Source organism: Bos indicus x Bos taurus, chromosome 11 (genome assembly GCF_003369695.1).
Source record: "Bos indicus x Bos taurus breed Angus x Brahman F1 hybrid chromosome 11, Bos_hybrid_MaternalHap_v2.0, whole genome shotgun sequence".
Taxonomy (NCBI): domain Eukaryota; kingdom Metazoa; phylum Chordata; class Mammalia; order Artiodactyla; family Bovidae; genus Bos; species Bos indicus x Bos taurus.
The window spans coordinates 86,833,415-87,410,130 of NC_040086.1; the positions used below are offsets into that span (position 1 = coordinate 86,833,415).

At 46.5% G+C, this 576,716-nt stretch overlaps 6 protein-coding genes and 1 long non-coding RNA gene across 15 annotated transcripts; 3 read left to right on the forward strand and 4 right to left on the reverse strand.

Moving 5' to 3' along the window:
* Positions 1-101,104: 101,104 nt before the first annotated feature.
* Positions 101,105-104,084, reverse strand: LOC113900769. Its single transcript, XR_003513245.1, has 2 exons — positions 103,161-104,084; positions 101,105-101,983 (listed from the first exon to the last, which is right to left on the reverse strand). It is a non-coding gene; the product is annotated as an uncharacterized LOC113900769 (long non-coding RNA).
* Positions 104,085-125,506: 21,422 nt separating this feature from the next.
* On the forward strand, positions 125,507-156,705 carry YWHAQ (tyrosine 3-monooxygenase/tryptophan 5-monooxygenase activation protein theta). Its single transcript, XM_027556104.1, has 6 exons — positions 125,507-125,614; positions 126,113-126,485; positions 151,906-152,029; positions 153,801-153,964; positions 154,591-154,686; positions 155,625-156,705. The coding sequence occupies exons 2-6, from the start codon at positions 126,192-126,194 to the stop codon at positions 155,682-155,684; spliced, it is 738 nt and encodes a 245-aa protein (XP_027411905.1). The 5' UTR covers positions 125,507-125,614; positions 126,113-126,191; the 3' UTR covers positions 155,685-156,705.
* A 24,342-nt stretch (positions 156,706-181,047) lies between these two features.
* ADAM17 (ADAM metallopeptidase domain 17) lies at positions 181,048-225,548 on the forward strand. The gene is made up of 19 exons (XM_027556105.1): positions 181,048-181,378; positions 195,883-196,015; positions 197,266-197,396; positions 198,277-198,365; positions 200,635-200,803; positions 202,301-202,434; positions 204,764-204,853; positions 206,731-206,844; positions 208,361-208,505; positions 208,620-208,708; positions 211,430-211,582; positions 213,349-213,548; positions 214,540-214,643; positions 219,359-219,493; positions 219,622-219,752; positions 220,478-220,556; positions 221,531-221,619; positions 223,146-223,196; positions 223,645-225,548. The coding sequence occupies exons 1-19, from the start codon at positions 181,288-181,290 to the stop codon at positions 223,993-223,995; spliced, it is 2,478 nt and encodes an 825-aa protein (XP_027411906.1). The 5' UTR covers positions 181,048-181,287; the 3' UTR covers positions 223,996-225,548.
* IAH1 (isoamyl acetate hydrolyzing esterase 1 (putative)) lies at positions 225,522-236,779 on the reverse strand. 3 transcript variants are annotated; one of them, XM_027556106.1, is made up of 6 exons: positions 236,666-236,779; positions 234,526-234,578; positions 229,816-229,964; positions 227,569-227,730; positions 226,844-226,965; positions 225,522-225,936 (listed from the first exon to the last, which is right to left on the reverse strand). In XM_027556106.1, exons 1-6 carry the CDS (start codon positions 236,744-236,746, stop codon positions 225,754-225,756), a joined length of 750 nt encoding a protein of 249 aa, XP_027411907.1. In that variant the 5' UTR covers positions 236,747-236,779; the 3' UTR covers positions 225,522-225,753. The 3 variants fall into 3 exon arrangements, with proteins under 3 accessions (XP_027411907.1, XP_027411908.1, XP_027411909.1); XM_027556107.1 differs by having other exon boundaries at positions 234,455-234,578; positions 236,666-236,725; XM_027556108.1 differs by lacking the exon at positions 229,816-229,964 and having other exon boundaries at positions 236,666-236,746.
* Positions 236,780-243,856: 7,077 nt separating this feature from the next.
* On the reverse strand, positions 243,857-277,390 carry CPSF3 (cleavage and polyadenylation specific factor 3). 2 transcript variants are annotated; one of them, XM_027556110.1, is made up of 18 exons: positions 277,107-277,390; positions 272,314-272,377; positions 270,796-270,893; positions 269,758-269,886; positions 268,090-268,267; positions 266,686-266,775; positions 265,469-265,619; positions 262,557-262,732; positions 261,423-261,581; positions 260,010-260,156; positions 257,185-257,337; positions 256,079-256,187; positions 254,639-254,737; positions 249,988-250,082; positions 248,173-248,260; positions 247,162-247,231; positions 246,016-246,112; positions 243,857-244,046 (listed from the first exon to the last, which is right to left on the reverse strand). In XM_027556110.1, exons 1-18 carry the CDS (start codon positions 277,154-277,156, stop codon positions 243,945-243,947), a joined length of 2,055 nt encoding a protein of 684 aa, XP_027411911.1. In that variant the 5' UTR covers positions 277,157-277,390; the 3' UTR covers positions 243,857-243,944. The 2 variants fall into 2 exon arrangements, with proteins under 2 accessions (XP_027411911.1, XP_027411912.1); XM_027556111.1 differs by lacking the exons at positions 272,314-272,377; positions 277,107-277,390 and having other exon boundaries at positions 270,800-270,888.
* A 37-nt stretch (positions 277,391-277,427) lies between these two features.
* ITGB1BP1 (integrin subunit beta 1 binding protein 1) lies at positions 277,428-292,761 on the forward strand. 3 transcript variants are annotated; one of them, XM_027556117.1, is made up of 9 exons: positions 277,428-277,547; positions 283,424-283,532; positions 284,501-284,604; positions 287,493-287,571; positions 288,884-289,020; positions 290,880-290,972; positions 291,408-291,557; positions 292,056-292,147; positions 292,414-292,761. In XM_027556117.1, the coding sequence occupies exons 3-8, from the start codon at positions 284,533-284,535 to the stop codon at positions 292,125-292,127; spliced, it is 603 nt and encodes a 200-aa protein (XP_027411918.1). In that variant the 5' UTR covers positions 277,428-277,547; positions 283,424-283,532; positions 284,501-284,532; the 3' UTR covers positions 292,128-292,147; positions 292,414-292,761. The 3 variants fall into 3 exon arrangements, with proteins under 3 accessions (XP_027411918.1, XP_027411919.1, XP_027411920.1); XM_027556118.1 differs by lacking the exons at positions 277,428-277,547; positions 292,414-292,761 and adding an exon at positions 278,382-278,405 and having other exon boundaries at positions 292,056-292,316; XM_027556119.1 differs by lacking the exons at positions 277,428-277,547; positions 292,414-292,761 and adding an exon at positions 280,830-280,848 and having other exon boundaries at positions 292,056-292,316.
* Positions 292,762-293,070: 309 nt separating this feature from the next.
* Positions 293,071-451,346, reverse strand: ASAP2 (ArfGAP with SH3 domain, ankyrin repeat and PH domain 2). Of its 4 annotated transcripts, XM_027556112.1 has the most exons (29): positions 451,113-451,346; positions 404,118-404,190; positions 385,973-386,118; positions 367,853-367,927; positions 365,935-365,984; positions 362,186-362,315; positions 357,695-357,780; positions 350,921-350,996; positions 350,562-350,648; positions 349,735-349,743; positions 343,932-344,035; positions 342,782-342,851; positions 337,334-337,421; positions 333,124-333,172; positions 332,880-333,046; positions 330,263-330,396; positions 319,622-319,716; positions 313,882-314,071; positions 313,073-313,158; positions 311,150-311,265; positions 310,057-310,124; positions 308,770-308,883; positions 306,266-306,518; positions 303,860-303,994; positions 302,202-302,370; positions 297,817-297,866; positions 297,268-297,359; positions 296,791-296,913; positions 293,071-295,536 (listed from the first exon to the last, which is right to left on the reverse strand). In XM_027556112.1, the coding sequence occupies exons 1-29, from the start codon at positions 451,236-451,238 to the stop codon at positions 295,462-295,464; spliced, it is 3,036 nt and encodes a 1,011-aa protein (XP_027411913.1). In that variant the 5' UTR covers positions 451,239-451,346; the 3' UTR covers positions 293,071-295,461. The 4 variants fall into 4 exon arrangements, with proteins under 4 accessions (XP_027411913.1, XP_027411914.1, XP_027411916.1 ...); XM_027556113.1 differs by lacking the exon at positions 349,735-349,743 and having other exon boundaries at positions 293,446-295,536; XM_027556115.1 differs by lacking the exon at positions 303,860-303,994 and having other exon boundaries at positions 295,178-295,536; positions 451,113-451,345.
* Positions 451,347-576,716: the final 125,370 nt, after the last annotated feature.

A 576,716-nucleotide genomic window follows, 5' to 3' on the forward strand; every position in this document is an offset into this window, starting at 1 on the left:
CTTCCAGACTCCATTTTAACCTTGTTTAACCTTAATTACCTCCAAAAAGGCTCTGTCTCCAAATACCGTCACACTGAAATTAGGGCTTCAATTTCAGGAGGATAAAATGCAGTCCGTAACAGAGATACTGTCATCTGTATCATTCTTTCTTTGTGGTGTTGGACTTGGATGGAATATATATATGTATACATGTATAAATGTGTGTGTATAAACACACACACACACATATAAAGAGAGCTGTCCCTTTATCACCTATTTGGTTTAACTCTGAGGTACAATTCTTTTCAGAAAAGCAGGATAATTACTTGATTCTTTCCCTTTATTTATCTGCTTTCAAAATAATGAAGCCATTTCCTAGTATTGTCTAAAAGCAATCAATATTTTTTTTTGCTTGCTTGCTTGTTTTTTGGCATCATTATAAACTCGTGAATGTAAACACATTCGTTTTTGCATTGTGTTTTTAATTGTGGTTATTACTGTTATGAAGGCTCAGCCAGTCTTTGGCCAGCAGGAGCGTCTTCAGGATGAACACTGAGTTCCTTTGACATGACTTTGGTGTCCTTGGCTCCTTGAGGATCTGGTCCAATGTATCTGACCTAGAATCAATTGATCTGGACATTCCCCAGGAAAGCCACCACAAACAAGGTCAAGAAGAACACCCCTGTGGGTGTCCAGGGATGGAATCGCTGAGTCATGTATGAGATGTCACATACGAGATTAACCTAATTCAAGAGTCAGTAAGGAACTAGAGTAAGAATTCCACTCCCACTCCCACCGCACACTTTGAGGGGCCTCTGCCCACTTCCTGCCCCTCCTGGCTCTTGGTTCTTTCAGCCCTTTACTGTGGGAAGCCAACCTTCTGTTACTCTGGTTTCCTTGTCCCTGATTACTGATGAGTTTAACAGAATATGCTTGCTTGCCTTACTCACAACTCTTTTGTAAAATGCCAGTGTGTCTTTGCGATAGGTTGTGTTGTGTCAGGTAAGTGACAGTTTCATTTTCCTTCTCATAGTAAGCCAGTTTTCCCAATATTGTTTATCTTTAAAAAAAAAAAATCTGTCTTTCCCCTATTGATTAGTGGTGTCAAATTACCTTACATTAAATTTGCAAATATACATGAGAAGTGCTCCTCTATGTCACATAGGTCCATTCGTCTGTTTTAGGGCTATTTTCATTAAAATGGCTTTGTAGTTAGTCTTAACTTCTGGCAGGAAGTTAAGGAAAGCAAAAAAACTCTTTTTGCTTTCCTTTTTTACAGTTGACTTACTCAGTCAAGGATCTAATTTTTAAAATATTTATTTATGTTTATATATTTATTTATTTGGCTGTGCTGAGTCTTAGTGGAATATTTTGATGTGGCATGTGAGATCTAGTTCCCTGACAAGGGATCGAACCCGGGTCCCTGCATTGGGAGCACAGAGTCTTAGCCACTGGACCACAGGGAAGTCCTGGGTCTTTTTTCAGTTCAGTTCAGTTCAGTCACCCAGTCGTGTCCAACTCACTGCGACCCCGTGGACTGCAGCACACCAGGCCTTCCTATCCATCACCAACTCCTGGAGTTTACCCAAACTCATGTCCATTGAGTCGGTGATACCATCCAACCATCTCATCCTCTGTCATCCCCTTCTCCTCCTGCCTTCAATCTTTCCCAGCATCAGGGTCCTTTCAAATGAGTCAGCTCTTCGCATCAGGTGGCCAAAGTATTGCAGTTTCAGCTTCAACATCAGTCCTTCCAATGAAACTCAGAACTGATCTCCTTTAGGATGGACTGGTTGGATCTCCTTGCAGTCCAAAGAACTCTCAAGAGTCTTCTCCAACACCACAGTTCAAAAGCATCAATTCTTCTGCGCTCAGCTTTCTTTATAGTCCAACTCTCACTTCCACACATGACCACTGGAAAAACCATAGCCTTGATGAGACAAACCTTTGTTGGCAAAGTAATATCTTTGCTTTTTAATATGCTGTCTAGGTTGGCCATAACTTTCCTTCCAAGGAGTAAGCGTCTTTTAATTTCATGGCTGCAGTCACCATCTGCAGTGATTTTTGGAGCCCCAAAAAATAAAGTCAGCCACTGTTTCTCCATGAAGTGATGGGACTGGATGCCATGATCTTAGTTTTCTGAATGTTGAGCTTTAAGCCAACTTTTTCACTCTCGTCTTTCACTTTCAAGAGGCTTTTCAGTTCTTCACTTTCTGCCAAAAGGGTGGTGTCATCTGCATATCTGAGGGTCTTTTTTACTTCTATGTAAATTTTAGGATAAATTTTTAAGCTCTTGTAAAAAATCCCATTCTTTTGAATTTGGAAAGTCCTCATCCTTTCTTGGTCTTTCACGACACTGATATATTTGAAGAAGAAAATCCGCTGTTTTGAGAACGTCCCTCAATTTGTATTTGTTGGATTGTTTCCTCAAGACCTTGATTTGAATGTCGCAATTTTGGCAGGAGCAGTGGGCCAGTGACATTGTGTTCTTCTCAGTGAGTTTCATCAGGAGACACTTGATGTCAGAGTGTGTCATCATTGCTGATTACTTGGATCACTGGGTGGGGGCAGGGCCCTCTGCCTTCTCCACTGCATCTCTCTGCCATAAAGATATCTCTCTTTTCTCTTTGTAATTACTCAATCAACTCTGGGGAGATACTTTGAGACTGTAAAGACTTCTTTACCCAACAATCTTCACTCAATAGCTTAAATATTCTTATTTGTATCAATTACCCAATAACGCTTGCAGGTTTGTTTTCTAACTTTTATCCCTGCTGCTTTTGTCATCCTTCTACTGTGAAGAAGAGCTTTCCCATCTCCCCCAGTTTATTTATATGTTGGTTTCATTTTTAGGATCATTGTAGACCCATGGATTCTTTTTGAATTAATATTTTATAATCCATCACTATCATCATGCTTTCTGACGCTCAAATGGTCCCGGATTTGGCCAGGGGCATTCTCTTCAAGTGGACTGGCTGAATGTCATTTTGACGTGTTCCCACTCTTCCTATATCAGGTCCTTTCTTATTTTCAGGCATAACAAAAAGTTCCAGTCTCATCTTGCGCTTTCCCCTTCCCATCCCTAGAGTCACCCATTTGCCCAAGAAGTCCTGTCCCTTTTGGGGACAAGCATTTCCTTTCCTTTTCTTTTCACTCCATTCCTACCCACCCCTAGGGGTGATTAGTTTCATTCGTTTCTAGTTTACCCTTCTTGTGTTTCTCTTTTTTTTGCAAAAAATAAGCAGATTTATATGTATTTTCTTATTTTTCTTTTTACAGAAAACCTGACATGCCCTGTATCACTCTATTTTTCTACTTAACACTATATTCTGGGAATCATTCCATAACAGCTTTTAGAGCTTTCACATTTTATATATATGTGTGTATATATAGAGAGAGAAACAGACGGAGAGAGAGAGAATTTTATTTATTCATTTGTTTATTTTTGGCTGTGCGTTCGGGGCTGCATAGGTTTTCCTCTAGCTGCAATGAGCAGAGGCTGCTCTGTAGTTGAGGTGTGCCGGCTTCTAATTTCGGTCACTTTTGCTGTGGAGCACGGGCCTCAGGTATGTGGACTTAAAATAGTTGCAGTTGCTTCAGCTCAATAGCTGCAGCTCCCAGGCTCTAGAGCAAAGGCTCAGTGGTTGTGGCACATCGGCTTAGTCGCTCCTGGGCAGGGGCTCTTCCCAGGTTAGGGATTGAACTCACGTCTCCTGAATCAGCAGGCAGATTCTTTACCACCGAGCCACCAGAGAAGCCCTTTCTCATTCTTCTTCACCTCTGCCTAATGCTCCATTTTGTGGATGTACCATGTTTAACTCATGCAATCTTTGCTTATGGATATTCAAGGAGTATCCACTATTTTTGCTCCTACATATAATGCTGCAAGGAATAACCATGCACATAGGTATTGCATAATGTAGGAAATAAATCTTTAGGATAAATAGCCTCAGTCTTGCAGCTGGGCTGGCGCTGACACAGAAACCTTGAGTGACTGACTTCATCTTTCTGGGCCACAAATTGACCCTTGACCTGAGTTCAGACTGTCACCACCTTCTGGCTACAGTAAGAAGCCTGGGGCAGAGCTGGACACTAATGTTGGGCCAGCTGGTCCACGTGCTGTCACTGAGAATGAAGCAGGAAATGGTCTTGGGAACCAGAGACAAGTCCTAGGATCCCAGGGAGCTGACCTTTCTGGTTACGATGGGGCCTGTCTCTCTGATCTGACTGGAAGCACTTCAGAAGCCTCCTACCTTCTATACTTGATCATCTCCAAATATTGCCACTCTGCCTGAAATTTCACTGCTAGTCCCCTCTTGGGCCTAAGACACTGAAGCCGCAGGTTGTATGTATACACATACCTGCTAGTCCAGAGGCATAGATTGGTTGTGAGGTCATCAGCTCCCTGTTAGCAGAGCTTGCAAAGAATGGGGCTCAGGGAGGTCACTTTTGATAGGAAGACTAAGCCTGGTAGCAAGGGGAGGAGGCACTGAGATGGGGGGACATGCCCTCCTGGGTCCCAGGGGAGGAGGCACTGAGATGGTGGACACGCCCTCCTGGGTCCCAGGGGAGGAGGCACTGAGATGGTGGACACGCCCTCCTGGGACCGTCTAGAGAGGGATGTGGAAGCAGGTAGTGCAAACTCCGGGTGCAAGTGTCAGGACGAGGGAACTCTCCCACTCTGCTCCACTTCCTCACCCAGTGCCGGGTACCCAGGGTCCCCTCCTGCCCTCCCCCCACCTCCAATGACATGCAGCTAGAGTGATCCAGAACCTTCAGACACTCCCCATCATTGTCTGAGTACTAAACAGACTCCTTACCCCTGGCATTCCAGGCCCATCTCTCCAGGCTCATGTCCCCTCCAACTTTGCCTGCAGACCCTAAGAGTATTCTCTGAACGAGAATACTGAGATGTGCAAAGTGACAAGGATGGGATATGTATGAGGACTGTGACCTGTGATGCAAAACTAGGATCTTTCTCACAAACCCAGGTTCAGGCACAGCCAAGCTGGGAACTGTCTTACACACACACACGTTCAAACCCCCAGGTCCTCCCTTCATTTTGGAGGTCTTTCCCCCATCCCAGGGGTCATAAGTCCCTGAATTCTGAAAGGTTCCAGGATGCCCCTCTGGCAGAAGCCGTCTCTGGCCCCCTGGCTCCAGTAGGCACCAAGTCGCCCTGCTGAATTCTAGCGGGAATGAGCGCTTGGCCCCGAGAAGGGGGTGCGGGCGCCACCTTGTGGCTCCAAGCATTTATCTTGCTGAATGTTGACCCCTGATGGACTAATATCTGCAGATCCCAAAGTTTGAGGACCCAGGACCTTGGATGGGAAGACTGCACCCTCTCATCCTGCTTGTCCCGACACCCCAGTCCCACCAAGATGGGTCATTTGGGGACCCAGGGCCTCCTGACAGAGAAGATGATTTTAGCGCTTGGAAGGGGAAGGTCCCATTGGTCTCATTCTTACAGGTCCTTACATCCCTGCCCCCCAACCCCATCTCAGGTCTCATTGACTCTACTGGCTTGTCAGGGTGCAGCGGGGTGTAGGAGCTGAGGACGAGCTGGCCCACAGAGGAGCCCAGGCTGACCAGTCTGCCATCACAGACATATCACTTGATCTCTTGTGGGCTCAGATTTCATTTAAAAAGAGGATAATAATTTACACCATAAATAAACAGTTGCCCAGTTGTGTCTGACTTTTTGCAACCCCAAGGCCTGTAGTCCACCAGGGATTCTCCAGGGATCTCCAAGGATTCTCCAGGCAAGAATATGGAGTGGGTTGCCATTTCTTACTCCAGGGGATCTTCCCAACACAGGGATTGAACCTGGGTCTCCTACATTGCAGGCAGATTCTTTACCATCTGAGCCACCAGGAAAGTCAAGTTTACACCAGGGCATTCCTAGAAATTGGAGATGGGGACATAGACTCTTGGCACTTACTAGGCACTAAAAGTCGAAGCTGATGGACTTGAATGGCATCCACGCACCTTCTCCAGGAACGCACTCCCTGCCCTGTCTGGGGGACATCTCCCTTTGGCCCCTGGGTCCCTCATCACTTCACTTGAGCCCCTCTTGGGCTGTCACCTACTTGCTGGTCACCCCCACCAGCCTGGGAGGTGGTCCACACAGGCAGGCTCGAGATTGTTTCATGCAGCACCAGATACTTTGCTCAGGTGGACATGAGGGTCCGAGGTGGCTCCTGACATGGGAGCTGTGAGACCAGCATAAGATGGATGAGAAGGTCGCATGCAAGTCTTCTAGGGGATGGTCCACAAATAACGAATTCGTGAGGGCACTCCCCAAGTTTCTTTTGGGAGAGCTTGGGTGTTGAGATGCCAAGCAAGAGACCAGAGCTCTGCCTGCATCCAGTCAGAGCAGCAGGGTGCCTGCTCCATCCTGGGAAGGAAGCCACAGAAGACAGAGCTGTGCCTACAGTGCCCACAGGCTGGGCGAGGTGAGGACTGGGTGGACAAGAGCGTGGGTCTGAGCCAGACTCCAGGAGAGAGGAACGGAGACCTGGGATTGTTTCCAGAACTTTCTGGAAAAGACAGGACTGTGCTCCCTTCCTCCTCTTTCTGGGGAGGAAGAGAGGGTGCAGGGCAGAAGGGCGGACACCTGCTGGCCCCAAGTCCCGGAACAGGTGCCCCACAGGCTGTGCTGGGAGGGCTGGGCTAGCCTGGCCTCCGAGCAGGGAGGGCCTGAGTGGGTGAGGCTGCAGCCCCGCCTTCGCCAAGGTGCCTGACATTCCTGGGGAGCCTGGGCCGCTGGTGAGGCTAGGGCTCTGGACACATTCTCAGGCGGGGCGGCCAGACCAGGCAGCTGGAGAAGCACGCCCAGCTGGCCTCCCTGTGGATGCCGTCCTGGAATCCGGCTGTGACTGGCTGTCCTGCTATATACCCACGGGCAGCTCAGATGCCCCTTCTCCGGCCCCCAGACGTGCTGGATGGCTCCCAGAACTTTTCCACAGAGCAGAGGGGAGCCTCGTCAAACCAGAAGGGAAGACACATTCCCTTCCTTCCTCCTGCTTTGATTCAACTCAACAAAATCTCACCATCACCCACTCTGCACTGAGCCCCGTGCTGAGTGATGGACTCGGGCTCGGGACTGAGGGTTTTAGTGATGACAGAGAGTGCATCCGGGCCGGCAGGTCCTGCCAGGGCCGCCTCCTCCCCCTTGGCCTGAGCCCACTTCCTCCAGGAAGCCTGCCTACCCACCTGTGCTGGGTTGGGTTGGTTTGAGGGCAGCGAGGCACCTACCTCCGGCTGGGGTGGAATCTCACTACCACCTCCCAGGGCAGAGGGTACAGGAGACCTCTCTGGGGTTCTGGTCTGAAGCCCCTCATTGGCTTCAGTCCCGGTGTCTGGGGTGGGCGGAGGCTGTAGTGAATCAGGGCAGCGTCTTCTCTGAGCTCTCCAGCCGCCTGATCCCTGTGGCCACCCTGGCAGGCGCCCGAGGGCATGGCCTGAGCTGCAGGCCCTCCTCTCGGGTCCAGCTGACCCTGCTGCCCGGAAGCTCAGCTCCCCTCGGACAACAGCCAGGAGAACCGGCCCATCTGTGTGTCAGGCAGACCAAGTGTGCAAGTGCGTGTGCATGCATGTGTGAGGGGTGGGTGGCAGCTCCGGGGCTCAGTCTCATCTGGCATCCACGGCCCTGCCCTGAACCCGCCTCCTTGCCTCCCGGGGGTAGGGGAAGCCAGGACACCTGCTCCTGAGATATCAACGCCTGCCTGAGCTGGCCCCGGAGACTCCAGGCTGAGACCTCCGACACCCCCCGGCCCTGCAGGGGGATGTGCAGCCTGGTCCCACCCTGTTTACTCCCAAAGGCTGAGGCCCTGATCTGGGGCTGTGTGAGCATCACCCGGTTGTCACCCACAGACCCAGGGGTTCTCAGGCAGGATTTGCCAGAGGAAGGAGATCGCTAAGGGAACACCCACTCTGGGTGGACCAGGATGAGTCTCAGGCCTGTTTAGGAGGCTTTCACTTCTTAGTTCTGCTGGCCCATTGGCTGAAGGAACACCAGCCACTACTTCTGAGTATCTTGATTCAAGGCCTCCTGTTGCCTTGCTACAGACATTATTGAAATCCTCGCTACAGGAACAGCCTGCTTCCTTCTCCAGAGAGGTTATGTGACTTACTCAGTATCTCCCAGCCAGGAGGCGTGGGGCAGGACTGCCTGCCAGACCCCTCTTGGTGATTTCAGCCCCTCGGTCCTGGCCTGGGAGAGGATTTTAAGGTGCAGAGAGAGGGTTCTCATGGAATCAGCCAGTGCTGTGTGTCAGTGAGAGAAACTGGACGGGCCACAGTGTCCACAGGTCTTCCAGCTGCCTTGTCGAGGTGCCTGAAACCTCTCCCCATGAGCATCTTTGCTCTGTGTGGAGTTCCCACATCAGCATCTTTGGAGAGCTGACCCACTCCTCCGCCAGCACCAGTGCAAACGAAACCTGGGGCAGATGTCCAGGCTGGCTCTGTGTGGGAACAGCATGCCCTGGGAGTCCTCATCTCTACTGCGAATCTATGGTTTCAGGGGAGGAAACTGAGGCCCAGAGGGGCTCCCAGTCAGTTCAGTTCAGTTGCGACCCCATGGACTGCAGCATGCCAGGTTTCCCTGTCCATCACCAACTCCCGGAGTTTACTCAAACTCATGTCCATTGAGTCAGTGATGCCATTCAACCATCTCATCCTCTGTCGTCTCCTTCTCCTCCTGCCTTCAGTCTTTCCTAGCATCAGGGTCTTTTCTAATGAGTCAGCTTGTCACATCAGATAGCCAAAGAGTGACTCAGCATCAGTCTCAGTCCTTCCAATGAATATTCAGGACTGATTTCTTGCAGGATTGACTGGTTTGATCTCCAAGGGACTCTCAAGAGTCTTCTCGAATACTACAGTTCAAAAGCATCAATCCTACAGCACTCAGCCTTCTTTACATTCCCACTCTCACATTCATACATGACTACTGGAAAAACCATAGCTTTGACTAGACGGACCTTTGTTGGCAAAGTAATGTTTCTGCTTTTTAATATGCTGTCTAGGTTGGTCATAGCTTTTCTTCCAAGGAGCAAGCCTCTTTTAATTTCATGGCTGCAGTCACCATCTGCAGTGATTTTGGAGCACCCCCTAAAAATAAAGTCTCTCACTGTTTCCATTGTTTCCCCATCCATTTGCCATGAAGCGATGGGACCAGATGCCATGATCTCAGTTTTCTGAATGTTGAGCTTTAAGTCAACTTTTTCACTCTCCTCTTTCACTTTCATCAAGAGGCTCTTCAGTTCCTCTTCACTTTCTGCCCTAAGGGTGGTGTCATCTGCATATCTGAGGTTATTGATATTTCTCCCGGCAATCTTGATTCCAGCTTGTGCTCCCAGAGTCACCCAAAGTCACCCCACAAGGGTTGATGCTAAACTCTTTAACGTGTGGTGACGACAAGGACACTTGTGTCTGAAATCAAGATGCTCTTGCCCCAACGCTGATTTTCCAGGAGCAAATTCTAGTAAGATGCCCCCTACAGGCTGGTGAAAGGGAAAGTCGCTCAGTCATGTCCAACTCTTTGCGACCCCATGGGCTATACCCATGCAACCCCATGGAATTCTCCAGGCCAGAATACTGGAGTGGGTAGCCCTTCCCTTCTCCAGGGGATCTTCCTAACCCAGGGATCGAACCCAAGTCTCCCATATGGCAGATGGATTCTTTACCAGCTGAGCCACAGGGGAAGCGCAAGAATACTGCTGGGTAGCCTATCCCTTCTCTAGGGGATCTTTCCAACCCAGGAATCGAACCGGGGTCTCCTGCATTGCAGGCAAATTCTTCACCAACTGAGCTATCAGGGAAGCCCTAGAGGCTGGTAGCAACTCTTTATGGCAAGAGGATACGGCAGTAACAATAATCACTACCACCTTTAAGGGCCCTCTCGGTATGGGAGTGATGCCAAGCGCCCAGCATGCAGAGATTGTCCATGCGGGTAGGCATTCTCATTTCCCAGTTGAGGATGTGATAGACTCAGGGATGCTATTGATTTGACCGAGACTGCCAGTCATGGGAGGATCTGATCCTGACCCAAAGCTTTGAGTTCACCACAGCATTAGAAGCATCCTTTGAAAACCTGGTTATTTGTATCTGCTCTTCTACTGGGTGCTAGGCTGAGCCAAGGGAAGAGGTTTCTGTCCACGCCAGCTGAACGTGGGGTGGGCAGGGAGCTGCAGTCGGTGCCCTGCAACGAGTGGACGTGGGTTCTGGCCCTCCTGGTACAGGCCTCCCTCTGGCTTGGGTCCTCACAGCAAACCTCCCAAAGGGGACCGAGGCAGCCCTTGTGAGTGAGAGTCGGGGGGCACAGAGGGGACTTAGGAGGCAGAGGAGCAGACGGACAAGGAGGGAGCCCAGGCAGTGGACTTCAGATGAAGGGGCGGTGGCTGGGGAGGCGTGCCATCTCAGGAAGGTGAGTGACGATGAGTGATGCACCTTGGGCCAGTCGGGGCAATGCCCCGGAGTCTGAGGGGTCACTGGGGTCAAAGGTCCCCAGAGGAGCAGGGAAACTAAGGCCGCAAACACATCTTCAAGCACATGTGGACCCATCCACTCATTAAGTACTCCTAGAATGGCCACGTGTGCAAGCATGGCGGCCCCTGGGCTCTGTGAGCCTCTAGAGGGGGAGCCGGGCTGAGGGGACGGAGCGTCCACTGGGGCTTCACAAGAAGTGGTGCCAAGCTGGACACAAAGAGAGGAGAGCCACAGAAAGAAGGGCTCTGGTACTGGAAGGGGTGGGGAAGGGCCCCAGAAGGGGCTAGAGCTGGGCTGGTGCACATCATTGTGTTGCTGGGCTGCCGTTGGATGGATCCACATCTTAAAGGGAGAGGGAATTTCTGAGTAGAGTCCAGAAGCTTTGCTTCGGGCCATCTGAGCTGGGCTAGGTGTGGCCCTATCTCCCTGGCCTGCATCTCGAGGTGCTGGCATGGCCGCCTGCTCCCTACGGGCTCAGGAGCTATGACCCCTGACCCCTGCATCCTGATCTCTTTAAGATGTCCAGATCGGGTGGCACGAAGGAAAGCTTCTGGGCGGAAAACTATGTTGGAACAGCCGCCAGTCACCAGCCGAAGGCCACACCGGGGAACTGTGCAAGTGCTAGCCCAGTGGCTTCAGGAGCCAGAGCCCCCAGCTCCCAGGAAGCTGCAAGGGCAGCCCCAGGGAGCACCAGCAGCTGATGCCCAGGAGGGGTGCCTGGAAGGAGTCCCAGGGACGCAGGCATCCTGGTAGAGCCAGATAGTGTCCGCTACAGGGAGTGGAGGCCAGGCAGGGCTGAGGGCCGCCCAGATGGCTCTGCAGACGCCAACGTGCTCCTACTCTGCCTTGACCCCTCCCGGTCCCCACCTGTCTCCAGTGCTGGGCCCCTCTGACTCAGATTCTCCAGAAACTCTCCCAGTGGCCCCCAGGGATGGGAGTGGCTGGTCTCCTGGCCAAGTGGGGGGCGGTACCTGCTGGGAATCCAGCTCTCTCGAATAAAGACTTTCCATCACTCCCCTCTTTGCAACACCAGGCCTCCTGTGGTTCCATTGACGTCAAGGGCTTCAACAGTCTGCCATTCTGCAAGGCACACCTGACCTGGATTGCCGCTGGCCTGGCCTGCAGGCCCTTAGTGTGACTTTGGTGCTGCTACATCCCTTAACTTGGCTCCGCGTGTTTTCAGCAGTGCATGAACTCTCATTGCTGATGTCCCCTTGGTCTCTGAGGCCTAGTCATTCTATGGGCTTGGGGAACCACATGGGCCGATCTACCGTGGCACTGGGAGTCAGGCTGTAACTGCTCACCCATCAGCTTGCTTGGGACTGATGCCAACCCTGGGTTCAGAGGCAGGACTGATGTTGCAGCCACAGTTCTGACTCAGGTGGAGATGGGGCGTGAGCAAGAAGTCAGGGTGGAGGGCAGAGGCTCCAGGTTAACTGCCCAGGCCACCTGAGGAGTGGGTGTATAAGCTGGCAGGGCAGAGCACACGTCAGCTAGAGCTCTGACTATGGCGGGGTGACCGGCCAGGTCCGGCTTCGGAGGTTCAGCCTCGGGCAGTAAGGTCAGGAGTCATTGTAGGTGAGGAGGCCCTGGGGGAGCTGGAGGTGGAGGGTGAACAGCAAAGCTCCAAGGGCTCTGGACCTGAACGTCGGGTGTCAGAGAAGGCCAGAGAGGCAGGGGAGGGGCTGGTGGGCAGGGCAGGCTGTGTCCAGGCGCCGAGCCAGGGATGGGGCATCTTCTGTGATCTGGGCTGGGGCTGAGCCCTGCTTTAGAGCAAAAGCTGTTTGTCCACGGCCTTCATGATGGTTCCTGGGGAAGATGGGCCACAGCACCGAGGCCTGGGGATGTCTCAAAAGGGCCACAGATTGGGGTAGAGAGGCCAGTGGGCACAGGGTCACAGAATGGGAAGAAAAGAGACAGATCCAAGGGCTTGCAAGAGGGCTACTCTGGAGGAAGCTGATCAGCAGCAAGTGGATAAAAAGATGGCTGACATTCCTGGGGGAGCCCAGAGACAGGGGCCCCTGCCCTCAAGAGAGGCTCTTAGAGGAGAGCTGAGTCAAAGTGCCATTAGTCCTCAACTCTGAGCGCACCATGCGGGGTGGGGAGAGGCAGCCTGCGGTGAAGGGGCGGTCAGCCAACAGTCAGCACAGGAGGGGTTGGGGTGGGGCAGGGCCCAGCTGTGAAAGAGCAGGCCCACTCCTCCCAGAGAGGCTGCGGCAGGGCCTGGCCCTCCGAAATTCACAGGGTTTACCCACCAGGGCTCTGGAGTCCGCCTTGCGAGCTCATAGAGGACTTGGCAACTGGCCAAGATGGATCCATCTCTGGGGGAAGGGCTCACGAGGACCGAGCTCACATGACTGATGTAGAAAATGTCAACCCCTCTTGCACTATTAGAAACTGAAAGAAAGTGAAGTCGCTCAGTTGCGTCCGACTCTTTGCGACCCCATGGACCGTAGCCTACCAGGCTCCTCCATCCGTGGGATTTTTCCAGGCAAGAGTACTGGAGTGGGTTGCCATTTCCTTCTCCAGGGGATCTTCCCAACCCAGGGATTGAACCTGGGTCTCCCGCGTTGCAAGTAGACGCTTTACCATCTGGGCCACCAGGGAAGCCCTTGCACTGTTAGTGGGAATGTAAATTGACACAGTTCCTATGGAGAACAGTATGGAGATTCCTTTAAAAAAACTAGGAAGAAAACTACCATGTGAGCCAGAAATCCCACTAGTGAACATGTACCCAGAGAAAACCATAACCGAGAAAGACAGACACCCCAGTGTTCACTGCAGCACTAATCAACGATAGCTAGGACATGGAGGCAACCTAGATGTCCGTGGATGGAGGAACGGAGAAAGAAGTTGTGGTACATATATTCCACAGAATGCATTACTCATCCATAAAAAGGAATGGATTTGAATCAGTTGAACTGAGGTGGATGAATCTAGAGCCTGTTATACGGAGTGAAGTAAGTCAGAAAGAGGAAAACAAACATCGTATATTAACACGTATCTAGAAAAATGGTACTGATGAACCTATTTGCAGGGCAGTAATAGAGGCACAACGGCACCCACTCCAGTGCTCTCGCCTGGAGAATCCATGGACGGAGGAGCCTGGTGGGCTGCAGCCCATGGGGTCGCAAGAGTTGGACACGACTGAATGACTTCACTTTCACTTTTCACTTTCATGCATTGGAGAAAGAAATGGCAACCCACTCCAGTGTTCTTGCCTAGAGAATCCCAGGGATGGGGGAGCCTGGTGGGCTGCCGTCTATAGGGTCGCACAGAGTCGGATACGACTGAAGTGACTTAGCAATAGAGACACAGACATAGAGAACAGACTTTGGACATAGCAGCGGAAGGAGTGGGTGGGACAAATTGAGAGAGTAGCATTGAAACATATACATTACCATACGTAAAGTAGATAGATAATGGAAAGTTGCTGTATAAAACAGGGAGTTCAATGAGGTGTTCTGTAGCAACCTAGAGGGGTGGGATAGGGTGGAGGGTTTGGGGGAGGTTCAAGAGGGAGAAGACATATGTCAACACAAGATTGTAAAACAGTTATCCTTCAATTAGAAATAAACTTTAAAAATGAATGTCATACAGACCAACATTTTGCATAGGCATGATTAGTGCATTTTTCTCTCTACGAAGCAGAAGTTCTCTTGGTATGATGGAATCAGAATGTGAGGACTGAACTGCTCGGGTAGTCAATGGCAGGAGACCATGTTAGATGACAGAGTCCACCCCACCTGATGGGGAGGGCTTTGCCAACCACACAAATAGTCTTGAGTTCCACTAACCATGCTCCCTGGGCTCTATTTGGAGGGATGTGGCCAGCATTGGTCTGTGTTTCTCCTTTCCTATTCCCATGCTTGAATAAGCTCTTAGCCCTCTGATGGGCACTTTATCAAACTGCCTTTAAAAATTCAATCAAAATGGAAAAATCTTTTATTTTATTATATCAGGATTTTTTGATTGCAAGAAATGAAGCTTAGGTTAACGTAAGCAAAATTAATTTATTGGAAGAATATGTGTGAGACTGTATTAGGGTTCTCCAGGGAAACAGAGACTCCAAGGCTCAGAGAGAGAAAAGATTTATTTTAAGCAATTATCTCACATGATTGGGGGTTGGCAAGTTCAAAATTTGTAAGGCAGCCTGGAATACTGGAAACTCAGGCAGAATCTCTATGCTTATGTCTTGAGGAGAATTCCTTCTTCCATACAACTTTCTTCTTGCATTTTATTAGTAAATTCTGGAGGCCAGGCAGCCAAGGTCAAGGTGTCAGCTGGGTGGATTCCCTCCGAGAGCAGTGAGGAAAGATCTGTTCCAAGCTTGTGTCTCTGGCTGGGAGACGCCACCTTCATGCTCAGTCTATGCAGGCCTGTATCCAAACCCACACTTTCTATAATGGCACCAGGGCTTCCCTATGGCCCAGATGGTAAAGAATCTGCCTGCAATGCAGGAGACCTGGGTTCAGTCCCTGGGTGAGGAAGATCCCCTGCAGAAGGGGATGACTACTCACTCCTATATTCTTACCTGGATAATCCCATGGCCAGAGGAGCCTGGTGGGCTACAGTCCATGGAGTTGCAAAAAGTAGGACATGACTGAGAGACCGACACTACCACTCCTAATGGTATTGGATTAGGATCTCACTCTTCTCCGGTATGACCTTGACTAATTCCATCTGCCAGGACGCCATTTCTAACTAAGGTTAGATTATCCGGGGATTACCACTTCAAGGTATGAATTTTAGGGAAACATAAGTCAAGCCATCACAGAGACTGAATTCAAAAAAGGATGGAAAACCAGGTCTGGGCACAGCAGCAGCCAGGGCGTGAGAGGCTTCGGAGTGGGAATGGAAAGATCTGATTGGAGCCCAGGCAGCTGGGCCAAGCAGCTGTCCCTCAGCCCCTCGGGAGGACTGGCTCCTGGTACCCAGGTGCTCCATCCCTCTCTTCAGAGTTTGAATCCTAGCAGGGACAGCAGTTGACTGGTCTGGCTGAGCCCTGAGCCTGTCCTTTTAGCGTGCCAGGGGGTGACAGGAGGCGGTGGGGAGGACAGGATGGGACCCTCCAAGGTGGGCCCACCAGATGGTGCTCCGTGTGGAGGAGCTCACGGTAGGGGCAGTCAGGAAGAGGGAGGGGAGGCCGAGAGAAGCCCTGTCCAGCCCCGCCTCTTTTAAGTGGTCCTTATACCTCTACTGTGACCTGCGTGTCGCAGTCACATTCTCAGAGAGAGTTCTCTGATTGATGTCATGGCCGGATTCTGAGAGAGAGGCCTCAGCTATGGACTCTGAAGCCCAGAGGTCTGGCTGGGAGCCAGGAGGCCCAGGTGCCCCTGACGGCCACCAGGGAGCCTGGGGCCTGAGCAGCCCTCTCTCATGGGGAGCATGTGGGCCAGGTGAGCTCCACATACCGTCCAACCCAAACGTCTGCACCTGTGGTGTGTGTGTGTGGAGAGAGCTCTGGGCTGGGCCCTGGGAGCAGTTTCTACAGCCTTCTGAGTCCCCTCACCCTCAGCACCTCCTGAGAATGGGGGCAGCAGCTTCCTGGCACTGGGGAGGGAGCCAGGGCCATGTTTCTAGGACCATGGTGAGGGGGGTGTCCCAGGCTGTCAGAACTTCTTTCCATCCCTCCTGAGTACATGGACCTTCCAGTCACCAGCCCAGGCCAGGCCCCCGCCAGGTTCAGCGCCCTGTGCAGCCTGGACCCCTAAGCAGTCATTGCTAGGAGACCTGAGTTGAGCTCTTCCAAACAGTGAGCTACCAGTGTGCAGACGACCTTGAAGAATGAGTGATGACCTTGCAGCAGAGGGGAGGCAGAGACCCCCAGCCTCCCAGCCCTGGGTGCATCCCAGCCTCCGCCCAGAGGGGCCTCCGCTGGTGGCCAGCTTACCACCTCCAGATGTAGCTCCAAGCTTGAAGCCCGGTATGTGACCAGCCATGGGGCCCGGGATGTCTTTGAGGAATCACCAAGGCAAGGATTCCCAATAAAGGAAGCTTCGATGAGGAAGAAGAATCAGAGAAGGGCAGCACTTGAGCAGCTGGGCAGACCAGACACTGGCCTAGTCCCTGACCCTAAATTTCCACTCTCTGAAAGTGCCTCAAACTAGGTCCCCTGGGTCTGCTTGGGAGTCTAGGAATTCTCTATGAAGAAGACTTTTAATTAGATGTCTGTAATCTCGGAAAAATCTACAAGGGATACAGTCCGAATATTCTGGCTCATCCTGACAAACCTCCAATCAGTGGAGACAGTCATGGACTTTCAGGGGCCCCGCCCTGCTTTGGGGGCACTGATCACGTGGGGCTCTCTGAACTACTGCAGGCTCACGGAGAGAAGGACCCAGAGAAGCCAGAAGGCATCGTGGCCCATGGTTGGGAGGGGGCAGCAGGGAGGGAGCAGAAGGCAACCCCGACAGGGCCAGGGCCGCAGCTTTGCGGTCTGAGGCCTGCGGTCTGCGGTTCCCTGCAGTCTTCTCTGACATATGTGTGCTTCATCTTGACTCAGCAACTGGAGCCCCAAGCCAGTGGCAGAATCTTCTAGGCTGGGTGACAACAAGATCAGCCAACCCGAGAGCACTGGGTGTGTCGAGCCTAGAGGCGGAGCTTGCAGCAGCGGTTGGCAGGGGGTGGTGTGGGAGGGTGGGGTGGGCAGGGAGGCTCTGAGTCACACCCCCACCCCCCACCCCCATGCCACCCCACCCCACCTCCCCACTCCCACCCCACCCCCCCCCCACCACCAGCAGCAGGGACTGTTTGAGAGCCACAAGGAAGAAACCGCCTTGGAGACACACAGAGTCCCTCCTTCCAGGCTCTTTCATTTTGTGTCTCTAAAAAGCCTCCTTGGGGTCCTGCCCACCCCCTCCCCTCTGGGAGGCACCTAGTGGGGTTCACTCATGCCTTGAGTAGAGGGGCCGAGCCAGGCCGACACCAGGAAGCCCCCGGCAGCCCGCTGAGCCCCAGGTGGACTGCTGGTGGGTGTCCCCCTACAGCCAGTCGAGTCTCTGCGACGTGGGTCACAGATTCTGATTGGGCCTCTGAGGAGCCAAGATTTGCCCTGCCCTGGAGGTGTTGACGGAGGAGCCTGGAAATCTAGGTCAGCCATGGGCAAGTCCCTACATGTGGTCCCAGCGCCAGGAGAGACGTAAGAAAGCGTGAGCTCAGCTGGAGACCGAGAACCCACTATCATGACACATCTCATTTCCGGGCCCACCCAGAAACCCTTCCTCCAGAGACAGGATGGCGTGAGGGGAGGGCGGGAGCTGAGGGGTCACCTGGGTTCAGGATCCGGCTTGGATGTCTGGCAGTGGATTGTCACATAGCCTTCAGGACCCTGGAGCATCCCGGGGTCCCCCCACCTGGTCCTTTGGCCAGTGACTACCTCTGAAGCTGGCCAGCTGGTGCTGCAGCCAACTTGGGGTGAAGGAGTAAACCCTCACAGTTAGTGGAATCCTTACCCCTCCCTGTACCCAGGACAGCCCGGACCAGAGCCAAGTGGGAAGGGCCAGCACCAGTGGGAAGTCCCAAGTGGACAGTAGCTTCAAAAGGGGGACAAAGCTCTCAGCTGACTGTCTTTGGAGCCAAACTCCAAGAGACTTGAGAAGGCTTTAGGGCTCTGCCGGCAGTGACTATGAAACTCCCTTTGCTACAAATACTCTGAAATTAAATTCCATGAAATTAAAAGATGCTTGCTCCTTGGAAGGAAAATTATGACCAAACTAGCTTGCTCCTTGGGAGGAAAATTATGACCAAAGTAGATAGCATATTCAGAGAAGGCAATGGCACCCTACTCCAGTACTTTTGCCTGGAAGATCCCATGGACGGAGGAGCCTGGTGGGCTGCAGTCCATGGGGTCGCTAGAGTCGGACACGACTGAGTGACTTCACTTTCACTTTTCACTTTCATGTATTGGAGAAGGAAATGGCAACCCACTCCAGTGTTCTTGCCTGGAGAATCCCAGGGATGGGGAAGCCTGGTGGGCTGCCGTCTATGGGGTCGCACAGAGTCGGACACGACTGAAGCGACTTAGCAGTAGCAGCAGCAGACAGCATATTAAAAAGCAGAGACATTACTTTGCCAATAAAGATCCATCTAGTCAAAGCTATGTTTTTTCCAGGAGTCATATATGGATGTGAGAGTTGGACTATAAAGAAAGCTGAGTGCCGAAGAATTGATGCTTTTGAACTGTGGTGTTGGAGAAGACTCTTAAAAGTCCCTTGGACTGCGAGGAGTTCCAACCGGTCCATCCTAAAAGAAATCAGTCCTGAATATTCATTGGAAGGACTGATGCTGAAGCTGAAGTTCCAATATTTTGGCCACCTGATGAGAAGAGCTGACTTATTTGAAAAGACCCTGATGCTGGGACAGGTTGAAGGCAGGAGGAGAAGAAGACAACAGAGAATGAGATGATTGGATGGCATCACCAACTCCATGGACATGAGTTTGAGTAAACTCTGGGAGTTGGTGATGGACAGGGAGGCCCGGTGTGCTGCAGTCCTTTGGGTCGCAAAGAGTTGGACACGACTGAGCAACTGAACTGAACTGAACTGAACAAATGCTCTGAAGCAAGCCATGAATTTCTCTCTTCCATGCGTCTATCCACTCATCATCCATCTAGCCATCCCTGTCTTCCGGTCTATTCGTAAACAGAGCAGGCCCAGCTGGTATTCAGTGAGCATCCTAGCACAGGCTGGAGAAGCGGTGGTCATCCTGGTCCGACCATGGCAGCCCGTCCCAGGCAGCACCACAGACTCTGGCCTTGGGATACCGTCCACCAGAGATGGAGCAGGAGGCCTGATGAGGAGGCCGCTTACAACAAGGGGCCGCCTTTCTGCCTCAGCCTGGACCTCCTTCCTCCAGGGGGGCAGGCTGGAGGGGGTGGGTAGGGCTGGTCTGGGCTAAGGGTGGCCTTACACTGAGGGTCCCGAGTCCCCACGTAGGAGAAATGCACAACAGCTGAGAGGAGGAAACTTAAGACTTAAGAGGGGAAAGTGTCTGTCCTGAAGGCACACAACGTCCAGTTTGACCCGGGAAATTCAAAAGGGGAGCGAAGGGAAGAAAGAAGGAGGGGAAAGACGCAGGAAAGAAAGAAAAGAAGGGCTCTGGAGCTGCGGCTGGACGTGGCAGGGGAAAGTGCAGAGATGTCCTAAGCAGGGAGCTGGTTCACCTGGTCCTCTCCTGTCCAGAGGTCCGTCTCCTCTGGGCGCTCAGGGATCCACCCAGCCCCGCCGTCTCCCTGTGGCTTGACCTCCTGCTGCTGGGTGCGCCTGCCCTCTGGTGGCAGGATCTGCAAACGTGTCACCCCTGCAGGATGCAACTCAGTTCGGCACCTATGGTACCCCAGAGGCAGAGCTGGAAATGAGAGAAAAGAAGAAGACTGCTGGGTTCTGAAAGTGCGCGGTTTAGCAGGGGAAGACCGCGGAGAAAACAGACCATGACAGTACAGTGAGGAAGGGGCTTAGGTTGGGAGAGCTCAAGGTGTCACCAAATGTGTGTGTGTGTGCATGTCAGTCGTGTCCAGCTATTTGTCACCCCATGGACTGTAGCCCGACAGGCCCCTCTGTCCATGGAACTTTCCAGGCAGGAATACTAGGTGGGTTCCCATTTCTTGCTCCAGGGGATCTTCCCGGTCACAAAATAGGGCTAGTTTTAAACAGGACAGCTCCAAATCTGGAAATAGGAGCCTTTCCCAGGGGCCAGCACCACCAGGTCCAGGAAGATTCTGCCAGTCCCAGCTCTGGAGGCCCAAAGATGCCCACAAGGGGTGGGAGGGGCCCTGGGGTGCTCTCCAGGACTGACCTGTCTGTGGCCAGAGCCCCAGGGCCAAAGAAGACATTTGTGGCCATGTCTGCAGAGGAGCCTTGGGGCTGTGGGGTAAGGGGTAGGAAGAAGCCCACTCCTCACTATCTGAACCAGCCTCATACCAGAGAGGCCAGGGACCAGCCGGTTAAGTACTTGGGCTTTGGAGCCAGACTCGTCGGTGCCTTTCAGCACCATGTGACCCTAGGCAGTTCCTCTCTTGGGACTTCAATTTCCCCATCAGTAAGATGTTAATAAGAAGGCAAGTGCCCACCTCTGAGGGTTGCCATGGGGATTAGAGCCCCTGGCCCAGGGAAAGCACAGGGAAGGGTGTGTGGCACGTGATAAGTGTTGTTCACATCTGTCCTATTTTCTTTGCAAAGTGTCCCCTCTTTCACTTCAATGGCAGACAGTGCCCATGGGGCAGAGGCTCAGAGAGAGGTGCCCCACTCCAGGACATCGGGCCAGCCCTGGTTCAGCTGAGCCCATAACTGAGAGCCACGCACAGGCCTGGGAGCCATAGGCTGGTGCCCGAGATTTCAAGCACCCTCGGGTGATTCCCAAAGGCCCGGAACCGCTCTTCTCTGGGATGGCCCCTCCAGATTCTCCCACGGGCCCACTGCAGCAGCTGCAGGCTGGTTTCTGAGTTGCATTGCCCACAGTTTGCATGAAAGCATTGGCTACAAGCGGCACATCTATTGAACTTGACTGTCTGGAAGTGATGAACTCTTCAACTTCACCACTCCAAGGGCGTTTCTCGAACCAGCACCATCAGCATCCACGAGGAGCTGGCTGGAAATGCAGAGTCTCAGGCCCCACCCCAGGCCCCAGAATCAGAACCTGCTTTTTAGCACAGCCCAGGTGACTCACATGCACATATCGGTTTGAGGATCAGTCCGTCTTAAGCAGATATACTAAGGGGGCAAATGGATTGCAGGGTGATGCGAGCACATACTGAGCCTTCCCCAGCCAGCACCTGTGCCAGGACCTAGGAATTCCGGGAGAGTTGGCCAAGGTCAGAGCCTCCTGGCTCCCTCTATCGGTCAGGCCTCCACACAGCCCAGGCAGCACTGATCTGAGAGTGCTGAGAGGGACAGTGGTGCACAGACGCCTGAGCCCAAGCCTGCCTGGGGACAGTCAGGAATCCGAGCTGAGACTTCAAGGGAAAATTGGTGATGGCCAGGCAGATAAATGGAGAGGGCGTTCCAGGAACGGGTACAACCTGTGCAGATTCCAGGGCTGATGTTTTCAGAGAAAAGGACTTTCCAGACCTCACCCTAAGACCATCTGTCTCTGGGGCAACCAGATGTCCACATGCTGCATGTCTAAATATTTTAAAGTTATACATCAAGTTCATAAACTATTGGGGCTTCCCTGGTGGCTCAGATGGTAGAGAGTCTGCCTGCAATGTGGGAGACCCAGGTTCGATCCCTGGGAGGGGAAGATCCCCTGGAGAAGAGAATGGCTCCCCACCCCAGTATTCTGGAAGGGAGAATTCCATGGATATAAAGTTATACAACAAGTTCATAAATTACTAAATAAAATATGTCCCAGCCTCTTACCTTGATACATATACCTTCATGAGGACCTGCAAGACCAGGTTCAAATTCAGAATTTTTGGCGTCCTTGGAGTTAGGCACCAAAACACGATGGTGTGAGGGAGCCAGTTCACCTTCCCCCTTCTGCTCCCATCCACACTGCAGCACACTTGAAGGACACACGCAAGCAGGCTCACACGTGATCGGCCCAGCGTGCCCATACCCTCCCCCTCCCCCCACAAACGCCTGTCTTGGATGGGCTCTAGAACAGACCTCTGGAGCAAGCCCACAGAGTCCTTGGAATTGGAGGAGGGTGGCTATGGGAGGGCACCTCCTTGACCCCATGAAGAGGGCCCCAGCTGGAGGGACTCTACAGCAATCAAACTATGACACACTCTATATTACACTCTGCTGCTTAGTCACTTAGTTATGTCCGACTCTCTGCCACTCCATGGACTATAACCCACAAGGCTCCTCTGTCCCTGGAATATTCCAGGCGAGAATACTGGAGTGGGTTGCCATTTCCTACTCTAGGAGATCTTCCTGACCCAGGGATAGAACCCGAGTCTCTTGTGTCTCCTGCATTAGCAGGTGGGTTCTTCATCACTAGTGCCACATGGGAAGGCCCAAGTGTGTTCGTTGCTCAATTGTGTCTGACTCTTTGTGACCCCATGGACTGTAGCCCACCAGGCTCCTCTGTCCATTGAATTCTCCAGGCAAGAATACACGAGAGGGTAGCCAATGCCGTCTCCAGGGGATCTTCCCAACCCAGGGATTGAACCTGTGTCTCCTGCATTGCAGGCAGATTCTTTACCATCTGAGCCACCAATATAAGGAAGCCCTCTATATTATAAGGTACACTCTAACTTCAGGGATGTTAAAATACGGAAAAAAATACGGATCTTTTAGAATTTAATTTTTGATCGAAGAATAATTGATTTACAATGTTATGTTAGTTTCTGCTGTTGCTGCTGCTAAGTCGCTTCAGTCGCATCCGACTCTGTGTGACCCCATAGACGGCAGCCCGCCAGGGCTCCCCCGTCCCTGGGATTTTCCAGGCAAGAACACTGGAGTGGGTTGCCATTTCCTTCTCCAACGCATGAAAGTGAAGAGTGAAAGTGAAATCACTCAGTCGTGTCCGACTCTTAGCGACCCCATGGACTGTAGCCCACCATGCTCCTCCATCCATGGGCTTTTCCAGGCAAGAGTACTGGAGTGGGGTGCCATTGCCTTCTCCTATGTTAGTTTCTGGTGTATAGCAAAGTGATTCAGTTATACATATATGTATTCCTTTTCATATTCTTTTCCATTATGATTTATTACAGGACTCGGAATACAGTTCCCTATGCTCTACGTTAGGACCATATTGTTGTTTATTTATTTTACATGCAATAGTTTGTGCCTGCTCACCCAAACGCCTAAGTCACCCCTCCCCCACACCCCCCCCTCTGGTAAGCATGTTTGTTTCCTGTGTAAGTCTGTTTCTGTTTTGTGAACAAGTCCAATTGTGTCATGTTTTATATTTTACATAAAAGTGATATCGTATGGTATTTGTCTTTCTCTTTCTGACTCCACTTGGTGCAATAATCTCTAGCTCCATCCATGCTGCTGCAAATGACATTATTTTATATTTTAATGGCTGAGTAATATTCCATTGTGTATATATATATATATGTACCACATCTTCTTTATCCATTCATCTGTCGATGGACATTTAGGTTACTTCCATGTCTTGGCTATTGTAAATAGTGCTGCAATGAACATGAGGGTTCATGGGAGGGAAGGAGGGGGGCCCTGTGTTCTTGTTTCCCAGGGGAGCATCCAGGTGTAGAAGGAGGCTTCAAGCCCAGACATGTGGAGTTTTTGTTCTCTACGCAGAGGGCCCACTGCTCTCTCCTTCCAAAGGCTCCGAGGAGGAAAGCAAGGAATATACAGGAGACATTCTGTGAGGAAAAGCAGATGAGCAAAGCGCTTATGGTTTGGATGAGAAGCCTCCAAGGTGAGAGAGCAATTTGCAGCCTGAAACCCCTCAACTGGACATGAGAAGCAGGAGCTGTCCGGAGAGTTCACATCCTGCCTTAACCACCCCACCAGCCAGTCATGGGGCTTCTCAGAAAGGTCGTGGAGGAAGAGAGAGGTCGTGGTGGAGGAGGGGATCATGGTGGAGGAGGAGGGAGATGGTGGAGGAGGAGGGAGGCCGTGGAGGAGGAGGGAGACCATGGGGGAGGAGGGAGGCGGTGGAGGAGGAGGGAGGCCGTGGAGGAGGAGGGAGGTGGTGGAGGAGATGTGCTGCTCGGAGATGCAGAAGAATCTCCCGCGCGTGGATGGAAACATCAGCCACACATCACTGGAGCGGCTCCTGCAGGAGAAGGCAGGAACCAGGGGTGGGGACTGAAAGGAGCCGACCACTTCCGACAGAATCCTCTGTCTCCTCTTTGAAAATTGTGGGCACCTGCCCTTCCCACTGAGGGGAAGCCTGGCGAGTGAGAGGTGGGGGGTGATGCGGACACAAATTGTGGAGGCAGAGGCCCTGGGCAGAGACCCCCAGGAGGTCACTGAGCCTCCTGGGTTGGGGGACCCAGGTCACCCTGGGGATGATTCTGCATTTGCAACAGTCACCCCACCAGCCCAGAGATGTTTGCCCATTTTCTCTCCTGGGAGAGAAATTTTGGTCAACATTTTTTAGTTTAGTCACTGTTATTTTAATTGACACCACACTTACTCTTATTGAAATGTAATAAAATTATATTTCCTAAGACAGGGTTCTTCAAAGATGGATGATTCTAATATAAGCATTATGATATATATTATTTCCACTTCATTTGACCCTCTAGAATTAGATGGGGTTAAGTATTGCATTTTGATTGAAACAAAAGGTCTGCCGTTACTTGTAATTGAACTTGGACACACCCAGATGGAAACGTGTGAAAAATAAGTCTATTTCTACATTCTGGGGAAAAAAATGGATGAGAGTGGGCTTTCCTGGTAGTTCAGCTGGTAAAGAATCCGCCTGCAATGCAGGAGACCCTGCTTCGATTCCTAGGTCGGGAAGATCCCCTGGAGAAGGGAATGGCCACCTACTCCAGCATTCTTGGGCTTCCCTGGTGGCTCAGATGGTAAAGAATCTGCCTGCAATGCAGGAGACCTGGGCTCGATCCCTGGGTTGGGAAGATCTCCTGGAGAAAGAAATGGCCACCTACTCCAGTATTCTTGCCTGGAGAATCCCCATGGACAGAGGAGCCTGGCGGGCTACAGTCCATGGGGTCGCAGAGAGTCAGACACAGCGGAGCAACTAAGCACACAGGGCTTCCTGCCCAGGCTGTCTCCTGAGGGGCACCCTTAAACCTCTGACTTTTCCTTGGATTTAACCCCTTGTGTTGCAGGTGGGGAAACAGAGAAGTGACCTCCCCAGGGAACCCTGTGAAATTCATGATGCATGCCCATGGCACAGACACGAGCCCGTTTTCAGTCCAGCTCTGAGTCGTGAGCTGCTTAAGGAGGATAGGTTTCTCGGGACCCAACTGTAATTCTAAGAAAATGTAACCAGCTTCCCGGTGCTTTCCAAGGTGAACAAGAAGAGCCAGCTCTTTCTACCTGTGTGTCGCCTGGCCTGATGTTCCCTTGGCAACAACTGTCAACAGGAATGTTGTCTCCCCAGGGGCCTGTCATGTCCCTTCTACCAGAAATGTGTGTGCCCAGGTGAAGGGCAAAGCAGCCGGACCTCACAGATCCAGCTTCGAGGCGCCCTTCCGCTAAGATCTGCTTATTTATAACCCAAAGGAAATGAGTCCTAAAAACAGGATTTCCGTGCTTGCCTGGCTAATTTTCTTTTTATACTCTATAAGGACTTAATGGGGGAGAATGTTGCCATTTGAGGAGATTATTTTTTAACAGCGGTATTAGACTGACATCCTAAAAACGGGATATTTCAGATCCAAAGGGAAAACCCACCACTCTTCATTGTCTGGAGGAGGAAATGAGTCCCTTCAGGAGAGCTGATCGCCCAAAGTTCGTGTCATTTATTGGAGATGCTGGAATTGAACTTGGCGGGAGTTCTGGTTGCCTTTTAGGGGCTTGGTGTTACGGCAGGTCTGGCTTGCTGACGGCAATGCCACGTAGGAGCCATCATCCCAAATGGCACAGGCTTGTTTGTGGTCTTTATTAAAGGCGGAGGTACATTCTGGGGGTGCCTTAGTCATCTTCCAAGAACCCCACCCTCCAGCTCCAGCGCTGCCCCTCCTTGTCTCCTGACCATCCACCAAGGGCCGGAGACCTGCCATCTACAGGGTTCAGGCAGTGGGTAGACTAAGTCCGGTGGGCAGGCGGGGGTGGTGAACTGCTCATCAGTCCCCACTCAGCCTGCGTGACTTCTGGGGCTGGAGGTTTGTGTCTGCTTCTTCTCTGCTCAGTCTGGGGCTGAGGTGCATGCCACTCCTGGGCTTTCACAGGCACCACATGTTACAGTCCATGGGGTCGCACAGTCGGACACGACTGAAGCGACTTAGCACGCACACGTGTTCCCCCTGTACTGTCTGGCTGTTCCCCCATGTGGGAGGTGGGGCTTGACCTCTCCCCTCTGAGGTCTTCTGTTGGGCCTGAGGATTAAATTGACCTAAGAACAGAGGAACAGGAGAAAAGCGTGCAGATTTGTACCTGTTCATGGGGGCCTCACAGGAAAATGAAGGCCCAAAGAAATGGCAGAACCTAAGGGCTTATATGGGGCTTCCCTGGTGGTGCTAGTGGTAAAGAACCTGTCTGCCAATGCAGGAGGCATAAGAGATTCGAGTTTGATCTCTGAATCAGGAAGATGCCCTGGAGAAGGAAATGGCCATCCACTCCAGTATTCTTGCCTGGGAAATCCCATGATCTTAGCAAGTAAACAACAACAACAAGTACTTAAATACTTAAAGAGAGGAAATTGTGTTAAAGAAATGAACACATCCCGGGAGGCTAACGTGCTAGGACACTTGAGTCGTGTCTGACTCTTTGTGACCCCATGGACTGTAGGCTCCTCTGTCCATGTAATTCTCCAGGCAAGAATACTGGAGTGGATTGCCCTTTCCTCCTCCAGTGGATCTTCCCAATCCAGAAATCAAACCGGCATCTTTTACATCTACTGCATTCGCAGCAAGTTCACCACTAGGGCCACCTGTTAAAGAATCTGCATGCAATGCAGGAGACCCCAGTTCAGTTTCTGGGTCGAGAAGATCTGCTGGAGAAGGGATAGGCTACCCATTCCAGTATTCTTGGGCTTCCCCTTTTGGCTTAGCTGGTAAAGAATCCACCTGCAATGTGGGTTCGATCCCTGGGTAGGGAAGATCCCCCTCGAGAACAGAAAGGCTACCCACTCCAGTATTCTGTCCTGGAGAATTCCATGAACTGTATAGTCCATGGGGTCACAAAGAGTTGGACATGACTGAGTCACTTTCACTTTCAGTGTCACCTGGGAAGCCCTTCATGAAAGTTACTCAATAATAAATACTATTCACCTACTAGGATAGTGCAGCTCCCCTGGTGGCTCAGATGGTAAAGAGTCTGCCTGCACTGCAGGAGACCCAGGTTCGATCCCTGGGTCAGGAAGATCCTCTGGAGAAAGAAACGACAACCCACTCCAGTATCCTTGCCTGGAAAATCCCACGGACAGAGGAGGCTGGCAGGCTACAGTCCATGGGGTCACTAAGAATCGGACATGACTGAGTGACTTTACACACGCACTAGGATAGTTTACGGTCAGTGGGGTTAATTGATAGAAAGCATTGAAGGCTTCCAAGCTCACCCAGAGGTTGCTGTGTTAGGAGTTATTGTACCAAGACCCCAAAAGCCGAACAAGATAGAGCATGATGTTCATAGCTGGACAAAGGCTCAGGGCATGACAACCTTCGGAGATGCAAATGCTAAGAACAGGGTCTGAGTTGAAGGCTGGGAGAGGGAGTGGGGGCCAGCTGGGGGTGCATTCCCATTTGGGAGGAGACCTTGAGCTGTGGTTACCCTTTGGGGGAAGCTCCAGGGAGGGAAGCAGACAGGAACAGCCATGGGGTGAGGAGGGAAAACCCTCCTTGCTGACGGCAGCTGAGAGGGTCCGCGAGGCTGGCTGGGCCTGTGCCGATGCATCGCCCCAGCCAGCTTCCCTGGAGGATGCTGGTTCTGGGGAGCTGTGCTTTGCAAGGTCACAGGGGAACCAGGAGGGGCTGTCCTGGGGCAGGCAGAGCCCCAGCTGCTCAAGTGGTGGGGCTCAGAGAAGCCCCAAGACCCCCAGGAGGAGAGGAGGCCTCCCCTCCCCCAGTACTCCCTCCCTCAATGCATCTTTGTCCACCTGGTTCCCCAACCTTTTCTCTAAGCTCTCCCCCACCCCTGCCCCTGCTCAGGGACAGACATTGCTATAGCTTGTGGGTCCAGGTCTGGGCACAGACACAGGATGGGGGATGGGAGTCTGGCCATTGCCTGCTGTCCATAGCACCCAGGGCCCCGGGGCTCTGGCCCAGCTCCTCCAGCAGCCCCTGTCCCCTCATGCAGCAGACCCAAGGACAGGCGGGCACTGACCAAAGCAAAGGGAAGTGGAGAGGCTTGAAGCGAAGGCCACTCGCCTCCTGTCCAGACAGATGCACAGGGTTTGTGGCCTGTCCAGGGTCGGCTGCCACAAAACCTTAAAAGGCCGCGGCTCCGGCCCCTGTTCCCATGTGCTACTTTAAAAAGAAATCTAGAATGAAAAAAGCAGAAAGTTTCTATTTTTGATGAGATGCCGATGAAATGAAGGCTTTTAAATTATTAAAATCCAGGAATAAATTATTTATTCAGGTCAGATACATAACAGCCTTTCATTCGGTGAACGCTAACCCCACCAGCGCACTGCTGCAAATTTGCTGTGAGTCCTGGCGAGCCCTGTTCCCTCTGAGGACCTCAGTGTTCTCTGCTGTAGGATGGGTGAGGGCCCGGCGGGGGGCTGTGTTTCCCAAGTGCCTTCCAGGAGAAGCCCACCCAGAGATGAAGAGGTCATCTCTCTTCATCCAGTGCCCTTGGCCTTCAGGATCGTCCCTTCCCTGAGCAGCTCAGGTGGGTGGGGTGGGGAAGAGCTATTATTAATAGTAATATTACCAGGGGCCAGCCTTGCTTAGTGTTTTACACATTCCAAGGTGTTTATCCCATAACAGCCCTCAAGGTGGGTTGTGTTACCACCTCCATTTTACAGATAAAGAAATTGGGCAGTGAGTATTGAAGTACCTTGCCCAAGGTCACCCAGCTGGGAAGTGGCACAGCTGGAGTTCAAGGGCAGGCAGCCTGGTTCTCTCACTGACCACTGCAGCACACGGCCTCGCCTTGGATGTGAGTGAGTCTTGTCCACCTCCTGAGACCATGCTTCTGTCCTCTCTGCCTTTGCACTTTCTGTTCCCTCTGCTTGGGGTGGCCTCCCTGCCCCAGGCTAGCAAAAATGTCACCTCCTCCAGGAAGCCCTCCCACCCTCTCTCTGTACTTACACAGCATTCTCCCACAGCCCTGTGAAAGCCCTTACCCACTAAATCATTCTCATTTATCAATACACACCTGTCTCCCCATTACACCATGTCCTCCTTGAGTTCAGGGACCATGTTAGATGAATTTCTGCATCCCTAGGGCCCAGCACAGGGCCTGACAGAGACCAGCAGGTATTTGTTGATTGAATGAGTGAGTGAGTAAGTGAAGGGCTGTGGCCCTCTTGCTCCCTGGGGCAGGGTTGCGGGTTGCCCCGGGGCCTGCCTGGGAAGGTCCTTAAGTTAGGGCAAATCCCTAAGTTTGCCGTCCTTGGCATCCCTGAGATTGTTCTCCCACCAAGGGACTCAGCTTGGCAGAGAAGACTTTGGGTTTCCAAGGCAATGGAGTTTTTTCTGCCTAAGCAAACATTTCCACAAAAATCCCAATAGATGCCAGTGAGTGTGGTGGGTGCTGACCCTCCTCCCATATCGCACACCCCCCACCGCTGTCACCCCAGGCCTCTGAGCCCAGAGCCAACCCTTCTCCTTCTGTGGCTCCCGCTGGGTTTCTCGCCACCTCCCTATTCAAGGCTGCTTCCAGTGGTGCCACCTTGGCCCCACGCCCTCACTGGGGGAGGAAGGGGTGCCCTGGCCCCAGGCTCTTAGCACGGGGAATCCAGTCCCTCCTTCCTGGCCCAGAGAGGGGAAGCGAAGGGCTCGCACCCCTGCCCTGGCTTTGCACTGCCATCTGCCAGCACCCTCCCTCACCTTAGACACAGGCTCCTGCATCTTCCTCCAACACCTGCCCTCCCCCAAGGCCTAGGACAGGCACCCTTGGCAGAAGCTGAGAGGCCTGAGAAGCACCACAGGTCAGGCATCAGACTCCGTTAGGCGCCAGACTGACAGCCCTGGGGTCCCAGCTGAGCCGCTAAGGATGGAGGCATTTGCTGGTGAAGCTCAGAGAGGTCCATGGCTTTCCTGAGAACACACAGCTGAGGGGTAGAGGCAGGATCTGAGCCCTGGTCTCTCTGGTGATGAGGCCAGCCTCTACCCACTGTCCTGACAGTCTGGACCCCACTTTCCCCCATAGAGAAGCAGAGGGTAGACGGCCCCTCTTCCAGAAGCACAGACAAAGCCATTGGGTATGCAGGTGAGACACTGGCCAGTCGATTGAGGGTCCAGCCCATGGACTGAGAGCTCGCGTGGCCCTGGCAACCATCAGACCATGAGAGAGGCAACGTACTTTGCCCAGGCTCACAAGTGATGGCCCAGGAAACAGATATCAAATCTGCTAGAGTTGGACCACTTCTGTCTGTCCACGACCTTCCCCGTACAGCTACTTTCCTGAAGCCGGTTATCTTTCTCATCTAAGTGCCTGCTCTGCCCTCCTTGTGGGCTTCACCTCAGCTGTGGGTGAGCCAGAACTGCCAGTGAGGGATGAGGGCTCGTCGTCTGGTTCTGTGCAGCCAGCCAGAGACCAGCTAACAAGTTCAGCACCTCATGCCCAGGCCTGAGATATGGGCAGCTAGTCCTGCCATCCTTGACCCCCTCCACCCCCACCAGACCCCGGGAGCCCTCCTCCCAGCCCAGACCCTCGGATGCCCACCCTCCCTCCATCCCTGTAGTCTGTGGATCCGTGCCCTGGGGCCACCCACACGGAGCCTGCTTCCCATCGTGGCATCTCCAGCTCTCATCTCCATGGCAACACTCACCACCCCCGCGTGCGAGGCCACTGTGCACAGCTAACCCAAGGCCTGTCTCCTGCAACTGGCCACCCGTTTGGGGTCGGGAGACGCCCACACACCTGCTCAGGCCAAGACTCAGAGCTCATGAGCGTTCCTACCCTGCCTCCACAGGCCAGAGTGACAGTGTGCGTGTGGGTGTGCATGCCTGCTGGGGCAGGGGGGTGTGCACAGGTGTACGAGTGCGTGTGTATAGGCACAGGTGTAGAAAACACAACAGCTCATCCGATTCCAGTCTGTGGGGCGCCGGGGGGCCACTGGCCATGCCTAATTGTGTGTCATGGGTCCTCTGGGGGGAGATGTCTGCCTGTGTGCTGGCACCTGGTCGGGTGTGCATGTCTGTCTGTCTGTCTGTGTTTCAGCAGAGGCCAGGGAAGGGAAGATACATCCCTCTGTGTGCGAGTGCTTCTAGATGACATTCTTTTCACTGCATTTCTCCAACACCTGCAGAAGGACCCCCTCTGGCCCGCTCTCCTAGGATGGTCAGGACCCAGCAGTGGCAGTTGGGGTGACCCACTCACCATCTTTGCTGGGCTCTCCCCACTGGCCAACAAATACACTAGACGTTGGCCCCTGGAATCTATGTTATTTTCTCCCGAGGCACTGCCTGGTTCCATTTTCCCCAAGGGCACATAGTGTGGTGAGTGGAAGGCTGACGGGATTCTAGTCCTCACTCGTCCCTGAGGTGGGCGCTCTTGTGCAGTGGACAACCTGCACGTCTGTAGGTGCTGTCCCTGCACAGGGACCACTTGAGCTATTCAGGAAACGGACACCATAGAAAACTCTTTAACTGTAGAAAATGCTCTGTTGTTGTTGTTCAGTTGCTAAGTTGTGTCCAGCTTTTTGTGACCACATGGACTGGAGCCCACAAGGCTCCTCTGTCCATGGAATTCTCCAGGCAAGAATATTAGAGCACATTGCCATTTCCTCCTCCAGGGGATCTTCCCAACTCAGGGATCAAACCTGGCTCTCCTGCATTGGCCGGAGGATTGTCTACCACTGAGCCACCAGGGAAGCCCCAGAAAATGGTTTATCTAGGCCAAAAGCTCAGTCCTTCAGGCCAGGTTCTTTCTACGTGTAGTTTCTTGTGGGTTGAGGTCTCCCATTGACGTTCTCTGTACCCTTCATCTACTGGCTTTAGGCTTTTCCTCGGGGAAAGGCTGTCTATTGCTGCAGCCCTCTGCACTGCCCTTTGGGGTAAGAGCCCAGTGTCCAGATTTTCTTTGTTGACTGTATCATCTCCCCAAAATGGGTATTTACCATTGCTTTGGGCTTGACCAATGATTCTTACGGGGGTTTGCACTGAAATAGGGCTTTGGTGGTAACTCAGATCGTGAAGAATCTGCCTGCAATGGGAGACCCAGGTTCCATCCCTGGGTCAAGAAGATCCCCTGGAGGAGGACATGGCAACTCACTCCAGTGTTCATGCCTGGAAAATTCCATGGACAGAGGCGTCTGGTGAGGTCAGTGGAGTCACAAAGAGTCAGACACGACTGAGTGACTACCACTTTTCACACTGAAATGACATTATTCTGTGGTGCGAGGCTGTGACTGCCGACTGTAACACCAGGAAACACCCCCACTGGTCAGAAGAGTTACTCTGCAACTGCTTCATGCCAACATCCTGTCAGCCCTGAAGGGGAAGCTTTAGTCTTTTCTCCAAACTTTCTCCAGTGCCTTATTGCTTTTACAACATGAATTATTTTGACTAAACCAAGCAAAGCATGAAGAAACACCCTCTTGGGGTAGGGTTGTTCAACCAGAAGAGATCTACCTAACTGTACCAGATTTGTCTAGAGTCAGACTGTCTGGGACCAAATCCTATTTTGCCACTTATTAGAGGTCATCTTGGAGAAGTCATTTAACCTCTTGGTGTCTCAGTTTCTTCATCCATAAAATGGGGATAATGATAGTACTTACTTTAAAGGCTTGTGATGAAGACTAAATGAATACATGTAAAGCCCCTGAAACTGCTCCAAGAATATGGTCAATGCTGTGGGCATGTTAGCTCTTGCTACTGTTGACCAGACTAAGAACAGAAACGGTCAAACACTTTGTTGAAATCCTGATTCCTCCTCTCTCCAGCTTCTCTGGTTTCCATGCTCAGCATCAAGTCCAGTGTCTTCTGGGTTTGTTTTACATCTTTTCTGGGGTCTCTATCGAAGCTCCCAGGACAGTGTTTGTCACTCTGTGACTCTGATGGTAGTCTGCATCTACCTGCCCAAATAGAAGTGCTTCCAGCAGTCAGGGCCTCCCTCCTTCATTTCTGCATCTCTCATGGCAGGAAAGACCCTGGTACTAAGCCGGTGCTCGATCAAGGACTGTCTATGACACAAGGGCTATGTGACCAAGTGCATCCTTTCCCGTCTTTACCCCCCACCTCCCTCCTGGCACCAGTAGGTCTGCAACACTTTTGTTTGCATTGAACTGAATTTATTCTGGAAGCCTTAGCCTACACATCCTCATTGAATGGGTGTCTTAGAAATGCAGGAAAACTAGAGTTTTTCCCCAAAGGGCGCAGTAAAACCCTGAAGGCAAAGTGGTCTTTCCGGCCTTCCCAGATGGACTGAATGCCCAGTAGGGATATGTCCAGGAGTCTTCCACCCACGGTGAGATGATCCCAAGTAGCTGACAGAGATGTTCCACATTTAAATTACCCTGCCGAGATCCCCACTGCCCACCTTTCTGGAAGCATCTAGGGTTCCTTTCTGGTGCCCTGTTCTCCTAAGTGATCATTCTAGAAACCCATTCCTTTGTCTTTGGCAAAACAAGCCAGCTCCCAGGACTCCAAATGGAAAATAACAGCCTTAATTTCCAGACTCCTGGGGGGGAGGAAAAGCCAGACAGAATCCTCCCAGCCGTTCAGGTTCTGTCTGCACCAGGCCAAATGCATCAAGCCCAAATGACTACTTGAAGCATTATTAGAATTCAGGTTGCCCCATCATCACAATTCTCTCTGAGCTGAGAGGCTGTGAAAAAAATAAGGCAGATTGTGTGCCATGTGCAAAAACTGGACCAGGGAGCCTCTGAGATTAATTACACCTGGTGAACCCACTGTCTGGGAGCCCCAGGGAAGTGCTGTCTGGGGGAAGCATAAACCAGGTTCCCCAAAAGGAAATAGGGATGAGCTCCATTTCACTGTGCAATTAAAATTATTGCTGCTTATCAAAGCCCTTCCCCATCAATATAAAACTGGATTTCTATTAGTCACCAAGGGCCATTTTCCTAGATGCAAATGGCCTTCCTGAGCTGGGAGATTTCAGCACAGAGTCTGATGGAGGTTCCAGGGAGCAGACAGCCCATGCCAGCAGATTTAACAAGCACTGGGGCTTTCTCCTTTGGCTCTGAGGCTAGGCTCATTATCCAAGGAACAAATGGAATATGAAGGCTGCCTCGGCGCTGCCAGAGACCATTAAGAAATTTGCTATGAAGCAAAGTTAGTGCATCGTTCAGCTGTGCAGAGAAGAAAACTTGGAAGCAGAGACAGTAAAAACAGGGCTCGGTTTTCATCCCTAGCACCTGTTAAACGGCTCGCTCCGTGATTTTCCACAAGCTCATGCTCACGCCTCTCACCTTTTCCCACCGCCTGGTGCTCAGCCTGAATGCCAACTTCCTTGCAAACAGGGTTTCTGAGGAGCCCTCTCTGATCCTCATTGCACAGAGTTCAGAAGCAACCCCTAACCGAGATGTCCAATTTTTCATTCTCACCTTCATCCTTTAAACAATAAACAAGAAGCAGCTGACATCTTTCTGTCTTACTTCATATGCCTCAAACTCATCCAGCTCAGTTCTTTCTGAACTGCTTGTCTCTCTGGACTGTCCCAAACTTACTCTCCTATGTTCCCTTTACCAAATCCAGAATCCCTGGAGACATCGCAAATCCTCTGCTCTGAGTCAGTGCTTCTCCATCCAACCTGCACATGAGGATCACTGGAGTTCTTATAGGAATTAACCATTGTCTCCTGCACCACCCGGACCAATTCACTGAGGCTGATAGACCCGGACATCAAAAGCCCTCTCTCTGCTGACTCTGGTGACTGCTTCTCCTCACCCATGCACCCGGGCCAAAGGTCACCTAGATCTTAGCTCTAGGGGTTTTCTCCTCATTTCCTCACCTGTGATATGGACACCTACTTCCTGGGCTCCCTAAACAGAGAATGGTATGGAGGCCTGCCTCTGGGGGGACCACATAAAAGGCCCAGTCTTTCTGTCTGGTCCCCTGAGAGATGAGGCTACTGGGAGGGTAGCCAGAAGCTGAGGTGGGCAGTTTAATCACAGCTCTGCTGCAGTTAGAATCTATGGCTATCACCTTCTTGGAGATTTCAGCTGCCCTCCCAGGCAGATGCTCTAAATCTTTCCTGTTTGACTGATTCAGGAGATCCTGAGAGTCGGTCACTGTGGTTTCTTTGCTTTCTCTTGACAGAGAACAAATTACCCCAGCTTGGGAATAGTTCTTTCTTTAAAAAAAAAAAAATAGCTTTTATTTCTGCTGCCACAGGACTTCTTTCTTCCATTTCTTTTGTTTAACTCAGGTGTCACCTCCTCCATGAAGCCTTCCCTGATATGCCCAGCACCTATTAGTTGTCCTTGTTCTGTGCTTCCACTGTCCCTATACTTTCCTACATTGTAGATGTCTGTTGTGTGTTATGTATCCACCATGGCCCTGAACAGGACTGTGGTTTGTTTGTTTGTTTGTTTGGGTTTTGTTTGTTTGTTTTGCACACCCCATGCAAAGATGGGCACAATAAAGGACAGAAATGGTATGGACTTAACAGAAGCAGAAGATATTAAGAAGAGGTGACGAGAATACACAGAAGAACTATACAAAAAAGATCTTCATGACCCAGATAATCACGATGGTATGATCACTCACCTAGAGCCAGACATCCTGGAATGTGAAGTCAAGTGGGCCTTAGGAAGCATCACTATGAACAAAGCTAGTGGAGGTGATGGAATTCCAGTTGAGCTATTTCAAATCCTAAAAGATGATGCTGTGAAAGTGCTGCACTCAATATGCCAGCAAATTTGGAAAACTCAGCAGTGGCCACAGGACTGGAAAAGGTCAGTTTCATTCCAATCCCAAAGAAAGGCAATGCCAAAGAATGCTCAAACCACTGCACAATTGGACTCATCTCACATGCTAGCAAAGTAATGCTCAAAATTCTCCAAACCAGGCTTTAGCAATACGTGAACCGTGAACTTCCAGATGTTCAAGCTGGTTTTAGAAAAGGTAGAGGAACCAGAGATCAAATTGCCAACATCCGCTGGATCATGGAAAAAGCAAGAGAGTTCCAGAAAAACATCTATTTCTGCTTTATTGACTATGCTAAACCCTTTGACTGTGTGGATCACCACAAACTGTGGAAAATTCTTAAAGAGATGAGAATACCAGACCACCTGACGTGCCTTTTGAGAAATCTATATGCAGGTCAGGAAGCAACAGTTAGAACTGGACATGGAACAACAGACTGTTTCCAAATAGGAAAAGGAGTACGTCAAGGCTGTATATTGTCACCCTGCTTATTTAACTTATATGCAGAGTACATCATGAGAAATGCTGAGCTGGATGAAGCATAAACTAGAATCAAGATTGCAAGGAGAAATATCAATAACCTCAGATACGCAGATGACACCATCCTTATGCCAGAAAGTGAAGAACTAAAGAGCCTCTTGATGAAAGTGAAAGAGGAGAGTGAAAAAGTTGGCTTAAAACTCAACATTCAGAAAACTAAGATCATGGCATCCAGTCCCATCACTTCATTGTAAATAGATGAGGAAACAGTGGAAACAGTGGCTGACTTAATTTTGGGGGGCTCCAAAATCACTGCAGAGAAGGCAATGGCAACCCACTCCAGTACTCTTGCCTGGAAAATCCCATGGACAGAGGAGCCTGGTAGGCTGCAGTCCATGGGGTCGCTAGGAGTCGGACACGACTGAGCGACTTCACTTTCACTTTTCACTTTCATGCACTGGAGAAGGAAATGGCAACCCACTCCAGCGTTCTTGCCAGTGAATCCCAGGGACGGCGGAGCCTGGTGGGCTGCTGTCTATGCGGTCGTGAAGAGTCGGACACGACTGAAGCGACTTAGCAGCAGCAGCAGCAGCAAAATCACTGCAGATGGTGACTGCAGCCCTAAAATTAAAAGACACTTGCTCCTTGAAAGTTATGACCAACCTAGACAGCATATAAAAAGCAGAGACATTACTTTGCCAACAAAGGTCCGTCTCATCAAGGCTATGGTTTTTCCAGTGGTCAGGTATGGATGTGAGAGTTGGACTATAAAGAAAGCTAAGTGCCGAAGAATTGATGCTTTTGAACTGTGGTGTTGGAGAACACTCTTGAGAGTCCCTTGGACTGCAAGGACATCCAACCAGTTCATTCTAAAGGCGATCAGTCCTGAGTATTCATTGGAAGGACTGATGTTGATGCTGAAACTCCAATCCTTGGCCACCTGATGCGAAGAGTTGACTCATTTGAAAAGACCCTGATGCTGGGAAAGATTGAAGGTGGGAGAAGAAGGGGACGACAGAGGATGATGTGGTTGGATGGCATCACCGACTCAATGGAGATGAGTTTGAGTAAACTCCAGGAGTTGGTGATGGACAGGGAGACCTGGTGTGCTGTGGTCCGTGGGGTCGCAGAGTCGGACACGACTAAGCGACTGAACTGAACTGAACTGTACTGAATATGGTATGTGGGATCTTAGTTCCCCAACCAGGCATTGAATCAATACCCACTGCTTTGGAAGGCAGAGTCTTAACCACTGACTCGCCAGGGAAGCCCAAGGACAGTCCTTTAACTGTGCTCCTAGCACAAGGCCTGATACACTTTCAGAAAACCTCTCACTTTGACGAAGTTCTAATAAGGTAGTATTTTTTTATCTCCCATTTGCTGTTATTGTTCAGTCACTAAGTCAAGTCCAACTCTTTGCGACCCCATGACTGCAGCACGCCAGGCTTCCCTGTCCTTCACTACTTCCAAAGCTGACTCAGATTCATGTCTGTTGAGTTGGTGATGCTATCTAACCATCTCAACCTCTGCCACCCCTTTCTCCTTCAAAATAGGGTTCAACAATTGAGGTTTAACAGGCAAATGAGGGGGGTCAGTAGGACTATAGGCCTGGGAATGAGCTGGTCTGATGTGACAGGGGACCAATGAGTGTTTGTGAGAATGAATGAACGAATGAATAAAGAAGTGAATCCGTTAGTCTGGTTCACAGACCACATTAGACAATATAGATAATTCAGAAAAAATGAGAACAACAGCCAGTCTCCCAGAGGCCAGAAAGGTTAAGCACTGTGCCCAAAGTCATCGAGCTAGGAGATAGCAGAGCTGAAATATGAACCATGGGGATGAGACCTACCAGTGGACTCGTGCAGCATGGACTCTCTAGTGATGTCTTCTTGTTTTTCAGTTGCTCCATCATGTCCAACTCTTTGTAACCCCATGGACTCTTTGTGACCAGGCTCCTCTGTCCATGGAATTTCCCAGATAGGAACACTGGGAGGGGGTTGCCATATCCTTCTCCAAGGGATCTTCCCAAACCAGGAATCCAACTCATGTTTCCCACATTGGCAGCGAATTCTTTACCACTGAGCTACCACGGAAGCCCACCTGGAGATGTCTAGGTGATGTCTAACTTTTCAAGAAACCGCCAAACTGTTAGACAGCAGTGTGTGAGGTTGCCAGTGGCTCCACGTCCTGGTTAGCATTTGACATGGTATCATTCATTTCAGCCCCTCCCCGCCCCAGTGGGCAGGAGGAGGTCTCTCATGATGCACAATTTGCATTTCCCTGGTGACTCAGGAGTCTGAATAGATGCTTCACTTTTATTATTGTCTGGCTTGATCCCCACAGCTTCCCTGGGGCTGGGTGGGCTGGCCCCAGTACGCAAGGAGGGAGGAACTCCAGGCCAGAGCCCTTGACTGCTGCCTGAGGTCACCCGCCGGTGAGTGACAAAACCACCTTCATCCCGGTGGCTCAGTTCTGGTTTCCTGAGCTGGTACATCCACTGTGACCCTGAGCAGCTGCTGGGCCATGTTGCGGTGCCAGAGCACACATGTTTCTGGAAGAGATCCGTCTGGGGTGAAGAGCAGTCGGCCAAGGCTGTCCCAGGCTCCGTCCATCCCCTCCATCCCGGACTCCCGGCCTCAGAAGTGACACGCACGTCAGCACTTAGCGCAGAGCCTGGCGGCCTGCCTCCTCCCTCTGTCAACGGCTGCGCACACTGAGGGCCACCCACGCCTGGGGTCTCCCTCCCCTCTGCACCTCCTCCCAATCAGCTCAGGTGGCCTGGCCTGCGGAGACCCTCCTGAGTCTGTAGCCCCTCAGGATGCACCCGGCCCACGTCTCCTCAGGATGTAGAAAGTTCTCCTCAGCTGCTTCCCCTCAGACACACCTCAGATTCCACTGGTGTCAGAGGCTCTTATGAGTCAGGAGAGGGGGCCACCTGGGGGCCAAAGGAGCGAGCAGCTCCCAGGAGCCCCTGGGAACCACTCCCCGCCCCGACACACTCACACTCCCCATACACAGCTAGCTTTCCTCTCAGTCCACAAAGCCACACCCCTTCACACACAAACCAGACCCCAAAGGAGCAGAGTTGACACCTCTGGGATAAACTATGCCCCCCACTTGGAATCACGGCAGGGTCAAAATCTCACAGCAAGGATTTCTCAGATTAGCTCCACCGTCAGAACCCTCCCAATAGTGGCCTCTCACGGCCCTGCCTCCTCTTCCCTCCCTGCCCCATCTTTACTCACACCCTCCACCCTGGGCTGTGAACAGGTCTCCTCTCCTAGAACACAGCCAGGGCTCAGCAAATGTTCACCGAGGAAGTGGGTCCCGGAGCTTTCACTTTCTATTCACAGGAGTTTCGTTTTCAGGTCAACACTTCAAAAAGGCAGACCATCCAGGGATGTGCCTAGGGGTCCAGCAGCTGGGGCTCGGCGCTTTCACTGTGGGGGGACACAGGTTTGATACCTGGTTGGGAAACTAAGATCGTGAAAACCGCACAGCTTGGCAAAGAAAAAAAAAAGGCAGAACATCTACTTTTGCACCTATTTTGCCTGAGGAAGTTTGGTGGACCAGATCGTCAAGCTCCAAATACCACCCCCCTCCCAGCCCCTCACCTTCATGGTCTGTTCTCTTGGTCTCAGTTACTGCACACCTTGGCTGACACGTGGAGGGAGGTGTCTAGGAGTTTTGGAGTCAGCTGAGCATACACTTGGGTTTGAACCTTGTTCCCCCATGTAATCCTGACCAGTTACCTAAATTTCTGTGACTGTTTGTCTAGATAGTGAAGTCGCACAGTCATGTCTGACTCTTTGTGACCCCATGGACTGTAGCCTGCCAGGCTCCTCTGTCCATGGGATTTTCCAGGCAAGAGTACTGGAGTGGGTTGCCATTTCCTTCTCCAGGGGGTCTTCCTGACCCAGGGATCGAACCTGGGTCTCCTGCATTGTAGGCAGATGCTTTATCTTCTAAGCCACCAGGGAAGTCCTTTGTCTAGGTAACGAGCATAATGAAGGCGGCCTGACAGTCTGGCACGATGAATATGTTAAAAGAGAAATAGCATGTAAAGAGCCTCCCTGAGCTGGGCACCAAGCCGTCACCTAAGTAAATTGTCTCCCACCTGTGCCTCCTGTCTTGGCGCCCTGCCCCTTGTCCCTGGGCCAGGCGAAGGGGAAGGGTGGGAGGGGGACAGTCACTCCAGGCAGAGGAGCTGCCCCGAACTAACCCGGGGTTGAAGGTGGGTCACAAGAGCTGTGCCTGGGCTGAGCCCCAGACAGCGGTGGCCCCTGAAGGCTGTGCCAGGTGTGTGAGCTGTGTAAGCTGCAGGCTGCGAGTTAACAAGCAGAGGAGAGCTCCCTGGGGTTCTGGGTCCCATTTCCTCCTCATCCACTCCAGTTAGGAAGGGAGCAGGAAGAAGTCAGCCGCTGTTCAACACATAAATCAGAGGATGCAGGCAAGCTTCCAGATGCTGAGAACAGCTGACTAGCTCTAGTTCTGTAGCTGTTTTGACGAAAAGCAGCCTCACACACCCTAGTCCTCACTGCCCCAGAGCAGAGAAGTGAACACACGCTGAATCACAAAATCACAGGAACCAAACCCGCCTTCAACTACACAGCCCTCCGGCAGCCCCGCCCGACTCTTTGAAGTGGGTGCAGATGTGGGCAGAAACCCAAGTGATGAGAAGGCACCCACGGAACGCCTGGGGGAGCACCCCTGGCAGACAGCCAAGACCTGGTACCTCGGAGGACAAGAGATGCGGCCAGTGCAGCCTGTTACAGAGAGAGAGAGAGAGACGGGTGAGGAGCAGCAAAGACCATCAGGGACCTCACTGGCCAGGAGAGGAGTCTGAGCTTCATTCTAAGGACTGTGGAAAACCACGGGATGGTTTTAAGGTGGGGGGATGGCCTGAATTTTTAGAAAGCTGCCCCTGGCTTCTTATGTGGAGTCAAGTTGAAGGAGGACCAGGGTAGACGAGGAGACCCATAGGAGGATGCTGCCGTCACACAGGTGGACCCGGTGTGGTACTGAGGCAGGGTGGTTCAGCTGAAATTCTGGCCGGAGGACGGTTTCCCAGCCATAGCACTACTGACGTCTGAGCTGAACAACTTTGTGGCGGGGTATCCTGGGCATCGTGGGGTGTTTAGCAACATCCCTGGCCTCTCTGCCCACCAGCACGGACCCCCAAATCATGATGATCAAACAAGTCCCCAGACACGGTGGAGGGTGCCCTGAAGGACAAATGGCTCTGGGTCGAAAACGGGGCTCAAGAAGGTAGAGACAGTTTGGCTGTGAACCTGGGGGGAAAAGAAAACAAGCCCACTCTAGCTTTCTGTTCTCAGCTGCTAAGCGGTGCCATTTACCAAGTTCAGAAAGACTTGGAGCAGATGGTCCAGCAGCAGGTGGAACCTGGGAGATGAGTCTGGAGCTGGAGGAGGGGGTGGGGTCTGGGCTGAAGAGAGAGATGTGCTATTATTGGCACGTCCCATGGTTCCATGGCAAGTCCTGCCCTGAACCCTGTCCTCCAACATGGCAGCCTCAGGAGGAGCAAGAACCAGGCTGGGGTCGGGGGGTCAGAGGAGGAGCAGAGGCCAGCTGGGGCAAATGCCCCTGAAATTCTGAGGGAGATGCAGACAGTGAGTCAGGGGAGGAGGGAGGAGAAAGCTAACCATGCGCCTCCCCAGCTGAAGGCCTCCTTCCTGCAGCAAGAGCTCAAGATGGAGGGGGGCCGGGGGCAGGCAAGAGGTCTCCATTTAAATCAAATTCTGGATTGGACCTTTAAAATTCCTGGACTAAGAGCAACCAGAAAAATCACAGGACTGGAACTTTCAGTGTAGGCCAGGGAGGAGGGGCAGAGAGAGGAGAAGCTGCCTTGTGATCTCATCCCGGGAGTCCAGCTCATTCAGCATGTTGCTCACCTTGGGCTGAAGGCACTGGGCCAAGCTGAGAGCTCCTGACAGGTGGGCCTGGGTCTCTTCTCTGTGAGACTAGCCCAGCTGGTGAGTAGTAGGAGGCCGGGACCCAGACCCAACCCAAAGCTCCCATGTGTGTCTGCCTCAGGGGGAAGCTTCCTGTTCAGTAAGAGGAGAAGGCTGTGAATGCAGCTAAAATAAAGCAGAATTAAGTAAGTGCTACCATTAAGCCCACAAGCTGTATGGTGCCTGGGAAAAGAAGAGAAAGCCATGTCTGAGGGTAGTGGGGAAGGGTGGCAACCAGGGAAGGCTCCCCGGAGGAGGTGGCATTTATACTGGGCCTGGAAGAATATCAATAAGCAGAGAAAGGAAATAATTTTTCATGGGTTTTAAATTTATTTCTTCCACTAACTCTCCCCTCACCCCCTTTAATGGACTATATTGAGAAGTAGCTAGAACAAAGCCAGGACTTTCTTATCTAAGGTTTTGTCATTTCACATGCAAAAAAAAAAAAAAACAAAACAAAACACCTCTGATTTGCTCCTTCTGAAACACTCATCCACTCAATACCTATTTATTAAACTCCAGTTACACACCAGGCACTAGTATCATGGTTTAACCCATCTAGCTTCAACAATCCTTTGAAGTGGGCACTGGTATTATTCCCATTTTACAGATGAGGAAACTCAGGGACAGAGAGATGAGGTCATTGCCTGAGGCTCCTGGTGAGGAACTGGTGAGATTTGGGCCCACTGCTCTTTCTTTAGTAGAAAGCTTGCTGTGATTGGCCATTTGTGGAAGGAGGAGATGTGTGCCTCCGCCATTCGGATGATCTCCCGTAAAGTGATGCAACCCTCCCCCACGTCTGGGGTGGCTCATTCTGTGCAACCACAATTAGCTTCACGGCTCCAGCTTGCTGTCACAGCATCTGCTCCCATAACTTATGGGGCTAAACTGTCAGAAGAGGAGAAAATCAGACAGCAGGCATGGGGCGAGAAAGGGCTGGTCTCGGAGCTTGGGCTCCAGAGAGGCCAGGTTGGCTTCCTCCGAAGGTGAAGGAGCTGAGACACCTCCATGGCCACCCCCACATCTGTGTGGCAGCTCCTGTGACCTCACCCTGGTCCAGATGCTCCATGGGGTCCTCCCAGCCCCACCCCCACATGCAGTCAGATGTCCGGCCCTGCCCCCATCCCTGCAGGCTCACCTTCCTGCCCCAGCACCATCACCTTATTTCAGGCCCTCAGCCTGTCTCACCTGATCAGTTGCAATACCTTCCTAACCAGCTTACCTGTCTCCAGGCTGGTGATCCCATAAATCACCTTCCAGCTCCTGATTCACTTCTTAAAGTGAAACTCTTACTCTTTCAGTTCCTTGCCTCAAGAACCTTCGGTGGCTTCCCAGCAAGGCTCAGACAGTGAAGAATCTGCCTGCAATTCAGGAGACCCGGGTACGATCCCTTGGTCAGAAAGATTCCCTGGAGAAGGGCATGGCTACCAACTCCAGTATTCTTGCCTGGAGAACCCCATGGACAGAGGAGCCTGGCAGCCTGCAGTCCATGGAGTCACAAAGAATCAGATGTGGCTGAGCGACTTTCACTTACTCAGAAACTTGCTGAAATAATTGCTCAACTTGGCAGTCAAGCTGGCACCCACCAACCCCAGGCCACCAACTTTCACCAGCACTGAGGCAGTGAGAACAGTGTGCTGCTGGCTTAGGGGTCAAGCCCTAGCTCTATCACTTGCAAACAGGGTTAACTGGAGTAAGTCCTGTAAAGTGCGGGGGCCTCACTTTCCTCATCTATTAAATGGGGATAGGAGGCCACCTCCCAGACGTGCTAGGAGCTGTAAATGGGGAGATGCTTGTAAGAGCTCCACAAATGTTCCCCACTTCCCTCTGTAGAGACGTGTCCATTGGCTGAGCTCCGTCTGAAGCAGCTGAGGAGAAGGCAGGTGGATTTGGCCAGGGAAGGTAAGTTCCCCTCTGTGTTTTCATATTTGCATAAAAAATTTCACAGGTTTTTTTTTTTTTTTTTCCCCCAGTGAAATCAGTTCCTGATACATATTCAGGGAACTCTCAGCAGCTGTTTCTCCAAGAACAGAGAGTCTGGAGGGACCCACCTGCAGCCCATCGAGGCCCTAGGCGCTGAGTCACCAGCCAGGCCTGGACACAACAGGCACCATCACTGAAAAGCAAACAACAGCAAATCCACGAGGAAGCCATTCACGGGATTAATGGGGGTGAAAGGCACAAGCCTGTTCCTGTTCCATGTTGGCAGTAGACGTGGAAGGCCTGATCCGCCCATGCAGAGGCAGGTCTTAGAGGAGACAGATCACCTGGCTGTGGCAGTCTCGACCTTTTTTGTGCCCGGGACCCCCTTAGAAGCCAATATTATTTTTTGAATGAATGAAGTAAAATACATAGGATTTAAAAGAAAACCAACGATACTGAAAAACAGTTGGCAGAGAATAAAGATGTGTGGTAGGGCAGCCCAGGCGCATCGCTGGGAACACATAGGACAGCAAGACAGCATTGGACCTGCAGTCAGCCTCGGTCTGATTGTGTGATGATGCATTTAGTCTAGATCTGGAGATGTCCCTAACTGTCACATGATATGAACTGGTCTGTGATTGCATCAATGATAAAGAAACCAGTAACGCACTCTTAAGTGCTTTAGTTTGTTGCCTACATGTCTAATTGAAAGCAATGCCGAATTTCAGTTTGAGATTAGGGACAATATGGATGCATTTTTTTTTCTGAGTTAGGTGATAGAAAACACTGTGGCTTCTGTTCTGCTCTCTCTCCCCATCTCAAGCATACACGTGCACACATATATCTCACTCTGGAGGAGTCAGTTGCCCTGGAGAGACTCTACGGGGAGTCTGGAGGGGCCCAGAAGGTAGCCTGGAGTCAGTCCAGCCAATAGTCAGTATGGAACTGAGGACTCCAACTGATAGCCACGTGAAGCGAGCCCTCTTGGAGAGGGAACCTTGAACCCTTTCACCGTTTTTGATGATGCAGATCTATCTGGCCAACAGCTTGACTAGTCTCATGAGTGACCCTGAGCCAGAACTATGTGGCTAGGCTACTGCTGGACTCCTCACCCTCAGAAACTGGGAGAGGGCTTCCCTAGTAGCTCAGGGGTAAAGAATCCGCTGACCAGTGCAGGAGACATGTGTCTGATCCCTGGACCGGAAAGATCCCACGTGCTGTGGAACAACTAAGCCCATGTGCCACAACTGTTGAGTCTGTGCTCTAGAACGCAGGAGCCACAACTACTGAAGCCTGAGTGCCCTAGAGCCTGTGCTTTGCAAAAGGAGGCACCACAACGAGAAGCCCCCACTCACTGCAATTATGGAAAAGCCTGTGCAGCAGCGAAGACCCAGCCCTGCCAAAAAAAAATACATAAAATTGTTTTTTTTAAAAAAAGAAACTGTGGGAGAGAATAAACTGTGGATCAATAGGTAGTACACCAGCCTCCGATTTCTCAGTACCCGACCATTAGCAGCGTCAAGCACCCAGGAGAGGCGGGCACACCCCCGAGTGCACCCAGCATGCCCAGGCAGAGGCAGACATAGCTAAGGACCTCTGGCAGTAGCTGAGGACGGGCGTCTTTGAGGGGTGCTTGGGATCCTCCAGGTGAAGGCAGACCGGAGAATGTGATTTGCTACAGAATTATGTGCGTGTGTGCTCAGGTGCTAAGTTGTGTCCAACTCTTTGCAACCCCATGGACTGTAGCCCACCAGGCTCTTCTGTCCATGGGGATTCCCCAGGCAAGAATACTGGAGTGGGTTGCCATTTCCTCCTCCAGGGGATCTTCCCGACCCAGGGATCAAAATCATGTCTCCTGCATTGACAGGCGGATTCTTAACCACTGCACCCCCAGGGAAGCCCTACAGAATGGCATTGGTGATCATTTTCATCTTCTTCAGGGGCTCTCTGGCCAAGGGAAATATGAATCTCATGTCTGCTAAGAGCAGTGTAAATTCTCCCAAAGGTAAACAAGATGAACTTTAACAGGATCCAGGTTTATCTAATATTTACGAAGCACTTACTAAATACCATGCACCTAATCCTTACAAAAACACTGCAAGGGGGCTACTTATCTCATTTTTGGATGAAGAGAGAGAGTCAGAGGTGAAGGAATTTGCCCAGTTTCAAAACGAGTGAGTGATAGAAAAGGATTTCAGACCCAAAGTCTTCAGATTCTAAGTGGCCCTTCCATTGTATCATGCGGCTTCCCGCAGGGCAGGAGGGGTCAGAGAAAGGGTGGGAAGGTAGGAGAGGGATGCCCAGCCTGCCTGGGGTTCCTGGATTCTTTGGGATCTCTACTGACTCCCTCCTGAATCCTGTCTTCTGCTGCAGAGAAGACCAGACACTCACAGGTGTGTGGAGGCCCGTCCACAGTGGGTTAAGGGAGTGACCCTAAAGGTCACAGCAGTGGTTCCCCAAACATTCAAAACATTTTCATGTGCATTAAAATAACACATTGACATAGTTAAAAATTTTAAATGGTATGCTTTTTTCACTCTTGTCCTTTCCCAGAAGCAACTGAGAAACCCAAGATTTCTTGAGTACTTGTATTAGTCCTGTTGCTATGGGAACAAATGGCCACACCTTTAGTGACTTCAAATAACACAGATTTATTCCCTTTCATTTCTGTAGGTTGGAAGTCTGACATAGGTCTTACTAGCTAAAATCAAGGGGTCAGGTGTTTTAATTTGAAACTTAATAAAGAGCAGTGCTGCACATTCAAATATGGTATGAACCTAATTTTAACTGAAAAGGTGTTGTTGCTCAGTAGCCAGGCCGTGTCTGACTCTTTGCGACCCCATGGACTGCAGCACACCAGGCCTCCCTGTCCCTCACCATTACTCAGAGTTTGCCCAAGTTCATGTTCATTGCATCAGTGATGCCAGCCAGCCTTCTCATCCTTGGACACCCTCTTCTCCTTCTGCCCTTCATCTTTCCCAGCATCAGGGATTTTTCCCAATGAATGCTTTAAAAAGAAGCAACCTATTAATTGCCCTGCTCTGGGACCGTCATTTAGTTTTGCTGCTGCTGCTGCTAAGTCACTTCAGTCGTGTCCAACTCTGTGTGACCCCAAAGACGGCAGCCCACCAGGCTCCATCATCCCTGGGATTCTCCAGGCAAGAACACTGCAGTGGGTTGCCATTTCCTTCTCCAATGCATGAAAGTGAAAAGTGAAAGTGAAGTCACTCAGTCGACTCTTTGCGACCCCATGGACTGCAGCCTACCAGGCTCCTCCATCCATGGGATTTTCCAGGCAAGAGTACTGGAGTGGGTTGCCATTGCCTTCTCCCATTTAGTTTTAAGGGAATAGAATTCATACCACATAATAAAAGGAAGCATGATTTTGTGGGAGCAAAATTCACAGCAAGGGGCGGGGTGGGATCCAGGAGGGAGGGGGACTTGGCTGCAGTGACCTGGATGCAGTCAGGCCCGCTGTGACTTCAGGCTTTGTCCAAAGCCAGAGTGACAGCACATGGGCTGCCATGGAGGAGGGGGCTGCCATGGAGAAGAGGTTCCCAGCCCACAGGACTTCCTGCCAGGGTAGGGAAAGAGCATGGGAGTCCCAGAGGTCATCACCCTGCCCTCCACATTTTGAGTGTGGAGACTCTTTTGAGACATTCGACAACTGTTTTACAACAAAGCCCCAAAGTGACAATGATTATGCTTTTGGTTTTACCATGTGAGAAAATGTGCAGGGATGAACAGCCATTAAAAATTTAGTAATGCCTTTAAAAGGCTACCTTTTGTTAAACACAACAGCTTCTACAGATGTGTTTAAAATAATAAGTACAGAGCCAGGTTTGGAAATATACCAATCCCTTGAACATGTCAGTCTCTTCCCTCGGGGAGAGAACCTGGTGTCAAACTCATCACCCACCGTCAGGTCCCACCAGGGCCCCAAACCAGGCATTTGGGGGCTGAAGTTGCTCTGTCCCCAGGGCAGGTCCAGACCTGCAGTACATTTAAGGTTCCCAAGCAGCTCCCAACTAACTCAGACCCCTGTGGAGAGGAAGCCCCCAGCCAGCTAAACTGGTCCCCCCAAACAAGCACCCGAGCCCCTCTTTCAGGGCTCACTTATGACTTCCCTGAGGCCCTTTCAAGGCTTGAATCACTAATCTCTCCTGAGGTATGCGGCTCAGAAGTAGGTGTTCAAGACCCCCAGGAAGAGGGGTGGTCTAACTGACCCTCAAGAGATTTAAAAAATACTGGAAAGGCAGAGCCCCTTCTTAAAAAGAATGCTCTGGATTCACTTTTGCTCAATCTTGGAGAGACCACCACTAAATTATCCATATTTGTGTATTCATTTTGTGGAGACCAAAGTTCAAACACAAATGCCCATGGGGGGAGAGGGGTTACAACTTTAAATACTCATTGGTTGGGGAGTTTAATCCCTAGAATGCAAGGTTGCTGGTTTATCCAATAGTCATGTATGGATGTGAGACTTGGACCATAAAGAAACCTGAGTGCTGAAGAATTGATGATTTTGAACTGTGGTGTTGGAGAATACTCTTGAGAGTCCCTTGGACAGCAAAGAGATCAAACCAGTCAATCCTAAAGTAAATCAGTCCTGAATATTCATTGGAAGGACTAATGTTGCAGCTGAAGCTCCAATACTTTGACCACCTGATGCAAAGAAATGTCTAATTGGAAAAGACCCTGATGCTGGGAAAGATTGAAGGCAGGAGGAGAAGGGGACGACAGAGGATGAGATGGTTGGATGGCATCACCAACTAGATGGACCTGAGTTTGAGCAAGTTCCAGGAGTTGGTGATGGACAGGGAAGCCTGGCGTGCTGCAGTCCATGGGATCACAGTCAGACACACTGAGTGACTGAACTGAACTGATGGGGCAGGAACCACGTGTGAGTTACTGTACTCCTTGCCTGCCCCTCAGCAAGGGCTCAGAAATGTTTGATGAAGGGGTGGATGGATGAATAGAGTGAAAAATTCACAAATAGAAAGGAGAGGAAAATCAAAGTCTGTGTTCTTGCTTGTTTCCAAGGAAGAAGCATGGTACTCCTGACCTGCCACCTCATATGTGCCTGGACAGCAGATCCCAGGACTTTCCTAATAGTGTCAACCATCCATGTATACAAACAGCTACCTGGCCCCCCAGGCCTGCCTGGAGTTTGGGCTGCTGCAGCTTCCTGTACATGCACCTCCCTGGAGAGTAGTCCCCAGTAGCATCCACAAATAGCCGAGCTGTGCTCTGATCACAGGATGAGGCGAGGGAGCCCTGGGGCGAGAGCAGGCCCCACATCTTAGAGGAAGGGGCACAGGGGTGGTGAGAGGGCTGAGCCTGTCCTGGGGCTTGGAAAATCAAAAGTGGCAGCATTCAGAAGAGAATTAGAAAGGCGGTCTGTAAAAGCAGGCCCTGGGGCCACCTCTCCTCAGGGGCTTTCTGGAATGGCACCTGCAGCAAAGGCTTGTCTCTAATCTACAGAACCAGGCTTGCAGATAAGAGAGAATCCCATGCCCAGAGATGCCGTGCTTCCTGGCTGTGCCCCCACAGGAGGGAGCTGGGAGAGCCTGCCTCCCCACTGCTGCCCAGTGCGCTGCTCCCCGCTATCCTGAGGACTATGAACACCACGTGAGGATTCAGTTCAGTTCAGTTCAGTCACTCAGTCATGTCTGACTCTTTGCAACCCCATGGACTGCAGCACGCCAGGCTTCCATGTCCATCACCAACTCCCAAAAGCTTACTCAAACTCATGTCCATTGAGTCAGTGATGCCATCCAACCATCTCATCCTCTGACATCCCCTTCTCCACCCACCTTCAATCTTTCCCAGCATCAGGGTCTTTTCAAATTAGTCAGTTCTTCCCATCAGGTGGCCAAAGTATTGGAGCTTCAGCTTCAACATCAGTCCTTTCAATGAATATTCAGGGTTCATCTCCCTTAGGATTGACTGGTTGGATCTTGCAGTCCAAGGGACTCTCAAGAGTCTTCTCCAACACCACAGTTCAAAAGCATTAATTCTTCAGTGTTCAACTTTCTTTATGGGCCAGCTCTCACATCCATACATGACTACTGGAAAAACCAGTAGATGGACTGGTTTGACTAGACCGACCTATATTGGCAAAGTAATGTGAGGCAAAAAACGTGAGGATTCCTCTGGTCATTAAACTGTTATCAGAGATGCAGTCACTGGAACAGGACAGCGAGATCTGTCTGACAGTGAATCTTTCAGTGCAGTTGGTGTACCATGGGAAAGGAGGTTTTCACTTCCAGTCCTGCCTTACCACCTGAGGATACAGACCTTGGCCAACCAACTCATTCCCTCAGAGTCTTAATTTCCTTACTTATAAAATGATAATGCTGTTTTCAGTCGCTAAGTCATGTCCGACTCTTTGTGACCCCATGGACTGTAGCACACCAGGCTTCCCTGTCCTTCACTATCTCCCTAAATTTGCTCAAACGCATGTCCATTGAGTCAGTGATGCCATCCAACCATCTCATCCTCTGTCGCCCCCTTCTCCTCCAGCCCTCAATCTTTCCCAGCATCAGAGATAATAATCCCTATCTGGTAAGGTTATGATGAGCAAAAGAAATAAGGTGGGTTTGGCAGGCATTCACCCCTTGGGCTCCCCTTCCCTGTTGATAAACCAGAAACCAACCAACTTCATTCAGGTTCTCAGGCATCCTTGTATTCAGAAGATGCAGTGCTTCTTCCCAGCTCACCAGGGGTTGGTCTTGATTGTGGCAAGCCCGTTTCTTCTCAGTGAGTAGTTCATGAATGAGCATGTCATTTTATTCTGGCTAAGGGGTCATGAAAGGAGGTGTCTGGGGGAACTTAAGGAATGTTTCCCTCATCTTAAAAAGAACCATAAGGACTTATTCTTTTGCTGCCTTTTGGTTATTGTTGAGTGAGGATGTGATGCCTGGAGTTGCTGCAGCAATAATATAATATGAAGGGATTGATGTTGTTGTTGCTAAACCTTCTCTGACTCTCTTAAACCTCATGGACTATAGCCTGCCAGGCTCTTCTGTCCATGGGATTTCCCAGGCAAGAATACTGGAGTGGATTGCCATTTCCTTCTCCAAAGGATCTTCTCAACCCAGGGATCGAATTCACGTCTCCTGCTTGGCAGGTGGACTGAGCCACCTGGGAAGCCCAACATAAAAGGATAATACTGAACAAAAAAGCCAAGAGGTAAAGATGGCAGAGCATAAAGATGAGAACCACCCCGGTACTTGGTGGCAAAGTTAAGCCACCATTCATTGTTTTCAAATGTTCCCACCTTGGGACATCTTGTTAAATGAAAGAATTCTATCCTACGGTTCAATACACAGTATATGTGTAGTGGCCCAGAGTATAAGCTCTGAGTTAGACCACCAGATCCAAGCTCTACCACTTATAACTTTTGGTATGCTTCTCTCTCTCTTCTTAGTCTTATTTATAAAATAGACAAAGAGAAAGTAACTGTATCTACTTTATGATTGTTGCAGGATTATAAGACCTCCTATGTTGGCCATTGTTATCACAAGTCATTTGGAGCCTTTTCTGCTTTTTGCAGCTGGAAGCATCCTAATGCGTCAACACTGAGCATTTGGTAGACATTCAATCAGGAGCCGTTGTTTCCACTACTGACTGGACCGAAGGAATGTGTGCTTGTGTGTAAAAATGGCAAAAAATAATCGAAGGAGCTTCTCAAAGCACAGAGTCTGACCCTGAGAGGCAGGGGGTCGAGTAAGGGGCAGTGGTAGAGTGACACATGAGGAGTAGCAGAGGACCATCCTGGGCACACATGGGGAGCAGGCACTGCTGGCCGGGACCTGTTCCCTCTGCACGGAGGGTCAGATCAGATCAGACAGGAGCAGAAGTCATCACACAGGCTGTTCCCATAAGCACACCCCGGACTCTAGGGAACTGGGCTGGGGGTAGGGATGGCCAGTGCTGAGCTGGAGCCAGAATAAGAGGTGGGGGCCCAAACAAAAAAGCCTTGGTTTTCAGGCTTCCCCTGTGGCCCAGCTGGTAAAGAATCTGGCTGCAATGTGGGAGACCCAGGTTCAATCCCTGGGTCTGGAAGATCCCCTGGAGAAGGGAATGGCTACCAACTCGAGGATTCTTGCCTGGAGAATTCCATGGATAGAGAAGCCTGGTGGACTACAGTCCATGGGATCACAAAGAGTCAGACACAACTGTGTGACTATCACTTCCCTTCACAGGGACCTGAGAGAGATACTCTGGCCTTGAGATATGAGAAGAGACGTAAGGTGGACTAGAAGGGAAGCTGGGAGCAAAGGGGAAAGCTTCTGATTACAAGGACGGACCCAGAAGGAACTAAATAGTGAGAAACCCTCCTGGGGACAGGAGCCACAGAGGTTGAGTCCCCAACAGCCACAGAGCTGGCAGGGGAGGTAGTCATGGACTTGAGGAGCCATTCTAGGACCACAGGAGAAGACAGGACAATGTAAAAGAGCTGCAGTGGCAGCCAGGCCACTCCCCAGCCCATTGTGTGATTCAGGCCAGCCCCAGACTCAAGATGCCCCCCATCCAAAGTCGAGGAGAGGTTTCCGGGAGACACGTGTTGTTCAAGCAGTCCCTTGAGCTTTGTATCTTTTCAAGGCAAAGGAGGAAAATATGACTCATTCCTGGTCTGTACCCTTGTTCTCTCCCCAACAGATCAATCACTTTATAGTGTATACATAGGGTGTCAACTTAAAAAAAAATAGTCACAACCTAGAAGTTGAGAGTTATGTTTTATTCAATGGGAATTTTTAGGACTTCAACCCCGGGAGGCAGAATCTCAAATGACCCTGGGAGAACAGCTCAGAGGAAGCAAGAGGAGGAGCCAGGTTACATGGAAGTTTTGCAAAAAAAGGGCAGGTAGCCTGAACATATAAAGATCATTGCTAATCAAAGAAAATCAGATAGCCCAAGCTAAGGAATTTAGCAGTTTTCTCTGTATGGGAAGATGCAAGAGTCTGGGCTCACAGACAGTATTCTTTCATTTGCATCTCAGCTATCCCAGGACAGTATCAGGTCCTGAGCTGCCTCAGGCTTACCGTTGGGAGTGGCTAAAATCTGATGGCTGTTAGATTGCAGATATTTTTCTCCTTCCTGAGTGCCCTTAGGCTCACATTGGAGGGCTGAGGACTGTGACATTTTTGTTTACTGATATGGTGGAAAACGTTCCATTTCTCAACAGCAAACAGTGATCTGAAAGAAAACAATGAAATTTCCTTAAATCCTCCTTTATTTCTGGCATTGGAAAGACTCGACCCGAGTGGTTAGTGAAGAAGTACTCGACTAACCTCACTGCAAGAAAGACATGATGAAGGTGGCTGCCCGGAGAGGCCTCCTGGGGACCAGGACTTACCAGGGACAATCAGAGTCGTCACCAGGCAAACATTTCAGAGTTTATGGAATTTAGGACCAGGCTGTTCCATTAGTCACCCCATTTGACACCTCTTCCTGCCAAGTGGGAAAAGCAGGCCCAGAGAAGTAAGGTCCTTAGGAACCCAAGTCACTTGGGCCATCTACCTCCAACTCACTCACTTTCCCACTGAGAAAACCAGGTCGGCAAGTTTCAATGATTGGCCTTGAGCAATTGGCTGCCTGGGGCAAAGGGTGACCAGGTCTCCGAATCTGAAGTCCCTTCTTTTCATAGCACTCAATTCCCAATCTTCCTGCACTATTGAGAAATCAGCCCACAGATGCCTGTCTCCTTCCCCCGCTAGGCAGACAGTACTCTAGACAGTTACAATCTCGAATACAACCCCCGCCGTTCCGGGAGTGAACATTTCCATTTTTTCAAAACTCTGCACTGATGCAACAGTTTCACAACATCAGAATTATATGTTTTCAAGAGCTGCTCTTGTAAAACATGCAATTTGGCGAAGAACATTGGTCTTGAGCTTTAACAATGACTCCCTATCCAATTAGGAAAGCAGAGTTTGGCTCCGGGGGCAAGTCAAGATTTTTAAACCTTCATGACAAATTTGCATAAACACCCTTATTTAAAATGAAAATTACAAAGGAAAGCCCAGGCTTCAGATGACAGACTCTGCTTCAACACAAGTTTCCCTGAACCTCAGCGCTAATTTAAATGTTTCTCTTTCCAAGGACAGTTTCTGAGAGCCTTCCGGAGACCCTTGTAGAGATAAGGAGGCAGAATTTTGGAGCCAAAGCCAGTTCTTGACCAGCCACAAGTCTCAGATTCAGTCTCAGACCCCGACAGGCCTCATGGGCCCCTGAAACACAGTCCAGCCAGTGGCTTCTGGGAAAGAAAGAGTCAGAGAACTTAACTGGGGGCCTGTAAAGAAAGCTAAGCGCTGAAGAATTGATGCTTTTGAACTGTGGTGTTGGAGAAGACTCTTGAGAGTCCCTTGGACTGTAAGGAGATCCAACCAGTCCATCCTAAAGGAAATTAATCCTGAATATTCATTGGAAGGACTGATGCTGAAGCTGAAGCTCCAATACTTTGGCCACCTGATGTGAAGAAATGTCTTATTGGAAAAGACCCTGATGCTGGGAAAGATTAAGGCAGGAGGAGAAGGGGACGACAGAGGATGACATGGTTGGATGGCATCACTGACTCAGTGGACATGAGTTTGAGTAAACTCCGGGAGTTGGTGATGGGCAGAGAGGCCTGGCATGCTGCATACAGTCCATGGGGTCGCAAAGAGTCGGAGACAACTGAGCCACTGAACTGAACTGAACTGAACTGAACCCAGGGTGAGATCGAGGACACGGCGACTTGTCACAAAGTGGCTAACAGTTTGAGCCTGGCCAGAGTTTGAGCAGAGTTGGCAAAAGACAAGAGAAAGAGCATGTTCTTGGATTTTTGCAAACCTAGGTTCAAATTATTGACTAAGACCACCTCATTGTTCTGTGACCCTGAAGAATTCATTCATCTTCCCTGAGGCCTCATGTAGCAAATCTGTTCAGTGACACTAACGATACATGCTGCAGGTGTGTTGTCAGAACAGAGATTATAGAAGCTTTGCTCTGGGGAGGAGTGGACAGTATAGCTCAGGGAAAAGTGGGGTGGCTGAAATTCTCAACGACTGGAAACGAGCGAATTTTGCCATTGTGGCACCAGAATTCTAAACTTGCTCGTTATTTGACCTGAATTATGCTCCAAAGGTATAGAGTGTGATGTGTTCCTTACCGGGGTTAGCACCACCATGATGTGGACTGGATATTAGACCCTTTTTGGAGGGTTTGTGGGGGCAGAGGGGTATTAGTGTCTTGAATTAGAAAGAGCCCTGAGCTTGAGTCCAAAGAGAGGGCGTGGTATCCACTCTGGTCTCAATAACTGTATCACTGAGGCCTGGACACTGCCCATCTCCAGGGTTCACGCCCATCTCCAGGGTTCACGCTCATCTCTGGGGTTGGAACAGTGGTTCTCTATCCTGGCTGCATGTTAGAACCACACAGGATGTTTTAAAAGAATACCCGAGCCCAGGCCTCACCCCCAGTGGCTCTGATTCATCTGGTCCAGGGCGGGGTCCAGGCCTGGGCATTCCCAGGTGATTCTAAAGGGCAGCCAGAACCCCAAGACCTCCATGCTTCCAGGCCTCACCTTCTCTGATGCCAGGAAAGATAAGACACAGAGCACAGTGGAGCAGGCCACCGGGGAGTCAGTTCAGTTCAGTCGCTCAGTCGTGTCCGACTCTCTGTGACCCCAAGGACTGCAGCACGCCAGGTCTCCCTGTCCATCACCAACTCATCAAGTCGGTGATGCCATCCAACCATCTCATCCTCTGTCATTCCCCTTCTCCTCCCAGGACCAGGGAGTCAACAGGCTTCAATTCTATTGTCTTACTGTCTGACCTTGGGAAAAATCATCGCCTCTCCCACCCTCGTTGGGCATCAGCTTGTCCCACCTACAAATCGAGGAGAGGGAAAGATTCGGTGCCAACTTCCACTTCTGGAAGTCTGTGTGGAGGGTAGCTGTGTGGAGGGTAGACCTTCCACAAGGAGAACAGAGCTTGTTGGGCCCCGGCTCATTTTCCCTGGAAACTCAGGTCTGGAGGTTCTGAGACCATGTGCTCCATGAACTCCAGTTGACCCTGGTTTTTTTTTTTTTTTTTTTTGCAAAAGGTTTATTTATTTTATTTTACATTTTTAGCTGTGGTGGGTCTTTGTCGCAGCACACAGGCTTTCTCCAGTTTCGGTGAGCGGGGGCTGCCCTCTAGTTGCGGTGCCCGGGCTTCTCACTGCAGCGTCTTCTCTTTTTGGGGAGCACGGGCTCTAGGGTGAGCGGGCCTCAGTAGTTGCAGCTCCTGGGCTCAGTAGTTGTGGTGCATGCACTTGCTTGCTCTACAGAAATGTGAAACTTCCTGGACCAGGGATCAAACCTGTGTCCCTGCATTGCGAGGCGGATTCCTAACCACTGGATCACCCAGGGAAGGCCAACTCCGGTTGATCTTACCCTGGGCCTGGCAGAGACTTGAAGGGAAATTATGAAGAGCGTGCTGCAAGCAATCTCGTGCATGTCTTTTCACAAACATAGGAGCACGTTTCTGCCCAGGAGTGGAAGAGCTAGGAAACAGGATGTGCGTGGACTCAGCTTCAGAGGGCGAAGCCTCCCTGAGGAGGTAAGAGGAAGCTGCCCTGTGAGGATGTTGAGGATGGTTCCAAGAGGAGCAGCTGGTGCAGGGAGCATAGCTGGCCGACGGCTCGGCTGCTGCCCTCTGGATCTACCACCTGCTTCACCGAGGCCGGGTTTGCTGAAGGTATTTCCAGCTGGTGACCTCCAACAGGGGCACCACGGCAGGCTTGCTCCTTCCACGAGACAGGAAACCCACCTTGACAGGCCACTTCAGCTTGGGGACCCCCCTCATCAGCCTGGTGGAGACTTTCTTGCCCTGCGATGCCTTCGAGATGCTTTCTGGGCTTCCCTGGTGGCTCCCATGGTAAAGAATCCACCTGCCAGTGCAGGAGACAGGGATTCAGTCTCTGATCCAGGAGAACTGCACATGCCGTGGAGCAACTAAGCCCATGAGCCACGACTATCTAGCCTGTGCTCTAGAGCCCGGGAGCCGCAACTGCTGAAGCCCACCTGCCCCGGAACCTGTGCTTCGCAACAACAGAAGCCACTGCAGTGAGAAGCCTGTGCACCACATCTAGAGAGTAGCCCCCATTTGTCACAACTAGAGAAAAGGCTGTGCAGCAACAAAGATCCAGCACAGCCACAAATAAATTAAATTAAAAGAAAAGACTCATACTATTAAAAAAAAAAAGATACTTCCTGACTTCTTACCCTCCTTCCTTCCTGCTCCCCTTGCACAGGGTGAGACCTGCACCCAGTCTGATGGCTGCCCCACCCCCACCTTCCCCGATCCCTCCCCCGATAAGTCTTTTGCATGTCTAACTCCATCTTGGAATTGGCTTGTAGTGGGACCAGAACAATAACATTGCTGAACTATCATATTTCTCCCTTACAGATATTTTTAGAGAAATTTCCTTTTTAGTACATGTAGAGTTTTTTCTGCCTCATCTTATTTTCTAGCTTATTTAACCGGCCCCCTACCAAAGGCAGTGAATTCGTTTCCAGACATTTGCTAACAAACGGTGCTATGGTGAGCACCCTTGCACACGTTACCTCCCCAAGTGAGAGTTCAGCTGGAGGATAGATAAACACGAAGTGACAGTGGCAGGTCACACCCCAAGTGTGGTGGGGGTGGTCACCTGACCCCCTTAGATGCAGGACCAAGTCCCACTCTCAGAAACACAGCAGCTCAGAAACTTGGTCCCTCTCTCTGTATCCTGGCACTCTCAAACTCTTGGATGTTTACCAACCTGATGAGTGAGAAATGGTGTCCTCTGAAGTTTGCTTTCTATTTTTCTTATTTTAGGATACATTTACATTTCTTTTTTTCTGGAACTGGTTGTTAATGCTGCTGCTAAGTCACTTCAGTTGTGTCCGACTCTGTGTGACCCCATAGACGGCAGCCCACCAGGCTGCCCCATCCCTGGGATTCTCCAGGCAAGAACACTGGAATGGGCTGCCCTTTCCTTCTCCAATGCATGAAAGTGAAAAGTGAAAGTGAAGTCGCTCAGTCGTGTCCAACCCTCAGCGACCCCATGGACTGCAGCCCACCAGGCTCCTCCATCCATGGGATTTTCCAGGCAAGAGTACCCCTTACCTAATTTCCTATTGTTTGTTACCTGTTTTCTTCATGGTTTGTAGGCACTCTTTATTGATTTATTTTAGCACTTATTCGTTATACCAATTGTTTAGTTTTTTAAAATTGAAGTATTGTTGATTTACAAGATTGTGATGGTTTCAGGTGCCCAGTTTTTTACTTATTTTTTAAGTTTTCTTTTTCTATAAATGATAAAAAAAAAAATGGTGTTCTTGGGTTTCCCTGGTAGCTCAGTGGTAAAGAATCCACCTCCCGATGCAGGAGACACAGGTTCGATCCCTGATCCAGGAAGATCCCACATGCCTTGGAGCAATGAAGCCTGTGTGCCGCAACTACCGAGACTGTGCTCTAGAGCCTGAGCGTTGCGACTACTGAGCCCATGTGCTGCAGCTTCTGAAGCCCGAGTGCACTAGAGTCCATGCTCTGCAGCAAGAGAAGCCACCACAATGAGAATCCTGCTCCCTGCAACTAGAGAGTGGCCTCCGCTCGCCGCAGCTTGAAAAAAGCCTACGGAGCAACAGACACAGCACAGCCAAAAATGAAACAAATAAATTAATTAAAAATTTAAAACTTTTATATAAAAAAAAAGAATTTAAAAATAGTGTCCTTGGGACTTACCTGATGGCCTATTGGCCAAGACTTTGAGCTCCCAATGCAGGGGTCCCAGGTTCAATTCCTGGTCAGGGAACTAGATCTCACATGCACCAACTGAGACCCAGTGAAGCCAAATAAAAATAATTTTCTAAAATGGTGTCCTTAATTTCACTGAAAAGCTCTGCCCTGATTTGCTCATTTGCAGGATGAGGATGGGAGCGTGGTTCGTTATCCATGTGGGCTCATGGGACCCAGTACAGGTACACAAGCATCTCACTAGCCTCTGGGTAACAATCATTTCCTGTTTTCTTTCTTTTTCTCCTCCACCCCCACCCCCCACCGCCATCCCCTTTGTTTTTCATTCTTCTAACCCTTCTGACATGTGGTAGTCAATTCCCTGTATTAAACTCCCTCTGTATTCTTGCCTGGAGAATCCCATAGACAGAGCACCTGGTGGGCTACAGTCCATGGGGCTGCAAAGAGTGGGACACGACTGAAGGGGCTGAGCACACACAGGAAGTACCTAGAATCGTTTCTGCTTCCCTAACACTGCTAAGCCAGCTCCTGCTGTAGCAAAACCCCACAGACCAAGTGGCTTCACCAACAGAAAATTCTGAGCCTGGAAAGTCCAAGTTCAGGGAGCCAACATGGGCAGGTTCTGGTGAGAGCGCTCTTCCTACCTTGTGAACAATCATTGTGTCCTCAGAAAGCTCCAGTCACTTTCTCTTCCTATCAGAGCACTAATCCCATCTCGGGGTATCCACCCTCATGACCTTGTGTCAACCTAATTATCTTCCAAAGTCCCCACCTCCCAACATTATCACTTGGGGATTAGGGATTCCACACACAGATCCAACACTTTGGCCACCTGATGCAAAGAGCTTGTTGCAGGAAGGGGGACTCCTTCCAGGGCCCGAAACTGGGATCTTGTCAAACACTCGGAAATGAATTGTCCCAGGAGACACATCTGCTGACAAAGCAAGAGATTTTATTGGGAAAGGGCACCACTCTCCTGGGTTGTAAGGGAACCCAGGAGAACTGCTCTGCCGCGTGGCTCGCAGTCTCGGGTTTTATGGTGATGGGATTAGTTTCTGGTGGCCAATCACTCTAATTCAGAGTCTTTCCTGGTGGCGCATGCATCTCTCAGCCGAGATGGATACTAGCGAGAGGGATTCTGGTTAGTGGACGGACACGCGGTGTCTCTTTTCGACCTTTCCCGAACTCTTCCGGTTGGCGGTAGCTGATTAGTTCCATACTTCTTATCAGGATGTCCTGTCATAAAACAACTCATGCAAATTGTTACTATGGTGCCTGGCCAGGGTGGGTGGTTTCAATCAGTGTGCTTCCCCTAACAAGCTGACTCATTGGAAAAGACCCTGACATTGGCAAAGATTGAGGACAGGAGGAGAAAGGAGGGACAGAGGGTGAGATGGCTGGATGGCATCACAGACTCAATGGACATGAGTGTGAGCAAACTCGGGGAGACAGTGGAGGACAGAGGAACCTGGAGTGCTGCAGTCCATGGGGTTGCAAAGATTCAGACACGACTGAGCAACTGAGCAACAACACACATTTGGGGACGGAGACACAAACATTCAGGCTGTGGTGTTGACAGACACACTTACCGAGAACAAAATGTGCTTTGTGCTTTGAAGTCACTTTCCCCTGGCTTCACCTACTACCACTTCCTGCTCACTCCTTGTCCACCAGTCAGACCAGTCTCCACTCCTCCTGGAACACACCAGTCTTGCCTCGGGGCTTTTGCACATGCTGGTCATACTGCCTAAGGCGCCCTCTTCCCTATTCTTTCCTCAGTGACTCATTCTAACCTTTCAGCCCTTTAGCTGAAACATCACTTCCTTTGAGCAACCCACACTTATCCTACAATCTAGGTAGATTTACCCCAGGGACACATTTATTTCTCACTCTGCACCTGTTTTTCCTTCATGGACTTATCACAATTTGTAATGATTTGGCTGCTTTATTTCTGTGGCTCCCCACAACCCTACACTAAACTCTAAGGTCCTTGAGGGCAGACTCCGCCTCATCACTGACACTCCAGGGCCTAGAACAGTTCCTGACACAGGGTCAGTGCTGAATGAATAAATGACTAGAGGAAATGCTGAAGATGGTGGACATAAATTAAGATCATGGATGCGGAGTGCTGTATGAACACAACAGATAATTTTGATACTTCTGTTAGCATAATTATTATTGGTCTTGTATTATTCCATTCCACTCCTTCCACGGCTTCCTGGGCTCGATGACTGCTCTTTAGATTGCTGAAGTCGATTGGTTTTTTTCCAGGACTTCATTTTCTTGCTTGCATATCTCTCAGCTCTGAGCTGGAGACACAGCTGCCAGAGGTTACCATGGCAATGTCCTGACAGGGAGTCCGTAACTGCAACCTCCTGTCTGTGCTGGTGGAAAAGGCAGCTGCTGGGTAACAACAGCCTTGTCCACGGACTCTGGGACTGGGAGACAAGGGTGCTGCCGGCTCCCCCAAGGAGCTTGGACCCAAGCCTGTTGTTTTCACAGCTAGGTGTGCGGTTTTCAGAGACTTGAGGGCAGAATACCTGTGCTTAGCAATCAGTGACTGATGAGAAAATACCTCCAGAAGTTGGAATCAAATCACTTGACAGGCTAATAGCTACCACCATGCTAACAGGCTAACTCCCCTCGCCAAATCTATCCCTGCCTAGTTTTTTTTTTTTTTTAATTTAATTAAAGGTTCTTTAAATTATATAGTGCTTTACCATTCTCAAAAGTTTCACACACAGGATTTCCTATAATCTCAAAATAACCCTTTTTGCCCCCACTCCTATTCTGCCCCTCCCCTCTTGCCTCTCCCAACTGGTAGCCATTCATTTGCTCTCCAGATCTGTGAATCTGCTTCTCTTTTGGTTTTATTTACTAGTTTGTTGTGGGCTTCCCTGGTGGCTCAGTGGTGAAGAATCTGCCTGCTGGTGCAGCAGACATGGATTCAATCCCTGGGTTGGGAAGATCTCCTAGAGAAGGAAATGGCAACCCACTCCAGTATTCTTGCCTGGGAAATCCCATGGACAGAGGAGCCTGTCAGGCTACAGTCCATAGGGTCACAAAGAGTCGGACTCAGCTTACTGACTAACCACATACTAGTTTGTTGTATTTTTAGGTCCCACATCTATGTGTTATAATATAGTATAATGCCCTCCAAGTCCATCCCCACTGATGCAAATGGCAAAACTTGCATTCTTTTTTATGGCTGACTACTATTCCATTGTATGTATATGTGTGTATATCTAAATCTATCTATCTATCTATCCCACATTTTCTTTATCCATTCCTCTGTGGTGGACACTTAAGTTGCTAACAAATATTACATGTTCCATGCAATAAACTTCATTGTTTACCTGAAATTTAAATTTAACTGGACATCCTGTATTTTAGCTGGCTACAAATAACCAACTCAAGATTATTCAACCAGTATGTGGAAAAACCATTATTTCACTCAGGGCTTTAAGCTTAAAAAAAAAATATCATCATGGGTGTGGGCAGGAAGTGAAAAAGTTACTAGCTAAAAAGGCAGAACTTGAACTCCTGGGTCCACCACAAACAAGCTCTGACTAGCGGAGGGCCACTGAACTGCCCAAGCCTCAGTGTGACCTATTCATAAAATGGGATAATAAACCCATCTTTCCATATCTCTCTGGTGGAGAATAATGATAAACTTCTCTAGTTCCTTGAAGGACAACAGTGTACGAGAGAAAACATCTGGCAGCTACAGAAAGGAAGTCTCTCATCTTTCAGAAATAGCGCCTGTTCTCCAAAAACATCTGGAAAATTTTTCCTCAGAGAACAGTCTTCATCTTCCAAATCTTCAGGGCTCAGCAAGGCGCCTGCTAACCACGCAGGTGTGGATGTCACTCTTCCCTGCTCACTGTCAGACTCCTGTGTCGAGGTACCACTTGTGGGAGGGAGGCTGAAGTGACCCTTGACCTTAAGGTCATCACAGCACCGACCCAGGGCCATGCCACCCCCTGCACTCTGAGCAGGGAATACCTCTCTGGGGTACAAATCCCTCCAGCTTAGCCTTGCTCATTGCAGCTGAGCCTGGTGGACCCTGGTCAGGAGAATGAGGCCTTTGGGATTCGGCTTGGCAGAATCATGTGGGGAGTTTTCTTCAACTGACTAAACCTGAGTTCTTTAGGGTGGCCTTCAAGGCCTCCACTGGATAGAAGACGCCAGAGCCATTGTGAAGTTGGAGAAACTGAGGCTCGGGGATGCATACGGACCTGCCAGCATCTCCCGCTCATGGTGGGTACAGGAAGGGAGGGCCGAGGTCCCTACCTAGAGCTCAGCCTCCCAGAGAACGTAGGGCCCTGCAGATTCACATGAAGGAACTGGGAGGCTAGTGTGGACTTCTTCAGGTCTCCAGGAGCTGCAGAGCTCCTGGTGGCAGGACCATGTCTGATGAGTTCTGATGAGGCTGGTTTATTTATTTATTTGTGTTTGGCCGTGACTCATGGCTTATGGGATCTTAGTTTCCCGACCAGGGGTCGAACCCATGGCCCCTGCAGTGGAAGCTTGAGTCCTAACTACTGGACCACCAGGGAATTCCCGAGCTTGGTTTAAGAAGAGAGCCAGAGGGATGCCACAGTCCCCACCACCCCGCCGCCGCCCCACAGGGAAGCACCCTTCTCTAGGGCATCAGAGAGTCTGCCCCTTTCCCAAACGTCACTTGGCGCCCGGGGAGCGCCGGCTTTGGGGGTAGGCGAGACTGAGTCCTCCCCCAGCTCCCCTGCGGCTGTGGCCAGCGATGCCACCTTCGTAGCCCCCCTGCCCTCTCCACGCTTCTAGTGAGGATCTAAGGCAATGGGCGGGAAGACCACTCCACCAATGAGAGCACCCGCAAGTGCTTTCTTTTTACAGCGATTTTGCATGTTCACTGCAAATACAAAAATAAAGATAACAACCCTGAGGCAGGTAAAGTTTGAAGGTGGGAGGAGAAGGGGGCGACAGAGGACGAGATGGTTGGATAGCATCACTGATTCAATGGACATGAGATTGAGCAGCAAACTCCAGGAGATAGTGAGGGACAGAGAAGCCTGGCGTCCTGCAGTCCATGGGGTTGAAAAGAGTCAGACACGACTTAGCAACTGAACATCAACAAAAACTATAAAATTTACCCATAATTTCACACCTAGAGATTAACCATGTATCTTGCTTGAATATACCCCACTAGAACTCTGTGTGTGTGTGTGTGTGTGTGTGTACGCTAATGTCGCTTTTGCTGGCACTTAAGTATCCCACTGAAAGACCACCAATCCCCTACCATTATATTGGTTATAGCCAATCCTTTACTGCAATAGTCAACACTATTGGGGGGAACATTCTTGTAACTAAATCTTTGAGTATATTCTTAACTATTTAGCATATTCTCTTAGAAGTAAAATTTTGTGGTGAAATATCCTTTTGTTACTTTAATGTATATTGTCATATTTTTTACTTTTGGTTTTATATGCAAAACACTATCCTTTCATTATTTTTAACGTGTGTTCTTTTGTCTCTGATGTGGTTAAGGTTTTATTTGAGCACTTATTTGGGCATTTATATTTTCTACCTTGAACTTTCTGTCCATTTTTCTATTGGGATATTTTTCCTGATTTGTTTCTTTTTTAAATGTTCTTTTACATTAAGTATACAAACCCAGTATTTATTGAATATCTTACCACTTCTGTTTTTAGAAGTAGGTAATAAGTGTGTGTGTGTTTCCTTAGGTCACCAAGTCAGATTAAATACTTTAGAAGGCAAACACAAGATAAAGCAAAAGTCAGTGCACACTGGTTAGCAGATTTAATCACATAGTGGTGATTGTCTTTCCTGTAAGCTTTCTTTTTAAGTCATGACTTTAGGGACTTATCTGGTGATCCAGTGGTTAAGACTTTGCCTTCCAGTGCAGGGAGTATGGGTTCAATCCCTGGTCAGGCTAAGATTGCATGCCTCACAGCCAAAACATAAAACAGAAGCAATATTGTAACAAATTTAATAAAGACTTTTAAAATGGTCCACATCAAAAAAAAAAAATCTTAGAAAAAAAAAGTCATGGTTTTACTGGTCTTTCATCTAATTTGCAATCCTTAGATAAAAATATAGAATAAAATCCATGTTTGAAGGAAGTCCTTATCATTTATGAAACTTTTCACTTCTTTTCTTCCTTGGTGCAACATCTCAGTGAAGTAAGCAGAAAGGAAACCATGCCTGTTCCCCGAATGAGGAGTCGAGGCTCCGGAAAGCGGGGGGGTGGGTATCAATGTGAGGTTATCAGAGGTGGAAACCACACTTAAACCCACATGTTCTGGATCCAAGTCTGGAATATTCTCCACCAGCCCACAGTGCCTCGTGGCCCATGTCAAACCAGGAACAGGAAGTCAGAAGCTGCCTTTAGAAAGCAGGTGACTTGATTCTTCAGCTCCAAGGCCTCAGTTTTCCCATCTGTGTTATTTCTGCAGCATCAGCTGAAACCCATAGGGGAGTAAGGGCTGGAGGACCCTGGGTCCAGCAGGCACTGTCAGCTGGGTGCAGAACTGCCCGCTCCTGAGCTGATGAGGTCACCTTAGCCTCCCAGAGGTCATCACAGGGACAGTTCTCACCTCTGTCACTCATGTCCCTGTGTGGCTCCCATCATTTTCTGCTTGAGCCTGTGGAGAAACTCATCTGCTTCCTTTCCATCACTCTGGGCTTGTGGAAAAGTGGCTCAAATCTTCATTCATCCATCAGAAAGTCATTGAAACTCTTTCCCATGCCAAGCATCTCGTGGGAAGATGGGCAAAATCCCTGCTCTTTCCAAAGCTTTTCTGTCCAGTGAAGGACATCTGTGAGCAGGACCCTGGGAGAGAGAGGGGAGGAGAAGGGGAGGCTCAGCTTCCCAGGGGTGATACTGGGCCTGGGCAGTGCAGCCTGAGGGGTAGCTAGCCAGAGGGAGGCCGAGGGAACAGCCCAGTGATAGAGCCAGAGTTTGGGGTAATGGTGAGAAATCCATCAGGCTGCACATGAAATCTGGGTGCCCCAGGTTGCAAAGAGCCATGAGTGCCAGGGTGGGCAACTGGTTTCATCTGTCCCCCTGGTCTCTCTAGCAGGATGGGAGATCAGAGGTGCTGAGCCCCTGACTCCAAGTGCACCCAGGACAAGGAGGGGAAGGCTGCAGCCCAGAATGCTCCCATGGGACTGGGATCCATGAGAAAGTCCCCTTGCTCCAGCAGCCCACAGGGTGCAGAAGGGGTCATGCCCGCCCAGACCCCTAAACCGTGGTGGTTGAATTCTGCTTCCTGGGCCTTCAAGGTCATGGGCAGACAGTGCTCACTTTGGGGCCTGGAAGACTTCCCCTATGCGGCTGGGAAAGCACCTCTGCTGATCCAGAGTTTTTTTTCCTGCTGGGCTTCCCAGGTAGCTCAGGGGCAAATAATCCTCTGCCAGTGCAGGAGACACAAGAGATGTGGGTTGGATCCCTGGGTTGGAAGATGCCCTGGAGAAGGGAATCACAACCCACTCTAGTATTCTTGCCTGGAGAATCCCATGGACAGAGGAGCCTGACAGGCAACAGTCCATGGGGTTGCGAAGGGTTGGACACGACTGAGCACACATGCATATTTTTCCTGCTGTCTTGTCAACATACTGTTTTTTACTCATGTAAACAGTGGAAACAGTGTCAGACTTTATTTGGGGGGGGCTCCAAAATCACTGCAGATGGTGATTGCGGCCATGAAATTAAAAGATGCTTACTCCTTGGAAGAAAAGTTATGGCCAACCTAGATAGCATATTCAAAAGCAGAGATATTGCTTTGCCAACAAAGGTCCATCTCGTCAAGGCTATGGTTTTTCCAGTGGTCATGTATGGATGTGAGAGTTGGACTGTGAAGAAAGCTGAGCCCTCAAGAGTTGATGCTTTTGAACTGTGGTGTTGGAGAAGACTCTTGAGAGTCCCTTGGACTGCAAGGAGATCCAACCAGTCCATCCTAAAGGAGATCAATCCTAGGTGTTCATTGGAAGGACTGATGTTTAGGCTGAAACTCCAATACTCTGGCCACCTGATGAGAAGAGTTGACTCATTGGAAAAGACCCTGATGCTGGGAGGGATTGGGGTCAGGAGGAGAAGGGGATGACAGAGGATGAGATGGCTGGATGGCATCACTGACTCGATGCACATGAGTTTGGGTGAATTTCAGGAGTTGGTGATGGACAGGGAGGCCTGACGTGCTGCGATTCATGGGGTTGCGAAGAATCGGACACAACTGAGTGACTGAACTGAACTGAACTGAACTGAGGCCCTAGTTCAGGCTCTTGCCTCTCTCAGACCACAGCAGATGGTGTTTCCCCTTTTCTGCTCACTTCAACCCTCGTGCCCTCTGCCTCTTGTCTGTGACCTCCCTCTCTGCTGGGTTGCCTTCCACAAGGCTGTGGCTTTAAAATCTGGCTTTAAAATCTAGAGCTTTGTCAACTAAGCCTAGATTCAAACCTGAATTGGTTAGGGTATTGGGTTTGGCTGTGTTAAGCCCCTCAAAGTAACAGTGAAGAAACCACATGGCCATGGTGTAGTCACTCAGTTGTGTCCGACTTTTTGCGACCCCATGGACCATAGCCCACCAGGCTCTCTGTCCATGGGATTTTCCAGGCAAGAATACTGGAGTGGGTTGCCATTTTCTTCTCTGGGGGATCTTGCCAACTCAGGGATCAAACCCGGGGCTCCTGCATTGCGGGTGGATTCTTTACAGACTGAGCCACCAGGGAAGCCCTCAAGCAACATGGGAGGCACTCAAATGGCAGCCTGCTTTTATTATTGCTGCGGTTGCTGCTGTTGTTGTTTATTAAAGGCTTCCAGGCAGTAGAGAGATCGGAGCGGAGCTGTGCATGAATAAGTTTTAGACAACACTGACTTTCTGCAGATGCTCCTCGCAGCCCTCTGGGAATATCAGTAAGCACTTTCAAAAACAAACCCCCCTCCTCTTTCCAAAGAGATCAAGATGACTTTCCAAGAAGTGCCCAGGCAGCAAGATGCAGAAAACAGAACTGGAAATAGAAGGTGCAGGGCGGGAGGAGTGGGGGCGGATGGGTTACGCTGGTTCAACAGGCATGTGCTGGGGGCGGCCAGGCTCCTGGCTGTGTCCCTGTGGCTCCCGGGTCCTGAGTAGTGGCCTGGCCTCCCCAGTGCCACCTCCTGCCTCAGGCCAGGTGAGAGGGTCACAGGTTTTGGGGGACCTCTCTTTCCAAAGCTGCTAACTAATAAGGCGCATTGAAAAGAAGCAGCCTGCATCTTAAACCTTCAGTTCAGCTGAACTTATTGAGCCCCTGCAACCAGGCTGAGGACTTTCCCCTGGGGAATCAGAATGAGTAAAACAGAGGCCCTGCCCTTGAGGGGCCCCTGGGCAAGACGAGTGTCTGTAACAAACTCAGACATCAGTGCCTATGATGGGTCTAAGGGGCAGGAGCACGTGGCAAGGAGGTACCCAAGCTGGGCGGTCAGAGGTCTAGCAGGCAATGGACAAAGGGAATAGGATGTGAAGACACAGGTGTGTCCCAGAGGCACAGTCCGGGCTGGAGGCTGCAGGGCAAAGAGGCAGGAGGAGGAGGTATAGGATGTGTGTCTAGAGGGGCCGCTGGGACCAGAGCTCTAGGGAACTGAGGTCAGCAGGGGCTTACCTACCGTTAGACACCAGGGACCCACTCAGCAGTAAAGCAGGATCAGATTCACATTTCAGGACTATTGCATGGAAGGGCAGTGCCGGCTGGACCTGGGGACCCGGACAGGAGACACTCACTCTTCCTGCCCTCCCCTCAGACCTGGAGCCTCCCCAAAGATAAGACAAGGCCTTTCCTGTTTCCTCAATACCATGTAATGGCCGATCATGAAGCAGGAGATGGATAAATATTAAGATTTACCAAATGTACGCATGAATGAAGGAGTCAAGTACCAATATTTTCCAAAATAAATTCCCAAACCAGAAGATCAGTTTCTTAAGGAAGGACAAACATGCTACTTATTTACTTACTACGAGTCTGGGCTGGTCCTCCATATGTGATCTTGTCCAGTTTAACATAACAACCCTCCCATTTCCACTTGACAAATTTGAAAGCTCAGACTCAGTGAGTTCACTATTTTGTCAGAGACCTTAAATGTGGTGGTGGGGACAAAATTCAAAACCAGGCATTTTTTTATATCAAGTACACTGTTCTTTCTACCAGAGCACACACCTGCCTGTAAAAAAGAGAATATTCAGGCATTCAGGAAAAGTATGTTCTGTCTCTCCACTGTGGGGGTGTGAATGAGTGTGTTCACCAGGCATCCTCTGAGATTTTCCATTGAACGGTTGTGTAAGTGGAGGCGGTTCAGCCCTGCAGGACTCATGGGAGGCCTCGCTCAAGGTGTCATCAAAGATAAAACCAAATGCATGTCCCAAGGCCCGCGGCAGGCTTGGTTTGCTGGGAGCAGAGGCCGCTTGGCTGCGGGAGCGTGGATGCTCCAGTGGGTGTCTGCAACTGGTTTCCAGCTGAAATGTTTTTAAATAAAGTGATTTGGCCTCTGAACATGTGTGTTTCCAACTCATCTCCTTTCCAAACAGAATGTGTCATCACCAAGGAATGATAAGTCACAGTGAAGTCCAAATGAAAGGGGTTGCTTGGGCCCTTCTCGGCCACTCTGCAGGGCTCTCATTTACTTAGCTCAGCACTTAAGGCCTCTGCAGACTTGACTTTGCTGCCTCTCCTAACTCACATGACCCAGAGCTGCAACACACGTGGTTACCCTCACGTCTTCCAAACACAGCCCTTGCTTTTCTGGCTTTGCTCACTCTGTTCTCTTCTTTGCTCTGTGTTTGTCTGGTGAACTCCTACTCGTCACTCAATCCCAATCCAAATGTCCCCTTTTCTGCCACCTTCTTATTCTATCATCAGTCTGCCCCTCTGTTCCAGCCCTGGTCCCACTATGCGTGATCTGTTTTCTTCTGTCTCCCCTATGCAGCCTCACTCCTTCTCGTGGTCACAGAGGACAGCTTCAGTTCAGTTCAGTCACTCAGTCATGTCCGACTCTTTGCGACCCCATGGACTGCAACACGCCAGCCCACCCTGTGCCTCACCAACTCCCGGAGTTTACTCAAACTCATGTTCATTGAGTCAATGATGCCATCTAACCATCTCATCCTCTGTCGTCCCCTTCGCCTTCCTTCATTCTCTCCCAACATCAGGGTCTTTTCATAAGAGTCAGTTCTTCACATCAGGTGGCCAAAGTTTTGGAATTTCAGCTTCAGCATCAGTCCTTCCAGTGAATATTCAGGACTGATTTCCTTTAGGATGGATTGGTTGGATCTCCTTGCATTCCAAGGGACTCTCAAGAGTCTTCTGCAACACCACAGTTCAAGAGCATCAATTCTTTGGTGCTCAGCTTTCTTTATAGTCCAACTCTCACATCCATACCTGACTACTGGAAAAACCATAGTTTTGACTAGATGGACCTTTGTTGGCAAAGTAATGTCTCTGCTTTTTAATATGCTGTCTAGTTTGGTCATAACTTTTCTTCCACAGCTTCAGTGAGTGACTATTGAATACTGAGTGAATAGTGTCGTGATGGGAATGCCTGCATGGCTGGGATGGGGCGGGAAGGAGAGGAAGAAGGGGCCCCTTCCTAATGGGAAACGCTATGACGCGTGTGGCTCAGATATTTGAAAATGTTGTTCAAATCCTCCCCACTTCAGCTGCCATTCACCAAAGCCAGCTCTTCGAGGTTTGAGTTATTGGAAGGAGCAGGCAAACCAGGGAGCAGAGATGCATGTTAAAATGATTTACCTGCTCAGAGACAGAGGCTGGGGAGGAAGGTTAAAGGATCCGGGATTCATTAGCACAGGAAAGGCGGAGCAGAGGGGGCTCATCCTGGAGGCGCGGAGCCTCCTTCACAGGCGACCTGGGCCCCCAGGCAGGCAGCGTGAAGGCTCCCTGGGGATGCAGACCAGCCTCCTCCGGGGGGGGCTGTGTCTCCTCCGTGGAACACCTTCCCTCCCCGCACCCCTCCGCCCTCCAGGCCCCTCCAGCCTCCAAATGGAACTGTGGAGAAAAGCCTGAGGACCAAGTTTACATCCTGAGCACTGCTTATCAACAGGACAACGAGCCACTTCACATCCTGCTGCAGGCATGTGCTCCTAATGGGCAGTTTTCTGCCATCTCCTCCCTCCTCATCCCTCAGCCCCCACCCGCCCCTCCTTCCCACTGAAGATGAACAGGGCAGCCGCCAAGCCCCAGAGATCATCCTCAGAGGGCCAGGGCAGAGAGCACCACAACGTCCTCCTGAGATCCCCCTCACGTAACAGGCATCCACCTTCTCTCTGTGCACACACACCTGCACACACCTGTACATATACCTGCACACATCTGCATACACACGTGTACACAATCTGCACACATGTACACACACCCGCATACACACACCTGCACATGTGTACACACACCTGTGCACACACCTGCACTCACCTGTACACACACCTGCACACACCTGCGCACACACCTGCACATGTGCACACATACCTGCACACACACCTGCATGTGTGTACACACACCTGTACACACACCTGCACTCGCTTGTAGCACACCTGCACAACCCTGTACACATACCTGCACACACATCTGCACACGTGTACACACACCTGCTTACACTCACCTGCACTCGCCTATAGACACACCTGCACACACCTGTACACACACCTGTACACGCATGGACAGGCTACTCCCAAACTCACCAAACTCCCCTATGACTTACCTGTGTCCTGTCTAGACCAGGAGCTCCCCAAGGGCAGGCCCTGCCTCTCCTTCTCTGTGTTCTCCCTGCCCGGTATCCGACGGATATCAGTACCTATTTGATGAATAAACTAACGAGTGCAAGGGATGAACATCTCGCTCCATGGTGGCTGCATGGTGGTATTTGATGGTTCTGTGAGACAAAAGCTACATTAAAAGCTTTTAGAAAAGAGCTATAAAGTGGAAGAGGCAAGAGAGTTGGTCTCTAAATCCCGTGGCCTTTGGAGCAGCATCTCAGAAAGAGTTTCTGGGGCTGAATATAAGGATTGTCCCCCCTGCATGACCCCCATGCCCCTCCCCAGCAGAAAAGCCAGCCTCCTAGGTCCCAAGCTCTGAAGGCCTCCGTTACAGGCCCCTAGCGGGGGCCTAAGTCTATTTCCTGGGGACCCTAAGTCTGGAGGTGGGTGAAGAGAAGGGGGACCCTGGAGGCCAGGGTGAGGTGGAGAGCCAGGTCATAGGACTGTGGGGTTCTGAACCTGCTGGAAGACCATCACCCTCAGTAGGGGGCATCCAGGGAGGCTGGCCTCAAGGTCCCAGGCCCCTGGCGGCAGGCTCAGAGGCAGCGGGGCCTCAGGGTGGGCTGTGCAGCTGGGCCAGGGGACGTCTCAGCCCGACCCAGTGTAGATTTTACACCTTGAGGGGTGGGGGATATAACTGGGATATAACCAGTTGGGATATAACCAATGGGATATAACCCAGGAATAACTCACAGTGTGCCCCCGCCTCCCCCGCATGGCAGTTGGGAGGGATTTGCTTTGGGAACACACACATCACGATTGCGCCTGGCACAGGCAACACACAAGGCCCTCTCCTGAACAGACGGGAGGCCGCTGAGGAGTGGGGCCCTCGCTGGGACAACACTCGGCGAGAAGCAGGGTTCGTGTCTCTCCTTCCCACTCTGCAGCCACCATCCTCCCCAGCAGCAGGGCAGGCCCACCTTCCCAATCTGAGTCTGTCTAAACTTGAGAATTTCTAGAAATGTCAGCAAACTCCCCCTAGAGCTACTTTCCCGGTCCCACTCCAGGATCCCAGGGTGTCTCTGGAGGAGGTTTCCTGCCCCCATCTCTGATCCTCACCTGCTCCTGGAGCCCAGGGGTGGCAGATGGTGGACGGCACTCAGGAGCCCCTCCATCTACCCGAGGCCATGCAGGTTCTCAGCGGTGGGCCAGGATTTGACCCCAGTCTCCAGACTCCCAGGTCTGGCCCTTCTTGCTGCCCTGGCCTTGACTGCTGGGCAGAGATGAGGCTGCTCCAGAGAGACCAGTGAGCTGAACCAAGTGGGATGGGGAGGTTGCAGAGAGCACTTAGGTTCCCAGCTCTGGGGATCATCTGCTAGTTACCCTTCCCACTGCTCTTCCCATGCAGGCAGGTCGTCTGTGTCTGTATCCTGGTGAGAGAGGGCGTCAGTCAAAACAGGGAGCAGTAAGGGGTGCTTGGGGGCCCCAACATATGGGTGTTGACAGTCAATGACCCAAATCTTCCCTGAAATTGTGTGCATGTGTTAGTCATTCAGTCATGTCCGACTCTCTGCGACTCCATGGATGATAGCCTGCCATGCTCCTCTGTCCATGGGATTCTCCAGGCAAGAATACTGGGGTGGGTTGACACGCCCTCTTTCAGGGGATCTTCCCAACCCAGGGATCAAACCCATGTCTCCCGCATTGGCAGGCGGATTCTTTACTGTCTGAGCCACCAGGGAAGTCCCTGGAACTAGCTGAACGGAACTCAGTGCCAAGAGCCATGGGTGGGTGGCGCTCAGACACCAAAGGTAATGCCCTCACTCTGGGCAGCACCCCCCACCCCAGTGAGCAAACCCACGACATAAAAGCTCATGTACATGTGACTCTGGCAGAAAGGGGCCAAGTAAAGCCTCCGAGCTGGGTGTGGTGGGTGTTGGCGGCCCAGTGGTGGTGAACGGTGGTGACAGGATGCCTCGTTTCCCCGGCAACTTCGTGGAGCCTGTTCCACAAATACCAGCCAGTGGGTGCCGCAGCTGGCAGCCCGGAGGACTGAGGTCTGAGGCCCGAGCCTGCCAGCTGCCACCAGGTGCGGAGGGCCCTGGCCGCCTCCTCAGCGGCCGCCCCTGTGGCTCGGTTCTGCCTGTATTTATTCTGTCATTCAGCAAACCTATTACATCTCTGCACCCACATCTGGGCATCTTGGGCATCTTGGTACAATCTCTGCTGAGAATGTCCTTTCTTTTCCGAGTGGTGAACTCCTCCTTCAACCTTAACGTCCACTTCAAACAGCCCCTCGTTCGGTCACATGACCACCCCGAGATAAGCTCAAGACAGTTGGTGGCAAAGATAAGCTTCATTCAAAAGGCTTCAAGGAAGCTCTAGCTGAGCAGATCAGAACAGGAGGGGAACAGTTGGTCAAGGACAGGACTTCTGGGTGAATAAACAGTTAAGACTCTCCATCAGCTGTCTTGAGGGCTTCCCTAGTGGTCCAGTGGTTAAGACTCTGCCTTCCAATGCAGGAGGCATGGGTTCCATCCTTGGTCAGGGAGCTAAGATCTTATGTGCCTTGCAGCCAAAACCCCCAAAAAACATGAAACAAGCAATGTTGTAACAAATTCAATAGGACTTTTAAAATGGTCCATATATAAATTTTTTTTTAAACTGTCTTTAAAGGCATTGCAGAAGGAACACTGTCTTGCCCTGACCAGATGGCCTGGGACAAGTCCCTTTCCCTCCCCACACCCCAGAATCCCCTTTCCTAAAATGCGGACACTGAAGAAGGTAATTCTTAAAGGCCTTCCAGCCCTGACAGCTTCATGACTCTGATTCTGGAGTTCCCTTTCCCCTCTCTCTGAGGGTTACAGACCTTCCGGGGGAGCTTACATCCCACTTGTCCAACTCCAGGCCGGCCTCTGTCCCGCTGGCCTCAGCCTGAGGTGGGGCTGGCTCTGCTAGGTTTTCTAGTGTGGGCTCCACCAGCAGGCTCTCCCCAGTCTGCCTGGGGTCTCTGCCACTCCTACTCACACCCCGCCAGGATTTTCTCAAAGACCAACAACAGCTGCACACTTCCTTCCTTCTCAGATTCTCTTCAAACTGCTTCCCTGACCTCAAAAGGATCCCACTATCTCTGGGGTGGAAAAACCCCTGTGTGGTTAGCAGCGTGAACGCCACGCCCTGAGGCTTCTAGACTTTGCTCATATTGTTGAAACCAGACTTACCTGGGAAAGATGGCAGATTGAACATCTAGTCTCATCCCTCCCAAACCCCACCAGAGCTGTAGTAAAGAGAGTCACGTATGTGTGTACGCACACACACACAAACGCACACACGTGCGCCAGGGGAGCAGACCACAACAATGTTTGAAAAGCTAGAAAGCAAGTGGAAGAGCGGAACTAACTTCACAGATCCCCAAAAGTGAAATCTGAAACCCACAGCGAAGAAAACTGAGAACCAACCAGTGGAGAGAGAACTCTCAAGGAACCAGAAGTATCTGACCCTTTGGAACTCAGGGTAAAGGAGTGGCAGAAATGAGAAGGATAACCTAAAGTAGCCAAAGAAGGAGGTGGGTCCTGAGGTCCCTTCTGCACCTCACTGGTGGACACTTGCCCTCTCCCATCACAGGGGAGATAGGAGATGTACACCCTTGGAAAAGGCAGAGAGTGACCCTTTGGACCAGAGGCTCCAAGGTCTCATCACAAACTTTGGGATTAAGTAAACGTGCAAATTCCAAATGCCTAATGCAGAGGCCTTGTCCCCACACCCACTGCCTGAAGCAGAGAGCTGAGTCTTTGCCCTGGGGGTGGGGGTGGGGTGGGGAGGGACCGGAAATGTCTTCTCTGGAGAAAGGAGCTCTGGTGAGCTGGCTGCTCTCACCTGTTTATTCAGATCTCACCACTCCCATCACCATGACGTTTCAGGACACCGCCACGTTTCAGGACACTGTAGCCAAGAGAAGTTTCTGCCAGCTTCCGGGAGAAGCAAGCTGCCTTCACAAAGGGAGGCACAAGTTTAGGTTCTTACAGAGACACTGGAAGCTAGAAGACCCTTCAAAACTCAAGAGGTGGTGGGTGGTGATATGATCTAGAATTCTGTAAACAGTGAAACTCTTTGTCAGATGAGAAGTTAAAACGCAGGACATTTCCAGACACACAAGAATTCAAAAATACCCAGAGAACTCCCTTCTCAGAAACCTCTAGAGAATGTGGTCCCTCTTAAAAGGAGGACTAACCCAAGAAGGAAGAGGCTGCCGGACCCAGGAAACAGGTGACTCGAAGACAGGAGAGAAGAGCAGCCAGGGGAGTTTCCCCAAAGAGGCCAAGACAGAGGTCAGGCAACAGCTGAGCTCCAGACATGGGATGGCGAGTCCTGGTCTCAGGGGTGAGGAAGTGCTGGGGAGACGGGCTTCTCCATGAAGATGAATCCAAGAGAGCCCCAGACACACCTAAATGTCTCAGGAGGGCCTTCAGCGACTGGCAAAACGCCTGGAGTGGAATTGGCAATAAACATACAGAAAATCAGGCTATGAAACAAGACAGTGATTAACTTCAAGGATAACGGCACTCTGTAAAGAAGGAAAAAGAGTCATAGCTCACCACATATTTTTTTAGCTATAGAAAGTGTCTCTGTGGTCTAATAATATTAAGAGTGGCTTGATCTATGTAAAATTGCATCACAGGTCAATGGGGAAGAGCGAGTGTGGGGAGGGCTCCCATGTCTGGGCAGAGCAGTGAGTGGTGAGTCAGGAGACAGTGTCCAGGCTGGAAAATGAAACAGTGAGTGTGCATGTGTGTGTCTGAGACACAGAGGCCACACCAAATCCTTGGGGAACGAGACTGGGCATGGCTGTCTGGGAGAGGGGCCGGGAGTCCTGTTGTGTTTTCACAACCAACCATCTAGAAGCAGGGGTCTGCAACCTCCGGGATCTAATGCCTGATGATCTGAGGTGGAGTTGACATGACAGCAATAGAAATAAAGTGCAGAGTGAATGTAATGTGCTTGAATCATCCCCAAACCATCCCCAGCTCGTGGAAAAATCGTCTTCCACGAAATCGGTCCCGGTGCCAGAAAGGTTGGGGACTGTGGCTCCAGAGTGACTGGACCCCTTAGTAGATCCAGGGCATAAAACTTAAAGCACTGGGGAGAGTGGGGTGGCTGAGCGTTTTTGCCCTAGTGAGTGATGGCCACATGGAGAGCCCTGGGCAGCACGCAGGGGCACAGGCAGTGGACTGGAGTCTTCTTTTGGAGCCTGAGATGCTAAATTACAGGCTTCTTGGAGGGATCCTGCAGCGCAGAGGCCTGGGACCATTGAGAACGCAGAAAGCTCTCAAGTCCCACCCCTGAGGACCATGAGCAGAGCTCAGTGGTAAGCAGTGGCGAGTTTCCAGCCCGGCCTCATTTATGGACAGTGGTCACACACACCTGTTCAGCCCCAGGTCCCAACTTCCCTGGCCTGACACGCTTTGGGTGCTCTGAACATTTGTTGGATTAGTGTCATGGACAAAATATTGACTAAATTTGATCTCAAACCTGTTGTGTGTGTGTGTGTAAGTCTTTTTAAGGCTGTCTTCAGGCTGTAAGTGACAAAATAAATATGTATATGTCCCTAGTATGCTCTCACTGCAGACTCACCCCTTCTGATCCTCACCTCCTTTAAGGATGTTTTGTGACCCCATGGACTGTAGCCCACTAAGCTCCTCTGACCATGGAATTCTCCAGGCAAGAATACTGGAGTGGATTGTTGTACTCTTTTCCAGGGAATCTTCCAAACCCAAGGATCAAATCCAGGTCTCCTGCATTGCAGGCAGATTCTTTACCATCTGAGCCACCAGGGAAGCCCCAGGGATGTATAAGGCAGGCGTTTTAATCTTTCTCTTTGCCCAGAAGACAAAACCAAGAGTCTGAGAGGTTAAGAGCACAAACCCCAGGCCGTGGGGCTCCTTGTGGAGCCTGAGAAGATATTCCCAAACTCCCCTACTCTGGGTCTCACCTGTGCTCAGGCATCCTACCTCCTTTTATTTCATCTTTAATTCCCACTTCCAGCAGGCCTCCCAGAACCCTCAGCAGAGAGGAGGGAGGTGGAGGTGTCCAGGCTCTGGCACGGGAGACCGTGTGCACAAACCCCAGCAGAGCCATCGGCTGCCTGCCCTTGGTACCTTCCCCCTCACATAGTTCATCTGAGACCAGCTCAGGGAGCAGCTAAGGGAGGGGCTTCCTGTCCACAGCCCGCCTCGCTCACATCAGATTTGGAGGGAGAGCCAGGTATCGGGGTCTGAACCCTCCAAGCGGGACCTAGCAGAGAGGACAGCCAGGGCAAGTGGGGTCTTGCACAGATCAAGCCCTCGGTCTGGGTTGGGCTCTCCCCCCAGCCTCTCTTTAATTCTCACAACAGTGTTATACATTAGAAACGTTATCCCCATCTTCCAGATGCGGAAGCTCAGGTCCAGGAGCTCCTGACAGGCCAAGTTCACCCAGCTGCAGAGCGGGAAGCAATACAGCAGAGCCCCCCGCCCCACACCTGCCACACGGAGGGACTGGCGTGGGGTTGCCGGGCATCAAAACCGCCACATGGGGCTGGTCCTGGGCCCCTACCCCCAAAGCACACCTCGCACCGAACACGACTGACTCAAGGGAGGGCGTCGGCTGGGTGGCGGGCCTGTGGGAGCTCGGTATTTTTAGTCATTTTGTCATCCAGACCGGGATGGAAAGATGAGAAACCACAGGCCCTGGCACGGGCCTCAGGATGAAATCATGAGCCCAAAATAGGTGGAGCTGAAGCCCTTGGAGGCCTGTCGTGGGGCCTCCACGCTGACAAGCCACAGATGCACTGGGTTCTTTTCTTGTTTTTGTTTTTGGAGGGCCCCTGATCTCTTTTAGAGGGTATTAAATCAAAGGATGTTTGAGCTGGAAGGAACCTTCCAGGTCTCAGAGTGTGACCCCTCCCTGTATGAATGGGGTCACCAAGGCTGAGAGCAGAGGACTTTCATCTGAGCATTGGTGGGGCCCGGACCCAGCCAGGCTCATCGCTGCAACCCACCTCCAGCCCCAGCCTCCTGCCCCGTCTCCTCTCGAGGGCAGGATAGGGCAGGGTGTGGAGCCTGCAGCTGCCACACGGGAAGGTAGAAAGCCCTGGGCTTGGGGACTGTGGATCCATCTTTTTACTTTTCTGTGATGCCCATTGTTCAGATGACGATGTTATTATGGCTTTTGTGAGATTCCAAGGAAACAACATGTAAACACAACTTCCCGCTCTATCAACCTCGGGGTGTTTCTGGGAGGAAGAAGGTGTGCAAGGTGGTGAGGGAGCCCCTTTTGGAAGCTTCCAGCCTCTCCTTCCTCCCTCCAGCAGAACTAGACGGTGTCAGGTACCCACCCTCGTGAGCGGTCAACCCCGAGGGTGTGGGGACCGTGGTAATGATGTCATTCTCCTGCCTAGTCACTGTTCAATGTAGGTCTTCTGGGAGTTCTGACCAATAAAAGAGGAAAGGGGAAAAAAAATTTTTTAAAAATAAAAAAAAATATAAAAGAGGAAAGGGGGACTTCCCTGGTGGTCCAGTGGTTAAGAATCCACCAGCCAATGCAGGGGACACGGGTTTGATCCCTGGTTGGGCAGGATCCCACATGCCCTGGGGCAACTAAGCCTGTGTGCCACGACTACTGAACCTCGTGCCACAACAAAAAATGCAAAGAAAATCCTGCCTCCACAACTAAGACCCAATACAGCCAAATAAATAAATAATATTTAAAATATATACATAAAAGACGAAAGGAAGTCTGCTGGGGGCTTCCAGGGAAAGCTCCTCCAGGATTAAAAGGAAAAAACAAAGCACGTGGGAAGAAAACTCCATGGACATTGTCATGAGAATGTGACAATTGATCTATCACAGCTTTACTGCGAGGAACTCATCTGAGGGCAAAGGATAGCAGAGCAGAGAGACAAAGCGAGCCTGGGTCCTTGTAAACCTTACCTCTGTTTGCCACGTGAGACCACAGAGGTGTCCACCTTGGGGCTTTCGATATTTGAAGCCCAGACCATTCCTGCTGCCTCACATGAGTCTGCACAGAAGTACTCGGTAATTTTCCTTTTAATGCCAAGGACCTGAATCTCCACGTAGCCCTTTCACAGGACAGGGCAACCTTATTAATCTAGCAGCTTCTCTCTTGTATTTGAACTTCCTGAAGCAGCCTTTCAGCCTCTCGCTGGCTCCCAGGACCTGTGTGTCAAGTTCCGGGTGTATCTCTCTTGGATCATGAGGTCAGGGGTCACGAGGATGCCAGAAGACTCGGTGAGTGGGGTCTGTATCCTCGGCAGTGCTGGGCACCAGGCTGGGGAGACCTGCCTTCTGGTCCATCCTGTGTGACCCCTTCTCCCCACCTCACAGTTTCAGCATCTTCCTCCAGCTCTCTCGTCATTCCTCACCCGCACCTGCCCTCAAAGCCTGTGCTTTCCGGGGCATGGGCTGCCCCTGCACTTCCCACCCAGAGCTCAGTGCAGTGGAATGGACGAGTTACAGCTCCTGTGAAAACAGATCTTACTGCACTTGGCTCTTCAGGGAGAAAAAGATGTGGTTTCTTCCATACGTCGATTCCACGAGGAATAGCGAGACCACAGCTTACAGATTCTCGGCTTCCTGGACAGTGTGCCCACTGTTCTGGGCAGGGAGTGGCCCCAGGCCTGTTTGCTCCTGTCATTCCTGGCTGGTCCCCCACGATCAAGCTGAGAATGACAAGTGTTTGGAATAGCGGTGTGTGTGTGTTGAGCTTACAACTGTAACTCTGTGTGCGTGTGTCTGTCTGTCCATAGGTGTGTCTGTCCACGTGTGTGTAGTTAAACCTGATGGTAGGGGAGGGGGTGAAATTTAAACATACATATGTATTTATGTGGCTAAGTCTTGTGGGTGTGTGTGTATATGTGAGAGAGAGAGGAAAAAAACCTGAAATTGAGCTGAATTTCAGCTCAGGCCTGGGCAGCTGGAGCAGCAGCTCCTCTGAGCCCGCACAAAGAGGCTGGCGTCCCTTCCAGGTTCCTCACAGGAATCCACCAGGATTCTCTCTGAAGCTCCACTGCTCTCCTCCCAGGTGGGTCTGGACAGATCTGCACGAATGTAAATTCTGAATCTCCCGTGGGCCACGTTTCTTCCATGAAATTCCCCTCTGCCTGCTGGAATGAGCACAGTGACACCAGACTGAGGTCTCATTCAGGAGGGCCCCCAGGCCCCCTCAGAGCCACCATGCTCCAGGGAGTTGGGGCCACCATGGGAACTCAGATTTACACTTAAGTCAAACGTGTTTATCTGGTTTTTCAGGACAGAGGAAGTCAGGAGTACGTGTGTGCTGGGTATTGAGGAGAATCTGCCAGATACAGAGACAGATAGATCTTTGGTCCTTGAATGACCTTGAGCTGCCTGTTCTGGCCAAAGGAAGGTTGAGTGAAGCAACTAGCCTCCAGGTCTAACAGCTTGTTATATATAGCAACAGTCTTCAATTTTTGGTCTCAGGACATCTTTATGCTCTTAAAAATCATCAACAAATCCACAGAGCTTTAAATTATGTGGATCATACATATCCATGGGCTTCCCTGGTGGCTCAGATGTAAAGAATCTGCTCACAATTAGGGAGACCCTAGTTTGATTTCTGGATCCAGAAGATACCCTGGCAAAGGGAATGGCTTACCCTCTCCAGTATTCTGGCCTAGAGAATTCCATGGACAGAAGCTATAGTCCATGGGGTCGCAAAGAGTCGGACATGACTGAGCGATGAACACTTTGGTTTCATCTATCCATATTAACACTATTGGAAATTAAAACTGGTAAAGTTTTAAAATATCTATTAATAAATTTTAAATAATAGTTATCCATTACTGTGAATGTAAATGTTTTTGTGGAAAAGAATTGCACACCTCAAACAAAAATATTTAGTGGGAAAGTGTCACTGTTTTATATTCACAGCTTGATTCTCATGCTATTTTGCATTCAATCCATCGTGATATATGGGTTTGGTTGAACTATTTAAAGAATAGCTGGATACATAGTTTAAAAAGAGGAATATGTTAATCGTTTTTTCCAGATAATTGTGGATATTCTTCAACTTTAAAGTCTCAACAAGTGGTAGGATCTTTTTTATATATATAATTGCCTCTGAGAGGTAGGATTACGGATAATTTTACTTTGCATTTTTTTCTTTAGTGCTTGCGTGTATTTTCTATTTTTCTGGCATAATATCACTGCTCATGCAAAAACATTCTGATTATATAAGCAACACATTCTCTATTAAGAAAACATTTTAACAGAGAATACATACATACATATAAAACACTGAAAAGAATACTGAAACTGTCTATAAACTAACTACCAGAAGTATCATTTTGGTATATTTGCTATATTTAGTATATTTTCTTTCATTAACTTTTTTCTTTGGTTATTTGAGTCTGTAATTTGGCTCATTTTCTCTTAGGAAATACAGTTCATGTATATTCCATTACATCTTTAAAATTTATTTATGTTTAATTGAAGGATAATTGCTTTACAATGTTGTGTTGGTTTCTGCCATACATTAACATGACTCAGCAATCTGAAAGTCACTCAGTCGTGTTCGACTCTTTGCGACCCCATGGTCTGTAACCTGTCAGGCTCCTCCATATGTGGAATTCTCCAGGCTAGAATACTGCAGGGGTAACTGTTCCCTTCTCCAGGGGATCTTCCCAACCCTGGAATCAAACCCAGGTATCCCGCATTGCAAGCGGATTCTTTATCAGCTGAGCTACCAGAGAGCCATCGGTATACAATTGTCCCCTCCTTGAACCTCCCTCCCATCTCCCACCCCATCCCATCCCTCTAGGATGTCACAGTGCACCGGGTTTGTGTTCCCTACATATATACAATGGGATATTACGCAGCCATAAAAAAAGAATGTATTTGAGTCAATTCTAATGAGGTGGATGAACCTAGAGCCTACTGCACGTAAGCGAGGTAAGTCAGAAAAAGAAAAACTAATATTGTGTATTAACACATGTATGTGGAGTCTAGAAAGACGGTACTGATGAACCTCTACTCAGCGCAGCAGTGGAGACGCAGTCATAGCGAGCACACTTGTGGACACAGTGCGGGCAGGAGAGGGTGGGATGAATTGAGAGAGTAGCATGGAAACACACACATTACCGTATGTAAAATAGATAGCCAGTGGGAACAAGTGGTGGATTCTTACAGATAGTTGCCATGTGGACTCTGAATCCATATCAATATCCCTTTTATACTCTGTTACATGAAAATCCATTGTTCTGTCTTGTACTTTGAACAGATCTTCTATCCATGCATGATTTTGTAACAATCCATTTGTTGTTTGGAAAATATTGGTTCATTGAGTTACACAGCTCTTTCCTAATGTTGACGTATTTCAACATATAATATTTTAAAAACTCACATTAATCTTTAACCACAGCTCATCAGTGTTTAAGTACTGACAGGCTATCAAGCTTAAGGTGGCAGATACAAATTTTCCAAATTCTAATTTCAGTTTCACTTGAAAACGTGAATCTTCTCACCGTCACAAATGCTGCCTGTTGCTTTCCTTGAAGTGACAGGCTCACTTTGTTCATTTTTGTGGAAACGTTTGCCAAACATCCGAGTCAGAATAATCATCCCCTGCCTGTCAGTTGTTCTTTTCAAGTAAAAATGATCTGCCGTAGATAAGGCCGCTAACTCAGCTTGCAACTCCATGACACACACACTTTTCTTCAGATGACCGCCGTGTTGCAGTATGTCTAAAATTGCCTCACCGTTATTTCCCAGTTCCTCCCACAGGATGCTAAAAGGCCTGTCTTTAAAGATTGAGATTTAATAAAATGAATAATTTCTACTACCACATCGGGGACATTCTGAAGTGAAAGTGGCTTCTTTTTTCCCTGTGAGTGCAGGGTGGTGAACAACAGCCACCAGAACAGTTTGGGGTCTCTGGCTGCTCTGATTTGTGCTAAGGCACCAGCACATTACCCAGCAGTGCTTTTGCATCCTCAGGGCAACTGTCAGCACAGAGAAAACAGTAGAACATCTTAGTCTTGGTTTGACAATAATTTTGATTTCAAGGGCTTCCTGCAGCTTTTCAGATTTCCCTAGAGATTTAAGGACCACAACTTGAGAGCCACTAAGCTAAGATTTTTTAAAATGATGGTCACGTGTGTGCTTAGTGGCTAACTCGTGTCCAGCTCTTTGTGACCCCATGGACTGTAGCCCGTCAGGCTCCTCTGTCCATGGGGTTTTCCAGGCAAGAATACTGGAGTGGGTTGTAATTTCCTCCTCCAGGCGATCTTCCCAACCCAGGGATCAAACCCAAGGTCTCCTGCGTCTTCTGCATTGGCAGGAGGATTCTTTACCACTGACTCACCTAGGAAGCCAAAATGATGGTTAATAATACTGTAAAATATGCCAGAACAACATTAGGAAAACTGAAGAACTGCATATTCTCACGTAGAATTTTTTCCAATTCAAGTTTAACATGTAAAAATTAAAATTTAAAAAGTCACAGAATAATAATATTTTGTATACTATAGCATGATTGCATTTATGTTAAAAAAATATGTACAATGTATATTACACATACAACTACACTATTTGTAATTATAATTTGAAATTCGTAAGTTATAAATAAGAATTAGTTATAGATGTATGATACATACCATACCATCAGTAATATCTTCTGAGAAGCTTTAAGTTTCTATTGATATTTGAGTTGATTATAATAATGTAGTGCATCTTTGGAGTCTCAGATGGTAAAGAATCTGCCTGCAATGCAGGAGATGTGGGTTTAATCCCTAGGTCAGGAAGATCCCCTGGAGAAGGGAATGGCAACTCTCTCCAGTATTATTGCCTGGAGAATCCCATGGACAGAGGAGCCTGGTGGGCTACAGTCCGTGGGGTTGCAAAGGGTCAACTAAGAGACTTTCACTTTCTTTCATAATAATGTATTCACACTTTGCTTCATTCCATGACGAAACACTTTTTTAAGATAAAAGCTGGGAAAGGAGCTCATTATCTCAGCTTTTCACCTCCAGAAGGCCTTGAGTCTGGCAGCCCTCAGGAGGGAGGCCCACCTGAGATGCTACAGCAGCTCTTTCCCGGAAAATCTCCCCACATCTGTTCCTTCCGGAGGATGAAGTGTCTGGGGGGTGGGTGGTAGATGAAGAGCTGGTCTCCTAGCATTGTGATCCCCCCGGGAGGGCCTCTGAGGGGCCGGTGGTGCAGCACTTTGTCTTTCAGGGGTTACAAAAGGTCTGGCATTTCTCACTTTGGGGAGGAGCCAAGCCATTGGAAGAGAACTGGATGCTTTTTCCCTCTTGTTGTTTACAACATTTGCAAAAGCTGTAGGAACAGAAGTGAAGTAACCCTCCAACCTCCACCTCCTACCAGAAGGCAGTGGGTGGCTCAGGGGTGGCCCAGAATGGTTGGACTGACGGGTCTCCCTGGGGGCGGGCTCACAGCGGGCCCTGGATGGAAGTTCGTTCTACAGGTGGAGCTTGATGCCAGAAGGAGCCTCCGTTCCCCAGGTGCAGAGATAGAGTGGGTCAGGGTTGGGACCCGTCCCTTGAAGGAGATGAGATCTTAGGCTGACTTAATCTGCCTGACCCTCAGCTTCCTGATTAGTGAAATGAGGATACAGTGCTCTGAGAACTCTGTTGATGACTGTAAAGGAGGACATGGAACAACAGACTGGTTCCAAATAGGAAAAGGAGTATATCAGGGCTGTATATTGTTACCCTGCTTATTTAACTTATATGCAGAGTACATCATGAGAAATGCTGGGCTGGATGAAGCACAGGTTGGAATCAAGATTGCTGGGAGAAATATCAATAACCTCAGATATGCAGATGACACTACCCTTACGGCCTTACGGCAGAAAGTGAAGAACTAAAGAGCCTCTTGATAAAAGTGAAAGACGAGAGTGAAAAAGTTGGCTTAAAGCTCAACGTTCAAAAAACTAAGATCATGGCATCCGGTATGGCAAATAGATGGGGAAACAGTGGAAACAGTTGCTGACTTAAGTTTAGGGGGCTCCAAAATCACTGCAGATGGTGACTACAGCCATGAAATTAAAAGACGCTTACTCCTTGGAAGGAAAGTTATGACCAACCTAGACAGCATATTAGAAAGCAGAGACATTACTTTGCCAACAAAGGTCTGTATAGTCAAGGCTATGGTTTTTCCAGTAGTCATATATGGATGTGAGAGTTGGACTATAAAGAAAGCTGAGCACTGAAGAATTGATGCTTTTGAACTGTGGTGTTGGAGAAGACTCTTGGGAGTCCCTTGAACTGCAAGGAGATCCAACCAGTCCATCCTAGAGGAAATCAGTCCTGAATATTCATTGGAAGGACTGATGCTGAAGCTGAAACTCCAATACTTTGGCCACCTGATGTGAAAAACTGACTCATTTGAAAAGACCCTGATGCTGGGAAAGATCGAGGGCAGGAGGAGAAGGGGATGACAGAGGATGAGATGGTTGGATGGCGTCACCGACTCAATGAAGATGAGTTTGAGTAGACTCCGGGAGACGGTGATAGTCAGGGAGGCCTGGAGTACTGCGATCCATGGAGTCGCAAAGAGTCAGACACGACTGAGCTGAACTGAGGTGTACAGCATCAAGCACATGGCAGACAGCCAGTCAGTGGTAGTTTCATCGTATGAAGAATATACACTCACCAGGAAAATGTGGGGGGGTCTCCCTGGGGTCTTAGTGTGGACCTGACACCTTGGGGGTGGGGGGAGGCAGGCTGGGGGCTGGCAGGCAAGAGCAGTGTGGTGCTGGCAGGGGCTGGGGCTCCAGGTGCAAATCTAGGGTCAGGACGCCGCAAAGCCCCCATGGGGATGGAAAGACGAGGGGCTAGATGATACCCGTGCAGGAGGGAGGTTGGCAGGAAAGATCCCGGGCCCAGGACACAGAGGGCTGGGTGGGCAGCAGCGCTGGACGTTGCCAGACCCACCGTGTGCTACCCCGGCCATGACACTACCATCGTGGACTTGAAGGCAGAGCGCAGTGCCCTTCCCCCATTCCCAGCCCTGAGCCGGGGGCTGTAAGCAATGCCAGAAGGAGGTGTCGGTGAAAGGCCACCAGGTGTCTGCCCCTGTGATGTCACAGTCCCCGCGGGCTAAGGCCTGGGCACTGGGCCACCACTCCCCAGACTCTCTGGCCTCTAACCAGACTGGCCCTGAGGCCCAGGCTGGCGTCTTCTTCATGCTCAGAACCCTCACTATATGTGGACGATACACACAGTGAGTGCCACAGGTGTGTGCTTTTTCTTTCATGTATTCACCTTTTTTTTTTTGGCCACGCTGAGCAGCATGTGAGATCTTAGTTCCCGGACTAGTGATCGAACCTGTGTCCCCTGCATTGAAAGCGAGGAATCTCAACTACTGGACAGCCAGGGAAGTCCCTTATTCACTTCTTTTTAGTGAGTATATAGTCTCAGAAGCCAGAAAAGATGAACAGATTTCACTGTTATTTTTAAAAATTTGTGTGGCAAAGATAAACAAGAAAGGAATAAAAAATAATAACTTATGAGAGCTCAAAAAAAGGAAGAAAGAAGAAATAAGCAACAAACTGAAGAAATTTATAGTATATATGAAAACAGTCTGATTTCCTCAAAATATAAAAGACTTCTACAAATCAGTGTCAGAGTGAAAAATAAGCAAATATGAAAGTGGTCAAAGGACATTGTAACTCAGCAGTTCATTAAAAAAATATATATAAATAATCAAACTACAAAAAAAAAATGCTACTTTAGTCATAGTTAAATTAGTTCCTGGAGAAGGAAATGGCAACCCACTCCAGGATTCTTGTCTAAGAAATCCCATGGACAGAGTCTGAGCCTGATGGGCTACAGTCCAGAGGGTCGCAAAGAATCAGACACAACTTAGCAACTGAGTGCACACACAAACTAGTTCCAACCAGAACAGTGAATTATATTTTTCTTACAGATAAAAATCACAAAGGTTGATTATGCCTCATGATGGTAAGAGTTTCTAGAAAAAGGAAAACACTGTACATAGGAATTTGATATGTTGCCATCTTTTTGCAAAGCATCTGACGAATTCCAAATACCTTTTCTGTGTCCTAGCAGTTTCATTTCTAGGAATTTAACTTATAAGTACCCCTGCACAAGAGCAGAAAGGAGCATATTACTTTATGTACCTTTATGCATCTACCACATGCATATCCATACTGCATTCTTTTAAACATCAAGGGGGGGAAAATAAACATTCATGAACACAGGATTGTGCAAATGCATTTTTCTACACTTACATTATGGTATGTTACGCTGTCAATAGAAACTGAGGCAGATCACATGTACTGATGTGGGAAGTTGTCTAAGATATACTGACAAAGAGAGAGAGGCAGAGCCTGGGACATTGAGCATCACGTCGCCTGGGGTTTGCCCACATACCATGCTCCTTCACACAGGAAATACCCAGAGGAGCCTCTGAGGAGTAGGACTGAGAAGCGGCAGACAGCATTATTTATTTTGCTTTATGCTCAGTGCTCAGTTGCTTCAGTTGTGTCAGAGTCTTTTCGACCCCATGGACCATAGCCCTTTCGGCTCCTCTGTCCAAGTGATTCTCCAGGCAAGAATACTGGAGTGGGTTGCCATTTCCTCCTCCAATTTTGCTTTATACTCTTCTGCAATGTTGGAATGATTTTTTTACGTTGCCAACAAAGGTACGTCTAGTCAAAGCTACGGTTTTTCCAGTAGTCATGTATGGATGTGAGAGTTCGACTATAAAGAAAGCTGAGTGCCACAGAATTAATACTTTTGAACTGTGGTGTTGGAGGAGACTCTTGGGAGTCCCTTGAACTGCCAGGAGATCCAACCAGTCCATCCTAAAGGAAATCAGTCCTTAATATTCATTGGAAAGACTGATGTTGAAACTGAAACTCCAACACTTTGGCCACCTGATGTGAGAGCCAACTCATTTGAAAAGACCCTGATGCTGGGAAGGATTGAAGGCGGGAAGAGAAGGGGACAACAGAGGATGAGATGGTTGGATGGCATCACTGACTTGACGGACATGAGTTTGGGTAGACTCCGGGAGTTGGTGATGAACAGGGAGGCCTGGCGTGCTACAGTCCATGGGTTGCAAAGAGTCAGACACGACTGAGCGACTGAACTTAACTGAACTGAACTGATTTATTTACTTGGCTTCACCAGGTCTTAGTTGCAGCCTGTGGGACCTAGTTCCCTGATCAGGGATGGAACCTGTATTGGGAGCTCAGGGTCTTCGCCACTGGGCCAACAGGGAAGACCCTTGGAATTATTTTTAAAAGCAGTCTGAAATTGGTGCTGAGCACCTCTAGAAGAGAGATGAAGGTCACACCCTGACTTTGAGCAGCCCCACCGCTAGGACAGGAATGTAAACAGACAGATTCGGGGGCGGGCAATGTTCTGAGAGTGACAGAGTGGGCACAGCCTTCTGGGGGTTGGGGGGTAGAAGAGAAGGCCCCCTTTTGGAGGAGCCAGTGGGTGAGCTGAGATCTGAAGGTGGGTGAGGGCAGGTGGTGGACCCCAGGCTGAAAGAAGAGTGCTCACAGTAGTCCAATGGGCAGGATGCTATGGGTGTGGGATGTGGTGAGAGGCACAGCTGGAGAAGGGGCCGGGGCACGTGGGGCCAGGGGACCTCAGCCATCTGAGGAAGGAGTCACTGGAGCTGCAGTCAAAGTGGAGGCTTCAGAGAAGAAGTTTCTGGCTGCTTCTGGCACCTACTAGGATTGTTGGAGCAAGATCCCAAATGCCGTCTTTTTCTTGGTTTTTTTTTTTTTTAATTGTACTGCCGTGAGGAGGGTGTGAAGGATGAGAAGAGAGGAGTGAGAAGCTGGGATGGGGCACCTGAATTACTCCTTGAAGAGGATGTGTTTTCCCAGCTGACTTGGTGCTGTTGTAAGTGAAAATTGCCCGAGTGAGTCAGCTCCTGGGTGCGCTCATAACAGCTCCCCCAGGGGCCTGGCTGTGAAGGCTGATGAGCTCCTTCTTCACAGCTGTGCAGGGAGCCCAGGCCATATGGATCGGGCCTGTGACCACACCGCCATGGAGGAAGGATGCGAGGGGTAGAAGAGCAGGCGACACGTTTGCAAATGCATGATTCCTTTCTCTTCATCTCTGCCTGAGTTTCTATCCAGATGCTCCCTGAGGGAATAAATTGTGGGTGACGTCAGCAAGCCTCCGGATTTTGACTCCTGAGTCATCCTCCAGGGAATGGGGCATCTGGCTAATTGAATTCTAGGGCTCCAATTGAGTTACCACAGTGACAAAGGATAAATGTTCCAGAGCCAAGAGCATTAAGACATTAAAAAGAGCGCACTTAACACCCGCTCCACAACGGGAGAGTCAGAGAACCCAAGGAAACCCGATAGCTGGCAAAGCCTGTCTCACTGTTAAGGACCTCGGATTTCACTGGCCTGGATTCTGAGACCCAGACAGAAGAGATGCTGGAGTCTGGGCTCCATCAACAGCTTCATGCATGTCTTAGCTCACAACCCTTCATTGGCTCTCCAATTGTGAAGGACACATTTAGCAAATAAAAATGTTAGATGCCAGTTAAATTTGAATTTCAGATACACAATTAATGCTGTTTAGGATAAGCCTGCCCATGCAGGAGACTTAAGAGATGGAGGTTCCATCCCTGGGTCGAGAAAATTCCCTGGAGGAGGACATGGCAACCCACACCAGTATTCTTGCCTGGAGAATCCCATGGACAGAGTCACCTGGCAGGCTATAGTCCATGGGGTCACAAAGAGTCGGACACAACTGAAGCAACTTAGCAGCAATATAAGTATATTTATGCAAATATTATTTGCTATTTATCTGAAATTCAGATTTAACTAAACATCTTGTATTTTATCTGGCAAACCATATCTCCAATGGCTACAAATTAAAGCCCAGATTCTGGTATCTGGTTCTCCAGGATATAGCCCCTTACTGACTTTGAAACCTCACCTCCCACTCACTGTCATCTTTCTTCTATCCAGTTTAGTTTGCAGACAAAGTTAACTACCTTCCACGTGTGGCTTTCCCTTTTGCCTTTTGCTTGCTTCCCCCTGGGCCTTTGCCAATGCCTATTCCGTCACTTTCCATCTGAAATGCCTTGACTAGTATTCCATTGCTGATCCACAATGGGGCAGAGCCTCTCTCCTCTTTAAACATCTTTAGTATCATTTTGAACGAACTTCTATGATTGAGGAGGTTGGCTTGTTGCTTTGCCTGGCTCCTCCTTCTTCCTTTGGGAAAAGCACCCTCCTTTTGAAGACTGCTCCTGCATCTCCAACCACTTGATTCCAGTAGGCATTTCCATACTCTCATTGACTCTATGGCCATAGATGATTGGCCCCAAAAGGGACACCTGATCCAAGCCAGGCCTATGGAATCCTTCCCTAGGCATTTTTATGACTCATCTTGTCTGGCATCCAGTCCAGGTCACACCCATACACCTGTACATTGAGCCAGAATCACCATTGCTATCAAGAACATAATCATTTCCTGTAAGGGTCTACCGTGCTAATTTGCTCTGCCAAGTAAGCATGCACACCCCCATGTGACCATGGTGATAGAGGCCACAGTGTATGGGCCATGCACTGCCTTGGGAATCCAGAGAAAGACCTGGACTCTAGTCGGAGCTGGACCACTAACTCACTACCTGACCAATCATCTCAATGGGTTGCAAACTCATTGAAGGCAAAAATAAATAAATAAATAAAAATGTTAGTTGATCAGCTGGGTCCAACTCTTAGCGACCCCATGGACTATATAGCCCGCCAGGCCCCTCTGTCCATGGAATTCGCCAGGCAAGAATACTGGAGTGGGTAGCCATTCCTTTCTCTAGGACACCTTCCCTGGGTCTCTCACATTGCAGGCAGATTCTTTACCATCTGAGCCGCCAGGAAGCCCTCTTTGAAGGCAAGAACCTGTCTTATTATTCTCTGTGGCCTCAGATACATACACTTGGAAGGTGTTAGATAAATGGTAGATGGTGATGGAGACAATGGTGATGGTAATAATGACACAGCAAGTCGCTGCCTCTCCCTGGGCCTCAGGTTTCTTTATTAGAAAATTGAGGAATTGGATTTGATGAGCTTTAAGAGCTCTTCCAGTTCAAATCATTTATCACCACCAGTGCCAGTCCTAAAAGACTCTGAGGGTTGCCTTATAGCATTGACCAAGCATTAAGCCTAGAGTACCACTGCTGTCAGACAGAACCAATTTACCTGTTAGGGCCCACACTCAAAGGGTCAACATGCGCTGCACAGTTTTATAAAAATGTGTACCGCCAGAAAAATGATATTGACTCATGAAGATGACAAAATCAAGAATGTTAAATATTTAATTAAAGCATAGCATTATATCAACTGGTCACCCACAACTCAAGTTACAGAGATATAATTGTATTAAGTTTAAATTACAAGAATTAAATAGTCTTAACAAAACTCAAAATTAAAAAAGTGGCTTGGTGAAAGGCATCATTAAGAGAATGAGCAAACAAGTCAGATTAGGGGAAAATATTTGCAAAAGATATACCTGATAAAGGACTGTACAAAGAACTCTTAAAACTCATCAGTAAGAAAATGAACAATCCAATTAAAAATGAGAAAAGATCTAAGTGGACATCTCACCAAAGAAGATGTCCGAAGAGCAAATACTAGTATATGAAAAGATGTTCACTGTCAAATGTCATTAGAGAATTACATGTTAAAACAGTGGTGAGATATTACAATGCATCAAATAGGATGGCTAAAATCTGAAGCCCTGACATCACCAAAGGTTGGCAAAAATATGACGCCAAAAGCACTGTCATTCACTGCTGGTAAGAATGGAAAACAGCATAGTCCATTTGGAAGACAGTGTGGTGGTTTCTGACAAAACTAAACGCACTTTGACTATATAGTCTCGCAGCCACACTCCTTGGTATTTACTCAAATGAGTTGAAAACTTATGTCTACACAAAAACCTGCACACAGATGTTTAGAGCAGTTTTATTCATAATTGCCCAAACTTGGAAGCAAACCAAGATGCCCTTCAGTCGGTAAACGGATAGATAAATTGTGGAACAATCAGACAATGGAATATTATTCAGCGAGAAAAAGAAATGAGCTATCACGTCACAAAAAGACATGGAGGAAGCCAAAATACATATTCCTAAAAGAAAAAAGACAATCTGAAAAGGCTACATGCTTCATAATTCTAACTGTATAACACACTGGGAAAGGCAAAACTATGGAGACAGTAAAAAAAAAAAAAAAAAATCAGCGTTTTCCAAAGGTCAGGAGGAAGGGAGAAATGAAAAGGCAGTGTGCAGAGGATTTTTAGGGCAGTGAAAATATTCTATGATACATAATGACAGATGCGTGTCATTATGTATTTGTCAAAATCCATAATACACACAACACTGTAGGAGTGAACCCTACCATAAACTATGAACTTTGTGTGATTACGATGTGTCAGTGTAAGTTCATCAATGGAAATAAACATACTCTCTGTGGAGCATGTTGATAATGGGGGGAGGTTGAGTGTGGGGGTGGGGATAGGGTCAGGGGCCTATGGGAAATCTCTTCCTTTCTTCCCAGTTTTTCTGTGAACCTAAAACTGCTCTAAAAAATAAAGGGTATATATGTTATTTAATCGGAGAAGGCAATGGCACCCCACTCCAGTACTCTTGCCTGGAAAATCCCGTGGACAGAGGAGCCTGGAAGGCTGCAGTCCATGGGGTCACTAAGAGTCGGACACGACTGAGCGACTTCCCTTCACTTTCACTTTCATGCATTGGAGAAGGAAATGGCAAGCCACTCCAGTGTTCTTGCCTGGAGAATCCCAGGGACGGGGGAGCCTGGTGGGCTGCCGTCTATGGGGTCGCACAGGGCCGGACACGACTGAAGCGACTTAGCACCATGTTATTTAATGTGGGATATGATACGGGGTGGAGCTACATCATTCTCAAAGTAAAAGTGAAATCCAGGAGCAGGACTCTGGGTAGCATCATCTTTCTCCTACCTCTATGCTAGATCTACACCTGGTCAAACTTCTCGTTGCAATGACCACACTGTTATCCAGTTGAGGCGTGAGTAGTATTAGTATTAATAACACGTGAAACGATTTTAGGTGGTACACAAATGAACCTATTTTATTCTGACATCTTTATGTCTATCAGAATAAATGTTGTTAGCATTCATAGTATTGATAGAAAGTTTCCTTATAAAGCATTGTGATAAATAGTACCAGTTATGGACTTCCTTTGTAGCTTAGATGGTAAAGAATCTACCTGCAATGCAGAGACCTGGGTTCAATCCCTGGGTGGGGGAGATACCCTGGAGAAGGGAACCGGCTACCCACTCCAGTATTCTGACCTGGAGAATCCCATGGACAGAGGAGCCTTTCGGGGTACAGTCTGTGGGGTCACAAAGAATCAGACACAACTAAGCGACTAACACACACACACAGTATCAGTGACACTGAGATGGTCTGACACAAATATAGAAACACAAATTCCAGCGGAAGGAAACCTAGGTTGCATGCAAGTGGATGTGTTTTGTGACCTTGCTGAGCAGTCCTGACCTGGTTATGGGTCAGGGCACTTGCCAGTTGCCCTGCCTTGCCTCAGGCACCCTGAACGAAGGCCCTCTTTTACTCAGCAGGCCAGCGTGCAAAACGCTGGTGCAGCTCACTTTATGAAACCTGCACATTTTAGGAAAGTTGCACTTAAAACGATTGAGCTTCTACAAAGTAAAAGTTCGTATAGATGTTTACTAGCAGTGATGTTTAGTCCTTTAAGTGGAAAAAAAAAAAAGACAGGGCTGGTGAGAAATCCATCAGCTCTTTTGTGTCACGGCCAGAGAATAAGTAATGGCCTTGTCCCCACGGCGATGGCTGCCCAGAAGAGTATTACGAAGCATTAAAGAGTATCAAGGGAGTGATTCTAATTCAAGACTCATAGTGCCTTAAAGCTGTCACGATGAGAAAATGAAAACTTACATCTCTATGTGCTGACAAAGAGGCTTTGAGAGAGTCTCAGAAAGAGTCAGAAATCTGAAGTCAGGGAATGGAAGCTGAATTGGGAACCAGGGTGAAGCTGGGAGGCTGCCTATAGGAGGGGGTGTTATGGAAAGTGGGGTACTGCAGAAGCCAAGAAGTCCAGCCAAGGCAGAGGAGGCTCAGAAGAATAGGTAGGGGCTCAAGATAGACTTCATTCATTCATTCATGAGACTCGCAGTTCCTTCTGTAAAATAAGAGTTTCAAATTGAGAGTCTTTGGGGCCAACCAGAGTGTGTGAAATATTCTGTTGGTGTTTTCTAGGCTGCAGGAAACTCTTTACTTTTCAAGTAGAGTTAATATCTCCTTTTGTATTTATGAGTAAACAAAATCCTAGAGTGTTAAAGCCAGCAGGGCATTGAGTACAAATTTGCTGACGGTACTATTGAATCTACACGTTCTAAACCAAGAGACAACTCCAGGCAGCTGTCCAGTCTTCCGGCTGAAGTCGTCATGACCTGGAGGGAGCCAGTCTGGGAGGCCTCAGCACCTGCACCCAGGCCTCAAGTTCTGCCAACGGCCCTCAAGAAGGACCTGCCAGTGAGCAAACCAACATGAGCTGGCCCCAGCCCCAGCAGAGCAGATACCTGTCAGTCTTGAACAAGGGCAGGGTGTGGCCTGTTCCAACAGATTTAATCTTCCCAGTCCCCCCTCCAGAAAAGGAAGTAGCAGCCACAATGTATCTTCGCCAGAACAGTCTGTACAGAGGATTCTTGCACTTTGGACTCTGCATTGGGATCTGAGGGTTCAGCTGAAGAACACTGTGCCCATGCTATGGAATGAACTATTCAGGCTCATCCCTTATGAGGATAAGGGGATACTACTCAAGTTTTGAGTATTGCTAACATCAGACCACCAAAGCTCTTAGTTTGCCTTTAAGTGTATATATTAAAAGGTTTGCCACATTTCTCTTCAATTTTCTTAAAAGAAAAAATATTTAAAAATAAAAAACATCCGTAATTCTGCTAACTCTAGCCCCAAAACAACCCTTTCCCATTTTACACATGACCTTCCACACATACACACTTGTCACATACTTTGTGATCAAGTGTATGTTCAATTTGGTATTCTCCTCTTCTGTTTCGTTAACAGTGTATCAAAAGCATTTTCATAAAGGTCATTAATAATGGCCACAAACGATTTCATCATGTGGCATATTATAGTTTACACAATCTTTGCTTTGGGTTCAAAGCAGGAGCTGTATTTTATCTACATGAAGCTCCCGTGATACTCAGCCACAGGAGATCCTCAACAAACACCTGTCAGGAAGTCTTGGATCTGATCAATAACCAATAGTATGACAACAGCAGCCTTCCCAGGTGGCTCAGTGGTAGAGAATTTGCCTGCAGGAGATGCAGGTTGGATTCCTAGGTAGGGAAGATCCCTTGGAGGAGGAAATGGCAACCCACTGCAGTATTTTTTTTTTTTTTTTTTGGCTGCTCTGGGTCTTCAATGCTGCATGAGCTTTTCTCTAGTTGCGGCGAGCGGGTGCTACTCTGTAGTTGCAGTGTGCTGGTTTCTTGCGGCAGTGGCTTCTCTTGTTGCAGAGCACGGGCTCTAGGGCACGCAGGCTTCAGTAGTTGCAGCTCCTGGGCTCTAGAGCACAGGCTCAGTAGTTGTGGCACACAGGCTTAATTGCTCCAGGGCATGTGGGATCTTCCTGGACTAGAGACTGAACCCATGTCTTCTGTATTGGCCAGTAGATTCTTTACCGCTGAGTCATCAGGGAAGCCCGGATACAGTGTTCTCGCCTGTCAAATCCCATGGACAGAGGAGTCTGGCCGGCTACAGTCCACTAAGTCAGACATGACTTAGTGACTAAACAACATTATCAGTGTTCAGCTTGGCCTTTGTCAGCCTCCTGCCTAATCCCTCTGCTGCTCCTGCCTATTGATGTAAGATCTCCCCCGTTTCTCACTGCTGAGGGGTGATCCAGCCTGCCTCAGATGCCCAACCAGATGCTGGCCAGAAGCAAGCCTAGGAGCAGGGACCACCGAGAACAGGCTGAAGGAGGAGGCACAGAGGCTGTAGAGTATGGACATTCTGGGCAGTGCTGTCCTATGTTTAAAAGTGACCATACCAGTGACCCAGTTCCACGGTGTGGTCTCGGCCGTGACCGTGGTCATTTTGCAGAGTTCTTCACTCCTGATGTTTTTGCACACTGGCTCTGTGGCTTCCTGGCAAATCTAAAAGCTACTCAATAACCTGTCAGTAAGTCTCTTTTCTCTTTCATTTAGCCTGAGCCTGTTTCTGTTGTTTGCAACTAAGCAAAATCCTCATCTCTATTCCTATTGAAACCTGTCCAAGAAAAAATGGAAAATTCATTCCCACTGAGGCATAGAAATACCCTCTCTCGTTTGTCCAAAGTCTTTACTGCTTACGATATTCTTCACTCAGGGCTTCTCTGGTGGCTCAGGGGCCAAGAATCTGCCTGCCAATGCAGGTTCGATCCCTGGTCCATGGGGAATCCACATGCTGCGGGGCTACTAAATCCGTGTATCACAACTACTAGGGCCTGTGTTCTAGACCCTGGAGCCTCAACAATGAGAAACCGCCACAGTGAGAAGCCCACGTGCTGCAACTGGAGAGTAGTCCCCACTCGCAACAGTTGGAGGAAAGCCTGCAGAGCACAGCCAAAAATAAACAAATAAAACTATTTTAAAAAATTCTTCTTTCGTGATGTACTCTCTCATTTAAGTCAAAGCATTTTAATATATGTTTTTTTATTATATCCAACTTAAAGATAAAAAAAATAGAGCCCATGGGGGTTCAGTGACTGACTCAGGGTTATGCAGTGACTCTTCAAAGTCTTTCAACTTGAAATTCCACCTCTCTTCACTCATTAAGCCACCTCCAACCTTCATGTCCTCTGTTTCAGGTATTTCAGACAGGAGGGACCAACTGAGGGCCAGGAGAGGAAACAGAGAAGGGGGAAGACTTCTCAGATGGAGAAATTGTATCAGACAGGTGACGTTTTGTGCTACTTAAGGGGAAAGAGTTCTTGTGCATCCATACACTTGCGCATACGTTCATATGCACTCACACAGCTGATGTCTCCCCCCACCCCTCACTTTCCATTACAAGATGCTAAGCCTCATAGGAACTGGTTAACGGCCACCCAGCTGAGCAAAACACACCTTTGATGAGCTTCTATTTTCGTGATACTAGTGTTCCATCCATGAGGACTTTTAAACATACACACCCAGCAGAAATGACTCACACGTGGAGGCTCTGGAGAGGTGGAGGGAACCAAACTCTGCTGCTTTGAGAGCTGTGTATCAGAGGGAGTCATTTATGTCTCCTCCAATTAAACAAACAGCATGCTACCTGCAGGTGAAGAATATCCATCTTGGGGCTTCCCTGATAGTTCAGTTGGTAAAGAATCCGCCTGCCATGCAGGAGACCCTGGTTTGATTCCTGGGCCAGGAAGATCTGCTGGAGAAGGGATAGGCTACCACTCCAGTATTCTTGGGCTTCCCTTGTGGCTCAGCTGGTAAAGAAAAAGTCTGCAATGTGGGAGACCTGGGTTAGGAAGATCCCCTGGAGAAGGAAAAGGCTATCCACTCCAGTATTCTCTGGCCTGGAGAATTCCATGGACTGTGTAGTTCATGGAGTCACAAGGAGTTGGACACAACTGAGCGACTGTCACTTCCACTTTCTTTCACTTTGGAAGAGCTCAGATGCAGACGCAGAGAGGGTAGCTCCAAAATGGGTCATGGGACACACTAGAGGAAAGCTCTTGAGTCTTCGAGGTAGATCCCTAATAGCCCTACTATTTTGAGGCCCTCGCCCACATGATGCCAGTGACAGGTGTGGTACAGCGAAGCACACAACACCTTCTAAGAAGCCAACTTGCCAAAAAGAAAACATAAGGAACCTGAATCTAGCTAAGCATCTAGGTGTAACCATCATTTACAGGAAATAGGGAGGAATCTTAGTTTGGGACTCATGAGGAAAAAGACCTGAGACAAGTATTTGGGTGGAGGGAGCTTATTTAGGGGGCTTCCCTTATGAATCCACCTGCCAATGCAGGGGACGCAGTTTGGATCTCTGGGTTGGGAAGGTTCCCTGGAATAGGAAATGGCTACCTACTCCAGTATTCTTGCTTGGAGAATCCCATGGACAGAGGAATCTGGTGGGCTACAGTCCTTGCAGTGGCAAAAATTCTAATACAATTTAGCAACTAAACAACAACGAGCTTATTTGGGAGATGGTCTCAGAAAGAAGTGAAGGAAAGAAAATAAAACCTGGGATAAAAGACGATAAAGTGTGTGTGCTAATAATAATGAGTGGTTATGCACCCTTTACTAATAAATTAGTAACCAAGAAACAATGAAAGACACATAACTGGGGACCCTCTGAAAGTCATCTTGAGCATGCCTCAAAGTGATACCAGCAAATGGGGAAGCCAGGGAATTTATCTACCATTGGTTAAAGATTCCCATGAATGTTAGTCCCCACCATCTTTACCTCCCCTCCCCCCAAAAAATTATTTGGGAGAAACCCACAAAGCAGTTAAGCAGAGTAACAGCTGCAGTTTCGTGTGGGACCACAATTTTCACCATTTAAGCTTCACTGAAATCAGGCGGGTCTAGGCCACCTGATAGCAAAATGATAACTATTGAAGCTGAGTGACAGGTATATGGCCGTTAATGTGCAATTCTCTCTAGTCTTGTGTAAAGAAAAAGTCTATAAACCAGTGTTAAATTTGGAAGAAAAAAAAGAAGGAAAGCAATATTAGGCTCAGAGAAGCATTAATCTAGCCACTGCTCATCACCAGCATCTGCTATCCTGGGATAGGGGAACATGCCCAGGGTCACCAGGTGGGTGCAATCAGCCAAACCCAAAACTTGGGCAATGTCTGCAAGACCAATGATCTGGCTTCTACAAATAAATGGTTGTTTAAAAACAAATAAATAAAAAGAGAGAAACTTAGAGATTAAAACGGACATAAGGACATGCCAATCCAATTCCACGTCCTTTTAGGTATCCTCAAATTCCCTGTCAGTCCAGTGGTTAGGACTCCAGGCTTCCCTTGCAGAGGGTATGGGTTCAGTCTCTGGTTGGGGAGCTAAAGATCCCACAAGACTTGAGAGGTGGCAAAAATGAACAAAGCAACTGTAAAAAAAAAAAAAAAAAAAAAGCTTTTTGAGACAGTCAAGGAAAATTGAATCCGGCCTCAGTACTAAAATGATATTAAGAGATTGTTGTTAATTTTTTTTTAACAACAAATGGCATGTAGCTGAGTTTGTGTAAGCCTTTTCCTATTTGAAATCTATACTGCAGTCTTTACGGTTGAAACCATATGATGATTGAGGTCTGCTGTAAAATACTCAAGCAAAAAGAGTGTTGGTGGGAATGTGGATGAAACAGGAGTAGCAAAATGATAATTACTGAAGCTGGGTGATAGGTGTATGGTGGTTAATGTGCAATCTCTCTAGTCTTGTGTAAAGAAAAAGTCTATAATCCAGTGTTAAATTTAGAAAGAAAGAAGGAAAGCAATAATAGCCTCAGAGAAGCATTGATCTATTCACTGCTCATTTACTGAGTAGCTTTTCTGCACGTCCAAAGTGACTGGAACAATCGTGTGAGTTAAAGGAAGCAAAGCACTGAAACATTGCATATTCAGGAGTTCAGTGACAACACAAGCCATAGATGGTCACTCTGTAGCAGTGACTCATTCACTTCTACATGGTTAATGGTGAAATATATATATATATCGGAGAAGGCAATGGCACCCCACTCCAGTACTCTTGCCTGGAAAATCCCATGGATGGAGGAGCCTGGTAGGCTTCAGTCCATGGGGTCGCTGAGTTGGACACGACTGAGCGACTTCACTTTCACTTTTCACTTTCATGCTTTGGAGAAGGAAATGGCAAGCCACTCCAGTGTTCTTGCCTGGAGAATCCCAGGGACGGCGGAGCCTGGTAGGCTGCCGTAGTCTCAATTCCCAGTTCCTGACATAGAGCTCCTTAGTCTCTTAGAATTTTCTGGGTGACAGGAGCATCCTTTGTTCTAATGAGGTGGCTGTTGGTGGCTCCAGGATAGCGTCAGGAAGGGGGTTGATCACCAAAAAGACCCAGCCATGCTTGGGAACTGTCAACCCCACCCTCATCCTCCAGAGAAGAGAAGGGGACCAAGACTGAGTATAGGAATAAATAATCATTCCTATTAATACATGGTAAGCATCCATAAAAATCCCTAAACCAAGTGACTCAGAAAGCTTCTAGGTTGGTAAGCACATCCATGTTTTGAGGGGATGATGTACCCCAACTCTACTGAGACAGAAGCTCCCACACTTGGGACTCTTCCAGATCTTGCCCTAGGTACCTCTTCTTCTATCTGTCATCTGTGTCCTTTATTATGTAATAGTCACACAGGTACGCATCTCTCTGAGTTCTGTGAGCTGTTAGAGCACGTTATTGAACCTGGAGAGGGGGTTGTGGGGACCTCAGCTTGTAGCAAAGTCAAACAGAGGTATGGGTATCTCGCCACTGACATCTGAAGTGGGGGCAATCTTATATATTGAGCTCTTAACCTCTGGGGTCAGTGATAACTTCCTAGTTAGTGTCAGAAATGCACTGCAGGATACCCACTTGGTGTCCAGTTATTGTTCAGGCACTAAGTCACGTCCGACTCTTTGTGACCTCGTGGACACAGCATACCAGGCCTCCCTGTCCTTCCCTATCTCCCAGAGTTTTCTCAAACTCATATCCATTGAGTCGGTGATGCCATCCAACCATCTCATCCTCTGGCATCCCCTTCTCCTCCTGCCTTCACTCTTTCCCAGCATCAGGGTCTTTTCCAGTGAGTCTGCTCTTCACATCAAGTGATCAAAGTGTTGGAGCTTCAGCATCAGTCCTTCCAATGAATATTCAGAGTTGATTTTCCAGGGAGGTAGAGAAGTTGTTGGTGACACATTAGGTGTCAGAAGTGTTGGTGTGAGTGTGAGAAGAGGAAAGAAGTGTTTCTTCTTTTAGGGATACCAACGGGAAGCCCTTCAGCAGCACTGGATTTGTTACCTGGAAAAGAGAAACAAGGTGTAGACGGCCATACCTTCCACCAGCTGGGAGCCCATTACTGAACTGACTGCAGTAAAACATTCCTTCTAAAGCCCTGTTTGAGAGAAAAAAAAAAAAACTATCTGATTTCTGATTTTTAAGATATCTGTACATTCTGCTAACTAATAAACTCAAAGAGTTTTATTTGGTGTTTTGAGAACTCCTAGAAAAAGCAGAACTGGGTGGTTAGAAATTGAACAGAGAGAGAGAGCAGGTGGTATTTTGGGAACGCTTCACAAAGGACCGGCCGTCAGAAAGCGTGCTGAGTGGCACTTCAATATGAAAACTTGCAAAAAGGAAAGTCACTGAGCACCCATGGTGGATGGGACGGCCTTGGCTAGCCTCTGTGGGTGCTGTAGAGGTGAGGAGGAAGGCAAGTGCAGGGGAAGGGGCCGGGCTGTGTGTGACCAGGTGCCTGCCCATTTCACACCCAGCCTTCCCAAGCCACCCCATCCGGGAACCGAGGTCAGATGGCTGGTTCTCACGTCAAACTCTGAGATCATCTGTAAATGGTTTTTCCCCCTGGTTTCCTTTCCCAGAAGAAGCAGTTCATTTGAAAAGTTTATCTTTGCAAGAGAGGTGGCTCAAAACCTACTTGTTGATTTTGCTTTGTTCTAAAAGTTTCCAAAATGAATGTTGAGAACTGGGGAGGGGACCGTGTCCCACCCCCAGGCTGCAGATGGCAGAGGAGGAGGCTGGCTATATCAGTGGGGTCCGGAGATAATCAGGATTGTGAAACCAAGGAAGAACATGGGGCAGAGGAGAGGAGGAAAGAAAGTGAAAGGGTCAGATAAGAAAGGAGGGGGGACCAATGACTTGCCAGCAGCGCTTGCACAGTGTTCCTACCGGAGCTGCTGCTAGTGCCTCCCCCGCCCACCTGCGAGACGCTGGGCCATCCTATCCCAGCCCCGGGACCCCACTCCATGCCCATTTGTTGCTGTTCGGGGAAGGCTAACTCCTGATGGAGTCCTCAGCATCTCTGCTCAAGCTCCCAGGGAACGGGGCCCTGGAAGCTGAGCAGTGCAGGATGACTGAGTGAAGAGCCGATGTACATGCCCCTGAGCCCACGGGCTTGGAGCTAGGCCTGGGCAGGGGGTCCCTGGAAGCTTCTGGCTCTGGTTCCGGTTGTGGGACATACCTCAGAAATAGCCCCTGAACTTCCATCCCTCATCCTAGAACCAGGGGGAAGAGACACAGGAAGATGGTGGAGTGACGGCCGGGCCAATGGACAGACACATCTTACATAACAAAGCATTCTTGTTTTCATTATTTTGTCTAGTCTCACTGGGACTTCTGTTCTCCCTTTTTACTATGTATAAACAGAGGCTCGGAGAAGCTTGCTCAAGGTCAATCCCAGCATCACACAGGAAACATATTATAGTTAATGCAGACACATACATAGACTATACACTCTAAGGGTCAAAGCCCAGCCTGTATCTTGTGGAATCCTCTCCCCGGCCCAGCGAGATAGATGCTACAGTCCTCACTGTGCAGAGACAGATGCTGAGGACCAGAGAATTAGGTAAGTGACCCAAGGTCACATGGCTAGCGAAGGTCCCAAGCCTGGTATCTTGTGCTATATCACCAATGCTGCGTCTACTCAATTTACGTGGGAAATTTTCTCCCACACAGAGAGAACACCCCATTTAGATAACAACACAAATAATCTCTAAGCAAAGTCTGTTCTGTTCTGTTCTTGTGTCAACCCCTTCGTCTGTAAAACTCTGAACAACAAAGCATTTCACAGACACCCAATCAAGCGAGGAAAACATCTCTTATCGTCATTTCAGTGACGCGTTCGTGCTTCTGAGAGGAAAACCGATGTGCCATCAAAGATTGGCCTCAAGTACAGCATCTATACGAGAGAACAAATGCTTTTAGGGGAAAAAAGGCTTTGTAAGCAGAATACAAAATTCTCTGTCCACTGTGATTAGCAATGAGTTTAAAAATGCTGCATATAGACAAAAGCTGGAAGGGAAATGTGAAAATTAAGTCAGTCCTGTGGCCAACGGCTGGTTTATTTTTCTTTCTTAAAAAAAATGTATTTAATGTTTTTATCATATGTCCCATAACAAAAGATTTTGCCATCGTGCAAAGAAATTCATAATGTGAAATACAAAAGCCCTTCATACCATCGTTTAACCCAAGATGCAGCTGCTGGAGTCCCCGGGAGTATTGCTGTTTGACTGACCATGTTTGACCCTGACCAGTCCTAGTAATGGTCACCATAGAGACAGACAGGAAGAGAGGGGAGAGGGAGAAGCCTTGTCACTGGGCAGTTCTGCTGATTGCTTGTTACTGTAACTTTTTTTTTTTTTTAGTATTTCTCACTCTTTTTTTTTTTTGCAGTGAAGTAAGTCAGAAAGAGAAAAACACATATCCTGTATTAACACATACTGTAACACGTTTTGAATGCTGATTGTCCCCTACATCTTCATTTGTGTAGAGCCTCCTCTTGACAGTAGAATCAATTAAACTCTGCAGTTCACAGAGTCCCTTCTAAGTACTTAATCCCAAGAGCTCACACCCAGCTCAGTCCTTGGCAGTTTTTGGAGCCTGTGGAGGGTGAAATCACACGATCTTCTTAGAACCCCTCCTCCGACAGCCTTCCCCTTTTGCCCCCCAAAAGGAAAGCCCTCCAGAATTAGAGGCCCTCTCTGCCCTCTTGTCCAGTACACCTAGAAACCAGACAATGCCAGGCACGTGGTCAGCACTCATTACATATTTATCGAACAAATTTCACCCCTGTCTCAAAACTACCACCCGCTGATGGCTGTATGACCCTGGGGACATCTCCTGGACCCCAGTGGGCATCACTCATTACAGCTAGATGATGAAGTTGCAGGGGGCAGGCTGGGACCTTGTCTTTGTATCACCAAGCCTGAAAGGATGAATCACTATTCCAGGGACTCAGCTGAGGCCCGCTGAATTGACTCAACTTGACTCATCCTTGGAGGAGGCTCAGCTCCTTGGTGGGCTTCTATGACACTCTCCCACCCACCGGCTCAGCCCCTTACAGGTTACACGGCGCCTGTTCAAAGAAGCCATTGTCGGAGCTTCACCATGAATCCAAATTGCTCTGGCTGTACCCCTTTCCCTTGTTCATGTGTTTGTTCTCAGAAATTGCCTCCCAAGAACAAAGAGAGAGCTGCCTCAGGGGCCCAAGGGAGAGCAGTCCTCCAAGGACACAGTCAGGGGACAGCTGGCTATCTAGAAGCCTCTTTCAGAGGGAGATGTTGATGATCAACTCTGCACTCTCTCTCCCTCTGTCTCTTACAAGACAAACAGAAAATTTCAGACCCAAACTGCTCCAAAATTTAAAAACAACAGAGCCGAGAATGTACCTCCTCAGTTGTCTCCTAATCCTGCTGAGTAATTCTCCAGGCATTTTTTTCCCTCTATGCTCCCTCCACCCCCGCTAGATGCAGATAACTATTAGGAAATATGGTCTGTATGTTATATTCTTATCCCTGGACTGTATCACCAGCTTCCAGAGAATAGGGACTGTGGTTTACTTACTACATTCCTGGCACAGGACCTGGCACTTTCCGAAGAGCTAAGGCTCAGTGTTTGCTGAATATGTGGAGCATCCACAGTGAACTGTGTGCTATGCAGAAAGCTGGAGTGGGTGGATGGACAGGAGGAAGAGTGGATGGGTAGGTGGGTGAATGGATGGATGGGTGGATGGATGGATGGATGGATGGGTGGGTGGATGAGTGAGTGGGTGGATGGGTGGGTGAATGGATGGATGATGGATGGATAGACAGGTGAATGGGTAGTAAGACTCTGTGTCAGGAAACAGATGTACAAATTAGGAAATTGAAGGAGAGCTTACTTAAGAACTATTTACAAAGTAACGAGCAAGGGCTTAGGACAATCAACAAGAGATGGATGCAGTTCAAAGGCAAAGGAGAAGAATGATTACCAGCACCTAGAGAGAGTAGCTGACAGGGGAGAACGATGTGACTTCCAGTAGAGGGAAGTAGCCACACAAGGGAGCAAAGAACAGACGTTGATTTCAGCTTCTCCTGATAAGTTCTGGGTTGGATGGTTCAGCTGCAAAGTCATGTCCAACTCTTTGCAACCCTATTAACCACAACACACAAGGCTTCCCTGTCTATCACCATCTCCTGGAGCTTGCTCAGACTCATGTCCATCGAGTTGGTGATGCCATCCAACCATCTCATCCTCTGTCATCCCCTTCTCCTCCTGCCCTCAATCTTTCTCAGCATCAGGATCTTTTCCAATGAGTCGGCTCTTTGCATCAGGTGGCCACAGAATTGGAGCCTCAGCTTCAGTGTTATGGGTTGAATCATGTCCTCCTAAAAGACATGTTGAAATCCTATCTCCTAGCACCTCAGGATGTGACTTTATTTGGAAATAAGGTCTTTGCAGATGTAATTAATTAAATGAGGTCCTACTGGATTAGGATGAGCCCTTAATCCACTATGATCGGTGTCCTTATACGCGAGAAGAATGTTATGTCAAGACAGACACACAGGGAAAAGATGGCCATGTGATGACAGAGGCAGAGATTGGAATGATGAATCTATAAACCAGGGACCATCTAGTGGATGGAGAAAAAAAAAAAAAAGGCCTGGAGATCACTTAGCAACAGCCCTGGGAGGCTAGTCTATTTCAGAAATGAGGAAGTTTAGGTTTGAAAGGAGTACCTATCCAAGGTGCCCCAGACAGTGGGTGGCAGAGCCAGAACCAGAAACTTCATTGGCACCATCTACACCTCATTGTTCCCCAGCGTGGCACCCCCAATCCATGACGAGTATGTTCTCTCTCATACCATGCCACAGGCGCACCCGGTACAAGGGAGGCTGGGCCCCAAGAGGCTGCCAGCCACAGCATGCACTTGGCCTCCCAGACTTCTGGTGCCCCTATACGTGTGACTGGTAGGGAGGAGGGCCTTCCATAAAGGCCTCTCCAGAGCTATGTAGGCATCCATCCCAGGCTTCCTTGGGGCAAGAAAAATAGCCCTCCCATCAGCATCTCCAGTCACTGTGGATCTGGCAGGGGAGGACATCCTGTGTGTATTTTACACTGTCAGTACATCTCAGTTTGAGCCAGCCACATCTTAAGTACTCATGAGGTTGTGTAGTGTTCTATACTGCACTCAGTTGCTTCAGTCATGTCCAGCTCTCTGCAATCCCATGGACTGTAGCCCACCAGGTTCCTCCTCTCAAGGGATTTTCCCAGCAAGAATACTGGAGTGGGTTGCCATGACCTCCTCCAAGGGATCTTCCCAGCCCAGGGACTGAACCCATGTCTCCTGGTGTGTAGGTGGATTCTTCACCTGCTGAGCCATCAGGGAAAGCCATTCGTGAGATTAGCAGCTACCATGTTGGACATTGAGTCTACACCCATTTCAGAAATAAAGGCTCAAAAAAGGCAGGTAACTTTTCTCAAAGTCACACAGCTAGCAACTGTAGAGCCAAGATTTGCACTTTACCTGTCTGACACCCAACCTGGGCACAGCCCACAGCCTCCCACAACTAGGATGCCCAAAAGTCAACATCTGGGACTGGTGCCAAGAGGTGCCCATTGACTTCCAGTTGAAAAGATGACTCCTGTATTGGGATAGGGGTAGAGATAAATGAACCAGGGGCAGGAAAGTACAGTTACATCCTTGGGCTGCTGGGGAGGACTCATGTGACAGCAGCCAACGAGGCTCTAAGGGCTGAAGCTGTCATCCGAGACCACTCACACAGGCAAGGCCTTCTTGCCAGCTCTGCCCAACCGTCAGCCTCCATGCGCCCCTTCCTTGTATCTCTGCAAACCCCACCTGGGGCAGGGCCCAGCACTTTCCAGAAAAGCCAGGAGCACACAGCTTCTAATCCCCCAATATTTGCTTTCTCTGCAGACCAATAATGCTGCAGCCTGAAAAGAATGCTGATGGGATCGATGGTTGTCTGAGGGTGACTTTGAACAAGAACTGGAGTGGACCTGAAGCAGCGCACTCTTGATGGTGAGGTCAGCAGGAGACTCAGGAGAAGAGTCAATGCCCTGCTGGTGGATTGTGTGCAAACTGACACGTACGTTCGAGCCAATGACGGGAGGCCTCAGAAGTGGACTTTGGAAGATGCCTGGAAGGAGGCTTGGTGCTTCTAAGCACTTTTTGTTTTTCCAAAATAAAAATTACGCCTATACAGTGGAAATCTGTTCAACCAGCCATGGGGGGGGGGCTTCCCTGGTGGCTCAGGGGTAAAGAATCCGCCTGCCAATGCAGGAGATATGGGTTCAATCCCTGGTCCAGGAAGATCCCACATGCCGCAGAGCAAGTGAGCCAGTGCACCAAAGCTATTGAACCTGTGCTCTAGAGCCTGAGAGCCGCAACTTCTGAAGCCCTCGCGCCTAGAGGCCATGCTCTTAAACAAGAAAAGGCACTGCGGGGAGAAGCCTGCACACTACAACTGGAGAGTAGCCCATACTTGCAACAATTAGAGAAAAAGCCTGCGCAGCAACGAAGACCCAGTACAATAAAAAATAAATAAATAAAATTATTTTTAAAAGAAAGAAGGAAAAAAAAAACAAGTCATGGGTTCCACTGACTTTCTGAACTTCAGATAAGATCCTGATTGCTTCATCCTGAGTATCCTTTCATCGCCCGTTTCGTTCCTGAATAAACAAGGAGCTGTGTCAGTTCTCAAGGGCTTGCTTTGCACATGTGGGCCGAGGGACTGGGACCCAACACTGGGAAATGTGGAGAGCTGAGTTCTGGTCTTGCTGCTGCCATTAATTGGGAGCTCTCAGACATCACATTAACTAGTCTGAGTTCAGTTTCCTCATCTATAAAATGGGTCTAGACTGTGTGGTGTCTATGACATCCCCACTAGATAGTAATAGAAGTATATGAGGATTGCCAAGAAGATCAGAAGATAAATATCTTGCATATAGAAAGAGCTCACGGAGAAGGCAATAGCACCCCACTCCAGTACTCTTGCCTGGAAAATCCCACGGACGGAGGAGCCTGGTAGGCTGCAGTCCATGGGGTCAAAAAAAAAAAAAAAAGAAACAGCTCAATAAATGATGAGTTACTGTAACATGTAACTCATAGATCTCTCTGTAAATATAAAATCTGCGTATGCCTCTCGTCTGCTCACTCCTACCTCCCTTTCAGCCCCATCTCTCATCTCTCTGCTCTGTACTTGATTGAAATCCTCGGTTATGTTCTCCCCACCCTTAAATGCTGGGGTAGGGGGTGGCTGAGGGCAGCAGGTTGGCTAGAAGTGAGGGTAAAGGAGGCAAGGAGCAGGACGAGGGGCTGATGCTACCCACCTTGGTTTATCCTAGGGGATGGAGAGCTGCAGAGAGGTTTAAAAGAGGGAGCATCATTCTCTCTTCTCTCCATTTCTCTAATCATTTCTGCCGCAGATTCTCAGTTCTCTGCAGCTAGAGCCACGGCTTCTCACAGACACTACTCGAGCATCAAATAGGTCCTCACCCTGCTGCTAGCCCATCTCTAAGGATTAGCCCACAGCAGCAGCCAACTTCACTCTCCTAAAGCAATTGTCATGCACAGTTTCCACTGCTGTGAACTCACGAATGCAGCTCTCTGGTGCACTGGAATCAAACCACATTGCCCAGGAATGGTATCCAAAGTATTTAGCCAGCCAGCATGTCAGGGTCCCATTAGCTGCCAGGCTGGATCCCTCTCCCCACCCCACCTCCCAGGGCGGAGCGAGGGGTGGCTGGATAGAGGTATGGGAGAATCTGTAGAGTCCCAGAGAGAAGCTGGAGCAACAGGGGGCATTTGGGAGGTTTAGCATGTGTGCCTGCTCAGTCATGTCTGACTCTTTATGACCCCATGGACAGAGGAGTCTGGTAGCCTGCCAGACTCCTCTGTCCATGGGGTTTCCCAGGCAAGAATACTGGAGTGGGTTGCTATTTCCTACTCTAGGGGATCTTCCTGACACAGGGATCAAACCCGTGTCTTCTGTACCTCCCACATTGGCCAGCAAATTCTTGACCACTGCCCCGCCTGGGAAGCTCGGAAGGCTTAGACACCACAGCTACTTACTCCTGGGGACAGACATGCTTCAATAGGTCCATAATCTACACCATTATCCTGCAGCACACACACTCACTGAGACTGGCCCCATGTGACCTGCTATAACCTCAGGGTTCCAAGATGGAGACCTGGAAGAGAGGCTCACTGAAGCTCCTCCCAGCAACAGACAGTGAGGGCCCTGGTCTGAGTGAAGCAGAGTTCAAGCCAGACTCAGCAAAGCAGAGTTGGAAGAAACTCCTGTTTGTTGGAAATATTCTTCCTTACAAACCAGAAGAATAGGTCTTTGTTCTCCAAATTCTGGCCTATGATGAAATTTACCTTAAAAGAACTCTGGAAAGTGTCATGGTTTTCCTGCCTGAATTTTTCCTGAAAGCTTGTCAGGAGGCTAGAATCTTGCATCAGGAACAGAAGACAAATACTTGCTATCATCAGAAACCAAGGAAATGGTTACAAAGTGAAGGCAGGTGCAAAAAAGGGCTTCTGGTGAAGCGTCGATCCCTTTAATACCTGAACCATATCCCCAACCATTAGTCAGCTACCTTGGAATCAAGGAGAATGCCAGTGAACACTTATGGTGTCTCACTTGCTTGAATCAAAGACTCAGATTGTGGCTGGGACCACGTGAAGGAGAGTCTAAGGTGAACTGTCTGGAATGAATAATTTTTGTGATAAAAGATTCCTAAGATTAATATTTATTGAATACCTTCTATGTGCAGGGAGAGAGATAAGCACTGCCCCTACCCTCAAGTTGGGGAAGCATCAAAGCACATAGTGAAAGTACTTTTTAAAGACCCTGAGAGATGTAAAGACCTGAAAACTAAACTACATAGGGGGATATAGAACCTCAAGCCTCACAGCCGAAGTGCTTTCAGATCTGTGATGTTTAACCTCAAGGAGAAATTTTTTAAAAAGCACCTTAAAGCTTTTTCCATCAACAAATGTTTGGTTCTCTAATCAATCGGTCAGTTAGGTACATGCCCAGCCCTGTGGATCTTGCCTGCAAAACAAATGATCTACACACCATGAAGAAGGTGGCACAGGTCTCCCTCAGAAAAAGAGCCCAGTCCTATGTGCACAAACAAGGCTGAAGCCATTGCCTATTGCTGTGAGCTTCAAAGCTGCCTCCAGCTCATGTCTCATCCATCGTCTCGCCAGTATCTTCTCATTCAGCAGAGTTCACACGGGCCCCTGCTTTGTCCTGGATGTGGTCTAGCACCTGCTCACACACCATCAGCTGGCTCAGAGCTCAAAGCCCCATCGTCCAAGGCTTTAGATGAGTTTCTGTGCCCAGAATACACCTTTCAAAAGGGCACCAAAGAGGAGTTCCAAAAGCCAAGGAAGGCAGAGAGAGGCTGTGTGCAGTCTCTGAGAAAGAACCAGCAGGACAGCTGAGCTGCGGAGGAAGACAGACGGCTGTGGTCCAAGACAGCAGAGAGCGAGGAGGGCCTGAGTCCTCCACCTCCTGTGCTCCCAGACCCGGCAGGAGATACAGACATCATCCGGACCAGAAAGGAAACATCTCAGCTGCTAAAGAAGACCTGGGCAGGGTGACTGGAACCAGAGCAAGTTGGAAGAAGAAATGAGAAGCTGGAGAGTGAGGCTCGCAGACGCATCATGTGCAATGTTTTCTCCTGCAGAACAGCTAAGCCCGAGTTTTCAGGGAGGGAGGGAGACCCTGCAGGGAGCGGGCAAGTCCTTCCTTTCAGAACCACAAGGAATGGACAATTCCATCTCCGTCCAAGAACAGCTGCCAGGCACAGGGTTTCAGCACTGCAAGAGGCCTCAGAAGCAATGATGCTGATCATCATCACCACCATCAGGATTGTAGCAATAGCCACACAAACCGAGCACTTACTGTAGGGCAGATGCTGCTGTGCTTTATACAAATCAGCTCATTTAATCAACAACCACTTTACTAAAGAGGACACAGAAATGCAAAGAGGTTAAGTAAATTGCCCAGGGCCACACTGCTGGTGAATGGCAGAGCTGGGCTGAAATCCAGGGTTTTTTTGAGATCCACTCCAGACTCTATGAGTAGTCAGCTGTCTTTTGAATGCAAGCTTCAGATAATTTTTTCCTAGCACAGAAACTGTTCTGAGTTGCCACTGAACATTTAATGATCACAAACTATTCTTGTAAATTATTTCTCTTTAATAAAATTGATCAAAGTGTGCAGTGATCAAGGTCTATTCCAAAGTCACAGCACGTATCCTACAGTAATGATGTGGGAAAGTAGTCTGCCATCTACATAGGCTGTAATTTTGAAATATTTGTGAGCCAATAGGGTCAGAGGGGCTATTTAAAAATCAATTTTATAGGATCATAAATCCTCTCTCTTCCTCACACAAGAAGGGATGTGGGGGTCAATATAGAGAGAATAAAATAGAAAAAGATGCCTTGGAATAATCAACTCCTACATCTAATCAATATCTCTGAAATTTAGTCTTTCCGGCCTGTCTGGTCACCATCGCATTGCTTCCATTCAGCCTTCTTGGTTCTTCTGGAGTTTTCTGCAGCTGCTTTCTACCTTAAGTCTTCTAAGCCGTCTTTCATATCGTAGGCAGAGGGATCCTTCTAGAAAATTCCATCAGTTCATTCTCTTGCTTACAAGTATTTAATGAGGGACATCCCTGGTGGTCCACTGGCTAAGACTCCATGATCCCAATGCAAGGTGCTTGGCATTTGATCCTGGTCAGGGTACTAGATCACACGTGTGGCAACTAAGAGTCTGCATGCCCACAACTAAAGATCCTGTGTGCCACCTTGAAGACCCAACACAGCCAAGTAAATAAATATTTTAAAACAAATAAATAAAAGTATCTGATGACATAGACAGGAAGTAGATGGGAGTTGCCTGGGCTGGGGGGCGGGGGAGGCAGAATGCGAAGTTGTTGTCGATTGGGCACAGAGTTTCAGTTTGGGAAGATCAGAAATTTCTGGAGATGGACGGTGGCAGCTGGCGCACAAAGATGTGAATGTACTTAATACCAATGTAACCTAAGTTGCAAAATGGTTAAAATGGTCAATTTTATGTTATGTATATATGAATTACTAGAATAAAAAAAAGAGAGTATCAGATGATCCCTGATGTCTCAGGATACCACCCCCCCTTCCTGAGAAAGACATTCAAGGGTTCTCAGAATGTGGTCCCCTCTTCACTGGCAACCGTATCCCCCATTCCCTTGCTGAGTTGCACACGTCCCATGTCCCACCCACTCTGTTTCCCAAACACACCACAACTTCTCACGACTCCTTGCCTCTGTCTACGCTGTTCCTTCTGTCTGGAAGGCACTACTTACCCCCACCCGCCAAATGGCCGAGAACATCTTAATCTTGGAGATCCATTTAAACCAGGTCAGGAGGCTTTACACCTCCACGTCTGCACCAGCAATGATCTTCTTTTCTAAGGCACAGGCCCTGTCTTTGTCCCCTCGGGCTCCCCAAGGCCTCACAGACACTCAATAAATGTTTGTTGACTATTAAATGAATAAGATTTTTGTCTCCATCCTAGAGGAGCTTTATAAGTCATATATAAATGAAGTGATTCATTTCTAAAAAGTATGATGCAATTTAGAGGTGAAATAGCATCTTAGACCAGAGAGAGATCTTTGTGGATCTGGGAGGAGGTCAAGCTTGAATGGGGACAAGCCTTCCAGGTAGGGATAATGATGACAGCAAAGCAAACCCCCCACCCCTTTTTTTCCAGAGAAAGAAAGATGAGATCCCTGCAGGCTAAGGCTTCTCTCAGGCTCCTAATTTCATGTACCAGCCCCCCACCCCCAACAGCTTTTGCTTTTCTTCATCATGTGGACCTGAAGCTCCAGTGTAATTGCAAGAAACTGGGCTATTTTGGGAGCCACCCAGCATTGAAGCCTCTTCTTTTATTGGAGGAATTCTTCACTGTATGAATCTTATGGGGGAGGGGAGGTGGAGGCATAGCCCACTTTCCTTTTTGGAAGACGTATACTTGAGGTACCAACCTCCTAGCTTGTCTTGTAGCATGACACAGCACTTAACTTAGGCCTGGCCAGACAACCCCACATTGGGATTCTGAATCTCAGGTGAGTGGCTCAAACAAGCAGGGCTTGTGGAGAGTTCTTTCTGGGGGCAGTAGTAAAGCTGCCTTGGGATTTCTATGAAGATGAACCCAGTATCCAGGGTCCAGGGTCTGGTGCCCATGGAGTCAGTGCAGTAGGGACCAATCAAGGTCTGGGGTCCAGCCGCAGAAGCAACGGGAATCCCTCTGGCTGAAGTCTGCGGTGAAATTTTGGCCATAGTTCTGGCTGCACACTGTCCCCAGTACCCACCCATCTTGACTGACTGGCTGGTTCCCCAGCCTTCTTCACAATTGATAAGGAGTAATGGTCTTACATTTAAGTCAGAATCAGTTTCTGCTATTTACAACTAAGGACTCTGATGCAGAAATTAACCTTGACCAAACTGCGTCCCTGGTCTTCAGGAAGGGAAAGGGAAGCATGCATTTTCTGAGCACCTCCTAGCCTTGTGACTAAATGTGCTTTTATGTGCGGAGGCTCCAAGGACCCTGGTGGCCCTCTCATGACTCCGTCTGGGCTGGCCAGACTTCTGACAGCAGAATGGCTGTCAGATTCCTGCCCCCTCATCATCACATCCTGGCTGAGCTTCAGCATCAGCCCCCCAATCCCTAACCCTTCAGGGACTGCTTATGTGACAGCTAAAACTTTCTGTCCATGACCCCAGACTGCCTACTTTGGCGCAGTGAGCCAAGTTCTCATTTCACCGACTTCCTGTATTTTTTTTTTTTTCATCGCTCTTACTTGATCTCGTGTTTTAAATGCATTGGCTCAAGAGCAACAGTCTGTTGCTGCCTTTTCCCCTTTATTTCAGGAAGCTTGCTTGACAGCTGTAGCAGCTGCTGCTACCGCATTCTGTTTGAACACATTTCGGCAATTTGGCTGCTATAGGATCCTTCAAAGTGGTCCTGGGCTCATCAGTCTGCCTGGCATGTCTCTGAGTTTCAGAACCAGGAGTAGGGAGAGCGGCTGGGGATCATTCGCTTATTTACATTGATTAGAATGATGGCCGCTTCCAAGCGCTTCGTGGTCCATTAAAAACAGAGCAAGGCAGCATCTGCTCCTTCCTTCCAGGGGTGGCTTTTGATAGAACAGGCTTTCATGTATTTTGTTTAGATATATGACGTCCCTGGGGGCTTCCCTCATAGTTCAGTCAGTAAAGAATCTGCCTGCAATTTAGGAGACCAGGGTTCAATCCCTGGGATTGGGAAGATCCCCTGGAGAAGGAAATGGCAACCCACTCCAGTATTCTTGCCTGGAGAATCCCAGGGACAGAGGAGCCTGGAAGGCTACAGTCCATGGGGTCGCAAAGAGTCGGACACAACTGAGTGACTAAACCACCACCACCACGATATCACTAAATTTCTTACCTGGGTTTTAAGGAAATCCAGAAGAGAAACTGTCCAAATAAATCAGGGGGTTATTCATTTTCAAAAGGGATTTCCCTCTGCAACATTTCCTTCACTTGTCAGCAAGTCTATATCCGACTCTCTGTGACCCCATGAACTGTAGCACACCAGGCTGCCCTGTCCTTCACTGTCTCCCTGAGTTTCATCACTGGGTTCTCTTAATCACCATCCTTCTGGAGCAACTGGGAATTTGTCTATAGAGCTGGACAGGATGGAGGGAAGGGGAAGACACCAGGGGTTGCCTGGGGCTTCCAGCCCCTCCCAGTGAGTCACAGGTGCCTCCAGCCGGGGTTTGGGCTCTGGCCAGAGCCTGAGGCCATCCTGAGCCTTGCCCTCAGTTCGCCCTGTCCTGTGGCTGATGTACACTTGTCTGTGACTCCTCCTTCCAGCGGTTGTCGACTTGTCTCTTCAGTTGTCCATCTCCTGGTACCCAGTCTAGCCACCAAGCACTCTGCTGGGCACTGGGGCTACCTGGACAAGTTACAGAGACATAGTTACATAGATATATCCCCACCTTCCTGGTGCAGGGGGTGGGGAGGTGATGTCCCATGCTTCCTGCTTGCAGAGCACAGGATAGGGGAGCTTGCGTTGCTGGGAGGGGAGAGGAACCCAAGGACAGCCCCGAGAGGCGGCCATTTCTGCAGACTCAGGAGATGACGGGTGAACTAGGTGAAGATGTAAGGAAAGAGGGGATGGAAGGAGCAGAGCTCAGAAGAAGCCAAAGCACAGGTGAAGCAACAGATCAGACAGAAGAGAAACTGGCGTGCCATCACTGGGGGGTTTGTGAGTTATCTTAAGGATTTAGAGTTGATTGTAATGGCAACCCACTCCAGTGTTCTTGCCTGGAGAATCCCATGGACGGAGAAGCCTGGTGGGCTGCAGTCCATGGGGTTGCACAGAGTTGGACATGACTGAAGCGACTTAGTAGTAGTAGTAGTATTCATCTAACAAACACATATGTGAGTGTGCTGCGTGCGAAGCCGCTTCAGTCGTGTCTGACTCTTTGCAGCCCCATGGACTGTAGCCCACCAGGCTTCTCTGTCCATGGGATTTTCCAGGCAAGAGTACTGGAGTGGGTTGCCATTCCCTTCTCCAGGGGATCTTCCCGACCCAGGGGCGGAACCTGTATCGCTTAGATCTCCTGCATTGGCAAACGGGTTCTTTACCACTAGTGCCACTTACATGTCACTGTTCAAAGCACATTCTATTATAAATTCATTGAATCCTGATAACAACCTCGGAGCTAGGTCATCATCCCGTCTTACAAGTGAGGAGAGTGAAGCTCCGTGCACTTAACTAACCTCCTAGGATCCCCTATCCCGTGGGTAGCGGAGCTAGGCCATCTGGCTTCTGAATCCAACCACCATGTTGAGCTGCAGTTAAACGAAGCTGAAGGGTTTTAAGCAGGAAAGTAAAGCAGAGACCTGCATTTTTATGAGATCCGCCCTGCCCAACGGCCCAGGACATTAATGGAACCAGTCTCCCCAACTTGCTGTGCACTTGTTAAGCTGCCTGTGTGATTGGGCTGTTATGCAGAGGGAATTTAAGAGACTGACGAGGGTCCACCTCCACACTGTGGAGGCTGAGCCCTCCTCGGGTGGTCTGAACTCCAGCCTTCTGTCCAGAACCCCCTTCTTAGGGCTCAGGCCCATCCAGAGCTGACTCCCTCACAAAGAGGAGATGCTACAGCCTTCCTGCCCTTCCAGAGGCCTCCACCAGGACAGCGGAAGATGGGTATCCACACCATCATCATCTGGGTGGCACCCCCCCCTTTTACCATGATCCCCCTCTCTCTGGAGCCTTCTGAGCCCTGACGTCTTCTGCAACGGCTCCGGCCCACACTCATGTCTCCCTGCTCTCCACTCCCATAGCTCTCATTGTGAGAGCCACACAATCAATGCTGTGTGCATTGTTCTCCGGCTGTTGTGTTCATTCATCCATTCAACTGTCCTGAATTGTCTGCAGATGAGTCATAATTTGGGAGATGGTTGAAGATGTGTTGCTTTATGTACCCAAACTTAAAAAAATATCTAAACGCTGTATACACATACACACAGTGTTTATATTTTTAATATCTATACATATATATATATATATATATAGTTGACATGAGTAACAACAGCAAAAAAAATAAGAACATAATGAGCATTTTTGGTGGTAATTGAGACTCCTTGCTGCTTACCTAGACCTGCCTAAGACATATGGGTTGTGTGCCCTTCCACTAAAAGGCACCAGCTTCTTGGGCTTTCTAATTTGTTTTTAAATTAAATAATCTCAAATTTTTATTATTTTCATAATAAAACAAAATTAGGAAGCTGGCCCTTACTCTTCTTCTGTCTCCTTTCAGCTCAAAATGCATGCAGCTCTTAATAGCCTGAAGTCTCTCAGATCTGCCAGTTGGGCTCAATGCATTTAAGCCTTAGTACAATATTTGCTGTTTTAGCCTTTTTCCAGAAAATCGGCTTCGTCTGCCCACCACAGCCACTCTGCTCTCTGTTCTAACGCTGCTTTCCCTGGGCATACAGACTCCTTGCCCTTCTTGCACTGGGTCACATTGTGGGGCTGGTGCTTGCCACACCTTTTACAGAAAGTCTGGTGGGCTTTAGGAAAGCTCACCACATTCACAAGCGTGCTGTCAGCATGGCGAGCTCATTAGCTTTTCATAGGTCTGTCGTCTCTATCTGTCAACTGATTGCCTTGCACAGACCTTCCACAGAGACACAGGGACAGGCCCAGGCTGGCCCTGGAGCCCCAGCGCTTCCTCTGCTCTGAATCATTGGATGAGAAAGAAGGTCGAGTGGATTTCAGAGGGGCTTTCAGGAGTAATTCTATTCTGAAACTAATTCTACTTTCTGAACAGTCACTTCGAAACCGCTGTGGCTGGGAAGTCAGGTCGTCGAGCAACTGAGAACTGAGAAGCCAGGGAGAACTCCCTGCTGCCCCTCTGAGCTGTCCCACCTCCCTGCTCTCCATCAGGCTCTCACCAGGCAAATGCTGTGTCTTTATTCTTTTTGGAATCCCAGCCCCGAGGGTCGTGTCTGACCCAGGATAGACCCTTCGATATTTTGTTGAATGAACAGATAGGAAGTTGAGCCTGAGTCAGGGGTGGGCAACTCCTTGGAGAGCTCATTCACTCCTCCATGGGTGAGCATCAGTGTGGAAACTTTAGGACTATTTCTGATGTTCGGGTCCCTTCGGGGTCAACCTCAAGGTTTTTGGTGTGCTTGTCAAAGCGGATGCAATTCCGTATTCATAGAATCTCTGAGGGGTATACAGCTCTGCTTCACATGCTTTCCTCTGTGAATTTACTAACCTTCTAGTGATTTCGTATATGGTTGGAAACAAAGTAAGCACAGAGCACCAACAATTGCTGGTATCAGAAATGTCCCCCTTAACGGCCCAAAAGTGTGAAGTGTGAACGTGTTGGTCGCTCAGGTGTGTCCAACTCTTTGCGACCCCATGGACCATAGCCTGCCAGGTTCCTCTGTCTGTGGGATTCTCCAGGCAAGAATACTGCAGTGGGTTGCCATGCCCTCCTCCAGGGGATCTTCCCCACTCTGGGAATGAACCCGTATCTCCTGCCTTGCAGGCAGATTCTTTACCATCTGAGACACCAGGGAAGCCCCAAAACAAACCCTCTATGAATGTCTTCCATTAGTCAGTCACCAGGGATATGGAAAGCAGATGAAACTCTGCCCACTGGAAGGTCACAGACTTAAGGGCGCACAGGGAGAAGAGAGGAGAGACAGACATGTAATTAATTAAAGGGGACAGATAAAGGATGAAGAGGTATCCTCTCCCTGCAGAGACACTGAGAGTAAAAACAGAGACTTCCACATGAAAATAAAATCAGCCGCTGACTCACCAGCAGATATATACTTAGCCACCCACGAGCCTCAGATAACTAAACATTGTTCCCAGGCCAGCAAACACTGGAGTTTTCATCTTCCATGGCCGGTAGTGCAGTCTTGTTTATTGTTGTAGAAGAAGATTGAAATCACCCAGACTTGTTTTTTAATCTTACCTCTGTAGTTTAGCAATTGAGACTGGTAATTTAACCTCCCTGGGCATCAGTTTATTCACCCGCAGAGGAGGGTGGCTCACCTCTGTTGAGAGGGCACTATGGATACAAGATCAAAGAAGAAAACCCTAGCTCTCAGGAAGCTCAGAGGTGAATCTGATGTCACGGACAAACACTTAAAGCCAGTTAAAGATATCATATCATTTGTTGAATGAAAGTATTAATCAAGATTCTCCAGAGAAAAATCATAAGATATACAGGTATGCTAAGTCGCTTCAGTCATGTCTGACTTTTCGTAACCCCGTGGACTGTGTAGCCTGCCAGGCTCCTCTGTTCATGGGGTTTCCCAGGGAAGAATACTGGAGTGGGTTGCCATTTCCTTCTCCAGAGAATCTTCCTAACCCAGGGATCGAACCTGTGTCTCCTGCGTTGTCACCACCATACATACACTTCCCAGGTGGCGCTAGTGGTAAAGAACCCACCTGTCAATACAGGAGAACTAAGGTATGCCGGTTTGATCCCTGGGTCAGGAAGATTCCCTGGAGGGTGGCATGGGAACCCACTCTAGTATTCTTGCCTGGAGAATCCCGTATACAGAGCAGCCTGGCAGGCCACAATCCATAAATTCTCAGAGTCAGACATGACTGAAGTGACTTAGCACGCATGCATGCATATATAAGATAATAATAAGATAGATATATAGAGAGATTTATTACAAGGAATTAGCAAATCCAAAATTTCCAAGATCAGCCTGTAGGGCGGAGATCTAGGAGAAACTGTATTTCTGTTAGAGTCTGAAGTTTGTGGGAGACCCAGGGAGAGCTGACATTACAGAGCAAGTTCGAAGTCCGTCTGCTGGAAAATTCTCTCTTGCTCAGGTAAGATCGTTCTTCTTATTCTATTCAGGCCTTCGACTGGTGGATTTGGCCCACCCATATTAGAAGGGGCAATCTGCTTACTCAGAGTCCACCAAGTTAAATGTTAATCTCTCCCTGAAACACTCTCACAGAAACATCTGGAATAATGTATGATCAAATACTGGGCACACTGTGACCCAGCCAAGTTGACACATAAAATTAACCATTGCCCTGAACAAAGTGAAGAATGTAATCTTACGCATGTAAAACCACATGCATGTCTCCACATGAAACCAGCAGCTGTGTCTAGCAGGAGGTTCCCCCAAATGCCTGCAATGGTCCCCTTGCAGAGACAGCTTCACCGGTTCTTTTTATACTTTCTTTTGTACATTTATGTATTGTTTCATTTTTAATATGATGTGTGCCGATGGTTTAGTCTCTAAGTCGTGTCCAACCCTTGTGACCCCATGGACTGTATGTAGCCTGCCAGGCTCCTCTGTCATGGGATTTTCCAGGCAAGAATACTGGAGTAGGTTGCCATTTCCTTCTCCAGGGGATCTTCCTGACCCAGGAATTGAACCCAGGTCTCCTGTACTATAGGCAGATTCTTTACCACTGAGCTACAAGGGAAGCCATGATGTGTGCTGTTACACTTTTAATCAATACTGTCATCATCACTATTATCATTACAAAAGCAATCTTTTTTTTTCTTAAAGTACCTTACTGACATATAGGAAATGCTGGAGAAATGTCAGAATGCTGAAGTCCTTCCCCAAAAGGCTAGTGGACCAAATGTTGGTTCAGAATGCATGAAATTCTACCAGTAAACTTTTTTCTTTTTTTGGCCATGTTACATGAGTCCTAACCATTGGACCACCAGGAAATTCCCCTACCAGTGAACTTTTATTCTTCAAATGTAAGAGCTTTCTTTCTTTTAAAATGCAAATCGTGCAGAAGAACTATTGCCGGAAGACTTATCTGTTTTTTAATGATGTAATGATTTGATTAGATTTTTCTCCCTGAGAACACACAGTGAGAGTCGGAAAACAATAAATAGCCCATGGGTATCCAGGAGGTGCCAGAAATGGGACACCGACAAGCACAGACGGATGCCTGCAGATGGCAAGAATGAGCTTTGCCCGCTGCAGGGCTGATGGGAGACTGAGTTCCATTGGCCTGACCCAGGCCCTCAGCCAGGAAATGTGTGGGAAGACCCTGCCCTGACCAAACTGTCCTGGCTCTCAGTGACTCTCATTCAGCCCCTCCCAGTGGAGTGGACAGTCAGGCAGTTTTTCAACCACCCTCTCAACAGAAGCACTGATGGTGATTATACAGAAATCTGCAGTGAAAAGTCCCACTCACATGTTTGTCAGTGAAATACCTGCCACAAGGCAGGAGAGGAAGAAGTTCCTCGGGACGACCCAGTGCTCTGGGCAAATAAACCACTGAAACAATTTATGAGAGTAAACTCAACCAGAAGGACTCATTCATTCAGAAGTGTACACTGAGTGTAGCCATTCTGCAGACCATTAACTCCACTAATTACAACAGTGATTCAAGAGATAAGCCTTCACTAACTTTTTATAAGGCTCTGAGGCTTATAACAGAACTGGCACTTCCCTTCCTCCCCTGCACTCTACCACCAAGCAGAGGGAAAGAAGGGGGAAAAACCCCAATATTTAATGAACGCTCCACGTTTAATTTAATAGCTCCACGACGTCTTTGGGGGTAAGGACTGCTTTTACAGGTTAGAAAACTGAGGTCCAGAGAGGATCATGGTGTTCAGGGTCAAATGTTAGTGGCTCAGTCTTGTCTCACTCTTTGGGACCCCGTGGACTGGAGCCCACCAGGCTTCTCTGTCCATGGGACTTCTCAGGCAAGAATACTGGGGTGGGTTACCATTTTCTACTCCAGCAGATCTTCCTGACCCAGGGATCGAACCTGTATCTTCTATGTCTCTTATACTGAGCCACCTGGGAAGTTCAAGGTCAAACTGCAAATAAATAACAGAGCTGGGATTTAGGATCTTCTGGCTTCAAGCTCAGTGTATTCCCTCCAGCAGCTTCTTCTCACCAAGCAATTTAGAAAAAATAACAAGAACATCAAACAGATAAAGTAAGAACTCAATGCTTTCTTTCTTAGCTCTCTGTTCCCTAGAATTCTTCCCAGCACGTTGAATGTGGACATTTAACACGTTTTATATTAAGCTAGGATGAAACTCCTAGAGAACAGAGACTAGTGTGGTCTTTCCTAGCATCCCTACAGTGGTGAGCAGAGGGCTGGCAGAGCCATTACAGGGACGGGCTTTGGTCACCAGGCAGTGCACACAGGGGTACATCCATCCAGGCTCTGCCATTGCTAGCTCTTCCACTCTATGCTCAATCCAAGCATCGTGCCTCAGTTTCCTTATCTGTGAAACGGAGAAGGTGATCATAAGAGTAGAGTAAGTCCCCTGCATATGAATGAGTTCTGTTCTAAGAGTGCATTTGTAAGTCCAATTTGTTCATAAATCCAACAAAGTTAGCCCAATTACCCAACGAACTCAATCGGCTGTATAGTACTGTATTGTAATGGGTTTTAATACTTTTCACGCAAATAATACATACAAATCAAACACAAATAATAAAACATGTTTAATCTTTCAGGACAGTCCCTTGAAAAGTACATTAGTACAGTACAACAGCTGGCATACAAGGGCTGGCATCGTGGGAACAGCCAAGAAGAGTTACTGACTGGAGGAGGGAGGTGGCAGACTTGAAGGATCGTCAATATGAGATGGCAGACAAGCTGCAGTGTCACTCACACCTGACCTTTGTCAAAGGCACATTCACATCTTTGCAAGTTTGAAACTTGAAGGTTTGTAGGCAGGGGACTTACTGTACTACCTACTTCATAGTGGCTTTAAGCAGATTAAATGCGTTAAGACTTGCAAAAGACTTAAAACGGTGTTTGACACATGTGATCACTCAATAAGTGTTAGCTCTTTATGTGTCCAGGGGCTTCAAGTCCCCAGAGCTTTAATTTTTTCTGAGTTCTTTCAGGGGCAGAGGACTTTAGATTTAACCTACCCCTCTGGTCCCTGATGAAATATAATTTTATAGTGTGCCATTGCTTCCAAGCAGTTCTTATCCATGAGTTCAGGTGACTGTAACTATATGAGTTGGTGTTCGATAAATATCTGATTGGATGAAAGCAGAAATTATAGAGACTGAGTTACAGAGAGAAGTAAACCTTGCCCAAGGTCACCTCGGGAGATGGCAGTACAGTCCAGGCTTTCTGATAAAGAATTAGTGTTCTTGCCCTTACCCTCCCTCCCTACCAGAGGTTCTATCCCCTGACCATCCTGTTCGGGGTCTCCATCCCCCACTCACCTCTGCTGGGCTGTCTCTCCTCTCGCCTGAACTGTCTCTAATTCCAGTAAGCTCGAAATGCACTGGTCATACAGAAAGCATTTTATCTGCCCTTGCACATGCAAATTCTTTCCATGGGGATTTCTTGGTGTCCGGCTCCACCCCAGCCCACATGGCCATAAACACTCGTGTGTCTACAGCCTGGCCCCAGGGATTCCAGAAATAACAGCAGGGCCCTCCATTAGAACCCTGCAACATAGTAAGGCATTTCTGCACTAAGACTCAAGCCCTTTCCAGCCCAGCCCTCTCCTGTCTGTCAAAGCACAAAGCAACCTTTACAAGTCAGGATAGGGAGGGGCAGCTGGGAGGGAGTTTAGATTTCTGGAAAATTCGCACCTTCTCCTGCTATCTGTCAGTGCTCAGATCTTCCATTCTAGAGAGTCTCCAGATCTGCTTCTAAGACCTCCACTTAGAATGTGAAATTCTTTCTTGGCTGTGGCATTCTTTGCTCTCAATGATCTGTTTTTCCTTGGATGTGCTGGAACTGGAATCACGGCCGTGTGAGCCCAGATGGCACAAAGACCACTTTCCAGACACCCAGGACAGCCACCTTATTTGGAGTCTGGTACTGGGAACATTCCGGAGAGAAGGGAGTGGCAGGAGGGGAGCGCCCACTTTAAAGGGAAGGGAAAGGGCTGGTGATGACCCTGAATAGAAGCCATCTGAGGCGATCGCTCTCATTTCAGAGGGGTGTTCACAAGGGAAAGTCAGCAGTCAACATCTAGGGAGAGAAGTTTAGCTTTTCGATTGTCCTCTCAAAAATAGTACTAGAAGATAAAAAGCATGTACATGTAAGACAGCAGTGATGTGAAAAATAAGTATTTAAACGCGTGACCTGGAAAGTCTGGAAAGAAATACAAAAACAGTTGCTTTGGCGGGGGGAGGCAGGATTAAATGTATGTTTTTCTTCCAATTATCCCTAAGGTTATTTCCCACTTGAAAGAAAATCATAATATCTGGCACTGCCTGGACTTTTTTGGAGGAGGGGGGTAATTTTCCAAGGGAATTTCAGGTTTTAGGTGCCGGTCTGAAAAAGAACGTATCGTGTAAAACCCAAGCTTATGCCACTTTCTCCAGGAACTAATTCCTCTTTAATGGGGATGGGATTATTTCTAATTCACGGTCCCCATCGCAACGTCATTAAAGGCTGTGTTCAGTGTCTCGAGCTCCAAACCTTTGTCACGAATAGGAAGGTGGAGGAAAGACAGGAGTTTGGGTAACAAAACAGCCAATGGTATTACCCTCCCAGGTCCGACCTCACCCGGGCCGACGAGAGCCGCAGCTGCATGGGGAGCCAACAAGATGCAGTGAACCGTCTGCAACGCCGCAGCAGCAAGAGAACCCGGCCACCGCAGAAGAGGTCGTGCGAGCCTCCCGCTCCCGTGCCGCGCCCACGAGTGCCGGGGGTGGCTGGGAGGATGAGGGGCGTTGGTAACAGCATTGCCATGGTAACAGTGACGTCCTTTTACCCTGGATCTAATTGGAGGAAACCCCGTGGCCGAAGCCGCAGCCTGCCGGCCAACCGAACTTGCCCAAGCCGACCCACCCTCCTAGCCTCCCCTTCCCCCCTACCGCCCCGCCCCCTTCTCCTCCGCCCCCGTTTCCGCGCGCTCAGTCTTCATTGGCCAGAGGCGGGGAGGGAGGCGGAACTCTCGGGGACATCTCGGCGCGCCATTGGCGGGGGTGGGCGGCCGCGAGGGGCCGGGCCGCGCGGCGGCCCCGCCTCTCGGCTCCGAGGTAGGCTGAGACGGGAGGGTCCTCGGCTAAAGCCAGAAGAGGGATCCAAGAGGTGGGACTCGCGCCGCGGCCGCGGAGACGTGAAGGTGAGCGCCGGGGTCGCCCCGGGGCGCGGGGCCGGGTTGGGGGGACGGGGAAATCCCTCCTCGGGGGTCTGGCGGGGCCTGCGAGTCCGGCGGGAGGCCTTCCCCGGGGTGGGGTCGGGGGGGCGGGAGGGAGAGCGGCGGGTCTCAACGCCCGCTCTCAGGGACAGGCTCCGGCGGGAAGGTGCGGGCCAACGGCCGCTTCCATCTTGGGCCCCAGGCGGGCGCGGGAGCGGCCCTTCCTCGTCACCCCCGCCTCACCTCACATCAGCTTCTACCTCAGGCCGCGCAGCCCGGCTCGGCGGGCGTCCCCCCGACCCCCCAGACCCTCTGGGGCGCCCCGCGGTGTGGGGAGCGTGGGCGGGGGGAGGGAAATTCAACTGGGCCGCGCGCGCGGGGATGGACAAAAGGGGCGGCCGGGCGGCGGGGCGCATTGTCTGACGGCGCCGCCCCCGCCCTCCTGCCGCCCCCCCCCCCCCCCACCCCGGCGCCCGCCCTCAGGCCTCCTCGCCGCGCCCCCCCACCCCGCGCCAGCCCCCCGGGTCCGCGCTCGACCTCGCTGTCCGCTCCCTCGGCCCCCATGGAGAAGACGGAGCTGATCCAGAAGGCCAAGCTGGCCGAGCAGGCCGAGCGCTACGACGACATGGCCACCTGCATGAAGGCCGTGACGGAGCAGGGCGCCGAGCTGTCCAACGAAGAGCGCAACCTGCTGTCGGTGGCCTACAAGAACGTGGTCGGGGGCCGCCGGTCCGCCTGGAGGGTCATCTCCAGCATCGAGCAGAAGACCGACACCTCGGACAAGAAGTTGCAGCTGATTAAGGACTACCGGGAGAAAGTGGAGTCCGAGCTGAGGTCCATCTGCACCACGGTCCTGGTGAGTCCCGCGGACCTTCTCCGGGTGCAGGGAGAAGTTGGGGGCATGGGGGGCGGCGGCCTCCCCTCCTTCCCTCCAGCTTTGTGTGAGGCCCTCCCTGGGACTTTCATGGCAACGGAATGGGGGTCGGGGCTTGCCTGATGGTCTGCCGCTGTGTTTGAGGTGGTTAGCTTTGGCCTCTTTGATGTGTCACTTTAGTTCTTGAGATCAAGAAGCTTTTTTTCCTCCCCCACCTCTCCGTCCTCAGTGGTAAGTAGATCTTTTCCTAGATAGTGGGTTGTTGCATTTCAGTTTTTAAGATCAAGAAGCTCCCCGCCCCCAGCAGTGGTAAGTAGATCTTTTCCTAGATAGTGGGTTGGTGCATTTCAGTTCTTGAGATCAAGAAGCTTTTTGGTTTTTTTTTCTTCCTCCCCAGTGGTAAGTAGATCTTTCCTAGATAGTGGGTTGCTCCACACCAAGTAACTTTGAAACGTGCGAGTAGATTGGTACCAGACTGAAACTCGTTCCTCAGCTTATAGAGGCTATCTGGGAACCGTTCTTCACATGTATTTAATCAATTCATAGGCTCAGGCTTCCGTTGAAAGAAAGTGCGGGACCTTTTGGATAGTGACAGTGTGAAGTCGGTTCTCCTCCCAAACCTAGGAATAATGCAAATTTACTTCGAAAATCTGAATAGATTGTTCATTTTTCAAGTAGAGTAGCTGTTGAGCTTTTTCCTCAAAAATGGGGAAGGGGGAAAGTTTCTTAAATGTGGAAAAGGCACAGCTAAATAAAAAGAATGAAGTATCCTGGTTAATTTCAGTACGGGATAACGTTTCCTTGCTGCTACATAGCCACACTTAAACCCTGAGGTGTTGAAATGAATTCCTATCTGGCGTAGAGTAAGCAGGGAAAGCTGTCCAGGTTTTGAACTGTCCGGTCCTAGCTAGGGTGGCTTTTGGGTGGAGCCGGGTGACTGCTATGATTCACGCTTATTACTGAGAAAGAACATTTTAGCTTTGTCATTGTATGGATCTTTTGATTAGTAAGGTAAGATTTTAAAATTTCAGTACCAGCATTGTATCCGGAATGTTTTTAAGGGTCTGCTAATAAAATACGAAATACCTGATGTCGTTACCTGTTTTCAGTGCCACTTTTACAAGAGGGCTACTAATTTTTGATGTGACTGTTACACATGTTTTAGATGGGCTTATGAAAGACACATCTTGTAGATTGGTGATTTTTCAAGAGGGACAAGAGGGGATAATAACCTCTTGCTCTCCCAACCTTTTTTTCCTTGCTCCATCAAATTCATGGGGCAGGATTTTTTTTCTTTCACCTCCTTTTCCAGTACAAATAATAGGTGATCTGAACAAAATTGGGCTGATGAAGATAGCTGGTAAAGGGGGAAAGGAAGCAATGCTGAGAGTGTGTACAAAGTGGAGAAAACCATACTGAGATTTTTTGTTTTATGAAAGTCATAAGTTCATCTCTGTCTTCCACTCCCTGCCTAGTGTAGAAGAGGCATGTAGGATTTTTAAACTGAATTGCTTACATTAAAAAAATTTGCCAACTTAGAAATAAAAGTGATTGGAGACTTCAGTAGCATGTGGTAGCAGTTGTTGGCAACATCCACCGTGTCATCAAGGAAGACTGTAAGAACTCCCTCTGTTAACAAGAAGCATTTCTGTACAGGTGTTACTTTGGGGCGCTCTCACATCATATTTTAGTCTCTTGTTCTGTGCTGTTACTTCTTTGGAGTTTGTTACTTACCCTGCAGCAATTCAGAATGACCACAGAATTTTTCCTGTTCTCTAGCAAATAAACCGGGAATACTTGTTTTATTTTCTGGCTCCTATAAATTTTAGTTTTTATGATGGCTTAAGTAAAGGCGAGTTTGCTTAGTTGATAAGTGACTTCAAAGAGAGACCAAGAAGATCGTTTCAATAGGCCAGATCCCCTGAAATTAGGACAGGTTTTTTGTTTCGGTTTTTTAAACTAAGTGAAAGAGTTCAGATGCCAGGGTATAAATAAAACATTTTTATTAGTAAAATGGCTTAAGAAACCAATTGTGACTTATTGGCCAACTTACCAAAAAATCCTGAGAAAGCCCATCTTCAAGTTGGCTGTGTTTGAGAGGTTAGCATGTACAGGGCACTGTGCTAAGCAGCAGGGGAAGAACAAAGCTGAGAACCGGAGATTTTGCCCTCCAGTAATTTATAAAAAGGAGTGTATGTGAAAGTACTCAAATGTAAATATGTAATTCCCAGCAGACAGTTCTGAACAAAATGCTCTGTCGTTTGAAGGAAGAAGAAACCTCAGGAAAGGCTTTTCAAGGAGTGGCTTTTGGAATGAGCATCGAGGAGGAGGATGGGAATGGGAGTGTCAATATTTCAGGCAGAACAGACAGAAGGAATATACAGGATCAGCCTTATTCATGGAAAAGGGTTTGTGTGAAGAGCAGGGTATGTGTAGAGCTATTGTAGTAGAAAAGCCTGTAAGAGGGTAGGAACTATGTAAGAGAATGTCAGAGGGAATATTCCATATTTGATAGTGGATTTTTGAATGATGTGTAGGTGGCAGCATCTAGTTCATAGTTTGGGTGCTAATTACCAGTTTGTAATCTGAACTGATAGATAAGAAAGGGGTTGGTTAGTGAACAAGTCTGAAGATTGGTAAATTAGTGATTTAATAAGGAATCTATCTAAATAATGGGGAAAGAAAAATGAAATCTAAAATTGCTGAACATGAGTGCTAAGATTAGGTTTTCTTTTTGCCCCCCTCTGGTAAACAGGAAGAGGAATTTGGTGTGGAGGAAGTAGATGACACTGATGTGTTATAGGAGGCTAGTAGTAAAAGAGTAACATAGAAGATAGGCAGGATTTTGGTCATAAGATATTTTCAGTCTTGTCTTTCTCTTTGATAGAGTAAGTTTTGGGTGGAATTATTTGGACTATTAACTCAAAATGAACATGGTGGACAACTCTCAACCTTTTTGATAATCACTGTATTGAGAGAGAATATTGAATTGTGGAGGCAGTAAAAAATGTTGAAATGCAAGTAATCTAAAGAGCAAACGAAATAACGGGACCCAAATGGTCAAGGCCAAGTTCTTTGTAGAATCTAAGAGAAGTTAGAGAGGAAGCTGTCACCAAGTTATCTGTCTTTGTCATTTGTGAAACCAGAGAGTTGGGCTAAAATTTCTGTTTCTTCCAATTCTGGTATTCTCGGACTATTAAAGTTATATGCTCCCAGTCATTCCACCTATGCTCTGACTTCCAACTCTAATGTGAGTAGTTTTTATAGTCCAGGTTGAAGAACATGTCGTTAGTTGTTAAAGAAATGTTAAAAACAACTTTGTATAGCACAGGGAACTATATTCAATATTCTGTGACAAACCATAATGGAAAAGGACATGGAAAAAGAATGTATGTGTATATCTATAAGTCGCTTTGCTGTAAGCAGTAATTAACACATTCAATATATACAGTCCCCCCCAAAAAAAGTGTTGAAAAGCTGACAATTGCAGTGAAATGCCTTTAGGAAGAGGTGATGAAAAAGTCATGGGTGATCCTATTAAATGTTGGAAATGGTAAAGTTTAAGTAAAAAAGATTAATAAGTTGTATGACAGCAAGGCAGTGGTTAACAAATTGAGTAAGGTGTTCACGAGTCATTAAGAACTTGAGTGTGAGGTAAGGGCAAATTGAAGAAACCAAAGGAGTATACAGAGCCCTTCTCGGACTTGGGAACAAACATCATGTACAAAGTCCATGACTTTGTAAGAACTTTGGAGTTCTTACAAACTCTTACTCTATTACTTTGGAGTAAGAACAGGACACTTCAGCAAATGCAGTATACAAGGTAACCTCTGTCTCACAACCCCGTGTTGTCCTTCTGTATTGATGGTCTTTTATTAGACTGATTTCAGTAGATTGCTTCAGTATAATGTTTAAACAATTTCAGGAGTTAAGGTCTGTGTTCTTTTTTTTTTTTAATTTAATTTTATTTTTAAACTTTACAATATTGTATTAGTTTTGCCAAACATCGAAATGAATCTGCCACAGGCATACCTGGTGTTCCGCATCCTGAACCCCCCTCCCTCCTCCCTCCACATACCCTCCCTCTGGGCCGTCCCAGTGCACCAGCCCCAAGCATCCAGCATCGCGCATTGAACCTGGACTGGCGACTCGTTTCATACATGATATTATACATGTTTCAATGCCATTCTCCCAAATCTCCCCACCCTCTCCCTCTCCCACAGAGTCCATAAGACTGATCTTAAAATATATAGAAACTGAAAGTTGTTTCTGTTGGTGTGTAAATCCTATTACCTTAATTCCATAATACATTTGAATTCAGTTGTGTTCTAAATGAGTGTCTTATAGAAAATGTGTCTAGTACTAGTTATTATTTTGAAGTAAGAAACCAGTATGTTCTTGATAGTTAGTCTCAACGTAAGCTTACTGACATGACTGAAAAATCATGGGCTCTAGAGTCAAGACCGACTATTTTAGGATCACTGCTCTGTAACCTTATAATTTTGCGATTCTAGGCAAGTTTCTTTCAGCCTGTTTCTTTATCTGTGAATTGGTGAAGATGATGCTTGTCTTTATAGGCTTGTAGTTAAGATAGTAGGTAATAGCTGACATTTACTGGGCTTTTACTATATGCCAAGTACTGCTTTAAGAACTTGATATACACACTGTGTTAAGAAAACAGGGACGTGAGGAAGTTAAGTAACTTGGTTGATGTCACAAAACTGAGTTTGGAAGAGCAAGGAATCCAGGTGGTGTGACTCCAGATGAAATTGTGTGAAACACATTTAGCTCTAAATAACATAGTAACTGACTAAAAGATCAGTGTTTTGAGGAATTTGTACAGTTTGATAAATGTAAGTTAGAGGAGGGAGGGAGGGTAGATCTGTCGTGAACAAAACTCACCTGATCTTTAATTTTGATGCCCTCCTCAATAAAATGCAATAACATTTTAAAACTTTTGCATTTTTTTTGCTGTTAAAATGTAAACTCCTTGAAGCTAAAGAGTTCTTTCTGAAGAGTGAAATGGAGTGAAATATTGTATATATGGATATATAAGGCTTGATCAGTGGTTCTCAGTCAGGTGAATTTACCCACCAGGGGACATTTGGCAAGTTGTGGAGATAGTGTTTTTGGTTGTCAAGACTAGGGTGGGAGGGAGGTTTTTTGGTTGTCAAGACTGAGGTGGGAGTGAGGAGGTGCTACTAACATACTGTAAATAGAAGCCTAAATGCTGCTGATCATCACTTAACGCATAGGAGAATCAGTCCCCTGCCACAGAGAATTACCCAACCCGAATGATAGCATGCCAAGGTTGAGGAACTCTGGGTTAGGTCATAAATAAAACAAGCAGTGTTAAGTTGTATTGAATTGTATGACACCTGTCCTTTAGGTTCTTACTAATATATTGGCATCTTGTCAGAATCCTTTGTCTAAGATCTCAGTTATTTTTTATTTCTTTGTCACTCTGTATGCTGTTTAACTCTACAATTCACCTTTCTGGCAGTTACTCAGGGGACCCTGTATTTTCGAATTTCCACCTTAGGATTACCTCTAAGGCCTTGAGCTTTTTTTTTTTTTTTTTTTTTAAAGAAAAAAAAAAAAAAAACCAACAACAACAAAAAAACCCCCAAAAAACCAACCTTGGCACAGAGAAAAAGGATCCAACTGAAATTATAGTGAAACCTATTTAGAAAGTGGAAGTTAGAACTGATGAGTGGCAAGTATTTCCCTCCCTTTCATAACTGCCATTAATAGTTTGGCATACGTGTTTCTAGATGTAAACCCTGTAGTGTGTTTATTTGGATGTTATATAATTATACTAATGCCCTATTGAACATTTAGATTGTAAACAATTTTTCTCTGTTACAAACAACACTGAGAAGAACATCCTTGTTGCATGCTTTATGCAAGAGTTTACTTAGTTAAGTTTTTGGAAATGAAATTTCCAGCTTTTTCCCAGATAGCCCTCGGAAAAAATTATGTGTGTTTATACTGTCATCAGCTGTTGTTGAGAATCGCCATTTCCCATTACCCTCTCCAGCACAGATAGTTGTTTGAGGTTAACAAAAATCTAGTTACTGAAAGGGTTGAAATTTTACCTCCTTGTTCACCTCCTAAGAATGTAATGAGGACTACCTTTGTTCTCACAAAGGGCTAGTTATCAGACTTTTTTTGAATTCTCATACACGGTGTCACTTGCTATGATAAACTTAGACCAGCATATTAAAAAGCAGAGACATCAGTTTGCCGACAAATGTCCATCTAGTCAAAGCTATGATTTTCCCAGTATTTTGTATGACTGTGAGAGTTGGACCATAAAGAATGTTGAGGGCCAAAGAATTCATGCTTTTGAATTGTGATGCTGGAGAAGACTCTTAAGAGTCCCTTGGACAACAAAGGAGATCAAACCCACTAATTGTAAAGAAATCAACCCTGAATATTCATTGTAAGGACTGATGCTGAAGCTCCTGTACTTTGGCCACTTAATGCAAAGAGTTGACTCTTTGGAAAAGACACTGATGCTGAGACAGATTGAGGACAGGAGGAGAAGGGAGGTGACAGAGGATGAGATGGTTGGATGGGATCACTGACTCAATGGACATGAGTTTGATCTAACTTAGGAAGATAGTGAAGGACAGGGAAGCCAGTTCATGGGGTCACAAAGAGTGGAACATTACTTAGCGACTGAACAACACCAGTTTCACTTATAAAATGATAACCATGTCATGAGATTAGGTAATTCAGAGTGCTTGACAATTGGGAAATCTGCTTGATCATATTGATGTTTATTTCTTTATGATATTTATCAATACCAGATTTTGTGTTTAGCACTAGTTCTTTCAGAGTAACAGCAGGTTTCTTTGTACCATTGACTTTCTAGGTATCAAGGAGGGATGGTAGAGAAACATCATTTGAAAGATGTGAAAAGAAGAAAAATTATAGTTCATTTCTACTTTAATAATTAAACACTTAATCCATGGGTAAATCAAATGAAGGTTTCTTGATTATTTCATAATAAATAATTGGACCAGATTATAAATGTTGTTTACATGTTGAAGTATTTAAAGACACAATGATGGTATCTACAACTTCAAAATAGTATGAAGGGGTTAAGGTGAAACAGGTGTGTGTGTGAATTAATATAATAGTAGCTGGCTTTAATGAGAACTCATCATGCTGTTCTCTCTTCTTGTATATGTTTGAGATTTTCCATGATTTAAAGGTTTTTTTTCCCCTAGAAATTTTCCACTCTTAAGTTTTTACATTAGAGAAAAAGCCCTGTACAAGAATGACCATAGTAGCTTTGTTTTAAAACCAGGAAACTGAAAACAGTCCATTATTAGGAAAATGAATTAACTGTGGTATATTCATAGAGTACTACTCAGCAGTAAAAAGGAATGGACTATTGATACATACTGTAATATAGATGAATTTCAAAAACATGCTAAGTGAAGAAGTACATAATGTCATTCTAGTTACATGAAATTCTAGAACAAGCACAAGTAGTCTCTAGGTGAAAAATCAGAAGAGTGGGGACCTCAGGGGATGGAGGAACTTTCTTTGGTGATTGTAACGGTCTTTGTGCTGATACAGATTTGAATGACACATGTATATGTGTTTGTGGAAACTTGGCAAGAATGTGCTTAATGTTTGTACATTTTGTTGTATATAAATTTTTACTTCAAAAGAAAATAAACATTGGCTAGTGACAGTCACGTACTGATACCTTCAGTTTACACAAAAACAAGTAGAATTGTATAGATATATGATAAAGCAATTTGGTCAAAGGTTAATTGGTAAGATATGGGTAATGGGTAAGTAGGTGCTCACTGTTGCCATGTTAGCAGTATAATTCTACATTGCTGTGGTTGAATGCCTTTACTGCCAAAAAAGAAAAAAAAACCCAAAACAGTGAAGCCCATGTCTTGTTGACCTCAAGATAGGAGAACTTATGGAAAGGTATTGCTGTCCACTTAGAAGACTGGACTGATAGACTCTGCACCATTGCTTTTGCTTTTATTTAAGTGCTAAGTAGATTAATGGAGGTAAAGAATGCAATGGAAGACTTACATAATTGACTATACTCTGGCGTGGTGGTTCTCAAACTTCTTGGTCTTAAGACCCCTTTGCACAAACTTTAAAATATTGTGGAACAGCAACAACAAAAAATTGTGGAATCTAAAACTTTTTGTTTGTATAGATTATACCTGTAGATATTTACATTATTAAAATTTTAAACTGAAGATTTTGTAACCCATTTTAGAATAATAAACACATTAGAAATTAACATTACTTGTATTTTTTTTTTTTAATTGTGGTAAAATATACCTGATGTCACTTCCCTTGTGCCTCAGACAGTAAAGAGTGTGCTTGCAATGCGGGAGACCTGGGTTCAATCCCTGGATCAGGAAGATCCCCTGGGGAAGGAAATGGCAACCCACTCCAGTACTCTTGCCTGGAAAATCTATGGGCAGAGGAGCCTGGCAGGTTACAGTCCATGGGGTCTCAAAGAGTTGGACACAACTGAGCAACTTCACTTATACTTCACTTAAACCAGATGTCAGATTTACCATTTTAAGCATGCCATCTGTGGCATTAAGTACATTCGCTTTGTTGCACAGTCATCACCAGCATTTCAGATCTTTTTCATCTTCTCCAGATGAAACTCAACCCATTAAACACTTAACTCCGTATTCTCCCATCCCAGGAACCACCGTTTTACTTTGTCTGAATTTGACAACTCTAGATATGTCATATAAGTGTAATAATAACACCTTTTAAAAAGAAAATTGAGAATGGTGGCATTGTTTTATTTGTTATATCACACCTTTTGTAGCTTGTGGAAAACTCCTCTCGTGAGAGCATGACAGTGAAAAAGCAAATAGTATCTTAATATGTATTATGAAAGCGGTTTGTGCTTGTGCCCCACCCCACTCAAAAAAAATGGGGGGAGGGATCGGAGTTCTCAGAAAAAAACAGAGACATTACTTCGATGCTTACGGTCCATCTGGTTGAAGCTGTGGTTTTGCCAGTAGTGATGTATGGATGTTGGATCATGAAGACTGAACGCTGAAGAATTGATGCGTTTGAGCTGTGGTGTTGGAGAAGACTCTTGAGAGTCCCTTGGATGGCAAGGAGATCAAACCAGTCAATCCTAAAAGAAATCAACCCTGAATATTCATTAGAAGGACTGATGCTGAAGCTGAAGCTCCAATACTTTGGCCAGTTGATGTGAAGAACTGACTCATTGGAAAAGATGCTAATGCTGGGAAAGATTGAAGGCAGGAGGAGAAGGGGACAACAGAGGATGAGATGGTTGGATGGCATCACTGACTGGATGGACATGAGTTTGAGCAAGCTCCCCGAGTTGGTGAGGGACAGGGAAGCCTGGCGTGCTGCAGTCCGTGGGGTCGCAAAGAATCGGACATGACTGAGTGACTGAACAACAACAGGGGAGTGCTCAGAACACACTTTGAAAATTGCTGTACTTGGATCATTTTGTGTGATTGAGCAGGTTTCTAAGTAGTTGTGATTATGTGGTGATAATGAAATTTGTAACACCTTCCCCTCCTTTCTAATTGCCCAGTCCCTCTACCCCCCAGAGTATTCTAGGAGTATAGATTTGGAGACAGAAAAATCACAGACTTGATAATAAAGAAAAATTTATTTTAGGTATTGGGAAAGAAAGAATCCCTGGTTAATTCCTGAAAAACTTACTTAAGAACTCATATTTGGAATGGCTTCTGCTTCCTTATGTTAGAATGGTTAAGGAAGGTTAATCTGATTTCACTCCCCGGTACCCAGCCTAGAAGCTGAGTTGGCATGAATGAAATTTGTAGATAATGGCTTTTGGAGCTGGTTGCATTTAGGTTTGAAAGTTACCAGCTCTTGGAGATAGGAAGTCAGGTTAGCTGTTAGCCAGCGTTGAAGCATTTTAATGAAACTTTTGCACAGATCCTTGACATTTACATTCTTATTCTTATCCATTCTTTTCTTATTCTTACCCATTTACATTCTTTCCATCCATAGGAACAGCACTTTCCATGATTTCTTTAGTCTGCTGCACGTTTTGCTCCAGATGGATTTGCCATAGTCTGGTGCTAAATATATGTTGTAAAGTATCCTCAGTTAGACATTAAAGCTTTGAACATCCTCCTGTATGTTTGCTGTGTTGGAGAAGACTCTTGAGAGTCCCTTGGACTGCAAGGAGATCCAACCAGTCCATTCTAAAGGAGATCAGCCCTGGGATTTCTTTGGAAGGAATGATGCTCAAGCTGAAACTCCAGTACTTTGGCCGCCTCATGCGAAGAGTTGACTCATTGGAAAAGACTCTGATGCTGGGAGGGATTGGGAGCAGGAGGAGAAGGGGACGACAGAGGATGAGATGGCTGGATGGCATCACTGACTCTATGGACGTGAGTCTGAGTGACCTCTGGGAGTTGGTGATGGACAGGGAGGCCTGGCGTGCTGCGATTCATGGGGTCGCAAAGAGTCAGACGCGACTGAACTGAACTGAACTGAAATTCCTGTTGACCCTGTTCTTCTCTTTATGCCCTGAAATAGATTTTGTAGACTAAAGGCTAGACCAGAGGGTTGTATATAGTACAGCTGCAGAGATGAATGCGTTTGGTGCGATTTAGCCATAGATGGGAAAGTTAATCTGCAAATAATTGTGTAATTTCTATAATGTAGAAATGTGTAGATTCACAAAAGACAAAGCTCATGTGAAAGTACACTGGTATCTTCGCCGTTATCCATTTTTGGTAGTTTTCCTAGGATATAGCAAAACTTGACCCATCTACTAAGCTAGGAAGGCACTTTTGACCTATTTTTAATTGCTTGAATGTATTTTCTTTTAGGATGTCTGTCCAGTTGGATTACTTAGGACCAAACTAAGATTTGACTTCCTGTTCTGTTCGTTTTGTTTTCTTTTCTTTTCCTTTTAAGGAACACTCTTGTTTTCTCACTATCATTTGTCTTGTTTTACTTTGCACATTGCAGGGGCTAAAATAGTTTTTGGATGCTAACATAGTTTCTTAGTCTCTAAGGGGAAGGAAGTATGGACATTGATTTTCGCCTTGGTTCTTCTGGTAGCACTGATCTGTAAATGTTGGCAAATTGTGGCTGTGTATGTGTAATTGTTTTTGATGCAGATTGGCAGATTTGGAAAGCAGTATTAGTATTGCCAGTGTATGTATTAAACTGTCCTTCCAGACCTTTGTATTTTGGCCAGAAAGTTGGGAACTTTGAGGTAAAAGGATAACATTCCTATCTTGCTGTTGTGGCCACTCAGTATCCAGCTGCTAAAACATGGAGAAACAGCAGGTCAGAGACAAAGGACTGGACACTACACTTGTTTCTAAGCGTATCTGGAATTGGCTCGGCTGCTTTGGGTGAAGTAAGGGGACAAAGATCGTGATTTTCTTTAACGTTGTAGTTTACACAAGCCTCATTATTTGTCTGAGGCTAAAACTCTTTCTGTTATGTGTCTTCACCACTGCATTGTAACAGCTCTGTAGCTGAGTTGGAAGATAAGACAAACTTCTTCTACAGGAGAGTATTTTTATTTTTTAAGTGCTCATTGTTTAGGAGAGGAGAGAGGGGTATTGTCCTCACAAAAGGGCCCCTAAAAGCGCCACTGTGCTCCAGTAGATGTTGGCAACGGTACTGCTGTCCCTGGTGCTCGTTTCGCCTGCGTCATGGGATGCGCAACAGCTTGTGGGCCAGGAGAAAGACTTCAGAAATAACTGGGGACAGGGACATAGTAAAGTTTTTTCTCTTTTTCTGAGAACCGTGAATTCTTTTTTTGTTTCTTCCCCTATTTGTCTTCTGGGTTTTATCTCCTTGTTTCCTTTTGCCCACAAAAATAATTAACCACACAATTGCTTGGACCACTCTGGCTTCTTTTGCTTTCACTGTGACTACAGTAGCACATATCCCTTTGGATCTGAGGAATCTATATTAATTTCTCTGACCACGATGACAGGTCATCATGTCACATTAATTCATATTAATTTTAGATTATTAATTTGACATATATTTCAACCAGCATTGAATTTTAGATCTTTTATTACTTTTAGAATCATATCTCAAAAGTCTGAACACTTTTTATACAAGGTGGTTTTTAGTCTACGCCCTTTCTCCCAGAATGGCATGTTCACATTCATGAATGTTCCAGAGCTGTTTACATTTTAGTAAATAGAAATTGGGAGATATGAAGACTTGATAACACATCTTTACAGATTTCCCTCCCTCAGGTCAGGATAAGGAAGAATTGTTTGTTGGTCTGTCTGTCAGGGTGCCAGATGAGCAACAGAGCAATGTACACTTACAGCCCAGCGTTTGTCCCCTTGGACTCATGGGCTCCAGATGTTCATTGGCACACAGATAGGGGAGCTGCCAGAGCTACAGGTGAGGCAGTCATTGTCTAGCAGTGTTTACTGTTTGAAGACAAATTTATTGGAGAAGCCAAATTAGCATTAGAAGATTGTTTGATGAGCACAGAAACCAACAAGAAGCAGCAGGCCGGATTATCTTAATGACTAAACTCTCAACTCTGCTGTGTCCAGCCTTGCTACTTGAAGACTCTTCAGAGACCCAAGACCATCTTCTCTGCATAGTGCTGGAGATATTATACTTACAGCGTTTGTCTTTTCATGTGCCCATACCTACTGTTTTGTTTCTTAGCGTGCTGCTGTATTTCAGAGCTACCTCGTAATTCTCTGCTCCTCCTGCTAGTGCAGCCATGAAATTAAAAGACGCTTACTCCTTGGAAGGAAAGTTATGACCAACCTAGATAGCATATTCAAAAGCAGAGACATTACTTTGCCAATGAAGGTCCGTTTAGTCAAGGCTATGGTTTTCCCAATGGTCATGTATGGATGTGAGAGTTGGACTGTGAAGAAAGCTGAACGCCGAAGAATTGATGCTTTTGAACTGTGGTGTTCGAGAAGACTCTTGAGAGTCCCTTGGACTGCAAGGAGATTCAACCAGTCCGTTCTGAAGGAGATCAGCCCTGGGATTTCTTTGGAAGGAATGATGCTCAAGCTGAAACTCCACTACTTTGGCCACCTCATGCGAAGAGTTGACTCATTGGAAAAGACTCTGATGCTGGGAGGGATTGGGAGCAGGAGGAGAAGGGGACAACAGAGGATGAGATGGCTGGGTGGCATCACTGACTCAATGGACGTGAGTCTGAGTGAACTCCGGGAGTTGGTGATGGACAGGGAGGCCTGGCGTGCTGCGATTCATGGGGTCGCAAAGAGTCAGACACGACTGAGCGACCGAACTGAACTGAAGTGAACCTGAACCTGCTAGTGCAGGAGCGGTGATAATGGATATGTCTTGGATGTCAGTCACCCGAGACAGTGCTTCCCAGCTTCTTTGTGTTGTGGCATACAGGAAGAGCCATACTGTATGGCACACTGGGGAAATTGGATCTCTCCCCCAGCTTCACCCACTGCTGTGATGGCCGAGGACATCAGCCCTTACTTATCACTTACGTTAGTCAAAGGCTCTAGGTTTGGAGTATAATCTTGGAGGACCATGTGCGCTAGGCTTTAAGTTTATTCTTTAACAGGCCATTAGGATTTTTTGAACAGTCGATTAACATACCCAGAATGGAATTTATGCTTATTAATCTTACAGCAGGGTATAAAATGGGTTAGAGAAAGAAGAAAACCTAAAACCTGGTAGATCAGTTAGATTATTGGATTAGTTGAAGTGAAATGATATGGTTAATTCTGGGTAGTAGAAATAGGAATGAGACTGAGAGGACAGGTGAAAATATTGGCTGAACAGTTGGTGGTAGGGTGGGAAATGGAGAGTGAAAAATCAGAGGTTGTGATGAGCTGTGGGTAGGAGTGATGGTGCGATGACTAGTAGAAATAAGCAATGGAAATATAAAAACAGGTTTAGAAATTTATTTCTGTTTAGGGCATATTGAGGTCTAGTGGCTATTCATATTTCAAAAGGTGTTAGAATACTCATCCATGTGACACTGCAGAGAAGTAAGATTGTGGATGGAGTGGTGGGAAGGGGGTGTGTTACCTCTGGGAGTTTATTGTATGACCTTCAGCCTTGTTGACTCAAACACATCAGGGTGGAGCTATTTTTCATAGATAGATCCAGTGATAATCAGGCTCATGTAACTGGTGTATGAAACAGATAGTATTCATTTATTCATTTACAGTGAGGAATAACTAGCACAAAGATTGAAGTACGTGTGGTGTGACCAGTAAGTACTCATTCAGGAGGCAGGCTCACATAGGAATCAAGTCATAATGAGGGAGTTGCTTAGGAAATGTGGCATTATGACATGAGAAATTGCATGGCTGCTCACATGTTTAATGGCTGTCATCTCCTGGGTAGGGCATGGATTAGTCAGTGAATTGATTGGGATTCTCACTCACCTAAGAGTATAAATTAATTGTTATCCCTTAGTATCATGGGGATTGATTTCCAGGAGCCTCCATGAAACCAAAATCTGCAAATACAAGTCTGTCACATAAAACGATGTAGTATAATAAGTACAGTTGGTCCTCCAGGTAAGCAACTTCCTGATTATGACTGTATATTGTATCCTTTTCCTTCAGTGTCTGTATCCTTCTTCTGTTTCCATGCCTTTGAGCACTGTTCAGTCTGATTGACTCATCCTTATTTTTAAAGTATATTTACATACTGTCATATTACACTTGTCTTACATTTTTGTTAACTTACTATACAAATGTGTGTGTGTGTGTGTGTGTGACTCTAGATCAAATAAAGTCTTCTTTAGTGGTTTATAGTTAAGAGAGGGGAGATGTGTGTTCCAAAAGTATACTGTGCTTCTTCAAGAAAGTTTCTAAAGTCTTGGAAAATACTACATCCATAGGCTTGAGTGACTAAATATGGGGTGCTAGGGGAGTGATATGAGGGCTTCCCTGATAGCTCAGTTGGTAAAGAATCCACCTGCAATGCAGGAGACCCTGGTTTGATTCCTGGGCTGGGAAGATCCGCTGGAGAAGGGATTGACTACCCACTCCAGTATTCTTGGGCTTCCCTTGTGGCTCAGCTGGTAAAGAATCCGCCTGTAATGCAGGAGACCTTGGTTCGATTCCTGGGTTGGGAAGATTCTGCTGGAGAAGGGATTGACTACACACTCCAGTATTCTTGGGCTTCCCTGTGGCTCAGCTGGTAAAGAATCTGCCTGCGATATGGGAGACCTGGGTTCGATCCCTGGGTTGGGAAGATTCCGCTGGAGAAGGGAAAGGCCACCCACTCCAGTATTCTGGCCTGGAGAATTCCATGAACTGTGTAGTCTGACACTAAGAGTCTGACATGACTGAGCGACTTTTCACTGATCACTGATCGAGGAGTGAGGCCAAGGAAGCACTAGGATAACACTCAGGTTTCTAACTAGGGCAAGGGAGTGCTTTTCTGAAAACAAAATTTAGTACGGGAGGAGAATTAATAGGAGATGTGTTTGGAAGGCAAATTTAATATGTTTTAGGATGAGTGAAGTCCCAATGGCCCATCCCAATGTCCATAAATACAGATAGGAGCACTGTGCCCGGTGCTTAAAGAGACTTGTGTGGTGGTGCGCGGTGATGGAGATTTGTGTACCAAGCAGTGTTCTAAGTAATTTATGTTGAGTCATTCAGTCTTCACAACAGGCTGCAAAGTAGGGATTGTCATTAATTGCAGTAAAATGAGGTAGGAGCTACAGAAGTAAATTACCTAGCTAGATAAAAGGCAGATTTTGTGAGCATTAGCATATAAATATTGGCTAAATTCCTGCCAATAAATATCTAAAATGAGTCCACATCTTGTCAGTTACCTTAAAATAGATAGTGAGCTGTTGAAATGTTTCAGATCCATGATTATCCTAGTGAAATATTTCCTTCTAGTAGCCAATTGAACTATGATAATACAAAGTGTAGTCTTAAAGCCAGACACTTGTTGGATTAAACAAGGGGGAACATATTAACTATCCTTAAAAATTTAGATAATCCTCTAAAAGAGGATTGGAAAGCATATGTTCTTAACAGCCAACTCAATCCTCTGCACATACTTAATATGAAAGAACTTTTGGCCTTATAAATAATCTGAAATACTATCCTCTGCAAACATGAGGTGTCACATATGTATTGTTATTCAGCATCTTGTAATGAGTCTATATTGCAATTTTGGAAGAGTTGTTTTCATAGATTATGACCAGGAATTTTCCAGTTACTCTAAAATACATATTTTAGTTACTGTATTACTCTACTTGGTGACTTCTCTTGTTCCATTACTTTCTTCCTAACTAAAGGGGTTCTTCAGTAAAGGTCTAAGCAGGAACTTCTATCTTTGTCTGGAAACGTCTTCATTTTGCACTTGCTTTTATATGGTACTTTATTTGGTTATGAAATTTTAGCTGACAGTTTTTTTCTCCTCACTTTTAAGATACTTGATTGTTTTCTCATAAAAAATCAACTTGTCAGCCATACTGTTGTTTCTTTCCTTATAGGTAATGTGTCATTTCTTCGGTTGCTTTTAAGAATTTTCTTGTCTTCGACATTCCTCAGTGTTCCCATGCTGGTCTACATATGAATTCGTTTTTTTTTTTTTGGATTTAGTGTGCTTTTCCACTTTGAGGATTATTTATACTAGTAACTGGAAGAATCTCAGCCGTTATCTCTACGTAACATTTCTTCCTCATTCTAATTTCTCCTGGAATTTCTGTTGCATATTATCTTGCATCTTTTTGACTTATCCACATTTTTTCATCTTGCTGGTTCTTTGTTCTGCATTCTGAGGAGTTTCTTCAAACATGCCTTCTCTTTTACTGCTTTTTTAAAAAATAATTTATTTTGGTTGCACTGGGTCTTTATTGCTGCTTGGGCTTTTCTCTTGTTTCGGTTAGCGGGGGCTTCTCTTTGTTGCAGTACACGGGCTTCTCATTGCAGGGGCTTCTCTTGTTGAGGAACACAGGCTCTAGGCGAAGGTTCAGTAGTTATGGCACATGGGCTTACTTACCCTGATGCATGTGGAATCTTCCAAAACCAGGGATCAGATCCCCCGTCCTCTGCATTGGCAGGTGGATTCTTATCCACTGGACCACTAGAGAAGTCCTTTTTTTTAATTTAAAAAATTCTCTCCCCCATCTCCAAGATGCTTTTCTTTTTTTAAATTGAAGTACAGTTGTTTTAAAATGTTGTGTGTGTTTCACCTGTACAGCAAAATGATTCAGCTTTACATATGCATATATCCCTTCTGTTTTGGATTTCCTTCCCACTTAGGTCACCACAGAGCACTGAGTAGAGTTCTCAGTTCTGTACAGTAGGTTCTCATTAGTTATCTATTTTATATATAGTAGTGTATATATGGGGCTTCCCTGGTGGCTCAGCAGTAAAGAATCTGCCTGTAGTGCAGTAGACTTGGGTTCGATCCCTGGGTCAGGAACGTCCCCTGGAGGAGGCATAACAACCCGCTCTGGTTTTGTTGTCTAGAGAGGAGCCTGGTGGGCTATAGTCCCTAGGGTCGCACAGAGTCAGACACGACTGAAGTGACTAACTGTAGCAGCGGCTGTGTATATATGTTAATCCCAGTCCCCCAATTCATCCTACCTTCTCTTCCTGGTATTCATATGTCTGGGTCTCTATTTCTGCTTTGCAAATAAGTTGATCTGTATGATTTTTCTAGATTTCATATATAAGCGGTATTTGTTTTTCTCTTTCTGACTGACTTCACTCTGTATGACAGTCTCTAGATCCATCTACATCTCTGCAAGACGTAGGCACAAATTTCATTCCTTTTTATGCCTGAGTAATAGTCCGTTGTACATATGTACCACTTCTTTATCCTTTCTTCTGTTGATGGACATTTAGATTGCTTCCATGTCTTGGTTATTGTAAATAGTGCTGCAGTGAACATTGGGCTGCATGTATCTTTTTGAATTACGGTTTTGAATTATTGTATCCTATCTTTGGACTTCTGTTATTTTTTTCCTCTCCAATATTTTCGGCTGTTTTAATCAAGAAAAATTTCGAACTTAACAAAAATAAAGAGAATGTTGTAATAACTCCCTGTGTACCATTACCCTGCCCTGGCAATTATGAATTTTGTTTATATCCCCACAGACACACATCCATTATTTTGAAGCCAGTCCTGGGCATCATCTGTTTAATCTGTAAATACTAAAATATATATCCTTAAAGGATTCTTCAAGAGTCTTTATAAACATTTTTCTTAATTTATGTTTTAATGCACACTGTTTCATTTAAGTTTTTGGGTACTAACCATCTGTTTGTTGATCTCTCATCATGGTGTATCTGTTCCTTGATTAGTTTTGTTATTTTAAAAATTTTGGATGTGGTATTTCCTATGGAACTTGTGTGGGTACCTTGGATTATGGAAGTGGTTTTGATGATTTGTTTCTGCTGGGCACAATAAGCCACAGCCCACTTTTACGCACACTTTCAGCTTATAGAGTCAAACATCATATATGAGATAAAAATTTGAATAGCACCTGCACAGATTGTGTTTGGTTTTTAGTTTTTCGTGGGAAACTATGCCCATAACCCCTAGAAGTCCAGGAAATTGCTTTCTTGCTACTTCTCAGCAATGACAAAGTTTTGCTTTTTGCTCTAACTTTGTTTCATCTTCCTATCTAGCTCTTGAGTATCTCCCTTCCTTCCTTTGGAACTTTGCTATAATTTTTTCTACTATTTTATCTATTTCTGTTTAGCATTTTGATTATTTTTAGAAGGGAAAGTGCTTGGTCTCACTGTATTGCCCAACTAGAAAGTTACGTTTCTACCTGTCTATTTAAGGTGATGTTATAAATTTATTAAATACTTCATATAGGAGTGAGTGAGAGGGGTGTGTGTGTATCTTTTAATCTGATATGCTAGTGTTCAGGTCACATTTAATATGTGTTCTCATTTCATCTGGTCAGGTGGGCAGAACCTAAACACACATTCAGACTTGTATTTCAGTTAAGTCTTCTGCTTGTATATTTTGTTTGTGTTAGAATCAAATAGTCGTTAATTTATGGGTCAGAAACGTTGGTAATATTACATCTGATTTAATATAATTTATTGCTAGATAGAATCTTGGAATACATGAAGTTATATGAGATACATCTGAAAAATGGACATATATCTCTACATAACAGTATAACATAACATATATCCGTACATAACAGTAAGGGAAAAAACTCTTTGGGAAAATGGCAAAGGATTTAAACATACTGTTTAAGAAAACTGTAAATAAAATTATAGTAAGATTTTTTCCTTATTAGATTGGAAAAGATAAAAAATGTTTGATAATACCCTGGGTTCAGAAGGATGCTGAGAAATTGGAACACTCACACATTGCTAGTGGGGATGTAAATTAAAATTGCCTGAGGAAGGACGCTTCAGCATCTTTCTTCCAAGGATCAAGTGTACATTTGGTACATTGTTGGAAATACCACCAGATGGGAAGCAACTTAAATGTTCATCAGAGTAGACTAAATTATAGTAGGCATACACAGTGCTCTTCAATGTTATTATGTATTACAGAGTGAGACAGTTATAACATGTGAATAGGGAATGATCTCAGAGGAATTATTATATGGAAAAGGCAAGGTGTACATAGTAGACTAACATGAGAATGGGAATGTATGTGGATTTAAAATGTATAAAATATCTGGAAGAACGTAGAAGAAAATGATGGTGATGGTTGCCTTGGGAGGGGAAGAACTGGCTGTCTCAGGATCCAGGGAAGGGAGAGAGAGTTTATTTTTCACTTTTGAGTTTTAGGTGATGACATGTATTACATATTATTTTAATGGAAACCAGAGTCTGTCTTTGTGTGAAGATCCAAGTAAAGGAAGAAGAATCCTGTGAGGTTGAATTGGAATTGTGGATATATTAGTATGAGATCATGATTTCTCACACACACACACACACACACACACACACACACACACACACACATTTGCTGAAGGAGTTAAACAGAGAAAAGAATGGGAGGGACTTAAAAAAAAAATTTAGAATGCTGATTAATTAATGATTGTACATTATTACTTTGATAAAAATAGAGAATTAGAAAAATTATTCAAGAAAAGTCCTGTGCCATTTTAAGCCCTGTACTTGTACTATGTGTGACTTTTTTTTGCTTTGCATCCATTTCATTACCATGTGGCTATGTCATGGTTAATGTTCATTTAACAAATAATGAGTCTTACTGTGTGGTAGGCAATGTGCTAAATGTTTAACATACCGTATTTACAGAATTTTGTGAATGAAAAATATTAAGGAAACATTTTTATCTGGAAGTTGCTCTACTTAACAGGTTGCTCCTTTGATTTAGTACCTTAGAATTAGCGTAGATTATTAAAACTAGAAAATATTTCTATTATTTTGTAGAAGAAATTAAGGAACTTGTTATAGATGGAAAACCAGATTTTTGGTTCAGCATTCGTTCCACTGAGGTTCAGTTGTAATTTATGATGAATATTGTGAGATTTGATTCCTTTTTAAAATGTACTTTTGGTATCTTGGGCAATTTTTTCTACTTTTTGTTTTAAGATTTTACCATCTTCAAGTGACTTTCTACCTGTTTGTACAGTTGTGCCTTTTCCTGTGACATGGGCTCTGCCTTGGAAATGTCCTCTTCCTCCATGGTTTCTGCCTGTTTATAAAATCCAATAGAATTTCCTGGATGAAATATGACTTCCTTCTTGAGTATTGAATTTTACTTTGATTTTGGTCTCTTGGAATTAAACCTAACAGTTTTTTCTAGAGACTTAATTCTTCCTACTTGTCAGTGGTTCTTTATACTGTATATAATTCTTGAAGTTGGGATTTATTAAAAAAAATAGCTTTAGATAAATAGCTTAGATAAATGTTCCATTTGTTGAACAGTTATGTTACTCTATATTCTTTTGTTTGCTAATTTACTAATTGAATAATTTAAGACCAAAGCCTTATCTCTGATAGATATGCTCCATTGTTTATAGGGTGGTGCTTAGAATGCTAGCTTTATTTTCCGATTCTGGTCCCATCTAATTTATTATATGACTTTGTATAAGTTTCTTGATTCCTTGGTGATTTTATTCATTTTTAAAATTTATCATAATGGTTCTCTCTATATAAATAACATATACATGAGTGGTTAAGATACAGCTTGGCACAGTTTAACATACTGTGTTAAACTATTAAACACAGTTTAACATATTGAACGCTTAAATATTTGTTGAATGAATAATGTAATCTTTTGTGATAATGTGCTGATAAAAATATACAGATAGTGACTACTAGTATATATACCCTGAAGTTAGAAATTGAACATATTAGTAGTATTTTTATTTAATGAATTTCAGTAAGCTGATAGGAAATTGAAACTCCTTAGAACATTTTTTTATTTCCTGTCAATTATTTTGTTTGTGTTTTAAGATTCTTCATTGGTTATTTGCTCACTTAAAAAATCAGTTTGGTGTATAAACTATATAATGAGGAATATGTTTTGTCTATAAAACAAATCACTTATAAGTAAATTTAAGGTAAAAATATTTGTTGAATGCCACAGACTATTAACCACTGCAGCCTAATGAAGTACTTTGGAAAAGTTAATTGAAGTGATGGTTGGACTATTGTATGTAAAAATAATTCACTCCTAGAGATAGAATTAGTATTGGAGTTTGGTTATTCCTAATCTTTTCTCTAAGATATGGGGTTGAGGAATTAGTTACTGTACTAAATTTGCATCACTTATTTCTTGACAGTTTCCATTTCTTGAGTGGTTCTTTACCACTTTTATGATACAATCCTCTTTATTGTTATCCCCATCCTGTTTTTCTGAGATTAAGCTTATTCTAAGGTCTGTCAGTGTCTCCTGAAATGACTTCTATAATAATGGCTATTTCCTCTGACTTTTGCTCGTATTTGAGTTTCTTTGGTCTAGAATGTTCTGTTTCTAGTACATCTTGTAATTTTGGGTAGTTAGTGCACTGACTTAGTCACATGTCTCTCAAAAAGGCATGTACTTCTTGGTTCTGCCTCTTGGTCAAGTGACACTCAGCCCTGGAGGGAACCCGGATTTAGCTCTCCAAGCCTCCCAGGATCATAAAATTTGCTGGTTGAAGAGTTACAAAGGGGATCGCCTGTTTTATCGACGAGAGTAATGACAGGACAAATTAGTGGAAGGGACTTTTAAATGCGTTAATGTTAAAAATTGATTCACTTCCTCTCTACTGACTTTTTACCAATGACCTTATCTAGGAAGATTTTCTCATTCCAGGGAGCCACTTGTCATTTTGGTTTTTACTGTCTAACCTGTATTGAGTCTTCTTTATAATTTAATTTTTTTTTTTTTTTTACAAAAAAAAATGTATATCTATGCTATATACCATAAGTATGTTTAACCTTTACTCTATGTGGTATTAATAATGAATAACTGGTATGTATAATACCTGATATAGCCATGATCATTTTGGTAAGACATAAAGCAGAATCCAATGTTTTTTAATTGGGCTAAAATCTGCATGGCTACTGCTTGACAGCACGTGAAAAGACAGAGTTATTCTGTACCTGTTGTTTCCTTCACAGAGAGCTAGTGGCATCTGACAAAGAACCATGACCTGGCTGAACTCCAGGATGGAAGTAATGCACAAGTCACTTAATAAAAGCCAACACTGTAAATCGTACGTAATGGCTATATGCAAACTAGTGATCAAAGTTAATCATTTTAGAAGGGAAGAGTGTACAGTTTGCTTAATAAGTGGCTGTGTAACCACTAATGCAGTAGCTGTTTAGCAGCTTTCTGAATCCTTGGAAGGCCAGTGTGTCAGTAAGACAGTCCTCATGAGCACTCTCATATATTGCCTCAAGTGATGGAGGGGTGATGAGAGCTAGAATCACGTTTCTCTCTCATCTCCCCATATCTTCATTCCAGTCAGGCTTTTCTGAGCCCCTGCTCCCACATTTCTGCCAAACTTAGTCACAGAGATCTAGGTCTTAAATGTTCCTAGTAGCTTTTTTTTTCTTTTTCTGATTGTAAGTACTGTGTTTTCCAGAGCTGGCACTGTTTTGGAGATCCTCTGTGGAATCTCACTTGGAGAAAAAGAAAAGTGAGAGGCACTTCATTTTACATTGTAGTTCCTTAGTTCAGATGCAAGTAGCGGTGTTGGTTACCACAGTAGAAATATTGTGTTGGCGTTGTTTGATAATGCTTCTCAGAATCTACTTTTGGTTTACTTTTTTTTTAAAGTTAGGGATGACTGAGTCAGTTTGAGATTTAGAAACTCAGAGAACTTTTTTGTGGCTGTCTTACCATTGCACCCCTATAAAAAAAAAAAAAAGACCTAAATTTCAGTGTCCCATAGATGTAATTTTAAAGTTAAAAGTCATCCATGATATGTAAAAATGGCATTCGAGGGATAAGTTACAGTAGTATTTGCTAAGTCACTTCAGTCGTGTCCGACTCTGTGCGACCCCAGAGACAGCAGCCCACCAGGCTCTGCTGTCCCTGGGATTCTCCAGGCAAGAACACTGGAGTGGGCTGCAGTTTCCTTCTCCAGTGCATGAAAGTGAAGAGTGAAAGTGAAGTTGCTGTCGTGCCTGACTCTTAGCGACCCCATGGACTGCAGCCCACCAGGCTTCTCTGTCCATGGGATTTTCCAGGCAAGAGTACAGTAGTATGATTTTGTACAATTCTGGGAAAGAGTTTTTCCTCAAGTTTGTTTCAGTACTATTAAAATTGTATTAGTGATGTCCGGCAACAGAAAACTCTTAAAACATGAGCCTTCAATTAAGAAGCAACATGTAGTCTCAGTTGACTTCAGTGTTTGGGTGTGGTCCCTCTGTTACTTCGGCCTTGGCCCAGCAGCTTTCCAGATGTAAGCCACAGTTTTGATAGCTGCCACTTTTATAATGTATATGGTTCTGGGGCTTCATTAGGTAATTTAACTGTAATCCTAAGTTTAACTTCCCTTGAGCTTCAGACCCTTTTAAAATATATTTTTTTAACCTAAACATATTTTTCATTAAAGATATAAAATGTTTTTATTTCCTTTAACATGCATATAATCACTGCATTTTGTTTAGGTGCTTTTTATTCACATAAACAAGAAAGTTCTTGAGTTAAAGGTATATTTTCTAAGCCATTTTTTACTTCTTCACTATCTATTTGTTGATTTTACTCCCAAAACAAATCTGAGGTGTGTTACTGTTTTAAATTTTCTAAAATAATTTTATTCTCTATAATATTTTTTATTACAGAAAGATTTTTAAATTACTTAACATCAAGCAAAATTGATAGTCCAAGAAGATCTATCATGTTTGTTTTTTGTGACTTTTTAATACTCCTAGGGGCACCTTGTGCAAATACCTCAGTTTGAGAGGCACTGGCTCATTGGATCAAGTGGACATTTCCTAGTACAAAATGAGGGAAAGAAAGACATAAATATTATGACTTAATATATTAAGTCATATATTAAGTCTTAATAAAAGACTTAAATATTAATCCAATTTAAAAAAATAGTTCCACATGAGGGACATGACTCTCGTATTGCTTGAAACGTTTCTAGAGCTCTTCCTCTCGACCCCTGTACTTCTCCCCCTTTTGGATGAGCTCTAGTCTGCAGAGGACACTGAGTAGCCCTGCTCTAGGCCATAATGACTTACTTGTTCTGGGACTGTAGTCTTCTTCATACTCTTATGTCTTAAATATTTTATTTCTCCTCTCTAAAATGATTGCACATCCTTGTTTTCTAACTGCTGCATTCCCTCTGTAACTTCTTGACAAGTCAGACACCCCGTCTCCAGGGAAGCCTGTCTTAACGATGACCATCTGCAATAGAGCGAGACATTCCCTCTGTGCTTCCATAGCCTCTTACAGAGCTGCCCTGTTAATGGTGTACTCACTTCTTTTCTTATTAGACTGTGGACTCTTTTGAGGGCAGGGACTTTATCTTTATATCCCCTCTGGTCAAGTAGAGTGCCTAGCACCCAGCAAGTATCGTGAAAGTGAAAGTCGCTCAGTTGTGTCCAACTCTTTGCAGTCCCATGGACTATAGAGTCCATGGAATTCTCCAGGACAGAATACTGGAGTGGGTAGCCTTTCCCTTCTCCAGGGGATTTTCCCAATCCTGGGATCGAACCCAGGTCTCCCTCGTTGTAGACAGATTCTTTACCAGTTGAGCCACAAGGGAGGCCCAAGTATCAGGAAATGCTTGCTTAAATGAATGGATGAGTAGACAGACAGGCTCTTTCTAATTAGTGTTTGATGTAATCTAGCTTTACCATTATGACTTGTTGTGATCCCAAAGCATTCAACTAATGATAACCACCTGACCCCTGCTTTCTAGCCATGCTTCCAGTCCAGGGTGGTATGGTGTGGATTACTGTGGCAGTTGTTTTTACTAGTGCCTAATGTTGTAACTTATTTCTTTCAGGAATTGTTGGATAAGTATTTAATAGCCAATGCAACTAATCCAGAGAGTAAGGTCTTCTATCTGAAAATGAAGGGAGATTACTTCCGGTACCTTGCTGAAGTTGCTTGTGGTGATGATCGGAAGCGTAAGTGTATTCGGTTTATGGGTAAAGCTAAAATATAAAAGGAAGGGAGAATAAGTTTGTAATGTTATCTTATGTTCTCAAAAATGAAAATACAGTCATGAATTTACATTATGTGCTCTTTATGAAAAATTCATAAACTCTGATTATAATCTGATAAGATTATTAAAAACAAACATAATCTTTCAGGCTTTAGAATTTGGTTCACCATATTTTTAGCCCCAGAGTTCTTTACATATGCTTTGGGTGATTCTGTTATGTCATGTGGTCTTCAGCATCTTGTATCTTGAAACTTAAGATGACTAAAAATTACATACAGAAGACGTTTTACTTCTGCTTGACATATTAATTTATTAACTCTTACTACCTGTTTTGAGGGCTCATAACACTGACTAATTACCCATAACCAGATACAGAGGAGAAATGAGATGAGAGTATTACTGCTGGTATATAATTTATCACAGAAAGCAGAGATATGGGGAAAAGAGGAACCAAATTTCCTAACTTGACTGTTAAAAAAGCTGAAGTGAATTTATTAGTAGTGAACCCAGTCTCTGGAGTATTGGTAGTTGAGTATACTGTAGTATGTTATGTATGTGCCTGCTGCTAAATTTATCAAGGAAGTTTTAGGTACAAGTATCACATAACTCATTTTTTTTTCAATTAGTTTATTTTATTCCTAATTTTACCCCATCCGAAAAAGGCATGCCCCTGAAAATGGTAGTTATGGCTTCTTCTTCTCTTTTCTACAAAGAGTTACTAAGTAAATGTGAGTTTTACTATCCCCTGTATCAGTGTAATTGAAGATAGAGAAAACTTTTGTACTTTGCTGTAACAGTCTGTACACTTAAACTGTTGTGTTACCAATGTATAATTTCTTTTGCCACAAAGATAAGCAAACTGGTATGTGAAAGATGTTTGCACAGACTGAACATTTATAAATGTCAGCTCATCAAGGGATATCTTTGGAGACTGGGCCATAGCCCCAGCATTAACTGATCTAACCCTTGCTGGTTTTTTGGGATTTTCTCGTCCTAAACGTAGAACACTCCAGCAGTCTGGGACTTGTAAATAGTCTGTATTTACAGTCTGGAAACTGAGACACTTCAGTGCTCCCATTGCAGCACCTCCTTGTGTGCGAGAGAGCAAGCTCCTTAGTTCAGTGTGAGGGCTATACCAGCTATGTTTAGATCAGTAAATGTGCCATTTCAGAGGAGAAAAAAAAGTGAATATTTGGGTTCTAAAGGGATAACTTAATTTCTGTTAGGTCAGGCTTTTTAGAGCTTGTAATGGGCGTGGTGGCCTCATTCAGAAAAGCTAACCTTTTCAAGATATGACATCATCAGATTAGTGTTGGTAGTACTTCCTGAAGATTTTTTTCAGGAAGGTGACATTTTTATTAGGCCAGTCATCAAACTCAGATCAGATTGTGATTATATACTGGCACTTTTATGTTGCTTTCACATTAATATATCTTGAAACCAAGGATCAGTATTGTTTTTACAGATAAGTAACAAAAATAGAGTCTCTTATGTTGTCGTTGTTGATGTTGTTTTAAACTAAGCTGAGTATAAGCAAGCAGCCTTATAAACTAGTGTTTTTTAATAACCTGGTACAAGATAATGTTTTGGGTTTACTACCGTGATTTCAAAAGAATGCTGCAGAGCAAAGACTGGTTCTACCAACTTAGTAGCATGTGTTAAAGGTGTGACTGTATACCAGATGGGATATTTTCAGTACCATGTTTTTTTATTTCGTTTTTTTCGCTTCACAGAAACGATAGATAATTCCCAAGGAGCTTACCAAGAGGCTTTCGATATAAGCAAGAAAGAGATGCAACCCACACACCCCATCCGGCTGGGGCTGGCTCTTAACTTTTCTGTGTTCTACTATGAGATCCTCAATAACCCGGAACTGGCCTGCACACTGGCTAAAACGGTAAGATGCGCATCCAGAAATACCTTGCTTAGGTTATTTGAGATAGCAAGCATGTTAATTTCTAGGCATTTTACTTGGATAGCCAGGTATGATTTCTCCTACATTTATTTGATTATCTCCTTCTTTTTCTTACCTACCACTACCTTACTCTCCCAGCTTTGTTTGTAAGCAGTAAGATCTGTCTAAAGAGCATATTGGTCAGAGTAATCAAAAAAGTATGAAAGAAATGTAGAGGGTCAGAAAGTAATGCCTACCAAGTGCGATTACTAGAATTTCTGCACTCCTCAAAGTATTTTAAAATGGATGCATTGAGAGGGATTTTGGCAAATAAATACTAGTTCTTATTTGTAAGAAATATATTGGGCATAGCTACTGTGCTGTCTGTCCTATGAAAGAACTAAGAAATGCTTGTGTAACTGACTAAGTATATATATCTTTATAAATTTCAAGTCATCCTCAAAAATTCTTATGTTGAGAATCTGAGGAAGTGATTTGAGTTTTCTTTTTAATGGATAATAGAAAGTAAGGTGGCTGTTCATATATTACATAAAAATGGTCTGTGATCGTAGAGTATCAGTTTATGTTGATGTTAAGTATTGTTCATCATGGATATTGATATTTGTCAGGCTTTTGATGAGGCTATTGCAGAACTCGACACACTGAATGAAGACTCGTACAAAGACAGCACCCTCATCATGCAGCTGCTGAGAGACAACCTCACAGTGAGCGTCCCCCTTTTTCTCATTTGTATTTCCTGTTTAGGGACAAAAGTGTCAATATCTATTCAGGCTCTCTGTCTTCCAGGGAAGCTACAGTAGAACTACACCTGGTCTTAGAAAACGGATGTATAAAAATTACACAAAAATGTTAAATACATGCTAGTATTTTGTATAGGACAACTCTTCTTTTGTAGGCAGTTGAATAGGCATTTTATCAAGACCTTCCTGAGAAAATACACTAAGATTTTAGGGACTCATTAACATTATTGTTACACTGGTATGAAGATGTTGATAAATTATGTTAATATGGAGAGTTTGTCTGTTTTAATTTGTTTTTTTCTTTAGTTTTCCACCCTACTTGTATAGAAAGGGCATCAAGGAAGAAGTAATAGAGAAAAAAGTACAGGTTGAGTTTTACTTAACTTTTGTAGGTTCAAGAACATTTGGTATGTTAACATCTTACACAAAATGTGGAAGAAGGAATTCACCTTTTAATATAAATGTAGTTCTCCTGTGGCCCCTCCCCTTGCCCCAGTTTTGATGCTTTTTCTTCTGCTAGATAAAATTTTTTGGCCTTATTACTCTCATAAATTATATTTCAGTAATGCTTTTTAAGAATAGCATTGAGCTGTCAGGAATTGAAACTAGCATTAAATTCTAAGGATGTTAGTTACCTTCTTTTTGACTGATATTACAGTAAGCTTTAAAAATGTACTCAGAGTATATCACTTTGCACATATACAGTGAAAGGTCTCCTAGAATACACTTTAGGAAGAGTTGATATTTGAGGTTTTGAGAAATATAACTTCTAATCTTAGTCATAGTCTCTATTTGAATAATTTACTGCTTTCACAATTATATTTTAATATAATAGTTGGACCTGAAATAATTGTCATCTAGAAATAGTAACTTAATGTGATTTTTTTTTTTTTTCTTTCCAGTTATGGACATCAGACAGTGCAGGAGAAGAATGTGATGCGGCAGAAGGGGCAGAAAACTAAGTGCATACAGGGTGTCATCTTTCTTCCCCTTGAAACCTTTTTACTCATCTCCATTCCTTATTCCATTTGGATTTCCTATAGCAAAGAAACCCATTCATGTGTATGGAATCAACTGTTTATAGTCTTTTCACACTGCAGCTTTGGGAAAACTCCATTCCTTGATTTGTGTTTGTCTTAGCCTTCCTGGTGTGCAGTTACTGCTGTAGAAAAGTATTAATAGCTTCATTTCATACAAACATAAGTAACTTCCAAACACTTATGTAGAAGACTAAAAATGTATCTGGTATTTAAGTAATCTGAACCAGTTCTGCAAGTGACTGTGTTTTGTATTACTGTGAAGATATGAAAATGTAGCTAATTACAATTTAAAGAGTGTTCTACATAACTTCTTAATTTCTACATTCCCTCCTTTACTCTTCTTCAGAGATTTCCTTTCAGTGAGCAACTTTTCCATCCTCTTAATGTATTCCTTTTTAGTAGGAATCCAGAAGTATTAGATTGAATGGAAAAGCATTCAACATTTTGGGGCTGGGGGAATCACAGATTAAATGCCTCCTGTATCATATGTGATGGAGGTCTTGTGTATCTGTGACAACAGGGAGTTTCCTTATTCACTCTTCATTTGCTGCTGTTTAAGTTGACAACTTCCCTTCCCAATAAAAACTCACTTACACCTCCTGCCTTTGTAGTTCTGGTATTCACTTTACTATGTAATAGAAGTAGCATGTTGCTGCCAGAATACAACCGTTGCTTTTGGCAAATTAAAGTGCATGTCATTTCTTAATACACTAGAAAGGGGGAAAAAAGCACACAGTCCAGTCTAAAACATTAGTACTTTTCCATGCAGATTTGTGCACATGTGAGAGGGTGTCCAGTTTGTCTAGTGATTGTTATTTAGAGAGTTGGACCACTATTGTATGTTGCTAATCATTGACTGTAGTCCCAAAAAAGCCTTGTGAAAATGTTATGCCCTATGTAACAGCAGAGTAACATAAAATAAAATTACATTTTATAAACCATTTACTCTGGCTTTGTAACAGTTGCATATTCACATTTAAGGGACAGATGAGTGTACTGCCTTCTGAAGTTTACTGCTGCTTCCTTTTTGCTTCTGTGAAATGGAGTGGTGCTGCCCGGTTTTCTGTGTTGCGATCACTTGTCTTGGGGAGCCTGGACCTGTGTGAAGCTGGATTGCATTTCTTCCGAGTTGGTGTTTTACCTCAGATCCGTTTTGTGGACACTCACTCTCTTCCTTAGACGTAAAGGGTATTAGTGAACTGTTAAAGTAGGCATTTTAAAACCAGACAAAATTAAGTGATTGTGAGTGCTTTGGCTGGTGTTAGAATTATGCTTCAGTGGCTATTCCAGCAGAATGTTAAAAGCTTAAGAGTACCTTTAGTTTTCAAATGATTCTCTTTGTAAACAGTTATACTGTTGATGAATTCCAAATAATTTTGGTTTTATAATATCACCATGGCTATTACACTAGCCTGTCTTGAGTATTGGCCTGAGAATTTAAAGTCAGGAAATAATCTGTGACTATGAAACAAGGTTTCATTTACCTTTGATTTGTTTTCTGAGGGAAAATGAAAAGACAGAATTGAATACAACAGTTATCAGTCCTAACCAAGTTGTAAGTACTGGATAAAGTAATCACTCCACTACTTTAGTGAGTTATTAAAGTACCTTCCTTCTTAAAGAGCAGCTTAGTCCCAGATTATCTCGTTGCTGCAGAAGTGAACATCTTTAAGAGTGGGCCCAGGCTATGGTATTACCTCCAGATGAGTAGAGAATATTTATAGAGTACTGCAGAGAACTCAGTTGGGATAGAGGAAGGGTTTAAAGCCACATTTAAGCTTTCTTAACTTTTATAATTACTTTCTGAGATAGTTCAGAAAATCTAAATGTTACATCTATTTTGTAGTTAGAATTTTTCTTTTTTTATTTGTCTATTTGGCCACGCTGTGTGGCATGCAGGAATCTTCATTCCCTGACCAGGGTTCACATCTGGACTCCAGGGTATTCCCCAATAGTTGAACTTTTTCATTGACAGTTTTCCCTTTAAAATGTCATTTAGGTTTTAATAACTGGAAATAATGAAGGGGGGATTGCATATTAATGCTGATTATCCAGAATCAAAGCATTAGGGATTTCTCTTCCAACATTTAGCCTTGATTATTAGAGCTTAGATTGGGAAAGAACAGTACTTTTTTGGGATGGGATTGGTAGACTACATTCATGTCTACACCTTTATGAGTTTATGAGTAGAGACTCAGTTTTTTAAAAACCATGAAAAGTAGGAAAGCCCATGTAAAGTGTAAAAATTCTAGTAAAAGTAAAACAATTCGAGAAGATCAGAATTCTAGTCACTTAAATAGATTGCTTTTTTTTTTTTTAATGGCGTTAAGGCAACCATTCAAAAATATTTGAGGGCTTATTTTAAGCACAAATGCGATCAGTTCAGTTGCACAGTCATGTCCAACTCTTTGCAGCCCCATGGACTACAAGCACACGAGGCCTCCCTGTCCGTCACCAACTCCCGGAGTTTACTCAGACTCCTGTCCATAGAGTCATGATGCCATCCAACCATCTCATCCTCTGTTGACCCCTTCTCCTCCTGCCTTCAATCTTTCCCAACATCAGAGTCTTTTCAAACAAGTCAGCTCTTCGCATCAGGTGGCCAAAGTATTGGAGTTTCTGCTTCAACGTCAGTCCTTCCAATGAACACCCAGGACTGATTTCTATTAGGATGGACTGGTTGGATCTCTTTGCAGTCCAAGGGACTCTCAAGAGTTCTCCAACACCACAGTTCAAAAGCATCAATTCTTTGGCGCTCAGTTTGCTTTATAGTCCAACTCTCACATCCATACATGACTACTGGGAAAACCATAGCTTTGACTAGATGGACCTTTTTTGGCAAAGTAATGTCTCGGCTTTTTAATATGCTGTCTAGGTTGGTCATAACTTTTATTCTAAGGAGCAAGCGTCTTAATTTCCGTCTGCAGTCACCATCTGCAGTGGTTTTGGAGCCCCCCAAAATAAAGTCTCACACTGTTTCCACTCTTTGCCCATCTATCTGCCATGCAGTGCTTGGACCAGATGCCATGATCTTAGTTTTCTGAATGTTGAGCTTTAAGCCAACCTTTTCACTCATGTTTCACTTTCATCAAGAGGCTCTTTAGTTCCTCTTCGCTTTCTGCCATATGTGTGTTATCTGCATATCTGAGGTTATTGATACTTCTACTGGCAATCCCGATTCCAGCTTGTGCTTCATCCTGCCTGGCATTTCTCATGGTGTACTCTGCATGTAAGTTAAATAAATAGGATGACAAAGTACAGCTTTGATGTACTCCTTTCCAGACTGGAACCAGTCTTTTCCATGTCCAGTTCTGTTGCTGCTTGACCTGCATACAGATTTCTCAGGAGGCAGGTCAGGTGGTCTGGTATTCCTATCTCTCAGAATTTTCCACAGTTGTGATCCACACAGTCAGTCTTTGGCATAGTCAGTAAAGCAGAATTAGATGTTTTTCTGGAATTCTCTTCCTTTTTTGATCCAACAAATGTTGGCAATTTGATCACTGATTCCTCTGCCTTTTCTAAATCCAGCTTGAACAACTGGAAGTTCACAGTTCACGTACTTTTGAAGCCTGACTTGGAGAATTTTGAGCATTACTTTACTAGCATGTGAGATGAGTGCAATTGTGTGGTAGTTTGAGCATTCTTTGGCATTGCCTTTCTTTGGGATTGGAATGAAAACTGACCTTTTCCAGTCCTGTGGCCACTGCTGAGTTTTCCAAATTTGCTGACATATCGAGTCAGCACTTTCACAGCATCATCTTTTAGGATTTGAAATAGCTCAACTGGAATTCCATCACCTCCACTAGCTTTGTTCGTAGTGATGCTTCCTAAGGCTCACTTGATTTCGCATTCCAGGATGTCTGGCTCTAGGTGAGTGATCACACCATTGTGATTATCTGGGTCGTGAAGATCTTTTTTGTACAGTTCTGTGTATCCTTGCCACCGCTTCTTAATATCTTCTGCTTCTATTAGGTCCATACCATTTCTGTCCTTTATTGTGTCTATCTTTGCATGAAAAATTTTCTTGGTATCTCATATTTTCTTGCAGAGATCTCCAATCTTTCCCATTCTATTGTTTTCCTCTATTTCTTTGCACTGATCACTGAGGAAGGCTTTCTTATGTCTCCTTGCTATTCTTTAGAACTCTGCATTCAAATGGGTATATCTTTCCTTTTCTACTTTGCTTTTCTGCTTCTGTTCTTTTCGTAACTATTTGTAAGGCCTCCTCAGACAACCCATTTTGCCTTTTTGCATTTCTTTTTCTTGGGAATGCTCTTGATAACTGCCTCCTATACAATGTCACAAACCTCTGTCCATAGTTCAGGCACTCTATCAGATCTAATCCCTTGAATCTATTTCTCACTTCCACTGTATAATTGTAAGGGATTTGATTTAGGTCATACCTGAATGGTCTAGTGGTTTTCCCTACTTTCTTCAATATAAGTGTGAATTTGGCAATAAGGAGTTCATGATCTGAGCCACAGTCAGCTCTTGGTCTTGTTTTTGCTGACCGTATAGAGCTTCTCCATCTTTGGCTGCAAAGAATATTATCAGTATATTATATTCTGATTTATACTGATTAAATATTTAATATTTAATACTGATTTCAGTATTGACCATCTGGTGATGTCCATGTATAGAGTCTTCTCTTGTGTTGTTGGAAGAGGGTGTTTGCTATGACCAGTGCGTTCTCTTGGCAAAACTCTGTTAGTCTTTGCTTTGCTTCATTCTGTACTCCAAGGCCAAATTTGCCTGTTCCTCTAGGTATTTTTTGACTTCCTACTTTTGCATTCCAGTCCCCCATAATGAAAAGGACATCTTTTTGGGCGTTAGTTCTAGAAGGTCTTGTAGGCTTCATAGAACCTTTCTACTTCAGCTTCTTCAGCATAACTGGTCAGGGCATAGACTTGGATTACTGTGATATTGAATGGTTTGCCTTGGAAACGAATGTGATAATTTTTGTTAAGCTACTAATATGAGCCAGGTTTTATTTGTACTGATTATAGATAGGTGTCATTTGATACATACAAGACTAACACTTAAACTCCTCATTCTTATGGTTTAGGAAGACGTCTACTTTACAGTGATTAAGGCAATTATGTTGTCTGTTTTATTCTGCCATGTATCATCTTGCCTTGTATAGTTTGTGTTTTACCAGCTTTGCAAGAGGACGGTTACCATGTATGAATATCATATACATTACTATTGAGTTTTGAGGCCATCACAGTTAAGTATCAGTATGAACAACCTGCCACAATAACATTTTTCATCCATTCAACAGGTGCTTAAGAAACCTGTAGTACCTGAAGATGAGTCCAGACCATCATGAAGTCCAGTTCACAGCAGACTTGCCACTTACTGCTTAGCCACATTTACTTACAAAAGCCTCAGACCTGATGCTTAAAGGGAGTAAGTAATAATAAATAGACAAGGGAAGAAGCTGGAGACTGAACCATTGTCAGATTATAGCACCTTGAGCATGGCCATAAGTAGTCTGGCCCTTTTGTTTTAGTTACAGGGAATCTACATTGATTGAAATCATTCTAGTGCAGGGTCATGTACCTTCTTCATATTTAATCCTCTCAGCTGCCCTGCCAAATAAATTTCCCTTTGACCAATAGGACATCTGATCAGAAAAAAAAAATGAAGTTATTTGTCCAAAATTATGTGTCTTAAATGGCAGAACTATAGTTTGAAATCAGACCAAATTCATTTCTGTGCCACTGTTGCCAGCTGTGGGTGCTTCTACTTGTTTACTGTGGCAGATAAGTAGAATTAGTTTCTTTTCTCCCGTATTTGGAGGATTTGTTATTTTAACTCTTGCCCAACTTACCCCTTAATCTGTCAGCTTTACCTTTGAGGGACCTTAAAACCAGCTCAAGCAGTATTAGGACATTCTGAACCTAACCCATGGTTATGGAAAGAAGTCCAAAAAAATCAACTGACTTTCCCAAAATCCCAGCTAATGTCGGACCTGAAACTAGACCAAAGTAGACAAAAACAGGTGAAAATAGCTCGATTTACAGTAGTTCTCTGCTGCGTAAAGTGAAAAGAATTTTCAATGAAAATTGTTTCTTTTGCCATTCACATTTAGAAATTGAAGGCTTTAGTTTATATTTCTCTCATAAGTCTTTTTAAAAGGTGTGAGTCATCTAATGATTTTCAGAAAGTAAGGGGAAAAATAATGTTCATCACCAAGCATTTCGCGTGGTTCACACTGAAGGCCCTCGGATAATCAGTGTTAATCATATACTAACGCTGTAGTATGGCAGTAAGGCCATTGACAGGGTTCTATCCCAGGGTCCCCACTGACAGCTGCCTGTGATCTTGGGTGACTGTATTGGGAGCTAGACTGACTCATCTTCACGGGTTATGTTTTTAAGCATCTTCACAAATTCAACTCAGTTTCATAAAATTTGGGGGGTAGATTTCTCCCCTGATTTTTGAATGAGGAAACAGGCACGGAAGCTAAAGACATGCTCTAGGACTTGAGTCTCATAGCTCAGTGAGTATTCGTATCAGGATTCAAACGTGGGTAATCTACCTGAAAGTTGGTTCACTTGCTACTGTGTTAATGTTGCCCTTTTTTGAGATTAAAAGTGAGATTTTTTTTTAAACTAGATATGACCAATTAGTGGACAATGGAAACCTAGTGAGTCACAGCCATCCCCTCCCCTTTTTTTAATAGAAATAGGGGCATGTTAATAAGGTAATAGTTTTAAATCATTTTCAATTTATGTAAACAGTGGGTTGTGATGTAAAATTGATTTCAATTGAATTTAAGAGTGATTTCTTCTAGATGAGCTTAAAGGTTTCTTGACAAGATTCATGTCCTAGGATTGTAAGTTGCTCATAGTTTTACTGTGGTTAATGGTGTCAGAGTTTTAATGGTGGCACTGCTGGGTCCCTTCCACTAAACAGTATTGTGATAATGGCGCACTTTCTGCTTTAGACTGTGCTGAGTAGTGAGTCCCTTGATGCCCTTTTAAAGAAAAAAAAGGAGATTCCTTTTGAGAGTGATACTTTTATTCCACTTGCTGGAGCGATTCTGTAAAGATTAATTCTTTTGTCTTTTCGTTGTCCTCAGACACTGATTCTGCAACATATCGAAGCCTTGGCCTAAGACCATCGAAGAGGCACTTAAACCACTAGCAAAGAGGCTTATTAAGGGCTTTCATGAGACATCAGTTATTAAATGGATTTCAAACTGGGTTGAGTCCTAAGTAAAAATCAGTACAATAGGCCTTACTACTCTAGGCTCTTAAGTTCTTTTATTTGAGCTGAAATACAGTTCTGTGAGGAGTATCTGAGGTTCTTATCCAAGTGCCTATCAAAAAAGTTGTGTAATGACTGTAATTTGAACTAAAGACTTAGGAATTTCTTTGCTAATTTAGACAAATGAAATTATATACTGTAGACTGATTTGTTTGGGATGCTGCGCTGTGGCACGCGGATTTAGTTGTCTCTCTCACTCGGGTGTTCACTTTGCTCCTGGCTGTGATGGTCTGTGCCCCTGAGGTTAGTGTCCACTGTCACCTAGGCTATTGGGAAATGCCCTGATGTAGTTATTAATAGTAGAAATTTGCCTGTATATACAGGATCACAGTTTTTCATTCTGTGGCAGCAGAAAACTAGAAAAGGTTTGTTGAAGGCCAGTTGAACTTAGAATACACTAAGAAAACTTAGTGGTTTTCTTTCCACTATGGAAATATAGGGGAGCTAAATCCACTCTGAGGCTCAGATTAACCTCATTTCTGAGGACATGTATACATGAGGAATTGGCATTTATTGAAAAAACTCCCTCATTTTGTGAGTGCCACTCCACACCATCTGACTTTAACTTGGGCCCATGAAGGAGATCAGACTACTTGTTTCTCATTTTCTGCTGGTGTTGCCAGGTTTTTTGCCCATTTGGAATTAGTGCTGAGACCTGTAGGTCTTTAGACATGGCCCTGAGCGTCTAAACAGAGCCATTTCTGTAACAGGTGGTGTTCTTTCAGCTGTTCTGGAACTTAGAACCTTGGAGGATTCACTGGAAAGATTTCTGAAGACTGTTGTTTTCTGAGACTGAAGCAATACCACCACTTAGGAGCTAGGAGCATAAGTGGGGCAAGATTACTTGTCGATTCATGTGAGAGACATATGATCTGTCAGAAAGAGATCTAGCTTACGTGGTCATTCATTCTTTTATTCACTTGTTTAACTTGCAGCTTTGCCACTTTTTTAGTTGTAGGCCTCATCTCTCTCAGCTTCAGTTTTCTTGCCTATGAAAGATAGATACCTTCCCTGCCTCTGAGCCAATACATGAAAGTATTTCTAGGTGTAAATATTTGTGGGATGCATAGATGAGGACTACTTTGATACAGTAGCAGGACAGCCTGATTTGAGAATTGAAAAGTTCTAATAAGGTGAAAGCAGTCTTGTGGAAGAGAAAACCAACCACACTTGGACCAGACCTATTGCCCTAGATTTTCAAGGACATGGCAGACACAAAAAGAAAATGACAGTGTAACTTGGGAATGCAAATTAAAAAAAAAAAAACTATTAAGCATTGGTTTTGCTTCTAATTAGCATTCTCTGATGGAAAAGATGGGGAAAGCTCATTTTGTTGAAATAGGTAGAGAATAAAGACCCAGAGAACAAGTACCAAGAAGAAATGCCTTTGTTTCTCAAGAGTTAACTGTGGTAAGTGATTGTAGTGCCACAAGGCCATAATTATCAAACCTTAGCATGCATCATGATCACCTGGAGGGCTTACTGCAACAGTTTTTGATTCAGTAGGTTTGAGGTAGGGCCCATAGATAATGTGCCTTTCTAACAAGTTCCCATGCCATGCTGATGGTGATGCTCAGGATTTGGTTCTTAGGAGACCACGGCTTTAAGGAAGCATGGACAATAAGGCCAAAGTAAAAGGTCAGGTGATTTTCACAGCAGGGGAATAAAAAGGAGTCACTTTCAAATCTAGCAGCACACTTGAGAGTTGTGCCCACCCGAGGCAGATGAATGAGGGCCTTCCTCTCAGCAACAGACATTGTTGCGTTGATAGGCAGACGAGCACAGGAGGTTCTGTTTCACTCTGTGTTGACCCTCGCACTCATGCCCATGTTAATGGTTTTTGTATTAAAGTAAAAATGCAGTTATAGTCTAGTACTAAGCAAGCAGATTGTGTGATTTGACAAGCTGCTGAGAGGGTGACTTGGAACTGATCCTGAAGGTCTTAGGTAATGGGGATCTATCTGGCTGGTGGACATGCGGTTAGAGGTCTGTGTTCAGAATTAATGGGAGATCAGTGTTGGGAGATTGAGGCAGGAAGCCAGGGATGTATTAACATCTCAACCATGGGCCGGAAGCCTAGAAACTTGTTAGGGCCTCGTATGAGCTGATCAGTAGCTCTGTGGGTCATGAATCAAACTAGAGGCCCGATGTTTCTCTTGCGGGGTAGAGCAGTTGAGTTCCTTCTGTGTTTATTCTATTAATCCCTCTAGTTCTCAAATTGTTGATTCAAGGCAAAAGTAAAATTTGAATGAGCTTTCTCTCTCAAAGATAAAATGGAAAAAGTATTACATAGGCATTTACTGTTGCGTTGTGTTGACGTATTTCATTTGCTTGTAAGGTGCAGGGCTGCAGCTATCGATCAGAATGCTTATTTCAGACCAAACCACAAGTGTTTCTCGCAGGGTAACAGGTATTCTGAGTTTAGCTCTACAAATTTTGCTTAAACTTCTAATAGATCAGATAGTGAAAGGAATAATGTTTCAAAGAAGTGATTCAAGTTGTTGCTGACCTAGTATATTTCCAATCCTGTATTTGGCAACAAAGACTCTGAAGACATACAGAGCTGGCCTCACTCACCTGTCAGGTTTGTAATCTGACGAGGCAGGCGTAATGAACATATGAAGCACCAGACATACCGAAACACAGTGCCTGTTCCATGCAGCAGCTCAGTCAATCCCAGTGGATGAAATGTGTGTGGTGTGTCTGCATTTCGGAGTGGGAGGAGAGCACAGTGTGGAAGAGATGTGGGGAAAGGAAGGTGATGCAAATAGCCCATGCTGTCTAGGATCTTTTGGTACCACCTGCTGATACGGATCACGCCTGAAGTTACGCTAGATTTCCTATAGTTCTTGTTGTGAAGGAAGTAAAGTCAGATGACTCTGGATTTGAATCTTGCCTCCACCACTTTGTAGCCATGTGACCTTGGGAATAATGCTGGAAAATAAAGTAGGATAGAGATAATGCTTCAAAGGATTTTTAGAGGAGTCAGTGCAGTAATTTACACCTCCTGTGTGTAGCAACTATTAACATCTGATGATGATATGCCATGCATTATGCCAAGTGAACAGAACAGACAAGGGCCTGATCCAGGCAGGAGTAGGAACCTAACAGACGTCTACCTTAGTGTTTCATGTCGCTATATCATTTTGCTTTTGTTGCTCAGTTGCATCTCACTCTTTGCAACCCCATGGACTGCTTACACACCAGACTTCTCTGTCCTTCACCATCTCCCGAAACTTGCTCAATGATCATTGAGTCAATGATGCCATCCAACCATCTTACCCTCTGTTGTCCCCATTTTGCTTTCATTCTTTATTATGAAATAAAGTTACTTCTCTTAAGTGTTTTAAAGCAAATAACAGGCATTATGTCTTTTCACTATACAAATTTAAGTGTATATCTCTTAAACATAGTATTTCCTTTCATAATAACAGTGATCACACCTAACAAAACTACATTCATTGTTTCACATCATTTATTATTCAGTTCATATTTCCCCAATTGTCTGAAAAAATACTTGTAGTGATTTGTTGCCGTCTAGGTTCAAAAAGGGTCTACACATTGTGCTTGTTTGCAGGGGGTCTTATGTTTCTTAATGCGGAGCACGCTCCTCTTTTTTGAGGGGTGGGAGCGTCATCTTGTGCTGAAGTCAGGTTCTGTTAGATGTCCCCATTTTGGACTTGTCTCTTGCTTCCTGTGCTTTTATGTAGCGGGTCCCTCTATTCTATCCATGTCTCCCTTTGCTGCTTGTAGTTTTATGTAGCTGGTGTTTCTCTGCCCTCATCCACATCTCCTGTAAGTGGAAGTTAGCTCAAGAGGCTTTATGAGAGTCACGTTCAACTTTCCTGGCAAGAAACCTGTGATTGTGCTGTGTGCTTCATGACACAGCACATCAAGGACCATGGTTGTGTATCTTTGTAAGTCTTGTTCTCCGTGTCTAGAACATCCTTCCCTTCCCTTTCTGCCTAGCAAATTCCTATTGTTCTTCAAAACCTTGTTTTACTCAGCTATAGCTAGAGAAAACTCATTGCTAACTTATTCAGTTTAAAGTGCAGAGGATTCCTTATGACTTTGGGGAGGTAGTATTTTTTAGCAGAAATGAGTGTGCTAAGGGAAAGGAGAACGTCAAGGCTGTATATTGTCACCCTGCTTATTTAGCTTATATGCAGAGTACATCATGCAAAATGCCAGGATGGATGAAGCACAAGCTGGAATCAAGATTGCTAGAGGAAATACCAGTAACCTCATATACGCAGACGACATCACCCTTATGGCAGAAAGTGAAGAATTATTAAAGAGCCTCTTGATGAAAGTGAAAAAGGAGAGTGAAAAAGTTGGCTTAAAGCTCAACATTCAGAAAACTAAGATCATGGCATCCAGTCCCATCACTTCATGGCAGATAGATGGGGAAACAATGGAAATAGTGACAGACTTTATTTTTTTAGGCTTCAAAATCACTGCAGATGGTGATTGCAGCCATGAAATTAAAAGACGCTTGCTCCTTGGAAGAAAAGCTATGACTAATCTAGACAGCATATTAAAAAGCCGAGACATTACTTTGCCAACAAAGGTGCGTCTAGTCAAGGCTATGGTTTTTCCAGTAGTCATGTATGGATGTGAGAGTTGGACTATAAGAAAGCTGAGTGCCAAAGAATTGATATTTTTGAACTGTGATGTTGGAAAAGACTCTTGAGAGTCCCTTGGACTGCAAGGAGATCCAGCCAGTCAGTCCTAAAGATCAGTCCTGGATGTTCATTGGAAGGACTGATGCTGAGGCTGAAACTCCAGTACTTTGGCCACCTGATGTGAAGAACTGACTCATTTGAAAAGACCCTGATGCTGGGAAAGATTGAAGGCAGGAGAAGGGGGCGTCAGAGAATGAGATGGTTGGATGGTATCACCGACTTGATGGACATGAATTTGAGCAAGCTCCAGGAGTTGGTGGACAGGGAGGCCTGTCATGCTGCAGTCCATGGGGTCACAAAGGGTCAGACACGACTGAGTGACTGAACTGAACTGAGTCTCTTTCTCCTTAGTTCTTTACAGGTTAAACCAGAATAAAAGATTAGGCTGCCCTCCCTGTCTTTCTCTTCTTACGAACTGTAAAGAGAGCATCGTACCCTCTCAGTCTCTCAAAATAGATGTCTCGTTTGTTTGAATTTTGCATTAAGTGCTCAACTTAAGTGCCTGTTATGGAGGTATTGGAGATGACAGCAGGTGGAATACGAGTCTTCCAGTTGTTTTTTCCTGTATTCTGCTGGGTGCATGATCCTGTTACTACCAACTGTTGGATTACGTTCTTGGGTCAGATGGAAATCGGAAACTGGACTGTCTCAGCTGGGGCCCATTTTCAGTTGCCTAAGGAGTTCCCACGGTTTAAGACTGGCACAACATTGTAAATCAACTAAGAAAAGTGAAAATGGAAATTGCTCAGTCGTGTCCGACTCTTTGTGACCCCATGGACTGTAGCCTACCAGGCTCCTCCATCCATGGGATTTTCCAAACAAGAATACTGGAGTGGGTAGCCATTTCCTTCTCTAGGAGATCTTCCTGACCCAGGGATTGAACCCAGATCTCCTGCATTGTAGGCAGATGCTTTACCATCTGAGCCACCAGGGAAGTTAAATCAACTATACTTACCGCGCCCCCCCCCCCAAAAAAAAAAAAAAATTAGGAAAAAGAAACAGGAATTTCCCTGGAGGTCCGGTGGTTAGGATATTGCACTCCCAGTGCAGGGGGCAGACGTGCCCTTCCTGGTTGGGGAACTAAAATCCTATAAGCTGCCACTGTGTAACCAAAAAAAAAGTTACCATGGTTTAGATAACAAAGTTGTGGACTGGAGATCAGAGCCCTGGATTGTCATTCCTGCAGTTAACTTGCTCTGGGACTTGGCGAACATCAGTGGCCTGGGAATTCTAGGAAGATGTTTCAGGAGTACTTCAATCCTAAATGCTCTGCTTTGATCTATTTTATACATTAAGTTTCTGTGAAAGATTTCTTTTGGAGTAGAGTGCTACAGCTAAAAACAGTAATAGCCAAAAAAGGCTTCCAAACATCACCAAGCTAGATGACAACTACATCACCTTGTTTGTTTAAAATTCACATCTTTGTCACTAAGCTGGAGTATTTTTTTTTTTTTTTAATTTTTCATGTTTTGACTATGTTTCATTGCATATGGCATCTTAGTTCCCCCACCAGGGATTGAACTTATCCCAAAAAGTTCCAGACATATCTTTTTTATGGGACACAATTCCACCCATTACAAGCATTAAATTGTCTAATTTGTCTGATTAACGGGAATAGCCTTCTGTGCAGGACTGTGTTATTTGCTGTTGAAGGTAACAGGGTCCTTGCCTCAGGAACGTGTGCTTTTGTGGAGAAAGGCAGGATACCATTGGTGGACAGCAGTGTGGGACAAAACAGGAGAGACTGTGAAAGAGGCAAGAAGTAGACATTGCATCCAAGTGTAATCTGAGACCAGAGGCAAGAAAGTCACGTCAGAGGCTGTTAGACGGACAGAGGAGAGAGAGGGAGGGACTGAGCTGGGCAGTTTCCATTAACACCAGCTAAGCATGTTAATGGTGCTTCTTTAGAAACAGCTTTGTACGACCTAAAGAATAAAAAGTCAGTGTGACTATAAATACAATATGGTATCCTGGGATGAATCCTGGAACAGAAACTGTGCAGTCCTATTAGTGGTTATCAAGGGCTGGAAGAAGGGAGTAGTGAAGAATGACTGCTTAGTGGGTCTGGGGATTTTCTGTGAAGGTGATTTCAGTGTTCTAGAACTAGATAGTGGATGTCCTGAATGCCACTAATGATACATTTTATGTCACGTCTATTTCATCATAATTTTTAAAAGACTTAAAAAGGCACACACTTCTAAAAATTGTGAAATCTGATGTTTTCTAGTTTTGATAAAACAGACCTAGATTATGTAAGATACTAACATTAGAGGAAGCTGAGTGAAGAGAATATGGGAACTCTGAACTATCTTGCAGCTTTCCTGTACATCTGAAATTATTCCCAAATGAAAATTTTATTTAAAAAAATTAACAGGAAAAAAATGCATAACAGCTTTGTTTTTAAAGACCAGTATCACATTGTATGTGTTTTTGTGTTTCTCTGTACCTTTCATTTTTTAGAATGTAAGTCTATTGAGGGCAAAGGTATGAGGCGGGTCTCTGGTATTTTTTTTTCCAGCCTTATTGAGGTATAATTGATAAAAAATTGTATATACACACACAACACATATATATTTAATTGTATATATTTAAAGTATACAATGTGTTAATTTTATATACCTTTTCACTGTGAGATGATTATCACAATCAAGCTAGTTACCGTATCTATAGTTACTGTTTTTGTGTGGTGAAAACACTTCAGATCTCCTCTCTGAGCAAAGTTCAAGTATAAAACAGTGTTCTTAACCATGGTCAGCATAGTGTACCTTAGATCCCCACATTTATAACTGAAAACTTGTAGCTTTGACCAGATCTCCCATCCCCACCGCTTCCATCCCCAGATTCTGGCAACCACTTTTCTACTCTCTGCTTGAGTTAACCTTTTATATGGTTTTACATATAAATGAGATCATACTGTGTTTATCTTTTTGTGTCCTGACATTTCATATAGCATAATGTCCTTCAGGTTCCTCCCATGTTGTTGCAAATGGCAAGATTTCCTTCCTTGTTATGTCTGAATATTCAATCTCTCATTGTATGTATATACCATATATTCCTTACCCACTTGTCTGCCAGTGGACACAGGTTGTTTCCAAATCTTGGCTACTATGAACCATGCAGTGAATGTGGGGGTGCAGGTATCTCTTTGAGATACTGATTTCATCCACTTTGGAGGTGTTTTCCTAAAATGCTAGTAGAATTAGCATATTTTAAACATTCAGCGGCTGAGTTCTGTTTTTCTAAAAAGGATTAAATAGAACATGTTTTCAATTAAGGCCTCCGGTCACTGCGGAACTGGAGGGTAATTGGTGCTTGCCTTCCCTCTGGGGCCTGTCAACCTGAGGGTCATGACTTTTGGCCACTTCAGACCCGAGGTGATTTCAAACCAGCACAAGTTGACATTTTTTTCTCTCTATCCAATGTGTTCTCTATGTTCAGTTATTCACTTGGCTCAATTTCTCTGAGATCTAAAGAGAAGAGAGATTTAAGAAGGAAAAGAATACAGCTCCATATGTTGTATGGTATACAGTTTGTAAGAGATATGCTTTGCTCACAGCAGCCAGATTAGCTACTGCAAATCATTCTGTGGTAAAAGACAAGGATGACTGTAAAAAAGATACATAAAAAAGTGTGTGTGTGTATGAGGGAGACAGACAGAGGGAGAGAAAGAAATTGTTACTGAAATTTTAGAAATGAACCTTTTTATTCTTTTTAATAAATGCTAACTGATTTCATTGCAATTTAGAGAATATAGGTAGCATATAATCATAAGGAAGAATAAGAGGTAAGTATAAGTAGTTCATAGTTCAATTTTATGCTTTTTCTCATCTAATATGTGCCAATTTTCCAAGTCATGGGACATTATTCAGAAACATCATTCTCAATGACTGCATCTTGTTAAGTAATATAGTAGTAAAACTACCTCAAAAATTGATTTAAGTTTTGCATAGTAGTACATTAGCATGGTACGTATTACAAAGCTACAAAGTATATGTAGAGAAAATCCTCCCTCCCACCTCCTGTTCATCTCCTAAGACGCAGTGTAGATTACAAGTTTTATCTTTTTGAAAAAATTTTTTATTGAAGGATAATTGCTTTACAGAATTTTGTTGTTTTCTGTCAAACCTCAACACGAATCAGCCATAGATATACATATATCCCCTCTGTTTAGAACTTCTCTCCCATCTCCTTCCCCATCCTACCCCTCTGGGTTGATACAGAGCCCGTTTGAGTTTCTTAGCCATACAGCAAATTTGGCAATATGTTTTACATATGGTAATGTAAGTTTCCATGTTACTCTTTCCATATATTGCACCCTCTCCTCCCCTCTCCCCATGGCCACAATTCTATTCTCTATGTCTGTTTCTCCATTGCTGCCCTGTAAGTAAATTCTTCAGTACCATTTTTCTAGAGTCTGTATATATGTGTTAGAATACAATATTTATCTGTCTCTTTCTGACTGACTTCACTGTATAATAGGTTCTAGGTTCATCCATCTCATTAGAACTGACTCAAAGGTGTTCCTTTTTATGGCTGAGTAATATTCCATTGTGTATAGGTACCACAACTTCTTTATCCATTCATCTGTTGATGGACATCTAGGTTGCTTCCATGTTCTAGTTAATGTAAATGGTACTGCAATGAATAATGGGATGCATGTGTCTTTTTCAATAAAATGACTAGTTTCCTTCTCTTCTCAGACTTGAGGGGAAATACTTCAGTTTCAAGATGGCTGGTTATTATTTTTTTTTCTTATTAAAGATTCCCAAAGAATCATCTGTTTATCAGTATAGATACTCAAATACTGTGCTTTGCTCCATGCATGATATATTTTTTCACTTTTTTTCTGGACTCCTCTGTCCATGGAATTCTCCAGGCAAGAATACTGGAGTGGGTAGCCATTCCCTTCTCCAGGGGATGTTTCCAACCCAGGGGTCAAATCTGTCTCCTGCATTGCAGGCAGATTCTCTGCCATCTTAGCTACCAGGAAGCCCCCTTTCCTTCTAAAAGGATCTGAAATACATTAAAATTTCTGAACTAAAATCTTGGAACACGATTTTGGTATACGTGTTCTTGGTACACGACTTTGTATATAGTCATATTCCAATAAGAGGGGTCTGTTTTCTGAGGGAGACTTGTGGATTTACTCATACTTTTTCAGGTGCTAACTTCACACAGATTTATTCAGGCCAAAAAAAAAGCATACGGATGTAGGAATAATTCACGTTAGAGTGTTAAAGATGTTATATATCTATAAGGACTGATGGGATTGGTATAGGACAAATTGTGGCCGATAAGAGAAACACAGCAAGGATGACAAGAAAATGCCCCCAAGCTCAGCCAAAACTAGAGAGCTATATCTGATCGTTTAGATGAAAGCAGTACCAATGCTTGTGTGAATCTAGTAGTTAACTCCAGAGTCATGTGGTGACAGGTGTTTAGTAATTGGAAATTTAAGTTCACTTGCAGCAAGTAAAAGGTAAATATTTCATTCTATAGCATGGGATCAGCAAATCCCAAGTCGTTTACATATCTTTATTAAATCCTAAATTAAAAGAACCCCTTATGGTGTTAAGGAGAGGCATCTGGATCCAGTCATCTTGCTCATGTTATTTTTCAAATGGGCAATAGTGGCTGTGTAACAAGTTACCCCCAATTTAGAAACTTAAAATAACTAGTATTTATTATTTCCCATTTTCTGGTGGACAAAAATCAGGGAATGGTTGGATGGGCGTTGCTGGCTCCCTCTCTCATGAGGTTGCAGTCAACCTGATGGGTTGGGGGAATGCCATTGTCTGAAAGGTAGCCTAGGGCTGGAGTATTCACTTCCAAGTTGAGGCAGATAGTCTTTGGTGGTCTCAGTTACTTGGTGGCTGTGGGCTGTTGACCTGTATTCCTATGAATCACTCCATAGACTTCTTGAATGTTCTCATGTCACAAAAGCTGCCTTCACCTCTACTATCGTAGAGGGAGCAAGCAAGCAAGAGAACACCTGAGATGGAAGACACAGTTTCTTACAGTCTAATCGTTGGAGTGTAATACCATCACTTCTATGTGCTATAGGTCACACAGACCAACCCTGGTCTAGTGTGGAAGGGGTGTGATTCTATATAAGGGTTTGAGTATTAGGGAGCAGAGACCACTAATGGCCATCTGGGAGGCTGGCTATGATCAGTTCAATAGAGTTCAGTCGCTCAGTCGTATCCGACTCTTTGCGACCCCATGAATTGCAGCACACCAGGCCTCCCTGTCCATCACCAACTCCTGGAGTTCACTCAAACTCACATCAATCGAATCGGTGATGCCATCCGGCCATCTCATCCTCTGTCGTCCCCTTCTCTTCCTGCCCCCAATCCCTCCCAGCATCAGAGTCGTTTCCAGTGAGTCAACTCTTCGCATGAGGTGGTCAAAGTACTGGAGTTTCAGCTTTAGCATCATTCCTTCCAGAGAACACCCAGGACTGATCTTTAAAATGGACTGGTTGGATCTCCTTGCAGTCCAAGGGACTCTCAAGAGTCTTCTCTAACACCACAGTTCAAAAGCATCAATTCTTCGGTACTCAGCCTTCTTCACAGTCCAACTCTCACATCCATACATGACTACTGGAAAAACCATAGCCTTAACTAGATGGACCTTTGTTAGCAAAGTGATGTCTCTGCTTTTGAATATGCTATCTAGGTTGGTCATAACGCTCCTTCCAAGGAGTAAGCATCTTTTAATTTCATGACTGCAATCACCATCTGCAGTGATTTTGGAGCCCCCCAAAATAAAGTCTGACACTGTTTCCACTGTTTCCCCATCTATTTGCCATGAAGTGATGGGACCAGATACCATGATCTTAGTTTTCTGAATGTTGAGCTTTAAGCCAACTTTTTTACTCTTGTCTTTCACTTTCATCAAGAGGCTTTTTAGTTCCTCTTCACTCTCTGCCATAAGGGTGGTGACATCTGCATATCTGAGGTTATTGATACTTCTCCCGGCAATCTTGATTCCAGTTTGTGCTTCTTGCAGCCCAGCGTTTCTCATGATGTACTCTGCATAGAAGTTAAATAAGCAGGGTGACAATATACAGCCTTGACGTACTCCTTTTCCTATTTGGAACTAGTCTGTTGTTCCATGTCCAGTTCTGACTGTTGCTTCCTGACCTGCATATAGGTTTCTCAAGAGGCAGATCAGGTGGTCTGGTATTCCCATCTCTTTCAGAATTTTCCACAGTTTATTGTGATCCATAGTCAAAGGCTTTGGCATAGTCAATAAAGCAGAAATAGATGTTTTTCTGGAACACTCTTGCTTTTTTGATGATCCACTGGATGTTGACAATTTGTTCTCTGGTTCCTCTGCCTTTTCTAAAACCAGCTTGAACATCAGGAAGTTCAAGGGTCACATATTGCTGAAGCCTGGCTTGGAGAATTTTGAGCATGACTTTACTAGCGTGTGAGATGAGTGCAATTGTGCAGTAGTTTGAGCATTCTTTGGCATTGCCTTTCTTTGGGATTGGAATGAAAATGGACCTTTTCCAGTCCTGTGGCCACTGCTGAGTCTTCCAAATTTGCTGGCATATTGAGTGCAGCGCTTTCACGGCATCATCTTTCAGGATTTGAAATAGCTCAACTGGAATTCCATCACCTCCACTAGCTTTCTTTGTAGTGATGCTTTCTAAGGCCCACTTGACTTCACATTCCAGGATATCTGGCTCTAGGTGAGTGATCACACCATCGTGATTATCTTGGATGTGAAGATCTTTTTTGTACAGTTCTTCTGTGTATTCTTGCCACCTCTTCTTAATATCTTCTGCTTCTGTTAGGTCCATACCATTTCTGCCCTTTACTGAGCCCAGCTTTGCATGAAATGTTCCCTTGGTATCTCTAATTTTCTTGAAGAGATCTCTAGTCTTTCCCATTCTGTTGTTTTCCTCTATATCTTTGCATTGATCGCTGAGAAAGTCTTTCTTCTCTCTTCTTGCTATTCTTTGGAACTCTGCGTTCAGATGCTTATATCTTTCCTTTTCTCTATTGCTTTTCGATTCTCTTTTCACAGCTATTTGTAAGGCCTCCCCAGACAACCATTTTGCTTTTTTGCATTTCTTTTCCATGGGGATGGTCTTGATCCCTGTCTCCTGTACAATGTCATGAACCTCCGTCCATAGTTCATCAGGCACTCTATCAGATGTAGGCCCTTAAATTCTATTTCTCACTTCCACTGTATAATCATAAGGGATTTGATTTAGATCATACCTAAATGGTCTAGTGGTTTTCCCTACTTTCTTCGATTTAAGTCTGAATTTGGCAATTAGGAGTTCATGATCTGAGCCACAGTCAGCTCCCGGTCTTGTTTTTGCTGACTGTATAGAGCTTCTTCATCTTTGGCTGCAAAGAATATAATCAATCTGATTTCGGTGTTGACCATCTGGTGATATACATGTGTAGAGTCTTCTCTTGTGTCGTTGGAAGAGGGTGTTTGCTATGACCAGTGTGTTCTCTTGGCAAAACTCTATTAGCCTTTGCCTTGCTTCATTCCATATTCCGAGGCCAAATTTGCCTGTTACTCCAGGTGTTTCTTGACTTCCTACTTTTGCATTCCAGTTCTCTATAATGAAAAGGACATCTTTTTTGGGTGTTAGTTCTAAAAGGTCTTGTAGGTCTTTGTAGAACCGTTCAAGTTCAGCTTCTTCAGCGTTACTGGTTGGGGCATAGACTTGGATTACTGTGATATTGAATGGTTTGCCTTGGAGACGAACAGAGATCATTCTGTCGTTTTCGAGATTGCATCCAAGTACTGCATTTCGGATTCTTTTGTTGACCATGATGGCTACTCCATTTCTTTTAAAGGATTCCTGCCTGCAGTAGAGATAATGGTCATCTGAGTTAAATTCACCCATTCCAGTCCATTTTAGTTTGCTGATTCCTAGAATGTGGATGTTCACTCTTGCCATCTCCTGTTTGACCACTTCCAATTTGCCTTGATTCATGGACCTAACATTCCAGGTTCCTATGCAATATTGCTGTTTACAGCATCAGACCTTGCTTCTGTCACCAGTCACATCCACAACTGGATATTGTTTTTGCTTTGGCTCCATCCTTTCATTCTTTCTGGAGTTATTTCTCCACTGATCTCCTGTAGCATATTGGGCACCTACCGACCTGGGCAGTTCCTCTTTCAGTATCCTATCATTTTGCCTTTTCATACTGTTCATGGGGTTCTCAAGGCAAGAATACTGAAGTGGTTTGCCATTCCCTTCTCCAGTGGACCACATTCTATCAGACCTCTCCACCATGACCCGCCCGTCTTGGGTGGCCCCACACAGCATGGCTTAGTTTCATTGAGTTAGACAAGGCTGTGGTCCTAGTGTGATTAGATTGACAAGTTTTCTGTGATTATGGTTTCAGTGTGTCTGCCCTCTGATGCCCTCTTGCAACACCTACTGTCTTACTTGGGTTTCTTACCTTGGATGTGGGGTATCTCTTCACGGCTGCTCCAGCAAAGCGCAGCCGCTGCTCCTTACCTTGGACGAAGGGTATCTCCTCACCACCGCCCCTCCTGACCTTGAATGTGGAGTAGCTCCTCTCGGCCATGATAGTGACTTTCAAATCTGTCAGGTATTTATATTCCATTGGGTACATTTAAACCTAACAGCTTTAATTTTAAATGCTAGTATCTACACTATGCTGGAAATTTCATCCTTTGCCATTGCTTAAGATTTCTGCTTTATTGACTATGCCAAAGCCTTTGACTATGGATCACAATAAACTGTGGAAAATTCTGAAAGAGATGGGAATACCAGAACACCTGATCTGCCTCTTGAGAAATCTGTATGCAGGTCAGGAAGCAACAGTTAGAACTGGACATGGAACAACAGACTGGTTCCAAATAGGAAAAGGAGTTCGTCAAGGCTGTATATTGTCACCCCGCTTATTTGACTTCTATGCAGAGTACATCATGAGAAACGCTGAACTGGAAGAAACACAAGCTGGAATCAAGATTGCCGGGAGAAATATCAATCACCTCAGATATGCAGATGACACCACCCTTATGGCAGAAAGTAAAGAGGAACTAAAAAGCCTCTTGATGAAAGTGAAAGTGGAGAGTGAAAAAGTTGGCTTAAAGCTCAACATTCAGAAAACGAAGATCATGGCATCTGGTCCCACCACTTCATGGGAAATAGATGGGGAAACAGTGGAAACTGTCAGACTTTATTTTTCTGGGCTCCAAAATCACTACAGATGGTGACTGCAGCCATGAAATTAAAAGACGCTTACTCCTTGGAAGGAAAGTTATGACCAACCTAGGTAGCATATTCAAAAGCAGAGACATTACTTTGCCAACAAAGGTTCGTCTAGTCAAGGCTATGGTTTTTCCTATGGTCATGTATGGATGTGAGAGTTGGACTGTGAAGAAGGCTGAGCACCGAAGAATTGATGCTTTTGAGCTGTGGTGTTAGAGAAGACTCTTGAGAGTCCCTTGGACTGCAAGGAGATCCAACCAGTCCATTCTGAAGGAGATCAGCCCTGGGATTTCTTTGGAAGGAATGATGCTGAAGCTGAAACTCCAGTACTTTGGCCACCTCATGCAAAGAGTTGACTCATTGGAAAAGACTCTGATGCTGGGAGGGATTGGGGGCAGGAGGAGAAGGGGACAACAGAGGATGAGATGGCTGGATGGCATCACTGACTTGATGGATATGAGTCTGGGTGAACTCTGGGAGTTGGTGATGGACAGGGAGGCCTGGCGTGCTGCGATTCATGGGGTTGCAAAGAGTCGGACACGACTGAGCAACTGATCTGATCTGATGATTTAAAAATGTACATATGTTTTAAAAAAATTCTTTTGGGGATGAGTATAAAAGTTTGAAGATAGCTGGCTCAGACTTCTGGTTCTATCCAGTGCATCCCTCTTAAGCTGTTCTTCTGGCTCTTTATCTCCCCCATGTGGTGCTCTTGTATCTTAACTATATGGACAATTTATAAATTTAAGATAAACCTCAAACTGGAAAGTATAATTTGGGTCCTGATTTGTGAATGGGAAAAATTACTGGAAAGTTTGACTATCTGAAAATCTAGGACTTCTGGATATGAATAAGAAAATCAATCAGGAATTTTACTATTTTAAAATGGCATTTATTAAACTGTTAAGTACTGTGATCTAGGCACAGTACAGGAGCTGGGGTAGGAGACAATGCTATCTAGGATCTGTTAAAGTTATAAGCTGGAAAAGACTATCTGGATGCTCAGAAAATATATTCTTACTGTACAAAGAACTGTACCCAACTCATTTTATATGGTATTCATCTTTTAAAAATTATGTACAATTGGCAGAGGTGTACCTCTGCTTTACTTTTTGATTAGGTATGTTATCAGTGTGTATGTTTAATGAAGGCATTTTCCACCTCAGATGATCACACCAGATTTAGTTATGCCAAAAATGCACAAAACTTGTTACTATGGATAATAACTGTTGGGAAAAGCTGCTGAGATTTTACGGAGGCATGTCGCAGTGAACCTAAATTTAAACCACAGTATGAGTATCTTAAGGCCAAGCCTTAAGACTTGGCCAGACAGGAATAACACTCCATTTCTAACATTTTACCATTTCATATGATGCTTTTGAACTGTGGTGTTGGAGAAGACTCTTGAGTCCCTTGGACTGCAAGGAGATACAACCAGTCCATTCTGAAGGAGATCAGTCCTGGGTGTTCTTTGGAAGGAATGATGCTAAAGCTGAAACTCGCGTACTTTGGCCACCTCATGCAAAGAGTTGACTCATTGGAAAAGACTCTGATGCTGGGAGGAATTGGGGGCAGGAGGAAAAGGGGACGACAGAGAATGAGATGGCTGGATGGCATCACCGACTCGATGGATGTGAGTCTGAGTGAACTCCGGGAGTTGGTGATGGACAGGGAGGCCTGGTGTGCTGCGATTCATGGGGTCTCAAAGAGTCGGAGACGACTGAGCGACTGAACTGAAGTGAATGGAGAAAAGGCTGTATTTCCCATTCTTACGTGGAAAATGTATTATGTCCTACTCGTATAAACATTAGTTGAACCAAAACAGCAATTCACATCCAACGTTGTTAGAATGTTTTATTAAGTACCATGAACACTCAACTAGAGCTAAAATGATGCAAAGGATTTGCAAAACAAAACACAAACTGTCTTGGCAAATCTCCAATCTAAGTAAAAAGTGGCCACCAAGTTGAATTTCAAGAAGTTAGCTGGACGATTCTAGAACCTAACCTGTACAGGCAGAGGGGTTAGGTCCAACGTATATTTTCTGGAACTCTTTGTACACCTTCTACGTACAGCGGGGCGAAAGAGAAACTGCATTAAGGAAGCACCTGTTTATTTCCGTCTTGACAAAAAAAAAAAAAGCCTTTCTCCTTAAAACGGACGGAGGCCTAAGACACCCGGCTGGTCCGACGCGGGGCCCGGAAAGCCAAGCTGCACCCCGTTTGAAACTGGGAAGCTGATCTCGCAGAAGTTGGCGCGGGGACGGCCGCGGGGGGCCTCCCGCTCCCTGGAGTTGTCCTTCGTTCCCTCCAGCACTTCGCTACTGGGTCATCACCCCTAGCACACCCGGCCAGGGGCTCCTCGTCCGCTCTGGACCCCAGGGTTCTACAACTCGCTTAGTGAAAAGGGTGAAAGGGGAAGTCACTCAGTCTTCGCGACCTCACGGACTACAGTCCCGCCAGGCTCCTCTGTCCATGGGATTCTCCAGGCTAGAATACTGGAGTGGGTAGCCATTGCCTTCTCCAGGGGAATCTTCCCGACCCAGGGATCGAACCCGAGTCTCTCTCATGGCAGGCGGATTCTGAGCCACCAGGGAAAACAGGGATCCTATCCAGATGGACTTCCCTGGTGGCTCAGACCGTAAAGCGTCTGCCTGCAACCCGGGGAGACCCGGGTTCCATCTCCGGGTCGCGAAGATTGCCCTGGAGAAGGAAACGGCAACCCATTTCAATATTCTTGCCTGGAAAATCCCATGGACGGAGGCGCCTGGAGCACTACAGCCCATCGAGTCGCAAAGAGTCGGACACAACCGAAAGCGGACGGCCATCGCTTTCAGACGCGGTGGGACCGAGGGACGCGGCCGGACGCACCTCTGCGGGCCCATTCGTGAGGGACCCCGTCCCTGGCGGAGGTCATCCGGGGACAGAGAGGCGGCCCCACTGGGTCGAGTCAGGACGTCGCACTGCGCGTCACAGGCGGCGCCGGCGGAACCCTCGACGGGACTGGGTGGGGGTGGCAAGACTGCGGCGCGCCGGCGCGGAGCGGAGCAAGCGCGGGCCTCCCGACATGCCGCGCGTGACGCCGGGCTTCCGGCTGTGGGCGGTGCGGGGGTCGGCGGCGGCCGGAAGCAGGCTGCGCCAGCCTCTGGGAGCTCTGCCTGCACTTCCTGGGGGCCTCTAGCCGGGCTCTGGAGTCTTCCGGTAGGCGGCGCGGGAGGAATAAGCAGCTTGAAGGGCCGGCCGGGGCGGATCCCCTCGTCTCCCAATGTGAGCGGCGTCCCGAGCCCCCTCTTCAGGCGAAGGCTGCCCCCTAGAGAGGTGGAGCCGGTGGCCGGGCCGGGACCATGAGGCACCGTGTCCTCTTGCTCACCAGCTTGGTTCATCTGGTGCTGGCGCCGCGACCTCCTGACGAGCGGGAATCCCCGCGGCGATTCGGTAAGGACCCAGAGGAGTTGGCTCCGGGTGCCTGGGACGCGCAGTTTTTGGGGGGAAGAGCAGGCGAGCGGGATCTCTCAGGTGTTTGGGGGCAGGGTGTTGGACGACGGTGGCGCGTCCCGAAGTTTTCGGTGTAGGAAGGGGGTGTGGCTCTCGGAGTCAGGGAAGGAGAGGAGCTGGGCTTGTCTTTCTGAATGGGAAAGGGGTCCTGGGGTGGGGTGGGGGGCCTCCTGTTAGTGACTGAGGACCTGGGAGCGGTCTGCTCCTCGAGTTTGTGTTTGGGCGTGTGTTCCGGAAAGCGGTAAGGCAGGGAGTGGTGACGGCTCGTCTTCGGAGAGGGAGATGCGGTCCCGGTCCTGCCCCGCTAACAAACAAAGCTACATTTTGTTCTTAGCAAAGGCAGGATTCTGGAGGAGGATAGGAAGGCCCAGAGCTCCCCATCTCTTCCACGGCTCTGAGGAAGCGAACTAGATTTTCTGCCTAGGAGGTCCTTAGGCTGTAATCTGGTTGGAAGGCGGTGACTGGGGAACTCTTCTTGGAGTTGCGTTTTGCAAACATCTTAACATCGTGTGTGTAGTTATTTAAAATGTAGCTGCTTGTTGGAGATTCTTAAACCTGCTAGGTCAGTTCGTGATGCCGTTTACTTTGAACGCCTTCCTTGTCATTTTAAACAAAAATGATCAGGGACCCCCAATTTGATCAGTTTTGAGGCTAGAAGTAGAGGGTTATTTAGATTTTCTGAAGAGCTTGGATTTTAAAGGACTAACATTGAGAGATGTGAAATTTGGTGGAAGTTAGTGAAAACTTACAGTGACCGTTAGGGTTCTCTGTTAAAAGTTAACATGTAAGAGAGTTTGGTTAATTAGTAATAAAGTATGAAACTGTATTTTCCCACTGTGAGAAGCTGTAGCCTCGGTGATTTTTCATGGTTGTTTTGGTCTCCAAATCTCACCATGATGCCTTAATATTGTGCAGAGTGAGACACTATGTAGATTTTTTTATGGCCAGTAAAAAATTTGCATTACTTTATCTGGCAATCTTTTTTTCTTATTAAATGGACAAAAACCGTAATTGATGGAAAGTATTAAAGGTGTTGTGTTCTCACTTGAACTACTGCTTTGTGGTTATCTCAAATTGAAAATGAGTTGCAGGTGATTGATTAGTTTAATAACCGGCTAGGGAGAACCTGGTAGGAAGTGCTGAGATGTGGTAACTTAATACAGATTGAAGGAAAATGGTAAATTGGGGTGGTCAGAATGGAGGAAGAGGGTAAGGATCCACTCATAAGGATGAAAAAAAAAAGTGAAAGTTGCTTAGTTGTGTCAGATTCTTTGCAACGCCATTGAGTAGTCCGTGGAATTCTCCAGGCCAGAATACTGGAGTGGGTAGCCTTTCCCGTCTCCAGGGGTCTTCCCAACCCAGGTCTGTCCTGCATTGCAGGAAGATTCTTTACTAGCTGAGCTACCAGAGAAGCCCTAATATTAAAAAAAGAAGAAGAAGAAAATATAGATAGTGCAGGTATTATATTCATTCCTAGGATTTGTGCTACTTAAAAGTTTCCCACTTGTGAACAAGAGGAATAACAAAACTGAAATACAAATATTTGTACCACTAATACAACTTTCAGTTTTGTTATCATTCTCTTGTTCACAAGTGGGAATCTTTAAGTAGCACGAATCCTAGGAATGCACATAGTACCTGCACTATCTATATTTTCTTCTAAGAAAACCTTGCTTTTCTAGGTCTATTCTCAGGAACAGTCACAAATCTTAAGGGTTTGTTTGTTCGTTTGTTTTTGTTTTTTGACCATGTGTTTTTATTGGCAAAGTGCAGACAGTTGGTGCCAGAAAAATGCACAGACTTAGCCATTTATTCACTGCATGTTTGAAGAACGCATACTGTATGCAGGTTATATGTGTGACATTGAAAGTGTAATGATCAGACAAATCCATCTTCAAAAGGCTTTTGGTTTAGTGGAATAGAGAGATCTAAGCAGAAAATGCTAGAAGAGTATGAAGGAGACTGTTAGAAGACATTATGGTGGGGAATTATTTTCATCAGGTGGTATTGAAACTAGCTGGGGAAGGCTAGTGAAGGCTCCCTGAAGGAGGTGATGATATTGAGCCCGGCTGTAAGGTTAAGTAGCTGAAAAGAGAAAACAAGGACATTCCTGATGGAGGCATTTAGTGTTAGAATTGAAATGAAACTTGGAGATCATGTCTAGTTTTTTAAATAAAGTGGCAGGAAAGATGAGTCTCAAGAAAAGTGTAGTGACCGGTCAGGTTCATACCATTAGTGATAAATATATGCCAATAAATACATGCCTTGTGGGTATTTTTTCTTTTGAAAAATGTTTGTGTGTGTGTGTGTATGTGTTTGATGGCTTTGAATGTAATTTGTTGCTTAACTCTGCCCTAGCATTTAGATTGAATTGGTCAAGGCCAATGAGTAATTTCATAGTTAAAGAATGTGGTTTATTGTTTAACAGCCTTCTTATCCTATAAATGTTAGCATGTATAACCACAGTACTAAATATTGATTAGGGGTTTGACAACATTTTCTGAAGAATACATATATATATAATAGAATCCTGGCTTTTGGAGTACTGCATAGACCGTGGAAAATGATTTCAGTTGAACTGTTACGAATTGCATAATTTAGGAAATTTATGAGTCATGTGAGCCTAGTCATGGTATCTTGTTGAGGTTGCAGCTGGGGTATATAAGTCTCACTTTGATTTCAAAAGTTTACCCTGTGTAACATTTAATAAAAGAGAATATAGTGGGTGGAAAGAAAAAAATACTGTCACAGATGAGGGGTGAAAGTTTGTATCTGAAACGTGTACCCTGAGGTAATTGGTGTGAGGATTCTCCACTTTGCAGTGCTCATTTCTCATTATTGATGGCATCATTCTGCTCAATATTTTGACATCTGACTTCCTTTTTTGATGTAAGTTTTGCTTACAGGATGGATTCTATTGAAACTGAAACACTTGCCCACCCCACTTTACTTGAAGAGAAATGTAATACAGCTTTGCTGTGTACTAGTGAAAGAGATAAACTATTTCTAAAATAGAACAAAGAGTTAAGCAGAGAGCCAGGATGGGGAAACTGGAGAATTCCTTTTGGCCCTCGTGGGGTTTTCCAGAACATTAAGTGTAGGTGTCTTTCAAGGCCCAGTTGGCTGAATATCAGATACTTCACTGTTTTGTATTTGTGAGAGGTGGTGAGTGTTTTCTGTTGGAAGTATAATTTGAAGAAAGTCAGAAGATTGGGAGGGAGGGAGGAAAGGACAGGAAAAGTCTTCACAGGGAAACCTTCATAGAGGTTGGGGAAGGACATGGCAACCCACTCCAGTATGCTTGCCTGGAAAATCCCATGGACGGAGAAGCCTGGTAGGCTACACTCTCCATGGGGTTGCAAAGAGTTGGAGATGACTGAGCGACTTCACTTTCACTTTCATAGAGGTAGCGAGGTGAAATGAAGTGTGTTCTTATATGTCCCTTAGTCCTAAAGTGAGCCAAGGAGCCAGGTATTCCTTCCCTACGTCCCTCGTGGTTCCCCCCGCCCCGCCCGCCTTTTAATAAGAGTTGTTGTTGTTCAGTTGCTAAGTTGTGTCTGACTTTTTGTAACCCCAGGAACTGCATGCAGCACACTAGGTTTTCCTGTCCTTAACTATCTCCCAGAGTTTGCTCAAGCTCAGTGTCCATTGAGTTGATGATGTCATCCAACCATCTCATCCTCTGTTGCCCCCTTCTCTTCTTGCCCTCGTTTCTAGCATCAGGGTCTTTTCCTGTGAGTTGGCTCTTCACATCAGGTGGCCAGAGCATTGGAGCTTCAGTATCAGTCCTTCCAGTGAATATTCAGGGTAGATCTCCTTGAGAATTGACTGGTTTGATCTCCTTGCAGTCTATGGGACTCTGAAGAGTCTTCTCCAACATCACAGTTCAAAAGTATCAATTCTTCAGTGCTCAGCCTCCTTTTGGTCCAACTCTCACATCCATACACGACTACTGGAGAAATCATAGCTTTGACTAGCCGGACCTTTGTTGGCAAAATGATGTCTCTGCTTTTTAATACTCTGTCTAGGTTTGTCATAGCTTTTCTTCCAAGAAGCAAGCGTCTTTTAATTTCATGGCTGCAGTCATCATCCACAGTGATTTTGGAACCCAAGAAAATAAAATCTGCCACTGTTTTCCACTTTTTCCCCATCTGTTTACCATGAAGTGATGAGACCAGATGTCATGATTTTAGAATAAGAGTTGTAAGCTTTGACCATCTCATCTGCTACCCTGGTTTCACTTACCATTTGACTGTTCTGATAACTACCAAATATAGATCTCTGACCTAGGCTTATTCTCTGAAGCTCCACTCTCATGTATCCATCTGAGTATTCACAGATACTTCAAATGTCCACTTATTTCAGATGTCCAGAATTTCTTATCTATTTGATTAGAAGAATGTAAATAGGAGACAAGATTTAATCCAGGAATAGGCAGCAATGTTGCAAACTGTGGAAGTAACCTCATTTCTTAACATGAATTTGCATCCATTTCAGCTGCAGAGCCTTATGGATCAGTCCAGGGTTTTTTCAAGGTTCCCTTAGGCAGGGGCTTTTCTGGTAGCTCAGACAGTAAAGAATCCAAGTACAATGCGGGAGACCTGGGTTTGGGAATACCCTGGATTGGGAAGATCCCCTGGGGAAGGGAATGGCTGCCCACTCACAGTATTCTTGCCTGGAGAATCCCATGGACCTGGAGCCTGTGGGGTCACAAAGAGTCGAATAGGACTGAGCAACTAAACACACGTTGAGCTAGGCTTACTTTCCCCTTGGCTCAGTTTCCCTGTGACTGGTTTTGCTGGAGAGTCTTGGCCCAGGTTTAGTCCCAGCCCAGTTGAAGGGCTCTTGATAAGGAGTTATTTGAGGCAGCTCACCCTTCATCCCCGCTAAGTGGTATAAACCCATAAAATGAAGTTTTTAGTTTCCAGTCTTTGGGGCCCACTGCCTCGCAGACAGCCCAGTTCTTCTTTTCTTATCCCATAGTCCCAAGGAGGGATTCTCCCATGCCTAGGGCTCGTTGGAAAGTGACCAGGCCTTTCCCTTGTCCTGCATATTTGGAGGAGCACTGAAGAGCAGTCACGTCTCCTGTGTTTTCTGCACAAGCGAAATACACACTTGACTGCAGCGCTGGCTTTACCTTTCCCACTTGTGCGAGAAGTGGGGACATGACTCTGGTTGTGTCTTTTGGAGGAACTGTTCATTCTGTGCGGCAGAGTCGTGGAGAGTGAGCAGAGTGCTCCAACAGCGCTGCATGACAACCGTAAGCTGAATTCCAGGAAGATGCCCTTGATTGCAAAAAGAAAAGAGAAATCAAGTAAAAAGTTCACAGATGTTTCCAGATTCTTCTAACACTTCATTGTTTAAAAATAAATTTAATAAGAGACAGACTTAGAAAATGAACTTTATGGTTGCCAGGGGGAAGGGATAGTTAGGGACTTTGGGAAGGTTTTCTACACACTGCTATACTTAAAATGAATAACCAACAAAGACCTATTGTGTTGCACATGGAACTCTGTTCATTTTTATATGCCAGCCTGGATGGGAGGGGGGTTTGGGGGAGAACGGATACATGTATATGTGTGGCTGAGTCCCCTTGCTGTTAACCTGACTACCACAACATTGTTAATCAGCTATACCCCAAAACAAAATGTCTGGTGTTAAAAAAATTTTTTTTTTTTTTTCTTTCGAAAATCAGTTTTACTTTAAAAACTTGACTTTGGACATGATGAATGATATAAGGGTATATTTTATGTCATTGTACCAAAGTCAGTGGCCATAAAAGCATATCCTGAAGATACAACAATTCAGGTTTGAGGGAAAGGTGGAAGGTTTATCAAACCCATGGGCCACTCCATTTCTGGATCCAGAAAGCTGGTTTGTTGCGGACCTTAAGGTGCAGCTTTCTCTGTATTATTTGAGAACATGAAGAAAGTATCAGCTGTTTTTTATCACTGATATTGATTTTGAACATCATAGACTAACAAATTTACTCTTTTCCTGCCTAAAATCACTGAATTTTCAGTGATGCAACTGCAAACATATGACGACTTAATTCAAAAAAGTTCTATGTAAATGAATAATTGCAGACTGTATATAAAGGAACACGATGTAGTATAGAACTTCAGAATCTTTCAGCATCCACTTGTCCCCTTATGTCAACCTGTTAAAAACAAAATTCAGCCAAGTAAATTTGAAGATCTAATTGGCTTGGCGAGGCACTTTATGCATTGGCAGCATGTCTGCCAGCAGCTGGAAGGGTTCTCTGAGGGTCTGGACCAAATGGAAGCTTTGGATAGGAAGAAGGATGGGACACGGGTGCTGTGAGTGAAAGAATTTTAGGCCAAGACATCATCTTTTTAGGGGGGAAGGGAACTGGCAAGGATTTTATCATGTGGAATATCTCTTCTTTCTCTGTGGGATGAAGGGGCCCATTTGACGCATTACCTCCTTCGTGCTGACCAGGCAATTCCAAACTTGTTGCTTAAGATTACTTTTCTGGTGAAGATTGAAACTACAGTTAGGTTAGGTATTAAGCCTGATTTGGTATCATAGGCTTGTGTTTTCTTTTTAACAAATCCCTTCCCCAAACCTGCTCCCAGTTGTGTTTTCTTTTTTGTAATATCAGTGTATATGGTGCCACTGTCTACCCAGATATCCAAGTGAGAAGCTTGAGGGTCAGCTAGTGATCTCTACCCAAATTGCTCAGCAGCTTACTAGCTGATTTCCCAGACTGCAGGTTTGTCCTCCTCTAGCCCGTTCAGGGTTTCCCTGGTGGCTCAGGGAATCTGAATCTCAGGGAATTAAAGAATATGCCTGCAACGTGGGAGACCTGGTTCCATCCATGGGTTGGGAAGATCCCCTGGAGAAGGGAAAGACTACCCACTCCAGTGTTCTGGCCTGGAGAATTCGATGGACGGTACAGTCCATGGGTTTGCAAAGAGTCACTGCAGTTGTTTTTGAACCCAGGTTCATGTGCCTGACGCACAGTGAGGCCCAACAAATGGAAATGTCTGAGTTTGAAGCTGAAAAAGGTTTATTGATTGGGAGGGCACCAGTGGAGAAGATGGGAGATGTAGGCTTGTCTCAGATCCATCTTCTTGGCTGCCCGTGGTTTTTAAAGGTAACGTTTGGGGTGAGTGTTGCAGGGAGCATGACCTTTCGATTGGTAGGTGGTGAGGCAACGGGGTGGTGTTTCCTGAGTCTTGATCTTCAGCCTTCTGGTTCCAACCAGTCGGGTCTGCGTTCTGGTGGTCAGCTTGTCGTCACCATCCTCCCCCGGGGAAGGGGGAGGTGTCCTAGTTCCTGCAGAACAACTCAGGGGTTTGTGTCATTTTGTTCTGTATATCCCTGGAGGAGGAACTCGGACTCTATTGTTTCTTGACTGCTTTTTCTTTGTTTCTGCAGTCCCTTACTTCTCTAATTAGTAATTGACTGAATCTGCCGTTTGGAACTCAGGGAATGCTTGGGAGGCTAAAGCCTTTTCTACAAATAAGCAGCAGGAGACAGAAAGGCTTTTGTACCTGGGAGGGTCCTGCTTGGTTTCAGTCCTAAGTTTTGGATAGAGAGGTTAAGTTTTGGATAGAGAGGTTGATCATAAGCTCAGCAAGAGAACTTTGTTTTAGAGGATTTGGTTTCACAGTCAGGATGAAATTTCCAATTGATACCTGTTGCCCTTGTCCAAAGTCCTGCGTCCTTAATTCAGTTCCCTGACCAGACCTCTGCCTGCCTCTCCAGCCTCCCCCCTGTTCATATTCTCCCTGCCAATCTGCCCTCCAGCCTCCCTGACTTGCTTTCAGGTCTCTGAGTGTATGATGTTCTGTATTTCTTGTGGACCTCAGCATAGATATGCCCTCACTGAGAACCCTGTCCTTTTCTTCTCTTGGCCGCCTCCTCATCCTTTTGGTTTTAACTTCAGTGCTGTTCTCTGGGGAAGCATCCATGGCTTGCCACACAGGTCATGCTCCCTCTGTGTCCTTCTATAACTTCTTGCAGTTTCCTCTCCCTAGACTTGTGAAGTACTTTATCTTTTTTTTGGGGGGCGGGGGAGGGGGGCGGGTATCATGCTGTTTCTCCCAAAGTCACAATATTGGAAATACATCTTCTTTCTCTCCATTAATATCCCTAGTGCTTGGAAGGTGGGAGGTTTTCAGTAAAGTATTTGTTGAGTAAATGAGTAGGTCGGGTCTGGTGGAAAGGGGAGGAGTACATGCAGGATGTGTTTGTAAGAAAGGGGTGGGGGTGGAAGACCTTAAAAAGGAGTGAGAGTCAGATCCCTAAGGAGGACTAGGCAGAAGAGGCCAAGTGAGGGAAACTAACATGTGGCAGCGGAGAGCTGAGAGGTTTGGGAGGAGATCCTAAATGATGCAGTACTCTTGAATAGCGCACTGTATTGTGGAGTAACAGGCAAATTTGGCTTTGGAATACCGAATGAAGCAGGGCAAAGGCTAATAGAGTTTTGCCAAGCAAATGCACTGGTCATAGCAAACACCCTCTTCCAACAACACAAGAGAAGACTCTACACATGGACATCTCCAGATGGTCAACACCGAAATCAGATTGATTATATTCTTTGCAGCCAAAGATGGAGAAGCTCTATGCAGTCAGCAAAAACAAGACCGGGAGCTGACTGTGGCTCAGATCATGAACTCCTTATTGCCAAAATCAGACTTAAATTGAAGAAAGTAGGGAAAACCACTAGACCATTCAGGTATGATCTAAATCAAATCCCTTATGATTATACAGTGGAAGTGAGAAATAGAATTTAAGGGCCTAGATCTGATAGATAGAGTGCCTGATGAACTATGGACTGAGGTTCGTGACATTGTACAGAAGACAGGGATCAAGACCATCCCCATGGAAAAGAAATGCAAAAAAGCAAAATGGCTGTCTGGGGAGGCGTTAACAAATAGCTGTGAAAAGAAGAGAAAAGCAATAGAGAAAAGGAAAGATATAAGCATCTGAATGCAGAGTTCCAAAGAATAGCAAGAAGAGAGAAGAAAGCCTTTCTCAGCGATCAATGCAAAGAAACTGAGGAAACCAACAGAATGGGAAAGACTAGAAATCTCTTCAAGAAAATTAGAGATACCAAGGGAACATTTCATGCAAAGCTGGGCTCAGTAAGGGACAGAAATGGTATGGACCTAACAGAAGCAGAAGATATTAAAAAGAGGTGGCAAGAATACACAGAAGAACTGTACAAAAAAAGATCTTCACATCTAAGATCACGATGGTGTGATCACTCACCTAGAGCCAGACACCTTGGAATGTGAAGTCAAGTGGGCCTTAGAAAATATCACTACGAAGAAAGCTAGTGGAGGTGATGGAATTCCAGTTGAGCTATTTCACATCCTGAAAGATGATGCCGTGAAAGTGTTGCACTCAATATGCCAGCAAATTTGGAAGACTCAGTAGTGGCCACAGGACTGGAAAAGGTCCGTTTTCATTCCAATCCCAAAGAAAGGCAATGCCAAAGAATGCTCACACTACCGCACAATTGCATTCATCTCACATGCTAGTAAAGTAATGCTCAAAATTCTCCAAGCCAGGCTTCAGCAATATGTGACCCGTGAACTTCCAGATGTTCAAGCTGGTTTTAGAAAAAGCAGAGAAACCAGATGTTCAAGCTGGTTTTAGAAAAGGCAGAGGAACCAGAGATCAAATTGCCAACATCCGCTGGATGATGGAAAAAGCAAGAGAGTTCCAGAAAAACATCTATTTCTGCTTTATTGACTGTGCCAAAGCCTTTGACTGTGTGGATCACAATAAACTGTGGAAAATTCTTCAAGAGATGGGAATACCAGACCACCTGACCTGCCTCTTGAGAAACCTGTGTGCAGGTCAGGAAGTAACAGTTAGAACTGGACATAGAACAACAGACTGGCTCCAAATAGCAAAAGGAGTACATCAAGGCTGTATATTGTCAGACTGCTTATTTAACTTCTATGCAGAGTACATCATGAGAAACACTGGGCTGGAAGAAGCACAAGCTGGAATCAAGATTGCCGGGAGAAATATCAATAACCTCAGATATGCAGATGTCACCACCCTTATGGCAGAAAGTGAAGAGGAACTAAAAAGCCTCTTGATGAAAGTGAAAGACAAGAGTGAAAAAGTTGGCTTCGTGGCAAATAGATGGGGAAACAGTGGAAACAGTGTCAGACTTTATTTTGGGGGGCTCCAAAATCATTGCAGATGGTGATTGCAGCCATGAAATTAAAAGACGCTTACTCCTTGGAAGGAAAGTTATGACCAACCTAGATAGCATATTCAAAAGCAGAGATATTACTTTGCCAACAAAGGTCCGTCTAGTTAAGGCTATGGTTTTTCCAGTAGCCATGTATGGATGTGAGAATTGGACTGTGAAGAAAGCTGAGTACCGAAGAATTGATGCTTTTGAACTGTGGTGTTGGAGAAGACTCTTGAGAGTCCCTTGGACTGCAAGGAGATCCAACCAGTCCATTCTACAGGAGATCAGTCCTGGGTGTTCTTTGGAAGGACTGATGCTAAAGCTGAAACCCCAGTACTTTGGCCACCTCATGCAAAGAGTTGACTCATTGGAAAAGACTCTGATGCTGGGAGGGATTGGGGGCAGGAGGAGACGGGGACGACAGAGGATGAGATGGCTGGATGGCATCACCGCCTCAGTGGACGTGAGTCTGAGTGAACTCCGGGAGATGGTGATGGACGGGGAGGCCCGGCATGCTGCGATTCATGGGGCTGCAAAGAGTCGGACACGACTGAGCTACTGAACTGAACTGAACTGAGTCCCTAAGTCATGTCTGACTCTCTTCGACTCCATGGACCGTATCCCGCCAGGCTCCTCTGTCCTTGGAATTTTCCAGGCACAAATGCTGGAGTGGGTTGTCATTTCCTTCTCCAGGGGATCCTCCTGTTCAAATCTAAGTCTCCTGCATTGGCAGACAGATTCTTTACCACTGAGCCATCAGGGAAGCCCAGTATACTGTATTACTACAGTATAAAGTATATGCTGTACTCTTTTAAATAGTGTCTTTTTCCAGTTTTTGTTTGTAGCAGCTGAAATGAGAAAAGCTCGGTTGTTCAGGGTGATTGCTGGAGCAACTTGTAGGAAGCGAGGAAAGTGTTCTCATGTGCACAGTGCTGGGCAGCCGTTGAGTTTCTGAAAGAGAGAACATGAAGGTGACCTGAGCTGATAAGATCGTTCTCTTAGCATTGTCTGGTATTGACTGTCGTAAACTCTACCACAGGAAGTTACGTGTTTTATATTTAAGTTTTTGGAGATTTTTGGATTTGGATGGGGGAAATAGAAATTCTTTTGAAAAAGCTATGGAAAATTGGATCACCAGAAGTTGGTGAAGTGCAGTGAAATACTGAGCATCTGAGAGGTTACTGCTTGCATAAGAGCAGGAGCTCAAGAGTGCAGGACAAGAGGCGTCTGCTGTCTGTCTGTAATGGCTGCAGGCTGTCTGGTTTGAGATCTCTAGTTAAAAAGAGGGTAAATTACAGTGGAAACATATTAGTTAAGTACTTTAACATGCTTTAGCTAATTCCCTTTTAAAAGTGCTTATTATAGAAAAATACCTAAAGATAACCAGTGATGTTACTATCTTGCTCTTATTTTTTTCCTAGCCCTATTTTTGTACATAGTTAAGGTCATGCAATATGAATAGATTTTAAAATCTACCTTTGTTTGTTTAATATTATAGCATAAGTATTTTCTTATGTTCTTAAAATCTGTTATTGACAGCTTTTAAATGGTTGCAGATTTCTTTTCTTTGTCATTAGGAAGTGCTGTCACTTGTCTGTTTGCCAGGTACTTAGTTTGTTTCCAGTTTTTTGTTCTTAAAACTAACCAAGACTGAACAGTGAACATCTTTGCGCTTGAAGATTTTTCCCTTCACTTTGAGTTGTTCCTTAGTTGCCTAGTTCAGTGGTTCTCAGACTGGAGTGAACGTCAGCATCACCTGGAAGGCACCTTAAGCACCTTAATTCTGGGCCCTTTGCCTAGAATTTCCGATTGTGGAGAACTGAGGAGAAAACAGATTCCCAGGTGGTACTGGTTGTGGGAGCACACTCTGAGAACAACTAGCCTGTATCGTTGACAATAAAACTATAGTATTCCAGTCAGTAGGAGTGATTATGATCTTGAGTGAAGCTCAGTCCATGTACCAACCTGTATCAAGGAAGTTGAAGGGCTAAAGGATTGTGTCAGCATCTCAGCATTGAGAATTTGTGCATTTTGGGAACGTGGGAACGCTGTTTTGTTCAGGGTTCTGTGCCAGGTGTTGTGAGGTAAGGATACTGTGATTTTAAAACAGAGCTCACTTTTGGCCGTCTTACAGTCTATTTGTGAGGTAAGACAAATATAACTCAAAGATGCAGAAGAGAGGTGTAAACAAAAGGCTGCAGAATTCAGAGGGAGGCAGAATCGTGTTTGATTGACACATCAGAAAGGAGGCGGCCAAGAAGTGGAGGGTCCAGGAAGAGCTAGGCTATTTTTAAAGTTTCAAAGTTGAAATCAATAAAGGTCGAGGTTTTCAGCCAGACAGGACCCAGTTCAAATCCTTGTACTGTGCTGTGTTAGCTCTGCGATACTCTTCTCTCTGAATCTGTTTCTTCATGTGTAAGGTAGGGAAATATCCGAAGGATGTTTGTGAAGATAACGTGAAATGCCTAGTATGGAGTCTTGTAGGAGACAAAACACTCAAATTGTTGAATAAATGACAAGCTTCTTGAAGGTTTTTCATTGTGCCTGTAAGCATTATAATTAGCAAGGTCAAGTCACCAGTAACCATCCATTGGCATAAAGGAGATCTACGCCTTCTGAAACAGCTTTCCTCTGGAATAAAATTAAAAGGCAAATTTTTGTTAACAAAAAATGGGTGGTACCCAATGAGTGTGAAATTTGCTACCCCTTTAATCTTGAGTTAGAGCCTTGAATGGACTTTGATTAAATCTCCTTTGCCTACATAGCAGTGTGCCTCCGCAGGTTTGCTTGAATACCATGTGAGAGGGAGGCGTTTTCCCTTCTTCGGCCACTCTGGACACTGGCCCTCCCTGCTGTCTGCCTCTGCTCCCCTACTCATGCCCACAGCACTGGCGTGGGTGTTTTTGAGTGTTGTCTGTCTCTCCCACTGCTGTAGGCAAGGACTTTGCTCGTTGAATGCTGTATCTTAGCCCTTAGACCAGTGGTTGGCTCATAGTGAATGAATGGATGAAAGAACCAGTTGAGGGTATTTAGGAGAAGAGGATGGAGAAAAGTATAGGGTAGATTCTTTTAAAAATGGTTTTGTGAGCATTTTTAACTGCAGCAGCAACAGACTTGTATTTTAAGCTCCTGCTGCTCTATTTTGAGGACATTCTAAGTCCACTGGAATGATTTTGAATACCGTTGCTTCTGCAGTGATAGTTGTTGAGAGGAAAGGAAACATCGGCTCAAGTATTTTTAGACAGTTTTTACAGAGACTTAAGTCACTGAAAGTGTGTTCCAGAAACCTTCCTGACTGTGGGAGAGACAGCAGAGTTGCTGTTGATAAAGTGGCTTCCACCTACAGTGTTTACAGGAACTTTCAGGCTTGTTCTGCCTTTGTGGCAGTGCAGCTTTGCTTTTCTTGGGTTCCAAGTCAGTCTGGTGAAAAAGTGTTAGATTTCTTTTCTTAGGGATTCGTTTGGTCTTAGCACTGCACTTCTTGGTGTCCCGTGGGGTGCTTTTCTGCGTCTGTTGAGGGCACAGTGATAGAGATATCACCACTGTTTTGCTTTCTAATTTGGAATATGTTTTTTTCTATAAAAGATTTGCTTTTCCAGTTTGGTTTGCCCAGACCACTGGTACATTTGTTGCTCATTGTTACTTTACATCAAGTGGTAAGGAATTGATGTTGCCCAGGTGGGCAGTGGGCAGGTCATGTAGGCAGCCTTGTTCTTAGAAATTCTGAACATATAGCCATAAATGCCTTGAATTTAGAAGTTGGTTCATTGCATACTGTGATACTCTCTGAGGTATTAAAATTATCAGGACATGGACATGGACTCACGTTCATGTGTCCCAGGTCTCTTTCCAGAGCCCACTCGTTTGACCTGGGAACCCGAAAGGCTCACATCTCTACTGGCTTCCTGTTTCTCAAGTCTCTTCTGTCTGCACCCCTCCCTTCTTTCTCATGCCGTTTGTTTCCTGGAAAAATTGGGTCATTTGTTTTGCAGGAATGGAACATTCTGGGTGTGGCTGGTGACTTCCTAAGGTGGTTATTTAATTTGGCAACCTCTAATCCCTTTTTGTCTTAAAAACTGTAAGTTTGCTCTTAATTAGATTCAGGGGTGTGTGTGTGTGTGTGTGTGTGTTTGATAAGAATACTTTGATACTGCTGGGACATTACATCAGGAAGAGTTTGTTGTTTGACTCTCATTTCAATGATACTACAATTGATTCGTAGGTTTCAGTGTTAATAATCTTTTTACCTTTATTTCAGAAAAGCTTGATTCTTTGCTCTCAGACTACGATATCCTCTCCTTATCCAATATCCAGCAGCACTCTGTGAGAAAAAGGGAGCTGCAGGCCTCGACACACTTAGAAACACTACTGACTTTTTCAGCCTTGAAAAGGTAATTTCAAGTATTCATAAAATAATGTTGGGGCAGTGGGGTACTTGGTTTGGTAAAAGCAGAAAAATTGGAGTGTCTAATTAAATCTTAGAAAGTTACATTGTAAAGATTTGTGATTAGTATAATTATAGTCTGTCCTGCTTCTTGTAATAATGTATTGCTTATTCTAAAATTCATACTAATGACTATTTTTTAAAAATTAAATGTGTTTTCCAAAAGTGTTAATGATGGTTGTTTATTATTGTTTAATGATGGTATAATTTATTTTTTGGAATTTTGACAAAGAATTTTAATTAATTGAATGGTTGTAATACTTTGGTGCTGCTTTAGAATTGTCAGCCTTATACTGAGTACTGTCTTCATTTTATATATGAAGACACTGAGCTTTAGAGATAAAGGATTTATTTAGCTCACAGCCTAGTGGTGAGCTGGGTCTACAATTCAGTGCTCTCTCCTCATTGAATTGCTCTTATGTCATAGCATACATGGATAGATGTGTGGTCTATTTGGTCATTAATTTTAATATCTCATGTTTTGCAGATGTAAATTTGTTAGATAATTACAGGCCTCTTTCCAAAGTCTTTTTAGAGTTTTATTCATATCAAAAAACAAACATCAGGGGGATATAAATGGGCTGACTTTTTCTTTATACATGGGATAGGCCTTCTCCAACAAGTATTTTAAACTAATATATGTACCTAGCTTTAAAAAAAACTACAGAGGGGTGTCCCTGATAGTCCAGTGGTTAATACTCCAGGCCTCCACTGCAGGGGTGAGGGTTCAGTCCCTGGTGGGGGAACTAAGATCTCTTAGGGCTTGGGGCCCCCACTCCCTAAAAATCCAGACAGCAAGTATAAGAGGTTTTTACTTCTAATTCTGTTACACTTCCCAGACCCAGCAAGTTTCCTTATAAACTTCCAAAAGATTTTAATGAGTATTTTTTGCATATAGATCTGTATATGTGTAGGTGATATGGATAGCATAGATTTACCTCATTTTTAACAGCTGCATAAATATTCCTGTTTTTAGTACCTTGCAGATGGATATTGTTTAGTCAAAGTGATTTTCCCCCCTGTATAACAAACAGTGCTCCAGGGAATATCTTTATAAATACACTTTGTCTAGGTATCCTTTTAGAATACATTCCTAAAAGATGAATTACTGTATTGGGTCAGGAGTGTACATGTTATAAGTGCTTATTGATGTTGCCATGTTTATGTGCTTCAAGTTGAGATGCATTCTTTCTTTAGGCATTTTAAATTATACCTGACATCAAGTACTGAACGCTTTTCCAAAAATTTCAAAGTCGTGGTGGTAGATGGGAAAGATGAAAGGGAGTACCCCGTCAAATGGCAGGACTTCTTTAGCGGACATGTGGTTGGTGAGTAGGTGTTCATTTGTGTATGGACAGAGGAGCCTGGAGGGCTACAGTCCGTGGGGTCACAAGGAGTCGGACATGACTGAGTGACTAACACTGCTACCACTGCTGGGAGGTTGGGTGTCCAGATTAAACTAGAGTTGTAGTTTCTTTTTTGAGGGGAGGAGAATGGGGTGGCAAAGAAGTTCTATTGTTTGTCTCTTTTATTTGAGCTTTGTAAATCTGGAAACAGAAGCATGCAAACAGGAGGAAATGGATATTATCCAGCATGTCATTACTGATTGGGTATTTTGATCGTACAGTAGAGTTCCTCTTAAGTCATAGGAATTTAACCTCCTTTTGTCTCCAGGGAAGGACTGTAGACTTCCCTTACGAGATTGTAAACAAGGAAGATGGGATCATAGATCAATTATTTTACCTTTTATCATGTATTTATTTAATAAATTATATTAAACAAGCAATTGCAGTTTACTTCTGGAAAATTTTTCTGCAATAAGAAAAAAAAATGGCCCTAAAATACTCAAAAAGTATAGTTCCAAACCTGTATATTCTAGATCATGTTTTCTGCCTCCTCTGTCTTACCCCAGAGTAGGTAAAGTTATTCCAGAAGAAAATTTGTACTTTCTTTTGTTTTGTAACACACTCTAGATAATTCTCATAGGAGACCTGAGGGAAAGAGGCCAGTTTCAGATGACTAGAGTTGAGATTCCTCCTCGGGAGTGAGAATACCCACCCACTTTCTGGGCCTGTCTTCCTTAGATCTCCATGGTGCCTGGGCGCATTACACACTGTAGAAGGGTGTGGTTGATTTTTATCGACAGTAGTGCATAGTTTTTTTGGCTTAAATTTTTTAAAATAATGGCTATTTTTTTTTTTTTTTAAGGTGAGCCTGACTCTAGGGTTCTGGCACACATTGGAGATGATGATATTACAATAAGAATCAACACAGATGGGGCAGAATATAATATAGAGGTAAGTCTGCTTGTCAATTTTTTTTCAAGGAGCATATGTCTCTTATTTTTAGAAAGCCATTTCACAGTTGTTTCAGGAAGAAAAAGGTCTTTAATTACACTTCTTTTTTCCTTGTATTTAAATTTTATTTTTTTAAGACCAGAAAAATAGATGAAAAACTTTTAAAAAACTTATCTAAGATACTGTCATAGGACGCACTCTGTATTTTTAAGTACAACAATTGAGAGAAAGTCACATGTGGGATGGATAATAGAAGAGGAAACTTTCTTTCCCTCCTCTTTTCTTTATTCTTTCTCTTAATAATCTCCAAAAGGTAAAGCTTCTCAAAGATGAAAGGGAAATCTCTTTCCTAGATGCTCTAGAAGTACGTGGTCAATAAAAGATGACAGTTCATAGTCTGAGAAGTTAAAAGATGAAGCTATAGGACACTCAGGCTCTGACCACTCTTTCATTGAAACCCTAGCAGTTGAAACCAAGCCCAAAGGAGCCACGTTTGTGTGAGACACATCACTGCATGTCAGATACCGGTCCAGAAAACAAACCGTTTGCTTCTGATTTGTGGATTGAAGTGTTTTCTGCGTCTCGAGAGAATACTCTGGAACATGAACACATGTTCTCTGAGGTTGCCACAGAAGGGAAACAGCTGGAGAATTCCACAGGGGAATTTTATGGGCCAGGCTTAGAAGTGGCCTGCGTCACTTCTGCCCACGTTCCAGAACTCTTGTCTCTGATCTGCCTACAGAAGAGGCTGGAAAAGCTAACCTCCTGTGCTCAGAAAGATAAACAGTGGGGGGAGTGTTTCAGAGCATTGTTTCTGCCACAATGCACATGTTTGCTTATTTCCTTAAGATCATCTTTTCTTAGTCCAAAAACGTGTGCATTTAGGACCCAAGTTGGTGATGGTGGTTAGTCAGTTAGTTGTGTCTGACTCTTTTGACCCCCTGGACTGTAGCCTGCCAGGCTCCTCTATCCATGAGATTTCTCAGGCAGGAATACTGGAGTGGGTTGCCATTTCCTTCTCCAGGGGATCTTCTGACCGAGGGCTTGAACCCATGTCTCCTGCATCACAGGTGGTCTCCTGAATTGCAGGAGGATTCTTTATTGTTGAGCCACCAGGGAAGCCCTAACATCCAAGTTAAATTTTCTCAGATTCCTCACTTTTCCAAATAATTCCCTTTGGGACAGTTAGGAATTCTGTTTTTATTCATTCGTCTCTGTTTCACCAAGTACAAAAATGATCATAATTAACATTTTCCTGTGAAATGGTCACTTAAAAGTAAACTCATCAGGTTTGTTGAAGGACTTTAGCATGAGATTAGTGATTTTTAAAGTGATCAAGTGGTTTATTACTCACTTAGAAGTTCGCTGTCTGCTTCCCACCCCCAACTCTGCCAGCTCTAGGAAATCACTAATCTATTCTCTGTCTGTTTATATTTGTCTTTTTGTTTCCTTAGATTTGCTTGGTCAACCCATATAAATGGAATCACACAACATGTGATCTTTTGGTGTCTGGCTACTTTCATTTAGAATGTTTTTGATGTTCATTCATCTTATAGCATGTGTCAAGTACACCATTTCTCTTTATTGCCAAATAATATTCCATTGTTTGGATATACCACATTTTGTTTATTGATTCATCAGTTGGGTATTTGCATCGTGTCTACTATTTGGCTGTTATGACTAATCCTGCTATGAACATTTTTGAACAGGTTTTTATGTGAGCTTATGTTTTCATTGCTCTTGGGTATGTAATATACTAGGAATGGAATTGTTGGGTCATATGGTAACTCCCTTTTTAACTTTTTATGAAACTGCTGCACTGTTTTCCATAGTGACCGCAGTTTACATCCTCAGCATTTTACATTTATTGCATTCTGTATTTCATATTCCATTCTCATGAGCAGTAGATGAGGGTTTCTCCACCTCCTTGCCAATTGTTGTTACATGTCTTACTTGTTGTTGTATGTCTTTTTGATTACAGCTATTGTAGTGGATATGGTGTCCTTCAGTTTTTGATTTTCATTTCCATGATGGATATGGAGACACCAGATGCACAGATACACAGACGTAGCATCTTTTTTTGTATGAGCTGTCTAATTCTGATGAGACCAGTGTCCTTACAGAGAAGAACTTGGTCTTGACTAGTCAGTTTACTTAACCTGGAAATGAATGTTACTGATATCTAAAAATAGGCAAAGAATGGTATAAGAATTTAATAGTTAAGCATTTTTATATTTTCCATCTCAGTTATATTTGTTTTCTATTTTAGCCGCTTTGGAGACTAATTAATGATACTAAAGACAAAAGAATGTTAGTTTATAAATCTGAAGATATCAAGAATGTTTCACGTTTGCAGTCTCCAAAAGTGTGTGGTTATATAAAGGCGAATAATGAAGAGTTGCTTCCAAAAGGCCTGGTAGACAGCGAGCCACCTGATGGTAAGATGAAAAACATACATTTCAAATAAAAAGCAAGCATAACAGCTGTCTTCAGTAGGGGTGGTTATTAGTTGATTTAAAAGAAAAAAGAACCATGATTATCAAGTAACTATAGTATTAATTTTGGCTTAAAAATAGTTTTGTTCAGGAGAGATCAGGTATGTTCAGGGTGGTATGGCTATAGACAGGAAACAATATTGTTCAGAAATTTCTTAAGTTACATTTTTTTTGCCTGTAATAATTGAAAACACTAGAAAAAAGATTGGGGAAAGGGGAAATTGAATAATCTGAGGAAAAACATTTTCATTAGCAGGTATTTAGAAATGACAGAATAGTACGGTGAAAAAACAATCTTCAGATACGTTTATAAGCAATCAGTTGGTAGCAAGAGGGGTATGTTTTGTCTAAAAGAAGATTAGCAGCCCTGGGACAGATGAATTTAGAGTGTTTTAAAGATCGTCTACCCATTTATTGCTGTTTTATTTAAAGATCAAGTTTTTTTAGAAAGATGGTAACGATAACCCTGTATGCGAGACAGCAAAAGAGACACAGATGTGTAGAACAGTCTTTTGGACTCTGTGGGAGAGGGAGAGGGTGGGTTGATTTGGGAGAATGGCATTAAAACATGTATAATATCATATATGAAACGAATTGCCAGTCCAGGTTCAATGCATGATACAGGATGCTTGGGGCTGGTGCACTGGGATGACCCAGAGGGATGGTACAGGGAGGGAGGTGGGAGGGGGGTTCAGGATGGGGACACGTGTACACCCATGGTGGACTCATGTTGATATATGGCAAAACCAATACAATATTGTAAAGTAATTAACCTCCAATTAAAAAAAAAAAGATCAAGTTTTATTTTGTTTTTAAATTTTTTTCTGGCCATGCCAAGTGGCCTGTGGGATCCTAATTCTCTGCCTAGGGCTCAAACCTGCACCTGCCACAGTGGGAGCGCGGAGTCTTAACCGCTGCGCTGCCAGGGAAGTCCCTCGCTAGTTTTCTAATGTCGGAGTATCTGGATATTTTTGCTGTTACTTTAGTTAATTTGTAGACTTCTTCTAGAAAAAAATGACACCTCCATAGTCGAGCAGTAGATAGGTGGTTATTGTATTCTGTGAAGTACTTTTACACTTTTCCTTGTTTTTGAATTCTACACTTTTTTTAAACTTTTTTATTATTACTGTTTTTTTGGCGGCACCACAAGGCATTCGGGATCTTAGTTCCTCAGCCAGGGACTGATCCTGCGCCCTTACAGTGGCAGTGCGGAGTCTTCACCACTGGAATGCCAGGGAAGTCCCTTGAATTCTACAGTTTGAAAACCTCATCCTTAATTTTCACTTTTCTTTCTCCAAATTTTCTTGTTCAAATATTGTTAAGGATACTGAGCTCAAATAATATTTGTTTTCAAAAATATGCTAGATTTAAAAATTTGCTATAAAAAAACTCCTTGTTTTGGTGAATTTTGATTTAATAGTGCATCCAAATTCATATTAGAGCTTGTTCATCGAGTGAAGAGACGAGCTGACCCTAATCCCTTGAAGAACACGTGTAAATTATTGGTGGTAGCAGATCATCGCTTTTACAAATACATGGGCAGAGGGGAAGAGAGTACAACTACCAACTACTTGGTGAGTATTTGAAATTGGAGGATGTAATGGGCAGAAACATTCCTTAGGCGGGCAAGTGCCATTTAAGAGAAGACTGCTGTAACTTGAAATGTCATGAAATGAGATCTGTTTCAGATGGTTTGTGATTTCCTAGAATATTTGAGGTCTATCACCTGAGGTTCTTAACGTTATTTAAACAATAATGCAGTTTGATTATTGTTAGTTGTTAGATGCTATTTTCAAATTTTTGAAAACCGTTTTACCTTTCAACTAGGCTTTTCTGCACGTCAGAATTTTCATGCATATTATGTTTAAGGAAAGTTCATAACGTAGACCTTCTGTCTTTATAGACCTGAACTCTGTGAAAACATCACTGTTGTGATGACAGTGGTCCCCTTGGTGGGACATATGGATGTATACTCCAGAGTGGGGGGAAAAGTATCTGTATGAACTTGTGTGTGCTCTTTTTGCTTATATATGTCTATGAGAGGGATTGGTCACTTAGTTTGTATCATGTAAAATATCTAATCGTTAGATGGTAACTGGGTGAAATAAATGGAACTGTGGTGTTGTAACTGTAACACAGAGATTTGAAGGCAAGATTACAGAACCACTGATGCTGGATTTTTCAGCATTTACTATTGTCATTTTAAAAGTCAAGGGAATCATATTTCATTGACATTTTTTATCAGTCTGACCTCATTCCTCGTGATCACTTGGCAGTGACTGAAATGACGTTGAGGGAGTTAAAGAGAATGTGGCTATTCATTCTGTAGTGCTAGAGCCCAGTGCAGCAAAGCCGTCTTTCTCCGCGCCTTGCTGGCCCCATACTGTGCGTTTTTTGTGCCCTTCTTTCCGTTGCCCTCCATGTCAAGTAATTTTATTACGAGGGTAGTAGGAGTAGTGTGTGAAGTCACTATAGGTCTTGTTCCTAAGTAAGAAACTCTTTCTTTCTAAAATTAATTTGTTTATTGGCTGTGCTGGGTCTTGGTTGCTGTGCGGGCTTTTCTGTAGTTGCAGCGAGTTACTCTCCTGTTGGGATGCTTGGGCTTCTCATTGCTGTGGCTTCTCTTGTTGGGGAGCATAGATTCAACAGTTGGGTGCTCAGGTGTAGGGCTCAGCTGCTCCACAGCATGTGGGATCTTCCTGGATCAGAGACTGAACCTGTGTCTCCTGCATTGGCAGGCAGATTCTTTACCACCAAGCTACCAGGGAAGCCTAGGTATTCTTTCTTGAGAGGCTTCTTTTCTTAGTGTGGGTTTTGTATTAGGGGCTCTTAGTTTACTTCTTTGTTCATTATACCAGGAATATGAATATAATGAAAGGTCTTGTCTTAGAAATTGCATTTCTCTTTTTCTTTTGGCTGCTCTAGGTCTTTGTTGCTGAGTGTGGACTTTCTCTAGTTGCGACTTGCAGGCTCTAGAGCATGCGGGCTTCAATAATTGTGGCACACAGGCTTAGTTACTGGGCAGCATGTGGGATCTTCCAAGACCAGGGATTGAACCCGTGTCCCTTGCATTGGCAGGCAGGGTCCTAACCACTGGACCACATGGAATTCCCAGAAATTGAATTTCTTGATCTTAGAGTTACCATAAGCAAAGAACAATTTCTTAGACCTGTAACATGCTTCTCAGTTGCCAGAACAAACTTCATTTACCCAGTTTGAACAGTAAAGTCTTCTCTTAAGGAAAAGATAGGTAATGCATATTTTGTTCCTACTGTAGTTTGGATCATACTTGGCTATTATACTGTCCCTTCTCCCTCAGTGATCTCTACTCTACCTCTCCCCCTACCCCCATCAGAGGATGGGAGAGAGGAGACGTGGTGAGACCTCACTCCTGTTTCTGCCTTGTGCTTGGGTGCTGAACTTTGCCTAGGGAGGGTCTGGGATAGGGGTGGTGGTGTGTGCCACTGCTCCTTACTACTTTCTGAAGGATTTTTTTTTTTTTTTTAAGTATGTGGCAAGAGATAGAGTGAACAGAGTACTTCTTTGGGCTGTTTTAGGTAAACTGACTATTAATTTTGATTTCCATAGTTGAGTGGCAGTTTTTAAAAAAAACCCATTACTTGATATTTCCATTCTTTATGCAGTTGATTACCTGAAATTGGGGGTTAATTGTGCAACTGCTTTATTCTGGTAACATTTTAAGTTTGAAGCTAGGAATAATTTCTTTGATAGAACTGTCAACGTTAAGAGTAACATCCTAATGTCAGTTTTTTTACTTGGTGAAACTTTTACAGTGGTATTTAAATTGATTTTTTTTTTAATCCCTGAAGAACTTATATTAGACCACAAAGAATGGTAAAATATACATAATGTCTTTCTCTTACTCTCTTTTTATACACACAGATAGAGCTAATTGACAGAGTTGATGACATCTATCGAAACACTTCATGGGACAATGCAGGTTTTAAAGGTTATGGAATACAGATAGAACAGGTATTTATCAATGGATGTTTGTTATAATGTTCAACTAAGTTGCGTGGTATAAATATTTGTCACTTGTATTAACAGCCCAGAAACTTATCTTCTACTTTAATCATGAATTAATATTCTGATATGTCAGTGATTTTTATCTGATAAACTTAAGTGTTTTGATACTATTTATAGATTATGAAAGACTCTGTTCTTAGGCTTCTTTTAGGCAGGAAGCCTTCTTATGCTACTAAGATCTTTCCTTTTTTCTGAATTCATGGCCTTTTTTCTTCTGTGTTGCTTTACTTTTGATTATGCTTAATGTCTTTAGTTAGAATTCTAACACATTGTTGAAGCCTTAGAAAATTCATTCAACAATGCTATGTGTATGTTTTCAAGGCATTTATACATATAGAACCATTAGATCTCTTTTCCTAAGAATCTTCTGAGTTCCTATCTGTTAATGATGTCCATCACTGATGTATTAATGTCATCCTAATTATATCACGTAATAAAAATTGTTCCAAATTGATACGACTTGTTATTAACAAGTATTCTGAAATTGGTTATTACTTTGGACAGATATTTTGACATGTAAATTAAGGAAATTATCTCTTTTATCAGGTTGTTTGTACTAAAGTAGCCATATTACAGGTTCTGTAGTGTAGAATATAGAGAACAAAAAGAAAAAAGCTTTTGAAGTCATGTATCATACTTTTAATAAATGTTACACTTTTATAGTACTTGTATAAAACTAAGAATTATTTTTCCCTTTTCCATTTTCTTTTACTCTTTTGCATTTCCTTTTTAAAGTTTTTATTTGAATAGGTAATATATACACATGGTACAAAAGCCAGTGAAAAGTAAGTCTCCTCAGCCACCTGTTGTCAAACCAGTTCCTTTCCCCAGAGACATCCATGTCACTAGTTTCATCCACATCTCCCCAGAGATATTTTATGCATGTATAGCATGTGTTTGTCTGTGTCTGGTACGTTGTACTCTTTTGCACCTTGCTTTTTCATTTCATGAATATGTTGATGATTATCCCATTATGATACAATAAAGGAGTCTCACTTGAAAATAGCTGCAGCATATTTGAATTTTAGCAGACCAATAAATAAAGCTGCTTTCTGCTTTAGGAATTTGGAACCCATTTGAAAAAAACTAGATCTGGTAGGAGATAAAATACCAGCTTCTTTGCTGATGATAGGTGGTTGGAGAATGTGGTTTAGACGTGCAGTCACAGTGGTCTCCCACCTGGTTCATCCCAGAATGGATCTTGATCACCCAGTACTAGAGCTTCAGAGCCCACCCCAGTGAGTTCACCACTTGGAGGGCGGGGGCAGACTGCAGTATCCCCTCTGCAGGCAGGCAGATATGGAAGAGATGCCAGAAACAGTGAGCTGAGCATGACTTTGTTCCTTTCTGCATTAGCCTTTGGAGAGAAACCAACATCCCCCTTTTTTTTTTTTAAAGTAGGATTAATATGAATTTGTGCTATATGTATAAGGAAAAACTCCTTTTTTTTTTTTTTTTTGCTCATATGTCTGTGGTGTGCAGAGCTGTACATCTCATTCTTATCTCTGAATCACTGGAATAAATGATTTTAGGCTCATGGAACCTAGGTTTTAATTTTTTCCAACTAAATAAAGAAGAAATAAAAAGGAGCACACTTATAATTTGTAAATCATTCTTTGACATATTTTTCATACCATATTGCTTCTCAGTTTGTTTTTAATCATTGGATGTTAGAATTGAAGAATTTTATGGAATTTTGACTCAAACTTTTTTTTTTTTTTTAAGAATGGTCAATGGTCTTTTTTAGTTGAAACAATGCAGTATTATTTTAATCTTGTGAACTTTTCTGAAGTGTTCTAAGTGTTTTATCTTTTTAAGTATAGATTCGCATTCTCAAGTCTCCACAAGTGGTAAAACCTGGTGAAAGGCACTTCAATATGGCAAAAAGTTACCCAAATGAAGAAAAAGATGCTTGGGATGTGAAGATGTTGCTAGAGGTAGGTCATGGAACCCTGAGTATGATACTGTTTAACACCATTCTGTGATTTCTAAAAATATGGGTCATGTCTGTGTTAATGAGGGGATGTCTTAGAGGTGGTGAGCACCAGGGTCAGCACACCCCAGCTGATCCAGTGGTGACCTCTTCCCCTGTTGCTGGGCAGAAAGCAAGGTGGAAAGAACTGAAAGCGAAAATTGCTAGAAAGCAGTGCTTCTTAATGGTAAAATTTCTGCGAATCTAGTGAAGTAATGGGGCTTTAGGAGATAAATGGATATACACCTTATTCTGAATAAATTTCTTATACATGATTTTGTTAGTTCAGGTCTCTTTGAAGCTTATTAGTAGATCTCTGAGGTCAGTAATTACCAAATGGTATAAAAATGTATTAGATGGTAGAGGTGTAATGTGGAGATCTGAAAGTACTCTAGGAAATTTTAAATTTCTGTGTTTTTATTCTGGTAACTAAGGATAACATAAATACTGTATGCCATATGGATTCTTGTCCTGACAAGATACAATTTATCATTTTTGTCCCCGGGTCTCTGTCTATGGGCTTCCCTAGTAGCTCAGATGGTAAAGCATCTGCCTGCAATGCAGGAGACACAAGTTCGATCCCTGGGTTGGGAAGATTCCCCTGGAGAAGGAGATGGCAACCCATTCCAGTATTCTTGCCTGGAGAATTTCATGGACAGAGGAGCCTGGCAGGCTACATACAGTCCATGGGGTTGCAGAGTTGGACACGACTGAGTGACTAACACACACGCTGTCTATACCTTTGCTTTGTTGTAAAATGGCCTTCTGTGAAGTGATAGCATTTATCTTCTGTGTTGTTAATGTGTTAGCTTCCCATGGCTGCTGTAACAGATTACCGCAAATTTAGCGGCTTAAAACAGCACTTTGTTTATCTGATGGTTTCTAGGCTTAGTCCATGCACAGTGTGGCTCATCTGGATTCTCTGGTTAGAGTCTCACAAGACTGAAGTGAAGTCAGGTTTTCAAAGCTTGAGGGGAATTAAGGCTGTTATTAGTTTGAGATCCATAGAGTGCTGTATCTGTGTAATATTACTTAGCCATGAAAAAGAATGAAATTTTGCTATCTGCAACAACAGGGATGGATGTATAGGGTCTTATGATAAGTAAATAAGTTAGAGAAGGATACTGTGTGATACCATTTATATATGCAATCCATAAATACAGCAAACTAGTGAATGTGGCGACAAAGAAATACTCACAGATATAGAGAACAAATCAGTGGTTACCAGTGGGGAGAGGGAAAGGGCAATATAGGCGTAGGCGATGAAGAGGTGCAAACTGTTACGTATAAAATAAGCTACAAGGATATACTGTACAACACGGGAATATAGCCAGTATTTTATAACAACTATACTTTGGCTTTAAAAAAATGTAAAAAAAGGCAGTTGTACAGTATAGTAGTATTCTGGAATATTTAGTTGAAACCTGTCTTGGTCTGATGTAATTGTTAATCTAATTAAGAACACTTTGTTTTTTTAAAAGCAATTTAGTTTTGATATTGCTGAAGAAGCATCTAAAGTCTGCCTAGCACATCTTTTCACGTACCAAGATTTTGATATGGGAACCCTTGGCTTAGCTTATGTTGGTTCTCCCAGAGCGAACAGTCACGGAGGTGTTTGTCCAAAGGGTAAGTTTTCCATTTGTTGTATGAAATATGTGGGAATAGCAAGGTGATTGGATTATGATATAATTATGTCATTATAATTATTGAACAAGCCATTTGTTTTTTTTTTTCCTGTAGCTTATTACAGTCCAATTGGAAAGAAAAATATCTATTTGAATAGTGGTTTGACCAGCACAAAAAATTATGGTAAAACCATCCTTACAAAGGTATGTTCTTCAAGTTTTAAAAGAGTAGATTTTGAGTTTATTGTAGTGGGACCTCAGCAGTTAAAATTTATGTAGATTATCTTTTGAAAAAGTAATGCATACTGTTCTTTGTCTCTGCCTAAACAGATATATATTTTTAGTGACAAATATGAAAAGTATAAAGAAGAAATATTGTCAGCTGTCAAACTTCTTTTGAGACCAGTTGGTATTAATTGTTTTTCCTAAAGACATCCTTTCTGGAGCCCTTCATCTGCAGCTCCCGATAAAGGACTGCTATCCAGAACATATAAGGAGTATACTGAAAACTCAAAAAAACAAACAACCCAATTTTAAAATAGGCCAAAGATCTTAATAGATACCTCACCAAAGGAGATATACAGATGGCAACTAAGCATAATGAAAAGATGCTCAGTACTGTATGTTATTAGGCAGTTGCAAATCAAAACAAGGAAAGCCCGTTATAAAACTAATAGAATTGCTAATATCCAAAGTAGTGATAATACCAAATGCTAGTGAGGATGTGGAACAACATAAATTCTCATACATTGCTGGTGGGAATGCAAAATGGTATTAATACAATCGCTTAGGAAGACAGTGTGGCAGTGTCTCAGAAAAATAAACATACTCTGGTGTTACATTGGACTCGGCACCCTTAGTATGTAGTCAAAGGAGTCCTCACAGAAACCTGCCGGTGGATGTTTATAACGGCTTTATTAGGATTGCCAAGACTTGGAAGCAACCAAGATGTCTTTCTGTAGGTGAATGGATAAACAAACTGGTACATCCAGATAATGGAATACTATTAAGCACTTTAAAAAAGAGCTATCAAGTTATAAACACATGGAGGAACCATAAATGTATATTATATATATTTTTTGGAGGCCAGGGATGCTGCTAAACCGCCTATAATATACAAGACAGCACCACCACCCGCTACAAGCACACAAAATAATTGTCTGGCCCAAAGAGTCAATATATTATTAAGTAGAAGAAGCCAAGGAGAAGGCAGTGGGAACCCACTCCAGTACTCTTGCCTGGAAAATCCCATGGGCGGAGGAGCCTGGTGGGCTGCAGTCCATGGGGTCGCTAAGAGTCGGACACGACTGAGTGACTTCACTTTCACTTTTCACTTTCATGCATTGGAGAAGGAAATGGCAACCCACTCCAGTGTTCTTGCCTGGAGAATCCCAGGGACGGGGGAGCTTAGTGGGCTGCCGTCTATGGGGTCTCACAGAGTCAGACACGACTGAAGCGACTTAGCAGCAGCAGCAGCAGCAGGAGACAATCTGTTTGATTCCGTCTATATGACATTCTGTAAAAGGCAAAGCCATGGGGGCAATAAAATGATGAGTGGTTGCCAAGAGTGGAGGGAGGGATGAGTAGATGGAGTACAGAGGGTTTTCTTTTGGGTGTTGAAACCGTTCTGTATACTTTAGTGATGGATATAAAACATTATGTGGGGACTTCTCTGACAGTCCAGTGGTTAAGATTCTGCCTTCCAATGCAGGGGGCACAGGTTTGATCCCTTGTCAGGAAGCTAAGATCCCACATGCCCCATGGCTACAACACCAAAACATAAAACAAGTAATACTGTAAAAAATTCAATAAAAACTTTAAAAATAGTCCACATCAAAAATAATTTTTTTAAAAAAGAAAAGACGTTATATGTTTGCCAAAACCAATAGAAAGTGCAATACAAAGAGCAAACCTAATATAAATTACGGACTTTGGTGAATTAAAAAAAAAAGTGAAATGGGATGAAAGAAGAAAATATGATAAGCAGTTCTTAAAATGTTAGTCTGTTTTTTTGAAGTGGATTAGAGAATCCAGTAATGAATTTTTCCAAAGGATAGTATGGAATTACTTCCCCATATTGAACCTTTGGAATTTGAATATTTTTTGCTAAAAATGCAAAGTTTTCTTTACTACCATTTTAATATTAACACATGGAAATCTTCAACACATTGGTTTCAGAATTGGGACTCTTCGTTTTAAAAAAATATACAGTGTCTTGTAAAAATATGTATAGATTATTTTCATGTCCATGGAGTGATTTCCCCCCTCCCATCTCAGGGGGAAAAAAAAATCAGTAATTTGTTATCTCATGCAGTTAAATATGGGAAATTTTTTAGCTTTACTGGCTAAATTTACCGTTCTATTCAGATAGAAATCCTCTGGTGATCTGATAGGTTCAGTACAACCAACCCTTCAACTGGATTCTGAACAAAATTCTGAACCTCTAGGGCTAGGTCACTGTCATTGGACAGGAATTCAGTCACTGGGATAAGGAACATTGTTTTGCTCTTCTTTAGTTGTCTAGTTTTAACCTTCCCACCACACTTAGATCTAATGGGAGTGTGACTGAGATGAGAGGTGGGAGGGCGGGGGGCTTGGGTGATTGGTTATTAGCTCTTTGGTTTATCAGTGCCAGGCAGTTTTGGAATGGCCAGTGTTTGGTTCCGCATTGAGTGTTCCAGTCTATCTTTTAATTTATGTTTTGTTTAAATTCATCCATGTAATACTACTTAACAGTATTCAATGCAATCTTAAATATTCCATTTAATTTCTGTAACTGATAGAAGAAGTCATAGTCCAGCTGTTGCCCTGTTGTTGATCTGAATCTGACTGATCAGGTCCCATTTAAGAGAGAGGAACCCAGCTGGCCACAGCAGGTGATGGTTAGGTGTTAGGAAGTAACATTTTCCCTGTGTGATCCTTCAGGAAGCTGACCTCGTTACAACTCACGAATTGGGGCACAACTTTGGAGCAGAGCACGACCCAGATGGTCTGGCGGAATGTGCCCCAAATGAGGACCAGGGAGGGAAGTATGTCATGTACCCCATAGCTGTGAGCGGCGACCACGAGAACAATAAGGTACGTGTCTTCTGGCGCTTTTGTTTTTAATGTGATTAGGGAAGAAGAGATGATGCTGAATGATAAGAGAGCCCAGAAAAGCTTTCCATTTGTGCTTCAGTCCATGGGGTCACAAAGAGTCGGACATGACTGAGTGACTGAACAGCAGCAGCTAGGGATGGAATTGCACGTTACCAAGTACCGTGAAACGTGGTCCATCTAAATCTGCTCATTTGGACTGTGCGTTGTCAAGATTAATCATGTGTTGCTTTGAGCTGTATGGAAAGTTAATTATTTAATGCCTTGCACTGGAATCCTAGTTTGCAGGGTCTGGTGGGCTTAGACTTTCACTTAAATTTTTCTTTCATTTATAAGCCTATCATTCATATTAGCTCTACATTGCTTCATAATTTGCATATTTTAATAAACTTTTGCAACAAAATATGTAATTTGCCAGATATAAGTGTCCTGTGGGTAAGGCACTTGCCTTTCTGGTTTACAGCTCTGTCTCCAATGCTCATTCAGGGTACCAGGTATGCAGTAAATAATATTTGCTTTGTCAAATAAGTAGAGAGATCATATTCTGTTGAAGGTGTCTGGAATACTCGACACTCGTTGACTTGGGACATGAGAAACAGCTTCAGAGACTTCCTGAGAGTGGCTGTGACTCACTCGTAGAGTCTGAACTGAAAGTCTTCATAGACGTCTGTCTGGTCCTTTTTCCGTTTTGCAAGAGAATGGAAAGTGGGGCTGAAAATTCCAAGCTTCTAACCATGGCTTGGTCTTTCTGGTGACCATTGCCCACTCAGGAGCCCACTCAGAGTCTGCTCATTACAACAAAAGACACTCCTATTACCTAGGAAATTATGGAGGTTTCAGGAGCTCTGTGCCAGGAACTGTGGCCAGAGACGAATGTATGTTTTATACTGTCTTATGAGGGTCTTGTGCTCTCTGCTCCTCAGGGGTCTTATGGCGCTTGTTTGGGTGGCAGATGAAGCCATTGTAGTCATTTGCAGACTGTGGAGGCCCTACCTCTAAAAGTACTCAGGCTGAGTTTTACCCAAATCTTGTTCTGCTTTTCTTGATATTTTCAAATTGTTTGGGAACTGGACTCTATTTTAGAGCATCAGGAAAAATGCCCAAATGTGGGTCATTTCTATGGTTTTGCATATCAAGTGGACAAGCTAGGGGTCAGCTGTAGCAACTCAAACTTAAGATCTTGGGAACCCATGAAGACGTTTAGGTAATAATTTGGAATTTAATTTAATAGACTACATATATACATACACACACACATATATATGAAGTATCACACCTCTTACTAAACTCAGCTGTTAAAACACTTTAAACATGGATGACTGATGTAAATTCAGAGAATCAGAGCAGACGTGTTCTGCAGGCCTGGATCATTGTATCTAGGAAGACGGGTCTGCCCGGTCAGTGTCCCCGCAGTGGGGCCACTCTGAGTGGGGCCACTCTTGGCTACTGAGTCACTGAGCTTAGTCTGGTGACTCTGCTCATGCCTGACTGGTGGAGGTGTTTGGTCTCCGCATTTGTGTGGCTTACTTTCCTGTGAAGAATTTTAGGCTTCACCAAATTCACATAACGTTTCTAGCCTCCTGCAGAGGAAGGTGCCAGCAAATGGCATTTAAAGGCAACAGTGAACCTGATAAGCCTTCAAGCTGGTTCTGGTTGTGGCTTTTGCGTTAAAGTTTGTCCCTGGAGAATAAGCGCTTACCTGAATTTTTATGTTATCTTGGGTCCTGTGTGGCCTTTTTTCTCTTAAGATGTTTTCAAACTGCAGTAAACAGTCCATCTATAAGACCATTGAAAGCAAGTCCCAGGAGTGTTTCCAGGAACGCAGCAACAAAGTGTGCGGGAACTCCAGGGTGGACGAGGGCGAGGAGTGCGACCCCGGCATCATGTACCTCAACAACGACACTTGCTGCAACAGCGACTGCACGCTGAGGCCGGGTGTGCAGTGCAGGTGAGGGCTGCGTGCGGCAGGCGTGCGGGCGCCTAATGAGGGATCCCCAGAACCGTGGGCTGAAAACGCAGGGCCTTGAGAGTCATTAGAGGGCCTGTGAAAGTGTGTGTCTACCCCTGTGCAGCAAAGAAAATGTTTTCTGGAAAGCAGTTTGACATTCCATGACAAATCCTTGGTCTTGCATCCTCTCTGCTGTAGTGATGCCGTGGTACAGAGAATCCTAAGGAAGCAGAGATGTACAAAGATGACTCAGCAAGGAGGTTTATGGCCACATTCTTTCATAACAACAGTTCTGGGACATAAACTCATTACTTGTATCTGTGCTGTAGAATAGCCTTAAAGAATGCTGTTGAATCACAGAAACCAAATGTGGAGGAAGGTTTAGTTACAAATCTCTAACTTACTACAGGTTACAAGTTATAAGTCTTATGTTCCATTTTTAATGCCCTGTGCCTGGCTGAGAAGTAGAGGGGCAGCTTTAATTTATGCAGACTGAACTGCATACAGTGCGTATTAACACTGCAAGTACTGACCAGGCTGCCTAGTTTCTTAACTACTGATTGCCTTGTGGGGTTGGTTTTTGTTTTTGTTTTTGTTTTTTTGCTCTAATTTTTGGCTGGGTCATGTGGCATGAGGGATCTTAGCTCCCTGACCAAGGACTGACAACTGATGCACCCTGCATTGGGAGGTCACTGGAGCACCAGGGAAGTCCCTTTTAAAAAAAAGTCACTTAAAAAAAAAATCTATTAAGTGAATGAAAACCAAGGACACCAAGGTGTTTTAAAGATGAGTCACTGTGGACCACTCTGCTGCCCGTGTCTGCATCAGGAAGGGCCGAGGGACCATGTCTGGGGGTGCCAGCACCTGGGAGTCTGTGCAGGAGTGGGTGGCCTCAGGAGGCTCTGCCCTGCCCTCTCGGGGCCTGTGGCATGACCGTAGTCTGCGTTGTGATGCTGGCCATTGACCTGGACTGTGTGCTCTTCCTCTGCAGTGACAGGAACAGTCCTTGCTGTAAAAACTGTCAGTTCGAGACGGCCCAGAAGAAGTGCCAAGAGGCCATTAACGCTACTTGCAAAGGCGTGTCTTATTGTACAGGTATGTCCTCCTGGTGGATCTCTTAGAATAATTTGTTCAGATGGGCATGCCTGCGTTTGAAAGCAGAGTTGGGTTTCATTCAGATGACTCGAACCTTTTACCTCACAGACAGAGTTGAGTTGATCACAGCACGCTTCACATTGGTCACTGCAGGACCTGCGATCATTCACTTCCATTCTCCTTTCCTTCATAGGCATCAGCTTTAGTGTCTTTGATATTTGCCTGGATAGGTGTATGTCCTTGAGATAGTGTTATTTTTTGTTGCTGTTGTTGTTGAGTTGCTAAGTTGTTTGTCCAACTCTTTGTGATCCCATGGACTATAGCCCACCAGGCTCCTCTGACCATGGGATAGCCCAGGCAGGGATGCTGGAGTGGGTTGCCATTTCCTCCTCCGGGGATCTTCCCGACCCAGGGGTTGAACCTGCATCTCTGCATCTTCTGCATTGGCAGGCAGAGTCTTTACCACTGAGCCACCTGAGAAGCCTGTTGTTTTCTGTACATTAAAAAAAAAATATTTATTTGGCTGCACTGGGTCTTAGTTGCAGCATGTGGGCTCTAGGTTCCTGACCAGGGATCAAATTGGCCCCCTGCAGTGGCACACAGACTCTTAGCTACTCGACTACCGGGGAACTCTCTACATGTGTGTTTTTAATGTGCTAAAATGATACTCTACATTAGATCTTTTTTGAAAACTCAATGCCATGTCTTTACAATTGTGTTTTCCATTGCTTTGTATTTCTGTGTGTGTCTAGTTCATTGTTTTGGGTCCTTGCTGGGTTTCCAGTGATTTACTGTGATACACTGTGTGTGCTTATCTGCTCACCAAGCAGTAGCTGCTAGGATTTCTCTCCTAATGCTGCCTGTAGGACTACACTGGGCATCCTCACATATCTTTGGGAGCCATGAGGGCTTCCTGGGTGCATAGGGAAGCATGGAATTGCCTAGTCGTGGAGGGTAGCACTCCAGTGGTCTCTGGAACAGCAGTATGGGTTAGTCAGTGCCACCGTGGGGCGTCCAGGTTCCTGTATTCTGGTGTCCTTGTCAACACACTGTATTATGTAGCTCTTTTTTGCCAGTCTGAGTGTAAGGTGATTTCTTCTCCTTATTTACATTTTCCATGAACATCTGTATATTTGTTAGCTATTTAGATTTCTTCTGCACATAATTAGTTCATTTATTTGGTCCATTTATAAAAATTGGGTTTAATTTTTGCTGTTATTGCTTTGGAGGAGTTCTTTCATGATAATCTATCTGGTTTAAATACTGCATATGCCTTCCTCCTGTCTGTCGTCCTTTTGGAACAAAAACCTCTCATTAAATGTGTCATTTTGTTTCTGTGTGTGTATTTTTTGAGTTGTGGATCATTATAAAGATATTTTCCACAGTTGGTTATGTTAGCTTCATAATTTTATCTTTCATCTTTAGGACTTTAATCTATCTGAAGCTAGTTTTAAGATTATGTGTATTGATTGTCAATATTCCCTGTAGTTCTGTCAGTTATTCCTTTCAAAAATCTCCAAGCTGTATTATCAGGTACACGTTCTCCACATCTTCTTGGTCTTGCTATTCCTTCATCACTATATAATGCTCCTTTCTGACCCTTGAGATTTAATTTTTTTTTAATTTTTGAAATTTTTATTGGACTACAGTTGATTTACAGTGTTGTGTTAGTTCCAGGCACACAGCAGAGTGAAACAGTTATGCATATCCTCTTTTAAATTGTTTAATATTCAGTTTGCTACCTGTGTGGTCACGGTGTCCTTATTTGTCTGGTGTATCTATCCCGTCTTATATTTTTTAATTTATGTATCCTTTGGTTGCTTGGCTTGATTTTTGTAACAGGTTTATTGAGAGATAATAAGCATATCATACCACCTGTCCACTTGAAGTGTCAGTTCAGTGGTTTCTAGTATATTCATGTTTGTGCATCCACCTACCAGTCAGTTTTCATTGCCTCAGAAAGAAACCCAGACCCTTTAGCTATCATTTCGAATCTCCTCATTCTCCCAGCTCCAGACAACCACTACTCTACTTTCTATGTTGATGGATTTGCCTGATCTGGATGTTTCATGTAAATGGAATCATACAATATGTGTGCTGCTTTCAGAATGTTTTCAGGATTTATCCATGTTGTAGCATGAATCAGTCCTTCATTTATTTTTATTGCTGAATAATATTCCATTGTATGGATATATCACATTTTCTTATTCATCAATTGATGGATTTTGGATTGTTGCTGCTTTTGGCTGCTGTGAGTAATGCTACTATGCAGATTTGTGTGTAAGTTTTTGTGTAGACTTAGCTTTTTATTTCTCTTGTGTCTGTGTGTGTGTGTATCCAGTTGTAGAATTGCTGGGTCCTGTGGCACATCTGTTTAATCCTTTGAAGAACTACCAGGTATTTTTCCAAAGTGACTGCACCATTTTACATTCCCACCAGCATGTGTGAAGGTTCCAATTTCTACAAATCCCCACCAGTGCTTGTTATTATTTGTCTTATTTTTTTGGCCACTCTGCACAGCATGCAAGTTCTTAGTTTCCCGACCAGGGATCAAACCCGTGCCCCCTGCAGTGGAAAGCACGGTCTTGACCATTGGGCTGCCAGGGAATTCCCCCGTGTTTCTGATCACAGACATCCTAGTGGATGTGAAGTTTTATCTCACTTCGATTCTTCCTTCAGCTTTTAAATGTGCATTTTATGTTACTCATGATTTAAACATTCTGCCATCTGTCAATATCACATTAGTTTGTCACATATCAGGAGCCTGGATATCTCAGTCAACCTTTAAAAAACACTTTCTGGCTGTGCTCAGTGTTAGTCTTTACTGTAATAACCAAACAGTTTCAGGAAGGTGCTTTCTTTTTAAATACGTGTAAAACAGTTTCAGAAAAGATTTCCTTATCAAAGAGACTTTTGTTCCAGTGGTATTTATATGAAGTAGCAGCAGCATCACCTGGGCTCCTGTTAGAAATGCTCCGGCCCCTCCCTGGGCCTCCTGCACCAGCCACTCTGTGGACAGAGCCCAGTGCTCTGTCACAGCATCCCCTGGGGGACCCTGGTGCCTGCTCCACGCAGAGGACTGTGCTGAATAGGTGATGCTGTGTTCTTAATTATTTTCCTGTGCATCTTCATGCTCTGATTTTAATCTTTTAAGAGCAGATGTTCAGCAAAAGCTTTTTTTTTTTTTTTGGATCTCCTGAGAGCAGCATGAAGCAGCATAAATGTGGTGACAGTTCAGAGTATAAACCTGCACTGAACTTGCTGTCCTTTTTCCAGAGCTTGCTTTCAGTGGGGGTGAGTTGTCTGTAAGACAGTCTTGTTGACACTCTGAATGCCCAGCACACGTGACACATTTTTATAAAATCAGAGGCAAAGGTTAACAGCCTAAGTGTGTCATCTGTGTTAGGTAGTTAATGAAAGTCTGCTTCTGTGGGGAAAAGGGCAGAGTCCTTTAAGTTCACAGACCTTTAAGTCTGAATTCTTTTGATTCACTTGGGGGCTTTCCCTGGTGGCTCAGCTGGTAAAGAATCTGCCTGCAATGTGGGAGACCTGGGTTCGATCCCTGGGTTGGGAAGATCCCCTGGAGAAGGGAAGAAAGGCTACCGACTCCAGTACTCTGGCCTGGAGAATTCCATAGACTGTATAGCCCATGGGGTCGCAAAGAGTTGGACACGACTGAATGACTTTAACTTTCATTTCTCACTTGAAAGGCCAGGCCTATGGTGTCTTCATACAGTCATTTTTGTCTTCTCTTTTAGTGTGGACTTTTAACTGCTTGTGTTTCTCATTTTCCAGAATGAGTCACTTGTTTCACCTATTCTCCTGAATTTAACATTTTTGGGTGGCTTTTCTTTGTCCTTAAGAATCATTGATTCTTTCAAGACATATCTGTGGTTTACCTACAGTGTGACAGGACTGGACATACATTGATTCATTAATAGATTTGGTTTTTGATCTCATAGAGCTTACCAGTCTGGTGGTCAGAAACAGAAAAGAACCACAGATAATCAGATAGATGCACACTGGAAGAGGTGCTGTGGGGGGATAGGCAGCGTGCAGTGATGGGGCCTCACAGATAATCAGATGGATGCACATTGCAAGAGGTGCTGTGGGGGGATAGGCAGCGTGCAGTGATGGGGCCTCACAGATAATCAGATGGATGCACACTGCAAGAGGTGCTGTAGGCGGGGAGAGGCATGCAGTGATGGGGCCTGATGGGGTGAGGGGCCTCCAGTGGAGGTGTGGTTCTCAGGTCATCTGGGGGAGGAGATACTTGAGAGAAAATGTAAAGGGTGAGGAAGGCCAGCCTGGCCTCCTGAAAGAGGGAGACAAGAATCCTCTGGGGGCTGAGCAGCGTGCGTTAAGGTTCTGAGGTGAGAGGAATGGAAGAAGGTGAAGAAGGGTGGGCGTGTGGGCCGGGGAGGGCTCTGGGCAGGAGGCCCGCTGGGGGAGGGTGCAGTCAAGTCAGGGCTCACAGGCGTCTTTTGTTAGTGGCAGCAGTAGGATCTGTTTTACATACACATTCTTTCATAAGCACGTTTTGTTTCACTATGAAGAGGTAAAAAAGCAGGATACCTGGAACGAGTAGGTCCTGATGGAGGCAAGGCCGCAGGGCTGAGCGGACACTGGGCAGCGTAGTGCTCGGCACGGTGCTCCCCAGCTCCCGATGGAGCAGGTCCGGGTGACTCACGGTGACCGTGTGCCCCGCACTGCAGGTAACAGCAGCGAGTGCCCACCTCCCGGAAACGCAGCCGATGACACCGTGTGCCTGGATCTCGGCAAGTGTAAGGACGGCAAGTGCGTGCCCTTCTGCGAACGCGAGCAGAGGCTGGAGTCCTGTGCGTGTAATGGTGAGTGCGTGTCCAAGGCAGGAGGGGCGGAGGTGGCCCTTGCCTGCCAGCCCGACCCCGCCCTTGGGGGCCCAGCAGGGTCAGGGCAGCAGAGGGCCGTGTGTATGTGAGGCTCTGCTCCGTTTCAGAAACCGACAACTCGTGCAAGGTGTGCTGCAGGGACCCCTCGGGCCGCTGCGTGCCTTACGTCAACGCCGAACAGAAGAACTTGTTTTTGAGGAAGGGCAAGCCCTGTACAGTAGGCTTCTGTGATACGAATGTGAGTATTTACGTACAGTGTTTATTCATGTGAAGTTTTTGTTTGTAAATGCTTGGCTTTGCAAATGGAAGGAAATCAGAACACAGACGGTGCCACGTCTGACCACTGTCTTCATGTGAGAGTCCAGGCAGGTTCCGTGGGTGTTCCAGGAGACTGCACAGGCCCTGGGGGCTTCATGCTAAAGCTGGCTGCTTGCAGGCAGTGAGTCCCACTTACATACTCTTGCCTGGAAAATCCCATGGACAGAGGAGCCTGGTAGGCTATAGTGCATGGGGTTGCAAAGAGTTGGACACGACTTCACTTCCCACTTACTTGGTTTTCTAGGCTAATTGTAAAACTCATGCTGCAGAACTGTGGGCTCTGACCTTGAAATGGGTACAGAGTAGGTAGGAATGATGTGTCGGCGGCCTTCGTCAGATCCTCGTGCCCCTCACAGAAACACGACTATGCCGGCACACTCACAGAAGAGGGTTGCTAGGGGCTTGGGAGGCTTCTGCAGGCTGTCCGGTTGTGTGTGTGTGTGTGTGTGTGTGTCTTGTGACTCTAAATTCACTTATAAAAATGGACTTTAGGTCCCTATTTCAGTGTGTCACAGGTGGGTCTCTTGGGCTGTTTGGTTTCAGTGGATCCCTTTTCACGTTAGTTATGTGTTTTAACATGAAGGAAGCCACGTTCCTTCTAAATGCATGGCCCTTGAAATAACACCTGACGTTTTTTGTTTTCAGGGCAAATGTGAAAAGCGAGTGCAGGATGTCATCGAGCGTTTCTGGGAGTTCATTGACAAGCTGAGCATCAATACTTTCGGTACGTGGTTTCCCTGGGTGGGAGGCTGCTTAGAACTGAGCTGACTTCCCTGACAACGTTAGAAAGTGTGGTTTCAGACTGATATGCCCGAATCCTGCAATGGGCTTCCCTGGTGGCTTAGTGAGTAAAGAATCCTCCTGCGATGCAGGAGACCCAGGTTCGATCCCTGGGTTGGGAAGATCCCCTGGAGAAGGAAATGGCAACCCACTCCAGTATTCTTGCCTGGAGCATCCCATGGATAGGGCAGTCTGGTGGGCTACAGTCCCTGGGTTCACAAAGAGTCAGACGCAACTGAGCGATTAACAGTCTTTCAACAGAGGATGGAAGTAGTCACCACTTACGTTCTGAAATGACTTTGTTGGCTAAAAAAGAAAATGGCCTTACAGGTCTGCACCTGTATAGCATGGACACACAGATTTTCAGACAAGGGAAGAGAAAGTACAGACTGCTTTACTGGAAATGAACTCTTGACAGCATAAGCGTGCATCAGATGGTAGACTGCAAGCTGTAGACTGCCAGACTCCTGCGTGGTGTGAGAATCATTCATGTACAAGTGGGCCTCAGATTTTCCAGAAGTGAGGATGCACGCTGTGTCCTCTAGGGTGCATACTTGAGTTTCATCCCAGAAACCACCACAGTGCCCAGACAGCAGCAGCGCTGTCTTGGCGAGCATCGTTCCTAGTAGGAGCCTCCTCCAGCAGGAGCCCCTTGCGGCGTCCCTCTGGGGACCGGTGGGCCGCCCTGTGATGTGACGTGTCCTCCACAAGTGCGTTGGGCCTTTCTGGGGAGAGTGCCCGTGAGTGGGTAGGTGCTCGGGTCTCGCGTGGGTGGCATGGTTCCTGCCTGTCAATGCCAGCCACGTCGCGGTACCCCGCCGGCAGTCTGTGCCCCGACACCTGATGATACTCTAAGAAGGCTGCTTTTCGACTTCTGAGTCCTTGCTCAGGACATTCATTGTTTGGAACTGTTCACAGGGAAGTTTCTAGCAGACAACATCGTCGGTTCCGTCCTGGTTTTCTCCTTGATATTCTGGATTCCTTTCAGCATTCTGGTCCATTGTGTGGTGAGTCACCAGTTTTTAAGTAATTGAAACATTTTGTTAAACTTGAGCACCTCCAACCATAGGGCTGTTTTGAAAAGATAAAATTTATTCTCAGAAAACTCTGACCTGTTTCTAATGACATTTTTGGTGTTACCCCCAGGAAAGTGTATCTTGTTAAAAGACTAAATTCTAAAAAATGGTATTTTTTGTGTGTGGCTGTTTTGTTCTCGTGTGTAATTTCTGAGGAATTTCATTCTTTCTAAGCACCAGAGACTGTTTAGCTGGACTTGTCTAGGACTTCTGAGTGAAGCTGCGGCATGAGCATTTTCAGGCTGTTGTCACAGCGCAGATGGCAGCCAGCAGCCGTCCAGAGACGCTGCCCCGTCTTGTCCAGGGTCCCGGCAGCACCGTTTGGGGTGTTCGAATCCTTCCCTGTGAGGACACCGAGCAGTCATTTTGATTGTTCAAGACGAGTAACAGCTAACAAGCTTGGTTGCACTCTGAGAAGCTCCAGTACTTTATAAGTTTTCTTATAAATCCAATCTCCTTGCTTCTGTGGGAAAGTGAAGATCTGTCTGCTGTGCAGAGACGAGGCACTCAGACCCAGGCTTTCAGGCCTTTGCTCTGAAAGCCCTGACAGGGTGCCTCCCGTGAGCACATGGGAGGGTGCGGTGTAGGGAACTCTCAGGTCTCCGTGGCCCTGGCCGCCTTCCCTTGCGCGCTGTCTCGTGACGGTTCTTCCTCCGGTTGATGAGCCTGGTGGGCCTGAGGAAACCTCTGCTCAAGCCCTGCTCTGTTAAAAGAGCTGAAGCTCTGACACACAGCAACACTGCCATCCACTATGGAGGCCTGACCTTTGATTTCTGAGTAGAGCTGCCGACAGGAGGGCGGGTGGTGGCTGGTTTCCAAGCACAGAAGACGGTCAGGGCAGTCAGGCCGGGGCTCGGCCTCCTGCCTCGCTTGTGGTCACCTGTCACTAGTCAGCCCCAGACAGGGAGCAGGGTGGAGGGGGGACTGTGTGTCCAGCCTTTCAGAGTATGACTTGAGGGCCAGTTCGGGACTTGAGGCCTAGGTCCTCTCAGAGTTTGGGCCACAGAAACTCAGGACACGCTGAGAAGAGTACTGAGGCTGGGGGGTCTGGGGCACTTTGAGGTCAGTGCCAAGTGAGGCCACAGGCAGTGCCCCTCCACCTCCTAGGGCTGCCCTTAGGGTCAGCCTTGTCTCTGAGTGCTGAGCCTGCATGGAGGTGCCCTGGTTGTTCCTGCCCAGGGTGTGGAGCAAGTCTCTCAGAAAAACAGCACTTAAACCTTGCCTCTTTCTGCAGTTAATGCCAAAAAACATACTTCTTCAAGTGTAAGAGAAACACTTGTGGCAGAACCCCTCAACCTTGAGTAGAACTCACATTCTCATCTGCTGGACCTGCTCCCTCTTCCTACAGCTCAAGTTCTAAGCTAGCTCTTCACTAGTTACTATTAGGAGGGGCTTAGGAGGACGGAGCCTCTACTGAGCAGGTTGTAAGAATGACCCCGCTCTTCTTGTCTTTCTAGGATAAGAAACTGGATAAGCAGTTTGAGTCTCTGTCTCTGTTCCACCCCAGTGTAAGTATCTCACAAAAAAGGATTTTCGGTTGTGTTTGGAGGCCTGCTGAGCAGACACCTTCACTGGCCTCCCCCAGCTGCGCCTTCTTCGGCTGGAGGGCCGTCTTCTGGCAGGCAGGATGTGAAAGGGAACCTCTTGACGGTGATCTTTTAGTCAGTCACTTGGATGGAGACTGACACTACAGAGGAGCCCCACTCTGCCCTCCCTGCTGCCCTGAGTAGTTGGCTGTTCGGCGCTGACTTCATTTTCACGTTTGGAGAGCTTTTCCTGTCTTAGGATCTTGACAAGGGTTCTTCTGACTCTCTTGGGTCTTCACATACGGGTTGTCAGGACACTTGGAAGCTGTTTAATTGCTTCTGAGGGTGCTTTCCTCAGGTGGGTGGGGATCAGGGTGCTGATGGGTGCGGCCGTCTGGTGGGGCTCACCCCCTGCTCCATGTCTCTCCAGAACGTCGAGATGCTGAGCAGCATGGACTCGGCCTCGGTGCGCATCATCAAGCCCTTTCCTGCGCCCCAGACCCCTGGTCGCCTGCAGACCACCCCCGTGATGCCCCCCGCGCCCTCTGCGCCCCTGGCCCCGAAGCTGGACCACCAGCGGATGGACACCATCCAGGAGGACCCGAGCACGGACTCACATGCCGATGAGGATGGCTTTGAGAAGGATCCCTTCCCAAATAGCAGTGCAGCTGCCAAGTCATTCGAGGACCTTACAGACCATCCAGTCACCAGAAGTGAAAAGGCCTCGTCCTTCAAGCTGCAGCGTCAGAACCGCGTGGACAGCAAGGAGACCGAGTGCTAGTCCCCAGCCGCATACCGGGCTGACTTCCTGGACAGAGTATTTTTTAGGGATTTGACCCCAAATCACTGCATATTTTTGGTGAAGATTTGGGAGAAATAAGGAAGTGACTTCACAGCAGATGCTGGTCATGTGTTTGGACTTCCTTTGCATACATAATACTGGTGTGGTCAGGCCCTTTTCCTTTGAAGAGGTAAGGTGAATCTGGCTTATTTTGAGGCTTTCAGGTTTCAGTTTTTTTGATCTTTAAAGTATCCTTCAACCTGTGGTGCAAAAGCAGAAACTATGGCTGGATTAGGTTATGAATATTTACGTTTTTGTAAATTAACTTTTTACATTGAGAACAGCACTGATTAGGGAGATGATCAGATTCTTTTTTAAATACACTGTAATGACCTAGTGAACATAGGCATGTAGTGGTTTTGTGTGAGGGTAACCAGACACAGATTTACTTTTTGCCTTCAAGACAAAGGGAGATAAAAGCAACAAGTTATACATTATCTCCAAAATGTGGGTTCTGTTTCTAGGTGGTTCTAGGTAATACCTAGAACTTGTAACAGAAGAAGGGAATTACACTAAGAAATAGGTTAATGTTTCTTAATTCTAAATTGTTAGAATTTCTAATTTCTAGAATTAAAACAATGAATCCCAGGGATGGGGGAGCCTGGTGGGCTGCCATCTATGGGGTCGCACAGAGTCGGACACGACTGAAGTGACTTAGCAGCAGCTTATAGTGAAGGTTACAAATTATAGCCAAATGAATCTACAAAATCCTGCCAACGGTTTTTGGAGCCTCGTGAGCTGGGCAGTTTTTCTGTGTTTTGTAAGTATCTTCACGTGTCAGCACTCTTACCATGCTCTTAAAACATTTGCCATTTAGAAAACCTGAACTACTTCAGAATAAGGGTATGGTCGCCTCTGCTCAAACACTAGTGGCCAAGAGGCTGTGTGAGATGGTTCTTGCCAAAGGAACAGGGTGTGATGTGCTGGCCTGGGGCTTTCTCCCCACACAACTGACTTCTAAGAACCCTTGGTATTCACCTGTGTTCATTCTTGATCTAGTGCTTCAGTAACGTCTGTGTTTACTATGTGAAGGATAAAAACCATCAGGTTGAATTCTGATCTGCTTTAAAAGCTTTTTTCCCCTGCTAAGTTCTGAATTGTGCTCACCAGCCAACACATTTTAACTGAGATAACTTAAGCTTTGAGGGCAATCATCCAAACCTGTGACAAATCATCTTTTTTTCTAAGGACATTTGTTACGCAGATACCTGTTACACTAATACTTGAACCTGTACCTTATGGTATTTGCTGTCTCTAGTCATGATATTCTCACATTGTAGTTACACTTCTGCAGTTGGATAGAAGGTGAGTGGGGTGTGTGGGTGTACGTATGAGTGAATGTAAGGAAACCATTTTTTATAAAATTGTGACTTTTTAAGAAACAAAACTGTCTTTACCTTTTTTTTACACTTATTAACAAGCTGCTCTGGGCATATTTTGTAGTTGGGGCACAGATGACACCTGCATCAATCAATAAATATTTATTATCAAAACATGATGTACCTAGGTACAAAGCTGTCCTAAGAAAATTCTAATGATTTTATTCATCTTGGGGGCAGACAGTACTTTTTGTTCCAGAGTCATGAGCAAAAGACTTAAAACATTTAAAAAAAAATTCTTCGACCACTTATCTTGGGGTCTTTGTGCACCAGTGACTTCAGGTTCTGTAGAGAGACAGCAGGACCTGGTTCTCAGTGACTAGTGGTCCCCATCTCCCAGGAGACTCAGTTCTGGTCTTTGTTCTGCTATGTCTCGCCAGTAGGGGAGCAGAAAAGGCAGGGAGGAGACTTTCTTCTCTATCAAAGGCCAGAGATGGGAGAATACAAACTCGTTTCCTTTTGGTGATAAATGTAGTCCGTCTGACAGATAGGAGGAAAAGTCCTGTGAGGGGGAGAGAACCCGGTTAAAGGCGTGTGCTGGTCTGCCGGCGGGTCCCCAGCCTGCCCGGTGGCCCTCTGGAGCTGCCCTAGCTCGTCCCACGCCCCCTGTCCTCTGCGGAGGCCCTGACCGTCTGTGGAGGACACACGGAGCGCCCCACGCTCACAGCATCAGAAAGCGCCTGAGCTGATGCGTCCTTCCAGCTCGGCAGATGGAAGAAGAGAATCAGTGAGTGAATACAGCACTCGACTGTGATCAACAAAGTGAAACGCGTGAGAAACAGCTTGACACACTGGGTCCTGAGCTGTCCTGACTCTTAGTCTGGGTATTACATTGATAGGTGCACGATTAGGTAAAAAGAATTTGTACCGTCCAGCCAAGAGTCCAGACCCCCGCGGCCCCGGTCTCAACAACACTGACCGTGGGAGCCCTTTCTCCTCTGCTCGAGCCGAGCCCCGCCCCACCCCGCCCAGCAGAATCGGGAGCTGGCTCAGGACTCGCAGGCTGCACCGCTCCTGGGCCTTAGTTTCCTCTGCTCTGCTGACGTCCGAGCAGGTGACCGCCAAGGAAGACCTTCCCAGCTCTAGACCCCTGGGAAGTTTTTTCGGACGTGACACGCTGAGAGCCGCCAGCCCCTTTCTCTAGCAGCAGTACTTTCCCACGCCATCGACCATTTACTGCTCATCTGTTTCACTGTGTGCCAACTCCTGTCAGAGGGCTTCCCAGAGCATGATGCCAGCTGCTGCATGCAGGGAGAGAACATGGCCAAGCCAGGGGCGCTGCGACTGCAGGCTCTCCCGGAGCCTCTCCAGGTCCCCCACCCCGCGTCCACTCCCGTCTCAGCAGGGGAGAGGACCACCCATCCAACCCTCTGCACCGGGTCCCCCCAGGACCGTGCACACCACTGTACCTGACCGTCCTTCTGCATCAGGGTCCACAGGTCGAGTGCGTCAGCCCCGCAGTCCTGGGCTACCTGTAAACAGGCCCTGGCATATTCACCAACAACCGAGTTCAGGCGGTTTAACTTGCAGCCTGTTGAAAAAAGAAAATCCAGGTGCAACCAACAGACCCAGGTGCTGGCCTCTGTGCAAGCCCTACTACCTGGAGGGCTTCTCAGCACAGGTGAATGGGTACCTGCTGACGGACCCGAACTGGCCTGCCATGGGGCTCGGGACACAGGACGGGCCTCGCAGGTCACGCGTGTCCTGCTCCCCAGCATGGGACCAAGGCCAATGGAACCATGAAGGGCGTTTAGGGGACACTGGACAGATAGGGGCCGGGGGAGCTGAGTGGCCTGGCTAGAGCCCTGGCCGGAGGTGGATGGAGTCGGGCTGGGGGCCGGCGCGGGCAGGGTGTGGTGGGGAAGACTGCGGGGTCCGGATGCCTCAACTGGCGTATGCAATGAGAGGCCGGTGCCGGACGGGGGAACAGCCACCCATCTGACTTTGAACCAGAAGCGGTAAGGGCTGCAAGGGACCACAGTGCTCAGTCAGTTTCTCTGCAAAGGGCTGGCCCCTACACGCTTTCTGTCAACAGGAGACACGATGGGAGCTCTTCTGTGACCTCTGTTGACGGAAAGCGGAGACAGGGAGTTGACCCGAGGATGCAGCCCTGCGTCCGGGAGCCCACACTCACCTTGCTGGAGGCACTCCTGCGCCCACGCGGCCTCGCAGAGCGGGGGCGGTGTGATGAGGATGAGCCTGCCCTCGGGCACGTCCACGGACCGCAGGTACCGCACCATGCTCCTCAGGTTGGCCACGAACTCCTCCAGGGGCACGTGCTGCTTGGGGTTCTCGTCTGTTCGGGAGGGAGGCAGACACTTCAGCCCCAAAGCTTTTTTAAGGGGTGACAGGTCAGGCTGATGCATGTTCATAGGTGGGCCCCAATCCTGACGTTGCTGGGGAAATGTGTGGCACCAAGGGCGGGGAAGTGGGGAGAGTTCCAGCACAGGGTTCTTCATAAAATGGACTTCATAAAATGGCTTGGAGCCTTGTAAGTGCGCTTGCCTCTCCTGCTTTTCTGTCCTGTGGTCATGAACCCAAAAGGTTGGATTTGTAAAGGAGGCCCGAGCTGTGGAGGGAGCCTGCCCAGGTTCTAGCCTGGCTTTGTCACTGGCTGGCCTTGTGCCCTTGGACAAATGATCCACCTTTCTGCCCCTCCTGCTGGTTTCCTGCTGGTAAATGGGGGTGACAGCAGGGTCTTGCTGTGAAATTACATCAGCCAAGTGTGCCAGGCACTGAGAGCAAGGTGCCTGCCGGGAAGGAAGCTCTCAGTAATAAGCTAAGCACAGCTGTCATCACTGCAAAGGTTTCCTTCTAGACAGGCTCACACAGGCTCGCTGCAGGCTTTTTGTAAACCCCACAAAAGTGTAATTCAGGAGGAAAGTCAAAGTACTCATGATCCTACTACCCAGAGAACCACTGCTGGCACTTGGCTGTACTTCTTTCCAGTCCTTGCCAAGCTGAAATGTATACTTCACAAAAGAAGAGGCATCACACTAAAGATAAATGACCATGCTGTGTTTTTTTAAACATACATTATAAGCGTGTCTGTGTTCACAAGGAGTCCTCAGAAACCTGGTGCCTGGTTGTAGGGTGACCACAGTGAACGCTTCTGCTTCCTTACTGTGTAGCACGCCAACGTTTTGTTGTAAATAACACAGCAGAGACGTCTCTGCACATGGACCTGGCTGGCCAGGTTTCTAGATGAGGGGGGTCTGGATGGCAGCTTTCCGGAAAGATTTCAAGTCCTCCCTGTCCCAGCCCCTCCTCCACTCCTGTAAGAGCACCTGTTCTCCACACTTGGCAGCTGTAGTAATGCTGCTTAAACGCACTGATGTGAGAGTCAATATTCAGTTTTCCCTTTGTGCGTGACGGAAGGCGTTACACATTTCTGAACATGTACTGGCTATTACAGTTCTCCTGCTGTGATCCATCTGTTCTGCCTCTGCCCATTTTTTAAAATTGGAGTATTTTTCTGATTGATTTCTACATTAAAAACATTAACCTTCTGTTGTCATGCTTTTGCAAAACTTTCCTTAAAGTGTCATTTTCTTTTTTTTGACATAGGCTATTTCATAAATCGCAATTTCCTCCATTGTTTTCATACTTGTTTTTCCTTGTCCTGAAGTGAAAGAAATTGCTTCTTTGGGAAATTTCTGTCTCATGGAGAGCACTTCTAGTCTCTACCAACACTCGTTGTTTATAACCTCACAGGCACAAGGCGCCTTTGTCACAGTTGGGAGCTGCCTCCTCCCTGCTCTCAGCCTCACCTGAGGGCCCCGCCTGCGCTGCGGAGAGGGGAGGGGCACCGGAGAAGCCTCTGGAAGCCGCTGCTCCTCTCAGTTACTCCAATCAGAGGGCCCTCCTTTCACGAGCAGGGAAGGAAAAGGGGCTTGCGCTCGCCAGCTGTGCCTCCAGTCACGGAAACAGTTCTTCCAAAAATACGGAGACACGTCTCCTGTTCGGACCTGTTTCCCGTGGCCTGGGACTCAAGCCTGGTCAGGGTGCCGCTGCCCAGAGCGGTACTTTCTCCGGGGGTCAGTGTGAGTCGCACCGCGACGTGTACAGCTGGCTCTCTCCTGCCAACTGCATCAGCTAAAGCGAGCGCTCAGGAACCGAGCGCAGCACAGATGGACTCCAAAACCATTAAACTCCAGAAGCTGCAGGTCTGCTGAGGACCCAGGCCTCTGCGAGGTCGGGAGTAAAACTGACTGACATTAAAGACAGAAGAAATGAGTGGAAGTAAAAGGGGAACCTATTTTAAGTTTGGCAAAACTACCTCCTGGGAGATAACGAAAACATTTGAAAAGAGTGTAGAAACTTAAGTTGGCTTTAACAGAAAACAGTGACAGATGGCCTAGGGAAACACAAGTGCCTGTACCTTTGAGCGCACTGTCATTGGCGCCAAAGAAAATCGTGACAGCCACTGGGCTGTCCAGCCCGCTCCCCTTCCTGACGAGTCTGGGGAGGATAATTTTGGCCCATCTGGTGTTGTAACCTGAAAATCCACGATTCAGGACATCACATTTTCTAAAATGAAAAAAAAAAGTTAAAGGTGAATTGTGGGCAGAGAACTGTTTTCGGCCCCCTGCAGCCACACTTTGGTGAGGGAGGGGGTGTGTCTGTGAGGAGGCAGGCAGTGCCCGGCGGCTGACTGCCCGGGCTTCACCGTGTGGATGTGGCAGGGCCGGGCTGAGGCATGTCGGACTCCTTCCTGGTTCTGAGACCCAGGGAAGTCTGCCCAGGCCTCCGTGACAGAGGTTGTGAAGAAGAAGGGGCTGTGCAGACTCGCTGGTGCCATGCCTGGTTGGTGGGCTGCTTTAAAAGGAGCAGAAGGCAGAGACTGCCCGTGTGTCCCCCGCTGTCTACAGCACCCACAGTGGGGGCATTCGTTCAGGTCGTCAACGACACTGCCACCACTATCACCCCATGTTTTGATTCAGTAGATTAGTTGTGTTTCAGTTTAAACCAGTTCTAACAGGCATTTTATTCCTCTTTAAAACTATATGACTTGATTCACAGTACTGTATGGAATGCTGAAAACACAAACCATGGAAATGGATCTAACACTGAGTAGCTATGATCTTTGGTAGGTTTGTAGATGTTTTAAGTTACCCATTAAAACACTTTTTTCCCCAGTGAATCTCAGAGTTCAGTTTATGCTTAGCAAACTGACGTGGTTAGTTTTGTTGTCTGGTTCAAATTCTTACATGTAAGCAACTAAGCAGAGAAGCTGGGGCACCAAAGGCCCGAGAGAGGAGGAGGGCCTCTGCTCTGATAGCTCAGCATCTGTGAGTCTTCGGAGTGACGACAGAAATTCAGGAACGTTTACTTCTGAGTCTTGTGTTCTTAGCGTATACGGATTACAAAAAACTGACTAGCCGTTCTAACGCCTCCACTTAGAACACTTGACAGTGGAGCACTCTAGAATCCGCTAAGTCTGTCTTACATCATCCAGCGGTTAAGTCCCTGCCGCACTTAAAAAACAAGCAGAGCTGCCCCCGCCCGCGTGGTGTGGCAGCAGCACAGTGAGGGCTGCGGTCACAGCAGCCAGTGGCTGGACCTCGCCGCCCTCGACCAGCAAGGGCCTTGGCCGCTCAATTTCCCTGAGCTTGTCTCCCCACCACTGAGAGGTGAACACTAGTACCTCATCTGCTAGGTTACCTGATGATTAAAAGTAATACAGTGGCCAGATCTATATAAGGAGCTCAATAAATGCCAGCCACTACAGATTAAAAAAAAAAAAATCATTATAATAAGGCTGGGAACCAGGAAAAAACTGCTAGTGAGGCCCAGGGTTGAAACTGTTACAGTTCCTGTCTGAAAGGGGAAGAGTATCCAAGTTTCTCTGGATTGACTAACACAATCAGTAGTGCCCACGTTATTCAAATGGCTAAAGAAACTGGAAAATTAAGAAAGGTTTTCACATAAATTCTTGGCTAACAATAGGAATTTAAGTTCAGAGGCTAAAAGAATTATTCAAACTTAATATTTATCAATAAATATCAAAAGCATTTAAGTAGATTTAAGAATTGTTAAAATGCTTTTGTACTGAATATACAAAGATTTTACTTAAAGCTAAAATTTCGGGATTCCCTATGGGACTCCATTTCTTAAGTGTATTGCTCTCCATGCAGGTAGGGGGCACATGGCAGACTGCTACAGGAGACTCGGATTGGATCCCTGGGTTGGGAAGATCCTCTGGAGAAAGGAACAGCAACCCACTCCAGTATTCCTGCCTGGAGAATCCCATGGACAGAGGAGCCTGGTGGGCTACAGTCCATGGGGCCGCAGAGTCCGGTGCAACAGTGCACACGCATGCTCATCCAGGAAGTACAGAAGGGCAGTTACAGTAAGGTGATTCTTAGTAAGGTAAGTAAGTTAGGTAAGTTAATTCAGTGTTTTAACTGAATCAAATCAATTCCAGGCTTAGGTCTGCAAAAAACATTCACACCAAGTGTTCACATGGCTAAAGACAGAACGTGTCCTTCCAAAGGGCAGATGTCAGTGGGACAGAAAGGAGCATCACAGAGGGAGGGCACGGGACCGCAGCGTGAAGCAGACAGTGCCTCTGATGCTGGGTGTGCTGCTCCGGGGACCTGCCCGTTGGGAGAAGGTGGGCTCAGGGTGCCCACGTGAGGAACCCCTGCTGCCGAGCTTTTAGTCTCTGTTCCACATGGCATTTTGGTTCATGACAGGTTCTAGTGGCCTTGGTTGAGGTCAGAGAGCCCAGGGGACGGGGAGGCAGGCTCTGTGGACAGAGCCCCAGTCAGGGAGATCTCAGCCCACGGAGGCCTCCCTGTGGGTCAGCCACAGCCGCTCAGTTTTGTTCTGTCACAAGATGCTTTTAAAATGTGACATATCCATACATGGTCTACAACTTCATCTTTAAGAAATACACATAATTTTCTTTATTGGCTGTGTGGCTTTGTGGGATCTTTGCTCCCTGACCAGGGATTGAATCTGGGTCCTAGGCAGCAGGGAATTCCCTACAATTACTCTCAGTTCTGAAAATTAACTAGCTTCTAATTAAATGGTCTTTTGCAATCACAAGCTTCCCTCATAGCTCACTTGGTAAAGAAAAGTGAAAGTGAATTCGCTCAGTCGTGTCCAACTCTTTGCGACCCTATGGACTGTAGCCTACCAGGTTCCTCTGTCCATGGGATTTTTCAGGCAAGAGTATTGGACTGGGTTGCCATTTCCTTCTCCAGGGAATCTTCCCAACTCAGGGATCGAATCCGGGTCATCTGCATTGTAGGCAGATGCTTTATCGTCTGAGCCACGAGGGAAGTCCGCCTGCAATGCAGAAAACCCTGGTTTGATTCCGGGTTGGGAAGATACCCTGGAGAAAGTATAGGATACCCCTCCAGTATTCTTGGGCTTCCCTTGTGGGTCAGCTGTAAAGAATCTGCCTGCAATGTGGGAGACCTGGGTTTGATCCCTGGGTTGAGAAGATCCCCTGGAGAAGGGAAAGGCTACCCACTCCAGTATTCCGGCCTGGAGAATTCCAGGACTATACAGTCCATGGGGTCACAAAAAGTCAGACACGACTGAGAGACTTTCACTCACTCACTTAGCAATCACACCTGTAAACAAACAGTTCTGACCAGATTTTAGTACTAAAACGATTCAGAAAACAGTTATTGGTGAGACTTTCACTCACTCACTTAGCAATCACACCTGTAAACAAACAGTTCTGACCAGATTTTAGTACTAAAACGATTCAGAAAACAGTTATTGGTGAGACATTTCTGGAGTTTCAGACAATTGGAATATTCTGCTTTTCAGTATCTTCTATTTGATCAGGAAAGGTTAATCGATCAATTAAACAGGTACTGAACTACTAAAAACAAAAGCTAGCGTTTGCTGAGCACTTCTTATGAGCCCGGTACTTGACTGCGCAGCACGCAGTAGCTCACTCACCCTCCAACAGGAGAGCAGGGTCCCTCTCGTCCACAGAGGGGAGGAGCCTGGGCTCAAGGCCAAGGCCACCTGACACTTGCTGTTGGGCAACCTCACCCACCTCTCTCCACCCTAGTTTTCTCAGCTATAATGGATGGCGGGACTCCCCAGTTGTGCTACCGGTAGCTGTAAAGATTCAATGAGACAATAAACATGAAGTGTTTTAACCTCTCTTGGCACCTGGTGAGCACTCAATAAAGTTAGCTATTAGAACCTCCTACCCTTCTTACAGGAGAGAAAACAGGAATGAAACGACACTTTTGGGCTTTTAGATTAAGTCAATTTAAACAGAGAAAGCATTTGGAAATAGAAAAAGCTGGAAAGTCGTTCTTTTCATTTCTAGTTTAGGAGATGAAGAAGAAATGAAGATATTTTAAAACACTTCAAATTCAGAAATTATGTTAAATGTATTTTCTTGGTGTGTTAGTTATACTGCTGAAGAAAACTATCAAGTAATGTAAGCCGGCAGACACCCAGCTTGTTGTTTCTTCTGAAGGAGGAAAAGAAAACTGCTGATCGGCTTACCGAAACCCAATCACAAATCCTGGTGTCTCCTGTTTCTAATGTGGAAATGTTTCTAAATATTTCTTAACCTCTTGAACTGGGACATGTTTTCCTTTTAATAATTCCATTAGCATATGCTTAAATGAATTTTGGCAAATGGGATGTCAAAATCATTATTTCTCCCCCCACCACCCCCACTATTTCTGCTATATATATATTTCTTTTCTGTTATATTTTATAAAGTGAATTTGGGAGGAAAAAGTCTCTACCCAAAAAGGAATCCAACTATAGTTTCAGGACATATTTTGTATTATTTCATTTGACTTCCTTGCTAATTATTTCGGTCATAAGTGAAAAAGAACTTGTCTTGTTTAGATAGTGAATAGCCATATGTTTTGGATCCAAACCCCTGATACATTTTGTCACAACTTTGAGGGTTTGGTTTCATGCGGTGGCCAAGTTTTAACTGAACCTGAGTGCTACCCCCCGCCCCCCCACCCCTTTGCATACACCAACTGGGAAAGGCGGAAAAGAGGAACAGAGGAGGGACTTACTGTTCGGCACCACCATTCCCTCTCTTCTCCATCAATAAGCACTCAAGCATCAATCTAGAAACTATTCTCACCTGACCAGCATGTCAGCCAGTGATGCTCCCCATCCACCCTGCTGGAAAGAAAACTGAAGAAAGAAAAGCCGATTACCACTTATCCATGTCATCAGGACAATCTGTTCAGCAACCCCCCTCCTGTTCTCTCTGCGTTCTCTGACTTCTTGGCCTGCACCATTCACTTTGCTCCGAGGTCATTTCAGGGATTACCGTAGCTGCACTGCAGCAGCGCTCTAGAAGTGAGGGGTCTTCCCTGGCACAGGATTTGAGCCAGTCAGCTGCATTTTATTATTTGTTTTTTGGCCACAGCATGAGGCATGTAGGACCTTAGTTCCCTGACCAGGGAGTGAACTCGCACTGCCCCTGTGGTGGAAGTGCAGAGCCCTGACCTCTGGACCACCAGCGAAGTCCCCGGCTGCATCTCACTGAGACCTGTGTTAGTGTCACTGTTATTTAGAAAAGATACTTAAGAGAGATACAAGAAATAAAATCAACTGTCTAGTTAGGAAATGAAATCCACATTACACTATCTCACCATAGTTGAATTAATAAGGAAATTAGAGAACTCAGAGTATTTTTGATATACATTCCCTTGTGGAATCTGGAAAGTCCTCAGGAGCCTAAAAATAAAACTGGTTTAAGAAGTCATGTCTGAATGTGAGAAAAATAAGAAACAAAAGCCACAAGAGGGTAATTTTAAAAATGCACTCCTTCCCTGAAGTAAGAACATCTATTTTTCCTCTGATGAGAGATGAAATAATCCTGGGTGAAAAGATGATCTGGCTCTTTGCTGCAGTGTATGCCTCTGGAGAGGGGAGCAACAAAATAAAAAGACACCTTAAGGGGCTAAAAATAGCTGCATCCATGCCAAGGTGGGGCCAATTATGGACAAGATACAGAGACCAAAAACCCAATTGCCACTTCTGAAGAGCTGGGAACAAAAGTGGGGTGTTACGAGCAAAAGCAAGATACTGCCCAGTGCCCCCTGCACTCAACACACTCGGAGCCTGGGCAAACCACCTAAGCCACCCCCCTCAGGACCCCAAGACTCACACCTACCCTCACCCCATCTAAGGAAGCAGTTTGCCCCACCTTGGGGAGCAAGCAAGGGAACATGTTACTTGTTTTCACTCCTTCCATGTGGCCCCAGGAGCTCCAACCAAGCCTTGCTTGAATTCCTTGACTGGTCTCTCACCAACTCTGATTAGGGAAAGGCCAAGAACCCTGGTTGCTAACACCTGGAGGTATCTCTTTCTGGGTCAACCTGTTCCATCAGAGGAAGCACAGAGGTGAACTGGTTCCAGGGTTTCTGCGTGGAGCCCAGGCAATACAAAACTGCAGAAGGTGCTTCAGCCCCACCCTGGGGCCTGTGCAGGCGACCTGCCCAGGGAAGCTCTGCGATACAGAGCCCTGCTCCTGCTGTGAGCGAGTTTAAAAGTCCCTTTTCAGAATTCGCTGTATGGCTCAGGAAACTCAAACAGGGGTTCTGTATCAACCTAGAGGGGTGGGATGGGGAAGGAGATTCAACAGGGAGCGGATATATGTATACCTATGGCTGATTCATGTTGAGGTTTGACAGAAAACAGCAAAATCCTATAAAGCAATTATCCTTCAAAAAAAAATATTAATTAAAAAAAAAGTTCCTTTCAGGGAGAAGGACAAGGGTCACTGAGCAGGAAGACAACACGACTGGAGACAGCGTGCCAGGGCTTGTTGAGATTTCCATGAAAAATGACGCGGAGAGGAAAGGGCAGCCAGCGCGGGCCCTTTGACCCCAGGGCGCGGCCGGGACGAGCCCCTGAACGCGCCCGCACACGGTCTCCTCCGTCAAACGGGCTCCCGAAGACTCAAGAAGACCCGGGTCCAGTACTGCGAGGCCGCGCCGCCCCCCGAGGCCGTCACTCCCCACGCCGAGAAACGAGCCACCGGCGCGGTGTCACGAAGGGGCCCGCGCTGCCGGGCTCGGAGGCGAACGGCCTGGGGGCGGCGGGCTGCGGCGGGAGGCGGCCCCGCAACCTCGGGACAGTCGGGGGAAACGGGAGCCAGGGATCGGCCAAGAAACCAGGCTCGCGGTTCTCGGTCGGGGCCGCAGGCCCAGGGGGCGCGGAGAGGCCGAGCTGGGGCCTGCGGACTGGACGCGGGGCCGAGCGGCGGTCACCTGGGTGATGGAGTCTCCGAAAAGCAGAACCCGAGGCCAGACCAGAGGGCTCCCGCTCGCCACAGCCTCGCATAGCGCCATGATGCCGACGGCCGGGAGGCGGGGCCACGCCGGATATCCGGGCGGGGCGGATAGCGGAGGGGCGGGGCCAGGCTGGACACCTGGGCGAGGCGAGCTGCCCGGGATGGGGCGGGCGGGAGGAGTAGGCGCCTGCGCAGTCCGAAGCCTTCGCTAGCAGGTCTTTCGGTTCAGTTCAGTCGCTCAGTCCTGTCCGACTCTTTGTGACCCCATGAATCGCAGCACGCCAGGCCTCCCTGTCCATCACCAACTCCCAGAGTCTACCCAAAACCATGTCCATCGAGTCGGTGATGCCATCCAGCCATCACAGCCTCTGTCGTCCCCTTCTCCTCCTGCCCCCAATCCTTCCCAGCATTAGGGTCTTTTCCAATGAGTCAGCTCTTCGCATGAGATGGCCAAAGTATTGGAGTTTCAGCTTCAACATCAGTCCTTCCAAGTAACACCCAGGACTGACCTCCTTTAGGATGGACTGGTTGGATCTCCTTGCAGTCCAAGGGACTCTCAAGAGTCTTCTCCAACACCACAGTTGAAAAGCGTCAATTCTTTGGCGCTCAGCTTTCTTCATAGTCCAACTCTCACATCCATACATGACTGCTGGAAAAACCATAGCCTTGACTAGACGGACCTTTGTTGGCAAAGTAATGCCTCTGCTTTTGAATATGCTAAGTTGGTCATAACTTTCCTTCCAAGGAGTAAGCGTCTTTTAATTTCATGGCTGCAGTCACCATCTGCAGTGATTTTGGAGCCACCCAAAATAAAGTCTGAAACCGTTTCCACTGATTCCCCGTCTATTTGCCATGAAGTGATGGGACCAGATGCCATGAACTTAGTTTTCTGAATGTTGAGCTTTAAGCCAGCTTTTTCACTTTCCTCCTTCACTTTCGTCAAGAGGCTTTTTAGTTTCTCTTCACTCTCTGCCATAAGGGTGATGTCATCTGCCTATCTGAGGTTATTGATATTTCTCCCGGCAATCTTGATTCCAGCTTGTGCTTCTTCCAGCCCAGTGTTTCTCATGATGTACTCTGCATATAAGTTAAATAAGCAGGGTGACAGTATACAGCCTTGACATACTCCTTTTGCTATTTGGAGCCAGTCTGTTGTTCCATGTCCAGTTCTAACTGTTGCTTCCTGACCTGCATATAGGTTTCTCAAGAGGCAGGTCAGGTGGTCTGGTATTCCCATGTCTTTCAGAATTTTTCAAGGTTTATTGTGATCTACACAGCAAAAGGCTTTGGCATAGTCAATAAAGCAGATGTTTTTCTGGAACTCTCTTGCTTTTTCGATGATCCAGAGGATGTTGGCAATTTGATCTCTGATTCTTCTGCCTTTTCTTAAACCAGCTTGAACACCTGGAAGTTCACGGTTCACGTATTGCTGAAGTCTGGCTTGGAGAATTTTGAGCTAGTAAAAAATTATTTTACTAAATTACTTTACTAGTGTGTGAGATGAGTGCAATTGTGTGGTAGTTTGAGCATTCTTTGGCACTGCCTTTCTTTGGGATTGGAATGAAAACTGACCTTTTCCAGTCCTGTGACCACTGCTGAGCTTTCCAAATTTGCTGGTATATTGAGTGCAGCACTTTCACAGCATCATCTTTCAGGATTTGAAATAGCTCAACTGGAATCCCATCACCTCCACAGCAGGTCTTTGCTGGTTGGCTGTTCTTCCTGGATGGTCCCTTAGGGGCTCCAGGAGCAGGGTTCCTTTGGAGACCAAGTGAAAGTCTCTCAGTTGTGTCCGACTCTTTGCGACCCCAAGGACTATACAGTCCATGGAATTCTCCAGGCCAGAATGCTAGAGTGGGTAGCCTTTCGCTTCTCCTGGGGAATCTTCCTAAACCAGGGATTGAACCCAGGTCTCCTGCAGGCGGATGCTTTACCAGCTGAGCCACTAGTTGGACCCTTCGGAGGTCACTTTAAAACATGCACTAGCTGCCGCTTCTTGGAGAGCTCATTTTTGTCAGTTTACAAAAGCTCAGCTTCCTGCAATTCATTAGCTTTTTATTCCATTACCCGAGCCATTAGATGTGGGGCGCGCATGGCGACCCTGTCATCTAGAAGCCCACCGACTCTGAGACAGATGAGGTGAGGCTGCATCCACCCACCCTCTGGCCAGTATCAAATGTCAGCTCTGCAAGTGGCAGACAACCCTGAAAGAGCGATGTGGCGTTGCCATCAGATCCAACATCTACCGAGTGAAGGTGGGTTCAGATGTTTGAGCAAATGGCAAGTCATTTGAAGAACTAACGAACGGTATAGCAATGACTTCCAAGGGATTCATTCATCACAGCTATCCCTTGTTAATTAAATTAGGCATCCAACTTTTTGACCTCAGTTTTAAAAAAAAGTTAAGACATTTGCTAAAGATAGTACAGCAGACTACACAGGAAGGACTCCAGTGGGATTTTGCAGTAGGGGATAGCGGTAGGTAGGCTTCAGCTCAGTTCAGTCACTCAGTCGTGTCTGACTCTGCAACCCCTGGACTGCAGCACGCCAGGCCTCCCTATCCATCACCAACTCCTGGAGCTTACTAAAACTGATGTCCATCGAGTCAGTGATGCCATCCAATCATTTCATCCTCTGTCAGCCCCTTCTCTACCTGCCTTCAATCTTTCCCAGCATCAGGGTCTTTTCTAGTGAGTCAGTTCTTCCCATCAGGTGGCCAAAGTATTGGAGTTTCAGTTTCAGCATCAGTCCTTCCAATGAATATTCAGAAATCATTTCCTTTAGCATTGACATTTTAGGGATCAATGAACTAAAATGGGCTAGAATGGGTGAATTTCTTGCAGTCCAAGGGACTCTCTCAAGAGACTCTCCAACACCACAGTTCAAAAGCATCAGGCCTTCATCACTCAGCTTTCTTTATAGTCCAACTCTCACATCCATACATGACTACTGGAAAAACCATAGCTTTGACAAGACGGACCTTTGTTGGCAAAGTAATGTCTCTACTTTTTAATATGCTGTCTACGTTGGTCATAACTTTTCTTCCAAGGAAAAAGCGTCTTTTAATTTCATGGCTGCAGTCACTATCTGCAGTGATTTTGGAGCCCCACAAAAAGAAAGTCTCTGTTTCCATTGTTTCTTCATCCATTTGCCATGAAGTGATTGGACTGATACCATGATCTTAGTTTTCTGAATGTTGAGCTTTAAGCCAACTCCTCTTTCATCAAGAGGCTTATTAGTTCTTCACTTTCTGCCATAAGGGTGGTGTCATCTGCATATCTGAGGTTATTGGTATTTCTCCTGGCAATCTTGATTCCAGCTTGTGCTTCATCCTGCCCGGCATTTTGCATGATATATTCTGCATATAAGTTAAATAAGCATGGTGACAATATACAGCCTTGAAGTACTCCTTTTCCTATTTGGAACCAGTCTGTTGTTCCATGTCCAGTTCAAACTGTTGCTTCTTGACCTGCATACAAGTTTCTCAGGAGGCAGGTCATGTGGTCTGGTATTCCTATCTCTTTCAGAATTTTCCACAGTTTGTTGTGATCCACACAAAGGCTTTGGCATAGTCAATAAAGCAGAAGTAGATGTTTTTCTGGAACTCTCTTGCTTTTTTGATGATCCAACGGATGTTGACAATTTGATTTCTGGTTCCTCTGCCTTTTCTAAATCCACTTGAACAACTGGAAGTTCATTGTTCATGTACTGTTGAAGCCTGGCTTGGAGAATTTTGAGCATTACTTTGCTGAAATTTAAGATGAGTGCAATTGTGCATTAGTTCGAGCATTCTTTGGCACTGCCTTTCTTTGGGATTGGAATGAAAACTGACCTTTTCCAGTCCTGTGGCCACTGCTGAGTTTTCCAACCTTGCTGGCATATTGAGTTCAGCACTTTAACAGCATCATTTTTAAGGATTTGCAATAGATCAACTGAAATTTCATCACCTCCACTAGATTTGTTCGTAGTTATGCTTCCTAAGGCCCACTTGACTTCACATTCCAGGATGTCTGGCTCTAGGTGAGTGATCATACCATCGTGATTATCTGGGTCTTGAAGATCTTTTTTGTACAGTTCTTCTGTGTATTCTTGTCACCTCTTCTTAATATCTTCTGCTTCTGTTAGGTCCATACCATTTCTGTCCTTTATTGTGCCCATCTTTGCATGGAATGTTCCCTTGGTATCTCTAATTTTCTTGAAGACATCTCTAGTCTTTCCATTCTATTGTTTTCTTCTTTTTCTTTGCACTGATCACTGAGGGAGGCTTTTTTATCTCTCCTTGCTATTCTTTAGAACTCTGCATTCAAATGGGTATATCTTTCCTTTTCTCCTTTGCCTTTCACGTCTTTTCTCAGCTATTTGTAAGGCCTCGTCAGACAACCATTATGCCTTTTTGCATTTCTTTTTCTTGGAGATGGTCTTGATCACTGTGTCCTGTACAATGTCATGAACCTCCATCCATAGTTCTTCAGGCACTCTATCAAATCTAATCCCTTGAATCTATTTGTCACTTCCACTGTATAATCGTTAAGGGATTTGATTTAGGTCATACCTGAATAATCTAGTGGTTTTTCCTACTGTCTTCAATTTAAGTCTGAATTTGGCAATAAGGAGTTCATGATCTGAGTCACAGTCAGCTCCCGGTCTTGTTCTTGCTGACTGTATAGAGCCTCTTCATGTTTGGCTGCAAAGAATATAATCAATCTGATTTTGGTGTTGACCATCTGGTGATGTCCATGTGTAGAGTCTTCTCTTGTGTTGTTGGAAGAGGGTGTTTGCTATGACCAGTGTGTTCTCTTGGCAAAACTGTTAGCCTCTGCCCTGCTTCATTCTGTACTCCAAGGCCAAATTTGCCTGTTACTCCAGGTATCTCTTGACTTCCTACTTTTGCATTTCAGTTCCCTATAATGAAAAAGACATCTTTTTTGGTGTTAGTTCTAGAAGGTCTTGTTAGGTCCTCATAGAACCGTTAAATTCAGATTCTTCAGCATTATTGTTCAAGGCACAGACTTAGATTACTGTGATATTGAATGGTTTGCCTTGGAAACAAACAGAGATCTTTCTGTCGTTTTGAAGATTGCATCCAAGTACTGCATTTCAGACTCTTCTGTTGACTATGATGGTGACTCCATTTCTTCTAAAGGATTCTTGCCCACAGTAGTAGATATAATGGTCATCTGAGTTAAATTCACCCATTCCAGTCCATTTTAGTTCACTGATTCCTAAAATGTCAATGTTCAATCTTGCCATCTGCTGTTTGACCACTTCCAATTTACCTTGATTCATGGATCTAACTAAACTCTGGATATAAGAAAGAAGAGTAGGGGTCTGTAGCCAAGGAGCAGGGGGAGGGGTCAGATGAATGTGAAACCACGAGGAGGGAGGATAAATCTCCCTGACCTGGTTCCCACTGAAGGCAGGGTAGGGTGATAGCAGGATGAGGAATCTGAGTGGCTATTCTGGGTGAGTAGATCAAGAGTGAAGAATTTTTGCTAAACTGACTCAGCAGGATTCTTGCTAAAACTGATCTAAAGGGGCCAAGGGTAGGACCCAAGGTGGGGGATTAGAAGACAGGAGCCTGGCCCATGTTTGCTCAAAGGAGAGTCCTTGTTACCTCAGTCATTGCCATGAAGTTTGACAGCTATGACTGAAGTGAGCCAGAAGGATGTCCTGAAAGAACTGAGCTTAAGGGGGAGACCAGCAGGGAAGTCATGTGTGTCAGAAATATTGCCATTTGCGTGGCTTGGACATGGAGTGTGGGGGGAGCGGTTGGAGCTGGAGAGGCAGGCAGGGACCCAGTCTTCAGGTTGGGAGTTCTTGGCTTCAACTAGTATCATCTGAGAACTTTAAGAATGTGCTGACGAAGTGGCATCACTGCAGACCAGTTAACTACACTGCAGATGGTGGGATGTGGCATCAGCACATTGTCACAGCTTCTCACGTGATTCCAGTATGTGCCCAGGGTTGAGAACCCTCTGTGAGGCCAAGTTAAGGTTTGGACTTCACCCTAATTAAGGCGAAGAAGCCCTGCAGGATTTCCAGCAGGGGTGGCTTGAGGGCAGGTCTGTTATTTTAGGAATCAGTCATAGGGAGAGGAGAAGGAAGACCGTGGCAGGAACCAGATGGGAGAAAATGACCTGGAGTTAGAGCCACAGTCCAGATTCAAGAGCAGCTTAACATCCTTAACTGAAATTGGTACCTTAGGGGGAGGCACTGGGAAACAGGACTTGCTTTTTTTGCTGCATATAACCTGGGTTGTAAAGATAACACAAGTGTGTATTAATTTAAAAATGTTTTTAAATGTATCTCAACAAAATCCTAAATGACACTTATAAAAGATGACCCTTAGACCTCTGGTTTGGGCCAAAGTAGAGTACTTTATAGAAATAGATGTATTTTGTTTCAAGCAAAAATTCAGATTCAGGCACTGACGTGTGTATCACCAAAGCACAGGGAAGAACTAAACAGTGCCTGGATGAGTGGAGGCTTTAGCCTGACAGTGAGTGTAACAGCTCTGCAGCTGGGCTGCAACTTGAGGACCTGGCCCCAGTCTGTGCTCATTCTCATTCAGAGGGAGCAATCAGGCCCTTTCCCTGAGAAAGCAGCCCCGGGCTGAGCCCTCCACACATGGCACTCAACACTCCTGTGTCCAGTTACTTGCAAGTCTAAATTACTTGTACTTGAGGAAACTGGACTGCTGATTACTTTACGCATAAAACAATTCGACAACATATGACCCTTGAACCTGAGTCATAAAAATTCTATTTTGAATATCTCTGAATTGAATTATACAAAGAAATAATATTGAATCTCAAGTTCTAATTTTACAAACTATAAATTAAGGAATTTGGTAAGAATATTGGAAAGAAATAGAAAGGGGGCTTAAAACTTTTAAGTGATAATCTCTAATTAGCAATTCAAATTAAGAGGATATAAATGAAAATTCAAACCATCACACATTACCTTTCCTTAAAAGGGACATAAGATATTCCGACCCTGCTGCTGGGAGCAGATCTGAAGTTCCTGAGGGAGCTGCATACATGCCTAGAAGTAGAATCAGTAACAGCAGTTTATTCAGCAGTGTGAGAATAATGGACAAATTTGGTGGTGATTTAGCAGTATTCAAGGTGCTTGGATAAAGGCCAGTTGCCATCGAAAGTGAACAGGGTACCCCAGAGAAATGAATGTATTTTATTTTAAGCAACAGAAGTAGAGTCAGGCATTACAAAAGGCTGAATGTCGACAGACAGAGGCTGTCAGTGGACGGGTGTGAGGGCCTCGTACAGTCTCTGGGCCGCCAGTTCCACCATTTCTCGGAGGGACTCGTCATCTTCACTGCCTTCTTCACATTCTACAGTCTGAAAGCGAGAGCACAGACATGCCTTTCAATGCAAGTGTCTAGAATTATTATATGCAAGGTAAACTAATGCTCTTTAAAAACAACTGGTTCCCAAGGGGGTGGGGCCTTGATTATTAAAAGCCAGAAGGGCTGCACTGCATACCTGTGCGCTTGCACTGGATGCAGAGATTCCCAGTGGCATGATGACTGGGTCTAACGAGAGGCTAACTTGGGAGGAAAAAAAGAATAAAAGGAAAGCTGAGAGAACTGTTTACTTCATAGCCTGTGTTTTGATCCAGCAAATGATACTCCAGGAATTTAGTCTATGCAACACAAATTACTGAAACACTGAGCGAACAATAGATGTGGTCATCTACTCAACATCTGGTATTAAATTTGATCTATATTCACTCATCGTCTCCTGTGCCTGCGTGCTCAGTCACGTCCAACTCTTTGTGAGTCCATGGACTGTATCCTGCAGGCTCCTCTGTCCATGGGATTTCCTGGGCAAGAATACTGGAATGGGTTTCTGTTTCCTCCTCCAGGGGATCTTCCCGACCCAGGGGAAACCATGTCTCCTGCACTGGCAGGTGGATTCTTTACCACTGTACCATCTGGGAAGCCCACTCATCTCCCAATTACTTCTTAACCACAAAGTACTATACTGTTTAAAAGAATTTTTGTTATACAATAAATATCCCTCATGTAAAAATTTAGCAATGAAAACACCCTTAATTCTATGACCTACTGATAACTACTTTTAACCTTTCAGTATATAATCTTCTAGACTTCTGGCTATACACATATTCCTTTAAAACAAAAATGGGATAATTTATCATACTTGCTATCTTATAACTTTCCCCTCCCACTCAATAATGTAAATGGATGACTTTGCACATTAATAAATCATTCCTAGTGGCTGTACATATAGTATCATCATAAGGGTATAACACACATATTATTTTTTCAGTTGTTTTATTTATTAGATCCTACTCTTGGAAATGTAGGTCTCTTGCAGTTTTTCTGTGTTATAATCAATGCTAAAATAGACATCCTTTTATAGATACTTTTGCTCACTTGCCTAATTATCTTCTTTGGTTAAATCCAGGAAGTGGAATTGTGGATAAAAGTATTTATTTTTTGAAGACTTTCGATGCAGATCACCAAACCACCCTGCAGAAAGAATGCGCCACCCAACTTCTAGCCTCTTCCTTGTCCAAAATAGCCCTGGAAGTCACTGTTCCCCTCTTCTTTCACTGTCACTGGGTCATAGCACCCTTTTTAATTCGTGCCAATATAAGCACAGAAACAGTGACGTCTCATGCTTTAAATGTGTATTTCCTTTAATTATTAGTGGATCTGATTTGAACGTTTGTTTCATAGGTTTACTAGCTCTCAATATTTCTTCTCTAGGTTCTTAGCTTTTTTTCCTTCTTATTGAGGTAAAATAAATCTAGTGTTTTCTCAAAACATCTAAACAGTCAAAGTATATACAGAAGAAATACCAAAGGTGTTATTTGTTTAGAACTGTTTTAATCTTCAAAAACAACTCCACAAGGAGGATGTACTTATTCATTTCTGTCTGTGACATAATCCTGAAAGATCTGCTGGGTGTGGTGGGAGGAGGCCCTACACTCTCGAAGCCCATTGTTTGGAAAAATCACTTGGATCTTGCTGCCAACAGAAGAGCAGCTTCTCTGAAAAATCTGGAGTCAACTGGACGCCACACTAGCGAAATGCTGAGGTTAAGGCACATTATTCAAATAGAAAACAGTGGAGGAATAAAGACAAGGGAAATGTGTGCTACGCAGCAACGTGCAAAAAACACTCATGATGAAAGAGAAATAAAAAGGACACAGAACTGGTAACACAAACACAATTTTTAAAATGTAGGAAAAAACTGGAAGGAAATGCCAAAATGTAAGAGATTTTTGCTTTCACTTTTTTCCCCCAGATGTCCTGAAACGTAGAAATGAACAGCTACATACCCGTGTCTCCAAATTTATGTTAGCAGTTTTTCCATCCACTGTGACACTAAGAATAGAACCATCTTTTACACTAACACATTCTTCTCCAAATATGTCCCTTAAAATAAACAAAGATGCGCTATTAGTGGAGAATGCTTTACAAATATGTAGAGTACAGTTTTATATATTTGGGGGAAAATAATATTGGAAATAGCCTATAGTTGTGAAGTGGAATACTTATACCTACCCCCCAAAAGCTAAAGTGTCAGTTGCTCAGTTGTGTCTGACTCTGTTGTGACCACATGGACTATAGCCCGCCAGGCTCCTCTGTCCATGGAACTCTCCAGGCAAGAATACTTGAGTGAGTTGCCATTTCCTACTCCAGGGGATCTTCCCCATCCAGGGATCAAACCCAGGTCTCATGCATTGCAGGCAGAGTCTTTACTGTCAGCCACAGCATTTATCCCCATCTACCCCTGAGATTTATTTACTTTCATATATTTTATTAATTTTACAAGACAGGTGAAATACACAGCTATCATTTATTAAGAATGTTCCATTCAGCAGGCACTGTGTTAGGTACTTTATATACATTATCTTAATCCGTATGTATTTTGGTAAGGGGGCTTCCCTGGTGGCTCAGCTGGTAAAGAATCCGCCTGCAATGCAGGAGACCTGGGTTTGATCCCTGGGTTGGGAAGATCCCCTGGAGAAGGGAAAGGCTACCCACTCCAGTGTTCTGGCCTGGAGAATTCCATGCACTGTATAGTCCATGGGGTCTCAAAGAGTCGGACACGACTGAGCAACTTTCACTTTCACTTCATTTTGGAACGAGCCCCTTCCAGACAGGAGGGAAGCAAGACACAGATTTGCTTAAAGCCCCAAGGCTATGAAGCACTGGAGTAGTCTTCAAATCCAAGCACCCCAGTCCACTGGCTCTCTGGGCCTTTAGATCAATTCCAAAGGCCTCCTGTGAGTTACACTCAGCAGTGGCTGGGGTATTTAGTTGGAAAGAAGAGGTTCAAGGCACTTTACTGATAGAAAAGAGTCACCCAGACCAGTTCGGTGACCTTGTCTGAGCCTCAGAGCCAGGCAGCGATGGCACCGGCACTGAGCCCCTCCCTCCTGCGTCACTACCCGGCTGAGCAGTAATCACGCAGCACTTACTGGAGCATGATCTCCAGCCTCTTGCTGTAAACGTGCATTTCTAATTTTTTAGAAACCTTCTGTACTGCACCTGGGGAAAAAAAGGAACGGTGGGTTCAATGTCCATATTCCTGGTTAGGATAATTTCCAAATCAACAATCAGAAGATAGTTGCTGAGAAACCAAAATGGTTAATTGGAATCCTTTAAGTGACAAATATACATAGAGCATCGACTTGTGGAGGTAAGTTGAGAAAAATGTGTAGCTTTCTTATGTGTCCTCAGAGTGGGGGGACTCAAAATAAATGGCAGATAGGGCTGAACATGCATGCAGGTACAGATACAGCTGCTGTTTCCAGACCTAGACTGAGGTGTCATCAGGTTAAGAAACGAAACAGGAGCAAATGCTATCAATGAAGAATAATAGTGTTTCACAGAAGGTGCTTCTAGAATAGAGCTGGCATGTGAGGCTTCCTGGAATATTTCAAGCTTAGCTTCCTCCCCAGGAACACAAAGGCCCACCGTACACGTGTACCTTAACATGCGTTACACTGAATTATGCATAAAATAGAATCAAACTATAAAGAAATGATACAAAGATATTTTCATGGGCGTTTTCTTTGATTAAAAAATGCTCCTTAGCAAAGAAAACAAAATTACTGCAAAACTGCCCCCAATGGAAATTCCATTTTGTTAACAAGTTTTACTAGACATGAATATAGCAGCATATTTTCATATTAGAAATGTTGGCTCAACTCAGCAATATTCTGGAATTTCTGATTGTTTTTAAGAGGACTATTACTAAAGAGATTTTTATCTTCCTGTTAATTGCAACCACATTTTTACAGCACGAATGGAGAATCAGGATAAAAAGTAAGTAAAATATTAGTAATATACACTGTTATTCATATATCTTGGATTATAGGAATGAAATAATAAAGAAATTTCAAGTTCTTGAGGACTGTTTTATGCTTTATATTTCACAGAACCATGGGATAAATGAAAGAATTGAAAAAAATGAAGTACTTCTGTACCTTTCCTTATTTTTGGGTTTGACTGAACTTCTAGTATCACGGTTGTGACTGTATCTGCATACATATCATTGGAAGGATTTGCCAACCACTGCAAGGAAAGAGGCAGAATTAGCAGGGTCCAGCCCAGCCACGCTCACAAACTGTAATCACCAGCACCCATCCACAGACTGTACGTGGGGGACTACTGCTTCTAGCATTTCACTGAAATCAACCGACCCATTATTTACTGAAATTAACTAATAATGCTGACTTCTCTAATTTTTTTTTTAAACAACAGTAAAATGTTTTATACCAAGTAGGTCCTTTGTGGTGAGTGTCTTATACGCATCCTCTCATTTAACTCACATCTTCATTATAAAGGAATAAACTGACTCAAAAGTAATTTGTGTAAGATAACATAAACAGTAATTAATTGCTAGTTTTGGGATTCAAACTTAAATTGCTAGTCTCTATATTTTAGTAGCACAGCCAGTTTCATCTTTAAAGATTTACTCTGCCTCTTATATGAAGCCTAAGGTCCTCTGTCACTGTCCTGTGCCCAGTGCTCTAGAAGAGTCTTCCCTGTCTGCCAGGTTAGGTGAGATCCCCACCCCGCCTCTTATCATTCTCTGTCCAAAGAGTACTTTTATAAGCAATAGAGTCACTTGAAGATCTACCTTGAAGATCTTCTTTGGCATGTTAATTCTAGGAAATAAAAAAATGCATTCTCTTAATAGTATTTAGTAGCAAGAGCTAAATTAATGTCTCTAATAACTTTTCCCCTTTCTTAGATATGCTTTATATGACTATATTATTTTATGTAACTTCATGTTATAGATAACTATTTCTCTTGACAGTTTTTCAGTTACTTTTAACCTTATAAACACAATTCAAACTTAAATCAGAGAACTGCAGTGGGAACAGCACGGACCAATCTTTTTCTGTTTGTTTAAACAGTAATATGTATAAACAGAATAGTAGACCACAGAGCTGGGAAATTTACAGTCTGCCGTGAGGCAAAGAAAGAGACAAGGTATCTTCCTGGATCATTCAGTTCCAGGACTCACTGAAGAAAATCCTTCTTTAAATAGATGCCAACCTATGAAAGGGCTTCCCTGGTGGCTCAGACGGTGAAGAATCTGCCTGCAATGTGGGAGACTTGGGTTCGATCCCTAGGTTGGCAAGATCCCTGGAGAAGGGCATGGTAACCCACTCCAGTATTCTAGCCTGGAGAATTCCATGGACTGTACAGTCAATGGGGTCACAAAGAGTTGGACACGACTGAGTGACCTTCACAACCTATGAAAATCAACCATCAGAGTCATTTGGTGTGTGGGTCCTAAATTCTACCAATATGAATTTAAAATTATAACAGTGGGAACCATATTTACCTAAATTAATCATTTCGAGCCTTTGTGGATTTGGGTCATTTTAATGTTGCAGGATTCCACCCTCTTAAGAAGAACTGCATGACAAGTTTGTTTGCTTTAAAGTAACAATTATATTTTTATCTTGAGAATTTTAAGACCTTTTAATATTACTGAAGACATTCTAGGATACCACAGAATCAGTTAACACTTACTCATATGAGAGGCTTTGGCTCATTACACACACTAAATACCAAGTCTTAATTTATTATTAGTGTCTATGCTACTGTAACTATATAGAAAATGCCTACCTATGCTGTATTTAAAGCTGATCTTACAAAGAAAAATATACATATATATATTTTCCAACAATTTTTTTCCTGATTGGGAAGAACCCAATTTTCTCTACAATTACATGTGAACTCAAAACATTTCCCCCTCCTTGTTTAGGTAAATGATCTCATCTTACTTCTAATACCACCATTCCTGGTTCCTGTATTACAGTAATATTTTTAAACACTTTCAAAGCAGGCTTTTCTTGAATTTCTAATTCTTCCACATCACCTGAAAAAAAAGAAACTGTAAGATGTATATAATTTTTTGAGGGGGGCGATACAAGGCGGGGAAATGGGAGGTATAAACTACTGGGTATAAGATAGGCTCAAGGATGTGTTGCACAACATGAGGAAGACAGCCAGGATTTTGTAATAACTATCAATGGAAAGCAACCTTTAAAAATTGTGTAAACATAAAAAATTTTGGAAAAAAGCCATAATAAAAAATTAATAATCTTCTATAGCATAATTTATTTAGTTATAGAGTTAGCTGAAATAAGATGGTACAATGAAAAAAATTTAATAACTCATGTGTATAGACAGACTTTAAATAGTTGAGTAGATTTTATATAAATTGCTAACGGCAACTGAAAGAGATCAACAAATGCCTTATATTACAAAAATTCACATAACTAGACACAATTTACCTTGAACATTAAACATGTTATCAATTGCAAACTGATGACTGTCAAACATCTATGTCTGTTCAAGAGATTCAGCAACTAGCATCTTAATATTTAACATGAACCGTCACTTCTACCTTCTGTCTTAACAGGTTTTAATAGTTCTACAGGGAAATTCCATTGTCTAAGATAAAGCTTTTCTGGTCTTCCCAGTAACCTTTTAATTAAGGGTTAATTCAGACATATTTTGAGCTTCCCTGGTGGCTCAGATGGTAAAGTACCTGCCTGCAAGGCGGGAAACCCAGGTTCAATCCCTGGGTCTGGAAGATCCCCTAGAGAAGGGAATGGCAAGCCACTCCAGTATTCTTGCCTGGAGAATCCCATGGACAGAGGACCCTGGTGGTCTATAGTCAATGGGTTGTAAAGAGTTGGACACAACTAAGCAACCCTTATCCAAAATGGAGTGGAAATGATAATAATAGTATCTCTTCATAAGGCTGTTGTAGGTATACAATGTGTGAAGCATCTAGAATCATCCTGAGCACATAATATGTCCTTTATAAGTGTTTTCTACCTTTCTTTTAATAAGTGTCCAATAGATGCTTTGTAAGGAGAAGGCGATGGCACCCCACTCCAGTGCTCTTGCCTGGAAAATCCCATGCACGGAGGAGCCTGGTGGGCTGCAGTCCATGGGGTTGCTAAGAGTTGGACATGACTGAGCGACTTCACTTTTCAAGCAACTGACACTTAACACTTTCAGACATATTTTGTTAACTTCCTGTGTTATTTTCTAACATGAGGTTCTGAGGTTAAAAAAAAAAAGATGTTCTTTCTATTGGTTTATCTTTTAGCAGTACTGTACTATATCAATTACAAAGAACATGTTAATAGAAAGTATAACTTCGTGATTTGAAGCTCTTGTTTATCAGATAGAGCCCTCGTTTTTAGTCTTTGACCTTCATGATGTTCATACACAAAAGTCTCTAATTCAAAATGGTCTAATATGAAAACAGAAGAGGTTACTCTTTACTGACCTTTGGGCAGTGGTCATGCACTCTTAAAAAATCTGCTCTAGAGATCTGTACTGATGGAACCAGAAAAATTACTTTCATTGAACGAAGAAAAGACATTATAAAATTTAGGTATACTAGGTATAAAAATTATGTTAACTGAGTGGATTTTAAATACAAGAAGCAAAAACTACTAACAATTTTAGAATTTTATGTGGATCAAGAATAAGAGATATTATGGGATTTAAAAAATGTTTATCAGACTATTTTTAAAATTTCACCTAAAGGTGATAACATGACCAGGTGAAGTACAAATAAAATTTGTGCAATTCTGACACAATTATCAAAATTAACGTCCTTTCCTAGATATCAGATCAGATCAGATCAGTCGCTCAGTCATGTCTGACTTTTTGCGACCCCATGAATCGCAGCACGCCAGGCCTCTCTGTCCATCACCAACTCCCGGTGTTCACTGAGACTCACATCTATCAAGTCAGTGATGCCATCCAGCCATCTCATCCTCTGTCGTCCCCTTCTCCTCTTGCCCCCAATCTCTCCCAGCATCAGAGTCTTTTCCAATGAGTCAACTCTTCGCATGAGGTGGCCAAAGTATTGGAGTTTCAGCTTCAGCATCATTCCTTCCAAAGAAATCCCAGGGCTGATCTCCTTCAGAAAGGACTGGTTGGATCTCCTTGCAGTCCAAGGGACTCTCAAGAGTCTTCTCCAACACCACAGTTCAAAAGCACCAATTCTTTGGCGCTCAGCCTTCTTCACAGTCCAACTCTCACATCCATACATGACCACAGGAAAAATCATAGCCTTGACTAGACGAACCTTTGTTGGCAAAGTAATGTCTCTGCTTTTGAATATGCTGTCTAGGTTGGTCATAACTTTCCTTCCAAGGAGTAAGCATCTTTTAATTTCATGGCTGCAGTCACCATCTGCAGTGATTTTGGAGCCCCCCAAAATTAAGTCTGACACTGTTTCCACTGTTTCCCCATCTATTTCTCATGATGGGACTGGATGCCATGATCTTTGTTTTCTGAATGTTGAGCTTTAAGCCAACTTTTTCACTCTCTTCTTTCACTTTCATCAAGAGGCTTTTTAGTTGCTCTTCACTTTCTGCCATAAGGGTGGTGTCATCTGCATATCTGAGGTTATTGATATTTCTCCCGGCAATCTTGATTCCAGCTTGTGTTTCTTCCAGCCTAGCGTTTCTCATGATGTACTCTGCATATAAGTTAAATAAACAGGGTGACAATATACAGCCTTGACGTACTCCTTTTCCTATTTGGAACCAGTCTGTTGTTCCATGTCCAGTTCTAACTGTTGCTTCCTGACCTGCATACAAATTTCTCAAGAGGCAGATCAGGTGGTCTGGTATTCCCATCTCTTTCAGAATTTTCCACAGTTTATTGTGATCCACACAGTTAAAGGCTTTGGCATAGTCAATAAAGCAGAAATAGATGTTTTTCTGGAACTCTCTTGGATTTTCCATGATCCAGCAGACGTTGGCAATTTGATCTCTGGTTCCTCTGCCTTTTCTAAAACCAGTTTGAACATCAGGAAGTTCACGGTTCACATATTGCTGAAGCCTGGCTTGGAGAATTTTGAGCATTACTTTACTAGCGTGTGAGATGAGTGCAATTGTGGGGTAGTCTGAGCATTCTTTGGCATTGCCTTTCTTTGGGATTGGAATGGAAACTGACCTTTTCCAGTCCTGTGGCCACTGCTGAGTTTTCCAAATTTGCTGGCATATTGAGTGCAGTACTTTCACAGCATCATCTTTCAGGATCTGGAATAGCTCAACTGGAATTCTATCACCTCCACTAGCTTTGTTTGTAGGGATGCTTCCTAAGGCCCACTTGACTTCACATTCCAGGATGTCTGGCTCTAGGTCAGTGATCACACCATTGGGTGTGATTATCTGGGTCGTGAAGATCTTTTTTGTACAGTTCTTCTGTGTGTTCTTGCCATCTCTTCTTAATATCTTCTGCTTCTGTTAGGTCCATACCATTTCTGTCCTTTATCAAGCCCATCTTTGCATGATATGTTCCTTTGGTATCTCTGATTTTCTTGAAGAGATCTCTAGTCTTTCCCATTCTGTTGTTTTCCTCTATTTCTTTGCATTGATGGCTGAAGAAGGCTTTCTTATCTCTTCTTGCTCTTCTTTGGAACTCTGCATTCAGATGTTTATATCTTTCCTTTTCTCCTTTGCTTTTCGCTTTTCTTCTTTTCACAGCTATTTGTAAGGCCTCCCCAGATGGCCATTTTGCTTTTTTGCATTTCTTTTCCATGGGGATGGTCTTGATCCCTGTCTCCTGTACAATGTCACGAACCTCAGTCCATAGTTCATCAAGCACTCTATCTATCAGATCTAGGCCCTTAAATTCTATTTCTCACTTCCACTGTATAATCATAAGGGATTTGATTTAGGTCATACCTGAATGGTCTAGTGGTTTTCCCTACTTTCTTCAATTTAAGTCTGAATTTGGCAATAAGGAGTTCATAGTCTGAGCCACAGTCAGCTCCTGGTCTTGTTTTTTGCTGATTGTATAGAGCTTCTCCATCTTTGGCTGCAAAGAATATAATCAATCTGATTTCGGTGTTGACCATCTAGTGATGTCCATGTATAGAGTCTTCTCTTGTGTTGTTGGAAGAGGGTGTTTGTTATGACCAGTGCATTTTCTTGGCAAAACTCTATTAGTCTTTGCCCTGCTTCATTCCATACTCCAAGTTCACGGGTGGCCTAAGCAGAGCGAGGAGCTGGTAGCATCGCTGCTGGATAGGCCACTGTGTGGGTGCTGGCGCTCTTCGGCTGGATCTAAATCGCCGCCACCCCACGAGCCAAGTGCCCAGAGCTTCCTTTGCTGCCCTCAGAGCCACCCGCAGCTCCCAGAGACTGCAGGAACACCGGGGGCAACACCTGTTTGTTGCTTTCAAAAAATTACAGTACTGTGTAGTATACTTCTCTCTTGGAATAGGAGAAACCACTTTATCAGCCCATCTGCAGATGTCACACACACTAAATCTTAAAACGTGCTGTCTTTGTGAAGATGTGACATCTTTCTTATTGGTACAGTATTGGCTTCCTAGATATATACTTATGCAAAAAACAGAAAAGAATTAAGTGAATGTTAATAAATACACACCTGTCAATTTCTGTAGCTGGTAATAGAGCAAATTAAAAGGACCAGTATATGGAATGGCTTGGGTCTGTTTTACAGTGCTCATGGCCAAGTCAGTATAATCTGGAGAGGAAATTAAAATAAATATGCTGTAAAAAACAATACTAGTTCCACAAAACACAATTTGCAAACACAGATCGGGAGTAAAGGAAAGAGAAGTAAAAGCAAAGTAAGCGAGAACATGTTTTTCAAGATAACAAGGTGCTCTGCAATTGGTTCCTATTCTACATCCTCCCCCTTACCCCCTCCCCTCACCCGACCCCCACCCCCTACTCCCCTCACCCAGACCCCCACCCCAGCCAACAGTTAACTTGTGCTCCAGAAGGCATTCTCATTTCCCCAAACACATCAGGTCGCTAAACATCTCCAAGCCAGTAGGCCAGCTGTGTTCTGCCATCTTTTCTGGTTAGAAATCTTTCACCTCCTGCATAAAAGCAACCTGGTTTACAAAGCTTTTCCTAACTCTTCTAGGCCCATTCTCTCCTCACATACTCATGCACTCTGTAGGTCCTGGGTCAATACTGTGATTAGCTCTTCACAAGATGCTTTCCCTTAACAGAGAGCTATTCAAGGCCTGGGATTGTGTGTTTTAATGCATCTCTAGTCTTCCAGTACCTGGCACAATGTCTGGCATAGAGTTAAGACCTCACCAATTGTTAATGGAACAAGTTATATTTCTACTGTGTGATGGTCTGAAAGCTGACAGTTGGCTCATCTAACAGCTGCACCCTAAACATCACTGTTATTTCTTATTCCTTGCTAAATCATTTTTATTAGTGTCATATACATAAAATTGAGCACAGTTATTTACTTGAAGATAATACCATAGTTGGTGCTTCCCAAGTGGTACTAGTGGTAAAGAATACATTGCCTGCCAGTGCAGGAGGTGTAAGAGATGCAGGTTTGCTCCCTGGGTTGGGAAGATCCCCTGGAGGTGGGCATGGCAACCCACTTCAGTATTCTTCCCTAAAGAATCTCATGGACAGAGGAGCCTGCTGGGCTACCATCCATAGGGTTGAAAGAGTCAGACATGACTGAAGTGACTTAGCACGCATGCACTAACACCATAGTTACTGCACAAGTGAGGACAGCTTAGCATTTGCACGGGCTTAAACACAAGGCTCAGCCAGCAACTTAACACTGAAGGTCATACAAATCAAAAAGTTTCTGTGGAGAGTCTAACATCATTTCAGGAAATGAAAGTACCAGTACTTCATGTGAAATGTAGAAGACAGGCTTAAGAAGCATCAGCAGTAGCCAACTGGTCTTATAGAAGAGCTTATGTTTCCAATTGAGCCCTCTGCAGTGGAAGCAGGAAGTCTTAACCACTGAATCACCAGGGAAGTCCCAGATTTTTTAATCTACTAACATCAAATTACATTCGACATTTAATAGTATACTTACTGGAGAGGTCACAAGGAGAAAGTATGTGATAATTAAAGTTTCTTTTAACAAGTATTCCTGAGACCCGCTGGCCCTGTTCTGGTTTTTTGTCTGCTAAAAATCCCATGACCTATTTTAAAAAAGAAGAAAAAGAGCCCAAAACAATTTGAAGAGAACAGAATCTTGTGAAACACAATTAAAAATTCAGGGACTCAATCATAATGATGACCATTTGAACCTTTCCATTAAACTATCCCCTGGAAAGTTCTGTGAACAGTGAGATTCAGGAGTCAGTACAACCATTGGCTCTATTTTGCAAAAAAAGCCTTACATCCTTATTTCTGCAAATTTTCCTCAATTTGACTGCAAGAAATGATATTTATCAAATGGCTTCCTGGAATTTGGCTCATGTACTAAAAGAATTCTGTCAAGCTGCTCGTTAACACGCTTGATATTTAAAGCTTCAGACAAATCATGAAAAAGCTCCCGTTAGCGGTATCTTAAAAGACTTTTGATGAACAGGAGGTAAAAATGCAGACTTCTTACAGCATCCCACTAAAATTTCAGGTGAAGATTTTTTTTCTCAACTATTTCTTTTTTAAATTGTGAAAAATCTTACATTTCATCAAAAATGATTAACTCTTGAAAAAACAAATTTTTATAAATTCCACTGTATCCACAGACATTATGTTTAGACACGGGCCTATCTTCAGTTTCTTAGGGAGAATGCCAGGAGGTAGACAGAATACTGTATTGGATGTAGTAAAAAACAGTAGTGGAAAAAACAAAACCGTAATGGACATTTGTTTACTATCTGATATAGGTATGAAAAGTAAGTTGGGAATGTGGATTAAAAGCTATGAAACTCAAAACCTAATTTATTTGAAAATTTTCCATATGAAAAAACATTAGTGGAAACAGAAAAAGCCTAAAAACACAAGGATAAAGTCTTATAGTATTAAAATACTGAGTAGACAGAAATCATTGTTGAGCACATTATTCTGATTCGATTAAGAGCTGGATTTTCTTAATATACATTTCCCTAAAGGGATTATGAACTATTAGGAATGGATAGGATTAAAAACCATAACCTTAAAAAAAAAAAAAAAAAAACCATAACCTTTTACCTTGGCTAGTTTTTCTCCCCTGAAGTTCAAGGTCACTGCCTCTGTATTCCGAGGATTATGAACCTCTATGTGAACTTCATCATTATCTTCATATTCTCGAATCAGGGCTGCTTTCAATCTGGCCATTTCATTCTGTTCTCCATGGACTAAGATCTACAAAGCATAAATTTTAAAAGCACATAGGGAAGCATCCTTAGTTCAGGTTAATGTTGGCCTTTATCTGAATTAGTTATTATATGAAATGGAGATATATTTGAAGTCATTAAACTTTACTACATTTAAGGATTCCCAATCAAACATGTATGAGGTTTTCATTCTATTTGGCTTATTTCAAGAGGGAGTAAAGAAATCTCTTTTCCATTCCAGTATTTGCCACTAGTGAGACACACACCTTTATGGAAGATGACTTTTTCTAGAAAGCAGCTGGACGAGGTGACTTCTGTAGTCTCTCCCCACTTTAAGTGCATGTGGTTCTCGCGTGCAACTACTGCTACTCCTACTGTCCCAGAAAACACCCCGAGTTTTCTTCAGGTTTCTTAATATAAGACTATCAAGAGAAGCTTTCTATGGAAAAAAAGGACTTCTGATGCTTTCTTCTATTTCTTAAAGGAATGCCATATAAAATATTTCACAACCAAATGAAATTATGTTTTAGAGAGGTATTTACAAGTATTGCATTAGCTAATAGTCTTTCTAATTGACTTTTATAACCTATATTTTACAAGATAGAGCATTCTTTTTTTCCTAATGTTCTTCTTTTTTAAAATATTTATTTGGCTGCGCTGGGTCTTAGTTGCGCTGGATCTAGTTCCCTGACCAGTGATCGAGTCCAGGTGCTCCGCATTGCGGGTGTAACGTCTTAGCCACTGGACCACCAGGAAAGCCCCAAGACAGATCATTTCTAACCTACAGACTACTGGTAGTTGATGTCTTGCCTGGGCTAAAGAAGCTTGCCCAGTGTTACTGCAGGCAGAGGCATATGGCCTGGAGATGATGAGCCCCAGCTCTAGGGGCTATAACACAGATTTGTGTTATTTGCTGTAACACAAATCCTGGCATTGCCACTTACTAGCTGTGTAACTTTGGGCAAATTATTTAACATCTCATTGCCTCGTCTACAGAACCACTGTTGGTTGTGAGGAGTAAGCAAGTTGATGTATACAAAACCCTAGCACAGTGCTTGGCACATAGTAGATAATCAATAAATGCTAGGTTTTGTTTACTGTTGCCACCGGTACTATTATTAGTTTATCGTGTGGGCAGACCTTTGCTGACTTGGCTACTGGAGGAGAGTAAACATCAAATCCAATTCAGGGATTTAAACCGACAGCAGAGCTAGACTCTGGAGAGCAACACAATGGGACTGAGGATGAGGGGGTGATTCCAGAGAGAAAGTGCCACACAGCTTTTCCTCCATGGCTTTAAAATCTGGGAGAATATCCATAAACCACATACAGTAGTAGACACCCATGAACGGCCTACACTTAACTCATATAAAGCCACCCACACACAGTAGTAGACACCCATGAATGGCCTACACTTAACTCATATAAAGCCAGTAGGAGAGGAACTTTTCCCACCAAAGACTGCTGCTCATCAAGGGGCAGCAGTAACTGTCAGGACTATTTGCTAGAAAGAACTAAAAAATGAACAACACGGGACACAAAACGCTCAGCATCCTTAGTCATCAGGGAAACGAAATCAAAACTACAGAGGTGCTGCTTCACCCTTACTAACATGGTGATGATTCTAAAAAGGAAAATAACAAGCTGACAAGAATATGGAGAACTGGAACCCTCGTGCCTTGCTGTGGGAATGTAAAATGGTGTAACTGCTGTGGAAAGCAGCTTGGTGATTCCTCAAAAGTTAAACGTAGAATTAGCCCATGATCCAACAATTCCACTCCTTGGTATATACCCAAAAGGACTGAGACAAAGGACTCAAACAGATACTTACATGCCAGCGTTCATGGCAGCATTATTTACAATAGTGGAAATGTAAACACTAATTATAAAGGGTGGAAACAACCCAAGTGTCCCTCAACAGATGAATAAACAAAACATGGTATATACATGCAATAGAATATTATTCAGCCATAAAAAGGAATGGAGTTTTGATACATGCTACATTGAGAGAGGGTACTTCATTACTTCATCCATTTCCTCATCTTTCATCTTACGTTCTGTAAGTGCTCCTCTAAGTTAAGAAACTTTTTTTTAGTTTAACTCTCTCCAACCCCACCAAAATATAACTGTTACCATCAAAATTACATAAAACTTAAGGAGCTGTGCAATGTATTTCATATCTAACTGCATCATTAACTCCTACTATGATGGCTTGCCTCTCTCCTCTCTCCACATTAAGAAGCATTTCCTATATGCCAGGCCCCATGTTACATGCTTTAAATATATGTTCTCTCATTTAGTTTTCGTAAGAACTTTAAGAGGTGTTATTATCCCCATTTACAGATGAGCTAAGGAAAGGTTAAGTCACTTGCCCAGGACTACAGGGCAAGTAAGGGATGGAGATGAGATTCGAAACAGTCACACTACGAAGTCAGTGCTCTTAAGTTACTGGGGAAACAGCAAGAAAATAAGGGAAAGGAAGCTGAGCTGGTAGATCTGAGCCAGAGATCCCGTGTAAGATGGAGAAAATGAAAGTGCACAGCTTGCCTAACTCAAAGGGAAGTGGTGAAGGTCAGATGTAAGGGCATGAGGCCTGTGATGAGAGCACTACCATCAGGGCAGGGCTGCTCTGAGGACCAGCTGCTGCTGGGCCAGCCTCTTCCTGAGTCTTTAATGCTAAAGTCAAACGCATACACTGACCACATGAGGCGGCTTCAAAGCACGTATAAATTCACTGGTTTGCTGGTAATCCGTGTGCGCAGAGAAAGAGATGTAATCAACAGACATTTTCAGAGGTAACTTCTGCCCGGACATGGTAGTGATTTCTTCCGGTTCAGACATGATATGCTGTTATAAACAAAGAAAAGTAAACAAAACACATAAACTCTTAATTAGAAAACAAAAGGTATGTTTTCTACTTTTTCACCTAGCCATAAACTCATGCTAATTTAGGAGTTTTAGCACAAAAAGCACTCGAATACTACTGACTCAGTCAATATCAAATACTTATTTTGTCAATCAAGGAAACGTTTAATCAGGAAAGGAAGCAAATTAACAAAACTTCAGTGTATTTGGAGTCCTACAAGGGAGAATTTTAACTTGTGGTTGGAAAAGCACACTTGCATCCCCAACCATCTGCCCTGAAAAGTCCCTTTCCAGGTGACAGGATCTGTATAAAAGACCAAAGTATTTCTACTCTGAAATCTATGTTAGATACACAGCCAACACTAAGTGTCTAGCAGAATAAGGTAAAGTAATAAAAATGATCTGAGCTGGGAATCATAATGTGTTTATTAGTTATCAATGAGAGAATGTGATGCAGGAATGTTCAGAATCTGCCTCTCAAGCTTTGCACATCAGTGTCTACATCCCTCACAGTTAATATCAACCATTTAAAAAAATTTATTATTCATCTTTGGCTGTGCTGAGTCTTCGTTGCTGCATGGGCTTTTCTCTAGTTGCGGGGAGCAGGCTTCTCAACGTGACAGCTTCTCTTGTTGCGGAGCTCAGGCTCTAGGGCACGTGGGCTTCAGTAGCTGCAGCACGTGGGCTCAGTAGCTGTGGCTCCTGGCTCTACAGCACAGCCCCAATAGCTGTGGCGCATGGGCGTAGTTGCTCTGTGGCATGTGGGATTCTCCCGGATCAGGAATCAAACCGCTGTCTCCTGCACTGGCAGGCAGATTCTTTATCACCGAACCACTAGAGAAGCCCTCAAACATTTTATGTCAAGAGGAAGGTGGGCACTCAACCCAAAACACATTCTCCAACTTTTCAAGAGAACATTATGAAGCCTTATGAACACCGATGAAGCCTTTTCTTCATCAGATGAGGATATCCATGTGTTTGTCTCAAATAGATTCCCTTCCACTTTTTTTTTTTTTTTTAACTGTAACTAGATGAGCACTTCTCAAGCTTTCACATGCTTATCCATCACCTGGATCTCATTCGTCAACCTTAATTAAGATCAGCTCCAGCTGCCTATTGCCATCCTCATTTTAAAAAATCAAGACCTATGTCATTTAAAGAACTACTTCAATGGAGAAACCTGTGAGGACAGCGTCACCTCTGCAGCCTTGATCAGGAAGTGCCCAATGGTCTCAGGCTCTGACTGACCTTGGCAAGCGTGCCTTCTACACAGTAGCCGGCTATGATGACGCCATTCCTCTTATCAGTACACCAGCTTTCAAAGAGCTCTCTGGATAAACCACTTTGCATCATGCCTGGGGAGGCCATGACCACGCTGGGACCAATGTCATCAAAATGATCCATGCTCTGAGAGAGAAAAGGAAATGATAACAGCATGTTAAGATAAAGCATTCCTTATTTATAAAGAACACCAAAAAGTGAGGTAAAAAGGTTAACCACGTGACTGGAAGGGCCTTGACAAAACTAGCAAACATTTTAAGTTCCTGAACAGTTTATTTAGGCTGGGAATGAAAGGAAAACAAAATGATAAAAAGCCATTAGTTCACACTGACCTTCAAAACCTTCTTTAGGTAGCTAAAAAACCATTAGGAGCATTTTCAGTGCCTAGCAGACAGGCAGAGTCAAATGGAAGGAAAAGTCAAATGGGTTTCTATCTATCCAAGACAGAACTCCAAAAGAATTTCCCCAAAGATTCACAATGGCTTTGCACACTTCATCAGTATTCTGAGTTGGCCTGGAAATCTAACTAAGTTTAACACTGTTTCTAGGGAAAATTTGGGTCTAATTCCTAAGCAATTAACCTAAAAATACTTTGTGAACAGAACCTATTAATAATTGGAAGACCACTTATAACTTGAATTATTTAGGGCATTATGTTATTATGATTAGAGCATTAGTTCAAATGAAACTTTTTATTTAAATAAAAGGAAATTAGATTTTATTGAATAGAAAAATAAACATGAAAATTTTCACATATGGAATCTGCAGTGCTAATCAAAAAGATGATTAGGTCTGAGTAAAAACAGAAAAAATACATAGCAGATATTTTTCTCATCAGGGCTTTTTATTTCTATGGCAGAGGAATCCAAGTTATATAGCAATAGTAAATATTGAGAACATGTAGAGACTTGGAACAAATGGCAATATTTATATGTTTAAGCAAAAAGGAATGCCAGTTGCGAAGTTTATGGTATCCCTCAGAAAAGTGATGAAAGGTAAGACTTTAGCATGGAGTCAACCAGAGGATCAATGGCGGGCATCTCCCACTGTTAATGACTTACTTGAGTGTTATTCGTCCTTCTTTCTTCCACAAGCACTCACCTTCAGATTACTAATGTGTTTGAAAACAAATGGATTATTGATGTTGATCTGTTTGCGGATTTTGTCATTCATGGCGTTCACATATGTCTGGTACACTGCCATACACTTCTTGGCCAAAGATGATGCATAGTATATTGGAATATCATGGAGTTCTGGGTGATTCTGCCAGTACTCATCTAGAGAGATTTTACAAGAAACACATTTTTCTTTTAACGTGAGGTGGTGGTTTAGTTGCTAAGTTTTGTCTGACCCTTGCAACCCTATAGACTGTAGCCTGCCAGGCTTCACTGTCCCTGGGATTCTCCAGGCAAGAATACTGGAGTGGGTTGCCATTTCCTTCTCCCCTTAATGTGGGGTAAATAGCTCAAATAATAAATGATACACACAAGAAGTTTTTAAAAAAAATTCAGAAAAGAAATAAAGCACAAAACTATAAAGAGGTTAAGAAAAATTAAGTAAATTAAAAATTTACTAAAATTGGTCCTAACTCAAGCTTAAAAAACCAGAACTTCTTTCCTTCTTTTTTTAAATGAGAGTATACTGACTCGATGGATGTGAGTCTGAGTGAACTCCGGGAGTTGGTGATGGACAGGGAGGCCTGGCGTGCTGCGACTGATGGGGTTGCAAACAGTAGGACATGACTGAGCGACTGAACTGAACTGAACTGATGGTTAATTGAGAACATTGTGTTAGTTTCTGGTGTACAGCAAAGTGATTCAGTTACACAGATTCTTTTCCACTCTAGTTTATCACAAGATACTGAACACGGTTCCCCTGTGTGACACAGTAAAGCCCTGCTGTTTATCTAATTTATACACAGGAGTCTGTACCTGCTCATCCCAAACGCCCCAATTATCCCCCCTGCCCCAGCCTTTCCCCTTTAGTAACTTTAAGTCTGTTCTCTGTCCCTGTGTCTGTTTTGGAAATAAGTTCATTTGTATCATATTATAGAGTCCACATATAAGAGATAACATATGATATTTATCTTTCTCTGTCTGACTTACTTCACTTAGTATGATCATCTCTAGGTCTATATATATTAGGAAGCTGAAGGTAAAAAAGGCTGAAAACTGTGGCAATTTTTTTTTTTAAACTTGATTTATAAGTGAAACCTCTATATAAGGACTGGGACTTTTCCCATCACATGTGTTACATTTCTTGCTTTGCCCTCTGGTTTAACTGTTCATATTCTTTTAGATATGATTAGAATTTTTAACGGTGTTGATGCTCTCATATATACTCTTATGATTTCTCAAATACCTTCCAAAGTATACTATATCCCAAGATCACATCACAGCCTGGTACTTTTTGTATGTACTTTTATGAGAAAACTTCAAGTGTTAAAAAAAAAGATGAATAACTTGCCCAGAGTCATATGGTTAGATCATGGGTGAGATCTGAAACCAGTGGTTGGCAAGGTCATCCTCTCTATTATAGAACAGTACAGGGAGAATCTAAGGGACAAGGAACAAGGGCGGAGAGCAGTCCTCATTCATAAAAGGAATCACAATATACTTGATAGTAGGGTTGTCAGACAAAAACAGCAAATGCTCAATTAAACTTTAATTTCAGACAAATAAAAGATTTTTAGTATAATTTGTCTGAAATACTTGCTATAATATCAAATATATTATTTATTTGAAATTAAAATTTAACTGGTGTCCTGTATTTTTATTTACTAAATCTGGCAACCTGATGATGGTGACAACCTGGCTTTACATCTTCATTTCTTCTACTCCTCTCATTACTTTGCCATGGAGACTTTTCATTTTAAGACTTCTATAAGGACAAATGTGACATGCAGTAGGAAAGGAGAACCAAGAGAAAAAGGACTGGCTAAGGCTTTAGAAAATTTAGCTTCTACTAAGTCCTTCAGTTGTGTCCAACTCTTTGCGACCTTTTGGAGTATATAACCCACCAGGCTCCAGGCAAGAATACTGGAGTGGGCTGCCATGCCCTCCTCCAGGGGATCTTCCCAACCTGGGGACTGAACCCACATCTCTTCTGTCTTCTGCAGGTGGGTTCTTTATTTAGCACTAGTGCCACCTGGGAAGCCCTGTCTCTCTCAGAGATTTGCTTTTGATCTGAGGTCATTTATTCTTTCCCCTTATTTCCCTTTTCAGTGTAACAGGGATTCTATTTGTCCCTATCATCACACATACGGAAGAACTGAGAGTGAGAGCTCAAGACCTTTTCTAGTTCTTCACGTTGAAGCCATATACGTATAAAGCACTTACCAGTTATTCTTAAAGAAGAGTGCATTCCCCAGAAAAGAATCACAGAATGTTAAAAAGGGTTGCTAAATATAAATATATGTAAAAAGTGATACCCACTGTTCCTCTTATTACAAAAAGTTATACATGCACATTAAGGTATTTGGAAAATGGAGAAAGGCAGGAAAAAGAAATCATCCAGATATCTAGATTTAATATCTGGATATCTTTCCAGTCATTTGTGTATTTTCTACCTAACTAGGGTCGGAGTCCACAGTTTTGAGCCCTACTTTTTTGGTCCACTTAATATATTATGTAACAATATGTATTAACTCATCTGAAACATGATTTTTTTTCTAGAGTGTGATATTTATTGACATAATATTTCATTAGAAATATTTAGAATTATGAAATCTCTTAACTCACAGAATTTTCGATGTATTTATTTCCCAGAGGTTGAACTGCTGGGTCCAAGGGTAGGGTATTTTTAAGACGCTGACTGTTCACCATTTATAGTCCCAGCAGTGCTGGAAGACAGTCGCTGCATCTCTGGGCTCTTACTGGCAACAATTCCCTCGTCTTAAATACAGAAACCAAAGCCCAGAGGGTAGAGTGACCTATCCAAGGACATGCAGTGATCTTGCTCTAACTGCACTGTAGGATTTTGAGACTATCCCAAATAAAAAGGAAAAGGCGTACCTAAAATCAAGAGGAGTTCCTGGGCCCGTCCGAGGGCAAAGACAGGAATGAGGCCTCGGCCCCCTCTGTTCACAATATCATGGACGGTATTACAGAACCTTGCCTCTCGCTCCTCTCGCTTCTCGTGGATATGGGTCCCATAAGTAGATTCCTAAACAACATGAGAAGGGTGAGACCAGGGCTGGTGAGTCTCAAAGAATACAAAAGGTAAATATCAATGAAATGTAGAAGCAAAGTGACCTACGTCTCTATTATTATGCAATTTACTTGAACATATGCTGTTAAAACACTAATTGGAAAGAAGAGTGAATAAAAATGTTAGAATTCAGGTCTGGCTAAGGAAAAATATCAGGAAATAGTTCAAAAATGTATCTTCCCTGCTCAAGATAATTTTAGGATGCTTCTTTCAGCACTGGCCGCCCCCCAGGAGCTTATCAGAAGTACCAGAGCCCCAGCTCAGCCACAGTCAGAATCTGTATTTCTATAGCATTACCAGATGTTTCATAAACACATTAAAATTTGAAAGGTACTGCTCTACAGTACCAGATATAATGAAAATAACTTTTTACCCTGAGAATTAAAAAAAAAAGCAACTTTCCTTAAGGTCAGTTTACATGCTGAATATACCATGAGCTAAGACAAACTGAGTTCACTCACAATACACTGCATATGGACAGCAATACACACCAGTCCCTCATGCTTGGGTAGCTGGGGGATGCTGTGGGTGGTGAGGGGGCAACAGACAGCACTTCCACCGATATTCTTATATAAACCATAGGACCAATGCAAATTTATTAATTTGCTCCTTACCACTCATCCCCTCCCCACCAAAGCTTCTGTACAGTTAATTGCAACCTAGTAGGAAGGTAAGACATACACATAAAGTTAGCAGGTACTAGAGGCCAGAAGACAGTCACCACGACAAAGACAGTGGGGCCACGCCATTCTACACAACCTTTAAGACGTTCTACATGTTTGGAGTAATTAACCTAAACAAGAATATTTGGGAGACAGAATATCATCTCCGATATTAGACTAGCTAATATATTTAACACGAAGTGGGGTTGCACTACAAAGAGAGGCCAAAACATTTTTGTACTAAAAAACTAGACATATTTATATCTGATCACAGATATGAAAATGAGATCATGTTATTTTCCCCTGGAAAAAATCCTACTTACATTACACTAATTACAATACAGGGCACTAATACTTACAATGATAAGAATATCAGGTTTAATGTTAGGAATTTCAGCTGCCATTAAGTGTCTGTCTTCTTGTCTTGAGAAATCACCTGTGTATAAAAGCTGAGAAAAAGAGAAAGTTAGGAATTAGAAAAGTTAGAAAGTTAGAATTCTGGAATGCTTCATTTTACTCTGAATATATTTCACTCATAAATTCTTGAAAATGAAGTGCAATAGAAAAAATAGCCTAATTTTTTAATGAAATGTAGATGCATTCAGTTCAGTTTAGTCACTCAGTCATGTCCAACTCTTTGCGACCCCATGAACCGCAAAATGCCAGGCCTCCCTGTCCATCACCAACTCCCGGAGTCCACTCAAACTCATGTCCATTGAGTCGGTGATGTCATCCAGCCATCTCATCCTCTGTCGTCCCCTTCTCCTCCTGCCCTCAATCCTTCCCAGCATCAGGGTCTTTTCCAATGAGTCAACTCTTTGCATCAGGTGGCCAAAGTATTGGAGTTTCAGCTTCAACATCAGTCCTTCCAATGAACACCCAGGACTGATCTCCTTTAGGATGTACTGGTTGTATCTCCTTGCACTCCAAGGGACTCTCAAGTATCTTCTCCAACACCACAGTTCAAAAGCATCAATTCTTCTGTGCTCAGCTTTCTTTATAGTCCAACTCTCACACCCATACATGACCACTGGAAAAACCATAGCCTTGACTAGACAGACCTTTGTTGGCAAAGTAATGTCTCTGCTCTTTAATATGCTGTCTGGGTTGGTCATAACTTTCCTTCCAAGGAGTAAGCATCTTTTAATTTCATGGCTGCAATCACCATCTGCAGTGATTTTGGAGCCCAGAAAAATAAAATCAGCCACTGTTTCCTCATTTATTTGCCATGAAGCGATGGGACTGGATGCCATGATCTTAGTTTTCTGAATGTTGAGCTTTAAGCCAACTTTTCACTCTCCTCTTTCACTTTCATCAAGAGGCTCTTCAGTTCTTCTTCACTCTCTGCCATAAGGGTGGTGTCATCGCTTGTATCTACTTCAAAATGTGTAACTTAACTCAGTCATAAACCATCTAGAGTTTCAATTATTCAATCTAACTAATGGGAATAATATAATCCCAGAATTTGTCCACAAAGATAACCTTGAGATGTATTCTCAGCATCTTAGAGAAAAAGGGCATGATGATCAGGAAAGAACTCTTTACTTTTTTGAGATGCTTATTGTACTCTTCTCAATCATGATACAGAAAGTACTAACACAGGGGTAGGAACAATATTTACAAGGCAAAAGTACCAGCTTAATTTTACCTTGTTTCAGTGTTTTCACACTTTGCTAGCCTTAGGGAATATTCTTTAGTACACTTGGTGGCGTAAGCCCTGCACTGATTTCTTACGGGCAGGAAATTCCCAAGCTAGAGTGTACCTTCACGCCTGCGATCTCGATCATGAACATGGCAGCTCCCAGGACATGGCCGGCGTGATAACACCAAAACTTGATTCCTGCAACTTCCTTCACTTCATGAAAATTGATGGTTTCAATTTTGTCCATGCTTTCTTCCAAATCTGTCTCAGTATACAGCATGTCGTCTGCTGATATGTTACTAAATTTTTAAAGATGCCAACACAAAAAAATTAAGGGTAAGATTTTCATAAGTCTTTAAACTCAAAGAAATTGTCTGTGGATGACATAGCCACATATTTCTTAAAATCATATTGTAGGTGTTATGCTATTTCTAATCTCTTGGACCTTTTGTATATGTTTTTACTCTGCTATTATGAGAAAAATGCTTAGTGTATATAAAGCATGATTTCAAGCAAAGCACACACACTAAATTAAGGCAAAGTACTCTTTAGGATAGCACTTCTCAACCTTTTTTCCTACCCCAACACCTTCTGTGAGATAAAGGCACTCACACACATTGAATCACAGCAGTTTTCCCCACCTGTGATATAAAAAGACTTATCTAGAAAATCTAACAAGTTTTCTCTGGAAAATTATGCTAACATACTTCAAAAAAAACAAGAGAGGTTGGGGTTAAGGACACAGTCTAGGGCCAGACTGATTGGATCTGAATTCCAGTTTTGTCTCTTACTGTGACCGTCATGGGTAAATTACTTAACTTCTCTGTGCCTCAGGCTGAAAAGTGAATTTAAGTGAAAGTTTTAGTTACTCAGTCATGTCCGACTCTTTGCAACCCCATGGACTGCAGCCCATCAGGCTCCTCTGTCCATGGAATTTTCTAGGCAAGAATACTGGAGTGGGTAGCCATGCCCTTCTCCAGTAGATATTCCCAACCTAGGGATCGAACCTGGGTCTCCTTTATTGCAGGCAGATTCTTTACCATTTGAGCCACCAAAGAAATCCATGCCTGTCTAATCATCTGTAAAATGGGATTCATGCAGAGTCTGCATCACAAGGCTGACATGAAGATGAAAGGAGTTAACATGTGTCAAGAACTGAGGACTATGCCTGGCATATGGTGAGCTTCATTTAAGTGTTAACCAGTAAAGTCATTACCAAGGATAACTCTTCCATTTTCTGTATGTTTACAGAATAACAAACTGCATCTTAGCTACCCTAGGAATGTACATATGAAACAGTAAGCCTTTGAAGGCTTATCATTTGTGCTATACTTATCACAAGAAGGCTCCAAACTTTCTGGAAAAGGAGCAGATTTTTCTCTTGCAGCTGGAAAAAGCTTCCCCAGGGAACCTTTTCACTTCAGACAGTCAATTTGCTTTGATCAAATCACCCAAAAAAAGACTTCAATAGATACCACTGTATAATGTATTCTGCTTTAAATTTTAATAAAATTATGAAATTCCATATATAGAATATTGCTATCATACCTTATAACTCACCTAAATTTCAAAGACTTAAAAGGATGCAAAAACTACATAAAACCTTTACGCCAAGGAGGTGCTGGGGACACAATACCTATTTGGTGAGTTGGTACTGAATGAATACATGAGTGATACCCTTGTGAATAAGAAGAAAACATCTCATTTCAAAACACAAAATGGTCTATATCATCAACTGTATGTATTGGGTAGAACCAAGTGCATGTATAAATCTATTAAGGTAATTTACCTAACTTTGACATAATCTGAAAGAAGCCATCTATAAATAGCTTTTGTAGCATGAGTCATAAATGTTCTTCCTTTGAAACTTGTCTTCTGTAGAAACCAGGGCAAAGCTCCACAGTGATCCAAATGGAAACTTTAAAAAAAAGAAAAAAGAGCTTCTGTCAATTTTTTAAAATATTATATACCATATACTTTAGATACAGAAGAGTTCTATGTAACATTAGATACTTTCAGAACACCCAGAGTAGGTATGTGCAGAGGGAAGGAATAATGTATTTAGTTTTAACATAAGAAAAACAAAAGTATTTCTCTCAAATATAGCCAAGCCTATTCTCAAAAGTCAAAATTATAACAAGCGCTTTAGTGGTATAAAACCCACTTCATATGGCTTATATGAAACCCATCACGGTTTACATATGAAGTTCCCACAGAACAGTGTGACAACACAGCTGCTGTTCAGTCGCTCAGTCGTGTTCAACTCTTTGCGACCCCGCAGACTGAAGCACGGCAGGCTTCCGTCTCCTTCACTATCTTCCTGAGTTTGCTCAAACTCGTGTCTATTGAGTCGATGATGCCATCCAACCATCTCATCCTCTGTCGTCCCCTTCTCCTCCTCCTGCCCTCAATCTTTCCTAGCATCAAGGCCTTGTCCAATGAGTCAGTTCTTTGCCTCAGGTGGCCAAAGTATTGGCGCTTCAGCATCAGTCCTTGATGAATATTCAGGCAACACAGCAGCCTCAGGGATATTCTGTGAGAGGGCTTTCTTAGTCTCAAGTTTTACAATGATCAAGGCATATGTTATCTCTTCCCTCCTCCTCATTTACTCTAGATAAGTGAAAGGAAGTTTTCTGTCATAAACTTCTCTCACCTGTGATGACAATATGGCGTGCTGTCTTAGATGTCTGCGATATAATTCCTAGTAGAAAATATTTTTAAAACACTAGAATCTTAAAATCTGGTAAAGATTGATCTTTAAAGTAAAAGTCCTTGAAAAACAATGCCCGCAATAAAAAGTAAAACAAAAACAAACAAAAAGCCTTACTGACTAATTAGTAGGAGATCAATCTCAGCTGGGTCAATCAAATCAATATAAGGAAGAGCATCCATTCCTTCTAGGCCAGGATGGATCCCACAGTCCAGCTGAAAGACATGGGAAAGAGATCACAGTCTTCTCACATTTTATTCAAATTCATTCAACAAATAGACATCATAACTGATCCATCATACCATACACAATCAGGAAAGATTCTATATGTTTGGAATGCAATTCTTATTAAATGGGTAAATACGCTGTTAACAATTCTAACTTCCCAAATTTAAATACAGCTCATATTTAGAGTCACAAGGACACAAAATACAAGAAATCTTCTTTCTAGTTACTTTTTGTAGGCACTCTAATAATGAATGAACTCTTTTGCAAGAACTTTAACATCAGAAATGGCTAGCATTTTTTAAAGTTCATAGATTCACTACTAACCACATGTGACTATCGTGAGAAGGCAACGATTAGAAAAACAGGAAACTTCTCTGATCAGGACAATTTAGGTATTAGAAGACAAATTCTTCAGAACCAGTCATTCCTGAATTATATCCTCATTTGGGAGGGTGTTTCTATCAAATTAATACAGTAAATGATTAAAAAGATTGTGTCTGCCGTGTGCCTGTTCTTTTAAGTGGGAGAAGGGGAAGAGTGAGACCAAAAGACCCTGATGAGCCTCTGCACCGCCTTCATAATGAGGACCCCAGAGACCACCTCTTCCAGTCCCTCCAGCTCTCAGCTAAGGAAACGGGCTGAGAAGGGGCCTGACTTGCCCAAGGCCAGGCACCCTGGTGCTAACTTAGGCACCTCGGCTACCAGACCAGGGCCTGGCCTATTGTCCCACTGCACAGGAGGAGGTTGGAGTTCTGCATGTGTTGAGGAGGCCAGTTCCCTGGGGTCTCCCACTGCGGGTGGGGCAGACAGGTTGGCAGACCTTCAGGAATGGAAGAGGGATTTGGAAGACTTTTAGATTAGGAGATCCAGTTGACAGTTTTACAATCTTTAGTTCCTCAGTCTAATATTATGTCAATGCCAAGTGGAAGTATACTAGTTTTCCACGTTAACATTTTATAGACGCATATACTAACCATGACATTATTCTGGGGGCAAAACAGTTAATATGCTGAATAGAAAAAACTACTGAACTAGAACAGACCTAACACTCAATGCAGACATAGACACACTGTTAATCTGACTATACTGTGCTTAGTTGCTCAATCCTGTCCAACTTTTTTTGACCCCATGGACTGTAGCTCACCAGGCTCCTCTGTCCATGGGGATCCTCCAGGCAAGAATACTGGAGTGGGTAGCCACTTCTTTCTTCAGGGCATCTTCCCAACCTTGGGACTGAACCCAGGTCTCCTGCATTGCCGGCAGATATTTTACCAGCTGAGTTACCAGGGAAGCCCAAGGATACTCGAGGGAGTTGCCATGCCTTCCTCCAGAGGATCATCCCATCCCAGGGATCGAACCCAGGTCACCCGCACTGCAGGTGGATTCTTTACCATCGGAGCCACTTACCATTATCTTCCTCCCCTTGAACTCCAGAATAATACATGATCTTCCCACTTCCTGCCCAGCTCCACTGTAAACATTCAAAGGAAAAAATAAAAATGATTAAAAAGCCATCAAAATGAAGCCAAATAAATTCAAACTTTTTTTTACAACTTAAACTACGTTCCATCTGATGACATTAACTTGAGACAGATGAGTTCCACAAAATTACAAAGACAGGGAAGAACAGCATCAACTTGGGGAAAAAATGAAAAGTGACCTCTGAGAGGTCAGACCGAGAGGATCAAAGGTTAAATCCAACCTTATGAATGTTAGGGTTAAAATGATGATGTATTTAAAATGTAAACTAGCAGTGACTCAGATGATTTAATAAAACTTTTAGAATTAGCACTTAAGTAAAAACCCATAAGCAGTTAAAAATTCTTTCAAGATGATAATACACATTTACCAAATAGCTTAAATATTCATACATGTGAATCTCATTCCTTTTTCCTGCTACTTTGTTATCTCACTTAAAACAAATTTCCTTTCTTCAGAATAAACAGCCTTTCTTTCCAATTATCACAAGGCTTTAAGCCTCACCAGTCTAACCCCTCGCCTTCTTTGATGCCTTATCCCAACCATTCTAGCTTGTGATTCAACCACTTATTTTACGTCAAGCAGTTTTTTGGGGTTTTTTGGCTGCACTGTGGGGCGCGTGGGATTTTAGTTCCCTGACCAGGGATTGAACCTAGGACTACAGCTTCTGTAGTCCTAGGTTCCTGTAGTCTACAGGCCTACAGGTTTGAAAGTGCTAAATCTTAGCCACTGGGCTGCCAGGGAACTCCCTCAAGCAGTTTCTATTTGCCAAGCAGTGTAGATAAGCACCTAGCATATGGAAAGGCCTAATACCAGGACCCTGGCTCCAAGAATGGATAGGCTACAGGACTGACATGAGATGGACGCATCCTCAGACTGAGATCCTACTTCAGAGCAGGATGCAAAGAAAACCAGACGACCACCGTGAGCCCCTGGCCTGCCACTTTAACTGGCCCTCTGCCCTCCCTCTTGAGTGTCCCTCCAGTTTTTGGTGCAGTTTTTCCTACAGTTGGTATAGTAACTATTTCAAACTTTCTCCCCTTTCCTAAATTTTCCCATGCTGTATCCTACTCTTGAGTCATGGGCTTTCTTTGTATCAAAAAATTACATAGTTTGTTGGTTCCCTCAACTTGCCAACCCACTCAAATCTCTCTCTTCTTCCACTTCTCCTGGAACAGAGAATAGACCTCTCTCTGTAAGGCTAACGTTTTCACCATGGTTCTACACTCTGCCCACCTCCTCCCTCCCTCTGAGGTACTGACCCCTGCTACATCACTGGCTTTCCCCTTACTATCCTCTTTGACATCTGCATTTAAACATCCCAGTCATCCTTGTCCCCAAATGAAAATCCCTTAATTCTAATCTCTAGTCTCCCTGTCCGCTTACTAAAGGTTACATATTTTGAATTCTGGCTTTTTACCAACCATCCCTCTGAAACTCTCCCTGCAAAACAGCTCTTTGTTGCTAAGTGCAGAGAGCCCTTCTCAGTTCCTATCTCACTCTTCTCCAGGCAGCACGTCATCTTATTCCTTCTCTGAGCCTGGTTTCTTTGACTTCATGCTCTCATCCTGTCCTGCTGGTTTCCCCTAGTTTCCTTCATGCAGCTGCCTCTACCCATCTTTCAAAAGCTGTTATTCCAAGGGTTCTCCCCTCGGCTCCTCTTTCAGTCTTTCTGATCTTCATCTTCACATTTTTAATACATTAAGTGAAGTCGCTCAGTCGTGTCCAACTCTTTGCAACCCCATGGACTGTAGCCTACCAGGCTCCTCTGTCCATGGGATTTTCCAGGCAATAGTACTGGGGTGGATTGCCATTTCCTTCTCCAGCGGATCTTCCTGACCCAGGGATTGAACCCGGGTCTCCTGCATTGTAGACAGACACTACACCCAGACAGGCCACCCAGGAAGTCCTACAGTTAACACATGAGGACTTCCAATTCTCTATTTGTAGTCCAGATTCAGGTATTTGTTCTCCCAAATCCCAGACTTCTAAGTCACCTGGTTTTGGTCTCTCTTGGGACATCTCACAGGCGCCTAACATTCAAATATGCCAAACAAGTTTGTACTTCAAGTCCCTAGCCCGTGCTCTTCTTTCTGGAACACTCTGCCCTGATATTGACATATTGGCTCCTGTGTATCATTTGAGTCTCAGTTCAAACGTCACCTCATTTGCCCTTCAGACCACTATATTTTAACACTTATTACTACATGATGTCATTATATCTACTTGTTTATGGCTTATTTCTCACTATTAAAATGAAAGCTCCGTAATAGCATAGATGTCTATTTCACTCACTGCTATATAGTAAGGTGCCTGACATGCAATAAATCTCAAGAAAAACCTACTGAATGAGTAAAAACTCCCAAATTAGGAAACTGGGGAACATTACATTAAGTTAAAGAAGCCAGTTTCAAAAGATTACATGTTGCAACCCATTTATATGAAATGTCCAAAACAGGGTAATCTGCAGAGACAGAAAGGAGATTAACGGTGGCCGAGGGCTGGGCAATTTGCAGGGCAATGATACAGGGTTTCCTTCTGGAATGATGAAAATGTCCTGACAGTGGTGATAGTTGTAAAACTGTATAGATTAAAAACTGTCTAACTGTACACTTTAAATGAGTGTGCTGATGTGATTTCAATCTCAATAAGGCTGTTATAAAACAATTTAAAACTCCCAAACTTACTCCAGACCTGCCCCATCTTGGGTACTCCTGGAGTGAGTAACAAACACCACCACTTACCAGTTATCCTACCTGGGAACTGAAGTCATCCTAACTCTCCTCTCTGTCCAGCCTTCCCTTCCACATGTGCCCTTTCTAACATATCTGATCACTGACAAAGCTCTAAAGCTTTCACTTCTAAAGCTTTCACTTCTTTACTCTCAGGTCTCTCTTTCCAACCCACTGCTGCCCTTTTCACTCATTTCAAGATCTCACTGCTTATCACTTGGTTTGTTTCAATCTCATCCTACTGGATTCTCTCCACTTGATCCACCTTTTTTTTTTTTTTTGGCCACACCATGAGGGATGAGGGATCCCTCATGGGCATGAGGGATCTTAGTTCCCTGACCAGGGATCAAACCTGCATTCCCTGCAGTGGCAGCTCAGAGTCTTAACCCCTGGACCACCAGGGAAGTCCCTTAATACACCTTTAATTCATCTGTGCCACTGCTGCCAGAAGCATCTTTGATCTTCCTAAAGCATAATTTCCACCACATCCTATCCTTGCTTAAGACCCTTCCTTGGCTCCCTATAACTGGCAATAAAGACTCCAAATCCTTAGTATGCATGTATACAAGGTCCTTCATAAGCTGGACTCTGAAAGCCTCTATAGTCTCATCTGTTATCTTTTAGCTGAACCCACAGGGAGACTGGCCACAAAGAGACCTCTCATTTTCACATGTGCCACTTCCTCAGCCTGGAACATCCCTGCCCCCATGTTTTGGCTGTCTTTAATTTGTAGTCAATCTCTAGGACTCAGTTCAGTGTCCTAATTTCCAGGACGCAGGATGGCACTGTCTTCTCACCAGAAATCCACTCTGCATGCTCTCAGGGCCTTACTGCAATGCCTATGTGTCCTCTTACAGTAGTCACAATTCACTGAGCACCTACAAGGAGCTCTGCTCTGGACAGTTAAGTGCTGCTCGACTATTTCCACAGGAGGAAGTGGGTTCAGTGAGGCTGTTGTCCTAGTAATCGCTGGAGTATGGACTGGATTTCAGGTCTGACGCCAAAGCAATTGGCTGCTATTATTCCAAACTCTCTCTCCAGCACTTTTCATTTGGCACTGCAATTCCCATCAAAAGGGTGAATTCAGTTAACTCAGCCCTGTCTTATTTGTATCCCAAGTGCCTAGTGTGCTGCTTGACACTAGCTCAGAGTTTGCTGAACACAAGAAGAGATGACAGGTGCGAAGCGAGCGGCGGGCAAACTTGTGTTCCATCCCCAGTAGGTGCTCAGGGAGTTACTGAATGAACAAGTGAAGGAGATACTTTCTACCTTTGGAAAAATGTACGTGTTCATTTGGTGCTAACTCATGTCTAACAATAAACGTGTTTGCGGATTCAAACTGCGCAGTTAGGCAAGTTCTCATTTCTCTAAGCAGCATTCCAGGTCCATAAGGTGCTTCTCTGACAGAAGGCCATTTCCAGTGAAAGACAAGGCCTCTCACGGTCAATCAGCGACTGAGATATTGTCCTAACATTTCTGCCTTTTCACGTCTCCCACTTTCTACCTTCCCTAGTCCTGGAGAGTGTAAGCTCTGAATGAACTCACAAGTTCCCTAATGTATTTCCCCTTTCACATTTTAGCAAATATGAGTCCTGGAGGTTAACAAGGCACAAGTTTAGTTCTTCCTCGCGCTGTCACAGCCTTATCCAGGTTATCATCTGACCCTGCCATCCTCAGCATCCCTGGTTCCCTCACGAGTCGCCCCTCTTGGGCGTATACGAAAGCGCCCTGCGGTCCCACCATAGGCCCTAGCCCCCAAACGCGACATCCTATCCTCCCTTGAGACTGAAGAAAAAGCAAAATCCTATTCAAGTTAGCAGGCCCCTTCCGATTCACAGTTTCTCAAACCGCTGCAGCGCAGAGGCCTGGCTCAGGCCAGGAGCTGGCTGCCGAGGCAACCGGCCCTGGGGCGGGGGGCGACTGAGGCCAACCATCGGGTTCCCCTCCTCGCCTCACAGTCACGGCTTCAGTCCCTCTCAGGTCCCTTACAGGGGTCGGATCAGCAGCTGGTCACTCTCCTCTGCAGGAATCGCGGACATCTCAGAAGTCCAAACGGGAATGAGGAACAACAGGCCGCAGGAGTCTTTCTAAACAAGAAGAAAAGACACAGAGACCCTAAGAAGGAAGAACCACCCCCGCTCCATCCCACGAGAGCACAACTTCCGGCATCTAGGCGCCCGCGACACTAGGTTCCTCCCTTCGACTTCCGGTCGTAGAGCCCAACTCGCAGGGCTCCTCCCAGCCCAGGCTTCCGGGGACCTGGGGCGGGGTCCGGACTGCGCCTGCGCGAGGCTTCGGGGGCGGGGCCTGGTGGGCGGGGCTCGGGGGCCCGGAAGAGCTGGCGCTGGGATTAGGAGCGTAGGGGCCGCCGCGGCTCCTCCGGCTGCCCCGGCGGTGGGTGTCTGACGCCTGAGCGCAGACCACGCTGAGGTGAGAGCCCGGCCGTCGCCGCGCTCGGGCCGAGCGTGGTCAGGGACGAGGGCCCCGAGGGTGGCGCCGGCGGGGACGCCAGCGCCGCGGGGCGGATGGGTGGTGCCGCCGTCTCCGCAGGGACCCGCCTTCCACGGGCCCCGGGTCCCGGGGGCAGCGCCAGGCGGACGGCGGGAGCCGCGCAGCGGGCCTGGGCCTGCGGGTAGAGGCAGGGTCCTGGGACTGCGGCCCCGGTAACTACGGGTGTGGCGTCTGGCCTGTCCTGTCGGAAGGCGATGGGGTGCGAACACCCGCGGGGCTGTTCTCCGCGCCCGGCCGTGATTTGAGCTCAGGGCGACGAAGAGCGGCCGCCTTTTTTTTGTGCGGGATCTTGTCGGTTTCTCCGCTCGCTGGGGTTTTCCCCGCAGCGCGGGGCCGGGGCTGTGTCTGTCTGTTGTGCAGCGCACCAGCACGTGGCAGGCGGTCACGACGGCGACGAATACCTGGGGAGCTGGGTGGAGTCTGCGAGGAGCTTTGGCGGCAGCTCTACCGAGGCTCCAGATTTGGCCTTAATCATGTGAGAGTTGGATCACAAAGAAAGCTGAGCGCGGAAGAATTGATGCTTTTGAACTGTGGAGAAGACTTGAGTGTCCCTTGGACTACAAGGAGATCCAACCAGTCAATCCTAAAGGAAATCAGCACTGAATATTAATTGGAAGGACTGATGTTGAAGCTGAAACTCCAATACTTTGGCGATGTGAAGAACTGACCTATTGGAAAAGACCCTGATGCTGGGAAAGATTGAAGGCGAGAGGAGAAGGTGACGACTGAGGATGAGATGGTTGGATGGCATCACTGACTCAATGGACATGAGTTTGAGTAAGCTCCGGGAAGTTGGTGATGGACAGGGAGACCTGGTGTATTGCAGTCCATGGGGTCATAGAGTCAGACACGACTAAGTGATTGAACCAAACTGATTATTAGCCTTGTGGCCTTGGGCAAGCTGCTTAATAAACTTAGAGCTTTGGCTGCCTCATTTGAAAGGGGCTGTAATATTGCAACCTTGCTGGTAAGTAGAGAGGGTCAGAGGTACTGTATATACAGCATAAGGACATATATATATGGCATTTTTTGTCGCTCGGTAGTGTCTGACTCTGCTGTGACTCCATGGACTTTGGGCTTCCCAGGTGGTGTTGGTGATAAAGAACCTGCCTGCCAATGCATGAGATGTAAGAGACAGCAGTTAGATCCCTGGGGCGGGAAGATCCCCTGGAGAAAGTAATGGCAACCCACTCCAGTATTCTTGCCTGGAGAATCCCATGGATGGAGGCACCAGGCGGGCTACAGTCCTTGGGATCACAAAGAGCTGGACACGACTGAGCTACTGAGCATGGACTGTTAGCCCTCCAGGCTCCTCTGTCCATGGGATTTCCCAGGTAAGAATACTGGAGTGGGTTGCCATTGCTTTCTCCAGGGGATCTTCCCCACCCAGGGATCGATCCCCGGGCTCCTGCATTGGCAGGAGGATTCTTTACTGTTGAGCCACCAGGGTAACACACACACACACACACACACATACATATACATGTAGATACCTCTATGTATGTATGTATATGGCAGTGAGCACTGGGCAGCAAATTGTAGGTATTCAGTATGTGGAAGTTGTCATCTGGGTATTATCTCATAAGAAAGTTCTCTAGTTGGCTAGCATGGCCTCTGTCAGGCTGTGCCAGGCATCGGGTATACAGAGATGACCTAGCCTTGGTCTTTGATGCACTCACAGTTCTGAGATAGTTACAAGTGGTCAGTAGCCGACTCATGCTAAGATCAAGATGTGGAGAACCATCCCTTAGCCCAACTTGGAGGCTTTCTAGAAGAAGTTTGAACTGAGTCTTGACAGTGACCGAAGTTAGCAAATCAGGTAGAAGGTGGAAGAGTATTGTAGGCAGAGGGAACAGCAGGAGCAAAGTGTGGAAACAGGGAGCATAATGCATGCTGAGAACCTCAAGCAGCTGTGCATTCTTTACATATTAGGTGAGTGTGAAGTTGATTGTGGAAGATGAGACTGGAGAGGTCGATGTGAGCCAGGTCAGGCAGGACCAACTGTGCTTGTCCTGGCAAAGAGCCTTGACTTCAGGCTTTAACTTTGCGGAGCCAGTGAAAGATTTTAAGTTGGTTACATGGCTTCTGACTTGAGTTTTAAATAAATCATTTTAGCTGGAGCTTGGTGATAGATTTGAAATGGCAAGAAGTCCAGCTAGGACTGATACCAACCAGTGGTCTTAGCCTTCCCTAATCAATAGAAATTGATAAGAGTCCAGTCAAGAAATTCAAGCAAAGCTTGGCCAGAGGGTAGGGGTGTGTTTAGGGGTCAGGCAGGAGGAGTGGCTTTAGGTGGTTTTCCCACCCCTTTGGTGGTGGTCAAATTGCCAACTTCCGTTGGCATCATCAAAAAAGCAAGAGAGTTCCAGAAAAACATCTGCTTTATTAACTACTACAGAGCCTTTGACTGTGGATCACAACAAACTGTGGAAAATTCTTAAAGAGATGGGAATACCAGACTGCCTTATCTGCTTCCTGATAAATCTGTATGCAGGTCAAGAAGCAACAGTTAGAACCAGACATGGAACAACAGACTGGTTCCAATCGGGAAAGGAGTACCTCAAGGTACTCCTTGCTTATTGTCACCTTGCTTATTTAACTTCTATGCAGAGTGCATCATGTGAGATGCCGGGCTAGATGAAGCACAAGCTGGAATCAAGATTGTAAGGAGAAATTTCAGTAACTTCAGATATGCAGATGACACCATCCTTATGGCAGAAAGTGAAGAGGAACTTAAATGCCTCTTGATGAAAATGAAAGAGGAGAAGTGAAAAAGCTGGCTTAAAACTCAGCATTCAAAAAACAAAGATCATGGCATCCAGCCTCATCACTTCATGGCCAGTAGATGGGGAAACAATGGAAACAGTGAGACTTTCTCTGCTTGGGCTCCAGAATCACTGCAGACAGTGACTGCAGCCATGAAATTAAAAGACACTTGCTCCTTGGAAGGACTGATTTTGAAGTTGAAGCTCTAATACTTTGGCCACCTGATGCGAAGAACTGACTTACTTGAAAAGACCCTGATGCTGGGAAAGATTTCAGGCAGGAGGAGAAAGGGACGCAGAGAATGAGATGGTTGGATGGCATCACCAACTCGATGGACATGAGTTTGAGTAAGCTCTGGGAGTTGGAGATGGACAGGAAAGCCTGATGTGCTGCGATTCATGGGGTCGCAAAGAGTTGGACACGTCTGATCAACTGAACTGAACTGAACTTGGTGGTGAGTGCAGGAGGCATGTGCAGTACCCTGTTTTTGGTCTTCAGAAGTGGTAGTTGGGTTTTTGGTCTTTTTGTGCCTGTCCAGAATTTGCCCCAATTGCACGTGTATTGTTGTTATTGAGTTGCCAAGTTGTGTTCTACTCTTTGTGACCCCATGGACTGTAGCACGCTAGGCTTCCCATCCTCCCATTATCTCTCAGAGTTTGCTCAGATTCATGTCTGTTGAGTCAGTGATGCTATCTTACTGTCTTCATCCTCTGCTGCCCCCTTCTCCTTTTGCTTTCAATCTTTCCTAGTATCAGTCTTTTCCAATGAGTCAGCTCTTTTACCAAAGTATTGGTGCTTCAACATCAGTCTTTCCAGTGAATATTCAGGTTTGATTCCCTTTAGAATTGACTGGTTTGATTTCTTTGCTGTCCAGGAGATTCTCAAGAGTCTTCTCCAGCACCACAATTCAAAAGCATCAATTCTTCAGCACTCAGCGTTCTTTATGATCCAACTGTCACATCTATATATGACTACTGGAAAAATCATAGCTTTGACTATATGGACCTTTGTCTGCAAAGCCATGTCTCTGCTCTTTAATTTGCTGTCTAGGTTTGTCATAGCTTTTCCTCCAAGATATTTGTGCATGCACGCACATGGTTATTTTTAGTTCCATATAGTTTCTTCATATTTTGTTGCTCAAGGAGGCATTTGTCCAGATGCAGGCATTGCAGCAAAGGGTCCCAGGACCCAACCTGTCTCAGGACAGGGTCCCTCTCCCTTGAAATGTCTCCTGGAGGCTGGTGAATTCCTGAAATTGCATTCCACACTTTGTGCATTTTTTTATAGGTTAGGGATCTATCACTTTCTTCAGATAATGAAAAAGTATTTCTATGTAACCATAGTCTAGAACAATGCAGGCCCTGTTTGATTCATGAATGGTATAATCTACAGATGGTAGAATCACTGCATCTTGGGTTTAACTGGATGTGGGGCTGGAGAACAGTGAGGGGTTGGTGGTTTCCCACTTTATACTAGAAATAATGTAATTTACTGAAAGGAAGAGGAGAGGAGCAGGTGTGGAGGGGAAGATGGCTTCTGCTTTAGGCATTTCTGCCTTTGATGAGTCTGTGCAACATCCAAGTAGCAGTATCTTTGGCCTCATCTTTATGCATGAATAATTCAGAGATGAGAATGATTTGCTTAATTAAGAACATGCATCAAAATAGTGGCAGATATCAAAGGCTTTCATAAGTGCTTTTCCCCTACAGCTCCTAGACTAATGATGAAAAAAGAAAGTCTTAAGGAGTTGCCAAGGCCTTATAATGTAGTGACTTTCAAATCATTCTAGTATTCTAGGGGTTTGAATAGATGCTTTGGGAATCTATAACAATACTATCAAATTTTTAAAAAATCATTAAAATTTATATATATATATATATATATATATATAGACTTGAAAGATTATGGTACTTTGTGCTGCTAGGGTTATCCAGTTTTGGGCATACCTTGGAATAAGGCTCTCTTGCCTTCTCTAACGGAAAAGTATCCTGCAATGGCAAAGCTCTCGTCGGCAACAGAGTTATCCAACAAGTCACCCACCAAAGCTTTCTCAGTAGTCTCCCTCTTTTTACTTTTACGCTCTGTAGCTAGTTCCCTACCCAGCAGCCAGTCATCTTTCTAAAACAGAAATTTGATCGTACCACCTGACTGCTCTTTGAAACCTTCCAGAGACTTCCTGTGAAAGCCAGAATAAAACCCCAGCTTCTGCTGTGGCCTGCGAGGTGCTCTGTGGCTCTGCCTTGCCTGTCCCTGTCCCTCCGCCTCCTGTTCCTAGTCGTCCTGGCGTCTCACTGGCCCTCGCGTCGGCTGGCGTCCCTCAGGACCTCTGCACTTGCTGTGTGCTCCACTCACGGTGCTGCTTCTCCACATCATGTCTGCTCCTGCTTCTCTCAGGTCTTAGCTGTCACCTCCTCAGAACGTCTTTTTTTCTATCTCACAGAGTCACCCCTTCCTTTGATCACTATCTCCTTAACTTGCTTTAGTTCCCCTTAGAGCAATTATTATTTCCAAATAACGTGTTTGATACTTGGTTTTCATGTTGGTCTGGCTGCTCCCTGTAAAAATGAGCCCCCTGGACTTCCCCGGTGGTCCAGGGTTAGGGCTCCATGCTTCCAGTGCAGGGGGCATGGGTTTGATTCCTGGTGGGGGAACTAAGGTCCCACACCGAAAAAAATAAAAGTAATTAAAAATAAATAAAAAATAAGCTCCCTGAGGTCAGAGACTTTATCTGTCTTATTCATTGGTGTAGTCCAAGCACCTGATAGGGGCTCGCTGGCCACTGAGGAAAGAAAGAATGAATGAATGAGTTGGGTGTTCTTGCTACTCCACAAATGAAGCAAAAATAATAGAAATAAATTGGATGATGGGGCTGATCAAAATGCTTGGGCTCAGGAGTCAAGTCAAAGGTCAGATGCTTGTGAATGGACTTGGTGGGGGGGTTGGGGAGGGGAGTATCTCCAGTTTCACTGGGAGAAACTGTTCATTGGAGAGGGACATTCACTGATTTACTCATTCTTTTCCTTCATCAGGTATCTTGTTTTTCTGTCAAGACCTGACCATGTCAGAGTGAAAGGAAGCTATCTTTGCAGACCGCTCTCTGGAACCTTTGAAGACGGTAGAATAGCATTCGATTCTGCAGTAAGCAGACCCCCTTTCCCTCTGTAGAATCAGTCTTTAGTAAACAATTGTTTCTCGAATTCATACATTCTCCTGAAAGATGGGTCACAGTTCCCTCATCTGTGAAACGTGGATTCTAACCTCCCTTCTGTAAACCCCTGTGGGGGTTGGGGGCAGAGCCCAGCGGGATACAGGACGCAGACAGACCCGCACAGACAGACCTGCACAGAACACTTGGAGCAGACTCCGGGTGTCTCCAGATGCTGTGAGGATTAAGTAAGAGTGTGAAAGCACTTGAACTATGAAACATTTCTCTGGCCAGTTCATCATTGTTCAAGTATAATATGCTTGCTCCTATGAAGTGGGTAAGGAGAAAGAGTTCATTAAAGATCTATATAAGGCTGACTCTGGAATATTTAAGGTCACCTTCCTGGCCTTACTGGAATGAGGCGAGAGGTAGCACCTGACATTATTGTCATGTCTGCCTTTCCCTAAACATAGTTTGCGACTTTAAGAAAAATGCACCAAACCCCAGAGGCGTCAGTGCTTTCAGTTCTTGGCCCTGCTGTTTACAGAACAGCAAGTGGAGACGGTAACTGATCTCAGAATCTTGGTTGATAAACTAATATGTCACATATTTTACTAACGTCTAGGCTTGATTAAAGAGAAGGCAGGCACTTGACTATTTTGAGACTATTTGACAGGTGTCTGGTACCTCAGATTGGTGCTTTTCATACTTCTAGAGATGACAAAAAGGTTCCTACCTTTCAGGTTCACTGGGTTAAAACTTGGTTATTCAAGAAAAGTATAAGAATGAAATAGTATCCAAATTTTGTGGGTTGGCAGGGAATATTTATTTTTTAAGGAAAAGAAGTATACCAGGGAACTGGGAGGAATTGATGATTATTATTTAATTTTATTCCTACTATGTTGTAAAGGGATTTAAAGTTGCTTCTCTCCATATATCTAAATAAAGCTTGCTTTTCCAGAGGAGTGCCTGCAGATCAAGCTATGGTGGAAGATGTTTCGGAAAGGCAAAAAGCGCCACAGCAGTAGCAGTTCCCAGAGCAGTGAAATCAGTACCAAGAGCAAGGTAGGTGGTGGAGCGGAGACTTCAGTCATAACAGTGAGAACTGTTTCTTCTGAGTGATGCTGCATGAAAGGTACTAAGTGTGGCAGACCTGCTGATATTCTTCAAACTGGAGGTTTTTACATTCTTTTTTTTGCACAAGATACATCCTGCATTTGATTTTATTTTGCTTTGGTAGGTTTTTCTGAAGTCCTTAAATCCACTAATGTAGATGAATTGGGACCTGTGAGAGGTCTCATTGAAACACTGGTCAAGGAAATTGACAGGCAGTCAAGGAAATTGACAGGCGGTCAAGGAACTGGATGTCTTGGATTTTAGGGCTTGACTTGTGTGTGTGTCATTATAATTCTGTGTCCACCACAGGGAGTGAGTTGGAGAGTGAGGCAAATGTGCTGATTTGAGTGTTCAGGGCCCTCAGAGTCCCGAGTCCTGGCCCACTGGACTAGGACTAGAAAACTGAAACTGAAGTCGCTCAGTTGTATCCGACTCTTTGCAGCCCCATGGACTGTAGCCTGTCAGGCTTCTCCATCCAGGGAATTCTCTAGGCAAGAATACTGGAGTGGGTTGCCATTTCCTTCTCCAGGGGATCTTTCCGACACAGGGATCGAACCTGGGTCTCCTGCATTGCAGGTAGATGCTTTACCGTCTGAGCCACCAGGGAAGCCCCCAGGACTAGAAAGCCTTTTTAAAATCATTCTTCACCTTTGTGAGCTCCCAATTGTGAAAGGTGTCTGTGCCCAGAACCTGGACTGGGCGAGGCAGGTGGCAGGAGAGGAGCCCAAGGCCTAGAACCTCCAGGGGGTGCCTCTTGCCAGCCTGGGGGCAGCGCCCTGGGTGAGGATAGCCACACTCAGGGAAGAACACGACACCACTGACACCACTGCCCTGCAGGAATTTCCATCAGGCGGGAGGGCTGAGCTTTCAACGTGTAGCCGAAACCATGGAAACCTGACATTTTTGGAGACCTGTGCAGTCTGGGAATGGGACGACTATGATTTTCTTTAAGGCATCTAAATTCCTGAAGCTCGTAGAGAATCGCCTGGCTGTTACCTCAGCATGAGGCCCGTAGGCTTGAACTGGGCCCAGTTTCCTGTTTTCTAGTTCTGACAATGGAGAAGGGGAGACGCACGGACCTGCTGCTGGCCGAGTCGGACCAGAGCTTGTGTGCTGATTCAAGGACCTGCCACCCTGGCAGGGTTGGGGGTGCTGGGGGGATGCAGAAAGACCCATGCTCCTGAGTGAGGTCTTACCCCCAAGTGACGGGGAGTCTCGTGTGGCTTCTATGCAGGCTTGTGACAGTTAGACGTGTGCTCTAGGATGAAGTAAGCTTCTGCTCTTGCATTCAGAACCAGGGGAAATAGGCCAGTTTCTCCCTTCCCTTCCTCCTTGCTCAGGGGGTCGCTAGGTTCTGGCCTTCTCCTGCGTATGGGGGTAACTGGAAGCACAAAAGCTCGCTCTGTTACTCCCTTCCCAGAAGGCAGCCTGACTCTGTAACAGCATCTTAATTCCAGGTCCCCTTCCTTCACTCTTTGAATATTCAGGTTTTTTCCAGGTTGTCAGAACCACACAAACGTGATGATGACCCTCTCTGTGCATACAGCTCTGCTCTTGTTTGAAAATGAAAGTCACTCAGTCGTGTCCAACTCTACGACCCCATGGACTATACAGTCCATGGAATTCTCCAGGCCAGAATACTGGAGGGGGTAGCCTTTCCCTTCTCCAGGGGATCTTCCCAACCCAGGGATCGAACCCAGGTCTCCCGCATTGTGGGAGGATTCTTTACTATCTGAGCCACCAGGGAAGCCCAACGTGATGATGACCCTGTCTATGCATATAGCTCTGCTCTTGTTTGAGATTCCCAGAAATGCAATTATTAAGAAAGGGAAGAAATAAAATTGAAGACTTGATACATTTTTACATTCATCTTGATTCACTTCTTAAACATGAAAATTTGACTGTATTTTTAAAATGTAATTTTGATTTGAAGCATAAAAAAGTGATTTTTTTTTTTTTTTGGCCAAGCCGTGCAGCTTGTGGGATCTTAGTTCCCCAACCAGGGATCAACTCTTGGCCCCGGCAGTAAAAGTGCTGAGTCCTAACCCCTGGACAACCAGGGAATTCCCAAAAAGTGATTTTTTTTTTAATCAAAGGTTTTTACTTATTTCTAAAAAATTAAGCACACTGAGAGTATGATTCTGTAGAACAAACTACACTGACACGTATGATTCTCTGAATTTTGCTGAACAGTTTCATTGGTTTTTCTTTGTAATTCACATCACAGTTATTCTCTGGTCTGCCGCTCCACCTGTGTTTACCTGCTGGGGCCAGGTAGTAGTTGGAGGCATTGCGATACCGGGGTGAGGGTCAGGAGACGTGGGGTTGAGATCTGGGGTGACTAGACGTAACCTTGGGTAAATCACTTCACCGTTCTGCATCTCTCTACTCATTTACTAAACAGGAGAACACTCCCTGCCTGCATTCTGCACAGAGTTCTTCTTGGGTTCTGTGGAAATAATGTGAAAGTGAAGTATAGATTTTCACATGCGATATGAAATTTCAAGTCTCAATATGATGTATATATCAACTATCTTATAAGGCTATAGAGGTAATGGCTTTAATTTAAACTGAAAGTGTTGATCCCAGACTTATTGTGTTATGGGAAGAGCAGTTGGGATTATGGGTTGTTTTTTTTTTTGAAGTCTGCTATGGAATTTGTCTTCAAAAGACTCTGTCGCAGTCGATCTGCATGAATAACTGACCTGATTTTATATGTGTTAATTCAGTGATAGTAAATAAGTCATTTGAATGTTTGGTAAAAAACTTGAAAGAAGATAGTGCTTCTGATTATGTTTAAAACGTGTGTGTGTGTGTGTTTGATTGTTATTTCTCAGTCTGTAGACTCCAGCCTTGGGGGGCTCTCACGGTCCAGCACGGTGGCAAGCCTCGACACCGACTCCACCAAGAGCTCAGGTATGGACGGAGGTGGGGTCGTTCATCATCTCGGGCTTTTAACTGAGGTTCACATGGTTTTACCAGAGTGGACGAGGAGTTCTTGAGTATTTGGGGTTTTCTTTCTCCGCTCTGTCATTTTTGATAAGAGTTCAGAAATGGCCCAGGATCTGGTGGAAGGAGGGTTGGGGTGAGGAATGGGTAGTGAAAGCCATGGGAGCAAACTGCTCGTAATGGTTGTGGAGCGAAATTATGTGTGGCTACTTGGTAGTGACAGTTTAGAAGTATTAGAATAGCTTTGTTAAGAAGTGGGCTGGTGGAGGGTGAGTTATTTTGGAGTTACATTGTTTGCGGGGGATAGAACAATGTCCTGCTGATTAAAAAGACTAAGGAGCCTTGTTCCCAGAGATGTACCAGCTCGTTAACATCAGGAGCACACGGTTATAAGCAGGGGTCTGTCACTGGCCCTTGGAAACATTTATGCAGCCTCCTGAAAGACAGCTCTCTAGAAATCAAAAGGTGGCTTCTGACCCACCTGTTAGCTGGTGTCTAATTGGAAACCTACTACATTCATTTTGTTACACAAAATCCTTCTTCTTTGGGGATCACAGACAACTCAGTCCATGCAAGGTGGTGAGAGCAGGAGAGGTGTAAAAGGGGATATAGTAGCATAAGGTCTATTGTCTTTATCCAGGTGCTTTGAAATATTAAAAATGTGGGCATCTTTGTGTTACATAAACATGATCTAAGAATGACCAGGTATTCCCTTACTATGTCAGATGTTGTAAATCCTTTGTGGTACCTTGTACTGGCTGGACTTTATGGCACATGGAGTTCTTCACTTCTTACCATCTGGTCCTGTCTGGCATTACTTCATCTACACTGGGGGAAAGAAAGCCTGGTCTTTTCTGGCTGAATGGGAAAGGTAGATCAGGTTTCCTGAATCAGGAAAGAAAGTTAAAGTTCCGGGAAAGTGGGAGAAGAAACCAAAAAAATAATCAAATGTCATATGCATTATAGAGGTGCTCAATCATTGTCAAGTTGACATTTTAGTTTTTCTTTTTGATGAAGTGAAGGCTATTAATACTTAATTTATTCCTACTGAGATTTTATACATTTAGTACATTGTGAGTCACTGAGGGAAAGGTTAGTGAAAATTCAAGTTCTTTCCCATTACATCAAAAAGTTTGCATTTAAAAATTCTTAATTTTTATTAAAGTTTTAGTTCTAGTGATACAGTCGATTTCTTGTGTGGGGAGGGGTTAAAGATACCCTGTAACGCAGCTGTTTCTTTTGAAGTCTTACTCTTAAACCATTTTTCCTTCACCTTTAGGACAAAGCAACAACAATTCAGACACCTGTGCAGAATTTCGAATAAAGTATGTTGGTGCCATTGAGAAACTGAAACTCTCAGAGGGGAAAAGTCTTGAGGGGCCACTGGACCTGATAAATTATATAGATGTTGCTCAGGTAAAAAAAAAAAAAAAAGAATTTTTTTTTCTCAGATTTTGGGGTGAATTCGTGGCTTTGGAGACAGATGCCACTCTTCCAGTCTCTTCACTGCTTCTCCTGAAGCCACGCTTTTATCACTGTTAAGATGTCACTGAGCGCGGTGGTCAGAGGAGGGACCTGGGGACCGAGTCATGGAGGAACACAGGGACTTAGTTCCTCCCTTCAAACAGTGGATTTTTACTCTTTCTGGGGCCGACTGAGGACGTCTCTTTGTTTAAACGGGGAGCTGAGCGCAGTGAGCGAGTGCACACCACAGGCTTAGCTTTAGAGCACTCTGGCAACTCTTAATTGTGTCTCCATGGAACTGTTTTCAGTTATTTGAATGAGCAATCTCATTCATGGTGTTGAACTCCCATCTCTCTCTATTCATACCCTGTCTCCAGCAAGGATTGAGGTGAGGTGGGTTTTGAAAATATATCCAGGCCGAGAAAATAAAAGAATAAATTCATCACGAAAGAAAATTCAGAGTGAAAATGAAGACAAAAGTGTCAGGTTTGTGCATCAAGTATTGTGAGGTCGGTACTCTTAGCAGTGAAGGGAGTGGATGAGCTGGAAGCCTGACTCTGGCCACAGTCAGTTGCTCCCCGAGTCTCTAGAAGATGGAACTGCCATCTTTGTGTTCATGAACAAAGGGATGTTACTGCAATGGGAAGGTTCCCTTACCAAATTTGTAGCATGTCAGTCACTCTTAAGATCATGTGGTCTCTTAACGCACGGAGGTGAGCTCGGTTCATATGCCGTTCGTGTCCTCCTGAAGGAAGTCTCCTCTGTCTGAGGGGAAATCAGCCAGTCTCATCTGCCGTTGACCAGGCAACTAACACGATTATCCCAGCATTTTACTTTGGAATCTATAAAGTCATTCCAGCATTGTGCAAGCAACAACTAATAGTCTCCTGAAAGTTTGCTAATAGTGCTCCCCCCGCCCCCCACAAAGTACACGAGGATTATTTTCACACTGACGGACTGCTCAGTCTCTCATAGCACTGTAGAACTGGGCTTGTCAGAACTTCACGACTGACAGTAGCATTGCTGTGGGTTCTTGGAGTTGCTTTACCCTGTGTGAGAGGTGATAGGCATGAGGGTGTGCTTGCGTCTGAGGACTCGAACTAAGGTCGGTGGACACAGCTCATGACTGTAATTTCTTCAGTGCAGGCAAACGGTTCCACAAAAATGTCGACCGTGTGGAACATCTACTGATGGCTGACAGTATCGTATTTGTTGTAGAGAAGGCAAGTCAGGCACACTAAGCAGATAAAATGTGATATTCTGCTAGGAAAACCATCAGGCATTATCTGCTGTCTTCCTTGTTTCTGAAGAGCTCAAAGTACTAATGGATGTTTTCAAGAGCTGAAAAACCATTTGTCAAGCTGTATTTATTCGCCCAAAGCCCTGGGACACTGGGATAACCAGACATATCATCACCTGCGTAGGATATAAACTGTTTGAGAGTGGTTCCTGCAGCATGTTTCCTATTATTTAATGTGCTGACGTTACGGTAAACTTTGAAAAAGGAGCCTTATGTTTTTCTAGTGTAAATACATAAGCCCCACTGGTATCTGTGAGGAGTGTCAATTTACAAACAAGAACCATGGAGCACATGGATCTCAGTTCTGGTCAAATTTGTGGACATCTTACTTAAAAAAAAAAAAGGTGAGGGGGTATTTCTTCTGCCTCTTTGGAGAGAAGAGGGCGGGGCTGTTGTGTGCCCCACATTCTTTAAAGGGTTTGGGTTTGCGATGGCCAGATGCTAAAATTGACTAATCAGAATCAAGAAGGAAACATGATTTTTTAAAATGTAATTTATTTTTACTTTAAAGCAAGATGGAAAGTTGCCCTTCGTTCCTCTGGAGGAAGAATTTATTATGGGAGTTTCCAAGTACGGTATAAAAGTATCTACATCAGATCAGTATGTAAGTAATTTAATTAAAGGGGAAAATGGGTTTTACGTGTTGGGGAGTTCAGACCAGGAATCACAGCACAGGGCCCAAGCCCACCCCCACCCCCTGTCCCACCCCACACCCACGGCTGGTCCATCATGCGTTTTCAGCTTAGGACCCCACGCCAATTCAGAGCAGCTGTCAGCTGGGTGTAGAAAACAGGGCCGTGGATTTAGATTGTCTCAGTTTTCTTAGAACTTACGTAGGGAGGCATGATTCTAAAGGCAAATTGGCCCCTAACCAAGCTCACCGGAATGTCCCTTTTGGTGAAAAACCTGTAAAAACTGTGTTCAGCCAGATAGACCCATGGATGGATACATTCTGTTTAAAGCCTCACGGTAAATTCTGCAGTGGAAAATGTGGACATGTGAAGAAATAGCACGGTTCTTCTTCCCCTGACCTCTGCAGGACGTTCTGCATCGGCACGCTCTGTATTTAATCATCCGGATGGTGTGTTATGATGATGGTCTCGGGGCAGGAAAGAGCTTACTGGCTCTGAAGACCACAGATGCAAACAACCAAGAATACAGCCTGTGGGTTTACCAGTGCAACAGCCTGGTAAGGTTTTCAGTCTCCTTGGTTACTAGTCTCATTCATCAGACCAAGTGGTGAAACCATATTATTTAGGTTTTTCAAAGGCAGGAGAGATGCTGTCTGCCACGTTGTCTGATACCTGGCATAAGGGAAATGCATGTATCAGACAGCAGGTCAGCCAGCGGACCAGCCTACTGCAGGCTGTGAGCTGTTAGCCCAGAACCAGCACTCCTGCCTCTTGAGGGAATGCAAAGCAGGTGAGCAGAAGGGGTGTGTCGTCCACCAGCAGCCCCACTTTCTTGAACCTCGTAGTCCTGACTCGTGAGGGTCCCTCCCAATGGCCGCGGGTCCTGTGTTACTGCGTGCAGTTACTAAAGGCCCCCAGGAAGTGGTGACCCAGGCAGGCCGTGTCCTGGATGTCCCCACGCTGGCGGTTTGTAGGTTTAGGACAGGTATTAGGAGGGTCTGATCTAGTTGGGGAACAGACTTACTATTTCTTTTACTGTATCTTCACTTATGTAGGAACAAGCACAAGCAATCTGCAAAGTTTTATCCACTGCTTTCGACTCTGTATTGACTTCTGAGAAACCTTGAATTCTGCAGTCAAGGAGGAAGTAAGCTTCATGTTCAGCTGTTTTCTCAATAGTTTGTTTCCAGTCTACAGTTTTGAACTGTTACAGAAATATGAGTGATCTTTTGCTCTGGATTTTCTGAAGAAAATGCAAGTGTATAAAATACCAGTCATTTGTTTTTCTAGTAAAATGTGTCTTATTTAACAGCCAATTAGCTCATTGAAGTTACCTACCTACTGGAACTAAAAGAGCAACATCTTTTGTTGCTTTTAGACACAAATAAGCCTAATGACTTTTATGTGTTACAGAAGCACCCTTGATGAGTAATGAGCATGGAGAACTTTCTGAGGAAGACCTAGGTCACCTGTCCTGCAGCACTGGCTGGCGATGCAGTCTCACCAGCTCAGAGCTCTAATCAGGCAGAGGTCTGGGCCAGGGACCCACGAATCATGTTGGTTTGAAACAGTGATGCTGTCAACTCAAGTCACAAAAAGGGAAACTTTAAAAGGTGTATTGTCAGGATACCCTGTTAGCAAACCACAATATAAATCACAGTAATTATCTTTGAAAACCCTCAAAGATTACTGATCATGTTAGAAGTCATACACTGTGAAGAATTTCATGTTCAGTAAACTAGTGTATTTTTTTTAAAAGACTTTTTATATACAGTGCTTTACTAAAGACTAAAGGGGGCTTCCCAGGTGGCGCTAGTGGTAAAGAACTTGCCTGCCAATTAAGGAGACGAAAGAGACATGGTAGTTCGATCCCTGGGTTGGGAAGATCCCCTTGAGGAGGGCATGGCAACCGACTCCAGTGTTCTTGCCTGGAAAATTCCATGGACAGAGGAGCCTGGTGCGCTACAGTCCATGGGTTTGCAAAGAGTCAGACACAACTGAAGCAACTCAAAAGATTAAAAACATGAAAAACTGAACACTCAAAAGATTAAAAACATGAAAAACACCATGTCCATTTAAAAGTATTTTATTTTTTTCCAGTCAGATGACTAGTTAACAAGAAGAGTAAACTTATTAAACATGCTCTAATTAGGACAATGAAAATAACTGATTTAGGTTATACAATATATACAGTTGCGCTGCAACTAGACGGAAATAATCGAGTGAATGAATTGAATATCATACATCTCAGATAGCATCCAGGCTGCAGTCGTGGTTCCCACCCTTCACAGATCACACGCTAACCATTAGTCCGTGGACAGATTTCTGAGTTGCCATCCCTAGAGGTCAGACCTGATGGAGGATGGCATGCCAAATGCCGGAATCCTGCAGCTGAGGTCACAAAACGTAAACTTTAAATATAAATAGATTATCTACAGTGTTTTCCTTTTTCTCAGTTGCTTTTTTTTTTTTTAATTTGCAAAGAGCAAATAACTAGGAAAGGACATCATTAGTAGGGAAGTTAATATAATTTCTCTTCTGGTAAGAGTCATATTAATTACTGCACAAGAGCACCACCAAATTGTAGACGGGGAAAATATTTCCTAGGTATTTATGTGTGTACCAGTGACCCTGATGTATCAGTTTGGGACTGGTGTTCCACTGTTGCTATGGATCAGCTTTAATTCCTTACATAGCTGGCACCAAGTAGGCAAAAGGCTGACTGAGCATAAGGTACAGATGTGGGAGGGCTGTGCTAAGATAGACACATGAAGTGCACTGTGCAAAACAGCTGATTACGTCCTTCAGTCTGTGAGAGAAGTAACTAGATGAAGGGTTCAAAAACAAGTGAACAATTCATGAAAACAGACATAGTGCTTAAAAACAAAAAGGAAATAAAGACTGTAATTACAGATCTAACACATTTTTACCCAGAACTTTGAAAGGCAAAAACACAATTGCCATACAACATCGTAAAACATTCCAGTTTGTTCTGTCTTCCTTTATAATATCAATGAAAAAAAAAATACAATGAAATAAAAAAAGCTCTACACTCAACAAGAGTCTTGCATAATAAAGACAGGCTGCTTCAATCAAATGTACCATCATGACATGCAGAAACCGCATCGTCGCCTTGCTTTCCAAGCCTATCCTTAAATTTACCGCTTTTGGTAAAAATCTAAGTTGGCATCACATGCCTATTTATTCTCAGAGAGCGCCAGATTTTTCAACATACCTACTCTGAATCTTACGCTCACCATGACTAAGAAGAGGTATGATAGTCAAGTTCATTAAACCTAATGAGTTTTTATTTTATTGTATACAACCTAACCCCCACCCCCTGCCCCCAGTAGCTTAAGTTTAAGAATGATATGATGGGACTTCAACAGGAAATCCAGATGTCTGGGGTTATTTTATTACCTGGGACCTACAGATTTCTGATATGTTCGTGATTACAAACAAGTGGACAGATTAAATTGCAAGACAGTGTAACTACCATTCCTGTTGGTATATTCTATAAACACAAGACACTAAATCGAGGAAACGTTCTCTCGAGCTAGGAGGGAAGGCAGCGGCACACTCGGCAGGAAACAGCGAGGACTTGGTGACGGTACTCTGGCTGTAGCCAGGGGGCTCAAGAAAGCGAATCCCAGGACACCTAAAGCGCATAAACTAGCTTTAAGAACCGTGTCACCATCCGTCATCTTTAGTTTTCAACCGAATTCAGGAAATGCAGTTTTATACAATCTGGAGCTGACGTATGCCATAGCAAACCATCTTTAGTTGGCTTAGGTAGGCTTGTTCATAATAGTTTACACACTCATGCAGGACACAATGACAGCTGCAACCTCGCACACCAGGTGCTGGAAAATACGACGCTTACGTGTAGGATCCCAAGTTGCTTTAAATAAATGTCAGGTGGATTCCAAAGGAAAACTTTCAAGGTATCTTTAAAAAAAAAAGTCTTTAAAGGTGAACTGAAGCATTTTATCTAGAAAGTGCAGGTTAGCTGCAGAATTGGAAAGCAAAAGTTTACTGGCTTTCTAAAAAGAATAACTGTGCTAAAGGTCACCGAGTAAAGAAATGGGCCAAGAAAAGCAGGACACATTTCTTCCCAACACTCAAAACTATTTTGAGGTTCAGCTAATGCTGTAGATTCAGGCTTGATTATGTAGTTAAAATCACTTTTCGGAAAAAAAAAAAAAAAAATTCAGTTCACCTCTTAGGAAATTGAGTTTTTCCTAATAAAAGTATAGCAATGTTTCATGAAAAACACAAAATATAAAAACAATTCATTGATATATATATATAAATTGGCTTTTGAGTTTATAAAGCAGAACAGTGGCATTAAAGAAAGTGGGTACATTACAAGTCATGAAACAGGTTATCTGGCAAGAATACTGGTACCAAAAATGAAACAGGACATGACTTTTAAAAGAAGTGTTTTTCTTCAGTAGCAATTCAGTCAGCAATAAAGTGCACAAAAGACACAGGAAATGCTCCCTTGCGACTGGGATCTCCGTCAATGTGGCCGATCTGAAATGAATACAAGGTTAGGTAGTTATAAAAATTCTAAATGCTGGAAACTCTGAAGGGCATTTTAGCATTTGGAGGGGGGAAAAAAAAAAGACTGTCTGGAAGAACTTCTGGGAAAGAATTACTTGGGTAAAACATCTGAACTGTTGTTTCTTCCACTCACATTTCAAACAGTCCCTGCCTACTACTCGGAACTCCTGTTCAAGGGCAGTCGGTGCCCTCAAAGATGCCCCCACCACAGTCCTGGCAGTCTTGGGGGGCACATAGGACAGGATCTGACCACCACCCCATCTGTGTTTTTGCTTTTTTAATAGACGAAGGGACTGAATGTCAGAAGTTTGTGAGCTTCAAAGTCACAGAAAGTGGCAAACATGAGGGAGCCCTATTTAAATGTAGGCAAGCATTTATGAGACTTCAGTAAATCATTCACTTTTGCTCTGGGAAAATTATGTAAGTTCTATATCAAGTCTGATCTCGATGTAAATTAAGTAGGTAAGTAAAAGTCTAAAAGAAAACCACCAAAATTTAAATGTGTGTGTGTTTTTTTTTAATGAGTGGAGGAGCCCTGGAAGTTACGGGCAGCATTTCCGTACTTGATACTTTAAAAAATATATCTTTTGGCCATGCCATGCGACTTGCAGGATGTTAGTTCCCTGACCAGGGATTGAACCAGGGGCCACGACAGTGAAAAACACCAAGTTCTACCCACTAGGCCACCAGGGAACACCATGCCGTATATTTCTATTTAAAGAAGGCTCAGAGGCTGGCTGTGACTTCAGGTTTCCCTGGTGGCTCAGCGGAAAAAGAACCCCCGCCTGCCAAAGCAGGAGATGGAAGAGACCCAGGTGTGACCCCTAGGTCGGGATGACCCCCTGGAGAAGGAAACGGCAACCCACTCCTGTATTCTTGCCTGGGAAATCCCATGGACAGAGGAGCCTGGCGGGCTTCAGTCCATGGGGTTGCAGAGAGTCAGACACGACTTAGCAACTAACTAAGCACACATCCACTGCTGGTCAGAATCTAAAGGTTAAAAAGCACTGATCTGTCGCTGCACTGCGGAGGAGGCAGCAGCCCGAGACTCCCAAGGCCACAGCCTCCTTGCAGACGCTCAGGTGCACTCTGGAAATTGCAGCCCACGTGGCTCGCCCACGAGGGGGAACCCCTCAGAAGTAGGGGGAAACGGAAAGGACAGCTGAAGCTGCTCAGGGCAGGGCAGCCTCACCTGGGGAAAGACCCCCTCAGGCCCAGACTCACCCACCACTCCTGGTCCTCCTCGCCATCCACGATGATCACATCCCCCTCAGAGAACGTCAACTCATCGGGGTTGTCGGCCACGCAGTTGTACAGGGCTTTGACCCGCTTGGGCTTCAGCTTGGTCTGCGTCAAGGAGAATGGGGCTCAGAGCTCAGTGTGTGGGAAGACACACCTGCTCAGGGGAGAACCGGGCTGCCTTGCTTCCAACAGGTCCCTGGGGCCTGCAGGCCTGCATACCAACCCGGGGCAACTTGGGGAGGCTCAGTGCAGCTGGTGGCAGGGGGACTTCCCGGAGGAGGCCAGCCCAGGGAAGAGAGTGGCAGCCTGGTGCCTGGTGTGCAGACGGGTCGATCCTAGAGCCCGCCCCTGAGCTGTGAGCTCCGGGCTGTTTCTGGCTTAGATCTGAGCCCTTGGAGGATAACCCGCACACTCCTTGCCAGGGCAGAGAGGCAGAAAAGAAGGGGCTCATCCACTCACCGTCTGGGACTTCCTGGGCATAGGCGCTGGGGGCTGCATGACCACGGCATTGGACAGAGGACCCAGAGCTTCTGTTCCAGAGAGGTCCACTGCTTTAGGGCCAAAATGAAAACTTCACAATATGCCCCCTCAGCCATCACCACGAGACAGAAACAACGTAAAGGCCATTGTGTCAGGTTCACAAGGCAGGTTTCCTGAGGTTTTTGTAATTGACAGAAAGTCCCCTGAAGGCCGAAGAAACTGTGACTCCCCTGCGGCCTTTGTAGAGTGCTGGCCTGCAGCTGTCACCATGGGACAGATGCTATAACCTCCTCCACTGACCAGGCCCCCCACCCTCTGCCGGGCCCCCCACCCACTCCCAGTGACAGAAGGGGAGTGGAATGTGGGGTATGGTACCAGGCAGCCCCAGGAACAGGGGCATCAGGGGCTCTGCCGGGGGCAGGGTGGCTGCCCTGCCCTGGACAGGACAGCTGGGCCAGGAGACAGCTGACCACGACGGGACACATCCCCCACTCTGCCCTCACAGACCAGTTCGGGTGAAATAATTACCAGGTCCTCTCGGCTGGCCTTTGTTAATCAGTGGGCTGGACTTGTCAGGCCTACGAAGAATGGGAAATAGTGTCACTGGCACACGCGTGCATGCTGAGTTGCTCAGTCGTGTCCGACTCTGTGCGACCCCACAGACTGTAACCCACCAGACTCCTCTGTCCGTGGGATTCTCCAGGCCAGAATACTGGAGTGGGTTGCCATGCCCTTCTCCAGGGGAACCTCCTGACCCAGCGATCGAACCCGCGTTGCTTAACATCTCCTGCCTCGGCAGGCAGGTTTTTGACCATAAGCACCCCTTGGGCAGCCAAGAGTCACTGGTACAGGAAGCCCGAAAGGCATGTGACTGCCCTACCTCACTCCCTGTTCTACAGGACCTGTGTTCAAACTGAAAACGGGCAAGCTAATTTTATCAACTGCCAATCCAAGTTAATTTTTGCTCTTGGAAAAAGAAAGAATGAGAGACCCAGAGGACAGCACCAGACCCCAAGGGTTCCTGATTACAAAACTAGGCTCCTCCCGGGACTCTCCTGTCCTGCATGAGCCTGCAGCCAACACCCCGGGTCTGGGCAGGAAGCTGGGCACGCAATCAGCTCTGCCTCCCATGTTCCTGTCCCACGTGGCTCAGGTCTCCTCCTGTGTCAGGTGGGGCTGGATCAATCCGCAGGCCCTGGGGGCTCTGCCAGGACTGTCTGGGCCCCTCTGGCCCGTGCCGTCCTTGGTACTGTGACCCCTGGTGTAACCCCCCAAGACTGACCATGGCTCGGCTCCCCTCAGGACCGAGGGGCCAAGTGAAAGCTTATCTTTACTTCTACATTCAATTCCCAGAGAACATGCTCCATTCGGGCAATAGACTAGAAGTCTGTTCTCTAAGGAACCCGCAGTGTCCAATACCAGGGCCTCCCAGGGAGACTGCTCTACGGCAAGACCCATGCCAGCAGCTCTGTGCATCAGGGTGCAGTCTGCCAGCTTCTAATGCTGCATATGAAGGGGCAACTTAGCAACAGGGAAGACCACACTTATGGGAAACGTCCATGACATAACAGAAGTCAGAACAGAAAGAATTGTGGAAGAGATGAGAGAAAATGAGTCTGTGAAACCACTAGGATACTATTAACATGAACATTATATGATGGCAAAAAGCTGAGAAAATCTCCCAGAAAGCTGACTGCAAAAAGCAAGCAAGCAGGAAAACAAGGTCGGAATGGAGAACCAGAAGGGGGCTGGGAACTGGCCCCTCTGCAGTGCAGCTGCACTTCCAGCCCCTGCCTCTAGGTGGGGCCACGGGACTGGCCTGAGTGAGAGCATCACTCCGGCCCCAGGGGTTTGCCAGCCCTCCCTGTTTCTCCTCCTGCAGAATTAACCCTCAGTCAGTTCAGTTGCTCAGCCATGTCTGACTCTTTGTGACCCCGTGGACTGCAGCACGCCAGGCTTCCCTGTCCATCACCAACTCATGGAGCTTGCTCAAATTCATGACCATCATGTCGGTGATGCCATCCAACCATCTCATCCTCTGTCGTCCCCTTCTCCTTTTGCCTTCAATCTTTTCCAGTATCAGGGTCTTTTCAAATGAGTTGGTTCTTCACATCAGGTGACCAAAGTATTGGAGCTTCAGCTTCAGCATCAGTCTTTCCAATGAATATTCAGGACTGATTTCCTTTAGGATGGACTGGTTGGATTTCCTTGCAGTCCAAGGGACTCTTCCAATGCCACAGTTCAAAAGCAGCAATTCTTCAGCGCTCAGCTTTCTTTATAGTCCAACTCTCATATCCATACATGACTACTGGAAAAACCATAGCTTTGACTAGATGGACCTTTGTTGGCAAAGTAATGTCTCAGCTTTTTAATATGCTGTCTAGGTTGGTCATAGTTTTTCTTTCAAGGAACAAGCATCTTTTAATTTCAAGGCTGAAGTCACCATCTGCAGTGATTTTGGAGCCCCCCAAAATAAAGTCTCCCACTGTTTCCATTGCTTCCCCATCTATTTGCCATGAAGTGATGGGACCAGATGCCATGATCTTAGTTTTCTGAATGTTGAGTTTTAAGCCAACTTTTTCACTCTCCTCTTTCACTTTCATCAAGAGGCTCTTTAGTTCTTCACTTTCTGCCATAAGTGTGGTGTCATCTGCGTATCTGAGGTTATTGATATTTCTCCCGGCAATCTTGAATTAACCCTCGGCCCAGGGGATAAAGATGGTGGAGTCAGAAGTAGAAGGGGTCTGAGTCTCTGACTCACCCCCTTGGGTTTGCTGTACAAGCAAGAATGGGGACATTCAACCTCGTGGGAGCAAGAAGTGAATTCCTTACGTTAAACCACTGAGATGGTCCAGGGGTTGGCTGTTAGAGCAATCAGCTTACTCTAATAAAGAGAAAAGGTGATACACATAGAGGAAAGGCCAAGGGGATCTGATATCCAAATAGTAAGAATTAGACTATAACTTAGAACAGAAAAATACAGATGCTAAGTCATTAAAAAAAAAAAACAATCAATGAAGATTTCTCAGATGCAGGATGTAGTTTCTATGTTGAGAGGCTCCATCACCTACTTGGGAGCAGGGGTGAAAACAGACCACCTCACCCCAGGGAGTCAAAGCCCAAGGTGTCCATGGATGGGGGCCGGAGGGGGTTTGCCTGAGGGAACACAGGAAGGCATCCACCTGGCTGGGGGCAGGGGCTGGCCTGTCAGGGGAGCTGGAGACCCAGGAGGGTCCCAGATTCCAGCAGGGAGAGGAGGCTTCTGCACAGAGGAGAAGGCGGAGATGGGAGATGTGTTTCCTAAGGGTTAAGTAAACATGGGAGCCGGACTTTTTTACCATTAGAAAGGGGAGTGACAAATGCAGAAAGGAATAAAAAGCTATATAGAATGAACCCTGTGGAGCATTTAAAACATCGAGAATGGACTGCATGGCCACTGCAGTGCCCCACCTTCCCCTGACCGAGTCCAGGCTCTGCCTGTGCCGAGCAGTAGCAGAAGGCAGATGTGATGTCCTGCTGGTTTCCAGGACTTGCTCTTGGGCCCAGTCACCCTGATGTGAGACGGGCCAGGACATGCTAAGTATTCCAGCCGAGAGCCCCAGCTGGAGTCCCAGCTGACAGCCAGCACCAACCATATGTGTGGACTGGGGAGGCCTCCCCTGATGAATCTCTGTTGAACAACCCCCAGCCCTCGAGTCTTTTTGGCTAAAGGCCCAGATGTTGTCAAGCAAACACAAGCCACTCCCCCTGTGCTGACCCAAACTCGTGAGCATAAGACAGTTGTGTCTTAAGTCAATACATTTTTGTGTGGTTTGTTACTCAGAACCAGAGAAATTGGAGAGTGTGTGAACTCATGGATTTCCATCCATATAGACAAGAAACAGAAATAAATGTGTTTATACATGTATACAAGCATCCATGTACATGTATGAAGATACACATGTGTATCCCTAGTTCTGATCACTCACAAGGCCTGCCTGGGAGCACTGACACTCCAATGGCAATGAAGACACCGAGCACCCAGATTTTGGCGTCTAAGTATCATTCCACTAAAAGGAACCACTTCTCTACCATAAAGATCCAGACTGAAAGCCATGAACTGGATCCCATGAGCTTTACTACAATAAATGTGGTAAAGGACATTTATTTAGACAAATGGCAAACCTGGAGTCTGAATTTTGGAAGGTTAAGAGCTTCCCAGGTGGAAGCTTCCCAGGTTAAGAGCTTCCCAGGTGGCTCAGTGATAAAGAATCTGCCTGCCAATGCAGGAGACATGGGCTCGATCCTTGGGTCAGGAAGATCCACTGGAGAAGCAAATGGCTACCCACTCCAGTATCCTTGCCTGGAGAATCCCATGGACAGAGAAGCCTAGCAGGTTACAGTCCATGGGGTCGCAAAGAGTCGGACACAACTTAGCGACTAAACAATAACAACCACGTTAATTTCCTGATCTGGCTGGCTGTATTATATTTATGTGGGAAAATGTCCTAGTTTGTTGAAAATATATGCCCTGCACTGCAAAGAGTCCATGTATTCAAGATAATCCTATGAGTGAACAAGTAAGACCTAGAGGCCCTATGTCTTGAGGACTTTAACTCCCCCAGTCCCAGTGTCTGTATTCGACAGAAATCTAAATTCATCATGTGGATATAAGACACACATTGGTATGAAATGTTTGCAGTTTAAATATTCTTGGTAAATTATTTTGAAGACCCCTGAAACATAATGAATTAGTCATGCAACACTTGACCTCAGGGGTCACAGCAGGATTTGAAACGTGGACGATTTAAAACATTCAAAGAAACCCCAGCAGGTGAAGTTGTGGGGCAGGTGCACTGGGAAGCCCCCTGAAGGCAGGAAGCATGGATGGTGACCTGGCTGGCCCGAGGGGGACGCAGACGAGCAGCAGTTACCCGGGAGCAGGCCTCTTCTGGGGGAGGCGGCTGGGCGGCTGGGGCGGCAAGGGCGGTGGGGCTTTGCTGGGCGGGAGTCCGGACTGGGCCGGCTTGCTCTGTTGGCTCAAGGCTTCGATCACACTGGGCGTTTTGGCCACTGGAGGGGGTGGCGTGGGAGCCAGGGGGTCTGCAGAGAGGAAAAAGAAAGAGACACACACGCAGAGGGTCAGCCTCCAGGCATCATATTCCTAGGCTCCCCACCCGAGGCTCCTCCAACAAAGGCTTCCTTTTCTCCTTCCACTATTTCATGGGAAAAACACCCACTTCCACCGAAGACTTTCAGACAGCAGTATTGGCGGAGAGTCCTTCCAGGTCTCAAGGGAGGATTAAAATGATTCCATGGGCCTGGAGATGTTTTCTCAGCTAGAACCACCCCCTGGGAAAGCCACCTTTCATCTCCATCCTCCAGGGAACCTGGGGAAGCAGCCGTAGGAGGCCTGGCCTGGGTCCCGCCCTGGGGCCCACCCGTATCACCGGTCAGTCTGGGGTCAGTCTGTGAAGAGCCAACTCCGTGAAGGCTTCCTGTCTGTAACGGGACAGGGCAGCAAGTTATATTCTCTACGTTTAACAGAGAATGAGGGAGCCAAGGCTTTCAGCGAGGGCATGGGGCTGGTAAGACAAGGGGCCGGACCTTGAGCCTCCTTCCCGTTTGCTGACAAACATCAGCGCCCCTCTCAACGGCCAGCACCCACGTCCCGCAGTCCGCGCAGAGGTAGCGACCTGCCCCTGGGCCTGGACGTGGACACCTCAGGAGCCTCAGCCCCGGACGGCAGAGGCGGGGAGTGCTGGCTGAGCAGGGAGGGGTCAGTTCAGGCTTTCTTTCCTTTTTTCATAAGCTTTAAAAGCAAAGTCAAAAGGCAGACTCTCGCATGCCTATCTACAGCCCTGGGGACGCAGGACCATGAGGCAGAAGAGTGGGCTTCGGAGACCTGCTGGGCGCCTCTCACCACCAACCCCCTCGCTGCCGCCCCTGGACCTGGGTGCCCCTGCCCCACCCCAACCTCTGGAAGCCCCTCACCAAGGCAGGTGCCCGCTCGGCCTCCGGCACCCGGAGGGCACCGACTGCAGCCAGGGTGGCTTCTCCCACCTTAACTCCAGCTATGGAAACCCAGGGAAACCCTCGGCACTCTCGGAGCAGACCCACACTCAGAGAAGCCGGAGCCCCTCCTCCTACAGCTTCCAGGCCTCGCCTCCTGGTCCAGTCGCCACCCCCCAATTCTGCTTCGCAGCCCCCCGCCCCTCCCCCCGGTGTACACGTGACACTGAAGGGAAACACAGAGCAGATTCTAATCCACAGGAACACACCCCAGTACCCCAAGCATGGAGCAGCCAGAGGAAGCCCCAGCACCACCGTAGAGAGAAAGAAACGCTGCTGGAGTGCTTGGAGACGGAGGAGGGGCGGGGGTGGCCCACGTGGGAAGTGGGACAGACAGCAGCCAGCCGCTGGGGAGAAGGGGGGCCGCAGGGAGGCAGCCACGGAGGAGCCCCCAGCAGTGTGCAGGCCGGGGCTTGCTCCCCACATGGCGGCCAAGAGGACCACCCCCCTCCTCCCCACCAGCCATCCGTGTAGTACGAAGCCCGATGGCAAGAAAGGAAAAAGGAGAAAAAAAACGTACTGGTAGATGTCACGCGGAGAGGGGGCAGCGGTGGATGGACAGCGGGCGGATCTGACGAAGATCGCTGCCGGCTTATACTGTCCACGCTTACAGAGTTTGTCTTCCACGGGGCGTTAGCGGAGGAGGCTGGCTGAGCTGCACACGCACGCACACGCACGCCCATGCACACGCAGGCATGCACACGCACGCAGGAGCACAGAACAAAAACAGAAACAGAACACGGCATTATTGATCCTCTCCCTGTACGACGGGAAACATGACCCTTCTGTGGACAGAACAGCGGTAAGACCACAAATAGGATACTCATTTGTTTAAAAAAAAAAAAATTCTTTCTGGCACCTGGAAGACAGATACTAATACACACTAAACCAACGATGCTCCTGGGAAAATTCCCAGTTGGTCTCCATCTTACCGATTTCTCTAATGGAAGTACAGTTTGAAAAGGGAAATGATAACCACAGTGACCCTCCTGAGCTCTGCGCTCGGGGATGGGACATCTGCTCGTCTCTACCCATTTACATCCTCTTGTGGGGTCAGCACCTCACCCGAGGGGGCACCTGTCCTCAGACAGAGCACGTGAGAGGAGGGCCAAGTCACACATAGCTGGTGAAGGGTGGATGTGTTTCTGGCTGGACCCTGCCCGCTCCTCCTCACGGAGCAGTGTCTGCCCAGGGCACAGGCGTGACCATGCCTGAGGCTGCGTGTGGCCCCATGGCCGGCTGGGCCTGGAGATGAAAACAGGCCACGGCCACATAGGGTAGACCTGGGGTAGGGGGAGTCTTGCCACGTCTGCTGACGGGGACAGCGCCGACCTTCTTCCATTTGTTGGGTGGATACTCCACGTGGATCAAGGGTAGCACACACGGAAAACAAAGATAGGCTTTAGGGGGCTGGAGGGGGTGAAGGGCGATCTCCATCATCAAAGGAAGACATGGGGAATCCTCCAAACCCTTCTCATCCTAAGACTTGAAGGAAGCCAAGAAAAACAGGTGAACAGCTTTCTCCCGCTGTTCTGTGACCCAACAGAGCAAAAGAGAACCTCTCCGCCCATGACACACACAGTCAGGAAAAGCCGCTCACGAGGTGGGGACGACCTAACCATTTAGCTCCAGCCTCACAAGACAACACACACGCCTGGGACTTGGGAGGACGGAGGGGGAGGCGACAAGCCGCCCCCATGAGACCCCCTGAACACAGCGGCCTCACATGCCAGGGCCCCTTCCAGCTGCGGGACGTGACTTCCTTCCTCACACCCGGGCTCCCTGCAGGCCTAGGAGGAGGAACGTGCTCTGCGGAAGGGGGCAGGCTGGTTTCTGAGGTCTGCCCAGGGTTGCCCGTGACCTCTGGGCCTCCCTGAGCACCGGGGCAGAGCCGTGTGGAAAGGACTGCACCACAGCCAGGGTGGGGGGATGGGGTTGGGGGGGCAACAGCCATCCCACACTGTGAGCACAGCCTTCAGGCCTCCCAGCATCACTGCCACTCGGCTACGTGCCCTTCTCCAAGAGTAGCTCCTGCAAAACGCAATCTGGGACTTACTTCTGGGGCCGCCATCAGCCTAGAGCAGCCGTGGGGCTCGGACATCACACCCAGGGCAGGCTCCTGCCCCCTGCCCCCAGGAAGCCTCCTGGAGCCCCAGCATAGAGCCAGCCTGGCTACCTGCTGAACCTTCAAGGAGCAAAATGGCCAGTGGGCCTCCAGTGCTGGGTAAATTACTTAACCTTTGCGGGCAGGCGCAAGGTTTCATTTCATTTCAGTTTCCATTTTTATAAAAACAGAAATAGCATCTGTGGTGTCAAACTCAATATGCTGTGAAAGAGCGACTGAGGCCAGGACAGCAAAGCTGCCGCACCTGAAGTGCCAGCAGGACCCTCGGGGACTATTCTGTATTTTTACAGCTAGGCTGAGCACTGCTTCCCAAATTAGCATCTTTCTATCTTTCACTTCATGGGGAATCACAGAGAGAAGAAATAATCAGACGTCATAAGCTGGCCGTGTACAGGCAGGAGAGAGATAGAAAGGGGAAGAATGGAGGCAAAGGGAGGGGTGGACAGCAAAGAGAAAAGCACCAGGAAGCAGGTCTGCGGGAAACACCCAGGGACAGCAACCGGGCTCACCCGGCCATCCAGGCCTGCCCAGTGCAGTCCCTGTGTTCCCTGAGTCATACGAGCCACCTCCCTGCCCGGAACAAGAACGAAGCCAAGACACACTCCCACCATCCTAAGAATGATGGAGCTCATTTTGGAAGCAAAGAACGTTATGTGCAAAACAAGAGACCCAAAAGAAAAACATGTCCTGACGCTGGCCCACAGGCAAGCTAGCTGGGGACAAAGCAAGTAGAGAGTCCCCAAAGCATGACCCCAACCACAGCGCTCCCGCACCCAGGGTGACCAACAGCTCAGTACGTACCTTTGGCGACGTTCCGTGGCGGGAGTGGAGGGGCGCTGGACGAGCCGGGGGCCGCAGGCTGGGTGGGCGGCGGGCTGCCACTCAGGATGGCACCGTATGTCTCGTTCTGCAGGAGGCTGGGCACGAAGCCCCTCTGCTTGTCCTTGGCTAGGCTGCCGGCGTCTCTCGCCAGAGCTGCAGCGCTGGACGGCAGCTGGCTGGGGCCCAGCTGGTAGAAGCTGACAGGCCGGTCTTCTCGCCGACTAGGGCTGGGCTGCAGGGGTGGTGGGCAGAGGTGTGTGAGACGCAGATGCACTGACCTCCGAGTCATGGCTATGGATGTGCTGGTGACAAGCCCAGGCACGCCACTCAACCACCTGGGCACAGCGCATTTCTGCCGTTACAGGACAGCAGCAAGACCTAAACCTCACTCTTAGCGTGTCTCTTAATGGACACACCCACCAAAAGAGCTGTGCTTTATAAGAACTTGCAATTCTTCATTCTGGGAAGAACTTAGAATATAAGCTGCTTTATCTGTACCAGCCAGAGTTGGCTGAGTTTAGCTCTGTTTTCACGGCACGTCCCCTCCACGAGCATCCTTCTCAGACAGCACCCACAGCTGTGACCGATCCCCAACAGACACACAGCTAATTCAGGGGAGATCAATGTCTTCCTCCCATAGAACTAGGACTCTGAAGAGTCCTCTAGCTCAGGGTCAGCAAATTATGACTTGTGGGACCACCACCTGTTTTAATAAGTAAAACGTTAGCAGAAAGCAGCCATGCCTGTGGTTTACACACTGCCCATGGCTGCTCTCCTACCACCCTGGAGGAGAGGAGCTGGAACACAGGCTCGTATTTCAGGCCCACAAGCTTAGAACATCTGTCATCCGGCCCTTTACGGGTTTGCTGACCCTTGCTCCACCTGATGGTCATGTGCATGGAACACAGGGACTTGGGTAAATTCAATCAAACTCCTATCTCAAATGTCAGCTTTGTTTTAACAGCTGTGATCTTGAGCAAACTAGCCTTGCTGATCCTATTTTTCATCTGTTAAATGGGTACAAATTTAACTACCGGCCCAGAGCCTAGAATTTAGCAGGTATGAGTATCGGCTGTCACACCCACCTGCCCTCACACGACCACCTGCCTGGTCAAGGCTCTGGCCAACCAAAGGCTCACACTCAGCTCCAGTGCATAGAGCTCAATGGCCAGTGGTTCTTCCTACAGAGTTTAAATTCCAACAGGGAGCACAGCTGTGTGAACTATGCCCGCCGCTCTCTGCTCTGGGGCGTTGGGGCGGGGGGTGCGCGGTGGAGTGGGGGGCATGAGTGTTAGCACTGCTGCTGGGCTTTCACTGGGACCATAGGACCCGCCCAGTCACTGCCCACATGACCCTGGGAACCTGAAAACGTGATATGTGCCTGACCAAGAGGCACTCATGCCGGGGCAGATGTTTCAAAGCTTCTCTTTTTTAAAAAAATATTTACTTTATTGTATTTTTTATTTATTTATTTTTTGGCTGACTCATACAAGATCTTAGTTCCCCAAGGAGGGATCAAACCTGTGCCCCCTCACTGGGAGCGTGGAGTCTTAACCACTGGGCCACCAGGGAAGTCCCAAACCTTCACTTTTTTAAAAGGAAAATCTAAATATAAAATAACCAGCTCCTCTCACTTTGACACTGTTTTACAGCGAACTCAGAAATTCCTTATTCTAAGAAACAGAAGAGTCCAACAGCTTTCAGAAATGCCATATATTTCTGAAATACACACGTGAGGACATTAAAGTCCATCAGTAAGAATTAAAACATTACATCATGGCACTCCCACTAATTTCACAGCTTCTAGGCATACAGGTTTTGGAGTAGTGGTTCTGGGTCTGACTCTGACTCTGAGACGAGTGTGAAGGTGGTTACCTTCCAGGGGTGCCCCCAAGTGGTTACCTTCCAGGGGTGGCCCCAAGCCAGAGCATCCTGAGGAGCAGCTAGAGGAAGAGGTAAGAGCCCCCGGGCAGTCTCCAAGTGCTGGCTTCACTGTGGCCAAGCCAGCCTCTCAGTCTTGAGGCTTGAATGACCCATCTGACATAGGAAAGGGTTGGACCAGATGAGCTCTAAGGGTCACTGATTTCAGTGAAGGTTTTAAAGATCAACTCGGTGAACACAAAAACCACTCCTGGGGGAAACATGGCTTTTCATCACGTCATTCTCAGTGAGAGAGCTCAGTGAGAGAGCTTCCTCTAACATCCACCAGAATCAGAGGCCCTCTTGTATCTCTCCTTCGTATCAGAAGGTGAGCAGCTGCCATGATAACACAATGTCCCGTAAAGTCACATCTGTAGGAGCTGTGAGAGAGGGGCAGTTGTGGGATGGTTAAAACCCAAGAACTACTGAGATGAGCAGAAGCACAAAGTAAACTCTATTTCCTTTCCTACAACAGCTTTCTGCCCTAAATATAGGCCAGGACCCACACTGCTCTGAAGGATGCTCATCATAAAACTCTTCACGTTTTACAAGCTGGCACAGACCTGCAACTTCTCGTCCATGTCGTCGTCGCTCTCATCCAGGTCTTCAGGGAGCAGTCTCCATTCATATTCCACGTGAACGTGAGAATTAAACCTTCCAGACAAGGCCTGGTTCAGCTAAGAATGACAACGGGCCGTCAGTGACGCTGCTCACACACTCAACCTTGTAAAGCAGATGTGGATCTAGAGGCAGCGGGCCTGTGCCCCAGAGAAGCTGTGCCCCAGCATGAGGCTGGCTTATTTAATTTGCTGCATCTCAGGCCAATCGCCCCGCCCGAATCTACACATACCCTGGAAGCTCAAACCCAACAATTCCCATTTAGTGCTTTGTAAGCTACAAAGTCACAGCATGCAGCCAAGGAGTGTTTGAGATCTAAAAGGCAATGGCCAGCCCTTGGGTACCCACCACCACACAAGGAGCACTGAATTCAAGAAGGAACAAGCCCGCTAACTGTAGACCCCACTTTTCCTGACCAATGCAAGAGAATTAAGCCCTGCGGAAAATGATGTGAATGACTGCTCTCTCAGCTTTCTCCGGGAAAGTGGACAGCTGGTTTCATTCTAGATGCACAGGTGAGAAGTTATTGCATCAGATAAATGGGTATCTTAGCACATCAGGGTCTAAATTTTCTCCAAAGCCAGACAGTAGCCATGTGATCGCAGGCAAGTTATTTAACCCTCTGAAGCTGTCTCCTCATCTGTAAAATGGAGTAAGAGTAGGTACCTACTAATCAGTGTCCTAAGGGGTAACAGTAGGCGCCCACTAATTAGTATCCTAAGGGGAAACAGTAGGTGCCTACTAATCAGTGTCCTAAGGGTTATCAAGATTAAATGAGTTAATGGACACAAAGAGCTCAGGATAATAACGTTCCTCATTTTCTACAGCAGTGACTGTTAATGGCTCTGTTTACTGAGCACTTAGTATGTGCCCACAGCTTCACAGAGTTCAAATACACGACGACCCTGCAGACTGGTGTAGATGACTCTACAAACAAGGCAACAGTGGGGAGAGCTGGCGCGACCTTCCCAAGCCACAGCAGTGGAGCTCCCTGCAAACCCAGGGGGCCTCAGCTCCACTCACCCCCAAAGCCAGAGCCTCCAACACGTCCAACCAGAAAATACTGACTCATGTTCCAAAAGTGTCACCACTAGGCAGGTGGTCCCCTCCTCTCTAAAGGTGCCCCAGGACACTTACTCCGAGCTGTCCCCTCTAGGACACTGGGATCTGCTCAGGACCCTCCTGCGTACCCTCCCCAAGGAGCAACCCCAACCCCACCAGGGGAGACTCACCAGCTCCTCACAGCGCTCGTGCCTGAGTCGCTTGGCGATGTCCAGTGGTGTCTCTCCTGACTCGTTAGCTAAGGGACGGTGGGATGAAAGGACATGTTGTGGCCAAATCAAGCAAAGGTCTGATACCCGGAGGCTATTAAATAGAGACCCAGTCAAGCAGCCCAAATGAAACTGACTGATGAATTCCGGCAACTTAGCCCCCATCAGGGCTCATCTGTTCTGAAATCATACAGACCTAAGCAGTGTGCAGTCAGTAACATTTTAAAAGACAAGATTTGAACTAATCATGAAAGTAAAAGCACTAAAGTTAAGCCAACTAATGTAAAACTAAATATCCAAGGCATAATTCACTGCGTAAAGCAGTTCATGGTAATTGTCAAACCAAAAGCACTGCTAATCTAGTTCCGGGCACCTGGCTGAAAGACTTTACACCTCCTTTTATTAATAAGTAGTCTGTAAATTTGGAATTGTGTAGTTTCTTCTAAACAAGCCTCAGTCAATGAGGTTGGATATTAATTAAAAAATAAAAAACTCAGCTCTCAAGCAGGCATGAGCCTTTTTTCCAGTCTTGTCTGGATAGTTTGATAATTCTTCAAAGCTCCTCCCCAGGACACATCACAGCCAGGTGTCCTGGGGGTTAGGCTGTGCCCGGCCAGCTGCAGGTCAGGGCCCTGGGAAGAGGAAGCGATGGAAGCCAAGCAGACATGGTCCCTCATGGAGGAGGTTCCATGCCAGTGAACAGAGGGGCAGTGGGCAGTGACTCCCAGCAGTAAACGTGCCCACCCAGGGCCAGTGAGGGACCAAGTCTGATCTAAGGTGGAGTCAGGAAAAGGAGGGCAAGATGCCTGAACCTTGTCCAGGGTCACCTGGCCACTAGTTAACAGCTGCAGGCCACCCTCTGCCTCTCAGAGCCCAGAAAATGCCTGCAACATGGGGGCAAGTCCACGAGACAGCCGAGGAAAACTGCTGATAAGTACTGGACTGCAGCAGCCTGGCAGAGTGGGCCCTGTCTTGCTGGGTGGCGCTGGCTTCCCAGCTCTGCCCGGAGCCCAGTGGCCGGAGGGGTCAGTGAGGAGGCGGGGCTGAGGCTCACCGATGCCAATGGAGGCCTTGCCCCGTAGCAGCAGCTTCAGGCACTCCGCACTGTCGGTCAGGCAGCAGTAGTGCAGGGCTGTGCTGCCCTTCCCCGTCTGTTTGTCCAGGTTCCCGCTGGCAAGGACGGACGCAGAGAGAGAGAGATAGAGGAGGACAGGGAAGTCTCAGGTCAGAGGGCTGGGGTGCTGCGCAGGGGACTGGGGTTCGTGGCTGGCAGGGCCTCTCGTCCTCCTCCAGGTGGGGGGCCACAGCGCCAGCCCAGCTTGTGGCAGGAGGTGGCCTGGACTTAAGGCCAACAGGGAATAAACGGCGATGGCAGAGCCGGCCAAAAAAAGGGGGCGAGGCACCTGTACACCCCTGACCAGGGGCTGGGAGAGGGACAGGTGAACTAGGGTCTCTCCCACTGCACTGCTAAGGCCCCACCAGTGTGTCCCACTGCACGGAAGGCTGGGCTGAGCTCTTTTCATCCTACTGACAACACTCTTACCAGGAAGGGGAAAGGCCACTTTTTCTAAAATTCAGAGTCACCAGGCTCCTCTGAGCTGGCTTGCCCTGGACCACCCTGAAAACAGGCTCCGGGGGAATGAGAGGACCACACGGGTTCTGCCAACACAGAACGGACTGGGCAATCCCAGGACAAGCCACTCAGCCCACTGGTGGGGCGGCTGTAGTCACACTGAGCGGGACAGCAGGGCTCCGCCCTGGACAGACACGTGGGGACACGGAGGGCCCACTGGGAGACGATGCCCAGGATCCCGACAGGAGGAAACCAGCCACGTTCACTGTGCCTTTTTCCAAGCAGCTATATTTTCAGTAAAAAAGAGCCTGATCTCTGATCTTTCTACTCCCCGCTCCTGAGAAGAGGGACCAGGGTTGCCCTTCTGCCCCCTGAGAGTCTGCTCTAAGGGAGCTGGCACCACACAACTGCTCCAAGCCCCTCCACACTCCTGGTGCTGGGTGGGCAGCTCCCCGCAGGCGTCCAATGAGCTCCCAGCTCCTGGGGAAGGAGCTGACTGCCCCCAAGCTGCTCCTCCAGCCCCAGCCATCTCTTCCCTCTTCCTTCTAGAAACGGCAGAAGACACAAAACGCAAAACGTCTCCTCGCTTTGCACTTGCTGAAGAGTTTCTGTGGCTTCTGGCCATTCCCTGCCCTGACCCCCACCCAGACCCACGCTCAGGGAGACATGATGCACCTCGACTGGGCTTCACGACTAGACTCCGACCGTCAGGCCAGCCCTGCACCAAGCAAGGCAGGACGAACCTGATGGGAGTGCTGGGGCCAAGGAAACTGCCCATGCATGTCCTCTCCACAGGCATGCTCTAATTGAAAATAACAGCTTTTCCTACCAAGCAAAACGCCCACAACCCTGCCTCAGCCCACGTTGGAGGTGGAGCCCTGCTTCCTGCTTCCCTCTCCCTTTGCTCACGGTGCCCTGCCTGAAGTCATGGGAACCCCCAGCTCACAGGACAAGCTGGGGGCTGCCCTGCCTGACATCATGGGACCCCCACCTCACAGGACAAGCTGGGGGCTGCCCTGCCTGATGTCATGGGACCCCCACCTCACAGGACAAGCTGGGGGCTGCCCTGCCTGATGTCATGGGGACCACTCCCCCACTTGACAGTCAAGGGGGCTGCAGCCAGAGACTGCTTTCCAGGGGCTTAGAATTCAGCAGACCTATTCACGGGGCATCCCCCTGAGCCCCAGACACTGGAAGCTGGATGCTGCTGACACCAGGAGGGGTTAAGACTGCACGGGAACACCCCACACCTGCAGCCGTTTTGCTGTCGCGTAATCCTAGTCACACCTGAGGAAATTCCAGCACGTTGGCCACACGGCAGAAGCAGTGAGGCAACCCCTGATCCCTTCCCCAGAAACACCCAGGAGCAAAATCAAACACTGGCCCTGATTTAAGGACACCTACCTGTTCTGAACTAAAAAGTCTACAATGTGGAGAGAAGTCCGGTCCACGGACCTGACGGCAAGGTGGAGGGCAGTCTCATCCGGCTCCTGAAGACCAAACAGAAACATTCCAGAATCCCAAGGGGAGCACTCAGCTCTGCGGCCAATGTGAGTGAAAGCATGTATTTCTCTTCTAAAGGCCTCTGAGTCTGTTCTTTGAAAAACCTGTCTCTAAAACATGTTACCTATTGCTAAGTTGTGTCTTGCAACCCCATGGACTGTATGTAGCCTGCCAGGCTCCTCTGTCCATGGGATTTCCCAGGCAAGAATACTGGAATGGGTTGCCATGCCCTCCTCCAGGGGATCTTCCCAACCCAGGGATCAAACCTGAGTCTCCTACACTGGCAGGCAGATTCTTTACAGCTGAGCCACCAGGGAAGCCAATCCCCATGGCAAATTCTGCCCTTGGGAATTTAGAGACTGCCTATCATTTAGAGACTGGTCCTAGTCCTCCTCCCTCCCCGGGAAAGAATGAGAAATTCGGGGGTTTCATTGCAAAGTCCTCTCAAGGTTTCTGACCCCCTCCCTGCATCATTAACATGATGAAGCTTAGGCCTCTGAGAAAAGGCTCCTTCCCCTGGGGATGGACTCTCTTCCCAGAGCTGCCACTACAGTTTGGCTGAAGAATCAACCATGAATCTCCTCTCACCCAGGACTCACTGCCTCTTCTCTCAGGGTGTTTCATGACACTGTCAGCACTTCTGATGACACTGCTTTGTCACTCCCCATCAAACCCCCCAACCCTTTCTGTTTCTACATGTCCTTTCTTACATGTCCATTGGCCAGTGGGATTTTTTCTGTAAGATCCACACCGTCAGCATATGCTTGAAGTAATCCAAAAATGTCTCTTGTTTTCACGGCTTCACAAAGACTGTGAAGCTTGGCCGCATTATCCGCATGTTTTTTCCGTGCGTATTTCCTCTCAATGTACTTGGCAGTGATGTAGTCCTTCCTTGCGTTCCTGAAATCAAACATAACTGCCCTGTAAATGATTAAGGGCCTTAACATCCATTCATCTGTAATGAGTTAAAAATAATCCCACCCCCTCATGGTAACAAGGACTGATGCTGAAGCTTCAATACCTTGGCCGCCAGATGCTAACAGTTGACTCATTGGAAAGATCCTGATGTTGGGAAAGATTGAGGGCAGGAGGAGAAGCGGGTGACAGAGCATGAGATGGCTGGATGGCATCACCAACTCGATGGACATGAGTTTGAACAAACTTTGGGAGATAGTGAAGGACAGGGAAGCCTGGCATGCTGCAGTCCATGAGGTGGCAAAGAGTTGGACCCGACCTGGCGACTGAACAACAACATGGTAACAAGCGGCACGGGCAGAAAAGTACAGAGCAGGAGGCAGGCGGCATGTGGCTCTCCTGCAGCACCAGCGTCCACTCTGCCTCTCCACTTTCAGGAGGCTGGACACCCAAGACAAGAGGTATCAAGGTCTGGGTCTAAGGGATAAGCAGCCGGGTGAGGGGACTGGCAGACTCCAAGGGAAGACTGTTTTCCTGTTTGTGGACACCATGCCTGGCAGCCAGGTTCCCCACGTGCCCATGAAATCAAACAAGTTGTCCATCTTCATGGTCTATTTCCTGGCTCTAGTTTGGTCTTGAGGGCACAGACCCCACCTCTCCAAGGAGCGTGGAGCAGCAGCAACTCCAGGGGAGCCAAAATCCTCCCCCGCCGTAGACTGTCAAGTGACCCTGGGCAGGTATGTGACCCCAAATCTTATCTAAGAAATGCACACAGCCTGGGCGAAGCACACGAGATGACACTTTGCCGCGCTCCCGGCAGGTCCTTAGGGCCTCGGAAAGTACTGATGAACTCGAAAGATAGAGCAAGAAAAACAGCAGCTCCTGGTCCAGAGGACCGAGAATCTCACTCCAAGGACCCTAATAAGCAGCAACATCAACAATAAAAACCTAGACACGGTGTTTGAGGGACAGTAAACACTAATTACCCATGACAACCAAGTCATAAGGGTCCATCAGCTGATGAACAGGTGAAAAAGATGTGGTGTCCACATAACAAGAGTACGACTCAGCCACAAAAAGAATGAAGCACTCACGTGGATGAGCCCTGGAAACATCCTGAAATCCTAAATGAAAGACGCCAACACTGAAGACCACACATGGCGTTATTCCGTTCACTGAAATGCCCGGAACCGACAAATGCGTAGAGATAGGGAGCGGGGAGCAGTGGCCCCAGGCTGGAGGGGAGGGGGTGTTGGGGGAGGTAGAGGGGGGCGTAAGGGGACAGAGTAGGGGATGGTTAACAGGGACAGGGCTTTGTGATGGGATGAAGAAAATGTTTTAAAATTGCTTGTGGTGATGTAAGAACAACTGAGAACATACTAGAAGCCAGTGAACTGTACTTTAAATGGGTGAACTGTGATGGTATGTGAGTCATATTTCAACCAAAGTGTTAAAAATTCCAAAGACAAAAATTCAGCACGGATCAAGGCATTCCCCCCCGCACCCCCACCCTGGTGACTCTGGGCCAGCAACTCAAACCTCCTTATCCTGTGCAAAAGCACACAGTTGAGGCATGCACAAGCTGACGACGTCTACGCGCAGGGCTCTGCGGGATCACAGAGACGGAGACAGCACACTGAGGCCTTCAGCCCAGGATTCCGTATGCAATAACCAGGGCAGCACGGAGTGAAGAGGCGCTGGGGGGACCCACCGGCTCTTCCTGGCTGGGGCACCGCTCGCTCCTACCCTGGGACCAGGACACCCACCGCACCTGCTTCTATGACCGTCAGGGCCCAAGGCCCCCAGGTCGACCCACGTGGGTCCTTGTTGCAGCCCACCAGGGTTCAGGAGTGGGTGGGTCAACTCCAGGATCCCAGCGGGGGCACACAACACTTTGCCAGCTTCACCTAATAGACCACCGCCTAGGTGTCCATAGACGCTGCCTCGCTTGAACTGTGCTGGGGGACTTCACACGTGTCCCCCACAGGGGACGGTTACTGCAGGCCACAGGTCGGGTGGAGCTGTGCTGTCCATCTGATCCTTGCAACAGCGTTGTGAACGTGAGCCCATGGCCTCCAGCAGCCCGGCAGCTCCGAGGGCCGCCCTGCTCCGCTGGACTGAGCTCTCCTTGCAGGGGCTCCCGGCCAGAGTGATGCTCTGGCTGCTGCCTGGTGACCGTCCTGGCTTGACAAAACCAACAACCCGTCAGATGAAACTCTACAGGTCTCTTATGACGGGAGGCAGGGCTGAACAGGTGTTAAGGCTTAGACGGCTCCAATAATCACTTTGGGGCAGCATCACTACAGACCCTCAGGAAGGGGCTACTGATAAACTGAACCTTATATTTTTCAAATGTTTTATCCACTTGTCCAGGCTCTGGGTCCCAAACCCGGAAGGTGGTCCCTCCCCCAGCACAGGTACAGGTCTGTTTGGGCCACACCAGGCCCCACGGATTCCTGGTGGAAGTTGACTCTGCCAGTGTGACCCCTCCACCCCCTCTTTTTTTGGGAAAGGTTAAGGCTTTTGGAGGAAAGCAATGAATTTAATAAGAATGTGTTTGGCATGCGTTCAGAGAGGGAGGCTTCTTATACTTCCAAAGGACAGGGCGTGCGTGAGCGACCTGAATCACAGGAGAGAAATGGTTCTGGCCTCTGTGAGCAGGAAGCTCCCTGCTTCCTGCCTATTTATATCTCTCAACATACCCCCAAATCCATCTGGGTATTCACAGGCCATGAGACGGTCTCTGGCTTCCCTTTCAACAGATTCATCTGCAGATGGTGTGCTGCTTTGAGATAAAGCCAGGAGCAGTGCACTCCTTTTAATCTGGAAGTAAGACAGTAGCTTCTCTAAGTAGTCACTGAACTAGAGCTTCACCTCTTACTCATTGATTCCTTGTTTATGTACAAATATTTCCCATCACAAGCAACATATTGTGGTGGGACATGCAAACACGAGTAAGGTGAGATTTACCAGAAAAAAGTATGTGGACACCTAGGTACAATGTAAAGTGGGATGAAATGCTTTAAAACAGAGCTCCGCCCGCAACTGGTTTCAGCTGAGGGGGCATCCACGTGGGTGCCAGTTTGCTGTCACGTTGGTCATCTGCCCTCATTTTGAAAAAAAAAAAAAAAAAGAGGGGAGTAAACATCTTTTCACTGGTGCCAAGGCTGGGGGGTGGGGCAGGGTCTCAATGTAGATGGAACATTTATATCCAAGAGTCCCACGCAGACAGGATTCACTTTTTAGAACCATTTTCCCCCAGAATAAACAAATGCTCTGCTTTTATAAAGTACCCCTGGTACTTGGAAGAAATCAGTGACCATGTCTTATACTTTGTTCAAAGTGGATCAATACTACAGGGTTTCAGGAGACCACGCCCTTCACTGTGAGAGCAGGTGTCTATGAGACAGTAAGTGAAGTGCCCCAGGGGACCACGACATCTCTATCCTAACAGACCTTCTCATACACCCAGTCAGCCCATGTCAAGGGACCTCTCCACGGACACCTGCCTTGAGAGGACCCGAACTTCTCAGCACCCACACTCACAGTGAGCAACAAGGGCAGCCAACACCAACCAAGCACGAGGTGAGTGACCCCCTCACCCCTGATGTACATCCCAGCGACTCTGTGAGCAGGGGGATGGCTGTCCCTCTGCTTCTATTAAAGGAAAAGGGCCCGGGGAAGCTGACGAACCCTCCCAGCTCCCGCGGTGGGCAAGGATGCAGGTTTCTACACCTCCTTGTTGTCTCTCCAGCTCTGGGTAAGGATACAGACTTGGAACTCAGATCCTTAGCAGGAGAGGATACCAACTCGGTAAGCCCCGTGCCTGTAATCTAAAATCACACCTCGTGCAATCTCAAGGAAATGCCACACCACCGCCATCTGCTCCAGGACCCAGACGACTGACGCTAATCCAACCCCACCCACGCTCACCTCCTGATACCCGCTCCTCCCTGGAGGGAAGTCACCTCACCCAAGGCCAAAGAACACAGATCCTGTGACCTTGGCTCCAAAGACCCGCCCCCACAGCATGAAACCCTCTCCCCACCACTGCTCGGGGACCTCGCCTGACACCTGGGGGAGCCCTGCCGGCAGCTCTCGCTCTGGTTACTCCCAGGGGACGGCTGTCTCAGTGAATGGATTTTCTCTTCTCTCTGAGTACATATTTCTTTTTTTTTAATTATTTATTTCTTCTTTTTATTTATTTTTTGGTTGTACTGGATCTTCACCGCTGCACACAGGCTTCCTCTCATTGCAGTGAGTGGGGCTTCTCATTGCAGTCGCTTCTCGCTGCAGAGCACAGGCTCCAGGGTGTGCCGGCTTCAGTAGTTGCAGAGCACAGGCTTAGCTGTTCCATGGTATGTGGAATTTTCCAGAATCAGGGATCGAACCTGTGTCTCCTGCATTGGCAGGTGGATTCTTATTCACTGTACCACCAGGGAAGTTCCTGAGCACATATTTCTCACTTTCCCTTTCCTGCCAAAACACACTCTGACTGGAAATCAACCCTGAATATTCACTAGAAGGACTAATGCTGAAGCTCCAAAACTTTGGCCACCCAATGCAAAAAGCTGACTCACTGGAAAAGACTCTGATGCTGGGAAAGATTGAAGGCAGGAGGAGAATGGGGCGACAGAGGATGAGATGGTTGGATGGCATCACTGACTCGATGGACATGAGTTTGAGCAAGCTCTAGGAGTTGGTGATGGACAGGGAGGCCTGGCGCGCTGCAGTCCATGGGTTGCAAAGAGCTGGACACGACTGAGACACTGAACAGCAATACCACTCAAATGCTGAACTGGCCTGGGACCACCCCCATCTGCCTGACTGTGCCCTCCTAGAGTGGGTAAATCACCCCAGTCCTGGTGCAGCAGACAGGCCACCCAGGGAGAACAGGGCTGGAGCCTTGGGGGGAAGGCCAGGCACTGCCCTGGCCCCCAGTCACCCATCACCTCTCTCAAGGAGCAGTGTGTGGCCCGGGTGGTTTATGCTTTATATGATAAGACTGGTAGGAAATTCCCCTGCTATCAGCTCTGCCTCAGTGGGCCAGCTGGGTGCATGACAAGGCACGAACGTGTCTTAATCAGGTTTCGTGTCAACAGTTAAAACAGAAACAAAATTTTTTTTGAAGGGAACGACACACTCAACATTTGCTTTGAGGACCAGACATAACCACGTATCTATGACAACCCACCCTCTCAGCAGCTCAGAATTCAGAGAGAACTCAGGTGGGAGGGCGACGACCCTGCCCTGAGACAGAGGCAAGGCGGTGCCCACACAGAGGGCGACACTCAGTGTTCCCCCCCCCAACCCCCAGGGAAATCTGCTTGCCTACGGCTTCTAAGAAAAACTGCCACATCAAATTTCTACCTCAACACCCTGAAGGGTTGCAGAGACTTTATACACAACGCAGGCTGATTTCTTCCTTGAAGAAGCAACAGTAGATACACCCAGACTTGTTAGCCCCCTGCCTCTGGGGGCCCGGGGCAAGCCAGCCTTAGTTCAGCGAGCGAGACCCGCCAGCCGCATACGTACATGTCGCTGCCCGGGTTGGGTTTGACTGAGTCCTCAGCGGGGAGACAGCACTCCATGATTTCATTGAAGCCTGCGTTCCCGATATTCTTGGCAAGCTGCAAAAACAAAAGTCTGTTTCAGTGCACTCAATTATTAATACCTTCCACCGCTCCACACTACTCACACAGCTGATGATTTATTTAATGGTCGCTAAGAAATAGAGCAATAAAGTGGTTTGCCTTTAATGAAGTTGGACAAAACCCAAACCCCAGAGGTACCCATAAAACCAGAGACAAGAATGCCTGTTTCAGAGGAGGGCTCTCGTAAAATGTCCCCTGGACAGAAAGCCTCCATGGACGGGGAGGAGCAGGAACTCGGCTCAACTCAAGTTTCTATTCTTTCCCCAACCTCCCACCCCAAGAAGAACCTGCGCTCTAGCTGAGAGAGATGTAACAGCATTTACTCCTGCCAGCGAGGGGGGACCTGGGCCAGGAAGCCAAGATTCACATTCAATCGTGGTTCTATTTACTGGCTTTGTGACCACAGGCAAGGTGGCTTCCCTGAGCTTCGGTTTTTTTAATAGAAAAATGGGGATGATACCTACCTTGCCAGTCTGCAAATAATGATAAAATGGGATTTTACATGAAAGCATTCAATACACCAAAGCACTGAAAACATGTCTGTTTCAAGGTAAGGTTCTCATTTGCCAATCAACCCCCCGACCTAGTTAGAAACGAGCAGGTTTCATCACTGCTCGCTGACACAGGCTCTGTACTGGATGTGGTGGGTACCCCGTAAACACCATGGCTGGTGGCAGCCAGGCCACCCCAGCAGCGTGGCACTTGGCACACTCCTGAATGGATGTGCAAATCCGGAGTCACTGGGGTCTTAGGAGCAGGGACTTATTTGTCCCACCCCCAGCACCCAGCTGAGCACCTGACCGAGGTAGGGTTCTTCAACATCTGGCGAAACAAAGAAACTGAATGTGAACACCAGGCCCAGTGCAAATCGGGTGACTGGGGTCTTAGGAACAGGGACTTATTCATCCCACCCCCAGCACCCTGCTCAACACCCGATGGAGACTGGGTTCTCCAACATCTAATGAAACAAAGAAACTGAACGGGAACACCAGGCCCAGTGCTTTGCAGCGAACAAGTATTTTCATTTCCTGTTTTCACAATGGAAACAACAACAGTGGGAGCAGTGATGCTTCTGGGGCTCCTGCCCTCAGTGAACCACAGGGACACAGGTGAGGGGGATGTTCTGGGAGGTTAAGCTGTGCCCAAACAGCCTCTCAGGGGACGCGGCTGAAGGAACAGCCAAGGGGTCTGGGTTGGAGAAGGCCACGCTTCCTGGTGGCAGGTCACACGACACGGAGAGGGGGTCGTTTGGGGGGTGGGTGCGAAGGACAGAGAAACATGCCAGCTTCATGATCGGGGTGGGGAGGCTTCCTACGTCTTCCTAGTCCTTGTGAACCAAGTTCAGGGTGTCCTGAGCTCCAGGCTCTCAGGAGCCCCTGCCTGGGCCTCTAGCCTGGCCCAGGGTCTATGGTGGCAAAACTCCAGGTGCCTCATTGCTCTGTCTCCGGAGACAAAGCTGAAGATTAGAGTAGCATGCCACAGTGGGTGATGTGGCGTACTGAGAATCTAGACTGAACCCTGGTATCGGAGCCTCAGTTTACAGCCAGGCACCTGCTAAGGCCCCACCGCTCCACGCAACATGAACAGCATCCCGCAGCCAAACACAGCCGCCTTCAGGGGGGTGACAGGATGAACCCCTGCACCGCACCCGGGAGCCCGTGGGCTGTGGGCAGATGGGAGGGGGCAAGGGGAGGAAGGATTCCCGGGAATCGGGAACTGCCTTCCTTCTGCTGGGCTTGGCTGGCTCACAGGGGCCAGCTGGTCCAGGGGGCCACCATGGCTGTGCGTCACAGCTGCCCAGCGCGGGCAATGGGCCACCTCACAGCCTCGCCAAGCCCTAGTGGATGGTCCAGCCTGCGGAGAACCCTCTGGAACCATGAGCCAAAGCACAGTGTTTGCAGATGGAGGGTGCAGCATCATGTCAAGAAGACGGGGGCCCGGCAGGATAGGGCAGGAGCCAGGGCAGCAGGAAGGCGGGTTAACCAGCCCTGACCCACACGACCTCTGCTCCCAGAGCACTGTCCCTGGACAGGGGGCCTCGTCGAGGGGACACGGGGCCCCAGCAGATCTGGGGGGTCCAGGGCATTTACAAGCCATGTCGTCAGGGAAGTGAGCCTCAGGGATGGCCAGAACACACATGGGGCCTCAGGCAGGCTGGGCTCTAGGTCTGTTCCAAGAGGATCAGTCTAACAAGACAGCAGTGAACGAAAAAGCAAAGGAAGGGACCTGTGATAAGGGCTGAACCAGCAATGCAGGAATGGAGACAGCAGGATGGTGGGACAGCAGGGGTCTGGACTGGACACACCCCCCACCCCATGCCCTGGGACTGCGTCTCCCTGATGTTCAAAGCACCTGAGGACAGGGTCTGGGAGACACACATTCCTGGAGACCCGGGGCACCTACCCTCTCGGGCCCCTGAGCCAGAAAGGGGCTGTAGGTTCTGGTTTCCAGAGTTTGGGTGAGGATGGGGAGCCTCTGGTGCCCTGTTTTCATGCTTCCAGGTGGAAGGTTACCATTCCTGAGACATTCTGTCTTCCTGTACTTATGCCCCAGAGGAGAGGAGTAGACAGTGAGAGAAAAGATCTCCCTGCCCGAGGGGCTCAGAAGGACAGACACCCCTGGGACACCTCCAGGACGCAGCGCAGGGGTGGGTCTGCCCCTCTGGTCCCGCCTGGGCCCCGAGTCCAAGTCTGGGCTTCGGCTACCCCCATACGTGGGAACCAGGTCAGCGGATGCAGCGATTTTCAACAATGAATCGGACCTTCAATCTCTCAAGCGGTTCCAAATCAACGCAGGAAAATGGGGTGTCATCTCCTGGGCCCCCTCAGGTCCCAGAAGGTTGGAAAGCTTGGAGTCCATGGCACACAGATGGACAAGAAAGGCTCTGGGAAAGTGAAAGAACTTGACCCTTGTAGGCAGAGCTAAGAAAGAGCAGTGAGCTCTAAATTGCTGCTTCCAAAGAAGGGAGCACAAAAAATATGCTGGGAAAAACTGTATGTTTCTCCTGAGCCTTTAAAATTTCTACTTTAGATATATTTTATGAAGTATACAACACACTTCTTAGTAAGTGGGACAAATGCAACTATACATTACACACAGCTCTAGGTTTTGGTGCTCAATTTTTTCTGATAGGGTTTGTGGTTTTTAAAAAGTTCATAATTGTGATTTAAGAATAAACCTTTTAGCCACCTTTTTAAAACAGAGCTCTTGTTCAGGCTAGATAAGACAAAGGGCCTGGGACGATGTCTGGAGCATGACAGTCACTCAGTAAACGGGGGCCGACGCTGCCACTTCCGGTTGCTCTTTGTAGCCTGAACGGCTTCATTTCAGCCCCAAGTGAAACAGCAGTGTCATCTGTAAGGAGGCTCTCAGTTTCTGAGGGTTTTCTTCTCACCTCTCTCACAGATCCAGCTGTTAGTTCATTTGCTTTGCATTTAATAGCTTGTTAACAACCTCAGGAGAAGGAGGCATGAGGTCACAAAACGGGCTTGAATCAGGATTGTGGGCTCCTGGGGTTTCTGACCCCATTCTCTGATGTTAGATGATTTTTAAATTACTGTGGATGCGTGCTATGTCGCTTCAGTCGTGTCTGACTCTTTGCGACCCCATGGACTATAGCCTGCCAGGCTCCTCTGCCCATGGGATTCTCCAAACAAGAATACTGGAGTGGGTTGCCATTCGCTTCTCCAGGGGACCTTCCCAACCCAGGGATCAAACTCATGTCCCCTACGTCTCCTACATTGGCAGGTGAATACTTAACCATTAGCATCACCTGGGAAGGCCTTTAAATTACTGACTCAAATTCAATTACAGAACACTGAAGTTTTCTTTAGTAACTTCATTTACAATGTGAAACTGATCATATGAAACTAGGAGTCTCATACCAACAATACTGTTCTATGAAGGATCTAAAAATTGGAGCTGAAATCATAATCTTCTGTGTTAAGGAGGAAATTTATCTTTTTAAAATCTTTGCTTTTCAGGAGGCCTTCTGAAAGCAGAGTTGCTTTAACATCTAAGGGTATTAAGCTGGTGCACGCCAGTTAAGATGGCACAGCTTCCCTGAACTAACCAAATTAATACTTCAATTACCCATTTCCTTCCACTGAATAAGAAGTGATTCCAGGAGAAGGAAAAGGGAAGAAAAGATGACTGCCAACCAGCCACCTTCACGGATGCTGCTAAAACCACTGCAGCAGTAAACATGGGACTCCAGCGTGCTTGAAACAAAAACAAATTAAAAAAGAAATGGTGAAGCACCACATCAGGGGAAGCTGTTTGCAAGACAATTTAGACAGAATTAAAGACTTCCATCATGAGGGCTACGCTGAGGCCATTCGGGGGGACAGGGGCGGCATTTTACGGGGTGAGCATCTGTCTGTTCCGAACGCAATGCCGACAGGAAACGAAGCTGCCCGCTCATGTCTCTGCTGTCTCCATCAGGCTGTTCGAAACCCCGTCTCATGTCACAGCAGTCCCCGTGTGGGGCTGGGACCCTGGCTCAGGGCAGGCTGCAGCCTCGGATACGCCCACAAGTCCTCCTCCAGTTTACCCTCATATCTCTTTCAGAGAGTCTAGTTACCATGTGCAACCCCAGAAGACGACACACTCCGATGAACACACCAGCCCAGGACCCTGACACCACGGCTCTGTGAACCTGAAAAGCTCACAAAGGAAGCAGTCGGTCCAGCTGGAGGATTCACACGTTATGACACGCAGATCATTCTTCTGGGAGGATTTTGTTCCAATCCTTCTGGAGGAGGAGATGACGATACTTGATAGTTCTCACTATGTACCAGGTGGAATTCTAAACACATACATTCACACACAGGATATGTGTGAGTCAAGCCTTCAGGAGATCTTTTGTTCAGGCAGCATCTGTCTAAACAAAATAACCGGGTGCTTTAAAAACGCTTGAAATTCTCATGCTTTACAAGTGTTACCAACACCTGACACACTCTGCACCTGCGGAGTGAGGGTCTGGGCGTGGGGTCACTCCCGCAGTAACCCGGCTGGGATGAGAGGCGGGGAGACCTCCCCTGCCTGCGAGTGGCTAGAGTTCAGGGCAAAGACAGGGTGGGAATAAATGCCACGTGATTCAGGCCTCTGCCCTTTGTTTTTCTGACAATCACGGAGGCAAAGAGGCTTAGATAAGGGAGTTTAGGCAGAGATTAGACATCAGAAATAGTTGCAGCTGTCAGTTAAGCGGCCTCTGCCTGGATTTCTCCATAATGGCTGAGTTGGTCAGATTATAAATGCCTGAGAGATTACATAGATGAGGCTCTGAGAGACAGGAAGGAAGCTCTGAGCCAGGGATCAGAAGTCACCTCCTCCTTTCACTGAGACGGAAACATTTTCCTTCCAGCCCTCTTTGGCGCTTCCCTCTGCAGTAGGCAACAGTCTCATGCAGACCATCAGATAAATTTCTGAGACGTGTTTAAGCAGGTGTAACAGATGTGCTGGTATCAGGCTCCCACCAGCTTATACGAGCTCAGCTGTTAAACAGTCATTATTAAAAATTACATTCTATAAACTCATGATCAAATAAACTATACTAAGGAATTCCCTGGTGGTCCAGTGGAATTGGGACTCCGCATTTTCCATTGCCGGGAACCCAGGTTTGATCCCTGGTCAGGGAACTAAGATCCTGAAAGCAGTATGGCGTGGCTTTAATATAAAAATCATACTAAAAACAAAACAGTCCGCAAAACTCATCACTTCTGATTTTCCTACATCTTACTATTCTGTTTTTGAAGATACTTGCAACAACAGTGTTCTTGTGGGGTGAGCTTACTATGTGTGTGTGACCAAATCTCTTTCTTACGGCTCATTCAGTGATTCACACGGTGGCCTGAAAACGGCCCCAGTGGGAGTGTTTACATCATGTCACTGAGCAGACTACAAAGCAGGACGTCTCTGCCCCCCAGAGAGCTGGCTGTAGACACTGTCAGGGATGGGGAGGGGGATATACAGAGGGGCTGCAGTGAGGTTTATGCACTCCCCATGGGGTGAGTCCTCGGGGGTTAAGAGTGTGAGCTCTGACTAAAGAGGCCCCCATTCCAGACCTGGTGTGTGGATAACACATAACCTCGGGCTTGTTACAACATTCTAAGCCTCAGTTCCTCTTCTGTAAAATGGGGATAATATACCAAGGCCACGGGGCTGAAGAGCAAATGAACGAATACACACAAAGTGCTTTGCAAAGTGCCGCACGCAAAACCAGCAATTAAACCTCAACGTAAACCAGTTAACACTTCCCACTGTTTCTTTTTTCTTTTTCTTTTTTAAATCACTAGGTTGCAAAGAGTTGGACATGACTGAGTAGCTGAACAACAAAAAGGGTTGTATAGCAGCTACCCTGGTTTAGCAGTGCTCAATGAAAATACACGTGAGGGTTTCACGTCTGTGCTGTCCCCAGTTACCAAGGTTTCATGTCTACGCTGTCTCCAGTTACCCAGGACACTGCCTGAATACACAGATCTATGATGCAGCCTGTATGCATTATGACATTAACAATAACCGTACCATGTAACAAAGAATACACTGCTTGGGTCTTGCCAAGGATCAGATTAGATCAGATCAGTCACTCAGTAGTGTCCGACTCTTTGCAACCCCATGAATCGCAGCACGCCAGGCCTCCCTGTCCATCACCAAATCCCGGAGTTCACCCAGACTCATGTCCATCGAGTCAGTGATGCCATCCAGCCATCTCATCCTCTGTCATCCCCTACTCCTCTTGCCCCCAATCCCTCCTAGCACCAGTCTTTTTCAATGAGTCAACTCTTTGCATGAGGTGGCCAAAGTACTGGAGTTTCAGCTTCAGCATCATTCCTTCCAAAGAAATCCCAGGGCTGATCTCCTTCAGAATGGACCTGTTGGATCTCCTTGCAGTCCAAGGGACTCTCAAGAGTCTTCTCCAACACCACAGTTCAAAAGCATCAATTCTTCGGCACTCAGCCTTCTTCACAGTCCAACTCTCACATCCATACATGACCACAGGAAAAACCATAGCCTTGACTAGACGAACCTTTGTTGGCAAAGTAATGTCTCTGCTTTTCAATGTGCTATCTAGCATATTGGTCATATTGGTCATAACTTTCCTTCCAAGGAGTAAGCATCTTTTAATTTCATGGCTGCAGTCACCATCTGCAGTGATTTTGGAGCCCCCCAAAATAAAGTCTGACACTGTTTCCACTGTTTCCCCATCTATTTCCCATGAAGTGATGGGACCGGATGCCATGATCTTCATTTGCTGAATGTTGAGCTTTAAGCCAACTTTTTCACTCTCCACTTTCACTTTCATCAAGAGGCTTTTGAGTTCCTCTTCACTTTCTGCCATAAGGATGGTGTCATCTGCATGTCTGAGGTTATTGATATTTCTCCCGGCAATCTTGATTCCAGCTTGTGTTTCTTCCAGTCCAGCGTTTCTCATGATGTACTCTGCATAGAAGTTAAATAAACAGGGTGACAGTATACAGCCTTGACATACTCCTTTTCCTATTTGGAACCAGTCTGTTGTTCCATGTCCAGTTCTAACTGTTGCTTCCTGATCTGCATACAAATTTCTCAAGAGGCAGATCAGGTGGTCTGGTATTCCCATCTCTTTCAGAATTTTCCACAGTTGATTGTGATCCCCACAGTCAAAGGCTTTGGCATAGTCAATAAAGCAGAAATAGATGTTTTTCTGGAACTCTCTTGCTTTTTCCATGATCCAGCGGATGTTGGCAATTTGATCTCTGGTTCCTCTGCCTTTTCTAAAACCAGCTTGAACATCAGGAAGTTCAGGTTCACATACTGCTGAAGCCTGGCTTGGAGAATTTTGAGCATTACTTTACTAGCGTGTGAGATGAGTGCAATTGTGCGGTAGTTTGAGCATTCTTTGGCATTGCCTTTCTTTGGGATCGAAATGAAAACTGACCTTTTCCAGTCCTGTGGCCACTGCTGAGTTTTCCAAATTTGCTGGCATATTGAGTGCAGTACTTTCACAGCATCATCTTTCAGGATTTGGAATAGCTCAACTGGAATTCTATCACCTCCACTAGCTTTGTTCATAGTGATGCTTTCTAAGGCCCACTTGACTTCACATTCCAGGATGTCTGGCTCTAGGTCAGTGATCACACCATCATGATTATCTGGGTCGTGAAGATCTTTTTTGTACAGTTCTTCTGTGTGTTCTTGCCATTTCTTCTTAATAGCTTCTGCTTCTGTTAGGTCCATACCATTTCTGTCCTTTATCAGGCCCATCTTTGCATGAAATGTTCCTTTGGTATCTCTGATTTTCTTGAAGAGATCTCTAGTCTTTCCCATTCTGTTGTTTTCCTCTATTTCTTTGCATTGATCGCTGAAGAAGGCTTTCTTATCTCTTCTTGCTATTCTTTGGAACTCTGCATTCAGATGTTTATATCTTTCCTTTTCTCCTTTGCTTTTCGCTTCTCTTCTTTTCACAGCTATTTGTAAGGCCTCCCCAGACAGCCATTTTGCTTTTTTGCATTTCTTTTCCACGGGGATGGTCTTGATCCCTGTCTCCTGTACGATGTCACGAACCTCATTCCATAGCTCATCAGGCACTCTATCAGATCTAGGCCCTTAAATTCTATTTCTCACTTCCACTGTATAATCATAAGGGATTTGATTTAGGTCATACCTGAATGGTCTAGTGGTTTTCCCTACTTTCTTCAATTTAAGTCTGAATTTGGCAATAAGCAATTCATGGTCTGAGCCACAGTCAGCTCCTGGCCTTGTTTTTGCTGACTGTATAGAGCTTCTCCATCTTTGGCTGCAAAGAATATAATCAATCTGATTTCGGTGTTGACCATCTGGTGATGTCCCTGTATAGAGTCTTCTCTTGTGTTGTTGGAAGAGGGTGTTTGTTATGACTAGTGCATTTTCTTGGCAAAACTCTATTAGTCTTTGCCCTGCTTCATTCCATATTCCAAGGCCAAATTTGCCTGTTACTCCAGGTGTTTCTTGACTTCCTACTTTTGCATTCCAGTCCCCTATAATGAAAAGGACATCTTTTTTGGGTGTTAGTTCTAAAAGGTCTTGTAGGTCTTCATAGAACCATTCAACTTCAGCTTCTTCAGTGTTACTGGTTGGGGCATAGACTTGGATTGCTGTGATATTGAATGATTTGTCTTGGAAACGAACAAAGATCATTCTGTCGTTTTTGAGATTGCATCCAAGTACTGCATTTCGGACTCTTTTGTTAACCATGGTGGCTACTCCATTTCTTCTGAGGGATTCCTGCCCGCAGTAGTAGATATAATGGTCATCTTGAGTTAAATTCACCCATTCCAGTCCATTTGAGTTCACTGATTCCTAGAATGTCGACATTCACTCTTGCCATCTCTTGTTTGACCACTTCCAATTTGCCTTGATTCATGGACCTGACATTCCAGGTTCCTATGCAATATTGCTCTATGCAATACAGCATCGGACCTTGCTTCTATCACCAGTCACATCCACAGCTGGGTATTCTTTTTGCTTTGGCTCTAAGGATATAGCTTAGTTTTAAACTTCAGTTAATCAGTGATGCTACTAACTGGGCTACCAGAACCCACTGTAGTTTCTCCCAGCTTTGTCTTTCAAGACTATAAAGGAATTCCTTGGAAAGACACGAAGGATTTGTTTGACAAGATAGTTCAAAATGCATTACAAGTTCAGACACGTTGGTTCCAGAATGGTCATCAATAAGACTTACGGCCCCTCGAGAGTCTATTGACCACAGCAATTGATTTTCTGCCAAGACTATTGCTCTTGACATTAAAATCAATGGTAATCAATATCCTCTTAATATTTACTGTCCAATGCTTGGCTATCTCAACAAAGAACTTCAAATACTGCCTTCTAATCAGCAGTTACAGACTTTGAAAACACTCCAAAGAGCTCATGTTTTAGGTGTCCCCAAAGCACTTGGTCCCTGATGGGACCACAGTCTCCAGGCTTTGAAAGTCACTTCACAGAAAATGCTTCAACCTCTTAATAGTGATCTATAGTGCATGGCTATGTGTATTGCTGAACCAAGAATGAGAGGTTTTTTTGTTTGTTTGTTTGTTTTTTAAAGAAATACAGGCAGTAGAAGCAAATATCATTATCTCTCCCAAAAGGCAAACAATAAGGGGCAGAGAAAAAGTCCACCCGAGGCTCGAGCCAGGCAGTGTCCGCAGACTCAGGAGAATCTGGCTGACATCTCTGGAGAAGGAGTCTTTCCTGTCTCTGGACTTTGGACTCCGTGTCCTCTCAATGCCTGGGGTGAATCGGACTTTGCCAACGCTCACACCAGTCTTCACGCTCCTTTATGAGTTCACTTCCATTTTATTCATTTAAGAATAAAGCTTTGCAACCCTAAACCTCTAGTAGCTGAGGAGGAGGGATTACCCGTGAGTTTCTAATTACCCAAATGTACTTGGCAATATCAACAGCTACCAGGCCCAGGGGAATTTTAGAAGACCAAAATGGAAACCTCACATTCAGCTCATCTGTGTTCACTCCAAAATCCCAAAATCAAGGACCTCAAGCTTACCAGCAGTTCAGATGTTCCTAACACGTCTAACGTCAGGGATTGCATCCTGGAGTAGTGGACCCCCAGCTCTCTGTGGATCCCGGAACACTCGATGCAGGTCAGAATGCCCAGGTTGGTGGAGAGCCACGTAGGATCTGCCAAAGACAGCGAGGAACACCAAAGCTTGTGAGGAGGGGCCAGGGTCAGAACTTTGTTCTTGTACAGTTACTACTCAACATGGAGTTTTGATGCACCATGCAGCGGGATCCTAGGTGCAGTGGGAACCCTCATCCATCATTAGTTACCACCGGTGGCTCAGATGGTAAAGAATCTGCCTGCAATGCGGGAGACCTGGGTTCGATTCCTGGGTCGGGAAGATCCTCTGGAGGAGGGCATGGCAACCCACTCCATTGCCTGGAGAATCCCATGGACAGAGAAGCCTGGTGGGCTCAGTCCATGGGGTCGCAAAGACTCGGGCACAACTAAGCAACTAAGTACACACACAAGTCACACACAGTGCACACGTGCACATATCTATTCCCCTTCTTCCTACAGCTCCACCTGCCCATCCTTCCATTCAGTGAATAAATACTCCCAAGGGACAGGGCTGTGTGTAGAATAGGACACAGTGCCCTCTAGCGGTCATGGGTCCCTGGACACAGACCACACCCACCAGCAACCAGGTTGTATCAGCAAAGGGGACAGTCTAGTGCCACATGGGGGACAGTCTTAAATCACATGTTTGTATGTCAAAGATGCTAATGATGCCAGCAGAGAACACTTACTATGTGATGATGCCAAGCTCTGCTCAGCACAGAGCTGAAGCAATTACAGTAGGAATAGCTCCACCTGTAACAAGAGCTTTAGAAATTACAGGTGCTTTCCTTGAATAACTCATTTAACACATACAGGAGGATCTGGATGCAAACAGGGCCAGTGCCTTTATGATCTTGCTCAGAGAGGCCAGGGGCCTTGCTTGATGCTGCGGAGTTAGACCGCAGCCCTGCCTTTAGCCGGGTTCAAGCCCAGCTCGCATTGCATGCTCACTTATTCGCGAAAGTGTCCTAACCACGTGCCGCAGTAAGCAGTCAAGAAAGGTTTGCTGCATGCTAGGTTTACTGGAAAACTCTGAATTCAAAATAAAATACACTTGAACACGTGAGCACAGCCCGGAAGTTCAATTCTCTTTAGAACTGCTTGTTTGCCCTCAGAAACTCATTGCAGGTAAATACCGCAACCTTGGTTATGTGAATCGTGAAGTTATTTTTAAAATGTTCAAGTTATAAAAATTTTATCCGAGTTTGGAAACACTTCTGGGCACCTGTGCTTCCACTTTTCTGCACCTATTCTGCTGGTATCCACTGTGTCATGCTTAGTAACAAGCTTTAATATGCCATGTCATATTAAAGTAGGTTATTAATACTTTATAGTCTTAGCGTTGTCTTAGCATTTTAAAACAAAAATGTTGTAGCTCTTTCTTTCTTATAAGAGTGTTATAAGTCCAAGTACTACATGTCCTCATCTAAGAAAAAAGTGCGATTTACTACTTTTGCTACCCACCTCATCTCCTGCCAAAGACATGTTATTAATGGCCCAAGGCCTCATGAGGTAATTCTTCAAATTACCCCCAAATACAGCCTCCAACCTAACAGGAACCCCCCGCCCCGCACCATGGCACGTCTCAACTGTCCACTCTATCTTTGCTTTGTTTTCAATAAAAATCATCATAGAACTAGAGGAACGAGAAGGTAAGTGGCCATCCTAACCAAGCCACAACCTTTCCCATTTTACAAATATTCAGAAAACACTACTCTGCAGCTCCCCTGACCAACACCATTCCATCTGAATTACAAGAGTAAGTCAACTCTTTAAACTTTTAAAGTACTGTTTGTTAAAATCTACAATGATAATTTCTGTCCATTAAAAATGAAACCCCAGTGAGTGTTAGAGTTGCTCCAGTCATGTCTGACTCTTTGGAATCCTATGCGCTGTCACCCCCAGCATCCTCTGTCCATGGGGTTCTCCAGGCAAGAACACTGGAGTGGATTCCCATGCCCTCCTCCAGATCTTCTGGACCCAGGGATCGAACCCACGTCTCTTACATCTCCACACTGGCAGGCAGGGTCTTTATGGCTAGTGCCACCCAGGAAGCCCAGCAGGCTTTATCAAAACTCAGAAATAAAAACCTCATTTCACAGAACATGGCAGCTGGAAGGGGTCTGGACTGGTCCCTTCACTTTCCAAACAGGAAAACTGCCATCTGACAAAGCCAGTGGCTCTTCCAGGGTTATTGGCTAGACAGTGGCTTAAAGCTGCCGCAGATGTAGTACAAAGAGAGGATGGATCAAACCCCGGAAGGAACCGCAGCCTCCAGCCAACAGTGACCGGTGACCCCAGCTTCACCCTTGCTGTGTGCTTCCGTTTTCAGTTCTCAGAAAGCATTTATAAATTCCAGCTCTCTCCCCTCCGGGGCCTGTCCTGAGGGCTGTGAGGCAAGCACCCTCTCTCCACACAGTCTGCACACAGTTCAAGAAGCCTGGGCTGGGCTGGGCTGCTCTGAACCGGACATGTGACAGGACAGCGAAAATCCGTGACCAGGTTCCACAGCCCCCAGGCTGGGAGGGGGCCGCTGAGTCACCTGGCGCCCCGCAGTCACAGCACACGTCGTTGCCCGTCATGCCCTGGACCTCCGAGATGATCTCCTTGGTCAGCTCCTGGACGATGTTATTTTCCCCCGTGTTGTCATCTCCCTTAAATGCGTTGTTTAGAGCTTCTTCTTTGCTGTTTTGCAGCACAGACATCCATCTAGAGAAGTAACAGTGACGCTCTGTTAAATCCCAAGGACAATGACCCGTCCCAGGTTCCTCCGCTGTGTGACTTACATTTGACATTCCGGTTCGTCCTCGGCTTGAAAGTGGTACGTCCTGTCATCTGCAGGGCAAAGAGGGGTTTTTGTCAACTGTAAGCCTGGACAGTAATTCACACACAATTCCAAAAGAAAGTGGTTTGTAATTAACCTCGGGAAGAGTCTAAACTCGGCTAGGAAGTCAAAGATTTGTGTACAATCAGGCACTCCCACCCCTTCGCTGGCAGGCCCTGGCTCTGAAAGTGTGGCTTTGTGATGCAAATTAGCGAGCCGCCTCGGTTCCTCCAAGTCTAAAGAGAACCAGTCTTTTTTTTTTTTTTAACTTGCTACAGCGTCGGTCCCAATTGCTATGGCCCTTTGAATAGTATAAAAAAGCCTTTTCTAAAGCAAGGATCTTACAAGCTTTCTGGGTCCTTCACCCAAAATGTGTAACCTCAGTCCAGTTGTGGGAAAGCATCAGAGGAACACAAACTTAGAGTCAGGTGACCAAAAAGCTGATCAATAATTTTCAAAGTATTAAAGTAACAAAAGACGAGGAAAGATACGGGACCACTCTAGGCTGTAGCAGACTAGGACGAAACAGCAGGAGCAATGTGAAGCCCTAGAACAGAAAAAGGACACTAACAGAAGAAATGGTGAAATGTGAGTAAGACTCTGTTACAGGCATCGCAGCCATGCAAACGTCCTGGTTTTCACAGCTCCAGACATGGCCTGGAGGTGGTTCAGATGGTAAAGAATCTGCCTGAGATGCAGAACACGCAGGTTTGATCCCTGGGTCAGGAAGATAGATCCCCTGGAGTGGGATCACCCAGTATTCTTGCCTGGAGAATCCCATGGACAGAGGAGCATGGTGGGCTACAGTCCATGGGGTCGCAAAGAGGCGGACACGACTGAGTGACTAGCTAATGGCATTAGGCAGTTCTGTACTAAGCTGTCAGTATTAGGAGGGCTGGATAAGGGATATACAGAAATTCTGTCTACAATCAGTCCAGAAACAACATAAAAAACAAAGTTAAATTTAAAACACAAAAAAAGAAAGAAAAAGGGGTGAGGGAGATCCAAGTTCTGTAGCCAGCAGGGCAGGGCCGGGCAGGGCCTATACTCTGGGTTCACAATACACATCTGTGTCCCTCAAAGTGCACAAACATGGCATTTCCAGCCTCCGCTGTTATTACACTCGTGCCTATACTCTGGGTTCACAATAAACATCTGTGCCCCTTGAAGCGCGCAAACACGGCATCCCAGCCTCCGCTGTTATTACACCCGTGCAGGCACGTTAGTCCTCAGGAGACTTCTGGCGAGCTGGCCGAGAGGAGGCCGAGGCCATGAGAGGTGAAGGGGTAGGAACGAGTGCGCCAGGTCTTCTGACTCCAGGTTCCAGCCTCCTCCTGCCTTTCTTCTGACACCCAGGGGAAACCCCACCCCCACCCCCGTTACTGAGGAAATTAAAGGGGTTTAAGAGAATGTGTCAAGTTCAGAAAAATAAACTTGATCCTGCAGTGCAGATGTTAGTGGCCGAGTGGGGCGTCGCTGCCTGATGCTAGGAAGAGAGGAGAGGCCACTTTCCCCGCCTCCAGTCTACATGGGGTGCAGGGCCTCACCCACCCCAAGCAGACCCCGGGTCCTGGGGAAGCCCTGGCCATGGCAGGTTGTCCAGAGGCCCCAATCTGACGTCAGGCTAACACCCTCCATTCTCCCCAAGTCACTTCACGGTCAGACCAGGCACAGGCCCCGAGGAAAATCAAGGGGAGAGAGGGGGAGAGAGAGAGAGAAAGTGAGTGTGTGTGTGTGTGTGATCAAGGGGAGAGAGAGAGAAAGTGAGTGTGTGTGTGTGTGTGATCAAGGAGAGAGAGAGAGAAAGTGAGTGTGTGTGTGTGATCAAGGAGAGACAGAGAGAGAGAGAAAGTGAGTGTGTGTGTGTGTGATCGAGAGAGAGAGAGAGAAAGTGAGTGTGTGTGTATGTGATCAAGGAGAGAGAAAGAGAGAAAGTGAGTGTGTGTGTGTGTGATCAAGGAGAGAGAGAGAGAGAGTGTGTGTGTGATCAAGGGGAGAGAGAGAGAAAGTGAGTGTGTGTGTGTGTGATCAAGGGGAGAGAGAGAGAAAGTGAGTGTGTGTGTGTGTGTGATCAAGGGGAGAGAGAGAGAGAGAGAGAAAGTGAGTGTGTGTGTGATCAAGGAGAGAGAGAGAGAGAGAGAAAGTGTGTGTGTGTGTGATCAAGGAGAGAGAGAGAGAGAGAGAAAGTGTGTGTGTGTGTGATCAAGGAGAGAGAGAAAGTGAGTGTGTGTGTGTGTGTGTGATCGAGACAGAGAGAGAAAGTGAGTGTGTGTGTGTGATCAAGGAGAGAGAAAGAGAGAAAGTGAGTGTGTGTGTGTGTGATCAAGGGGAGAGAGAGAGAGAAAGTGAGTGTTTGTGTGTGTGTGATCAAGGAGAGAGAGAGTGTGTGTGTGTCCCGAGGAAAATCAAGGAGTGTGTGTGTGTCCCAAGGAAAATCAAGGTGTGTGTGTGTGTGTGTGTGTCCTGAGGAAAATCAAGGAGTGTGTGTGTGTCCCAAGGAAAATCAAGGTGTGTGTGTGTGTGTGTGTGTGTGTGTGTGTGTGTGTGTCCTGAGGAAAATCAAGGAGTGTGTGTGTGTCCCAAGGAAAATTAAGGTGTGTGTGTGTGTGTGTCTGTGTGTGTGTGTAAAGCAACCCACGTCCGTGAAGATTGCCAAATAAGAATTCCCTGGCATGCACACTAAGTAAGATGCCTTTCACCAAGAATAGTTTCTAGCACCTTCGGCCAGAGGGAGAAGAGCAAGAGGATGCGGTCGGCGCCCCGCTACGCCGGGTCCTGGGCTGGGCTGCTCCTCCACTGCGGGCTCGGGCTCCAGCTGGCCACCTGCCCTCTGTGTGGACCCTGAGGGTCCGTCCCATTCAGGGGACTGACCCAGACCATCTCTGGCTTCTGCACCTCCAACCCAACCAAGTGGACCACGTGATCTGAGGCTAACAGCTCAGGACTTGGATTTATAAATGGGGGGGAGGGGAGAGGGTATCTAGGGCAAGGGGGTAGGTCGCACTCCCGGAAGGGCTGGCCTGGCCATAGGAACGTCCTCCTTGAGCAGCCAGGCTCACAGACAGCTTGATCAGCACGGCAATCCCCCTCTAGGGGAAAGATGGGTAAAGGAGGATCCTGCAGGGAAACAGCTGAAGCCGGTGGTCCGTCTGTTCCTCTTCTGGGCTCTCTGGGTGAGAGAGCCAAGCTGGCTTTGCAGGGTGAGGCTCAGGAGGAATGGGTGCTCCTGGGGGCTTGGTGGACCCACACTCAAAACTGCACCCTTGCTGCCCGTCTGTAGCTTGACTTGTGTTTCCCCACCACCCATGTGTGTTAAAAGAACAAAGGTATCTTAGTGATGCATGCCCCCAGCAACTTGCTCAGCAGGAAGAGTCAGGCAGAGTCAGGCCGGAGGCCGATCCCTGGTCTGTCAGGAGGCTGATTCCCCGGCCTCTCAGGAGGCTCATCAGGCCAGGGTCTTCTCACTTTGCCCTGTCTCCCTTGATCGTTCCAGGGGCTGTGAGCATTAAACTACATAGTAAACTCCCCAGCATCAATAATACACCTCCACACACGTCTTTAAAAGCCGTATGATCTGAGGAGAGACTGAGGCTAATGAGACAGCATTCATCTTCAGGGGAGGTCGAGAGGCCTCACGCCACAAAGAAGCAGTCTGTGGGGTTCTTCTGGGTGTGCCCCCAAAACAAGCAGCACGCAGGAACAGAAACACTGATTCTATGGTGGAAAAACAAGTTGATTTCCAACCTGGGGGGTCTCAAGGGCTCTCCTGGGGGCCGCATCACACCAGTATGGCAGCGTTTCTAACATCCCCCAAGTCAAAGGGGCTCTGAAGACAGAGTTGCCCTGTTTTCACAGTGAAAGGACTGTAGGCTGGAGGGTTGATGTAGCACAATCTCCTTGTTTACAAAGAGGAAACCAGAGGCCTGGGAACCGGAGAGGATGTGGCGGGTTTACAGAGCCCCCGAGTGGAGCAGCTTCATGTCCTGAACCCAAGAGACCGGCAAGCTGACTGTAGTCACCAGAGGGGGAAAGAGAGGATGCTGTCACTGGAAAAAAGGCATTTCTCCATGAAAACCAATTCTTCAAAATGCACTGTTTGAAATAGGGTTGATGCCCTAGACGAGAGTTTAAAATAATTTCTCTGCAGCAGAGTGTCTGAGAAAGAAGCTTACGTGAAATTAGGTCAAAACACTTCTTCTCCTCGGGGTTGGTTTTCACTTGGCAGGTTAACAGGTTAAGCTTTGCGGGAGGCCGGTTAGCCTGTTGAAAGACAAAAACAAAAAACAAAAACAGATCTGGGTGGAAGGGAATGGGAAACCACAGCATCATTCCTCATCAAAATGCAGCGAGAACAGGGTCTCTCAGGGCTGCAGAAACAGCGACCAGAAGGCAGGCTTTCTCTGGAAGTCACGACACAGGCACCTGGCAGGGTGTCCCTGGGTCTCGGCTCCCAGGGGGCAGCTGCCCCTCCCTGCAAGGGACACTCGGGGGCCTACACCCCTACCCGCGTAGGGGGACACGTGATGCTGGGCCAGCTTTGAGGTCAAAGGGCAGTGGGCTCCCTGAGATCAAAATGCTCCCTGGCCAAAGCCCAGAGGCACTCCATCCTGATCAGCTGGGAACACGGGCTCCCAGATCAGCTTCTAGCGACCTCAAAGTATTTTCCTGAGCACTTTCAGGGAGAATAATCTCAGGGCACAAACATAATAGCGAAATCATATCCCCGGCTTTCTGAAATAATGACAGATGATAGATTCATGATCCTTAATGCCAGCCATCTGTGACTGAACTTTCCACAAAACCCACCTCATTCACATATGTATCCCCTCCCCACTCCACACACAATGGTAACAAGAGATCACAGCACCCTTTTGTCAGAGACGTGGCAAAAATGACTACTTTACTACCATTTCAAAAACATCATACCTAGTCCCCAGAAAGCAAAGGGCAGAGGATAAGAAGATAATTTCAGAAAAAAAATAATTCCGAATGGCAAAATGCCCTTGGAAATCTTGGAGAAACCTCCCAATAGGAATGGCTTATCTTACCACCCACCATGCTGCTAAAGCAGAGACCGAGTCAAATGTCTCAGAGTTCAGCCGTTCTTACTCACCCTTCCAAAGGCCACCAGATGAGGCAAGAAATGGCAGACGCCTGGATGTGGGACTAACCGAGACACACACTCACACACATGCACACCTGGGCAGACCAGCGTTTACAGACCCACCTCCATTGAGCTCGGAGTTGAGTGAGGGTGTCCATTCCAACAGGACTGACCCCGGCAGTGTGACAAGGGTTTGATAAAAGGAACTTAGGGGTGAGCAGGAGCTGGACAGTCAGGGTTGGACTGGACTCTCCTGGTCATGGCCATGCTGCCCTCATCCCTCACGTGGAAACCATGGGGTGTCCATCACAGCAGATGCCCAACAGATACCCTGGGTCATCAGAAATCCGTGCTTCAGGACTCTATGCTTGGCCTGATCCAGCACACCTTGACAATCCCAAGCACCATAAACCCAGTTTCAGATCTGTATCAGGAGAGTTAACTGGCTCGTCGGGAACCGGGAGATCTAATGGTATATTTCTACAGTAGGAGCCCACACCACCACAACTGCAACCAGAGGTATCCGTCTACTGTGTTACCTCTTGGGATCCCACAACCGTTCAGGTGCACTCAGGACTACTTCCAAGTGCTGGCGTCCACTGAATCTAGATACAGGAGCGGTTAGAGGGGTGATGACAGACCATGGTCAATGTAGAAACGCTTCCATGGACGAGAAGATGATTTTGAATAAGAATAGATACTTTTACTCAGTTGCTGCTGTTGTTCTTGTGGTTATTATCGTATGTGCTTATATGAGGCAGGCACTGTTGAAAGCATTTTAAAGAACTCACTCATTTAATTCTCCTAGGGAGGAACTTTAGGAGAAGGCAATAGCACCCCACTCCAGTACTCTTGCCTGGAAACCCCGGAGGAGCCTGGTGGGCTGCAGTCCATGGGGTCGCGAAGAGTCGGACACGACCGAGTGACTTCACTTTCACCTTTCACTTTCATGCATTGGAGAAGGAAATGGCAAGCCACTCCAGTGTTCTTGCCTGGAGAATCCCAGGGACGGGGGAGCCTGGTGGGCTGCCATCTCTGGGGTCGCACAGAGTCAGACACGACTGAAGTGACTTAGCAGGGAGGAACTGCTCCATCATTTACAAAGAAAGTGAGCCTGACAGTGAATCTGATGATGCAGGCACAGTTTGGGAGCAGTGACGTCAACAATGGAACCAGGCAGCGCGGCCCTGGAGCCCGGGCTCCTGACGGCCCTCAACACGGCTTCCTGGGAAGCAGAGCCACTTCTGGATCATCTTTGGTGTCCTGAGTGCAGCAAAGAACCACATTGGAGTGAGCGTTCCCCTCCGTCCATCTCCCGCCAACCTGCGTTCTTTCGTTTTCCCTGGGCAGTTGGGAAAGTGGTCCATTCTTACTGAGACACAACTCCTCTCAAAGACAGACTTCTGACTTCACCGTGAGCGCACCATGAGATACACAAAGTACTGGAAAAATATCCAGTGCCTATCTATGAAATAGGAATGACGATGGAGTGAATGTGGCTACCATTCCAAAAGGACAACCATGAGAATGGGCCACGACACACAAAAGCCGACCACACTGAGCTGTTCCGAGTTTTACACTAACAAGGGCTTGCTACTGGCCCATTCAGATTAATGATGAGCTTGCCAGCAAAGCTGTCCGAAAAATTCATGGGAGAAAAATTTTAAGCAGAGAATATTCTATCCATTAAATTCCCTCCGTGCTACAATTTTGGGGGCAACGCTCCCATCATTAAAATTCAGCTGTGGAACAGGCCGTCTAGTTCATCAGATACCAATGTTTCTTGAGGGCCTAATTTGAAGAGCCCTAGTTTAGCAGGAAAAAACTCAGGAAGGAGCAGAAAACAGACCTACAGCCCTAAGTGCTATGAAGACACGGGTTATTAGTGAGGCTCCATTTTAATCAGGCTATTTCATTTTTCCCCAGTTTGTCAGGTTTTTAAAAAGGAAGCTTATATTCTTCCTTCTGCCTGATTGATAATCATTAAAAAAAAATTTTTTTTAAGAGCCAACAGACTTTTCTCTTCCAGCTTGGTGCAGTCTCCAGTCTTTGGCAGTGTGGCAAAGTGATGAATCTGGCAAGGAGGATATCTAATTAGAGTCATTTTGTCCCAAGGATAACTTCTTTCCGGTGCCAGAAAACACAATTAGCCTTGGCTAATGGGGAATACCAACTTGGGCTTCCTACTGAATCCACCCTGGATGTCATCATTGCTGAAACACAGAAGACAATAATCTCATGTGCCAAAGGCTGCCAGCTCCCTGGGAAGAAATTAGCTTTCCTAGCAATGTGAATATACCCCAAGTTTCCGCACGACTTAAAGACCTAATTCTCAGCTGGGTGGTGGATTCTGCTTTTAAGATTCCCATTTACTTGGTCGAGTCTTGGAAAAACTGCCCCCTTTTTTTCCTGATGATAAATTAGCACACTAAGGGAGAAGCTGGCTGAACAGGTAAGCTACACAAGGAGCCAGATTCAAACCAGACCAAACCAAACAGGCCTCTGTCCTTTCTCAGTAGGGGTTCATTCACGTGTGAATGCTCTGTGGGTGCGGTGGCACTGGGGTGTTGGGGTCTGCCTTCTGCAGCATGCAGGGAACCCTGCTGAAGAAAGAGGGCTGACTTGTTTCCCAGGGGAGGCAGAGGGACGAAGCCCGCACCTGCCACTCTTCTGGGCTGGAGGCAGAGGTCATTGAGGGCCAGGCAGCTAAAGGCACGAGGAGGCGTCCAGAGAGAAGGACTCCCTATAGCAGAACCCCCGAAGAGGAAACGCTCACTCAACAGGCGGTGGTATGGCAAGCTGAGCTGTCACCACACTAGTAAAGCTGGGTATAACTGTACTATCTGCTGAAAACTGGGACAACCCGGCAACATTTAAAGAAAACTAAGCCTCTGTATCTTTTAAGAGGAAGCTCAAGCAACAGATGTGATGAGAATCAATGTTGTCAGCAAAGGATTAGCAGAAATGACCAGGCCTGTTGTCATCTCTGAAGTGTAGGCAGAACCACTCTTTGGTTCAAGCTGAGGCCCTGGGTCTTGTGGACATGCCAATGAAGCCGAAGAGACCTGATGACTTTAGGGCTATAAACAAGCATGCAGGGAAACCCAGTCTTACTTTATAGCATTTTCTGCACTGAGACAGTAAACCTGAGTTAAAACAGAGTAGAGAACAGCTGGAAAGCAAACCACAGAATCACAGGTGTTAAGGCAGGAAGGGAACATGGCCTTACTCTATTTTTTCCATTCTCCATGTTAAAGAGGATTGATGACTGAATCAATCTGCTTTCCTTAGTCTACAGCACTGTCACCCTTACACACACATACACACACACACACACACACACCCCTATATGCACAGAACTTCACATCAGGACCCAGACTGCAAGGCCCCACAGGGACGAGGTGACTGTAAAGAAGGCCCATGAAGGCCAGATTTTAGAGAAATGACCTTCAGTTGCGCAGGCAGGAGCCCCATTCCACCCCCAGGTCAGAGGTCCCCAGAGACCCCTCCTGCCTCTTGGCACCCACTAGTTCTATGGTCTCTCCCTCCCCACACAGAGTCAGAGGACATGAAGGAGGCCGCCTCTCCCGGTGGAACACAGCCCACGCCGCAGTGCCATCCTTCGGTTGGGTTTACTCTGTCTCCTGACTCCTCAACACAGACAAGGGCTGTTTCCCTGGAACCACACTGAGCCATGAGCTCCGTCTGGGTGCCCGGAGAGCCTGTGTGCGCTCCTGCCCAGCTCTGCCCCTCCCAGGGGAGCTGGTGATGGTGGGGGAGAGAAGAAGGCTCTTCTCCATCATGGGCCTAAGGTCAGGAGCGTGGGAACACAGGCCACCACCAGCGTCCTCGGTCATAGCAAAATGGCCACCAACTCCACCTCCAGACATTTAACAAATGTCTACCAGCCTCCGTGGCTTTCACTAGATCCCACGTCCACACCCGGTAAGGTGATAACAAGCCTCAAGACCACCACGGACAAGGGCCGTGTCTGTAACTGTGGTTACAAGTCCCAGTCTCTGCAAGCCAGATTAGCCAACCATCCTGTTCCGACTGGTTTTCCAATTGGCTCAGCCTATGTTGGCTCAATTTCCTGCACGGGCAACTGTATACAGGGTTAGAGAAAAGAACCTGATGAAGGCTGGGTGCAGTGTGTCTACAGGGAAGTTACTGAAATCTCTCCTTTCTTAGGTTTCTGATTCCCAGAGTCCTGACCGCCTGTTTTCCTCTAATGGAAAAGAAGAAATCATCCCAAATGCGACGTTCAATTTCCACAGACCACCCGACTCCTCAGATGTTCTTGATGCTGTTAAGCAGCAAGGGCCCCTGATCAGGGAACCATGAACAAGGAGCAGGGATACCAAACAGAGGAGGAACCCAGACAAGCTCTTCTCAGCAGGAAATGTGTTTAAAATGCACCCTCAGGGCCAGCACCCAGGGCCGGGTCCCTTCCCCAGGCCTCCAGCCTGCACCTCTCATCCCATTACCATGGGGACCGCAATGAGAGGATACTTACGGTGCCATGGGATATGGTCAGAAAGCCGTTTTTCACCGAACACTTCCTTTTCTGCCACACTTTTCGGATCCTTACAGATACATGGGGAAAGATAAGGAGTTCAGAGATTGTGGACGCAGGACAACACACACACCCCCCCCCAAGCTCTAGCAATGCCGTCTACACACACACACACACACACCCTCCCTGAGCCTCTAGCAACACCATCTACGCATGTACATATACCCTGAGCCTCTAGCGACGCCATCTACACACACACACACACCCAACCCCTGAGCCTCTAGTGACGCCGTCTGCACACATGCACATACCCCAAGCCTCTAGAGACACTGTCTACACACATGCAAACACACACCCCGAGCCTCTAGCGATGCCATCTATGTGTGCACACACACCATGAGCCTCTAGCAAGACCGTCTACACACATACACACCCTGAGCCTCTAGCGATGCCGTCTATGTGTGCACCACACACACCCCCCAAGCCTCTAGAGACACGGTCTATACACACAAACACATACACCCCGAGTCTCTAGCGATGCCATCTATGCATGCACACACACCCTGAGCCTCTAACAGTGCCATCTACACACACACACTCCCCTACGCACAGCCCTAGCCTGTAGCGACCCTGTCTACACACACACATGCACACCCCTAACCTGTAGCGACTCTGTCTACACACACACACCCCCCTAGCCTGTAGTGACCCCGTCTACATACACATACACCCCTAGGCACACCCCTAGCCTGTAGCGACACCATCTACACATACACACACAACCCTACGCATACCCCTAGCCTGTAGCAACGCCGTCTACACACACACACGCACACCCCTAGCCTGTAGCGATGCCGTCTACACACACACCCCTATGCACACCCCTAGCCTGTAGCGACGCCATCTACACACACACACACACACACACCCCTATATACACCCCTAGCCTGTAGCAACTCCGTCTACACACACACGCACACCCCTAGCCTGTAGCAACGCCATCGACACATACCCCTACGTACACCCCTAGCCTGCAGTGACCCCGTCTACACACACATGCACAGCCCTAGCCTGTAGCGACACCGTCTATACACACACACACACACACACACACACACATCCCTAGCCTGTAGCGACCCCATCTACGCACCCGTCGCTCTTCTTGTAGAGGCTGCCGGTGCGCTCTGTGCCGTGCTCCTTGTTCCCCTGAGGCTGGTGTAAACTATAGGCCGTGCTCTGGCGCATTTGCAAGTCCTGAAAAGGGTCAAGAAGCGAGTTTTTTTAATCCTGTCCAGATTCCAATTTTCAAAAGGTAGCAAAGACACTTACGCCCTTACAAAAAAAAAAAAATTTTTTTTTTAATTAGAGAATTTCTCCTCTTAAACACATCCAAAAAGGGATACACAATTCATATCCTGGGACCCATAAATGCCACCCACAGGCTGGAGAGGGAGATGACAAACACCGGTATCCCCAAACTGGCTGAAAGAAGAAGGGGCTGTCTGGCAGTGACTCGTGAAGTTCCTTAGATTTCACCTATTTACAAGCCTTAAGTCCCTGGCAATGGCAAGAAGCTCCTGGTGCAGCAAAAGCAGGCTTTGAGAAGAAAGGAAACGCAGCGCGCTGACAAAGGTGAGGCTTTCAAGCAAAACACACGAAGCAACATCCCGCCTCTTTCTTTGGGCAAGATACTAAGCTCCCCGCCTCAGTCTCCTCTCGGGAAAACAGGAGACAACTGCTAGTCAGGACCGTAAACCAAGGAAGGCTCGAGGGAGACCACCTGTGTGAACACCTGGGACGTAACACACATGAATGCCACCCTCCTTCTGACCCCATGCACCCCAGCAGCAGGGCCGTGGGCATCCCTCGGGGCAGACCATCCACCCCATCAGCTGAGAACCTGGCCCATTCTACCACATCCGGCAACCTCCAGCCTTCTGGAACTAATTTTTTATTATGGCGTGAGGCAGGGGCCAAATGCGTTCTTTTGCTCTGGCTATCCTGTCCCAGCGTCATCTACTGAAAAGACGACTCTTTCCTCATTGGAAAATTAAAGTCACTCAGTCGTGTCTGACTCTTGTCTGACCCCATGAACTGTAGCCCACCAGGCTCCTCTGCCCATGGGATTCTCCAGGCAAGAGCACTGGAGTGGGTTGCCATGCCCTCCTCCAGGGGATCTTCCCGATCCAGGGATCGAACCCAGGTCTCCTGCATGGCAGGCAGATTCTTGACCATCTGAGCCACCAGGGAAGCCCTTCTCATTGCACCGTCTTAACACCTTTGCTGAAAATCCACTGACTGTAGTGTGAGGGTTTCACTGATTTATGTGCCCATCTTTCTGTCAATGCCACACTGTCCTGACTACTACAGCTTTGTGGTAAGTTCTGAAACCAGAAAGGCTGAGTCCTCCAACTTTGTTCTTCTTTTTCAGGACTGCTTTGGCCATTCTGGATCCTTTTGCATTTCCATATGAATTTAGAATCAGCCTGCAGATTTCTGCAAATAGGCAGCTGGGATTTTATTTTGATAGGGATGGCACTCAATCTGTAGATCAATTTGGGGGCATACTGCCATCCCAAGGATAATAAGTTTTCCAATCCATGAACATGGGCTGTCTGGCACTGACTTTTTAAACTCTGAAATATAGGTGAGATAATTCAGCAAAAAAAAAAAACAAGAAATTTTTTTTTTAAATCTTCATCTGAGAAATCAATAATATGCACAACCATTCCACAACTGAACTGACAACAGAGCCAGAACAAGCAGGCCCCAGACAGGAGAAACATCCTCCTTTTCCAGGGGGATTCATGCCCCTAAACAACTAAGTCAAACAGCTCGTTCATGAGATGAGAATGGTCCCAGTTCCCACATTCGCTCAGAAGGGCAGCATACACTGGCACTAGACATTTAGAGCTGCTAAGTCACTTCAGTCGTGTCTGACTCTGTGCGACCCCAGAGATGGCAGCCCACCAGGCTCCCCCGTCCCTGGGATTCTCCAGGCAAGAACACTGGAGTGGCTTGCCATTTCCTTCTCCAATGCATGAAAGTGAAAAGTGAAAGGGAAGTCGCTCAGTCGTGTCTGACCCTCAGCGACCCCATGGACTGCAGCCTTCCAGGCTCCTCCGTCCATGGGATTTTCCAGGCAAGAATACTGGAGTGGGGTGCCACTGCCTTCTGCAGACATTTAGAGCAAACCAGCTTTAAAATCACTGGAACTGAATGCAGTAGAGGGGAAATGGAGAAACCATGTTCACTTATCTGAATCTCTGAGAAAGACTAAAAATAGACCTGTCAAAAGGCTACACTGTACAACCAAGAAATATGTCTATTGATCTGGGGAGGGAAAAAAAAAACCCTGAACAAAGTAAGTGGTGCAACCTGTGACACACTGCTAAAAGTGTTCACGCCATGCATATTAATCAGAACTCTTCACAGGTCTTATGAACAGGATGTTAAGGACGTTCTTCTTTTCAACAGAATCAGACGCGATGCCAGAGGCTGGGGAAGAAATTACTGTTTTATTCTTCAGACAACGTGTTTCTTGAATTAATTTAAAAGTGCAAGCAAATCTGAAACTATAAAATTTAAAATTTGTAAGAGGAATGTAATCCCTCTAACATAAAACTGAACCTGCTTTAGAACTATTTCAACACCTTCCAGGAGACTTCTATTGTGACCCAACAAAAAAAACAACATGTGATCAAGGGAAGGAAGTAAAGCTGGCCCTTTCATATAACCAAGATTTCAGCTGAATGGAATGTACATCAAGGAACAAGAGCCTTTCATTCTAAGGATATCCATCACCTAACAACACGGACAACTGGCCGGGGCGTCCACACTGCCCAGACTCTGGAAGACTCTCCAACGTACCCATGCTTCCCCAGAAGGGCCAAGGACGACCTAAGACCCAATTGAGTGAACCTCCCTGTGGGGACGGTTTGTATGTCTGAAGCACACAGGTTATGTAGGCATTTTATAGAACTTCAGAAAGAGCTCATAAAATTCTATCAATACCCACATACCCTCTGTCCTGTGACACCCAGACAAATTCCCAGATCCCAGGCACCAACCAAGATCTTCAGTTTTGTGTGGCCTTATGAAGGGTTAGCCACTGGAGCCTGCAGAGATAGAAACCACCCAGATGAACAGTAGACTCCGTATCTGAAATCTTCAGGAATGGGGTGGGGACATGACCTGTGCATAGTTACTCAGTCGTGTCTGACTCTTTGCAACCCATGGACTGTGGCCCACCAGGCTCCTCTGTCCATGGGACTTTGCAAGCAAGAACACTGGAGTGGATTGCTACTTCCTACTCCAGGGGATCTTTCTGACCCAGGAATCAATCCCACACCTCATGAGTCTCCTGCACTGGCAGACCGATTCTTTACCACTGCCCCACCTGGGAAGGCCTTGGGAGAAGGAGGATGCTGCATATTATTTTACACACACACACACACACACACACACCCGAGAAGTATCAGGGGGAGAGATACACACACACACCCAAGAAATATCCCTGAGCTTCCTAGGAATCTAGAACATCACAAACACTTTTACGTTGTATCCATCTGCCTCTCAGAAAGTCTATGTTCAGACACCTGTCATGATGAGCGGATTGGAGGCTTCAAGTCTCTCTGCCAAGGGATGGGTGTGATTCCAACTGCCCCCGTCTTCCCCGGGCATGTCCCCGGGCACAAGTGCATGGACACACCAGGGCGGGGCTCTGCTAAGTGAGCGCTAAGCTGTGGTCTGCGAACATCTCCTACCACCGGTTCCCTGTTAGCAGCGCTTGTTTTTGGCCATTGCCACGCAGCTTGTGGGATTTTAGTTCCCCAACGAGGGACTGCAGAGAAGGCAATGGCACCCCACTCCAGTACTCTTGCCTGGAAAATCCCATGGATGGAGGAGCCTGGAAGGCTGCAGTCCATGGGGTAGCTGAGCATCGGACACGACTGAGCGACTTCCCTTTCACTTTTCACTTTCATGCACTGGAGAAGGAACTGGCAACTTACTCCAGTGTTCTTGCCTGGAGAATCCCAGGGACGGGGGAGCCTGGTGGGCTGCCATCTCTGGGGTCGCACAGAGTCGGACACGACTGAAGCGACTTAGTAGCAGCAGCAGCAGCAACAAGGGATTGAACCCGATCCCTGGCAGTGAAAGCGCCAAGTCCTAACCACTGGACCGCCAGAGAATTTCCTCTGAGTAGCTTCTTAAAAGATACTATCTGACAGAGATATTATTAAAGTCACATAATATAGCTGGAAAGAGAAGAGCCCTGCAGTGGAAGAGACCAGGGCTCAAACCTGAGTTCACTCCAGCAACTGCATTTCTCAGACTCAAGTTGTGAATATGGGTTAACACTACCTGCCTGCCCTGCTGTTGTAAGGCCTGATTACTAGTCACACTTGATAAGTGCCTGGAAAGTCCTGAGAAGCGAAGCAGGCAGGACATAGAGGGTAAGTCCTACCAACCAACAATGCAGTTTCTTTGGGGCATGTTACCTAATTTTTATGAACTATAATCATGGAGATTTAGAATTTTTAAAACACTGAATAAAATCCATCAACACCTTCATTTTTCTGCGTCACAGAAGAGAATCCAAAAAGCAATGAGAACTAAACAACAGCAACGCCCAAATGTTCAATTCTTGTAACTGCAGGGACCTCAGTAAAAAATCATTTTAAAATAGATCAAATTTAACTTACACACTTTTTTTTTTAACTACTTGCAGTGTATTCACATAACGTCCAGCTGATGAAATATCATCATCAAAAAGCAACACAGAGTGTGAGACACAGAAAAGACAACACATTCACAGCCAGTGGATGGGTGGGTTCCATCTTTGGGTGTAAAGCCAGAGGAGCCGGTCAAGAAGGTTCACCTGACCCCTGTGTGCATCTGGGGCAGACAGGCTGGTCAACAAAAAAACAAAAACAACAAGCCATTAAAGACTTCTGGTCTGTGCTGGTAAGTTTGTTACACTTTTCTGCAGAGCTATAAATAACCTCCTCTTCCCAGCCAGCCAAAGCAAACACTGGCCTCCCTCTCTGTGCCCAGAAGGCTATTGAACCCCAGCACCTGCTCTCCGGGATTTTAAACCTGGGTTTTGCTTCACAGGTCTGACCCTTCTTCAGGGATCCCCTTTGAGTTCTCTGGGGCCGGTGGCTCCTACATCAATGCCATCTCCTCTGGTTACAATCAGGCCACTGTAGTCTCCATACTCTAAGCTCTTCCCCCGCACCCCCCCCACCCCCCGCCTTTTGCTGTTTATATTCCATGTTTGGGAATATCAGGACCTAGATTTCTCTAGCCCTGGAGGAAGTCACCAGGCTATGAGAAATTCCCAGCACTACATCCGACCTCAATCTGCCAACCTTTCATTCAGCTGACCCGTGTTTACCAAGAGCCTACAGAAGGAGCAATATGGTGCGATGACGTGATGGCCGGCCGGGCACAGAAGGCTGGAAGGCCTCCTCTGCCCGTTTGAGGTCCAGCTGGAGAAAAAAGCATCTGTACACTTGAGGACACGGCCAAAAAGCCCCCAAATATATATGCTGTCATTTTTTTTAAAAGTCACTCAAACAGAATGTGCAATACAGATCACTGGGGCTGGGGGGAACAGAGGCGGCCCCCGCTCCCAAGGCAGGCATCAAGGTGCTTCAGAAGACAGGCAGAACTCAGTGATGCAATGGAAGGGGAGGGGGCCAGCGGTTTCACCTTCACAAAGGAGTGACCCCCAAAGGCTAAACTGGAAATTTGGAAAACTTCCATTTCACTAACAGTTATGCATTCAAATTCTTTGGTCTTAAATAAAACCCACAGCTCTTGTGGAAGAGGAAGCACAAAAATAAAAATTGCTACTAGACATTTCTCGGAAGAAATATCTATTTTTTGAAGTTCATGAAGAAAGCATGCAAAGTTCTACGATTTATTAAAAATACTGAACTACTTACTCTCCTAGACTTCGGTCACAAAAGGTAAATGCATTCGGGAGAAAAACAACAATATTCAGTTATAGTACAAGAACTTCAAACAAAATAGAGCATGCCAAAATGCTAGCAGTGAACTTTACACTCTGCTGTCATTTAATAGATGATTGATTTCATTGACAATTGAAACTCACTTAATTTCATCGACAAGGATGTGTGTTTGCATTAAGTTTCACATTATAATATCTGCACTGTAGCAAACATATGAAATCACTTTAAAATGTACCTTTTAATGGTTTTTCTACTAAGCTCCCCACATACAAATGATCACTGCAAATGTGTTAGTACACAAAGAAGGAATAATTATATGAAAGAGATGATGTAAGAAACCAAGTTTTCTACCTATCAGAAAGCAGAAAATCGAGCTCCTCCCATTTTATGGAACATTATCTCTGGGCTGGAAGATCCAGATGGTCACCAGTCACCTGTTGATGCCACACAGGCAGGGCCCATGGACATCAGGGCAGAGGAACCACAGAGCCCGGGGAGCGAATCAACAGTAACTGATATGAACGACGAGTGTCTACGTGAAGAGACGGTAAGACGGACGGAGCAGCAATTGTTGAAATGCTGCCGTTAAGGTAAGGCTTATGGTAATGGTTCCTCCATGAAACAAGTGTATTTTAAAAGATGGTTTTATAAAACCAACTCAAAGAACAAACTACATATTTTCATGCTGTCCAGCACAACCCCGGAGTGAAGGAGCACCCAGAGACCTGGATCTCACCTCTTCAGTCCTAGAGCCCCCAAGACTAAGGGATGAAAGGTTTTTCAAACTTAAATCCCCTCACCTCTTTCTGTTCAACCTGTAATGCCGATTTCAGAATATCTCGGAGCTGTATCAACTGCCTTCTCTCTTCGTCCTGGGCCTGTTTGATCTTTAAAAAAATATAACAAAGCAGAGAAAGTACGGCTGAGGTGCAACGAGACGGTGGAGCTCATGGTCATTTCTCAACAACTGCAACCTTCCCCCCGACTCCAAGACGGAGGATAGAGTGGGAACCCCGTTCCCCAAGCTGCGTGGGGGTGCTCCAGGGCAGTCACGTTCTGGGCAGCGCGGCATATAAACACGAGATTGCACGGGATCAATGTTTAAATCCAAGTGCATAGTGCATACTTACGACACTCACGTGGGAGGATAGTTACTTACTGTGTGAAGGTCTGTGGAAAGTGTTTCAATGGAAGGTTTGAGGCTTTCGACTGCTTTCAGTCCATCCTGGAAAAAACTAGGAGGAAAAAAGAGCATAGGCTGGGTTTCATAAAAGAGAAAACAATTTTGTTAGATGGAGAAAAAAGACTTCTTTAAAGGAAATGGCTGAGATCATGATGTAATTCCTGGGGGGGGAAAGACTAGGAACCTAGGAACCAAACCTTAAAATATCAGGCAAACCACGAACAAAGTGATGTTCAAAACTATGAGCGATGAATTGAGAAGGAACCACAATAAGCCTGCTGCTGCTGCTAAGTCACTTTAGTGTATCTGACTCTGTGCGACCCCATAGACAGCAGCCCACCAGGCTCCCCCGTCCCTGGGATTCTCCAGGCAAGAACACTGGAGTGGGTTGCCATGTCCTTCTCCAATGCATGAAAGCGAAAAGTGAAAGTCAAGTTGCTCAGTCGTGTCCGACTCTTAGCGACCCCATGGACTGCAGCCTACCAGGCTCCTCCGCCCATGGGATTTTCCAGGCAGGAGTACTGGAGTAGGGTGCCATTGCCTTCTCTGGCAATAAGCCTAGTGTCTGTGATTTTTCCTGGAAGATTCAGATGGTCACCAGTCACTTGCTGATGCCACACAGGCAGAGTCTGTGGACACCAGGGTAGGGGAACCACAGAGCCCAAGCGAGAGAAACAACCATCTGAATAACAAGAGTCAATGTGCCTAGGTGCTAAAAGCTACTTATCTAGTGACGAACAGAGCAGAAAAGGTTGAAATGCTACCGTTTCATATAAAATGAACCCTAAATTCTCAGTTTATAGTGGGAAAACAGGACTCTCCCGACAAATCGCAGCAGAGGCTTGGGTTCAGAAGTAGAAGAGTCAGAGGCCAGAGAAGCACAGGGTGAATATAAGAGTAAGACACTAAATTAGGCTCCTTAACAGGCCACAGCTAAGTGGAAAAGACAAAGGACAAAGATAAAAAGCAAGCTGGCTTAAATGCACACGGATGGCCGTGTGTGCAGAGCAGGGAGACGTGGTCAGAGAACTTGAGATCAAATATCAAAAGGAACATTTTTAACACTCAGAACCCAGGGCTCATAAAGTCACTTATAACAAGCGATTCAGGAATGAGAATGGAGACTGGACGAGTTTTTTCTGCAGCTCGGCCTCTGAGCCCATTTGAGGGGCAGCAGAGGCTTCCGGGAGCTTAGGCGAGGGTTCAAAACCTGTAAGAAGGCCTAAAGCGCCCACCTCCAAGCTCCAGTCCACTCTCCTTGCCCCTTATTCACTTCTCCCTACGCCTCCGTGGCCACCCAGCCATCCCTGCCTCAGGCCCTCTGCACAGACTGTTCTTCCCTCTGAGGAGGCCCTGCAGTCTGCCTTCTGGTTTACCTGCTGGTTCCCACTCACTCTCCAAGTCTTCAGCTAAATACAGTCTCATCAGCAAGGTGTGCCACACTCCCCTCCCTTCAAAGAGGCCTCCTCACCAGATTCTCAGAGATCCTGTCTCTGGCTTCGAAACACTTGCCACAACTGCCGTTATGTGTTCATTGGGGTAACAGTTTAAAATATAGTTCCCCCATCAGATCCGAAGTTCTGGGAGAGTGAGGACACAGTATCCGCAAAGCCTGGCACATCTCAAGCGCACGATATTTGCTGAAGGAAGAAATTAATGAAGGAAGGAAGGTGTCTCTAACTTCTGCCGGTTTACTGGGTACCAAGGAGACTATCTTCAAAAAGTGACCTGGGGTTCACACGTTTCTTTCTTTTAAACTCAGCAACAGTCCTGTGGGAATTTCCTGTATCAAGTTTGCAATTAATAGGAGGGGCTGTAGAAACAACACTGCATGGCACTTAGTACAATAACTCCAAGGAGGGAGGAGGAAGGAAGGAAGGGGGAAACACACACATGGCATGCGGGCCACAAACCATGACGAGCTGGTTATTAGGAAAGAGGCTGGGCTATCAGCATTTCTTACTTTAATCTTTAGATATTTGCGTAATTTCACTTTACATTCTCATTCCTGCATTTTGCCTAACTTGTGTTTTTTTTCCCCTAAATATAGAACATGCTTCTGGTAGAGCAATTGTGTCCGGGTTATAATGACTTTTCCACGTGTCTGTTTCCACTGCCAGGGCAGAAATGCCATGTCTTGCACGTCCCTGTGTTTCCACTCTGAGCACAATGCCCGACCCAGAGCAGCAATTTTAAACTGAAAAGGAAACTGGGAAGCACAAACACAGGAACGAGAGGGCAAACATCTCTCTCCTGTCATGAACTCATTTGGTTCTGACGTTTTGTCTGAGTTTTATTTTTTTCTTGTATAACTATTCCACTAATCAATTCAAATTCTTGTAAAATAGGTGAAGGCAAGAGGTGATGGTTGGGGGGCAGGGGGTGGGGAGGGAGAGAAGGAGGCAGAGAGGGAAGGGAAGTTGAACACACACTAGTTTAGGGAGGGGGAGAAACATCACAGGGGATTGGCCCAGAAAGGGTCCTGCTCCCGGCGCGGGGCAGCAGGTGCTTGGCCCCGGAACCTCTGAGCCTGGCAACGGTCTCCGGTGCACCCCGCAGCGGAGTCAGGAGCCCAGAGAAGTGTTTCTCATCACAGACACCGTCCGCATTGCAACACTGGGCCCTGTGCTTGCAAGAATGATCCAGACTTAGATTTCATCGCTGTGGAAAGCCTTGCCAATCTTGACCATCTACCTAGAAAGCTCTTCCCCCTGATTTTCAAAACTCCTATCTTTTGTGCACCAATCCTTATTGAGGCATGTGTGTCGTGTCTATCTTCTCTGCCCTTAAGGGGAATGCTTCAAAACAAGGGGCCTCTTTACCAACTGCTGTCACTTCAAGCCTAAGTACAAACTCCCAGGCAGTTTTCTTTGGTTGAGCCTGTCAGCGCTTTCCCAGGCTTCCACAGTATCATCCATACTGCTGCTAAGTCACTTCAGTTGTGTCTGACTCTGTGCGACCAGAGACGGCAGCCCATACTACCAAATACCACATTTTGCTCTTTATCTAATGTTTTCTAGCCTACCTGATCAAATTCGCCAGGCTTTAATACCCCCATTGAAATTTAACCTTCATGTGCCCAACAAGCAGGGCGGGCTCCCCCTCCTAAGCCTTCCCACCAGCACCCCCTCACGGCTGATGGCCTCTGGCCCTCTCTCTCCTGGAGGGAACTTCTCCCGGGCACCAGAGAAGGTCTTATTCCATCTGCAACACCAAGGACATCAGCTGCCACTGGTCACAGAGGTTCCCAGCAGGTACAAAGAACGAGTCACTGCAGCGCTCATCACCACTGTCTAGAACGTCACCGTTTTTGTTTTAAAGACTGCCTAGTTTTAGATTCCACTAGAGAACAGGAGCCTCAGTCTTCAGCAGCAAAGGCTAGTAAGACACTGTCCAGGCTCTTCTAGGAACTGGAGATGCAAGTTCTTTCCTTACATGATATAAAAGGCATAGATCATAAGTTTATAAGACGATCAGCTTCCCAGGTGGCTCAGTGGTAAGCATCTGCCTGGAAATGCAGGAGAACAGAGTCTGATCCCTGGGTTGGGAAGATTCCCTGGAGGAGGAAATGGCAACCCACTCCAGTATTCCTGCCCAGAGAATCCCATGGACAGAGGAGCCTGGTGGGCTACAGTCCATGGGGTCGCAAAGAGTTGGACACATCTGAGCAACTGAAGATGAAGAAGATACTCTTCAAGAAGGCTTCTGGAGAAAGCAAAAAGGAAGAAGAGTAAAGTCTGTCTAAGCAGTTCTCAGGAAGAACACGCAAGTACGCTTCCAGGGAATCTAGGCTTCACCACGAGGCCTCTGGGCACCTGCAGAGACCAGCTGCCCCTGCTGAGCAGGCTGCCTCTGCCCTGGGGTCACCGCGCTCACCAGGCTGGGCCGTGCTCACGACGTGGAGACGGAGAGTGTGAAATGGGGACACGTGGGAACTGCCCAGCGGATAAACACGTGTGTGGCCACAGGCTCCTTCATCCAATGGCTGAATCACTCAAGCTCCACGTTTTATGCCCTCCAAATATGCATTTGAAAAGTCAAAGCTTCTCAAATTATTTGAAGAGCATGCAGTATTATACATGTGTATACACACACACACACAAGCTCCATCCAAAAAGGAAGTAATGGAAGACTCATCATTTTTAAAAGTTACTGAGCTCATGCCCATAAAAGGCCAACTCGTTCACTTTTCCACAAGTGGTCTGTTGCTAACCAACTGATTAGTTTGGGCAAAATAAAGGAAAAAAATAAAAAAGGAAACCCCAGAATAACTTCTTCAAAAATAAAATATCAGCAAGGAAGCGACCCACTTCCTAAATGGCCTCACATAAGGTTACGAGGAGAAGACTGAACAAGTAACTTGCATGATCATCACATAGCATTTTGAGTTTCTGTAAAAGAATTCATCCTACAAATTCTACAAACTGAGGGTCTTCCTATTTTCTGAACTCCATGCCGGGAGCTCTTCTTTTAACCCAGGATGAACCACACGACACATCTCCCTTTGCTGCTGGGCCTCGACTTCGGAAACACAACATGGCCAGAGGCGTGTTAAGAATTCCGAAGCCCGGCTCCACCCAATTCAGTGCAATTCATCACTGCAAACCGGGCCAAGGAAACGCGACATGGCCAAAGGTGAAAACGTAAATGTCACGGAGGACATCTCTGCAGAGGATATGCTGGGCGGGAGACACGACACATGAAAGGCGCCATCGCGGGCATGTGCAGGCAGCACCATGGTGACAAGAGGGAAGAGCCATGCGCAGGTGGGGCGGGCGGACGTTCTCACAGCGGCAGCTACACCTGAGCCGGGTCTCACAGGACCAGAGGCTGGGGGAAGGCACAGAAGGAACAGAACGGCGTTCCAGGAAAAGGGGACAGGAGGGCAAAGGGTATCAGTGCAGGGCACGGCCCATTAAGGGAAAGGCATGTGGACGCATGTAGGAACAACACTGTTGAGAGATTTCCACGCCACCCACACATCCCCAGGCCCAGGGAGCCCGGGCTCCAGCCCCCCTCAGACACGACCCCTGCACCTGAGTGGTCGCACAGCCACCCCATTCCATCTGGTCCTTCTCGGCACCCAGAGCAACCCCGTGAAAGCAGAATTGGATCGGGAGACACCTCCCTGACGTTCCCAATCAACTCCACTCCACTCTCGTCCTGCAGCAGCCTCCTCAAGGTCACAGCCACTCCTGGAGACTGTCACACCCCTGCTGGCTGGCTAGCTGCTGTGCCCAGTCCCACCGGTAAGTCCACACAGGTAGGAGCTCGGTTTCCTTCTTGCTGCATCACCTGGACCTTCTGTATCACTCTATGTCCTCCGGCACACAGCAGGAGCTCAACCAACACTTGCTGAACAAATCCTCTGCTTGAAACTTTGGGCGCCTCCCCATACGTGTGGGGCAGAATCTAATGCTGTGAACAAGACGCCAGGCTGTGCCCGCCTCCAGCTTTCCCACGCAGCTTCACTTCACTCACGAGGCTTCAAGTGGGCTGGCCTCCCTCCTGCCTCGAGACCCTGCCCCTGCCTGGAAGGTTCTTCCCCTGCTCCCCACCTGCCGGCCCCTCCGTGTCCTTCAGACCCCTGAATCCACATCCCTGAGAGAGACCTGCAGGTAACTCAAGAATCTGAACACCTCCTGTGGGCCAGGCGCTGTGCTCTGCCAGCTGGAAACCACAGCAAGGACGAAACAGAGAAGAAATCCCTGCCCTCCATCTCAATCTAAATTATAAATTAGGTCCTTCTGTTATATTCTCTCTCAGACTCTGGTACTTGAGAACACTTAGCGAAGCGTCCGATTATACGTGGGTTTGCCTGCGTCTCGCTCCAGCAGGCGCTGTGCCAGGGATGTACACCACCCTGTCTCCAGCATCTCAGGGGGCTCCTAAAACACAGCACACACCCAACAGCAGCAGCGAATGAGCCCACAGCCTGTTCACGTCAATGGTGAGATGCAGACTGAGGAACGGGAAAGATAATGAGGCCAAGAGATGAGGCCCGGGGTGTGGAGGGCTGACAGTCACCGCGAAGATGAGCACATAAGCAGGCCCCTGAACCTGAACGTTTCTCCCTCTCTCCCCAGACAGCCGCCTTTGCTTAGCACATCATCTGTTTTACATATCAATAATACATGGAAGTATTCTCCTAATTTAAGACTCTGCATTAACACTATCTCACTTCTCTTTTAACAAAAAGAACATCCAAGAATCAAACTAATTTGGCACTTTACCAAAAAAAAATTATATTTGATAAAGTAATGTAGATTTTTAGATTATTTTTTTAGTTTTTGAGATATAATTCTCAAACTGTAAAATTCAACCTTTTAAAACATGCAATTCAGTGGGTTTTAGTATATTTATTATTCACAAAGTTGAGAAATCATCAGCCCTGTCTAATTACAGAATATTTTCATTACCCCCAAAAAAACCCTGTGCCCCCTGGGAGTCATTCCCCACTCCTCTCCTCCCCTCAAGCCCTGTCTCAGGGGGTCTGCCCATTCCCGATCTTTCAAGTGGACTCATTCAGTCTGTGGTCTTCTGTTTCCGGCTTCTTTCACTTTGTGTGTTTTGAAGGTTCGTCTGTGTTGCAGCATGCCTCACTGTTTCACTCTTTTTACTTATTTACTAGTATTTTTTAAATACATGCATACTTTCCTCAGCGTAATACTAAAGATCTCCGAGAAGCTGCCGTAAAGAGAGAAACATCTGAAATACCATGATAATGAAGGAAAAGAACCAAGAACTTACTTGCATTGAGCGTGAAAATACTTGATCAGATTCTGAAGTAAATCCACTCCCTTTTTAATCTTAATTTCATTGACCTTCAGCAGATACTGTTTAAAAAAAAAAAAAACAAAACAGGAAATGTCATAGAAACAGAATATGAGCTGAACATGAACTTCTGAGGGCAGGTCACCTCCCTACCTTCTCTGACATCGTGTATTACGGGTAGGGCTCATGATAGATGCTTAATATTTTCTGAATGCCACAACTAAATGCTTCGGTTATTTTGGTGCCACATGAATTACCTGACCTTTGGGTAATCAAATACTTAGCTTTAAGTGCCAAGAACTCCCTGCAATAAAACAGCCTGTCTTTACCAGCTAGGGGAAACTTTTGCCCCAGTTGCATGGAAGAGTGAGGATGGTTAGAATGAAAGGGTTCCACCTTCTGGACTCAGCTGTCCACATCCCCTGTTCCAGGGCCCTTTCTTCAGGTAGGTCACCGTCTAAACACTAACTGCTGGTCTTCTGTAGTTAAGGCTTTGTCTCCACATCTCTGATATTGAAACACTTCCCCAACAGTTTAAATAAACATTGTGATTCTTTGAATTTAAAAAAGCAAAGTTTAAATTCAAATAAATTAAAATCATTTTTAACTTGGAGAATTCATTAACAATCATAAAACAACAGGAAACCCCAGGGATATATAGAACTAGTATCAGGATGTACATTTGCTCTTTGCTAAGAGTTTATAGAACAAAAGATCCCATAAATTCCCTGTCCCCTTCACTATCGAAATAGGAGATATTTACAATCCTGAGAATAAGTCACCTCTAAGGCTGAAAGCCCCCTAGAGAGCTGCTGACCCCCACTGACCACTGGCGTCTCAGCTATAACCTGGGAAACTCGCCTTCAAGTGTCCTCCTGCCCGGCTGCTCTGAAACGGTAACTACATCATTGCCTTTACATCCTCATCTCCCTCCTTTCTGATACTTATTCACTGTTAACTAAATAAAGATGTCTGGCAATGTAGCAAAATGGTTAGATGGTTAATGAGATGTTTGGCCATGCGTCAATGTTAAAATCCATGTGCACTTTGACCTGGAAATTCTACTTTCGGGTATTTATTCTAAGAAGACAATCATAAAAATTTACAAAGATAAATGGAAAAGAAGGTTCATTGCAGACTTGCCTGTAAAAGTGAAAAATGGCAACAGGCCAAATGTTATGAATGGGGAACTACAGTGTGGTGCATCCATAGAAAGAAGGGCTGTTAGTAATCAAGCCAATAAAGCAGAGACTTCCTGATGGCAAAGATGTCTGTGGCACACTAGTGAGTGAAAATAATCAGAATACAAAGCAGCAGTAGAGAATGATCCTGGTTATACACACTGTCTTTAATGTATGCGTACCAGGGACATCTGGAAGATGTGCCACTAAATGTCAAGGTGGTTACCTTAATAAGTAAAATGTGTAGTGACTTTTAATTTCTTTTATGCATATACACATATATACATGGGCTTCCGAGGTGGTGCTAGTGGTTAAGAACCCGCCTGCCAATGCAGGAGACATAAGAGACACAGCTTCAATCCCTGGGTCAGGAAGATCCCCTGGAGGAGGGCATGGCAATCCACTCCAGTATCCTTGCCTGGAGAATCCTCATGGACAGAGGAGCCTAATGGGCTACAGTCCGTAGGGTTGCAAAAAGTCGGACACAACTGAGCGACTAAGTATGCATGCATGCACACATATACACACACACATATACACTGACCAATGTTTTAAAGCACATATTTTTACAATCATAAGAAAAGCAAGAGCAGATCTCTCATACATTCTCTATTCATCTGTATTACCGATCTGGCATACTGAATGTCTTTATAAAATTCATTTTGAAGAGAAAATCCCACAGGTTTAGAATATAAACACCTGAAAGTCACTTCTCTACATTAGATCCGAGGCAACTAAAATGGTAAACACCTGAATAACGTCGAGCATTTACAAAGCTCTAGGGCTTCAGTTTGAGGAAGCGGTTGAACGATTTTAAAGCCACTGTAACTCCAGCAGTCTTCACTGAGGGGCCAGGTTCTCGGGGACTGCTTTTCAGACACGCTCTCTTTCCAGCCCAGGTCTGGCTGGTCACCGTCTGCAGCTTCATCAGATGAGTCTTGCTCTGCAAACTCCGACCTCACAGCCCACTGGCCCACCTCCACTTTTGTGTCTGCACACAGGGCTGGGCCCTGCCCCAGCCAGCTCTGAAGAGCGGGGACCCTGTGACACTCAGCACAGCCTGGGGACCCGCCCAAAAGACGACTCATGTGTGTGACTTAGTGGTGTCGAGTAGATAGAGCCCTTCCAATAAAATAACCCTTCTGACAGTCCTCACAGCCCATTCACCCAGACAAGGACAAGCCCCAGTGCTGGGTGCACGCTGCAGAAAGCACACCCTCACCACGAGGAAATGCCAGTAACACCCAGGCTGAGTCTCTCGTCCCTAAACGTACTTGAATAAGCAGTCCTGCAGAGTTCAGGTCAACGGCTTTCCTCCTCACTAGCCAAAGAGAGAGCACAACCTGAATTCACACACAGGCCCCTCCAAATCCACTCTCCGTGAAACACTCTACTTCATTTTATCCCCCTTCAATAAAAGCAACGCCCTGTGTCTGCATGACGTGCAGCAGTTTTGCTTCCTCATCCCTGTCTCCTGTCGTCCGGGCTGATTTCTCCAACACTGTGCGAAATGGGCTAGACAGGTGTTAGTCTAAGTGATGCCTGCTGTGATAAAACAGCATGTGGATAAAAACATCCACTCTCCTGTCTACAGGAACACTTTGAGCCTAGTTACACCTTTCTAAATATTCATGTAGCAAAGGATTCACGTATTCAAAGTAGCAAAGGAGAGACAGAGGAACAAAACAGACCTAAGACATAAAAAAAAAAAGTAAAAGAACAGACTTTTTTGATGTTACTATCGCAACCACATACACAGTAACATCAAGTGTGAATGATTAAAGAATCCCATCAAAAGGCAGAGATTGTCAGACTGGATAAAAAAATCATGACCCAAATATAGGTTGCCCACAGGAAACACACTTCAGAGCCAAAGATATGAGTAAGTTGAAAGTAAAAGGCTGGAAAAAGAAATCCCATGCAAACAGAAACCAGAAGAGAGTCGGTGTGGCTGTACTAATATCAGACAAACGTCTCTCGTCCCAGGGATGGATTCTCCTCTGTGGACCACTTGGTGTGCTCTGGGAATAGAAAGTCATTTAAATACACTCCTAAGATACACGTATGGAAAGGCTAGGTGCTTGCTGTAATTAACAAACATCCTAAAATCACAAAGTGCCTTTTGATGAGCTTTGCTGTGGACAGCTTACAGGGAAAGGAGAGCTGGCTGAACCGAGCCTTGGTGCCTGTCACAAACGTCACCCCTGCACGGGCACACTCAGCACGTACGTCCGTACTGCTGTGGGGGAACACAAACGCCACCAAGCACGGATACTCCACTGCCGCTGCCTGGAGGCAGGAGCCCTCGGGCGAGGGGAACTGTTTTCAGGAGCTGTTTCAACCAACAGACCTCCAAGCAAGGCATGAAAAACAGGCTGGAAGCAAAGGCTTGCATGGCTGGTCTTGGGGACTTTCCATCCCTGAGCCTCCAGCAAAGAAAAGTTCTGAGTGTTGGTCCTGCCATTTTCCCCTCCCGGAGGTGAGGACTCAGGCTGCAGGTGGAGTGGGACAGAGGACTTCAGGCCTTGGGAGCATCCTTACCCCGAGCAGGTGGAGCCCAGGGTAGGGGTCGGGGGCGGACACTTGCAAAGGCAGGGGCTTCTGGAAACAGACCCTCACTCTCACAGAGGGGACCACGGCTGTTGGGGGAGGGGGTCTCACCACCCCGGTACCTCCTTAAAAGCACCTAAGGGGGTATTCTGGCTTCCCTGGTGGCTCAGATGGTAAAGCATCTGCCTGCAATGCAGGAGACCCAGGTTCGATCCCCAGGTCAGGAAGATCCCCTGGAGAAGGAAACAGCAACCCACTCCAGTAATCTTGCCTGGAAAATTCCATGGACGGAGGAGCCTGGTAGGCTACAATCCTTGGGGTCACAAAGAGTCGGACACAACTGAGCAACTTCACTTTAAGGGGGTATTCTAGCTGACTTAAAGCGGAGAAGAGGTGTTTCCAGGAGGATCTGTGTGAGGCAGAAAGAACCTTCTTCCAAGTTCTATTTGTAAGTCATGTCCGACTCTTTTGTGATCCCATGGACTGTAGCCCACCAGGCTCCTCTGTCCACAGGATTTCCCAGGCAAGGATACTAGACTGCATTGCCATTTCCTCCTCCATCTTTCAAATGAGTCTTTCCCTACCTTTAATAAATCTTGATGTCAGATTAATCTAATCCCACACTCCAGGAGCCTAAGGCTGCCTGAGAGGCAGAAAGTGGACAACAGCATCCACGGCACCTCGGCGCTGCCCTGAGGCCTCTTGTGAGCCCTGCCTGCCCACCTCGCACGCCCACCTCGCACATCTGCAGCTGGAAGTAGCGCCGCTCCTTCTCCATCTCCTCCGCGATCTCAGCCCCACTGATCTCCGTGCGGATCATCCCATGGAGCTTGGCGTGTTCCTTCTTCTCCTTTTCTATCTTGGTTCTAACATGTGGAAAAGCGAGAGAATCAGTCAAGACACCTCTAGACTGGGGAGTCCCCTCTGCGATCCTGACGCCCACCCTGGACACAAATGCTCCCTGAGATGTCTCAGCACAGGACGGACTTGAACTCACTGGGAAGAAAAGACGCGAATTGTCCCCAAAAATATCCGTCTTGGCCCTTTCTGTTGAGTACTGAACTCAGCAAATGCTTCCAAAGCAACTCCACTAGGACAGTGCTCAAGGTCACAGAGGACTTCTCTGGTGGCTCAGATGGTAAAGAATCTGCCTGCCATGCAAGAGACCTGGGTTCAGTCCCTGGGTTGGGAAGATGCCCTGGAGAAGGAAATTGACAACCCACTCCAGTATTTCTGTCTGGAGAATTCCATGGAGAAAGGAGCCTGGGGGGGCTATAGTCCATGGGATTGTGAAGAGTTGGATACAACTGAGCTCTAACACTTTCACAGTCACAGAAGGAAACAGATGACCTTTCCCGTTTTTAGGCTTTATTCCCCTCTGTCTTTATTTCCTGCTCGACTGTGCTCCTGAGTCCAGTGTGCAGTAAAGGGTACCAGCTGACCCCTCTCTGGAGTGTGTCCTAAGACAGGAGACCTGGATAACTACAAGTCACATCAGTTAGGAAGGGCTTGAAATACTAATTAGACTTTTATTCGGGAGAAAAAGGAAACTAAACAAAAGCCACAGAAAGCACTCAGAAGTGTCAAGGTTACCACCAAGAGAAGGGCAGAGACTCTTTGCACAGCACCCAAGGCAGACACCGACACCACACAAGCAGCACTCCTCAGAAAGTGTTCAACATGAAATGGGTTCCTCTGGGTCCAGAGTCCCCATCGTTTGGGGAGGGGGTATTGAAGAAGAGGCAAGAGACAGAGCTTCTAATTCTTGTTTTTTATTTGAAGCACAGCACTAGGCACGCAGTAGACAGTCACTGACTTGAACAGGTGAGCAGCAGGTGACCACCTGGTAGAGATGTTGCTGCAGTGACTCACGCCCCAGGAGGGAGTGTGACTGGAGGCCCCTGAGGTCACAGGACAATTACGCAGCCCCGAGGCGCCCCTGACGCCACCGCTACTGCAAAGGGCCTGAGATCCAGGCCAGACGTCGGTCACTCTCAAAATGGTCAGGTATGGAACTGCAGGCCAGGAATTTTAAAGATGTCTTAAAGCTATTTGTTACACATCACAGGGCCTCTCAGAATAATCTAATCTCACGTGTAAGTGGGTAGAGTGAGTTTTAAAATTTATCCCAGGATTGTTGTTATTTTTCAGTTGCTAGGTCTTCACGACCCCATGGACTGCGGCGCACCAGGCTTCCCTGTCCTCCACCATCTCCTGGAGTTTGCTCAAACTCATGATGATGTCAATGAGGTTATCCAGTCTTCTTGTCCTTTGTGGTCCCCTTCTCCTCCTGCCCTCAGTCCTTCCCAGCATCAAGGTCTTTTCAATGAGTCAGCTCTTTGCATCAGGTGGCCAAAGGATTGGAGCGTCAACGTCAGTCCTTCCAATGAATATTCAGGGTTGAATATTTAAGATTGACTGGTTTGATCTCCTTGGAGTCCAAGGGACTCTCAAGAGCCTTCTCCAGCACCACAATTACTCTGAGTTTTAAAGGGTGGTGCTCATTTGTCCTCTAATTCTGGGATTTTGTGAGTCCTCACCATATCTATGTGTGTCTTGATTTTATAGAATTTGATCTCATTCTTCTTTCAAACCATTTCCAGCAATCCTCCTCAGAGACCCCCTCACATTCCGGGTTCAGAAATGCACAGAAGCATTTTCTCTAAGGGCCGTGAGTCTGGCAGCGACAGCAGCTGAATGGAAGTGGGCAAACCCACGTCCTGCCCTTGGCTCAACTGTCTCTTGTGACTGACCAGAGCAAATCCTGAGGCCTGGTGTCCCATCTATAAAGCAGGAATTTGGATCCCCTTCTTATTTACTGAACTGAATTGGCACATGGATGCAGGACGCTAACAGCCCAAGCATAGTGAGTTTGGAGCCTCTCTGGGTTGAGCCAACCTTCAAAGTATTCTGGTTTAATAATCTGTGTTAATATGTGAATGTGCGCCATTAGAAAAACTCCAGAATCTGGAGTATAGAACTTTAGATTTCTAGGACAGGATGAGCACCAACGATTTGGTATTGCTTGGTGTGAGCTTTGTGATCCTCCACCTCTGAACAGATGCCTGGGGCTGGTAAAAACAAACAAACCCAATTACCTACATGTAGCTCCATCTGATTGCCAGGAGAAATACCAACAACCTAAGATAGACAGATGATACCACCTTTATAGCTGAAAATGAAGAGGCACTAAGGAGTCTCTTTATGAGGATGAAAAAGGAGAGTGAAAAAGCTGGCCTGAAATTCAACATTCAAGAAACTAAGATCATGGCATCCAGTCCCATCACTTCATGGACTAGAAGGGGAAAGGGTGGAAGCAGTGACAGATTTTATTTTCTTAAGCTCCAAAATCACTGCTGACAGTGACTGCAAGTCATGATATTACAAGACATTTGCTCCTTGGAAGGAAAACTATGACAAACCTAGATGGCGTATTAAAAAGCAGAGACATCATTTTGCTGACAAATGTCCGTATAGTCAAAGCTATGGTTTTTCTGATAGTCATGTATGGATGTGAGAGTTGGACCATAAGGAAGGCTGAGCACCGAAGAATCGATGCTTTCAAACTGTAGGGCTGGAGAAAATTCTTGAGAATCCCTTGGACTGCAAGGAGATCAAACCAGTCAATCCTAAAGGAAATCAACCCTGAATGTTCACTGGAAGGACTGATGCTGAAGCTCCAACACTTTGGCCACCTGTTTGGCAAAGATTGATTCATTGGAAAAGACCCTGATGTTGGGAAAGATTAATTTAGGCAAAAGGAGAATGGAGCAGCAGAGGATGAGATGACTAGATGGTATCACCAACTCAATGGATGTGAATCTGAGCAAATTCCAGGAGATAGTGAACGACTGGGGAGCCTGGTGTGCTGCAGTCCATGGGGTCACCAAGAGTCGGACCTGACTTAGCGACTGACCAACAACCGAGATATCTGAAAAGGCTTTCTTCTGAACACTTCCCACCTTCCCAGATGGCTTCATATAAAAGTTACTATTTCCACTGAGAAAACTCTATTACCCAATGCACAGCCATTACAAAGTAAACATGAGGCATTAAAACATGTTTTCTACTTCTCAGGTATTTAAAATAACTGAAACTATTATCACCACCATTGCTCACCCAGTTCTAGCTAGCTCGATCCTTTCCACTCCAGGAATCGAGAAACTGTGATCAGAAATGTTACAACAGCTGCCTAAAGTCAACCAGCGGCAGTCAATTAACATTCCTGAAAACAACAATCAGGCGGTCATAGGACAGACAGAAGAGGAGGGACAAGAAAAAGCCTGTCTGAAGAGGTTAACATCAGGAAGGCAGACACCTGGCATGGAAGGAAATATCTAGAATCACAGCAGAACAGGGCAACACAGTTCTGGGTGAATTCTTTCCTGGATTAAGGTTCATTCAGACAATACCTTTAAGCAATAAAAGAGCCATCTTAAAGCCTCAAGTCACCCACGCTTATTTTTTTAAAACGAAAACACTCACATTTTTGTTTCATAGTCCTTCCAAGCTTTATCAAAAGGCTTCTTCAAATCCTGTAAACAGAGAGGCATAAATTAAACTGGACTAATCATGAACTTCTGGGCAAGATAAACTTAACGTCTCCCAAGACTAGCCCTGAAAGGAGTATTAATTTCTCTAATAAATGACATATGTGATCCCATGAAAAATAAAGAGCCTAAGCTCTAAGTACAGGCTTTTTAATTAGACTAGTGGTGGCATTTCTTTTCTAAGAAATCTTTATTATAGAATATACAAAATGCACACAGAAAGAAGAGGGAATTGTATAATGTGCCAGTCGGCTAGTTACAATGAGTTATCAACTCAGCATGTCTTGTTTCACCTAGACCGTGCCCTCTGCCCTAGAATCATTCTGAAATTAAACCCAGACAGACATAACATTTAATCTGCAAATATTTATCCCTCTGAAATAAAAGGACTCTGGCTTTTTTTTTTTTTTATTAATACAGGAATCTCAACACAACCCCGGATGTGGGCCCCAAAACAAGAATATAAAAGCCATTTACTGTCCCCTGTGACCTGATGGTTTAGGCGTTCAGTTGTGCTGGACTCTTGTGACCCCATGGACCGTGTAGCCCGCCAGGCTCCTTTGTCCATGGGATTTTCCAGGCAAGAATACTGGAGTGGGTCGCCATTTCCTTCTCCAGAGTGATCTTCCTGACCCAGGAATCGAACCTGGGTCTCCCGCATTGCGGGCGGATTCTCTACCATGTGAGCTACGAGGGGATCAATTCTGATTCACATTCTCTGATGAAACCTGACTTAAAAATGTACTGAGCCACCAAAAATTCCATCAAGTTGTTGCCACCTATGTATGCTCCCTTTAACAGGGCTCTTTTGGAAGAGAAAACCATTTTGTTGAGGGGATCTCTAATTCTTTCTGGCTCTTCTCCAGCCTTCTGACAAGGCCCAAGCTCCACAGCCTGGCACCTAGAGCTTGCAGGAAGGGGGCCAGTCCACCCCATCAGCTTCACCTCTACTCCCACCAGCTCAGGCCACAGGGCAGGACTGCGTCTGGCTGCTGCAGACAGGCCGGACTTGCAGGCCCCGGAGCACGACTTGCCCCGTGCACTCCACCCTCTTGTTTTACTGCCTACCTCCCCTGACAAGTTCTTCGGGGCCCCAGGGGACGATGAGTAACGTTCCTCAGTGTCTTCACTCCTAACGGCTCACCCGGCCAGACTCCCTGTCCCAACAGCTCTCCATGCACGGTCTGCCTCTGCAGAGACCCCGGGTCGGCCAGGTTGGCCTTGCGGAGGCTGCTGGGGATCAGAGAGCTCAGCCTCCTAAGGACTGGGACATGGTCGTCTCCCTTTTGTATCACACACCTGTCTGTGCCAGAGATATGCATGAGTGACTTTCTGCTCAGCACCCCACACGGCACTCGAGCCCTACACACACGTGCTCAGGACACAGATCACGACTTGAGGGTTTGTGGGAGGCTGATGAGGCCTCAACAATGGGTGCCCTTTGCAGGATAGAAAAATGAAGGTGGCTCAGGCCTTGCTGGTGCTGATCTCCCAGTGGGGAGACCACGTCCCTGCAAGGGGCCTGTTACAGGGACCAGTCAGGGCCAGACTAGCTGGAAAACCGGACTGCACACAGGCTTCCCTGCTCCGCCAGCCGAGCCCATAGCTGTTCATAGTTTTCTGTCGCTTTCCCTCCCACATCTCAAGCACCAGCGGGACAAGTGAGAAAGCCACGGGTCACCACTGTTAGGGGTGAATGGTGGTGCCAAGGCGGCCAGTCAAGGGAGCCCGAGGTGGCACGGAGCTGTCCTGCCATTTCAGGAAGGCCTGAGGGGTATCTGCCCGGACGGGCCAGCAAGACCACGATGCTGTCCTTGGACCGCCAGCCCCAGACAGGCCTCCGCAGGTCGTACCCCTTTCACTCCTTTCAGGTCCCCCTTCAGCAAACTGTCCAGAGGGAAGGAGATTATGTTGTTCATGTTCTGAATCTAAAAGACAAAAAAAAACAACAGAAAAATATTCTTATTTCCTTTTTAATCTAAAGCAAGGACAGTAAGGAGGTTAAGAGAACACGTGGTAATAAACTTTCCCTAAAACCCCATCATCCTTAACATTCTCTGTAACGATGTCATCTCATGAATGAAAACCTAACAGTGAAACGTCTATATCTGTTTATATTTCACAAAATATTAACCTATTACTGGGCTATGAAGTCTGTGGAAAGATAACCATTACAATGAAGGAAAAAATCAACGACAGAAGCACTTTAAAGATCCAGGAACGGGAACCCACCAACACTTCCTCCTCTCACAGCTCCATCCATGGCCTGGGGCTGTGGCTCTGGTCAGTTCTGGGGGTCCACAGCACCCCCAGTCTCCACAGCACGGCCCCCAACAAAGGAAACTAAAAGAGAACGTGTGTGAAAGAGTGAGAGGGAACAGTACCGAGGGGGTGGGGGGCGGCTGGAGAAAGCAGGTAAGCGAGAAAAGGAGGGACAAGTGGTCTCGAGGTCCCCTGTTCTTCCCCCTGAAGCAAGAAGGCAAGAAATGGTGCCTTAGCAAGTTGTCACTATGGATTAAATCAAGAACCAAAGCCTCCTGAAACACTTGGGGCCTGACCCCGCCGGCCACTCAGCTGTGAGCCAACTTGAAGACACCAAGCTTCAGTGAGCAAGAAAGCTCAAGGCTCAGAGTCCCTGGGTTCTCAACCTGATGAGAGTCCCGCCCCAGGGAAAAGAAAGCTGAGGCTCTCCGTCCTCACCTTCCCCCGCACGTGCTCCCCAAGTCAGCACAGCTGCCACGCAGCCCGCTGTGGCACGTGCCTGTGTCACTTCAGAGACCTGCACCGAAACTATGGGACCGTCAACGGAGAGAGAAGCCTTGTGTAAGACCCTTCCTTCTTACAACCCGACAAAGGAAAATTTCACTTTTAGTAGAATTACCTTGGGCTGGAAGGCCAACCACCATCACAACTTTTACAGCCATGTGGGATCTGACTTCCATGCACTATTCAGCACACAAACTTTCAAAACGGAGGAAGAAATTTGCCTGAAAACTACTACTAGCAAGGTGTGTAACCATGCCTGCACCAGCCACCTCCCCTGCTAGATAAATGGTCAAGTCATGACTGTAATCTCCGAAATGCCTTCTGGGGTAATTGCTGTCTGAGGCTTCCACAGCTCGACTAGGCACGCACCAGCAGAGGCACAACGCCCTCAGCAATGACTTGCCAGGATCAGCCTGGAGAGTTCGGATTTAAATACTGAAAACCTGAGTCTAAGGTGAGGCCATGCAGGTGACTCACGCCTGGGTTTCCCCACACGTGTCCCACGTCTCCACCCGCCAGCTCAGCACTCAGCCTGCCTCCTGGGGCTCTGGCCTCTCCAGCTGCTACCCGTCCACATGCTCCCTCTGCCTTCTCACTTCCCTGCCCCTTTTCTGGACTTGAGGCATCACTTCCCCCTCCCACCCCAACCCCTTCCTTGCAGCTGTCTGGTTTCTCTGATGTGTCCCTGATAAAAACCAAACCTATTTCTGCATCTCAACCCTCATAGTCCAACCTCATTTGCCACATTTCATTCCCATGTCTAGCTGAACAGACGTCTTTCTCATTTCCTGCTCCCCGGAGTCTAAGTTCATGGATGACATGCTCCATCCTGAGCTCACGGTCTTCCCTGTGCCCCTGATGCCCAAAACCTGCCCATCCATGAGGATGACTCAGCTGCCATCATTTTCATTAACATCCCAACTGCTCAGCAAGAAGCAATGCCCACCCCCACACTAATCCTCCAATATATTCTTTTTAAAAAAAAATTATTATTTTTGGCTATGTCAGGATTTAGTTGTGGCACTTGGATTTAGTTGCCCTGTGGCATGTGGGATCTTAGTTCCCAGACCAGGGATTGAACCACTGTCCCCTGCATTGGAAGGCAGATTCTTAACCACTGGACCACCGAGGAAATACCCAGAATTTTCATTTTTAAAAATATCTTAAGGGACTTAACAGGTTCCACCCTGCATTCGTCTTATCAAGCTCACGCATGCCACAAATCCTAAGGGGCGGCTTCAAGCTTTTCTGTTCTCCATTGCACTTATCTACTTCTGCTTCACTGACTACACTAAAGCCTTTGACTTTAGCGTAGGAAAAACAAATTGTGGAAAATTCTTAAAGAGATGGGAATACCAAACCACCTTACCTGCCGCCTGAGAAACCTGTATGCAAGTCAAGGACACAATGGACTGGTTCAAAATTGGGAAAGGAGTACGTCAAGGCTGTATATTGTGGCCCTGCTTATTTAACTTATATGCAGAGTACATCAAGCAAAATGTCGGGCTGGTTGAAGCACAAGCTGGAATCAAGATTGCCGGGAGAAATATCAATAACCTCAGATATGCAGATGACACCACCCTTACAGCAGAAAGCAAAGAGGAACTAAAGAGCCTCTTGATAAAGGTGAAAGAGGTGAGTGAAAAAGCTGGCTTAAAACTCAACATTCAAAAAACTAAGATCCTGGCACCTGGTCTCATCACTTCATTGCAAATAGATGGGTAAATAATGAAAACAGTGACAGACTTAATTTTCTTGGGCTCCAAAATCACTGCAGATGGTGACTGCAGCCATGAAAAAATTAAAAGATGCTTGCTCTTTTGAAGAAAATCTATGACAAACCTAGACAGCATATTAAAAAGCAGAGTCATCACTTTGCCGACAAAGGTCCATCTAGTCAAGGCTATGGTTTTCCCAGTAGTCATGTATGGATGTGAGAGTTGGACCATAAAGAAGGCTGAACACTAAAGAATTGATGCTTTTGAACTGTGGTGTTGGAGAAGAGTTTTGAGAGTCCCTTGGACTGCAAGGAGAGCCAACCAGTCAATCCTAAAGGAAATCAACCCTGAATATTCATTGGAAGGACTGTTACTGAAGCTCCAATACTTTGGCCAGCTGATGTGAAGAGCTGACTGACTCATTGGAAAAGGCCCTGATGCTGGGAAAGACTGAAGGCAGGAGGAGACAACAGAGGATAACATGGTTGGATGGCATCACTGCCTCAATGGACATGAGTTTGAACAAGCTCTGGGAGATGAAGGGCATGGAAGCCTGGCGTGCTGCGGTCCATGGGGTGACAAAGAGCCGGACATGACTGAGTGAGTGAACTGAACAACAATAAGAGACAGAATCTAGAGATACATTAATAGCTTTAAACATCACATTATGAATGTGGGAATTTGTTAACTCATTCACCATGTATTTATTGAGCACCTATTTTACAGACAGCAGAAAGCTGGCTACAAATGAACAAATCAATGTTTGCCATTTCAGAGGAAGAATAAATATGTTGTTGTTGTTCAGTCGTTAAGCCGTGTCCAACTCTTTGCGACCCCATGGACTGCAGCACACCAGGCTTGCCTGTCCATCATCAACTCCTGGAGCCTACTCAAACTCACGTCCATCAAGTCAGTGATGCCATCCAACCATCTCAGCCTCTGCTGCTCTCTTCCTCCTGCCTTCAATCTTTCCCAGCATCAGGGTCTTTTCCAATGAGTCAGCTCCTCAAATCAGGTGCCCAAAGGATTGGAGTTTCAGCTTCAGCATCAGTCCTTCCAATGAACATTCAGGGTTGATTTTTTTAGGGTTGACTGGTTTGATCTCCTTGCAGTCAAAGGGACTCTCAAGAGTCTTCATAAATATGTAGACACCAAGAATTAAACGAAAGTGTAAGACACACGACATGCAACATGCTGGACTCTGTACAGATACTAGTGGTTCTGAGCAGTCAGGTGGGCTGACTTGGGCTTGGAAAAAACGTGACTGTTCCAGTTCCTAAGCCTCAACTCTGTCCCTTTGTCCACTGGACTGCAGAGTCCTGGCTGGAGTTGGACAGGTCAGTCCTGAGTGCTGCCTGGACGAGGCCAGTGTAAGACCAGGAGCAGCAGGAATGGCCTGAGGAGGGGGCATCAGAGCCGCTTAGGGCAGGAGGCAGAACTAAAGATACTGGAACAAACAGATACACGGTGGGTTGGGGGAAAAAAAGAATAAGGTGCCTGCTGATTAAAACTTCTGTTTCTAGGAAGAACTCTGGTGTGTTTCTACGAGGTGCATTACGTGTGAGTGCATGCATGAACGAGAGAAAAACAAGGTTCTGCAGAGCAGGGAAGAAGAACAGTACCCAGAATTTGTTTACTTGTCTATTTTAGGACTGTTACCAGGAGTTCCCTGGCAGTCCAGTGGTTAGGACTCCGCGCTACCACTGCAGAGGGCCTGGGTTCAACCCCTGGTCAGGGAACTAAAATCTCACAAGCTGTGTGGTGTGGCCAAAAAAAAAAAAAAAAGACTTTATTATTATTTCTTATTATTTTTTTAATTGAAATAAGAAGTCAGGTAGTGAGGACAGGTATTAGGTGAGAAGAGGTAAACTTGGCTTCAGCATCCAAGAATTAAACATTAGAGTAAAAAGCTAAGAACATGCAAACACAGGGCCCGCTTTCACGCTGGACACTGGGGACAAGGTGGGCGTGACACGCAACAGCCATCACAGCCGTGACGACAGTGATGGAGGCGGCACACGGGGCACTCAGGGAGCAATGGGAGATGGAGCAGGTGAGAGGGCTTGGGCGACAAAGACGCATTAGACAGAAGCTCGGTCCTCATGACTCACCGTTTAGTAAGGAAGATGAAGCATGTATGTGCCACACGGAAACCCTATGAGCCATAAATAGAACACCACGGAATTGCTCAGAAGAGAGAATCGCTTTCAGTTTGAACACCAGGGAAATCTTTTGCTGACGGGGGATTACATGGGACGGACCTTCAAAGACGGGGAGGACTCTGCTGTGGGAGCGGGTGGAGGGCATCGCGGCACAGGACCCGAGCAGAAGGGAAGCACCTCAGCCAGGTGGGAGGAGGGGGCAGCGGAAGGTAAGAGCTAGAAAGAGCAGTCCGGAGAGGATCCCACCAAGGGGGTTCCGGCCCTCCTTCCAGCCACTTCTCTTTCTGGGGTTACTTAAGTGATCTAAAATAAGAAGCTATTACTTCTCTAATTAGAACATAATTAGCAAAATTACTACAAAAGAGATGGAAAGTAGATCAGTAGTTGCCTGGGGCTGGGGGTGGAAATGGGGATTAACTATGAGGGGACGGGAAGGACCTTACAGTGGGGGGGCGGGGGTGAGGAAATGTCCCCAGATTGATTCGAGGTCACGGCTGCACACTTGGTAAAGCTACTAGAAATCTCTGACTTGTAGAAATGGGATGGGTGAATTTTATGATATACAATACAGCTCATAAAGCTGCTTTTCCTTTTTTAAAGAAGAAACTGTTATGAACATATGCAGAGCTGCAACAAGCAAAGCACCCCCCCCGCACTCCCGGCCCCAGCCTCTGCCTGCCCTTTGCATCTACCTGCTCTCATACGCAACCTGAACAACACACAATGACTCAGCGTGAGCGTCCAGGAAATGACTGGTCCAGGTCTCTGCCTGAGCCCTGAACCGTGTGCGGAGCCCAGGTGTCCTGTCTGGGACAGGAAGGACCAGCTCCGGGCCTCCCTCGGACAGCCTGTACCAGAGCTGTCCCACAGTCTCAGGCCCACAGCTGAACAAACCATCCCCATTCCGGCCACGAGAGGTGAAAACCACAGCCAAGGGCTCACTGCACATACGTCGTGCTCAATGGCTCCAGCCTCAACTTACCAGCAACGCAACCGTTATGATCTATGGGAAGAATTAAAACTACCCCTGGGCGACCCAACGCGAATATTTTCCTTAGCACCGAGCAAGCACTGGGCTTTCTCTTATCCTCTGACTTTTCTGACTTAGTTTTAACAAGTAAAACGGCTTTTCTGAAACACCAAGCTCGATCTGAGTACAAATTATGACTCTTAATCGCTGCTAGTAAGTACGGATCCAACACCGAGAGCACACAGGCAATCTTTAACAGTCCTCCCCTTCTCTGTCTTCCCTTTTCCTGGGTTCACTTGGATATGTCTTGACAAGAATAATTGATAAGTGATCAAATGTCTGTAATCTCAGAAGGAGAAGAATGAGTCAGTCATGGAGAGACAGGCAGACAGGCTATCAGAGACCAAGGGCGACCTCGGTAATGTCACAGCTGATCAGCAGAGACAGATAAGGAGATGGGGGCAGTGGGGGAATACAGCCAGACAGCAGCCATCTTTCCACATGGCTTCTTCCTAATTATTATGTTTTGGTCTCAAAATTCCTCGACCCTAGCTTTGCCACTTTCATACTCTAAAATCCACTCCCGCCCCAACACTTCCCCTGACATAGGGGCAAGGTCTCAGCTGCTCCTTCAGCTCATCACTGGTCACCAGCAGCTGCTGAGCCAGGCAAAGCTCCGCCCCTGGTCCCAGCCTGACCCCCAGGACCCCGCAAGCATTCCCCTTCCCAACTCGGGCAGCGAGTACACCTGCACTGCCCTGGAGATCCGTCCAGAAGCCTGAAGCTAGAAAGTATTCTCACATCTCAGCGCACTATTCTCAGGAGCAGCAAAGAGAAGACCCTTGGACTGCAAGGAGATCCAACCAGTCCATCCTAAAGGAGATCAATCCTGAATACCCCCTGGAAGGACTGATGCTGAAGCTGAAACTCCAATACTTTGGCCACCTGATGCAAAGAACTGACTCACTGGAAAAGAACCTGATGCTGGGCAAGACTGAGGGCAGGAGGAGAAAGGGATGACAGAGGATGAGATGGTTGGATGGCATCATCAACTCTATGGCCATGAGTCTGAGCAAGCTCCAGGAGATGGTGAAGGACAGGTAAGCCTGGCGTGCTGCAGGTCATGGGGTTGCAAAGAGTCCAAATGACTTAGCAGCTGAACAACAAACAACAAGAAGACTCAGGACAAAAGCTGCTGGGCAGAATCTTCTTGGCTTTTGAGTCTAGAAAAGAATAGGTCTTTTAAGGGCTCTCCTCAAAAACCCTTCATAGTGGCCAACTCTTCACGGACAATCAGTGTTTCCTTAAAAGGCCATATATAAAACATGGCTAAAGTGCCTTACCTGAAATGCAGCTGTGTCATGTAAGCTTATTTTAATATGCCTAATCTATGAAAGCAGAGACTGAAATGACAACACTGGGATCTGCAGGGTTTTGTTTCCTTTTTAACTTGAGCAAATGCTGCTCAATCACAGAGTTCAGTTCAGTTCAGTTCAGTTGCTCAGTCGTGTCTGACTCTTTGCGACCATATGGATTGCAGCACACCAGGCCTCCCTGTCCATCACCAATTCCCGGGGTTTACTCAAACTCATGTCCATTGAGTTGGTGATGCCATCCAACCATCTCATTCTCTGTCATCCCCTTCTCCTCCTGCCTTCTATCTTTCCCGGTATCAGGGTCTTTTCCAATGAGTCAGTTCTTTGCACCAGGTGGCCAAAGGATTGGAGCTTCAGCTTCAACATCAGTCCTTCCAATGGATATTCAGGACTGACTTCCTTTAGGATGGACTGGTTGGATCTCCTTGCAGTTCAAGGGACTCTCAAGAGTCCTCTCCAACACCACAGTTCAAAAGCATCAATTCTTTGGTGCTCATCTTTCTTTTTAGTCCAACTCTCACATCCATACATGACTACTGGAAATCACAGAGTTAAGGAGGTAAAGTCAAGACTTCAAGAAGGGCAAAAACCTGTTCACACGTGCACACCTCTGTGTGGGAGGGCGGAGAGCTCAAAGACCTCAGATCTCACTGCTTCGAACAAAGGCATTCCTAGCAGAGGCTTTGGCATGAGCCAAGGACATGCACGGAGGAAACAGGCTGCACCCGCCTGGAGCTGCGAAGTCTTCTCCAGGAGCTGGAGCCTGAGACCCGGGGCAGGGAGAGAGGGAGAGAGAGAGTGTGTGTGTGTGTGCATGCATGTGTGTGCGCTGCAGGGTGTGTTACAGTAGTAGGAAAGGCTTTACACCTGTGCAGTCCATTACAAAAGACACTAGCTACACAGGCCCATCCAAAGTGAAGTGGCTTAAAACTGAATCAAGTTAGAAACTGAGTTCCTCAGCTGTGCTAGCATGTTTCAGGTGCACAAGAGCCACGGGTGGTGAGTGGCTTCTGATACTGGATAGAGCAGATGCAGACCATGTCCATCGACACACGGTTCTGGTGGACAGCAGTGCTTTACATGAGCAACCTCAAGAAAACGTTAAGCAGCTCTGAGGTGTAACTGATGTCTCAGTACAATAATCTGCCACATTAGTGTGGGCATTATGATGGGTACATGCACCCAGAAAACCACTGCCCAAATCCAGATAGTGAATGCACCGTCACCCCCGGGGCCTTTCTGCAATCCCTACCTCCCAGCTGCTCATTCCTCCATCTCCAGTCTCCAGGCAACAGCTGATCTGCTTCTGTCTTCACAGAGTAACCTGCATTTTCCAGGGCTTCACATACGTGAAATCCTACACCGTGCACTGCTTTCTGCCGGCTTTTTTCATCCTTGCTTTGAGAGCCATCAGTGTTGTTGCATCAGTGGCTCCCTCCCATTCCTGTGAAACAGTTTTCCATCACCTGGCTTATCCACAAGTTTCTGAGTTCTTCCCAATCTGGGAGCTGCTACAGATCTTACAAAGGGCCTCCTTCCTTGGTAGCTCAGACGGTAACGAATCCGCCTGTGATGCAGGACATCTGGGTTCCATTCCTGGGTTGGAAGGCCGAACACCTGCTCCCCCTGGAGGTGCCCACCCTCCACGATGTGCCGTCTACGTCGGGGTTCCCTATTTCCAGTCCATAGAGCAGTTCCTCAGAGACACACAGGAAAACCTGACAAAGGAAAACCACCTAGGCCACTTTCATTTTTGGAGATTTCTCCCCAGGGGCTGGTGAAAACACTGCCGAAAGCCCACCACGCATGCACACACGTGCACACACCACACAGTGTCTTGCGTGCTCTCTCACATGGGGCCCTCATGAACACACGCACCCAGGCCTGGTTCTTGGCAGCAGAGTCACTCTGATGGTTTGTTTAATTAAAAAGGGAGATGGGGAGCCCACGCAGTTCCTGAGTGTTTAACGCAAACTGAAAGATCAAAACCAGGCAGCTGCCAAAAACACTGGCAACTTTCACACAAGAAAGAGGGGAGACAGCTGACCCGGTTTCTGCCTTTAGCGCTGCGTCTCTGGCAGTCACTCCGCTTTGATCTTTCAGGTTTTAAGTGCAGAGAAAACAGCGACCCTCTTCCACTGGGGAGCAGATGATGAAAAGACCCACTGCAGCCCACCTACAGCCATGTGGTCAACTCTGAGAGGCGCGGGGGCCGGCACAGAAAAGCCCAGGACTCATCAATCCACAGTGTCTTCTAAGACCCACGTGACGTTAAAACTGCTGAGTTAAGCCATCACCAAAAACGAAAGCACCTTTTCCAACGCATCAGCTCTGAGAACTTGAGGGTGGACACACAGCCGAGTGTACACTCTGGTATCCCGGCCTCAGTCTCCCCGGGGGAAGATGGGAAGTGGTCCACTGGGCTGTCCTTAGCACAGCTGGTTCCGACACCAAGCTCAGTGTCACCAGGACTGATAAATGCGAATGGAGGGTGAACTCTGGGAGACGGTGCCCAGCAGAGAGTGTTCTAGCAGCTATTCAGGTGCTGTCACTGGGTGAAGCTCGAGAACCACAATTCAGCAGGTGTATGTGGGGCCTGTGTCTTTTAACTAGTTGCAGATGCTGCTGCTGCTGGTCCACGGACCATACTTTGAGAATTTCGGCTCTCAGGTGATGCTTCTCAGACTAGAATGGGCTGATTTGTGCCCTGGGAAAATGGAGTTCGGCAGGCCTAGCAGACAAGGGCCTGGGGGTTGGGGGTGGGGTCCTGCGTTTCTAAGTAGCTCCAGTTGACTCCACTTGAGTGCAAGGCTAGGGCTCTCTGAGGGCAAGACGAGGCTCTGGGGATGGCAAATGAAACAAATGATGTCCAAGAGCTTTGTAAACCAGAATTTACAAGTACTGATGTAGCTTGTCAAATTTTAGGTTTAAAGGAGGGCTTCCCTGGTAGCTCCAGGGGTAAAAAATCTGCCTGCAATGCAGGAGACAGGGGTTTGATCCCTGGGTCAGGAAGATTCCCTGGAAAAAGAAATGGCAACCTGCTCCAGTATGTTTGGCCTGGAAAATCCCATGGTCAGAGGAGCCTGGCAGTCTACAGTCCAAGGGGTCACAAAGGGTAGGACACACTGAGCGACGAACACTTTCACTTTTAAGGTAAAGGATGTGTTCATGAACTTGGCGAAGGGCCTGGACGTGGATGGACCCTGGGATAGCCCCTAGAACCCCCACCCACCTCTACCGAGGACCCAAGCACCCGAGGCTGTGAGAGTCACCTCGACACCTTCTGAGGTCGCACCGCAGGCCTCTGCGGCATTCGTACAGGGCTGGGCCGGCCCACACAGCATCCTATTAAAAGTAGCCCTGATGGGAGCAGTGAGTGCTTCCTGCCCGGGGAACTGGGTGCCCTCAACAGGCACTCGCTCACTCTTCTCAGCTGAGCTCTCCTCCTGGGCCCGCCCCTCCAGGGCTTTTCCCACCCTCTCTGACCTTGAGGAGTCAGTGTACCATAGGAGTTACAATGAAGTGGCCCTGCCTTTCTGAAAAAAAAAAAAAAAGAATCGAAGTACAACGCGTACACAGTAGTGTCTGTGCTGCAACCAAACACAGGCTCTGACAGTAAGAGGCCCTACTGCTTTTGTTGTTTTGGTCCGACTAAGGACATGCTCTCATTTGGGTCAGGAATCTGTAAGTGTAGGAAACAGCTTGCAGTGCTGAAGTCTTGTCGTGTTCTTGTTCAGTCATTCAGTTGTGTCCAACTCTACAATACCACGGACTGCAGCACGCCAGGCTTCCCTGTCCTTCCCCATCTCCCGGAGTCTGCTCAAACTCATGTCCATTGAGTCGGTGATGCCATCCAACCATCTCATCCTCTCTTGCCCTTTTCTTCTGTCTTCAATCTTTCCCATCAACCAGGGTCTTTTCCAACAAGTCAGCTCTTCGCATCAGGTGGCCAAAGCATTGAAGCTTCAGCTTCAGCATCAGTTTCCTTCCAGTGAATATTCAGGGCTGATTTCCTTCAGGATTGGCTGGTTTGATCTCCTTGCTGTCCAAGGCACTCTCAAGGGTCTTCTTCAGTGAAGAGAATTTCCAAGCATGTATCAGGCCAGACAAAAATCATTCACAGCAGAGGTTTCCAGGTGTCCAACATGACTGTCAGTAGGTCCATCCAGAACTCTGTTCCCCTAGGAAAGCCCCAGCCTTCAAGCCCTCCCATTCAGACATCACAGACTCCTACTCTGTGTACAACCTAAGCAGCTGGTAATGGCGTTCTCCAGCTCACAGTGCTGGGGAAGCAGGCACTAAGAGAGGTGGAGACCAGCAATTAGCACGGCAAACAGTGTCAGGATATTAAAAAAAAAAAACAGACCTTGAAAATGGAAATCTGACAGTCTGACACCAGTCTAAGGGCAGTTACTCCTACACAGCAGGTACCAGGCACTGGGGGGGTTTCTCTAGAGTTCAGCACAGCTCCTTAATTTATGCCCTAGACAACTGTACATTACTTTGCCAACAAAGGTCTGTCTAATCAAAGCTATGGTTTTTCCAATAGTCATGTATGGATGTGAGAGGTGGACTGTAAAGAAAGCTGAGCACCGAAGAATTGATGCTTTTGAACTGTGGTGTTGGAGAAGACTCTTGAGAGTCCCTTGGACTGCAAGGAGATCAAACCAGTCTATTCTAAAGGGGATCAGTCCTGAATATTCATTGGAAGGACTGATGCTGAAGCTGAAACTCCAATCCTTTGGCCACCTGATATGAAGAACTGACTCACTGGAAAAGACCCTGACGCTGGGAGAGATTGAAGGCGGGAAGAGAAGGGGACAACAGAGGATGAGATGGTTGGATGGCATCACTGACTCAATGGACATGAGTTTAAGTAAATTACAGAGTTGGGGATGTGGACAGGGAATGCTGCAGTCCATGGGGTCACAAAGCGTCGGACATGACTGAGCGACTGAACTGAACTGAGACAACGGTAAACCTTCCTCCTCTAAAGATGAAATTACGATCAATGCCTCCGCTGAATAAATACTGTAGGGCATTTGAAAACAAATGGAAAACAGACATAGAAAGCAAACTTACGGTTATCAGAGGAGACAGCGGGGACAGGGGCACATTTGGAGTTTGGAATTAACACACACACACTACAGATAAAACACAGGAACAACAGGCTGTACAGGGAACTATAGTCAGAGTCTTATAATAACCTACAAAGGAGAAGAATCTGAAAAAGAATATACGTCTGTAACTGGATCACTCTGCTACACACTGAAACTAACACAACGCTGTAAATTAACTCTATTGCAATTTTTAAAAATGCTTTAAGAAGAGAAAGAATGTAAGACATTTTCAGTAGACACGAAAACAGGAGAAAGTTTACGGGATCATTGAGGCTGAGGGCCTCTGCTTAAGTGAGCTCCACATTGAGCAAAACGCGATGAGCTTTGTTATTGTGGAGAATCAGCATCTACTGCCTCAGGCCTCCCTGTCGGGCCTTGCCTGCATCACAGGGACAAAGCCACACTCTTCCCAACAACCTTACTAGCTCTTTGCTCTGTTGCTATTTACGTCTTCTAATTCCAATCGTGTATTAAAAAAAAATTTTTTTTTTAACTTCCGTACACGTTGGTCAGTGGGACTTTAGGTTCCTCTTTCCATGTGAGTGAAGTGAAATTCCTCAACCCCTGGGCCGCTGTCAGCTCTCACCCTGGAGCTCCTTCCTGGGCCATGCTATCACCTGGGGCAGGTTTATGATCTGAGGGTATGTGTTTCATGAGCCTTTCTCTGAAAACAGAGCTGGACACGACATACCTGCAACTGAACTTTCAGGAAATCTGTCCTTTCACGCAGCCCCTCACTAAAAGGCCACTTATTTTAAAAATTATTTTTAATTGGAGGAACACTGCTTTACAATATCGTGTTGGCTTTTGCTCAGTCAACCATGTCCGACTCTCTGCAACCTTATGGACTGTAGCCTGCCAGGCCCCTCAGTCCATGAGATTCTCCTGGAAAGAGGACTGGAGTGAGTGAGCTTCCGTGCCCTCCTCCAGGGGATCTTCCCGACCCAGGGATCAAACCCAGGTCTCCGCATTGCAGGCGGATTCTTTACCACTGAGCCACCAGGGAAGCCCTGGCTTCTGCCAAACACCAGCATGAAATCAGTCATTCGTATACCTATGCACCCTCCCTCTTGAACCTCCCTCCCACCTCCCAGCCCAGCCCACCCCCTGGCTTGTCACTGAGCACTGGACTTGAGCCACCTGCGCCATACAGCAAATTTCCAGCAGCTCTCTAATTTTACACATGGTAATGTATATGTTTCAATGCTACTCTCTCAATTCATCCCACCCTCTCCTTCCACCCTCTGGTGCTCGCAAGTCTCTTCTCTATGTCTGCGTTTCCACCTCTGCCCTGCAAACAGGCTCGTCAGTACCCTCTTTCTAGATTCCATATATATGCATTAATAAACAGTATTTGTCTTTCTCTTTCTGACTGACTTCACTGTGTAGAATAGGCCCTAGGTTCATCCATCCGATTAGAACTGAGTCAAATGCATTCAGAAGGCACCCTTGTAACACTGAAGCAGCCCTGAAAAACCTTTCGAGGAACACAGGAAACTGCGCTGACTTTATCACCAGCCTGACTTCACACCTGTTACATTTCTGGGGGCAACCTTGCTTTTTGCTTTCTCCTGAATTACTGCAGAGAGAATTCATAGCCTCTCTGAAGGTGAGAATCTCACCCATTAGTAACAAAATCATCCCTCTCTATTAAGTTAGCTTTTCTCTGGGAGATGTTCTAACTGCTTTATAAACATTCTTTCATCCTGAAGAGCAGGTAGGTGGTAATTATTCTTTCTGGACGAGGAGGTAAAACTGAAGGTCTTGGCCATGTGGAATTGAAATGGTTTTTGAATGCCTGAGAGAAAAGCAAAAGCCAGGCTTTTAAAACAAGAGATAGAACAGATTTGACCAAAATAGGAGTAAGAATGGTATACAAAATACCAAAAAAGGAGAATTCTCCTATAAGCAGCTCACTCTCAGTGATAGCTTCTTAGAGGCCCCTTGGCATCCCTAAGGCCACAGACCTGCAGCACCAACCCTGACAGGGGCACCTGGCCTGGGAACGCGAATTTGCACACAAATAAGATATCTGCTTGGAAACAGGATAGTAAAAAGTAAAAACCAAAATGACAGTTATGCACCTGGACTCAGAGCTACTGCTGTCTGAGCTGTAGTAAATTGCTTTTGCTTAGTCACTCAGTCGTGTCTGACTCTTTGGCAACCCCATGGGCTATAGCCCATCAGGCTCCTCGGTACATGGAATTCTCCAGGCAAGAATGCTGGAGTGGGTTGCCATTCCCTTCTCCAGGGGATCTTCCTGACCCAGGGATCGAACCCATGTCTCCTGCATTGTAGACAGGTTCTTTACCGTCTGAGCCACCAGGGAAGCCCTGTAATAAGTTACCTGACCACAGTAACACAGACATGACACCTGTGTGCTGGGTTTCTAATTTACCAACAGCTGTTCCCACTGATCCCTGTTATCCTGATGCTGGCCAGGTGAGGCAGGGTGGTTTTCTCACCCCTGTTTCAGGATGAGGCAGCTGCGGTGTCAGGCGCCTCACGGCTGCAGCAATACAACCCAGGGGCTTGTCTTTATGCCACATTTTTCCCTGCATTGCCTTCCCTTTTGTTCTGTCCCTTTTTCCTCCCAAGGAGGTGACAAGGGGCCTAAATTCCTTTAAATACCAAGAGGAAAGGGCATGGGATTGGGATTTTAAGACCCAGATGTGATTCTTAACTGTCCCTGGCGGGGATTCTGATGTGCCCTGGGTGGCAGAACCATGGGGTAGTGGCCGCACGTGGCAGCGTATGCGTCACAATGTCCAGGCCCTGCTCTGCTTTTAGTTTTGCAGAAAATCAAGAAATGAAGGGGCTGCTTTTGTCTAGCTGCACGGCTGCTCATGTTAAAGCTGAGGACAAGCTACTTCACGTAGGATCCACCATATGGATCGATGCAGGTGGGCTCGTCTACACCTGGAGGTGCACGTCCAAAGGCTGGCAAGGACTGCAAGCCGCCGGGAGGAAGATGAGCTCTTTAAACCAGGAGGGCCTCAGTTACCTAACCTTCAAAGTGGGGACAATACTGACTCACCTTATGGGATTGTTACAAGGATGAAATAAGCTAAGATGTGCAAAAGCAACTGGCTGTGCTCCTAACAAAACCAGGCATGGCGTCATCATCTCCATCTCACAGCTGAGAAAACCTGAGTGGAGATCAGCTGAAAGAAGACCCAGGGCTGGCTGCTTGGGGTGGGGGACAGACCCTGGCCCCTGGCCTCCCTTTCCTGCCTCCACGCCGCCTGCTCAGTCGCGGCACTGACTTTTCCCTTCTCCGTCCTCGTGGGACCCCTTTTACTGCTTTTTTTTCTGGTTGGATCCTGGTCCCTGACTCACACATCTTCCTCTTTTTTGGCTTCCCTCTTCACGGTGCTCAAGCACAACCTCTAGGAGTTTCAGAGAAATGACGCTTGGGAGCTTTGCATGCCTGAAACGTCTCTTTTAAGTCCACTTTCACGCTCAGGTGCTGGGTCTCATTCTAGGTTAGACTATGTTCCCCAGGATTTTAGCAGCAACGTTCCAGACCTTTCACAGTTTCCAGGGTTACTGTTGCGGAGAAGGCGATGGCACCCCACTCCAGTACTCTTGCCTAGAAAATCCCATGGATGGAGGAGCCTGGTAGGCTGCAGTCCATGGGGTCGCGAAGAGTCAGACACGACTGAGCGACTTCACCTTCACTTTTCACTTTCATGCATTGGAGAAGGAAATGGCAACCCACTCCAGTGCTCTTGCCTGGAGAATCCCAGGGACGGGGGAGCCTGGTGGGCTGCCGTCTATGGGGTCGCACAGAGTTGGACACGACTGAAGTGACACAGCAGCAGCAGCAGCAGCAGGGTTACTGTTGAGACAGCCAGTGCCATGGTGATGCTTTCTGAAGGCATTTAAGGTCTCTCACCACTTCGGAGGGGATGCCTTGGGGTGGGCAGGTCCTTTCCCTCACTGCCCTGGGCCCTTCCATCTAGTTTCAGGAACTGTCTTACACTCGGTTGAGCTCACACTCAGCTTCACTTGGTTGTCCTCTTCTCTCTCCTAGTCTCTTATTGTAAAACGCCTGTCAGTTGGACAATGGACCTTGAGGATGAATCCCCGACCCATCCTTTAACTGCTCCCCTACTTGTTGGCCTTGGTTGGTCCTTTTGATCTATTTTTGAGAGACTTGGCTTACTCTATCCCTTCTTGTAGGATTTCCAATGTCACATTTTCCTACATTAACCGTCTCCCCCTCTTTAATGACAAGCTGTATCCCACTCTCCCTTCCGATTTCTTTTGAGGAATTAAATGCAGCTTCTTTAAAGTTATCTTCTGTTCTGTGCATTGTCTGTTCCCCCCTCAGATCTTCCTTCTGTTTATTTTGGTCTCTTTGATTCTGGGGGCAGTTCATTCATATTTAAGAGGGAGGCATGTGGCAGCTGGCTGGCAGCTCAGTGAGACAGAAAGGGGCTTACCTCCCGAGGGGCTGGGGGATTAGGGGCTTGGGGGATTAGTCCGCAGGCTGGTTTTACACTAGAAGACCTCCCGCATGTCAGTGTCTAAAGAGAACTCCCCAGCGACCATGCAGTTTCTCCAGTTGGGGGGGTGGGGGAAGGAAAGAAAAGTTCCCCTGTGACTCAGCGGTGAGGCCCTAACAAGCCAAGTGCCGGTGCCCGGGGAGGGAGTGGGGCTGGAAGGGGGGCGCCGGGCTCCAGGTATGGTCTGCGTGCCATCAGCCTGTCACCTGACAAATGGGAGACAAACATGACAACAGCCCCAAGAGGCTCCAGATTAACCCGAGTAAAGAACTTCAGCACAGCAACGGCTTCTTACTCTTACCATTTCCAACTGAAACATTTCACGAGAGAGGACACAGAGAGAGACCGAGAGAGCCGTAATGATCTGGTCCTCTCCTCTCCTGGTTATTAACCCCCACGCTGTGGTCCCTTGTCTCCGCCCTTCCAAGGCCAGATGTCCAAACCAGCCACCATCACCACTGCAAGAATGAGGAGCTCGTTTCTCACTTGTTATGAGCTTGCTGACAGGACAAACGGAAAAGACGCTGTTGTTTGTGACCTACACAGAAAGCATTATTGAGTTCTTGACCTGGTCTGGTTGTCCATGACCTCTGGGAGAAGCTAAGGAGAGAAAAACAGGAAAGAGATGCCGGGACCATCCCCGAGTACATTCCCCTCATGGAAGAAACCGCCCAAAGGGTCACACCCCCTCCCTCTCAGGCTGCCCACTTACTTCTTCAGAATTCAGCTCCCATAACGGGGGTGACACAGGGCTGCCAAGCACAAGAAAGAGCCCATTCACCCCGTTTTACCCAGCTCCTACCACAGGCAGGAACTACTCAGTCCATACTTCCGTTTGCTTTAAAAAGTGAGTTTTTTTCTTAGGTTCTGCATTTGGGAGCATGAATGGCCTTTAAATATTCACGGTCATTTCTGGGCTTTGATTAAAGGTTACCTTGCTGTGTAAGATGAGTTTGAAACACATCTATTAAATCCTGGAAGTTTAAATACCTACTTTAATCACCAGAAACAGGCTTACTCTGCCCAGTTAAGAAACTACTGAAAATTGAACTCAGAGCCCCTTAAGAAGATGAATGCATTTATCCATTTTGAGCCTGAGCTGTGCACCTGTAAAACATCGAGTAAAATTTTAAAAAAGTCTCACTAGAGTAAAAATTGCAATTCTAAAATTATTCCAAAGTGACCTAACGTACATAGAAAATATAATTCTTTTAGGTACTGCAGGTAGGAAACATATTCCTCATTCATCAGGCAAACCTCAATTACCATCTATGGAGCCCCCTTCCTGGCCGGAGCGTCGGCCGGCACTTCCCGCACCACCTGTTCACCGCACACGCTCATGACACTCACCAGGTTTTTGAACAGCGCCGTCAGCTCCTTTGTAAACACTGAGAACTTGAGGAACGCGCTCCCCAGGTCCGGGTCATCTCTGCACACGCAGTTGCCCCCGAACTTCTCCAGCGCCTGTGTGTACTGCTCCTCGTTTTCCACGTGTGCTGCAACAGTAACGGGAGAGGCACGGTCAGAGCATCAGCACTCCAGGCCTGCCCTCTGCCAGGTCCTGACGTGTGAGCAAAATTGGACCTGTTAAAAGCCTGAAAATCTGAGAAAAGTCAAGTTGCACCAGGGACAGAAATAACTCTGCCGTCCCAACAACCACCCATCGGAGCAGCGTGCGTGTGAGTGCTCAGTTGTGTCTGACTCTGCGACCCTATGGACTGTAGCTCACCAGGCTCCTCTGTCCATGGTATTTCCCAGGCAAGAATACTCAAGCGGGTTGCCATTTTCTCCTTGAGGTTATTTTCCTGACCCAGGGATCAAACGTGTATCTCCTACATTGGCAGGAGGATTCTTTACCACTTGAGCCACCAGGGAAGCCCCCAATCACGCCAGCAACAGACCCCAAAGAACAAGCAGGATGACCAGGAGGGAGGCACCTCACACAAGTCCCATGGTCTCCAGCTGATGTGATGAGATCCCAAGGGGACCTCCCCCCATGGCCCCACAATCTCTAACTGATGCGATGAAATCCCAAGGCGACGCCCCCTCCACCCCTCATGGCCCACATGATTGCAGGACTCGCAGCCCATAGCCCTAGTCCTCTCCTGGAACCCAGCCTCTGGTAGGACACTCAGCCAGCCACACACCCTGGCTTCTCCTGCAACACAGACGAGCCACAGTCCTTGGAGCACAGGCTGGGGCACCTCTCCTCATGACATACCCTCTGCCCGGGAGCCCTGCCCTCCTCTCCAGGCCTTCCATGCCCCCACCCATGTCCTCAACACCATCCTGGCCTTGTACTCAGCATGGTAAGCATGCAACCACTTGGGAAGCGTGGTCCCCAACACACCGGGTGCTTACAGGGGAGGGACTAAGTCTTATTCATCTTTGTGCTTGAGATGTAAGACCACATATGTGTTGTCTGAATGAAAAAAGCAAACCCTGGTCACCCATCTGAAGGTGTTTTATCACCATTAGGCTCCAAGGCAGCAGTAGCTTAATGCGTGAAAAGCCTAGGTTCTGAGTCTCCAACTCTGAGGGTCCCAGGCCCCATGGGACATCAAAATCATACATGGATCCTTGTCAAATTGCAGAAGCCAGAGTCCCATCTCAGGGTTAGAAGCAGGGTGGGAAGGGGACACGGAATTCTGGTTAGCCAATGTGGCTGGATGTGAGCCCTCACTTCAGGGCCAGCATTTTTAAATGAACCCGCCAGTCTGTAATAAAACAGCCTCCTGGCATGGGCACATGGAGTTCCATGGCTCCAGTCAGAAATGTGACACAACTCTACAGTTGTATTAGGGCGGGAGGGCGGGCGTGTCAGCCTGCACGTGAACCACACTAGGCAACGTCAGCCACATCTCCAGACTGCTGCCTCACAAGGACAGCCCAGGCTGCCAGGTGACCACAGAAAGCCCCGTGCTGCAGCTCCTTCACCAAAGAATGGATCCTGAAAAACCGCCTGTGGCCCCCCCAAAGTCCTCCTCAGGGAAACGGGACCACTGTCAGCAGTGCTGGGACCTACAGGGGACACGTCCTCATGGAAGGCGGCCCTGGGCCTGAGCTGGACCCCAGGATACACTGATGGTGCGCCCACCCACCTGCCGGCAGGCACTGGGCCCTCGGCTTTCATCGGGGGCATGTGGGTGCCTTACGGGATTCCCCTGAGTATCTAACAAAGACAAGAGAACACTAATTCTACCACTTCGGTCCTTTTCCTTCTTTCTATTACGACTATCTTCTATGCTAGAAAAGAGCCTGAGAGTTCTGGATGCATTGTATGTATCTGTGGGCTTCCCTGGTGGCTCAGATGGTAAAGCGTCTGCCTGCAATGCGGGAGACCCGGGTTCGATCCCTGGCTCAAGAAGATCCCCTGGAGAAGGAAATGACAACCCACTCCAGTATTCTTGACTGGAGAATCCCATGGATGGAGGAGCCTGGTGGGCTACAGTCCACGGGGTCACAAAGAGTCAGACATGACTGAGCGAGTTTCACTTTCTTTTCTTTCTGAGACTATACTCAGCAACACACACACACACACACACACACACACACACACACCATGCGAACACACACACACACACAGCCCACCCTGTGCTGAACAGGCGGTAAAGCTGGAAGAGCCCTTAGCAGGTCCAGACCTTGGAGTCTGTACCTCCTAGTAAACACAGATGACCTGGGAACACATGCATTTACTCTCACGGGGCTACAGGCAGGGCCACGTGAAGGACAAAGACCTGCTGTGAGACACTCGCAAGGAGAAGGTAAGAATCAAAGAATGAGGGGAGGATCCCTCTCACCCACACCCAGCACACGCCAGCAGCCGTGACAACGGTGAAGAGCAGCACAGATGTCATCCACATTGAGCACAGACAACGTCCACAGTTCTTCCAGATCTCACAACAACCTACACGTGAATGCATGACTTCTCACAACGCTGAGAGGAAACTGTCCACGGAAGCAGGGCAGAAAGTGGCTGAGCTGGGGTGCAAAACCCGAGTCTGCCTGACCCCAAAGCCCATTCGAGGTCTCCCTGCTGTGCGGGCCATTCTAAAAATAGCTTACCTTGCCAAAGCCAAAGGCATGCAAGTTTTATATTTTTTAAATTCTATTTCAGAGGCAGATCGGCTACTCCTCCTTTGCCCTATAATTCTAGAACACACGGCCAACAGTGAGGGGCAGGTCCTTTCAAACCACACACCGTTTTGTAACTATTTAAAAACTGGCGGTCAAGACGTGGGCAATTCCGTGTGGTTCTGCAAGGGTGTGGCGGCCACCAGCAGATGTCTGGGGCTGATGTCACTATCGCCACCCCCCACCCCTGCCCCCATTGAGTCAGACAGGAACTCGGAGGCTACAGTCACCTCGGGAGCCACGTGCTGCCTTCACAACACACTTGGACCCTCACAGCTGCTCTGGGTGAGCAGGGAGAGGGGGTGTCAGTTTTCAGTCAAGGCAGTTAAGTGGCGCACAAGCCTTTCATTCAATTAAACCTAATTACACTACATGGTACCAGCTGCAGCATCCCTTGTTATCTGCTGAGTGAAGTAGGGTTCAGAGGGTCTATATGATCTGCCCAAGATCACACAAGAAGGTGGGTCAGGGGTCAAGTCCATCCTCTATTCATGCAGGCTGCCCCCAGCCTGGGACAACCTTGGGAGAAAGGATGCTGCCTTCTCTCCAGGGGTAGTCAACCAACCCGGCACAGAGGACAAACAGCCAGCAAGGCCAGGAAGGACAGACGCACTTCCTCTCATTCCTCCTTCTGGGCCTTTTAACTGACCACCTGGTATAGGTCACTTTTTTTCATAAAAATTCTTTCCCTTTTCAACCTTCAAAATAATGCACTGATCCCAGCAACCCCGATGGTGATTAATGAGCGTTCTGGACCATCACTGTCACCATCACCTCATGTATTTATACTTCAAGCGTTCTGATCCACTGCAATCACTGTCTTTTGATGTGCAAAACTGTCCCAGCTTAGGTCAACAGGAACCTCTTCACACACTGATCGAGGTGAGGTTTTTAAGACCAATTTCTCTTCTTGCAAACACACTTGAAAAGCTTCCTGAAAAATGACCACAGCCCATGCGGGCGTCTCCCTGAAACAGCTGGGCCTGGTGCCCACCATCAGGACGGTAAACTCTTCACACATAATGTATTGTCTGTCTGGCCTACTGGTCCACATCACCCAAAGTTTGAGATGTTCCTACTAGAGAAAGTCATTGAGCTGCTTTATTTTTCTTTTGCCAAAACTAAATTTAAAATAGGAACCTAAAATAAATGGCTTGGGAATCAAGTTTCTGGAAAGAGCCCAACCTGGGTCTCTCATCTCCTATTTAGAGCACTGTGAAGGCTGTCCCTCTCAGAAGAGCTCACTCCCCACCTCCTCCTTGCTCAGCTGCATCTTCACTGGTTCTCATTCATGATCCAGGGCCAAGAAACTCCGACGCGGGACGGGCTTGAGAGGATGAGAATGTGAATCCCTGAGACCACAGCAGGTGAGACCCCAGTTCTCCCCTGGCCGGCCGCCCTCCCATTTCCCCCACCTCACTGCACCAAGGTCAGACCCTCCACCAATCCGTCAAAGGGGGTGCAATCAGAGACTCTTGCAGGAAGAGCTGCCGTGAGGCCAGCGGACAGGTGCACATAGTGTGTCCAGGGGTGAAGACCGGGCCTTGCTGGGTGCCTTTTAGTTTACTTGATTATGTCAGTTTAAAAACTGATACGAGGAAGAGGCCCAGTGCATGCCGTTCAAGCAAAATGTTGGATCCAAAAGGAAAAAGGGCAGCCTTTTTACTCCCACTGGATGGACCACAGCATGTTGGGGAAGCCAACCGCCCACCTAGTGCTACCAAAGAGAGACGAGCAGGAACAGGAAGGTACTGACTGACCCCAGGGGAATGGCCGAGGGGTCCCGTGTGTGCAGAGGCTGTGACCACTGTCCCAGTCTGCAAGTGCCCGCCAGCACCCAGCTCCTGACGCAAGGCCATCTCAGGAGAGCACTGGCCTCACTGTCCCACCCACCCACGGCCATTCCTGGGGTCTTGACAGTCTGGAGGATCCTGAAAAGAAACCAGGACAGAGACTCCCTCTGCACAGACAAGGACACCAAAACTCAGGGAGGGCACTGACTTGCTCAGCTTCACACAAGCTAGTTTGATGCAGCTAGAGAACTAGAACTCAGCTTTCCCAGTGCCCAGTCCTCCCAAGTCCCCCCAAGCATGCGGGGAAACGTTTCTTCACTTGCTCGTCACACAGTCACTATTCCCAGCTCTAGGCTAACACAGGCATGTGCTACAATCCTCCAGGCCAAGCACACGCACTGGTGACCCAAAGTTCCAAAAGCCCTGACCAGAGAGAAACGGGGGTGTGGGTGGGGGTGGGGGAAGGCAGCCTGTCGGTGCTCCCCTTGACTGGGACCCTCCAGCCCACCAGCCACTCACGGGTCAGGCGGAAGCAAATCCAAGCAGATACTGCACACACCCAGCATCCATGCAGACAGCTCCACCAAGGGTGCATTTTAGGAGAGAAATACATTCTCTACAGTCACAGCTTTTTAAAAACCCTACCTAGAGGATGATTAACATTCAAATGTGAGCCACAACTGTGTCATCAGGAGAACCTGCACAACTCAATGGCAAGGAGGCCGGGCCACTTCCCCTCAGGCCGTGGGCCCTGCACATCCCTGGTTCCAGATCTGACTCTCGGCAAACAGCACATGGGAAAGCAGTTTCCCAGAGTCAAAGATAATCCTCTCTGCCTAACAGAATCTCAACCCTGTGAACACCCCATGGGAGAAAACCATTTTTAGAACGTTTATTTCTGGAGTCATCCCAGATAACAATCTTTCCATTCACAATTTGGTAATCTGCATGAAAAGTTTTTCAAACGTTGTTGTCTGTCATTCCCTCTTATTTCTAGAAATTTATCCCAAAGAAATAATCCAGTGCTTAGAGATATATACAGGGAACCACTGATAAGCTGAAACTGCATGAAGCTCGAACGATATGGAAATGGTTAAGAGTATCTCTTATAAAATGGAATATTATGTAAGCTTTCAACATCATGATGTAGGAATATGGTCGGGACAGAATGCCAAGCTAAAAAAAGGCAGGACACAGAACTATATATTTCATCTCAATTTTTTAAAAATGTAAAACGTAGGCAAAAGGCTGAAAGGAAAGAACATCAAAATGCTAAGGTGGTGTTAAAAGAGCAGGTGCTCCGTACCTGGCAGCTGGTGCAAGCCAGGTGCTTTCCTGTGCATCGCTGTGTCCTCCTCAAGAGGGCATTTCTTGGAGGAGACAGTCTGCGGGGCCAGGTGGCAATTCTGTTTGGCCAGAGTCACAGCCTGGGAACCTCAGACTAGGAGTACAGCCCAGCCCCTCCCATCTCAGAGAGGCGGGCATGCACTGGACCCTGACTTTGATCCACTGCTTTTCTGGATTTTTAAAAATGCTCTAAACTAAGCTCATATTATCTTTATCATCAGACAACAATGCAAGGAATAAATAAAAGAGAGAAATCTGAAATGCCAGATACAACAGCTCACTGACCCTGGCTCTCTGTGCCTCTGAGATGACCAGAATCCGTCTTTCTGGACCAGCTTCTCCTGGGCCAGCTGACATGACAGACACAGCCTCTGCAAGCTGGCCTGAGTACCTGCATCGTCCCTCATGAGACGCAAGCACCTGCCACCAGGAGGGCTGGTGAGAACTCCTGTCCTCTCTCACAAGCCCTCTGGGTCCCGCTCAAGCCAGGCACACAGGCATCTGGAAAGACGGCCTCGCCCCTAGGTCTCACCATGTCCTCTGCTCTCTGCAACACACCGGGCCCCTCCTACTTTCAAAACTTCACACGGAACTCACTTCCATCAAGACTTCCCTGGGGTGTCCCCTCTGACTTATGGAGACCTTTGGATGTCACCGCTGCGGATGTCTGGCACAGGAAGCCAATAATCAGTTCAGAAGGTCACGGTGCGAGCTATTAAAATGTGTCAACTGTTGCCTGTGATCACCTGATATTCTTTGATCCTGCCCTATATCAATGGCAACAAAATGACACTTGGGGGGACTTCCCTGGTGGTCCAGTGCAAGCGTCGGTTTGACTCCTGGTTGAGGAACTACGATCCCGCATAAGTGGTGCAGTTAAATAAACAGTTAAATAAAAATTTAAAAATGACACTTGGAGTCTGTGCAACTAACTGAACACAACCCCAGTCACCTCTGTATAAAATTGGTGCAGCAGCATACCCGGGGTTGGGGAGGTGGGGAGGGGGTGAGAAATCGAGACCTATCTACTGGATGTTGTTGTTCAGTCGCTCTTTGCGTGTCCGACTCTGCAACCCCATGGACTGCAGCATGCCGGGCTTCCCTGTCCTTCACCATCTCCCAGAGCCTGTTCACATCCATGTCCATTGAGTTGGTGATGCCATTCAACCATTTCATCCTCTGTCGTCCCCTTCTCCTCCTGCCCTCAATCTTTCCCAGCCTCAGGGTCTTTTTTAATGAGTTGGCTCTTCGCATCAGGTGGCCAAAGTATTGGAGCTTCAGCTTCAGTTCTTTCCACTGAATATTCAGGGTTGATTGCCTTTAGGACTGATGGGTTTGATCTCCTTGCAGTCCAAGGGACTGGATGATGTACAATAAAAATCAGTAGAACGTTGTAGATTCTCTCTTCAGGAAAAGGTATCCTGACATAATTTTTCATACAGATTTTGGGATGCATGGACCCTTTAGGCCTGTCCATAGACCCAACACACCAGGTAAAAAAGCCCTAGCCTAGACCAGCATAAATGCCCTACCCCCAAAATATGACCATGTTATTCATATTTAATTATGTGTGATGATACCTGATTACGTACAAACCACACATGATTCATGTTAATACTTGGGACATTAAGTCACAGATCTTAGCCTTCCTTCAGATGCGCTATCCTTCCATGATTAATATGTTGATCACAGTTGCTGGGATTCCACAAATTAGCCATCTAAGTTCCAGTCACTGTTTTTAACCAGCAGAGAAGAGACAACTAGGAGCTCAGAGCCTTGTCCCTGGAAGACACCTCAAAGTCTTCGAGTCCACGACTCCAGCTCCCCCTTAAACTGCCCTAGAGACACCGGGCTACCCGCCAGTCCTCTTTCTGCTGGAGCCCTTTCGACGACCAGCTCACCCCGGGGCTGATCCCCCAGCTAACTTCTCCCTCAGACCTGAGTCAAAACCTGCTATCTTGAAACTACCCCAGAGAGAGGGGCAGGGAATCCTCTCACTTCCTCATTCTAAGAAAGCCTTCAGATGCACCCTCTGCTCGCCCCCACGCCCTGCAAGTGAAGACATCCCAGGGCCTTCCCACGTCCCCCGCCACCGCCACGGGGTTCCGGCTCTCATGTGGGTCTCCTCTTAGAAAGCTGCTCTAACAACAGCAGGTAGTGGGGCCACTACCTACACACTTCCCGAAGGTCACTTGTGCTCACCTCTGGCACGCCGGTCACATGCAGGCTCACAGTGAACGTGTGACCAACCAGACCACCGGGAGGTTTTTCGTCAGAGCTGCTCCGGCTCAGCCGGATGAGGTCTAGGACGCCCCCACGGCATTACTGCCCAGTGTTTCCCCGCTGGCACCCCATCACCCCTGTGCCCCAGGCAGTGTCTCTAGGTTGCCATGGTCACAGGAGAGCCTGGGAAGCAGACCTGGTTTTGAATCTCAGTTCCTCTAACTGCCAGCTGGACAGCCCTGGGTCAGTCACTCCTCTACGGCTCAGGGACCTCATCTACAATGGAATTACCTAACTCACAGCGTGAGGACTCAATGTATTTATTCAGAAGAGGGTTTGGCCTATAAACGACACTTTATATGAGTGTCAGATTATTATTATTATTGTTTCCATTCTTAAATTTATAAAAGTGCTTCAACAGATGTACTTTCTTCGCTTTATCATCATGGATTACAATCTATTCTTTTTTAAATCACAGATAATGGTATACACATATTTTGTAGTCTCAGTTTTATTGTCTGAAAGTTTCACCATAAGCATTTTTCTTCATGTTGCTATATAACCATTATTCCATCAAGGAGCTATATTCTGACTTAGTTATAGGAGGCTTTCAGGTTTTCACGTTGATAAGTAATGCAAGTAGCATCTTTGTGCCTTTCCCCAAAAATGATTTTATTTTTCTTGATGTAGTTGTTGTTCAGTCACGAAGTTGCATCTGACTCTTTGCGACTCCATGGACTGCAGCACACCAGGCTTCCCTGTCCTTCACTATCTCCTGGAGTTTGCTCAAACTCATGTCCACTGACTCACTGATGCTATTTAACCATCTCATCCTCTGCTGCCCTTCTCTCCTTTTGCCTTCAATCTTTCGCAGTATCAAAGTCTTTTCCAATGAATCAGTGCTTCCCTTTTTTCTTGATATGCATGGCCAAATTTCTTTCTAAAAACTCCAGGCTCCAGTTCTCAATGCCACAACAAAGTAACAAAATACCAGTTTCACCTTATTCTTGACAAACACTGAGGATTATAACTTATTTTCTCATGTAACAGGTGGAAAATCATGCCAGATATACTACCTGCTTAATGCACATTACACTTCACTACCTAAATAATTACATATATTTTTGAATCGTTCTATCCTAATTATGATATGGTAATAAAAATAATTCTCTGTGTTAACAGCCACATTCTTTTTAGCATTGCAAATAACAGAGAGAAACAAAGTTGAACTCATTTTATTTTGTAGGTAGTAGATAATAAGGGTCTCAAGAAAAATTAGCATTTCTTTCTTTGTACTTTTTACTTCAAGGATGTGCCAATTTCTCTAGGATATTCAGACTAAGGGTGAAGAAGGAATATCTCACTCTCGGTAAAAATAGCTCCAAACTTTTAAGCTAGAGGAATTCTAGAGAAGTGAAAATGAAAATCTTCTGTTGCTTCCTTTTCGATAAAGATGAATTTTCCACCCACTGATATGTCAAACGGCTGAAAAATGTTGGCATCGACTTCCCGGCAGGGGGGAAAGCACCTAAGAGCTGAGAAAGAGATTGCGAAAAGTCTAGACTAAGAAAGGATTAGAATAAATATGAACTGTTGTTTTTTTTTTAAGAGGTCAGACAGCAGTCTATTTTAGGTGGGAAAAATTACTGTGGAAACAGTTTCTCAACAAATCATCATAGTAACTGCTTTTGTAAACCTGTACACAAGACAATCTAGAGAAACAACATCTAGCTGTGTTGATATCCTTTTGGAAACTGGGAGAAAACATAATATACTTGTTATTGTGTGAGAAAATTATTGTTTTGCATATATGGGGGCATGGTCCAATGTTTAAAGTAGGGGTGGGGTGTATTCTCAAGACTAGCAGCTTCAGCATCACCTGGGAACTCATTCATGTGGAACATACTCAGGCCCCATCCTGGACTGACTGAGCCAGAAGCTCCTGAAGGCAGAGACCAGCAGCCTGGGCTTTGACAAGACCTGCAAGGGGTTCTGGGGCACTCTCACATGTCAGAACCACTGCTCTGAGACAAGGGTCGGCAAACTTTTCCTAAAAGCCAGAGAGAAATATTAAAAGCTTTTACAGGCCAAGAGGCAATCCTGAGGTTACTGGGTAGATATGCACTCAGGTGCTAAAAACCATTCTTTGCTCACAGGCTGTAAATAGCACAGCTGGTTGCTCCGAGACATCTCGACTGCCTCCCCTTCTTCATACACAAATCTATATACACCTTGTTTACAGCTAAAATTGCAAGCTTAAACTCTACTCAGTGCTCTGCAGTGACCTAAATGGGAAGGAAATCCAAAAAAGTGGGGATATATGTATACATATGACCCAGGTCTCCTATGTGGTGGGCAGATTCTTTACCACCTGAGCCATCTCGGGAACCCTTATTAATTAAACCTACGTTCACTTCCAGGAAGCTGTCTGTTGATCTAAATTTCCCAGTCACTCTGCTGTACAGCAGAAACTGATACGGGATGTAAAGCAACGATACTCCAATTTTAAAAAAGGATTTTAGAAAAGTAGGATTATAAGTTTATCTCTCCTGCGCTAAGAGGACACTGTGAGAACCTACAGGAGAAACATAACAATATACAAATGAGTATTACCAGCACGCACTGTGTATCTGCCAGCCTCCATGCCGGCCACTGCAAGGAACACACAAGAAGTACATTTGCACCTGCCTCACTGTATGTCCAGAATCACGTCTCTCACTTTTCCATGTTATCTCAGCTCGCTGTCACTAACAGGCCTGTGAAATATTAACATTCTCATTTTACAAGTGCAGCAACTGAGGCTCAGAATAGTAAACGACACTCCCCAGTGACTTTCTGAGCAGCACCACCCACTTAGCCTTCAGGATTCTGATACCCATTAAACCACACTGCCTCTCAGAATGGGTCACAGACCTCAGGGCTTGTCATCTAATTGGAGGGCAAAGACCAAGAGACATAAAACTCTTAGGGAACAATAAAGAGCAAGATTTAAAGAGTGAACAGAGTCTGCATATTAGAGTCTCTTTCAGTTTTGACCTCAAAACTCAAAATTCAGAGGGGAAGTGTGGTCAGCAGAACGCTGTCTCCTCCCCCACAAAGACATCCACCTCCTAATCCCTGGAGGGGGGACGGTAGGGTGTGCTGCCATCTGAGGTTGCAGATGGAATTTGAGTTGTTAATCAGCTCAGCTGAGCCGGGAGGCTTATCTGGGATTATCCCGGGAGGCTCCCCCGACGTAACCACGGGACAAGGGAAGAGGCAGTGTTGCTGGGGCCTGAGCCGTGAGCCACTCTCCCACCCCCAAAGCCAGAACCCCCAGTTTGATGATACTTGGGGGCCAGTCCTTTGGGAAGTGATTAGGTTTAGATGTGATCAGGGGGACAGGGCCTCAAGATGGGATTAGTGTCCTCACACTAATAAAAAGAGACACCAGAGAGCCCACCAGCTCTAGGACGCCTACACTCTCCATCTCGCTCTCTACCATGTGCGGAGATGACCGTCTGCAAGCCAGGAAGGGAGCCTTCACAAGAACATGAGCACACCGGAGCCCTGACCTTGGCCTTCCAGGCTCCAGAATTGTGAGACAAATGTCTGAGGTTTAAGCCCCCCAGCCAGTGGCACTGTTATGGCAGCCCCGGGCAGAGGAAGACAGTGATGGAGCATGAGAAAGCCTGCACCAGCCGTGGCTGGCTCTGAAGATGGAAGGGGGCCTTGAGTAGAGGAACGCAGGGGCCTCTAGAAGCCGGAAAGGGTAGGGAAACCTCCCTGCCTCTGGGAAGGAAGCCAGCTCACACTGTGATTTCAGCCTGGTGAGATCAGCTTGGACTCCTGATCTCCAGAGCTGGAAGATAAATCACCGTCATTTTAAGGCACCCTGTGGTAATTACAGTGGCCACGGGACACTAATACAAGAGAGTGAAAGGAGGCCAGTACCGTGTCAGGTCCTGGCTGGATGGGGAAGGCTGGGCAGGCCTGGGACAGGAGAGCGTGTGGACAGACCAGGAGCAGAGCCACTTGGGACACAGACACAGAGGTGACACGCTCCTGCAGCAAGAGGCACTGGCCAGCCTGGGAGAGCCCTCAGGTCGGATGGGGCCAACCCACCTCCAACCATGAGACTTGGCAGAGAAGTCCCTCTGGCACATAAATTAAGGAACATGAGACAGAAAAAAGTATACGGCAGTGTGAGGCATAAATACTAAATTATCTTCACTGTTCTTCTAATAGTGCATAAAATGAGCGTTCTTCCTACCTGCCTAAGGAAATCAACTCTGAGTATTCATTGGAAGGATAGACGCTCAAGTTCCAATACTTTGCCCACCTGACGCAAAGAGCTGACTCGCTGGAAAAGACCCTGATGCTGGGAAAGATTGAGGGCAGGAGGAGAAGGGGATGACAGAGGATGAGATGTTTGGATGACATCATCAACTCAATGGACATGAATTTGAGCAGACTCCGGGAGACAGGGAAGCCTGGCGTGCTGCAGTTCATGGGGTCCCAAAGAGTTGGACAGGGCTTAGTGACTGAACAACAAGAAGGATGATCAAACCACTATGATGACTCCTCCTGGAACTGTCTTCAGAGCCAGAAGGACGGTAGTTACAATGCTCCTAACCGAATCGTCGCCAGCAGCTCAAACCCTTACTGAATCTGCCTGGCTTACTTCTGACATCTATTTCTAAAACGGTTTAATCTATCCTTAAATCCCCCTACTAAATATAATCAAGAAAATGTGCTAGAGAAGAGATCCAAAATGCTGTGAACTATGTCAGCAGCTCACATGAGAAGGTACAGGGTTTCCTCGGGTGACTGTTTTGAAGGAGACAACATTTGCTCTGAAATAAAGACTCCAGGATCAGTACTCTGGCTTAAAAAAAAAAAAAAATTCAGACTCACAGCCTTATAATAACTCAAACTTGGCATGATGTAAAGATGGGTAAAAGGCAACAAAAATAGAGGCCCCCCCCTGCAAAGTCAGGCTGATGGTCAGCCTGCTCTGTGCGGTGCTTCAGAAAGACCAGGCTGGTGCCCAGAATACGGTGTCAAAATTCCAGGCAAACGCCTCAACCTCCTGAAGCCTCAGTTTCCCTTCCAACCAAGTGGCAAAATGCCATTTCAAGCAGATGGAAGAGCGTGTGCCGGGGAAAGAGGACACAAAGTGTGGCACCTGGGCACACATGGAGCTGCGTGTGCACCAAGAAGGGTGTGGAGAGGTGGGAGGGACTCTGCACAGATGTCTAGGGTCTAGGGGCTGCCAGGAGCTGGGACTGCGTCTGGTCTCCTGCCCTGTTGACTGGGCTGAGGCTCGAGGGGGGGGCAGGTTCAGGGAGGCAGCAGCAGTTTCACAGACAAATGAATCTGGAAAAGGTTAAGACCAGTTCCCCCTCACAATCCACTCTAGCATGTTACCCTTTTTGGCTAGTTTCGCAGGAAGAGAAACCTGTCACCCGTGCTTTGGTCCAATTTCCCTAAAATGTTTGGAGTCCACAGAAGCATGTCCTTCCTCATTTCTCTCAAGTATTGGAACTTCACGAACATCAATGTGGACAACCAAGAAACACTGCAGAGTTGTGAGCACAGAAGCGACATCACCGAGGCGTGTTTCAGAAAATGACTCTGGGGCGGGCAGGTCATGAGGTTTAAGGCATGCGTTCCGCACAACAGGTCAGAAAGGCGGATCAGCCACCAGTGGTGTTCAATTCATACAGGCAGCTTCCGGACGCCAAAGTGCACACACTTTCCCCTCCTAATGCTCTTTTGCTGAAAAGCTGCCCTGCCGGGCCCCGGGCCGGCCTCGGGAGCCACGGGAAGTCCTTCCTCGAGGCGGGCAGCGGCCACGCAGACGTGTGCACGTGACTTCACATTATTTCTGATCAGAACAACTTCTCAATGCAGGACTTCAAGGTCATTTTTGAACCTGATCAGACTATGAAATATCCCTTTTACACAAGCTTTAAATGATTAACTCAAATGTTTATAAGTGAACACAATTAAAAAATAATCTCTTAAGATCCTTTTTGCAATCTGCTGTTTGTCAAAGAAACTGACATCCATCTCTCAGTGGTTTCTTGACATCTGGAAGACAGCCTGCCAGGGTCAACAGTGGCAGCCGCGCAGCAGAGGGGCCACTGATCACAGCCCTGCCAGCAGGAGGCTGAGCGCCAGAAGCATCCAGAGAACGCCTGCAGCCTTTGCCCTCAGCGTCCTCTTTGTAAACGAGGACCATGTGTTGCAAAGAGTATAAAGGTATAGAACACCAAGGTACACAGAAACGTTCGAAAACATAAGACGATCATCATTCTGTCTACCCCCCACTTTAACCAGGAAAATTGCTTTTTTTGGGGGGTGACTACCTTTTCGGGTATTGAAAAACCCGTTTCAGCAAATGTCAGGGCTCTAGTAAGTGGAAGAAGCTTTATACTCTTGTCTTTGACGTTTATGGAAAAAAAATTAATAAAAATTTCCCGACATGTTTACTTCCAGCTAGGTGTTAGTCACTGAAAACTCCACTTCCTTCTTTCATAAAATCAGCGGTTGTCAGGTAGTCAGGTAACACCTACGTATTGGCAAGCTAAGCATGGTGGTGGTTTTGTTTTTCTTTTGTTGCTTTTTTAAAAAAGCTGTCGAGGATAAACAACAAGGTCCCACTGTGTATAGCACAGGGAAAACTACATTCAGTATCCTGTGATAAACCATAATGGAAAAAGCACGGAGAAGAATGTGTATATATGTACACCTGAATCACTTTGCTGCATAGAATTTAACACAACATTGTTCATCAACTATACTTCAATAAAATAAATTTCAAAAGAGAGCTGCAGAGGACTGTGAGGATCTAGATGGGGGTTTCTCAAGCTTGCGTTACTGACATCTGGGACCAGATAATTCTTTGCTGGGGGCTGTCCTGTGTGTCACAAGACCTTCATCAGCATCCCTGGCCTCTAACATTAGGTACCAATAGCGAGTGTGCATGCACGAAACACACACACACACATTCTTCAGTTGTCAGTGTGTGTGTGTGTTGTGTTGACGGTGGCAAATCACTCCGGCTGAGAACCACTGATCCGCATCCTAACCTAAATGCACTATTTCAGAGACAAGGAAGCCAGGGCTAAAAGACGCTAAGTGCTTACTCCAGGGCACAGCAGCCCCGTGCTACAAACTCCGGGCCCAAAAAGCTTTCCGGTTTAGTGGGGGACCAGCTCAGTGGGGAACTTAGCTCCCAGCTCTTCTTGGCTTTCCTAAACTTATTTCACATGCATGTGGGACTTGTCGTAAACAATTAACACCTGTCTAATCATCTTAACATCAATATAATTACAACACATAAAGTATGCAAAGTAAAGGGAGGAGAAATATCTATAAAGTAAAAACTCTGCAACATTCATTTTTAGCCTATTTTCCTCAACAAATGTTTTCTCCTATGGATAAGCTTTTGTCCCCATCTCGGTAAATTTTTAATTTTCTCTTTATCCTTGATGTCACAACAGGAGGACAAGTCTTGAGATATGCACACATATCCACCCATACATATATGTACATGTGGATATTAGTACACACACATTTACATAAAACTTGTTTCCCTGAGAATTTAGTGGACTCTCTAAATCTGAGATCTGAAATTTTCTTTAGTTCCAGGGACTCTTTTTCAGCTATCAGTTAAAAAAAACTCCCCCCTTTCTACTCTCTTTTCCCTCTTCTGGAGCTCCTCTCATGTGGATGCTAATATTGACTCTTTTGAATTTATTCTCATTGGCTCTTAATTTCTATTTCACAGTGTCCATCAGCTCCTTGTGTTCGCATAACATGGGGCCCCACTCATTCCGTCTTCCTATGTGTGTAGCTTGTCATTTATCAAATCTTAGTTTTCATTTCAACAAGTTGCTTAAAAAAAAAAATCTCCAAGCCTTTTACCGGTTCTTTTTCACTAGTACTTGCCCATTTCAATAATTTAATAACCTCCCTAGCCCCTTGAAGAATCCAAATCATTCATTCTTACTGAAAAGCCTTGCTTTGATTGCCTTATTAAATCTGTTTCTTCAAGTATGAGATTTTCAACTTCTCTTCAACTGTTAGGCTATTCTTGATACTATCTAAGTTAGATTTTCATTTTGATGAAGTCTACCCATTTTTTTTCTTCTTTGTTTATAGCTTTCTTTGCCCTACCCAAGACACTTTTGCCTACTCCAGGGGTCAAAGATATCCTCCTGTGTTCTTCAAGAAGTTTTGTAGGTTTAGCTTTTATACTTAAATCTGTGATCCATTTCAAATTAATATTTTGTGTAAGGGATGGGAGAGGGTTGTGGCTCCCTTGTTCCATGTAGATCTTCGGCTGTTTTGGCTGCATTTGTTAACTTTTAGAATCAGCTTGTCAGTTCCCCTGCTGACATTTTGATTAGGATTGTGTTGAATAGTAACATCAATTTGAGAAGCAATGACATCTTCACAATATTGTCTTCCAACCCCCACACACACCATATACCTCTTCATTTATTTAGGTCTTCTCTAGTTTCTGTCAGCAGCGTTTTGTAGTTTTCAATGTCAGTTTCTTACGTATCTTTTGTTAAATCTGTTCCTAAATATACTTGGCTATTCTCAACTGCAGTATCATCTTTGTAGCTGAAATCTACTATTCTTCACTGTCTTGGTCTGCACAGCCCTCCCTGGACGAGAGACAGAGCAGCTAATAGAATTGTGCTCACATGACAGGGGACTCTTTTTTAATGTCTTTATGGCAGTGTGTACACGTCCATCCCGAACTCCCTGCCTCTTTCCCCCATCTGCCCCCTCTGGTAACCATAAGTTTGTTCTCTGAGTCTGTTTTACAGGTGACTCTTGAATAAGGTGGGGATTAATCAGGGTATAATTTATAGCCAGCCCTCTATACCTGTGGTTCCTTCATATCCTCAGATTCAACCAACCATGGACCTTATTCGAATCTGCTACTGAAAAATATCGCCGTGTAGGTGGACCTGCGCAGCTCAAACCAGCATCGTGCAAGGGTCACCTGCATTTGGGCTCGGGGATGGGGCTGTTATGTGGAACCTGTGAGGGTCACCTGCATTTGAACTGGGGGATGGGGCTGTTACATGGGACCTGCGTGGGTCACCTGCATTTGAGCTGGGGGGGCGGGGATGTCACGTGGGACCTGCACTTCCAGAAGGTCTCACAGCCCTCCTCCTGACGCCACACCACCAGCAGCACTCCCTGCCCTCTGCTCCAGTCACTGTCCTCCCTGAAGGAGGGGCCACGGCGGTGAAGGGCACAACGTGGTGCTCCCGGGGGCGCAGCCCAGGCCCCTCCCCTCCTAGGCACCGCCCGTAGGCACCCGGGGCACCTGCCTCCCTCAGCAGCGGTGTGTGTCTTCTACCAGCCAGCACTTCTCTCCGCCCGTCATCATTCCTGCTCCAACCTCCTCAGGATTCCTCACAACTGCTGGTCCCCCGAGGCTGCCATCTTCTTTCTGAGTCAAACTTCACAGTCACTTAAAGACTTAAAAAACATTTTCTATCACTTGTAAGGTCCTGTCCAGGGAGCAGACCCACCACATACGTGCAGCCCATCATTTTTAGGTCAAAAGTTCCATGTTTGTTTTTAACATATAATAAAGCCTAGATCAAATATTACTACAATCAAATTAGTTGATTATGCTTTTTTATTTTCTTTCCAGATAAGACAGGTAAGAGAGAAAATGGAAACGGTATCTGGCATAATTAACAAGCAGCACAAACCAAACAACAGAGGCAGAAGTGAGTCCACCCGCCAACCAGTCTGACAAAGCTGTTCACACAGGGTGATCACAGCAAACTCAACTGCACTTCAGAAGATAAGAAACACACGCGCGCCTAAGAATGACACATCCCAACTCACCTCTCTAATTTGCACACCCAGAAAAAGAAGTCTGGTTGATTATTCACTCACGGTAATTAACATTATGATATGAGGACTGCGAATACAAAATTGTCCACAAAGAAAACTAGAAAAGAATGCATACTCACCCAGCCCAGAGATATTTATTGCTTTCACGGATTTCTTCATTTTGTAGAGAACCATCCGGTCCACATCCAAGGCCTAAAATACAGAGAATGTACTCATTAACACACGCTTGAGCTTAGATCACAGCTACAGAGAACAGCCATACGAGAGCCACGAGGAGGCCGGTCTGGGGCCACCTCCCTGGGACCAGGGCTCAGTGCGGTGGGGAGGCAGGTGGTCCCTAAAAGCCACCGCCTTGCCACACCCGAGTTGTCTCTGATCGCTGTGCCCGCTGGAAACTGGCCTCCCACGGTGTAGCAAGTCAACCTGGACCAACTCTGCTTCCACCAACCCTCAGTTTATCCCTATGAACCAGCCAGGCCCAGGGACGTGCCAGCCTGCCAGGGCCTGGACCAACCACCACACCATAGGTGTATACAGCTCTTACGATGCCTAGCACATGGTAAGGGCTCAAATGATATTTGTTCAATGACTAATTATACCTGGAGTTTTAATCACAAAAGACACAGCGGTAAAATGTCCTTTTATCCCAACAAAACTCTACAGAAGAGCAAGGGGTGTCACTTTTTGTTGTGATGGGAGAGAAAAAGCATTTGTACACTGGGACAGGGACACCAAACACAGGACTTTCGTGAAGACTCAAGGCACACCTGCAGGGAAGTAGCCAGCTAATATCTGGTGTACAACAGATAATCAATAACAGTACTTGTTACTCATTTTGAGTTTGATCCAAAAAGTACAATGACAGATCATCTTACACAGAGCACACCTCTGCCCAGAGAGACAGATTCTGGACATCCAGCCTTCCTGAATCTCCTCTTGAATCCATTTTCAACGTGAGCTCAGTTGCTCAGTCGTTTCCGACTATTGAGACCCCATGAACTGTAGCCCACCAGGCTCCTCTGTCCATAGGATTCTTCAGGCATGAATACTGGAGTGGGTAGCCATTCCCTTTCTCCAGGGGATCTTCCTGATCCAGGGACGGAGAATCCACATCTCCTGCTTGGCAGGTGGATTCTTTACCACTGAGCCACCGGGGAAGCCCTTTTCAATACCTGCTTCTTAAGTCCTAGTTCTAACACAGCAATGACTATTTTTTGCTGGATGCTAAAAACAGATGTGACTGCTGCTGACAATTTTAAACAGAAAAAATGATCCCAAGGCATCAGATATTTGACAGAGTGGTTAAATACAAAGAAAGAATGCAATAAAAAAGCATTGTTTTCCAATATTTTGTAGGAAAGAGTAGGTAGGGACTAATATAAGGCAGTAAACATAATTATAGAGAATTAGCTTTTATTTTCCTAGGAGGTCATCTCTAATCCATTCCTGACTTTCCCTTGAGATATAAAAAGAGATTTGGAAACAGCAAATAAAAATGAACATCACTACTGAACTATCTTTCTCACAAAATCTGATCAATTTTTACTGCCCACACATGCACCGACTCCCAGGGTTCCCAGGGCCAGCAAGAAGACAGGGTTTGCTCAGGGCTGTGTCAGAAACCCTACTTCCTGAAGCTTGGACAATGATGTGTCAGAGAACACGGCTCTCACATACAAAGACACAAGTTCAATACAGGCATCAAAAGCTCCGGAAGGGCCCAATCCCCACATAAGGGGCCACATCTGATCTGTTCTACTCAACATCTCACCTAGAGTATTGAGGCAATTTGGTCCTGCCCAGACTTTGGAATCACTAGAAAAGAATCTGTTGTGCCTGCATGCTTAGTCGCGTCCAGCTCTTTGCAACCCCAGGGACTGTAGCCTGCCAGGCTCCTCTGTCCACAGGATTCTCCAAGTAAGAATACTGGAGTGGGTTGCCATGCCCTCCTCCAGGGCATCTTCCCCACCCTGGGAGGGAACTCGTGTCTCCTGCCTTGGCAGGTGGATTCTTTACCACTGCGCTATGTAGAAAAGTGTGTAGAAAAGAGTCTGACTTGCCTTCAAATAATAAAACCTGCTCCTCTTTCTAAAGCTTCCCTCAGACAGCAGAAGACATCAACAGCAGCCTGGTCAGACTATATGGAAACACTGTAAGTCAGCCAGTATTCATATTAAGCCCCTCCTGTGTGGTAGGAGGTGTGAAGGTTGAAAACATTCTGCACAGAAGAGAGAAACTCACAAGAGTCGGAGGGACCGCTCCCTGCCCAGAAGGTCCTAGGACAACCTCTCAGCTCTTCGGCAAAGCTTGATGAACCTGCACCCTGAACTTGGGTTACAATGAATTAATGAGGCTCCCATCAACCTGCTACCTTCTCTTGGCTTCCAAATACTATACACCTCCTCCCCCCACCACCCAGAACACTCTCCCTTCCTCCTCATGACCCTCAGCTTCCATGCTGAATCTGATTTGATTGGTTTAGAGGTAACTCTTCCTCCTCAAAGTCTTCTTGGATGGGTCATCTGGGTGCTCCTCACAGCTTCTCGTACCGAGGAGTTCTTTGCTTAAGAACTGACTCATTGGAAAAGACCCTGATGCTGGGAAAGATTGAAGGTGGGAGGAGAAGGGGATGACAGAGGATGAGATGTTGGATGGAATCACCAACTCAATGAACATGAGTTTGAGCAAGGTCCAGGAGTTGGTGATGGACAGGGAGGCCTGGCATGCTGCAGTCCATGGGGTCGCAAAGAGTCGGACGTGACTGAGCGACTGAATTGAAGATTTACTGAGTACCTACCAGGAGCTGAATATGAGCTACATTATACAGATACGATGGTGCGCAAAACAGGACCTGCCCCTGCCTTCATGGAGTTTATAATCTAGCAACTCAATGCCTGAAATAAACACAAATTAACTGTGACCACAGCCAGGGGTCCAGGACTGAGCTTGACCTGCTTTTCTACTTGACCAGCTCTGCCTCGATATGGATGCTGTCTCGTAGGGTACCTACCAGGCCCCAGTGTCTGCTGAGCATGGAAATGTGGCTCAGGCACACCTTAAACTGATGCTGTTTTGGACATACTAGGTTAAGTAAAATATAAATAAAACTAATCTTACTGTTCTTTAATGTTCTCTTCTAAGGACAGACAAGGAGCAGCCACTGAAGTCTTCTTGGCAGAGGGCAGAGGGGAGGAGAAGGTCATGCGGACCCAGTGAGAACATGGATCTGGGCAGGCAGGGGAGTGGATTCAGGGAAAGCCCAACCAAAGGTGGCGGACTGGCCGGGCCCCACAGTGGGAAGGTCGAGGCAGGGCAGCAGACACGCTGGAAAGGTCTGCGAGTGGCCACCGAGATCTTCTCTCAACCAGGCTTCAACTCTCCAGCTGCTGGTCCTCCAAGAGATAATCTGTCCACGAAGGCTTTGGCTCGATCACACTGAGAAAAACGGGAACTTCAGTGTGGAAGGCTGACAGCAGGGGAAACAGGCTTTATCACAAGGTTAAACTCTGACATTCTCCTCCCAGGTTATACTGTGGGACACACCCTCTCTGATCAAAGTCTTGTAAAAATATGCCACCCCATGGAATTCTCGCCTTGTCATTAAAGGGCCATGCTGTTTCCTGAACTCAGAAAAGAGCAGATAAGCAGTAACAGCTGCTTTTCCAGTCTGTTAGGAAGAGCCTGGAAGTAAAGGTGAGGTGGGCGGTAGAGGTAATTTTTAATTAAAATTACAAGAGGGAAATGCAATTACCGCCCCACTCAAAAACACACCCCTCATTATAGTGCATATTTACAGATAATTAAGGTTGAACTTAGAAGTTCAAGTGATAAAGACTTGAGTGCTGCAAAAAGCCTCTGTCATTTATATGTAAAAACAGCACAGGAATCTTAGAACAAAAATAATAAAAATTTGAGAGTTTCAAGGAACCAAAAGCTTGTACCAACTGGGCTGAGATTTCTAACCAGATCACACCCTCACCCACACCCTGCCCTCTCTAAAATCTACACGAGCTCAGGAAAAGAGAAAAAAAAAAACCTGTAATTACAACCAGAATTTGCATGTAAAAACTATAAACAAGCAAAAATCTAATAGACAATTGAGCCCTAAGCAGGCACCCTGCAACAGCCTACGTCTGGCCAAAGCTCATTAATTCTGAGGAGCCCAACCACAGCTGACCTTTAGTTTATAAAGCAAATTTCACAGAGTAAATTTATCACATAAACAAGGCTGTGGGGATGTGTCTCAGATATTTCAGAGGAAAATAAACAACTGTCTACAACCACTTTTAAGGCCTCTCTTTTGATCCCCTAAACTGTTGTATTAATAGCCACAGTTCTTATTTATTCACGGAAGCAGCTCTCCTCTGAGTCCATGGCTGGTCCAGGGCTGTGTGCAGCGTGGGAAAGGACATCTTCCCGGGAGGACGCACACACTTGTCCTTTTCAGACCCGTGCTGTCCAGGATGGCAGCCACTAGCCACAGACGAATATTTAGAGTAAACTTACAGAGTCAATTCCTCAGCCTCGCTCCCTTTTCTCTGGAGCTCCCTCCGGTAGTGAACCAGAGACCATTTCCAAGCAGGTTGCCCTCGATGCTTCTTCTCTTCTCTGCGGGTCCCTCTGTGTGCCACCCTCCAGGGCTGCCCCATAAAACACTGGGAGCACTTAGGGGCCCACGCCCTCTTCCCTCGGTGAGCTTGGCACCAACATCACCGTGTGACACGCCCGTCTCCCCTGTTCCCAGGGCTGTACGGGGACCTCCATTCTGGCACAAAGGCACCCTGGTCCTGATGCTGGACTGCGGGACCACACCTCGAGGCTGTCTGAGGCGAGCCTCGGGCATCCGGGGTCGACAGGAATGTTCGCCCCTCAGTCTGTTTACAGGCGGCCATGAGCCAAAGATCTGTCCAATATGTGATGATGGGGTGATGCGGGATGCCAACTTTGAACCCCCGTTAAAAGAAAGGTTCATACATACATATATAAATGAATAAGAAAAAAAAAAAGAAAGCGAGAGAAAGAAAAGTCATCCCTCCCAGAAGGAATTCCACTCTTCTCATTAGTAGACCTGCATTACCAAAAAACCATAAAGAAGGCTGAGCACTGAAGAACTGATGCTTTTGAACTGTGGTGCTGAAGAAGACCCTTAAGCACCCCTTCGACAGCAAGGAGATCAAACCAGTCAATCCTAAAGGAAATCAACCCTGAATATTCAAGGGAAGGGCTGATGTTGAAGCTGAAGCTCCAATACCTTGGCTACCTGATGCGAAAACCTGATTCGTTGGAAAAAGACTCTGATGCTGGGAAAGACCGAAGGCAAAAAGAGAAGAGGATGGCAGAGATTGAGATGATTAGATAGCATGACGGACTCAATGGACATGAATCTGAGTAAACTCCAGGAGATAGTGAAGGACAAGGGAGTCTAGCATGCTGCAGTTCACAGAGTCACAGAGTCAGACACAACTTAGAGACTGAACAGCAACAACAAAACCAAAAGAACTACACTTCATCATCATCATTATTATATTTTGATTTTTATTAATAAAAAATTTTTGTGGAAATTTATTTTATCTCTTATTATCTAAGCATGTACACAGTTTCCTCAATTTTGCCTCTGGGGCTGAAAAGGCTGAAATATTTACCATCTGGCCCTTTGCAGATAAACTCTGCTGACCCCTGACCTGTGGATCCACAGAAACGTTTCTCCAGCACCGTCAGGCGCCCTGCTGCTCCTGCCCTGACCTGGAGGCCCAGCTTCATCCCCAGCTTCGTCCCCAGCTCCCTAAGGCCACAACTGGAGCCAGCAGGGGTGGCAATGGCCTGGCCTACCGTTGGAAACCAGAGATGCTGCCCCGGAGGACAGCGGACCACAGGCCTCCCCATTCAGGCCACGATCGAAGCCTGACCCATCTCCTGTCCCCTCAGTCCTTTCAAGAAGGACTAACTGGAGAGGAAACGACAGATTTGAAGGACAGAAGACCAAATAGCAAAACAAAACAATGCGCAGACCTGTGCCCTAAGGACAGCTTTGCCAAGAAAGGGTTGTACAGACATCGAGATGGCGGCTTTGCCTCATCGCACGTTTGACCTGCCTTCTGAAGTCACGGAGAACATTAATGACAGTGTCAAATATTTCCAGAAGCCTTTTGGGAAGCACAGAAATGCACTGTGGCCTGCAGGCTCGGTTTAAAGCAAGAGCAATAATGGATTGCCCTCCTCCTGGGAATAAAGCAGAGGCCAGGAGAATAGCAGGTGTCATGAAGAATAAAGATCAAATAAATAGCCAAGCTGGATCACAGCTGTGTACAACGTGTGCGTGAGGACAAACCAGAAGGTCGAACTTTGGTGTTGCCTAACACAATCAAAGTTACTCATAGTATGTGAATATCTGCATTGGAAGATACATACAAAGATGTTCGTGGCACACTTCCATGGAGCTGAAGACTTGGCAAAACCAAATGCCTATCAATGGGAAAATGGATGAACTGTCGTATATACATATATCAGAATGCTACACAGTGATGGAAACGAGCAAACTCTGCCCACACAGAACACAAATGAAAATTCACAGAAATATTAAAGAAGCAATTTGCAAAAGTAAATGCACAATACCATAAAAAAATTTTTAGATAGACAAAATTAGACTGTGTTCAGGGATTTAGATTATATTTAAGGGTGTAGATGTTACTGAGAAAAAATGGGAAAGAGCCACAAATGCCCAACTAGGGGGGTAACCTCACACACGACAGTGCCCTCCTAGGATCCAAGTCTAGACTTGTTAGGATGACTGATGCCAACTGGGTCACATAGCTGAAGCCATGAAGTGGAAAAGAACACAGACCATGTATAAAGACCCGGGATAACAAAGGAGAGCCCTGAGGGATGTGGGCTCAATAAGGCCCATGTAAGGCTGAAGGACCGAGTATCCACAGGCTCCCCATGGACCCTTCTCCTTGGAAAGTCAGCCCCCAACACAGGCCTTATCAGAATCACTAATGCAGAGAAACGGAAACAGATGATGTGAACCCAGCTTTATAAAAGTGCTCTCCATCCTGATTTTACTGGGGGGTGAGTTCTGGGAAATCTGAGGAGCTAAAAGGCAAAGACGAATTTCGGAAAGAGAGCTACAATCCTCCAAAAGCAAAGAAAGGCACCTGGCCCTGGTGCCCTGTTCCCAGACAGATGGGGGTGGGGGGGGCCCGGCCTGGTCCCCCAACACCTCCCACAGTGCTCTGCTCACAACAGAAGCGACCTTATCCCAGAAGGTGCCAGCACACCCCTGCAGGAAGCGGGGTGGGGAACAGGCGTGGACAGAAAAAGCAGCACGGGAGGCTGGGAGTGAGGTCAGCCTGGGGGCACAGGAGCAAGCCACACGAACGCCACGCTGTCAGCACAAACGGGGCAGGGGGGACTGGAGATGTCGTTTTGTTTCCGGGCCCCGAGTGCAGACAAGGAGCACAAAGTAAGACTTTGTTCTGCAAGCTAAGGAGCAAGCTTCCAGAACTGCACCCCCAACCCCGTGTGCTGACAGCTGGGCGTCCAGAGTTCCAGAGTGGCCAGGGGAGCTTAGCAAGCTTCTACACGCACCTTTCCTAATGTTGGGAAATCATCGCTCTTGCACCCTGCTCCCTGGGCTTCGTTTTAAGCCCCTTCCTCTAAGCTCATCCAGGTGCAGGGGCACACCTGCCCAGACCACGGGTGTAACCAGTCTGGGGTTCCAGAATCTTCCAAGAGCCGAGGAGGGGTAGGCAGGGCCTAGTTCCACCATCGACTCCGGGCTTTTCCAGGGGAAGCTCAGAGAGAGGACCGCTATCTGGCCGTGTCTTGATCTTCCACTTCTCGGTTCCTGTTTCCCATCCCAAAGGCCTGGCACCCTGCCCTGTGATGAGGCAGGAAGGAGGGAGAAGGGAAACCCAGAAGGAGGAAGGAAGGAACCAGCCAGTTTGTTGAGGCCCCAGAGACACCTGCCACATACAGAGCCACCCTCGCAGCAGCGGGGCAGCGGGAGTTTTCCAGTGGCGAAAAGGAGGTGAAAATGCAAATCAGTACACATGCTCGCTGGACTCCTGTTGCACAGCCCAGCCCCGTGGGCGGATCACATGGCTGGTCACTGCTGGGACAGACCCAGGGCTGCACAGGGCCTCGTGGCTGCTTCGGGAGACCCGGCCCTGGTCCACTTAGGGTGAGAACAACAGGGGCCAAGGGGGCCAACTACTGGGAGTCCATGCCCCCCCCCCAACCCCGCAGATGGCATGGAGGATACCTAGACCCCAGGACCCTGCACTCACAGCTGGGGTCTGGATGGGCTTGTTCCCCAGGGTGCTCTACCCCAGAACCTAAGGGTGGTCATCTGTAAGGAGTGATAGAGCTTGTACGAACACTGGGCAGACACTTGTGTAAGGGGTGAAGCTGAGGTGCCCAGGGCATGAGGGCATCAAGCTTGCCCGAAGCCCTGGCACTCCAAATGGGACTCCTGGCGCCAGGAAGCCTACAGGTGGGTAGACACCAGGGGCCCCCTGCTCCCTGCTCCGTTTAATCTCAGGAGCGTGCAGAACCCTTCAGGGGTGTGAGAGCTGAAAAGAGGGTGTGGGGGGAATTTACCATCAGCAACCCCAGCCTGGAACACGGCAGGGCTGCTTTACAGAAAAGGCATCAGATGAGTTCATCCAAAGAACAGAAACCTCTGCTACACACACACACACACAGTGGACGATGGCTTCCACCACGACGGAAAGCAAACTGAACCCAGCTGGGACCAGAGAGGAGGACCGCAGGGGGGCAGAGGGCCTCACCCCTTCTTCTGCCTCTGAACCACTCCACCCCCAGACGGCACTCTCTCACCCAGGAAGCGGGGGGTGGGGTGGGGGGGGTAGCTGGGGAGTGGAGAGCATAGCTTGGACAAAACCGCGGGACCGGCCAGGTCAGGGCGGAGGGAAAGGTAAGGTTTCAGAGGAGCCAGCAACTCGGCAGGAAGAGGCGGCCACAGAGCCAGGCGAGCTGGTGGGGTGCGGCTGGACCTGGGGGCAGGGACGGGCAGGAAGAGGCGGCCACAGAGCCAGGCGAGCTGGTGGGGTGCGGCTGGACCTGGGGGCAGGGACGGGCAGCCAAAGGCAAGAACAGCTCTCGGCGGACTGAGGCGGCTGCCGGGGGTCTCAGAGCCTGCTTATTTTCAGCATCTGGGGATGTGAGTGTTTCTCCCCAAGGAAGGGCTTCAGACCATTCGTTTTACTTTCTTTGTTCTCTATCCAAAGAAAACTAAACCCCAGCTGACAGAGTCAGAGAGACAGAGCAGGAGACGGGTTCCCACAGCCCAGGGGAGAGGCCCCCTCCCGCCTGCAGGACCCCCGGTCAGTCCTCATTCTCCTCTCCACCCTCAACTCACCCCACCACCTGCCCCGCTCAGGACACACAGCCACTGCAGCTGCCATCCCAGATGATATAAAAGTAGATATCCTACATTTCTCGGACCAGAATGCGATCTGCTTTTAAAGCTAACATGTGAAGTATTTACTATCCCTCAAAAAAGCAAAGATACAAAATGCGTATTGTTTCTCAAGAAACCTGCAGAAGCTGCAAGTGTCCATAGACGTTCTACTAGTAGAAGCTGAGCAGCCACATCTACATTTATTACAGGGATAGGAATGATGGATTGTGCAAAACCAAGGGTGGGCGCAATGGCCGGGAAAAGGCATGGGCAGGCTCTGTCACCTACTCATATCATGGCCTGAGACAAGTCACTTCTCCTCTGAGGTCCCAGACAAAAGAGTCAACGAAACTACTGTCTTTAAGGCAGTTTGCATTTCACCTATCCATCTTTCCAAGGAGAGACTGTAAGTGCATTCAAATGCACCCAAAGTGAAGTCACTCAGTCATGTCCGAGTCTTTGCGACCCTGTGGACTGTAGCCTACCAGACTCCTCTGTCCATGGGATTCTCCAGGCAAGAATACTGGAGTGGGTTGCCATTTCCTTCTCCAGGGCATCTTCCTGACCCAGGGATCGAACCCGGGTTTCCTGCACTGCAGGCAGACACTTTACCCTCTGAGCCACCAGGGAAGCCAAACACACCTGACACAATGGATTAATCTTCCAGGGTGACTGAGAATCCTGCCCAAGGATCTCAACAGAATAGAGCGATCATTAATGCTGTGAATAATCAATCCTAATCCAAATGTACAAACAAATCCTTGGTAAGAGCAAAACTTAATTTTTAACTAAAAAATGTCGTATTTCCCTGGCTTGGACTTCTCAAAAGAGGAAGAAATGTCAAGTGTGTGTCAGTACAACTCATCAGAAGGTCAAGCTACCAACATGGAGATGTCGGCCAGCAGTCACCTTAGGGTTGGAGGTATTAATAAATCTCACACCTGCATGAGCTCTCAGTTCTTCAAGTACCTTCCAAAGGCCTTTAAGATCAACTCCTAGGGTCACCGGTTCCTCAATTACCTGAACTCCAATGCAGTTCCAACACTATGGCCTCAGGCATCCGTCTGCCTCCCTGCCCACAGGCAACAGCACCCCCGGTCAGCATCTGAGCAGGGAGTGTCACCGGCTGTCTGACACTGGGGACAGCTCTCCTTCCAGCCCTTCCCTGAGGGCCATGTTCTACAGGCCACATGCAAACGTCTCCCTGTCGGCGCATGCCAAGCATACAGTCTGGCTCATTACAAAACACTGATGAGAGAAACTTGGTGAACTAGACAAGTTAATTAATGGAAAAAAAAAAGAAAATTAAGGAAAGGAGAAAATGAGAGATGCTGGCTTGCACTTCCTGTTCTTCAAGTCCCTCAGTTCAGCCCAGGCCCATCCGTGGTCCTGTCAGGTCACCCTTCCTTCCTGCCGGTTCCCTCGCTGGACCGGCCACGGTTAATCTCTCAGCTACAGCTTACTGCTTTCCAACCGTGTCTGGTGGCTATTTGTGGACTCGGTTTAGACAAAAACACACCATGCTGTATTTCTCCTCGGGGAACCAGGCAATGTCCCCACATCCTTTCAGACCAGCTGTGGGATGGGGTAACACTTCACACATTCTAAAGCGTGTTAAATGATTAAGACTGAGACCATGACCGCTGCCCAGGGCCCCAGGCCTGACATCCCCAGAGTCGTGCATGGCACTGGGAGTTGCCAGGACTCCAGGGTTCTAGAAATGAGGATGCAATGAGACTGCCTGGCATTTCCTGCCCCTTCCCCTGACCAACCATAGAGTCTGTGGTCAAACACTAACGGCTGAATTATGAGGAACAATCACCATGTGTGCAGCATACCCTGCAGATTACAGAATGCTAGTCAACAAACCTTAAATGCCCACTTGTGTCCGGCAGCAAGCTAAATGCTAGAAGTGATGAGGATGGATGGAGGTTCAGCCCCAAGGAGAGAGACAACGTGTACTATTTCAGCTTCATAACAATCCCAGAGGTAGTTAATGTAGGTGTTACTTCCCTCATTTTATAGATAGTGAAAGTCTGAAGGCAGGAGGAGAAGGGGACAAAAGAGGATGAGATAGTTGGATGGCATCACCGACTCAATGGACATGAGTTTGAGCAAACTCTGGAAGATGGTGAAGGACAAGGAAGCCTGGCGTGCTGCAGTCCATGGGGTCACAAAGAGCTGGACACACTGAGCGAATGACCAACAACAGACAGTGAAACTGAGGCTCAGGAGATGAAGTACATTTCCTCCGTAAGGAAACAGCACAGATGGGAGGAGCTGTAATTGGGGTGTGACCCCCAGCTTCTGCCTTCCCTCCCCCACGGCACCCAGCCTGACGGGCCCACACTCCCTTCACAGACCCCACGTAGAACCAGCCCAAACAAGAAAACAGAGGTTGGCAGAGGGCTTCCAGGGCGCGTCCTCTGTGACCAGGGCCCCCGGGGAGGTCCTGGCCTCCTCTGAAGGAGCAGGGCGGCCAACTCCACTCGGCCCTCGGAGGCAGGCCGCCGGCGGGACTCAGCACACCCTCGGTGTCCACTCTCTGGGCCTCATGGTACCACTGGTGCTGCCCCACCCCGCAAAGGCCCAGTGGGCAGGCACGTGACACCTGTGATTTCCTCCCAGGGGTTCTCCCCATGACCTCAGCAAGGCGCTTCTAGGGCACACTGCCGGCAGGCCCCCAGGGAGTGCGCGTGGCAGACACAGCCGACGACATCCCTGCAAACCCCTCCCCATCTGAGCACAAGGCAAGCCTGAGTGTGTGGTTCAAGTGTATAACTACGTAACCCTATAGATGCCACAACCATCACAGACATGAAAATTGCTACGTGCGGAAAGCTCTGCCGCCCACTTTGGAGACCCAGGGGCAGATGGAGTAGACAGAGAGAGCGTTAAAGGGCAGGGTGAAGCCACAGACCTGCTGTGCAGGCCAAGTTCATGCCAGGTTCATGCCACATTTAAAGTGCTCTCAGAGCAGGATGTTGAGCCCGAAACCTCAAGCAGAAGAACAAGGCATTAGGCCCCCATCGGCCGTAAAGAGGGAAGAAACCTGGGTCACGCAGGACACCCCGGGGCCAACCTGGCTCCACCACTAACTGTCTGTGTGGCCTTGGCCAACGGTCAGCTTCTCAGCCCTGGCCTGGGCTGGCTCATCGGAAAACTCGCCACTGTCCACAGGAATGCTAGCGTGGAGTTTTTTCTAGACTTAAATTCCAGGAGTCTATGCCTCTATGCACATGGGAGTGGATAGATCACAAAGAACGGCATTATTTAACACAAACTTCATCCCTGGATTCAGGGTCCCTGACCATAAGGGACTTCCAATCTAACTGAAATACACAAACTACACGTTAAATGGTCCAGGAAAATTCACCAGGTAACTGACTAGCAGACATCGGGGGGTGTTACGGCTAGAATCAGTGAATGCCAGGGAAACAGAGCAAATTCCCATACCTACCAATCACCCGCAACTGACGCCTTCTGCTCAGCGTGCTATGAATTCTCCTGGGAACCCTCTGAGCTGGGGGCATTACCCTTGTTTCAGAGAAGAAGAAACTGAGGCTCAAACAATTATCTCTCACTGGGTCACCTAGCAAGTAGGTGGCAGAAGTCACCAAGAGTCACACCCTCGACTGTGACTCCACAGCCCACTGTCTAACATTTCCTCATATTTGAAAACTAAGAGTTCTACATAAATTGATTATCTGGGGGGAAAAAATAACATGGAAAAAACCAAAAGTTTTTTTTTTTTTAACTAAAAAAAAAGTTTTAGCTTTAAAACTTCAAAAAATAAACTTATAAAACTTAAAAAAAAAAAAACTTATCTTGGTTGGAAATCCCAGAGAAACAAATTTTCTATTGTCCTGTTTTCTTAAATAGAGAATGGAGCACAATTCTGCTTAATGCTCAGGCTCACTGGGAGCACCAAGACCACCTGGCCTGTAACACCTGGACGGTCCATGTGGGAAGTAGGGCCACCGGGCACCACGCCACAGCCCCGCCCGCGCGCCGCGTCCTCTCTGTCCTCGGCCACCATCCTCCCCCTCTGGGCCAGCCTAGACTCCAGGGCGGCTGAGCCGAGGCCTCTTCTGTTGACTTCCAGTTCCTGGACCTGTTTCAGGCAGCCGGGGCTGCTAAGTGTCTGACCCCTAGATATGTGGGGCAAGACTGAGCCTAAGAGCTGGGGGACATGTCACAGAAAGGTAATCACAGACAGAGAGAGCGAGAATGTGTGTGTGTGTGTGAGAGAGTGTGTGTGTGAGAGTTTGTGTGTGTGTGAGAGAGTGTGTGCGTGTGTGAGTCTGTGTGTGTGTGTCAGAGTGTGTATATGAGAAACTGTGCATGTGTGTGTGTGAAAGAGTGTGTGTGTGAGAGTGTGTAAAAGAGTGTGTGTATGTGTGTGTGAGAGTGAATGTGTGTGTGACAAAGTGTGTGTGTAAGAGTGAGTGTGTGTGTGTGAGTGAATGTGTGTGTGAGTATGTGAGTGTGAGTGTGTGAGATATAGTGTGTAAGAGAGTATGTATGTGTGAATGTGTGAGTATGCGAGTGTGTGTGTGAGAGAGTGTGTGTGTGAGTGTGAGAGTGTGTGTGAGAGTGAGTGTGAGAGTGTGTGAGTGTGAGTGAGTGTGTGTCCATGTGCCTGTGTGGAGTGGAGGGGGGACCATTTCCGATCAGCCCAGCTGAGCGCCAGGTTTTAACCTGAGGACACCTGCCGCGTGCAGTGAGGAGGAGAGAGACCAGGCGAGGACGGGCACTGCTGGCACGTGCAGCAGTAACAGGAACGGCGCCCACGCCCCGAGCACCTGCTCTGTGCCTGCTGCTGGCCCTTGTGCTCTCGGACACCATTTCATTTAACGACTGACTTAGCACCATTCCCAAACTGTAGAATGAGGACACTGAGGGCCAGACTGAGCTTTTAAGACGGACAACACACAAGACAGCGAGCAGTGGGGGTGAGCTCTGAACCCGGGAACACAAATGCCAGTGCTCCCCCTCCCAGGTTCCTTCCACCTCTCACGCTCCCTTAAAGACCCTTCTCACAGAAAGTGAAAGTGAAGTCACTCAGTCGTGTCTGACTCCGCAACCCTGTGGACTGTAGCCCACCAGGCTCCTCCATCCATGGGATTCTCCAGGCCAGAACACTGGAGTGGGTTGCCATTTCTTTCTCCAGGGGATCGTCCCAAGCCAGGGACCGAACCTGGGTCTCCCGCATTGCAGGCAGACGCTTTTAAAGTCTGAGCCACCAGGGAAGCAGCCAGCAAACCCACAGAAGCACACGAATCAAAAAGCGACAGGAGCACCTGAGGAATAAGGTCCCTGAGGCTGATGTTCTATCAGGGAGGCAAACGGCTAAACCATCAATCACCTGGAGCACAGGAGGACAGGGGACCATCTGAGACTCCCCACCTGAGGCACCTGGTGATGTGGAACTGTGCGGAGATGGTGCCTCTCCCCCAAAGCATAAGGTGGTGGCAAAAGGTACTCGGTCCTATCCAACTCTTTGCAACCACTTGAACTGTAGCCTGCCAGGCTCCTCTGTCCACGAATTCTCCAGGCCAGAATACTGGACTGGGTAGCCATTCCCTTCTCCTTAGGATCTTCCCAACCCAGGGTTCGAACCCAGGTCTCTTGCATGGTAGGCAGATTCTTTACCATCTGAGCCACCAGGGAAGCTCAAAGCACAAGGAGGTCTCCCCCAGCTGACAGCAGAGACTTCAGCCTCATCAAGGCTCCCAGCGGCTGCCTCCTCAACACCCGGCCCCTGCAGCCTGTGGCATCAAAACTCGAGAACAGATGAACTGCTGCCAGGCAAAGAGCTGTCTCCTCAATGAAACCCCCACTGGCTGACGGTTCTGCACACGCCACTTGCACACCAGGCCTTCCCGGGGACAAGCGTTTCCCACACAGGGGTGCCACGGTGGCTGAATGACTGGGATGCAGAGGAAGGATCAAGAACAAGGGGGACGGAGGAGAGAGGAAGGCACGCTGTACTGAAGATTACTGAATTGCAGGCATTTTCGCTTAAAAGAATTCTGGACCCAGGATGAAACCTTACATACAGCTGAAGGATTAAAAGTTTCACACCGCTCACCTGCTCAGCAGCATCTGGGTTACTGAAAAGATACGTACACCTTGAACAGTGATTAAATCGCCTATCCTAAATGAGCAGGGAGGGTGAGTCTGAAGAGACTTAGAGAGAATCCCATCCAATTTTTTTGCTCACAAATGGAAAGTGTTGTCCAAAGTCAAGCAGTTTCTGGGGAGCAGACCCACAGCCCCCAGTCCAGAGCTCCATCCTGGCCCCAGGACACAACCCTGTGGTCCTTTCACTAAACTTAAATAACCATCTCCTCCACACACTACTTGTATTAATACGTTCTATCAGCGAGTCAAAGGTGGGGCTCACTCTTCTTGCACCTGGGCCCCAACCATCAATATTTATTGCGACCCCGGTCATGTCTCTGGCTTTGTTCAGAGCACCAGGGAGCTGACGGCAAACAGAAACGAAGTCTCTGGACTTTTCCCGGTGGTCCAGTGGTTAGGAATCCACCAGCCAATGCACGGTACATATTCAATTCCTGGTCTGGGAACTAAGGTCCCAAGTGCCTCAGGGCAGCTAAGCTCGTGCACCACGGTAACGGAAGCCTGTGCTCCTAGAGCCCAGGTGCTCTGCAACAAGAGAAGCCGCCGATGGGAGGCCCACGCACCGCAAGTAGAGAGTAGCCCCCACTCACAGCAACTAGAGAAAACCCATGCGCAGCAGCAAAGATCCAACACAGCCAAAAATAAATAACTAAAAATCAGAGAACAAGAAACAAAGTCTCTACACCCTTGGAGGGTCCAGAGTCACCCCAGTAGACACAGAAAGCGATACACGCGGGCACGACGCATCAAATACAGGCAACTGCAAAGCAAGAGCATCACCGGGCTCCCCAAGGCAGGGCCTCCTGTGTCCTCTGCTCACTGCTGGTGCACAGCTCCCCAGGAATACACAACAGTGAAGAGCGTTTCGTCCAGACAGGGAAGTCAGGAAGATGTGATACTCGAGCAACATGTGCAAAAAGACGTAGCAACTGTGTTACAGGACATAATTGCCATTACTTCAAAAAATGCCCCAATATAAATGTATGGCTCATCTTTTAGGGCTTGTGTTTACAGAATGCTCCACACTGAGCATGGTGAGTGACCGAGCAGGCCCAGGATACACTGACTGGTCCTGTAGGCCAGCTCTGGTTCAGGCAGTACCATCCCCCCAACCTGAGATGTCAAGGAGTTGCAGCAGCAGCACAACCACCCCAGAGTCATCAAAGATCTAGGAAAAAACATTGTCCCCAACAGAGGCAGTACTAGTCTTTCTCAGACCAGAAGCTTTTGTCCAGGAGGATTCCTGCTCTTTGTATGAAAATCAACCCTAGTTCCCAGAATTTCTATTAATAACAATAACAACATCATCACCATCTAAGTACTGAATCCTGACCACAGCTGCACACTGGAAGAGACACGTGACACGCATTATGACCTTGAGCCTCCTGAGCCTTGCTTGAGTCTGCAGTGAAAGTGAAAGGGAAGCCGCTCAGACATGTCCGACTCTTTGTGACCCCAAGGACTGCAGCCCACCAGCCTCCTCCATCCATGGGATTCTCCAGGCAAGGATACTGGAGTGGGTTCCCATTTCCTTCTCCAGGGGATCTTCCCGACCCAGGGATTGAATCCGGGTCTCCCACACTGCAGACAGACTCTTTACCGTCTGAGCCACCAGGGAAGCCCTACAGTCTGCAGACTGGGAGACAAAGGAAACTGCCCCAGCCACACCTACAATGAGAGGTGGAAGCTAACATCCTTCCTGGGCCTGTATGTTTTCTGTCTTGACCTTCTACATCACAGTTAAGTATCCACTTGAAGTCCAGCTCCTTCTTCTTTCTCAAAACTGCCTTGGTTGTTCGGGGTCTTTTGTGTTTCCATACAAATTGTGAATTTTTTTGTTTTAGTTCTGTGAAAAATACCAATCCAAGAACATGGTGCATCTCTCCATCTGTTTGTGTCATCTTTGATTTCTTTCATCGTCTTATAGTTTCCTGCATACAGGTCCTTTGTCTCTTTAGGCAGGTCTATTCCTAGGTATTTTATTCTTTTTGCTGCAGTGGGGAATGGGGCTGTTTCGTTATAACTTCTCTTTCTGAGTTTTCATTGTTATTGTAGAGGAAAGCAAGGGATTTCTGGGTATTAATTTTATATCCTGCAACTTCACTATATTCATTGATTAACTCTAGTAATTTTCTTAATCCTAATCTTAGTGGCTTCTTAAAACCTCATTAGCTTCAAATTCTTTAATGATAAACCTATGTACATTTTCCACTAATTCCCAAAAGCAGACTTCATATACATGTTTCATAAAAACTAACACACATGCACCACTTTTCATTTTGGGGAACAAAGTCTGCTGGCTATTTTTACCACATTATTTCCAGATTATACCTCTCTGTCCCTTACAGCTAGACTGTGAGCCTTGCAAGGTCCATGTTTATACAATTCTCAGCAATTAGCACAGAATACAATCAAATTGCTTGATGAGTAAATGAACAAGTGAATGAGTGAACAAATACACACCAGAGTGACCTACCTACCCATTCATTCTGCCTCCAATTACTCCATCTACAAACGTGACAAGCTTCCATTTCTCCAAGTGGACCCTACCTCCCTGAAAAATAGAGTATATCTTTGGTTTTCCACCTAACTAGATCTTGAAAGTATTTTAATTAAAATTCATCTGCATGACACAGTAAGCAGATGCTTTTTAAAAAAATATCATTTCAACAGTTCCTTTTCTGATTTAGTCACATTTTCCATTTGAGTTCCTTTACCAACTGTGATTATAATCTGTGAACAAAAATGTGCATGGTAGAATTTTTCAAGGCTCACTGGGGCAAAACATTCCTGTTGATGGAAGTCAAAGTACAAACTTTTATTAATCCATATGCCTTTTCTCCATTATACCTGAAGTCATTACTGAGGGTATAATAAAGCCAGAATAAAGAAAATACACAAGGCCACTTATGTATCTTGTATGAGCAAAAATTTGATTTTTATGTTACTGGGCCTCAGTTATATCCAAGCAACGAATACTCTCCAAGCTCTCATATCTAATGGTCTGAAAACATGTAAAGTCTCATCTGACAATCGTTACACAATCAAAAGCTGCTTCCCCAATATCATGCTGCCCTGCAGAGGGCAATTCTCCTCCATAAAAGAGGTAGGAAAAGAAAGAAAAGTTGAAACAGAAAAGGAAACAGGAAAAAAAAGATAATAAGATGGTGATCAGCTGTGAATTCTCTCTTTGAATCGACCCTGGAACTACAAGGAGACACAGGCCTTTAGATCCTCTTCTAACAATGATCTTTGTTATTGTTGGTTAGTTGCTAAGTCGTGTCCAACTCTTTGTAACCCCATGGACTATAGCCAGCGAGGCTCCTCTGTCCATGAGATTTCCCAGGCAAGAATACTGGAGTGGGTTGCCAATGCCCTCCTCCAGGGGATCTTCCCCACCCAGGGAACAAACCCGTATCTCCTGCACTGCAGGTGGATTCTTTACCACTGAGCCACTGGGGAAGGCCAACAGTGATCTAGCCACCAGCTATTCTCTCCAAAGGCTTCAAACAGAAGGCTCAGAAAACAGGAGCCAGGCTCTGTTCAACACAAGATGTTCATTCCAGGTCAGGCTGCAAGACTGTCAAGCACCCATCACCACCATACTGGACACAGCTGCTACAGAGCTGGGACTGGTCACCATCTGTTAGCATCCAGCCTCCTAAGGTCTGATCCTCCCAGAAGGAAAGACTTAGAAAAGCAGATCTCCAGAGGTTACTGTAAAACCTTGGTGCTTTGATTCAGCAAACATATTTACCTTGCCTGACCCATGTGTTGGCAGTGGGTTGCGTGCTGGAAGGGCACTTGACAGTCTCAACCAGGGACTGAGCCTGCACTTCCCAAGATCCAGGCCAGAGCAGATTTTATTTGTAAACCACCAAAACAGGCTCCCATGAGATCCCAGCCCAAACACAACACCCATCACTACTGTCCGGCCAAAAAAATAACGTTCATTCCAGCATAGAACATAGACCTCTCACCTCACTTCCAAGACAAGAAACACACACACACTAAACCCCTGTGAAATACCCTTTGTACCTTCATCTCCTTTGTTTCATACAAAGAAACTAGGGCTAAACAAGATAAACCACCTTGCCCAGAAGTACAGAACTAACGGCAGAATCAGGCTTGAAATTCACACATGTCTGTCCAGTAACAAAGTTCTCAATCAGTGTAATAGGCGGCCTGAAACATTAAACTTATTTGGACTTGAACACACGCCACCAGGGAATTCTGTGTCTGCCAGCCCTCAACCCTGTTTGTGCCTGTTGAACTCATCCTTTGAGGCCTTTCTCTCATCTCCCTTTCCGTGTTTTAGCAGGATGTCTGGCATGATGTAGGTGCTTAGTAAATGTTGACTGTGTCCACAATGGGAAAATTATGGGACACTTCGCTGTGAAGGCATGAGCATTTACTTAAATCAGTTTCATTTTCAAGTACGTATATATATAGCCAACTCCAATTGTGTATAAGGAACTCATAATCAAACCGTAGCTTAGCATACACAGGGGCAATAGGTAGGTGATGGCTTACCAGAAAACCTTTCACTGAAAACTATTAGGCAAGTAAAGAATGTTTTACATGCCAACAGTTCAACCCAAATTCTACAGTATCAACATCGCTGCTTAATATTAATAAAATATGCTCCTGGACACACGCTGACAGAGGCATAAAAAAACAAAGTTACGTTTACTAAAGAGGGAAAAGAGGTGGAGGAGGGATGAAGTAGAAGTTAGGGACTAGCAGATATACAAACTACTATATATAGAACAGATAAACAAGGTCCTACTGTATAGCACAGAGAATTATATTCAATATCTTATAATAAACCATAATGGAAGAGAAAAAAATCAGAAAATGAAGTGCAGCTAATCCTCAAATCCCAATATGACACAAAATCTGTGCTTACCCTACACATAAGGCTTCCATACCAAAGGGTAGTACAGCATTAAAAATGTAATGGAACTCACCACTTTTTAACAAGCTAAAAAAGGAAAACCATATGGTCATTTCAATCGATGCAGAAAAAGCATCTGACAAAATTAAACACCCATTCATGTCGGAAAATCCTCAGCAAACCAGAAACAGAAGACAACCTGATAATGGGCTTACAGAAGATGCCTGCGGCTACGTAATGCTTCACAGTGAAAGAATGAACGCTTTCCCTGTAAGATCAGGAGCGAGCCAGAGATGCCCACTCCCCCCGCTGATGTTGCACTGGAGCACCCAGGAGTGCAGTAAAGCAGGAAAAAAAACAAGACAAACAGTAACGGAAGGAGGTAACACTTGCTATTCACAGATGACATGATCATCTGAGCAGAAAATGCTAAGGAACCTACAAAAAAGCTACAAGAACCACCAATACCTTAGTCTGAAACAGGAGGAAACTTTTGCAGAGGTGATAGAAGTTTTGCATTGTAATTGTGGTGCCGATTACATGACTATCTGTCAGCGTTCACTGAATTGTTCTCTTAAAGGTGGTACATTTTACTACATGTAAATCACATCAGGATAAAGCTGACCACAACAGGAAACACTCAGCCACTCCTTGCTTGCAGGCTGCAGGCCTGCACCCTCCTCCCCACTGGGACACAACACTGTACTTACAAGACCTGAAATGCTTCAAGCTCTGCGGTTTCCCTGCCTTGAAGGGGGGTTTCTGACTTATAAATCAGAAAAGACTCTTGAGAAAGACATTTTTAAGTAACGCAGGGATAAAACAACTTCCACATAAGGACAAACGTGACCAGGAGGGACACAGCTTTAGAAGGGGACTGAGCGTGGCTGCTCGGAGGATGCTGCTGCTAAGTTGCTTCAGTCGTGTCCGACTCTAATAGACGGCAGCCTACCAGGCTCCCCAGTCCCTGGGATTCTCCAGGCAAGAACACTGGAGTGGGTTGCCATTTCCTTCTCCAAGGAAGATGGGCGTTGACAAAGACCTGAACGTCAGGACCCAAACGGTTCGCATCTCCAGGGGCCCCTGGTCTAGCTCTCTGGTGTCACAGGCAAGCAGACAGAGGCTCCAAACAGAGGACGAGTGACTAGTTCAAGAGAACACAGACGTTTCTACCGAAGACCAGAAGGAGGTGAGTTTCTGTTTTAAAGATGGAACAAACGCAAAGCCGCACTGTGTAACTTGAACCTGCAGTGTGTGTGCGTCGTCAGGAGACAGTGCGTGTGAAAGACCCCTAAGCAGCCCGTCCAGGAGCAATACCAGGAGTGCCGGAATCTGGATTCGAACCCAGGGTCAGAGGCAAGGGCTACCCACTCGCCACTGCCTGGTCGCAGAAGAGAAAAAAACAACAGAGAACACGAGACAGCCACGCAAGACACCATCTGGGCTCCACGCCTGCCATGGAACTGCACACGTGGGCCCACAAGGCAGACACAGGATGCCACACACCAGCCGGGACCTCCTCAGTCTTACCGCTTGCTCTTATTTGGGAATAGGTGCAAGACCCCTTTCAAACTCTATCTGACCGTCCACTTGTCCGGACAACCACTCCTCAAACCCAAGGCAGATGCTGGGTGCCTGCCTACTGTGTGTGCTGCGTGCGCCTCACCAGAAGATCAAGACCAGTTCCCATCCTCCTGGAGGGCCAGAATCCAGCGTTCCAATCACACAGCGGACAGACCAAACGGGGACTTCCTAAACAGCAGAAGGAAGCAGAAGCATCCTCATCTTTCCAAAGACATCGCCTTTTAATCCAAAATTCACAGTAAAGTAAGAAAGGTCTCAGTCTAGCCCCAAGACATGACGGCGTTTTCACTTTTGAAAGGCCAAAGCCAGAAAGCAACATTAACAATCAAAGCATGTACAAACCAGGGATTTTTTCCCCCCTACTTCTTTTTTTAAGAAGATTCTACCCATGCAAGCCAGAAATTTGGGTGTTTTCCTGACTTCCCACCCCTTCCTCAGCCTCCGCAGCCAAGAGGTCACTGAGACTTGTCCCTCTTGTCTGTTTCCTCCCCATCCCCTGGCTCTGGCCCAGGCTCAGACCTCATCCTCTTCTCTCACCAGCCTCTCCCTGGCCAGCCAGCCTGTCTCCCTGCTTCCAGCCTCCGAGGGCTCTTTCTGACTCAGACCTTGCCCTGTCCCTGTCCTTTCGCTCAAAAGCTGGCCACACCTCCCTACACAAACAGGATAAAGTCTAAGCTCTTCAGCTTAAGGCAGAACTTTAAATGAGAGATAAATCAGAAGTCAACACATTCTCAGAAGCAAATAAACACTTTTTATCTGACACAGAAAAGGAGACAGAAAAGCAAGAGGAAAAAAAGGATTTTAATTCTGCTGGAAATAAATTATAATTCCAAATTTTACAGGCAGGGCATTTCAAAAAAAGCAAAATGTATCATGTAACTCTCATAGCTACATGTACATACACAATAATGGGGTGATGGGTTGCCTTTTTTTTTTATTCTATCAATCTTTATGCTTCCCTTTACCTCTCTAGTGAAAAGTCTTCCTATTTTTACAGATACTGAATTAAGATTTTTTAAGTGCAGATACTTATAAAAGTAAATGAAATTCAAGCTCTTTATATCAGTACTAAAGCAGTTTTAATTTTATTAATCTTCATATCATAAAAGTAAGGTATCAAACTATACCCCAAAGGTCATTTAGTATTCTGCACAGCACAAGGTTAAAGGACAGAAAGAATAACACAGGGAGAGATGAGAACATGCCAGGAGTTTAAGAGGATCAGCACTTTAATGCAATCCTTTGAAGGTCTTGATCGACTTAATACATCCGAGTGCCCTGAAATCATGATCCTCACTTCATGGCACTTGATTAAGCTTCAGCTTATGAGAATTCCTAAACAGTCTTCATCCTGTCCCAATTTAAGAAGAAACTCAGGCCCACCAAGACCCTCCCTCATCTCACCAGGGAAGCAAGAGCCACCGGGGGTACAGATAGCTGCCCCCTGAGCCCCCCAAGTCTCCCAGGACCTGACTACCTTCCAGCCCTGCAGTTCTGGGCACAGCACTAATAACACCCAGGAGCCGCCCTGCACACTGGAGGGGGTTCAGGAGCATCCCTGACCTCCACCCACTGGACACCAGCAGCACCCTGCTCCTCCCCCAGCTGAAGCCATCCAGCATGTCTCTAGATGTTGCCAAAAGTCCCTAGGAGGCAAACCTGCCCAGGCTGAGCGGCTCTGTGCCAGCCTAATCCGACCGCCCTCACCATTCACACGAGGGCATTATCAGCCTCCATTCTGCACCCCATGCCAGGTACCCCACCACCACGGCTGCCCTCGGGGTTCAGAGTCTTGACAAAACAGCCTGACTGGCTCCTCACATGTTGCCACCAGCCCCTGGGTCCAGCCCCACATCACAGTGGCCAGACCCTCCCACACCAGTGCCCACTCCTCCCATCTAAACCTGGCCAACCCCCCAACCCCAGCCCTCTTCACAGCTCAAGTTCAGCCTCTCCTATTTTTTTTTTTTTTCTATTATTTCACCACCTAATGTATTGAGCTCTCCAATCAGCCTGCCAGAAGGCCTCGGGCCATACAGAAGACAGCCACTGCATGATGATTTAAAACATCCGGCCTCTGTTAGAAGGAGGAAGGCCAATAATAAAAAAAAACCGGAATAGCAGCAGTTCATGGTAAAATCAGACTATCCAAGGGAAGGGCCAGCTGACTGCACTGTGTGCGCTCTGGGTACCCTGAGAGGCCGTCCCCATTTCTCTAATTCTCTCAACAACACTCTGCAAGCAATCGGTCCAGGGCACCGGGCAGAGGCTCCACCACGGCCTCCCCGATGGCACAAGCAGTGGGGCCACCCACTTGGTTCAAAAGGTCACCTGACTCAGTCAGGTTCAAACTTCAGGCCCCGTATCTAATTCCATTAATCCCGTCATCAGTCATGCTGCAGCCAGCTACACATAGGTCCCTGCCTACAACACGAGGAGGGAGATTCCAGTGGGCACAATCGGGTCAAGGCACTGAAACCCCACATGTGGAGAAGTTCAGATGGGTACACAGCAGGGAGGGTTTTCTGGAGGTTTTCTGCTTCAGAAAAGCAGAGCCGTCTGGTGCCCGCACCATACATCACAGGCAGCACCCTTCACACCGTCCTGAAACGCCTCCCCTGGGACTTCCCCAAACAGGATGTGCTCCGTCAGTGAGTCATGAAAAACAGGGTATTTCTAGAAATCCACTGGAAGGAAGGTGTGGGAGAAAACTTCCAAAGAGAGGGAACAGAAGGACAATATGCAAAGCTAATTAAGCGTTCACAAGGCTGGAAGTGGGCCCTCCTGGCCCCACCATGCTGGTCAGCCTTCCTCGAACTCCTGCTCAACTCAAGAGTCCAACCCTCTGATTCCTCCCAACAGACCCACCTTTCCTCTACCCTGTGATATCTCCCATCTAGTCCAACCCTGGGCTTGGTAACTGATGAGAGCCCCAGTTAGCTCCAGGAGCTAATCAAACGGGACTGATGGTCAGCGCCCGGGTGGTGTCTCCTCCAACTAAGGCCTCCCAGGGCCCCACAGGAAGTCATCTCTGTTATCAGTGCTCTTCGAGGACACTTAACACATGTTACTTTCCATGAGTATAATTTGTGTACCATCTTATCTCCCTCCGCCAGGCTGGAGTAGCAGTGCCAGCTGCCACAAGCCCTCACCACGCAACAGGCTGAGTGTTCTGACAGGGGTTTTCTCACTTGATTCTCACACCAATCCTCATCCAGGCAGCGTTATGACCAGTTCATCCATTGTATGGATTTAGGAAGCTCAAACTTGGTAGGAAGCTTGAGGGAGGCAGCAGAGTGTTATGATGAGAAGCATGGACTCAAAAAGTCAGAGTATCTGGGGTGGAGATTCCAGCTTTGTGAGTGCCTAGCTCAATGATCTTAGGAAAGGGACCTAATCTCTGTGTCCCAGTTTCCTCCTCTTTCAACGTGGGGATGACAACAGTACCTACTACCCACACGGTTGTTGTAAGGACTAAATAGGTTTAACACATGCATTAACTGGTGAAATCAGTGGTGGAGTCCAAGTCCAAGGCTCAGGGATAACATAAGTGCCTCTTAGGCACGAACCACATCTCATCCATCTCGTCATTTCTGCAAAACTATGGGTCCCAGGCCACCATACAAGTTTTAGAAGTGTCATGTTACTAAGAGAGGGAAATATGAAGAATTCATATGGTTTCTTTAAAAATAGTTTATAAACAGTAAAAAAAAACAACCAGGGCTTACAAAAGAAAGAAGTTGAAAAAGCAGACCAGCCTCTCATCACGATAACCCTGTAATCCTGGCAACCATTCTGAGAATGTTTATTTTGGAGGCCTTAACAAATAAATAAATTTCCACAAGGCAACAGTCCAAACCAGAAAACAGGGTGAGATAGGACAGGTGGTAACCATTGCTTCTCAATTCCTTTACCATCTGATAGACTCTTCAAGGTCCCAACATAATTCCAGCCTTTGTTATAACTGTCACATAGACATCAGATCACTGTCACCAAAGCAACCCTGGAGATGAACCTCCAAGCTCTCTTGGACAATAATTAATTGACTCACAGTTTTAAAGCTGTGTCTGTGAATTACTCTAACTCCAAACTACTCTGGATCCACTGAGTAAAAGAAATAAGGAACCACACTCTCCACTTTTACTAAGCAGCAATCTGGAAACATACAGGGAATCCCAGAGCCCGTCTGGAGATGGATACAGAGAGAGGCTGGGCACATTTCTAACCCTGGATCCGAACCCCTGCAGGCAAGCAGCAGCCTCAAGCCCTGTGGAACTGGGCCATGCAAACATGCTCTCACTTTTCCAGGGATCTTCATTCACTAATAAAAATTTTCAAGCAGTACCCTCTAAGAATTAAGTGTCTTCACTATAGCCAGAGAAACAAGATTTCTTTGGGGAGGAGCGGGGAGCCCTACCACACAGCTTCCAAGATCCCAGTTTCCCCACCAAGGGATCAGACCCCAGCCCTCGGCTTGGCAAAGTCCTAACCACTGGGCCACCAAAGAATTCCCGAGAAACAAGATTTCTATGAACCAACAGCACCAGTGCTCGTGGATCACGTGTTTCACTTCCTGCAATCCAAATTGTATTTGCTGGCCAGTTTTATTCATTCAACAAATGTGCACTATTAATGGACTGTGTGCCAGGCACAAGGCACAATTCTGGGCGCTGGAGATGCATCATTAACTCAGACAGCCAGGAATCCCTGCCCCCACAGAGCTCATGATCTAACGAAGGGAAGAGGGAATTAGAAAATAAATTAAAACTATAATAACTGGGGCTTCCCTGGTGGCTCAGATGGTAAAGCGTCTGCCTGCAACACAGGAGACCCGGGTTCGATCCCTGGGTCGGGAAGATCCCCTGGAGAAGGAAATGGCAACCCACTCCAGCACTTTTGCCTGGAAAATTCCATGGACTGAGGAGCCTTGTAGGCTACAGTCCATGGGGTCGCAAAGAGTCGGACATGACTGAGCGACTTCACTTTCACTTTTCACTTTCATAACAACTAAGTTCCTAGGTTATGAGGCGCTAAGAGCTGTGCAGGACAAGAGATGGTCAGAGGGCTGGCAGCAGGGAGCTGGTTTAAATGGTGGTCAGGGTAGGACATTGAGGAGGTGATGTTTATTTAAAAGAGGTAAGAGGGTGGGGTGAACCGTGTGGATGGGCAGTGAGGAGAGAAGATGGTTCTGGGCAGAATGAACGGCGGGGAAAGGTTCTGAAGTAGAGTCCCCGGGAGGCAGTGTGGGGTCGGGGAGCAGGGTGGTGGGGTTGGGTCAGGAAGACAACACAGGGTCCCTCATCAAGGGACTTTCACTCTAAGAAAAACTGGTATGACTCTGCACCTCCCATCCCTCCAGCCAGGACTCGCCACTTCCAGGAGGGAAGATGCGGACCGAACACCAGCAACAGCAACTCCTTCGCCAGATCACACCTGGTGACTGGCACGCACTCAGCAGACGGAAAGCCTGCTTTGTGACTCAAACCCACATTTATATGAAGCCCAGGCTGCAACCACACCAAACGCTCCTCAGTTCAGTTCAGTCGCTCAGTCGCATCTGACTGCCTGCAAGCCATGGACTGCAGCACGCCAGGCTTCCCTGTCCATCACCAACTCCCAGAGTTTACTCAAAATCATGTCCATTGAGTCGGCTTTGCCATCCAAACGGGGCTCAAAGTTAGATGTGACTCCACACACATCCCAGAGCAAGCGGAGGCAGTGAGGAAGAGGGGATCACAGGTCAAGTCACAGAGCCTGGGAGCCCAGTCAGGAGTCAAGGGGAGACTGTCACCTGCCTCCTGGAAGTGGCAAGTCCTGGCTGGAGGGATGGGAGGTGCAGAGTCGTACCAGAAAAATCCTTCCAGCAGACGGAATGCCGCCCACCTGCCCTGCGGCTGGAAGAGGAGTTCCTCCCGCCAGACTGGTATATAAGAGGAAACAGGAAGTCAGAGGCTCGGGAAAGTAACACACAACCACAGAGCAACCTGATCTCCTCTCTGAAAACGGGCAGGTGGTTGTGCTGTCAGGAGGCAGGAAGCTGACCTGTCCCCTGCCACTGGAACTAGTCAAGGACCCCCTCCACCTCCGCACACAATGCCTGGGCCCCACGAAACCCCGTGGTCCTCTGGTCAGAGCACTGGATAGCTGGGCCTCACAGACCCCATGGTCCACACTCAGAGTGTGGACAGCTGGGCCCCCATGAACCCTGTGGTCCACACTTGGAGCACAGACAGCCGGACTCTGCACAGAGATCGTCTTGTCCCCGCCACAGAGATGCCACTGCCTTCTCCACGTTCTAGTCAAGACCCTGGTACATCTGCCTGATCTGACTGAAAGGATTCTTCCATTGATTATGAAATGCAGATGCTTTCCTGGTAATCGACCCTAAATAGGGGGAAAAACCTACTCTGCTTCTCCCATACCTGCCCTCACTCCCAGACTAGATGGGAAACAAGAAACATCCTCTTCACCCAGTAGCTCAGGAGACACAGGGACTATATTTAGCATCCTGGTTCTTGGCAGAACCCAGGTCGGCGTGCGGAAGCCACTCTCCATCCCCGTCACCCTCCCCTTCACGAGGCTGCATCTACCCGGGGAGAGCGCCCCACAATCTGGTTGTAGGACTGCCCTCTGGGGAATTGGTCCCAGCGCAGATTTTTCTTGCTCGTGCTAGAGATGTCACAGGGCCCAGGCTCAGCCCACGGCTGCTGTTAAGACTTCTGCATGGGCAAACTCACTTGCTGGGGTCAGGGCTGACCCAGGCACACAGCAGCAGGCTCATCTGAGTGGTAGCGGCAGGCTACCACTCACCATCACTCCTCGGCTGGGTCCTCTATAAGAAGACCCTGAGCAAGCAAGCCTATTGGCTCTCACAGGATGTCATGAGTGACTTGGCGTTGCCGTAGCAACCGCCTCTGCATCTTACCGTATTTATCAAACCATACTGTAATTGTTTGTTTACTCATCTGTTTACACAGATGAACCATGTGAAACTGTGAACGCCTAAAAATCCAGGATGCTCTTCACTCACATGAGTAAACGCCCAGTGCTGGAACGGGCCAGGGAGACCTTCAATGAATGATGGGGGAAAAGCAAACACAAGCATCTCCTCTTGCAGAAATCCCCTCTATTGCAGAAATCATAAAGCTGCTCTCGACCAATGCCTTCCGTCCTCCTAGAGCAAGGCTAGGACTCTTTACTCCACATGCTCATTTCTCTCCCAGCCACACGGACAAAGAGCCCAACACTGCCCCACCCCAAGCAAGAATCACCCACTGGGCACAGCCCTCCAGAGCCCTGTGCTATCTTATCTTTCTGCATGCAACCAGTCTCCCCTCTTGGGCGCAAGTACTTAGTCCCCGACCTAGAAGAGTCTCACCTCCTGCTATCATTCATTCTCCCATTTACTCAGCCCCACCTTGGGCTCAGGTACTTAGTCCCCGTTCTGGAAGAGTCTCACCTCCTGCTATCATTCATTCTCTCATTTACTCAGCTCCACCTTGGGCTCAGGTACTTAGTCCCCGTTCTAGAAGAGTCCCACCTCCTGCTATCATTCATTCTCTCATTTACTCAGCCCCACCTTGGGCTCAGGTACTTAGTCCCTGTTGTGGAAGAGTCTCACCTCCTGCTATCATTCATTCTCTCATTTACTCAGCTCCACCTTGGGCTCAGGTACTTAGTCCCCTTTCTAGAAGAGTCTCACCTCCTGCTATCATTCAATTCTCCCATTTACTCAGCAAATATCCCAGAGGGCTCTTTTGTGCATTAGGCTTTGTTGCGCGCTACCTAACGCCTGATTATGCTTCCAGACCTAGCAAAAGTTCAGGTCCTGCAGGAAGCACACTGGCCATCAGCCTCTCCCGCCACGCTAGTGGCATGGTCGGGAGGGCAGGGACATCTACCCACTGGGCAGCTTGCCCCAGCACCCGGCTCAGCAAGGGTGGGCACACAGTCCTTAGGTGGGTTAACTGCCAGATGGGGAGACGCCACGGTCAGGGCTCAGGGGAGAGCAGAGGTGAAGATAGAAGAAGCGGGGCTAATACCGCTGTCATGACCACTAGGTGAAGCACACCCAGTCCCAACGTTCCCCCACCAGGGCTGAGTGGGGTTCACCAGGCACACGGGGCCCTATTCCACCAACTCTACTGACTAAACCCTTCTCTCTCACAACCTGTCTGGATTCTCTGTCCCTGAATTTGAGATGTAATGTAATTGCCAGAAGCAGAAAAGAAGGACTCAATGTTAAAAAGGAAAAGATAACTTTCTTCCCAAAGCAGTCCCTTGTCTCAGCGCCACACCCTGACCCCCCAAACTGGACTAAGACCCCTCTTCTCTGCTGAGTCACTGCACTACCCTGACCATCCACTTTCACCCTGCCCTCAATCAGGGCATTTCCACGTGGGGAGAAGACAGTCAAGGCCTTTAGGAGAGAGGCATGCACTCACTCACTCTGGAAGATGTGGAATCTTCCATCTCTGGTGCGACAGCCCCATAGCCAGCTTTGGAGCTGCTGGAAATGTCACAGAAATTCAGCAGGAATTGTACTTCACCATTGTGAGGATGAAACAAAAATTTCAGTTATATAACACTACTGAGAAACAGTATCATTCATAATGTCTTTGTCAACCAAGCAGCATAAATTTACATACATTAGGTATCAATAGAAATCATTTGCATTTGGGCATGCCAACTCATATACACATTCTGTTGTCCCCTGGGAGTCTGAGAAACTCAGTGTTCAAACGGCACCATCGTTTTCGCCTGTCTGGGTGACAACCAGATGGAAAGAGACCATTCATTTGTCGATCGCTGATCAGCTCCACTCAGGAGGAAGGGCGCTGCTTACTTGTCAAGCATAACAAAAATACATCCTCTAGCAGCCCCTAAATGAGCCCAGTTCTCCTTCAGCCACCAAAGTGACCTTCCCCAAAGAAAGAGATCTACAGTCAAATATCAGAACAACAACAAAAAGGACTGAGAAAACTGTAAAAATGTGGAATATGATTATAGACCCAAAGACTGGGTACCACATAGCTATCACCTAAAACCCTCTCTCTCTTCTCAAGGATAACCAAGTAGAGTGGGCAGGATATAAAAAAAAGAAAGAAAGAAATATGCACTGTAACTAGAATACTCACTAGGACACATGAGAGAAACATATTTTTAACACTGAAGAAGATATGCTTCTCTCAAAAGATACTTCATTCCAATGATGAAAAATTCAAGATTGATGACGTCTCCAAGGTTACAGGGCCAAAAAGTACCTCCTGTTACAGACAAGACTGGAGTTATGCCTTACACTACCACTCAGCTCTTAAAACCTTGTATTTAAATACCCTCCCCCACCATGGAATTTAAATTATAATTACACCTACACTCAATGTTATCTGGGCTTTCCTCTCCAATCTTGCTGCTATTATCTGCTTATTATGAATAAATAGCACCTTTTCCCGGAACAGCTAATACCACTAGTATTAATAGTAACGGGTACTATTAACTCTCTTCTGATGTAAGGTGCAAATATTTCTAAATTATCTGTCCTCTCTAGCCATTTCTAAAGACAGTAACTCATAGCAAATGATACATGTACATCATTCTGAATCTCTTAAAATAGACTGAATGAAGAAGCTTCTAAGCATACAGAATCTCTGCATAAATACTGTACCCACACCTTTTTTTTTTTAGCTCCATAAAACGATAACTGAGCAGGTACTCAGCTGCTCTGGGAAACAGAAAGATCCCTCAGTGACAAGAGCTGTGAGATCTGGGCTCAGTTCTCAGGGCTACCATTGACTGTCTTTTTATGAAGCCACGAGACACCTGGGAGGCTGTTTTCTCAGCTGTAAAATGGGCATAAAACTTGTCCAGCCCAAACTATGTTTTGAAAAACAGTCAAGTTTAAATAAAAATATAAGCATATTATTTTTTTAAAAAAAGAGCTCCTGCTCTCAGGAGTCATCAGTTTTGTTTCAGGAAATAAGAACACAAACACAGGAAGCAGGCTGACGGTGGGAACGCATGCCTGCTTCAGGCGAGTCGCCCCTGACCACTCCTGCGGGCAGGCCTGGGGTTGGCCCCCGCAGGACTCGGGGTGCAGAACAGCAGGTACCCCTTCCGAGGGCCCCCCACAACGAAGGGCTGACCCTCTCCCCCCGCCCCCCTTGCCCACCACACCAGATGGGCTGCCTGAAGCCCAGCCCTGCTCACTTCACTCCTCTACTCAATAGCTGTGGTGTTTTCCTGCAGCCTGGGGCACAGAAGGTGCTTCCACAGGGATTAGACCTGCTCAGCACGCTTGTGTGACACACAGACCACTGGACTCAGCCACCCAAAGGCTCCACACACCCCAGCACTCTGCCCACTCAGTCCAGACTCTCTCCACTCACAGCCCATCCGTGTACTTGGAGCACAAGCACTTTCTGTAAAGGGCCCCACAGGAAGTATTTCAAGCTTTGCAGGCCACATCCACACAGTCTCTGTTGTATAGTCTTCATATTTGTTTTCGTTTTAGCTTTTTTTTTTTTTTGCAAACAAAAACAGGGTGGACTGTAAGCTTGCCATCCTCTGTCCTGACCAAACAGGGACAACCCTGAGGACCTCAAACCCTCAGACAAGTGACCCCCTCCTGTGTGCTCCCTGACGAGATTCCGGCCCTGCGGAAGTGAGTGAGCACCAAGGAGGGAAGCACGGGCCACTCTCGGCACACATGCAGGACCCACAGCGGCCGTGGCCCACCACACTGCACGCAGCACACTTCATGTCAAGCCCAGGTCTGCCCCAGTGATGGATGGACGGACGGACGGACAGACAGATGGATGCCTCAATCCACCACTGACGGATCAATAGATCAATGGATGGACGGATGGATCAACCAAGCCCTGAATCAATGGACGGATAGATTGATCCAAAAGTGAGTCACAGTAACTGCTTTAAGATTTCAGAGAAGGGCTTCCCTGGTGCCTCAGTGGTGAAGAATCTGCCTGCCAATGCAAGAGACACAGGTTTGATTCCCGATCTGGGAAGACCCCACATTCCTCGGAGCAGTTAAGTCCATGCAGCACAACTATTGAGCCTGGAGTCGAAAGTACTGAAGCCCACGGGCCCTACAGCCCTTGCTCCACAACAAGAGAAGCTCCCATAAGGAGAAACCCACCCATTGCAACTAGAGTAGCCCCCACTTGCCACAACTAGAGAAAACCCAATGCAGCAACAAAGACCCAGCACAGCCAAAAAATAAAATTTTAAAATTATTTTTAAAAAAGAGAAGAAAGTTCTGATAGATGAGGGATGTTAGGGAAGGTTTTACAGAGTAAGAGATATTTTTCAATGAAGAAAGTTGATATCAGGGTGCTTTAGAGAGAGGAGATTTCTGTAATTCTTATAGAGATTTACCTGTTTCAAAGGATAACATGACAATCTTGATTGTGCAAATCAAAACAAATTTATTTCTAAACATACAGCAAGCCATCTGAAGGTCAAGATATAAAATCACAAAAACAACGATTACCTGGGCCTTCACACTCAACAGACAATTTCTGAGAACCATGGTCTGGGAACCACCTGGGACTCTGAGGATTCAAAAAGAAGGGCCACTTAACCTGAGGCACGCTCAAGGTCTGGCAGGAGGGTCCAACAGGAAAGCCAAGAGCAGGCCTAACTGTGGATTCCGAGCCTCCCTCGCCCGAGAAGGACATGCCAAGACACTCTGAGGTCTGACAGCAAACCGCATGCTCCTTAACAGCAGACATCTAAGAGCCCAGGGTTGCCCTCTCGAAAGCCTGCGTGACCCAGAAACTGATTCCACATCATTCTGCCATGGCCCAAACCCCATCCTGAAAGATGTCCTAAATGCTACATTTGGACCAACACCAAAGGAAGGAGTTGTTCCAGATGAATTTTCTCAGTGAACTAAAAGTCATCAAAATTACACAGCAAAGCTCAAAAACCATCCTCGTGCAAACTCCCCTCAATGGATCATATGCCTCCCTGCCCATCAGGGCAGAGAGCACTGACTCATTTGTTAGACCTGCTGCTGAGCGGGGAGAAACCTCGGGGATCTCTGGAGAAGGGGTAGCCCCACACTCTGAGTGAGTCCAGTGTTCTCTCTTCCTCCCTTCCACTGGTCTCAGCTGTTGAGCACTGGTCCCTGTTATTTCTATTTCACTACCTGGCCTTTTCGAGAACCCTGAGGATGACCTTGCCCTACAGAGAAACAAGATGGGTGTTCCAGCAGCTACTGACAACAGCCTTTTCTTCTTGTTTACCTTCTAACACACGTCTACCACTGGCTTTAATTATTCAACCTAACAGTATGTTTTCCTTGGGAAAACCAGTAACAAATTCCTGAAACAGTCATCTACTGACACCACTATTCCCTGCTGCTGCTGCTGCTAAGTCGATTCAGTCGTGTCCGACTCTGTGCGACCCCAGAGACGGCAGCCCACCAGGCTCCCCCGTCCCTGGGATTCTTCAGGCAAGAACACTGGAGTGGGTTGCCATTTCCTTCTCCAATGCATGAAAGTGAAAAGTGAAAGTGAAATTGCTCAATCGTGCCCAACCCTCAGCGACCCCATGGACTGCAGCTTTCCAGGCTCCTCCATCCATGGGATTTTCCAGGCAAGAGTACTGGAGTGGGGTGCCATTTCCTTCTCCATCACTACTCCCTAATTCAACCCAAAACCTAACCAACTGTCAGAATGCTCTACTAGCTCGCAGTGCATCAGAAGCAGGAATAAAGCCCTGAATGCGACACCCCAGGCCTCACTGGCTTTGTGCACAGATGCTCAGGGATGCAAGGAGGTTCATAAATTAAAAAGATCAAATAAAACAGAAGCCCTTAAGAGACTTCACATTAGCTATGACTAAAGCAACTGTGTCATAAGATCAATCAAACCTTTACTTTGCTCTGGCCATAAAGAAGAAGACGGTGCACTTCAAAAAATTAAGCTCCTTCCACACTGTTACAGAAGACAATAAATCATTTTTAAAAGACAGAACAATAAACCCAGTTCCTAGAAAACTGAGAGGAGGCAGGGTGGTAGTAAAGGAGGCCACCGTGAAATGTCATCACCAAAGAGCAGCTCCCCAGGAAAGAAAGCTGCCCACTGAAACCCCAAACGAAATCTTCCCCTGTGAGTCTCCTCTGGCTGGAAAATCCGCTTTAAAAAGGACATACAGGGCCTGGGGGTCTGGAAATACACCAAAGGAGTGCAGGCAAGAGAACGCAGGAGAAAAAAGAAGGGAGGTGAGAATTTTCAGCTTTGGACACCGTCTAGTCACCAGCGTCAGCAACCTGGTCTCCAAGGAAAAGAAATCATAGCATGGAGGAGGGAAGGGAAGGGAGATGGAGGAGGTGGGGAGCCTTCTGCCTCCTTACAATTTCCGCCGTGCACCAGCCTGCCTGACACCTCTTCCCCATGAGAAAAGCCTGTGGCCTGGCAAGCTACCACCAGGGCAAACAAAAGCTGCAGGTTCTGACAGCCCAACGATCCAAGGAGTAAACACACCTCATTCCTACTGGCCACAGAAGAAAAACCCACAAGAGAATTTACAAGATTAGAAGAAAACCGGGAAGCTCAACAGTTCCCTTTGGTCAAGAAGCAAGGGGTCCCCACTGTGAACAGGTCAAGATGATGCTTACAGAAAGAAGCAGCCAAAAGGCCAGGATAACCACGAAAAACAATGGACCATTATAAGCTCGCTGCTGCAGAGACAGACAAGGCCTGGCCCTGGACTGGAAAACTCCCAGGTACCACGGCACATCCGGCTGAATGAGGCACGTATCTGCAACCAGGAGATCAACAGTGACACTCCCGCTAACAGACTTTGCAATCAGAGACCACATGGGCAAGTCCTACTTCTTTTCACCAGAGAAGCCAAGCACAACAGAGCTGTAATCAAGAGACCAAGGTGTGCACCTGGAAAGACCCTTCACCGTGAGATGGGATGGCAAAGTACAGAGCCCCATTTGTCCCAGACAAACTAGTGATGCACCCAAGGAAATTCCAGCCTCTGGGCCAACCACCTTATCGACTCCAGTGGTATTTTGGAGGAGGGAATGTTTAACAGGGGAGTAGAGAAAGAGATATTTTCACTTCTAACCTCTCGAAAGGTATGGATTTGAATGGCCAAGAGAAAGTGGAGGAGATGGTCAGGAAAAGGAAAGAAGGCAAGAGGCAGGTGAACTGTGTTGCAGACACAATGTTAAGAAACATCTCATCCACCCTCCACTTTACAGCTGAGGCCACTGAGTCTGGACCAGTGAAATGAGCTGCCCAAGGCCCAACACCAGGAGAGCTGTCAGATCAGGGCTAGCAGAGGAACAGACACAGTACAGGGACTGAACACTCTCTCTTCCCCTCAGAATCTCCCCCAGAGTTCCCTGACTGCCTAGACAAGTCACATCTGTAACCCTGCAGTGGTCGCTCTCCAAATACGTATCTGTTGACACTGCGGGGACGCTGGATGGACTGCTCACTGCCTATGTGGCTCTGGAGTCCTCTACAAGCAGCTGTGACAGTGTCCTCAGCTCTGGGGGTGAGGGTGTGTGTCCTTCTAACTCACTCCAAAGCAGGCAAGGCCACTTAATAAACACCTCTGATGTGAAGCACCTCCCCAAGGGTTAGAGTCTGATGACCCTGCTCAGGCAACCTCACCTCGATGGCATCGACAGTGGAGACCCACCTGCAGAAGGTGGACGACTATCAGCCTGCACGATTGAAGCCCAGAGAAACACCTAAAGAGGGATCTTTACCGGCAACAGAGATGCCAGCAGGAGACTAGCAGGGAGGCATTAAAGGGCCAACAGGAAAACAGTCTTAAGCACACAGGCTGATCTCGACGTGGCTGGGGTTCCTGGTTCCATCATCTGCTAACTGTGGGACAGGCTAGCTCCCTGCAGTCACGGCACTTGTCTGAGCCTTGGTGTCTTCAACCATAGAACAGAGGTAACAGGATCTACACCAGACAGGCCAAGTGAAAGGATTCAATTATCAAAAACTTCCAATTAAAACACAGCACAGCCCTTAACACAGAATTAGGGCTCAAAGAAATGTCAGCCATTGGTGTTAAAAAATTAAAACAACAACAACAAAAACTCTATTAAGATTGTGATTTCTAGGAAACTAGGGAAAGAGGCCCTCAAATCCGGAGTGCCTGGCTAGAATCCTAAAAGCCAAGGCAATTCATCATTTGTGGGAACTGCCTTCACCAGCCAAGGACTTTGATTGCCAGCACCTGCATAAAAATCATATTGACAGAGCCATCTTCAGCTGGAGCAGGAAGATGATAATCCCGTTAGTAGGGCGGCCTCCTGCCAGGGTGTGAGCGGTCCCTGGGGCCACTGGGCTCTGCAGTGCTGGACATGTCAGCAGAGCGGTGAAGGGAGTAAAGAGGAACCATTTGGGGGGCAACACAGACAGAGGAGGCAGAGGCAGCAAGCATCCCCAGAAGCACCCACTCAAGGAAGGCAGCAGGTGCATGGTACTAAACTGGACAGCAAGAGACAGGTCGTGCCAATTAATCACAGAGGCATCAACACGGATGGCGTTTTCCAGGCCAGGCTCCACAGAGGCAGCCGGCGGCTACAGAAGCGGAAACTCGCGTGTCAGAATGCTTGCATTTGAATCCTGGCTCCACCACTTCCTAGCTCTCTGCTCCTGGTAAAGTGGTTTAGGTTCCGGGGACCTTACAGGATCTTTGTAATCACTGAACAAGTTAAGAGTTAATATGTGTAAAAAATTTAAAGCAAGCCTGGCATACTGTAAGCATCCAATAACTGCTAAGAGGCAAGAGAAAAGGAAAAAAAAGGAGGGGGGGACGGACAGTAACATTTCAGCTATGCTGTAGACACCCCAAACACACTCATGCAACAACAGCATCATTTCAAATACGTCACCCTCAACAAGGCGGAAGTCCAAGTCTCCCCTTAGAATTCTGGGCAGAAGGTACCTATAAATCTATCACTTCACACCCAAGCTTGCCCTTCAGAGTTGAGGACAGCAGACGACAAACCAGAAAAACAAGAAAGGTAAAAATAGGAGAACTGAGCAGCCCAGCTCAGGGTCCTAACTACAGGACTCACAGAGGCAATTCATAGTGTCCCTGAACTCCAAGGCAAGCACGAGGGTAAGAACTAACCTGGGATCACATGAGAAACTGCCAAGCCCCAACCTTGACAAAAATGCAGAGAGCATGGCTGTCCAGCCACAACTGACAGCTCTGCCCTCCACCCCTAGTTCCTCTACGCACCTTTACTACTCGATGATTGTAACACAGGCTCGAGGTGTCACCCCTCTGCTGAACTCCAAGAACCAATTCATGACAATGACACTGTAATAATCACGAGGCTTGTTTAAACAACACTGTTACAGAGTCACTCACTCACTCACTCCAAAAGACAATCGACTAAAATAATCTTGTCAAGTCTGGAATTCTTAGTCTGAATTCAGAGAGCTGGGATTGGAAAAAATAATTACATCTGTATTTCATTAGCCCCCAACTGAAATTTAGCACTTCCCTCAATTATGAATGTAAGCAACACACCATGGTAACATCAGCAGTACCGTGACTCCAAAGAGAAGACTTAATATAGTTTTAGAGTCATTAGAAATAGCTCCCCACATTGCTTACATTCATCAGGACCTCAAAATTAAAGTATTTATTAGACCCACAACCAACCAAATTTTTATATTCAATGCATTAGTAAAGAAATACATATTAGTATGATAGATTTTTTCAAACATTTTTCTAACTGTATTTCAATATATCTCGTCCTGTTTAAGAGTCTATGTGGAGACCCTGGTAGCTCAGCTAGTAAACAATCTGCCTGCAATGCAGAAGATCCCGCTTTGATTCCTGGGCTGGGAAGATCCCCTGGAGAAGGGATAGGCTACCCACTCCGGTATTCTTGGGCTTCCCTGGTGGCTCAGACAACGTAAAGTATCCGCCTGCAATGCAGGAGAAAAGTGAAAGTGAAGTCACTCAGTCTTGTCCGACTCTTTGCGACCCCGTGGACTGTAGCCTACCAGGGATTCTCCAGGCAAGAATACTGGAGTGGGTTACCATTTCCTTCTCCAGGGGATCTTCCCCACCCAGGGATCGAACCCCGGTCTCCTGCACTCCAGTGGGTTCAGTTAATTCAATGCATTAAAACGTCTTTCTGAAACATCTTCACCAGAGTTCCAGAGGGGCCATGGCACGAAAAAAGGCTGAAGGGATAAACATTAACTGCACACAAAAGCCTGAGAAAATAAGGGCTTTACGGGGAAGGAGCTGGTCCCACCTGCTGTTACATCACTGGCACCGCACAGTGACAATACACAGGTAGGTGCCCAGACGTATTTACGAATCAGGAGACCCAACACAACCAAATACAAAAGAAAACACAGCCCCAGCATTCCAGCTCTGGTTCATTTATTCCACATCATCCACATGATAAAACCATAATGGTACAAAAGTACCTGGAAGGATCCTGGCAACCACCTAAAGGCCATATGACACAGAGAAAGTATAAGCAAAGCAGGCAGGTTCCTATTGCGGCAGGAGAGGGAAATGAATTCACTACCTCTTTTTTAGTGGAAAGAAGAGTGTTTGGGGAGCTGAATGGGAACCGTGTCCCAGGCATCTGACACTGCTAAGAAAGTGTCACCGGCTACATATACCTACAAACAAGAGGAGAGAAGCAAACACCCTGTCCACACAGCTCTACATCCTCTCTCCCTTCTCTGATCCGTGTCTACGGAAAACCACGTGAACGTCCAGCATTGGTTTCAACACAACTTCTAGAGCAAGCCGTGCTGAGCAGCACACCACGGGCCTCGACACTAAGCAGCACCAGGGTGTCAGCTTCGCCAGGGGGACACCAGGAGGTCCACTCCTCGAGGGCCGGGGCCTGGCCTCTGCCTCCACTGGGACAGGGACCCAGTTCTGTTCACCTGGCCCCAGCGCACACCAGAACCGTCAGCACAGAGGGTCTCCATCGGACTCTCATCACCCCCACTGCCTGCTGGGAAGACCCCCACCCCCACCAGTCTCGTCTGTTCTCTCCTGCCCTGCCTGTCTATCCTGCCTGGAACAACCACCCTGAAATGTCGATAATGTAAATCAGATCAAACCCTCCAACGGCTTCCCACCACATGAGAACAAAATCCAACTCCCTCCCGACATCGCCAAGGCCTCCTGTGATCTGGCCTGCCTGGCCCCCACCCTCACCCCTCCTCTCCTCCAGGATGGCTGAGTCACCCCCATCTTGGGGCCTTTTCACAAGCTGCCCCTCCCTGGCTCCTCGCTGCATCCTGGGCTCTGCTCTAATGCCACCTCTTCAGAGAGGCCTCTCCTGATTTCAGTTTCCTGCTCTTCAGAGTCTCATTCTACTCCTGTATCCTGTGTAACTTACCACTTACCACTACCTGGCATTACATTACTTTACTGCAGTGATCATCAACCCCATTTAGGGGGTGGCTTTAGAAAATGCCAATGCTTCAGGGCCCACCCTAACTAATAAAGTCGGAATTTCATGGAGTGGGCCAGGCATCTCTCTATTCTACAACCTCCTCCCTCCCTGCAAGTGATTCTACTGTCAGTCACCATGAGAACAGCATTTCTCAAACCTTAATGTGTACAGAATGCACCTGGGGATCTTGGGAAACCGTAGATTCTGATTCCAAGGCCTAAGGTGGGCTCCGACAGTCTGCGTGCCTAACAAACTTCCAGGTGATGCCGATGCTGCTATCAGTAGACCTTCTGAGTTGCAAGCATCTAAAAAGCATTGTCTGGAAGAACTTTCTCTGATGATGAAAATGTTTTAAACCTACACTGTCCAATGCACATGTGCTAATTAGCACTTGAAATGTGGCTGGGGCAGCCGAGAAACTGAATGCTTGATTTCAGGCTGCCATGTTGGATACTGCCTAAAATTAACCATCACTAGTCCCATCACTTCATGGCAAACAGTAAGGGAAAATGTGGAAGGAATGACAGACTTTATTTTCTTGAGCTCCAAAATCACTGTGGATGGTGACTGCAGCCATAAAATTAAAAGATGCTTGCTCCTTGGAAGGAAAGCTATGACAAACCTAGACAGTGTATTCAAAACCAGAGACATCATTTTGCTGAAAAAGGTCTGTCTCGTCAATGCTACAGTTTTTCCAGTAGTCATGGACTATAAAGAAAGCTGAGTGCAGAAGAATTGATGCTTTTGAACTGTGGTGTTGGATAAGACTCTTGAGAGTCCCTTGGACTGAAAGGAGATCAAACCAGTCCATCCTAAAGCAGATCAGTCCTGGTGTTCATAAGGACTGATGTTGAAGCTGAAACTCCAATACTTTGGCCACCTGATGCGGAGAGCTGACTTATTTGAAAAGACCCTAATGCTGGGAAAGATTGAGGGCAGGAGGAGAAGGGGACGACAGAGGATGAGATGGTTGGATGGGATCACCGAAACAATGGACATGGGTTTGGGTGGACTCTGGGAGTTGGTGATGGACAGGGAGGCCTGGCCTGCTACAGTTTATGGGGTCGCTAAGAGTCGGATGCGACTGAGCGACTGAACTGAACTGAACTGTATGGATGTGAGAGCTGGACCATGAAAAAGGCTGAACACCAAAGAATTGAGGCTTTCGAACTGTGGTGTTGAAGACTCTTGAGAGTCCCTTGGACTGCAATGAGATCAAACCAGTCAATTCTCAAGGAAACCAACCCTGAATATTCACTAGAAGGACTGATGTTGAAGCTGAAACTCCAATATTTTTGCCACCTGATGTGAAGAACGGACTCACTGTAAAAGACCCTGATGCTGGGAAAGATTGAGGGCAGGAGGAGAAGGGGATGACAGAGTATGAGATGGTTGGGTGGCATCACTGACTCAATGGACATGAGTGTGAACAAACTCAAGGAGATGGTGAAGGACAGGGAAGCCTGACGTGCTGCAGTTCATAGGGTCATGAGAGTCGGACACGACTGAGCGACTGAACAACAACAAACTGGACAGTGCAGATCTAGAATGTGTGTGTTCCCTGAGGAAAGGCATCAAGGCCTGGGAATGAGGAGGGTAAGAATCAAAGATTATTCCAAATTCATGGTCTAAGCAGTGCTCTATGGATTGGCTATGAAAATCCAACCAGAGGCCTAGATGGCCATCACCTCAGGAGTGGGTCAATATTTACCTAAGGCAGGGAGACAAATACAAAAGGCTCTATTGAGACAGCTTAGTAATTAAAGCACGTGGTAACCCACAGATGACTATCTTGACTTTGAGACTCCATCCCACATCATCACCAAGGTCCTCCTATCCATGGCCCCAGACACACCTGACCCCTGCCAATCCAGGATTTTGGACAATCTTGTGGTCACAGCCTAACCATGTTTTACTGCACTGATTTGTTTATAGGATGGCTGTCTCTCCCACTCAGCTGCAGGCTGCTTCAAAGATAGAACACATTCCTCCTGGGAACTCTCTTCCCATCACCTGGCACACAGCAGCACTTACTAAATACTGAATGAGGGACAGGCCTGAAACCCAACCAGGAAGGCATTAGTACTTTAACTGTTAATCACAAGAAAGAGACAAATTGAAGGGGCAGCGGCGGGGTGTGTGTGGAGAATAGGAATCTCATAAGCAGAGATCATTCTCTCAAATCACTCCAAGATTTCCAGACGCCTATGACTGGATTACAGAACACAGCATAAAAAGGCAGCCCTGGGCCTGATGGTGCAGTGGTTAAGAACCTGCCCTGTGTGGTGCAGGGGAGACAGGTTTGAACTCTGGCCGGGGAATAAAGATCCCACATGCCATGGAGCAACTAAGACCCTGAGCCACAATTACTGAGCGCCCAGGCTCTGGAGGCAGCGCAATACAATCGGAGAGGCAGAGGGACACAGCAAAGATCCCACCTGCCACAAGTAAGACCCGACGCAGCCACATAAATAAACATATATGTCTATTTTTTTTACAGTGGTCCTAACTGACCCATACAGGCTCATTTCTGAAAATAAGAATGGACTGGGCAAGTAGGTGATGTCCTTTCACTCTGAGACCCCATGGACTGTAGCCCACCAGGCTCCTCTGTCCGTGGGATTCTCCAGGCAAGAATACTGGAGTGGGTAGCCATTCCCTTCTCTGGGGATCTTTCCGACTCAAGAGATCAAACCTGGGTCTCCTGCATTGCAGGCAGATTCTTTATCGTCTGAGCCATCAGGGAAACCCGACAATAAATCTAAAATCCATTAATCTGCTATTTGGAAGAGGTGTTTTTCAAACAAGTCACACAGGGCTAAGGTTTAGAATCATACTCTTGCTTAAAAAGTACACAGGCCGGGTTCCCACTAATAGCTGCTGGGAGGGGCATCTGGCCCCAAGGACAGCAAGGCCCCTGGGAGTCTGGGCAGTCCAGATGCTCCTTCTCTCCCTGGAGTTAGAACCTTGTGCTTGTGACAGCAATGAGATTTCCAAGGCAACCAAGGACAACAGAGTGGAGAACTATGGCCCGGAAGGAAGCAGATTAAATTTTAATACTTACAAGTCAACATCAAATTTATTTTTAAAACTATGTATCTGACAAAGCCAAATAAGCACGACAGAATGGCTGATGCTCCAGAAGGGTCTCTAACTATGAACATTTCACACACGTGTACAACTTTTCCCTATTCTGAGAATATTTCAAAGAGCTCAGAGACTCAAAGAAAGTGAGACAGCAATAAAACCCCCACAAACAGCAGAGGGGAGGGTTTTCAGATTCAGTCACTACTGATTTTTTCCATTATTTCCCAAAACACAGGGCAGATCCCAGTTGAAGCACCAGACTTGGCTAAAACCATGCAAAACAATTACTTCACCAAGAGATCACCAAGTGAAAATTTTAAAACACTGCTGTGCTGACCTGCTGCCAAGACAACAAACCAGTTAAAAAGCAATGGTTAACAGACACGTAGTAGCTTTCCATTCACTTACTCATTCAACCATTCCTTCCCCTTACTCTCCTAGGCCACATCAATCCACCCATGTAAATCTCATCTTGGGGCCAAATATCCCTTTTAGGTTCTATAGATTAATTATAATATAAACTGTTAAAGCAGTTAGCATGTATTACACCGGTTGTCTGTGTAATACACCAGGTACTGTGTTGTGGACTATCTCATTAAACCCTCACACCTCTCCAAGGCAGACAGGTATTGTTATCCAGACTAACATCAAGGCAAATGAAAAAACATTAGGTATCTCATCCAAGTTCACACAACTGGCCAGAAGCGGAATCTGAACTTGGACAATCTGACCAAAGAGTCATTTAGAGAATTCAGCCTTACTGAACGTAACACATTAACAGCATTATTTCTGAAAACAGCATGGAGCCAAGTTCAAACTCTAGCTCTTCAACTTACTAGCTCTGTGCTGCTGCTGCTGCTGCTGCTAATTCGCTTCAGTTGTGTCCGACTCTGTGAGACCCCATAGATGGCAGCCCACCAGGCTCCCCCGTCCCTGGGATTATCCAGGCAAGAACACTGGAATGGGTTGCCATTTCCTTCTCCAATGCATCTAAGTGACTAGCTCTATAACCTTGAGCAAATTAACATCTCTAAGCCTCAACTTCCTCACGTGTAACGTGGGGATGAGAAGTAAATACAACAGATGAGAGGTTCAGAGTACAAGGTAGGGTAGTCCAGCTACAGGCGTGCGTATCAAAGAAAAAGTACACTTCAGTTATAGGATGATTTTTAGCAGACATAGCCTATCCTGGAAATAACAGATACACAAAGGTTACTCAGTTCAAAATTAGTTTACTAACTCCGTGACACATTTGTTTAAACATAGGACCACACACTTGCAAATTTTATATTTATTTGTGTGCAATGAGTAACTCTGTCCCAATAAACCGGTCTGCAGGAAGAGCACATGCTTGATTAAAATCAAAATATGAAGACATACTTGTTAAATAAAACTGTTCCCAATTCAGTTCTCTCATTAATGTAAGCTCACATGTAGCATCATCTTAGTATGTGTACAGGATCTGCTTAAAGTGAGACAGACCTGTAATGAGTTTCTTTTTTTTTTTTTTTTGAGATTTTAACCAATTCGTGTTCTTAGACGCAACATAGAGCAAGCCTGCAGTTTAATAAAATCACCAAATCTAGTCTCTCTTTCATCCACTCAGTAACTGAGCTCTAGGGTAATCTGCCCAGCACACTAAGACAGCTTTGGAACTACACACCGCAAACTAACATTAATCACGAAAGCGTATGCCAATTTTAATAGCAACTCCTATTTGCCTAGCTTCCAACATCTGCCAGTGTTAATAATATTTAACCGACAAACTGCAGTAAGGAAAAGAAACAGAACTTTAAACACAATTAAGCATTCTTTTTAAGGCATGGTGTATAAAAGCTCCCTTCCCTGAAAACATACTCAGCTACCTTTTGGGTTGCAATCAGTCCATAAACATTATTAATGATGTATTTTCAAAACACTGCCAAAGTTTTTTTCTTGTTTTTCAACCAGCACTTCTGAAGAAACTTATGATGCTCATCCCCCATCAGCCTAATTTGAAGGCATCATTTTGAAGCCTTGCTAATAAGAGTAGAATTAAGTGATGTGGGATCACACAGCTCACTCCAGAACGTTTACATGCAGCTCTCTTCCTCCAAAAATAAGGGGGGGGGGGGTGAGGAAGGAGGGAGAGGAGGATGCCCTTACTACTCTTAAAACATTCAGCACGCTGAATCTGCTGCTTTTCATTTAGCCTATTATTGACTGTTAATGCCTACAAAGGAAATTTTTTTTCATTAAGGGAAAACATTCTGGATTTATTTTTTCCCAAGCAGTTCCTAACAGCAGCTGCTTTGTTCAAGCGGGCAAAAAACTGAATGCCATCGCTTAATTAAGCTCTTGTGGTGACCTCCCTTCACTCACTCAGGCCCAGTCCTCTCCTTCTGAAATACCTACCATACCCCATTTCAAGAATGTACCTTGACATTGCGGGGGAGAAGGTGATCATCGATTCAACAGCGGCATCATAGGGCTTGTAAACCAGTTACCTATTTAGTATATACCTATTTAGTATAAGCCAAGCACTTGACACACACTTGTCTCATCACCACCCTGGAAAGGATGCACTGCTCGTCCCATCTGACAGGTAAGGGTAAATGAGGGCAGAGGAGGAGGAAAAGCCCCAAACCACAGTCATCGGTGGCCCTGGCCTCCCAAACCCTGCCCTTCGGTAGCAGGCCGTTCTGACCGTCACCAAAGCCTGCTGGTCCTAAGTGCGCTCGCCCAGGACGTGGAGGGCTTCCTAGTTAGCAGCAGAGGATGACTCTGCACCTCGCCTAAAAATCAGGCCTTTTCCAGGCTGATGAGGAAGGGAGGCGTCCGGGGGGTGCGATCAGGTAAGACATACACATCCCGGGGTGGTGGGGGCTGGGGAGAGGAGGGGAGCAAAGGCCTTCGGATCAGAAGCCCGGCTCCCCGCACTCCTCCCCGGGCGCGCTGAGGGACCGGGCGGGCCTCCCTGGCTAAAGGTGCGCACACCTTTCCTGGGCAGTCGGGGTCCCCCGGCCGGCCCTCGAGTCCGGCAGAGCGGAACCCCGGTCACAGAGCGCCGCGCCGGGCAGGCTGGGCACCGGGCAATTCCCCAAGCTGGGGGAGAGGGGTGGCGGGGTGGGCGCCGGGGGTCCGCGGGGGAGCCGATGACCCCTCCGCGACGGCCAGGGAGGGCTCCCCGCTCACCACCGCCCCGACTCTCGGGCCAAAGTTAGCGGGGCGCGAGCTGGGGGTGCGGGGTGTGAACCGTCCGGCCCGCTGCCCCGCGGGGGTCTGGGGAGGGAAGGGGCGGGGGATGGTCTTAAAAAGGCCCAAGGTAGCCTGGCAGCAGCAGCCTTCTCCTGGAACAAAGGGCTTCTGTTTCGGGCAGGGATCGCCCGGCCGCGTCCGGATTCCAAGGGAAAGAAACTTTTTCCCGGGATGCCGAAGCCGGGCCCGGGCGGGGGCGGGCGGGGTGGGGGGCGCGCCGGGGCGCAGCGCTACCTGCGGCCGGAGCCGCCCCCCGCCGCCCCGCGAGGCCCGCGGGCGCCGCTCACCTCCTCGATGGCCGCCACGGTGTTCCGGCACTGCGCCGTGCGCGTGGTGAAGCTCGAGGCCGTGGGCGCCTTGTAGTCCTCATGGGTCTCGGCCACGAATTCCGACACGGATATCTGGTCCGGCATCGCCTCGGCGCGGCGGGCGGCCAGCCGCGGGGCAGCCGCCGCCTCAGCCTCTTTGCGCGGGCTCCGATCGGCCGCCCGGACGCCGCCGGCCGGCCCGCGGACAAAGGAAGGCTTTGGAGCGCGGGCTGCCGCCGCGGGAACCGCACGAGCCGCCGCAGGGCGCGGGTGGGCCGCCCGCCGGGCCGGGCGGCGGGAGCAGGGGCCGCGCGCGCGCAGCCCCGCGCAGCTCGGGCGCGGCCCGTCCGTCCGTCCGCCCGCCGCCGCCGCCGCCGCCGCCGCCGCCTCCTGCGCTAGCGATCGGTCCCCGAAGCGGAGGCGCACAGCCGGCGGGAAGTGCCCGCCAGCCAGCTGCGGGCCCCGAGCGACTCCCGCGGAGAGAGGGGCGGGCCCGGGCCGGGGGGCGGCGGCCGGCCGGGCGCTGGGCGGGGCGGCGCGGAGGGCCGGGCCGCCAATCCGCGCGCTCGCCGCCGCCGCCGCCGCCGCCGCCGCCGCCGGGAAGCCGATCCTGCAGGAAGGAAGGCGGCGCGCGCCCCGGGCCCGCCGAGCTGCTCGCCCGCCGCCGCGCGCCGCATTGTCTCAGCGTTCGGGCGCCCAGCCGCGCGCGCCGGGGTTCCATGGCGCGCCCCGCCGGGCCGGCCGGACAGACCTCCTGGGCGCGTCCCAGGCCCCCCTCCCGCCCCGGGCCCGGACCCGCGCGCGGGGTGCTCTGGACACCTCCCGGGCGGTGCACCGGCTCCCCCTTGCCCCGTCCCCGCCCCACCCCAGGAGTGGATTCCCTTCTTGGCCGTCCCCCACCCCCGAGTCGCCGGGGATGCCCGTCCGGGCGCTCGGGAAAGTGTGGGAGGAGCTCGCCCCCTACAGGACGACGCGCCCCCCGCTAGCCAGTTTTGGGGTTCGGTGACGGTAATGAGAAACGACCATGGAGTCACCCAGTCCTCCCAAGCTTGTGAGGCAAGTAAAGAGGTGGTTATTCGTTTAACACGGAAGACAGAACGGTGCTCCCGAGAGTACACTGAGTGGCCTACTGGGGTTCAGATCCAAGTCGGGGCGCTTCCTCCGAGGGTTAATAGGACCCCTGGTCAATGTCCCGGTCCGTGTTCCTGCCGTCCTGGGTCGTTCTCGGTTAGTTAGAAATAGTTTTGGGGTACTAGGCCAGGACTCACTCTAGGCAGGTAAGAATATGCTAAAATGGTTCTCCTGGGGGAAGTAGAGGGGCCCAGTGGGGAGTAAGACAGAACCAAGAGAAGGAGCTTTTTCTTATGATTTCATCCAGAACATGCAACAAGAGGGGGCAAAGCTTATACACAACTGGTTCAGTAAAGAGTTTGAATTAGTACAGATTTCCATTGAACAGCTCTTAAAGAAACGATCATAATCATTTTTTAAATTGGGGGGAAGGGATAAATTGGGAAATTAAGACTGATATACCACTACTATGGGCTTCCCAGGTGGGGCTCAGTGGTAAAGAATCCACCTGCCAATGCAGAAGACTCAGGTTCAATCCCTGGGCCAGGGAAATCCGTGGAGAAGGAAATGGCAACCTACTCCAGTATTCTTGCCTGGGAAATTCCATGGGGACAGGAAGAGCCTACTATATATAAAGCACATAACTAATAACCTGCTGTATATAGCATAGGAAACTCTTTTCAATACTCTGTAATAACCTATATGGGAATAGAATCTAAAAAAGAGCAGATATATGTATATGTATAACTGATTGACTTTACCTTATACCAGAGCAACCCACTCCAGTACTCTTGCCTGGAAAATCAGATGGACGGAGGAGCCTGGTAGGCTGCAGTCCATGGGGTCACTAGGAGTCAGACAGGACTGAGCAACTTCACTTTCACTTTTCACTTTCATGCATTGGAGAAGGCAATGGCAACCCACCCCAGTATTCTTGCCTGGAGAGTCCCAGGGACTGGGGAGCCTGGTGGGCTGTGGTCTATGGGGTCACACAGAGTCAGACACGACTGAAGCGACTTAGCAGCAGCAACACAACGTGGTAAATCAACTATACTTTAATAAGGCTTCCCTGGTGGCTCAGACAGTAAAGAATCTGCATGCAGTGCAGGAGATCTGGGCTGAATCCCTGGGTGGGGAAGATTTCCCTGGAGAAGGAAATGGTACCCACTCCAGTATTCTTGCCTGGAGAATCCACTGTACAGAGGAGACTGGCAGGCTATAGTCCATGGGGTTGCAAAAGAGTTTACAGGACTGAGCCACAACTGGACAACTAACACTTTCATACTCTAATAAAAAAAATTTTTTTTTTAAATCCAGAAGTTCTGAAGACACTGGTCAAATAAAATCCGACCTCATAACGCTACACCAAGCATATGGTGTGTTTTCTGTAGCTGCCAGCAGTAAAACCAAGAGAAACTTTACAAAAACCTTTTGTTCATCAGAAAAGGAGGAAGTGTGAGAGACATTGGAAATTTAATATCTGAGACAAAGCAGTCTCCTGACACTGTAGGACAGTGGACCAGTCAAACAATCTTTTTAAAGCTCCCTTGTAAGAATTTGCTATATGCGGTGGCAGCATGGGTCAGACATTATGTATGGCCTTTGGTATTTTAGTAGCATTTCATATTAAATTTTGTTTTTCTGAAATAACTGTATTAGTGGATAGCTTTTATAACTGTACCAGGCAATAAGTTACTGTTTTTAAAGATGTAGCATCTCTGTTTCTATCTTCTATTTATGTTTTTTCACCCTTTTTGGTGTCTTTGATAGTTTCTGCTATTTGCTCCTCTCTACAATTCAGGTTCTGTAGATATTATTTATACTAATATACTCTCTCCTATGGGCTTTCCAGGTGGCACAGTGGTAAAGAATCTACCTGCCAATGCAGGAAACTTAAGAGATGCTGGTTCAGTCCCTAGATCTAGAAGATCCCATGGAGGAGGAAATGGCAACCCACTACAGTATTCTTGCATGGGAAATCCCATGGACAGAGGAGCCTGGCAGGCTACAATTCATGGGGTCACAAAGAGTCAGAAACGACTGAGCACACACATCCTCTCCTACACCATGAAGATTCTATTCCCTCCTAGGTAGCTTTCTAGCTACAGTTGTATTGCTTTTCTTATCCTGGGTAAGTTTTTAAGTTTTGATTTTTAGAGGAATAGTATCTATCAGGCTACAGATTTAAGGATATAAGAAGAGAAGAAAGTAGTGTTTTTCCTTGACAACTAGTATGGCATTAACCAGACTGATCCAAACTTCTTCTACAAGGACCAAGTTGAGCTTCGTGTTCTTCTCTATCCTCTCTTCGTGGGCAATTACTGCCCTTGTTTTTTATAATGTAATAGTATTTTTCAGGTACAGAATTGCTGTGCTGTGCTTAGTTGCTCAGTCGTGTCCGACTCTTTGCGACCCCATGGACTGTAGCCTGCCAGGCTCCTCTGTTCATGGGGATTCTCCAGGCAAGAATTCTGGAGTGAGTTGCCCTGCCCTCCTCCAGGGGATCTTCTCAACCCAGGGATTGAATCTAGGTCTCCCGCATTGCAGGGGGATTCTTGTCTGATAGACCAGGGAAGCCCCAGAAACCTGTAGCAAACAAAAATAAAATGGCGAAGGTGCACTGCGTTATACACAGGGAAGAGAAGGCTGGTGGAAAGCAAGTCATCCTACCAAGTCCACTACAGAGAACATCCGTGACAGAACACCCAAGCAGTTCATTCCTCTAGCCATCCCTGAGAATCTCAGAAAACCTTGCCCGCACAGAAGCCAGAATTAAACAAGATCAGAACCAAACGTAGCTAATGTGTCTCTGAAATTAATAGAATGAGTAGTTTCTAATAAATTTTAAAAATGAGAGTTGAATGTGGATCTAGAAGACATAATAGACACATGCCTTTTTTTGGGCAGGGGGTGGGGATTCATGAAGAAAAGATAAACATGCCGGGGAAACCATTACAGGCCTATACTCCCTTATCTAGAACTTTAAAATTCTGAATATCTTTGAAAAATCTAAAGTTCAAAAGCAACATTTTTAGTAGTAAAATTGACCTAAAATAAATTGACATGACTATTTACAGTCTTGCTTCATCGGAATATTTATGTTTTCCTGCAAACTATAAATATACTTGCTTATGGAGTATGGCCCCAGACCTCACTGGGCATGACTTAGAAAATCTAGTGTATGTGCTGTATTAACTCTCTAAACTCTGACAAATTTCGTACACATCTCACCTCAGGGGTTGGTTTCAGATAAGAGGTTGCAGGATTGTATTATTAAGGAAAGAAACATGGTGTTGCAGACTTATCATTTCTAAAGAAGAGGAAAGAAACTCTTCTCTCAAAAATGAAATTTTCAGCAGCCCTTTGAGATTGGCCAACAGCCCATTTTCCAAAGGAATTTTCTAACCCTAGTAGTTCTCAAGAACCTGAGATTTTTCACTCTGAAATCAAGGTTTAAAATACATTCTTATCTCTGAAATTTGCTTGAGGGTTGGCTGACTTAACACAAGACTTAGCCAGTTCACTTGCTGTAAATGATTAATTTGTAAATGATTTTTCTTGGAAAGGAAAGATCTATGTCTTAAAAGAACTATGGTAAACAGTGTAATTAAATAGTAAAACAAAAAGAAATGCTCCCCCACCACCCCGCCCTGAGATGTGAACATGTAAGCTTAAGCAGAAGTTTCATTTCCATGCTTAACAATATTCACCCTCAGTGTTTCTGAAGGGACCCATTATCCACAAAGTGAGAGAAATTTGAATACACTTACCACAGTGATCCCACCTTAGCACTTGAAGGGGAAAAATCAGCATGCAGAAACTATTTTACAAATGAAAACTTAGGTTCTGATGTCAGCTTTGCTTCTCTGTGACTTTGAATAAGTTATAATAATTAACCTCCCTGGATTCAGCCCATTTGTAAAATGAAGGAAGCTGGACGAGCTAATTTCAAAGGCTACTTCCTGAGCAGGCATCTCATGATTCCATCATCCGTATTCTGTGTTAGTTTAGGCACCAGAGGGAACTGCTACAAGGGCCACATTGCTACTGGGGAAATTTAATCAGTGGTCCTATTCGCTTGAGAACAGGCCTGTTTTAGATGACATTGGGGGCTAATTTTTGAGAATGTTGTCATTTTGTTAAGCTGGTAGATTTAGATGGCAAATTGATTTATTCATAGCTAACTTCACCAGAAGATACTTTCAGTCTGTTCATTTTTTTGTTTTAATAAAGCTCATTATATTTATTTAGTTTTATTGGAGGATAATTGCTTTCCATGTTGTGTTGGCTTCTGCCAAACATCAACATGAATCAGCCATAAGTATACATATGTTCTCTCCCTCTTGAATCTCCCTTTCACCTCCAACCCCATCCCACCCCTCCAAGTTGTCACAGAGCACCAGGTTGAGCTCCCTGTGTTATACAGCAACTTCCCATTCAGTTCAGTTCAGTTCAATCACTCAGTCGTGTCTGACTCTGCGACCCCTTAAACCACAGCACGCCAGGCCTCCTTGTCCGTCACCAACTCCCGGAGTCCACTCAAACCCATGTCCATTGAGTCGGTGATGCCATCCAACCATCTCATCCTCTGTCGTCCCCTTCTCCTCCTGCCCTCAATCTTTCCCAGCATCAGGGTCTTTTCAGATGAGTCAGCTCTTCGAATCAAGTGGCCAAAGTACTGGAGTTTCAGCTTCAGCATCAGTCCTTCCAATGAACACTCAGGACTGATCTCCTTTAGGATGGACTGGCTGGATCTCCTTGCAGTCCAAGGGACTCTCAAGAGTCTTCTCCAATACCACAGTTCAAAAGCATCAATTCTTCGGCGTTCAGCTTTCTTTATAGTCCAACTCTCACATCCATACATGACCACTAGAAAAACCATAGCCTTGACTAGATAGGCCTTTGTTGGCAAAGTAATGTCTCTGCTTTTAAATATGCTATCTAGGTTGGTCATAACTTTCCTTCCAAGGAGTAAGCGTCTTTTAATTTCATAGCTGCAATCACCATCTGCAGTGATTTTGGAGCCCAGAAAAATAAAGTCAGCCACTGTTACACATGGTAATGTATATATTTCAGTGCTACTCTCTCAATTCGTCCCACCCTCTCCTGCCCCCACTGTGTCCATAAATCTGTTCTCTATCTGAGTCTCTATTCCTGCCCTGCAAATAGGTTTGTCAGTACCATTTTTCTGGAGTCCATGTATATGCGTTAATATATGATATTTGTTTTTTTCTTTCTGACTTACTTCACTCTGTATAACAGGCTAGTCTAGGTTTATCCACCTCACTAGAACTTACTCAAACACGTTCCTTTATATGGCTGAGTAATATTCTATTCTATACGTGTACTATAGCTTCTTTATCTGTTGCAAAAATCAGTTCTACATAAGTGAAGTATCGTTTACTGTGCTGCAGGCAGCTCCTGCTGACTCCAGAGAGCTGACTGTTAAATTTCCTGGTGTTTTGCAAACTGTAGGTTGTATCTGTGTGGTATAAATACCACTATAATGGTGTACTACTACACAACTCTTCCTAACTCTACATTCTGTCAGTTTGAAATTGTCCACAGTAGGACTGTTTACACCAGCATAGTTGGCAAATGTTAAAAAAAAAAAAAAAGCACAACCTTATTGTTTTGCTGATTGTCTAAGTGTAATAAAGGGGTCAAGAAAGTGTTAAAAGTGCAGATTTCAAAGCTCAGAGATAGAGAGCATAATTGTCACTCCCTTTATTTATACCTTTCAGTGGCATCACTTTGCCCCAAAAAAGATGTAAACTTAAAAGTGTGTCGTGTCTGTAGCCCTTACATTATGAGTTGTGAAAATATTTGAGGTAATATTCTTCCAGTATCTGCAAACTGTCGTATGATTCAGCAAAGAGGGCACTCATCTCATTGACAGATGAGTGAAGTCACAGCAGGCATTTCATGGCTTCACTTTCATCTTAGCCATTAACATAAAAATGTCAACCAGCATTCATGTCGGAATCACACTCATTTGTCAGTGACATGAGGAACTTCTCTGCCAAACTGGGTAATAATCAAGCACTTATTTATAGTCTTATTTTGTCAGATCGTGGTTGAACTGCAAACACCGATTGGCTCTGAATACAAGAGCTGGGCAAAAATCAACGTCAGTGTTCTGTGAAAATCAGTGAGCTCAATGACCTGGTAACTTAGTGTTAAAGAACCTGCCTGCCAATGCAGGAGATGCAGGTTCAATCCCCAGGTCAGGAAGATCCCCTGGAAAAGGAAATAGCAACCCACTCAGTATTTTTGCTTGAAGAATTCCATGAACAGAGGAGCTACAACCCGTGGTTTCACAGAAGAAGAGTTGGACACAACTTAGCAACTAAACAACAACAACAAATGGAATTTATAATAAAGAGTATTATATAATTTATTATTATTTACAAATTGGGTGCTATACATCCTTTGTAGAATTAAATGAAAATAAACTTACATATGTATGCACACACAGACATTTTTTGCAGAGCAGGTTGTTAAACATTTACCAGCCCACTGCTGAGTGTAATTGCATCTTCCCTGCCAAGAGGCAGAACATGAGACCTTCCCACTCTGAGTCATGCTAACAGGATAAAGCCCACATAGGACAAAACCTCAATAAACTGGACTATACACGCAAAGGCAACTTGTGTTCATAGAAATTGTCTTAGATTAATTAAGAAAATGCCATTTGCTGTTTTCAAGAACTAGGCCAACACGAACCAGTGCCAACAGAGGGTGTGGTCTGTTTGAATCAAAAAGCAAAGAAAAAACCCTTTAATTAGCTCTCTGTATGCCCATAAATTTTGCTAAAACTTTTATTAAAGAGTGCCTGCAATAATTTCTTGAGTCCAGTCACTCTCCCACGATTTAGACCCATTCTTAGGTTTTGTGGGACACCTTCTTAGGTGGTCCAGCAGTCCATTTGTTCATGATCCCAGCTCTAAAGACCTCCAGTGCTTCCCCATTGGCCACAGGATAAAGTTTAAACCCTTTAATGTGTCCCAGGCTCCGTCCTAACTCCCTTGACTGTTAACCTTCTCCCAGCCAGGTTGGCAGACTACCCAGGGGCTAAAGATGGCCTGCAGCCTGACTTTGTACTGTCCCCAAGGAAAGAATGGTTAGACTTTTTTTTTTTTTTTTGGCTGTGCTGGGTCTTTTTTTGCTGCATGTACTTTTCCCTAGTGGTGGCAAGTAGGGGGCTACTCTAGTTGTGATACCTGGGCTTCTTATTGCAGTATCTTCTCTTGTTGCAGGGCACAGGCTCTAGAGCGTTTGGGCTTCAGTAATTGCGGTGCGTGGACTCAGGAGTTGAGGTTTCTGGGTTCTAGTGCAGAGGCTGAATAGTTGTGGTGCACAAGCTCAGTTGCCCTGCGGCATGTGGGATCTTCCTGGATCAGGATACAACCCCAGTCTCCTGCATTGGCAGGCAGATTTTTTTTTTTTACCACTGAGCCACCAGGGAAGCCACTGACATTTTTTTAAATGGTTGAAAAACATCAGGAGAAGAATATTTTTTTAATACATGAAAATGATATGAAAAATGATATGAGGTGAGATGGCTGGATGGCATCAGCGAAGCAATGGACATGAACTTGGGCAAACTTTGGGAGATGGTAAGGGACGGGGAGGCCTGGCATGCTGCAGTTCATGGGGTCTCAAACAGTCTGACACGACTGAGTGACTGAACAAAAACCACAGTTTTATTGGCACCCAGCCACAGCCACTCAGTTACAAATTATCCAGGGTGGTGGTGCAGTTGAGTCGTTGCAACCCACCTACAACCCACCTACCTAAAATGTTTAAGAAATTATCTGGCCCTTCACAGAGGAAGTTTGCTGACCCTGTTCCAACCTCACCAAGCTTCTCATTTTTTTCGGCCCATAGAGTCCTTTTATGAAGTGAATTAATGCAGTTCTCTGCCTCTAACCTGCTTCCTAGAAGGTCAAGTGCTAACTCGGTTAGCAAGGCCTCTCATAGCTTTCTCTCTGCTCCAGCCTCATCCCCTCCCCACTCCCATCCCCAGGTTCTCACCACCCTGCAACCCCAGCCACCTCAGGCCACACCTAACTCTCACTGTTCACTTAACATTAAGTGTTCCCTCACCCGCAAGCCGCTTGGCTTGGAACCCTCGTCTTATGTCCATCTGACACACCTCTGGCCACCTTTCAGGGTCAAAGGCAAACCTCACCTCCATGAAGTCTCTTTTGAACACTCCAGGCAGGGTCAGCCGTCTCTGTGCTTCCACTGTGCTTCAGACCTGTGCCCGATGCTCTTGACCGGAAGAGAAACGAAGTGCCTGTTGCCACATCCTAACACCCGGAGTAGGTCTCCAGTCCTTCCTTTCCTGTGCTCCCCACCACCCTCGCTCCTCTCATTGGCGTGTGGAGCAACTGCACTAGCCAGACAAGATGGGGGCTCTTGTTTCATTCCACTGATGAGCCTTAACTTCTCCCTGGAAAGAAAATGTGCTTCACCTTCTCCAAAGAACTGGATGCTTCCATGACAGGAAGTTCCACGTTACAGCATGACCAGAACCTCTGTTTCTTATCTCACTGCCTTCAGAGGCTAGGCTCCTGGGGGCAAAGGGGCCAGGTTTGGTTTATCTTTGCCCCAAAACACAGAACATGCACACAGTAGGTGCCTAATAAACACGAATTGAATTGCTTAGATGTGCTTCTCTTCTAATACACAAAATGAGAGAAGACATATGAATTCAATACAAGGAAAATCTGTAGGGTTGAGAGATGAAGATGTAGGCAGCCTCCTGGGTTTTTCCTTCTCGGTTGGCTAGAGTATCCTGGTAAACATACAGTTGCAGAGGGAAGTCAAGACTTGGGAGTGGGGGGCAGTTTGCTTGATGGCCTGACTTCTTCAGAAATGGACTTGTTCAGTCTTCCTCCCTTGATATCAATACCAGAAGACCTACTGTGTGGCTGGTTTCCACCTGGTGGTGGGGTGACCTCACCCCATGTAAACCAAGGCACTCTGTCCCCTCTACCCTTACTTCTCAAAGTGTGGTCCCCTGACTGGCAGCATCAGCATCAGCATCAGCTGGGAGTTTGGTAGAAGTGCAGAGTCTCAGACCTACGGAGTCAGAGTTTGAACTTTCACAGTACCCCCAAGTCATTTGCTTAAAATTTGAGGAGCCGTGGTCTAGCACACGCAAAGGATGCATACTCCACAAGCAGGAACCTGGCTTTCCCATCCTGTCTGAAGCCCAGTATTCCAAAATATGTAAACTATACTGTGCCCACGGGACTTGGTAAAACCTAAAGGGTTAGGTTCTTTCTAATGCTGAGATTCATGAAGATTCCTTTCAGTTCTGAAAAGCCATGCTCTCACCCATTCTGTGTACTTGCTGTTGCACTCCATTGCTCAGTAATTCAACTAGTACTTACTCTGTACTGTAGACTAAACACCGTCCCCCAAACTAGGATGTAGTTGCGAACAAGCCAGAAAAGGTTGCTGCTGTTATCATACTTAGATTCTAGCAGGAAAAGGCAGATAGTAAGTAAATACATAAATAAAATAATTTCATGTGAGTCCCATCAACACACATGGACAGGATGAGGTAGTAAAGAGTAGCTGGTGTGGGTGAGGGGTGGCGACATTAGGGAGGGCAATCACGAAAGACTTCTTGGAGAAACGAACAGTTGAGCTGAGCCCAGAATGAAAAGAAGGAGCAGGGGAGCCTTTTACAAAGGCAGAGTGAACACAGAGTTCCCAAAGCAGGAACTGGATAGACATTTAGAAAAAAAAGGACAGAGCATCTGGGTTGTTGTGGGCAAAACAATATCAAAAAAGAGGGAGAGAGAGAGGACATGAAGTGATGAAAGAGGAGGATGGGGGCAGATCACGTGAAGCCTCAGAATCCTGGAGATTTTCCTGCACAAAAAGGATGGCAGGCTTTCCTTTATACTTAAAAATGAAAAAGGTCACTGACTGCTCTTGGAAAAATGATTGTAGGCAGGTGTAGCAGCAAAGCAGGGGGCCGAAACCCTAATCAGCAATAGATAAATTGGGCTTCATCAAAATTTTAAAATTTGTACTTCAAAGGCACATCAAGAAATTGAAGAAAATCCACAAGTTGTGGAAGAGTATTTGCAAGTAGACATCTGATAAAGGTTTTGTGTCTAGAATGTGGAATATAAAGCTCTTACAACTCAATAATGAGAAGACAACCTGGTTTTAAAAATGAGCAAAGGATCTGAATAGATTATTTCTCCAAAACAGATCTACAAATGGCCAAGAAGCACATGAAAAGATGCTCGACATTATAGTTATCAGAGCAATGGAAATCAAAACCAAAGTATAATTTATTTCCAACCCACCAAGGTGGCTATAATAAAAAAAGACAGATAATAACAAGTGTTGGCGAAGATATGGAGAAAACTGGAACCTTCATACACTGCAGGTGGGAATGTAAAATGGTGCAGTCACTAAGGAAAACAGTCCTCAAAAGTTTAAACACAGTTATCAAATGACCCAGCAACTCCACATCTAGATATATACCCCAAAGAAATGACGGCACACGGTGACACAAAAACTTGTCCACACATGTGTACCTGGTTATTCATGATAACCAGAAAGTAGAAATAACTCAAATGTCCGATCACTGATGCATGGATAAACAAAGTGTGGTCAATTCATATAATGTGTATTAGATTGCTAGGGCTTCTGCAACAAGGAACCACAAACTGGGCGGCTGAAGCAGAAATTTATCATCTCACACTCCTGGAGGCTAGAGTCCAAGGTCAAAGCTGTGGTAGGACTGATACCTTCTGACATCTGGGAAGGAGAATATGTGCTTGTCTCCTAGCTTCTGGTGGGTTGCTGGCAATCTCTGGTGTTTCCCTGGGTTGTACAAGCGTGACTCTCATCTCGCTTTCTCTTTGTGGTCACATGGTATTCATCCTGTGTGCGTGTCTTTGTGTCCAAATGTCCCCTTGTTATAAGGACAGTGATCATACTGGAATATGGACCCGCCTGCTCCATACAACCTCAACTTGGCTAATTATATCTGCAATGATTCTGCTGCTGCTGCTGCTGCTAAGTCGCTTCAGTCGTGTCTGACTCTGTGCGACCCCATAGACGGCAGCCCACCAGGCTCCCCCGTCCCTGGGATTCTCCAGGCAAGAACACTGGAGTGGGTTGCCATTTCCTTCTCCAATGCAAGAAAGTGAAAAGTGAAAGTGAAGTCTCTCAGTTGTGTCCGACTCTTAGTGACCCCATGGACTGCAGCCCACCAGGCTCCTCCGCCCATGGGATTTTCCAGGCAAGAGTACTGGAGTGGGTTGCCATTGCCTTCTCGGGCAATGATCCTACTTCCAAATAAAGCCACACTCCGAAGTTTTAGGGGATAGAATTTCAACATACGGATTTGAGGGAGCACAGTTCCATTCCCAAAACAACAGAATACTCTTCAGCCATAAAGAGGAAGGAAGTGCTGACACAGGCTACAACATGAATGAGCCTTGAAAATGTGCTAAGTGAGAGAAGCCAACTACATATTATGTGATTCCCTTTATGTGAAACATTCAGAGAAGACAAATCTATAAAGACAAAAGCAGATTACTGGTTGCTTAGGGCACGGGAGAGGTTGGAGGAATAGGAGGGTGATAGTTAGAGGGCACATGGTTTCTTTATGAGTGATGGGAAAGTTCTAAGATTGCTTGTGGTGATGGTTGTACAACTGTGAATATGCTGAAGATAATTGAATTGTATACTTTAAATGGTTGAGTTGTATGGTATGTGAATAAAGAAATTACCAAAGCAAAACACAAATTAACATCATAAAAAGTGTTGAAGACATTTTCCAAAAATGTAACTTAGGATTTGTATCCAAAATTCAGATCCTGGCTCTCTGACTTTCTGTTACTTTGAGCAAATTGCCTTAACTTCTCCACTGAAAAGATGCGGATATGGGAAAAGGAGTCTAGCAGGATTGTTCAAGAATTAGAGATTATCTAGGCACACAGTGTGTTGTTTAGTCACTGAGTTGTGTCTGATTCTTTGTGACTCCATGGGCTGTAGCCCTCTAGGATCCTCTGCCCATGGGATTCTCCAGGCAAGAATACCGGAGTGAGTTGCCATTTCCCTCTCCAGGGGAATCTTCCCAACCCACAGATTGAACCCTCATCACCTGCATCGGCAGGTGGATTCTTTACCATTGAGCCACCTGGGAAGCCCCAGGCACACAGTAGCTGCTCAATAAAATCTTTAATAGTCCATACATTTTACCCTTGAAAACATAGTGTGATTCTATCATGGATAAATCTTTCTTTGAGTCATTTATTTTTCTAAATGGTCCAATAAGACCTTTATCATGCCCCTCAACAATCAAACTCCCAAAAGAGAACTAAAACTTAGAAGAAAAACATCCCTTCACACTTTTCATGCCACAGGAGGACCAACTCCGTGCTGCCTTTCTGCCCCTGACACCTCTTCCTGTCTTTTGTTTTTATTCCTTGAGCTGATAATTGAAGCTGTCAAAGAAGGCTCACACTACTTGGTATTTCAGCAACATGTTCCAGCTGGGACAAAAGGGCATGTTGCCGAGTTGGAGACAGAGAGCGAAGGTTCCCCAGGAAGGAGCCCACCCTTGAGCTTCCAGGCTGTTGGGTTATTAAATCTGTGTCTGGGGGTGTTTCCCAGCACATCCGTTTGAAGGGACGGACCTGAGTCAGCGTTGAGTCTGAAGTGAACACAGAAAGACTTAAGAATAAGTCTCTGAAATGCCACAGGTCTAAGCATTTCCTGATGTTTTATTGAGGAAATCAGAATCAAATCTCGCCCTGGCCATGAGTCAGATGCCTTCATCACAATGCCAGGAGATGTAAGGTCCAAAAAGATACAAGATGCTGTGCAAAACCATTTGGTGGCACTCATGGATGGTGTGTCCTGTGCTGTGCTGGGCCTGGGGATGCAGAGATGATGGTGAAGTGGTGTCTGCAGAGGCCCCTGGTTTCGTGCATAGAAGCAAACACACGCCCTTCACAGGGGCATTCTGCGGTCTATGTAACAGGAGTTCAAGGTCACACGCAGAACCTATGATCAGTGCCTGTGGTCTGGGCATCCAGCGCCAATGAAACCTCCCCGATAATTACATTTTCTCCCAACTCTCCAGACAGTCTATTAATTCCATCCTGTCACTACATCCCAAACAGGTCCTGTCCAAACAGTCCTGCGGTGGTGATTCATAATCCCGGCAGATGCAGCCTTATTTAGAACATCTTATTCAGAGATGATCTTCTTGTGAACTTTGAGGAAATGCAGAATGCTTGGCAAAAGTCCCTCCGCCTCTCCACCCTATCCTGGCACTGCTTCCTTCCCCCCGAAGCATTCCTGCCTGTTGTCCCCACGTCACCTTCTGGTCACCCAGGTCAGCATGCTCTCCTCATTTGGTCATTGCTTACCTGTCCGGGGTGCGGTAGGAATGACCATGGGCTGGCCCAAACCCTCTACCAGAGCCCATGACTCAAAAACAGTGCTTTTACTTGCCTAATGCCAAGCATTTCCAGGGACCCTTTAAAAAAGCCAGATTCCGTCTAGAAAGATGGTACAGATGAGCCTGTTTGCAGGAACAGAGACGAAGACGTAGAGTCAGGACACGTGGACGCCACAGGAGAAGGGGAGCAGGGGATGAGTTGGGAGAATAGCACTGATGTATATACACGGCCACGTGTAAGACAGATAGTCAGAAGCTGCGTATAGCACAGGGCGCTCAGCTCGGGGCTCTGTGAAGACCTAGAGGGGTGGGGTGGGAGGGGATGGGATGGGGGGGAGGGAGGTTCAAAAGGGAGGGGATATATGTATACACATAACTGAGTCACTTTGTTGTAGCAGAAACTAACACAAAATGATAATGCAATTATAATCCAATAATATATATGTATTGTATTATTCCCTAGTGGCTCAGACAGTAAAGAATCTGCCTGCAATGCAGGAGACCAATGTTTGATCCTTAGGTTAGGAAGATCCCCTGGAGAAGGGAATGGCTACCCACTCCAGTATTCTTGCCTAGACAATTCCATGGACAGAGGAGCCTGGAGGGCTATATAGTCCACATTATATATCCTTTTTAAAAACAGCAAAAAACAAATAAAATCCATATTCCAGAAGGCCCTACTTTAGACCCACTGAATCAGTGTTTAGGAAAGGGGTCTGGGAATTTGGATTTTTTATGTGAACTCCAGGAGATTTTAGATAAAGCAAGTTTGGAAAGCTACATCTACCATTTTAAAGAAGAAACCCCAAACCAAGACTTTTGGATTCATTTTCAAGTGCATTGCCTGTGTCAGAACAAATCCTAGAGGGGAGGTTTGAGGTGAGAACTCCTGATAAAATTATGATCTGAGAGCAAAAGTGTTCCCACGGGATCTGAGAATGCCCACTACTCATTCTGAAAGTGCTTGCTTAACTGGCACTTGGGGAGGGGTTGGTTTGCCGGTAGGATCTGGAGCTGTAGACATGTGCTGCCTCTAAGCAGAAGTAATAACCCTTAGTCATATAAGAGACCTTGGCATGACTTTAAACAGAGACTTCATTTGCTCGGTTCCGTGGAATTCCCAGTGTCTGCGAGGCCGTATGTGTGATTTTCCTTGGAAAGGGTCTGTGAGTTCTTTCCTAAGGCCGTTTAACTTGACTGGAGGGTGCTCAGGCTTCCCTGGGCAGACACCAGCTGAGCGATGGCTGATGCCTCTGGATCTGGAGTCAGGACCTTCCTCCAAGGGCTCCTTTTTATGTTCTCATTTTCAAACCAGGGTGACACCCTGGCGACATGTGCTGCTTTGTCCTTTCCTTCCTCCCTGGACTCTGCCCCCACTCACCCCTTTCGAGGTTCGCAGCCAAAGCTGACTTCACTCACTGACTCCACATTGCATTTTGGTGAGTCCCACTTACAGATGCCAAGATGTGAGCTGTGTTGTTTGCTCAGGCCCTGATCAGATTTTCCATCAGCTCTGAGCACAACAGTTCTAAGCCTGGGCTTCTGGGCTCCACCAGGGTCCTGTCCTGAACCTCCCCTGGGCACTGCCCCTCAACATGACCAGAAGGCCCCCCATAGGGCCAGACTTCCGGAAACAGGGTCAGGCACACTGGGTCAGCTGGAGTCATTACCCCAGAGACAGGACCCAGCAGAGGAATGGCCGAGAGATTTGATGGGAGGAGAAGCAGCTTATCAATGACTCCTTTGTGCCCTGCTCCATAAACTGGCACTGCAATCCAGCCTGGAGCTCTTAGAAGCAAAAGCTTATGGACCTGAATCAGATAGCAAAGATAGGGATGCTAAAACAGTGTAGGACTGATTCACATGGTTTTAGGAGGGCTTCAGAGATCCCTGGCTTGCAGGCTGAATAAGTAGTCTTCACACTTCTTGAGTGTAAGGGTCTCTTGCAATGCTAAAAGCCAGACCTCCTCACCTCCTTGCTCAGAAAGGCTAACCCCAAACCAGAGGAAAGATGGCTTTCTTTGATTCAGGCCCCAGTGAATGCTAAACCAAAGCAAAAAGACAATTCAATTCATGCTTCTGTTCATTTAACTTCATCTAGTTGTCCAAACAGAAACTGTGGCACCATCCTAAATCCTTCTCCTTCCTCATTCCACACATTCAGTCAGTCACCCAATGCTCTTGCTTCCACCTATTTAATATCCACATGGTTGTCCCCTCAGTTCCCCACCTCATCCTTCATTGATTCAGGTCCTCATTCTGTCCGTGCATGAAGAATGGGCTTTATGACAAGTCCTCCTGTTTCTGGCCCAGGGTGCTTGTGTGCATTCATGCTTAGTTGCTAAGTTGTGTCCAACTTTTTTCGACCCCAGAGATTGTAGCCTGCCAGAGTCCTCTGTCCATGGGATTCTCCAGGCAAGAATACTGGATCGAGTTTCCATTTCCTTCTCCAGGGGATCTTCCCGACCCAGGGATCAAAAAGTCCCTCTCCAGTCCCTCCTGTTTACATGGGAACCAGGGTTATCTTTCCGAAAATGATCTTTTAAAAATGCCAGTCTAGTAATGGCTTCCCACAGTCTGCGAATAAAACCCAGATTCCTTGGTGTACTGTATAGGGTCCTTCACAATCTAGAGTATGTAACTGTTCAGCCTAATCTCTCATCAAGCCTCACATACATCCAGAGATGCAATCACACTTGACTCATTCCTTCATTCGAGTTCCTGTCGTGTATCTGATCCTGTGTTGGACTCTGATAATCCAGTAGTGCGAGCAAGGCACCCACAGTCCCTGATACCCTAGAGCTGGCAATCGAAGGCGGAGGACAGACTTTGGACATGAAGGTATATACTTCATTGAGTTCAACAGGTGCTTTGCTAGAGCACAGCAGATGGACATCACCTGACCTCAAAGGCAGGGATCCCTCTGATCCAAAGGAATGAATGAGAAATGATGAATGTGAGTTGGAAGTTGGTAGTGAGAGCCTGTATATGAGAAGGGTCACAGATGAGAGATCTGAGTGTTTTCAAGTATCCGAAGGGAAACGTGGCCTGTCAGTGATGAGAGAGAAAGCTAGAGAGGCCCGTGGGTCTTCCTGGTCATGGAAGAGCTCAGAAGATTCCATATTAAGGACTTTGTGACGTAACCTAGAGGAATAGAGAGCCACAGAACCATTTAGAGCAGACTTGATTTTTGAAAGACGTCTCTGGCTGACTTTAGGGAATGGGTTAAACCACCGATAGCGCCCAAGGTGCTGAACATTTCTGCAGAGTTGGGTCTTAGCACAAGCCTTTTCATGTCTCTGGGATGCCCTGTGGCTCTTGTCTACTTAGTGAGTCCCTTCGTAGCTCAGCTCATAATCCTTAAAATTCAGAGCCCACCCCTTCCCTCCGTCCAGGTGGAGTCGGGCATATCTCCATCTTTGCTCCCATGGCATGTGGTTCCTTTTTTGTTGTTGTTCAGTCACTCAGTCTGACTCTTTGCAACCCCATAGACTGCAGCAGACCAAGTTTCCCTGTCCTTCACTATCTCCTGGAGTTTGCTCAGACTTGTGTCCGTTGAGTCAATGATGCCATCCAACCACCTCATCCTCTGCCATCTCCTTCTCCTCCTGCCCTTAATTTTTCCCAGTATCAGGGTCTTTTCCAATGAGTCGGCTCTTCACATAGGGTGGCCAAAGTATTGGAGCTTCAGCATCAGTTCTCCCAATGAATACTCAGGGTTGATTTCCTTTAGGATTGATTGGTTTGATCTCCTTGCTGTCCAAGGGACTCTGAAGAGTCTTCTCCAGCACCAGAGTTCAAAAGCATCCATTCTTCGGCCCTCAGCCTTCTTCATGGTTCAACTCTAACATCCGTCCCTGACTACTGGAAAAACATCACGTCAGTCCCCATTACTAGACTGTGTGTTTATAAAGGGAATTCAGTCTGTTTTTCTTTCAGCTTTATATCCCTGAGACCCAGCATTTAGTAGTGGCCTTAAATGTGTTAAGTATGCTTTGAATGTGTGGGTTTACACCAGAGGCAAAAAAAAAAACAGAAAAGTTGAGATTCAAGACCTCCATGACTCCCTTCATATCAAGTCCTTCCCTCCCCACTGGAGGTCCCTGTCATCCTGGACCCAGAAACCTCACGGGTTTGCCCGTCCCTTTTCTCTTTCCCACGCAGCGTGTCTTGGCAAATGCTCCTGAAGGAACGTGGTCTCTACAGCCTCCTCTAGTCTTCTATGATGTGGAACCCCTAGACTTTGTACCTCAGTTTGGGCAGAGGCCTAGTCAGATAGTCGAATTTAAAATTGTTTTCATTGAAGGGGCCCAGGGCTGGTTGTGCAGCTCAGAGCTCGGGGCCTTTCCTGTCGGTCATCACCATGCTGCGAATTTATTAGACTCTCTGAGTGCACGGTCCCAGAGGCAGTAGTGTCTCTGAAGGAGTCCCTTTCCCAACCAGGCACTGAATGGCTCTGTGTGGGTTTGATAAACTAAAAGATGTAAGTCTTTATGATTATTAATATTTATATTATTGACTTGTCTGCTCTGGGTTTTAGTTGGGGCACGTGGGATCTTTTGTTTGTTTGTTTTAATTGTGACCTGCGGGATATTTAGTTGCAGCACTTGGACTCTCAGCTGGGCAAGTGGGATCTAATTCTCTGACAGGGATTGAACCCAGGCCCCCTGCACTGGGAGTGAAGAGTCTTGAATGCTGGATCACCATGGAAGTCCCAGGAGTAGGTCTTCATTGAAGAGGTTAGAAACTTGATGTGGTTGATGACTTGGATTATTTGCAAGTAGCTTCCGGCAGTTTTTAGTTAGGATTGATTGATGTAAGGAGACGGCTGGCTCTTTTGAAAGGGTCTTAAGAGGAGTCGGGCAGAGCTGTTTGATTTGCAGCTCTGAAATCAGAGCTGGGGCCTGGGACTCCAGAGACTTTCAAATGGTAAACACCTCTGCTGATGCTGCAAGTGAAAACTCATTGGTGAAAATGGAGATATATTCACTCATTCAATCCTTTATTCTGTCACTCAACATAATTATGGAGCATCTTTGTGGGGCCTTCTCATTTGCCATTTACTTTACACGGGTTAGTAGAGGTAATAGTATTAGTCGCTTGGTCGTGTCTGACTCTTGGAGAGCCCACGGACTGTAGCCCGCCAGGCTCCTCTGTCCATGGGATTCTCCAGGCAAGAATACTGGAGTGAATTGCTGTGCCCGCCTCCAGGGGATCTTCCCGACCCAGGAATCTTACCCGTGTCTCTTAGGTCTCCTGCATTGGCAGGCAGGTTCTTCACCACCAGCACCACCTGTGCCTAGGGTGCATCCCTGGGAGGAAGGCGCTTCTGAGTTCACCCACCATGGCTCCTGGAACTTTGCCTCCTCCTGGGAAAAGCACCTGTGAGCAGGGGTCACTCATCAACTCAGCCTTCCTCTGTCTCCTCACGAATTTCTAGACCCACTGGGCATCTTTCTGGAAGGTTGAAGGTAAGTCAGAGAGAGTCAAAATATCAAATGGCTGCTTTTCAGAACAGTCTGACCTATGCTGGACCTGGCATGCCTGTTCCGCCCCTTAGATATCACATCTGTTCCAAGGGGCTGGCTGAGAAGCTGCTCTTAGCTGGCACCAGGGACAGATGATGGTGGTTTAGTCACTAAGTCATGTCCAGCTCTCTGCGACCCCATGGACTATAGCCTGCTAGGCTCCTCTGTCCATGGGATTTCCCAGGCAAGAATACTGGAGTGGGTTGCCATTTCCTTCTTTCCAACGCAGGAATCGAACCCGCGTCTCCTGCATTGGCAGGTGGGTTCTTTACTGCTGAGCCATCAGGGAAGCCCCTGGGGGCAGATACCCTTTTTGCTTCCCCATGCTGTGGAAGTTCTGGTTCTAACTGTTCTGTGCTGAGCCCAGATTACCGAGTAAGTCAGAATAGAGAACACAGCCTGGCTTGGGCACAGAGGTGGCTCGTGGGCTCGTGGCAGAGCCACCCGGGGCCCACTTGACCTTGGGAAGCTCCATGCCGAGGGGTGGACTGGTCCCAGACAGGGGGCTCCGGGGAGGGTCAGGCCGCTGCTGTCGGACCTCGCAGCCCGGAGGCAGCAGCAGAGCCTGCCAAGGACCTGCTAATAGCTCCATCAATCATCTGGGAAGCGATTTCTGGCGCTAGATAATTGACTTCTGTTCATTGTTCCAGATGAAGTTTTGAAATGCGGAGTCCATGCCTGTCTCTTTCATTAGTGACAGGCTCTGCTTGGGATGGCAGTTCAGTGGGTGAGAGAAAGTGCATATTCAAGCTTTTATCCCAGTGCAGGGGTCAGACTGAGACCCAAAGTCATTATTTCCACCATTTAGGCCCCAAATCCCTACTGTCTCTGTCTTTACAGTTATCCAGGGAGCATTTGATGATCTCGAACTTCTAATCCAAAGAGTCGATAACTGTTTACACTGGCACATGGTTTTTTATGTTTTTTCACAGTTTATCGATTTTATTTTTAGGATCTTAGTTCCCCAACCAGGGATTGAACCTGGCCCCATGGCAGTGAAAGCCCCGAGTCCTAACCACTGGACCACCAAGGAACTCTCCTATCAATTTTTCTTTAATTTAAAAGTTTTTTTTTTCACTTATATATTTATTTTTGGCTGTGCTGGGTCTTTGTTGCTGTGTGGGGGCTACTCTTTAGTTGCAGTGAGAGCATGGCTCAGTATGGGCTCAGTTGCTCCACTGCAGGTGGGATCATTGCCGGACCAAGGATCAAACCCGTGTCCCCTGCATTGGCAGGCGGATTCTTTACCACCGAGCCACCAGGAAACGCCCCTATCAGTTTTTGGAATAAAGCTAATAACCACCCTGTCCTTGGTGTGACCCCGTTGACATCATTTCATTCCGTCTGCCCATGCACAGGCGGAGTGAGGTGGGCACCATTATCCTCTGAAATTTAGAAAGGTTAAGTGATGCTCTTGGGGCCACGGAGCAAAGAGAGCACAGAGCTGGGACTCAAATCCAGGTCTTGTGGGTCTGAGCTGCTCCAGAATTCCACCACTCCTCCCCCTCCCCCTGGAGGGCACACGGTGGCTTTTCCCACTGCTTTGGAACAGGCGCTCACACTCCACCTGTCTAACTGAGCTCAGTCTTCCTTGCCACCCCCTCAAACCAGCTTCTACTCCCGATGCCCTGCTAGTCACAGCGTCCCATTCTCCTCACGCCCGTCTCCTTTTTCTTTTCTCTGCTTCCACATCCAGTTGCTCAGCTTGTCCTCAATCTTCCTGCCAGTCGGATGGTTTCCAGGCTGCCCCTACTTTGCTGTGCTCTCGTCTCTGCTCAGGAACGCCCCCCCCCACCCCAACAGCAGCCCCCGACGGTATCCCCACCACGTCCAGCCCACCCAGACCTTTACCCCCTGGTACACAGACCATTCATCCTTCCAATAGCACCATTTTGCCACCATTGTGAGCCAAGTGTGTTAGGTCAACAAGCACTTACACAATGCAAGACATTGTCAAGCATCACTTGAGGGAGAATTTAACAGTGTTTTCCTCAGGGTAGGGGTCATGTGTATTTATCAGTATATGATCCAGCTCAGGGGTACCCTGCTGCTGCTGCTAAGTCGCTTCAGTCGTGTCTGACTCTGTGCGACCCCATGGACTGCAGCCCACCAGGCTCCCCAGTCCCTGGGATTCTCCAGGCAAGAACACTGGAGTGGGTTGCCATTGCCTTCTCCAATGCATGAAAGTGAAAAGTGAAAGTGAAGTTGTTCAGTCGTGTCTGACTTAGCGACCCCATGGACTGCAGCCTCCCAGCCTCCTCTGTCCATGGGGTTTTCCAGGCAAGAGCACTGGAGTGGGGTGCCACCGCCTGTGGTGCTCAAATGTATTCTAAGCATTAGCATAAACCAAAGGAGGAGCTTGTTGACTCAAAACCTCCAGAGGCTCCCACTGCCAACAAGTCAGTGTTCAAGCTGCTGAGTCTGGCATTCTACACACTTTATAGAATATTTCTATATTAGAACTCTGTATGTTTGAGAGATTTAAAATCCAATTCTAAAGAACTTAAACATACAAAAGAGAATTTATCGGCTTGTACAACGAGAAGGCCTAAATATACCAAGGTTGAGATCAATCGAGCCAGCAGGTTCAGAGGAGGCTGTTGCAGCCCGGGGTGCCTGAGGCCAGATGTGGAAGGTGGGCACCAAGGCTGGAGACGCAGAGATGCTGGAAGGGGTCAGACCACCTGATGGTGCCCAGCTGTGCCGTTTACTCAGGTAGCTCAGTGGTAAAGAATCCTCCTGCCAATAAAGGAGACATAAGAGGTGTGGGTTCGATTCCCAGGTCGAGAAGATCCCCTGGAATAGGAAATGGCAACCCACTCCAGTATTCTTGCCTGGAGAACTCTGTGGACAGAGAAGCCTGGCAGGTAACAAAGAGTCGGACACGACTCAGCACGCACGGTACATGTCACTTACTCACTGTGTGACCTTGGGCAAGTGACTTACTGTCTCTGAGCCTTAGCTTTTCATCTGGAAGGCTATGAGAATTAAAGGAATTATCATACATAGACCATGTTTATCACACAAGGAGAGCTGTAAAAGTGTGTCCTTAGCTTCTTACAATTATTACAATAATTAGGAGGTAATATAATTATCATTATTATATTTTATATAAAATATATTATATATAATTAATTATTAATATAATAACAATTATTATTGTGTAATAATAATTATTACAATAAAAAGATTATTATTATTATCTACTTGCTACTGAGAGTGACCACCCAGAAAAACAACGTTCCCGAAGAACAGGCGGTTTCCCTTCAAATAGAACCCCGGAAGCACTAATAACCCTGGGGAAGCCGGTCTTCCCTCTCCCGTCCTGGTCAGTCTGTTCCTGGGGGCCCAGGCTCAGGACGAGGCCCTCACGCGGGAGGTCAGCCCGAGAGCTTCAGAGGCTTTGCTCTTATTGGCCTAAACCAGATGGTCTGACAGCTATTTGGGAAAATGCACTGCATTCTTTATGTATTTTCCTCACCAGAACACGTCTGCTTCGTCCTCTTTTAAAGGGCATCCATGAGTCATTCGGCATTAACAAAGAAGCTTCAGTCTGTGACTTCCACGGGGAAGCAGTTGAAACAGCGCGGTTCACATGGTTTTCTGAAATCTGAAAACATGTCTTAGAGGTGCCTAAAGCGCCTGATCCCGGTTGTTCTCTCTCCCAACAGCTGGATTCCAAACATAAACACTATTTGTCGGAGCGCAGCGCCATCACTCGCACGCAGAGGCGGACGGCTCTGTGATAGCCGAGTGTGCTGGGCATCGGCCCTGACACTCTTCCTACTGCTTCTGCCCATGGAACCTGGCGTGTTTCAGTTTCACTGCCATGATTCACAAGGAGTGGAGGGTCAGGCCAGAACCAGTTCTCTTCTTAGAGGCAACTCCAACATCTGAGCTTTGTCCCTTGTCATCAACATGAAGACGCCTGAGGCAAATGGGCGAGAGGAACAGGGAGGGGTGTCCCACACACTCCCAGGCACCCAGTGCCTTCACCACAGGACACCCAGACCCGGCCTGGCTAGACAGATGCCTCTTGGCTCTCTCCGAGCCTGTGCCCACCTGTCCACGTTCAGCCGCAGGTGGGCAGGCAGCACGTAAGCATCTCTGATTTAGGCACTTGCCACTCCTTATCAAATGACCTTGCAAGTTATTTGGTGTCTCTGAGTTTGTTTCACCAGCCGTGTTTACAGTTCAGTTCAGTTCAGTTGCTCAGTTGTGTCCGACTCTTTTTGACCCCATGGACTGCAGCATGCCAGGCCTCCCTGTCCATCACCAACTCCCGGAGTTTACTCAAACTCATGTCCATTGAGTCAGTGATGCCATCCAACCGTCTCATCCTCTGTCATTTCCTTCTCCTCCTGCCCTTAATCTTTCCCAGCATCAGGGTCTTTTCAAATGAGTCAGTTCTTTGAATCAGGTGGCCAAAGTATTGGAGCTTCAGCTTCAGCACAAGAATAATAAATAATAAATCCACCTCCTGGGGTCGTAGCAAGGATCAGATGACCTCATGCACGTGAAGTACCAGCCAGGAGTCTGGGTCGTGCTGGGTGCCCGCCCCTGTCGCCCTGTGGTTCAGTCAGCCCGTGGGGCCCCGCGGCACTCCTGGGTGATTACATGACCTCTAACGGCTCCCCTTATTCCCGTCCTCTCCCGATTCCCATCTATCCTCGACTCGGCTTTAAGAGTCGGCTCCCTAAGTTCATTTACGAGCCTCTCACTGTCTTTCTGGAAACCCTTCGTGATTGCCCATGACTTGGGTACACCTGTCAGCTCCACCCATGACTCATAACACCCTTGACGACCTGTGTCCTCACTCACGCAACACACGTGCTGGCCCCAGGCAGCAGGGTGGTGAACAAACAGTCCCCAGTTTCTGCCCCCTTGGAGCAAGGGAGTCAGGCGGGAGGGAGGACCTTGAGAAACTGACTTTTTTTTTTTAATGTAGACCATTTTTTAAAAGCCTTTATTGAATTAGTCACAATATTGCTTCTGTTTTATGTTTTGGTTTTTCTGACCACAAGGTACATGGAATCTTAGCTCCCCAACCAAGGATCAAACCCACATCCCCTGCATTGGAAGGCGAGGTCTTAACCACCAGACCACCAGAGAAGTCCCGAAAGCGACTTCTGAGCTGAAATTTGAGGATGCCTCAGAGTTTATGGGCCCTGGGGGTGGGGATGGGACACTGCTGCAGTCTCGCTCTCCAGGACCTGGCGGAGAGCATCCGGCAGGTGTGCAGAGCTGGCCCTCTTCTCCGCCCTCCCTCATCCGTCTCCTCACACACTGTCCGTGTCTGTGTCCTGAGGCCCCAGGCCCTCTGCACCAGCTCCAGATGTGCTGTTAGACCCGTGAGCAGCATCCTCTCCTGGCTGACTTCTTCTGGTCCCTCCAGACTCCGCTGGGCGCTCTTGTCCCTCCACCCGGACAGTGGACAGTGGACAATCACACAGCACCGTAGCTGGTGCTTTATGAGCCCCTTTGGGTCACCTCTGCCCAATCGTTTCCTGTCCTCTATTGTCATCGTCCATCTGTCCATCTCCCTAGACTGTGAAGTCCTTTTCCGCAGGCCCTGCCTCACTGGATGACCACGGGGCAGCCAGCAAGGGCCTTATTCTGTGCTGGGTGAGCCCTGGCAAAGGAGTAAATGGCTTGGGTGGCTCGTGCTCACTTGGTGTGGGACTGCACAAAATCCTCTCCAAGGGCAGCTGTGTTCAGCGTTGGATTCAGTTCTTTGATCTTATTCATCTTTCTAGAGCCTGCTTGGGAAGTGCAGTTTGTTGGGGTTTGGTTTTGGGATGGCCACCAGTGATGTTCAAAATATTTAACAACTGGTAAGGCCCAGGCACTGGTCAGTCTGATTGGCCAGCAAGACCATGCCTGAGGGCTTCCCTGGTAAAGAAGTGGTAAAGAATCCACCTGCTAATGCAGGAGACACGGTTTAATCCCTGATCCAGGAAGATCCCACATGCTCCAGAGTAACTAAGCCCGTGGTCCACAACTACTGAGCCTGTGCTCTAGAGCCCAGGAACCGCAACTGCTGAGCCCATGTGCCGCAACTACTGAAGCCTGAGCACCCTAGAACCTGTGCTTCGCAGCAAGAGAAGCCACCAGAATGAGAAGCCAGTGCACTGCAACTAGAGAGTAACCCCACTCACCACAACTAGAGGAAAGCCTGAGCAACAAAGAAGACCCAGCACAGCCATAAATAAATAAACAAAATTATTTTTTTTAAGTGACCACGCCTGACAAGGAGGCTGTTTGATGAGCAATGATGCCTAGTGCCCGTTGTAGGTGCCTATGAATTGGCAGTTTGGGGAAGATTGTTCACTCCGGGTATGGGAGCTTCTGTATCCTGCCACACACTCTGTGGACTTTGGCGGCCAGCACTTCTACGACAGAGCACCAAGAATCTTTTATCATCGACCAGACACTGAATCTGGAGAAGGCAATGGCACCCCACTCCAGTACTCTTGCCTGGGAAATCCCATGGATGGAGGAGCCTGGTAGGCTGCAGTCCATGAGGTCGCTAAGAGTCAGGCACGACTGAGCAACTTCACTTTCACTTTTCACTTTCATGCATTGGAGAAGGAAATGGCAACCCACTCCAGTGTTCTTGCCTGGAGAATCCCAGAGACAGGGGAGCCTGGTGGGCTTCCGTCTATGGGGTCTCACAGAGTCAGACACAACTGCACTGAATCAGCTCTGTTGGTGAACCTTCTTGCTCTCCTTCTGTGAAAAGGGCTGAAGTTATGGAACCAGGCAGATGAGCATCGAAATTCCTGCCGCTGGGGCAAAGTACCTAAGATACGGACCCTTCAGCTCCTTTTCTGTGAAATGGAGGTAATAAGTTGTATCTAACCTAGCAGCTGTGAAGTTTAGATTAGAAAATATGTGTCCAGTGCTTGGTATGTAATAGGCAACCGATAATATTCGTTTCCTCTTTCTCTATGGTGAGTGGAACTCAAACGAGTTCTGCTTGACAGATGAATTGACACTCTCACTCTGAAAGCCATGTGCAAGTTGAAAGTCCACGGTCAGCAGGCTACTCCCCGGAGCACTCACACTGCTGTCACTGCACCTGACAGCCGAGCTGCATGCTTATCAAGAGGCAGCTGCTTCTTCCCAAACCTGTTTACCCTGGTAGCACCTTCTATTTTAATTATATTATTTAATTATATGTAATGCAATAAAATATGTGGGTGTAAACAGCGTCGTCTAGAAACAACCGATGTGTTAGTCATTCAGTCATGTCCAACTCTGCTACACCATGGACTACAGCCCGCCAGGCTCCTCTGTCCATGGAATTCTCCAGGCAAGAATATCGGAGTGGCTTGTCATTCCCTTCTCCAGGGGATCTTCCTGACCCAAGGATCGAACCTAGGTTTCTGGCATTGCAGATAGATTCTTTTTGGTCTGAGCTGCCAGGGAAGCCCAATTTTATTTATTTTTAAAATTTTTATTTGGTCACACTGTGTGGTGTGAGGGACCCTAGTTCCACAACCAGGGTCTGAGCCCGCACCCTTGGTGGTGAAAGGGTGGAGTCCCAACCCCTGGACACCAGGGCATTACCAACAAATTCATTTTAGAAAAATGACTTCATGAGGGTGCATGACATGTGGAGCTCTCATCAAGTACAACTACTCAAAATATGAACGAATAAGTGTACATTTTAAATTAAAATAAGATGTTTAAGAATAGATAAGCATTTTTGATGACTTTCAAGTTTATTCTGCCCTTTTGGTATACTGACCAACCGCCGGTCCTGGTCCCATCAGAAATGCAGGTACCTCATTAGAGACTTCAAGTGTATATCTCATCATCCCCACCACAAGCTAAGATTAAACTGTGTATGACCAAAACATTTAAAAAAAAGTTTAAGACGTTTTATTTCTTTTTCATGCAGAGGGATTCTAGAGGTTGGAAATTCTCTATGAGGTGTCATCAGGGAGCCAGGCCTCTTTTTACTCTTTTGCGTCCTCAACACATGGCTTCCTTTCTCAAGGTTTCCTCTTGGGCCCAGGATGGCTGCTAGAACTCCAGTTATTACATCCATAGTTCCAGTTATGATACTCTTATTTCAAGCAACAGGAAGGAAAAAGGAAACGGCTGGTAGTAGTGAAGGTCATACCTCTATCCTTGTAAAGCTGGAAACTGTAGTCTTTTTTTCCTGGTGGCAATACGGCCACCAAAATTCAGGGTTCTGTTAAGAAGGAGAAAGGTGAAAATGGATAACAGAGCGAGCAATTAGCTGTCTTCATCATATGTTTTTATCCTCATGGTACAATGAGGAAACGGGCTGAGATAGGAAAGATCACACAGCTGGTCAGAGGCAGAGAAGAGATCCAAACGCACACCAGCCAAACTCCTGACAGAATAGAAACATTTTCTTGCTGTTGAGTGTATGCTAAGGCAGCCCTTAACCTCCATTCTGAGTCATGTGTCTCTCAGGAATTCTGTTCATTTAAGATTCTGAAGTCTGCCCACTTTCGCTCCCATTTAAAAGCTCTGAGATGGCTCCTGGTGGTATTTATCCACGGTAGGTATTTAATTGGTTTCCATTTTTGAAAAATAGCCGTGGCAACTTTGGTCATTACTGTGACACTATTCTTTGATGCAGTTTCTTGTTACAGGAAGATAGAATTGTCAGAGGAACGTCTTGAAGATTGAGTTAGAACATTATCAATAAATGGGATTGCCCTGTGGGCTTGAAACCAGTGGTTCACGCTAAGGCAATTTAGCAAGGTCTGGAGATATTTGGGGAATGTCACACCCGGGGAGGTGATGCTGGCGTCTAGTGGAGGAGAGGCCAAGCAAGTCACAGTGTGCTGGACAGGCCCCCACGACAAATGACAGCAGTAATGCTGAGGCAGAGATACCCAGGTCTGGCCCATTTGAACTGATGGAGCTTACATAACAGGACATCTGCTGTTTCGTGCGGATGTCCCAGTAAGAATCTCAGGCTCTACGTTCTCTCTTTTTTCTTAATGTCTCTGCCTTTGGCTATAGGAAAAAAGTAATCTTGTAGAAGTCTACTCAGTGGATGTTCATTATTTGATAATAAGGCTTAAATGGACATTTTTTTTAAAAAGCAATCACTAAATATTTCCTGAGTAGCTTCAATCTACTGACCAGGAACCTGGAGATCACCCAATTCAGAGACCTGTTTAGGTCTTCTTTAATTTCCCTCAGCAATATTTTGTAGGTGTAAGAGTGCAGGTCTTAACCTTTTGTCATGTTGATCCTTAATATTTCAGACTTGGGGGCATTACTGTTAATGAATTTTTAAAAAATTCAATTTCTGATTTCTCATTGCTGGCACATAGCAATACAATAGTAGTAGTGTTAGTCACTAAGTCGTGTCCTACTCTTTGCGACCTCGTGGACCATAGCCCACCAGGCTCCTCTGTCCGTGGGATTTTCCAGGCAAGAATACTGGAGTGGGTTGCCATTTCCTTCTCCAGGGATTGAACCCATGTCTCCTGCATAAGCAGGCAGATTCTCTTCCACTGAGCCACCAGGGAAGCCCCACTTGGTATGTAATAAGCATCAGATATACTCCCCTTGGGCATCTGGGCTGCATCACCAGGGTTGTCTGCAGGTTTTCTCAGTCACTCACTCTGTAGTCCCATCTGTTTATCTCGCCCTTAGGAAATCCTGTTGAGTTGTGGGAGAGGAACTGGCTTCTGATAGTGGCAGGAAGAGAACTTCCCCTTGGAAGCAATACAAACCCATTTCCATGGCATGGCCTGTTCCTTCTGTTCTAAAGAGACAGGGCCAAGCACTATCAGAGAGCAGGAAAATGCCTGCTTCACACTTTTGCTTTTAATCATCTAATGTTCAACCCCTGTGGGTTACATCCTCAGTAAGGAGAAGATTAAAAAAGAAATTCAACAACTACCTTTGGGTCTCGATGCAAATATTAACAACTTGTTTGCTTAGTGGAGATTTCTGCCTTGGAATGGTTAGAAGCTTCATAATGCAGTTGAACTTGTCTGTTTGAATGACTAACATTTTGCTACTATTGTCCAAGATGCTAATAAAAACACATATGCAGTTATTCTATTTTCAGAACACTTTATGTGCACTGACCACTTATTTTTCATGATCTGTGTGTTGACTCTTGGCTTTATAATGGGGATATTGAGGTAAAGGGCAAACTTTGGGGTAAAATGAATACCAAACCCATGATTTCTAGCCAGATGTTTAGGTCTTGGTCTTAGAGCATAAAGTATCTTGACATTCCTAGACAAGAATCAGCTCAGGAAAATTCCCATATTGTAAGGAGAATGTTCAGATTCTATTTAACTGCCTATCTCGTGGGAAAGCAAATAGCCTTAGACTATTAATAAATATGAAAAGCACACTTCACCCAGGGTCATAAGAGTCATCAGTGCAATCTCTTCAGATTTTTCAAATGTTGGTCAACTCTCAGCGAACTTAAGTGTCACCTGTCCTTTAATGTTTGAAGTCAGAGTTGACAGCACAGCCTGGAGAACGCACGGCTTCCATTGTCTTTCCAGCTAATGATGTGTTTGGGGACCCAGACTGGAAGGCTCTGTCTTATCGCCCTGCTGAATATTGACAGAAGGGTCAAGTGGACATAACTAAATGCACAATCCTGAGATGAAAGAGTCTTGTTATGCAAACAGACATTGTTGATCAAACAACAGGCGGAACAGTGAGTGGCTGACAGATTTCATTAATCCTCAAGCCGGAAGGGACGTTAAAGGTCACTGACTCTGGAGTCCAGGGAACAACAGAGTCTCGGTGAGAACCTGCCTTCCTGACTCAGGGTCCAGGACTCAGCTCTGACCATTGATTAGCACCTGGGTGCCAGCTGGGGCCAGTGGGGCCAGGAAAGTTCACACCTCTGTCACACAGACCACTGAGGAAGCACTCAGCATCTTTCTGGCTAATTCTCCCACTTCTTTGATTCACGGCCTCTGGGAAGTGAGTCATCCGGAGAGATGGGTGCTTCTGTGGATTGGCAGGAAGCCTGGAATGACTGCTAACTCATCCCACGGCTTTGGGCAAGTCACATCACCTTTATCTGTATGTGAGGACGCTGGCTTCAAGAACTTGCTCCAGCCTGCCAGCTCTAGCTCTCTAGAATTCTGCTTTCCTGATATCAGTCAGAGAGGCCTTCATCCATAAGCAAACCAAGCAAGAGCCCAGGGCAACAATTTAAGTCTCAGTCCCAGTTTTATGAAGTCTCGAGCTTCACCTATTATCTCAAGTTGGATGTGGAATTCTCAGGGCAAAATGTATTTAAGTCCCTTTCATTATTCTATACCCTTGAGGACTTCCCTGGTGGTAAAGAACCTAACTGCCAATGCAGGATACTCGGGTTCCATCCCTTGGTTGGGAAGATCCCCTGGAGAAAGAAATGGCAACCCACTCCAGTATTCTTGTCTGGGAAGTCCCAGGAGCCTGGCAGGCTACAGTCCATGGGGCCGAAAAGAGTTGGACAGGACTCAGCGACTAAACAACCACCAACACCACCATGCCCTTAGGATGGGAGGCCAGCGTGAGCTCCCTCAGACGGAGAGTGATGTCCACATGAGACGGCAGTGAGGACCCCCAGTCTATGGGGCCTGTTCCTCATTCCCAGCTCCCCACTCCCAATCTGACAGCCCCACAGCTGCAGCTGACCCCCCGGGGCCACTGGAGAAATAGCAGCTCGAACCCACACCAAAAGCAGAGAGGAACTTTCTGCTCAGCTAGGATTCATGCCAAGTGTATTACTTTCTGAGTGCATTTGTCCCAGCACACCTCCTCTACAAAAAATACAAGAAGGAGTCCTAAAGGAAAGGACCCAAGATAGGAACTCAATTCCACATGAAGAAAGAATGAATGCCAGTAAATAAAACTACATAGGTGTGGATAAAAGACATTTTTTATTTGCAAGTCACTGTGGGCACCTTAATCTTCTCCAGCCTCAATTTCTTCCACTGTGAAATGTGTACAGTCGCAATACCTCTTTCGTGGGGTGTTTGAGGATTAACAAGGTAATGTGGGACAGTTCCTTAGCAGTGCTTGGCAGATGGTAAATGCTTGATTGGAGTCTCTGATATCCACTGTCTTCTCTCCCTGTCCAGCCTGTGTTCTGTTGGGAGCAATATCATTCATTCAACCTTCAATCACTCACTTGCATATTGCTGGCTGATCATTCCCTGGTTGAATGGGCTGTAGCAAGGTAATATTATGTGGGGTTGCTTAACCACATAAAGAACAATTCTTGACATACCAGATTTTAAAGATAATCTCTATAATCTAGCCCTGAATAAATAATATTGATTATAAGACTATATTAACTTCCTGATTAAAACTGGTTCATTAACAGTGTCCTAAAAATGCTATTAACTGGTGTACCTTACTTACATGCTGATTTTGTGGCTATTTTTGAGCTATACTTACAATTTCCAAGAATTAAAAATCTCGGTAACCTTCTGAGCCCCTGTTCCCCTGTCAAGGGAACTGCAACCCATCACAGATGATGGTCCAGGAGGCAGGAGCAGCTTAGGGGTTTGGGGTGGTTCCCTTTGTGATAGTTCTGCAAACTCCAAGACAAGCTTTGTTCCTGCTATGGGGACTTCTCCCCAAGAAGGAGAATCTGTCACCCCCTTACTACTCTGTCTTCATAGCCATGAGGGTAGAAGAGAAGCCCAGCTTTAGGAACTAATAGTTCTGTAGATTTTATTCCACATTGGGCACTGTATGGGTTATTTCTTGCCAACCATTTAACATGTTATGGTTATTTTGATACCTTCTTACAGTACTACAGCTACTCCCTTCTCACTTTCTGAGACTGAGTTTGGCTGCAATTAATAGATAATATGAATAACAGTAAAAAGCTATGACCAACCTAGACAGCATATTAAAAAGCAGAGACATTATTTTGCTGACAAAGGTCCGTCTAGTCAAAGCTATGGTTTTTCCAGTAGTCATTTATGGATGTATGAATTGGACTATTAAAAAAGCTGAGCACTGAAGAACTGATGCTTTTGAACTGTGGTATTGGAGAAGACTCTTGAGAGTCCCTTGGACTGCAAGGAGATGCAACCAGTCAATTATAAAGGAAAGCAGTCCTAAATATTCATTGGAAGGACTGATGCTGAAACTACAACATTTTGGCTACCTGATGAGAAGACCTGACTCATTGGAAAAGACCCTGATGTTGGGAAAGATTGAAGGAGGGAGGAGAAGGGAATGACAGAGGATGAGATGGTTGGATGGCATCACCGACTCAATGGACATGAGTCTGAGTAAGCTCGGGGAGTTGGTGACGGACAGGGAAGCCTGGCATGCTACAGTCCATGGGGTCGCAAAGAGTTGCGCACGACTGAGCAACTGAACTGAACTGAACTGAACCCAAGATAGGGATGTATGTTTCTCTCATGCAAAAGAAGTCCAGGAGAGGATACAGCAGCTCCTCAGAGACCCAGGCTCCCTCTACTCCTCCTTACAACAATCCTTGGCAGGAATTTGTTGCCCTGTGGCCCCAGGATAGCTGCTGTAGCTCCAGTCATCATGTCTCTGTCCCAGGAAGACAGAGGTGGAGGTTAAAAGGCAAGAAGGACCTAGAAACCTGGACCAACATCTTCCACTGACTCTCCTTTGACAGAACTGTGTCACAGAAACTCACATAATTACAGAAAGACTGGGAAATTTAGACTGACACATTGCTTCTTTGAATTGAATGTGGGTTTAATTAATAAGGACTTCCCAAGTGGCTCAGATGGTAAAGAATCTGCCCACAATGTGGGAGACCTTTGCATCAGGAAGATCCCCTGGAGAAGGAAATGGCAACCCACTTCAGTATTCTTGCTTGGAGAATTCCATGGACTGGCTGGCTACAGTCCATGGGGTTGCAAAGAGTTGGACATGGCTGAGTGATTCACACTTTCACTTTAGTTAATAGGAAGAAAGGAAGAATGGTTCTTGGGTTCCCCTTTCTCAAGCCCAGAAGAGATATTAGCACAGAAGAGAATGGTAAACAGTAACCCAGAAGGAAGAAAGGACTCAATGCCCAGTTCAGTTCAGTTCAGTCAGTTCAGTCGCTCAGTCATGTCCGACTCTTTGCGACCCCATGAATCCCAGCACTCCAGGCCTCCCTGTCCATCACCAATTCCAGGAGTTCACTCAAACTCATGTCCATCGAGTCGATGATGCCATCCAGCCATCTCATCCTCTGTCGTCCCTTTCTCCTCCTGCCCCTACTCCCTCCCAGCATCAGGGTCTTTTCCAATGAGTCAACTCTTCTCATCAGGTGGCCAAAGTACTGGAGTTTCAGCTTTAGCATCAGTCCTTCCAATGAACACCCAGGACTGATCTCTTTTAGGATGGACTGGTTGGATCTACTTGCAGTCCAAGGGACTCTCAAGAGTCTTCTCCAACACCATACAGTTCAAAAGCATCAATTCTTTGGTGCTCAGCTTTCTTCACCGTCCAACTCTCACATCCATACATCAGATCAGATCAGTCGCTCAGTCGTGTCCGACTCTGCAACCCCATGAATCGCAGCACGCCAGGCCTCCCTGTCCATCACCAACTCCCGGAGCTCACTGAGACTCACGTCCTTAGAGTCAGTGATGCCATCCAGCCATCTCATCCTCTGCCGTCCCCTTCTCCTCCTGCCCCCAATCCCTCCCAGCATCAGAGTCTTTTCCAATGAGTCAACTCTTTGCATGAGGTGGCCAAAGTACTGGAGTTTCAGCTTTAGCATCATTCCTTCCAAAGAAATCCCAGGGCTGATCTCCTTCAGAATGGGCTGGTTGGATCTCCTTGCAGTCCAAGGGACTCTCAAGAGTCTTCTCCAACACCACAGTTCAAAAGCATCAATTTTTTGGCGCTCAGCCTTCTTCACAGTCCAACTCTCACATCCATACATGACCACAGGAAAAACCATAGCCTTGACTAGATGAACCTTTGTTGGCAAAGTAATGTCTCTGCTTTTGAATATGCTATCTAGGTTGGTCATAACTTTCCTTCCAAGGAGTAAACGTCTTTTAATTTCATGGCTGCAGTCACCATCTGCAGTGATTTTGGAGCCCAGAAAAATAAAGTCTGACACTGTTTCCACTGTTTCCCCATCTATTTCCTGTGAAGTGATGGGACCAGATACCATGATCTTAGTTTTCTGAATGTTGACCTTTAAGTCAACTTTTTCACTCTCCTCTTTCACTTTCATCAAGATGCTCTGTAGTTCTTCACTTTCTGCCATAAGGGTGGTGTCATCTGCATATCTGAGGTTATTGATATTTCTCCCGGCAATCTTGATTCCAGCTTGTGCTTCTTCCAGCCCAGTATTTCTCATGATGTACTCTGCATAGAACTTAAATAAGCAGGGTGACAATATAGAGCCTTGACATACTCCTTTTCCTATTTGGAGCCAGTCTGTTGTTCCATGTCCAGTTCTAACTGTTGTTTCCTGACCTGCATACAGACTTCTCAAGAGGCAGGTCAGGTGGTCTGGTATTCCCATCTCTTTCAGAATTTTCCACAGTTTATTGTGATCCACACAGTCAAAGGCTTTGGCATAGTCAGTAAAGCAGAAATAGATGTTTTTCTGGAACTCTCTTGCTTTTTCGATGATCCAGTGGATGTTGGCAATTTGATCTCTGGTTCCTCTGCCTTTTCTAAAACCAGCTTGAACATCTGGAAGTCCACGGTTCACGTATTGCTGAAGCCTGGCTTGGAGAATTTTGAGCATCACTTTACTAGCGTGTGAGATGAGTGCAATTGTGCGGTAGTTTGAGCATTCTTTGGCATTGCCTTTCTTTGGGATTGGAATGGAAACTGACCTTTTCCAGTCCTGTGGCCACTGCTGAGTTTTCCAAATTTGCTGGCATATTGAGTGCAACACTTTCACAGCATCATCTTCCAGGATTTGAAATAGCTCAACTGGCATTCCATCACCTCCACTAGCTTTGTTCATAGTGATGCTTTCTAAGGCCCACTTGACTTCACATACTAGGATGTCTGGCTCTAGGTGAGTGATCACACCATCATGATTATCTGGGCCGTAAAGCTCCTTCTTGTACAGTTCTCCTGTGTATTCTTGCCACCTCTTCTTAATGTCTTCTGCTTCTTTTCAGTATGAAAAGGCAAAATGATAGGATATTGAAAGAGGAACTCCCCGGGTTGATAGGTGCCCAATATGCTACTGGAAATCAGTGGAAAAATAACTCCAGAAAGAATGAAGGGATGGACCCAAAGCAAAAACAATACCCAGTTGTGGATGTGACCGGTGATAGAAGTAGGTTCTGATGCTGTAAAGAGCAATATTGCACAGGAACCTGGAATGTCAGGTCCATGAATCAAGGCAAATTGGAAGTGGTCAAACAGGAGATGGCAAGAGTGAATGTCGGCATTCTAGAAATCAGCAAACAAATGGACTGGAATGGGTGAATTTAACTCAGATGACCATTACATCTACTACTGTGGGCAGGAATCCCTTAGAAGAAATGGAGTAGCCACCATGGTCAACAAGAGTCTGAAATGCAGTACTTGGATGCAATTTCAAAAATGACAGTATGATCTCTGTTCATTTCCAAGGCAAACCATTCAATATCACGGTAATCCAAGCCTATGCCCCAACCAGTAACACTGAAGAAGCTGAAGTTGAACGGTTCTATGAAGACCTACAAGACCTTTTAGAACTAACACCCAAAAAAGATGTCCTTTTAATTATAGGGGACTGGAATGCAAAAGTAGGAACTCAAGAAACACCTGGAGTATCAGGCAAATTTGGCCTTGGAATACAGAATGAAGCAGGGCAACGGCTAATAGAGTTTTGCCAAGAGAACACACTGGTCATAGCAAACACCCTCTTCCAACAATACAAGAGAAGACTCTACACATGGACATTACCAGCTGGTCGACACTGACATCAGATTGATTATATTCTTTGCAGCCAAAGATGGAGAAGCTCTATGAAGTGAAGTGAAGTGAAGTCACTCAGTCATGTCTGACTCTTTGCAACCCCATGGACTCTAGCCTACCAGGCTCCTTCGTCCATGGGACTTTCCAGGCAAGAGTACTGGAGTGGGTTGCCATTTCCTTCTCCAGGGGATCTTCCCAACCCAGGGATCAAACCTGGGTCTCCTGCATCGCAGGCAGACGCTTTACCGTCTGAGCCACCAGCTCTATACAGTCAGCAAAAACAAGACCGGGAGCTGACTGGCTCAGATCATGAACTCCTTACTACCAAATTCAGACTTAAATTGAAGAAAGTGGGGAAAACCACTAGACCATTCAGGTATGACCTAAATCAAATCCCTTATGATTATACAGTGGAGGTGAGAAATAGATTTAAGGGACTAGATCTGATGGACAGAGTGCCTGATGAACTATGGACAGAGGTTTGTGACATTGAACAAGAGACCTGGATCAAGACCATCCTCATGGAAAAGAAATGCAAAAAAGCAAAATGGCTGTCTGAGGAGACCTTACAAATAGCTGTGAAAAGAAGAGAAGCGAAAAGCAAAGGAGAAAAGAAAAGATATAAGCATCTGAATGCAGAGTTCCAAAGAAAAGCAGAGAGATAAGAAAGCCTTCCTCAAGGGTCGTCCCAGTGCACTAGCCCCAAGCATCCAGTATCGTGCATTGAACCTGGACTGGCATCTCGTTTCATACATGATATTTTACATGTTTCAATGCCATTCTCCCAAATCTTCCCACCCTCTCCCTCTCCCACAGAGTCCATAAGACTGTTCCATACATCAGTGTCTCTTTTGCTGTCTCGTACACAGGGTTATTGTTATCATCTTTCTAAATTCCATTATTATGCGTTAGTATACTGTATTGGTGTTTTTTCTTCTGGCTTACTTCACTCTGTATAATAGGCTCCAGTTTCATCCACCTCATTAGAACTGATTCAAATGAATTCTTTTTAATGGCTGAGTAATACTCCATTGTGTATATGTACCACAGCTTTCTTATCCATTCATCTGCTGATGGACATCTAGGTTGCTTCCATGTCCTGGCTATTATAAACAGTGCTGCGATGAACACTGGGGTACACGTGTCTCTTTCCCTTCTGGTTTCCTCAGTATGTATGCCCAGCAGTGGGATTGCTGGATCATAAGGCAGTTCTATTTCCAGTTTTTTAAGGAATCTCCACACTGTTCTCCGAGGGTTCAGGATGGGGAGCACATGTATACCTGTGATGGATTCATTTTGATATTTGGCAAAACTAATACAATTATGTAAAGTTTAAAAATAAAATAAAATTTTTTTAAAAAATTGAAAAAAAAGAAGAAAGCCTTCCTCAGCGATCAGTGCAAAGAAATAGAGGAAAACAACAGAATGGGAAAGACTAGAGATCTCTTCAAGAAAATTAGAGATACGAAGGGAACACTTCATGCAAAGATGGGCTTGATAAAGGACTTAATGCCCAGAACTTGGTTAACATCCTAATAGGTACCTGTGTGCCCAGGGACCACTTTATTGGGTCAGGCATCTGGGAGATGCTCCTAGCTCTTCGCCAGCCCCTTGGTTCCAGCTGACACTGCGCTCTGCTGACTTATTTCTCCTGCCCTTCTTGCCCCACATCGGATCCATCATGTGTAGAATTCCAAGGATCCGCACTCCTAACACTTTATAACAAGGCATCACACAGCTGGAGGCTATTTAAATGGACTTGTTTTATTCTTAAAATGTAAAGCATTTGATTTGTTGACTTTTAAAAATTGCCACCGAAAGGAGCATGGTTTAAGGAAGTAAAAGTTACCTCTTTCCCCAGGCTTAAATAGATTTATCTCACTCTGGCTGTTAGACATGACAAAAGCCAGTGAGATGGAGACAGATGCGGTCAGAGGACACAGCTGGCGCTCTGGCTGCTCTTTCCGAGAAGCCAAACCTCCTGGGAAGATCGATCAGATGCAATTTTTAACTAATTGATGAATTGCTGTCGAAAGCCCATTCATTAAAACACACTTTCACTGCTGATGGAGTCATAAAATCACAGAAGCCCCAGCAGCAGCGGGGGGAGACGCTGTCCCTGGAGGCCCCGGATGGCTCTCAGTGTTGGTAAGTCTGGGCTGAAGACCTCATGCAGGGGAGAGAGCCGGGCTTCAGGGCAGATAGACCCTCTCTGTGACTCCCAGGTGCTCTGAGAGGAGTGTGTCCATCTCTGAGGCTCCTCTTCTAAAAGTAGACACAGGAATCCACCTCCCAGGATTAAGCTGCATCACGTAGAGAAACACTGCTGCAGGGTTTGTTAAAACTCTGCTTTAAAAAAAAAAATAAGAAAAGTTTTAAAATATTCATTTATTTGACTTTTCTGGGCCTTAGTTGCAGTATGTGGGATCTAGTACCCAAACCAGGGATCGAACCCAGGCCCCTTGGATTGGGAACATGGAGTCTTAACCACTGGACCACCAGGAAATTTCCAAAGCTCTGCTTTTTAAACATGGCATTTGAGGCTTGAGCTGAAAAGGGGAAAGTGGGGACCAGGCCATTTGTGAGGCGCCCTCCAGAGAGACTATTGCTAACTTTCTCTTGTAAAAGAGAAGCCAGAATCACACTGACTTTGGAGGGGTTCAGATCGTGCCAGGAAAAGACACCCTATTCTGGTTGATAAAACCTGGCTCAAAGTTCTTGTTTACTAAAGTGAGTGAAAGCCATTAAGCTACTCGTGGTTAGCCCTCTGTTCTGACCAGGACTTTAGGCAAGGAGGTGATTTGAGAAGAGATTTTCCTTCTTCTGTCTTCCTCTTGCCAGCCTTGGGGAGCCAGGCTTCAGGATGGGGGGACATCATAGACACGTCCTCTGGGCCCTCGGGCTGTATCTGAGACTCAATGCATAAACAGTGGATGAAACACACCCCAAAGGTAGCCGTTTATGGTAGGCTTTTCTCTCATGATTTGGGACAAACAAAAGGAGCCGTTAGTGCTAAACATCTTGCCCTCGAGCCTGCGGAGAAGTGTAATTTTTCTCTCTGTAGCTTGCCCTCTCTGGGTCTTGACATCTTTTTTCAGACAGCTTTGGGGCAGAGGGGGTCCACTGTGAGCGCCGACTTGTCTTCCTTCTCCAGGTCCCCCAGCAGCCCTCCTCTCGCCCGAGGACTTGGCTGAGTGGCAGAGCGCAGGGCTGGCCCTCCTCGTGGTCCCCACCACCCCCAGGGGTGTCACGGCCACAGCCAGGATCATCTTTGTGGTCACAGAAAAGCGGTCTGCATCAGCGGCCACTGGTCTGTCCCCTCTGGGGAAGAGGCCGATGATGGCCTTCCCAGGGCCTGTCTTCTCAAGTTCAGCACAGGGAGGGGCGGTTGGAAGTCCTGGACTGAGTTCCATTCTGAGGGTCTTGGGATTCAGTCCCAACTCTGTCTCCAGCGGGCTGTGCCATCCTGGACAGGCTGCTTGACCACTCTGAACCACCGTTTCTTTAGCTGTAAAACGGGTTTCAAAGGGACCCATCTCAGAGACTGTCAAGATGATTCTGGGAAGTGATGAATATGGATGTGACTGCTGTGCTGTCTGGGGAATGAGAGGCAAGCCTGGCCCCGCCCACACGTGAAGACAGCCCATGAAAGAGGGGAAGGGGTAGAGGGAACCCCAGAGAAGTGAGCCAGATCCCTTGGCACAAAATCAGGCTTTGTGATCTCTCCTGCCCCCGCCCCGGCTGGGAGACAAAGCTTCCTCACTGTTCAGTTTGGTTTGAGTGGTCATGGAGCATATGTGAGAGGCGTGGTAGTGGTGTGGGGTGAGAATGAAGCTTGCCAGACCCTTCCTGAAAGGACCATGACAACCGCTTGTATTATTATCAAGATGTTTGTACTAGTGCTCACTACGTGCCAGGCCAGGGGAAGCACCTCAATTCCCAGGGGAAGACAAACTCAATTCCCAGTGGTTACGTAACGGAGCAAGTGCCATAACTGCACCCATTTTATGGATGAGAAAACTGAGGCACAAGAGGCTAGAAAACCTTCCCAAGGTCGCACAGTGACAGACCTGGGGTTCGCGCCCAGGAATCTTGGAGTAAACGCCTTAAACCTACTCTATCCAGATGACTTTCCTCAGTTTCTCACCTAAAATTGCATGGGCAGATATGGTTAGCCCCATTTGACATGGGAAGCAGCAGAGGCTTGGGGAGCTTAAGTGACTTCTCAGATGGCACAGGGATCTCAGGGTGGTGCTATGGGGATTCAGACCATCTGTCTCCAAAGGGCCCTGACCCACCACCTGGCCTCTGAGAAATGTAGGAGCTGTTGTTGTTCAGGTTCTCAGTTGGACACGACTGGGGTCTTTGCAACCCCGTGGACTGCAGGACACCAGGCTTCCCTGTCCTTCACTATCTCCTGGAGCTTGCTCAAACTCATGTCCATTGAATTGATGATGCCATCCAACCATCTCATCCTCTGTCACTCCCTTCTCCTCCTGTCCTCAATCTTTCCCAGCTTATTGTAGGCATACGTGATGGCCTGCCACAGAGAGATAACATGAGCCAGCCCACCTGTGAAGGACAGTAAGGAAGTGAAACTAATACAACCGCCTACCGGGGGCTCGCCTTTCTAGGGGACATTTGCAAGGACTGAATCGTCTTTTTACTTTGTTTCTTCACCTCTCCCCCCATCTCTGATCCATAAAAGAATCTGACATCCAAGCCCCGACAAGATGGTTATTTGGAGGCACTAGCCTGTCAACTTCTCGGTCGGCTGTCTCCGGAATAAAGTCCCTTCCTTGTCCCAACACTTCATCTCGGATTCATTGGCCTATTGTACGGCGAGCTGAGCAAGCCTGGACTCGGTAACAGACGGAACACACACTGAGCTCCTTGTTTAACCCACGGAGCGTGATTTCCAGGCACTCTTGTCCCCATTTCACAAAAGAGACAACAAGCTGCTGGGAGGGATGAAGTAACTTGTTCAAGGTCCACACCCAACAGATGGTGCAGTCAGAGGGATACAGTTTTTTCTGAAGCTCCATCGGTTCTAGAAACCAGAGGTTCGGGTTTTGCTACTTGATGTGACTGACTATGGTGAACTGTGGTGTTGGAGAAGACTCTTGAGAGTCCCTTGGACTACAAGGAGATCAAGCCAGTCAATCCTAAAGGAAATCAGACCTGAATATTCCTTGAAAGGACTGATGTTGAAGCTGAAACTCCAATACTTTGGCCACCTGATGTGAAGAACTGATTCATTGGAAAAGACCCTGATGCTGGGAAAGATTGAAGGCAGGAGGAGAAGGGGAAGACAGAGGCTGAGATGGTTGGATGGCATCACCAACTCATGGACATGAGTTTGAGTAAACTCTGGGAGTTGGTGGGGGAGGCCTGGCTTGCTGCAGTCCATGGGGTCACAAAGACTGGGACACGACTGAGCAACTGAGCTCAACTGAACCGAACTGTGACTGACTAGGAGCTCTCAGGTGATGCTGGTGGTTGTCAGTTACCAACTGGCACGTGCCAATAGCATTGCCAATGAGTGAACAACAAGCGCATTTGCCATCTGCCTCTGCGGAGATTAGACTCAGACTCTGTGGAGATTGAGCTTCCCTGTGGTGTCTCACACGGTAAAAGAATCCGCCTGCAATGCAGGAGACCTGTGTTCGATGCCTGGGGTGGGAGGATCCCCTGGAGGAGGGCATGGCAACCCACTCCAGTATTCTTGTCTGGAGAATCCCGTGGACAGAGGAGCGTGGCGGGCTACAGTCCAAGGGATTGCAGAGAGTCGGACACGACTGTGACTGAGCACACACATCTGTGGAGACTGAACCTTGTGCTGTTGCAGCTGTTGACTTTCCGCACAGCCTGAGGGACCGGTTCAGGGTGGAGTGCGGCACTCTGTGCTGCAGGGAATCTGGTGGGACAGGTGTTTAGATAATTGGATATTTTCAGGAACTGACTTTGCATCTTTGCATCTTCTGGTATCTAGACAAGCATTAAATCCCTTAAAGATGACATCAGATCTTGTGACTAGCAGAAAACCTTGTAAAGTAAGTGCTTGATTGCATTCAACTCCATCACCAAAATCTCATATATTGACCTTTCCCCATTGCCTCTCTGGAGCAGTCTCTCAGAGCTCTCTGAGGGGCTGCCTCCCAGGCTGCAGTCCTCATTTTGCCCCCAAATAAAACTTAACTCACAGCTTTCAAATTGCGCATCTTTTTAGTGGACATAGTAAAGACCCTGCTTGCCAATGCAGGAGACGTAAAAGATGCAGGACTGATCCCTGGGTCGGGAAGATCCTGGTATGGCAACCCACTCTAGTATTCTTGCCTGGAGAATGCCATGGACAGAGGAGCCTGGAGGGCTACAGTCTATTGGGTCACAAAGAGTTGGAAATGACTGAAGCGAGTTAGCACACTACACACGTGACCAACTAGACCCTTACAAGTCCTGCGTGTCCGTCAGCCTTAAATCAAACATCTCGACTCTCACCAGCCCAGGGTGCCAGCCCTTTGTTTCTGAGGCCTGGTTGATATCAAGCTTCAGTGGAAGAAGTGAATTTTACTTCAGCTACTGTCCAAGAGCCACAGAGCTGGATGGTGGTTAAAGCAGTCAATGCAGATTTTAACCAGCAGCTACTGCAGTGGGGAAAAGAGCCTTCAGGACAGAACTGGGCTCAAATCCGAGAGCAGCCTGGCCACGTGGGCATTTATGGCCCAGGGATGAGGTAGGGGTCAGTGAATGGAAAATTGCTAAGAGGAAGCTTTGGGGTAAGGGTGGGGGGCGGGCGGTGTTTCTGGTTAAACTGGATTCTTGCTGGAGGCAGGCCTGGGGGATCAGTCGTAGAATTTGATCAGATATTCAAGGTGATTAGAGGGTGGGGTTCCTTCTCAGCTGACTTAACAAGATTCTTGCTACAACTGGGCTGTGCAGGCCCAACAAGGACAACCCAGGTAGAGGCCTCGTTGGTTCAGAGAACCTGAGTGAGTGAGGCCACCACCTGAATGGATTCTCCCTGATGACCATATTGCTGTTGTTTAGTTGCTAAGTCGGTCTGACTCTTTGCGACCCCGTAGACAGTAGCCCTCCAGGTTCCTCTGTTCATGGATTTCCCATATAAGAATAGTGGAGTGGGTTGCCATTTCCTTCTCCAGGGGATCTTCCCAGTCCAGGGATCAAACCCTCATCTCCTGCATTGCAGTTGGATTCTTTCCTACTGAGTCACCGGGGAAGCCTTGCTCTCAGACTTCAAAGCAACGGCTGAGCGTGTGCAGCACCTGGAAGCCAAAATGTTAGGATGGCTTTTGTGTTTAAAAAATGCTCTGGGGCTGCAGGCTGAAGACAGGCCTGAGGCAGGGGTCCGGACTGTGGCCTGGAGGTCCTGGGGAGACTAGGAAGCCGCAGGAGCAGTGGGGTGGGGTGGGGGTGGGGAGGGTGAAGGGGTTCCTCAACCAAGCTGGTTTGAGGAAGCTGCAGGAATCTGAATTGGTGGTGGGGGGGGGTGGGGGGGGTCGTGGCTGGAGGCACAATCTTGGAGCCCAGGACAGAAGCGTGGGCTGGATACTTTTCAAAAGAAGTGCTTTGTCTCACTATTCACTGAACTCAGGGTAGGCAAGGCATGCGCTAGGGAGCAAAAGGGAAGAAGCTGGGAGAAGATGCCATAGGAACTGCAGATATTCTTTATCCTCTAATGGCAGACATCGCTGCAATGCACAGCAAGGGCTTTTCAGGGGGTGCTTATATAGGACGGGCATCCCTTATGGCTCAGCTGGTAAAGAATCTGCTTGAAATGCAGGAGACCTGGATTCGATCCCTGGGTTGGGAAGATCCCCTGGAGAAAGGAAAGGCTTCCCATTCCAGTATTCTGGCCTGGAGAATTCCAAGGGCTATATAGTCAATGGAGTCACAAAGAGTTGGATACAACTGAGTGACTTTCACTACATAGGACCAAATAAAAGTGTCATGTGGCCAAGCGAATACATCATGATGTGCGTGCACAGAGCTACAAATAACCTCAAGTGTTACATAACCAGGCAAAGTCAGTGTTTACAAAACATGGGGCAAGAGAGCCTGACCATTGCCGTCTTGGCTAACTGCTCTTTCCCTACAACCTTTAAAATTTCAAATAATTGCAGATTCACAGGAAGTTGTAAAGAAAAATAAAAAGAACAGTTAGGATGTCATCCAGTTTCACTCGATGGTGATGTCTTGCATAAGTACAGTATCAAAGCCAGGGAGCTGCCGTGGGTGCCATCCAGAGAGCTGGTTCAGATTTCAGCAGATTCATATGTTGTCTGTGTGTGCAGGTCTAGGCAATTTTATGACGCGTTAGATTTGGGTAACCACACCGACATCAACTGTGAGTGTATTTATTTGCTGATGGGATATCTCTGTGTTCAGTAATGGTGTCTTGGAAGCATCTGTGATGGACACTTAAGGCTACAGACCTGGATGAGATTTCCAAGGAGAGGACACAGAGGAAGAAGAGGAGGAGGCTTGAGTGGAGCAAGGGTGGCAGATACCAGATGGAGAAAGACGGTTCTGCTCTGGCTCCTGGAGGGCCTTCCCGGAAGAGACGTTTCTGAGAAGGGAAGGGGCTCAGGCTCCCTCCTCTCAAAGGCACCATGTTGTCCTCAGCCCAGCCTACCCCATCTCAGCCCTTGGCCCCGGGTTTTCCAGACCTCTTCCTAGGTCCCCAAACCATCAGCCTCAAATACCAGCATGGTGGTCCCTGTGCCAGGCTCCTCAGAAAGCAATCTGCATCTGGAATGCTTTGTTGCACCCTGGGTACCAAATCTGGGTTTCCCTGGTGGCTCCATGGTAAACAACCCGCCTGCCAACGCAGGAGATGCAGGAGACGCAGATTTGATCCCTGGGTCGGGAAGATCCCCTGGAGAAGGGAATGGCTACCCACTCCAGTATTCTTGCCTAGAAAATTCCATGGACAGAGGAGCCTAGCGGGCTACAGTCCATGGGGTTGAAGAGTCGGACACGACTGAGCGACTGAGGACATGAGCCTGTGTACCAAATCTAGGCTTCAGTTCAGTTCAGTTCAGTTCAGTTCAGTTGCTCAGTTGTGTTCAACTCTTTACGACCCCATGAATCGCAGCCAGGCCTCCCTGTCCATTACCAGCTCCTGGAGTTTACTCAAACGCATGTCCATCGAGTCGGTGATGCTATCCAGCCATCTCATCCTCTGTCATCCCCTTCTCCTCCTGCCCCCAGTCCCTCCCAGCATCAGGGTCTTTTCCAATGGGTCAGCTCTTCGCATCTGGTGGCCAAAGTATTGGAGTTTCAGCTTCAGCATCAGTCCTACCAATGAACACCCAGGACTGATCTCCTTTAGGATGGACTGGCTGGATCTCCTTGCAGTCCAAGGGACTCTCAAGAGTCTTCTCCAACACCACAGTTCAAAAGCATCAGTTCTTCGGCACTCAGCTTTCTTCACAGTCCAACTCTCACATCCATACATGACCACTGGAAAAACCATAGCCTTGATTAGACGGACCTTTGTTTGCAAAGTAATGTCTCTGCTTTTTAATATGCTCTCTAGGTTTGTCACAACTTTCCCTAGGCTTGGAAAATTGTAAATGTACTTGAATAATATGTCAATGACACAATACTGTAACCAAGGCTGAGGTGACCCTGGTGTCACTGTCGTGAGGCTGGACACTGGAGTCTCATTCACCCCATCACAGAGCCCGCTGCACAGGGCACGCTTGTGTGCACTCAGCTGTCTGTGGTTAAGTGTTATGATTTTTGGTATCTTTTCCCATCAGAGCACACAGCCATGCTGTCTGTTTTAGTCAGCTCCTACTTAAGTAAGGAGGGTATTTTCCCCAAGGAGGAGGGGGTGCCTTAGTATCAATTCCATGCTCTCTCTATTTTTATTCTGTCATTTTCACATTAATTCTTTCATCCATGAAGTTTCAGAATTTTGCAAATTCTGCCTGTACAGCAGAATGGACACTTGCCCAATGAAAACCCCACAGCGGAACGTCCGGGGCTGTGACCTAAATGGTGCAGCGGCGCCATCGTCTGGTGGAACTGAGAGCTGCACCCTGAGAAAACCGAAAGCTTTTCTCCTCTTCTACATCTTCTACAAGCATCCGGTTTACCCAGCCCCAGAGGCTCCCAGCTGTCCCAGCTCTGGGAAAGCCCAGATGTGGACGTGGGAGACAGGGACCAATATTTAGGGATCCCTACTGGCTGTGTCTCAGAAATTACAATGAGGATCAGGGATGAAGGGGAAATGGTCCCTGACATCCCAGAACTCACACCTGGTGGAAGACGAGAACCAAGACAATGATGCTTAAGAGTTGAGCTGCCTGGGGGTGCGGCTCTGGCTCTGCCCCTGCCGGCTATGGGACCTGGGGCAAGCGGCTTAGGCTCTTTTTAGGCTCAGCTGTTTTGTATTAAACAGGAAAACAAGGCTAATAATTAGTTCCTGGTGTGGTTGTTTAAAAAAGACAGTCACTGTGAAATGTAAAGTACATAAGTTCAGTTCAGTTGCTCAGTCGTGTCCGACTCTTTGTGACCCCATGGACTGCAGCATGCCAGGCCTCCGTGTCCATCACCAACTCCCTGAGTTTACTCACACTCATGTCCATCGAGTCGGTGATACCATCCAACCATCTCATCCTCTGTCATTCCCTTCTCCTCTTGCCTTCAAAGGAAGGTAATTCTATTTCTTACTGATGTAATAACAACTGATCAGACAGAGAAGGGGGTTCTGGGAGGTGGGGGTCAGGAAAGGTTTTCCAAGTGAGGGTACATTTCAGCTGGGTTTTGAAAGATTTCCAGTCCAACTAAGGGGAAGGGCATTCCGTGTGGGTGAACAGCATGTACAAAAGTATGGTAAGAAGTACTATGGCATTTGGGAAATGGCACATAGTTTAATCTAAGCAGAAGTGGGGGTGAGGGGGACATAGAGCTGGTAGAACTGAAACTAGGCAGGTGAGCTTTAAAAATCTCTAGGAGGGGGTGAAAACTCTGTGTTTCTTACAAAGATTCCCTGGGGATTCGGAGGCCTCCTGCCAAAGGTCTAATGTCTGAAAACCATAATTCTACCAAGCATTCTGCGTAATTCTCTCTAAGCTGCACCACAGCCTAGCGAAGTAGACATTGCACGCAGCAGAAAGCTGGGGCTCGGGGAGGTTAAGTGACTCACCCAAGATCACACAGTGAATGCGAGCTGAGATTCACTTCCTGCTGGTTTGGACTTCAAACCCCCTGCACATAGCACGTGCTCAGCGAAAGCAGATACAACCCCAGTTCTGACGCTCTTCAGGGCTGGGCTGCCGGGGGTGCTGGTGTCGTGTTTTCCTGACATCTGTGCTGTCAGCATTTGAGGGAAGATAGGCCTGGGGCCAGGGAGGCCCACTCAGGGTACCAGATTCTCAGGCTGGGTGCACACACTTAGAAAGGTTTTCTTGGTTGCAATTCCTTATTGGAAAGAAGAGATCTCTGCTTTTCCTTTCTCAGGAATTTCCAGAGATCGTTTTGTGGGTGACTGATGTTGAAGCTGAAACTCTAATACTTTGACCACCTGATGCAAAGAACTGACTCATTGGAAAAGACCCTGATGATGAGAAAGATGGAAGGTGGGAGGAGAAGGGGACGACAGAGGATGAGATGATTGGATGGCATCACCGACTCAATGGACATGAGTTTGAGTAAACTCCGGGAGTTGGTGATGGACAGGGAGGCCTGGCATGCTGCAGTCCATGGGGTTGCAAAGAGTCGGACAGGACTGAGCAACTGAACTGAACTGATGTCAGCTCACTTGTGTCCGACTCTGCGACCCCATGGACTGCAGCATGCCAGGCCTCCCCTGAATACCTCACCCCTGAACGCTTCAGTATATTTCCTGCAAATAAAGACTTCCTCCTATTTAGTCACAACACAGCCATCACAACGTGGCATTGCGGTTCCAGTCTCACCACCTGTCCCCATGATTCCTTCGTTGTAAAGGGATGCAGTTCTGATCTGCACTGCATCTGGCTGTGGGCTCCGTGGTCCCCTGCAGTCTGGAGCAGTTCCTCCTCAGTTAAGCTAAGGAAAGCCTGACTTTCATGACTTTGACAACTGGAGGATTAAGGATCTGTTTGTCTATGGCCTGTCTCTCTGTTTGAGCGTCTGCTGTTCCTTTGTGATGGGATTCAGGTTAAAAGTCTTTGGCAGGAACATCCCAGAAGTGCTGTTTATGTGGCACCTACAGTTCGTCCCATTAACGATGGACGCCACGCTTGTGGTATATCCACTGGTTACAGTGATGACTGCCTGGCTTCTCCCTGCAAGTTACCTTTGCAATTAATAAATATTCTGTGGAGGGATACGTTGACACTCTGTGAATATCCCATTCCTCATCAGACTTTCTGTTTATTTATCTCTATTCCGTTTACTCAGTGGGTTACAATCCATTATTATTGTTGTATGTCTATGTGCAAATTGTCTCAGATTTGGCTCCAGGAGCCCCTGGAGCTGGCTTCTGTGTCCTTTTGGTGTGCTCCCTCATTCTCTGAGTGCTCCCCGTTTTCTGGTGCAGTAAGATAACCCAAGTTCCTTCCGTTCTTCCTCTCCTCTGCCTACACCATGGAAGCAGTCAGTTCTCCAAGGAGCCCCAGTCCACCTAGTGGGGAATAGAACTTACAGTCAGTATCTAGATGTTCAAGCTGGATTTAGAAAAGGCAGAGGAACCAGATATCAAATTGCCAACATGCACTGGATCATCAAAAAAGCAAGAGAGTTTCAGAAAAACATCTACTTTTTCTCTATTGACTATGCCAAAGCCTTTGACTGTGTGGATCACAACAAATTGTGGAAAATTCTGCAAGAGATGGGAATACCAGACCATCTGACCTGCCTCCTGAGAAATCTGTATGCAGGTCAAGAAGCAACTGCATGTGGAACAACAGACTGGTTCCAAATCAGGAAAGGAGTACAAGGTTGTATATTGTCGCCCTGCTTATTTAATTTATATGCAGAGCACATCATGAGAAATGCTGGGCTGGAGGAAGCACAAGCTCAAATCAAGATTGCCGGGAGAAATATCAATAATCTTAGATATGCAGATGACACCACCCTTATGGCAGAAAGTGAAGAGGAACTAAAAAGCCTCTTGATGAAAGTGAAAGAGGAGAGTGAAAAAGTTGGCTTAAAACTCAACATTCAGAAAATGAAGATCATGGCATCTGGTCCCATTACTTCATGGCAAATAGATGGAGAAACAATGGAAACAGTGAGAGACTTTATTTTTGGGGGCTCCAAAATCACTGAAGATGGTGACTGCAGCCATGAAATTAAAAGACACTTGTTCCTTGGAAGAAAAGCTATGACCAACCTAGACAGCATATTAAAAAGCAGAGACATTACTTTCCCAACAAAGGTCCATCAAGCCAAAGCTAAGGCTTTTCCAGTAGTCATGTATGGATGTGAGAGTTGGACTATAAAGAAAGCTGAGCACCGAAGAATTGATGCTTTTGAACTGTGGTGTTGGAGAAGACTCTTGAGAGTCCCTTGGACAGCAAAGAGCTCAAACCAATCAATCCTAAAGGAAATCAGTCCTGAATATTCATTGGAAGGACTGATACTGAAGCTGAAACTCCAACACTTTGTCTACCTGATGCGAAGAACTGACACATTGGAAAAGACCCTGATGCTGGGAAAGACTGAAGGCAGGAGGAGAAGGGGAAGACAGAGGACGAGATGGTTGGATGGCATCACCAGCGTGATGGTCATGAGTCTGAGCAAGCTCCATGAGTTGATGATGGACAGGGAAGCCTGGCGTGTTTCAGTCCGTGGGGTCACAAAGGGTCGGACACAACTGAGCAACTGAACTGAACTGATCTAGGTGCCAGGTGTGCTTCTTAGGGGTCATGGCTTCCAGACTCTCAGCGGAATATATGTGTCTTTGTATACACACACTGACATCTATATTCTATACCTATTTATATATTTAGATTACATGTGTGCCTACTTATCAACCCTTTTTAATGTTATCCATCTCGTAGATGGTTTTTTGGCTTTTGGAGAATGATGGAACATTAAAGCTTTTCAAAACAATCCAGTCTAACCTCTTCATTTTTTTTTAAGATTTTTTTGATGTGGACAGTTTTTTTAAAAAATGTTTATTGAATTTGTTACAATATTGCTTCTGTTTTTTTTTTTTTTTAACTTTTTTATATTTTGTTTTTTTGACTGTGAGTCACGTGGAATCTTAACTCCCCGGCCAGGAGTTGAACTCATACCACCTGCACTAGAAGGGGAAGTCTTAACCACTAGACCACCAGGGAAGTCCCCTAACCTTTGTTTTACAGTTGAAGGACCTGAGACCCAGGCGACTACGGGATTAAGATCCAGTGCATATGGGCTGGGAAGGGGAGGGAGGAATGCCAGGCTGACCTTGCCTTCCAGGAGCCGCAGGCTCTGGTCAGTTAGATGGGGGCTTGTCTTCAGGGGGAGGAGTGTGCTCACCTGGAACCATCCCAAAGGCAGGACGAGAGCCCTGTAAGGAAGCAGACGCCACTTGAGGGGAGGACGGACCAAGGGATGATGGTCACGGAGGCGGTCACGGAGGCGATGAGGCCACAGGGAGGTGGTGAGCTCGCTGCCTGGCCGCCCGTGGGTGCTGCCAGGGGCTCCGGCCAGGAGGGTGGTGGTGGGGGCTCCCTGCTCCTCTCTGGCTCTGCCCCCGTGATTTGCCCACACCTGCTCTGGTGAGCAGGCTTGGGGGACCTTTTCCACACCCTGATGTCTGGGTCTCTGGCTTGATTCTTCTAAATCTCTCTTCTCTCCAGGTTCCCCAGGGACTAATTCACCCCCCAGGGCCCGCTGGAACCTTCCCTCCTCCTGGATTAGACTCCCATCACCCTCTACTCTAAGGCAATGGCACCCCATTCCAATACTCTTGCGTGGAAAATCCCATGGATGGAGGAGCCTGGTGGGCTGCAGTCCATGGGGTCGCTAAGAGTCGGACACGACTGAGCGACTTCACTTTCACTTTTCACTTTCATTCACTGGAGAAGGAAATGGCAACCCACTCCGGTGTTCTTGCCTGGAGAATCCCAGGGACAGGGGAGCCTGGTGGGCTGCCGTTTATGGGGTCACACAGAGTCGGACACGACTGAAGTGACTTAGCAGCAGTAGCAACCCTCTACTCTGCATGTGAAATTCTGCCCCCTGCCGCCCGCCAGATGTCATCTCTGGGGCCTGGCCACGGGGTTGGGTGTGGGGCTAAGATGGGGCAGAAGTGCCAGCTGGTGCCCAGCAAGCTTGCCTTGCTAGGTGGAGACCCTTCTCCCTTCCTGGGGTCACCCAGACTTCATATTCCTTTGGGGTTCAACCTTCCCCCTCATCCAGAATCACTGACTTCTTGAGGGTTCTGGCTCTGAATCCATCTCTACAGTTACAAATGTGCTTCTGGGGTCATCTGAGGGCCCTGTGATTCTGGGGGCTTCCCTCAGATTCTCCCTCCCCTGGAACGCAGGTGGCCAGTCAGATTCTGCCAGAAATCCCAAGGTGACCAGAAGGTGGCGCTGCTGGGTCACAGCTCTGCACCCTTACATGCAAATTAAGTGCAGGGAAGAGACCCCAAAGTGCAGGGCAGAAGGGAGCAGTAGGGACTGGGATCTAGGGGATGTATGGTCCACCAAGGAGTATTCTGTGTGTGCAAGACAGGAAACATACATAAATACATGCCAGAAAAATATACACACATATCATACATAGTAGTAAATACATGTCAGCTCAGTTCCGTTCAGTCCCTCAGTCATGTCCGACTCTTTGTGACCCCATGAACTGCAGCCTGCCAGGCCTCCCTGTCCATCACCAACTCCCAGAGTTCACCCAAACTCATGTCCATTGAGTCAGTGATGCCATCTAACCATCTCATCCTCTGTCATCCCCTTCTACACCTGCCCTCAATCTTTCCCAGCATCAGGGTCTTTTCAAATGAGTCAGCCCTTCACATCAGGTGGCCAAAGTATTAGAGTCTCAGCTTCAACATCAGTCCTTCCAATGAACACCTGGGACTGATCTATTTCAGTGTGACCTCCTCTTATAGTTCAGAGGCTCAGTCGTATCCAACTCTTTGAGACCCCCATGGATTGCAGCATGCCAAGCTTCCCCATCCTTCACTATCTCTGCTCATCTTATTATATCTGGAACAACTCTATGTCCGAATAAGATCATTCTGAGGTCCTGGGGGTTGGAGCAATTCACCCATGACAGAGGGTCTTTGACCTCCCGAAAGCCTTACAACTAATTCATTAATTAATTCACTTTAGTCTGCCTCTGATGCCTAATTAATACCATATTATCTTTCTTTTTTTCTCTCTCTCTTTTTAAAATTTTTAATTGCAGGATAATTGCGTCACAATATGATGTTGGTTTCTGCCACATATCAGCATGAGTCAGCCAAAGGTATACGTATGTCCCCTCCCTCTTGAACCTCCCTCCCACATCCCACCCCATCCCACCCATCTACATTGTCAACACAGAACTGTTTGAGCTTCCTGCATCATACAGCAAATCCAGTTATCTTTCTGATTGTTGAAATTCTAGTAGCTTCTGGCTTGTCTGCAATTGCTATGTAACCTATTATTCAAGAAAAAGAAGATTTGTATGGCGGATGGAAAGATTAACTAGTTTTTGGTGGACTGTCTTGTTTTCTGCAAGACAGCCACAGGCACGGCAAACTAGGGAAGGAAAGAGTTGAATAAGACAAATGAAGCCCCAACACGCCGGAGCTCTGAGTAGATACTTCCTTTTCTCCATGCCTGGGGGTTTGTTAATGGATCCGTGTGTCACTGCTGTTGAAGCTTGGCTGGGAGACTGGATTTCTCATGCAAAGGAGGCAGTGCAGTGTCAGCCCAGAGACTTCACATCTGCGGAGCCGAAAATGCTGAAGGATGCTGGGTCAGCTGACCCAAGAGATCCACGTGCACAGGGCAGGTGGCTGGATGTTGGGGTCAGAGCGAGCCACAGCTCAGCCCAGGAGAATTCCTTTCTTGCAACAGACCCATCTGTTCCATGTATCTGGGCATCTGTAAGACAGTGATGGGACAGGGTGGTTTCAGGGCTGTGTGATCTGTGCTTAGAAGAGCCCTGGGCTCAGTTTAGTCTGGCCATCTTGAAATCCTTAAGGTTTTTGAACAACGGGTCCTGCATTTGCATGTTGTATTGGTCCCTGCAAATTACACAGCGGTCCTGATGAGTGTCCTTGGTGCTTGGTCATTTGTGAGGCAAGTGGTGCCACTGACAGTCTTAAACCCACGCTCAGGTGTCTGAAGGAGAGAACTCAGAGCCAGCGGAAGAAAGCCTGAGGCTGGCTCTCAGCACTGTCCTCTCAGTATTGCTAGCACCTGAAATTGCCATGAGCCCTTGGGCAGGTCATCTGGCCTCTCCTGGCCTCAGTTTCTTCATCTGTAAAACCGGCATGCAAGTAGTAGCCCCTCCTACCCCCTGGAATTTCTAGGAGCTCCTTGAGTGTAGCGGAGAAGGCAATGGCACCCCAATCCAGTACTCTTGCCTGGAAAATCCCATGGATGGAGGAGCCTGGAAGGCTGCAGTCCATGGGGTCGCTGAGGGTCTGATATGACTGAGCATCTTCACTTTCACTTTTCACTTGCATGCATTGGAGAAGGAAATGGCAACCCACTCCAGTGTTCTTGCCTGGAGAATCCCAGGGATAGGGGAGCCTGGTGAGCTACCGTCCGTGGGGTCACACAGAGTCGGACACGACTGAAGTGACTTAGCAGCAGCAGCCTCGAGTGTAGAGACTCACCTTCTCCCTTTTGCACCTCGTGTGCATCCAGTCCAGCACGTTGCATTTAGTATGGGTTCAGGTCATGCTTGATGAGGAAATTTCACGCAGGAACATGTCTCAGGCAAAGCCGCGTGAGTGATGGGTTGGGTGTGATGCTGTCACACCATGCCGTCTGGTGTCCTGTGCCAATGTGCCCACCAGACTCTGCCACCCTGGGTTTCACACGAGAGGATGACAGACCCTGCTCATTTTGTGCACAGACCCTCGAAAACCTCCCCTGAAGATGCTTGGAACACTGAAATGAAGACACGATGCCTTCCTCCCATCAGCTAGGTCTTGACCATCCAGGTCTGCCCTTTGGATGGTGCAGTAATGGTCTCCTCAGCAGTCACCTCTTTGAACTCACACTACATGCCCAGGATTCATTTAAGTCACACCTACTCCTGCTATTCCTTCCCTCTCCATTTTACAGACAACACTCTAACTTAGGGAACTGGCCTGTGTTTCTTGACTGGGGAGGGGGACAGAGTCAACCTGAGGTCTGGGTCTCCCTGGTTTCCCCACCTGGGGTCCTGTTACCTGTGTTGCACACCTGTGGGCAGTGTGTTCCCTGAGCTGGGGCTTCTGGGGGTTTTTATCATGGGTCACTCCACAAAAGTGTCTAAAGAGAGCCAGTTTGATTATTATTTTTTAAAATTATTTTTAATTGAAGGATAATTGCTTTACAGAATTTTGTTGTTTTCTGTCAAACATCAACATGAATCAGCAATAGGTGTACATATGCCCACTCCCTCTTGAACCTCCCTCCCATCTCCCTTCCCATCCCACCCCTCTAGACTGATACAGAGCCCATGTTTGACTTCCCTGAGACATACAGCAAATTCCTATTGGCTATCTATTCTGCATATGGTGATGTAAGTTACCATGACACTCTCTCCATACATCTCACCTTCTCCTCTACTCTCCTCATGTCCATAAGTCTGTTCTCTATGTCTGTTTCTCCATTGCTGCCTTGCAAATAAATTCATCAGTACCAACTTTCTAGATTCCATATACATGAGTTCAGTTTAGTCGCTCAGTCGTGTCCGACTCTTTGCAACCCCAAGCAAAGACTGCAGCACGCCAGGCTTCCCTGTCCATCACCAGCTCCTGGAGTTTACCCAAACTCATGTCCATTGAGTCGGTGATGCCATCCAACCATCTCATTCTCTGTCATCTCCTTCTCCTCCCACCCTCAATCTTTCCCAGCATCGAGGTCTTTTCAAATGAGTCAGCTCTTCGCATCAGGTGGCCAAAGTATTGGAGTTTCAACTTCAACATCAGTATATGCGTTAGTATACAATATTTATCTTTCTTAAAGATAGTCAGATTCATTATTTTAGCCTCCCGCATTTCTCAAGGCTTCTGAAAGTGAACTGTGCAGGTTCCTCAGACGTTTAGGAGATTTTAGCATTCATTTTTAATTTTAGTAACAGCTTCACTGTGATATAATTCACATACTGTACAATCATCCCATTGAAAGTATATAATACCATAGCTTTTATTTTACTGAGATGATTTGCACAGCCACCACCACAGTTAATTTTAGAACATTTTCATCACCCCCAGTAGAAGCCCCACATGGTTTTGTAGTAACCCCTCTTCCTCCATCCCCTCACTAATCTGCCTTCTGTCCCTATGGACGTGCCAGTTCAGTGGCATAGAAATGGAACATACAACATGTGACCCCTTGGGTCTGGCTTCACTCACCGAGCATCATGTTTTCAAGGTTCATTCACATTTGTCACACATGTCAGCCCGTCATTCCTTTTTAAGGTAGAAAAATATTCCCCTGTGTGGGAAACATGTTGTTTACCCATTCGTCTGCTGACAGACACTGGGCTGTTCCCACTGGACTATTACGGATAATGCTCTCTGAACGTCCGTGCATAGATTTTTTGTGTGACCATGTGTTTTCATTTATTCTTCATTGTTAATGTGATTCTCTTCTACGAGCCATTTGTGGTTTCTGTAGGTCCCTCGTGGATGGCACTACATACATTTCGTCTGCTTGGGTTCAGATTTCTAGTCTGTAAAACAGATCTGGGAAGAACAGCACAGTGTGTGTGTGTGTGTGTGTGTGTGTGTGTGTGTGTGCATGCATGCGTGCACGTGTGTGTGTGTGCGTGCATGCATGCACGTATATCTATCTTTCCCTGTGTGGGGCTGGAGTGAAGGTGGGGAGGCTAGCTGATCAAGAAACAGACTAGAAGGGGGGCTGGAGAAGCACTCAGAACAGGACGACAGCCCAGCCCAGGAGAATTCAGGACGACATTCTTGGAGGGGAGAGGTGGATCACTGACCCTATCCTCTCTCATGTCCCCGTCCCCTCTGCTGAGCTGGAGAAAGATGCAGGTGAGAAGGGTTTAGCGCTTTGAGCTCCAAGGTCAGATCCACTCAGTTTGACTTGGCGGCTGTTGGTGAGTCAGCCACAGATCACCTTCCTGTCGCCGTGGCCTGTCCTGCTCGATCCTGGGGGGCCCCTGAGTCTATAGGAGACAGAGTGTCTATCAGACTGGTGGGGAGCTGAGAGGATGCACTGTCTGTCCCCCTTTTCACTGGGCGCCGTCTTGTGTCAGGATGTCAGTTGCCTCCAGCTCCTATACCAGTGATCTTCATTTGGCCAAAATCATTAGGATTCTTCACACACAGCTTGGCCGAGTGGAAAGAGGAGAAGCTCAGATTGGACAAACTCGAGTTCCGTCCTGGGTCAATCACTTACCGGGCTCACAGTCCTCAGTAAGTGCATTCTCTCTGAGCCTCATTGCCTTTATCTGAGGAAAAAGAGAAGGATTGCTGAGCGCATCTGGTGATGAACACTGAGTGCCTGGAGATAGTCAATGAGCAGCTTGTGCTGGAACAGTGCTGACCACTCTGTTAAAACATTGTCTGCCCCTGACCCCGGTAAGACTCCTTGCCTTACCAGGGGAGTCTGACCTGGGGGCAGACAATGGAGGGCCAGCAGCTTTTATCTGCTTCTCGGTCCCCACAAGTGACCCTTCCTCCACAGCTCCACAAACTCATGGGTTTCCAAGGGACTCTGAATTTTTCCCTGATGGATGTTTAGCGAGTATGACTGCACGTCGGAGCCACGCTCAGTATTTTACAAATATTTATCCACCTAACCAGCACATACCAGTCTGTCTTCTAGGCCTCCCTCTCTGATGAGTTTAGATAAGGGAAAGTATTTGAAAAATGTCCAAGACATGGGCACTCTTCACAGACAGATTGGAGACTCAGGGGTGGAGGGAAGCTGGCTCTAGGTGCCCCAGACCTGGGTTTTACTTCTGGTGTCCCTATTGCTTTACTGAGTAAAGTTAGAATGGAGAAAGTGAAAGTGAAGTAGCTCAGTCATGTCTGACTCTTTGCGACCCCTGAAGACTGTAGCCTACCAGGCTCCTCCATCCATGGGATTTTCCAGGCAAGGATACTGGAGTGGGTTGCCATTTCCTTCTCCAGGGATCTTCCCGACCCAGGGATTGAACCCAGGTCTCCCGCATTGCGGGCAGATGCTTTAACGTCTGAGCCACCAGGGAAGTTGCAGGATGGAGAAGGAAATGGCACCCCACTCCAGTACTCTTGCCTGGAAAATCCCACGGATGGAGGAGCCTGGTAGGCTGCAGTCCATGGGGTGGCACAGAGTTGGACACGACTGAAGTGCCTTAGCAGCAGCAGCAGCAGTGAAGTTAGGAAACTCACTCAACCTTGTGATTCATGGATTCCATTCACGAAGGAGTTGAATGAAGTGGTTTTACCAGCCCTCATTCCTCAGACTGTGCTGTGGTCAGGCCTTCCTGTTTCAATCTTAATCTCCACACTCAATCCACACTTTCTGAACTCAGATGACTTTCGTCGGAAGCGGGAAGCTGAGATGTTGTACGGCAGGGCCTGGGCTGAGGGTGGGGCGGCAGTGCCGGAGCCCAGACGGTGACACCCAGTCTGCCATCGCTTTGTTTGCTTTTGGGTTTTATGAAGGAGATTTCAAACATATACACAGGTGGGGAGAACAGTGTAAGGGTCACCAGGGATGACGGTTTCCCCACGTTGGCTCTTCATGGGCCTCCCCTCACAGGTTGTCTGTTGAGGGAACATTGGTTTATAGCTTTGTATGTTTCACGTGTTCAACACTGTGCTTCTGCTTCCATATGCCCCGTAGGTCTTCACCACTGAACGTGTGGTTTCTATCTGTCATCACACAGTTGATTCTCTCCATCATTTCCCCCGCTCCTCCCGCTTCCCCTCTGGGGACCTCTACCCTGTTCTCTGCATCAACATTTTTGCTTTGGTTTGGTTTGTTCATTTATTTTGTGTGTGTATTTATTTTTTGTTTCTCGTATTCCACATGTGAGTGAAATCTTATGATCGTTGCCTTTCTCTGACTTACTTTATTTAACATAATACCCTCAAGGCTCATCCATGTTGTTGCAAACGGCAAGCTTTTATCTTTTTCATGGCTGAGTAATATTCCACTGTGTATACAACCAGTGCGTGTGTCACATATTCTTTTCCATTCACCCATCAGAGGGCACTTCAGTTGTTTCCACATCGTGGCTGTTGTAAACAATGCTGCACTGAACCTGGGGGTGCACACATCTTTTAGAATTAATGGTTTCATTTCCTCCGGATAAATACCCAGAAGTCGGATAACTGGACCATACGATAATTCTGTTCTTCATTTTTTGAGGGATCTCCATACTGTTCCACAGTGGCTGCACTGGGTTACATTTGTCAATAGAGAATGAGGGTTTCCTTTTCTTTATATCCTCACCAACACTTGTCATGTCTTTTTGATAACGGCCATTCTACCAGGCATGAGGTGATATCCCACTGTGGTTTTCATTTATATTTCTCTAACAATTAGTGATGTGGCACAGTTTTCCATGCACCTTTTGGCCGTCTACATATCTTGGGAAAGAATATCTGTTCAGCTCTCTGCACATTTTTTGACCTAGGTTTCTTGTTGAGTTGTATGAGTTCTTTGTATTTTTTGGATTTTAACTCCTTATTGGATGTACCACTTGCAAATATCTTTTCCCATTAGGTAAGCATGCTTCTTCCTAACGCACTTTTTAATTTTTTAAGGCAAATGTCAGACATGTTCTTAGTTCACTTACAAACGCCAGGATGTATTTCTCACTGATGTACGTAAGTGTACATGATCTAACTCTAATGCCAAAGTTTTGCACCTAATTTAACAATATCATCTGCTGCCCAGTCTGCATTCAAATTTCATGCATTTTAAAGACCCTCCACATCATGAACAGTCGGTTGGCCACTCCAAGTGTTTGCGCATACATTTAGCTGGCACCATGAAGTCTTTAATACACTTTTTTGTTTGTATTTTTGTTTTGGGCTGCACTGGTCTTAGTTGAAGCAGGTGGGATCTAGTTCCCTGACCAGGGATTGAAACCAGGTCCCTTGCATTTGGAGAGTGGGATTTTAACCACTGGACCACAAGGGAAGTCCTATATTCCTGGTCTTGATGGAGCTTGTTGTTTCATCAGGAAGGTATCTACTTCTTTGAAATAGTGGGATAGATCCACTGTAGAAATTGGCACAAGTTCTGCAGGAGGACAGGGAGGTCATGGAGACCTCATAAAGCAAGGGAGATTCTGGCTGAAGTTTGAAGGATGAACAGGCTGCTGACAGGCAGGTGATGGGGAAGTGATGGAGCTGGAAAGGGAAGGGGTGGGGAGCATGAGGACCTTAGGAAGCACCAGGAAATGTCTCTTTAACTAACATGTGTGCCAGGTACCCTTCTGGGCCCATGAACAAAACAGACAGAAATCCCTGAGTGGAGCCTATATTATTTGTAGGGGAGGACTAACAGGAACATAATAAATAAATATATAAATTCACATATAAATAAATACATGCGATGTTGAAAAGTTGTTGCTGAGCCTTGAAAGACGCCAGGATTCTTGGCCTCTGGAGGAGAGGAATTCAATCTGGGGCCAGTGACAAGGCTTGATCACTCAGAGGTTTTGTGTGATGAAGTTTTAGTAAAGTATAAAAGAGATAGAGAAAGCTTCTGACACAGACATCAGAAGGGGACAGAAACAGTGTCCCCGCTGCTAGTCTATAGCCAAATCTTATATAGCTACTGCTGCTGCTGCTGCTAAGTTGCTTCAGTCGTGTCCGACTCTGTGCAACCCCACAGACGGTGGCCCACCAGGCTCCTCCGTCCCTGGGATTCTCCAGGCAAGGATACTGGAGTGGGTTGCCATTTCCTTCTCCAATGCATGCATGCATGCTAAGCTGCTTCAGTCATGTCCGATTCTGTGTGACCCTATGGACAGCAGCCCACCAGCTCCTCTGGCCACAGGATTCTCTAGGCAAGAATACTGGAGTGTGTTACCATTTCCTTCTCCAGCAACTAGCAGTCTGCTAATCAGAGAAAGGAAATGTCTCAAAACTCAGAGACTGGCACCAAGCCCTTCACCCACAACATGTATTTGGAGATAACAATGGGACCAGGTGAGTTGTCCTGGGCCGTAAAATGATTAACATGAATCTTGAGGAAAGGCAGGTTTCCGAGGAAAGGCAGGTTTCCAATCAAATACAGCCTCATTAACATAGATTAAGAGAACATTGGTGCTTTTAAACTGTGGTGTTGGAGAAGACTCTTGAGAGTCCCTTGGACTGCAAGGAGATCCAACCAGTCAGTCGTACAGGAAATCAGTCCTGAATATTCATTGGAAGGCCTGATGCTGAAGTGGATACTCCAATACTTTGGCCGCCTGATATGAAGAACTGGTTCACTGGAAAAGACCCTGATGCTGGGAAAGATGGAAGGCGGGAAGGGAAGGGGTTGATGAGGATGAGATGGTTGGATGGCATCACAGACTAAATGGACATGAGTCTGGGTAAGCTCTGGGAGTTGGTGATGGACAGGGAGGCCTGGCAGGCTGCAGTTCATGGGGTCGCAAAGAATCAGACATGACTGAGCAACTGAACTGAACTGAAGAGAACATGTACATAAGTAAAACATACTGGTTTGTCAAGTTGGTTCTGAGTCTTAGACGGAGACCAACTTCCATCAAAGACTCAGAACCAACTTGAAGACAGAGTCTAGGGTAAACACATAGTTGAGTCAGTTCAGTTCAGTCGCTCAGTCGTGTCCGACTCTTTGAGACTCATGAATCGCAGCACGCCAGGCCTCCCTGTCCATCACCAACTCCTGGAGTCTACTCAAACTCATGTCCATTGAGTCAGTGATGTCATCCAACCATTTCATTCTCTGTTGTCCCCTTCTCCTCCTGCCCTTAATCTTTCCCAGTATCAGGCTCTTTTGCAACGAGTCAGCTCTTCAAATCAAGTGGCCAAAGTATTGGAGTTTCAGCTTCAACATCAGTCCTTCCAATGAACACCCAGAACTGATCTCCTTGAGGATAGACTGGTTGGATCTCCTTTCAGTCCATGGAACTCTCAAGAGTCTTCTCCAACACCACAGTTCAAAAGCATCAATTCTTTGGCACTCAGCTTTCTTTATAGTCCAACTCTCACATCCATACATGACTACTGGAAAAACCATAGCCTTGACTAGGTGGACCTTTGTTGGCAAAGTAATGTCTCTGCTTAATATGCTGTCTAGGTTGGTCATAACTTTCCTTCCAAGGAGTAAGTGTCTTTTAATTTCATGGCTGCAGTCACCATCTGCAGTGATTTTGGAGCCCAAAAAAATAAAAAGTAAGCCACTGTTTCCACTGTTTCCCCATCTATTTCTCATGAAGTGATGGGACCAGATGCCATGATCTTAGTTTTCTGAATGTTGAGCTTTATGCCAACTTTTTCACTCTCCTCTTTCACTTTCATCAAGAGGCTCTTTAGTTCTTCACTTTCTGCCATAAGGGTGGTGTCATCTGCATCTCAACATCATTATTGATATTTCTCCCAGCAATCTTGATTCCAGCTTGTGCTTCTTCCAGTCCAGCGTTTCTCATGATGTACTCTGCATAAAAGTTAAATAAGCAGGGTGACAATATACAGCCTTGATGTACTCCTTTTACTATTTGGACCCGGGCTGTTGGTCCATGTCCAGTTCTAACTGTTGCTTCCTGACCTGCATACAGGTTTCTCAAGAGGCAGGTCAGGTGGTCTGGTATTCCTATCTCTTTCAGAATTTTCCACAGTTTATTGTGATCCACACAGTCAAAGGCTTTGGCATAGTCAATAAAGCAGAAATAGATGTTTTTCTGGAACTCTCTTGCTTTTTCGATGATCCAGTGGATGTTGGCAATTTGATCTCTGGTTCCTCTGCCTTTTCTAAAACCAGCTTGAACATCTGGAAGTTTACGGTTCATGTATTACTGAAGGCTGGCCTGGAGAATTTTGAGCATTACTTTCCCTTGGACTGCAAGGAGATCCAACCAGTCCATTCTAAAGGAGATCAGTCCTGGGTGTTCTTTGGAAGGACTAGATGCTAAAGCTGAAACTCCAGTACTTTGGCCACCTCATATGAAGAGTTGACTCATTGGAAAAGACTCTGATGCTGGGAGGGATTGGGGGCAGGAGGAGAAGGGGACGACAGAGGATGAGATGGCTGGATGGCATCACTGACTCGATGGACGTGAGTTTGAGTGAACTCCGGGAGTTGGTGATGGACAGGGAGGCCTGGCGTGCTGCAATTCATGGGGTCACAAAGAGTCGGACACGACTGATCGACTGAACTGAACTGAACTTACTAGCTTGTGAGTTCATTAACATAGTTTAAAACAAACATTCCCACAAGAAAAACACATTGGTTAGCTAAGGTTTGAGAAAAGTTGAGTTCAGGTGGAACCAGGTGTTGTCATGGCAACACAGAATTTTAAAAGAAACCTCTTTTTAAATTTGTATAGTGAAGGGGAAAAAATTTAACACTTGTTTGTTTCTTTCTGCCACTTAAGAGAAAGAAAAAATGTCTGACACTTGCAGCCTATTTCCTCGGTTGGGAGACCCTTGGCCTTTCTGCCTGTTACCCTCTCAATGTGTGAAGAAGAAGAGCTATGGGAAAGAAAAACGGAGGTAAAGTGAGGTAGAGGGATGAGGTGTGTGGGGTTGGGATGGGCTGCTCTTGAATATAGGATATAGGAAACTGGCCTTTCTCCTTCCTCTGCACACATGAAGCGTGCATTCCTTGGCCTTTTTCTGTAGTTGGATTGGGGCAACTGGACCGCATTCTACCCAACAGAAGCAGTAGGAAGTGATGCCAGGTCATAGCCTGCTGAGTGACAGTCCCTGTCCTTCCATGACCCTGCAGGTCACATCCTGGAGATGAGACAGCAGAGCCCAAGTCACCAGTCTGGAGTTGTATTTGCAAACTCCGAACATGAACTGGGTTCACAGCAGATGTGTCCTACATGGCGTGCCCCCTGTGACACCCCATGCACTCTCTGACCCTCTTGCCCCATTTTCTTCCTGGTGTATCTTCTTCCAGGGCAGGACAGCAGCTGCCTGGGACGAGGAGGACAGGCTGAGGATGGACAGCTGTAGACTTGCACTTGGCCCAGCTTGGAGGTGCCAAGTGGAGCCACTCAGGCGCCCACCCATCCTTCAGAGCTTGGCCTCATCACACAGCAGGTCTGATGAACAAGGTTGGCCCCTGGGAGGTCACACTGAACCTATTTTCTCCTGGAGGCTGCAAAAATAAATTCAAGCCACTGCTGCTGCTGCTGCTAAGTCACTTCAGTCGTGTCCGACTCTGTGCGACCCCACAGACGACAGCCCACCAGGCTCCCCCATCCCTCGGATTCTCCAGGCAAGAACACTGGAGTGGGCTGCCATTTCCTTCTCCAATGCATGAAAGTGAAAAGTGAAAGCTCAGTCGTATCTGACTCTTAGTGACCCCATGGGCTGTAGCCCACCAGGCTCCTCCCTGCATGGGATTTTCCAGGCAAGAGTACTGGAATGGGGTGCCATTGCCTTCTCTGCAAGCCACTGCTCATGTTATTTATAAACTATGAGATTAAAGTAGGGGAGAAAAATCAATGAATTAAAATTAACCCTTTATCCAGACTGTAAGCATTTTACTTCCTCAGAACCTAGAACAAATAGGTGGCTGATTCTTCTATTATCAAATAGAAGTTTGCCACTTTTATTGTAATGAAAAGTTTTCATTTGAAATAGGATTAATTCCAATGGTTTTGGGGCTTCCCAGATGGTGTTAGTGGTAAAGAATCTGCTTGTCATTTCAGGAGATGCAAGAGACTTGGGTTTGACCCCTGGGTCAGGAAGATCCCCTGGAGTAGGAAATGGCAACCATTTCTGTATTTTTGCCTGGAAAATTCCTGGGACAGGGGAGACTGGCAGGCTACAGTCCATAGGGCCTCAAAGAGTTGGATAAAACCGAGCACAGCACTATCATGGTTTTATTCTAAAATAAAATGGTTTTATTCTAAAACATAAAGCCTGAAAGAATGCCATTTATTCTCCAAGTAAAAACCCTATCTTATTACCTGAGCCACACTGGTCGGGTTACCTTAGGAATCTGAGGCTCCATTTCCATATTTGTAAAATGAGAAGAATAATGCCGCCCTCACAACGTTATTGTAAAGGTGAAATGAGACGACACAGGCTAAGTGCCTGAGCCAGTGGCTGGCACTTTTTGTGAAAGCTCAAGAAGTACTGCCTCCTGTCTTTAGGACAGAGCGATATATGATGGTTCAAAAAGGACCATTAAAGTTGGAAGGAGAAATTAAGATCTTGCAGTCACACAAAACAGAGCTGCAAAGTGGTAACGAAAAGGATGGGGTGTGTCCTACAGACAGTTTTTAAGATAGATGTATGGAAAGGAGGTATAAACATATGTGCTCATCACTAACTAGAGTGCAATGTTTATTTATAGTTTCCCTTTTGAGGTGAAGTGAAAGTGAAAGTGAAATCCGCTCAGTCGTGTCTGACTCTTTGTGACCCCATAGACTGTACAGTCCCTGGAATTCTCCAGGCCAGAATGCTGGAGTGCGTAGCCTTTCCCTTCTCCAGGGGATCTTCCCAACCCAGGAATTGAACGAGGGTCTTCTGCATTGCAGGCAGATTCTTTACCAACTGAGCTATCAGGGAAGCCTTTTGAGGTGAATACATGATGTATACATGATGAAATGCACAGATCTTAAGTGTTCCTTTGCTGAGTTTTGACAAATGCCCATGTAAATCCATACCAGAATATAGCAGTTCCCACAGTTCAAAAAATTCCCTCATGTCCCTCCTAGTCAATCCTGGACTCCAGCCTCCAAAAGCAACCACGATTTTGATTGTGATCTAAGCAACCATAGATCAGTTTTTCCTAGAGTTTCAGGATTCCATATTCATGGAAACATCCAGTAGAAAATCTTTTGTGTAAGCCTTCTGTCACTCTTTGGGGTGATTGTGTTATTTCCCACATTCTTGTGTGTATCAGCGAGTCATTCTTTTCATTGCTGGGAAATAGTCCATTGCATGAATATATCCCAGTTTGTGTATCTACTGCTGGACACCTGGGATTCTTCCAGGATTTGAAAATTATGGACAAGGCTGCCTTGAATATTCTCAGCCTTTTCTTGGTGAATTTGGATATCTTTTCACTACTTCAATAGATATGTCATGTCGCTTTTAAATTATTGTAATTTCCATTTCTTTAATTGTCAGGAATGGTGTGCATTTTACCCTCTGATGATAATAATAATCCCATTTCCTGAATGCTCACTGTAGTAATAGGCCGTCTAATTTATCCTCGTAAGAATCCTGCAAAATAGGTGTAATTATATCCATTTTACAGATGGAGGGACAGACATGGGCTCATTAGGTGACTGGGATGTTTAGACTCTGATGCACCAGGGGTCTGAAGCTCTCTCCAGGCCAGACCAGGCTCCTGGGGACCTGGGTACCATCTAGACACAACTTCACTCATTTCTTGGAGGAGCACCTAGATCTGTACATGGCGCACATCTACCAAATTTAATAATAAACACTTTGCAGTTATATTGGTGAGATAACTTCCCCATTCTGTTGGCTTCTTCTTAGTATATATTGTATATAATTTTGTTACACAAAAATAACAAAAGGTTTATTTATTCAAACCCATTTTGTCTGATGACAGACTCAATTTTTCAAAAGCCAGGAATTTATCTTTGTTCCACTGCTGAAATAAATACGCAGTTCTGTTTTCTTCTTTTCATGTTTTATTTTCTGACTTATTGGGTGTGTATCGCCATATGTGGCATGAAATATGAATATGAGAAATGCCTGCTCAATAAATCAATCCAAAAGGGAAATTCCATTTTATCATGGGATATATAACCAAAAGAATGAAGATTTGTTTCCTAGAGTTGTATGGGAGGCTCAGGAGCTGAGCTTGGTTTTTGCTCACTGTTTCATCTCTAAAAGAAGGGGCCCTGCTGCTGCTGCTGCTGCTAAGTCGCTTCAGTCGTGTCCAACTCTGTGCGACTCCAGAGACGGCAGACCACCAGGCTCCGCCGTCCCTGGGATTCTCCAGGCAAGAACATTGGAGTGAGTTGCCATTTCCTTCTCCAATGCAGGAAAGTGAAAAGTGAAAGTGACGTTCCTGACTCCTCGAGACCCCATGGACTGCAGCCCACCAGGCTCCTCCGTCCATGGGATTTTCCAGGCAAGAGTACTGGAGTGGGGTGCCACTGTGAACACCACATACTCCTTAGAATGTAGGCCTTCAGGAACAGTGCTGAGAACTGCAAAGCATGGATTCAGTTTATGGCTCATTCTTCTACTTCTTGAATTCTCTTCTGCCTCCCTTGAAGTTCAAAGTCTAGCAATTAGTTTTATAACTACCCCCCCACCCCGCCCCCCCGCCCCAGCTCTGCTGCATGAATTGTGGTGCTGGAGAAGACTTTTGAGAGTGCCTTGGACAGCAAGTGATCAAACCAGTCAGTCCTAAAGGAAATCAATCCTGAATATTCTTTGGAAGGACTGATGTTGATGCTGAAGCTCTAATACTTCTGCCACCTGGTGCCAAGAGCCAACTCATTGGAAAAGACCCTGATCCTGGGAAAGATTGAAGGCAGGAGGAAAAGGGGATAATAGAAGATGAGATGGTTGGATGGCATCACCAACTCAATGCACGCGAGTTTGAGCAAACTCTGAGAGATGGTGATGGATAGAGGAGCCTGGCGAGCTGCAGTCCATGGGGTTGCAAAGAGTCAGACACGACTTAGCGACTAAACAACAACTACAACAGAGATTAAGAGGCTGCTTCCATAGAATAGCTAGAGATGGTTGATCGTTAACCTCAGATATGCAGATGACACCACCCTTATGGCAGAAAGTGAAGAACTAAAGAGCCTCTTGATGAAAGTGAAAGAGGAGAGTGAAAAAGTTGGCTTAAAGCTCAACATTCAGAAAACTAAAATCATGGCATCCGATCCCATCACTTCGTGGCAAATAGATGGGGAAACAGTGGCAACAGTGACTGACTTTATTTTTTGGGGCTTCAAAATCACTGAAGATGATGACTGCAGCCATGAAATTAAAAGACACTTACTCCTTGGAAGGAAAGTTATGACCAACCTAGACAGCATATTAAAAAGCAGAGACATACTTTGTCAACAAAGGTCCATCTAGTCAAGGCTATGGTTTTTCCAGTAGTCATGTATGGATGTGAGAGTTGGACTATAAAGAAAGCTGAGTGCCAAAGAATTGATGCTTTTGAACTGTGGTGTTGGAGAAGACTCTTGATTGTCCTTTGGACTGCAAGGAGATCCAACCAGTCCATCCTAAAGGACTGGAGTTTCAGCTTCAACATTCAACTCAGTCCTGAATGCATTGGAAGGACTGGTGTTGAAGCTGAAACTCCAATACTTTGGCCACCTGATTCGAAGAAGTGACTCATTTGAAAAGACTCTGATGCTGGGGAAGATTGAAGGCAGGAGGAAAAGGGGTTGACAGAGGATGAGATGGATGGCATCACCGACTCAATGGACATGAATTTGAGTAAACTCTGGGAGTTGGTGATGGATAAGGAGGCCTGGCATGCTGCAGTCCATGGGGTCGCAAAGAGTCGGACATGACTGAGCGATTGAACTGAACTGAACTGAACTGGGGAGCGGAGGGAGTGAAACTGGTAGGAAGTGAAATTAGAAGGACCCAGTGACTGATTCAGTCATGGGGGGAGGTTGAGGGAGAGGCAGGAATCAAGTGAGTCCCAGTCTGGATGGGAGAGTGGCGGTGCCCGCTGTGTGAGGAAATAAAGGAGGAAAGGCAAGTTTTGGGGGGAAGTTGACAAGTCCCGTTTGACATGTGAGCTCCAGGTGACTGAAGGTAGCCCAGGTAATTTAACAACTAACAGAAGCTGATGTCAGAAGGAACATCTCATCTGTGGACACAGCTTGGAGAGGCCTGAGCAAGTGTCTGATGGTTAAACCAGCTATCGTTGAATTATCCAAGGAGAGTGATGAAAGAGGAAGAAGAGGGGGCCAAAGACAGACCCTTCCACATTTCAGTTCAGTTTCAGTTCAGTTCAGTTCAGTTGCTCAGTCGTGTCTGACTCTTTGCAACGCCATGAATTGCAGCACGCCAGGCTTCCCTGTCCAACATCAACTCCCGGAGTTCACCCAAACTCACATCCATTGAGTCGGTGATGCCATCCAGCCATCTCATCCTCTGTCATCCCCTTCTCCTCCTGCCCCCAATCCTTCCCAGCATCAGAGTCTTTTCCAATGAGTCAACTCTTCGCATGAGGTGGCCAAAGTACTGGAGTTTCAGCTTTAGCATCATTCCTTCCAAAGAACACTTAGGACTGATCTCCTTTAGGATGGACTGGTTGGATCTTCTTCCAGTCCAAGGGACTCTCAAGAGTCTTCTCCAACACCACAGTTCAAAAGCATCAATTCTTCAGGGCTCAGCTTTCTTCACAGTCCAACTCTCACATTCATACATGACCACTGGAAAAACCATAGCCTTGACTAGACGGACCTTTGTTGGCCAAGTAATGTCTCTGCTTTTGAATATGCTATCTAGGTTGGTCATAACTTTCCTTCCAAGAGGTATGCATCTTTTAATTTCATGGGTGCAATCACCATCTGCAGTGATTTTGGAGCCCCCCCAAAGTAACGTCAGCCACTGTTTCCACTGTTTCCCCATCTATTTGCTGTGAAGTGATGGGACCAGATGCCATGATCTTAGTTTTCTGAATGTTGAGCTTTAAGCCAACTTTTTCCACCCTCCTCTTTCACTTCAGTTTAGTAGTGTCCAATTTTTCATGACCTCACAGACTGCAGCATGCCAGGCCTCCCTGTTCATCACCAACTCCCGGAACCTGCTCAAACGCATGTCTATCGAATTGGTGATGACATCCAACCATCTCATCCTCTGTCGTCCCCTTTTCCTCCTGCCTTCAATCTTTCCCAGCATCAGGGTCTTTTCCTGAGTCAGTTCTTCACATCAGGTGGCCAAAGTATTAAAGTTTCAGCATCAGCATCAGTCCATCCAATGAATATTCAGGGTTAATTTCCTTTTAGGATTGGCTGGTTTGATCTCCTTGCTGTTCTAGGGAAATCTTGCTTCCACATTTAGGGGCAAATAAAAGAAGGAGTCCAGGAAGAAACAGGTCAAGAAGTAAGAGGGAAGCCAAGACAGACCGTGGAAACCAGTGGACCAGTGAGTTTTGGGAAGAAAGTTACAAGAGAGCTTCCAGTAGAGACGGCTGGAAAGATAAGGACTAAGAATGCTGTTCTGTTCTGTTTGGCAATTAAGGGCCTGGAGAAGCAGACCTGTTTCAGGGACTTGGGAGTGTGTGCTCAGTTGCTCAGTCATGTCTGACTCTTTCATAACCCCATGGACTGTCGCCTGCCAGGCTCCTCTGTTCATGGGATTTTCCAGGCAAGAACACTGGAGTAGGTTACCACGCCCTCCTCCAGGGGATCTTCCCAACCCAGGGATGGAACCTGCATCTCTTGGGTCTGCTGCTTTGGCAAGCAGATTCTTTACCACTAGCACCACCTGGGAAGCGAGTTTCAGACACATGGGTGTGGTGGGTGGGGTGAAATCTAAATTGCAAGTAATCTGGTAATGAGGGAGGGAAGCTGGTGTGGACAGCAGAGTGTAGACTTTTCCTGGAGAGATTGGAAGGGAACAGCGGAGAGAAGAGGAGGTCAGTGAGCATGTGTGAGGACTGAGCAGGGAGGGAGTTGGTCAGAGAGAAGGAAGGTCCAACGTGGAAGGTGGAGGGACACAGTGGGTGGAGGAAGCCCAGGGAGAGGGCCTGGTCAGGGCAGAGAGGGCGTGGTCAAGCTGACCCACCCGGACTGCAGGGCGAGGAAGAGGTGGGGCTGAGTTGGGGCTCAGGGGTGTGGGGGTGTCCTGGGAGGCAGTGTCGTCTGAGGATGGCTGCTCCGGAAGCCTGGGGTAGGGCAGGGTGAGGGGTGCAAGGGCCAGGGCCAGTGCTCTCAGAGGACCTCAGGGTCGTGGGTGGGGGGTATTGGGGGGTCAGGATTGGGGGTGGGAGGTGGAGTGTGGCGGGAGCTGGGAGAGCCAGCGGGCCTGGAGGACTGCAGACGGGGGAGAGGATTCTGACAGAACACCCAGTCCCTGTGAGTCCAGGGCCCCACACCTTCTGCCAGGCCACATTCTAGAACCTGGGTGTGGGTCTGCTCCAGTCCTGGAATGTGCACGTGATTTCAGGGAAGGGTATGTCCCGGCAGAGGTACCAGTTAAGGATGGGCAGATTGCTGCAACAAAAGGCACATCCCTGTGTCCAGGCCCCGTGTGACCAGTGCTGGACGGACCCACCAGCCTCTCCGGCTCACACCAGCCTTCATTCTCCTCTGGGGGCTGAAGCTGTCCAGTGCTCTGGTTCTGGTTTCCAAGGGCACAGTTTGGGTCTCCAAGCTCTGGGGCTCCAGGTACCAACACCTGACCTGTCAACCTGAGACCTGGAGAAAGTCCGGAAGCTCTGTGCGTTCAGATGACCCCCTGCATCAGCAAGTCAGGTTCCTGTATTGCCCCCAGTGCGGACCAGACTCACTCCTTCTGCTCATGCCGTTCCCCCTTTCTTGAATTTTCTACCACTTGAAAAAAAAATCTCATGGACCTTAAGTGTACAAAATTGACTAAATTATATCCTTGGTTCATGATATACTTTTATTATTGGTCCATGCATGGTCCTGCTACATACCTACCTATCCCCCTACCTGTATTATACATCACATTTAAAAAACAATGAGATAGAAACTTCTCTGATGGTCCAATGGCTAAGACTCCACCCTCCCAATGCAGGGGGCCTGGGTTTGATCCTTGGTCGGGGAACTAGATCCTACATGTTGCAACTAAGACCCCATGCAGCTAAGTAAATAAGTATAAAAATGATGAAATAAACACTTCAGGTTGTCAGGTTGGAACCACCTCTCAACCTGACACCCAGCGCCCTAGGCAAGCACGCAGCTGTGTGAATCACCCTGTCGCTCCTCTCTTCCTTCCCTCTCCTGAGTAACCACCATCCTTAAACCTCGGTGCCTTCTTTCTTATTTGCCTTTTTATATCATCTCATGTCATCTACAGATATTTATCTCTTTCATACGTATTTCTAAAATATATCTATTAAATTTTAACCGTCTCTACCTTCTTTAAGAAGGTCATGCTGTATGTAGTCCTTTGGGATTTGTTTTTCTCACTTAATGTTAAGTTGATAAGCATCCTTCACTGTTATTATCACTGTGGTCCATTTATTTTGACTGCTGCCTGATCTTCAGTGGTGTGAGTACGTCTCAGTCTGTTTATCTAGTCTTCTGTTGTTATTTAAGACAATCCTGCTACGAACATTTTTTGTATGTGCATTTTCTTGGAAATAAACCTGGAGGTGGAATTGTTGGGTCATGGCATATGTGAATTTGCCCTGGGGACTGTTCAACCATTTTCTGAGGATCTGTGGATCCACGTCGTCTCCAGTACTTGGCTATGTCATGCTTCTTAATTTGTGCCTGAATAGGAATGTGTTAAGTAATGTTTTGGGCTCAGACAGTAAAGAATCTGCCTGCAATGCAGGAGATCCAGGTTCTATCCCTGGGTCAGGAAGATCTCCTGGAGAGGGGAATGGCAACCCACTCCAATCTTCTTGCCTGGAAAATCCCATGGACGGAGGAGCCTGGTGGTCTACAGGCCATGGGGTCCTAAAAAGTCAGACACGACTGAACACAGGGACCTAAGTCTCTTGAGGAGTGTATTGGGGTCTCCAAAGAAACAGAACCAACAGGATGGATAGACAGATATGAGGACATTTTTCATAGGAAGTGGCTCATGTGACCATGGAGGCTGAGAACTAAGTCCTTAGGTCTACTACTCTGTATGTTGAAGAACCAGGAAAACCACTGGGTAATTGAGTCCAAGTCTACAGGACTGAGAAGCATGAGGAGCTCAAGATGCAAGTCTGAGTCCAAAGGCCCAAGAACTGTGGTGGCTGTTTTGTCGCCAAGTTGTGTCTGATTCTTGCTACCCCATGGGCTGTAGCCCGCAGGCTCCTCCGTCCATGGGATTTTTCCAATAAGAATACTGGAGTGGATTGTCATTCCCTTCTCCAGAGGATCTTCCCAACCCAGGAATCGAACCTGGGTCTCCTGCATTGCAGGTAGATTCTTTACCAACTGAGCTACGAGGGAAGCCCATGGTGGTGGGAGTTCCAACTCACATCTGAAGGCCCAGGACCACCAACATCCTAGGACAGAAGAGATGGATGTCCTAGCCCTTCCTTCGTTTTTTTCAGGCCCTCAGCAGACTGGATGCTGCCACCTTCATGAGAGAGGGCCATCTTCTTTTCTTTTTTTTAATTTTAAATTTTAATTGGAGGCTAATTACTTTACAATATTGTGGTGGTTTTTGCCATACATTCACATGAATCAGCTGTGGGTTTACATGTGTTCCCCATCCTGAACCCCCCTCCCACCTCCCTCCCCATCCCATCCCTCAGGGTCATCCCAGTGCACCAGCCCTGAGCACCCTGTCTCATGCATCGAACCTGGACTGGAAATCTATTTCACATATGATAATATACATGTTTCAAAGCTATTCTCTCAAATCATCACACCCTCGCCTTCTCCCACAGAGTCCAAAAGTCTGTTCTTTACATCTGTGTCTCTTTTGCTGTCTCACATCTTTCTAAATTCCATATATATGCGTTAATGTACTGTATTGGTATTTTTCTTTCTGACTTACTTCACTCTGTATAATAGGCTCCAGTTTCATCTACCTCATTAGAACTGATTCAAATGCATTCTTTTTAATAGCTGAGTAATATTCCATTGTGTATATGTACCGTAGCTTTCTCATCCATTCGTCGGCCAATGGACATCTAGATTGCTTCCATGTCCTGGCTATTGTAAACAGTGCTGCGATGAACATTGGGGTACACGTGTCTCTTTCAATTCTGGTTTCCTCGGTGTGTATGCCCAGCAGTGGGATTGCTGGGTCGTATGGCAGTTCTAGTTCCAGTTTTTAAAGGAATCTCCACACTCTTCTCCGTAGTGGCTGTACTAGTTTGCATTTCCACCAACAGTGTAAGAGGGTTCCTTTTTCTCCACACAGGGAGAGCCATCTTCTTACCCAGTCTACTCATTCAAATGCTAATCTTTTCCAGAAAGAGCCCATCAGACACACCCAGAAATAATGTTTTACCAGCCACCTGGGCATCCCTCAGCCCTGTCAACATAGTAAAATACACCTCACTGCATCCTGTCCCACTTCCTGTTCGCCTCCCCTTCCAGGCCCAGTTCAAGGGGACTTCACTGGGAAGCCTGCCCTCCTCCACCAGCATGTGAGTCGGGATTTTGGTTCTGGCCGCCCTCTCCCTTCCAGGTCCCTGACTCCTTGACATCAGGGGACGTACATGTCTCTCTAACTCCCCCATCATTGCCAAGGGCACATCCTCCAACTAGTTATTGCTGTTTGAATAAAGCAGCACCCTTGAACTGTGGTGCTGGAGAAGACTCTTGAGAGTCCCTTGGACTGCAAGGAGATCCAACCAGTCCATCCTAAAGAAGATCAATCCTGAGTGTTCATTGGAAGGACTGATGTTGAAGCTGAAACTCCAATATTTTGGCTACCTGATGCAGAGACCTGACTCATTTGAAAAGACCCTGATGCTGGGAAAGATTGAAGGCAGGAGGAGAAGGGGATAACAGAGAATGAGAAGGTTGGATGACATCTCCGACTCAATGGACATGAGTTTGAGTAAACTCCGGGAGCTGGTGATGGACAGGGAGGCCTGGCGTGCTGCGGTTCATGGGTGCAGTCGGACACGACTGAGCAACTGAACTGAACTGAACTTGTTTATGCAGATCAAGGAAGTCAGATGCCATCTACGAGGGAGGGGGCAGGGTCTGGAGGGACAGGGAAGAGGAAGCCTCTGTGAGCTCCGTGAGCTCGGGATTGCAGGCTGCCTTCTGTCGGGGGTGGGGGGGACCATAATTAGCCACTCTGCGAGGTCCTGCAGCTGTGCTGGAAGCCATGTGACTTCTCCCAGTGGCTGGACCGAGGCCCTGAGGGTGGGACAGGAGCCCATGTTTTGCCCAGAGGGGAGCCCCGCCCCTGGGAAGTTCTGCACCAAGGGCTGGGTTAGGGGAGCCTCTGGTTCCATCTGTAGGGGCAGAGCGTGTGCCACCCCAGGTGCATGCCCTGCAGGCTGGGGCCTGGGGCTGGGTAGGGCTGGGAGGGGAGCCTGCCTGCTGAGGGCTTGTCCTGCAGAAGGAAGACTGGGGCTTGCAGTAAGCTTGGCCTCGGCCAGAGGGCATCACCCCATCCAGCCCCTCTGGAGTTCACTGAAGTTCTTCCATCAAGGGCGTCTTTCTGCCTTCCCCGGGGGCCGAGGGAGCCACTGCCCTGTGTCCTTGGGCGGTGAAGGCGCTGATTCTGGTTGTCTTCTTCTAGACCTACACCTAGAGACCGAGGTGTGTATCACCACTGGGATTCTTGTCTGGGCCTTTGTTTTTCCTGTCTTCTCACTGCAATTCAGGGAAGCCCAAACCCAACGCCCTAACTCTTGGTCTGGGATGTGCTACTCTTCATGAAACCCTCCCTTTCATTTTCCCCTGCTGTGGCATCTTTCAGAGAGTGTTCCAGCTGTTATCCTGTTTGGTCTTCCCAGGGCTTGTTCATCACAAGCTTCCCTATGGGCCCCAGTCTGTGTCATTTTGGCCACCTCCGCCACCTCCTCCTTGGAGGGCTGTGCCTTTGCCTACAAGGATGGTCGCATCATAGAGCCTTCATGCTGTGTTCCCTGTGGCCAGAGGGGAGCTCACGGCCCAACCCAGACTTGTCAGGCACCGGGGAATCTCTGTCACAGGGTCACCTGACTTGGCACGGTCAATCCGGGCTTTTCCCATTCACTTAACACACATTCTTAACGCACTTTACACACATCCATCCTAAAGGAAATCAGTCTTGACTATTCATTGGAAGGACTGATGCTGAAGCTGAAGTTCCAATCCTTGGGTCACCTGATGCGAAGAACTGACTCATTTGAAAAGACCCTGATGCTGGAAAAGATTGAGGGCAGGAGGAGAAGGGGACAACAGAGAATGAGATGGCTGGATGGCATCACCGACTCGATGAACATGAGTTTAAGTAAACTCCGGGAGTTGGTGATGGACAGGGAAGCCTGGTGTGCTACAATCCATGGTGTTGCAAAGAGTTGGACACGACTGAGCAAATGAACTTAACTGAACACACATTCTGGAGGAATTCTGGGTGTGTTCCAGGTGCTGTGTGGGAGACACTGAGGATGCAGAGAGAAATGCATGATTGTGCCCTTGACCTGCTTGCAATCCCTGGAGGTAAGACCTCAGGGTTGCAGCAGGTGTCGTGAAGGGTGTGGGTTAAATCACCTCTCAGCGCAACGCCTGCCAGATGGCGGGAGACAGCTCTGCACCTGCTGGGCAGTCAGGCTCATCTGCAAAGTCGGACACTTGTCACATGCCTGCTCTGTGCCCCCGGGTGCACCACACTCGCGATCACGGCTCCCCTTGCCCTCTGAGGCCACTGTCCTCCCTTCCACAAACAGAAGAGAAGACCAGACCTCTTGCTTCATTCTTACAGCAAACGGCAGCTGTTGGTTATCAAATCTTACGATCTTGGCGGAGGCCTCCCACTCTCTTGTGAGAATTCAATGAGATTTTTTTTAATGTAAGATACCCAGGACAGGGTGGCTTTCCTGGTGGCTCAGACGGTTAAGCATCTGCCTGCAATGCTGGAGACCCGGGTTCAATCCCTGGGTTGGGAAGATCCCCTTGGAGAAGGGAATGGCAACCCACTCCAGTATTCTTGCCTGGAGAATCCCATGGACAGGGGAGCCTTGTGGGCTACAAGGGTCACAACGAGTCGGACATGACTGAGCAACTTCACTCACTCACTTCACCCAGGACAGAGCCTGGATGCCGCCAGCTTCCCGATAAGAAGGAGCTCTGTGGTTCCCTCCCCAGCTGTCTCCTTTCCACACCTCTCATCCTGCACCACCCTCCCCAGTGGAACACACAGTCATATCTTCCCCCTCGTGATAATTAACATGTGTGCCAACGTGTCTGTGGAAAATCGCTTATGCTGTCTGTGCCTTTCATCTCCAAGGACCCAATCATGTTTGGCAAGCAAGCTCCCAGACGCGAGGTCGGCTCTTTCAGCCAAACAATGAGGAGGAGATTATCCAGGAAATTGTGACAAAGCAAGCAATTACTCTGATGCATGCGGGCTTCTCGCACAAAAACCAGACCTTCTGCTTCAATTACCTGCGTGATATGTCTGCATAGACCTAGACACGGCTGGTTGTTTTTCCTAATGGTTCTTTCTTTTTTTTAAAAACATTTATTTATTTTTGGCTGTGCTGGGTCTCTGTTGCTGTGGGGCTTTTCTCTAGTTATAGCGAGCGAGGGCTCCTCTTGGTTGGATGTGCAGGCTTCTCACTGTTGTGGGGCTTCTCTTGTGCAGTGTGGGGTTTGGCGTGCACTCGGGCTTCTGTTGTTGTGACTCCTGGACTCCAGAGCATAGGCTCAGTAGTTGTGGCTCTCAGGCTTAGATGCTCTGTGACCCATGGGATCTTCCAGGACCACGGATAGAATCTGTGTCTCCAGCATTGGCAGGCAGATTTTTTTTTTTAACTGCTGAGCCACCAGGGAAGCCCCTGCTAATGGTTCTTTACCCAAGTGAATCTCCCCAGGGCTTCACATCCATGGCCAACAGGAGAGCAGGGTTCAAAGGCCGAGGTGGGCCTGTAGCCCTGGGACCCTCATGATGCTCCCAGTCCTTGGGATAAGCAGAGAAAGATCTTGGATTCCTCCTCACCCCAAAGCTTTCTCAGTCATGCCAGCAGGAGTTGGGGGGGGTACCCTGCCTTTCCTTTCCCGGAGTCTTCCTCCCCACTGTCATCCCCTGGCCCCTCTGCTCTGCCCACCCCGGGTGCGTGCCTGGGCCTGAGGAGTTGCCCCCTAATCCCCACTAGGGATTAGCCAGCCCTGCCGACCAGCATTTCAGTAATCACAGTCCTTCTTAGGTTTCTGCAGTGTTCAGCTTTCACATCCATTATCTCGCCTGATCCTCACAGCAGCCCTGTGAGACAAGCATTAGTGGTGCCATTTTAGATAAAAAAAAGAGAGAGAAGCAATGGAAGAGAGGGGGTTTATGCCAGGTCAGCTCAGTTCAGTTGTTGCTCAGTCGTGTCCAACTCTTTGCGACCCTATGGACTGCAGCACGCCAGGCTTCCCTGTCCATCACCAACTCCCGGAATTTACTCAAACTCATGTCCATCGAGTCGGTGATGCCATCCAACCATCTCATCCTCTGTCGTCCCCTTCTCCTCCCGCCTTCAATCTTTCCCAGCATCAGGGTCTTTTCCAGTGAGTCAGTTCTTCATATCAGGTGGCCAAAGTATTGGAGTTTCAGGTCATCAGGCTAGAAAGGGCAGAGCCAGCCTCACACCAGGGGCAGGGACCCAGGGCCAGGTGTTCTGACTCCTGCTGTGTTCTCTTTCTACTCCAATATTCCTGACTCAGGAAAAATATCTGAGACCAAAGGAGTGAATTTTTTTTTTAAAAATTATTAATTTATTTTTAAATGCTTGTTTTTATTTATTTGGCTGCTCCAGGTCTTAGCTGCAGTAAAGTGAAAGTGAAGTCGCTCAGTTGTGTCCAACTCTGTACGAGGGAATTCTCCAGGCCAGAATACTGGAGTGGGTAGCCATTCCCTTCTTCAAGGGAATCTTCCTAACCTAGGGATCAAACCCAGGTCTCCTGCCTTGCAGGCAGATTCTTTACCATCTGAGCCACCAGGGAAGCCCCAAGCTGCAGTATGTGAGATCTCGTTCCCTGATCAAGGATGGAACCTGGGCCCCCTGTGTTGAGAGCGCAGTCTTAACCACTGGACCACCAGGGAAGTCCACAGAAGTGAATTTTTAATGGAGGGATTTCCAGCCCCTATGAAAGTCATGGGGCTTGTTCTTGGCTGTGTGAGGCCTTTAAGAGTCTGTCAAATTGTACCCCATGCACCGCTGTCTCTTGGGGTGGAAGGGGCACAGGTCTAGTGTTACAACTTACCCAAACGAGATATCATCTCCCCTCGGAGGTTTGGAATCTGCACAGTAAATTGAAAATGCAGATAAACAATCACAACAGCCAGAAGCGCCAGGGCCGGACCTGACGGTCACCAAGTATCCATCTCCTTTGACACCTTCCATGGCAGAGTTGTGCCGAGAGAGAAAAGTGAGTGTCAGTGGACGCCCCAGATAACCAGAGCTGGCCTGGAACCTTCCAGCGAGGATCAGAGTGATCCTTGCACATGTGAATGACCCCTCCCTACCCTGGCGAAGAGAGAGAGAATATTTTCCAAATGCGTTGGCTGAAAGCTCAGGTGCTCAGGTGATGGTTTCAAACCTCCCCCCTGACTCGGAGTCACCTACTAAGAGGGGACCAGAGTCTGGACCAGATCGTCAAGACTCTGCTTGGTGCCTGGCTACTGCTGTTCTTGTCCAAGTCTTCTGCACTCAGGAGAGATCCTGATCCCAGCTCACCTCCTCCGCAGATGAGCACAGAAGCTGAATTTCTCCCTGTGTGCTCAGTCACTCAGTTGTGTCCGACTGTGAACCCATGGACTGTAGCCCGCCAGGCTCCTCTGTCCATGGAATTGTCCAGGCAAGAATACTGGAGGGGGTTTCCAGGCCCTCTTCCAGGGGATACAGCTCAAACTCTTATGTCTTCTGCATCAGCAGGGGGGTTCTTTATCACCGAGCCACCAGGGGAGTTCTTTATCACCGAGCCACCAGGGGAAGCCCTGGATTTCTCCCTACTCTTTTCATTTTTTTTTCTTCTGCAGCTGGTGGTAGAGAATCTGAGTCATCTACTGACCTGGGAAATCTCAGAGTGAGAGTTTGTCAATGACACAGACTTGCGTGTAGCCCCGGGGTTTCACTTCTGAGTACATCTCTCACGTCCGTTTCTGTGTGTTAGAGACAGCGACCTCTTTTCCACATCATGCCCCTCAGTTCCATCTCCTCTAAAGCTGAAAACCCTGGAATGGCCAGTGAAGTGCTTTGTAAACTGAAAGGTGTCACACGGATCTCAGTTCTACCATTCTTCAGCTTACTGGTGGAATTGCTTTTCAAATCTTGTGTTCCATCTCCTTGGAATTGCATGATGCCTTAAGACATCACAAAACAGTAGAGTGGAAGAAAGAAGAAGAAGAAAAAAAAAAACCTCTAATGCTAAAATGAAAACATGTTAGAAAATTGCTAGTTTTGTACTGCTTAAGACCTGGGTTCCCCAAGGGGGTTCTTGTGACACTCATGTACTTAAGCTTTGGTGACAGGTCACAGATTCATTCCTTTAACAGGTATTTACTAAGCATTCCGAGGGACACAGGTCTGTCTGTTGTGGCCCTTTGGGATGATGAAGAGATCAGGAATTCCCCCGTGGGTGTGACCACAGGGAATGTGCCTCTCCAATGAGGCTTATCTTCACTTCTTGTGTTTTCTAGAGGAGCTGATCTGCCTACAATAATTCCTTCCACTTCGCTCCAGTAAGTTTAAATTTGTGGAAATCTCAGTCTCAGCTTCTAATCCTTTCGATACTGATGATTTTCAATAATAAGCTAAGAGGCTCGTTCGGATTCCAATTTCCGAGGGAGAAAAAGGTCAAAAGAATTCCTAATGCTTCAAACTAGTCTCCTCACTCCCCCAAAGGGCCACTGGGGGGGCCGGTCTCCTTTCAGAACCCGGTTCCAGTGCAGACGTGGAGCCCTGTACCCTGAGCCCTCCTGACACCCACATAAATGCGGTCCCCTCCATTTCTATACAACTGGCCATGAGTCTGCCCAGGGCCCCTGCCCACCTGCTCCAAAGTCCCATGGACATGTCCCAAGGACAGTCCCAAAGTCCCATGCCCAGTTCTGTGCTGGCTTTGACCTTCAGGGGCTCTTTTGTCATAATCTCTGTCTCCATCTGGTCCAGAGGCCATTTGCTGCCCTGGAGCCCTCATTCTGGACACGCATGACCTGGCATCTCCCGGCATCTCCCTGCCTGGCACATAGTCCCCAAATGAACATGCCCAAACCTGCCAGCTTTTTTCAGTTTTCTGCTGAACTCCAGCCTGCTTCTCAGGGATGGCTCCCTTTGCCTTATGAGCCTTCGTCTGTGGTCTGCTCTCCCTGGAAAGTGGAACGTGGCTTCTTCTACCTTCTATCTGCTGACTTCTGCCTCCATGTGCAACCAGCCACATCGGGTCACTCCCAGGAGCCTCTCCAGGTGAACACCAGAGGGGACTTACAACATTCAGCTTGTCCTTCTGCAGCGTGAATAACACAGTGAAATATTAGCATCTCTGTTGTCATAGCCTCCTTTCAGTGAGACCAGTGAGCAGGGTCGAGTCACGTGGTTTACCTGCTTTATCTCGCTTGATTCTCGCGATAAGCCTTCTGCATGAGATTCTATTACTTTCTCTTTATGTATGGAAAAGGAAGCATAGAGTTTTTGTTGTTGCTTTCTAAATTTTTAATTTTTATAAGTTGTCCAAGAATCACACAGCATGTGAGAAAGACCAGATTTGGCCCAAGGAATTCAGCTCCAGCCACACTGGACTGCCCCCTCACACAGCATCAACTCTAGTTCTCGAGTCTTGCTTGGGGTCAGTTTGCCGCACCAGGTCTCCATGGCATTTTCCACAGGGACAATCCTACTAGATCTTTAATGCCTTAAATTTCAGGAAAAACTGATGGAGAAGAAAAAGAGGAAAGCTGTCCTTGGGAACTGGGGGAACATAGATAAAGGGAGGAGATGGGGAGCCCTTCAGATTCTTCTGTAGCACTGATGGTTTAGATTGACGGGCACAGACAACAAGATGCCGAGAGACCAATTTCCCAGGCTGTGAGCCTCAGGCTGGAGCTGAAATCCCCAATGAGCGTGTAAGCTCCTAACTTAGAAGAAAGTCTTCTGGGAGAAGCAATGGCACCATGTGTCCCAGTGGGTAGGGCCTTTGTCCACCTCCCAGAGTTTTCTGTCCCCAGCAATGCACAGGAGCTGCTGAAGTTTGTCCATGGGTCTTTGAGGAACACCAGGAAGAGGGGAGGGTTGACAGACCAGGAGAGCTGGCACAGCTACTTGACCAACGGGCAAGTGGGCAGTTTCAGCTGGTGACAGTGTGAAATGATGATACGAAGACGAGATGTCCCCTTCCCCAAGCCCTCAGCGCTATGGAATTCCCGCCAGCATCACTCCGCCACTGGAACTTACAGGAACCACAGGGGAAAGTGGGTAAGGGAACAATGAAACGACCAAGATGAGTTGTTACCACCCCAGAAGAGGTAAGGCTTCCCTGGTGGCTCAGTGGTAAAGAACCTGCCTGCAAAACAGGAGACACAGGAGACAAGGGTTCGATCGCTGTGTTGGGAAGATTCCCTGTAGGAGGGCAAGCCAACCCACTCCAGTATTCTTGCCTAGAGAATCCCATGGACTGAGGGGCCTGGTGAGCTACAGTCCATAGGATTGCAAAGAGTCGGACACTACAGCGACTTAGCATGCATGCAACCTAGAAGAGGGAGGGCTAGTGAAATAGAAAAATGAAGTTACAGTTTTGGCATATTTGATTTCTGAGAGTCATACTGCTTCACTAGGTTTTCTCAGCTATACCTTTAAATCACCTGATCTACAAGGAGGGTCTCTGCAGGTCTCTAACATGCTCTCAGAGCCGAATACAACTTAAGTCATGTAGAGTAGATGCTTGAAAGGCTCCCCGAGGGTTCTCAGAGTTAAAAAAAAAAAAAAAAAAAGAGGTGTTTCCCTTAAGTAGGCTTGCCATCTAAGTATCTTGGTGATGACATTGTCTATGTATTTATTTGAAATACTTGCTGAAGCCTAGCGCTGTAGGTAGGCACCAGGATACCTCTCCAGCTTTTCATGACTAACGGAGGCACCTTGGGACACTGGTTTCCTTCCCTACCCCCCACCCCCCGGGGAACCAGTGCTATGCTTGTCTCCCTGATGGGGGTCTGATGAGGAAGGATGCCTGCTGGTTGCCCCCCACAACGCCCGGGAAGGTTTCCAGCAGCAGACTCCTCCCCGACCCCCATCTTCTTTAGCACGTGATTTTTTGGAAGTCACTGTCAGGAGGACTGAATACAGGAGTAGAACCGTGGGGGCAGCCAGAGGTCTGGATCAGCCTTTAAAGTTTGAAAACAAACACCAAAAAGGAGCCAAATCGTTTCATAGCCTTAGTTGCTTAAACGAAATTAACCAGCACCAAACTGCAGAAGCCAAACTTCAAGGTCATGAGCGAGACTCGCTGTGCGTGTAGCCGCCTATGTTCCTCCAGCCACTGGCTGTATGCCATCCTTCTTGGAGCTCAGGGTTTTCTTTACGGTGGACACATGCAGCATCTACCCTGTGGTGTTATTATAAGGACTGAGTGAGGAAAGCCCTTTCTATCTATAACTACTTAAGAATATAATCTCAATATTGAGAGCTAGATTGTTATTTGTTTTCTGTGATTGTAGGGCTCAAAAGTAAAACCTGTTTAGGAGTATGTGTGACTCTTTTAGAAGTCCCTCTAGAAAAGATACTTAGGAAGATTAGCCATTTCCATCTACATTGGAAATTCTGGCCTTCAAACTGTTTCTTTTAAATGCAAAAGAGCATCTTGGTTCCACACACCTTCAGCCCTCAGGTTTCTTTCTCAGTCATCCGTTCACTCACTCGTCGGCCCACTGGCCTGGGACCACTGAACCTCCATTAAGATGACGGTCCCTGTTTCAGACTCTGAAATCCACTCAGGTCCTGACAAGCCGTGTACCAGCGGGTCCCAGGCTGGCAGCAGCCTTATGCTCAAACCCTTTCAGGAGGGTCAGAGGAGGTCAGGGTGGCGCCCTGGTCAGGAGACCAGCACTGCCCCAGGAAGTTACAGGGCGAAGTTATGTGAATTCTGGCCTTGAACAGTATGGGGAAGAAAAGCAGAGAAGCCAGGACCAGTCTTAGAGTCTTCGGAACCAGTCTTAGTCTCCCTGGCTCTTGCTTGGGGCTGGAGACAAGGGACAAAGCCACAGGATGCCGAGCTGGCCATGCCAGGAGAGGAGTGTGGGCAGCGAGCAGGGTTCCTGGGCAAGCACCCCAGGCCGGCTTAGATGCTAAGGGTCAGGACCCCACTCCTATGGAGGAGTCCTCCTGTGACCTTGGCACCTTCCTCCACCAGGAACTGGACTCTGATGGTCTTACTTCCCTACACACCCTGACTCTAAGCCTCCTGTCCTGTTGCCAGTCTGCCGCCTGGGACCCTGTCTGTTGCAATGGACCCCATGCCTGTCTGGGCAAATTCCCAGGTTCCTGGTCTTGTCCTGGCTAATAAGCCTGTGTCCTGTTCCCTGTGGACAGAGTTCTGGGCTCAGAACCTCCTGGGCCCACCTCCTGGGGGGCCATTCTAGGCCTGAGGTTCCAGCCCATCTCCCACTCCACGTCTGTGCTTTATTCCTGCTCAGAGCTGGCTGTTCCTGCCCTCTGTAATCTCGAACATGGTATGTGTATTTGTGTTTATTACTAATGTTTGTCTTTCCAAACAAAATTGTCAGCTTCCTGAGAACAAGGGCCATGCCAGTTCTTCTTCCTGCTGAGTTCTCAACACCTGACAAGGCGTGTTTGCTGAATGAATGAGTGAGCAAAAACAAATAAATGAAGATATGCACACGGCTTCATTCAAAAAAGTGAATTTTAGGCGGTCTCCTTTCACATCTGTTATTTCCCTTGATTCTTGAACAACCTCAGATGGCTCGGACTCCTTTTTAAACCTGAGAGGAAAGGCCCAGAGAATATTAATGGCTCCACTTGCTGGAGGCCACGTGGCATGTCTGGGAAGAGCTGGCTAGAACCCAGGTCCTGGTACCGGTCATTGTAACCCTTTTTCAAGAGTCTGGGGGGTGGACACGCACATGCACACCATGCATGCATACACTGGGGCGGGGAGGGTCCCAGGCCTGAGTGCAGGCCCATGTACTATGAATAGTAACAGTCATGTCACATCCTTTACAGACCCCCTCTCCCAAACCCGGGGCCTTGGGGAGAGGTCTGTGGAGCAGGAAGCTTTGACTTTGACATTCCTGACATTTCAGTGTCTGCCAGCCATGGAGACCGCAGTCCTGGAGCAGTCCCTGGGGCCGCCGGCCAGCTGAAGTCTTGGAAGAAAGAGCCTGAGGGCTGGAGAGGGGTCCCTAGAGCCCCCAGGGGCCTTCTAGACTCTTCCTTACCTTGCATCCCCATGACCCCAGCACCCACACCCGGGATGGCTTTCCCCTCCTGGTCTGCACGGACAGCCCAACCATCGCCTAACTCTTGGCTGTGTCTACATCTCCGCTGTGGAGGGAGAATTTCAAAAAGGACCAGCTCTCATTTGGGATGATGGGGCATCAGGCGCGTGTCAGGTTGCTCTCCCTGTCCCTCCTGCTGTAAGAGGGTGTGTGCGGCCCTCAGCCCGGCGCCTAGACTGTTGAGCCCCGTCTATTGCGCCTGCTCCCCTTGCCGGCCCAAGGGCTGCTCCGGCCCCCAGTTTGCCATTCTCTCTCCTGGCTTCAGATGACTAGCTCTTTGGGTCTGCCCACCCCCTCCTTCCCCCATCCTGGGCGGAGGGCCCACCCCCCAGGTGGCAGCAGGTGGCTCCTGCCTGCACCCATCCCTGCTCTTCACTCTTTCACTCTCTGTGCAACCGGGGTCCCCTCCTTTCTTGGGACCCAGTCACGGGCTGTTGCAGGTCTCCAGCTCAGCTGAGACAGCAGAGGGGGGTGACAGAGGATGAAGCAGTTGGATGGCATCACTGAGTCACTGGATGTGAGTTTAAGCAAACTCCCGGAGCTGGTGAAGGACTGGGAAGCTTGGTGTGCTTCAGTCTGTGTGGTCGCAAAGCGTCAGACACAACAGAGCGACTGAACCGCCACAATGAGCTCAGCTAAAGGGCTTGTGGAGTTTCCTGCCCCTCTGATAACACCAAGTGCTCCTATGGGCCAGCTGGACTGAGAGGAGCCCACTGCCGGGGACCTGGAGCCGGGCCTGACTGTCCTGCGGGGCTACGTCTCCCTAGGGTGTCGCAGTCCTGCTGGGCAGGTCCCGGAGCAAACCTGGGACGAGTAAGCCCAGGCGGGAAGGACAGCACGGAGGAGACCTCCTCAGGAGAGGAGACTTCCCCGCCCAGGGGCCGTGTGTGGGTCCTCCTTTGCCAATAAGGAAACATTTTCATTTCACTGGACCCCAGTTTATCCCTCAGTGTAGGAAGGCGATGGACCCTGCGTCACTCAGACCCCTTTCTGCTTTCCATATGATTTAGGTTGTTCCTATGTCAGGTGGCAGTTCATGGGGTCGCACCGAGCCGGACACGACTTAGTGGCTGAACAACAACATCACTTAGACTCCTGGGACACCGTGAAGGCAGGGGCGTCTCTGGCACATTGGCCTCCCCATCTCTGGACTTCCCCCATGTCCTGGGTCTCCCCAGATGGCTCTCTAGGGGTCTGGCGGGGACCCAACCACCACAACTGCCATCACGGCCCAGAGTCACTTGCACCCGTAGAGACGGAGAGACAAGTGGGCTGGAGGTCCCTGTGGGGAAGGGGTGATGCTGGCTGGGCCCTTCAGAGCCCTTGCCGCCCCCCCACCCCCGACCGGACTTCTCCGCAGGGTGGGGGCAGCAAACGCCCCTTGGCTGTGTGCTCTTTGGAGACTGTTTGCTATTTCACTTCCTGGCCTTCCTGCCAAGCGCCCTCTGGCCTCTGGAGCGGCCGGGCAGGTTCAGCTGAGGATTCTGACCACTGCTGCCTGCGTCCCCAGAATATCAAGCAGGCCTGGGAGGCCTCAGTCAGCGCTTCCCGTCTCCCCCGCCCCCCAGCTGCCACCTCTGCTGGGGGCCTGGCGCATCGGCTCTTCCCAAACCCAGACACAGGAATGGATTTTGGTTTCATCCACCTCCCTAGCTCACGATGGCGTAAACGACAAGAATAACAATGACAGGGAAGTGGGCAGGGAAGTCACACCTCCACACCTGCCCGTCTGTCTCCCAGAAAGGACGCTCCTGGGCCGAGCACATCACTGTGGGCAGTGCCTTTCCCCTGCGCTTCCCTGACTTCAGAAAAGAGGGAGCGTTGATTACAGAGGAGCATCCAAGCTTCCAAAGTGATCACATGTCCACGAGGCTTCCCATCTTAGTTTTACCTTACTCCTTAATATAGTCATGTTTACTTTGATGTGCAAGTAATATTTTCAATCACTGACTGATCACTGAATTTACCGATTTCATCCAAAATCTCGGAGTAAATTTGACACAGCAGGAAGGCGCACTGCAGCCACTCTGACGTGGCCCCGCAAGGACCCAGTTTGAGAAGCAAGGATTGAACAAACTAATTTCCTGTAGAAGGCTCAGCCATCACCTTGCTCTCCCAACTTCTCTAGGTGTTATTCAGCCACCCACTCACCACAGGTGTTATGTACATATTGAGACTCAAACTCCCGCCCACCCCCTCCATCCTGCCTCTGACACTTTCCGGTTCATTTTCACATCTGAAGTTAAAAGGTTCAGAGCTCAACAAGAGTGTAGGTAAATTTCTCCAAGGAGGGGCTTGCTTTTAGCAAATATTCACTCTAGATGCAGCAGAGTGGGAATGAGAGATTTTTAAGGAGATGGTTTAAGGTTCTTGGCTGCTGCTGCTGCTGCTAAGTCACTTCAGTCATGTCCGACTCTGTGGGACCCCATAGATGGCAGCCCACCAGGCTCCCCCGTCCCTGGGATTCTCCAGGCAAGAACACTGGAGTGGGTTGCCATTTCCTTCTCCAATGCATGAAAGTGAAAAGTGAAAGTGAAGTCACTCAGTCGTGTCCGACCCTCAGCGACCCCATGGACTGCAGCCTTCCAGGCTCCTCCGTCCATGGGATTTTTCAGGCAAGAGTACTGGAGTGGGGTGCCATTGCCTTCTCCGAAGGGTCTTGGCTAGATGCCCCTTGAAGGTTCCTCTGCTTTCGGATCTCAGGAGTAATTAACAAAAGGGCTTGGGGGGATTACAGCCCTGGCCAGCTGGGTAACCAGGTGCAGGCCCTGCGGCTCCACACTGGAAGACCAGGGCTTCATACATACTAGAACTCAGCCAAGTCTGGGCCGTCCTGAGCGGTTTTATTTCTGAGGACTCTGCCCTGCCACTGTGCAGCTTAGGACGTGTATGACTGGGCCATGAAGACAGCTGTCCTCTCACTCTCTGTGCCTCCCTGCTCAACCAGTGCCCGCTTCACATATACCTCCTCACACGTCTGACTTTCCTGAATACTTCCTACACACCTTCCCAGCTACTGATTACTCGAACTTTAGTTCAGAACATCTCCACCACAAAGGGATGGTGAGGGGCGTGGCTTTTTGCGACCCCGTGGACTGTAGCTCACCAGGCTTCTCTGTCCATGGGATTCTCCAGGCAAGAATACTAGAGTGGATTGCCATTTTCTCCTCCAGGGGATCTTCCCAACCCAGGGATCAAACCCAGGTCTCCCGCATCGCAGGCAGATGCTTTAACCTCTGAGCCACCAGGGAAGCCTAACTGACGAGTTAACCTGATGACAATTCCCCTTAGAACTGATAACCTCTCCCTGCCCCCAGAAGCGAACATTGCTGCCATGTCCTGCCTGCTGTCCACTGCACAGAGTGGGGTGTTGCTCCAGGAACTTGCTTGAGATGCGTGGTGGTAGTTTAGTCGCTCAGTCACGTCTGAATCTTTTGTGATGTGATGGACTGTAGCCCACCAGGCTCCTTGGTCTGTGGAATTCTCCAGGCAAGAATACTGGGGTGGGTTGCCATTTCCTTCTCCAGCGGATCTTCCCCACCCAGGAATTGAACCCGCTTTCATCTAGAGAAGGAAATGGCAACCCACCCCAGTATCTTGCCTGGGGAATTCTATGGAGCAAGGAGCCTGGAGGGCTACAGTCCAGGGGGCCACAAAGAGTCGGATATGACTGACTAAACAACAGCAAACAGCAGTAGAAGCTACAGGGCCGGCCCTGCATCCTCCAGCCCACGTCTCCTGATTCCCCTATTCCTGGGGCCTGCAGCATCTTGCCCATTCACCCTAGAAGTGCAGGAAAAGCATGCCATCCTGGTTGAGGGGGACCCTGGTGACATGCTCCTCCAAGCAGAAGTGATATGGGGTGCAGGCTCCAAAGCTAGTGAGCACAAGGGGTTCAGCTCTCCCTGAGCTCTCCCAGGGTGGGGCCTGCCCCTGGGTCAGAACTGTATCTCCAGCACCTAACATCATGCCTGGGCAAAGTAACTGCCCATAAGTGTTTGTCAAATGAATCAATCAATAACATGCCTTATGCCTTAAAAATTAATCACTGTAATTCACTATTTTGCTGTTCAGTCACTAAGTTGTGTCTGACTCTCTGAGATCCCAGCATGCCAGGCTTCGCTGTCCTTCACTATCTCCCAGAGTGTGCTCAAACTCCTCCTGCCCCCAATCTTTCCCAGCTTCAGGGTCGTTTCCAATGAATTGGCTCTTCACATCAGGTAGCTAAAGTACTGGACCTTCAGCTTTAACATCGGTCCTTCCAATGAACATTCAGTGTTGATCTCCTTTAGGATGGACTGGTTGGATCTCCTTGCAGTCCAAGGGACTCTCTAGAGTCTTCTCCAATACCACAGTTCAAAAGCATCAGTTCTTCAGCTCTCAGCCTTCTTTATGGTTCAACTCTCACATCTATACATGACTACCGGAAAAATCATATCTTTGACTATATGGACCTTTGTCGGCAAAGTGATATCTCTGCCTTTCAATACGCTGTCTAGGTTTGTCATAGCTTTCCTTTCAATGAGCAAATGTCTTCACCGTATCCACAGACAAAAGAAAAGAAACTCCATGATCATCTCAATGAGTTCAGGAAAAACACATGACAAAATCCAGCATCCATTTATTGCAAAACAAATACAAAAAGGAACAAACTAGGAACTGAAGGAAATGTTCTCAATCTGATAAAGAGCCCTGTGCAAATACCCACAGCTAACAGCACACTTAATGGTAAAAGGCTTAATGCTTTCCCCCTACAATCAAGAAAAAGGAAGGATATTTGCTATCACTTCTTCTACTCAGTATTGTTCTGGAGGTCCTAGCAGAGCAGGAAGGCACAGACAGGAAAAAAACAGCATACAGGTTGGAAGAAAGACAGCACCGTTCTGATTTTCAGACAACAAGATTGTAGAAATTCCTGAAGAATCGACTCCAAATTAGTAGAATAAGTGAGTTTATCAAGGTCACAATATCACTGTATAAAAAAGCCAGCCAATCATATTTCTATATTTTATTAATGAACAATTTGGAACTGAAAAAATTCTGCCCTTTAATATAGCACCCCAAATTATGAAATACTTAGATATAAGTCTAACAAAATTGTGCAGAATCTGTATGCTGAAAATATTAACAAAACACTGGCTATGTACACATGGGACCTGGCTAAAGGGCAGTCAAGCTGACATTATATTTAGTTCCATTTGTTGAAATGTGTTTGGGGATTTGCAGTCACATCAGTGCATATTTAAGATCATTCTAGCTGTTTCCGTATACAAATGACTTCCAGGAATAATCCTATCATCCACCTACACAGCATCATGACCTAGATTGTTTACAGGTAAAGATGTGTCCCCCTCTGCACAGCTTTGGGAGCGTGTGTGTAGCCACTGATGAAATAAGGTTTGAAAATACAAAGTCAGCTTGTCTTGGAATATGTTTACAATGATCAGATGTATATTCATGAGCAGAAAATTTGTTTTCTATTGATGCCTAACCAAAATAATGATGCCTAGACCGACTTCACTTTCACTTTTCACTTTCCTGCATTGGAGAAGGAAATGGCAACCCACTCCAGTGTTCTTGCCTGGAGAATCCCAGGGACAGGGGAGCCTGGTGGGCTGCCGTCTATGGGGTCGCACAGAGTCGGACACGACTGAAGCGACTTAGCAGCAGCAGCAACCTTTCATTAAAGGAATGTACTAGATCATGTAGCATACAATTATTTACAAACGTTTCAAAAATATTTTTGGTAAAGTCATCAGAATTCCTGTGAATATATTTGTGTGTTGTTATATATTGAATGTAGTCCAATGATCAGGAATAAAGAAAAATAATTAAAACATTTCAGTCAGCCATATTAGAGGAAAGGCTGAATTATTTTCCGGTTCTCTCTATAGTAAATGATATTATAAGATTATTGCTACAGCCAATGCTAGAAGGCAAGAAAAAGAAACAAAAAACTTAGAGTTTGAAAAGGTAGACATAAAACTGGACGACTTGCGTGGTATGCTGTGTGTGTGTGCTCAGATGTGCAGCCGTGTCCCATCTTTGGGACCTGATGGACTGTGGCCTGCGAGGCTCCACTGTCCATAGGATTTCCCAGGCAAGAATACTGGAGTGAGTTGCCATTTCCTCCTCCAGGGGACCTTCCCAATCCAAGGATCAAACCTGCATCTCCTGCATTGGCTGGTGGATTCTTTGCCACTGAGCCACCTGGGAAGTCCAACTAGATATTAAATATTCAACATTATTAGGTGCTATGGTCACTTATACAGTTAATAGTGAAAGTGAGATTAGTCCAAACAAGATACTTTTCTTATCACATATCCTGTATCACATGGCAGTTTATTAACTGGACTTTAAAGGATTATTGGCTTTAAATGGCATTTGCTGGGAGTTATCATAGATGGTCTACACTCTCAACTTTATTTTTTTACAAGAAATGAAGCATCTTAATTCCCCTTCCCTGCTCACTCCATCACAATACCTGTGAATATTCTTTGGAATCTCAGGTATCTTAGTGTGCCTCCCCTCACAAAAAGTGGAAGTAAGCTGCAGGTATTCCAATCACCAAGGTAGAAAATTGTCCAGAGTTGTTGGCTCCATCCAGCACCCAAAATAGAAGGACGTCCTGCTGAATGTGTATCTTTGGCCAGGATTACACAGCCACCAAGAGCCATCAGATGCCTGGACTTGTGTTATATACATTGCTTAGCGGACTTCCCTGAATCTGGTAGCAGCCAAGCTCTCATTAAGTGGTATAAAGAAAACAAATTTAAATTCCATTATCTCCTAAAGAATGTTTGGAAAAGTACTCAAAAATGAAGCAACTAAAAGGAGAATCGTGTGTCTTATTAATTAGCACGTCAAAGGACTCTGTCCAGTAGATTTTATCACAGTGAATGTGGTTTTGGATGTGAATCAGTGCTTCTTGAATTTTAATTAAATCAGTCAGCAAGAGATAATTATATGTGGTTCCTGAGAGACAGTGGAGACAGGGCCCTCTTACATAATCTCATTTTTATGGAATCATACTATCTGAGAGGACATTGGGAAGGCCTCATGTCCTACTAAACTCATTATTGCAAAATACAGTAATGCCACCAAGAATCTGTATGCAACTTTGTGTTTGCAAAGAGGGTTGATTCGGGAGCTGTTCATTAGAATGAGTTCAGATCAGATCAGATCAGTCGCTCAGTTGTGTCCGACTCTTTGCGACACCATGAAGCGCAGCACGCCAGGCCTCCCTGTCCATCACCAACTCCCGGAGTTCACTGAGACTCACGTCCATCGAGTCAGTGATGCAATCCAGCCATCTCATCCTCTGTCGTCCCCTTCTCCTCCTGCCCCCAGAATGAGTTGGGGTAGGTTAATTTTGTGATCAGCTGGCTTGGTCAGCACATTGGAGAAAGCATTTGGAGGGACTTACCTGGATTCAAACCTGGGCTTTGCCAAATCATGACCTGTATGATCTTGAGTAAACAACCTGCCTTCTTAGCCTCAGTTTACTTTTCTGTGGGATAGCAATACAAAAAGCATACAGAGGTTGGACTTTGTGGAGGCCACGTGTATTCTACCTTACAGACTGCGCTGAACACAATAACAGAAGATAAGGCCTCTTCCAGCAGAATAAGAGTAGAGAAGGTGAGAAAACCCATCATAACATAGAGATTTCTATTGTTAAATTAATGAAGCTGACACAGGGAGACAAAATCAAAGCTCCTTCAGTTAGTAGGTAGACTCTGGTTAGTGTACTGAAATTACACAATTATTTATTTCATTCCTTTTTGTTTTCTTGTTAGCACTCTAATCATGGTATGTAAATCCATACAAAAATGTTTTCTCCCTAATCAAAAGAATGCAATTAAAGTAAACCACAGGGAACTTTTACACTAAATTATCAAATCATCTAAAAAGTAGTAATGCTCTGCCCTGGTAAAGATATGATGAAACTAGACGTTTTCATTAGACAGAAGCTTAATTAGAAAAATACTAATGTTTGTTCACTGCCATCTTCTCTAATAAATCAAAAGCTATATGTGATTAAAATATCCAACTACAAGAGAATGTCTGAAAATTATAGTTCATCAACATGAAGACTTTGAAAAAAACTATCATTTAAGAGTGTATAAACATCACAATATTTTACAATATAAAAATTTTAAAGCAAACTGCAAAAGTATATGCATGGCATGACTGCAACAGCATGGAAGTGTTCATATATGGCCAAGGAATGGAAAACAGGTAAAAATGAAAATAATTTTTGTATTAGGACGGTGAGATTACAAGTATTTTCTCAAAAATTTACTTATGTTGTTTTTAAAAGAGAAAAGTCTTGAGAGCTCTGATTTCCTGTCTATCTTTGATGTATGTTTTCCTGTCCTTTAATAATAGTAAAAGTCACTGAAGAAATATTTCTCCCACTGAGTTTGATTAGCTGATTAGATGATGTAGTTAACATTAATAAAGACTTTGTGGCTAAAATGTAAAGTCAGTGAGTTGAAAAGAAATTTTCTTGGTGAATTCACATTTTAATTTATACTTATTTCTACTCTACCTGTATCCTGCCAGGAGTTAAAGGCTGTGAACTTCCTAGTATGGATAATTAACTCTCAGTAATAACTATATGCTTCTGTCTCTAAGTCTGTCTACAGTTGTAAAGTCAGTTTTATTTAACTTTGGATTATTTTTTTGCCTAAAGTACCTTAGGCTTTTAACATGGTTGTATTGTTGTTGTTGTTTAGTTGCTAAGTCATATCCGACTCTTTGTGACCTCATGAACTGTAGCCCACCAGTCTCCTCTGTCCATGGGATTTCCCAGGCAAGAATACTAGAGTGAGTTGCCATTTCCTTCTCCAGGGGACCTTCCCAACCCAAGGATCAAACCTGCATCTCCTGCATTGGCTGGTGGATTCTTTACTGCTGCACCACCAAAGAAGTCCGGCCAAATTGTAACACAGCTAAATCAGTCAGTTCAGTCACAGCTAAAGATAGACCCAAAATGAGATTCCCTTGCTAGACAACCCGATTAAGAAAAATAAGGAGTGGAGAGATAGTTTGTATACCTCCTCTCAAAAGCATCACTAACCAGAAAAAGGAGTTTTTCTCTTTATTTATTTGGCTGCGTCAGGGCTTAGCTGCAGCACTTGGGACCTTTCGTTGTGGTGAGTGGACTCAGGAGCTGCAGCATGTGCGGGCCTAGTTGCCCTGCTCCCGCGTATGGGATCTTGGTTCCTGGACCAGGGATGGCACCCATGTCCCCTTCATTGGAAGGCAGATTCTTAACTCCTGGGCCACCAAGGAAGTCCCAGGAAGGAGCTTTTTAGTAGCACCTAACATCCCAGGGGACAAAGCACTTGAACATAAAGATGCAATATTAAGATGAATTTTGTTTGTCTTCTCATATCTGAGTTTGATTTAGTTCTGAGTTTTTACCCTCAACATATTTAATGAAACCTGTAAAGCCATGTTACCATTATTAGCTCTTACTTATGAGAAGTACATCCCATCCCTTAGCAAACAAATCCAAGGACTTAGATTACATAAAGCAATGGGCTGTAATTTTATAATCATTACCCACTTTTAGCCTGGGATCTCATCATGCTGGTCAGGAGGAGGGTGAGAATCTAGACTCAGCTGTGGTCAGTAAATTTCAGTGGATTCTGTCTCAGCTGCTGCTCAGCCCTGTACACTCTCCTGGAAGAATCTCATGTTCCCTCGAGGTTTTCACACCCTCCCCCACCCCGTCCCCTATCCACCAATGACCCCCCTCTCTCCATGCTCAGGCTTTACATCACACTGCCCGTGTTTTGCTGGACATCTCCCAGAAGCCCCATGGACATCTTTAGCTTCATTCATAGGACACCAGACCCATCCCGGTCTCAAACGTGCTCTTTTGCTGTGTTCACGTATCCTATCCACTCCCACACCCCTACCCAGCATCCTTTCTCTGAGACACACTAGGATGACCATCTAGCCCACCTGCTTTGAAATCTTACATAGATTCTTTACTGCTGTACCACCAAAGAAGTCTGGTAGAGCTCAGATCCCTCTGCTCCACCCCTGCTTCCACTTCCCTGGTTCAACATCCCCACTTTTCTGCCTGTGCAGCTGTGGCTGTGGCTTCTTCATGGTTTACAGAGTGTGCATGTGTGCTAAGTCACTTCCAATGTGTCTGACTCTTTGCAACACCGTAGACTGTAGCCTACCCGGCTCCTCTGTCCTGGGACTCTCCAGGCAAGAATACTGGAGTGGGTTGCCATGCTCTCCTCCAGGGCATCTTCCTGACCCAGGTCTCCTGCATTGCAGGCAGATTCTTTGCCACTAGTGCCACCTGGAATGCCATCACCTCCACTAGCTCTGTTCATAGTGATGCTTTCTAAGGCCCACTTGACTTCACATTCCAGGATGTCTGGCTCTAGGTCAGTGATCACACCATCGTGATTATCTGGGTCGTGAAGATCTTTTTTGTACAGTTCTTCTGTGTATTCTTGCCATCTCTTCTTAATATCTTCTGCTTCTGTTAGGTCCATACCATTTCTGTCCTTTATCGAGCCCATCTTTGCATGAGATGTTCCCTTGGTATCTCTAATTTTCTTGAAAAGATCTCTAGTCTTTCCCATTCTGTTGTTTTCCTCTATTTCTTTGCGTTGATCACTGAAGAAGGCTTTCTCATCTCTTCTTGCTATTCTTTAGAACTCTGCATTCAGATGTTTATATCTTTCCTTTTCTCCTTTGCTTTTCTTCTTTTCACAGCTATTTGTAAGTCCTCCCCAGACAGCCATTTTGCTTTTTTGCATTTCTTTTCCATGGGGATGGTCTTGATCCCTGTCTCCTGTACAATGTCACAAACCTCAGTCCATAGTTCATCAGACACTCCATCTATCAGATCTAGGCCCTTAAATCTAATTCTCACTTCCACTGTATAATCATAAGGGATTTGATTTAGGTCATACCTGAATGATCTAGTGGTTTTCCCTACTTTCTTCAATTTAAGTCTGAATTTGGTAGTAAGGAGTTCATGATCTGAGCCACAGTCAGCTCCTGGTCTTGTTTTTGCTGACTGTACAGAGCTTCTCCATCTTTGGCTGCAAAGAATATAATCAATCTGATTTCGGTATTGACCATCTGGTGATGTCCATGTATAGAGTCTTCTCTTGTGTTGTTGGAAGAGAGTGTTTGTTATGACCAGTGCATTTTCTTGGCAAAACTCTATTACCCTGCTTCATTCCATATTCCAAGGCCAAATTTGCCTGTTACTCCAGGTGTTTCTTGACTTCCTACTTTTGCATTCCAGTCCCCTATAATGAAAAGGACATCTTTTTGGGGTGTTAGTTCTAAAGGGTCTTGTAGGTCTTCATAGAACCGTTCAACTTCAGCTTCTTCAGCATTACTGGTTGGGGCATAGACTTGGATTACTGTGATATTGAATGGTTTGCCTTGGAAACGAACAGAGATCATTCTGTCGTTTTTGAGATTGCATCCAAGTACTGCATTTCGGACTCTTTTGTTGACCATGAAGTCTTCAGCAATATGTGAACCGTGAAATTCCTGATGTTCAAGCTGGTTTTAGAAAAGGCAGAGGAACCAGAGATCAAATTGCCAACATCCGCTGGATCATGGAAAAAGCAAGAGAGTTCCAGAAAAATATCTATTTCTGCTTTATCGACTATGCCAAAGCCTTTGACTGTGTGGATCACAATAAACTGTGGGAAATTCTGAAAGAGATGGGAATGCCAGACCACCTGATCTGCCTCTTGAGAAATTTGTATGCAGGTCAGGAAGCAACAGTTAGAACTGGACATGGAACTACAGACTGGTTCCAAATAGGAAAAGGAGTTCGTCAAGGCTGTATATTGTCACCCTGTTTATTTAACTTATATGCAGAGTACATCATGAGAAACGCTGGACTGGAAGAAACACAAGCTGGAATCAAGATTGCTGGGAGAAATATCAATCACCTCAGATATGCAGATGACACCACCCTTACAGCAGAAAGTGAAGAGGAACTAAAAAGCGTCTTGATGAAAGTGAAAGTGGAGAGTGACAAAGTTGGCTTAAAGCTCAACATTCAGAAAACGAAGATCATGGCATCCAGTCCCATCACTTCATGGGAAATAGATGGGGAAACAGGGGAAACAGTGGCTGAGTTTATTTTGGGGGGCTCCAAAATCACTGCAGATGGTGACTGCAGCCATGAAATTAAAAGACGTTTACTCCTTGGAAGGAAAGTTATGACCAACCTAGATAGCATATTCAAAAGCAGAGACATTACTTGGCCAACAAAGGTCCGTGTAGTCAAGGCTATGGTTTTTCCTGTGGTCATGTATGGATGTGAGAGTTGGACTGTGAAGAAGGCTGAATGCCAAAGAATTGATGCTTTTGAACTGTGGTATTGGAGAAGACTCTTGAGAGTCCCTTGGACTGCAAGGAGATCCAACAGGTCCATTCTGAAGGAGATCAGCCCTGGGATTTCTTTGAAAGGAATGATGCTAAAGCTGAAACTCCAGTACTTTGGCCACCTCATGTGAAGAGTTGACTCATTGGAAAAGACTCTGATGCTGGGAGGGATTGGGGGCAGGAGGAGAAGGGGATGACAGAGGATGAGATGGCTGGATGGCATCACTGACTCGATGGACGTGAGTCTGGGTGAACTCCGGGAGTTGGTGATGGACAGGGAGGCCTGGCGTGCTGCAATTCATGGGGTCACAAAGAGTCAGACACGACTGAGCAACTGAACTGAACTGAGTGCCACCTGGGAAGCCTATGGCTTACACGGACTTGGGGCAAATATGTTTTAGCAGGGCCCTGTTTGTATACACAACTTGATTAAAGATGTATTACAAAGTTTATAGACTATACAACTTTTAGTGGTTTTCCAACAAAAATTCAGAATTATTGGTAGAAAAGAGGTGTTTGCGTTTTTGTTAATGATCCTGTTAGTGCCTGAGAAGAGTCTGTGTATTGACAGAATCCAGGTACCATCTCTTCCTGCAAAGCCCCAGGAACCTAGGGGCAGTACATAGTCAAACATATCAAACATACCATCAAATATAAATGAGCAACATGTGAGGGAACCATCTGCGAAAATGTACCACAGAAACAGACTTTCCAATACTTTTAGATCTTGAAGTTATTGGACACAGACTATAAAATAACTCTGCTTGCTGTGATCAGCTGACTAATGGCCTCCCAAAATGTCCATATCCTTAGCGGATCTATTTTGCAGTGTGAATCAGAGAATTATTCTCAGGCCCTAATCCCATAACCTGTTTCTTCAGCTCTCCCAGTGATTCTTTAAAAGATCTCTACCCCTTTCTGCTAAGACTAGCTGTAGCGGGTTCTGCCTTCTGCTGCTAAGGTCCTAACCTATGCTGTGATTATTCTGATTCTCACTACCCACAGTGTCTTGTTTGTTCTTCTTGACTGCGTATGGGATTCTCGGAGCTGTGTTATTTTTTCCTCAGTGGTTTACAGATTCCACTCTGTTGTTTAGCTTCCTGAGTTACAGATAAAAACATGATGCCAGTGATTATATTTCCTTCATAAGGAACTTGTTCTTTCCAGATGGGAGCTTGGAAGGCTTTATCCACCTAAAAGGTGGATACGTCATGTTGGGATGACGGTAGATATTTGGAAAATTCAGCAGACACTACTAAGTGATATGAGGTTTCTTTAGTTGCAAAGGATGTGAAAACTTTTCTGCAGAAATGGCTTCACAAGGAGGAGGTGATGGCTCCACAGGGTCACAGGTAGATGTGCAGCATTCCAGAACCCCTGGGTCTTCATAGACGTGCCCACTGCTTGTTAGTCGCCTCCTGGAGTGGCAGCCCACCGGGCATGGGAAGCCCACATTGGTCTTTCTTAGGTTTTCAGAACACTTTTCTGGTCTTTCTGGATTCTTCCGGAAATCTGCCCAAGTACTCCGAGGGAACAAGAGGTACAAACAACAGCAGCACATTCTTGACTGTTCAGTGTGAGACTGTTTGAGTAAAAAGGTCTCCAGGCATTCCTCAGTTTAAACCATCTCTTGGAAGAATTTCTGCTCTTTGGAGTAGTGAAATTTTATGAGAATATGCTCAAATGTGCTGTTCTTCAATCTTGCTTGATTTGGGAGACTTAAAAGTTTTTGGCTTTACCTCTCATCCTTGAAAAGTTTTTTCTCTTATTTTGTTATCATTCTTCTTCATCTTTCATATTTTCCACCTTCCAGGGTTCACATTTCTCCCTGTTAAGTTTCCTAAACCTTTCCTCCAAGCACCTTCTTTAAAAAAAAAAAAAAAAAAGTTTATTTTCAATTAAAGGATAGTTGCCATACATCAACATGAGTCAGCCATAGATATACATGTGTCCCCTCTCTCTTGAACCACTCCCCCCCACCTCCCACCCTTCTAGGTTGTTACAGAGCCCTGGTTTGAGTTCCCTGAGTCGTACAGCAAATTCCCGTTGGCTATCTATTTTACATATGGTAATGTACCTGTTTCAGTGCTACTCTGAATTTGTCCCACCCTCTCCTTCCCCTCCATGTCCACAAGTCTGTTCTCTAAGTCTTCATCTCCTCGCTGCCCTGCAAATAGGTTCATCAGCACCATCTTTCTAGATTCCATATATATGTGTTAATATATAATATTTGTGTTTCTGATTACTTCACTCTGTATAATAGTCTTTAGGTTCATCCACCTCATTGGAACTGACTCAAATTGCATTCCTCTTCATGGCTGAGTAATATCCTACTGTTTGTACCATAGCTTCTTTATCCATTCATCTGTTGGACATCCAGGTTGCCAAGCACCTTCTTTTTTCCAATGTGATTTTCAACTTTATTTTTGCTCAGGATTTAGAGGAGCCTGTCTTCTACCTTATCAGCCAGACCATGACCCAGGCCTCAGTGAACACTCTTTATCAGTTTGGCTATAGAGTCCCCTCGCCCACTGCTGGTTTTATTGAGATATAGTTGACAGCACTGTATACATTTAAGGTGTACAGCATAATGATTTGACTTCTATGCATCATGAAATGATTAACATAATAGGTCTAGTGGACAGCCAGCATCTCATACAACATTAAAGAAATGGAAAAATACTTTTTCCTTGTGATGAGAATGGTTAGGATTAACTCTCCTCATAACTTTCACCTGTAACGTTGGCAGTGTTAGTGATCTTTATCATGTTGTATCTTATACCCCTAGTACTTGATTGATTTCATAACAGGAGGCACTCTCAACTCTCTTCTATCCAGTTCCCCCCTCCCATCACCCCCTACCCCCGGTAGCCACAAACCTGATCTCTTTTTCTATGAGTTTGTTATTTTTTGAAGTATAATTGACCTACAACACTACGTTAGTTTCTGGTACACAACACAGTGATTCAATATTGCAATAGATTTCAAAATGGTCATCATGATGGCTTGCTATTATCTGTCACCATGCAAATATATTATGCAATTATTGGCTATATTCCCCACACAGTATGTTTCATACCTGTGACTCACTTATTTTGTAACTGGAACTTTGTATTTTTTAACTTTGCTTACCTTTTCCCCTCTCTGCCCGCCCCCCACTCCCTCCCCTCTGGCAACTACCTGTTTGTTCTCTGTCTCTATGACTCTGTTCCTGTTTTATTGTGTTTGTTCATTTGCTTTGCTCTGTATAGTCTATATGTAAGTGAAATCATGCAATATTTATCTTTGTCTGGCTTATTCACTTAACCCAATACCTTCTAGGTCCATCTGTGTTGTCAAAAATGGCAAGATTTCAGCTTTTTTTTTTTTTAATATCTGAATAACATTCTATTGTGTGCATGTGTGTATATATATATATATATATATATATATATATACATATATATATATATATGTATCTCCCATCTTCTTTATCCATTTACTTACCAGTGAGTACATACATTGCTTCCATATCTTGGTTATTGTAAATAATCCTACGATGAACATCAGGGTGTGTGGATCTTTTCAAATTAGTGTTTTCATTTTCTTTGGATGTGAATTTCTAAATTTGAAAAGTATTTCATTGTAATTCTCAAAAGTCTATCCTGTGACCTAACCAAACCTCCAGAAGTGCTTTTTTGTTATGATTGACCCTTCCAAGAATTCATTTTCAGTGACACTTGCCTGCTTTGAAGGGGCCCATTGGTCGTCCAGTGCTGAGCAATGATTCTGACTCCACACACTTCTGGCTTTGAACTTGTGAGAGTTCCATCACTTCCTTTTCTCTAGCTTACTTCTGATTTCTATTTCCATATATACAAGTATATCCTGCCTTCATTCTCAGCAAGGCAAATCTTTTGCTTTTCTAAGAGGATGGGAGAAGGAGGTGAAGCCGTTGCAGCATCTGGCCAGCCACTTAGTCATGAGTAAGCGCTAGCCACCTCATTCTCAAACCCAGCAGTCAGTCGGAGCACCCAAGGGTGCTCCCTTTCAGGATGTGACTCTTCTGAAGATGGCTATTTCATCTTTAATCTCTCTATGTCCTAATTAATAATGACTGAATAACTGGGGACACTTACATAACATTCCTAGCCTATTAGGGCACAGACCCTCCCAAGTTAGCCATTTATGTTGTTAACATCTCACTGTTTATAGGTGAAGTTTCAATACCAGAGTCTTCAGAGGCCATCTGGTAGGCAATTAACTGGTATACTTCAAGAGAAAGGAACAGCTTTTGAATTTCTCTCAGAGCTTTGAAGGTTCCACTCATGGGGCAAACTGTTCAACAGAATTGTTTTCTGAAATATGGTGGTAGAAGCCAATTGGATACTGTTTTTACGGATCAAGATAACTAAGGTCACATTGCCAAATGTACCACCTCCATACAACCCAGGTTGGAAAGAATAATTTCTATATCTTCCCCCACCACACACAATAAAATATAGGCTTTTCAATCCTACAAGAACAATTTTGTTCAATTCACAGGAAATTGCTTTGGCGTAACTATCTGCAGAACAATTTACCCGTGATGATTTTTAACATGTCACAGTGGAAAATGGGACTCACGACCTTTGGAGAGTCTCCCAAATGAGAGAGGACTTTTGAAAGCAGTGCTGGTGTGAGGTAACCATAGTACAGACTTGAATTTCAGACCCTTCCTGAACTTACTGGCTGAACTAGCTTACACTGTGGATTTCATTTTACGATGCCAGGTTAATAGGGTGAAGGTCGGTAGAACCTGCTGGCTTGTTCAGTAAGTATCTGCCTTTCTGGTAGGAAAAAAGATGAAAGGCATCATTTTTCATGTGCTTGTCGTAACCTTGAGTCTCTAGTGGGCTACCTGGAGGTCATTGCACACAGCATGGTGGTCCAGCAGAGCCAGAATGGATTCTCCTGCAAGGATTCCTGAACTCAGATCCGACACCTTGAAACAGGGAAGCTTCTCCCTTCCTGTGATCTAAACCTCACTGAATGGATGTCACAAAGTGATGGCGATGTGATTGGTGAAAATGTACGTTGTTGAGAGAGATGATAGTGTTAATTTGGACTTCCCTGGTGGCTCAGTGGTAAAAAATCTGCCCACAATACAGGAGACCTGGATTTGATCCCTGCGTCGGAAAGATCCCCTGGAGGAGGGCATGGCAACCTACTCTAGTACTCTTGCCTAGAGAATTCCATGGACAGAAGAGCCTGGCAGAGTACAGTCCATAGAGTCACACAGAATCAGACACGACTGAAGCAACTCAGCAGCAGCAGCGTTAATTTAAAAATGTATGGAGATTGTGATAAAGGGAGGAAGACTACACAGACAGAAATGCAGGTGTCCCAGAAACCGAGGGTTGACCACCTGATAGTATCGTTGCCCGGTGTGAGGACCCACCAGGGAAGAGCAGTGTGCCTTTGTCATTCTCATGGGGAGGACGTGGCTTAAATTCACATCCCCTGCATCACTGGACCTCATTTTGGAGACTGACTGTCTGCCTGCCTATGCCCCCTGCCCCTACCCCGCCCTGCTCTCCACCCCGCCCCCGCCGACCATCGCACAGAATGTTTACTATGACCCTGGATCAATCAGAAGTCAGTTTCCTACCCATCACACCACTGAGCAGACCCAGGGGTCAGGCCTGCCTCGGGTGTATTTCTGCCCTTCAGGAGAAATTATTTTCCTATAAAACCCCTTTCAGGCAACAAAACAGCTGCAGCCTCAGTTCATTCTGAGCTGGGGAGCAAGGACCACAATGTCTTTGTTTTGTCCCTTCCGAACAGGCTTTCCTGGTAGCTCAGTTGGTAAAGAACCTGCCTGCAATGCAGGAGACCCCGGTTTGATTCCTGGGTTGGGAAGATTCCTTGGAGAAGGGATAGGCTACCCATTCCAGTATTCCTGGGCTTCCCTCATGACTCAGCTGGTAAAGAATCCGCCTGCAAAGTGGGAGACCTGGGTTCAATCCCTAGGTTGAGAAGATCCCCTGGAGAAGGGAACAGCTACCCACTCCAGTATTCCGGCTTGGAGAATACCATGGACTAGATAGCATGGGGTTGCAGAGAGTCAGACATGACTGAGCAACTTGCACTTTAATGCACAGCCAGGGAGCTTGGGTATCTGAGCCTCTCTTTTCTGTCCTCAAGGAGACTCCCTCTCATCTCCTTTTCCTTGGGAAGATGCTGCTTGACCTCCTGTAGGAACAGCACAGAACAAGGAGAGCATCCAGGCATCAGACAGCTGTCACCAGTGTGCTAACCAGTGGATAAATCTGACTGAGATGACACGCGCAGAAATCAAGTCTTTCCCACAGAAATCAAGTTGATAAGGCAGAGTTGTTGCTATTGTCCAGGTGTTCAGTCATGTCTGATTCTTTGCAACCCCATGGACTTCAGCACACCAGTCTCCTCTGTCCTTCACTGTCTCCCGGAGTTTGCTCACATTCGTGTCCATTGAGTCAGTGATGCCATCCAACCACCTCATCCTCTGGCATCCACTTCTCCTTTTGCCTTAAATCTTTCTCCACTTAAGGCAGAGGACAGACAACTCCCATCATCTTCCCATCTTCAGAGCTGTGATCACCAAACCCAGGTTCCAGGTGGCTAGGGCTGCACCTGGTCTGTATGGATCACATTGCTGGACACAAGGTCAGCTGAGAAACCCCTGGTCTAGAATGGGGATTTCATTATGTAGGAAGGAAGACCCTCTTATCCAGGGGTCCTCAAATCTCTGGGAGTTAATGCCTGCTGCTGAGGTGGAGCTGAAGTAATAACAGAAATTAAGCGCACAATCATGAATCATCAACAAACCATCTCTGCCCCCTGCCCCCCGTGGAAGAATGGTCTTCCATGAAACTGAGTCCCTGGTGCCAAAAAAGTTGAGGACTGCTGCACTTACCAACCTCAAAGCATAGGTTACAATAATTGACCCAGAACGGTCAAGTCTACCCACTGTAATCAGGGGGCGGGATCTGTTACCATAAAAAGGTAAGAGAGGTGTCCTAGGCAGAAGAGCTACCACATGAATGGGTTGCAAAGCTTGCTTTTCCTGCCTGCTAGGAAGGCAGTTTCCATCTCCATAGAGGCCATGTTGATCTACTGGGATTGCCAACCAGTGCAGGGTGTTCAACTTAGCTGAGTAGTTAGTATCCAAGTGTCCATAGTTTTAAATAACTGTGTGAAGACTTGTTCTACCAGGAAGTAATCACTAAACAACTGACAACTTGTAAAATCAGTCTCCATTCAAATGTCACTCCTCCTTGATATGAGCATAACTATCCCTGATCACTCCGGCTGTGTCTTCATCAATCTCTCACAAATTGTAATTGCACATGGAAATATAATGCAAATCCCATGCAAGCTGTTTGTGAAGTGATATTGTCAAAATTTCAAAAGATGTTGGATTTTGATGAAGTTGGTGATCTGAGACTGGAGAACAGCTGGTACCCAATGAAGAACAGGGAACAAGTGAAAACACAAGAACACTGCTTGAAAAGAGGGGGATTTGAATAACAAAGGACTAAGAGAACCCTTTTAAACCTTGGGAAAATTCATGAAGCTCTGAAGTGTTTTTGCCAAAGTGCCTCTCTTTAAGATCATCTAAATGGCAACCCACTCTGGTATTCTTGCCTGGAGAATCCCATGGATGGAGGAGCCTGAGCGGCTACAGTCCATGGGGTTGCAGAGTTGGACATGACTGAGCGACTTCACTCACTTCACTCACTTTGAAAGTTGAATGGGAAGTGAAGGTCTTGGTTGGTTATATGGCAAAATAATGCCAGTAAAACCATCAACATTTAGTTCTTTTTTTGTTCATTCTAAGAGGTAGTTCGTCATGGTAATTATAAGTATTAAGTATGCTTTCATTTTTCAAAATAAAGTCCCAACTTTTTTCACTGTTTTCTATAAAAATTTAGTTTCTATTTTATGGTAGCTCAGTTGGTAAAGAATCCGCCTGCAATGCAAGAGACGTGAGTTTGATCCCTGGGTCGGCAAGATCCCTTGGAGAAAGGAATGGCTACCCACTTCAGTATTTTTGCTTGGAGAATCCCATGGATGTAGGAGCCTATTAGCTATACAGTTCATGGGATTGCAGAGTTGGACACGACTGAACAACTAACACTTTCTTCCTAGTGTCAGTTATCTTCAGATAATGATACTGCAATGATGTATATATCTGATGTGATGCACGTAATACATGACACAATGATAAATAACTAGAAACATTTAAACACGAGGACTGAAATATAATTTTTTTTCCCAGTTACTCCTCGTCAACTTTACATTCTTATAATCAGGGGAAATAGATGGGGAAACAGTGGAAACAGTGTCAGACTTTATTTTTCTGGGCTCCAAAATCACTGCAGATGGTGACTGCAGCCATGAAATTAAAAGATACTTACTCCTTGGAAGAAAAGTTATGAGCAACCTAGATAGCATATTCAAAAGCAGAGACATTACTTTGCCAACAAAGGTTCACCTAGTCAAGGCTATGGTTTTTCCTGTGGTCATGTATGGATGTGAGAGTTAGACTGTGAAGAAAGCTGAGCACCAAAGAATTGATGCTTTTGAACTGTGATGTTGGAGAAGACTCTTGAGAGTCCCTTGGACTGCAAGGAGACCCAACCAGTGCATTCTGAAGGAGATCAGCCCTGGGATTTCTTTGGAAGGAATGATGCTAAAGCTGAAACTCCAGAAATTTGGCCACCTCATGTGAAGAGTTGACTCATTGGAAAAGACTCTGATGCTGGGAGGGGTTGGGGGCAGGAGGAGAAGGAGATGACAGAAGATGAGATGGCTGGATGGCATCACTGACGTGATCGTCCATCGTCATCGATGGACGTGAGTCTGAGTGAACTCTGGGAGTTGGTGATAGACAGGGAGGCCTGGCGTGCTGTGATTCATGGGGTCGCAGAGTCGGACACAATTGAGCGACTGAACTGAACTGAACTGAACTGAATCAGCACATCCAAATCGTGAGTGAATGAACACGAATCAGAAGTCTGCAGATTTTTTACCTTGTTTATAAGACCATAAGTGAAGATGTGTGCCAACTGTGATTACCAGGTGAAGTTAAGTAAACTTCTTAAAACCTGCAGTGCTGCATAATGCCAGTTTTATTTTGGGGGGTGGGGGGGTCTTTGTCATTATTTAGCTGTGTGACCTTTTACAAGTTACATCCCTTCTCTGGGCCTCAGTTTCTTGGCCCATAAAGTTTAAGGAGGCTAAAATAGATCACTAGTCTCAACCCCGGTTAGACATTAAAGTCACCTGGGGGAGATTTTAACATGTGTTTTCTTTTAAAAGCTCAGCGCCTCCCTCCCTCTCCTCCTTAGATCAACTGAGTCAGAATTTCAGGGGGCAGTACTCAGACAAGCTCCTCAACTGACCCTAATCCAGTAGGATGTGAAGTCACTGAGCCAGGCGGTTCTTACATCCATTCACTTCCATCATTATTTAATTTTCTTAAAGTTCAGTTTTAGTCCCAGGGATAGAGGTAGGCGCAAAGGAGGTGTTTATATAACCCCATCTCATTCGAGTTGGGTTTTAAGCCTTCATCACAAATAGCTTCCTGATAAACAGTGAAGTCTAGTGGGGGAAAAACACCACCACTGTTCTTGCTACATTTCCCGTGAACACAGTCTTTCTCACTTCACACAACTCCCTGTTTCAGGGAAGAAGGGCGCTGCCACCCCACCATAGAAATGTCCTCCAGCTGCTGTGAAGAAAGTGAGGTGACAGACAGAGGAGGGGCCAGAGGCGCTAACACCGTGGACTGAAATAGTCTTCGGACTTTTCTTGGCCACTGTTGGCCCCGGGGCTCCCATGCTGTTGATCTCCCCTGGGTCATGGGAAGCCGCCTGGTGGATTGCTGCGTGGGGACGAGCACCCAGCACTGTCAGGTCCCAGGCCAGAGCTGCTGGGCAGTACCGTCAAGACGAGCTTTTGTGCCAGTCGACTTCAGGCACACTCTGTTCACAGTAGATTCTGTACAGAAATTAGACTGAAACCAGCACAGTCCAAGTCCTATTACTAGGTTCCCATCTTTTTCCCCTCTTGGAAAACGAGACTATCTGAAATTATTTACTGAAAAAACAAAGGAAGATAGAGTGATAAAGATTTTGTGGCAGCTTCTTATGATTAATTGTCACACACGGACCCAATGACAACCAAAACTGAGTCAGTCTCCGGTGAGCCCTCTTTTTGACTAGGCCTTGCCTTTAGCCTGGGTTTCCCTGGTGGCTTGGATGGGAAAGAATCTGCCTCCAATGCAGGAGATCCGGGTTCAATCCCTGGGTCAGGAAGATCCCCTGGAAAAGGGAATGGCAACCTACTCCAGTATTCTTGCCTGGAGAATCCCATGGACAGAGGAGCCTGGCAGGCTATAGGGGTCCATGGGGTTGCAAAGAGATGGACAAGACGGAGGAATTTTTTTTTTTTTTTTTTAATTAAGCCTGCAGAGTCCAGTTTTAGCAAGAATCCTGTTAAGTTGTTTTAGTAATCATCCTCCCATCTTTGATATTTGACTAAATTCCTCCCTCTCTCCTGCTCTTATTATCTGATCACCCTGGTCTGACTCCATCAAGAGTCCTGCTCGGCCAGTTTGTCAAGGCGTCCCCTCTTCCCCTCCCCCACCAAGTCTTGATGTCCCTTGTCAGTAATTTTGCATCCACTGACCCCCTCATTCTGTCCCTTGCCTATAAGAAGACTCATCCTTGCTGCATCTGGAATTCAGCCCTTTCTTTCTCCCCTGTTGTAATGAATTCAAAGTGTGTTGGTTGCTCAGTCTTGTCTGACTCTACGCTACCCCAGTGGACTCTAGCCCACCAGGCTCCTCTGTCCCATGGGATTCTCCAGGCAAGAATACTAGAGTGGGTTACCATTCTTTTCTCCAGGGATCTTCCCAACTCAGGGATCAAACCCAGGTCTCCCACATTGCAGGCAGATTCTTTACTGCTGAGCCACCAGGGAAGTTTAATAAATTAACCTCCTATGCAGTACTGCTGAAAAACCTCTCTATGGTTTAACAAGTGTCAAGAGAATTTTAACATAGGTACATGATAGCTCAGCACTGTCCAAGCAAGAGCTATGGAATAGTAGCCCCTCAGGATGTTTATAAAGGTTGCAAGCTTGGAAAGAGGGCCTGGGCTTCCACAAAACCAACAGTTTTCTTTCCTGTAGGACTCTTTGAAAGATCCTTTAAGATGCTAATGGGCCTTGCTGCTGCTGCTAAGTCACTTCAGTCGTGTCCGACTCTGTGCGACCCCATAGACGGCAGCCCACCAGGCTCCCCCGTCCCTGGGATTCTCCAGGCAAGAACACTGGAGTGGGTTGCCGTTTCCTTCTCCAATGCATGAAAGTGAAAAGTGAAAGTGAAGTCACTCAGTCGTGTCTGACTCTTCGCGACCCCATGGACTGCAGCTTACCAGGCTCCTCCGTCCATGGGGTTTTCCAGGCAAGAGTACTGCAGTGGGGTGCCATCGCCTTCTCTGGCTAATGGGCCTTACATCTTTCCAAAAGTGGGATATAAAATAGAGAGTTTCCCAAACTTATTTGATCTCTTTTTATAGAAGTATCTGTTATCTCTAAGTTCCAGTGTTGCACAAAGCACATTTTGTAAAAGCTGGAATAGAGTGACTCAGTTGGGGGTTTCTAACAGTTTTATCAAGCATGGACTCAGAAACTGACTGCTTGAAGATGATCTGTTCGAAGCCTTTCATTGTGTAATAAATAAGCAATCCAAGGTCTAGAGAAGTTACTTGGCCAGGTACCAGGCCAGATATACAATGAAGAAATTAAAAGAATTAAAATTTGCATGCCCAGAGTTGGCTCCCTACTCTTTAAGCTAAATCCTATTGTTATTAATCTATAATTACAAATCAGCAAATGTTTCTAAATCTGCTGCTACAATACCTGCCTTCTGCTCAGAAATCATGTTTATTAGTTAGCTGGTTTGCTCAGGCTGCCACACCAACAAACCACAGACTGGCTTAAACAACAGAAATGTGTTTTCTCACAATACTGGGGGCTAGGCCTCCAAGAACAAGGAAGGTGTTCTGTGGGCAGGGTTGGTTCCTTGGGAGGCCTCTCTTCTTGGCTTGCAGAGTTTTGTCTTCTCGTTGTTTTCACATGGTCTTCCTTCTGTACAAGTCTGTGTCTTAATCTCTTCTTATAAAGATACCAGTCATATCAGATTAGGGCCCACCCTAATGACCTCATTTTAACTTAGTTATTTCTCTTTTTAAACACTTATTCATTTATGTATTTTTGGCTGCACGAGGACTTTGTGGCTGCTCCCGGGCTTTCTCTAGTTGTAGTACACAGGCTTCTCACTGCGGTGGCTCTCTCGTTGTGGGGCGTGGTTCTAGAGCCGTCGGGCTTCAGTAGTTGTGGCTTGTAGGCTTAGTTTTCTTGAGGTAAGTGGAGTCTTCCCAGATCAGGGATCGAACTTGTGTCCCCTGCATTGGCAGGAGGATTCTTTACCACTGGATCACCAGGGAAGTTCTAACTTAACTCTCTCTTTGAAGACCCTGTGTCCAAGTAAGTTCACATTGTGAGGTCCTGGCGGGTAGGACTTCAAACATGAATTTTAGGGAGACATAATTCAGCCCCATAATACATGGGTAGTGTAGAGATTTGTTTATGATTTAATGTAGGATGGAGATCTACTGATATTTGCCCCACAGTTTGTTTTCAGTCCTGTGAACCCACCTGGAAGGACTTAAAGTGAAATATTTCTCCCATCTTCAGGAAGCCAAAGCTCTCCTTCCCCTCAGAGGAAGAGCCACATGTTTGCTGGTTTTTGATGTCTGAAGGAGGGAAGATTCCAGGCGTGAGCAGGATACCCTGGAGGCCATTCATTCCAGACTTTTGTGTTTGGAAGTTCTGTGCCCTAAAGGAATTTAGCTGTATTGTCCAAGAAAAAGGACTCAGAGTTTGGGGATTTAAGGAGTTAAGAAAGGACTGGTCTCTGCTTAGTGAGTCAGATTCTTTGAGATTGGGAAGGGCAGGTGAGAAGCAGGGACTACAGGGCAGCTGGATGGGGATAGATGGCATCAGGCACATGCCAGAAAGAACAACACAAAGGGCTGTGACCGAGGAGTTCACTGTGGGGAACTGGTATTAGATCTCAGATGGTTGGATGGCATCACCGACTCAATGGACATGAATTTGAGCAAACCCTGGGAGATAGCAAAGGGCAGGGAAGCCAGGCGTGCTGCCGTCCATGGGGTTTCAAACAGTCAGACACAACTTGGCAAATGAACAACATTAGATCTCAGGAAGACAGCAGTGTACCTGGGATGGCTAATGGACACCGCGTCCATCCTCCCTTCTCCTGTTTCAGGACACTCTAAGAGTGTCAGTGGGGCGCAGAGAGACCCAAGTAGTTACTACAGTTCCCAGGCTCCTTGCAGAGCTGTGTGAACAGGGGTGATCTAAATACTTAGAGACAACTCTGTGTGACCTAGAGCTTCTCTTTCCTCCTTCCTGTGAGCCAAAACATGAGCATGGGCAGAGGTGAATCAGCTCAACCACGCTATGAGAAGAAGCCCTGGGAGGGGGCGGATGCTGAAAGGGACTCAGAGGAATGGGACCCAGGTCACTGAATGACTCCACAGGGCAGCGCTACCTCATTCATCCTGGACCTCACAGCTGGACTGTTCTTGAAAAAGAAATTAACTTTTAACTTTTTAAAGCCACAGCGTTTCAGAATCTTTTTGTTACAGCAATTTAGCTTATACTCATACCTTAGACCTAGCAAGTAAGAGTTTAAGGTAAACTATTATGAAGAGGGCTTCCCAGGTGGAGCTAGTGGGAAAGAACCCATCTGCCAGCGTAGCAGATGTAAGAGATGTGGGTTCCATCCCTGGGTCAGGAAGATCCCCTGGAGGAGGGCACAGCAACCCACTCCAGTATTCTTGCCTGGAAAATCCCATGGACCAGAGGAGCCTGGTGGGCTATAGCCCATGGGGTCTCAAAGCATCTGACATGATTGATGTGACTTTGCAAACACGCATGTTGTGAAGAAATTTAAGTCAGTTTAATGTATACTGATGAAGCATGCTAATACTACTTCTTCTTTAAAAGTCAGTTACAATTGATTTTATTTTTAGACCTAGGAAAACCATTAAGTAGATTATATTTTGATGAGCCATAGTATTTTTTTTTGGACTAGAGTATGGAAATCTTTTTGGCAGAGGGAGAACACTTTATGTCATACTTAAAAAGAACACATCATGTTTTTCCCCCTTCAGTTTTATTGAGATATAGTTGACATACCTATAGCATCTTGTAGTGGCAGAAGATAAGGGTGTGTTAAAAAAAAACAAAACGAAATCAAAGCCCACATTGATCGAGGAGTGTCACAGGAACAAAAGAAAGAGCATCCAGAATTCAAAGTGGGAATGATTTGAACAAGAAAATAAAATCGTTCTGGAACCCAAATTATAAAGTAAGTACTCATGAGTCCATACCGATATAAAAAATGACTGAATAAATGAATACATGAGGGAGAAAAGACAGATCTGCTGTGTGTAAGAATTCCAAGTGTTCGATGTAGACGCTCTGTCCTTTAGGAAGTGCAGCGTAACCTCCCACTCCTGAAGTGTGGGCTGAGCAAAGTGACTTCCTGCCAAAGAGGACACTGTGGACAAAGGGGAAAGAATGACTTTACAGCGAGAAATCTGACAGACGCTACTTCAGCTGGGCGATCATGGTCAACGTCAGCCATGATAAGTCTTTATTCATGGTCAGTACCTTTGATGTGATGTGATGGAAATGGAACTTTATTTTTTATGTCTTTCCTCCTTCAAACCTAAAAACCCAGTATTATAATGAGGAAAATGCCAGACAAATCCCACTCAAGATTTGTGGGATTTGCCTGACCTTAAAACTGTCCAGATCTTCCAATACAAGGAAAGTCTGAGAAACTGTCACAGAAAAAAGGAACTTTGGGAGACAGGACAACTAAATATAATGTGGTATCTTGGATGGGCTCCTGGAAGAGATTGGGATGTTAGGAAAAAGACAAGAAAATCTGACTGCAGTTTGGGATTTTGGTTAATATTATTAATTCGGTTCAGTTCAGTCACTTAGTCATGTTCAACTCTTTGTGACCTACAGCATGCCAGACCTCCCTATCCATCACCAACTCCCAGAATTTACTCATGTCCATTGAGTCAGTGATGCCATCCCACCATCTCATCCTCTGTCGTCCCCTTCTCCTCCTGCCTTCAATCTTTCCCAGCATCAGGGTCTTTTCTAATGAGTCAGTTCTTCGCATCAGGTGGCCAAAGTATTGGAGCTTCAGCTTCAGCATCAGTCCTTCCAATGAATATTCAAGACTGATTTTCTTTAGGACGGACTGATTGGATTTCCTTGCTGTCCAAGGACTCTCAAGAGTCTCCTCCAACACCTCAGTTCAAAAGCATCAATTCTTTGGTGCTCAGCTTTCTTTATAGTCCAACACTCACATCCATACCTGACTACTGGAAAAACAATAGCTTTTGACTATATGGACCTTTGTTGGCAAAGTAATGTCTCTGCTTTTTAATATGCTCTCTAGGTTGTTCATAGCTTTTCTTCCAAGAAGCAAGCATCTTTTAATTTCATGGAGGCAGTCACCTGATCTGCAGTGATTTGGGGGCCCCCCAAAATAAAGTCTGTCAGTGTTTCCATTGTTTCCTCATCTATTTGCCATGAAGTGATGGGACCAAGTGCCATGATCTTAGTTTTCTATTACTAATTAATAGTATGTTAATATTGACCCAGTAATTGTGACAACATATGTGACTAATGAAAGATGTTAAAAATGGGGGAATTGGGTACTGGGTGTATGAAAACTCTATACAATCTTCACAATTTTTCTGTAAATATAAGCCTATTCTAAAATAAGTTTATTAAGTAACAAAAATGAAAACAAAACTTGTATATGGCTGGTACTCAGTCCATTAAAGGATTGTAGTAGTCAGTGTTTAATTTACATTTGGTTTTGTTTTGTTGACTCAGTGCTCATTGATGTGAAAATTATAATGTAAACTGTCATTCAGACTAGGGCAAATCTTGCAATAATTAAAATCCTAGAGGAGAGACTCTAAATTTGAATTCCAAATCTGACTCGAAAATATCAGAAATTCACATTTCAGAAGTTCCTATTCAAGGTTTGAGGCTCTCATTTTATTTTATATTAAATAAAATTAGACATCGAAGTGAAAAAAAAAAAGGGTTCTAGTTGAATAGGTTGCATTTTTCCTTTTTCAGTGACTCATAACATAATGGTACATCATGTCATGGAAGTGTCTTACATTTGAGTAAGTAGAATATTATCTTTTAAAAGTGTTTAATAACGATGAGGAAAAGGTTTCTAATTTAAATTTGTGGGAGGGTTTAGTATTTTTATTAATTTGCACATTTTTTGGTATATTAGAATACTATTTCTCTCTTTTGTAATAAATATCTCCCCCATTTTTTTTTTTTTTGCCTTTTAATTTTAATTATGATGCTTTGTTATAGAGTGCCTTTGTTATAAGTACCCTACCTGGGGCTCCTCACTAAGCAGGCTTTCCAGGGAGCTGGATATTTAAGTGACCCCAGGAAGCAGTGAGTGAGAAAGGAAGGAAATCCAGTACAGATGCATCATTGCTTTGTGTGTGTGTGTTCAATCTCTTCAATCATGTCGGACTCTTTGCCATCCCCTGGACTGTAGCCCACAAGTCTCCTCTGTCCATGGGATTTCCCAGGTGAGAATACTGGAGTGGGTTGCCATTTCCTTCTCCAGGGCATCTTCCTGACCCAGGGATCAAACCCAGGTCTCCTGTATTGCAGGCAGATTCTTTGCCGCTGAGCCACCTGTCTGCATGGCCCCATTGGGCAATGGGAAGCCCCACTGCTTTGGCTATGCAAGGACAAACAGAAACTAAGAGTCTTAATTCTCCCTGCTGCCAAGGGGAGATTTTCCTCCTCTCCTTTTTCTCAGAGCATTTAGTTTAGAAAACGGGGATGTTCTTTCTCCATTCTTTAAAATGTATTCCTTTGAATACATTAGTCTTTTGTTAGCTGGCCTGTTTTTGTGTCTTTTTAAATATTTTTTAAGCTTTTTGACTCAGGAATGCTTTCTCAAGAACCTGAGAGACATCTCTTAAAAGGCAAACATTCTGAGAACCACCTTTTTGAAATTCAAGCATCAAAAGAAGTGGTTTCCTATCACCTCTACTTCAAGAAATAAAATGTCTCCAAAAAAGGTAAGAAAAAATCATTTGGAAAATTAAAAGGCCAACCAACCAAATAAATAAGTAAAGGTGGAATCTGGGGGGAAACAAAAGAGGAAGTTCCCCTCCCTTCCAGTTCCTGGGGTGGGGAGAGGGAGGAGCCTCACTTTGGTGAGTGCTTTGCCCCAGTTTGCAAAATGACCTGCTGTCATACAGACAGAAGTTGGTTTTCCATGGATAACCCCAGCTACAGGTAAAGTTGGGGTGAACTCTGTGTGACCAGTGGTACTGTCAGATCACAGCACTGCAGGACGAGTTAGTGTTTACCTTGAGAACATGCCCGGAAGGGGCTCTTTCTGCTTGGCAGTGGGAGGTACAGAGATTCCTTCTGTCTCTGCATTTTTTCAGCGGGTCAATTGCCTCTGAGGCAGCTCACATTCTAGTTCGAGGCTTGTTCAATAATAAGAATGTTTTCTTTTTCTGCCACCAATGTGGAGAGGATTTCTGGGTTGGGAGAAGATTCTGTTTCTGTTTCCTCAAGAACTCCCACTGGAGGTGACCAGCTTGGGGGTCACGGCCCGTGAGGACCACAGGAGCCTGGAAAGGATGCGCTGTGGGGCTATGTGCAGGGTTTAGAGGGAGGAGAGCTTCGTCCCCGGCCCCCGCCCACACCTGGTCCAATGGTGTGCCCAGCTCCTGCGCTCACGAGTCAAGGTTGCCTGAGTGCAGATTTCCTCCAAAGGGAGGGGCTGGGCAGGAGTCAGTGACCTGTGTGGGGCTCAGGTGAGGTTGGCCAGCCCGTACCAGTGCGAGGCTGGTCAGAGCAGGAGCAAAGCCAGTCTAGCAGCAGAGGTTGGAGTAAGGAGATATGACGTAGAGTGAGAGGGGTGCCAGCACATGTAGGCCTTTTTGTTTGCTTTTAAAGGAGTAAAAATATTAGAGTAGGTTTGGTTTGGCTCCTAACCGTAAACTAACAACTGTTGTTTCCTCATTTGGTCCTGCTGCCTTGCAGGTATTTGCTGAGGAGTAGCACCACCATGGTGTCACACCATCAGCACAGAGGAGCACACTGGAGCACTGCAGAGGAGTGGATCCAGGGCGTGGACCGCGGAGAACACGGAATCTTCATGTTGAGGGACACCCAGGGAACCATCCAGCCGTGGCATCCCCCCTGAAACATGGATTCCCTTGTCAACATCCTGTCCCTTTTGTCACATACTCTTTGCTTCAGATTTCTCTGTGGCAAAGAATTCCAAATGATGGTAACAATGACTGTTTCCAGCGAATGTTGTAACATTCTTTAAAATCTTTTTCTAATATCGCTAGAAAGTTGAGCAAGTGAACCATTAGGAAATGTTGCCAAGGTCAAGATGAAATTAGACAAAAAACTATTTATAATAAAATTAGTGCTTTGCTGCCTGGATCAGGAAACCGGATCTGTCTTGTTTAAATACACTGAACTAGAGCAAACATTGATCAGCCATAGTGTAGCATAATGAGGCAGATATGTTACATTAATATACTCCTTTAACTATGAGAAGTGATAGAATATTTGCCAGAAAAGGTACAACCACACCAAGCTTAATCTACTGAAGAAAGCCTCAATAAAAATATTTGAATCAATGAAAATTAACCCTGAAAACACAGCTATAACTCCTGAAGCAACAGAAGCAGCCTTGAATGAATTGATAGCAACTACTTTTATAAAAGGGAAAAAAGAGAAAAGAAAAATTGTTACAAAAGAATGCTCTGTACCTCTGAGAGTCTGTGTAGTGCTATAAATGTTTGCAGAGAAACCCAAGACATTGGGGGAGTTGTCGGGAACAGAACTATTGCAGCAAAGACACAGTGGGGGCTGATAACACACCAGCAGAGAGAACCCGAACACGGCTAAATTATATGAACAGATGATAAGGATGCCAGCGGAATGAACCACCCTAGATAATGAAATAAAATCCAACATAGCAATAATATCGGTACCCGAGAATCCAGACACTGCAATTACACAGTACCATAAAGCAATTATCCTCCAATTAAAAAATAAATAAATTAAAAAAAAAGAAATTATTAGAGAAGATATTCCTGACATGAAAGCCTGTTTACTTGTGGCTCTTGAGGGGGGTGTTTTCACAAGGGACAGAGGAAGCAGAGACATTGTTCTGAGAGGGTGGAGGGCTAGACTGAGAAATTAATTTACCTTTCAGAACTGTGTCAGCTAATTTCCTGTGTCTAAAGTTAATGTCCTGATTAGAAAAGACTGGGCGTTCTGGCAGATGGACTGGGGCTGTCTGTGTATGTGGATGAGGTATGGGGTCCCTATCGGCCTGCACCTCTGTCCTTTTTGCCAACTGGAGTTGGGATGCAGCCTGAGGCTGTAGAGAGGCAGAGTTCTCAGCTATTGTAACTTGCGAGTCCCCATCTGTGTGCTGAGGCCAACGCTGACTGTTAAGAGGAGGAGAAAGTTGCTAACTGATCTTGGGCCAAGACAGTTAAGTAAGAGGAGCCATGAAAACATGGTTGAATGCTGTTACTTCAGTTTCTAAGAAGCCTAATAAACACCACAATAATCATCAACCATAACACTTGTTTGGTCTTTTCTGTTTTCCATGTCAAAGTGTTTCATGGGCTCCTATCACAAATGACTAGATATGAGCGCTCTTATTATTACCATTTATAGACTTGGACACAGATTCAGTTGAAACTTGTGCAACAACTCAACACTGGGAAGAGCCAAGATTTCAGCTCAGGTCAGCCTGACTTCAGAGCCTTCACTCTTACCCATCCCACGGTTCAGCCCACAGACTTGTAGGCTTTGGAGGAGCTGAGGTCAATGAGATTAAACCACTATCTCTGCTCACAGTTGACTCTCCCCCAGAGGAAACTGGCAGACATTTCACTCTGGTTCTCCAGGAGTTATCTCCAGAAAGGCAGTTCTCAGCAGAAAAGATAATCCAGTCCTGGTGATAAGAGACTCATGCTTGCCTTAACAGAGAATCTCAGCTTCTGTCGCTATTGTCAGACCCAGCTATAAAATGGAACATCTTTGCTAAGGATATGGCATGGGCTCACGTACACACACACACATACACAAACACACCCTCAGGTGCATTTTCCAAGCCAAAGGTACTTCTTTATTTATAATGCTCCTGTCAGATGTGCTATTTAAGTAAGAAAAAGCAAATATCCTCAGTGGTCAAAGCTGATCAAGAAATCCACTCCACTGCCAGGGAAAGGAAGATCAACAAACTCATGGTCAGGGGATTGCTGCCCAAACCAAAGGCTGGCATGTGGTGTTGATAAATGTCCTTTCCCCCATGTTCACCCTCTCTTCTCTAGATAGGAGTACTTATTATTATCTTCTTTTTCCTTCCTCTATTAGCATAGACTGTATACTCTAGACAGTCAGCAAAAACAAGACCAGGAGCTGACTGTGGCTCAGATCGTGAACTCCTTATTGCCAAGTTCAGACTTAAATTGAAGAAAGTGGGGAAAACCACTAGACCATTCAGGTATGACCTAAATCAAATCCCTTACAATTATACAGTGGAAGTGAGAAATAGATTTAAGGGACTAGATCTGATGGACAGAGTGCCTGATGAACTATGGATGGAGGTTCATGACATTGTACAAGAGACAAGAATCAAGACCATCACCAAGAAAAAGAAATGCAAAAAAGCAAAACGACTGTCTGAGGAGGCCTTACAAATAGCTATGAAAAGAAGAGAAGTGAAAAGCAAAGGGAAAAGGAGAGATATACCCATTTGAATGAAGAGTTCCAAAGAATAGCAAGGAGAGATAAGAAAGCCTTCCTCAGTGATCAATGTAAAGAAATAGAGGAAAACAATAGAATGGGAAAGACTAGAGATCTCTTTAAGAAAATTAGAGATACCAAGGGAACATGTCATGCAAAGATGGGCTCAATAAATGGTAGGGACCTAACAGAAGCAGAAGATACTAAGAAGAAGTGGCAAGAATACACAGAAGAACTGTACAAAAAAGATCTTCACAACCAAGATAATCACAATGGTGTGCTCACTCACACCCACCTAGAGCCAGACATTCTGGAATGTGAAGTCAAGTGCGCCTTAGGAAGCATCACTTTGAACAAACTTAATGGAGGTGATGGAATTTCAGTTGAGCTATTTCAAATCCTCAAAGATGAATCTGTGAAAATGCTGCACTCAATATGTCAGCAAATTTGGAAATCTCAGCAGTGGCCACAGGACTGGAAAAGGTCAGTTTTCATTCCAATCCCAAAGAAAGGCAATGCCAAAGAATGCTCAACTTATCGCACAATTGTACTCATCTCACACGCTAGTCAAGTGATGCTCAAAATTCTCCAAGCCAGGCTTCAGCAATACGTGAACTGTGAACTTCCAGATGTCCAAACTGGTTTTAGAAAAGGCAGAGGAACCAGAGATCAAATTGCCAACATCTGTTGGATCATAGAAAAAGCAAGAGAGTTCCAGAAAAACATCTATTTCTGCTTTATTGACTATGCCAAAGCCTTTGACTGTGTGGATCACAATAAACTGTGGAAAATTCTGAAAGAGATGGGTATACCAGACCACCTGACCTGCCTCAATAGAAACCTCTATCCAGGTCAGGAAGCAACAGTTAGAACTGGACATGAAACAATAGACTGGTTCCAAATAGGAAAAGGAGTATGTTAAGCCTGTATATTGTCACCCTGCTTATTTAACTTATATGCAGAGTACATCATGAGGAATGGTAGGCTGGAAGAAGCACAAGCTGGAATCAAGATTGCTGGGAGAAATATCAGTAACCTCAGATATGCAGATGACACCACCCTTATGGCAGAAAGTGAAGAGGAACTAAAGAGCTTCTTGATGAAAGTGAAAGTGGAGAGTGAAAAAGTTGGCTTAAAGCTCAACATTCAAAAAATGAAGATCATGGCATCTGGTCCCACCACTTCATGGGAAATAGATGGGGAAACAGTGGAAAGAGTGGCTGACTTTATTTTTGGGGGCTCCAAAATCACTGCAGATGGTAACTGCAGCCATGAAATTAAAAGACGTTTACTCCTTGGAAGGAAAGTTATGACTAACCTAGATAGCATATTCAAAAGCAGAGACATTACTTAGTCAACAAAGGTCTGTCTAGTCAAGGCTATGGTTTTTCCAGTGGTCATGTATGGATGTGAGAGTTGGACTGTGAAGAAAGCTGAGCACAGAAGAATTGATGCTTTTGAACTGTGGTGTTGGAGAAGACTCTTGAGAGTCCCTTGGACTGCAAGGAGATCCAACCAGTCCATCCTAAAGGAGATCAGTCCTGAGTGTTCATTGGAAGGACTTATGTTGAAGCTGAAAGTCCAATACCTTGGCACCTGATGTGAAGAAAAGACGCTGATGCTGGGAAAGATTGAGGGAAGGAGGAGAAGGGGATGACAGAGGATGAGATGGTTGGATGGCATCACCGACTCAATGGACATGAGTTTGGGTAAACTCCGGGAGTTGGTGATGGACAGGGAGGCCTGGCGTGCTGCAGTCCATGGGGTCGCAAAGAGTCAGACACGACTGAGTGACTGAACTGAACTGAACTGAATGCTATACTCCAAGAGAAGTCAGAAATTGAACATATTCATACTCAGAACATAATTTAGGATATTCAACTTCATCTAGTTGAATGGATCTTAATCAAATTTAATTATGTGTCAATATATATTTGGAGAAGGCAATGGCACCCCAATCCAGTACTCTTGCCTGGAAAATCCCATGGATGGAGGAGCCTGTAGGCTGCAGTCCATGGGGTCGCTAAGAGTCAGACACGACTGAGCGACTTCACTTTCACTCTTCACTGTCATGCATTGGAGAAGGAAATGGCAACCCACTCCAGTGTTCTTGCCTGGAGAATCCCAGGGACGGGGGAGCCTGGTGCCGTCTATGGGGTCGCACAGAGTTGGACACGACTGAAGCGACTTAGCAGCAGCAGCATCAATATATATTACAACCAATTATATTAGCTTGCCAATTTCCCCCCACCTGTTAACGTTGCTCTCGGCCCTGAAAGCAGGGACATGCCCTTCAGTTGGTCCACGTAACTGGATGACACATGCCTGGCACCAGGGTCATCTCACTGCCAGTCCTTGTTGAGCGAGTAAACCTTCAGAGATTACTGGTTTTGTATTTATCATTTAAGGCTGATAATAGTCCAGCCATGAATCTTAGCTTTATGTCTGAACTACTTGGTAGTTCTTATGTTTTTGTTGTAGTTCAGTTGCTCAGCTGTGTCTGACTCTTTGTGACCCCATGGACTACAGCACTCCAGACTTCCCTGTCCATCACCATCTCCCGGAGCTTGCTCAGACTCATGTCCATTGAGTTGGTGATGCCATACAACCATCTCATCCTGTCGTCTCCTTTTCCTGTCCTCAACCTTTATATTTAATGAAAGATACTAGCACCATCCCTCTTTTAAATATAGGAAGAAAGCCAAGATATGGCCTATCACCATCCCCTTTTAAAAATACAATTATTTATTCATTTAATGTAGCTGCACCAGCTCTTTGTTGTGGCCCTTGAGACCCATGATCTTCATTGCCACGTGTGGGGGTCTTTAGTTGTGGCATGTGGGATCTAGTTCCCTGACCAGGGATCAAACCTGGGCTCCTGACATTGGGAGCACAGAGTCCTAACCACCAGACCACCAGGGAAGTCCTTACCATTCTTATTTAGTAAAGCACTTGTGCCAATTAGTAAGCTGTGGTCTCTCAACTCTAAATCGACTTTTCTTTGTGCTGCTCTGTGAAATGGGGCTGAGACTCTGAGAAAAATATCTCTTCTTTGCCATGTTAGATGTTATCAATTGGAGGCTGGATAGGAGACTGAAAGGTAGAAATAGAGAGAAGGGCGTTGATCCTTCAGTTTTGCTTGCTCTTCTAATAGTTTTCCCCTGTGGTGACTTTTCACCTCAGTGGTAGTGGTTGGTTCTAGTATCCAACTTTATTCCTGTGAGGATCAGCCTCACTTCACCCACTCAGTAAACAGACAGCAGTCAGCCCATGCCCTTCCTCAAAATTCTGAGTCCCAGCTCTGATATGGATTCAGATACTTCAGGAAGGAACCCTGGTGGTCAGGGTGAGAAGCAGGAAGTCTCAGGGCTTCCCAGGTGGCACAGTGGGAAACAGACCTGGGTTCGATCCCTGGGTCAGGAAGATCCCCTATAGAAGGAAATGGCAACCCACTCCAGTATTCTTGCCTGTAACATCCCATGGACAGAGGGGCCTGGTGGGTTGCAGTCCATGGAGTCGCAAAGAGTTGGACATGACTGAGCAAACACACACACACACACCAGGAAGAAGACAAGAATCCACACAGGAGACAGAAGTCACACAAGAAGTAGACAGGGAGTCACCAGGAAGAAGACAGGAAGTCACACACGGTAGACAAAAGCCACACAGGAAGTAAACAGGAAGTCACCAGGAAACAACTAGGAAGAGACAAATTCCTTCTTCCTTCCAGTGTTGAAGACTTCCCCTAATGCCCCTGAGGACAGAGCCAGACATGGAGCTGCTGGCAAAATGGAAATGTGGTTTTCAGAGTCTCAGCTCCAACATCACAGAGTGTGAAAGGGTGATTTTCACCTAATAGACAATAACTTAGTAACTGGCACACAAGTCTCTTAAGCCTATTCCTCCAACATGTTGAAATGAATTATTATCTTGCCTCTGTTGGTTTTTTTTTTTTTTATTAAAGAAAACCTCACAAAGAGAAGTTACTGAGAACTTATTCCTGAAAATAACAACCATAATAAAATTCTTCACATAATGACTTTCCTTCCTCTTTGTTTATACTGCTCCACTTGGCTGTTCTTCTACACATACGAAGTCAATTTGCGGTTGGAGAAAGGCCTTGTAATGGTATGAACACCCTCTCACTCACTCTCCAATTACCAAGTATGTAGGGGTTATGTCAACATGATAGGATGTTAGAATGACAAGTGTGCTAACATCAGTACATGGACATGTTTATATAAAACCAAAAGTGAAAAAGCCCAAAATAGAACATGTTAGGGGTGTACCTTACTTATTACAATGTAAGGTTTATAAATGTACATGAAGAGCTTCTAAATAAAGTTGGAATAATAGTAATTGCAGTTTAATCTTACATTAAGTTTTTCTTTCTATAAAGTCACAAAAGTTCATAATTGTTTCTTAAAAGACAAAAAAGAAATGAGAATATTTGCTCATTTACATTTCCCAGACTGCCTTCCTCTCTGATCTTAATGTTCCTTTTAACTTGTCTTTTTTTTTTAATCTTCTTTGAACAAATGAAGTAATGTTGATTTTGTCTGAACTATACTCACAGCTTTTAAAACAAATCTTGCTTTCACAGCTGCTTATTCTAATATGAACAAGCTGAGTGGAGTTTGCCCTCTGAATTAATTTTCAAAATAAAACAAGATTGAGATGTACAATGAAGAAAAGTAAACTCTAAAAACTTAGGACTATCTATCATACAGTAAATTGTTCTTTCTCCTGTTTTTTATTATTATCATTATTATTTTTAAGAAATAGCATTACTTGACTTTGTTCCACTTTGTGCAGAGGAGATGTGATTACAGTAGTTTGTGTGCCTAATGATTATACAAAGTGGAAAGGAAAAGAAAGACTACCTCTTGCGAAAATGTTTTCCTTTAACAGGAAACTTTCCATCCCTGGTTGCAGAAAAGGAAGAGAGAAAGTAGTCAGGAAGATTCAGTTCTCTATGTCATAAGCATCCCTTTTGGGAATGATCAAGGTATCCCAAAGGCTTCCTAGGTGGCTCAGTGGTAAAGAATCCACCTGCCCATGCAAGGGACACAGGAGACTTGGGTTCAATCCCTGGGTGGGGAAGATCCCCTGGAGGAAGAAATGGCAACCTGTTCCAGTATTCTTCCCTGGAAAATCCCATGGACAAAAGAGCCTGGCAGGCCCAAAGAATGAGGCATGGAGCAAAAGATTATTGGATTACAATGACCCCAGCTTCTCTTTTATTGAGCTCAATGTCCTCTAATAACTCTTGTCACCAGCATTCTTTCCTTCTCATCACATCTATTGTTCTTCTCTTTATTTTCCCATTCATCTTAAAGGAATAATATTCTAAAACCTCAATTCAATGTAAAAGCTATATACAAAGTAATTACCATGTGCAAGATATTCCAAATTCTGCAAGAGAAATTCCTCTTGCCTTTTAAACTAGCTCGCATTTATTATATTATGCCCAAAGTAATTTTAACTAATGTACATGTCTTTTTGTACTCTTGTTTGACTGTGTCATGTGATATTCAGTATCTTAGTTCCCTGACCAGGGATTGAACCCAGGCCCTCTGCTTTGGAAGCACTGAGTCTTAACCACTGAACCACCAGGGAAGACCTTATTTTTTTTCTTTCACTCATTTAAAAAGAGTTATTTATTTATTTGTTCTTATTTTTGACTGTGCTGGGTCTTTGTTGTTGCACTCCAGTTTTCTCTAGTTGTGGCAAGCTACTCTCCAGCTGCAGTGTGAGGGCTTCTTATTCCGGTGTCTCCTCTTATTGTGAAGCCCGGGGCCTAGGGCACATTGTTGTTGTTCTGTCACTCAGTCGAGTCCGTCTCTTTGCGACCCCATGAACTGTAACACACCAGGCTTCCCTGTCCTTCACCATCTCCCAGAGATGCTCAAACTCAGGTCCATTGAGTCAGTGATGCCATCCAACCATCTCATCCTTTGTCATCCTCTTCTCCTCCCACCTTCAATCTTTCCCAGCATCAGGGTCTTTTCCAATGAATCGATTCTTCACATCAGGTGGCCCAAGTATTGGAGTTTCAGCTTCAGCATCAGTCCTTCCAATGAATATTCAGGCCTGATTTCCTTTAGGATGCATTGGTTGGATCTCCTTGCAATCCAAGGGACTTTGGAGAGTCTTCTCCAGCACCACAGTTCAAAAGCATCCATTCTTTGGTGCTCAGCCTTCTTTATGGTCCAACTCGCACATTCATACATGACTACTGGAAAAACCATAGCTTTGACTAAATGGACCTTTGTTGGCCAAGTAATGTCTCTGCTTTTAATATGCTGTCTAGGTTGGTCATAGCTTTTCTTCCAAGGAGCAAGTGTCTTTTAATTTCATGGCTGCAATCACCATCTGCAGTGATTTTGGAGCCCAAGAAAAGAAAGTCTCTCACTGTTTCCATTGTTTCCCCTTCTATTTGCAATGAAGTGATGGGACCAGATGCTATGATCTTCATTTTTTGAATGTTGAGTTTTAAGCCAGCCTTTTCACTCTCCTCTTTCACTTTCATCAAGAGGCTCTTTAGTTCCTCTTCGCTTTCTGCCATAAGCGTGGTGTCATCTGCATATCTGAGGTTATTGCTAGGGCACACAGGCTTCAGTAATTGTGGCAGGCAGGCTGAGTAGCCCCAAGGCATGTTGAATCTTCCTAGACCAAGAATCAAACTTCATTGACGGATGAGTTCTTAACCACTGGACCACTGGAGA

Coding starts and splice junctions, on each gene's coding strand:
- YWHAQ (XM_027556104.1), top strand. CDS start 126,192: ATGGAGAAGACGGAGCTGATCCAGAAGGCCAAGCTGGCCGAGCAGGCC. Junction 126,486..151,905: donor CCATCTGCACCACGGTCCTG/GTGAGTCCCGCG, acceptor TATTTCTTTCAG/GAATTGTTGGATAAGTATTT. Junction 154,687..155,624: donor TGCTGAGAGACAACCTCACA/GTGAGCGTCCCC, acceptor TTTTCTTTCCAG/TTATGGACATCAGACAGTGC.
- ADAM17 (XM_027556105.1), top strand. CDS start 181,288: ATGAGGCACCGTGTCCTCTTGCTCACCAGCTTGGTTCATCTGGTGCTG. Junction 219,494..219,621: donor GGAGTCCTGTGCGTGTAATG/GTGAGTGCGTGT, acceptor GCTCCGTTTCAG/AAACCGACAACTCGTGCAAG. Junction 219,753..220,477: donor TAGGCTTCTGTGATACGAAT/GTGAGTATTTAC, acceptor TTTTGTTTTCAG/GGCAAATGTGAAAAGCGAGT.
- IAH1 (XM_027556106.1), bottom strand. CDS start 236,746: ATGGCGCTATGCGAGGCTGTGGCGAGCGGGAGCCCTCTGGTCTGGCCT. Junction 229,965..234,525: donor CTGGCTGACATGCTGGTCAG/GTGAGAATAGTT, acceptor TTTTCATTTTAG/AAAATGTGATGTCCTGAATC. Junction 227,731..229,815: donor CAATGACAGTGCGCTCAAAG/GTACAGGCACTT, acceptor CCTCCCGAACAG/ACGAGAACCCCAAGCAGCAC.
- CPSF3 (XM_027556110.1), bottom strand. CDS start 277,156: ATGTCCGCGATTCCTGCAGAGGAGAGTGACCAGCTGCTGATCCGACCC. Junction 268,268..269,757: donor TCAGATTATGTCAAAGTTAG/GTAAATTACCTT, acceptor TTAAAAATTTAG/TAACATATCAGCAGACGACA. Junction 250,083..254,638: donor CCAGCTACAGAAATTGACAG/GTGTGTATTTAT, acceptor CTTTTTTTTCAG/GTGATGTGGAAGAATTAGAA.
- ITGB1BP1 (XM_027556117.1), top strand. CDS start 284,533: ATGTTTCGGAAAGGCAAAAAGCGCCACAGCAGTAGCAGTTCCCAGAGC. Junction 287,572..288,883: donor CGACTCCACCAAGAGCTCAG/GTATGGACGGAG, acceptor CTTCACCTTTAG/GACAAAGCAACAACAATTCA. Junction 291,558..292,055: donor TTTACCAGTGCAACAGCCTG/GTAAGGTTTTCA, acceptor TCACTTATGTAG/GAACAAGCACAAGCAATCTG.
- ASAP2 (XM_027556112.1), bottom strand. CDS start 451,238: ATGCCGGACCAGATATCCGTGTCGGAATTCGTGGCCGAGACCCATGAG. Junction 342,852..343,931: donor CTCTACAAGAAGAGCGACGG/GTGCGTAGATGG, acceptor TGTATCTGTAAG/GATCCGAAAAGTGTGGCAGA. Junction 295,537..296,790: donor AGGAGGACCAGGAGTGGTGG/GTGAGTCTGGGC, acceptor TATTCATTTCAG/ATCGGCCACATTGACGGAGA.